This window comes from Pristis pectinata, chromosome 16 (genome assembly GCF_009764475.1).
Source record: "Pristis pectinata isolate sPriPec2 chromosome 16, sPriPec2.1.pri, whole genome shotgun sequence".
Classification (NCBI taxonomy): Eukaryota; Metazoa; Chordata; class Chondrichthyes; order Rhinopristiformes; family Pristidae; genus Pristis; species Pristis pectinata.
In genome coordinates this window covers 25,746,886-26,323,601 of record NC_067420.1, presented here as the reverse complement: position 1 = coordinate 26,323,601, position 576,716 = coordinate 25,746,886, and the positions used below count along the sequence as shown (strand labels likewise).

At 39.2% G+C, this 576,716-nt stretch overlaps 7 protein-coding genes and 2 non-coding genes across 15 annotated transcripts; 6 read left to right on the top strand and 3 right to left on the bottom strand.

Annotated features, from left to right (window-relative positions):
• The first annotated feature begins 84,814 nt into the window (after nucleotides 1–84,814).
• myt1b (myelin transcription factor 1b) lies at nucleotides 84,815–134,905 on the top strand. 3 transcript variants are annotated; one of them, XM_052031420.1, is made up of 23 exons: nucleotides 84,815–85,041; nucleotides 94,063–94,169; nucleotides 95,856–95,910; nucleotides 96,267–96,297; nucleotides 97,969–98,031; nucleotides 99,914–100,176; nucleotides 100,850–101,743; nucleotides 103,701–103,835; nucleotides 104,944–105,034; nucleotides 105,765–105,872; nucleotides 106,740–106,951; nucleotides 107,383–107,585; nucleotides 108,382–108,642; nucleotides 110,291–110,445; nucleotides 110,967–111,029; nucleotides 111,165–111,233; nucleotides 111,725–111,787; nucleotides 113,365–113,448; nucleotides 123,338–123,559; nucleotides 125,546–125,637; nucleotides 126,670–126,773; nucleotides 128,757–128,900; nucleotides 134,339–134,905. In XM_052031420.1, exons 3-23 carry the CDS (start codon nucleotides 95,856–95,858, stop codon nucleotides 134,477–134,479), a joined length of 3,453 nt encoding a protein of 1,150 aa, XP_051887380.1. In that variant the 5' UTR covers nucleotides 84,815–85,041; nucleotides 94,063–94,169; the 3' UTR covers nucleotides 134,480–134,905. The 3 variants fall into 3 exon arrangements, with proteins under 3 accessions (XP_051887380.1, XP_051887379.1, XP_051887381.1); XM_052031419.1 differs by having other exon boundaries at nucleotides 134,336–134,905; XM_052031421.1 differs by lacking the exon at nucleotides 113,365–113,448 and having other exon boundaries at nucleotides 134,336–134,905.
• Nucleotides 134,906–168,458: 33,553 nt separating this feature from the next.
• Nucleotides 168,459–190,880, top strand: LOC127578887 (protein-L-isoaspartate O-methyltransferase domain-containing protein 2-like). Of its 3 annotated transcripts, none has more exons than XM_052031426.1 (7): nucleotides 168,459–168,557; nucleotides 170,225–170,350; nucleotides 178,157–178,482; nucleotides 180,620–180,722; nucleotides 182,607–182,778; nucleotides 185,336–185,459; nucleotides 189,866–190,880. In XM_052031426.1, the coding sequence occupies exons 3-7, from the start codon at nucleotides 178,176–178,178 to the stop codon at nucleotides 190,240–190,242; spliced, it is 1,083 nt and encodes a 360-aa protein (XP_051887386.1). In that variant the 5' UTR covers nucleotides 168,459–168,557; nucleotides 170,225–170,350; nucleotides 178,157–178,175; the 3' UTR covers nucleotides 190,243–190,880. The 3 variants fall into 3 exon arrangements, with proteins under 3 accessions (XP_051887386.1, XP_051887385.1, XP_051887384.1); XM_052031424.1 differs by having other exon boundaries at nucleotides 168,484–168,557; nucleotides 170,225–170,340; nucleotides 189,866–190,871; XM_052031425.1 differs by lacking the exon at nucleotides 170,225–170,350 and having other exon boundaries at nucleotides 168,462–168,557; nucleotides 189,866–190,878.
• Nucleotides 190,881–193,163: 2,283 nt separating this feature from the next.
• Nucleotides 193,164–364,318, top strand: LOC127578883 (peroxidasin-like). 3 transcript variants are annotated; one of them, XM_052031416.1, is made up of 24 exons: nucleotides 267,529–267,588; nucleotides 267,774–267,845; nucleotides 272,400–272,479; nucleotides 284,097–284,168; nucleotides 286,453–286,524; nucleotides 288,060–288,131; nucleotides 288,981–289,052; nucleotides 292,265–292,434; nucleotides 294,450–294,567; nucleotides 298,844–299,013; nucleotides 301,639–301,911; nucleotides 310,648–310,764; nucleotides 315,144–315,302; nucleotides 315,665–315,777; nucleotides 316,644–316,800; nucleotides 318,498–318,606; nucleotides 322,488–322,645; nucleotides 325,108–326,611; nucleotides 328,420–328,554; nucleotides 330,090–330,298; nucleotides 344,011–344,134; nucleotides 353,539–353,626; nucleotides 358,695–358,808; nucleotides 360,621–364,318. In XM_052031416.1, exons 3-24 carry the CDS (start codon nucleotides 272,445–272,447, stop codon nucleotides 360,717–360,719), a joined length of 4,140 nt encoding a protein of 1,379 aa, XP_051887376.1. In that variant the 5' UTR covers nucleotides 267,529–267,588; nucleotides 267,774–267,845; nucleotides 272,400–272,444; the 3' UTR covers nucleotides 360,720–364,318. The 3 variants fall into 3 exon arrangements, with proteins under 3 accessions (XP_051887375.1, XP_051887377.1, XP_051887376.1); XM_052031415.1 differs by lacking the exons at nucleotides 267,529–267,588; nucleotides 272,400–272,479 and adding an exon at nucleotides 193,164–193,428; XM_052031417.1 differs by lacking the exons at nucleotides 267,529–267,588; nucleotides 272,400–272,479; nucleotides 360,621–364,318 and adding an exon at nucleotides 193,164–193,428 and having other exon boundaries at nucleotides 353,541–353,626; nucleotides 358,695–358,798.
• A 5,658-nt stretch (nucleotides 364,319–369,976) lies between these two features.
• LOC127578885 (tyrosine-protein kinase Srms-like) lies at nucleotides 369,977–410,375 on the top strand. The gene is made up of 8 exons (XM_052031422.1): nucleotides 369,977–370,637; nucleotides 392,042–392,163; nucleotides 393,203–393,363; nucleotides 397,336–397,480; nucleotides 399,716–399,874; nucleotides 405,160–405,341; nucleotides 408,804–408,960; nucleotides 409,041–410,375. Exons 1-8 carry the CDS (start codon nucleotides 370,255–370,257, stop codon nucleotides 409,253–409,255), a joined length of 1,524 nt encoding a protein of 507 aa, XP_051887382.1. The 5' UTR covers nucleotides 369,977–370,254; the 3' UTR covers nucleotides 409,256–410,375.
• Nucleotides 410,376–411,910: 1,535 nt separating this feature from the next.
• Nucleotides 411,911–437,406, top strand: LOC127578886 (tyrosine-protein kinase SRK3-like). Its single transcript, XM_052031423.1, has 8 exons — nucleotides 411,911–413,246; nucleotides 414,552–414,670; nucleotides 419,038–419,201; nucleotides 421,809–421,977; nucleotides 425,325–425,483; nucleotides 429,818–429,999; nucleotides 436,419–436,572; nucleotides 436,685–437,406. The coding sequence occupies exons 1-8, from the start codon at nucleotides 412,930–412,932 to the stop codon at nucleotides 436,867–436,869; spliced, it is 1,449 nt and encodes a 482-aa protein (XP_051887383.1). The 5' UTR covers nucleotides 411,911–412,929; the 3' UTR covers nucleotides 436,870–437,406.
• A 31,906-nt stretch (nucleotides 437,407–469,312) lies between these two features.
• LOC127579041 (hairy/enhancer-of-split related with YRPW motif protein 1-like) lies at nucleotides 469,313–492,698 on the bottom strand. Its single transcript, XM_052031674.1, has 9 exons — nucleotides 492,483–492,698; nucleotides 492,260–492,332; nucleotides 492,067–492,150; nucleotides 491,812–491,893; nucleotides 486,499–486,765; nucleotides 485,584–485,651; nucleotides 471,350–471,413; nucleotides 470,452–470,529; nucleotides 469,313–469,344 (listed from the first exon to the last, which is right to left on the bottom strand). Exons 1-9 carry the CDS (start codon nucleotides 492,542–492,544, stop codon nucleotides 469,313–469,315), a joined length of 810 nt encoding a protein of 269 aa, XP_051887634.1. The 5' UTR covers nucleotides 492,545–492,698.
• trnae-cuc (transfer RNA glutamic acid (anticodon CUC)) lies at nucleotides 473,727–473,798 on the top strand. The gene has a single exon. It is a non-coding gene; the product is annotated as a tRNA-Glu (tRNA).
• trnae-cuc (transfer RNA glutamic acid (anticodon CUC)) lies at nucleotides 474,035–474,106 on the bottom strand. The gene has a single exon. It is a non-coding gene; the product is annotated as a tRNA-Glu (tRNA).
• Nucleotides 492,699–510,809: 18,111 nt separating the features above from the next.
• LOC127578900 (tumor protein D54-like) lies at nucleotides 510,810–559,277 on the bottom strand. The gene is made up of 7 exons (XM_052031452.1): nucleotides 559,244–559,277; nucleotides 556,124–556,195; nucleotides 556,061–556,083; nucleotides 551,252–551,400; nucleotides 532,170–532,271; nucleotides 525,441–525,489; nucleotides 510,810–511,732 (listed from the first exon to the last, which is right to left on the bottom strand). The coding sequence occupies exons 1-7, from the start codon at nucleotides 559,260–559,262 to the stop codon at nucleotides 511,625–511,627; spliced, it is 522 nt and encodes a 173-aa protein (XP_051887412.1). The 5' UTR covers nucleotides 559,263–559,277; the 3' UTR covers nucleotides 510,810–511,624.
• Between the last annotated feature and the right edge of the window lie 17,439 nt (nucleotides 559,278–576,716).

Genomic DNA, 576,716 nt, shown 5'->3' with positions numbered 1-576,716 from the left:
CGATGTGTACCTGATGAGCTAACACATAGAGGAAGCCACAGCAATGAAGACACATCTGTGGTTTTCATTTACACATTCATGACCTAACGGGCATGAACGACACATAAAGAAATGACCAAGCTCCCGTCCAGAAGCAGGCCTCCATAGGGCATTTGAGGAAGGTCTTAGGCTGTGAGGACCCGCCTTTGTTTCAGGCATCCACTTTAGTCTCAGAACTTACCCTCTGTGGGGCTTTCCCTCAGGGACCTTAAACCCTGCCTTCTCCCAATCACAACCCCAATCCCCTCAACGTATTCACGAGGCTGCCCCTCACTTCTAGCACTTACACCCCACAAATACCCTGACTCCTGCTCATTGACTGGTGCCCACCCCTGCCCTCCCCATCACCTTCAGCCCATGAATTGGGTTTGTTAGTTGTTTTCTTCCACATGTGTGACAATGACAGACTGTTCAGAGGAGAGGCCTTTCACTGCTCCATATTATTCATTGCCTTGAGCCTCATATACAAAAGAATTCTGCCATATAGGGCCCTTGAGGAAGAGTTTTGTTGACCTGGTGCACCCTACCATCTTTACATACCTTTTCCAGCACCCAGTTCCGCATCCTGTGAGCCATTTTTTACTTCTCAATCGTCCACATTATCGCTTTGCATCGTCCTCTCTGTTGTCCTTTTATTTCACCACTTATTCTTTCCCACTTTCCATTCCTGTTATACATCTACTCTTTTGCTCCCCACCACAATGCTCCCCACTTCCATGTCCACCCACCAACCCCTCACCCCACCACCTTCGCTAACTTTTCCAGTTTGCTGGAATTTCACTAACTTGAAGTGTTAACTGGTTCTCCGTTCACATTGGCTGGCCAACTGTTCTAGCATTTGTTTTGGGTTTTTTTTTGTTTCTACAAACGTTTGGGGTCAATGAATAGGCAGGATAATACAGAGGTGCTTTTGCTGTCCAATCAAGTCAGTCCATACTGCCTGCTGTGCTCTCCAGAATTCTGTACAAAATGGCCTGAAGGTGGCCATAGATGCTTTGGAACAGAACTATGTGGAGGAGAAAATCACTGATCTTTGTTTGGCACTCACTCGCTGTGGCCACAAGTACACACTGAGTGGAGCATCAATTAAAGATCACTGCAACTCTTCTATCTAACACAGTCTACCTTTAATGCCAATTGCCTACTTTCTTGCTCTCTGTAAGCTCGCTTCCTGTCACTTCACTGAGCCAAGCACTGCACCTTATGTCCCTATTATTATGCCTCTGCTACCATCAACATTTTGCAGCAATTTTATTCTGATCACTGCTTTGAAAAGTTTGAGTGTAATTATCTCACCAATTATCAGCACATGCCGTTTGTTTTCCATATATTTGAAAGTGCTGCAATGCACCATATGGAAAACTGCAACCACTTATGTTGTCGTGTCACAAAAAGTTTCTCTGTACAAGAGATTTCAAGAATGTGGAAATTATAGTTGCAAATAAGAATGATGATTTTGGATAATCATGAATCATTTGATTTTTTTGTAAAGTTTAGTAAACCTTCTATCAATAATAATATCCAGCAAACATAATCATTATTACAATATAACACAACACTATCTTTAATTTTTTGATGAGACATTTCATACTGAGTTGAATAAACTGCTTCATCATATTCACTTTTGCCTACATATTTATGTATAGTTATCTGATTTAGTGAACCAAATCTGAACTGCAGGTGCAAGTTCTAGCAGGAGCTGGTTATTCTCATATCATTATTATAATCAAAGCCAGTAAGGAAGTGTTTGCAAATTACTGTCCTGCAAAACAAGAGCCAAGACCAATGTGATCAGAGACAGGACTGCAACTTCCTTTAGAGGGTAGTCTTATACCACTTTTATTCGATATTGCTTGGTGTAAATATATGAATCTGCCATAGTTAGAAATTTAGATTTAAAAGTGAGCAGAGGATTACCAAGAAACCAGAGAGTTTGCCACCCTTTTTAATACAAAATTTGAGCTAAACAAACTTTCATATATTTTAAATTCATATGAAGCACTTGTGTTAATCACTGCAAATGCTAAAAGACCATTTCTCATGCTACTTTCCCTCCTCCACACCTCAACACTAATCTAAGGACTGCTACTGTAATGGCTGAAATTTGAACCACATAACAAGCTGCTGTGAAAGTACAACAGGTAATAGAATCTCATCCATGGTACTTAGATAAGGCTTTACATGCAACTTCGTACAGGCCTCAGGCCTCCCTGTTCAGGCACATGTCACAGACACATCATTAGCTTTGCACCTAATTCCAGGCAATGTCAGATTTCTACCTCAATGAGTAAAATGTTAAGGGGGTGGGGGCAGGGCGGCAGGGGGGCACAGGGCTGAGCATAAAAATAAATGAAATTGGGTAGGCTGCCTGCCTGTAAATTGTCTAATTGTATTCCAGTCAATGAATTGAAATTGTTCCTTATTTATAATTGACACTCAATTCAATATAAGCGTAGCGGTTAGCGCGACACTATAACAGCGCCAGCGATCGGGGTTCGATTCCCGTCGCTGTCTGTAAGGAGTTTGCACGTTCTCCTGTGTCTGCGTGGGTTTCCTCTGGGTGCTCCGGTTTCCTCCCACGTTGCAAAGATGTATGGGTAGGTAATTTGGGTTTTAAAAAAATGGGCGGCGCGGACTCATTGGGCCGGAAGGGCCTGTTACCACGCTGTAAATAAAATTTAATTTAAAAAAAAACCTTTATTAGCCACGTGTACATTGAAACACACTGTGAAATGCATCTTTTGCGTAGAATGTTCTGGGGGCAGCCCACAAGTGTCGCCGTGCTTCCGGCGCCAACATAACACGCCCACAACTTCCTAACCCATACGTCTTTGAAACGTGGGAGGAAACCGGAGCACCTGGAGGAAACCCATGCAGACCCAGGGAGAACGTACAAACTCCTTACAGACAGCGGCTGGAATTGAACCCAGGTCACTGGCACTGTAATAGTGTTATGCTAACTGCTACACTACCGTGGTGTGCACAAAACCAACAGGCTGCATTAGAGTTAAAGACTGAAAACATTAACATATTGTTGCTCCATTCATAAATTTAACACCATTAATGCTTCTGCTCAAGGACCAGATATAGGAAAGTGTTCATCTGCCAATGGAGGAAAAAGCAAGGTAAGTGGCATGTTTATCATGCAAGCAATTGACTCCTCATGCAGAAAACAATCAGGGAACAAAATAAAATGTCAATTAACTTGCATGCTCTCAGTCTCCACTGGAAGCGACCCGCAGTCACTGGTTAACAAAGGCATGCATCTAAAAATCATTTTTAAGCCCATTCCTTTTGCATATTGGCAGCCTAACACCTACTTCAGGCATCTTCCCAATATTGGTTCATAACTGATTACAGCTTACCAAGCTCCCATCAGTTCTCTCAGGCACACATCTACCAAACCTAGTGATCTTTAAAGGATGGCTGTCATCAAAATTGTAAGTTAAAATATTTTAAACTGGGGTTGCTGCCAGGTTTCCACTGATGACCAGCAGCCCCTTCAAATTGCCTGCCCTTGCCAACAGACTTCATGCTGCCCCAACCATTTTACCCTCTTCACTAACACAACTCAAGAAGCAACCACCCCTCCCCCCCCCCCAAACCAAGAAGCTGCCTTTGAAGGTTTTCACAGTTTGCTGATGGAGAGATAGCAAATCAATTTCCTACAACCCTGTTTAGGGATGTATTGTTCAATGAACCTGAATCGCATCTCAATTCAGATGTGATTGAATTTATAGACCAATAACTTCAGCCATAAAAATACAATTACATTATGTAAATTATTAATTACTTCCTCAATCGCACTCTATCTTTATCTTGTAATTATATTTTGTTTTTCTTTCCAACAGACAGCGTGCAGGCAGATGGGACTAGATTGATTGGCATTATGGTTAGCACAGGACACTGTGGGCTGAAGGCCTGTCCCAGTGCTGTATTTTTTCTATGTAGGTGAGTACACATGCAAAAGCTAATTTTACACTTTATAGTCCCCTAGTTCAGTTTTATCTATGTTTCTGCTTTCTCTCTCCTGTTTGTTTTTTAAAACAGGATAGGTGCTGCTCATCCTACTGCAACAAACATTTCAATATTTACAACTCATCTTTTGAGCTGTCTTTCCTTGGTGTTGCTGAATGCTATAGATTTTAATTAGAATAATGCAGCATACACTACCAACATTTTATTTCTTAAACTGATCAGCAGTTCATTGGTGGCAGAAGTTTTCACTTATGATAACGTAAAACTCTCATTCCTTCCCTGCTGATGTTTCCAATCTGTCTCTTGACCCAGCCACGAGAAGACCCCTGCTCATGGACACTAGGAGGTGCTATTGCACTTTCTGGGCAAAAATAGGGCATTTTTATTTCTAGTCCGTCAGGATACTATAGTGGAAATAAACAAAATGGCCCTGATTGTTTTGATATATAGGAGCACACAAAAGGGTACAAAAGCTTTCTGCTTTAACAATTGGATGAAAATAACTTCTAGCATGGAATGCATGGAGGAAAATCAGGCAGATGATAACCCTTATGTTCCATCCACTAATTAAACTGTAGCCAGGAATTGTGTGTTTAAATTTTTATTCCTGGTTGTGTGTGAAATCCTTTTGGGGCCCAGTTATTTTAAGTATTTGCCAACCTGCCCCGAATATTCAAATTATTTTTGCCAACTGAATTCTCTTAATATTGAATGGATTATTTCATTATTTCAAACTGATATTGAGAAAATAGTTGTGGAAACTCTGCCTGTGATTTTTCACAGCCAGCTGAGTGGAAGCTCAGCCAGCTCCATCATGGGCACAACCCTTCCCACCATCGAGGACATCTTCAGGAGGCGGTGCCTCAAGAAGGCACTTACTCATTAGGGACCCTCACCATCCAGGACATGCCCCCTTCTCATTACTACTATCAGGGAGGAAGTACAGGAGCCTGAAGACCCACACTCAATATTTCAAGAACAGATTCTTCCCCTCCGCCATCAGATTTCTGAACAGTCCATGAACTCTACCTCATTATTCCTTTCTTGCATCATTTATTTATTTATTTATTTATTTGTCTGTTTATTTATTTATTGGCAACTTGTAGTAATTTTTATGTCTTGCACTGTACTGCTGCCACAAAACAATAAATTTCATGACATATGTCATTAATAATAAACCTGATTCTGATCCTGAAACGTATGATTAAATTAACTTACATTCATTCTTCTCTGTGGTCAATTTTACTCTTTGATACCTATGCCGAGCTAAATTTTAAATCTCCTTTACTTAGTAATAGCTATGGTCCTGCTTGCACAGATCTCTCTTGGTTGACAATCAACCAAAGCAAAATTTGATTTGCTATGGTACTGTTACGGATCAGTTTGCTATTTGGTGCATGTCCCTTTAAAATATAGTACAGTAGAGTAGTAGTGTTTGTGTGGTGTTGTAACGACAGCAAGATAACAACATACTGACATTTTTGCTTAGTGAGTCAGTGAGAAGGAAGAGTGAGAGAGAGAGACACTGACTGCTGGTCTCTGTATCGGATGAAGAACAATAACTGTGTCTGTTGGATTTTTGGAGCAACCCAGTGGAGTCCACTTTGTTGTTAACCTGAAGAGGGAAACAGGTATTTCTGTGGGTGGCCACGTCTCGAATGCCTCTCAGGGTGGCAGATACTTCAGAACAAAGCAATGGAGATAATCAGTGATTGAGGTGTCGTATGGGTTCCCTCGTGGAACATTTGGATTTCATAATTTCCCTCTATTCTCTCTCTACATTTTCTCTTCAGTCAACGGTGGTTTTGCAAAAGCCTTTGCTCACCTTTCACCTTATGACTTGCTGAACTGAACTTTGAGAACTATTCTTGGACTTGGAGTCTGGGAATTTGCCACACACACTTTGGGTTTAGTTTTGGGGATTATATTTGATATCCAACATTTTTATTTTTCTTATCATTACAAGTAATTATTAATAAAATAGTTTTTAACACTTGTACATGACTTGGTGTGTTTCTATTGTTGCTGGTACGTAACAGTATGCTGTTTGATTACCAAAATGACATCCATGCCACACTTGTGGCAGATCAAGCAGAATACTTGATTTGAGAGGGTTTTTACATGCACATACTGAACAGCCATCGTAATATACTCAGAGTGTAATACTAATTGGTCTGTGATGTTGATTTGATATTAGTGCTGACATTTCAGAGCTTAATACTCCAGCTAATTCCCTCACTTAAACAGTTGAAGACACAAGAGACTGCAGATGCTGGAATCTGGAGAAACAAACAAGATGCTGGAGGAACTCAGTGGTTCAGGCAATAGCTGTGGAGGGAAATGGACAGTCGACATTTTCAATGTGCGGCATAATGGTGTCAGCACATTTAACCTCTAAAGTTTATTCATTTGAAGTCATGTTTAGTGCTACTGACTGGGGTTAAATTTCTAGGCAGTATTGTGTAAAATGTAAGCATTCATCTCAGTAACATAGCAATACAGAACTGTTAACTTAACCGATCTTAAAATTCAATACTTACAGAAATTTGTATTGCAAGGATGTTTACCATAAAAACCAAATAGCTAAGTAAAATGTATTCTCCGTTAAACTGGGCACAGGAGTTGACTGTCAAATGTCAAGAAAGATGGAGCAAATGATCATTCACATTTGTCTTGAATTTAACAGCATGCCTCAATATCCATTTATATAACTTCAGTAGGGCATTTAACAGTGTGATTGAAAGAAATTCTGGATATGATTATTGCTTGATGAAGCCACAAAGAATGTGAAGTGGTTTTGAGCTGATTGTTGTCAAGTTACGTTTGTCTGGACCCGATGAGTATTCTCAGGACAGTATGATGTTGTCTACAACTGAGGGAATGAAAATTGAGTTTCAACTGTTTATCTGACAGGTTACTTGTCATATTCTACCCATGTCATTTCTGATTTAAACTTCAGATGCTGCTAATTTTTAGTATCAACCTCAGTGCTTTATGCTTGTACCAAGTTACAATGTTTCTGGAAGAGATTAGCAAAGGGTCATCTTGACTGGTAGAATCCATACCAAGGAATTAGACACTGCTGAAAACTTGGCTGACTAAATGCTTCAACTGCATACAGCTGACATTTTTCAAATGGAAGAGGCAGAATGAGAACAGAGGTAAAAATCCAAATGGTTATAATTGAAAAAAATGGGAAGGGCATTTGTCATTTCATAATATTGTCTTGACATATAACAACATAGCAGGTAACTTCCTATATAATTTTCAGGATATTACCAATGTATTAATCTTGCAGGAAATTTTTTCCAAGAAAAAAGCTATGTCTATCTATTTTGGGTTTTTAATACATTATCCATGCACTCAACTGAAGATTTATGAGGTACGAAGCAAAGTTATCTGAGTATCAAGTTAGTGTGCCAAGAACTTTTTCTTGTCCTTCACAGAAAAATTCATGGAAAACCTATCCTTTTAAAAGATTGCGGTGAGGCTTCGATACACTGCAAAAATTACACTTGTTTTTTATCAATTCTATGTTTCTGATTAATCCAATGGGCATATGGTTGAGATAATACAAGAGACCCTCTTTAATGACCTGTCCTGACCACTGACAGGTAAACATTTCTTCTTTGACCAAAGGCACAGTTTAGCCTATAGTAATTCACACTCAGCTTCTTTGACCAAAGGCACAGCTTAGCCTATAGTAATTCACACCCAGAGTGAAATTTTAACAAACTTTTAATCATAAAGAAACGTACTGTATCCCATTGTGCACACTTAACTGAAGGTGTTTAAGTCACAGGGATTCTGTATCCATAAATACTCAAAAAGAACAGGACTGTTAATTACAATGTCTCTTCCAGACTGACTTTGCAAGTTTCTGCAAACGATGCTGCAACCCAGAGAACAAACAACCATCTGACACTGAAAGAGGTAATGGCCTCCAAGCCAAATGATCCTTTTGCAATCAATACTACATATTCTACAATATGTGTAACAGGTCAGGACATTGGAAAGAAATTTGTGGAGTGAAACTGATGAGAAGGTAAAAACTGTTAGTTGGATACAGAGTAACATGACTAGGAGATGGAAATTTTTTGTTATTCATTTACAGTACCTGTGTGTCTCTGGCAAGGTGACCATTTAAAGTTTATCCTTAATTGCCCATGAAATGAGTGGCATGCTGGGCCATTTCACAAGTCCATTACGATTCAGCTGCATTGCTGTGGGTCTGGAATCCCAGATAAGCAATCCCAGATAAGCCAGACCAGTTAAGGACAACAGATTTCCTTCCCTAAAGAGCATTAATGAGTCAGGTGCTTTTCCGTAACAACCTAATAGCTTCTTAGTCACCGTGACTGATGTTACTTTACATTAAAACTCCAGTATGTCTGGGACTTCAGTAATGTGGAACCAACAGATTTTCTGGACAATCAGGCGTTATTCTATCAATACTCCAATATTTCATTTATTTTAGATGTTACACATTAGAATAATAAACCTTCAGTCAACCCAGTAAGTTTAAAGAGAGTATGGGAAACAAGGCCCTAGTAAGTTCCAAGGGAGCGCAATGAACAGAACCAGATAAGTTTAAAGGAACCACTAGAAGCAGGGCCCCAGTGAGTTTAAAGGGAATGTGGGGATCGGGACCCTGGTGAATGGAAGGGATAGTTAGAAGTGGGGCTCTGGTAAGTGGAAGGGAGCATGGGAATCATGGCCCCATTGAGTGGATGGGAGCACAGGAAGTGAAGCCCCAGTGCGAGGAAGGGAGTGCAGGAACTGAGGCTCTGGTGAATGGAAGGGAGTGCACAAATCAGCATCCAGTAAATCAGAGACTAAACCATCAGGATTTCTGAATTGTCAGTGAGTGGATTATCTGAGTTTTACTACTTATTCTGGAATTCATTTCATTCACTGAACCTAAGTGCCCCAAATGCTAAGATGGGGTGTGAATTCATGTTTCTGGATCTTTAGTCTAGACCTCTGGACTGCTGGTCTAGCAACTTAACTACTTTGCTACTATATCCCCATTTCCAGTAATCCCCATTGTTAGGTCAAATGGGGGTTCTGTCGTCATTCTACTGCAACTTGAGTGTAACAGAGAGGAGGAGAAGAAGGATTACAGTCCAGACTGTGTTGCCAAAGGAGGGCAACAAGAGGAAGGGAGGAAGGTTTTGCTCAAGTATTTGAAAAGTACATGCCATATTTGCATAAATTTTAGACTCACATGGTGGATTGGTTATACTTAACAATGCTTACAGCTTATGATATGAATGTTTTGATTCACCATAGGTAACTTTGACTGTGTCTGCATAAAACCAGTACACTTAGGGAGTGAAAGTCTTTGTGGTTCCAGAAGATCTCTGTATTATGTTGTTTAAATCCTTAAGGTGATGTGGGTACAATCTCTCACCCATATGGAAATCTGCAATGTCAGTAAAGCCCCTTGCAAATGCCACCTGCTCCCATCTACCTGCAGGAAATGAATTTGCTTTAAAAATTTGAGAATTTGAGAAAACCTTTTCAACTTTTCAGCATTCTGAAACATATTGCTAATACCTTCTGCTTCAGACTGAAAGAAGCCAGGCACAGAAATATTTAGGACTATCGATCTTCAGTAGAAAAGATAGAGCACTCCAGGTCACTCTGCAGAGCACTCCACAGTATGCAGTAGGACTCTGTCACACCTCCTTTGAGAACCGGAGACCCCAAAAGCTGGACACCACCCCCCTCCACCCCAATAAGCCTAGACATTTCATGTAGGTTTTCAGGTGGACCTCCCCCATTCTGCCCATGTGCCTGCCTATCAGCATTTGTTTGTAGGCTGATCCATGGAAGTCCTCACCTGCAGTAGGATCTCACCCTCCAAGGAACTGGTAGCTTACTTGAATTTAAAAACTTATTTGATGCAATGTGCCTGTGATGCTGCTGCAAGTAAGTTTTCCATTGCACCCGTGCATACATGTACTTGTGCATATGATAATAAACTTGACTTTGACTCATCTATTCCCACCCAGTATTAGAAATTAATGAAAAATATTAAGATACTGTAAACCAAAATGTAGACCAGCCACATCTCTGCATTTTATCTTTTAAATCAAAATTAGTGACCCCATTCAGGCTCTCGGCGGAACTGCCGGCCAGAGGTAAGTACAATCCAGTCCAATGTGAACTTCTCCTTTAAGAGGTGCAGACATGATTTCGCTTTGTTTTAGCCAGCTTTAACTGATGCTGGCCTCTCTTGAAATTGGACTCTACAGTTGCGCACTTAAGCAATAAACAATACAGTTAAGCACTGCCTTTGTACTGCAATCATGATAATGAAGTGAGAGCACAAATTTTCTTTGTATTCTTTATGCGATCAAAACAGTCATGAATTAGTTATACATCATGATTTCAGGTTTTTCAACACAATGCATTTTATCCTCTTTTATGTTTTGCCAATGTTCATTACCTACATATCTTTGTTGTGATTTAGATTTGAAGCAGAGATTAGCAGAATTCTGCACTCCCTTGCAGAGAATTTTCTCCTAAAAGACACTAACTCGATGCATGTAATGCATTTGTTAAAACTTGTTGTTAGACTGAGCTTTGATCTACTAACAATTGGTAACTGCTTAGGGAATTAGAGAAGGAAATACATGTGGAAATCTGTGGACAGAACTTGAAAATCAGTAGAACAAAATGATTTTTCAAGGAGAATTAAACTGTTCATGCATTAATTAAGATATGGAGGAATAAATGGAGAAAAATACATATAACTCCTACTCCTTCAGTACAATCATATGCTAATAAACCAGAGGTGTTGCTGGATTAATTACGAGCAATGATTAGTTACGTGAGAAGAAGGAAAAGAGAAGAGTAATAAAGTACATTGTGCAGATGAGATAAATATTAATAATATAAGCTACAAAAATAAAAACAAAAATGAGCAAAGAAACATGAGCAGGAGATTAGGAATAGGTAAATTGGAAAAATGAGGTTTGAAATAACTGAGCTGATGTGGAAACAGAAATTCATATGCAGAAGTGCTGATTAACATAGGAAATTTAAGAGGTAGATTCTAAAATATAAAAATATAAGTACCACAAACAAAGAAGACAGCTTTGTTTCAAAATACCATTGATAAAAAGAGATTGGTAATAAACTAAAATGAAAGAAGATGGAGATACTCAAAAAATAATGAGCAAACAATATGCCTAGCTATCAGATTACACACAGTCATGTTTTCCATACAAAATGTTCAAATGTATATGAAAAATAGAACATGAAAAGCTGGTGATTTGTGGTCCATAAATTTCATGCTAGCTTGCCTTTTTTGTCTCGTGTGTAACATGTGAAGGTCACAGGACTTGATTAGTTGTCTCCAGTGACATGTTATGCACACCTGGGCACCACGTCCAGGTGTGCATTACACATCACTGAAGACAGTTCCTGGAGAAGTAGGTTTCCACTGCACCTTGGAGGCATGATTTAAAGGGGATGTCCCTGAGTGGTTCCCAAGACAGCACTGGGAATCTGACCAGGCAGGAATCCCTTGAATTATATACTTAGCAGTTCTGCTCAGGATTCCCATCCAAACCTGTACAACTACTAATCACACTTACAATGCTGCCAAACCTATGACCCTCATGCAACCCATTCTCAATCTCCTCAGTCACATGACCAGTTTTCCCAAGAGATCACCCACTCAGAACCCCCAACTTGTAAATCACCTGCCCCAACACCCCCATCTCTGATCTCACAATTCTTCTGATGGACTGCAGGTTAACTTGGTAAATTGGTAAATCGATTTACTATTGTCACATGTACTGAGGTACAGTGAAAAAATTGTCTTGCACACGGTCCATACAGATCATTTCATGACAACAGTGAATTGAGGTAGTACAAGTTAGAAACAATAACAGAATGCAGAATTAAGTGTAATAGTTATGGAGAAAGTGCAGTGCAGGTAGATAATAAGCTACAAGGCCATAACAAGGTAGATTGTGAGGTCAAGACCCCATCTTATCGTACTAGGGGACCATTCAATAGTCTTATAACAGCAGGATAGAAGCTGTACTTGAGCCTGATGGTACATGCTTTCAGGCTTTTGTATCTTCTGCCTGATGGGTGGGGGGAGAAGAGAGAATGTCTGGGGTCTTTGATTACATTGGCTGTTTTACCAAGGCAGCGAGAAGTGTAGACAGAGTCCACGGACGGGAGTCTGGTTTCTGTGATGTGCTGAGTTGTGTCCACAACTGTCTGCAGTTTCCCTGCAATTTCATCTTCCTGCCACTGATAGCTGGCTCTCACGTCAAGCACCCTACTCCTGATTCATGACCTTTTCCCCCTCCCCATTCTCTGACTTGTCCCTTTGATGCAAATTGCACCTGCCCTCAATGCCACACCTGCAGTGCTGGCTACTGCCCTGGGTTTACCCAATTTCATTTATACACTGGTGCAGCACACAAAGTAAAGCCAGTTTTCTTTTCAGGCCAGTTTAGTAGTGACCAATGCTTTGGACCCTGGGTGCTAATGAAATGATATGCTGCAGACCTAAGACCAAAATGGTTGCTGGTATATCATGCAACAACTAAAATATACCAGCATGATACACATGATACATATGAAAGACATTAAACCATCTACACCAAGACAGTAAAGGCATAAAGATTATTATTGCATTACTGGATTTCTGGCAAGAAAATAAATATTAAAAGTTTGGCCTTGATAACATTTTACGAATCTATGTAAAATTTTATCAAGGCTATAGTTTTGGAAAGGATATCGAGAACAGGGCTGATACAATGCAGATTGACCAGATGTTGTCCAGTATGAGTAAATAAAAATGCAAATACTTAAAAAATTAGGTTGTTATTATTAGGAACAAAGATTAAAGGCTGCTTTGCAACAATGAAAGGATTGGGCACCGAAGACAGAAGTCCAATGTTGAAGGCTTGCTGTGCTTATCCTAACATTTTCTTCATTAGAGTCTCTCACAGGAAAAATTGATACACACACTTGGATGTCTTTTCAAGAAGAAATTATAGGGAGTGGGTGGGTTGGGATTTAGGGAAGGTGGGATGGGTGCCATGCATATAAGACAAAATGGCAACTTTAATAATAATTCACTCTTGTTCAATAATCTGTAACACATGTTCTTCATTGAATATTCATATAATAATATGCTTTCAAAGAAACTCATTAAAGTAGCAGATTAAATTTTTCAAAAGTGCTTTAATTTAAAAAATGTATGCCTATCAGGGGATCAACTTTAAAAAGTGAATTATGATTACTAAGGCAATAGTCACTATGCATTGGTATAAGTAAAAACTATATTCCTAATGCTCTGTATTTCCATATATTTAGAAAAATGACATAAATTGAATATACATTTTGAAGTTTATTAACTTTTCAAAAATAATGAGCCTCATTTCATCTTTATTACTTTTATATGATAAAATGAAGTTTTGAAAAATGCAGAAATTTCAGTTTACCAGATCTGATTTCAATGATTCTTAAAGGGACCAATGTAGGCCACCTCCCCTCATCCCCACCCCCCCACTCTGCCCCCCATCCCCAAAAGCTAAATAGAAGATTGTGATGCTGATTTTCATGAATTCAGGAGAACCATGAATAAATCCTTTGACCCATTCTTGTTTCCTCTAGCTTGAAAGATGACAATTGCAGCCTTCAGCACCCTTTAAGTAACGTCATCTGGTTACTCTTAGTAGAGGGGTATTTTAGTTGAAAAAACTGCCAATCAACACTTGCTAAACACATACTGCGTCCTGATCATACTGAAATGAACCTGCAATGTTTCTGATCTTTTGCAGGGCCAATCATTCAAGTAGTGCAATCATTTCACCCACTCATTCCCTGACATTAATCAGCCCCATAATGTTCTTTTTTAACACAGCAAGTGCTGATGACAAGTTGTTTTTTTCCACAAAATAAGAACATAGGATCTATTTGTCACGTCAGCAATATTGCATCGCCCAGACTTTACTTTCAGCAGCAGTAAGTCCTAAAAACAGTATACCTCTTCATCAGAAGTGAGTGTTGGAGGCAAGCTGCCTCTGCAGAAGCAGTGAGTGCTAAGAGACTCTGTCCCTTCAGTATCCATGCAGACCCTCCTGGCTGCTTTGTATAGTTCCATTTGACTGTGTTCTCTCTAAACTATTATTCAAGTAATTATCCAGTATATATTTGCATGTTGTGAACAATTTAACTTCAGTTGCCAACTGAAGAAACTATATTACACTAATTTCTAACGAAAAAGGTCCCAACCACAAATTTTGGTCATAACTGCCTACCGTTTTCCTAAATGCAGTATTTGCTTGAAAGGCAGCTAATGTTATTTAGGCTTCAAGCAGTACCTGTAATCCTAAGTAGTCCTAAGTAATGAAACCTACCCATGGAAACCAAGCATCCAGAGACTATACTGTATGCAGAACATGTTTAAGGAAGTGAGTTGAAAGCTTTTGTTTGCTTCAGGCTATTTTCCATTTTTATTTTGTTTTCCCTATCAGCCCTTATTTGCACAGGCCAATGTTACGTCATTCCTATTTTCTTGGCACGACCAGAATTTTGAGACAATCAATCTCCTTTCCTTTCTCTTTTCTGGAACAAGGGAAGGAGCAGAGAGAGATCCATCCAATGAAGGGGAAACATTCGGACTGATGTGAATTTGTTTATGGATTAGCCCTACTGTAAAATACCCCAAAGATCTTGTTTTGTTCTATTAGGTCTAACTGAGGTCTTAATGGTGTATTAAGTCATAATTACTTCTTAGCAAACCAGCTACCATAAAAAGAACTAATCTTATGTATGTGCACTATCATTCTGATATCAACTAATTAAAATGCAAAGAATTTAAAACAACATTTTAAAAAATAATTTGTAATATTTCAGCTCTTACATATATGTTCCAATTTTTACTTAGCATGTTTTACAATATTTAGCATACCGTATGCTTTTCACTGCTGACTGCAAGTTCAGGGCCACTGTACCAAGGCCTTATTTTGCCTATTCAGTTATAGCCTTGTCTCTATGGTATACCTTCATTTTGATAATTACTATTCTGTTAATACTTTATTGCAAATTAAGTGAAATCATGCTCATTTTCTTACAGCAGTAGAAAATATATTATAGAATCATAGAACCATAGAACAATACAGCACAACACAGGCCCTTCGGCCCACCATGTTGTGCCGCCCTTCAAACTACACCTAAGACTATCTAACCCCTTCCTCCCACATCTCCATCTATCTTAAATTCTTCCATATGCTTATCTAACAATCTCTTGAACCTGTCCAATGTATCAGCCCCCACCACCACCCCAGGCAGCGCATTCCATGCACCAATCACTCTTGCACTGACCATACTAAAAATTTTTGATTAATACAAATTTCTTTGGAACCAATACAATTAACCCCGTACTTCAGCATTTTTGAGAACGTCTAACAAATATTTTTTTCAAATATTTCTTTACCCTATCATCTGCAGTTCATGCCAGGCCCACACCATACCATGGTAATGTCCTGCAATAATGGAATACTTGATCATGGAAGATCTGAATGGATATTTTGAGTCCGGAATAAAAAATTGTGTGAAATATTAATAAATTATTTCCAAATAATCTTAAGAGAAAATTGAGCAAATTGATCAGATTGTGCTGAATTTTTCAGATCATGATTTCATCTCTTCCCCAAGAGACGAAACCAAGCAACTTTGATTTAGTGACATTTAGATCAATGAAAGTACTGGCCTGTATTTTTCCTTAGGTTGGAGATACCAAGATTGTTTTCCCACAGGGATTCCTCAGAAGCTTTAAAGGAACGGCCTCAAGAAGAAACAAAGATTACAATCACACACCAGATCAGCCAACTTTTAGGAAGCACCCACAATACTTTTTTCCCAACAACAATGCAAATTCAATTTTTTTGCTTCACCCCAAGACACTTGCTTAAAATGCATTTTGACTCTGCTAGTAAAGTCTATGATTAGTTGAGTTGGAAGACCCAGGAAGAAACTAAATATAATTTCCCAACTAGTTTTGTGTTAAACACTGGCAGATCAGATAGCAATTAGGATTAAATTGGCCTGAGCTCTCCACGGTAGAGGAAAAATCAATCAGGATTCCTGTTGATGATTATTAACAAGCCCTGTAAAATGAACATAGGTCAAGGACAGGAGGAAGCTTTACAGTAAAAGCTGTAACAATTGAATGGCCCATTGGCATTTGAGGGTGGACTTTCTATATTAATTATGGGCTATAATCTGAATGTTACCAGCTGGAAAAAACGTGAAGATCACTACTGAAATATTACAAATGATTTAAAAAATATATTTTGAAAAATTTCATGAATCACTGTTGTGCAATAGTCAGATTCTTAGTAAACATCTTTTTCATATGAAAAACATGTTTCCTAAAAAAATTAACATATTTCAAGAACTTTCTCTAATAAAGGCAATTGATGGATTTTCCATATGGAATTTCACCTCTGCTCAAAATAACATGAATAGAATTAAATGAATGAATTTCAGAGGCAGAGCATATTGTGACTATGTACTGCATGTAACACCAGTAAGTGGGGATTAATTTCTGGGCACTGGTAATTTCAACCTTGGACTGTTACCAGGTTATGACCGTGGCAAGATCTTGTGATAATTGGAATTTCACCCAATAAAAAGGATTGCAGAAAGCATCAGTATAAGTAGTTGTGTATGTAGCTCACTAACATTTAAAGCTCCCCAGGTCTTTGTTCTAGTTTGACAGACTTCGCGCAGACTTCAGTTGTCCTACCTGTAGAAGCAAACAGTATCCCGATTCTGTAGCACTTAATTTCATTGCCTGTTATAGTGTAATGTCCCAAATCAAACTTTTGTACAAGCCTCCTGCAGGACCAATACAACTACTGGTGCTGATTTCCTGCTAAGGTTTAATGTGGCTCCTATTCACCATTTTATTCTGTCTATTACCAATGCGAGACAAGACTATTGTTATACTTTTAACTACAAATGTGGCAGTGTAACTTTGACTTTGTATCTTGATGTGTCAAAAGATTGATTAAACTGGAGTGTAATTCCAGAATGGATTTAAACACACTTTATAAGATGCACTTTCAAACCCCATAAAAATTACAGATAAGTATGAATTAAATTTAACCTGAATACATTATTAGCTATGATTTCACAACATGATTGTGAAAGTCCCAACTGATGGGATGGATCTTACAGGTGTCAGTTGCATCTTCCCTTCATCGACAGTTCAGGCACATGGAAAATTGTGCACACAGCATGTTAGGGTTTTAAGTAATGTGAGCAACTGTGGTCCTGCTGGTAATGCAGATTTCTAAGGTTGACCTTACAATTACAGCAAGTTTGCATTTGATGCTATTCTTCAGATCTAAATGATCATGTAGACATCATTTAGCACCTAGGTACCTGTAATACAACCATACCTGTGCAAGCAAGTGCTATTGGCTTCTGTAACTGAAGATTCCCCAGCCCTGTGACATCAGAATTGAATTTTCTGGCATGTTTATCCAGGATTTGGGAACACCACAGTTAAGTGATTCTTACACTGAATAAAATGTACAGTGCTGTACAATTTTTTTGCTTCAATGCTACCATCTTTATATCAATTAAGTATGAACTTGACAATTTTAGCACATATCAGAGCTGTACTCGAGTCAATTAAATAATGCAAAATGATAAAATGTAACAGCAGTTGAAAATACAAAATATGGGGCTTGATTTCTTACGGAGAGATCACTTGTATGAATTCAAATGAATAAGACGCCTGTTTTTCTTAAACGTGGTATCTCACTTTAAAAATGCTCTGAATGATTAGGTTTGAAAAGACTGCAACATGTCTCGCTTGTTCGGTCGTTTAAACCCTCGTCTCCTTTCGCAACGTGTCCCCAATAGACAACTCTCCGTCTGAAACATTCGCTTGTGAACATCATTGACCGTGACGCTCATGTCAAGTATCATTTAGAGGGATGTTTAGCCAATGGCCGAGGTGCAATTAGACAGTTGCATGTGTCATTGGCTACCGTTTCAGCCAATAAATGGTGAAGGCGTTGGGTAGCCACATGCGGTATTGGCTCCCGTTCCAGCCAGTGGCCGGTGTGGGCGTGGTCGGCCACGTGCGGCAGTGGCGATGGAAAGTTTTTGGCGGAAAGTTTTGAGGAGTGAGTGGAAAGGGCGGGAGGGGGTGGGTTCGAGCCCAGGTACGGGGAACCTTTCAGAACCGCGCAACTTTCCAATCTCCATTCGCCCGAGGGTCGCGTTGGTGCCGGGGAAAGGTCCGATGTAATTTTACACTGTAGGCCGACGGTGACAAAAAAAAAATGGGCAAGTAACTTTAAGTGAAATCCACACCGAAAGTGCGTTTGATTTCGTTGAAAAACAGCATCAAGATTTGAGTGAACTTTCGTTGTTTTAAAGACAATCACACGTTTCTTCTCTAAATAAGGAAATTCTCCGAATAGTCTGCGCCTAAGTGCTAACTGCGTGTGCGCACTGACTTCAGTACACTTGTCTTTGGGTGTACCTTAATCCAGAAATCGAGAAAATAATTGGCTTTCCTTTCTGTCAAGCAGCGCAAATCAAGGTGCTTTTCTTTTAAAGAAAGGTTTTTGTGTTGAATGTGGGTTGAATTGTACATTTCATTTACCACATGGTGGCACCAAACGTCAGACAGATAATGGCAGTATGGGGACTCGAGGTCACAGGCAAAGTGACCCTTAAACGGCAAGATGCCAACAATTTCTAGTCCACATTTTAAATAAGTACTTGCAGAATCTATGTCACTCTAAGAAATTATGACTGACTAGAAATGCACTTGCCTGCAGCTTGGCCCTTCAACCCATAACTAAATTGCAGGCCTATAATTTGGGCCGAAGTCTATGTTCTGGTTGTAGATTTACGCAAAGCTAAATGTCAGATTTGCATCTCACACTGTTAGTGGGAATTTGTGTAAGTTTTGTGTTTACACGGATTATAAATGCCACTATAATCTGCACGCACACCAAATCAATGATGTGGTTGCAGGAAAAATGATTTTAAGATGTTTCTAATTCCTCCAGTTCTGATGAAGGGTCTTTGACTTGAAGCATTATATCTGATTCTATCTACAGAAAGCTGCCTAGCCTGCTGAGTATTTCCAGCTTCCTCTGTTTTTATTTAAGATGCTTTGTTTTCTGCTGTTTGTATGTCACAGCATTCTTTTGCAAGAGGGGATCAGGCCTCTTTCACTGTCACTGTGATCTCTTTCCCTTTCAGAAGCACAGCCATGGAAAAAGTTACCAACTCTGAATCTATTCTTGGAGATTCTGGCCACGTTACCTGCTGCCTCCAACTGTTTTGCTCAATCAAACACAAGAAAATAGGAGAAAGACTAGGCCATTCAGCCCTCCAAGACTTTCAATATGATCATGGCTGACCTATGCCAGACTCAACTCTTCAGTGCCAGTTCCCCATAACCCTTAGTTCCTTGATCTTTGAAATATTTATCAATCTCCACCATAAATAAATCTGAATATTCAAAATAAGTTTCTGCTGCACCCTTATCCTCACTTCAATTTTTAAGCTAATGAACTATTTTCGTAAAATATGAAGAACATTTTTATTCATGTCCTTTTTTTTCCCCTTCAGATTGGCCATAATGCTGTTCTGGAATTTAATCATTGGTTTCTGGGGACTGCTAGACAATTTTGAAGCATTGGAAATAAAGCTTTGGAATGTTGTTTCTTGAATTCAGAAGATTGAGAAGTTATTAAACTGAGGAGTTTAAAATGATAAAGAAATTATTCAATGGGCTAGATAAAGGAAAGCTAATCACTCTGCTTGATGAATCCAGAACTTGGAAAAAATCTTAAAAGTGTGAGCACAGCTTTTCAAATGTGGAATTCGAAAGTACTTTTTCATACAAAGTATACTGGAAATTTTTTTTTCCCCTATAAGATATCTTCATTAGTCACATGTACGTCAAAACACAGTGAAGTGCATCTTTTGCGTAGTGTTCTGGGGGCAGCCTGCAAGTGTCGCCACGCTTCCAGTGCCAACGTAGCATGCCCACAAGTTCCTAACCTGTATGTCTTTGGAATGTGGGAGGAAACTGGAGCACCCAGAGGAAACCCACGCAGACACAGGGAGAACATACAAACTCTTTACAGACAGTGGCCGGAATTGAACCTGGATCACTGGCGCTGTAAAGCGTTACATTAACCGCTACACTACCGATGCTGTGCCCATTAAAATTTTATATTAAGAGATCAACAATTTTTAAGTATGAATAGACATGGTTTAAAAGGGAGCAATTAGAATTTAGATGCAGAACAATAGAGTGAGGTCGAGGAACAAAATAACCTGTTCCTTTTCCTTAGTGATTTTTTTTTGAGGCGATGTTCTCCCCATTATTTTTGCAATCTGTCTTATTACTGTAGGAAAGCCCAGGGTTTCTAGTTGGTATTTTATTGTTACAATTGTAATGGTATCTTGAGGCAAGCCAACATCCCATAATTTTGTGGTGGTCGTGTCTAAATTTAAATGGGTCAAAAAACAACATTCTTGTCATTAGATTCCGTCTCCAGCTCTTACAATTTAGATCCAGATTGGCCTTAGTCTAAGCTTTATGCAGTTAAGGCATGCATTCTTGAAATTAATCTAGGCATGGTGAAATCTGACTAAGGTATTCTAAATTACTTTATTTGTTGCCTAATGCAGAACTTGTCCGTGCATGAATGTGTTCCATTAACACATTGTTGTGGATATGTTAAAGATCGGAAGAGGGAACTCTTACTTTTATCATTGCCAGATACCACTGCAGCTTTTTGAAGGATGGGCTGGTAATTTGCAATAGTTGGAAGTGTATTTTCTACTCCTTCTACCCAGGCCATTATGTTTTGCTGTGTTTTCACCTTTTGTGTATAGAGTGCAGTGAAGATTGGTAAAAATAAAGCAAGTGTAGAGGAGACCATTACTTGTATACTTTTGATTTTTTTTTCATCAGCTGTTGTTGTCAGCTTTTTTCTTTCTGTTACATTAGTTGTCTGAATTCGAATCGATTGTGTCTCTTATAGATGACAAGTCCAAAGGAGAAAGATATCAGCATCACATGATGTAATTGGAATGGGTATATTGATGTCATCAGCAAAGTATCACACAGTTGCTTCCTTCTCTTGATGTGGATTCAGTACTATCCTTCAAATAAGAACATGAAAAGAAGTTGTGAAGATCATCTTTGAAAATATCACTTTTCTTAGGTAACTACCTGCAGCCAGACTGAACCTTCATTTAAAATATTATGGAAATGTGAAGAAGATGATGTGAGGCCTAAGTAATAGGATAGAATTTACAGAATAGAATACCACATATGGAAAAAAAAAATTCCTCCCTCTCCCAGTACATCGAAGGCATAGCTAAATCATTAGATGAAGATAATTTAAATCAGATTTTCTTTTTCTTATTAAAAAATTTGTGCAAGTTTATCTTTTGAGCCGAGAGTGTTTACCATGGAGGGTAGCTGAGGCAGAGGTTATTGCATTTCTAAGACATGAGCAGTTAAAGCAGAGGAAAGTTCAGGTCTATGGAAAGCAAGGAATTGCTATTAGAAACACAAAAGACTGCAGATACTTAAATCTGCAGCAAAAAATGAGTTGCTGGAGGAACTCAGTGGGTCAGGCAGCATCTGTGGAAGGAAATGGACAGTCAAAGTTTTGGGTTGAGACCCTTCATCTGGACTGAAAAGGCCAGGCTCTTTGATCTCAAGTTTTGTTGGGATTTCTTTTCATTTGAATCTCTTGGTTTCTCTCTTCCCCAAATCTATGAATTTGTTTTTATTGAACATTACTGTTTTTGATTCTGATTCTTCTGTGCTGTTAGATTGCATGATCATTCCTCCTGTCTGCCTGTGTCCTCCTGAAACTTGCTTTGCCCTCTTTAGTATTTCCAAAATCCCTACTTTTGTGACATTGTTCAACCTTATCCATGTCATTTCTGTGAAACAAATTAAATTGGAAGAATTAAGAATGCTTTGGCATCTGTTCTGAGGTCAAGAATTTATGGAGGTTTTACTGTTAAAATATCTGCAGCTAACCTCAAGTTAAGGCAAAAACACTTCAAAATGTCTTCAGTAAATTGATTTTTGTAAAATGTGACTCTGAAAAATAAACTTCACCATCAAAGTATTTGTGAATCAGTTTGGAAGAAGGAAAAACAGAGACAAGTGTCATTTAGTGCAGGAAGTTGAATATTCTGTGACTTATGGTTGCTGTGCCCTGCACTGCTAGCCGTTACTCCTGACATCTGTGAATGCGACAGGATAGCTTATTCTAATCCAAACTGAATTCCAGGTTTATTTCATTTTATTAGAACTTGCCACTTTGGGGAAATGTATTTAGCCTCATGGTCATACATCTCTAGCCAGCTATGTCTTTGATCCAAGAAGTACAAAGAAGCCCTTGGCTTTCTGCCACCAGTTTCTCGCCTTGCCAGCTGTTGAACAAATCCAGGGTAAATATAAGAAAGTGATGACAAAAAGGGAGGAAAGTTAAGCTGAAAATAGATGCCACTGATTTGTGTGAAATGATGCTGTTTGTTCAGCCTAAATAATTCCAAGCACAATCCATTTTTATAAATATGGAAGCAATTTGATGTGCATACTTTTTTTCCCTTGAAATAAACAATGTAAGAATTGATTTTCTCAGACAAAATAAATCAACTGTTGACTGACTTTTTTTTTATAATCACCCAAATTATTTATTGACAACAAAAAAAAATCCCAACTAGACAAGTTTTTGGGACTTCTTGTGACATGTATGAAACTTGTCTTCAAATCCAGATCCTGTGATGGTGTAATACTGCATTTATCAAAAGTACACAAAGTTGTAATTTAACTTCACTGAAGAGTCACAAGACTTAAAATAAGCGCTTTTTATTTAGCAATCAGACAAAGTAAAATTGAATAGAATGTAGCCAGTGTGGCTTTGAACAAACTTGGCATCTGTATCTTAACCCAAGAGTGAAACACGTTTGTATAGATTCTTTGTTCTACTTTACAAATTTAAATTGGTTACTTAAATTCAGTGTCAGAACAGAAAGAAATATTTTTAAAACTGGATTTCTTTGCTTTTGAATTTCCTTGATAACATAGGAGAATTTAAAAAGTTTACGATAAACACTTTATTTAGTTAAGCAATGTTTTGTGAAAATACTTGGCTTTATTGGTACATGGAATTTCAGAGAAAATAAAATAACCACTTCCTTGTCTCAAACAAATAACTTTTAAAATATTTTAACATGTTTATTGCAATGTTTACTCCTGAAATTTCATGGTATATTTTGGCTACCTTTTTTTCTTGCAAAAACATAACAAAAGAAAAATGTGACAGAAGATCTCCGATCTAAGAGTTACTTCAATTTCATCAAATACAAAGTTCTGGAGTTTCCTCCGTTTTGCAATCAATGACAGCCATAATTTATGCAATAACTAACTGTATGCCTTAAAAGATTGCAGAATTTTGGAAGTATGTTTTGTGCATACCAGTAATATCAAATCTCAGTTTTTTATGTCCATCCATCAACTACCCTGTCCAAATTAATCTGTGCTAAATCACCACCTCTCAAACTCACCTCCTGCCTGCCCTTTCAGGCACTTTCTGCCCCACCAGTGGAAGAGTCAATGTCACCTCAGAGCCTTCAAAACCAGAGTGGCAGCAAGTGAACATTGTTCATGAGAGACTGCCTAAGGAGAAGAGACTTTTGCCAATTCTTCTCCCCTTCCTTCAGGAGGCAAAATAAAGAAGTATTCCCCACGGGAAATGCTCTTACCTCCTATGTTGACAGAGTGAGTGACTTCAACTTAGCCATAAAGTGTATTGCAGAAAACAAAGAAAATCTACACATTGAAATACTTTAAAATGTTCTTTTCCTGGCTCAATAAATTTGCTTCCACCTCTCTGTTGTCACCTGATATGGCCAGCATTAGGCAGTATAGTGTTTCAAATCTCAATTTGAAAATGTGACATTTGATGTCATATATGACATTTTCTGGAAATGTGTTATTTTATGTCTGTTAATGTGTAAGTTTAAAAGACTAATTCATATTTAGACAAGAACATCCACCCTTTTGTCCTTATTTTTGGCACACAAAATTGGTATTCAAGTTCAGATCAATGAAAATGCAGGGTAGCGTTTCACCACTCAACTTCCCATGTGTTGCCATCAGCCAACGGGATTGTAATTACTCAATGCACTTTGTCACCAGAAGTGTAGTGGCGCTGATCTGGCCTGATGGTAAATCCATCTCAAATCTTTGAGACATGTTTATTTGCATGAAATTGCCTGCCCAATGCCACTCACAGCTCTGTGTGCATGCGAGAACATTAGAGAGAGAGTGTGTGTGTATGCATATGTGTGTGTGTGCACACGCACATTGATTTGGTTGCTAAGATGAATATTGTCACCAAAATCTTTCTTTAAAATATTCTGTTATCATCCTTCTATTACCAATCAAATACCAACTTATTTCTTTGTTTTCTACCCCATTGTTAGATTTGATGTGGACATTCCATGCATTTTGCTGCTGCATTTGTAGATATTTCCAAGAGGAAAAGGATTTCAGTTGATGAGTTCCTCCGATTTAGCCGAGACTTGCTCAAGCAAAAATTTGAACACAGGTTCAGATAAGACTAGAATCAAATGAGTTCAATTTTCTAGTATTCTGGCATTATGTAAGTGTTAGAAATTCATTTTCTGTTGCATGTGCCACATCCACAGTGTTGTAGTGTGCGTGCATTGAACTTTGTTTCTCAAATTTGCTTCTATTGACTTCAAAGGAACCAATTTTCATGTGGATTTCAACACTCACTGCTATGCACCACGTTTAGTGTGTGCAACAGAAGGCAAATATCTATCCTGATCTTGTTGTGCCAGTGCCTGGTACAACAAAATGGTTGTTTTTCTGTCTTTCTCCCTAACCCTGCTTAATTGAAGGCATCCAATTATTGTTCCAAATGAGATTAGCCAACTCAACAAATCAGAGTTGACTCCAACAAGAGAGGTTCTCACCAGCTTTTCATGAAATGAATGTATTAGCATTGCTTAATCTTCCAGCATCAAATATTCTGAAGTTCACCATTCACTGGAAATTCAACCAAATCAGCTAGATAATTGCCATAAAAATAAAAATGTTGCAGATATTCCAAGCAGCATCAATGAAGAGAAAAACAGAGTTTACATTTCAGGTCGATAAGCTTTCAGCTGAACTGGAAGAATGAGAAAGCAAACAGTGACCCTGAGCTTCCAGTTGCCCGTGACTTTAATTGTCATACCACTGCAGCTCTGACCTCTTTGGTTTTGACACACAGCACTGTTCCAACAAAGCCCAACATAAACACAAGGAATAGCACCTCATTGTCTGTCTAGGCATGATGCAGCCCTTGGAACTCGACAGTGAATCCAACAAGTTCAGATAACCAGCCTTTGTTGTTTGTGTTAATCATGGCCAATTCTGATGCAGGGTCATCAACAAGTAACATTTACTTATGCTTTTTTTTACCTACAGATGCTGCCTAATCTGCTAAGTATTTCCAGCGTTCTCTTTCATAGCAGATTTCCAGCAAATCTTCATTCTACATCTCACAGTCCAGCATTGATTTTTTTTTCTTTGTCCTCATTCATGTCCCTCTAATTACATCTCCCCAAGACAGATCAGCTATGACTAACAAGGCTTCATGAGTGTAAATGTCAGGAAGTCATGTTGCAGTGTTGTAAACCGTTAGACCACATTTGAAATATTGTGTGCAGTTCTGGTCATTGCACTACAGGAAGGATGGAGGCTTTGGAAAGGGCACAGAAGAGGTTCACCGGGATATTGCCTGGATTAGAGAGTGCTAGCCATAAGGAGAGGCTGGACAAACTTGGATTGATTTCTCTGGAGCCTCAGAAGCTGACAGGCGACCTGATTGAAGTACATAAAATTAGGAGAGGCATAGATAGGGTAGATAGTCAAGGTGGAAGTCAAATACTAGAGGGCATAGGTTTAAGATGAGGGGGGAAGGTCTGAAGGAAATTTATGAGGCAAGTTTTTTTATTACACAGAGGTTGGTAGGAGACTAGAGCGCACAGCCAGAGGAGAAAGTGGAAGAACATAGAACCATACAGAACAGGAACAGGCCCTTTGGCCCATGATATCTGTACTGAACATGATGCCAATGTAAACTAATCCAATCTGCCTGTACATGGTCCATATCCCACTATTCCCTGCCTGTTCATGTCGTCTGTCTAAATGCCTCTGAAGCATTGTTATCATATTTATTTCTATCACCTCCCCTGGTATCACATTCCAATAGGCTAGCTCACCCTGGAACCCATGAGCTCTAAACTTTCAGACCAGCCTACGTGGGCCTTGCTAAAGTTCATGTAGGCAATGTCTACTGCCTGCACTAGTCAATCCTCTTGGTCAAAACACTCAATCAAATTCGTGAGACATTATTTCACTTGCACAAAGCCATGCTGACCATCCCTAATCAGTCATTGCTTTTCCAAATGCAAGTTAATCCTGTCTCTCAGAATTCCTTCCAATAACTTTCCCACTGTGGGTGTAAGGCTCACCAGCCTGTAGTTCCTTAGCTTATCCCTACTGCCCTTCTTTCATAAAGGCACGACATTAGCTGTCCTCCAGTCTTCCAGTATCTCACGTGAGGCAAACAAAGTTACAAAAATCTCTGCCAGGGCTGGGGTGTCACTCCGCGAGTCTCATGTTGTTCGGTTGCTCCAAAAATGACAATGGAGCTGGATTGTTGCTTGGCAGGTGTCATCTACCAATGTAAAAGCTCGTAATTCCACCTCTCAGAATGGCCGGTTGGAAAGGCACTGGCTGGGCAATCAGTAAGCCACTCTGCCCATCTGGCCACCTGATGAGTGGAAACAAAGATAAATCCAGGCAGTTACAAGAGTAAGGAGTCGACTGTCCATTTCCCTCCATAGATGTTGTCTGACCTTTTGAGTTCCTCCAGCAGCTTGTTTTTTGCTGTAGTTACAACAGTAACTTCTGGTTCATAGCTCCAACCATCTGGCTTTGGCCATTTCCTCAGTTTCCCCATTTATTTTTTGCATAGTGCTGATATAACATCACTTCCTCATTTCAGAACCCAACTAGAAACAAAAATGTCACCATCAAAGTAATGCTGATTTTTTTTCATCAAACTTTGTGGCTTTGGGAAATGTTTTGCATTAAAAGCAAATGTATAAATCCTGATTCTTTAACTCATTATTACCCTTGGACCCAAGAATCTCCTCTTCATATTTTTATACTTTATTTGAGATGCAGAAAGCCTAGAAAAGTAATCCTTAATACTGAGGTTAATGGTTGTAAATTCTTCACAGAATCTTAAAACCTGGCCCCTTGCCAATATCATGCAGGATAAAATTTCTCTCTATTATTCCTTCCTAATAATTGGTTGGAACATAATAGAGGAATTTGCCCAACTTTTCTGTCAGGAATGTCTTCTCAGAAAGCCTGCAAAATATAAATTCTAGAAATAAGTTTTCTATTACCAATGAAATTTGCTCATTTTTGTTCTGGAGTATTTGAAATTGTTTTTAGGAAATTTATTGAGATAACAGAGAACCAGGGGAACTTTTATGTAACCAATTCACATTGCCTCTTTTTTGTCATTTGTAAAGCTGGCTTGGTTAAAATGTATAGTCAACATATAAAAGTTCTCTGAGCTTGGAAAGCAAGTTTAGTTTAAATTAGAAAAGTTGATTGCTAAAATAATTTTAAACTCATTCTAATTGAACTAAAGTGCCAAACAAAAGTGTGTTGAAAAGTTGATGGGCTTAAGTGTAAAATGAAAGCACAAAGTGAAAGTAAACTCTGTTGCAGTATTGAGATCTTTCTGGATTTCACAGTTTATAAACAGACTAGGCTAACTTATTAAAAATCCCCAGTGAAGCCATCATTCAATTGCTATGTATTGCTCCCGTGCCCTATAGCTATTATTTGGCTCTATTCAGTTACTTAAACAGTGGTGTATGATATCATTTGTGCATTCTGAAGCTGTGGGAAAGAGTTTTCAAATGTTTTTGAATGGACAGCATTTTCATTGTGTGGCACAAAGTCAGGCAGTAAGTTTTCACAATCAGCTGATGTTTGGAAAATTATTGGCAGTTTTGTTCTGCATAATTGGTTACAGTTATCAGTATTTGAGTTATGTGGTTGGTAAGTCTTTTATTTTATTTAATAATGCAGTTAAAACAGTTTATTAAAGCTGCCTAAGGAATTGTTTAGATAATAGCTGAAAGTGCCTTTGATTGTCCTGTTCAAGTTTCTGTATGGGATTTAGGCTCACCTTTTTCTTCGGGATAGAGAAGTATCAACATTGCAGTATTCTTGCTCAAAGTATGTTCAAGAAATGGGTAATAAATCTTCAAGCTTGAAGATATAATAGGTTCTAACTGTTACTAAACCATCTCTCCTTGTATTTTGGTGTTGAGTTAAAAACAAACGTGCCTTGTTTAATAAAGTATCTTCAATGAAAAAGAGGAATCATTAGCAATATTTTTTTGTAGGCAGCGTGGGTGTGTTTGTAACTCCATAATCGGTATCCACAGCTTGTATATGCATTTATGGAGTGAAGTATACTGGACTATGTAATTGTACATGTAGTGCAGGCTCAATGAACGTCACTCGGAGGATGCAGAACAAGTAGATTATGCTGTTGCTACTGTCTTAACTCCAGTGCTGTGATTTAGGAGCTCAGCACTCCAGGTAACAACTTGTCTTAAATTTGCCCAGCTGAGCATTCATCCAGCAGCAAATAGGATCCTTCATTAATAGCATGTAAAGGGATCATCTGCTATTTATGGTTAATTATTAATTGTTTATTTCAGCTGTTGCCAGGATTCTAGAAGCATTTGGTGCACTCTGCAGTTTTCCAACTTGCAAAAGTCCAGAGAGAGTAGTAAGGACTTCTTGCAGACTTGAAGGCTTTTGCATAAACTAGTTTGCATAAATATGACTGGATTAGTTGGTTTTCCCCTTTGAAGAAGAAATGACTGGGAGAACTGACAGAGCATTCAGAGCAGGGCAAGCTGCTGAAAGAGGGAGGAGAAGGGGAAAAAAGTACTCATAACTTCTATACATTGTGTTAAAGGAATAATTTCCCTACCACATTCTTGATGCTGTTGTCCTCCATGCTACTTAATATTGCACTCATTGTTACTATCTTCCCAATTTTGCATGTGAAAAAGAGGAATAGGTGCAAAGACCATTATGTTATATAGTTTCTGCTCCACTGCAAACCACAGCTCTTATGGCTGCTCCAGTTATGTTGAGCATTCATCTCCTTTGTGGGGTTTAGAATATGTGGGCACACCAGGCCACTCCTCTTCCGTTGCTTTCGGTTGTAAATAGAGTGGCTTGAGAAAACAGAAAATCCTTCCTCCTTTCCGCTTTCCACTACCAAGGCTTCCAACGAAGTGAACTTGGAGTCTGCTATCTCTTGTATTTGCCATTCCTCAGTGTTTTCTGGGTCAGATCCACTTTCTGTATGAGTGATAGCATCTCCTAAAGCCAAAATGCAACTGCCCTTTCAAGAAGTGCCAACTTGTATTGCAAGCTTGCTTTAACTAGTGCTACCCAGTTATGTCATTGAACCCCTGCTGATGCAAAAGCACGGTTTATGCTGGCTGGACACAGAAGTTATTCAAATAAGCAAGTAATACGAAATTACTGTGCTGCTTACTTTGCAGTCATTGGGACTGGGTTAATTGTATGCTGCATCACTGTTTTCAGGACTTTTCCATTTAGTCCCTCCTTTATTAAAATGTCTTTCTGGTATTTTATATCTCAAAACAATGTAGAAGTAAAATTCAATAATTGAAAAGAGCTTAATATTGTTAGTTCTGTTTGTTTAAATACTTGTATAGAAGTTCTTCAATGCATTGAATCAGCAGCATGTGAGATTTCATGCCCGTTTTGATTGATGTCATGGAAAAGCTATATTCTAACTCACTTCACGTGTAATGTATCGTGCATGTTATAATTGCAAAGCCTAATCCCTGTGTTCATAATCATTCATAAAACACCTGAGAAGGACAACCTTATCTCTTGTGTTCTCCTGTCATGGAAGTTACCCTGTGAACTGTGGTTTGAATTGGCTGGGTTAACTTGAGGCAAGTTTTTCCTCAAGTGGTTAGGATGTAATGAGCACGGGTACTCTGCATCTTTGATGACCAATATGAAGAAAGAATTCTCAGAACCTTGCTGGGTATCCAGCCCTTAGTTTAGGTAGGGAGAGGGCTTTAAACATTGGGCTAATGGAGTTAAGATCTGTAGGTATTCACTAACTGCATAGTTAGCCTATAAAAACAAAGGATTGGCATCACTCAAACGTGCTCAGTGTGCATAATCAATCATGTGCACGAAAGACCATGATCATTTATCTAGAAGTGCATCATGGTCGGTGCACTGATTACTTCTAGAATATTGGATTATCGTTCACTGTGCTTATGATGAACTGTTGGGCTTTAGATTAAATTTCATCACACAGCGTATAAAAATGTTGTGTTATGTGATAGATTTCTAGCACTAAGAGTCATCAGCAAAAAATGTGTGCAAGTGTACTGGACACTGGTTGTACTCAGACCCCCTCACTCAGTTCCATTAAAGTCATTTCCTCCAATGTTACCTCATTAAAATTACTTATTTAATTTTAACGTGCTTTCATAGAAAGATGGTGAAGATACAGAATGTGGGATAGAATATTGGTAGGTTGATTAAATTCAGCCTATAAAAAAAAATGTGCACATTGTCCACATCTTCAACTGAAATAATGTCTTGGATCTTTGTGATACAGGCCAACATGAAGAATGTTGAGAAATTTGATATAAAAAGTTTATCAACGTCCTATGTAAGCTGCATTCAGGAATCAACAATTTGTGAAAATTTGAAGGAATTAGAGGACCCTAAACCTAATATTGGTATTGAATAGAAGTAAAGGTAAGGCCTTTCATATTGAATATATTTTGTTTGTATTTCATTTTTTAACCTCGTAACCCAGTTTAAACAGCAGGGAAGTTTAGTCCTTGAGTTAAAAATTTAAGCCAACAAATTGTATTTTGCTCACAACAGTACAAAGCTGCATTTTTATATTTTAATGTACTATTTGATTCATGTTGTGGCCTTAGTTTTGATTCTGAACCCATTCTACCTTCTTGTTACAAATTATTGATACAGAGCTTTAATTTTTATAAGAATGAAAACAGTATTGAATGCCAATGTAACCTTAATTAGTGCCATTTCACATTAACTTTAGGGACACAAAAGAATTTAGATTTGCAGCTGTATGTAGAAGGTTAAAATATTTGGCAGTGAATAGGTTTGTGTATGGAAGCTGCAGGAATTTTAATCTTGTCTTGTTTAGAATGATTTCAGATGGTTTATTTGCAATAGGTTATTTTTGAAACATAGAATCTTGTGAACCAGTGTTTGGCACACTCAATGATGTCTTTTTTGTAAGGTAACTGCTCTCCTGCCAGCATTTTAGAGGCATTCATGTTAAATTACTTAAAATGTAATGTGTTGTTTTTGAATTAAAGAGTGTAGATTTAAATAAAATAGTGACAAATTTACCCACTGCATTCTGCCACTCTGCAATGTGCACAAAACATACCTCCCTTCAAACTAAAACTCATCACCTGCCACTAAACTGCATCATGATTTGCTGCAATGTTCTACAACTGTAAATCCCACAGGACTAAGCCACTAAGTTTGCATCCCTTAACAAAATGTTCCTAAGATCAGTTAAAGTATACCATCAACAAGGCATGTAACAGGACCTGTTAATGTATCGTCTTCAAATCTTTTGTCCACAGACATAGTTATGCACTAAATGTGAGTTGACAGTTCTTTTTGATAAGCCAATTTTGTATCTTGAATATTGTATCATATTTTGCATCTTGAAAACATTTCTTTCTTGTATGAGTTATAGCAGTGTTATTTTACTGAATTTTACATTGTTTCCTATGATTCTAATTATAAATCTAATGATATGCTGTAATATTATTGGCTCTGACATTATCCTGCAAGATACTGCCACACTATTACTAATACAACTGTGTGAAATTACTTTCTTCATTATTTTCATTGCATTATTAATCCATTGAAGATAAACATCTCACTAAAGTAGTGATGGAAGGTATTTCCAACAAATGAATTATGCATTGATAATTCATATCACATAAAATAATTTCAAGATGATTTTATTTTATGAATCAAAATACTATGGATGCTGTAAATCTGAAATAAAAATTGCCCGACCTGCTGAGTATTTCCAGCATGTTCTTGATCATAGTCTATAGATTTTAGTGCTATTTTTAAAAACACAATTTCACTGCAATATAAATGATAAAGAACATCAAGTGTAAATGTATTTTTTTTTAACCAAAGCACATTGTTTAACGTATAGTCATAGAGTAGTAACTTTTCATTGGAGTCAAATCTTCAAGAATTAACACTCATTAAAGTAGCTAACTTATTCATAGTCAGGTGCATTATTACAAAGGGGGCAATAATGCCATTTTGCTATCAATTTATTAAACTGTCTCAGATTAAGTAGCAATTTTATAAACTTAGATAAGTTTGTTAAGAATGAAGCATATATAATAGTCTCTTGAAATAAGTCTTGACTAACAGCAAAAGCAATCTAGGGTTCAGAATTAACAGTGGTCTGTCAGACAGAAGCTAGTGAATTTGGCAATGGACCAGTGACAGTGGGAGTGGAACTGGAACTGGCCCACTGGATCAGTTAATACATTCTAACGCTGATCCACTTTCACTGTACTGGGCTTGTGCGTACACAAGAAGCTTCTTGTACTGGCTTTTACAAAGTAACTTCAGTAGCTATCAGTGCTTTAAAAGGTGAGCAGTTTTTGATTTTTAAAGTGTTAGTGGATTTGATTTTTGGTTTCGACCAGCAGTTTTTGTGAGGTGTATTCGTTAATCCTAATATCTTAATAGTGTGACATACGTTCACAGAATCCACTGAGGGACTGTGAAGAGTAAATGTTGACTGATACTGCCATGTATTGCCATGTTAGATACTGGATATGCAAGCTACACTATTGTTTTCAGTGAGACAGCAACATTCAGTAAATGCAATTGTACAGCTTTGATTTAATTTTCAGCTTTTTTTCACTGTCATGTTTAGAAAGGAGTTTAGGCGGTTTCAACATAATAGTTTACTATTAGTCTATTATTTTAAAACAATAGAAAAATGAACCGAGAAATCTTAATATGCTTTCTATTGGTTGGGTGGTAGGTGTCAGGAGTGATGGCTGGTAGGGGTTAACAGTTGAATAGAATTAATTAGAATCCAGTTTTCCTTTACAAGTCATAAATAGGATTGAATTGTTAATTCTTACCATGCTCCAATTTAGGATTTAATTTTTTAAGAGTACTTCAAACCATGAAACTTCCTTGCAACCAGTTCTTAAAACAGTGATGTAATTTTGAACATTGTAAGGAAGGAGCTAAACACACTGCCTTACAGCATCAACAAACCAAGCAGAATGCCGATCCATGTTGTCAGATCAGCAGAATATAAATCTGAGGATGTCATGCTGAGACTCTATAGTGCTCTGGTCAGGCTGAACTTTAAATAGTGCACTCAGTACTTGTCGCTGAAAGAGACTGCAAGACTGATCCTCAGTACCAGAACATTAAGGAAAGGTTAGATAAACTCAACCACTTCTGTACTGTGGAGATTAATCTAGACCATCATGAGAGGTATTTAATGTACAAGGTCAAAAAATGTTAATCTGGAGAACTAAGTGTTGATCCAGAAGAATATATACAGCACATTATTATAGCACAAAGTTCTTTTTATTGGTCCACTTTCAGGAAGTTAGAAGAATGTACAAGATGAGAGCACATACAAGCTTACCTCATTGTTTAATACAATGAGGGACTTCATCTTTATGACCCTAGAATCATAAGAGTGCATTGGACAATAAAGGAAATTACCTATTCATAGAGTTATGAGGCTTATATGAGAGATTGCTGATGTCACACAAGGGAATATTTAATAGAAACTCATAAGTCTTCTTCATTTCTACTTACCTTTGTGATCTACATGAAAAGCTTTGATGTAGCAGTCACTAACAGAAGTCGTGCAAAGATTAAAATGAAAAAACATTTCAGGCCATCTTTCAAAAACTAAAGCCAAGAAGTTACTGTTGATGATACTAGCAAATGAAGATTGAATGGCCGAATTCTGCTAGCTGTGACCAGTGGTTTTGAAAGGGACTGCAGAAGTTAAGCCATGTCCAGGTGGGTAATTCTGTATTTAGCACATAAATCTGATGTGTGCTGAGTGACAGATGTTGGTGTGTCAATAACAAACCTCTTCTGGACCTCGTTGGAATTAGTCAGTAGAACTAAGGAGCGCTAGGTTCCTCAGCACTGGGGAATCTAGCACTTTATATGGAGTTCGTCAGTGGAACACAGTGCCAGGTGCCTCAGCACTGGGGAATGTGAAGAAAGGGAGTGACTAGTAAAGGGAACTGAAAGCACACTTAAATGTTTAAAGAATAATATTTATTACAAATTTCTCATTTGAGTGGTTTTTTTTACAAATCCAGAATTTATGAATATCTTATAACCACAAATAATTCAGAAACATTACAAAAATTTGCAAAACGATTGTAGGAAAATTACTTTTCACTGATCTACAGGTGATCTGTTAACTGAAACATCAAAAGGAAAAGTGGACGATTCACCTCTAGGCCCATTCCATCATTCTGCTAGAGAGAGCAGCTCTTTATATGTTCAGAACCAATCTTTTACTTTTTCTGCATAGGACTAATTCCACAATCCAGTGTTTCAAGCAGGGAATGACACAGGACTGGGAATTCAGAGCCCTGCATCCATTAAATTAAACAGATGGAAAATTGCATGCTGCAAGCAAGCTCTCTCTTAGCATCTGCTCCCCATGAACAGTCATCTCCAATTAGAGAACTTGATCATGGAATCACCCCCTTATTTCCCAAGTAAATATCTTGCACATTTTTAAATATTCTCCTCAGCGCTTTTATTTGTTCTGTAATAGTAATGTTTACATTATCTAGCTATTAATATTTCATTAAAATATGCTATAAAATGCTTCATCCTAGAAATTTGTTTGCACCACTCTTCTGGCACCAAAACAATGTTAACAATCTCAACAGTTCTTTTTTAAAAAAGCTCTGGGGGGAAAATAAGCACAATTTCTTAGTTGTAATTCCAAAGGACTGTTGGTGGGCTCCCTTGTGTAACATCATTCTGTTTCGGAAAAGGTGGCTGCCTGGTATGAAATTTCCTGGAATAGCAGCACCTTTCTTCACAACTCTGATCTCAGGAAATAGCTCTTAAATAGTCACTCCACAACATAACCAGTACTCCTTCAGCTACTGGGGAGTGTTAACAAGGAATGAGAACATGCAGCAATGATGAGAAGCAGAGCCTTCTCAAGAGAGGAACCTGCAATGGCCTCTTAAGGACAGTGCCATTGGTTGTAGCTTCCTTGTGCAAAGGGCACTTAAAACAGAAGTTGTCAGGGAGTTGTCTGTAAGAGCATGAGTGCCCTCTCTGATTGCCTGCACTTTTGTTAGCTCTGCACTGCAACCAGGTGCCAGTTCCAGGTGTGAATACAAAATCGTATTTTATCAGAAATGAAAGATTCACTACTATTGACATCATTTAGCAGGGTGGATGCATAACAACGCTAATGTGCATTCATTTCTTGCACCAAAAAGTCTATTTTTAAGTGATGTTACCTTCAGAAATTCGCAGGGTTGGTTAATGCTGCATTAACATGGTCTTTCTGTACACAGTGCCAGTTTTTGGGCATTGTAGGAAAGGGTTCAAAGCCTTTCTGTCAAAAATTCAAATTATCATTTGCAGAAAATCATAGTGTTCTGAAGTTAATACTTTATTACAGCAGGAAATAATGTAGATTTACAAAAGCATTTATTTAATGAAATTGGCTCCATTTTGGGAGTTGGGCAGCATGGAAGGTAGGTATTTCCTCCTTTTGGGAAAGGGTGAAAAGGCTTGTGAACAGATTGCAATAGAATGTTTTTGTGTCCTTTTGGCCAAGGATGTCATGGAAGAAAACAAAACAGCAGCTTATCTGTTGGAACCTTCAACAGGGAATGAATAATAGGGATTTCTTTTAATGTTAAAGTCATGTGAAGAAAGTTTTAACTGACCAATTACGTTTTGCCCCTCTGTGTCAATTAAAATATATACACCATTTGTCTCACAAGTTTGGATATTGTCAAATATAATACTTTCTGATCACTTTTCTGAAATAAAGATCCTATAAACACAAGAGTTTGTTGAAAGCTGAGTATAAAAAATATGAACCTTTCCAAACAGAAAAGGACAGAAGCATGAGTGTATAGCTGAATTGCACAATAATTTGTCCAAATTTGCATTTATCTTTGGGAGGAATAGTGATCTTAATGCTGTGGATTAGACAAAGCCATGGTTCGCTCTCCATTCTCTGATAAACTGTAGATAAGCAATTATTAGGAAGTTTCAAGTATTACTGACTTAAAGCCCTGAAGCAAAGAAATTGCTGTGATAAATTTTCTGTGCTTTGGAAAATATGTGTTTAACTCTCTTGCATATGAATACTCTAATTGAGTTTAAATCATTAATCTGTAGTATTTGCAAAAATCAGCAAACTTGATATGCAGTTTGTTATCAGCAAGCTTGTTATCTTATAAATTGGATCAAAGAATCTACAGTACAGATTACCAAGGTCAAGGTTCTGGATCAATATTCTTATACTCCAGAATTTATCTTGAAGGCATGGCATAAGCATAAATTCAGATTTAATTGCATGGAATCTACAACACAGGGACATCACCCATGCCAATTGGTCTGTACTGCACACAGTCTCCTATCCTTTCATTATGTAACCCTGTGAGCATTTGTTTACCTTTCATTATTAATTTACAGGGAAACTTTTTATACATTATCCAGCTGAGTAACTTATAGAAACATAGAAAACCTACAGCACAATTCAGGCCCTTTGGCCCACAAAGCTGTGTCGAACATGTCCCTATCTTAGAAATTACTAGGCTTACCCATAGCCCTCTATTTTTCTCAGCTCCATGTACCTGTCCAAAAGTCTCTTAAAAGACCCTATCGTATCCGCTTCCACCACCGTTGCCGGCAGCCCATTCCATGCACTCACCACTCTCTGAGTAAAAAAAAGCTTACCCCTGACATCTTCTCTATACTTACTCCCCAGCACCTTAACCTTATGTCCTCTTGTGGCCACCATTTCAGCCCTGGGAAAAAGCCTCTGACTATCTACAATGCCTCTCATCATCTTATATACCTCTATCAGGTCCCTCCTCATCCTCCGTCGCTCCAAGGAGAAAAGGCTGAGTTCCCTCAACCTGCTTTCGTAAGGCATGCTCTGCATTCCAGACAGCATCCTTGTAAATCTCCTCTGCATCCTTTCTATGGCTTCCACATCCTTCCTGTAGTGATGTGACCAGAACTGAGCACAGTACTCCAAGTGGGGCCTGACCAGGGTCCTATATAGCTGCAACAATACCTCTCGGCTCCTAAATTCAATTCCACGATTGATGAAGGACAATACACCATATGCCTTCTTAACCACAGAGTCAACCTGTGCAGCTGCTTTGAGCGTCCTATGGACTCGGACCCCAAGATCCCTCTGATCTTCCACACTGCCAAGAGTCCTACCATTAATACTATATTCTGCCATCATATTTGACCTACCAAAATGAACCACTTCACACTTATCTGGGTTGAACTGCGTCTGCCACTTCTCAGCCCAACTTTGCATCCTATCTATAATACTTTCCTCAAGACCTCCAACCTTTGTGTCATCCGCAAAGTTACTAACCCATCCCTCCACTTCCTCATCCAGGTTGTTTATAAAAATCACAAAGAGTAAGGGTCCCAGGACAGATCCCTCAGGCACACCACTGGTCACCGACCTCCATGAAGAATACGACCCTTCAACAACTACTCTTTGCCTTCTGTGGACCAGCCAGTTCTGGATCCACATTGTGATGTCCCCTTGGATCCCATGCCTCCTTGCTTTCTTAATAAGCCTTGCATGGGGTGCCTTATCAAATGCCTTGCTGAAATCCATATACACTACATCAACTGCTCTACCTTCATTGATGTGTTAAGCCGTTATAGTATTGCAAGGTTTATTATAAATGCACCTTATGAAATAGTGATGCCTGTGATTAGTTCAAAAGTAGTCATATGGTGGGTCTTTGCCCTGGCACATGAAGAGATTAGTATGCTTTTTAAGATGTTTGAAAACACAAAGATTATGTTATCACTTAATTAGCTTGGTCTTTCCTGGAGTGTACAGGAAGTTCCTGAACCTTGACCTGGGGACATCTGAGTATTTCCAGTGGAAGAGATCCTTGTGTCAAAGAGAAAAAAATGATTAATTACATTGACTACACTTCAGAAGAGTACTTCATTAACATTGAAGTGTTTTGAGACATCTTGAGGTTGTGGAAAGTGCCACAGAAATGCAAGTCTTCTTCCTTTATTGCCAGATTGAAGGGACATCCAACAAACCAAATATTCTTGGTTTACCTTTTGAGGTTTTGCAGAGTGAGCATTTTTTGGCCTTTTTTTTGGTATAGCTTCTCAACCCAAGAAGGGTAAAATATAAAATTAATGCAGGGAACGGAATCTTGGACAATCATACAAAAGGAAGGGTTGTTGGAACATGCCAGATGGGCTAAATGTTTTGAGGAGCTCTCTTTGAATTAGTTACTTTACCTTTTTAAGCAGTCTCAGAATAATGACTATTAAGTATAAAAGATAGTAATTTATTTTTTCATTCCAACACTAGATTCAGCTTTGCCTCCAGAGCAATCAAACAATCAGGTATTTTTGAATAAAGCAAATATGCTGACCACTGCAGTTGATAGCATCAGAACTACTAACAATAATATTCATTTATGTAACTTCTTTACATAGAATTTCTTAGAAGCATCAGTCCAATGAGAGGTTGTTTGGCCCAGCTAGACAATACCAGAGCTTATGTTCTACACGATCTTCCCATTTCTTTCACTAACCTTGTCAGCTTATCCATCTACTTCTTACATGTTTGTCTTACTTCTGCTTCCTTTACCAAACAAAAAGGTTTCCAAGTTGTAAAACACTGAAACCTCAGCCATCAAAGGAGGTTAGGAATTGCCAGGAGCGTGCCACTTTCAACACTGTGAATCCCTAACAGGATTGCTACTCCCTAACAGGACAGTTGAAGAAGCCTTTTCCCTCCCCAATCTTGATCACAACCCTCTCTTTCCAGCTGCAACTGCAGGCCTACTGACATCATGATTCCTAGGGGCAGTCCTTGAGCATCCCAAAATTTCCTGCTGCTGGGTGGTTCGGGAGGGTTTAAACTAGTTTGTGAGGGGGAAGGGAACTGGAGGAGTAGGTCAGAGAAAGAAGGGGATGGGGTAAAGTCAGATCAAACAGGTAGAGAGGCTTTGGGGAAGGAGAAGCAGAATACAGGCTATGAAAGTAGTAAGGTAGATGGACTGAAGTGTGTTTACTTAAATGCAAGAAGTGTCAGGAATAAGGGAGATGAACTGAGGGCTTGGATAAATATGGGGGACTATGATATTGTGGCTATTACTGAGATGTGGCTGACGTCAGGGCAGGAGTGGATATTGAATATTCCTGATTTTCGGTGTTTTAAGAGGGATAGGGAAGGGGGAAGAAGAGGAGGAGGGGTGGCGATACTGGTCAAGGACACTGTTACAGCTGTGGAAAGGATGGATGTTGTAGAAGGATCATCTCTAGAGTCTGTATGGGTGGAAGTAAGGAACAATAAAGGAGCAGTTACTCTACTAGGAGTATTCTATAGGTCCCCCGGTAGCGGTAGAGATATAGAGGAGCAGATTGGCAGGCAGTGTTTGGAGAGAAGCAAAAATAACAGGGTTGTTATAATGGGAGACTTCAACTTCCCAAACATAGACTGGAACCTGCTTAGTGCCAAAGGTTTAGATGGGACAGAATTCGTTACATGTGTCCAGGGACAGGTGAAGGATCTATTGGTGGGTGAGCATTTGGGGTACAGTGACCATTGCTCCATAACCTTTAAAATTGTCATGGACAGGGACAGGTGCAGAGAGGACAAGAAGATATTTAATTGGGGAAGGGCGAACTATGAGGCTATAAGGAGAGAACTTGGGAGTGTAAAGTGGGATGTCCTTTTTGAAGGGAAATGTACCATGGAGGTGTGGTCGATGTTCAGGGATCTTATGCAGGATGTTAGGGATAAATATGTCCCGGTGAGGCAGAGAAGGAATGGCAGGGTGAAGGAGCCGTGGGTGACGAGAGAGGTTGAACGACTAGTTAGGGAGAAGAAGGTAGCATACATAAGGTATAAGCAGCAAAGTTCAGACAGGGCCTGTGAGGAATATGGAGTAGCGAGGAAGGAACTTAAGAAAGGGCTGAGGAGAGCTAGAAGGGGACATGAAAAGGCATTGGCTAGTAAGGTTAAGGAAAATCCCAAGGCCTTTTTCATCTACGTGAAGGGTAGGAGGATGGTTAGGGTAAAGGTAGGTCCGATTAAAGACAAAGGTGGGAGAATGTGCCTGGAGGCGGCGGAAGTGGGAGAAGTTCTTAATGAATACTTCTCTTTGGTATTCACCAAGGAGAGGGGTCTTGATGACGCGGAAGGGAGCGCTGGTAAGGATAATGTTCTCGAGGTTGTAGATATCAAGAGAGAGGATGTGTTGAAGTTGTTAAATAATATCAAGACAGATAAATCTCGGGGCCTGACGGGATTTTCCCCAGGCTGCTTCGAGAGGCGAGGGAGGAGATTGCTGAACCGCTGGTCAGGATCATTGAGTCCTCGTTGTCCACGGGGATGGTGCTGGAGGATTGGAGGGTGGTGAATGTTGTCCCCTTGTTCAAAAAAGGTAGTAGGGATAGTCCAGGGAATTACAGACCGGTGAGCCTTACTTCTGTGGTGGGTAAGCTGTTAGAAAGGATTCTAAGGGATAGGATCTATGAACACCTGGAGAATAATGGACTGATTAGGGACAGCAAGCATGGCTTTGTGAAGGGAAGATGTTGCCTCACAAGCCTGATAGAGTTCTTTGAGGAGGTGATGAGGAAGATTGATGAGAGTAGTGCGGTGGATGTGGTCTATATGGATTTTAGTAAGGCATTTGATAAGGTACCTCATGGTAGACTTCTTCAGAAGGTCAGAGGCCAAGGGATCCAGGGAAGCTTGGCTGTGTGGATTAGGAATTGGCTTGCCTGTAGAAAGCAGAGGATTGTGGTGGAAGGAGTGCCCTCGGATTGGAGGGCAGTGACTAGTGGTGTCCCTCAGGGATCGGTTCTGGGACCTCTACTTTTTGTGATATTTCTAGATGACTTAGATGAGGGGGTGGAAGGCTGGGTTAGTAAGTTTGCGGACGACACTAAGATCGGTGGTGTTGTGGATAGTGTGGAGGGCTGTCAGAACTTACAGAGGGATATTGATAGGATGCAGAGCTGGGCTGACAAGTGGCAGATGGAGTTCAATCCGGAGAAGTGTGAGGTGGTACACTTTGGAAGGACAAACTCCAGGGCAGAGTACAGGGTAAATGGCAAGGTACTTGGCAGTGTAGAGGAGCAGAGGGATCGGGGGTTCATATCCACAGTTCACTGAAAGTTGCCTCACAGGTGGATAGAGCAGTTAAGAAGGCCTATGGGATGTTAGCTTTCATAAATCGTGGGATTGAGTTTAAGTGCCGCGAAGTGATGATGCAGCTTTACAAAACTCTAGTTAGACCACACTTAGAGTACTGTGTTCAGTTTTGGTTGCCGCATTATAGGAAGGATGTGGAGGCGTTGGAGAGGGTGCAGAGGAGATTTACCGGGATGCTGCCTGGATTAGAGCGTATGGAATATGAGGAGAGGCTTAAGCTGCTAGGGCTTTATTCACTGGAAAGGAGGAGGAGGGGAGACATGATAGAGGTATATAAAATATTGAGAAGAATAGATAGAGTAGACAGCCAGCGCCTCCTTCCCAGGGCACCAATGCTCAAGATGAGAGGGCATGGCTTTAAGGTTATGGATGGGAGGTTCAGGGGAGATGTCAGGGGGAGGTTTTTCGCCCAGAGAGTGGTTGGTGCATGGAATGCACTGCCTGGGGTGGTGGTGGAGGCAGATACATTGGACAGGTTCAAGAGTTTGTTGGATAGGCACATGGAGGAATGTGAGATAGAGGGATATGCGGGAGGAAAGGTTTAGATAGTGTAAGGGTGGTTTGATGGACGGCACAGCATGGTGGGCCGAAGGGCCTGTTTTGTGCTGTATGGTTCTATGCTCTCTTCTGCTCAAATGTCGGTTTGCCTAGGTGCTCAGAAGGAAACAAAACTAAAGTTAATTAATAAGGTCTGCTCCTCAGGTTCTGGAACCCCCATGTACCTGTCCTTTCTGAGTTCTTAGCCCACTATCAACCTCATCCATAGACTCCCTCTCTCTGTAAATATGGAGCTCATGAGTTCAAATCCCATTGGAGCCATTTGAGAACCTGAATTCAATGAAATAAAAAGCTGACCTCAGTACAAAAATTTATAGCCAACAATTAGCATAAAAACCCAATTGGCTCAGTAATGCTTTTAAGGGAAGAAGATCTACCATACTTACCTTTCAAATACTAAATGTGGTCCGAAGACCACATCAACATGATTGATCCTTCACTGCCATCTAAGGGAACCTATTAAACCACGCGGCTGTATCAAACCTGTCAGCCATGAATGGGCGTTAAATATCAGCCTTACCAGAGGTAACCATATCTCAAGAATGAAAATAAAACCTCTTTGAAATTAATAAGTTGATGCTGGATTTAAGGTAATGTTAAATTAAAAACCCAGGAGCTCGTGTTTTTCACAAATGCAATCTTTCATCCTTGGCAACATCTTAAAAGAGTCCTAAAGTGGAAAATTCAGTCCTGATGGTTTAAAGTATGTTATTTGCTTTCTGTCATATGGTTCAAGATTCATTTTCTATGTGACAATTTCCTTGGCAGAGGTAGACAAAGCTATTTATTTTTAAATCTGGTCTGAAAGCATAATATAAGTATGATATTCCTGTGCTTATGGGTGTGCAGAAACACATCATGAAGCAATAATTGACAATTTGCTCCTTTAACTTTTTTCAGTTTTTATTAGTTGAAAATGAAATGTTTTTTTCATAATGTAACTTGCATATTAGCCAAGTGATCATATCACAAATGTGATGCATAAATCATAGGATTTATTTTTGAGATGCCTTGCAAACTGTGTTACTGGATGGTTTGCTGCTTGTATTTAATATTATTTGAAAACAGTGTTTTATTTTATGCTATGGGCCACGCATCTTAAAGCTTTCCTGTACTACATTTTTGCATTAAAAGAATTCTTGTTCTCAATACTAAGTATTTGAAATAACTCCTTAGACTTGAAAGGCATAATATTCACACCAGAAGTTACAGGTAATGCAGGGTTTTTTTACCTTTGTGTCTGCCAGGAATTTTCTTTCCATGATTTTCAAAATGTCTGCAACTGTCTTGTTTCAGCTTTATTCATCGTGTTTGTGCTAGTTCAGTAAGCTACTAACATTGGGCAGCCATTAAATTATAATACATCTACTTTTTGACTCTTTGTTCCTTTTTAATTCCATATTATCCTGGGGCCAAGGGCAATCAGAAACTGTCCATCCAAATATCAAGCTACTTCCTTCAGTTCCCTTCCTCCGCTCCCATTCTTTAACTTCAATATCAGGTACAAGAAGCCAGTAAATATTCTCACCTTAGTGTACTCCTCAGCCCTCTCCATCTCCAAACCCTATCTCATACCACTCTTCAGTTCCTCTTGCATCACTCACCCTACAAGCATTGGACACACCTCCACTATGAGATGTACCCTTTGCTCCCTATACTCCCTCTCAACCAAAGCTTTTTAATGTATATAAAATCCTCCTTGGCCTGATGCTCATTAATATCATAATGGATCTATTTCCTCAGAAAGTGACCATTAGCTGTCATCTATTCCTCTTTCCCCAAAAAGCTCTTCCAGTATTTTGTCCTCTCCAAATACTGCAACATGCCCTCAATATCCTATCTTCACATGACCGTATCATTACTTCATTAAAGAATGTTGAAAGCTTAAAGCTTCATCCATTTTCCCCTTGTTCCTCTCTTTTTCCTGAAATAATATCAACTAAAGTCTTAATCATTTTTTATCTACAGGCCAGCATCCTCAGCTTTACAACTATCACTGCACAACTTGTCAGCTTCAAGTTGTGGATGCTGTTGGATGCCATGAGGCACTCTTGTCCCAATTTTCAACTATTGGCTTTCCGGTTCTCAGGGAAGAAATGGCTGGCTTGCAGTTGAAAATTGTTCACCTTGTGTCTATGTTGAATGGATGTGTAGTCCTCATTGCTATATGTCTTCTCTGCAGAGTATCCATGAGAAGCCTTAAGTTGAAGAACTAAAAGTGAAATTCCAAATCTTTGACTCCTGTGTAAATAAGATATATAGTTTGTGTGGAAATTTTGTTTATATGTCAAGTATCATTGGAAGTTTTTTTTTATTTTACGAAGCAAGAGACAAAAATAACGTAGACAAAACTCATTGGGGCAAAACTGCCGAGATCTACGATGGAATTGATGACAATCTACTATAACAGGACGGTTCCTGAGGGAACGTTTTAGTGCAGCCTTCCACTCAGCAGAGTGCTAGCCAAACAATTTCTGCACTACGTGTTTGACTACTTAATGCAGTCCAAACTCATCAACTTTCCTAGCTCTTGGGCTGGGAACTGCACTTGCTGAACTTGTACCAAGTTAACCAGGCACAAGTAGATTGAGCCCATTGAAATCAATGGGAGAAATCAGCTGCCAGAAAGTAGCTAAGTAAAGCATTTTAATTGATTTAATTAAGTTAGTTGAAATGTTTCAATTGTTTCAAAGGTGTATATTTTTACACTTTTAAACATGTTTTAAAATTAGCTTTATTTTTGTAACTTTTTAATTTTTGACAGGTCCTGACTGATGATAAATGTTTTGTGAGTGTCACAGCCATTCACAAACATTCAGTGTAAGTGGGAGGTTTGACAGCTAGTGAGCAGGGGAGCAGGGCCTCACTGCTGTCAACACTATTCCTGTCATTATCAGTGATAGAAGCCCCAGGCTGCCCTGCAAATGTGTTGGGAGCCAGGCTTTTAGCAGAAGACTGTGCCCTGGATCAAACCAGAAGAATCAGCATGGTTCAGGGTGCAGATGACTAGTGAACTTGGGGAAGCAGAGGTTCTTCCCCAATGACTTCATAAAAATTAAATACTTGAAGCAAGAATTGGTTGATTTGGCTGTGTAGATCACTTGGTATTTTGTAGGGGATTTCCAGACTTAAAAATATAAATCTATATAAAGTCTTATCACCTTCCTTAGATAAATTTAAGTATATAATTTACTGTGCATAACTGCCTACCTCTTCTAATTCTAAATCACAACTCAGATGAAAACACAATTCTTTTTACTGTTTTGCACTAAATTCTAAATAACTAAGGTTTCTTATTTGAAAATACTAGTTAACTAAATGTTTTAGTTTAGAAATGACTTTGAAGAGCAATTGTGTTACAGGCAGGCATGTTGGTCATTTCCTGCTTATCCGGAACATACATAGTCCAACTGATTTTTTTAGTGTTTGTTATGGGAGGAATATTGGTTAGAAAACCACAGTGAATGACTTCAAATACTATCTGGATATTTAACACTCTTATTTAGCTGCATCAACACTTGCTTTGAAATTTCTCCTGTTAAACAAAGATAATCAAATGAACAATGTTATTGGTAATTTTAACACAAAGTAATGATGGACCATAAATATATATCATCTGGATTTGGGCTTCTGTTTAAATTCAAAGCTCATTTGCTATTGCACAGATGAAGATTGTATCTGGTTCAAAGATCCTTGAGCTTAATACTCTTCTGGTCAAAAGCAAGTTGCTTCATTCCTGTGGGCAAGACAATATCAGCCATCATTTTTAAATCTTAAGAGGGAACAGCTTTTTGATAAACAGACATTGCTATTAAAATTGTAGAAAAAAAGTAGAAGTATTCTTATTCAGCCTCAGAATTTGGGTGTTGCTGGCAAATCTGGCATTTATTGCCCACACCTAGTGGAATCTCTTAAATCACTGGAATCCACGTAGTGAAATTGTTCCTTCAGTGCTACAGCTTGAGGTTTCTAAGATTTTTACATAGAAAAAAATGAAGGAAAGTGAAATTTGTTCAAGTTTGAATTGTATATGATCTAGAGGGAAGCTAAGATTTAATGATGTTCCCATGAACCATGCTGGTAATGAATCTAACAAGGCAGATGGAAAGTATTCCATCACAGTTCTGACTTCTGCCTTTTAGATGACTCTTTTTAAGGTCATGCAAAGGTGGATAAAAATTCTTCAACCTTTATTATTTACTTACTTGCTTCTGCTATCATTGAAGATGGGAATATTCCCTTAGCTACCTCATTCTGTTGTTTGTTTAATTGCAGTTATAAGTGGATGAGGTAGTACTGCAGAGCATTAGTCTGAGCATTAGTCTAAAAATTCCCAATGTTGATAGATAACAAGTAAAATTTCTAGTAAATTTCCCAGCTCTAAATCTTACAGGGTAAGTATCTTATGCCTAGAGTGGGTGCTAATTGTGAGTAAATTTTTCAAATATATAATGCCAATGTACATTTCTGCCTTATTTTACCTTCACAGCATGTAGTGGTGCTAATCTTTTGATGTCATGAATTTCTTTTACTCATCATGTGAACAAAGATGTGCATAACAATGTCTTAAACCATTCAGTGAGGTGAGAAAAGATTTTGGCTTCAATTTATCTTAAGAGAACAAAAAATTGCACTGTTCATTACTCGTTCATGCTGCTGTACTCCAGGAATAATATAGAGGCCAACATTCATTGGCTCATTTTAAATCTCATTCCATATTTATTTATTGAGACTGCAAGCAGCACTTTAAAAATGCATTAGTAGTACCCTCAGAATACTTCAAAGGAATGAAGGTTATGGTCCAAATGCATTTACTTTACTTTGTGCTTTGAAATACAATGGTACTATGTACAAAATTTAGTGTGAGAAATGGAAAATGATTATCAGAAACTAGAGCTTGAAAACAAGGTGTCTTTGGGACATTTTCAGCTCATGGCCAGTTAGAATTATCTCCTAAATAAATACCCATGCACAGAACTAGCTGAATAATTGATGAGCTGGAAAAGCTGGGGGTTTTTGCAGGAAGTGGAGATTTCAAGAACACTGGGCCCTTGTGTCACTGTCACAGCTGGCAGCTGTACGCTTACTGAGGTATTTTCCTTGACTTTAAGTCCTTATACAAATTTACACATCCTCCTTAGTGCTTGACAAAACATCACTTGCATTTTTAATCTAATTTTTAAATTTATCAATGCAAGATAAATTGATTTAGTGGATTTATATCAGTGCTTTGTATGAGTGTCAAAACTGCTGTGCACAACAACCTGTTTAAAGTTTTTGGCAGAGAAGATAGATAAAGAAAACACTGTATAAGCATTCAGAGTATGTTGTGTGTATTGGAAAACAGGATAGAATAGTAGAAGAATTTAAATTCAGATGGACGTGAAATGTGTTGTGGATTAAATGCAATGAATTTGCAGATGGAAGATAATAAACAAAATCTGTGCAAAGGCTAGTCAAGAAATATTAAGTTTGGTTTAGTTTAATTAGAATGTCATTGTTACTTAGAACAAATTAATAGGTAAAGTATATGGACAAATCACAGCAGGATTTCAAAAGTGAGGATACAAATATAATGGCTCTGTCAAGTAACCTGTAGTACAGACGATAAATAAAAATTTTAGCAGTCCATTAAGTCCTTTGGGTAGAATTTTGTCCCAGTTCTTGCTCTTTAAACATGCAACATTGTTGTAATTGCATATTGTGTCCCACTTCAAAAGGAAAGGACAGTCAGTAATGTATTTCTATTCTTTGTGTTTTATTTAAGGAATTTGCTTTGCACATATCAGACAAGTTTGTAGGAAGTGCTGCTTTTTGCATCATTGCAGTTTTGAAAATCAAGCTTTTCCACAGCAGAATGCAGTGCAGTAGCTTTACTGTCTGAATTGCAACAGTCTGGAAAATTGCAGTTCTGATCGTGAAACACTTGATCAAATGAACTGTTTCCCATGTAGGACTTGTATGGAATGGCATCAATCCTTATGTAGTGCTCATTTCAAGCATCTCTGGATGAAATTGGGTCATGCGGTGGATCACACATGCTATTGGTAATCCTAAACAGAGCACTATGTTCTGTGAAGCGGCATGATTTGAAGGGACACTCATATTTTGTGGAAACTTTCTGAAATTGTTGCAGAACAGTGGGGATAAACTGCTGATTCTGAACTCTGGACCCATTGCCAATAGAGGATTTAGGTACAAGGCTCGTTTCCATTTGTTAAGGAGACTTCAACATTTCCACTGTTAAAGCCTCCTTATCTTCGGTGCTGTATTGGTGGTCCTGTTGGGTATGTTGCATGTGCTACAGCCACAGAAAGGGTATCAGAGGCAGTTCAGTTATGCCCAGGGTCTTGTGGGAGGAGGCTGAAAGAGCTCACTTTGGCAGATCCTATCAGCTTGAGATTGTGCAGGGATACTTGCTCCTGTCTTGACCTCTCTGAAGAACAATGTTGCTGGAGGCTATCATTTTTAAAGTCAGCTGTGAGAGACCTCTGACATTTGCAGACACAGTTCATCCACAGGTTTCACCCCCCGATCACCCTCCCACCCTCCCACCCCCCCCCCCCCCCCCCGTCCCAACCTGGACAGCTCAACAGTTCTGCCTTTGAAGGGCAAGGTCATTCTCATTCAGAATCTTTCAGGCTTCAGGTCATTCCAGACTTCAGGTCATTCCAGACGGTGTCTGATTTATTCCATATCTTATAGTTTGTTGTTTCCCACAGCAGGAGGAACGTTACTCCAGCTATCTATTCAATTAAAGGGGCCATCGGTTTTTCCTTCAGCAGAGAGTTTCAAGCTTAGTGGACACTTGGATTTGTGACTGTTTTCAACATCTCAAAGGTTCAGGCAACGGCAGATATATTGAACTTCAGGTTCCCCTTTGAACCTGGAGTTCTTCATGAATTGCAAGAACTACTGCTCCCTGAACTCACATTTGTTCATCATCAATACCCTGTATCTAGGGAGTTTGCATGACTCTTTTATTCTTAAGAAGACTGAGCAGCCTGCCATATTTCAGACAAGAAACCAGCCCAAGGGGCAGGATCTTGGTGATCTCACTTTCCTCAGCTTCTGGCTTCTTTCAAGTGTAACTGAGTGGTGTCACTATGCAGGCCACAAGAGCAATGACATGCAGGTTGGTAGGTTAATTTGTCTCTGTAAATTGCCCCTTATGTATAGGTGAATGGTAGAACCTGAAGGGAGTTGTTGGGAATTTAGGGAGAGTAAAATAAAATTCTTATAAATGGATGCTTGATGGTCGATGCAGACTCTGCGGGCCTAGGGACCTGTTTCTATGTTGAATGACTATATTACACCAGAAGTCGAGAGGAGAATGCAATTGGGCTTTTCAAAGTGTAACAGTTTTCATACTGTCATCTGCTGCTTCTAGAATATCTGAGTCATCAGGAGAATTCAGCACTTGTTGATTCTCCATTCCACCTCTTCCCCTGCTCCCACGGCAAACAATGAGGACTCATTCATTACAGGCAATGCTACCATTAAGGATCTTTATAAGTTTTACAATCAAACGTATTCATTGAGGACCCTTTTTAGCACCTGCAGTGACTGATATGTGAACATCTGTAAATTCCATAGCATCAATGCAGTTGATACTAATGAGTATCATAAGAATTGTTTTCTGTACTCGCTTGAGTTGCATCCAGTTCAGCACTGTGCTTGTATCTCCTGGAGTTTAGAGATGCGTGAGGTGACTTGAGTGAAACATAGAAGATCCTGAGGTAACAATACACAAAAACTGCTGGAGAAACTCAGCAGGTCAGGCAGCATCCACAGAAGGAAATAAACAGTCGATGTTTCGGGCCGAGACCCTTCATCAGTCCTGAGGGATCTTGACGGGGAGAATGAGGAGAGGATGTTTCCCCATGTGGTGCATCTAGAACCACTGTTTAAAAACACGGAGTTTCCATTTAAGGCAGAGATGAGACAAAAAGGCAATGGAAGCAAAATTTTTGAATATTTTAAGATTGATGTGTGTAGATACTTGATAAGCAATGGGGTGAAAGGTTACAGTGGGTAGACAGGAATGAGAGTCAGCATTGACTTTGGTTTCGCCCCTTGCAATGATTGTTCACCCCTGATTTGAATTAGTTCATCAGCCATTGATCAGAGATATTCATCATGCACTTCCTCCAAGTGGGATAAGGGAATTAACTGCTAAAGCTATGAGGGCAAATGTGAACCCCTCATCTAAACCTCTGACACTGGACTCTCTGGATAGATCTGCCACCTGACTTTGAACAAAGCTTCCTTACATTTATCTACTTGATAAATGGGAACAGAAAGGTATCTTAAGAAATGGCTCTCAGCAGATTGTGTATAAAGGGAAACCTATTGCATTGAAATGACTAATAACAAAACATTATGATGCTTGTACTTTGTGATTGCCTTCCAGCTTAGATTATTTGGTCTGCATCTGTGGTGTGATTTATCACTGTAGCTGCTGGAAAGCCACTCCCTTTCACTTAGGAAGACAGCAGATGGTCATGATGAGTTATTGCCCTGGAAATGTCTGCCTTGAGGGGGTATGTGTTCTGGAGTACCTGGCTATGAGGCAAGGTATATGGGTTCTCCTGGTTGTTAGCCCGCTGTGCAAAATAGCAATCTGCACCCGGTTGACAGAATGGAGAGCTCTGAATATATCAGCTCGAGACTCCACGCAAAGAATTTGAATGGGCTCCATCTGTACCTGCTTTGAAACACAAAGCTGGCATAGAAGTATGTACCACTTCCAGAATGGAATTGATGTGCTCCTGCCTTTACGTGAACCTCTGTGTGAGGTTGGAGATGGACACTTCCATTATACTTTCCATATCTTGCTATCTTTCAGGCAGGCTGTCCAAGTATTTGCACATCCACCTGCATCAGCCCTCCCATGAATCCCCCATTTCGATCATATCTAAGTGCTCATGGGAAGTATTGTTGTGTAACCTCTCCCTCCAGGAAGCCAACACACCAGCTTTTTTATGCCTCCAGCCTGTTTGCAGACCCTAATGCCAGGTGCCTGTCTTTGTGAATCTGGTGTCTGTAATCTAACTTCTTAAACCTTGTTCCAGTTTCTGAGATGGTGCCTCGTGATGTCAAACTGGTCTTCTACCTCAGTTCTACTTTTTAGTACTAACCCCATATCTCTTGAATAATTAAATATCTAAAACTCTATTTATCTGCCTTGAATGTATTTAGTGGCTGAACCTGCATAACCATGTTGGGCAAAGAATTCCAAAAATTCCTCTGGGTGGAGAAATGGCCAACCCCTAACTTTGAGCTGCAAACACTCCAGCAAGGGGAAATGTCAGCCCTGGATCTACCCTGTCAAGACCCATTATAATTTTGAATGTTTCAATGAAATCACCTCTTCTTCTTCACTCAAGGTTAGCCCCAGTCTGTTAAATCTCTCCTCACATGACAAACCTGTAATTTGAGGAACCACCAGGTGAACTTTCACTGCTCTTCCTAGATCTATAATTCATTCTTCCTTAGGTAGGGAAACTAGACCTGTACATAATATTCTAGTTGCATTCTCATCAAATCCCTATATAATTGGACTAAGACTACTCTTGAATTCATATCATCCTACAATAAAGGCCAAAATACTGTCTTGTCTTTCTTATTGCTTGCTGTACCTGCATGTTAACTCTCAGTGATTAGGGGGAACCCATGTCCCTCTGAACATCAACATCTTTCAATCTCTCATGATTTAAAACATGTCTTTCTATTTTTCTACCAGAGAGTATGACATCTTATTTCTCCATATTTATGTTCCATCTGCCATTTCTTGACCAATCACAACTTGTCTGTATACCTCTGAAACATCCACCTCATAGTCCCCACTGCAAATTTGTATCATCAGCAAAATTGGATATATTACACATGATCTAGGTATGGGCCAAACATGGGGAAATGGGACTAGCTTAGATGGGAATCTTGGTCGGCCTGGACCAGTTGGGCTGAAGGGCCTGTTTCCGTGCTGTGTGACTCTATGACTATCTCCTTACCCTAATCATGGATATAGATTAGGAACATTGGAAGCCCCAGCACTGATCTCTGTAACACCCAAGTAACCACAGCCTCCCAGTTAAAAAATGTCTGTTAACCTATTACCTCCTGTTAGCATTAGATGTCATTGCCTGTTTATAAACTCATCATGCACATGGAAGATCACACTAGAATTTCCCCAAAGCCTGCTATGTGAACATAAGGTTGCCGATTCCATTCACTGGTTGAATTTTCAAATAGGAAATTCCCACATTGTGCAGGAAGAAAAGTTGTACTGCATTTAGATTTCCTAGCCTGATTGTTCTAAACTTCTCCTTGAGGTCTATCGGACTTTCATCATAAATGCAGAAAATTCCAGCAGGTTGTTCCAGAAACTGGCAGGGCATGGGATATATCAGATCAGACTGACTGTGAGAGTTAACATTCTGATTTATTACTGCTTGAACTTCATAGCTGTTACAAGACTAGAGATGCAGAAAGCATAGAGATTCTAGTGACAATCTCCACTTTTAAGTATAAGATTGGTCATCTAGCCAGATGAAGATATACTGACAGCAGAAGATTGCAATTTTGCCCCATTTGGGTGTCCCAGGCAAGGAAGTATAAAATATGAGAAAACAATTTTTAAAAAATGGATCATCCCTTTTATGCAAAAGCTCACCAAGGGATTAGACTGGGCAACCCAAACTTCAATGCTGGCAACTGGACACAAATTTCAGATCAACGTAGGGCAGACAAATATCAGAGATACCTTTGTGAGCATCTACCAGCCACATGCTAACTACTGCCCTCATTCACCCAGAAATTTGATATGGTGAGTGTCAGAGAGCATTTACTACCACTGATTAAGACATTTACTAATACAGAGTTTCTACATATATGCTATTGCAATTACAACTTACAGGCTAAACTCAAAGTATCTTAATTTGAATCATGTAGATATTCTCAGCTATCTTTATTCAAACGGGTCATGTAAATATATGCTGCCTTTGGGAATATGGGAATTGTCTGAGAGCATAATTCATAAGAAATATTTTGGATCTTTTATACTTAAAACTGGGTTAATGGGTAGATTTAGGTCACCAGGGCTGAAAAAGTACTCATTACAGAGGCTGAGGAAGGATCAGGATTGAGCTTTCAGGATAACGACCAAGGAAAATTATTTGTAGGAGAGATATGCAAGTGAAACAGACTAAGGTGGTCAGTGGAAGAGAAGTAAAGCAAGGGATTGAGATGAGAAAAGAAGGTAAGCATGACAGTTCCCCTGCAATGGATTAGGCAGGAAAGAAGTAAAAGGAAGTGCTGGGAGGGGAGACTTGGGTAAGGGGCATTACCGTCTTGACAAATCATCTATGAGTTATGGGTTTGTCAAAGCAGTGATGTTAAAGTAGTAGTCTGCAATAAGCCACTATAACAAGGGCATTGTTACCAGGCAGATAATATTGGAGAGAATTTTGAAGGGACATGGTGAGTATTGATCCTCTGTAATGTTCAGAGGATGGCATGAGTGAAATAGGAAAGTTGGGACTGTTGCTCATAAGGAGTCTCCAATGGGAAAATACTGAGAAAGGCAATAGATATTTATCTGAGGGAGTCTGAGACACCAGGAGGAGAATAGAACAGAAAGCGAACATAGTTTGAGATGTGACTGAAATGGCAAAATGGATGAATGATGGCATAACTGGTTATAGGAAAGAGAGGAGACTGGAATGAAATAGGCTGAGAGAAAAAAAAAGGGGAGACGTATGATGTATTCAAGACTGAGTGGGACTTGCGACACATTTGTAGACAGCCTACCCATCAAGGTCAAAGAGAAAAGCTGACAAGAATGGAGATGTCAAGTCAAAGATAACTTTCAGGAGTGAATGGAAACAGTCTATCTTTTCAACGTAAGGAAAGAAGGAACCTATATTTCCTTACAACCTAGAAAGAGGCCATTCAACCCATCTATGCCAGCTCTCAGAATGCCCTTATCAGTCCCATTCCTTCACTTATCTCTCTGCAGCCTAGTCTCATGTCCGTCAACTCTCCCATGATTCTCCTGCCACCCATCTAAGCTAGGGGCAATTTCCAGTAGCCAATTAACCTGCCAGCACACCTTTGGGATGTGGGACAAAACCAGATTACCAAACAGAAGCTCACACGGACACAAGAAGAACATGCACACTCCATACACACATTACACAAAGACAGGATCAAACTCAGGTTGCTGGAGCTGTGCAGCTGCAGCACTGAATTTTCTGACTTTAGTATCCATTAAAAAATGTATGAAATGTCACTTATGTCTGGTGTAGGATAATATGAACATATCACATTTCATAGCATCTAGAGACACATATGCAAATCTTAATTCAGAAAGCTTAAAATAAGGTTAAATTATAAAGCTCCCATTACAGAGCTTTGCAAAAAGTTTCTCATTTTTAGAGTGGTTTTCAAAGCAGGCTTTTCACCAACTATTGGCTGTGTTAAACCTTCCAGCCAAATCTCCATATCTTCCTGTTTTGTAATCTTTGTGTCAGCACCACTTAACCCTGATATTTAATGTATTATGTACTAGTCTTTGGAAGAAAACATTCTCAATGTGTGGTTCAATTTTGTTTTTTTAGTGGAATATTGATTAATTAGAAAGGAATCAGTGGATACTAATCAACATCTCTCCAGTGGATAAGGACCTAAGTCATGAAAAAAAACTCGCAGGACAGGACTCATTTCCATCAGAAAACTCATTTAAGAAGAGAGTGATGTATTCAAGCATTCAAAGTGACAAGGCAAAGGACAGCAAGAAATTATTCCATGCAGCGCAACAATTTCTTGTTTTCCTTTACAAAATACCAGCATTCAGCATTATGAGGTGGATAAATATCAGAGGTCTGAAATGAGCCAAAAACAATGGGGCAGTAACTTGCCTTTGGTTGCTAACATTAAGCACAGGTGGGAATTATGCTGGACACCTGCTATTCCATTGCATTAACTTCCAAAGAACTGAAAATGGGAACAAGAGTACAAACACCACCGAATACTCTTGCCAGCATTTATCACTCACCGAAAAAAAGGATACGTTTCTCCTCCCAGGTTTCTTCCTAAAATGCAAAAAAGAATTACAAAATGTGTATAGTTCAGAATGCAATAATATATTTTTCATTTATATCATTGAAAAGTGATCTTAGCCCTTACCTCTACAGTTACATGTTTAAATCACAAATTTCCATTAATAAAAGTGCCTGAACTGCTTTTTCTCCCGTTGTCTCATGACATTACTCCAGAGAAAGAAAGATATAATCTGGATGAATTCAGGTCTGAACAGCTGAGTGACCTGATTTAAAGGATCAAAATCTAATGAAGACGCAAGGCCAAAGAAAGGGGAAAAAAAAACTCCTGCCTGCTATCATGCTAATCCTATGAGATAGAATGAATCGATTTGCCCTGAAAGCATATATACTAACCATTGGTCTGAGTGCTTCTCCCATGTGGTGCAGAAATAATCTTACTCTTCCTGTTGACAGGGTGTAACGTCTTTAATTAAGTAAGACTGAGAGCCATGTAATGGTTTAGTGACCTCAGACTGGTGGCTATTGACCTTTCACCCTCACCCCTGACATTTTATTATTCATGGCAACATTACAACAACAGTAAATTCAAAAGTAAAAATAGCTTATGGTGATAAGATAATACAGGTAACTTAAAATGTTTAAATTTAGGTGGTAGTGTTTTCAACAAGTGAGAACCTCATCAGACGGCAGCTCATGTCAGATATTTGAGCATGGATTTTCCATGATTTCTTGACCATTCATGTTCGCTCCTGAATTTCTAGAAATGTGCCATTGGCAAACAAGACTAGATTGTACTGTACATTTCCTATGACAACCATTCTCCCACAACTGAATTCATGGGGAGTACATTGGTAACCTTTGAAAATGAGCCTGGGGATCACAGTGCACTATTAACCCATGGCTGTTCCTTATGCAGCAGGCTGGAAGCCAGCATCATGCTAGTTCCTGATTTACATGATTGCTGCATGAATGCTAACATAGTTCATTTGCTGTGCACCTCAGCAGGGGCTAATGGTGTAAGTGGCTAGACCTACCTTGCCTGTACTACTGAAAGCCTGCCGGTACTACTTAAAGGGGAATTAAAGCTGCAGATGTTACAGGCAAGTATTGTAGGAATGGGTAATATTGGTAATGCTGGCTGGATAATATTGAAGAATGGTACAGCATGTGAGAGACCAAGCTCCAAGACTTTCCATTACATTTTTGGAGACATTTCTGTAACAGATGCAGAGGAGAAGAGTTTGTTCCACAAGAAGCCAGAATGCCCTCCAGACAAACACTTCGAAAACAATAGGAATGGATATCTATGATGGTCAATCCCCTGAATGAAGCTATAAGGCTATGGATACAGCACCAGGGGAAGTTCACACATACATAGGCAAGTGAATGCATCTTCAAATGTTGCGTCCCAGTAATCCTGTGTCTGCCTGGGTTTCCTCAAACATCCCAAAGACATGCAGTTGGTAGATTAATTTGCCACTCTAAATTGCCCCTATTGTGCAGGTGATTTGTAGAATCTTGGGAGACTTGAAAGGAATGTGGGAAGAATAGAATGAGATTAGTGTAAATGGGTGCATAATGGGCGACATAGACTCGGTGGGATGAAAGGTCAGTTTCTGTGTTGTACAACTACTCATTGCACCATGCCTCCATCATTCACCAGCAACAGCTCCTTTCACTAGGAATTCCTCCCTTCCATTCATAGATGCTTCTCACCCTCACACAGTAAGCACTGTTGCAAGCCTCACATCTACATCTCACAGCTGCCCATACCATCAGCCACTCAGCCATGACAGACGTTGAAACAATTTGCACAACCCATTACCACCACTTGCAGGTGAATCAGAAGCAACAGGAGTTAACTGACACAGGTCCAATGTAGATACCTGCAACAGCTCTTGTTTATCAAATTCAGTAAACACTGAACGCACCAGTGCTCTTATCAGTTAGGAAGAGAAGTTGGACCTACATTGGTCACAACCCGAGGTTGGCTGACTCAGAGATTCCCATGCAAACATGAAAATTTGAAGCCATAAGAGAAAAGAGCTGGATGTCAACCTACAGGATTTCCACTCAAAAGATCTAATTATGTTTTCTGGAAGTAAAAATCTACGGCAGAATTGAATGGTGCTTCCCCAGGAAGAATGATGACAATAATCTTAATTATCCTTCCATGACTCAGCATCCATTGTAATATTCTCTGTCATGCAACTTGGGTTATTTTTAATATTAAAGATGTGATGTACACGCCAACTTTTTATACCCAATTATATTTATTATTTAAAAAATCAACTTTTATTTACTTCAATGTAGACGAAAGGTAGTATGGTGGAATAATATTAAAACCCTGCTGTATGAATTGTATGTTACTGTTTCTTAAAGAAAAACATCACATTAAGATAACCTAAGGAATAACTTGCAAAGAACTGTGCAATACAAAGAAGGATGAGTGGTGTTTGAGTATGAAATTTTGTATATTCAGCACATTGAGAAGTGCATATGATGGAAGTGTGGAGATTAGTACATACTTCATTACGTACCATTCACCTGTTTCCATGGCTGGAAAAGCATATGGTGCATTGATCTTCATGCTTGAAGCCTAAACATTATAAAAATACGTTCCACATTTTCTTGTAATTGTTAAGGTTAGGTGTAAATAATTTGATCGTGCTCTTCTGCTACCAGCAGTGTGACTGAAGGACCTGGGTTCAGGGTCATTATCATTTTTGGACAGTCCCCTTATCTGTACCTGTCATCGAAGTTGCTGTAAATTTGGAATCAAATTAACTGCCATTTTGTAAGGGGCAGAGAACATTTGGGATTAGGTTCCAATAATCCTTCTGAGGCTCTTACATGCTGTTAAACTCATACCAAGGCATCGGTCAACATCACTCAGGTATGATTCTTGAACGAGGCCACTTTGATAGTCAGAACAATATGTTTTGCCTCCTTTATGTATGTATATGCACTAGTAGTCTTTATTCTTAATTTGTTTCAAAACTGTATATGGCAAACAGATTTAATTGGGTGCATCCATGCTGCGCAAACTTGTTTCTGTAAGTTTAACCAGAACTTTTGGAGTTGGAGAAATGGAGTGAGATCTACAAACAGTTTGGTAATTCAGATTAAGCACAAAAAGATGACGATGATTTCATTTATTGATCACATACTAACCTTGAGAGTTTGAAGTTGCTCAATTAGCACACATATTCAGTAATGAATCATTTAAGAGTGCGGTGATTTTCACCTCACCATTCCCTTGTATTTTCACCATGAATGGGTTGACAGGGTAAAACATTTCAAGACTAAATCTCCTGCTGGAATAACTCAAGGCTTTTTTCATTTCAGTGTCCATGGACACCAATTCTAGAACAGTCAGGTGCATGATATGACAGTGGATATTGGAGATGGAATAAATTAATCTGCATTCCACAAGCAGACTCAGTAAGCAATCAGAAACTGCAGGGCCATGATTTCTTTACAGCCAGATGAAGAGTGTTCGATTGGTGTCTTCATATGCCTGCCAACCTTTACAACCGGCTGGTAGTTGAATTTTCTGCCACCTGTGCAGAAGTACTAATAAAGGATTTTTAATAAATGGCAAAATACCAGAACTCTCTATTCCATGACTTGAAATTGAGAAATTACATTAATCTTGATGTAATATCTGGCACTAGGATGCCCTTTCCATTTCTTTCTATCCCTCCATGCTATGAATTAAACCCTATGTATACTCACAACTGTCCTAGGAATCAGTCTACCTTGGTCCAGTGAGGGATACCATATGGTAACTGATCAGGTCACCTTTCATGACTGCAGTTACCCCTGGTGGCGTGAGAGGTCTTACTTTCAAGATAAAACTCCAGTAGCCATAACCAACTGTAATTGGAGTTTCCCCTTGATCCAACATTGTTTTACGCTGTTCCCCACCACCCCCTCCCAAGCTTGGACTGAGCAAACAAGTTTCAGCTCTTTCTCTCCTCTCTTCTGCCTGGTATGTGTGGCTACTGTTTGGTACAATTTTTTACAAAGCCATAGTTTCTGAATTGCATTCAAGGTGGTACAACACAACTTCCTTAGTTACATTGGGATTACCTCATTTCAAATGAATTTCAAATGGGAAAACAGTTTTGTTAGAATTATGCATTCACAATAGGGTACATTCCAAGTGTAGAAATAAAAGCTTTAAAAACATGCCATCCCTTGTATACAGCCTCAATATATATATATAACCAAAGTGTTCCTTTTCAGGAATTTCTTTCAATAGCTCTTGACTCAAAAGGTTTTGACTATTTGAAACCTATTTTATATCAATATTAGGAATGTTATTGCTCTATGGACAGTCAAACCACAGGAGGTCAGATACATGTCTCCCTATCTCTCCCTCTGTCACTCTGTTCACACAGCTTGTACAATCACGCAAGGAGATCATTGAATTTTCTAGCAAAAATGTTCTGGCAAAAACCAGCGTTTGATCAATTTTAGGGCACCCTAGAGCACAGACTGACTTTTACTGAACACCTGCCCTTACATCCATCCAGACCCATTCTTGGAGGTATAGTTAGCTACTGTTTCTGCGGGTATTGCTACAACAGTGCAATTATTGGCTACAAAAACGCTTCCACTGACATGCACATAGGAAACATTGGATTACCACTGCATTTCTTAGCGTGCTCTCATCACCGTCTCCAACCACTCCTACCAATAAGCGACACGCTGTAAGCCTTTATTGATTGCTGACAGTTCACTGTTCGCATTCAAGTAACGATTGATCATGAGAAAAGTTTGGCCGCCTGTTAGTATAACTCCATTGCCTACTCTTCCAACTGCTTGTTTGATATATACTACAATTGAAATGTGGGCCCTGCTTCCTTTCTACTCATAGTTTACCCTCTAAGAGCTAGGTACCGTAATCTAAATACTGCTCAGTTCCAAGGATGACTTCTACTGTGTCACAGAAGCTACTTCATAAGCCCAGTTTTGCAAAATATTTTCCTTCATTGACTGTTTTTCTGTGAAATGTTAGTATCAAGTATAAGACATTTGTTTATGTTCTAGTTCTTTGGATATAAATGACACTAGTAAATTATCGTCCATATTATGTTTCTCCTAGAAGGTTGAGGTGGATTTTCTGGAACTGTATATGACGGTAGTGCCACAGTGGTGATGGGTGGAAAACTTTGTAATTTTGATCCAGCTATGATAAAGGAATGGTTGTACACAGGCAAATCATGTTGCTGTGTGGTTTGGAAGAGAAATCGATGGTGGTGTTCCCATGATATTCTACTTATTAGCTCTATAACCCTCTAAAATATCCCTACTCCTTTGAATTTTTCCTCTTGCACATTCTCAGTTCTAATCACTTCACCATAGGTGACCATGCCTAAACCTGCTTGTTCTAAAATTCCCTTCCTGGCATATTTTTTCTCTCTCTCCCCCTCTCCCCATCTCTCTCCCTCTTTCTCTCTCCCTCCCTCTCTCCCTCCCTCCTCGCTCTCTCCCTCCCCCTCTCTCTCCCTCGCTCCCTCCCTCTCTCTCTCTCCGTCCCTCCCTCCCTCCCTCTCTCTCTCTCTCTCCGTCCCTCCCTCTCTCCCTCCCCTTCTCCCTCCTCTTGAGATCTTAAAATCCACTTCTTTGACAAGGTTAGTTACTTGTCTTTACACCTCTTATATGACTTGATGTTAAATTTTGTTTGGGAGCATTACTGCATTGTGTGCTATATAAATGCAAATTATTACTGTCCGTCGTAGAATGTGAATAAATTATAACAAAGGAAAAGGCAACTTGGTCTAATCAGTCCTTGTCAGCAATTAATGTTCATTCACACAAATTGTTCTAATCATAATTACCCACTCCTTTACCACATTCCTTCAATTCCTTTTCTTTTCACTACATATCCAATCTAATCTTGAACCTGCACATAGGCTTTAAACCTGGATTGAATTGCACAGCCTCACAACTCTTCCTGCAAAATTGTTTTCACAGCTGTCTGTTCTACAACTATTAAGTGTAATCTTGGATCTATGGAACTTTATTCTTTATCAATCAACTGCTCAAAATAGTCTTCTTCTATCAATCCTGTATCACCTTTTATTATTGCCATAAATTATATCATCCTGTAATGTTCGTTGTTCTAATGGGATAAAATGATGTTAAAGTAAGCTTGACAGGCTGCATTGCTTTAGACGATATAAACTTCACACTGCTTTATCTGGATGGTGTCTTGCATCTCTTGGTAATTTTATGTTTATGCTTTCAGTGAGAAGAATAAAATGTACTCATTAAAACTGTATAATGAAAATCTAAATTACTGTGGTAGTTATCTTACAGTTTACACTATTATCAACTAATGGTAATTTGGTTGCTTGGTGAACAAGTTCAACTTTCTCCATATTATGCAAATGCACAGTATGCTGTGAAGTAGCTCTCATACTGTAACGTACTGATCTGTGTCACTATCAATAACATGGAGGGATTAAATATAACAGAAAAGCCAATCATTTCCTGAAAAGTTCAAAGAAACTTACTCAGCAACAGACAACACACTCTGAGTAACCTTCGGATATACTTATTTACAACAATTAGACTGGTGATATGGTGAATTAGAACTATTCCACTAGCAACAGAATAATAATCCATACAGTACATGATGTTACATTCCAATTCTAATAAATTCCATGGCCCAAAAATTCGATTGGAAGTGCATGCAGGAAACATCAGTTCATTCCATGCCTCTTACCATTTTTTCTCATGCCCTCAGTGATCCAGGGCCCCATCTTCAATTCCTGGACAATTCAGTGACAAAACACCTGTTCAAAGCACTTTCCTAATATGGATTGTGACTGACCCCAACATGTGGCTTGCAGGTTACAGTAAATTTATTTCAGATGAACAGTGATCAAACCAGCAGTTTTAAAAATTGGAATTGCTCTTACTCCAGAAAGAGCGGAGCACACTGGTGGTATTGTTCACCCCGTCCCAATCTCCTGCTCCAACCTTAAGGATTCATAATATGCCAGTGACCCAACTTACTGATCTCAATCTTTTTTGTAAATGATACACTGCTTCTTGCCGGCACCATTGCAATCTCTGGAATATCATAACTCTGCAAGAGGACTGATTTCTCATGGTCTTCTTGCTCAGGTTATATCAGATAGTAGAGATAAAAAATATTACTTGAGCCAGTGACACTGCATTTAACTTGCTTTACTGTATTTATAGTACCAGGGAATGTTACGCCAAGCTCCAATTATTTTGTTCAAATTGATATTAAAGATTTTACGACACAATTCATAGTGTATTTTAGGGCAGTAATAGGCCATTCAGCCCAGTGGATTCAGGTTGGTATTTATCCTCACGTAAACATCTCCCCACTTTTCATCTAACACCATCAATATAACCTCCTACTTCTGTCTCCTCATACGCTTAACAAGATTTCTCCTTAAAAGTATCTGGTTATTCACCTTAACCATTTCATTGTGGCAGCAAATTTCACAGATAAATCACTTTCTCTGTAATAAATGTTGCCCTGAGTTCCCTGTTGATTTTATTTGTGACCATACAATGATAAGAAAATAGGAGCAGGAATAGGGTTGCTGGCCACTCAAGCCTGCCCCACCTTTCAGTATAATCAGAGCTGATCTGCCCCAGACCTCATCTCCTTTTCTGTGCCAACCCCCATAGCCCTGAATTCACTAATCTTACAAAATTCTATCTTCCTCCTCCAGTGATCCAGCCTTCACAACCAGGGTGGAGAATTCCAGAGATTCACCATATCTGTGAGAAGAAGTTCCTATTCACTTCAGTTTTAAGTGACTGCCTTCTTGTCTTGAAACCATGTGCCCTTGTTCAAGACTTTGGGTGGCACAGTTAGTAGGGTCACTGTTGTACAGCACCAGAGACCTGGGTTCAATCCTGACCTCTGTGTGGATTTTACAAGTTCTCCCTGTAACTACATGGGTTTCTTCCAGGTGCTCCAGTTTCCTCCCACATCCCAAAGATATGCAGGTTAATAGCTTAATTGCCCACTGTAAATTGCCCCTAGTGTATGTAGGTGAGTGATAGAATGAGGAAGTGTGGAGAATGTTGGGAGAATAAAATAGGATTAGCGTAAAGGGGCAGTTGATGATGAGCATGGGCTTGGTGAGCCAAAGGGCCCGTTTCCATGCTGTATTGCTCCATGACTCCCACTGGTGGAAGCATCTCAATGTCTACTCTGTCTTGTCCCCTTAGGATCATACATGTTTCAATAAGATCAGCCCTCATTCTGCTAAATTCCAAATAGTACACATCTAACTTAGTTACTCATGATAGGACAATTCTCTTGTCCCAGAAATTTGCCGAATGAATCTCCTCAGGAAGTCTTTAACTTTCTTAAAAGGACCAAAACTGCACAGTATTCCCAGTGTGGCCCCACCAACACCCTGTAAAATTATAAAAGTACTTATCCATTTTTAAATTCCAACCCCTTTGCAATATAAGCCAATCTCCACTTGGATAATAGTCTGTTCTTTGATTCATCTGACTGAAACTTCATTTGCCAAGATTTTGCCCACTTACACAATCTATCTATATCTTGCTTTAGAATCTAAATATCCTCATCAAAACACCTCCTTTCACTTGATTTAGTGCCATTGGCAAACTAGGATACCCTATACTGTGCCCCCTCCTCTAAGTCATTAATATAAATAGTAAATAATCGAGTAACACTGATTCGTGGGACACTCTGCCAGTTACATACTTCCAGCCAGAAAAAGACCTATTTATTCAGAATCTCTGTCACAGAGTCATAGAGCAATACAGCATGGATACAGGTCCTTCAGCCCAACAACTCCATGCCAACAATGGTGCCCACCCAGCTAGTCCCAATTTCCTGCGTTCGGCCCATATCCCTCAAAGCCCCACCCCTCCATGCACCTATCCAAGTGCTTCTTAAATGATACTATTGTACCTGTCTCAACCACTTCCTCTGGCAGCTCATTCCATAGGTTCATCACCCTCTGCGTGAAAAAGTTGCCCCTCAGGACCATTTTAAATCTTTCCCCTCTCACCTTAAACCTGTGCCCCCTAGTTTTGACTCCCCTACCCTGGGGAAAAAACTGTTACCATCCACCTTATCTTTTGCTCTCATAATTTTAAACACTTATGTAAGGTCTTCCCTCATTCTCCTACATTCCAAGGAATAAAGACCTAGCCTGTCCAACCTCTCCCTATAACTCAGGCCCTCTAGTCCTGGCAAGATCCTCATAAATCTTTTCTGCACTCTTTCCAGTTTAACCACGTCTTTCCAATAACAGGATGACTAAAACTGTACATGGTACTCCAAGTGTGGCCTCACCATGAGTTATACAACGTCTTCTGTGCAATAACCACTCTTCAAATCATGCTAACACACTTCCCCCATTACTGTGAACATTTATGCACCAGCCTTTTTTATAATGTCAAATACCTTCTGGAAATCCAAGTATGCTACTTCTACTGCTTCCCTTCTATTAACTCTTGTTAAACCTCAAAGAATTCTAGGAATGTGATTTACCCTCTATACCAGATTAGGAGTGGTTTTTACCCTCCAGTGTTTTTAGAATTTAGAGATGAGACTTGCTTACATTACCTTAAATGTAATGTAACCGAAGTTTTACATAAGTTTAACATAACTTTTCTTTTTCAATTCTATTCCTTCACTGTATCAATTTTATTTCCTTTAGTTCTTCTGTGTTTTATTCTTTTGTTCCCAATTCCATTTAAACATTTTCCACTATCACACACTCATGTATGCTGAAATTTACTTGCCAATTATCACCAAGGTTTATTAATGGATTCCTGTATCCTGTCACATTTACTATATTGTTTTAACTACAATCCCAATTTGATGCCATTTGCGAATTCTGCAATTGTATTCCCAATTGGTGGTTTATATAAATTGTGAATGACAGTGGCCTTCCTGCCAAACATTGTGGAATGCCACTTCCAGCTTTTGCCAATCTGAGTATCTGCCTTTGACTCCAATTGCCTGGTTTCTCTTTTGAGTCAAGTTTCTATTTCCTCTACTTGTTTCTGACTGCATATGTTCAGATTTTAGACATTAATATACTTTGCATTGTGTTATTGAAGCGTTTTTGGATATCCATAATGTTAGGTCTTTTATGTTACTCACATCTACCCTTTCTATTCTTCAAAGAATCCACTAGGTTTGTTCAATTATCACGGTTCCTTTTTGGATCCTTGCTCTTTATTATATTTCCTGGTTCTGAATCTTTCCTATCATCAACTTTCAGCTAATTGGCCTCTAGATCCCTGGACTTGTTCTATTTTATATGTAAGAATCAGTTTAGCAGTATGACTCTTTTATTCTATGTTTTTAATATCTATTTTATTGTGCCTCCACTGATTAACTTTCAATATTGCGGATATCTGAAATATACAAACATCTTCTTGTACACTGATACTTGCCTTAACTGGAATGACATTCAAATGATTTTTATTTATTCGTTGCAGTTTGTTGCATTTCGTGTCCAAAGTAGGTGTAGCATTCACACAGTAACAATGATTGTACTTATAAATTAAAACAGAATTAGAACATAATTTCAGAGACAAAGTACAACATATATCTTATGCTGTTTTATACTATTATTGGAAGTAGCCATAAGCAAATTCCCACCCCAAAGAGCTCTTTGGGAGGTTATTATGGGAAACAGTATAATACAAGGTGCTCTTCTGGGCCTAGGGATTATTGTTGGAGCAGAACAGGTCAGATATGGTGACCAGGCTGTGCCTTATCTGACCTGTGAATGGGGGTAAGGTGCGGACGGGGCAGTGGCTTGAGAACTAACATCCTTCACCTTGTCGATTACTAAAATAAATGCTTTGTGTTTTCAAGGTTCTTTGAGGTTCTTTTTTTAAGTGACTGTGTTATTTTGATCATGCAGTTAACATATTATTGAACCTCACGCCCACATGACTGGATATTAACTCTTATAAACGCATCAGTTTTGGAGTACATCATCTGTTAATTGCACTGAAAATGACAAAGGACCAGGAAACCACCTCCAAACTTCCGCATTGAACTGAATTACATCAGGCTGCTTACAAGCAACTTCTTCAGTAGAGATGTCACCAAAATTCAAATTTCCTTTAACTAAGAGACTTTGCACTTTTCATGACATTCACTAGCAGAAGCAAGATATGAGCACAGCATAAGAGGTAACTGGAGACTTGTTGGGAAAGGTAGCATAGTGTTTAAGTTACTAGGCTAGTATCCAGAGTGTTGGTCTGAAGGGATGAGTTCTTGTTGAAATAGCTTTTAAGTCCAACAGCCATTTCATGCTCCATAAGGTTAGGATGTTTATGCTGGTCAGTGGAACTCTTTGCATTTAGCCATCCATTGTCACTCAAGTACATCACTTGTATCTAAGTGAAGTTCCTTATAATCTGCAGAGCAAAATACCTCTGATGCAGCCTCAGGAAGGACCCCCACTTTGTCAGTATTCAGTTTTCTCCCCTCCCCCATACTAATTTTCAGGAACGCTCTGAGAGACTGATAATTCATGCCAAATTAGGAGTGGCTTTATGCTCAATGGAAATTGAGCTGAGATTGCTACACTCATTTCACATGGTATCCTCACAGCCAGAAGGCAGAGGAGAATTACATCCCATTTTGGATTTGAAGACAGATCCCAAAGACAAAAGGTCAGTGTTTAATTCACTGAACCACTTAGTTTAACTTGCTTCTTCATTCCAAAGAATTTTTGTTGGAGTTTTCCTCTTTATCACTAAAAACTGTTTTTGTGTGAAGAAAAATTGTTCAGGACTGAAATTTAACAACTACCATAAGATAAAATTATGCAGGTTTATACAGTTCTCTCTTGATTCTTGGTATTCATTATATCTTTGTGTTTTGATAGCTCCAGCCATTCAATAAAGCTCTCCTGGAATTCAAATGGCTGTACTTATACTGTGCTCTGCAGTATAATTGTATTTGCCATCTCAAATTAAATATTATTTACCATGGCCTTGGTGATTTGAAAACTATTAGCAATTTATTTCAGTGTATTAAAATTACAACTGAATGTCTGCTCAGCACTGAACTCACATAAAAGAATAGTAAGGTTTGTATTGGTTGTTTATGGTTGAGTAAACACAAATGTATTCAATATGTTACTGTATGTTTACAATCAGAAATAAGTTTCTGTTTCTTTGATAACTGAAGTGCCTTATTTTTTTCTCTATCTAGCCGAAGTAATTATATAAAAAAAACATAGACATAAAATTTACACATTTAACTTTAGAGAGGAATGGCCTGTTATTTACTGCTTTTGCCAGAAAATATGCTTTTATTATATTACATTTTAGACTACCATTTATGGTACTCTAAAATAGATTTTAAATACTGTGTAAATCAATGTACAGTCACCTTTTGTGATTGCTAAGCATTTGCTTGCTGTTCAGCTGGAATGTGACCAATGTTTCAAAAATTGTTATTCAATGTTAATGTTATTCAATGTTAATGTTATTTCTTGGGCAATGTACAGTGTTATTAGAATGTGTTCATGGAGCTTAATTTATTCACATTTGCTCATATATGCATTGATTTTTATGAAATGCATTAAAGCCACTGCTGGTGCTGTAGCTGTTCTATTTCCTTTTTACGAGACTGTTCAAATAGGCCTTTGTGAAGAGTAAATAAATTACGCACTGCTTTGTTGGCTTTTTTGCAGCAGCAGGCACGGTTCCAAGCAGCTGCTTTATTATAGATGCAGACCCAGCTGAACACAAAACAGGCAGCAGGCCGCACACTTCAAGGTCAAAGGTTTACAAACTGATGGCCTCATGCATCACTGAAAAGTTTTGTTAGTTGTACACCTACAAGTCTTCTCCATGAGTTTTGGTTGTCAGCAGCTCAGACTGAACAGCTGAAATTCTTTAGGGGGGAAGTAAAGACAAAGAAAGAATAATCATGACCAAAAAATAATTTGTATTTGTTCACGTTTTCCAGACCTGTGTTTTCACTTGTAATAAATACTGCAAAGGTGAAAGCAAAGGACTTTCATGTGGAATTTGATACCAGACCTTTGTTCACTTTTCGGACAATGTTGTATTTGATACAAGTACGACAAAGCATCTGAAGCACTTTGGTGTACAGTTAAAGTCTGCACATGTAGTTTTTCCAAAGTAAATGTTTATTTTGGAAAAAAGAGACAGGCATGAATAATTCTGCACCTTTAATATCAATTCACTTTTCTAACAACAATATTCAAAGTTCCAAATAATTTTATACAGACATTCTCTGGCACTTTTTAGAATTTCATGACAGTGAAAGGGGTAAAGCTGTTACACAACCAAGCTGTACATGTGAACTGTTGCTTTAAGTTATCACAAAGTATAAACTTTTGAAGTAAAAGAATGAGACTTAGAAACTAGCCTGGATATTACTGTGAGCAATATTAGTGTGCAAAAATTTAATATCTAATCCTTATCTTTGCTGTTTTAATGAACCAATAACCCATTTAAAATAAGCAGATTAAACTGTCTCTTGAATTAGCAGAGAATGAAATTTGATATGAGCATGTTAAGCGTTGCAGAATAATATCACCCACAAGGGGTAATCTTATGAGTCTGAGCTCCTGGCAGGCAGGCTCATCTGATGGCAGCATAGGCTCATGAAGCTACCCCTACAGTCTCAAACAAAATGATGAAGCAAATCCTCAATTGATAAAAAGCAATTAATAGTGAATAGACTTTTCACAAAGTCATTGGCTCCAGTGGAAACTGCAACAGAATTTTATCCAATTTTTTAAATCACTTTTCTCACTTAATGCAGTAATGGAGTTTGTTACAGTAAGAAAAAGCAGGGGTTGGCAGTTAATCTGCATCAATTTTCAGCTAAAGGATAACCAAGCTCACCCTGACTAGTTCTCTATTGTACATGGTTGTCTCCAATTTATTGTTCTTATATGCCAAAGTAGCAGTTGGGATAAAACTATATGATACAAGCCTTGCTTTCAATGTAGATAATAAACCAGGAGGTTAAACTAACAAACTTAGCATGATGTGTACGGAAAATTCCATGAATTGAATTGTAAACAATACCGACAGCAGGTGCTGTCCTAAATTTGTTCCAGATGGGGTTATTTGTTTTGTAGCAAAGTTTTTGAAACTTCTTTGTGTAAGTTAAGACTTCATTGTGCAGGCTAAATGAAGGCTACCCCAGGCAAAATTTGCTGCAACAGGTGTTGTAAGGCCACTTACTTTGGTGTGATTGGTGATTGTAGAAGTCACCTGCAGAACAGGAATGGGAAAAATGGGGAAATTTAAGGGCTTCAAGAAGCTGTTTACACTGAATTTAAGTAAATTAAAGAGTAACTAAATACTTTCAGAAGTATTGTACTTAGTAAAACTTTTCTTCAGTTTCATGTAATCTTTGAGCCTCTCCCTTTTATTTAATGAAAATTTTAAGACAGCCAATACATTGCACAAGGTTTGTAAAAGTACTTTGTGCAATACCAGTGTCCTAACTCATTTACCTGAAATGTCTCTTTCCATCATTTTAGGGTTAACTCAATTTATTTAAATGGATTACACACCCACTAAAATATTGGAAAGAGGAATTTCAGATGAATGTATTAATGACTTGATTACAGGTGCCATGCAGAGTAACTGGATTCAAGAATCTAAAAGTGTGCATCTAAATATAGTTTCACAGAGCTAACTTCATTCACACATGTAAGCCTCATTTAAACAGTTGTTTTTGATGTAATAGTTATAAAACATTACGATAATATATGATACTAGATTTAAATCAATCAATCAAGAAGTGTGACATTTATTTTGCCCAATGCTGGTTTAGAATTCAAAACAAGTAATAATTACTGTCAGAGAAAAAAAAATCAAGAAGCAGTTCATGATTTAGGTTTAAAGTGAAAACACAATTTTGTGAATGAGGTGTGCATACATGCATATTTGTTCATAGAAGTCACCAAATGTGGGGTTGAAAATATTCTCAGTGATGCTTTTGCACAAAAATTCAGAGCAACTGAACCAAGTTTCTATTTTTGCTTCTGTTAAGACACTTAAGAGAGAAATTAATGCAAACATTTGCCTATTACACCATTAAGGAAAAGTTCCATCCTTCATTTTAATATAGTTTGTGTGGGATGGAATATAGAGGAGGAACAGCTCTGGTTTGGGGTTTAGCTCCTATTATTTATTAACAATTGCAGTTAAGCAATTAAGTCTGGCAATAAAGGAATTGAGGGCTGTGGGATACTGACACAGAAGAGCAAATGAGGCCTGGGGCAGATCAGCTATGCTCATATTGAATGGTGGGGCAGGACTGAAGGGCCAAGTTGCCTGCTTCTGCTCCTGTTTTCTGATGTTCTAATGTGTAACTAAAACTGAGGTTCAAGAAATGGGGCTTAGGGAAAAGATATAATGATTGGAGTGAAACTCATCAGTTCAATTAATCATTGTTATTATTGTCAGCAAATTAACACCAGCAAACTTCCCAAGTTAGGATAAGGGCTCATAGGTGATATTGCAGTCATCTGCCGCGGCATCATATTGGAGTTTGTGCCTACTTTCTGCGTAACACTCAGCCTTAAGATGATAAGTGGATAATACTGGTGCCTCACAAGTGTAAAACAATTACAATCTCCACGCTAACCATCTCCATTTGGCATTCAGTAGTTTCTCATTGCTAAATTCTGTTCTTTTCACAACCTGGGGATTACCATTAATCAGAATGTTAACTGGCCCAGCCATGGAAGTACTGTGGCTACACAAGCAGGTCATAAGTTGGGCAGCCTGCAATGAGTGCCTCATCCTGAGTGCCCAAAACCTTTCCTTAGTCTGTACAGTACAAGATAAGAGTGTGCTCTGTTTATTCTACAATTGGAAGAGAATGGCTAGAGTGGGCACCATGTACAAAGTGTACAGCACCATTCACTAATAGATCCTCCAGATCCAGAACATCTACCATCCAGAAGATCAAGGGCAGTAGCTTCCATCCAAATCCAATTTGGAAATAAATTATTGTCCCTTCATTATTGCTGAATCAAAGCCCTAGAACTCCTTACCAAACAGCACTGTATGTGTTCCTTCTATAAGGATTCTAACACTTCAAGAAGGTAGTCCATCATCTTGTTCCCAAAAGCAATTAAGAATAGGCATAGACTGCCATTCTCAATAGGCATATCCTCATCTTGTGTATGCTTTAGTAAAAAGACATCATTGTTTGTCTGTGAACTCAAACAGTTGATCTTTAGTCCCCGACCCCAGTGCAAGATTGAGGTTGAGAGGGTTGAGAGCTTCAAGTTTCCAGGAGTGAACATCACCAATGGCCTGTCCTGGTCCAACCATGTAGATACTACGGCCAAGAAAGCCTACCAGTGCCTCTACTTCCTCGTGAGGCTAAAGAAATTTGTCATGTCCCCTTTGACCCTTACCAGTTTTTATAGATGCACCATAGAAAGCATCCTGTCCAGATGCATCACAGCTTGGTATGGCAACTGCTCTGCCCAAGACCGCAGGAAACTGCAGAGAGTTGTGGACACAGATCAGCACATCAGGGACGCCAGCCTCCCCTCCATAGACTCTGTCTACATTTCTCGTTGCCTGGGTAAAGCAGCCAACATAATCAAAGACCCCACCCACGCCGGACATTCCCTCTTCTCCCCCCTCCTATCGGGTAGAAGATACAAAAGCCTGAAAGCACGTACCGCCAGGCTCAAGGTCAGCTTCTATCCTGCTGTTAAAAGACTATTGAATGGTCCCCTGGTATGATAAGATGGACTCTTGACCTCACAATCTACCTTGTTATGGCCTTGCACCTTATTGTCTGCCTGCACTGCAATTTTCTGTAACACTTTATTCTGCATTCTGTTATTGTTTCTACCTTGTACTACCTCAATGCACTGTTGTCATGAAATGATCTGTCTGGACAGTATTGCAAGACGAGTTTTTCACTGTACCTCAGTACATGTGACAATAATAAACCAATTTACCAAGATTGTGATGTCGTCATGAAAAAGCTCCTGAATTATTTTTTTTGGCATCATTCTGGCCACATCATTATGTCTAGCCTCCTCTCTGCTTTTTGCTTTCTTCTTGGCTGGTTAAAGCTCTCCAGATGTCGGACGTGTTGTTCCATTGAGGGTATCGAAGCTGTTGGAGTTTAAGACAGTTAGTGATGATTCTGTAGACACCATTCAGCACTAGGAGACATGAGACTGCAGATGCTGGAATCTGGAGTAGAAGACAAACTGTTGGAGGAACTCAGCGGGTCAGGCAGCATCTGTGGAGGGAAATGGACAGTCAACATTTCAGGTTGAGACCCTTCATCTGGACTGAAAGATGGAGGGATGCTAGCCAGTATAAAAAGATGAGGGGAAGGGTTGGAGCAAGAGTTGGCAAGCAGTATGTAGATCCAGGTGAGGAGGGGTGATAGGCAAATGGAGGGGTTAAGAATGGGAATAGCAGCAGAGGCTGGGAGGTGATAGGTGGAGGCAACAAAGGGCTGCAGATGATGGAATCTGATAAGAAAGGGAGCATGGAACCAAATAAGGGAGGTAGGGTGGGAGAGGGGAACAGCAGGGGGTGAGGACCCAGTGGGAGGAGTGTGTGGGTGATGGGCAGATGAAGTGGGTGGAGGAGGGGAAAGAAACAGGGTGACGGGGGCCTGCGTTGGGTGCAGGAGGAACTGGGTAGATCGGGGGAGAGAGAAGATGGACAGATGGGGAGCAGGTTACCTGAAATTGGAGAATTCAATATTCATACCATTGGGTTGTAGACTACCCAGGTGGGATATGAGGTGCTGTTCCTCTGGTTTGCATTGAGTTTGCGTCTGGATAGTGGTGAGGGAGGAGGTGTACCCTAGTGTGAGTGATCACCCCTCCACCCTGCCCCCCCAGCAACCACCCTCCCCCTCCCATACACACACACACACACACACACACACATTTTGAATTTGCAAGCTTCTAGATAATATATTTTCAGGCACTGACTTTACTCTTCACAGTTTGATGAGTAGGAGCCACAAGAGAAGAATCCGTGTCACAACTATGGGGTCCAATCCAGATAATTACTGTCCAGTCAGTTTACTCTCAATCACCAGCAACGTGATGAAAAGTAACATTGACAAATCTGTCAAGCAGTACTTACTCACCAATAATCCCATCATTAATGCCCAGTTATCTAAAGATGGACCAACAAACTAAATTTAAGAGGTGAGGTGAGAGCAACTGTCCTTGATATCAAGGCAGCATTTAATGAGGTGTATTGACAAGGATCCCTGGTAAAAACCAAGTCAAGGGTCATCAAGGGAAAACACTCCAATGGCTAGAGTCATACCTCATGCAAGGGGTCAATCATTCTGGCCCCAGGGCATCCCTGCATGGGTTCCTCGAGTATTGTTCTAAGTTCAACCATCTTCAGCTGCTTTGTCATAAGGTCAGAAGTGAGGATGTTTGCTGATGAATGCACAACATTTAAATCCATTTGCAACTTCACAGCAAATGAATTGGCACATTCCTGCATACAGCAAGGCGTGGATGACATTCAGACATGAGCTGATAGGTGGCAAATGACATTTGCACCACAGAAGTGCCAGGCAATGTCCATATCAAACAAGAGAGAGCCTAATCACCTACCCATCACGTTCATGACATTACCATTGCTGAGCCTCCACCATCAACATCCTGGTGATCATTATTGATGAGAAACTCAGCTGAAACCAGCCACATAAACACCATGGCTGCAAAAGCAGGTCAGAGGCTGAGTACTTTGTGGAGGGTGACTCATTTCCTGACACCCCAAAGCCATTCCACTATCTATGAGGCATAAGTTAGAAATTTGATGGAATACTCTCCAGTTGTTTGAATAAATGCAGTTCCAATAACTCTGAGAGGTCTCAACAGTATCCAGGGCAGAGCTGCTTGCTTGATTGGCACCCCAACAGCCACCATAAACATTAATTTCCTCTATCAATGGTGCACAGTGCCTTCAACACATGCAGTTACTCACCGAGGCTTCTCTTGATAGCACCTCCCTAACCACAAAACCTACCAGTAAGAAGGATAAGCAGGCACATGGGAACACTACCAGGATTCTCTCAATATCTTGATTTGGAAATATGTTGCCTATCCTTCAACATTGCTGGATCGATATCCTGGAATTCCTTATCAAACAGCAATGTGGGAATAGCTAATTAAGGATGGGCAATAAATGCTAGCCTTGTTGGTAATGCCCAGATATCAATAAATGAATACTTCACAAAAATTACCAGCATAAAAGGGAAAAAACTGAATCCTGAGAATGTGAGATGCAAAGACTGGAATTGCTGATTAAGTGAACGTTAACATTCAGTCAATTAAGTGGCATGGAATTAGAAGGATAGTATCAGTAAAGGTGAACATAAAGCTGACGATATTCATGGGGGTGATGAATAATGACTCTGACTGTTAGAGAATTCAAGGCAAATGTAGAACCTACTCTCTCCACATTCCCATTTGTCCCAGGTCTCAATTTTAAGATTCTCATCTGCCCCACCAATTCCATCCCTATTTCTATAGCCATTGCCTTCGACTGCCTGGACAGTAGCTCCTTTCTAAGTCTTCTCAATTCTCTACCTCTCCATCTTACTTTAGGCACTTCTTTACACATGCCCTATTCACTGGTCTACCCTAAGATTTTCCTTCATGGCTCCATCTTTGTGAAGTGTGTGCCTTGGACATCATATAACCACATACTCTAAAATCCTTCGGACGTAGGGGAAGCCCATCTTTCTGATTAAAAATGTTGCTTCAAGGTAGATCACATGGTATTACAAAGAATTGAAGTACTGCATCAATTAATTGTTTGTAATGAAGTTATAATAATCATGTTGCAACTAAAGGCTTTTCTCTAGATCTCATTGCAAAGGAAACATTCATATTGATTTAAGGCAGAATGTTGATGGCTTCAGCCTTCAATCCTAAACACACAAGCCCTTCTTTTAAAACTATGCTGCTTCTGGACAATTATCCATTGAGTTTTTTTAAGTAGATTGTTTAGCTTTTCTCTGAAGACAAATAGTGAATTTCCAATCCTTCCTTTCTCCCATGTTAGAAACTACTGTTGATAGTATTGGCAAACATTTAAAACATCCACATTTCCTCCTCCGTCCATTCTTCAAACTCAAATGTGAAACTATTTATTTTACTTGAGTCAACACTGAGTTAAGATATTGTTTCAAGCAATATTAGAAATTAATATCACCAGCAGGCATTAGGAGATTTAAAAATTATTCCATATGTGTATTTATTTTGTTTCCTATATTTTGTATATGCTTTTGTTCTTCTGGGGTGTGAAATTGGTCAGCTTCAGTAAAGCTCAACTGACTGATCATGAATGTGCACCCATTTTATACCACACAAATTTCATTAGCCATTGTCTTCAATAGTGAAGAAGATGAGGCAGTGTGTGAAATGTACTGTAGACTAGCTATTACCCCATTTTGTGCTGCTGTTGAGCAATTCCACTCCTCCCCCTTATCTAGTATTCCTTAAAGGTTAAAGTTGCCTCTCATTCTACTGTTGTGTTTTTTTCTTAGATTAAAAGATGCAGTTTCAAGTTTACAATCTAGTTTTATGTTACTTAAGCATTTCTTGTCTAAAAGACCTGAATTTGATAATGTGAATTGGAGTGTCTCATGAAGTGAACAGGAAGGAAAATCAAAAGATGCAAGGCAAGCTAAAGATGATTTTCCAAAAAAAGTCCTGACAATTCAAACTATGGTCATTATCACCATATACTGGAAAATAGTTTTTTTTTTTGCTATGCTTTTGTGTGAGATTGTGTAACTTAAATATTATACCTCCAGGGTAATGTCATTGAAAAATTAGATCTATCCATAACTAAAGGTGCATATTCTGCCATTTTCTGAGAGTTGCTGAACCATCATTACCCAGAATAAATTTCAGATTCTAATATTATTGAGAACCTTTTGCAATTTATATCTGGAACATTTCATATTGATTACATTTTCATAACCAAATCTATTTAAAAACATTGCTTGTGCAACAGAAATATTTAGTAATGACCTGAACACAGATCTTTCCCTTCATTGGACTGCTTAGAATCAGCTATTTATGTGTTTGTGTAACTACGACAGTTGCTTTAGAATATTCAATTTTCCTTATCAAAATTGCTTTATAATGCTGCAGTGTTTTTCTAAGAAATTACTTTTTCTAAGAAATTACTTTTTCTAAGGTTTCTACTGTGTGCCCTCGTCTGGCCTTGTTATAAACACAGCCAGACAAAATCCTCTCTGGGCTGAGGTGACGTACTTCCAAGTCCCACTTTTCTTCACCCCAGAATCAATTCTAATTAGTCGAGCAAAAAGTAGGCAAAACTTTTATCATGAGATGCAAAATGGGTATTATCGCTTTAATTTTTAACTAAGGTAGTTGAAAGTATGCTCTTTCTGCACCATTTAATTTAATTCCAAACTAGACCTTCAGTCTTGAATATTTGAATGAGGGGCATGATGCCTGTTGCTGATTATTTCCCTTAAACAGGCAGCTTATGAGATCTGAGGGTCCATTTCCTGGTGATCCTTGTGCATGGACCTGTGTTGGGCACAAAAAATGGCCCCAGTAAATATTTATTGCTTTTGTGTTATGGATACCAAGTACCTATTTAGTTTCATTTGTGTTCTTATATCGTAACAGTGAGTTACCATAGATCTCGAACTGCAGTGAGTCCAAACTGTAAATGTGGAAGTCCATAGCACGCCCACCAGCAGCTGAAATGAGAAAATATAGACCAACATTTCAACCCAGTTCTGTTGGAAAATCGCCACTTACATCAGTAACATGTCTTTTTGCATGCAGACAAATCTGCAGGATATTTCTAACTTGGTTATTCTTTTATTTTCATTTCTTATTTTCAATTTCCAGTTTATCTCTTTATTTCCCAGTCTGAATCTAACAATATAAATTATGTAAACAATTTTACAAAACTATTGGCAGAAATGGGTAGATTATAATTGTTCTTTTCATTTTCAGAGCACGTGGTGCATGAAAAGTCACATAACAAAGTAAGACTTTAAAGTATTTAAGCAATGTTATCAAAAAAGAGATTAGTGTGAAGTGTGCTAATATGCTAGGGTATTTTGAGATAAATAAGGAGGTAGTGTTGGGTCCCTTAAAGAACATTAAGGTGGATAAGTCCCAAGGGCCTGATGGGATATACTCCAAGTTATTGAGAGAGGCAAGACATGAGGTTGCTGGGCCCTTGACCAAGATCTTCGTTTCCTCACTAGCCACAGATGAGGTCCCAGAGGACAGGTATTCAACAAGGGAAATAGGGATAATCTTGGAAACTACTGATCGGTGATAGGGAAGTGGTAGGGAAGCTGTTGGAGAGGATTCTTAGAGATAGGATTTATGAGCATTTGGAAAACCATGACCTACTTAGGGATAGTCAGCATGGCTTTGTACAGGGCAAGTCATGTCTTACTAACTTGATTGACTTTTTTAGAGGAGGTGACAAACATTATTGATGAAGGTAGAGCTGTGGATATTGTCTGCATGGATTTTAGTAAGGTGTTTGACAAGGTCCCTCATGGGAGGCTCATCCATAAGATTAAGATGCATGGGATCCACGGTGACTTGGCCGTTTGGATTCAGAATTGGCTTGCCCATAGAAGACAGAGGGTAGTGGTCTATGGGACTTATTCTGGCTGGAGGTCCGTGACTAGTGGTGTTCCACAGGGATCCATGCTGAGACCTCTGCTGTTTGTGATATATGAATAAATGACCTGGATGAAAATATAGATGGGTGGGTTAGTAAGTTCGCTGACAATACAAAGATTGGTGGTGTTATGGATAGTGTAGATGATTGCCAAAGGATACAGTGGAATATAGATCTGTTGCAGATATGGGTGGAGGAATGGAAAATAGAGTTTAATCTGGCCAAATGTGAGGTATTGCACTTTGGGAGTTCAAATGTAAAGGGACAGTACACTGTTAATGGCAAGACCCTTAACAGTGTTGATGAACAGAGGGATGTTGGGGTCCAAGTCCATAGCTCCCTGAAATAGGCTGCACAGGTTGATAGGGTGGTAAAAAAAGGCATATGTCATGCTTGCTTTATTAGTTGAGGCATTGAGTTCTAGAGCATTATAAAACTCTAGTTAGGCCTCATCTGGAGCATTACATTCAATTCTGGTTGCCTCATTATAGGAAGGATGTGGAGGCTTTGCAGAGAGTGTGGAAGAGGTATACCAGGATGCTGCCAGGATTAGAGGGCATGTGCTATATGGAGAGGTTGGGCAAACTTGGGTTGTTTTCTCTGGAGGGGCGGAGGCTGAGGGGAGTCCTGATAGAGGTTTATAAGACTGTGAAAGGCATAGACAGCCGGTATCTTTTTCCTAGCATCAAAATGTCTGATAGTAGAGGATATGCATTTAAGGTGAGAGCAGATAAGTTCAAAGGAGACATGCAGGGCAAGTTTTTTTTACACAGAGAGTGGTGGGTGCCTGGAATGCACTGTCTGGTTGGTAGTGGGGTCAAAAACGATAGAGGTGTTTAAGAGGCTCTTAGATAGGCATGTGAATGTGCAGAGAATGGAGGGATATGGATATTGTGTAGGCAGAAGGGATTAGTTTAGCTAGGCATTTAATTACTAGTTTAATTAGTTTGGCCCAACATGGTGTGCTGAAGGGCCTGTTCCTGTGCTGTACTGTTCTAAGTTCTAACACCTATCCACCCACCCAAAAAAAGGTTTCAAAGATCACAGTTTAAGGTAAAGCAATCATTAATATGCTATCTATATCTGATTGTAGTTAAAACAGCTTACTTGTTTAGAGATTAATTTTCATGTTTTTTTAATTTATTTCTGTGATTACAGTAATTGTTAGTTATGGTCTTAGGGGTATAAAACACCATTAAAGGAAGAAAAATAGCTTTACCCCAAAAGTGCATTAGAACACAACACTTTAGAGAAGAAGCTGGCTTCAGTACAGTTGTGATGAATAATTCATGTTGTATTTTGAGTGCCTTCTGCTAAAATGGATAAAAGTCCGGTGGCTGTGTTTTAAGAATTTGAATAAATTAAAGATCTAAGAAAATAAAATACTGTTAGAGGGAACACAACTGTCTCGGTTGAAGCAGAGTAATAACATTACATGTAAAACACAACATAGAGGATAAAAAGCCACAACAAAAACATAATGGAAACATGAAAACTGTTAAAACACTGGCTCAGTATTGCACCTCTGTATAAAGTACTCTGACACCAAACTCCATCACAGAATGTGATTTGCATACAGATGTCAAAATGCTTGGCTCAGTTAAAGTTAAGACTTGCATGTGTGGCCACCTAAATCCCCTGTAGTACATGAGTATGCTGACTCAGGGTGTCCAGGTGGCTGGACAATGACCATTTATTTGGAGGCATTATTTTCCCTGGGGTTTCCCCTTGCTTGTAGATGGTAATCCTAAAACTCAAGATGAACACATGGTGAGGCATTATGTTTTGGTCTGTGTTGATTGCTCTGAATTTTATCAAGAGGAGGGGATAGAATGGAAGGCGGTGGTTAGTAGGAAGGAGGCGTTGTTAGAATAATTGCCATTGGCTCATAAGGTGACAGTCTTAATTCACTTTCTTCCATGACTGAAATTTAAAAGAACGCAATTTTTTCTCTGAAGTGTGCCACATTACTTTAGGACATCTGCTAAGCTGATTTATAGGGCTTAACAGCAAGACTATCAAACAGATTATGTGTCACTACAACTAATACAGCAGCAATTTCATTCTTTTAAATGAAGCTGGCAGTAAAGTTTGGCTCTTTCTAAAAGCTGTGGTAATTTTCTGAAAACACAGCACATTCACTCCATTAAGGAGCAGCCTTTGTTTCTTTTAGGAAATCAAAAACTCATTAAGATGGTAAGCAATCTATTTGAAGAATTATTTTTAGTACATTAATTTAAAAATATTTAGTGGGTAACAAGATTCAATCATTTACCTCTTATGAAATATTGATTGTAAGTCTTAAGAGAACTGACTAAGCTTTACGTGTGCACCAAGTATGTATGTCTTGGCTATAAAGCAAGTGACATTTTCACAAAGGATCATGATAAACTCATACAATACTTTATTTTGTCTGCTGTAAAGTGCTGATTTGAGTACTGTCCTTGAGCAACTAAATTTTCCTAGTCGCTTTTGATTTATCATTGGACACAATCACTAAATTGTGCTTATTTCATTTGTTTTTGTATTAATTGCTCCCTTTGACTGGCTGTCTGTAAATCCACAGTCTGGATCATTTTGATATTCTATAGTGACAGCTGGTAATGGAAGCCCAGGTTTCTGTAGAAAGCCTATTAAGTATGCCGCGCACTCAATGGCCTGTGGTCCGGGATAGAGAGCTCCTCCCATAAGTGTGGCAGGCTTTTGTCATTGTAATTGGGCTCTGTTTGTAGAGTGTTGTCTGTATTTACTCTTTGCCAGAGCTCATATTTACACAGCCTGTTAGGGGGCTTGATGTCTCCCTGCCATACCACAAATGCATCAGATACTGCTACAATGCCTTTTGGCACCTATGATTTCTTTTTAGTCTTCTAAGTTATTCTGTCAAAGGGTGCAGCAGGGGTAAGAGGCCTTGAGGGGCTGGGGAAGTCTATAGGTTGATGACACTCACTTTGGCAATAAAATTAAAGGTATCTGGTGCTACGAGATTTTGATTAAAAAAAATCTATCCAGAGACATTATCTGGCCATGCCTCTTTCACAGAGCTCATTCATTCAGGAAGCAGAAAGCACAGAGCAAGCAAATTTAATAAGCACTGCATCCATTACACATTTAGCTTCTGCCATAGCAACAGAGTCAGGGCTATTCAATCTCCTGTGCTCAGCCATCATTATCTCCTGAGCCATCTGTTGTAGAGGAGTACAATTCCATCTTATTTAAATGAAGTGAAGCTAGCATCTATTTAACAGGACATATGTCACAGAAAACATACAACTAGAAATATGGCTGCATGAATCTGATTTCTCTTTTCTTTCAAGATGTTTGTGTGCAATTGTGTTTTATGCGACGAACAAAGAAGAAATTCAGGATTAAATCTATCTTGGTAAGGTGTCCCAATTCTGACATAAAGTAGGATGTAAAGTGAGAATGTGGTGACTTTGCGTTCAACTGTGTGTGTGCTGTGTCCTGGGGAGCTGCCATGTGAGTCTTTGTAAACCTAAAATCAACAAACAACAAAATAGAAGTTTTAAAGTCTATGGTGAGGCTGTAGGTTTTCGTGTTGTATTCATCTTGAATGACAATTGTGTTGTGTACACAGTATTGCTGTAACAGGATTGGCTCTCAGTCTGTTGCATTGAATTTTAATTATGTGCAAAATTGGCTGTGATTGGTGCAGCTGTCAGGCCACGCTGCCCCTTCAACTGATAAGTTGTATGCACTTGGCAGAAACTTTCCAGGAATGATACTCACTTCTGCACTGTTCTTCCAGATATACAGAGACTAGCAAGAATGAAGCTGTGTGGAACATTTCTTGGTTGGTAGAAAACATAAATCATTTACTTAACTTACATTCTTTTCTCTTATATCAGCATTGTCAGTTCTGGGCTTTGCACAGGCTAGAGGGATTTAAAAATATGCAAGTGTTATTGCTCAGCTCAATTGAAATATTTTATGCAGTTGCTAAGTGGAATAATTTTGTGCTGTGCTGGACAATATAAGTTATGTACTTTTGATCTGATCATTCCATTATTTTATAGTCTCGGACTGATGTCTTCGTGAAACCTCTTTTAGATAATTTTTGTGTCATTTGAATAATGTTAATTTATACTGTGAGGTGTGTAGATTCATAGTTTTGCACAATGGGGATACAGACTGTCCTCGGGTTACAGATGCTCAGCTTATGGACACCCCTTACATACGAACAAGCTGCTATAATATTATAAAATTCAGAAGTTCGGCATACGTTTATTCCTACAAACAGCAGAACTAGTTTCCTCTCTCTCTCTCTCTCTCTCTCTCTCTCTCTCTACTTTTAGTAATTGTTCTTTCTTAACGGTGCTTTTAATGCAGTAGAGGTATGGTCACCATATCGAGTGATTTTTGTGTATTTTCTGACTTACAAACAAAATCGACTTATGGACGTCTGTAGAATTGGAACCTGTTCGTTACCCAGGGACAGCTTGTGTGCAACACTTAATTTAAATGTTAGTTTTCTTAAAACCATTCTTTGTACTGAAAAAAAAATGAAAGGAATATAATATTGTTCGTGGAGTTCAGACAAAGAAGTTTTGTCTCCTCAGTGTTTGTGATATGCGCCTGACAGGGATCATTAAGACAATGTTAGCCTGAAGGCTTATTAAAAGTTTCTGTATGCTGCTTCCATCTGCCAGGGTCTGCCACAGGCAGGTTTCATTCCAAATGCTCAGCTGTTACGTATACAATATTAATGCTGACCAGTTGCATCCAGCATACAACAGGACTAATTGTAGTCTGGTGAATTAGGGTTACCCATCTGCATAGGTTTGAAATCTGTTATAAGACTAACAAGAAAAATGAATTCAGTTCCAGCTGGTAATTGAAGGAGCTTCCTTAATTAACTATGCAAAAAAGTTTTTAACTCAGAGCTTGTTCAGAGTAAAAGTTTCATTTAGCAGTTATAAAACCAAAATAAATTATCAGCAGTACATGGATTAATTTTAATACCAATATTTTCAGTAAAATATATTTAACACCACTGATAGAACTTTTGCAGATATATAAGCTCCTTTGAAGTAATAATAACATTTTGTGAAAGTTTCAAACTTAAATACTTTATCTTTAAAAACTGGAGAAAGGCACTTTGAATGTTAGCAAATTAGTGAGAGTTAACCAGAAAACCTCAATAATTGTACTTTTCAACACATGGGCACAACTCTACCTCTGAACTATTAAAACTTAAGAACATAAAATTATTGCAAATAAAGTTATTAAACGAGTGCTTATAATACTTCTCAACTTACTGACTTTAGTATTTTCACCAAAGCATTATTCAATTATTGTAAATATGTTTTGTTTACTTAAAAGTTCTCTTTTACTTGTAAAATACTTAAATAAACAAATGAGGACAAATAACAAGTTTTTAAAAAGTTTAGGATTTTTTAAATCAAATCTTTGTAAACCAGTATTTCCATTCTAGCTTCAGTAGTCCATCAGTTGTAATATCTATACTTTCTCATTGCTAATAGTAACAAAATCCTTTGAATTGAAATCATGTTTACAGTGGCAACTTGAGCTCTGTGCACTTAAGGAGAAAAGCCCGGAGCTGACTGAAGTGCTGAACAGTGTCTTTGTCCTGTACTCAGCTGATAGTATGCAGACTGGGGGAGCTGTCCAAGGTGTCTGTTCTGAAGAAATTTTCTTTTAGTTATACTGATATTTTAAAAACAAATTTTACACACCCAGACCTAAATTTCTACTTGAGTAGATACAATAATACAATTTAATGTTTGTGCTGTAATTATTTTCATTTAAATTCATGACTCACTTCAGATTCTTTCTTAAATGTGATTTAGTACAGAATTGTACATTGTCTTTCTCTGCCCTCATTCCAATAATTGTTTGTACAACTGTGCAATCATTTTTATGAACGTGAGTTAAAGTATACTATAGGAAAGCAAAGTTTTAATGCTTCTAGTCCTTTTAGTTGAGACTTGCTTCTGCGCATATAGCGCTGTGGTCTTTGCTAGGTTGTTTGTTTCTTTGTTATTCTTTTAAAAATGGCATGATACAGCTGATCCACACCAGACATTGCTGATTGATTTCAGCCATAATGCATAACAAAAGAAGTGCAATGTATAATACTGCCTGGTGCTTAGAGATAAGAATTTAATAGAATTTTGGCAAGAGGAGATTGGCTTGCAGAAGCTTAATATATGCACAACCTGGTAAAGTGAGATAGAAAATGGCATTTGAATGCAAATCTCAAATGATCTTAATGAATGGCTGCTGTCCTTTGCCTCTAATAAGGTTTGAAGCCAACAAAGGAAGTAGCTTTGATAACCTAGGGCATCTGTCATATCCTGGGCCGCTTACAGTGTTTCAAATAGGAATCCTAGGACTCTACCACAAGTATGGTTAGAGGAGGTAGGTTGACAGTGTGACATTAACAAGCTTTTAGTTCAAATCATAAATCGAAATAAGTAATCTTACAGCCTAAATTTCAATCAGATTGGATGTATTAACCAACAGAGTGATGTGTCCTTTTTTAAAACTCTGTGATTCCAGGATATTTGAAACTATGGTTCTGAGATGTTTAAATTTCAAGGACCACCTATTAGGTAGTATACAGTAAATTCATTTCTCCTCATAGAGTAAACAGATATATTGCAACCCCAAGGGTTTATGGGTAGTGTATTTACACAGAAAATGCATCAAGCCTTCTCTGCAATCTAACTAATGAGACTGGTCATTAAGTAAATGACACACAGCCTTTAGCAGGCTTATGCAACACACTGGAGTATCAAATATTTAATTCAACCACCACATGTCTCATGCTCCGTTGTGGACTGCCGTGGCCCAGCCCCTGCTGTAGATTTCATTATTGCTTTCCGTGATGTCATTTCACCGAGGTGGACAATAGCTGTGGGGAAAAGGTAAGTCAATATTAATGTTCTCCTACTGACAAAGGAAGACAAAGCTTGTGTTCTTGGCCTCTGTTGAAGTCTGATAAATATAACTGAAACTGCTTGCCCTGCCTTGTTGGGAGAAACAAATTGTTTAACTGGGACAGCTTAGAGAGAGCTTAATTTACAGCTACAAACAGTATATTGTTGGATTCCTTCTATTCTCTGAGCTGTGTACGGACACAGCTGATCTGTTTGTCAATAGAAGACACTTCAGGTTGAATTTACATCACTTAGCGATATCTTGTTGACCTCCTTTTCCTTGTCTAGTTTTGTTATCAATGTCTTCCTGTGAATAATTTTGAAAAGAGTGATCAACTCACACTAATTTCAGAAATACCCTCTCAACAAAGTTGATCTGTGCACTCTCAAGTAAAAAAAGATTTTGGTGCTGCTTTGATATGTCAGTTGTTTGTTTTGTTGAACTATCAGGCTCTTGATAGTGCAGAAACTGCGTAGCACGGAGATAAGTTACATAGATATAGAATCAAAGGTGACTTTTTCATGTTCTTTCTGTAGAAGACTTTTGCATTTGATATATCAGGTCTCGCAATGAGACATTTTTACAAAGAAGGACAAGAGTACTCTTAGATAACCCTTTGGTTCCATTGTTGATTTTGCTTCTTGCTTTTCTGTGTTCTCTGCCCTGGGTCCATGCTCTTAGAAAACTCATTCCGTGCAGTTTAGGCAGGCAAGTAATGAATCATGAAAACATTTCAGAGCATTTACAGGAATACTTCAAAGGCAAACTCTTAGAACTGTTGTTTGGGTATAGAAAAATATTTATGTAATTATGCTGAATGTAATTCAGCTGATATGCAGTCCTTACTTGGCAATATTGCAAAAATTAACATATTTCTTATTAAATATAGTCTAATAGAATTTGAACTTAACTACTAAAATGTTTCTTTGGTTCCTAAAGTTTCTTTTTTTCACTTTAACTTTAAATAATATTTTCATTTACTCTTGTAAGCTGTGCCACATTTTCTCTCAAATATGTAATACAAAATTATTAATTCTACAGAAGAAAAATCATTATATAAATTGTAAGTTCCATGGATTTTGCTATTTTAACAATTGCACATTTCTAGCTAAATACTGGTGTTAAAAAAGCAGAGATTTTATGTGCATGAATACTTTATTGCTCAATATAAAATAGATTGGATACAGGGTATCTTTTAGCTGTTTTGTGTTTTAATTCAAAGCCATTTGGCAAAGTGTTTACAATGCGTCAGGTAATTTGATGGAGGTGTACTCTACGACTTGCTCTGCACAGATTTGTTTGCATGATTTGTGGGAAAGTGCTGATTTCTATCATTGATTACACAGTGACAGGAACAGGTGACTTGCTAGTAAAGACCTGGAAAAAAAGCAATTAGCTGTGAGAAAGGGAACAGCTGTTTGAAACAGCTTCTTGCTTTCCAGAGAGCATGGTCAATAATCGGTGAAAAAAGTACTTAACCTAGAGAAAACAAATCCTATCATTGCTGCAGAGAGGAAGCCCATTATTTACTCACAGTTGCCTGGGCATTTGTCATACTAAAATCAAAGAAGTTGTTTTCTAAATCCACTTAGTTTTGTGAATTTGCTTTGAGGAATTTTAGATTCTTTTCTGATTGCATGAGTAGAAATCCTTCTTACGATGGTTATTATAACAAAAGGGATGATTCATTAATAGTAGTGCATAAGTCCTACCAATGCTGCCCACTGTATACAGCTTTGAGAAAATAAATGCGTAGAGTTTTATTTATCTGCTTGAGTAACAATAAAGATGAGATCCTTCACTTCTGATGTGAAATATTAATTAAACTCCAACTGTATAATAAAATTCAAGTACAGGATGAGACGTAAAACATGTGTTGTACTGTATATCTCCTGCGAGCTATAAAGGAGCCATTTACATTTGCAAGAAAAGAATCACATGGTTTCTGTAAGTGTAGTCAGCAGGAAGCCTTTGTTTAACCTCACTACACTTGTCACATTTCAAATTGAAATATGCATAACGTGAGAAGAGTCACAAAGGATTCATTTTTAAATGTGTATGCAATTGGTTATTTTTAATTTGATCAAATTATTTGAATGTTTGTTAGCTAGTAAAAACTTTATATATACTATAACTCCAATAAGCTGAACGTTGTAACTTTTATATAATGTAAAGCACATCTACCCTACACAAAGGGTAAATGTGACAACCTGTGTACTATTCCTATTGTGTGTTTTCAAAAGGTTTAATTTTATAGATTTTGTACACATTTCAGGATTATACATTAAAAGCTGATCAAAGCGAGCAAATTAAAGCAGTTTAAGTACTGTTGTTCTATTTGACTGAGCAATACCAACAACTAATTTAAGCTGATTTAAACCTTGGCATAGTCTTAATTGTTTTACTTTACTACTATATATGTCACACATAGTGCCACAGCTTTCTTAGGTGAATTCAAATTGTAATATTGACTGTTTATGGCAAGGATTTTATAGACAATAACAGGGTTTTGAAAATCTTGCTGCCAAAATTAACAGCAGAAACTAATTGTTTGCAGTTTATTGTAGTCTTATCTAAAATCTTCAGATTGTCAGCACCAACTTCTGATGGCGGCTGCTAACAATGTAAAGTATGACTGTGAGCATAATAGTAAGGAGGCAATTTTAAAGAAAACTAGACTTAAAGAAAGCTGTATCATGTATTTCACCCATCTCTTATCTCCAGGTCACATATCATTAAGCAAGAAAGTTTAGACTTTGCCAAGTGTTGCATTGTACAGTATATAAACTGTGACTGAGACGGTAGTACAATACACTGTGTCTAAAGCATTTTTAGTTGGAGTTGAAAACTCAAGCAGTATCAGTTCAGTTAGCTGAATCCTTAAGTCCCTAAAATGTAAATAAGTATACATATGCAAAACTGTGTTAGACATCAGGAGGACAGTTTGTATGGGATGTAACCATTTTAGTACTGATCTCTATTCCAAAATGAACATTAACTGTTTATTATTGCATTATTAAGTCTGCATAACAATTAGTCAAGAAATTCTAATGTATCCAAATACATGTACTAGATCAGTGTTACAATGAGCTATTAGCAATTGTTTCAGTTAAAGGAACGCCCTACTGCAAATTTCAGGCATAATTTAAAGGGAGTTGTGTTATTTTCTCATGGAAAATGTGCGACAGGGAACAGCACAGAGAGAGGGACAGTGGCTGGAGGATGAGGATTGGGGTCAGATTGCCACTGAAATAAGTTCTTGAGGAAGTTTTTCAAGAATGATCAGAAACTGGAAGGGAAATTTCCACCAATGATCAAAGCCAGGAACCAGGGCCAGGAAAGCAAGAAGTGGAGAATATTTACCAATGATCAGAGTCTGGGTTCGACATCCAGAGGGGTATCTTCCACAAGGTTCGGGACTTGGCATTGATTTCACAATATGAAGGGAGGGATAAGACAGCTGGAATAGGAAGAAGAGAATGGTTGGTGGAAGGGAGCAGCAGAGATTTAGGATTTCACAGGATGGGAGGGCCTAAAGGGATCAGGACCATCAGGAGATCAGAAGGTAATCCTTGTCAGAAACTGGAGAGTTGTCAGGGGTGGGGACATGCCTTGCTTGATCAGGAGTGAGATCAGGGATGGTCAGAGCTGTGCTGTGGATGGGGAGCAGAGGATTTCAAAGGCAAGTCAGAGACTTACTTTACACATATGCTAGTCCCAGTGCTGCAACAGTAAAACAATTGTCCTGTGACTGATCAATGATGAATGCAGTTTTGGTTCCCACATAAGGGTTTCACATGCAGGGAAGTGCCTGGCTGAATCTCTAGAATGGCATGGAATGACCTGGAAGTAGATGTTATTGTGTTTTCGCTCAGGGAAAATCAATTTTCAATTGCATAACCCTGAAAAAAACAGCATAATGCTTTCAAATTCTATGCATAAAATATAACTCAAATGCAATGAAAATGCACCATGCCATCTCTTTGAAGCTTACTACCTAACATGGATGCATACCAGAAGCACTCTTTATATGCTTTTGGTGCAAGTTCTCCAATAACCTGTCTTATATTTTACCACAATTATTTGATCCTAATAACTAACCAGGGAGTAAAATTATATTACTAAAGATAATAATTAACTGATATAAAGTAGTTTGTTAATGTAAAGACACAAAATAATCAAAGTTTTTTAAATTTTTGTTGGTGTGTACAATCTGTGCAGGAGGTAAGTTGTCAGCTGCGTCCTATTCCTTCCTCTTGTTTTCTGGGAAAAGGGACAGATGGGGTTGCAGTCAAGTCTGCTGCACCTAGGAAATTAACCATATGTGGTGCATAAGTAGTGATTTCTGGATAAGTGCTTTATCCTGGAAAGGAATGAGAGCAAAGTTTTGAGGAGATTTTCACATGGGAAAGTAAGGACAGAAAAAGAATATCTGATTATTTATAGACACAACACAATCCACTAAACATATGCACACTCGTATTTCCAACAAACTTGATTGTTTTTTCAGGAAATGTCATACATTTATACTGACAAATCCATATGTGCAACTGAAAGTTTCTGATAAATACAAATGAATATGATTCTAGATATATAATTGCTTTCATACAAGTGAAAAATTACCTTTGAGGAAATGTAATGGCTTAAGAAAGGGGAAAGATTTACAATTATGTTAAAGCTTATACATTGTTCTCTTTTTTTATCAAGAAATAAATTGAACCATACATACATCAAGGAAAATTGAGTATTATCCACTGGAACCTGTGTAATTCCCTTGTAAATAAATTCCCTTGTAAATTGGAGCTAAATTATAAATGTACAAAATTGAAGGATATAATTGTAAAAATATGGTAAATGATAAAGAATTGCACAAAATAAAAATGAAATTTATTGGCATTTGTTTTTTAGTATTAGCACAGAATGAGAAAATATAAAACTCGCATGCAGAAGTGGAAAAACATCAGTAATTTCTACACAGGAAGACTTTGCCCCATTTAATCCTTCAGTTACTGTTAGCCTATCAAATTACACTTTTTCCACAGTGAGGAATACTTTTTAAAACAGGTAATCAGTAACTGTTTTGAAGTGTCACCATAAGGAAACAACTTCTTTTAGTTTGGACTGGCATGAATGTCGATCTTGGCCGAGGCTTGAACTGGTAGTATCTAGGTAGGAGTACAGTGCTTTGTTTCAAGTATCACTAAGTTTAAGTGTCTCAGTCAAAAAACAAGCTATATAAATACTTATTGATTGGTTAACTGCTGATTTTATTTTATTCTTTTCTTTTTCTTTGCAATTTTCCCAATAACAAGAATCCTTTTTCTCTTATTTATAATTGCAAAAAATAGACCCACTAAATTAGAGCTTTTGTGATGTGAAATCAGTAAAACCTGACTACTGATATCTGAACTATATAATGCAGAATTATATCAATAGTGGGACTGCCTTTTTGTTACTCTTCAACATTGGCTCATATTTTGTATGTGGAAAAAATAAAAAAAATCCGAAATACTGGTCATTATTTATTTCATAGACGGCGACATAAATAATATATTTTTTTCATTTTTGTGTAAACAGACAAAAACACGACAATTAAGTTTTTGGTCTACCACAGGAAGTGATTTAAAATATCCCCTTGTGTATGTGTAAATAATAGGTAGACAAGAAAGTTTATGGTTCCTTCCCTCTATCTGAAAAATCTATTGATGTTTGCTTAATCAAGTTGTCTCATTAAGAACCCAGAAAAAGGAGCCTGTTAGGTCTAGGTAATGGTGCGGAACCCTTTGATTTTCAAGTCATGTTAGGCTTGTAGCATGTAAGACATGCACAAGCTATTCTCTTTCTTGACTTAAAAGTCTTGAATATGAAATGAAAGCTTCTAAAATCTCTCCTCCTCTACCTACCTTCCCTCCCTAAGGATCCTCTATAAGACATATCTCTTTGATCAAGCTTCTGGTCAACTGACCTAATGTCTCGTTATGTGTCACAGCTTCATCTTTTCTTTGTTAACACTCTTCTGAACTCCCTTGGAAGTTAAAGTTGCTACATAAATGGAAGCTGTTGTTGAGTTTGTTCCTGCCCATCTGAAAACTCTAGGATTAAACAAAGTCATGGAGTTGAGAAAAAGGATGAGTCCAATTTTGGTGGTCTTGTCACTGAATACCTGAGGGAGGAGCTGTACACATAGTTGCAAGTGCCTTTTTGCTGAAGTTTCTTGGCAACATGAAGGTCTAGATAAAATCATATGGTATATAGTCTTGAACTTGGAAATCCAGGACATTAAGATGTCTGGCACCCATATTTTTTCACTGCAGTGAAAACATAATGATTATTTGTGAAAACTTTTAGACCTGGGATGACAGCTGTTGGAAGCTCTACCTGCATATATATGGTTAGATTATGGAAAGAGAAACAATTAATTCTCCAGCTGGTGAAATACTTGTTCAATGGGAATGGTAGAAATAGTGACAAGGACAATAGTGGAAATGTACTTCTGTGTTTGTGGTGAAGATCAATGAGGTGTGAGATCCTTCCCATTTTTATTCATATATTCCTATACCAATTCTTTAATTGTCTTAGCAGAAAGGTTAATATCAGTTAGTCTGTACTGGTAAATTGCTTGATTTTAGTCTGTTAAATTCCATGCACACAATTGAATGATCTTTAAACCCTTTTCATGCATCTAACATCCTTGAGTCAGATTAGAAAGTTTGCTCTGCTGTATTAGAGCTGTTTACTTCATTGTGGGCAAACAGAAAATGTACCTCCAAAAATTTCTCTGCAGCATTCATTTCTGGGTCTTAAGTTTGTCGATGGATTTTTTTAGATATGTGAAATACCAAACCATCTGAAGTAAAATGTCAAATGTAATTACTGGTACCAGCAGTTTTTACATTGTCTACTGAATGTATACATGAAGAATGTAGTTAACTAGAAAAGAATAAAAGGATTGAGCAGAAACGCTGTGGATTTATGAAAGGGAAGTCATGTTTGACTAAACTACTGGAGTTCTTTTGAGGTTGTGACAATCAGAATAGATTTTGGGTCACCATTTGGTGGTGTTGTATTTAGATTTTCAGAAGACTTTTGATAAGGCTCTACATGGGAGGTGGATAATAGTGTTGGAGAACATGGAATTGGTCATAATATACTGGCATGGTTTGAGAATTGGTTAAAAGATACAAAGCAGAGAGTGGGAATAAACAGCTCTTTCTCAGTTTGGAAGCTGTAACAAGTAGGGTACCACCTACCAGTAAGGATCAGTGCCTGGGCCCTAGGTATTCACAATCTATATCAACAATTTATTTAAGGGATCCAAATAGGATACGTCCAAGTTTACTGATAATACAAAACTAGGGGGGATTACCAATAGGTAAAAAGATGCAGAGAGGCTTCAAAGAGATATGGACCATCTGAGTGGTGAGAACATGGTAAAGGGAACACAATGTGATAAAAGGTGAGATCTTCCATCTCAGTGCACAAAATAGAGCAATAGAGTGTACTTTAAATGGTGACATTTTGGTAAATGTTGATACTCAAAGAGGCCTAGCATACATGGGGGAGCAACAAGTAATCAGGAAACCGTTTTTATGAGTGGATTTGAGTACAAGAGTGCTGCCTCACAGCTCCAGGGACCAAGATTTGAACCTGACCTTGGGTGCAGTCTTTGTGAAGTTTACCTGTTTTCTTGGTAAACACCCAGATTTCCTCAGGGTTCTCTAGTTTCTAATCCTCATGCTAAAGATGTGCAGGTAGGTTAATTGACGACTGTAAGTTAATGGCAAAAAGAATCAAAGAGGAGTTATTGATATGTGGGAAAAAGAATAAGTTGGAGGGATGCAAGAAAGTTAGAAGGGAATTGGACTAAATGGGATTGCCCGTCTGGGAGTGAGATTAACCTGATGACAGGTTTGCCACATGAAGAGCAGTTGAGTTGAATAGGCCTATGTTTAAAAGGATTAGCTGTGATCTCATTTAATCTTACAAAGTACTTTTAGGTCTAGATAGAGGAGGGAAGATGTTTCCCAGGTTGAGGAATCTGGAGCCAAGGGGCACACTCTTAGAATAAAGGGTAGGCCATTTGGGTAATTTCTTCACTCCAAGGGTGGTAAATCTTTGGAATTCTATATCCTGGTGGGCTGTAGATGCTCAGACATTGAGTTCATTTTACAAAGATTAGTAGACTTCTGGATTTAATGAAATCAAGGAATATAGGGATAATACATGAAAGCAGAACTGAGGTTCAAGATCAGCCATTAAACAAAACAAAATGCTGGAAACACTCAGCAAGTGATGTATCATCTGCAGAAAGAAAAAAGTTAATGTTTCAGGTTGAATATGTTTCATCACACCCTTTCCACAGATGCTGCCTGAACTGTTGAGTGTTTCCAGCATTTTCTTTTTTTTTGTTTCAGATTTACTGCAGTTCTTTTGATTTTTCAGCTGAGCCCCCAATCTTAATAAATGGCAGGGCAAGCTCAAAAGCTGGATGGCCTACTGCTGCTCCTGATTCTTACATTGTTATATGTGGGGCAAACTTTATCTTGAAACTCCCCCAGTCCTAGTAATTCAAAATGCAGTATCTTTTTAATAATGTTTTGTTTGAAATGTAATTGCATTGCTTGTTGGAAGATAGAATAGAAAATGTGGGGTGTTGAATTAAGTTGTGCAACAGTCAAATGATGTGAATAAGTTACTAGTAAATGTTATTGCTTGATATAGATTTAAAATGCTATTTCAATCATTTGTACAATGAGCTGGAAGAATAATTAAAAAGAGATGAGTGATCTCATTAATATTATGCAGGATTCGTAGGGTAGCAGCTGTGCCACTGATGGCCAAATAGCTAGTTTGCATGTTACTCACCATACACAAGGCATTTTTCTCTCACGAAGCTTGGCAAATTTTCAGAATGTGTTCAAGTTGACTATAAATTGATTTTTGAGTAGTCACAGAGTTCCTTTGTTTTGTATAAAAACAGAATAATCTTGTTTTATCTTAAATCACAGAAAATGAATTTAGAGGTGAGCTGCTGAATCAGACTTGGACTAACGGCAGTACTGAGAAGCTCAGCACTTGTGAAACACCCAGTAGCCTGCACAGCAAACACACCAAGGTGACAAGGGTTTCCTCTTTCTCAGTGATATATATTTGTTGAGGTAATATTGAAAATAATGATGGAATCCTGTTATGGTCTTGGTTGCAGCTCATACAAATTGACATGTAAACACTATAAATGTGATAAAGTACAGTATATACATTGCTTATAATGTGCACAACAATCTGCTTCACACATATTATAGAGTTGTGTTCAGAACAACAACCCAATTAGATTGCAATATTGGATCTGGAGGGTTTTTTTTTGTCTTACATTTAATGTAAAAGTACTGCAAGCTGAAAATTATGGAAGTTTGACTTTAAGATCCTATTGTCTGACTTTAATTATTGTGTTATTTCCCATGATCATTTGGTAATTTTATCTTTTTCAGCCACTCACAGAAGGAAACTTAATTGATTTTTGCTAAATTTACAAAGTTAATACGTAAGACAAGTTCAAAGGAATGGCACAACATTAAAACAATAGATCACTTCTGACAATATATCAAAATTTTTAGAAGACCATCGAGTGTCTACATCCACAAAGTCTGCGGCCTCATATATATAATTTATATAAAAACATTTATGATTTAGAGTGCTTTGATATAAACCATGTATTAGAAACCATCTTTCTCAAATCTTCTCAGCCTCTTTCTATTAAAATTCAGGGAATGTGTACCATATTATTTGTTCCTGGCATACCAACATATATTTAAATTTAGCAGGTCTTGTGTATTACTCATTAGAATTTTACGTGGCATCAATTTAATAATTTATTTGCTGAAAACAGCAATTGCAAAGTCATAGTATACATAATTTGCATTGCTGCCAAATTCCATATATATGCGAATAAAATGTTAAAAAGTCGTTTAGCTGAACTTACGGCTCTGTAATGAAAAATAATATGTCTATTGTGAAAAAAGCCTCTGAGATCATCAAAATGCTGAAGTGCTGTATTTTGAAAGGCTAATAAATAGAATTGCAGCTTATCTCACACCTGCTCCACTGCAGTAAGTGCAAACCATTCTACCAATGGGAATTTACACTAAAAATAGAAATTAATTGCATTTCTGTTATTGCTGATGTAATAACACAGCATGGTACTTTTCAGGCCTTAATATTAAATATTAACTAATCTTAATTATATCCAAGTTACTTTGAAAAGTATAGCCCAGTAATCATTATCAACAATGTTATCATTAAAATGCTTGATATTTTGATAGTCTTAATTACAGCTGTTTAGGTGTCAGTTCTGGAATTTCCTCGCTGAATTCCTCTACTTCCTCATCTCCCTGTCCTTCTTAACCCTCATTAAAATCCACTTCTTTGACCACATCATTCTAGTATCGCTTCTGCTGGCTTAACATCTATTTTGTTGTACTACAATGAATCTCCTTGAGACTTTTTTTAACATCAGGAGAGCTGTAGAAATGCAAATTGCTATTGTCATTTTTTGCATCAATTTACTCATTCTGCTGTTTTAGCTGAAAGGTTAAGATTAAAAAGATGAGCTTCCATTACACTAATGAAGGGATGCATTTTGTTTGAGTATCTTAAGGATTTATACCATAACAATTTATGATAAAGCTGTAGGAATTTCTCATGCATGTCTTCAAAAACTGACACGACTTTTTATAGCATAATTTGCACATGTTTGAGAGAATAGTAAACCTATAGTCCATTAACTAAAAGTTTGGTGTTATAGATGAACCAAGATGTTGATGAAAAGAGGCTGCGTACTCGCTCAAAGGGAATCAGAAGTACGTGTAACTATCTTTTATTTCCTTTTATGTTTTTGTAATTACTGCTAGTGATGCAGGTTTGCAATAATTTTGATGCTAATTTTATTATTGCAAGTTCATTAAACAATGTAGGTACATTTTTAATTGGTACAGCTGCACTTATAAAGCCCCATATTGTCTCTGAACTGATATTGCAATTTTCACCTTGCTTCTAATGAAATGTCCAACTATTTCAGTGTTACTCTTCAGTTTGAGATGTTATAGCATGATTAGATTTAAATGTTGATTATATTACGTGACAATAAATAAATAATGATTCATTAGCTCAGAAAGCTATTAAAACTGAGTTTCTTTCTTTTCATCAAATTGTCCAGTACCTGCAGAGCCTGTGGGACAGGATATAAGGTATGATATGCTCCGAATACTCAGTTTGATTGTAACTTAAGTTCTTATAAGATTGTTATGCCTAGAAATTCAAGTGCACCCAATCAGATGTAGGTTGGGATAAGGGGATTTAGACAAGATACAGGGGAGGTGGGGTGGGGGTGCATCAGAATGTGGATAAATATTTTACCCATTTAGCAGACCTCTAACTACATCATTCCATGAGTGCCTAATGATGGGAGAATCCAAATTCCTGTGCATGGAGATTGACTTTGTGGCGAGATCACAAGGCTGACTTGTGACAGGAAGTGCCAGTCAAGCTTTTGACATGTTGTGAAATGAACTGGGAAAGCTGAAAAACATGACATTATGCAGTTGAATTTCTGGGCAAGTAAGATTGTCTTATGACTAGACATGAAGTAAGCTCTGATTAACTCTATCAAGCAAAACACCTTAATAATAATAATAATGCATAGAATCTGATGGCCTTATTCCCCAATCTTCCTGAGTTCATGTGGATAATGTAGGCTACTGCTACAATGGGCTTCACCACCATTCCCTACCACTCCTTACCAGCACTCCTTCCCTTGCATTTCTCCCATTCCACAATCCAATATGCAGTTGGCTGAGTTGTCATCTGGGCTACCAGTACTGCATATGCCAGAATCTGTGAGTGACATTGGGTGCAGATTAATAATGCCTGTGTTCCCTGGCAGGATAGTAATCAGGCTTAGTCCTCAAAATGGATTGGGTCATTTGCTAGCACTGTCCCAAGGAGGGTCAACCAGTTGATTAAAACCCATCCTTGTCATTACTGGAAGGAGAAGCTTGGAAACAATAAGAGTCTCTGATAATACTTTTATAAGATTTTATTCAAAGTGATTTTAAATCAGACAAAATTAGCTGGTTAGTAGAGTTCTTTATCAGAAGAATTAAGCAACAGTCTGGAGAGATAGAGTAAATTGGCACAAAGGGGGAGAAAGCCAAGGAATGGTCACTTTAATCTGAAAAGTGTAATGTGACCTCTTTAGAAAAAAGTGCAGGGATCACTCCAGTTTAAAAAGTAATCAGTAGGCTTTGAACCATTGGCTTTGAAAAGTGCAATTTTATGAAATACTATTGCAAACCTTGTAAAAATATTTCCCAACAGTGCAATGCATATAAGCACTAATACAAAACTTTAGAACTAAATAGTGGCAAAATTGATGATTTGCATCAGGGTCCTAAGAAGGAGAAAGTACAGCTTAAAAATTGAGATCTTATACTCATTTTACTGAATATTCTGTGTTATTATCTCTTGCATTTATATCTAAATCCTGATTTTTTTCCTTATCCTAAAGGGAATGACATTTTCACCATCCATAATTTTTATTTAAAAATTCATTGGCCATGCCAGCATGATAAAATGAGATGTGAATCCATTTTATAATAAATAAATTTATGCTTCCATTAAAGTGTTATTGGAATTCTGAACATATATGTGTTCAGCATTGTCCCATAGCATAATTTTAGAGCTTGTATAATTATCAAGATGGGAAATTCTGTAATATTCTTATGTATCTTTTTCCTTAAAATCATTTGCTGAAGCGTCACCACCCCTAAGTTCAGAAATTAAAGTGAAAAGATTGACAATGCAATGTTTCGTGCTTTATTGCATAAAACTGTTAACATTTTAATAATTTTCTCGTCCAGCTGCCCAACTCCAGGATGCAATGGCTCAGGACACGCCAGTGGAAAATACGCACGGCACAGAAGGTAAACCTTTCCAGTTTCATCAACTTAAAAATAATGTCATTGAAATAGTACCTTGGGATTAATTCTTTTGATAGCAAAGGTAGTAAGGGATATGGAACAAAGGCAGATCTTCAGAAGTAGGTCACAGTTCAGCCATGAATAGGCTATAGAAGCTAAATGTCCCAACCACGTTCATAGAAGAGTACAGCATGGAAAAGGCCCTTAGACGCACGATATCAGTGCCAACCATGATGCTAATTCAAACTAACCCCATCTGCCTGCACACGGTCTATATCGCTACATTCTCTGCCTGTTCATGTGCTTTGCTAAATGCCTCTTAAAAGGCAGTGCCTCAAGAAGGCGGCATCAATCATTAAGGATCCTCACCATCTGGGACATGCCTTCTTCTCATTACTACCATCAGGGAGAAGGTACAGGAGCCTGAAGACCCACACTCAATGATTCAGGAACAGTTTCTTCCCATCCACCATCAGATTTCGGAACAGTCCATGAACTCTACCTTGTTATTCCTCTTTTGCACTATTTTATTTTTTATTTTTGATAACTTAAAGTGATTTTTATGTCTTGCATTGTACTGCTGCCACAAAACAACATGACATATGTCAGTGATAATAAACCTGATTCTGATTCTGATTCTGACTTCCCCTGGCAGCACGTGTCAGGCACCTACAACTCTCTGTGTAAAAAGCTTGCCTCATAAATCTCCTAACTTTACCCCTCTCACCTTAAACCTATGCCTCTAGTATTTGACATTTCCACCCTGGGATAAAGACTCTGACTCTCTACCCTATCTGTGCCTCTCATAATTTTATATACGTCTATCAGGTCACCCCTCAGCCTCCAAATTTATCCAATCTCTCCTTGTAGTTAATACTCTCTAATCCGGGCAATATCCTGGTGAACCTCTTCTGCACCCTCTCCATAGCTTCAACATCATTCCTGTAATATGCTGATCACAGTACTCCAAATGTGACCTAACCAAGGTTTTATTCAACTGCAACTTGACTTCTGACTTTTACACTCGACACCCCAGCCAAAGAAGTCAACTATGCCATATGCCTTCTTTACCACCCTATCTACTTGTGTTGCCACTTTCAGGGAGCTATGGATATGTATCCCAAGGTCCTGAGGGTTCTGCCATTTACTGTATATTTACCTCTTGCTTTTGACCTTTCAACTGGCAATATCCCACATTTGTCCGGATTAAACTCCACCTGGCATTTCTCTGCCAAAATTTCCAACTAGTCTATATGCTGCTGAATCTTTGACACGTTTCTCACTATCCAAAACTCTGCCAATTTTTCTGTTGTCTGTAAATTTACTAATCAGCTCACCTACATTTTCATTCAGATTACTTACATATCACAAACGACAGCACTAATCCTTACAGAACACCATTGGTCACAGACCTCCAGTCAGAATAACATCCCTTCACCACTACCTTCTCTCTTCTCTGGCCAGTTTTGAATCCAGTCTACCAAATCTCCATGTCCCTTAATCTTCTGGATCAACCTAACATGAGGACCTTGTTGAAAGCTTTACTGAAATCCCTGTAGACAACATCCACTGCCCCACCCTCATCAGTCATCTTCATTACCTCCTCACAAAGCCATGCTGACTATCCCTAATAAGTCTGTGCTTTACCAGATGTGAGTATGTTCTGAATAAGATAACACCTTTACTAAAATAGAACAGTAGTTTTAATTTTTGCATGTTATACCTGATTCTGTAATTTCAAGGTCTGAGTGTACCAATAACTTTCATAAATACTTTGAAATTTGTAAAGCAAGTTAAAGTAAATATGTGTATAAATTCAATATTTTATGTTGTGAAAATTGAAGATGCCTTTCAAGTAACTGTCAAGTTGTCTTTTTGTTAAAAGTTCACAAGGCTGCCCTTTGGCCAAGAAAAGGAAAATACAGGACACTGATTCTGATCAACCTCTGACCAAAAGGAAATCCCATCCTTTGAAACTTGCATTGGATGAAGGTTATAATGGAGATAGTGATGGTGTAGATGATTTAGAGATAAAAGAGGAATCAATTGTAGATGAATCAGAAGAAGCACTTGAAGTTGAAGAAGAAATAGAAGACGAGGAAGAAGAAAAAAATATGGAAGAAGTTGAAAGAGCAGAATTAGTACCAGGTGCAGTAAAAATCAACAATTCCACAGAAATATTGCAATTAATTTTGATAACAAAAGAAACAAATCTCTGTTCCTTTTGATAAATGCCATGAAACATGGTGATACATTTATCTGTTTGATGGTTGTGCCATAACACAGATATTGTTCTATTTCGCTACAGCTATAAAGCAACTTTGCTGGATTCCCCTAAAGTAATGCCAGTATTTCACAGCCAGCCACAACTACTTGGAATTGTGTAGCTAACCCTCCTCTCCTATGGAATAATTGAGCAAAATCCTTAAAGTTGCTAGCAAAACTGAACAGAATTCATTTGAAATAAATCTAGATAATCCATACCCCTGGACCCGGAAAACTCCTAATCAATGCAATAGGAGATCTTTTAGAATAATAACTGTCTTGATTTCATATTGCATCTGTAAAAAGATGATGAAATTTTAGTGCTGAATTGTAAAGGAAGACTCTTGAAGTCACCAAGTTCTGTCCATTTCACTTCAGGATGCATTGTGTGCTCTCTGTTTTTGCACTTACCTAATTATTAAAGTGCATTGACAAGACTTCCCACAAACAACATCATTTGCAATCAACTAGAATATTAACACATTTACTGATAGTTTAGATGTTCTAAAAGTACACAATTATAATGAATACTAAACTTGCATATGTTTTATTGCAGAGGTAAGGCATAAAGGGCTAGATGATAGACCCTACTGGGAGGATGGAGCCAAGAATGTCAGCACTCGAAAGGACGATTTTATTAGCTATCAGGAATTAGTTGCCAAATCACTTCTAAATCTTGGCAAAATAGTAGATGATACTGCCATTCCTTCATTCCCAGAAAAAAAGCCAAGTAACAGTGAGCTACAACCCAATGAGACTTGCATTTATATGAAAGACAGCATGCATCAGGAAGCAACAGAAGAAGAAAGTGATTCTGGAAAGGAAATTATTGAAAGTGAGCCTGTAACTGAAGATTCCGAATGTGAAAAGGAAGTTGACCAGGATCATGACTCAGCTGAAGAACACACTGTCAAGGATATGCTTCCATCTGCTGAGGAAGCAAATGAAGAAGAAGGTAAAGAACTAAAGGACTCAACTGATTCCACTCACTGTAGTGAGCAGACAATTGTTTTCCACCAACAGTTCGATGAGGCTGACAAACAGGATGTGGAGGAGAACAAGACCTCTCATGTGCAATGCAAGGACAGTGCTGAAGTAGTAGTGCAGATATCACAAGAGACAGAACATGAGATTCATTGTGAAGGACAACCAAAGTCAGAAAGCTCAGCATATGCAGAGGACAATGTGGAGGAATGCACTGATGAGAGCAAAAGTTTACCCCCAAAGCCTGCAGTAACTGAAGAGTCTGAAATGTATGACATGATGACAAAAGGAAATCTTGGGCTCCTTGAGCAGGCCATTGCCTTGAAAGCTGAGCAGGTGAAGATGAAAAGAGAAGATATAAGCAGAGAGTCCAGTCGGATATCAGGGGAACAAATGAGGCATATCCACATTGAGGACAAGCCAAACAAATCTTTGGATTCCATCAGGAAGAGTCTTTATAGCAAAGGTAAGTGGCAGGCGGTAGCCTGGATGACAATTACTTGATTATTCTATGTACATGAATTTAATTTTCAATGCAGTGTACATTGTTATTCCACCACATTGAGCATAAAAAGTGCTGTACCGTATGCATAAAATAACTGATCACACACTGAGAAAATTACACAGACTCTGCAGCTGTGCTAGCTTTGAAGCCAGAGCTATTAAACACATTGAAACATTTCTCTGAATTATTCAACCAAGTATAGTTTAATAACACAAAACATTGTAAAAACAGCAGTTGATTATTTTGGCATTCTAGTATTTTACATTTGTAAAAAATGAAAAGAACTTAGAAGTGGTTTCTTATTTATCTATAATGTATCCAGTTGATGGATTAGAGGATGACTCGCTGGCTAAACACAGTGCATGGTGTTTTGGAGATAAAGTCTAGTTTCCAACACTGGTGTGCAATGATCACAGGTAGGGTGGCAGTGGGAGCTGACCTCTGCACATTGGAAGGATAAAGAGTAGCCTGTGTCCCTGATTCTGATCTCTGTTAAGTGACCTCTGTTAAAAGTCTGCCTGTGAAAAGTGACCTATCTGTAATGGGTCCATGGTTAAATAGTCCTGTCAGCACTCATTGTGCAGGATCCCTCTCTACAAAATCTTTTCTCTTGGAGGCAGAAAGTGTTGTTGCTGCAGTATGCCAGCATAAGCCTCAATGTTCAGCAAACAAGGACAAGTCAGTAGAGAAAAAAATCAGAGGCCATGAAATTGTGGTGCTGTGATACAGTGCAAATACTTAACACATTATTCTGAAATTCTTGACTCCACTATTTTATGGAGTCATTTACCTGTTTAAAATAAATGGGCAGTTCTTCTGCTGAAATAGCAAGTGTGGAATTCAGACAAAGGCATTAAGTGTTTATACATTAATGTCACATGTAGTAATTTCAGTATGAGAGACTCAATGCATAAAGAATAAGCCATTTGTGACTATGTGTTAGAACAATAAATTATTGCAGGGGACTTTGATACAATTGAAAGAGCATCAGTAACACACCAATGAATAATGCAGTAGTCTATTTATTCCATGTGTGATTCATTTTTGAGATATAAATCCATCCTGAAATGACCATTAAGTAATAATTTGCAGGAGTGAACTATATATTTTTTTAATTTCACATTGCTGAATAGAGGAATTATAATTCACGGCCTTGAAATAATGGGCTTTTTACACTCATTATCAACCATAATCAACTGCAACCCGTGTAATTTTCCATATTTAATTGAATTACATTTTGTTCAGTGAAGATTGTATGAAACGATTATCATTTAAAATGTATCCTCAAATGTTCATTAACATACAGTTAGTTCAATGTCTTTGTACTTCACTTGAATGAAACTTCAAAATCCATCAGCAAAAGATTCGCCTATCATATTAGAGGACTAAGGAGACTTCACAGTTGTGTTTAAAACAATAAACAGCATGCAAAAGGTAAATCCTGAAGACTATGTTGAATTAAACTTGGCTGGTTAGACATGGGAACACTAATTCAAACCATTAACAGTAAATTTATGACTTACGTCAGGGAGTTCTTCACACAAAGAGTGATCAATGTGTAGTATAAACTTACAGGCAAAAACTCACAAATCTTTTAAGAAAGAGTTGCACATTCATAGGGAACTCTCGGTTATCTTTGGGTGCATGAGATAACTAATGATCTCTAGCGTGCAAATCTGTTTTGTGCTTTTTCTTTGGCTTAAGCTATGCACTGGCCTAGTTCAGTAAAACATAGTTTGATTGTGGTACATTCACTGAGGCAGAGATTGTGAATGTGATAAGACCACAAGCTTTTGCTCTGGTTCTCTGCTGCTAACGTAAAATTGTACGTCACAAGCTTCCTATGACTTTGGCTAGTTATACGTAACACAAATATGAATTCTTAGTTTTACTGTTTTCTGTACACGCTGTTGTGTAGATCCCTCAAGATCTGAGAAGAGGGAAATTAAGTGCCCTACCCCCGGCTGTGATGGTACTGGTCATGTGACAGGATTGTATCCACACCATCGTAGTCTTTCAGGATGCCCGCACAAGGATAAAATACCTCCAGAAAGTGAGTAGAGTGGAGCTGAACGCGTCATCAACAAATGTCTGACTGCTGATCTCATGATGGAGGGGTGGTCATGACTGAAGTAGCTGGAGGTGATTAGGCCTTGGACACTGGTTGTAGAACTACTATAGCAACATTTAAAGGGTTTGCTTTCCTTGTAGACTAAATTATTTGGTCCATTGTATAAAGTCAATACTTATGAGGTTACACAGGGATAAAATCTTTTCAATGATAGAAATATTTGCATTGCTTATATTATAATCAGTGAAATGATTCTCCTTTATACACTTATTACTTGAATCAAATAACTTTCTAAAGGCTAGCCCTGTGCTAGTTTAGAACGAGACTGAAGGTTGAGGAGGTGTGATATTCTGGTGTTTTACCTAGTAATATATCACTTGTATTAAGTCTGAGAATCTGGGGTCTTTTGTGTTTAATTTGAATGTAGGCCCAAAGTCACCCAAGTAGCACAACCCTGTCTCTGGTGATCTGCTGTTGGGAGCCATTCACATTGATGTCACCGCACATAGTCAGCACCTTTACACCTTACTGTATCATAGGCACGTAGTTAAAAGATACTAAAAGTCCTTCAGTTGTTGACTTGTATGCAAAATAAGCACATAACTGAGTCAGACAGACCGCAAAGTTCAACTGCCACTCTGTGCTGAGTTAGCTGCAGCTGAAATAATGCAATAGCTGTGACCAAGAAAGGGAAAAATCATTAAGATTTTTGCCCTTATAATGATCCAATAATTCCTGCTGGAAATCAGTGCACATAAGGGATGGGTGAAACAATTCTGTTCCCCAGTAATTTCTCTGCTCACCTTACCTGCCTCTCTATCTCACCCCCAACACGTGCCCCCCCCACCCCACAATCCCATTCCAGCCTCCCAACCACTGCCTCCCATCAAGATCAAGTACCCGCCAATGCTCACACTGGCTAACTTAAATGATGTTTATGATTTGGTCCTATACAGCTTAGATAAAGTTGCCTGAAAAAAAATCGGCCACATAACACAATGCTTTTCTGAACACCAAGGTGAAGTTGTGATAGTGCTTACAAAAAGGCAGGAAGTCCTTGATACATTTTTCTTTTTGTTTGCTTATTCAGTCCTTGCCATGCATGAAAATGTTCTGAAGTGTCCCACACCAGGCTGCACAGGACAGGGACATGTCAATAGCAACCGAAACACACACAGGAGGTAAGGATGTTTTTTTACTCACACACCCAATTGTTGGAAACTGTTGAACATTGAAATGTGCTGCAGCCACTGCAAGGGATCTGTGGAGGAGGGGAACAGTTTAGGGCCCTCTCGCTATTCCTCACTAATTAGTTAAAATATGTGCTAAAACCCCATGAACTATTTGCCTTAGGGTTATAATGATAATTAATGATGTGCCAATGTTAAATAATGGGAATAACATGACTTGTTAAGAAAACGTTAACTTGAATGATCTATATTACATATGCTTTTTTATGAATGAAGTATATTTTGAAATTTAAATGAACAATACTGGACCCCATTGTTGTACCACATGGAGAGTCCAGTGGTGGGCTTTAGTGATAGTTACGATGTTCTGACTCACAGCATGTGTGCCTACGTCCAGGACTTACTTCAGTTTGATTAGTGGAACGCATTTGGAATCATGGCCCCCGCCAGCATGATTTGACCAAATATGACAAGTGTTCAAATTCATTGTCATCTAGAAATTTATTTTCTGTCTGCTTTTGCTTCCCTATGCACAATTAAAAGAAATCAATGCCTGCAATCAAAAGTACATTGATTGTTTCATACCAAATTGTTAAAGGTTCATAAGGACCAATCACAAACGATAGCCCTGTGTTTCTACAATATAAGCTTTCTTTAAAAAAATTTTTTTAGCCATCCTTAAAAGTGTAGATAACCTGAATTACTACTGTCTTTGCCACAGCCTTTCTGGATGTCCTATTGCTGCTGCTGAGAAGCTAGCAAAATCTCATGAGAAACAGCATAACAACGAATCTCCCAAAAGCAGCCAAAGTTCTGACCGAGTGTTAAGGTATGTTTACCCCACCAAAGCCACTGAGGCAAATGAATAAGAGCTGCAAAAATTAAGGCAAATTAGAAACACCTTTTATGCACTGCTATTTAGATCATCAGGAAATAACTACCAGACATCATATCTCCGTGCACTAATCCTAGGATGGCATTGTCAGCAAACTGTTCTTTATATTGAATTATAGGATATTCTTGTGTTAACAATTTTTGGATGAAAATTCTGCATAATATTATGATAAAATTGATATTTTCAAAGTAAATAATACAATTTTCATAAATGGGTATAGTACACACTTACAGTTTATTAGATGAGGTTTACTCATTAGGAATTAAGATACAGAAGTCTGCATATCCGGCAGGACTTTTCATCTGTTGGAGGATATTTCACGTAAAGTGCCATATTCTGTCAGGGCTGTGTCTATTCATGTAGTATGCCTTGAAGGATTAATGCTGCCCTTATTCATGTCATATGCCATGCAATATCAGTGCTGTGCTTATTCCATGTTTTCAGTGAATTTGCTGATACCAAGAAAGAGTAATAAAATATGGAACTAGTTTATCAACCTCAGCAAATTTTTGACATGTGACATTAGAGTCAGATTGCCATATGGTGTTCCTCTATTAGACAACTGTTGACAGTACAGCAATTCTGATCCAGTGGCAATCTTCCCTGTGAGTTGTTCTCACATTTCGACTCTTGGAAATATCAGTATGATTATGTTTTAGTACAAATTAACATGATTTGTGAAAAATTGACAAACATTCAGGCTGTCTTCTGCATTATCAATGTTTTCACTAAATCAAGGGAATGAGACACAGGCTTGGACAGAGTTTTGCCATTCAGTTTTTAACTCCTTGTAATTTCCAGGCCGATGTGCTTTGTGAAACAGTTGGAGATTCCACACTACAGCTATAGACCTAATATGCTGCCAGTTACCCCTCGTGCTAACCTAGCGAAGGAGTTGGAGAAGTATTCCAAGGTTACATTTGATTATGCTAGTTTCGATGCACAAGTTTTTGGGAAACGTGTGATAGCTCCAAAACTCCAGACATCTGAAAGCTCACCTAAAACCTTTAAATGTAAGTATGTTTTCAAACCCAAAACAGTCAAACATTAAGATTGAATGAGAGCTAAAAATTGCAGTCACTGTCAGTTAATATTAAGAGTGACAGAAAACCAATTTATTTCATGCTTCAGATTAAGTACTACTGAATTGATTGTGTTATTAGCAATTTAGCATGAAAATCCTGCATAACAAAATGACAAAACTGATTTTTGAAAGGCAATATAAACATTGACTTAAATATCTGCATTCATGATTATTTCCAATAGCATCTCAGCCAGATTAAAAAAATAAACATTGTCTTCTGCCTGGAAAGCAGAAAACTACTTCAAACAACTAGCTCTCTTGATGTGATCTATACTATTTTGTAAACCATAGAATTGATATTGAAATTATTGGGAGTAGAATCTTCTTGACGTTTTTGAAATCCAATGTTTTTTCACACAGCAAAGCCATTCCCAAAGGCCTCATCACCCAGTCACAGTATGTCTACCAACTATGTTAAAAGCTCATCTTCATCTGGTGGCTATGATTATGCTCATGAAGCAGAAGCTGCACATATGGCTGCTACAGCTATCCTTAATCTATCAACACGTTGTTGGGAAATGCCAGAGAATCTAAGCACCAAGCATCAGGATCACACCTCTAAGGTAAATCATTGCACTCAACTGCAATAAAAACAGAGAATGTTGGAAACACTCACGAAGCCAGACAGCATCTATGGAAAAAGAAAAAGAATTAATGTCTCAGATCAGAGACCCTTCATTGGACCTGTTCTGGTGAAGGGTCTTCAACCTGAAACATTAACTGTTTCCCTTTCCACAGATGCTGCCTAACCTGTGGATTGTGCCCAACATTTTCTGGTTTTATTTCAGATTTCCAGCAAGTGCACTTCTTTGATTTTAAATTCCATTCTGCTAATCCAATTGGGTTGTGCAGGAAACAATAAGCAAGAAAAGTATAATTCAGGGGGTTGAATATATTAGACTTTTTTTTTCAAAAGGCCAACTGGTTTTTACCAGATGATACACTTGATATAGTCCTTTATTACCATAAAGCTACAATGGTGTTTTGGGTCATGCATCGTACAGTTACCACCAATGCAAACTTCTACATCACTCTTTAAAGGAAAATTAATCATCATGGCTAATTTCCACTGAACTTTGAGCATAGAATCAATACTCTTCAGTTTACCTCAGCGTATGCCTATTAGTGTCTGTTGCACTTTTGTGGCCTGAATGGGACAAACCAATTTGCACATAATTCGATAATACCCTAGAATGACACATTATAAAGTAGTATACCCAGCATCTTACTATGAAGTAATAAATTAACAATGTTAAATGATAGTAACTATGTTGACCAAATTAATAAAACAATTAATTGTTTTTTCAAAAGTATGAAAAAAATACTTTGTGGTGAAATCCTTGTATAATTATTTTGCAGAACATGGACATTGAGGTGGATGAAAATGGAACTCTGGACCTCAGTATGAATAAAAAACGAAAAAGAGAGAATGTGTTTTCTGCTTTAAGTTCTAATGTGAGGTCAGCGGACTTATCGTCCTCCTACCTTCACGGAAGCAGCAGCACGTGTAGCAGCGTGATGGGTTCACCACAGTCCAGTCAAACATCTAAACAAGATGAATACGATGGCCCTATTGACTACACAAAACCAAGCAGACAAAGGGAGGAAGAATCTGAAGAGGTGAGCTCTGAGAAGTGTCACATTTGATTTATCATCTGAGAAATACCCTCTCTTTTTTCTACAGTCTGTGCTGTTGTCAACAAAACACATAACAAAGAATTTGGTTTCAGAACAAACATAGTTTTCACATGGATGAAGCACCAGTTGGTACAAGTGCTTTATTTCATTTGTACTTTCACTTATCACCTACAAGTAGCAAATTTGCAACTGCCCATGCAGGAGATTTTGATTATTCTTAATTTGTCATTCAGTGTAAAAATATGATTGCCTTGCAACCTCAAAAATGTCTTACAATAAACAGAAACTTGCCACAAAAAAAACAGCTTTGAGTAATAACAAATGTGCAAGTTCTAAAAGGCATTCTGCACTTATAAGGATTTATATATTTACATTTCATTGTGCCACTAGCAGGGCAATGGCAGTGCATTTTTATTTTAAATTCCATTTGTGCTGTTTGATTGCTTTACTTTGAACATTCTCCCATTTTGTAATTCTGATTGCAAAATAGCAAATCAAAAAGTTGAAATTACATGGTTTTCCCTTTTTCAATTCATTTAAATTTGAAATCGCAGACTGGACAGTGATGAGAGAGCAGGCAACAGGTCCAAGGCAACAGAGGGATTTTTGAGAACATGAAGCGCAGGTTACAAACAGGTGCTTTCAATTAAATTGTTCTTTCTTGATCTTTCAGTGAAAACACCTGGCAAGTGTGAAATCTAATTTTGCATTTAGACCCAGATTATTGAGGTAAAATTGGGCCCTAGAGACTCTGGAACAGCTGGATGGAAGGTGTTCTAAGGTAGCATTTACATTACATGCTGATCTGATTTAAATATCAAGTGAAGATATTTCTCACCACAAAGTGAATGTGAATTTAAAAAATCACTCAGCTTCTGAAATGACAAAGACCTGAAAATTGTAGTGCAGCTTTACAGGAGTACTGTCTAAATGTTGCATGGTACACCAGTGGCCTTTTCATTCACAAAAATTAAGTAGCGCCTGAGGCATTCCATTTTAAACGTGCCGTCAAGCACTGAGGCCAGGTCTGAGAAACTGTAGGAAAGGGAGGGAGAGAGACCCTATTGTGTCCTGAGGACACGGAGGGGTGAGAAGGGTGGTAATAGTCTGTCAACGATCAGAAGATCTGAGTTTAGGGGCAGGTTTTGAGCAGGTTGGCAATCAAGATTTCAGGGGTGGAGGAAAGTTGGTCATTGATCAGAGGATCAGGGTTGGGGTGGTTTTAAAGCAAAAGAAATATCAACAAAGATTTCTAACAGCTAAATCAATTCAAATTATATTTATATTAATACAGCATGGATTTGCTAATAGTCTGTTCTTACTACTGCCAGTGTTGTTCAGGTTAGGTTACAATGGACCTCTGTTGTCTTGTTCAGACTTCCATTAGCAGACTAGTGACTAGCAGCTCTTTGGAAGGTTCAATGTCTTCCAAAAATGGTTTTATAATCAGTTTATAATCCATTTCCTATGGCAAACAGGCTATTGTGCACCCATCGTTTTAAAAAGTTCAGCATTTAATGAATTATGACTCCTGAGGTGTGGGAGCTAACCTATTATCATCACAGACCTTTGTAAGATAAAGAAAAGCGAAGAGAATATAGTCGCTAATCAAACACCTCTGTGATCCTAGATGGAACCTGCCACCTCTTCATTCCCTTCCTCAGAGGCAGGAGATCTGGAAGTGATGGATGAAAGTATAGAAGATAAAAAATACCCAGGGGAAGTCACAAGCTCCAGTCTGAAACTGAAATTTTCATGCAAAGATGCCAAGAAGGAATTAATAACGTAAATAAGCTTATTGCTTTAATGTTTTGTTACCTGAAGATAGCTAATGTACAGAAAGTATGAGTGTGCATGAATTGATATAATAAGATTTTGTAATTAAGTGTTTGTTACTAAAGCATATTATTTTGAGGTCCAGGACCATCTTAACTGCTGAATTTTCAATTCCCATGAGGTCTGTAATGATACTTGCATGTGCTATCATTCAGTTGCTCAGTGGGTGCCTTTTGTTGAATCACTAAGTAATGATGGCAGCATAAGAAATTAATGATAAAGATTATTTCTCCTTTCAAGCTGCTTGTTACAAATTTTTTATAGTGCAAAAGAAGCTGAGCAAGAACATTTTTAAATTGAAAAAAAACTGCAGCTATCTTATTTTGAGCAAGAGAAGCCAGATTATTGTTAGATTATTAATTAGATCAAGAATAGAGGACTGGTCAGATACATTTCCTTTGGACATTTTCTGCAGTATAAAAGGAAGCTCCCCATTCTAAGTTTTCTGTGTTTCTTCAACAACCTTTCAGCTGTCCAACTCCTGGATGTGATGGCAGTGGACACATAACTGGAAATTATGCCTCGCACCGCAGGTATTTTGTGTGTGGATTCTTTTCTGCAATTGCTACTGAATTATTTGCATCCCAATAAAAATTCAATAAATGATTTGCTTGTTTGGTGTTGTAAAAATACATCTTTATTCAATCCTACTGCTTTTTCTATTGCAGTCTTTCTGGTTGTCCATTGGCAGATAAAAGTCTAAGAAACTTAATGGCTGCCCACTCTTCAGAACTCAGGTACATTTGCTTTTAAAAACTTTCATTTTAGGCACTTACCAATAAAATTTCTCTGGTGAGATCTTATTGCTGCAATTAACAATCACTATTTTGTTCAATCATTAAAGAAATACATCAAATCTGCATTGCAAGTCTAAAAGGAGCAAGTTTTATTTGGAATTTGCAAACAATTAAAAACTACATCTTTTGCTGTTTTTAAAAATAATTATTTTCAGACTAGATTATATTATCATTGAGTCAGGCTTCTCTTTGCAAAGTTTTGCTGAATAGATAAGTGCCTGCTTCTGTTATTTTTCCATAATTTTTAGGGAAAAGTTGCAGGAAATAGCCTTTCACAAAATCAATAAATCTTTGTGTATTGGACCTTAGTCAATACAGTTAAAGCTACATTCTGTGATTCAGTTTGAAAGCAACCATTTTGTTAATCATAATGAATTGCAGGCGAGGAGAGTTTACAGAACACGCTAAACTAACTTTCCTTTCATTTTAAGGTGCCCAACTCCTGGTTGTGATGGTTCAGGTCATGTGACAGGGAACTATACTTCTCACAGAAGGTGAGGATCACAACACTAATCAGCTAAAGCACTTTAATCATATCAGATACATTTTCTTTTGGTCAGGTTTGCTGATCTAGCTCACTGGTTCCAAGACTGGAATCTGCAAACCTTGAAAGAACTTCAGGGAGATACTCAGATTTCTGTCTAAGTCTGTGTCTGTCTTGTTCCAGAAGCAGTGTCTCAAAGGAGCTTGGAATTCTGTTTCTCTGTGTCACTTACCATCGTTGTGTACATCAAGTGTGTTGTTGGTTTCCTTTATCTAGAGACAAGGGCAGAGGGTTCTCCAGGAAGTTGTCAGCATTTGGAAATGATCCTCACACAGAAATATCTGGAAATTGCTGTTGTAGGTTTAAGTTACTGTGTGTCATATGGAACTATTCCATGCTGGACAGTTTAAAATACAAGGATTAAATAAGAAATAAAATATCCTATACATCACTTCAGAGTTAATAAGGTCTAGGTTTTCTGGTAATGACTTCTGTGAAATGAACAGTAATTTTTTTATTTAAATTCTGTACATTTTTAAACTGTTCAATTACAGCACAGTTTAATTAACTTTTAGACTCCTAATCTGTCTTATTAATCAATGTCCTAAGTTCATTTTTCATTTTCAAATTAATGACAAAGTAGTAAAATAGTTTGTTACAAGATATCTCTTCTGAACAATCTAGGAATCAAAAACTTGACAGAATGACCGACTACCCTGAAAGGCTTTATGCTGTAACTAAGGAGTGAATATTACTGTTGGCAATAATAGTGCATGAACACTTATTAACATTATATGCCCACTACTTTAATTGAGACGAACAGTTTAATTTAAATGTACAATTATGTCCACAAATAAAACTGACAGAAGAAAGGTAGAGAAAATCCCTGGGCCTGATTTTTAACAGCCCCTTTGGCGCTAGGCAGGGCCTGTAGATTCATTACCCAGACAGTGCCAAAGCTCTGCCAATCCACTTAATAGGAGCCTTCCCCTTGCTCAGCTAGAATGCCCACCAGTTTCATGTGGCAAATGTGTGGCAAGCTTATCTGACAAAGTTCGGGGCAAATAGCACATGGTAGAGTGGACTGCATGTACATGCCCTGGCACTCTGCCCTCGAAGGGACGTTGATTGTTCCTCCTAAATGTTAGCGAATTCATGAGTGTTTGCTCTGTTCCAAAACATGCTGCTGATCAGTAGGAAACCTGGGCTAGTTTACTTCCCAGACACACATAACTGAAGGTTGATGCAACCCCAGAGTCGCCTGATTTTGCACTGGCCCAGATACCCGCTCCGTAGGAACAGCCCACCAACATATGGAAATAGTGCACAGCCCCACATAAGGCTTGGATCTCTTGACTGTAAAAATTGGTGGGCAGCCAGTCTATCTCCCAGTTAGCCACCTATAAGATAATATCTAAACTATTAAGTGTTCATCATCTATTATCACAATCAGTAATTTCTTCCCAAATATCTTCTCAACTAACGCACAGCAATCAAAATTATTCATTTGCGTGAGATGCGTTGATATCAAACAGCAGCAGTCATCCCCTTCATTGTCAGTCAGTCCTATTCTGGTTGTTTTTTCAGCTTGTCAGGTTGCCCACGTGCTAAGAAAAGTGGACAGAAATTAACACCTACCAAGGATGATAAGGAGGATCCTGAGCTCATGAAGTAAGTTTTGAACATATTGCTCTCCTCTGCTCTCCTGTGGCAGAAGCCAGTTCAGTTGTGTCTCACATCATCCCCCACCAGAAACCGAAAAACTGCTAAAAATCTGAACGATCTACACATCCTGTAAACAGTTAGACGTCAGCTTGTTCTTCACTAATCACACCAGCGATAGCTGCAGATCATGCAATAACAGCAACAATTTAAACTCTTATATCAGCATTAGCAAAGCAAAATCTCCCAAGGCTCTTTAGAAATGAATTTCTGAAATGAGGAGTACTTAGGAAAAGAGGCAGAGGTGACTGCAGGTTTGGTTGTTGAGATAGATTTTGAAGATACTTTCAAAATTGTGGAGAGATAAAGCAGATACGGGGGTTTGAGAAGATGATCCCAGTGTGGAAGGCTGTGGTGGTTCAAAGTGCCGTCATTAGTGAGCACAGAACAGCTCAAATTGGAAGAACAGATTCATACTGCTGGAGAAAACACTTGAGGTAAGTCAGGCCACAAACATGAAAGAAATTGAAAGAGACATGCTTTGCAGTCTGTGTGTTAGTTAAGTGTTTGTGGGGGTGGGGAAGTGTGATGATGAATGGGCAATTTTGTTAAATCTCATCCTGATACACACTGAGGAGGTGTACTTAATTATAAATGATACACTTCCTGATAATTTCTCAGAAGATATCAAGTCTATAAAACTGATCATTTTCACACAACTGTACAGAAACCGTAGGTTGAATCACAGTAATACAAAATAGTGAAAGCAAAAGTTGAGTTGCTTAAAATCTTCAGTCAGTAGCAGAGCATGTTAATACAGCATTAAGCGACTAGCAATCTAAAATTTGTGAGTTGAAAATCCACCAATGGTTGGGAAAGAGACCACTTGTCTAACCAGCTCTGTGCATACCTATGATTCCAGATCCCATCAGTTGGCTTCTAATGCCTTCTAGACGTATAGAGTCATACAGCATAGAAACAAGCCCAACTGAACCTTGCCGACTAAGCTGCCTATCCACTTGCCAGCGTTTGGCCCATATCCTTCCAAACCTTTCCTATCCATGTCCCTGTCCAACTGTCTTTTAAAAGTTGTTATTGTACCTGCCTCAACCACCTCCTGTGGCAACTTATTCTACATACATACCAACTTTTGTGTAAAAAAGTTTCCTCTCAAGCTCCTATTAAATCTCTCCGCTTTCACCTTAAACCTATGCCCTCTAGTTCTTGATTCCCATCCTGGGGAAAAGACTGAGTTTATTCACCCTATCTATGCTCCTCATGATTTTACTCACCTCTACAAGATCACCTCTCAGTCTCCTAAGCTCCATAGAATAAAGTTCTATCTTCTAAGCAATCTAGGATGGACAATTCCCACATTCCAAGAGAAAATTTAAAATATTTATGCAACGAGTTAGGTTCATGGTGGGATAGACAATATGGTTCACTTCCTTTTGTAAAATGAACTGTCTTGTCATAATGAGGTCATAGGCTTCAAATAATAAAGTGAAAAAACATCTTTTAGTTTAGAAATAGTAGTTGTTGTAGATCTAAAAATGGCGCACAGTGGTTTGAAATGTTTCACGGTGGTTATTATCTACTGAGACAAATGCTATAATGTTGGCACAGCAGCACAGCCTTGTACTGCCGACATGTACAAATCCCTGCTAAAAATAAATACTGTTGTTCTATCTACCAGTATCAAATCTCTACATATTCAGCATCCAAAAAGATAAACAATTTTTCAGTTATTTCCACTACTAATACCTAACAAAGTCAAGAAGCATTTGCATTTATTGTGTGGAGTGTACATAGTAAGTGTTAAAAGGTGGTCCACTAATTTTGCATAATATTTTGCACTGATAATGAAAGTTAACTGTGTTCACGTAATTAGAAATATCTGCTTTTGGTATAAGGAAAGCATTTTTTAACCTCCCTGTGAGTGGAGCATGAGGGGAGGGGCAGTGGGGGAAATACTGCAAAAGGATACCTACTCAGTATCAACAGCCCTCAAGCATATGGAAGTGATGCATACCCCTCTGAAAGGCTCAGGTCTCTTGATGGCAAGAATTGTTGGGCAGTCAGCATATCTCCTGGTTAGCCACCCAAAAGTCAATATCTAGTAAGTGTTCATATCTATTATCACAATCAGTAATTATTTCCCAAATATCTTTTCAACTAATGCATGAATTTTTTTTATTATTCTTTATTTCAATTTACAAATTGAATGCTTTTCCCAGACTGGTGAAAAACTGGAATCTCTTTATGATAGTCTTTTAACATTCCTAAAGCTGATGACCTGATTAGGTTTTATGAAAGTCCCAACATTTACTAACGTGGTTGTGAACATAATAGATTTTTGTGTTAAAAAAACTCAGCAAAAATTATGGAAACCTGATTTATCCAGGAAGCACTGGGTTGTGAAAGGACCACGTTCCAGTTTGCACAAGTTCCTTTTGTAGAACAGCTATTCCTTCCAGTCTTATTCACTACACAATGTATTTTTTTTTCCTTTTAATAGCAATCTCTCCATAAGCCATAGAATGGAATAAGGAATTAAAACCTCTAGCAAACATCACTGCCAATAGAACGAGCTTCCATTGGTCACTTTAGATTGAAAACTCGAAAGCCTTTTTGAGGGTGTGGAAATTCAAGGAAGCAGTTCAGCCGTGCAGCTAAATCATGTTCCACACCCTGGCAACAGAGTCATTTAAGTATTTGGGGCAAACACCAATGTCTATGGTGATTGAACAGAAGTACGTGCTGTGCTGGAATAATAGAAGTTAGGCCAACACCATTATGTTACCCAATGGCCCAAATCAAACCAAAGCAAAAACTGCCAAGAATGATAACAGAAGATTTACTTGATTGGAAGACTTTACATTTAGTGATAAATTAAACTCTCAAAGATCTCTCAGTTCCTTTCCTGTTTGCTAAGGCGATGCCAGAGCCCTTTCTCAGCAATAAACTGGGTAGAATTCCAAAGGTATCTTAGTCATGGCTCGTAAGTTGTCCTGTTGTCACTGGACATAATAGCTGTAGGTTTAAGAAAGGCTTTTGACCAAAATAATAGGGCAAATAAACAAAGAAATGCAAAACACAGCCCTCCCCCGACTAGAATCTTCAGACCTTTCTTTCTAATTTGTTATTATTATGCAGTTGTTTTAAAAATACATTGCCCGAGAAACATATGGATATAAACTATTCGGCATGCTGTTAACATGTGGCCCTATATAGTACTGTGTTGCTGGAAGCAGACACGAGCTGCACCTCCTGCAGTTAAAACAGTGCATTGGCCATTCTTCTTCTTGGGGTAGTTTCCTTGGACTTGAAAATGTCTACCTTCCACTCCAGTTTTGTGGGTTTGGGATGGCAGGTGAGGTTACAGTGCCACCCCCTATATTCTCTGCTAGAGATAGAGCAGCAGGTGCTCAATGGAGTAGGTCGCTGAGTAGTTTTGTAGGTGCTGCATTCTTTCTGCAGTTTATACTTGTCTCAATATAATCCCAAATACTACTTCTACATTTTGAGAGGTCAGAGGCCAGGGATTCTCATGAGCCTGTGAACTTGTTACATTTTTTAAAGGAAGCTTTGAGAGCATCCCTGAACCATTTCTTCCGTCCACCTGGAATCTCTTGCCCAGAATAGAGTGTCTGCTACAGGAGTCTGGTGTCAGTCGTGCCAACAACATGGTCTGCCATTGGTTTGCTTATTCTGCCAGTAGGCATGAAGGATTTAGTGGAAACAACATTGTAGGTAACTCTCCAGTGCCTTGAGGTACCTCCTAAAGCTAGTCCATGTGTCAGATGTGTACAGAGGGCAGGGATCACTGCTGCTCATCTTCATCTTCAAGTTAGTGCAAATGATGGAAATATGAAATAAGAGCAAATTATGGAAGATCTCAATAGACATTCTTTGAGATAAAGGAATAGAGTTAACGTAAGCTTGATGACCTTTCAATGACCTGCTGAGTATTTCCAGCACTTTCTGTTTTAAGTAAATCGGGGAAGAGTAAGGTATATGGTTATGTATTATCATTTGACACAGTCTGCTTCAATTTAAACCCTTATATTGTGTTTTCATTGAAGCATATACTGGGCCATTACCAATTCATCATTGCCATTCAAACTGTTCTTCTTGACTGTGCAGCTTCAGCTATCAACTGCACAGAATGGATATGGATTTTGTATTTTGTTCAGTCTTTTTTAATGGAAAATCACGCTGGAGATGATACTGAGTTAAATTTTAGTTAGATTCCCTCTCTTTTTGGACAAAAGATACCAGCCTAGTAATTGTTCTTTACAGGTACAATAACCAGAGGAGCACATATAAGTATACAGCCTTAATGAAGTCTGAAGGCCTGCAAAAGTTGGGCATCAGGCCTCATTTACATCATTTCAATGAGCTGCCTGTTGATTCTTCCAAAGTCTTCTTGCCTATTTAAACAGTTGAATATTCAACCTGATCGTTATCCTACTCAATGTAATTCATTATGGTAGAGGTGTTATACACTCATATATACGTTTATGAAATGCTGTTTCAGATGAAGAACGAGAAATGTTTTTACCTATTATTGAATCAAACATCTTTCAGGCATTCTTAAGGCAGAAAGCATCACTTCATGAGTTTGGCACATCTTTTCCCACAAAGTATATGTAATGCAATCAAATTTCTCCACCAACAAACTCTTATCAAATCAATCTCTACAGAAAGACGTCTTCTAATAGTTAAGGTGAAATAGCTCCATAATAAGCATATTTATTGCAAAATATGCTTATTTTGCTATTCAATAGCAGCTTCCATTTATGCCTGTTCACCTTTTTAGATTGCTGTGGTTTGCATCTGTATAGTTGATGATAATGTAATAGGAGTACCATTAATGTGACCTTCACAGCAACGTATTCCCAAATTAATGGAAGCAGTTAATAACTGATTCAAGGCTTCAATCCTGAATTTACACCCACACTCCTGATGGATGAATGTCATTATTAAAATTTAATTTAGAATTATTCTGATACCGTTACTAAACTGCATTGCTAAACACTTCTCAGAAAATTATATTCTTGAGGAGGTTTATCTAATGTACAGGATAAAACTCCAATTGATGTATTATTATCCAGAATATTTATATCAAGTAGTTTTTCAAAGTAGAGTTCATTTTCTTTGCTTCGTATCATAAAAATTCATTAAACCAAATGGACCGTACTGATTGACAACTATGTGGTTGATGATTATAAAGGCACTACTTACTATTTGTAGTGTAACTTTTTTATTATTTTCTTAGTTTGCAGGTTCATTAGGTTCTGGAATCACATTTTCAAAATTATTTCTTGATTTCCAATTTGAACTTTTGAATAATATGCCATAAACTAAATCAACATGTTATTTTATTGCAATAAAATGTTATAGTTGAGCCTCAAATTGAGCAATTAGGAGCAATTCCTGGTGTCTGAATCTCAAACGTTTGGCCTTTTGGTGGGTGCAAACCTCCCACTGACATATATGCATTTATTATGCACTTATTATACTTCCTCAATGGCACCTTTAAAATCTTTCTCCCATGGAATTAAACAGTATGCGGTTTGACACAATGCATTTACAAGATTAACAGGCAAAAACACAGACTCCTAGGGTATGACATTAGTCGCGATGGAAGCATAAAATGGGCAGTTGACCTCCAGTCTGATTTCCTTATGACTCAGAATGTAAGCTGAGCTGCTAATTCACAATTACATGTTTTACAGTTCTGCTCAAGACCACATTTAACTCACTTTCAAAAAGGATATGAATTTTAAAAACAGTGCTAAGTATATTCTGCTTGTGATTTTACTGGCTTTTCAAACCTTTTTTATTCATATCATTTTTGCTAACCTGAGCAAAAATTGTAAATTTTGCCATGTGTTAATGAGGGCTAAAAGATGATATATTTAAATAATGAACTCAGTAGCACTAAAGTACAATTATCTTAAGATATATTGCCTTATAGAGGAGAGGAAACATATGGAAGAGCAATGTTTAACAGCCTCTTTCCCAGTTGCAACTCTCAATGCATTTTATATCAAGGGACTGCTGTTTAATTAATCAATTATCTCTGTGCATGCTAAAGGAACAATTTGCACCAGATGCTAAGTATAACAAGTTTAGCTTTTCTAATTGTCATTACAAGTTGCCAGGTTTTTTATTACTTTTTGTTATCGTATATATATGTAGGTTAGTGTGCTCTGCTGGTTAAAGCTTTGATAGAAATTAGGGGTGAATGGACTTCACTCACACAAAGCCATGCTGACTTTCACTAATGAGGTCTACGCTTTTCCAAAGGTGATTAAATCTCATCCCTAAAAATCTTCTTCCGTAATTTCCCTTCCACTGATGTAAGGTTCACTGGTCTATAATTTCCTGGTAAAAATCATATTAATCTGACATTTCAATATCCCTGAAATTCCACCACCTCTTGCTTCTCCAACATATGTAATCCTAAAGGGAAGCTCATGAGGCAAAGTTAAGGGGACTTTTCCAAATAAAATGAAGGTCATTTATTGTCTGTTACATGGCATGGTCAGTATTTTAATTAACCGCCATGAAATACACCTCACCATGCAGTGTTCTGAGAGAACCACTATAATCTTTACAAATACATATAACCGACATCATTAAGCAAGGATAACACATCAATAAATGCAGTTTTCACTATATATTTCTGCAGTTTCTCTTAATTTGGGCAAGTTCAGTGAATGGATCATAGAATTTTAAGCCTAAATTATGTCCAGCTTCAATGATGTTTTTTGTGATCTTTACATTAATTTTAAGGACATTATGATGGAAGTAAACCCGACCCACAAAAATTACAATAATAATGAAATTGACAATTGATTGTGAAATAATCATAATTGGGAATTTTCACTAATTGCAGTTTATTTGCAAGAAACTCCTAAAGTTAAATTGGAACTTACGGCCAAAAGGTGTGTTTATGAAAAGTGTTAGACTGATTTAGTTTACAATTTATACCTCAATTATGTATACATTTTTGTAAGTCATTTTTGCTTATTTAAAATAAGAGTTATTCAAAGATGTACTGATATCACAATTTACAATACATATTTTTTGTGATTAAGATCACTTTCACCAGTATTCTTCTTACCGCTCCTAAATATATCGAGGAATATTCTTAAAGCATTTTTTTAATTCTTTGTTTTAAAATTGAGATTCTATGTGACATGTTCTATATTCAGCAGTAGGCAAATATGTTTCAGTAGAAACTTGGGAAGCAAAACAAAACAAAGATGTAACTCTGGGCATAATTAATCACAAATTCTAATATTTATCCTCATATTTTAAAATGTAACTTTATTACAGATACAGGTGACTCCCACCTTACATAGGGTTTGCGTTCCTGAAAAGTGGTACATATCATGATTTGAAAAAATTAATTTGTGTTTATTTATTTACTTTTTCACAGAAATGAGAGTGAATTTTATTGTGTATCTGATTTTTTTGGGTACTGCTTTGTGAATTCTGTAAGGATGAATTTCTGTAACCTGAATGGCTATAACGCAGAGGTCACCTGTACAAAGCTGTCTTTAAAAAAAATCATCTTTGAATGGTCTGACCTGCATTAATGTTACTGTATTAGTATCATTTCCAGAATGAGAATCAGTAGTGAAATAGCAGTGAAAACATTTGTGATATAGTCAGTTACATTTTACAGTGAAACCAAGAGTCTAAATTGACCACATGCTAAGTAAATGAAATTCTAATTGGCACTTCCTATAGGAACTGAATGGAACTTGTGCCCTGATAGCTGTTCCAACATTTTATGCTTTGGTGATTTTGGCAGGCTGCATCTGGAGCCTCAAAATCATGGAATCACCTTGGGTAAAATTGGCAGGTGACAAGAATACTTGACTTGAGCACCCAAAGATCCAAATTCATGACATATTGGCATCTTAAGATTTGAAATTGTCAATTTACAAGCAGTTTAATTATCTAAATTTGCTTTTTTTTCTCTTCTGGAATATAATGGCCTTTCAGAAATATGTAAAATTAAACACTACTCCACTTTAGCACCAATCAGTGCAACTAACCACCAGGCTATGGTAAAGCCATAAAGCCGAAAAATATATCATGGCTGTGCTTGGAAAATAAGTTGTTTAAGTAAAGCAAAGTCATAAATATTGCTTATGACAGGAGAATAGATTCGTGGATTTGACTGTAGAGTCAACACCTCTTTAATTTAGCTCACCATGACATATTAGTTACATCTAATAATATAATTGCACAATAACTGTCAAGTTAAAGTAGTACAGTAAAAGTAGCAATTTTGACTTCCCATTTTCTTGAATAAGTGTGTATCATTCTGGAGTTATACTTTGCATAAAGGAAAATGAATGTACTGTAGTTGTTGCAAGCCAATTATCTCAGCCCCAGGACATCTCTGTAGGATTTCTTCAGGCCAAAATCCCAGTAACGTGGGCCCAAACACCTCAGCTTGCTTTATCAGTGACCTTCCTTCCATGAACATGCAATCATCATGATGATGGTTCACTGATGATTGCAATGTTGATTATTCACTGATGATTACACAGTGATCTTTTCCATTCACAACCCCTCAGATAATGTAGCAGTCAAAGCCTGCATAGCATTCATTCTTGACTGATAAGTGGCAAGTATATTCATGCCACACAAATCCCAGCATTGTCCATTGCTAAGAAAGCCACCTCATGTTGACTTTCAACAGCATTATTATCATTAAATCACACAGTTTCCTCGTCTTGCTGGTCATCATTGACCAGAGACATAAATGAACCAGCCACATAAATATTCTGACTATGACAGCAGGTCAGAGGTTGTGCATCCTGAGGGGTAAGACACTCTTCAAGAGCTGGGTGAGAATTCTGCAACCCAACCCTAACTGCACTGCAGAAGCATCTTCAATAGACAAACTACAATGTTAAACACCACACCATCCCTTCTCGGGAACAATTATGGATAGTCAGTGGATGCTGGCCCTCTCAGCAATGCAACATCCCATGAATGAATAAAAAATATAAGTTCTTGTAGGCAAGTGCGAGCTGGAAAGTCAGTCATCATGGTACTTGTCAGAATTGTGAGAGCTTCATTAGCAGCCAAATGTTATTCAGATTATGGTATAATGAGATGGCCCATGATTTTCTCAATTTTTTTTGGTTTTCCACTACACTAAATTCACCCATTTAAAATAGGCATTAAAATACAGAGAGTTTATTATCCTTTAGAGCAATAGAATGAAATCCTGTGAGTTTTATAAAGAGCATATGATCTGCCCTGTTAAATTATCACCCAAGCTGTGAAGATGAAATCTATCCCTGTTTTTGTAAAAAAAATTACATTTGGTAGAGACATTAACTGGTTCATTTAAAAACAGCTAAATGCAGAACACATTTTTAAAAACAGCTCAAAAGAATTTGCAACTGAGTAAAAGTAAAAAATATTGGCTGATTTACATAGTTACTTAAATTGTATGTCTTGTGCTCATTCATCGCATATCACATATCACAAAGTGTCAAGCTTTATAAATGCAAAACCATGTTTATAAAAAGGAAAGAACCAGTCATTGACTGGGGCTTGAAATTTACATGCAATTTAACCTCTAATTAATGTTGGTTACAAGAAACTACAATAATCCCATGTTGTAATTGGGTAGTGGCTAAAGGATGTGTTTGGTTAACAACTAAACATAGCCACACTCTGGATTTACTGTAAACCAAGGGAAGATCCTCTACACATAGCTCTTTTACATTTGCACTTCCATTATTTTGATTATATTTTGAATACATTTTTCTGAATTTTTGACATTTCTGCCTTTCATCGTGTTGGCAGTATTAGAACAAATAGCCAGCAGCATCAAGTCTCTGTTTTCCTTTAGATGTCCTGTTCCTGGATGTGATGGGCTCGGGCATGTAAGCGGCAAGTATGCATCACATCGCAGTGCATCTGGCTGTCCTTTGGCTGCTCGCAGACAAAAGGAAGGATTCCACAACGGGTCACCATTTACTTGGAAACCTGTGAAAGGAGATGGGCCAGCCTGTCCAACCCCAGGATGTGATGGGTCAGGGCACGCTAATGGGAGTTTCCTTACACATAGAAGGTATATAACGTTGTCCTTTAATTAGTATAGCAACAAAACTTATAACTTAAGCAGCCACAGTGAATCTTCTAGTTGTATTATTGTTAAATTGCAGTCCTGATCTATTAATTTGAAATCCTGAAATTTTAACAAGACTTTTTCTCTTTATCAAGTAAAGGCTTTAAACATTTTAAAATAAATGGGTTAATATCTCCACTGAAAAAGCAGTGAGGAGTTTAAGAGATTATAGTCCATGTTTGTCTTTCAGTCAATATCCAACATGGCTTGCTTTTTTATTAGAAATACTACTCTTTCTCCAGTCCATGGTATTTCTAATGGGTGAAATCTATCAATACATCCAGATGGGGTATGGTGTTGGTAAATCAAACACATGATATAGAAGTGTGAGGAATGGGGAAATAGTACAGTATTGAACTTCCGAATGCAAAATCAAATAGCATTTAGGCGATGCTGCAACTTTATAATTAGATGTAGCTATAATGCTGGCATTGCTAGCACCCCTGGAGGAAACTGTGCTCCCTGACTTGCTCTGTCTTGAAAATAATATTTTATTACCACTGAGCAAAATGTGAAAAACAACTTTGTTAGCGTTAATCTTAATCTGTTAAAAATACAACTCTTCATTATTTGAAATACTAATAGAAGCCTGGGATTTACAGTTGGTAATATTGGCAAGAATCTAGTGCACTCAAGTGCAATTCCTGGATCCACTATTTTAGTGAAGACAGTAAAATTGGAGACAGAAAATTATCATGGGATTGCATAGAAAATTTGACTACTAATTGCACCAGTGGTAATTTCTATGCTGATACCTTTTAAGTTAGAGTCATAGAGTCATACAGCACAGAAACCGGCCATTCGGCCCAACTCGTCCACATCAACCAGTGGGCACCCTTCCATATTAACCCATCTCCCAGAACTTGGTCCATAGCCTTCTATACCTAGGTGATTCAAGTTCTCATCTGGACACTTCTCAAATGCTGTCAGTGACCCAGCTTCAACCATTGTCTCAGGCAATGCATTCCAAGTACCCTCCACTTCCTGGGTGAAGAAAGCCCCCTTCATATCCTCTCTACTCTTCCCCCTTGCTCTAAATCTATGACCTCTAGTTTTATCTTCCTCTGATACGGAGTAAAGGTTGCTGCAGGCTATCCTATCCATAGCCCTCATAATTTTATATACCTCAATCATCTCCTTTCTTAACCTTCTCAGCTCCAGTGAGGACAGACTTAGCTTCTCCAGTCTCTACTCATAATTGCTTGCTCAATCCCAGGCAACATCCTGGTGATTGTCCTCTCCTGCATGCTCTCCAGTATTATCACACCCTTCCTATTGTAAGGTGACCAGAACTGCACACAATACTCCAGCTGAGGTCCAGCCAAGGTTTTATAAAGTTGGAGCATAACCTCCCTACTTCTGTATTCAATGCTCCAACTAATGAAGGCTAATATCCTATATGCCTTTCTAACCACATTACCTACCTGTGCTGCCACCTTCAAGGATCTGTGGACTTGTACTCCAAGGTCCCTCTGTTCCTCAATACTCCCTGAGACCCTACCACTCTTGATGTATGTCTTAAGCTTCATTAGTACTCCCAAAATGCATCTCTTCACATTTGTCTGGAATAAGCTCCATCCGCCATTTTTCAGCCCATTTCACCAATACATTGCTATGTCTCTGCAATCTGAGACTACCTTCTACACTATAACAACTCTGCCATTCTTGGTATCATCCATGAACTTACTGATCATGTCTCCCACATTCACATTCAAGTCATTCACATACCCTAGCAAGTGTCCCAGCACCAATCCTTGTGGGACGCCACTAGTCACAAGCTACTGAAATTGTTTATTATGTTTTCATTATTTTACTTTAATTCCAGTTTTTGATAAAAGTACATCCATAAATCTGTAGACAAAGTTATTAGGTTTAACTCACTCAATTAACTTGTTCACTCTTGTAACTTTTATTTTGCCTCTTTTTTAGTCTTTCTGGCTGTCCAAGGGCTACTTTGGCCATGAAGAAAGCAAAATTCTCAGGGGAGGATCTCCTAACAACAAAATTTAGAGCTAGTGATGGTAAGATACAAAGGGAAATGAAATTTAATGCAGTTTTCCATCGTGATTTGAAACCACGTAAATACTATTTACAAGGCCACTGTTTCACAGCTTCAGAGAAAATGCTTGGAATACAGAAACCTATCCCTTACTAAACGTTGGTATCCATTAATCACAAACAGAATTTGATTTTCAGGGTTATTGTAAATCAGTAATTTGTATTATAAGATAACTTGTTTGTTTTCTACAAATGCAAAAATATGTTTATGAATAAATAAAAAATATCTATTGGAATACAATATTCACTTTGACCCTAAACCATTAATGTACAAAGTAATTAGAACTTCAGAGAGAGACAAAGCTAGCAACAGAGTGATGCTTTTGATTATCTTAATGGGAAGGAAAGTGCTGGGGAGTATTCCCTGTTTATATGAGAAAATTATACTCACCATGTGTGTCTTATAAATAGGTAATGCTGTGGCCAATCCAAAAGCACTTAAACAAGATTGCTTTTTGTACTGAAGTTTGGTGGTGATAGCTAGTACAGGGAATCATCTCCAAATGGGTCAGTTGTATACATTGATAGGTTAGATCAGAACAGCCTGAGAGCAATTCCCAACATTGGCCAGCCAGAGTAAACCTTCATTATGGGCTAATACATTTGTATTCACAACATCTAGAATTAGTTTTTAATGTCAACTGACTCCAAAGCAGTCCATGGCAAGCCTACCAGAAATGGAGCCACTTTACAAGTTCACATCACTGGAAACTCTGGAGTAGAGCAACGAGATCCCACTTATGACATTAAAGTAAATGGTTTCTAACTATTTAGTGGGATATTGAAGGGGAATTACTTTAAAAAAAAGTAAGCACTTTCCCAACATTTTCCTTCACTCACTGAACATGTGAAATTATTTTTTTGCAAATAACATCAGGTAAGAACTTAATGCATTCATGTGAATAAGTTAAGAATACTTCGACTAAAATAACAAAGATGGAATGTTATACAAACATTTTCAAGGCGGGCTCAAATACACTTTTGTTTCCTTACAGCAATAGAGAATGATGAAGAAATTAAACAACTTGACAAAGAGATCAGTGAACTAAATGAATCCAACACAGAGATGGAATCCAATATGGTGAAGTTGCAATCACAGGTATAAATTAAAGAGAGCAGTCATGGCCAGCATGGTGGCAAAGTAGTTAGTGCTGCTGCCTCATGTTTACAGGGATCTGGGTTTGATCCTGACCTCAGGTGCATTCTTTGCAGGGTTTGCACATTCTCTCCATGACTGCATGAGTTTCCTCTGCTGCTCTGGTTTCCTCCCACATCCCAAACATAGGTCAATTGGCTACTACAGTTAACCTACAGTAAAGGTAAAACAAATCAGAGGAGACTTGATGGGCTTGTGTGAGAGAAAATGTTGCAGGGGCACAGGGAAATAAGGAGAGGGGAATGGCACTGATGGGATTATGCCCTGGGAACCAGCATGGACCTGATTGGCCAAATGACATCCTTCTTTGCTACTTTAAGTATAAACATTTTCACAAGAAGTCATATCTTACAGTAATTTTACCCGTGTGTTATCACAGCAGAAACACAAATTACTAAATTTAAATCATGCTATTTTCAGCAGAACTGGATAAAAATCAAACCTGAACACGTTAAGGTTCCCATTAAACTCACCAAGGCCTATTTCCAGTGCTCCCTTTGAACATGCTGGGACCCCATTTCCCATGCTCTCTACTGATTGGGACCCTGATTCTCACACTCTCTTTAAATTCACTGGGGCCGCAGTTCACATGCTCCTGATAGACACTTTGGGGTCGCTGTTCTCTTGCTCCTTTTAAACCCACCTGAGCCCCATTTCTTCCTCTCCTTTTAAACTAACCAGGGCCCTATTTCCTGTGCTTCTTTAAAATTTGCCAATCCCTGTTTCCCATGCTCCCTTGAAACATACCAGGGCCCTGTTTCTTGTTCTCTCTTTAAACCTAGCAGGTTCACTGCTAAATGGATTATACTGTATAACATCTGAAAATAAGTGAATTAAAAGTGTTTTGGGGTGTTAATAGGAATAACATCCAATATTATGGAAAATCTGCCAGTCACGAGTGTGCTGGATTAACAAGAGTTTTACTGTATTTAATTATTTAACATATGAAATATATCAGGTTATAAAACACAAAATTGTTGTTAAATATGCGATTAACTTTTGTCGTCGGTCACACATATGGTGATTTGGCACCAGCACTGTTTTACTTGAGAAAGTTTATGAAGAACAAAACAATTCAAAATATTTTTGATTTGGACATTACAATATTATCACAAGATCTTTCTTCTATGCAAAAGCTTGAAGCTAAGTAAAGGTGCCTTTACCTTCCTCTGCCTCAGAAGGACATCCTTTACGTCAGCAGAAAGATTTTTTTAATTTGCCATACCAACTAGCTTTGGCCTCTCTGAGTGGCACCCATGATTACTCTCATGTTTTTGTCATAAATTCATATGATTGGAACTGAACTGTGACCTACCAGATTCATGCCACATCATTACCAAAACAGGCAGCAAATCAAGAAGGCCTTTGTCTTAATAGCTGGATTTGAACCAAGGTGCAAGGGGTGAGAAACAATTTGTCCCAACAGTTGATCTTCTAACTGAACACCTCAAAGTAATACACTGTTCATCTAGAAATATGCCATTTGCATTTACCTATTAGTCTCTTTTTTACCATTCATTCATTTACTCAGTGGTAAGGACACCATTTATTGCCCATCTCTAATGGTGGAAAAGGAAGCCATAAATAATTTCTGTGGGTTTAACTGTGTGCATTAACATATTCTGTCGTGTGGTGGCTTCATCATCTAATGAAGTCACTTTATTCTTACATAAATATATGGAGGAATGCTTATTTTTGTAAAGCATGTTATTCATAACGTATTCTTCAACAACCATAGTAGTTGATAGTATTTGTTACTTTCAAGTACTCTTAAAGTGTTTAATTCCAAATTGTCTGAAATAATGCTGACAGAAAGGGAAACAACTGTAGGTGTCTAATTACATGTATTAATCAGATTAGAAGAAGAGTCTAAAGTGTTTTAGTGTTTACTGAATCAATGGACTAACATTCAGTGCTTTTGTTCAGATTTCCAGCATGGAAAAAAATTTGAAAACTATCGAGGATGAAAATAAAGTAATTGAAGAGCAAAATGAAGCCTTATTTAAAGAGCTGGCAGGGTTGAGTCAAGCCCTGATTCGTAGCCTTGCTGACATCAAACTGCCTCAAATGGTAATCCATCTTGTACTGAATTATATGTTCTTTAAAATACCTGATAGGTCAAGATGATACACTGTATAACATTATCCTGTTGATATGGAGGGTAATTTTATAACTTTTTGCTGGTGATGCAGTATTTTATTCACTATGAGTTCATACTGGGAATTCTAGAATTGAGATGAGAGGGCCAACTGAATTTTCTGTCCAGAATATTCGTCTATATTAGGAGTCAAAATCAGTATTGATTATCTTACCAGATCTCTGCCACACCATTAATATTTGGTTTTGATTTATTATAGCCATGATTCAACAATGTAATTCAGATACTTTGATGTTCGGCATAATCTTCACTCCTATGAGTTTTGTCAAGATTGCAAACAAGATAAAATAACTATCTGCTACATTGAAGTCCCAACTGTTGTAGCCATGTATTTCTGCGATGCTGTGCTTGTTTAGATTTATTTAACCTTTCACTCATTGTGCCATTTGTTTGTGTGCCCAGTATTCCATTAAACCAGCTGTACCATGGGGTATTCAGTCTACCTCTGAGGCAGATATGAAACGTTGGCCAATATTCAGTTGCAAGATGGAAACACTATCTTCTGCTGTCACACCAAATCTTACATTTTCTACATTATACTCCATTTGCTAAATTGTTTCCCACTCACAACTGTGCTGGTAGAGCCACTGCCTTGCAGTGCCAGCGTACTGGGATCAAATTGATCTTTGGTCCTATCTGTGTGGAGTGTGCATGTTCTGTTTGTGACTGTGGGTTTCCTCCAGGTGCACCAGTTTCCTCCCATATCCCAAAGACATGCTGGTTGGTATTTTAATTGGCCACTGTAAATTGCCTCTCATGTGTAGTTGAGTAATAGATCCAGGAAGATAATGTAGAAAATGGGGTGAGAATGTAGAGAGAATAAAAAAATGGGATTAATGTAATGCAGATGGATGTCTGATGGTGGGTGCAAACTTGGTGAACTAAAGAGCTTGTTTCTGTACTGTATCACTCTATGATTCTATATCTATATCCCTCTGCAGCCTCCTTCTGTCCTCTTCATAACTTACTTTCCTAGCTATCTTTGTGTCATCAGCAAATTTAGCAACCATATCTTAAGTGCTTTCATCCAAGTCATTTATATAACACCTACTGTGTTATTATTATGAGCCTTACAATTGAAGGGTTTGTAATTCTTCAGAAGCTTCCTGTTTGTGTTTCCAAGTAGGTAACAAGTAATACAGCAGCTGCAATGAGACATTTAACAATGTTGTTCATAATCCCTTTTACATATGTGCATCTATAGAGGACACAGTATATTTTTCAGCCACTTACCAGTAGGGGACAACTGCACCCATCAATAAATAAGTATGTGACATGATCTTTATGATCTGCATTAATAGAATACTCTGTTGGTTCTAGTAAGAGAACCATTACGGATTGTGAGCTAGGGCTCATTGCTAGATCTACAGTATGTTGTCACTTGTGATCTGATTGCTCTGGTATAGCTTCTGTGTTTGATATTGACATCAGAATTAACCCTGTTTCCTGAGGTGGTGAATTATCTAGTTTGCTATCTTATAGGCTCTTTTAGAATCTATTCTCGCAGTTTTGATATAGTCCAGATCCGCAAGCTTTAAAAGTATAGGCCTCAAATGCCAGAACAGAAGGGCAATAAATGTCATATGGTGATAACCTTTGTGCAGAAATGGTGATTACTTACTAAATCTCATTAAAAAATTGACCAAGTAAAATTATTTCCTTAATTTTTAAGAAGTAGCTATATTGATAACAGAAAATATATTTTCTTTCTTTCCTGTCTAATAGAAGACCCATGAAAAAACAAGTAGAATTTTGGAAATTGTCTTCTGAGTTCTTGTTCAGCCAAAAAGAATCAATTTTAGGAGCATTGTTTATCATTCAATCAGAGCCCACATTGCAGATGCAACCACATTTGCATAGATGGCTCAGAACAATAAGCTAAAATAGATGTTAGATGCATGTGAAAACAGGTAAAAGTCTCCTCAATGACTCAAGTTAAAGGACTCTTGGCTGTTTTAAAGCTCCTGGCTGAATAGGGGTCTTTGGAACCTAGAGGAGCACGAATATTGGCCAATTCTATTTATTTCCACAAGCTGCTGCCTCACCCCTTACCTTTTCACTTACCTTTCAGGGCTTCCCATCAGAGTGCTGGCAATGATGCAAGCAGGACCACATTCATATTTCAAACAGAAGTGTAAATCGTTTTGGAAGGGCAACCGTTGCCCCAAATTAAACAAATATGGTCTGAAAACTAATGATACTTAGATTCTGGTCTCTGCTTAAGCCCAGTTACTGATCCAAAGCATAAGCATATTTGACAAAAGAATTTTTTGCAGTTTCATCTAGTAGAATAGGTAAAGGGAAACCAGTGGATGGGGTGTATTTGGATTTTCAGAAGGTTGTCAATAAGATGCCATACCAGGAACTATTAAACAAAGTTAGAGCACATTGTGATGGGAGGAACATATTGGTGTGGATTGAGGATTAGTTAATTGACAGAAAACAAAGAATATGAGCAAAAGGGTGATTTTGAGGTTAGTGGGCTACTTCAGTGAACGGTAGTAGAGCCACAACTGTTCCCAATCTAAAAGAATGATTTGGATAAGGGGATCAAATTTAATATATTCAAGTGTGCTGATGATACAAAGCTGGATGGGGGGGGGGGCATGAATTATGAGTAAGATACAACAAAGCCCTGGGAGGCTATGGATGGACTGAGTGAATGGTGAAGAGAGTGGCAGGTGCAATATAATATGGAAAATATGAGGTGTTTTATGAAAATTGCCCACAACTCTTTGGTAGAAAAAATAGAAATGTGGAATATACTTAAGTAGTGAGAGTTTGAAAGATGTTGGTGTTCACAGGGACTTGATGCCCTTGTAAATGAATCACTGAAAGTCAGCATGCTGGAACCGCAAGCTTTTAGGAGGGCATGTGGTATGTTTATCATGGTGCAAGAGGAACATCTTACTACAATTACATAGAGTCTTGGTGAGACTGTGCTGGGAACACTGTGTACAGCTCTGGGCTCCCTCCTTAAGGAAAGTTACACTTGCAATGAAGGAGTAGAGCAAAGGTTCACCAGACTGATTTCTGGGATGAGATACTGTCCTAGGAGGAAAGGTTAAGCAGCATGAGCCTATGCTGTTAGAGTTTAGAAGTGTTAGAGCTGATCTCATTGAAACATACAACATTCTTATGGAGCTTGACAAGGTAGATGCTAGAATGATGATTTCCCTTAACTGAGATGTCTGGAACCAAGGGTAACAATCTTAAAATAAGGGTCAGCCTTTCAGGACATAGCTAAGAAAAAAAGTGTTCACACAAAGGGTAGTGAGTCTCTGGAATATCCAAGAGGTTTAGAGAGGTTCAATCCTTGAGTGTACCAAAGATCAAAAGATTTTTAGATGCTCAAGGGAATAAATGAATTTCGGGTTAGTACAGGAAAGTGCCACTGAGGTAAAAGATCACCCGTATTCTTAATGAATGGCAGATCAGGCAGAAAAGCTCAAGTAGTCTATTCCTACTTGTATTTTTTATGGCCTATAATAGAATTCCACCTATAGTACTGGTTAAATGAACTGAATGTGATGCCTGAAGAGACAGATGAGATAAGATTGTTATATTTAGGTTTTCTCAGTCGCAGAAGTTGCCTTGTAATCATTATATTATGTGAAATAGGTTTTTATTGAAGGAATGAAGCAATCTACTCTTAGAATTGAGTAATTACCTATTTCACTTGCTGGAAAAATGAATTAGTCCATGTAATATCAGACAAAAAAATAAAGCATGGATTTGTAAGGATAGGGGATTGATATTTAGTTAGTTAGTATAATTACTGTTGAATTTTTAATGCTTTCTTTGCAGTTATGCCATTTTCATGAGAAAGTTCAAATAATAAACTTTGAGCATATCAATCCTGTTGAAACAAGCAAAATAATTGTGGCTGAAAGTATATTAAAAGCATGAGCAAAAATCATCTCTGGCATTACAGAATCCATCAGAAGTTATTGTGATCTACAAAGGCTTCCATTTGGGGAATTAACATGGGTTAAATCTTGCCAAGAATTGAGATTTAGACAACTTTAATTTCCACAATGGGTTAACAGCCAGTGTTTTGCAGTTATGACATTTGCATCTCTTTACAGTATTTGTGAAACAAGCACTGTTAGAATTGTGTACTGCAACAGTGAGATCTAAAACTCAACTAAAAGTAAACAGGGCACCTTTTGACTTTTCTCAGGAACATTCTGCATTGCTTGTAATTACAGCAATATGTGAACTTTGTTAAAATGCAAGTTTTATTTTCAGTAGATCATGCTTTGAAGTGCATTGAATTGGTCCTAACTAATCATATGGCTATATTACAAATGGCCTTCTAAATTTAGAAGGTATGCACAAAAATGTCTATTCCAAATTTCTGAAATAACCATGAATATCAGAATTTTTTCATGTGTATTTAAAATAAAAAATCTCAACAATTTTCCTGATTATTCTTAGCCAGGAATCTGAATTATATATTGTTCCAGAAATGTATTATGTTTTTAGTCTTGTTTACCAGTGTTCATGCAATCAGTTGCAGATCCACTAAAACTTTGGAAAATGGATATAGCAGCTCAACTTTGCCTTTCCTACCCTTCTCCTCTCTACCCTGCTCTGTCCCCTTCTGCACACCATTGACTTATTTCACAATATTGAGCACAATACAAGTACACATTGATTCTTTTTTCAGAAAAAAAATCGTGATCATAAAGTTTGTGATAACAAAAATGTAGATTTTGTTGACATCATTCAGCTTACTATGAGTTACACATAGTGACAGCATAACAGCCAGAGTATGGTCAAGCTTGGTAACCACACTGCTGTACATAATATATGAAATGTTACCTGCACACTGCACAGCTTTCAGAGAAACTAGCCTGCTTTCATTAGAATAAGTTATTATAGTTTCTGTTTCTTCCATTGTTTAAACAGTATATTTTCTGAATCAATCACTTTGTTTGCTGGAATTTAAAATATTTTCTGTGAGTCAAACACCCTACCAAGCTCCAACTTATTGGCTAGTAGTGAATCATAACAACAAAATTGCATCTTTACCATGCACTGAAAGCAAGAAAAGGGTTCTAAAATGGTTTCCTGAGGTTGTCCTGTGGCACAGTGCGGTGTTCAGTGACCCGGCCAAAAGATTGACTTATGGAAGCTGGGAGCTAGCTCATAGTCTAATCAAACGGTAGATGTAGAATGTGTAGCTAAGATTTGCTTTAAAAAGCTATAATAAGTATTCACATATTATAAAGATCACAGTGACAAGCTCCAGTCATACAAGGATCAAAATTTCACACTGTTCAGAATGACCTTGTTAGTCATTCATGTTTTAACACTTATTTTTGTTTCTGTTATTGTTCAGCAGGAACCAATCAGTGAACAGAACTTTGACACCTATGTTAATACCCTCACAGATATGTATACCAATATGGAATGCTACCAGAACCCAGAAAATAAAGCACTACTGGAAAGCATTAAACAAGCTGTAAAGGGCATTCAGGTCTAAAAAAAACATTGTATATGAACTGTTCAAGTATGCTGTAAATACAGTACATTTGTGATTGATATTGGTTTAGAAATATTTATAGCAATTACGAACATAGAAATTGCACTTGTTTAGAACAAGTAGTCCGTAACCTTATTGTGTAAATTTTAAAATAACGTTTAAATTGAATCTGGAAAGCAAATATGTAAACTATTCTGTATGTTGACTCTTCCTATTTATTTAATGTTTGTCTATTTATTTAACTTTGTTTTTAATCCAGATAAAACTGAATTTTTAAAAAAACATGTTTCTGGAGTGCATAAAAACAGTAATATTTTTTATGTTGCTCCAGTTTAAGCTGTTTTACGAAGTTAACACAAGTCAAGTTATTTTTGTATTGTATTATTTATTACTTTATTAATGTGATTTATTCCCTTTTTATGTGGAGTGAGAATATTTTATAACTGACATGTTTTGATAATTTTTCAGAAAGTGTTCTGATTTTATTAATATTTTTTCCTATTCATGAAAATATTTTTCAGACATTTGCCACCACTAAAGCAAAACTATGAATTAACTACTATTTATTTGATATTTAAGAAAATTAATTTAAAGAGTCCTTACTGTAATACTTAAGAGCCATTTTTTGTGATTGATGTATATTTATTTTGTAAGTCTATGTGTCTGTTATGTGACATTGGATTTGGGATCAGCATAGTCTGCGAACTTAAATGTATTGTAGAATGATGCAGTTAGAATCCTTCCTCTGAATGATTTGAACAGTTTCAAATAAGATGAAATGATAAGAAATTTTAATATGGGATGTTTACAGCCTTTTTACAGCAACAGCAGGTTTACAGAATTACGTTGCGGTTCTATTTCATTATTTCTCCATTGGACAAAATAAAACAGATAAAAAAGTCATTGGAGTAAACCACTCATCATTTCTAGGGCAGTAAGTACAAAAGGAAAGAGCAATTGCAGACTTCTGTACAATGTACTGGAGTCCTGCCATAGTTTAACACATTCCAGATACTGAACTGTGTTTGAATTTGTTGAAGTCTCAGGTCATTAATACTTGGGATCAGGGCATTAGTGGCATTCTTGCCTCACTGAAAGATATGTAATTTATAAGTTATGTTTGTAAATCAGAAAAAAACTGAACTTTGTTGCAGTGCTGAGTATTGTAATTATTTACTGAAATAAGCACTGTTCAAACACTGTTTTAGTGCAATTTTTGTTGTGATTGTGCATCCAAATGTATGTATCTATGTTAAAAGACAAAATTACTGTTTACTCGTATAAATACTTACATCTTGTTGTTCCATCTACATAATGAAATAAAACAAAACTAATAAAAAAATTTGATGAGCCTGATACTTACAGCTAAGAATCATGTTTCATATGCAGTTTTAATTATCTTTTTGTGTTTCTTTCATTATTGGTGTATTTCAGTAATAATTCTCACTCAAATCATGGCACCTGTTTTATGACAAGAAGGTACTGCTCAAGTGCAGCTGTGTTTTAGCCTTGCTTTTAGGCCATGTTATGTAATTGCTGAAAATAACAACAGTCTAAGATAATTTAGAGCTTAACTGCATTTGATGAAAGCTGTCTGAAGATTGACAGATAGTTGGAATCAGCATGAAGTAATGCCTTAGTTTTGAGAAACCTCTTAAATATCAGTGGATCTTCTTTGGCACTACTTGCTATTTTATATAATCACAAGTATATTATACAATGTATTATTCTTCTGTTAACATGTATATAAGATAGTCTGTACCTTCAAAGGCCAATTATTGTAATTAAGTACACTTGCAATAAATTAAAGGCTAATTGTTTCTGAGCAACTCACAGGTCAAATTTAAAGTATTTTCTGTGAGAAAGTTTACTCATAGATGCTTGTAAATCCTGAGCCTTTCTTCAAGATCTGAAACTCCAGAGAGGGGAATGGAAAAGTCAAGAGGGTTAATGTTGTGTTGGTAGTTAGCAGTGAAAGGATCTAGAGAGAGTAGGCAGCCAGAGGGAGGGGTCCAGGTGATTGGGAGTACTGAAGACGGGTGAAAGGATCCACGATTTGTGGTGAAGGATCCTGGCCAAAGAAATGGGCATGGAGGCAGAGGCAGCAGAAGAAGAGTTCCATGTCATGTTGAGCTCAGAATTCATTGGGATGAGGACATAGAGGGACAAAGCTGAGGCCTCTGAGAGATCAGAGAGGAGATCAGAAGGGTGATGAAAACATGGTAGGGGTGGGACTAGGGGGAGAGATGGGGGTCTGAGGAAAGTGAAGGAGAAGAATGATCCAAAGGGATATTGGAATGCAAGAGCTGTTGTTTCTCCCCTCTCCCTAAGTGGAGGTCATGCCCAGTCTACAACCTCTACATTCTTTTATCTTGTTTTGTCTATGTTCTTATCCTCTAACTCTCCTAATCACTAATTGACCAGATAACTTTGTTTACAGTTTATCCCTATGGTCACCCCAGTTTAATCCTATCAGAGACAGCCCCCCACTCCAGCTTAACGAGCCTCTTTCCTTCCCAGTTCTGACAAAGGAACTTGGACCTGAAACATTGACTCCATTTCTCTTCCCACAGATGTGTCTTGCCCTGCTGAGTATTTCCAGCTTTTCCTGTTTTTTTTATTTTAGATTTACAGGATCTGCAGATTTTGATTTTCAATCACTTCATTGTGTCAGTGAACAGTGGAAAATGCTTATAAGCTTCAGGTTCTATGTAAAAAAGCACTCATTATTAAGGTTTTTTCTCCCCCTTTGTTTTAAGATGTTTCATTCTCAACAAAAGATGACAGCAAATGACCTTGAGGGTTCTTCAGTTTGATTGCACAACTATGACTGAATAGCCATGGACACCCAGTATTAAATATTCTGCTGAAGCTTTTGTCTGCACAGGGAAATGAGAGCTATGGGTAATGAATCCTCCCCTATTGAATTACGAGGGGAAATAACACACATTAGAACACACGGTGATGCAAACATTTTAGAAGACCTCACATTGTAGCATCAGGGCAGCTAATGCTCAATCTATATACTTATGATAATGATATACAGTTCTACCATCAGCTAAATTCCACTGTATTATACTTCTTCCATGACCTTTTACTCTCGGTCACAGTGGGTACTATCTATCTTTTGGAAGTAAATCAGCAAAATGTCTGAAAGTTACATATAATGCCTGAAGGCAGACCCAAAAAATAACTTGACTCGTTACATGTACAAATATATATAATTATTCAGCTGTCAGAAGATGGTTGTATCTATTACAGTCCTTTCCACTTATTCTGAGCAGTTTGGTGTTCACAGTATGTGTTGGGTGGTTTATATTAATTTACATTGCAAGCAGAACTGGAGGAGAAGCTTTAATTACAAACACTAGTCAACAAATTCTCAGTCTAGAATTATTTAAATTGGGAAGTTTTGAATGTTAATGAAAGCTTTGAGTATCACTGAACATGTGAAATCCTCTGTTGGCAACTAAGTAAAATAAAACACACAAGACTTAAAGCTGCCCCTGCTGAAACATGTGTCCACAATTCTATAGAATTGCAGAAATTTATAGGCAGAAGGAGGCCAGTCAGCTCATCAACTCCATGATAAATCATATTTCTCCTAATCCCACGTCAGCTCTTGGTCCTTAACCTTGTAACTTTTTTACACGTTTCCTCACCCAGGTACTTGTTATGTGTCATGACGGTTTCTGCCCCTACCATCTTTTCAGAGAGAGAGTTCCAGACCCACGCAATACTCTGGCTGAAATTAATTTTCCTCAGTTCCTCTTTGATCCAACTAGTTACCTGGAATTTTTCAAGCTGAACATGAACGTACCTGCTATGGGAAATAGGCCCATCTCATCCATTCTGCAGTCTACTCATAATTTTCTACATCTCTTCCAACATCCTCAGTAGTTGGAGGCATTTTATTACCATGGATAGTTGCAAATTGACTATGAATATATCGTATTCAACAAGGATTGAGATCGCCGTGCAAACAGGCTTTGGAGTTTTGTGTCATTTTATTTGAGTTTTTCAAACACTAATCAATGCAGCCAGAGTGGAAGAAATTTGTCTTTGGTTGCTGGTGATTGATAATAATATGCTTACTGTTGAATAGTTCTTAAATGTTTGTGAACATCAGGGACATAATCATTCAAAAGCTTTGACTGCCAGTTTTGCCTGGAGACATGATTTAACCAGCTCTCCAAGTGTTTCAGTGGGATTTACAATCACATGCAGAGCCTTGCTGATCATGTCAGAACTAGCTCACTCGGGAAGTTTGAAGGCTTGGCAGGCAGGCAAGAGGAGGGCACGGGCAACAAGGAAAAGTCTGTCCAATGTGTTTGAGAATGATTACCACATTACGCACAATGTCATATGTTATTAATAAAATGGAGCAATGTTTAAGGTGGACTGTCCTTTAAGATGACTCTAATGTAGTTGCTGTAAATAAACTCTTCTTAAGCAGTTCCTCTGGATCAAGATGACTTCATTCCACTTCAATGTGGTCTGTTCTCAGGTGGTTGATAAGGCCAGTGTGGCTCCGTGCAGACTCTGCTGCAGTTGAGCAGAGGTTGATGGAGGAGACAGATAAATAGTTTGGGAACTGGTGTGCACCCTCTGCCATTTGTGCTGGCCTTCCGTGCTCCCAGTGCATGGGCTCAAGGTTCTCAATGCCATTCTAAATGCTCTTTCTCCACTTTAAGTTGAGATGGGCTAGGGTTTCCCAATGGCCATTTGGAATTTTATACTTTTTCATGGAAACTTTCAGAGTATTCCTGAATCTTTTCCTCGGACCATGAGGTAATCTATTGCCATGATATAGAGCTAAGAGAAAAGTGTTTGCTTCAGAAGTCTGGTGTCAGACATATGACAGATGTGGGCTGCCCATTGGTACCACCTAAGTGCAATTAGGGCTGCAGTGCTGGGAATGTTGATCTGGGAAAGCACACCAAAGTCAGTTCCTGCCAAGGAAATTGGAGGAATATGTGGGGACGGTGAAGGTGGTACCTTTCCATTGCTTTGAGGTGCCTGCTATAGGTTATTTCTCAGAAGCAAACAGGAGGGCAGGATCATTGTTGCTCAATAGTCATAGGCAATAATGAATTTCATTACTGGTGTCCGCCTTCACTGAGATGTGGCTCCCAGAATATGAGAACTGGCCTGTGTTTTCCAGGGTCTCAACATTTTCATCTTAGATCACACAGAATTTAATTTTCAGAGAATTTTGCAAATCAAAATATGCCTGTTTCACGTTGCCAATCAAAAGAATCCAGTGTTTAGGAATGTTTCCATTTGTAACAAAGAATGTTTCTGGAAAATGGGATCTTTACACTGAACTGTATCGATTTATTGCATGCAAATGTGTTGATCAAGGTAAGTCGGATGAAGTGCTGTTTTGAAAACACAAGAGTACTTCTATCTTAAGTTCAAAAACTTGAATTGTTAAGCCAAGGCTCAGCTTAACTATAGTTTAATTGTTATTTGGTCAGAAGAATGGAATGTGCTTGTCATTTTCAAGCTGAAGATTGGAAGTCCAGATCAGATAATTTTATCTTTAGCAAAATACAACATCTGAGGCATAACGACAGCTTACTGGTGTACTGTTTTTAATGTATTATGGAGGAATAATGACTGTCACTCTCTAATCTAGCAGAGCTAAGTGAAAATGTCCACTTGCTGCAAGGTGTAGGAGAAATACAATAAATTAGAGATTTGATCATCTGTTGACCTTCACAATGTATTTGTCATACAACAAATAACTTTTGAAGAGTTGCAGTAACATCTTGCACCAAAACTGATTATTTAAATTGTGTGAAGACCCACATTTTTATTTACAGATTCTTTTACAGAATGTAATTTTTTTGGTGACTGCATATAACATTCAAGAAAATTTTCCTCTGCATGTGTGCGCGTGTGTCTGTCTATCTGTGTGTTAGAGAAAGGAAATAGATTCCAAAATCACCAGTTTGACAAAACATTTTTACTGCTTGTATGTTATGAACGTTCTTATTAGACCACCGCATTTCTACAGTTCCATATCTTTGGACACCAGGTTGCCTTATGAATTAATGATGAACTATGGCAAGATGCTGTGCAAGTGTAGTGAAAGGACACATCATGAGCCATTACAGATCTATAGTTGCTAAAGGTTTAACATGGTAATGTGTGAGAAAGCTCAGAGAACTTCAGATTCCCATATTAATTGCTGATCAACTTGGACTGACCATGTACGTGAAGGATTATTTTTATGCCCATGCCAATATTGGTGGAGCTGAAGAGCAGATATATCTGCTTATATATAGTTCAGTTAGTAGACAATTTTCATAAGGAATCATTGAATCATATGATACTCTGACCAGCAAGCACCCATTTGCACTAATCCTACACTGATCCCATTCTATTCTCCCCACATTTCCAGCAACTTCCCCCAGATTCTTCCACTTCTCTACACACTAGGGGGGATTTGCAGTGGCCAATTTATCTAACAGCCTGCACGTCTTTGGGATATGAAAGGGAACTGGAACACAAGGAGGAAACCCATAGTCGTAGGGAGAACATGCACGCTCCATATAGACAGCACCAAAGGTCAGTTTGAGCCCAGGTCACTGGCACTCAGAGGCAGCGGCTCTAGCAGCTGTACCACTCTACCACCCGATACCTTTTATATCTTGTTTAAAAAAAATCATTGATAATCCTTGCAGTTAAATTTCAAATGAATTATGCTGTGAAGATCCAAACAGAACTTTTAATTCAAGGTCTGGGTGAGGAGCAATGCTGGTATCTCTGATCCAGCAAACCTGGTGCAAGATGGATTGAGAGACAAACGAAAGTAAGGTTAAAGTTTTAGTTTTGATTTCCTATTATATCAGGAACATATAATGGCTGTGCTGATCTTCCCTCCACACTGACTACAGAAAGGTACCCAGCCACATCCTCCTGTTTCATTTGTGCTCGATGCCCTGATAGCCAATTTGACTGAGTACACGTGGGATTTTACAGGGAATTATTTTCTGGGTTCACTGGAGTTCTTACAGGGATTTATTTAAAGGAGACTCTGACATTAAGCTCGTCATGCTTTCCAAGTCTGCAACCTAGCCGGGTTTGTCACTCATCACCTATATCTTGCATTCCTTTATTGAAAACTCCTCCCTCCCAAAAAGTTTTAAGCCTTTGCATCTACCTCTGCACTTACATACCTGACCAAATGACTAAATAAGTTAGGATAATGTGTATAATGCCATCTAGCCTTTTTAACAAAACCAAAATCTAAATTAATTCTTACAATATCAAATACTAATTATACAAAGTATAGGAAAGTTGCTCACATAATATTTGTGTTATAATAAGACAATAAGACAGAACAAAATTAGGCCATTCAGCCCATCGAGTCTGCTCTGCCATTCGATCATGGCTGATTTATTTTTCCTTCTCAACCCCATTCTCCTGCCTTCTCCCCGTAACCTTTGTCACCCTTACTAATCAAGAACCAATCAACCTCCACTTTAAATATACCCAATGACTTGGCTTCCACAGCCATCTGTGGCACAAATTCATCACCCTCTAGCTAAAGAAATTCCTCCTCACCTCTGTTCTAAAAGGACATCCTATTCTGAGGCTGTGCCCTCCTAGACTCTCCCACTACTAGGAACATCTCTGCATATCCACTCTATCCAGGCCTTTCAATATTTGGTAGGTTTCAATGAGATCACCCGTCATCCTTCTAAACTCTAGCTAGTATGGGCCCAGAACCATCAAATGTTCTCAAGTTAACCCTTTTATCCCTGAGATCATACTCATAAACCTCCTCTGGACCCTTTCCAAAGCCAGCACATCCTTCCTTAGATATGGAGCCCAACACTGCTCTCAATACTCCAAGCATGGTCTGATCAATGCCTTATAAAGCCTCAGCATTATATCCTTGCTTTAATATTCTAGTCCTCTCAAAACCAATGCCAACATTGTATTTGCCTTCCTTACTACTGATTCAACCTGCAATGAGGTAGAACTGCTTTATATTCTACGTGTCTGTGGCAGATCACTCTACAAAATCAAACAGGAATCCCAAATAATGAACCAATGTCACCTTTAGTAAAAGTAAACAGTTGTAATATGGTTACCATTATTAGAAAGTTACTGGATTCCCTCAAGTCATTCCAGGTTGTAATTATAATACAATTTGTTCAGAGCCAGTTATCTAACAGAATGAATAAGTTAAGGCTTCTTGTTAATTTTTATTCAATATTCCAATTGTATTGTTCAAATTGGATGTAAAATTATTTCCTGCTTAGCATTTGATTTTAATATTTAATTTACTATTTCTGTACTGTAGCTTCTAACAAATCCAAAGACCCCCGATGAATGCATCAATAGTTCAAGTCTGTATCATTACATGCTTGTAGTTGTATGAATGAATGTTGTGGAGCCGAACTATAGAGGTCAGGAATGTTCTTTGTGCTGAGGTAGCTAACGTCAGCCAGAACAGGATTGAAAGCTTACACTTTCCCATCAGTGTCCGTGGGGTGGGTACTGGTTGGAGGGTGTCAAAGAAAATAGGCAAGTGAACTTGGGCTTGATTCCTGCTGAGTAACACCTGCCAGGACATGCTTTTAGTTCACTGGTGGGAAAGCTGATGCAAAGAATTACAAAGCATATGATCACTTGAAGAATTTATCAGTTTCAGGCATTCCCAACAAGGCTTGTGGAGGCATAAGTGTTCCTTATTGACCTTAAGGATTTGTGAGTGTAAGAACCCTGAACAGTGGACAATGCCATATGTTTGATGTTTTATACCTTGGGCTGGAGCTTTCGCTTGTGATATTTGTGGGTGGAATCAGCCAAACCAGTACAAGGGATTGTAAAATTTTAAGCATGTGAGTAACACTCCAAACCTTTCCATTCATGTTCGCTGTAATCTTTTACACTGGTTTATAATTCAATTTGTAGAACCAGACTGCACCACAAATTTAAGAACATCCCAAGGCAGGATTAATGGGATTCTGCCATTTGCACTAATTAGGGAATGCTCTTCAAACGTTGATCATTTTCCTAGATGCACAGACGTTGGTAGTCATGCTTTTATTTGTTTTTCATAGTAAATAAAAGGTTTAATTATTAAATGAATTACTACTATGAACCAATATTATCATATGATTAGCTTGTGTTTTGTGTAGTCATCTTATGTGATTTAAAGTCAGCTTACCAACCAGGTGGAGGACTGGTCATCCTTATTGAAAATGCTTATTTTTGATCATAAGGCCATTTTCAGCTTTACTTATAAATTCGCAGTAATTTATCTCTCTTAAATACATCCAGAAATGCATTTTAATGAACAGAAAAGAATAAACAATTATTTTCTGTGAAACACTGCCCAATTGCATTGGTTTATGAAAGATTTCACTTAAGCAATTATGCAAATAAATATAGCTGATATGAGCTATAATCTAACTAAAGCAAATTCAGTGCATAATTGGATGCAATTTCCTGATTTCATCTGAAGTGGAAACCCCGACCTCTTGGAGTTCCAAAAATATATTGATAAACTGAAGGCTGTTGAAAATTATTAGCAGTTGAATTCATCAACTACACAGCTCCAAAATCCCCTGCCATAACTTCAATGGAAGATATGTCATTCCTCAAGGAATTCTGTCAAAATTTGGTGGAGTATTGGAAGAACTCTCTCAAGGTTACTGATTTAGGTCCCATTGTATTATTGGATATTTGCATTCATTAATGATCGGAATAAGAATATTAATAAAGCCCTTTGCAAATTCATCACTGAAAATAATGTGAACCCTGGAAAGATGGAATTCTCATCACATCACTACTTCACCACAAGGTTCACCAAAAATACAAAAATATATAGATTATAAACTATTAGTAATTTACATCACTTCATATGATTTTCCTCTGTGTATTATTTGAAAGAATTAATGCCTTTAAATTAACATTAACACCATTATTGGAACATCAAAGAAATGTCCTGCAAATACGTTAAGCCTTCATCTGCAATTACGGTAATTTATAGTCATATAAAATGTTATCCATTAGCAGAATACCTTTTTATAACTATTACCTAAATAGATATGTATATATTATCATATATTTTAGATAATTATATGCATTATATTTGTATCTTCCACAGAGCTCTGAAACCCCTTGAATAGAATATTCTGGAAAATATTGTGGATGATCTGGCAACATACCATTCCTAGCTGCACATGGTTTGTTGCTTTCAATTGTCCTCAGCATAATGATTCAAAGAATTGCAACATAAAAGAAAATGTCTTCACTGTCATTGAAAAAGACCTATAATACTATACTAAAATCCAGGCCTTTACTAGGTGACCTGCACATCAGCTTGCCTTTCATTCTCATTACTTTCTGTAAAATCTTGCTGTGCACAAATAACTGACAGATTTGCCCACATACCAAGTACATTTTCAAACCAATTAATTATAGGCAAAGCTTTTTGAGACATTTCAAAAGATGTGATAAAGTATGATTTAACCATAAGTGGTTCTTTTTTTCAGCCTCCTGAGAAGCATCTGCTTTCCACTTACCATCTCCCCACTGCTGAGATCAGTACTCAGTATGCAGAGAATCATAGGCATAAACCCGTGCCCCATTAGCATGGCACAGCGTACTGAAGCTCAGCGTGCATTGCAACGACATAGCCTTGTAAAAGAATTAGCCTTTTGAAAGAAACTTTGATTAGGAGTCACACTTGAATCATTCATTTACCAGCTGTTTCAACTAAATAAACTGTGCTTTTGTTGTTTTTGTAACCTGTGCAACTGGGAAAGTACTCCTTGACAAATCTCTCAATGATTCAATCTAGCCTAGTTTATTGTTCTGCCCTATCTATAATAATACAATTGCATTGAAAATTTAAGGCTCCAATCAATTACATATTTCAATAATTTTGCCTTCTTCATTTCTGTGGTTTATTTTAAGTCCAAATGCAAACATTCTTGAGCAATAATAATTTGCTTTTCTTCAGATCAAACAAATTTACTTTAACACTTTAATATATTCATTAGTTGTATCTGACAGATGGCAGATGATGTCAGGCTTTCATGGGAAAAGCATTGAACAGCAGGAGCACCAGCTTTCTGACTCACACCTAATCTGCTAATGTGCATAACTGTTTATAAATTGTAACCAAGGTTAACACAATGTTCCTTAGCAATTGATTTCAGGTTAGATTAGGATTGGAAATTAGTAACAAATTTACTAAGAATATCTAGAACAAAAGGTAGGTTAACTATCAAGAGCAAAGTTAAAACTTGTAAAAATTATGCAACTCTAGGAAACTCTTCAACATTTAAAAGAAAAAGCCTGTATTTATCTGCCACCTTCTCATATCTTCAGGCCATTTCAAAGCATTTTGCAATCTAATGAAGTGGTTTTGAAATGCAGTCACTGTTATTGCATGGGTAAATGTAGTAACTAATTACATACGGAAAGAGTCTACAAACAGAAAACAGAATGGCTAATCATTTATTCAGTTTTGGTGATATTTTGAGGCAATTTTGAACACTATTCACACCCTACCTCTTTGAATAGTCTGATTGAATCTCATTTCAACTACCAGAACTGGAAGAGAGTTCTTGGTGTTATCTGTTGCCTCTAATATTGCAGCAGTCCTTCAGAATTCCACTGGAACATTAGCCTACTCTAGGCATTCAAGTAGATTAAGGAACTCGGATAATAATAAGTTTTTAAAAAGTTTTACCTTCTACAGCATAAAACGAGGCGATATGGCCCATCGATTCTATGCCTGCTCCCAGATCATTCCCATCAGTTCCATTCCCCTACTTATTTCTCTGCATTTTGTTCACTCTCCCATGCTCATTAACTCCCCCTGATACTTCTACTACCACCTATACTAAGGGCAATTCACAGTAGCCAATTAACCTAGCAGCGTATCTTTGGTTTGCAGGAGAAAACTGGAGTACCTGGAGTAAACCCATGCAGACACAGAGAGGATGTACAAACTCCACACACATGCAGCCAAGGTCAGGAATAAACCTGATGACTGGAGCTGGAACTGTGGCAGCAGAACTACTGAGTGGACCCACAACCAGTACCAACTTGTCTGGTTTTACATGTTATTCCCACAAGCGCAAAATATCTCAGATCTATTTTTATCCAAAGTGAATGTGCTTGATCTTGAGACTTTTGGGAAAACTAGCAAAGTTTTGTTTAAAGTGCCAAACACCAGAAGGAAAATGGTTCTCTTCAACTTAGCTGCACTGTTAATCCCCAGTTCCCTCCAAACAGATTTCATAATCAGATTTGGTTTTAGGAGATGGACTGCTCTCCATACTTATATGTATAATGGTACAGATAGTATTTCTGTAATTGAGCACTAAAGTGGATTCCAACCTCTTATTCATGTGTAGACTTCCAATGGCAATATTCATATATGAAATACTGTTCTCATGATATCTCTGATGTCAGTATAGTGAATTATGGTTTATGCATACATGATGATGTCATGGGGAGGATTATGATTAACTCTTTCAGAACAAGAAGTTTATTTGATTCACGAAAGCCAATAAAATAAGGATTGCCAAGCTTTAAAAGATGATTCTATGTTTAGCCATTGGTTGCTACCAGCTCCATTACTCTTTGGATTAACAGCTGGTGAAAGGAGCATTGTAAGAGCTGATGTATTTTGGTACTGGTTTTGTGAGGTTAAAGTATGATGCAGACACACTTGGACTACACACATAGAATTGGCCAGGTTTGGCAGCAGTTAATGCTTTAGTTATTTAGAGCCAATGCATGGGGTTTACTGTAGCTCCAAATGTAACATACATTTAAAGTGATTCTGTAATGATTTCCTCATGTATTCTGACTCCTCAATCTTAACAAATGACCTAAAATGGATTTTTATTGGCTTCCATGTAGATTACTTAAGAACATAAATTTTTAAAGTAAGTTTTACTGTGGCAATGAGTTTCCTAACTGGAGAAATTAAAGACAATTTCCTCAAACTGGAGTTTAGAACAATAAAAGGTGACTTCATTGCTACAAGAGCGTGGGGGACTTTATCAACAAGGAAACTCAGGTGGAAGCTATTCCAGTTCTTGTGCATCAGGGCCACCATGCACAAGTCCCTGGACAATGGGGGTAAAGGTGTCCCCAGTGTTGCCCTCCTCATGATAACCACCTTCATCTGTGGCTGCATCAGGCTGTGCGTGGAACCCAAGTACGTGGGCACCAAGTGTCACTACTTACTGAGGTTCTACCTGTCCCTGCTGTTGCGAAGGATGGGCCTGGCCCCACGGCCACACGGTGTCCCAGTCAGCTGGACGCTGCCACACTACCTGTCCTTCGTGGAAAAGTTCTTCCAGCCCAATACCTTTGAGCACAAGTCCGTCAGGCAGTGGTCAGCATGGAACATCCTGCAGGCACTGCAGGAGAAGGGCTCAATGGATACTGTGGGGTGGTTCCCTGAGCAGACTGTCCAGACCATCTGACAGAATGCCTCATTGCCAGAACTCACCAACAAGCACCAAGACCTCACTTGGCTGGCGGTGAGAGGGGCCCTCCCAGTCAGATCCTTCCTGTATGGTTGGATCCTCACTCCCAGCGCGCGCTGTCCCTGGGAAGATTGCGCTGGGGACGAGACGGTCGCCCGCCTCTTTGCGGGCTGTAGGTTTGCGAGGAGGGTGTGGCGAAAGATGTAGGGGTCCGTGTCACAGTTCATCCCCAGCTGCAGCATAACAGAGGATTCTCTGATCTACGGGCTGTTTCCAGGGACACACACAGAGACGGACATCAACTGCTGCTGGAAGGTCATCAACTCGGTGAAAGACGCTCTTTGGTCTGCCCGAAACTTGTTGGTCTTCCAGCACTGCAAGATGTCCATAGGGGAATGCTACTGACTGGCACATTCCAGGCTGCAGGAGTACGTGCTGAGGGACGCACTGGACCTGGGTGCAGCCAACGCAAAGGCTCGGTGGGGAAGGACTACAGTTTAGGGTTTCTTCTGCCTCTGGAGAGGGAGGGGCGGGGACAGGCGAAAAAGCCCCAAAATATTGTAAATACGGAAATGGGTAGCTTCCAGGGAGCCACACGTGGCATCGGTGCTGTTTTCTATATAAAAAGGTAACACTAATGAATGATCTGTACAAGAATGTAAAGGTTTGCACTGTTTTGTAATTGTATATAGTTTGTCTTTTGTTATGAATAAAGTTTATTTTGTATATAAAAAAATCAGTCCATCCAAGTCCCTACACACATCTGCAGCCAATCTGCCCTCTCAATCACTGCCAGCCTCAATAATAAATGTCAAAGTGAGAGGCAGTGTTGTTGCAGCTTCATGTTCCCTGGATTCAGATATCATTTTCAGTCAAGGTAATTTTTTTATGGAAAGGAAAAGTTCCTGGCACATAAATGCCCACAGAGCTTTATCTGGAGATTTCTAAAGGGAAGAAACAATTCTTAAAACAGTATTTTTGCTTTCTACCTACAGACTTGCATTTGCATTTGACCTCTTATGATAGATTTAAAACTGGCCATTTGTTGGTCCCACTTTCCACTGATGTACTTGTATGAGGAGATTGGCTGGAGATTTTCCATGTGCTTTTCATTTATTTATTCATTCATTTTGCAGTATCTAGGCATTGCTGGCAAGAAAGTGTTTACTGCCATCCTTAATTGCCCTTGAGAAGGTGGTGGTGAGTTGACTTCTTGGATCACTGAAAAGGTACTCCCACAGTTCCAGGAAGTAAACCCAGTCACGTTGAAGGAATGGTGACATTTTTCTAAGTCAGATCATGTACGACTTGAAGGGAAACCTGCAGGTGGTGCTGATCCTGTATAAGTCTGATCCTTCCTGGTAGTAGAGGATGGGAGTTTGGAAGATGCTGTCAAGTCGTCGAGTTTATTGTCATATGCACAAGTACATGTCTGCACAGGTGCAATGAAAATCTTATTCGTGGTCATATCACAGGCACTTAGCATCATATAAGCAGCATTCACAAGAAAAACAAATTAACCATAAATTATACACAATTTCTGCAAGAAAGAACACAAGTAGAACAAAAAAGTCCATTTCAGTGCACAGTGATCATAGTGTTGCTGAACTGTAGTGTTAGGGTTTTGCTGGTTGGTTCAAGGACCGAATGGTTGAAGGGAAGTAGCTGTTCTTGAACCTGATGTTGTGGGACTTCAGGTTTCTGTGCCTCCTGCCCGATGGTAGCTGTGAAAAGATGGCATGGCCCAGATGGTGGGGATCTTTGATGATAGATGTTGCCACAGTAACCTAGGGGAGTAACTGCACGCTGGTGGCAGAGGTATTGAATGATTAGTTTGGTGGATAGGGTCGTAATCAATGGTGTGCTTTGCTCTGGATGGTGTTAAGCTTTTTTGGTGTTTTCTGAGATGTGGGTGCAATTGGAAAGAATTGTGCACTCCCAACTTGTGCTTTGCAAATGGTAGAAAAGTTTTTGGGGTGACAGGATTTGCTTCACTCATTGCAGAATACCCAGCCTCTGATCTGCCGTTGTAGCCGCAGTATTAATGTGACTCATCTAGCTGAGTTCCTGTTCATTGTGACACCCAGGTTGTTGACAGCAGGGAATTTAGCAATGGTAATACCATCAAATGTCAAGGGTCAGTAGTTAGACTCTCTCTCGTTGGATGTGGCCATTGCCTGCCAATATTCTGCCTCTCATTGGCCCATGCTGAATGGTGTGTAGGATTTGTGGCATACAGGCATGGACAGCTTCATTTGATGAGAAGTTATGAATGGGGGTGTTTGCAATTACCAGCAAACATCCCCACTTCTCACCTCATGGTGGAAGGAAGGTGGTTGATGAAGCAACTGTAGATTGCTGGGCTCAGGACACTGACTCGCTCACTCATGCAGCAACACCTGGGGCTGGGATGATTCACCTCCAACAACCACAGCCATCTTCCTTTGTGCAGGGTATGACTCAAACCACCTTTGCTGCTCACTGACCACCACTTTCACAGGATCCTTTTGTGCCAGACTTGGTCAAATACTGCCTTGATGCCATGGGTACTCACTCTCACCTCACCTCTGGAATTCAGCTCCTTCATCCATATTTAATTGAAAACTACGATGAGGTCTGGAGCCGAGTGGTCAGGGCAAAGCCCAAACTGGGCATCAGGAAGCAGGTTATTGGTGAGTAAGTGTCACTTGACAGCACCGTCAATCCCAGCTTCCATCATTGTGCTAATAACTGAAAACAAACTGACTTTGCGGTAATTGTAGGTGCACTTGAACAATTTGACTAGCGGTACAATTTTTTTCCAGAGCACAGGTCTTCAGAACTATAACTTGGATGTTGCTGGGTCCCATAATGAACAGTGCCCTTGGTTATTCTTGATATCATATAGATCAAATCGATTTGGCTGAAAACTGGCTTCTGTGTTGATGGAAATCTCAGGAGGAAACTGAAATGGATCATTCACTCAGCACTTCTGCCTGAACCAGGTTGTGAATGATTCAGCCTCATCTCCCACAATCACTGTGGATGCAGATATTCACACAACCTCCTCCTCCCATCAACTATTTAATTGTCCACTACCATGCGTGACTAGATATGGTAGGACTTCAGAACTTTAATCAGACCATTGGTTCTTGATATCTCATTTTTAGGCATGTTTGGCGTTGCTTCCAGTCTGCCCTTCTGCATTCCTCATTGAACCAGGGTGGATCGCTGGCTTAACAATAATAGTAGAATGTTGCAGGTAAATGAGACTGGTATAAACAGAGAGCTATGACTCTATGATTCTAAAGAATGAAGGATGTACTGGGCCATGAGGTGACAGATTATAGTGTTGTATATTTCTGCCGTTATTAATGGTTCACTATGCCTCGTGGATCTCCAGTTTTGAGCTGTCAGATCTGTTCTAAGTCCATCCCATTTATCATGATTTCACTGCCACATAACATGATGGAGGTGTCCTCTGAGTGAATGCAAGACTTTGTATCTGCCAGGACTATGCAGAGGTCACTTCTCCCAGTGCTTTCTTGAACAGATACATCTGCCACAGGTCGATTGTTAGGGATGAGGTCAAGTAGGTTTATCCCTTGTGTTGATTCACTCATTTAGATAGTTTGTTATATACTTCTCCAAGCTCACCCTGAATCCAAAAAAATAACCTGCTGGAGGAGGTCAGTGGGTCAACCAGCATCTGTGGAGGCAAAGGGATAGTTGACATTTCAGGTTGAGATCCTGTCTCCTTGAACTGTTCCTCCAGCAATTTATTTCTTGCTCCAAATTCCAGCATCTGCAGCCTCTTGTCTCTCAGCCTGAATCCATCGACAAAGAACATAGAATATAAAACATAGAAGAGTCCTTTCCAGCACAGGAACAGGCAGTGCATTCCAGGCACCCACCACGCTCTGTGTAATAAAGCTTGGCCCACACATCTCCTTTGAACCTACCCTCTCTCACCTTAAATGTATGCCCTCTAGCATTCGACATTTCAACCCTGGGAGAAAGATACTGGGTGTCAACTCTATCTATGCTCCTCATAATCTATAAACTTCTGTCAGGTCTCCCCTCAGTCTGCCACTCCAGAGCAAACAACCCAAGTTTATCCAACCTCTCTGCATAGCACATGTCCTCCAGTCCAGTCAGTATTATGGTAAACCTCTTCTGCACCCTCTGAAGAGCCTCCACATACTTCCTATAATGGGGCAACAAGAATAAACCAGATTTTTATAAAGCTGCAACATAACTTCCTGACTCTTGAATTCATTGCCTCGACTAATAAAAGCAAACATAACATATGCCTTCTTTACTACCCTATCTAGATGGGAAAATCTAGTCAAGGCTCACGGAGCCCCACAGCCCAGAACTCTTCCAAAATGTTTATTAAAGCCGAACAAATGCCACAATGAAATAATATAAATGCAAACACAGCAAATAATGACCTAAGATATTGCATGAAATTATCAAATATATGAGGTAAAATGCTACAAACTGCCATGCACTAAAATGTCCTCTGTATTCTATACTTTAAACAGCTTTAACCCTTAACTGTAACCTATGACATACATTTACAAAAATGTCATCTCTCTTTCTACAGGTGGTTAATTATTTTTTGCAGTTTCTCTGCCAGCTATTAGTTATCTTTAAATATTACCTACTCTCTAACCATCGATATTTTGATGTTAAACTTATGCTGGTGTCACTTCAGAGTGTGGATCAATTCTGTCTACAGCTCCTTGCAAGTTGGTCCTCAGATCTTCCATCCTTGATAATCCAAACCTCACACCTGTGACCATATGAATAATGCAATCTTTCTTTTTGATTAGACCATCTTCATCCTGTTTGCCTGCTACAAAACCATCAATTGTCTAAAATGGGAACGTTTGATTTTGAACAACAAAGATGCTTTGATGAAGGAAAGGCGTTGAGTTTATCAGCATTCTAGAAGTTGTTAACATGGTCTCTCCCCTGATGTTTACACTTATAAATGCCGATTGATGACAGACACAGCAACATCCAAGCCAACTTGTTGTCTATGCACTGACTTGTAACTTTGGTGACACCCTAACATAGCAGGGTCCACCTGTACAATCAAACATTTCAGGATTTCCTTTTGAGACAGCCTGTCTGAAAAGTTGAACACTGACACTGGGCTCCCCACAGTACCTTGAGATAAGAGTTCCGGTCAATTTTTTGGTTAATTTTGGTTCACCATGAGTTACACATTCTTGCTGAAGGTATGACTACCCTACATGCCATAAACCCAATCTGGAAGCCATATCCTTCATAACTCAGCCAGTTCAGTCACTGGTGATGCTACCAAGCCAGTCTTGATAAGAGACATTAAAGTCCCTCTCCAGAATGCATTCTGTGTTCTTGCTACTGTCAATGCTTCTTCAAATATAGAGGAACACTGAGGGAGGACAGTAGATAGAAATAAGGATAAAGTTACTTGCACAGTTTAACCTGATGTATGATATTTCCTGGGATATTGACTCAATGTTGAGGACCCTCAGGTCCACTTCATCCCAGCACCACCTGTGTTGGGTCTGTCCTGCTGGTGTGACAGGACATGTCCAGGAACTATGAGGGTAAGTCCTGCACATAGCCTGCAAGGTATTATTCTTTGAGTACAATTACATCAGGCTTTTGCTTGATAAGTCTGTGGGACCACATTCCCTACTTAGGCACTAGTCCCCAAATGTTTCTGAGGAGGACTTTGCAAGGTTGACTGGGTTGGCAAAAACTTCTATGTATCAGAATTCCTCCTGGACACTGGGTAAAGCATTACTATTCATCCAGTTTGGTGCTGTGCACAGGTGCCTCTGAGCACAGGTAGTTATTGAATGCTCAACGTTCTTTTCAGATATGCTAACAATATAGTCAAGACAGACAGTGAGCTTCTCAGAGAGTGAAGTGACAGTCAAACTAATTTTTAAAATCTTTTGTTGGCTCACTGGCTACTGAAGGGTAAAACTGAATTCTTTTAAGGGCTACACAAACATTTGCAAAGTTTTACATCAACTGGAAAGTGGATGAGCAGATTCTGCATTTGTGTATCTCCCTCAGGGGGCTGCTAGTGGATAAAACACATCTCAAAAAGGTACAAAAGTCACATTGTTTGAAAGCTAGATTTTGCTGTTGTTTTAGAATTATGTACTGCTGTTTCTGCATTATTGATTTTATTATCACCTGCTTTGCTATTTCCTGTGGATTTTTTTTGCAGTTCAGGACTCTTTTTGACAACACTCAAGTCTCAGCATTGTTGCTTTCAGCAGCTGCTAACCTCAGCATTAAACATCCTGCTCAGCTTTACTGTTACACTGAGCCTGCCAGTGGCTCTCAAGAATTTGAAGGAGGCAGAGGAGCTGATTAAAAGGGAAGGATAGATATAACCTTGTCTCAGAGATCTGGCAATGAATTAGTATCAGCTCAAGGGTCTTCAGGCTCAAGCAAACGTGCTTGACAAGATCTGGGAGACCAGATATCTCCAGCTGAGGCAGAGTTATTAAAACAAACACTGCAGGTACTGGAATTTAAAACAAAAAATAGCAAATGCTAGGAACACGGCATCCTTTGGGAGAAGTGACCAGTGACATAAAGATGAATAGAGAAGCGATGAAGTGAAGAGAAATAAACATTGGAAAATAATTGGCTCAGCTTAACTTTTCATGTCTCTCAAAGACAGCCAGCTACCAGCATATACTGTCCATGCACATACACGGAAAATGAGAGTAGCAAGGCAAGAAAGAAAACTGCTCAAATATCTGCACCAACTGCCAAGGTAGTTAAGGATGAGGCAACTTCTTATGGTTTGTCAACCATATGAATTAAACAGGTTCTCTTAATCAGCTTTCATCGCAGAGGATACAAATAACATCCTAGAAAGAGCTTTAATTCAGGAAGTAGAAAGAGGGGAAGACCTCAGGAAAATTACAACCCCAGTGCAGAATAATTGAGCAGATCATTGGAGCCTGATGGATTTCATCCCAGAGTCTTAAAATAAGTGGCGACCGAGATATTTGATGTGTTGGTTTTAATTTTCCAAAATTTCTGAGATTCAGGGCAAGTTTGTTTAGTTTGGAATATAGCAAGTATATCCGCTTTATTCAAAAAGTAAGGAAAACAAAAAATCAGGGGACAACAGGCCAGTTAGCTTAGCATCTGAAGTGTTAGAAGCTGTTGTTAAAGATGTTTTAGGAGGACATTTTGAAAAAATCAAGGATAATTAGGCAGTCAAAACGATTTTATGAGAAACAATTATTCTTTGACCAACTTATTGGAGTTCTTTGAAGTCACATGCATTGTGGATAAAGGAGAACTGGTGGATGTACAACACTTTGATTTCCAGAAGACATTTAATAAGGTACGGCATCAAAGATTATTGTGAAAAATAGAAGTCATGGTGTAGGAGATAAAATATAGTTGTGGATAAAAGATTGGCTGACTAACAAAGAAATGACAATTGACAAGTGGTGTGCCATAGGCATCAGGCTCTCAACTTTTTACGATTTATATAAATGACTTGGATAAAGGCACTAAAATGCCATCAGGAAGGGGAAGGAGGGCGAACATGTGCCTGTCTACATTGGGGGGAATTGGTGGTGGACAGAGTCAGCAGCTTTAAGTTTCTGGGCATTAACTTATTGGATGACCTATCCTGGGCCCAGCACATAGATAGAATTTGGTTCTTGAATGAACCAGCACAACCTTAATCACTACAGTTTAGCGACACTATGATCACTTTGCACTAAAATGGACTGTTTTTTGTTCTAATCGTGTTCTTTCTTGTAAAAATTGTGTATAATTTATGTTGAATTTATGTTTTTCTTGTGAATGCTGCTTATATGATTCTATGTGGCTGTGATGCTGCTGCAAGTAAGTTTTTCATTGCACCTGTGCAGACATGTACTTGTGCATATGACAATAAACTCCACTTGACTTGATTTAAAATTATGGTTGCTAAATTGCTGATGAGACAAAATTAGGTAGGATAGTAAGTTGTTAAGAGAACAGATGGAGGCTACAAACAGAGTTAAGTGAGTGGATAAAGATCTAGCGGATGGAGTTTAATGTGGGGAAACACAAATTGTCCATTTTGGCAGGAAAAATAAAAAGAAGCATAAAATCCAAATGTTGAGAGGTTGCAGTATTCTCGTATTTAAAAAAAATAGAATAAAGGAAGAGGTGAAAGAGTACTTATGTGTAGAGGAAGTGGAATAACCTACTTTGGTAAAAAGTATAACAACTCCAGAGGTGTATTCTTGAGTTCCTGGTCATGCCACCTCAGTCTGTGATTCCACTCTGGATGTCCACATGGTTCCAATTAAGTTAATGCAAGGTCAAGAAACATCACTTTACTTTTCTATTGGAAACTCTATTGACTTCCCAATTTAATATTAAATGCAAAGTTTTAAATATACTACAGTTCCTAATTTGTATCAGAAAGAGGTTGCAATGTGGATGAGTGCTTTGGCATTTCCAGGATGGGGTACTGGTTTACTGTTTGAACTGGAAGCTCGCTGACACCACATTGTGCTGATTGGGCACTTGTGCTCTTGATATTCACCTGCGTTTTTCCTCCAACTGTTCCTTCCACTTTGCTAATATTTCCTGTTTCCATTTTGAACCTGTCTCTGCATCATTCCCTACCTCAATGTCAGCTTTTCACACATAGTGCCTCTTAAAAGTCTTTAATTTTTTGAGCATTCTTTTTCCTATAAACTCCTGTTAATATCATACAAGTATATATTTTTTTCCTCTGCTATGAATTTATCCAGTTTTATCAGGTACTTACAGATGTTTTCTCCACAAATGCTGTCCAACTATTGTGATTCAAGCAGCTTTGTTTCAGTTACCTAACATCAGAAGTATTATTTTCACCGATAAAACTGCTGTTTGAGCAAAATCATGTACTCTCAGTATGATTGAAAAGTGAATACATAATAATCAGACAATATATCAGTCACATCTTTTTGCTGCTGACATTGCACAAAGTGAGTTGGAAAGCAAGTTTTATATCCACTTCATGGTAAGTGTGTTATAAAACTCATTACTTTCTATCAACACACTGACACCTTGTGGTTATTCATAAGTGGTTTCAACAGTTGGTAGGAAAACATTGTTCAAGCTACGTAGATGTACTGTGGCTAAATAATCACAAAGAAGGGGGAAAACATTAGAATTTCAGAAACCATTTATTTTCTCAAACAGTTGAGGTATGCACTGCAGAGTCTGACAAGATATGAAAGCAAATAAAGCAAGAGGTAAGGATTACAGCTTGGATGAAGATTGCTGGATTCAAGAAGATTGAGGAAGCTGCAAAGACATTTAAGTAAGGCAATAACAATGATAGTAGGTTCATTGGAGTCCCATCAGAGTCTTGGCAGGACTCGCGTTACAGCAGAGGCCGTATATGAGGCAAATGACAGACTTGATCTAAAATGTCAATAATACGCCAGCCATAAAACCAATTTAAGGGTAGACATGTGTCAGGGCACCTAGAGCGCACATGTTTTCAAAATTACATGGTTCAATATGTTTTTGATTTTTTTTTATTTTATAGTTAATTTGCTAGATTTGGTGGCATTTATATACCAGCTAGTTTTCCTTAGTAAAGAGATCTGATGCATTTTCCTACACCCAAAGTACTAATCTAATGCAGTACTAGAAGTACTGATCATAATTTGCATTGAATTAGTTTAAATAGATCCTGAGGTCTAAATGAACTCAATTACAAGTCCTCCATAGCCCTACACCTTATTCTGAGCTTGTGACATTTGGTTCTAGACTTCTCAGTCAGGAAACATCCTTCTTGCATCCCGTCTGTCAAGATCGGTAAGAATTTTGAAAGTTTCAATGAGATCTCCTCTCATTCTTCTAAACTTTGGAGAATACTAGCCTAGATAACTCAATCTCTCCTTAAATGGCAAAACTGCCATCCCTGGAGCCAGTCTGGTGAATTGTCACTGCACTCCCTCAACTAATGTAAGGTGAGTAATACTGTACTTCAGGTGAGTTCTCACAGAAACCTTACATAATTGCAGTAAACATATTTAATCTTGTACTCAAATCCTCTTATAATAAAGGCCAAAATACCATTCGCCTTCCAAATTACTTGCTGCACCTGCATGTTGGCTTTTAGTGACTTGTGTCCAAGGACACCCAGGTCACTTTGAACATCAACATTAGTCAATCCCTCACAATTCAAAAAAAAACTCTACTTTTCTGTTTTGTGCACCAAAATAGATAATTTCATATATTTCCACATTGTAGTGCATCTGCCGCATTCTTATGTATATGCCTTTGAAGTCTTAATACATCCTCCTCACTGTTCATTATCTCACCCAAATTTCTATCATCACCAAGCTTAGAAACATAGCATTTGGTTTCCTCAGCCAAGTTGTTGATGTAGATCATGAATAGCCGTGACCCAAGATGACGAGGATGATGGAGGAGTCATAAACCCTCCAAACTCGCAGGGACATCTGCAGAACCAGGAGACAATCTAGAGGCCATGTATATTATTTGGCAAGTTCTTATTGAAAAGGCCACTATGCATTGCCTATTGATGCAGGTAATAGTGTAGCAGTTAGTGTAACGCTATTACAGCACCAGCGACCCGGGTTCAATTCCGGCCACTGTCTGTAAGGAGTTTGTATGTTCTCCCCATGTCTGCGTGGGTTTCCTCCGGGTGCTCCGGTTTCCTCCCACATTCCAAAGACGTATGGGTTAGGAAACTGTGGGCATGCTATGTTGGTGCCGGAAGTGTGGCAACACTTGCGGGCTGCCCCCAGAACACTCTATGCAAAAGATGCATTTCACTGTGTGATTTGATATACACGTGACTAATGAAGATATCTTATCTTATCGTATCATATCTTATCTTATCTTATCTTAATAGTTGTTATGTACAGACAGAGGCCACACAAAGTCATTCTGACTCTCTGTTGTCTCACTCTGATCCAACCCAAAGGATTGCTCTCCACTACATGGAAACAACCTGACACTCGATACCACTAGAGAATAGTTCAATGTCCTTAATGAAGAGCAAGATCCCATTTGTGAGATGATTGCTGCTCCCAATGGACACAGGGACTCTGCTCATGAGCAACTCTCTGTTCTCTAGAGCAGAAGATGTTGCATGTCAGCAAAGTGCTTTCTTGCATGAACAGAGAAATACCATGCATGAGCAGGTTGCACTTTTGCAAGAGCAAAGAAATAGCATGTGGTAACTGTAGAAGCAGTGACATGTTCACCCTCATCAGCACTCCCCCATTCATTGTGGGATGAGGTCTATTGAGAAAAGGCAGAGAGCTGGCTCAGTTCTGGATCTGGGGTTTGAAATGATGGAGCAGTCTCAATGCCAACCAATTGTTGCACCATTTCCCACCCAGTCCTCTGAGATTGGCTTGGTGTGCAGGTCAAAATCACTGATAGTGCCCTCATAGGAGCACTAGTTGCCTATTAGGCAACAGAAGGTGCAGACTGTGACCCATAGCTCACAGCCAGCCATCCCAGACGGTTCCTTCATTGGCCTTGAGAGCAGTCTTAAGCTGACACTTCTGGGACGAGAATTTCCCATGGGTCATCATGGACACTTATGCAGACTTAAGGTGAAAGAGCACAGCTTCCCAGCACCAGACTGCATCTACATTGGGGAATATACCAGTGACATATTCAAACAAGGGTGTTGCTGAATTATACTATAATTTCCATGATCATAAGTTGTAATTTGCATTGTTATAAAGTATTCACACAATAATTAAGAATGTTAAAAAATAGTAAAGTTTAGTGCTAGTAACATGCTTAATATTGCAGAAATAAGGCATATGGCACACAGGGATGCAGCTAATAGAGTTGCTGCCCTATAATTCCAGCAATATGGATTCAATTCTTACCTAGAATGCTGTCGTTCTGGAGTTCACATGCTTCCCTTGTGACTGTTTGGATTTGTTCTGGGTGCTCTGGTTTCCTCCCACGTCCCTAAGGTGTGCAGATTAATAGGATAAATGCCACAGTAAATTTACCCCAATGTGTAAGTGTGGTGGTGGTGATAGAATTTGGGAGGAATTGGTGGTACTGTGGGGAGAATAAAATAAGGGTGGTGTAGGATTGGTGTAAATGGATACTTGACTAGTGTGCTGAGGACCTGTTTCCATGCTGTATGACTCTATGACACACTGGTGTGGAAGTTGCTATCATTACTACAAACCTTTTCATATTTCAACTGGAAGGTTGGTACTGTCATTGTAAGGTTGTTTACTATCTTGTGAACATTCTCTCTGCTTGTTTTGCTCTTAAATGCCCACCCCTGAGGGACTCCTAGTAGAGGCAGTGACATTTGTTGGAAGGTTACATGCTAAGGTCACACATCTGCTCTACTTAGCTCATTCTCTAGGACACCCCTCTTCTGCAGGAATTGAAAGGGACAGAATTATATAACGAAGCATATTGAGAAATGAAGGTTTGGGCATTGCTCAGATCCACTTCTTGCAAACTCACTGAAACACATGCTTCTACCATTGGTGCCTCATCAGTTATGCAATCAATGAAATAGCTTAACAAGAACCTCAATTGAGTCTCACGCTGGATTCTCATTGCTGGATGTGTGTGCCCTTCTCTGGCTTGTAACGTATCTCACTGCCTACTGAATGAGCTTGTGTGGAAATTTTTGTAAATAGGGCCTTTTTAAGATATTACCTTATATCCACACCTACTCATCCACTCTCAACCCAATGTGGATTGGTATTGGTATTGGTTTATTATTGTCACTTGTACCAAGGTACAGTGAAAAACTTGTTTTGCATACCGTTCGTACAGATCAATTCATTATACAGTGCATTGAGGTAGTACAGGTAAAAACAATAACAGTACAGAGTAAAATGTCACAGCTGCAGGGAAGTGCAGTGCAGGTAGACAATAAGGTGCAAGGTCATAACAAGGTAGATTGTGAGGTCAAGATTTCATCTCATCGTATAAGGGAACAGTTCAATAGTCTTATCACAGTGGGATAGAAGCTGTCCTTGAGCCTGGTGGTACGTGCCCTCAGGCTCCTGTACCTTCTGCCTGATGGGAGAGGAGAGAAGACAGAATGACCCGGGTGGGTGGGGTCTTTGATTATGTTGCTCAGGCGACCCACCACTAGACTCCAGTCAATCGCATGACTGGCCCTCGATGCCCCAAAGCTATTTCCAATGTCATGAATAGCCACTATTCCAATAGGCTGACACAATCACTAAAATCTTGATTATGACAACCCTCTAATTCAATGTCTAACCCTCTTTAACCCTCTGGGCTCCCTTCAACCTCTTTCAACCCCCAACTGGTAACCTCTGCCACTGAAGGGATGATATTCCAGTCACACAATACCATCATTTGTTTTAACAAACATAAAATGTGAAATATTATTTTTAAGATAGGTCAAAACTTACTATTTTTTAAAACAAAATGATTTAATCCCATCAATTTTTTTATTGGGGGATCCTGATTATAAAAGTCAGTTACAAATTGGAATGTTGTCTTTTTTCAAAGTTTGAGACGTGCATTCAATAAATGTAGTCAAATTCTGATTGTTATTCAGTTGTTGGAGTATTTGATGAAGTTTCATGTTAATTTTAAGATATTGTGCTGTTGTGGACATCATGATTTTTCCAATTCTTAAGTGGAAATCTTGCACTGAATCAACATGGACTCCATTTTAACATCAATCAAATGCATTCAGTCCCTCTGCAACAGTTACTCCTCAGGTGCTTAGAGATTTATCCATTCATGTCCCTGTACAAAAAAGAAAACTTTCATATAAATCATCAAATTGCATGTTATGTTCATTTTAGAGTTATACACCTGGATGGGAAATTTACATGGCACTTTCATCCCAAGAACATTATGTCTTCTGGTGCTCTTCAGGGGAAAACAGACTTTGAATGGATAGCTTTTGGAAACTTCAACTTAATCACAATCAAATGATCAGAATCAGAATCAGGTTTATTATCACTGACATATGTCGTGAAATTTGTTGTTTTGTGGCAGCAGTACAGTGCAAGACATAAAGACATAAAAATTACCATGTTACAAAAGTAAATAAATAGTGCAAAAGAGGAATAATGAGGTAGTGTTCATGGGTTGATGGACCGTTCAGAAATCTGATGGCAGAGGGGAAGAAGCTGTGGGTCTTCAGGCTCCTGTACTTCCTCCTGCATGGTTGTAACATGAAGAGGACATGTCCCGGGTGGTGAGGGTCCTTAATGCTGCTTTCTTGAGGCACCACCTCATGAAGATGTCCTCAATGGTGGGGGGGGATTGTGACTCTGATGGAGCTGGCTGAGTCTACAACCCTCTTCAACCTCTTTCGATCCTGAATATTGGAGCTTCCTTACCAGGCGGTGATGCAATCAGTCAGAATGCTCTTTTGTGACATACCAAATTTCCTAAAACTCCTAATGAAGTAGAGCCGCTGGCATGCCTTCTTCATGATTGCATCAATGCATTGGGCCCAGGATAGATCCTCTGAGATGTTGATGTCCAGGAACTTGAAGCTGCTCACCCTTTCCACCACTGATCCCTCAATGAGGACTGGTGTGTGTTCTCCCGACTTCCCCTTCCTGAAGTTCACAATCAATTCCTCAGTCTTGCTGACATTGAGTGCGAGGTTGTTGTTGCAATACCACTCAAACAACTGATCTATCTTGCTCCTGTACGCCTCCCCATCACCATCAAGATTCTGCCAACAACAGTGGTGTCATTGGCAAATTTATAGATGGCTTTTGAGCTGTGCCTAGCCACACAGTCATGAGTGTAGAGAGAGTAGAGCAGTAGGCTAAGCATGCATCCGTGAAGTGCGTCTCTGTTGATTGTCAGCGAGGAGGAGATGTTACTAACAATACAAAGTGACTGTGGTCTCCTGATAAGGAAGTTGAAGATCCAGTTGCAGAGGGAGGTACAGAGGCCCAGGTTTTACTGTTTGTTGATTAGTACTGAGGGGATGATGGTGTTTGAATGCAAGCTGTAATCAATAAACAGTGGCCTGACGTATGTTTTGCTGTGGTCTAGGTGCACCAAAGCCGAGTGGAGAGCCAGTGAGATTGCATCGACTGTAGATCTGTTGTGGCAGTAGGCAAATTGCAGCGGGTCCAGGTCCTTGCTCAGGCAGGAGTTAATTCTAGCCATGACCAACCTCTCAAAGCACTTCGTCGTAGTAGATGTGAGTGCTACCAGGCAATAGTTGTTGAGGCAGCTCACCCTGCTCTTCTTGGGCACCAGTATGATTGATGCCCTTTTGAAGCAGATAGGAACCTCCAACTGCAGCAGTGAGAGGTTGAAGATGTCCTTGAAGACTTCAGCCAGTTGGTCGCACAGGTTTTTAGTACCTAGCCAAGTACACTGTCAAGGCCTGACGCCTTGCAAGGGTTCACCCTCTTGAAGGATGTTCTGACGTTGGCCTCCGAGACAGAGACCACAGGGTCATCAGATGCTGTGGGGATTTGCATGTGTAGTGTTATTCTCCCTTTCAAAGTGTGCATAAAAGGCATTGAGCTCATTGGGAGTGAAGCATCACTGCCATTTATGCTGTTAGGTTTCAAGCAAACCCTGCCACAGCCATTGTGTATCCAATTGTGTCTCTAACTTCCCACGGAATTGCCTTTTCGCTCTCATGATGCCTTCTGTAGTTCGTACTTGGACTTCTTGTAGGATACTGGATCGCTGGTCTTGAACACCACAGATCTAGCCCTCAGCAGACTGCGAATCTCTTGGTTCAAACAGGGCTTCTGGTTTGGGGAAACTCAGTAAGTTCTCAACGGCGCACACTCATCCACACAGGTCTCGATGTTGGTGATGGCTGTGGCATATTCATTCAGATCCGAAGATGAATCCTTGAATATGGTCCTGTCCACCGATTCAAAGCAGTCCTGTAAACGATCCTCCACCTCTCTTGACCATACCTTCGCAGTCCTCACCACTGGTGCTGCGGTCTTCAGTCTCTGCCTATATGTCGGGAGTAGAAGTACAGCCAGGTGATCGGACTTGCCAAAGTGCGGGCACAGGATGGCATGGTAAGCGTTCTTGATGGTGGTGTAGCAGTGATCGAGTGTGTTGACTCCTCTGGTTCTGCAGGTGACTTGTTGGTGGTAGTTCATCAGACACTTCCTGGTCGAAGTCCCCCGTGATGATCAGGAAGGCATCAGGGTGTGCTGTCTTATGACTGTTGATCACAGTGCTCAGCTCCTCCAGTGCCAGCTTGACATTTGCCAGGTGTGGAATGTACACCCTTACCGGGATGATGGCGGAGAACTCCCTCGGCAGGTAGGACGGATGACAATTGACTGCCAGATGTTCCAGGGCGGGGGAGCAGAACTGAGACAGAGCTGTCACAACTGGCATCTCCATGCAACACTCAGAACCTGTGAGGGATCACCTACAATGAGGCACCCCTGAGGAATGGAAACTCATTTTTGATGCTCAAATTAATTAGGTGAGGTTTCTTTTTATGTATGTTCTGATATTTTTAAAAACAAATTATCTGTTTAATGCCTCATTAAATCTTCATGTTATAGGGATTATACTGGAGTTTTGAAAAAAGTTAGCTAAAGCAGCAGAAAGATTAAGCAGTGAAATATGTATACAATCAACCAGCAGCTTGGCATTTGCTTATAGCGTCTATAATCTTAAGCACTGTGATAATTTGCATATCGCATGAAGTCTGCAGTGAACATATTCAGTACTTTTGATCGCATGTCTTTTGGAAGCAGCAAGTGTTGAATTTTTATGTCTTTGGGAATTGTTGCCACACAATCTTTATCTTCTTCATGCCATTGGATGCTAGGAGTATCCTGAGCAATTCACCCACAATTAGTATCATATTTAGGATCATTCATTCATTCATTCTTTATCGGGCCTGCTTACAGCATGAACTGAGTGCCAACATAAGAGGGAGACAAATGCCTCATCCTTACTACTATTCTCAACTTATCACACAGTGTTACATGCAAGCAGTACATACTGGAAGAGAAAATTGGATAGCACTTAAAATGCCTGCTTGAGTTCCAATGCACAATTAAGCATCCCCATTCAATCTGGTGCAAAATTTACAAATCATTCATCTTTCCTTCTCATTATCTAATTTCAGCTTCCGGACAGTACTAACTGTGCAATTTATTGACTAAAGACATATCGACAGGGTCTTTATTTGGCGAGTCACCTTCATCAACTGAAGGTTACCAGCACTAACTGAAGCACTTTTTAAAGGAAAGTTGCTTTTTGCAACAAGTGGTGGAAATTATTCTACAGGTATTGGACATGCAATAGAGCCATGGCTGAGTATGAACAAGAGGGGCACAGTGTCTTTCAGACACTACTCTGGACTCATTGGCTGCTGTGGTATAGGAGGCTCTTTCTGCACCCCCCAGCTTCGGAACTCTAGCAGTGATTAGCAAGTGTTACCTCCTCCAGAGATTAGAGAATATTACCTCAATTAACAACAAAGAAAATAGCCAGTGGAGCTGCAAATAATTGGGGGCCCTATTATTAGGTTTGGCAGCAAAGTTCTTCCTTCTGTTAGTTAGTCTCATTTTGAGTGATTAACACGCAGCAATAACCAAATTATCAGAAAGACTAATATCATCAACTACATTCTCTGCATATTTGCAATGTAGATGTGCAAATGATACATGTGCTACCATACTAGCAATTTGCTGGGTTAAGTTAAAGGTTTGTGCCTGCAACCTAGGAGTCAAATAAACTAATCCTCCAGAGTTCAATTTCATAGCCATTTAACATATTAACCCTGAATCCTTAGTTGATAATTACTTTCCCCAAAAAAGTGAATAAATATGATAAAAAGTTTTCCGTTGTTTAATAGTGCCATTAATTAATGGACAATTAATATTTTTAATTGCAATTAGTTATTTTAATTCCTTGGTGGTCCTAATTTTAAGGTAGGTTTGTTTTTTTGTTATAGTTTGTCCATTGTTTTGCCACAGCTGAACGCAATAATTTCCTTTTGCTATTTGCTCTTGTTTACACACTCCATCCCTCTGTTACTAATCTAATATTCAGGTGTATCCCATCACACCTACCTTCTAAACCTCTGCTCTCTGAATCGATCAGTTCCTTTGCCAACTGCTTTCATATTCTAGTTCAAATCTCATTCTTTTTTCCTTCTTGCTAAATGCACACTTTTTTCTATTGCTATGCAAGATTCTTAGTGTTAGAGACTCAGACATTGATAGCAGGGAATAATTAATGAAAGATTTAAATTAAATTGGTTTGCATTCATTTCATCATGAGAATCTTTCAGAGCACTTCATTAATAGGTACAATGTATATTTTGTAGTCAGGTTAAATTAGAACCTGTTTACTCTAGGGTGAAACAAGAAGTGATGAAGACTTCTTGTGAAATGTTACATAAAGACTGAACAAACTCCCATTAAAAAAAATCAATCACTGACAATCAGAAAAATATTCTAATTTCCCCATGCTGATTTTGTCAGTCAATTTTAATCCTTTTTCCCATAGATGCAACTGTTCCAAGTTTTAAAATGTGCCTTGTGTGAACTCCAAGCCACTGCTGAACATAATGTATCTTCTGCAATTGTGAGCTGGCTAAGTTTATTGTTTCTGAGAATTCAAAGATCTACAGCACGATACTGCAAAGAGAAGGGACTTCGGCCTTCATGGCTCTTTGACAGAACAATCATGTTAGTCCCTCTCTTTTTGCCTTTTTACACTGCCCTGTAAATTACAGTTCTTCTTGTGGAAGAGCAGGATTCTATGAACATAATTTCTGCTTGTTTCGTTTGTATCACAAACAGAAGAATCATTATATGAATGAACATATTATAATTTTCCCCTAAATGATATACCACTAAAGAACAATAGAGTACCATGAACATGACGTAGCATTCTGCCGATCTTGTTTAAGATTTACAATGTCAGGCAAATTCATTTTCTAAGAGATGAACATGTACAAATGTAACAGCCATAACATAAACATATAATTACAGTCGACAACCTTCCTTATAACTCCTTGGATAGACAAGCTAATAAGCAGATTGCAGCTTCATGAACTAAGCTAATTCTTTGTAATTAACTTTTAAATATAGACAGAATTTTTTGTTTCCATCTGGCTCTCAGGCTTTTCTGAGATTTCAAACTGGTGCTCTCATGGGATTTTCCAAACATATTTTAACTTCAAATAGAATCAGTACTTTGCATTCCAGAAGAGAGTAAGGGAAATTTTCTGAATTTGTGAAAATGTAGCTCCTCAAATTTAAAGTTAAACGTAAATTGAAAATATTGTTCAAGTCTGAACTTACTCCACTTTCTAACCCATCCACACTGAAAGTTGGAATTGTATATTAGGATTAGTTTGGTGCAACATTTTATCTCAGGTAGCCAAAATTGCTAGGTGGTTCTAGTTTGCTCTGGCCATAATTCCAGTCAGACTGCACTTTTCCCCTAACTCCCACCTTCAATATTTCTCAGCTGGACATCAAGGCCAAATTTGGCAACATTCTGGATTGGAGGATATTTGAAATGTGCCACCAATATTTAGTGGACATGACCTTCCCCGACCTTGCATAATCCAGCATGGTCAGTGTTGTTGACGTAATCTTGGTATAATTACCAGGATGCGGGATGATTAGCCTGAGTAATTTTTGGGCTTTTAAATATTATGATTGGGATTGAAGAGACTGTCACCAAATCAAAGTAGTAGAAGGAATGTCAAGCATCTCCTGTCCTATCTGAAAGTCTGCAGTTCTCAGATTAATTCATTAGTAACGTCAGAACCTACAAAACATGAGTAGAAGCAAGTCACCTCCAATCCCGAGGAACTGCCACAGAAAGTCAACGTGACCATTCAACATGTTTGAAGTTAACACACTAGTAAGGTTACCACTAAAATGACACTATTAGATACAAAACTTGATTGCTTTATAGAAAGTATACATAGCATCTGGAAAACTTTCATGAAGTGCCTTCATATCTTGTTTTGTTTTGGGTGGCAAGATAAGACTAAGAACAATGATGTACTGGTGTGTGCTTGCAGCACCACCATTCAAGCAGCCTAGAATGGTCAATGTAGTAACGTGAAATCAGGTAGTTTCTGGAGAATTGGTAAATAGCAGAAAATTATGTATTCGGCAACAAGGACACACAAGGTTTAAGAAGGTCGTTAATTCTAGGGCAAAACTTGGACACAGAGATGACAACAATGTGTTGAAATATAGAAGCAGAGAAGTACTTTATGCGACAGCAGGATCAGCCTCACAGGAATTAATGGGGATGCCTTTAGGAATGTATGTTGAGTCATGCAGTAAATGTCTGTCATATATTTGCCTGTATTATATATAAACATTGTATAAATGTTTTAATTTTGGTCATTAGAAACTTTTGAAACACAGCACAATACAGGACATACCATCCAATCGACAGCAGCCCAAAACATCTACACTGCGCAGGCGCTCTTTCTTTATTAGCATATATTTCCCTAAAATTTGCATGCGGCTGACGCACTTCCTATTGCCGTCACTGCTCAGTGTTTACATGGTGAAGTGAGCTGAGTGCTGAACGGCAGTTTGACAAAAGAGCTCAGACGGCGTGACGTGGTAAGCTGCGAGCCTGTGCCCGCCGTCTCCTCGACGCTTGTGCTGTGACATGAAGAGGAAATGGAAAAGAATACATGCCAAAGCCCGGCCGGTAGCGGGGAAATGTCGTTGCGGCGGCCCCGTTGTGTTGTGTTGCGGGCTCAATGTTCGCGGCTCGGGACAGGCGAGGTACAGCGCCGCCGACAGGCCAGACGGGGAGTAGCCGGCAGAGCTGCAACAACAAAATGTTGACCATGCCCTGCCGCAGGAATCACTTAAAACCTGCGCTTATACATTGTCCCGCTACGGCAAGATAACTGGAGGCAGTTCAGGAAGCACCGTCAAGCTGATTACGTAGTCTTGGGCATTTGAGTTAGATGAAGATGTCGCAGGACATGGTATTGGTTACTTTGAGAACTCCCGATTCTTGACCTCGATGATATGTTTGGGATTACCATATACCCAAGAGCATGTAGGAATTTAGGAGGAGGCAAGCACATGGGTAGTTCAGATTTAACACGCTTCTCTCACATGTTAATACTCAAAGTTAATAGTCTTTCCTGTAAGTCTGGGAAAGCAAGTAGTGTTGAAGATTGAGAATTGAGTTGACACTTGAGGGAAAGGGGTGGCTCATGAGGTGAGACTGGCTGGATAGACTACCGAGTCTTTTGAATCCCCGTGCTTTTTCATTATGGACAATGTAAGACACAATGTGGGTCCTCTCAAGCTCTCACATTCAGTAAATATCACACATGTTGCTTTATAATCCATGGACGAGAGCATGTAAAGCAGTTTATTTCAAAGAATAAATAATATTGTCTTTATTATTTATATATTGTGATTTTTAGTTGATAAGAATACAGTGTATAATCTTGACTTTAGTTTGCTAGTGCATATATTTATTTACATATGACTTGCAAGATAAAGTAAAATATCATCTTGAGGCCTAAATCCTGGTTACATTGCTATTTGGAGGTCAAAGTGGCTACAGAATTGCTGAAATCTTGATTCTCTTGTATAATATAGGTAAAACAAAATCTAATTTCTTCTTGAGCTGTTGTTTTGAAGCGGAACAAGCCCTCCCTTTGACACGTAACTAAATCACAAAGATACTTAGCAACTTACGTGAACTATAATCCTTGCAGTTAAAATTAGGTGTTTTCTAATGGTGACTTTTCTGCCTGCCACTCTGGTAATTAAACACTATATTACAAAGTTAATATTTTATTTAAGGAGAGATCTGTTGCTTTTAAATTCTGCTTGCTGCTTTGGTGGATTTCAAATTATAATTGGGGGTCCAGAATTGAAAATGCAATTGAGTGAGTTCTTGGTGAGGTTAAAAAATGAGTTTAGCTTTGGCACACATTCATTCAGTCTTGCATATGGAATCACGCGAGTAGCTTTTTTGTGTGGGCTAGATATGTTTTTTCATAGTTTGTCTCTGGTCCCAACTACATTGCAAAATGATTACCACGTATTTTTTGAATTTTGTGGCTTTTCAGTTAAAATATTTGATCATCTGCTTGCTTGGATTATCTAGTTTCTTTTTAAAAAAAACTTTTTTGATTTGCTTATCAAAAGTTCTCTTGTTTTTAATTGTTGTTGGATCAGGCCCTTGATAATCATTTTCAAAAACCTATGAGAAATGCTGCATGGATTAACTGAAATAATATATTGTATAATTTTAGACACATTGTGGCAGAAATTGGAAACTGATGTGGAAGAAAGATGTTTGGTGTAAGCCAGGAGAACCAAGTAACGAATGCTGAAGTGGCATGAAGAAGTAATGGACAAGCAAGCATTGGTCAGGGCATGTATGTCAATTGGTTGAAGATTGGTGTTTTGGGAGGGTGTTGGGAAGAGACTTGATTGAAAAAGAAACAAAAGGAAAATATTGTGAAGTCCTGAGTTACTTTGCAGGAGTAGTGGCTAATTTTATATGATGACAAGCCAATTTGGCAACAATATGAACAGAAGGTTACAAATGGGAGAGTTGCAGTGTTTAGAGGTCTGGTGTTAATGCACAGAGGATTTCTATTTTTAGTTTTGCCTCTCCTGTTTCCTGAAGGAACTGACTGTTGGCACAATCCCCAAAAGCTCAGTCTATCTTCCTAATAGCAGGAAGTTTGAGTGGGTACTTGCTTGTGTAAGGTAACAAAACAACATGATTCTGTTGACCATGCACAAACCTTAGCAGTTCAATGTCACTGAATAATAAGTTAGGGCTGAAGACCAGCATTCCCCAAGATCAGCTGACTTGCCTTGGAGTGGGCATTGAGTCTGGGACCATCTGATCCATAAATATTAGGAAAAAAAGTCCTATCCATTAAGCTGCTGAGGCAACGCATAAGTAGTTTTTTTTATGCTTTTCATAGCATTTGAAGCAATACAAAGATAATTCATAGACCCAGGAAATAATTAAGTACTTAAATTATTGTTGTATAGTTCATAGAAATTCTGCAAGTGATTGTTCAGAATAAGCTACCATTAACAGTTATAATAGTTTATGGAATTCTATAATGTAATTGGAATTTAAAGTAATTGGCAATGAGACTGTTGATCTGTTATCACAGCTTTTGTCATTAATTGGATAAGGGAATGGTTTGCATTCCAAGGCTACTGCTTTACTAGCTCATGCTGATTTTAAAAATCTGTTCATTAAGAGTGTAGAGCCCAAAATATGTGTTTTTGATTGCTAGTAATCATTCTGGGATGTTCCTTGATCATGCAGTCCATCTTTGTGTTAGCAGTCAATTTTCACCCAATCAAAAATTCATTGCAGTAGGAAGCCATTTTAGTTGTGCTTGATTTGTAGTTGGCAGTCACCTGTCAAGTTAATGTATGTGAAATCAGACTCTTAAGTTATCTCTCTTCTTGTGGTTTCTAAACCCTGCCACCAATGCAGTTGATACAACTAAACTTTATTAGCACAGCTACTTGAAAATAACTTTAATATGGTTGGTAAGGTATTTTCCAAAAAGGCTGAATATCATAATTTGCTAGGATTTATATTAAATTTTTGCTTGGTACAGAAAAATGCCATAGAAAAAGAGTGAAGATTTGAGTAGGCAATTGACCGTAAGACATAGGAGGAGAATTAGGCCATTTAGCCCGTCGAGCCTGCTCCGCCATTCAATTATGGCTGATTTTATTTTTCCCCCATCAATCCCATTCTCCTGCCTTCTCCCTGTAACCAGGAAACAGTGACCATAATTCCTTGAACTTTACCATAGCCTGGGAGGGGGATAGGAGCAGACAATATGCAAAAGTATTTAATTAGGGAAGGGGGAATTATGATGCTATTAGACAAGAACTTGGGAGCGTAAATTGGGAACAGATGTTCTTGGGGAAGTGCACAGAGGAAATGTGGAGGTTGTTTTGGGAGTACTTGCATGGGGTTCTGGATAGGTTTGTCCCATTGAGGCAGGGTAAGGATGGTAAACTGAAGGAACCATGGTTGACAAGAGATAGAATATCTTGTCAAGAGGAAGAAAGAAGCTTACCTAAGGGTTAGAAAGCAAAGATCATACAGGACTCTGGAGAGTTACAAGATAGCCAAGAGGGAGCTTAAGAATGGACAGGAGAGCATGAGAAGGCCTTGGTGAGAGTAGGACCAATTGGGGATAAAAGAAGAAACATGCCTGGAGTCAGAAGAGGTAGGGAAGGTCCTTAATGAATACTTTGCTTCAGTGTTCACCATTGAGAGACATTAATGTTTGTGAGAATGGCATACAACAGGCTGATATGCTAGGGCATGTTGACATGAGGAAAGAGGATATGTTGGAACTTTTGGAAAAACATTAGGATAGATAAGTCACCAGGGCTGGACAGGATATAGCCAAGTTTATTACAGGAAGTGAGGGAAGAGATTGCTGCACCTTTGGTGATGATCTTTGCATCCTCACTGGCCACAGAAGTAGTGCCAGATGATTGGAGGGTGGCAAATGTCGTTCCTTCTTCCAAGAAGGGAGGGAGTAGGGATAACCCTGGGAGTTGCAGGCCAGTGAGTTTTACTTCAGTGGTGGGCAAATTACTGGAGAAGATTCTTAGAGGCTGGATTTATGGGCATTTGGAGAAGCATAAGCTGATCAGGGACAGTCAGCATGGCTTTGAGGGGCAGTCATGCCTCACTAGCCTGATTGATTTCTTTGAGGATGTGACAAAGCACATTGATGAAGGTAGAACAGTGGATGTGGTGTACATGGATTTTAAGGTGTTTGATAAGGTTCCTCATGGAAGGCTTATTCAGAAAGTCAGGAGGCATGGAATCCAGGGAAACTTAGCTGTGTGGATTCAGAATTGGCTCGCCCATAGAAGACAGGGTCGTGGTAGATGGAGCGTATTCTGCCTGGAGGCCGGTGACCAGTGGTGTTCTGCAGGGATCTGTTCTGGGACCCCTGCTCTTTGTGATTTTTTTTTATAAATGACTTGGGTGAGGATGTGGAAGGGTGGGTTAGTAAGTTTGCTGATGACACAAAGGTTGGTGGTGTTGTGGATAGTGTAGAAAGTTGCTGTAGATTACAACAGGACATTGATAGGATGCAGAGCTGGGCTGAGAAGTGGCAGATGGAGTTCAACCTGGTAAAGTGTGAAGTGATACACTTTGGAAGATCTGATTTGAAGGCAGAATACAAGGTTAATGGCAGGACTCTTAGCAGTGTGGAGGATCCTGGGGTCCACGTCCATAGATCCCTCAAGGTTGCCGCACAGGTCAATAGGGTTGTTGAGAAGGTGTATGGTATGTTGGCCTTCATTAGTCAGGGTATTGAGTTCAAGAGCTGCAAGGTAACGTTGCAGCTCTTTTTAAAAAAAACTCTGGTTAGACCACACTTGGAGCATTGTGTTCAGTTCTGGTCACCTCATAGGAAGGATGTGGAAGCTTCAGAGAGGGTACAAAAGAAATTTACCAGGATGCTGCCTGGATTGGAGAGCATGTCTTAGGAGGATAGGTTGAGTGAGCTAGGGCTTTTCTCTTTGGAGAGAAGGAGGATGAGAGGTGGCTTGATGGAGGTGTACAAGATAAGACATAGATTGAGTGAACAGTCAGGGACTTCTTCCCAGGGCAAAAATGGCTAACACAAGGGCACATAATTTTAAGGTGATTGGAGGAAGGTATAAGGGGGATGTCAGAGGAATTTTGTTTAAAAAGCAGAGCATAGGTGCGTGGAACACACTACCAGCAGAGGATGTGGGGGCAGATACATTAGGGACATTTAAGAGACTCTTAAATAGCCACATGAATGAGAGAAATGGAGGGTTATGTGGGAGGGAAGGGTTAGATAGATATTAGAGCAGCATAAAATGTCAGCACAACATCATGGGCTGAAGGGCCTGTACTGTGCTCTAATGTTCTATGTAATCTTTGACACCCTTACTAATCAAGAACCTATCAACCTCTGCTTTAAATATACCCAATGACTTGACCCCCACAGCAGTCTGTGGCAATGAATTCCACAGATTCATCACCCTCTGGCGAAAGATTTCTCTTCATCTGTTCTAAAGGGACGTCCTTCTATTCTGAGGCTGTGCCCTCTGGTCCTAGACTCTCCCACTACTGAAAACTGCCTCTGTCCACTATCCAGGACTTTCAATATTCAATAGGTTTCAATGAGATTCCCCACCCCCACCCCCACCCCCACCCCTCTAAACTCCAGTGAGTACAGGCCCAGAGCCATCAAACGCTCCTCATGTGTTAACCCTTTCATTCCTGGGATCATTCTTGTAAAGCTCCTCTGGACTATCTCCAATGCCAGCACATCATTCCTTAGATATAGGGCCCTAAACTGCTCTCAATATTCCAAATATGGTCTGACCAATGCCTTAAGGCCTCAGCATTACATCCTTATTGTTCTAGTCCTCTCGAAATGAATGCTAACGTTGCATTGCCTTCCTTACCACCGACTCAACCTGCAAGTTAACCTTTAGGGAATCCTGCTCTAGGACTCCCAAATCCCTTTGCACCTCTGATTTCTGAATTCACTCCCCATTTAGAAAATAGTCTATGCCTTTATTTCTTCTACAAAAGAGCATGATTATACACTTCCCTACGCTGTATTCCATCTGCCACTTCTTTGCTCATTCTCCAAACCTGTCCAAGTCCTTTTGCAAACTCCCTGCTTCCTCAACACTACCTGCCCCTCTGGCCATCTTTGTATCATCTGCAAACTTGGCCACAAAGCCATCAATTCCATCATCCAGATCATTAACCTATAACGTGAAAAGTAGTGGACCCAACACAGACCTCTGCAGAACACCACTAGTCACTGGCAGCCAGCCAGAAAAGGCCCCCTTAATTCCCATTCTTTGCTTTCTGCCAGTCCACCAATCTTCAATCCATGCTAGTACCTTTCCTGTAATACCATGGGCTCCTATCTTGTTTAACAGCTTCATGTGGCACCTTGTCAAAGGCCTTCTGAAAATCCAAGTAAACAACATCCACTGACTCCTTTGTCTATCCTGCCTGTTACTTCCTCAAAGAATTCCAACAGATTTCGGGCAAGATCTGGTCTTAAGGAAACCATGCTGACTTCAGCCTATTTTATCATGTGCTTTCAAGTATCCTGAAACCTCATCGTTAATAATGGACTCTAATATCTACCAACCACTGAAGTCAGGCTAACTGGCCTATAATTTCCTGTCTTTTACCTCCCTCCCTTCTTAAAGAGTGGAGTGACATTTGTGATTTTCCAGTCTTCTGAAACCATTGCTGAAACTAGTGATTCTTCAAAGATCACTACTAATGCCTCCACAATCTCTTCAGCTACCTTGTTCAGAATCCTGGGGTGTAGTCCATCCGGTCCAGGTGACTTATCTGCCTTCAGACCTTTCAGTCTCCCAAGCACCTTCCCCTTAGTAATAGCGACTACACTCGCTTCTGTTCCCTGACTCTCTCAAATTTCTGGAATGGTGCTGGTGTCTTCCACAGTGAAGACTAATGCAAAATGCTTATTCAGGTCATCTGCCATTTCTTTGTTCTCCATTACTATCTTTCCAGTATCATTTTCCAGTTGTCCAATGTCCATTCTTGCCTCTTACTCTTTATATCTGGGGGAAAAAAAACTTATTATTGGCTAGCTTACCTTTATTTTATTTTTTCTCCCCTTATTGCTTTTTTTTTGCCTTCTGTTGTTTGTAAAAGCTTCAAGTCTCTAGCTTCCCACTAATTTTTGCAATGTTGTATGCCCTCATTTGCTTATGCTGTCTTTGACTTCCCTTGTCAGCCAGTTACCTCGTCCTCCCTTTAGAATGTTGCTGCTGCTTTGGAATGAACTGCTCCTGCATCTTCCAAGTTACTCACAGAAAACTCCTGCCATTGCTGCTCTACTGTCATCCTGCTAGGGTCCCCTTCCAATCAACTTTGGCCAGCTCCTCTCTCATGCCTTTGTAGTTACCGTTACTCAACTAATATCAATACATCAGATTTTATCTTCTCCCTCTCAAACTGCACGGTGAATTCTATCATATTATGATCACTGCCTCCCAAAGGTTCCCTTACCTTTAGCTCCCTAATAAAATCTGGTTCATTGCACAACACCAAATCTAGAATTGCCTTTTCCCCAGAGGGCTTAACCATAACCTGCTCTAAAAGCCATCTTGTAGACATTCTATAAATTCCTCCTCTTAGAATCCAGTACCAATCTGATTTTCCCAATCTACCTGCACATGGAAATCCCCCATGACCACTGTAACATTGCCCTTTTTACATCTCCTGTTGCAGTTTGTACCCTATATCCTGGCTATTATTTGGAGGCCTGTATATAACTCCCATCAGGGAGTTTTTACCCTTGCAGTTTCTTAACTCTACCCGCAAGGATTCTACATCTTCTGATGTCACTTGCTAGGGATTTGATTTCATTTTTTTTACCAACAGAGCCACTCCATCCATCTGCCCATCTTTTCGATAGGATTTTTATCCTTGGATGTTCAGCTCCCAGCTGTGATTTTCTTTCAGTCACAACTCTGATGCCCACAACGTCATACCTGCAGGTTTCTAACTGCACTAAGCTAGCCTACCTTATTTCATGTACTGCATGCATTCAAATGTAACACCTTGTCCTGTATTCACCACCCTTCTCAAATTTGTCTCCACATTGCCTGAAGTTAAATTCTTTTCCTTTTCTACACTTTGGCTTTTTTTTATTCTGGAGACTTCAGTAACCTCTCCTGCACTCTCCTTCCCTTTTTACTTTATCTATACTTTTCCAACCTGTTGAATCCGCCCCCCCACTATTTAGTTTAAAGCCGTATCCACAGCCCTAGTTATGCAATTCACCAGTACACTGGTCCCAGCATGGTTCAAGTGGAGCCTTTCCCATTGGAACAGCTCCCTTCTTCCCCAATACTGGTGCCAATGTCCCACGAATTCAAACCCACTTCTCCCACACCAATCTTTGAGCCACGCATTTAACTCTGATCTTATTGATCCTGTGCCAATTTACATTGTTCAAGTAGCAATCCAGAGGTTATTACCTTTTTTGGTTCTGTTTTTTAATTTAGTCCCCAGCTACTCAAATTTCCTCAGAAGAACCTCTTTTTTTTTCCTTGTTCTACCTATGTCATTAGTACCCACTTGGACCACAACAACTGGATCTTTCCCCTCTCATTCCAAATTCCTCTGCAGGTCAGATGAGATGTCCTGAACCCAGGCACCAGGCAGGCAATGCAGCTTTCGGGGCTCTTGATCCTTGCAACAGAGAATTGTCTATTTCCCTGACTATACTATCCCCAATCGCAACTACATTTCTCTTCTTTGCCCCCTCTTGAATGGCTTCCTGAACCACAGTGCTACGGTTCAGTTGCTTATCCTTCCTACAGCCTCCACTTTCATCTGCACAGGGAGCAAGAATCTCAGACCTGTTGGAGAAGCTCAAGGGCTGAGGATCCTCTGGCACTACCTCTTGGGTCCCCCTACCTGCCTCACTCACAGTCACACCCTCTTGTCCCTGACCACAGACTGTATTTGAATTATTTAATCTAATGAGTGTGACTGCCTCCTGAAACACAATGTCCAGGTAGCTCTTTCCACCCCCACTCGATGTATTGCAGTGTTTGAAGCTCAGATTCCTGGTCATTAGCTTTGAGCCAGAGTTCCTCGAGCAACCAACACTTTAGGTGTGGTCACCAGGAACCATGGTGGGGGTCCACCAGCTCCTACATCATGCAGCTACAACACATCACCTGATCCTGCATCCCTACTTTGTTTAATTAGTTGTAATTTGGTGTTTGTTTACTATATTTAAAAAAAACCTTGCCTGTTCTTACCTGCTAGTCACCTGTGCCTCCTCACTGAAGCCTCTTGAGCCAAAGCCTCAGATTCCCATTCCTACAATGGCCACTCTGTTTTACCCTACCTTACTTTTATTGGCTGAGTTGCCATACACTTACCCAGTCACACAACTTTAACAAAAAAATGCTGCTAGCTCCTCCCCTCTGCTGCTCTGGCTATTTGGTGTAGCACTATTTTGGTGGTAGCTGAAGAATATGTTAGCAAATACCAATTTAAAGTGCAAAATTTAGTTTCATGAATGTCAGTAGTCTTGCTCAACATTAATGTATTGTTGAATTACAATGAGAAGTTTTTTATGGTCCTGTGTATTACTTAATAATTTCTTTAAATTCAGTTTTAACAGCTGAAAAAAGATGGGAGGTGCTGTGAGTGCTGGTGAAGACAATGATGATTTAATTGACAATCTGAAAGAAGCACACTACATCCGAACAGACGTAGTAGAGCAAGCTTTCCGAGCCATAGATCGCGCAGATTATTACTTGGAAATTTACAAAGATAATGCCTATAAAGACTTGGCTTGGAAAAATGGTAATATCCATTTGTCTGCACCATGCATTTACTCTGAAGTAATGGAAGCACTGGACCTACAGCCAGGATTGTCCTTTCTGAATCTTGGAAGTGGCACGGGATATTTGAGTACAATGGTTGGTTTAATTTTAGGTGAGCCAACATGTTACAGTTTGTTTTAAGGTTTCCATTAAGTACAGTAACATACCAAATAGCCATTTTAAAAAGCAACATACTATAGTTGTTTGTTTATTTAAAAAACTGCGACATGCATCAAAGTAACAACTAATTTCACGAACAATAAATTGTTCAATCAATTGCAACCTTGAGTATATGCTTTTCCACCTTTCAATAACCTGAATTTTCTAAAACTCTGCTGAGTACATTCTTAACGTGCATCATCTAGTTCACCTTTTAGATCTATGCTGGTTGATCTACATTGGTTCCTGGTCTGGCAATGTTTTCATTTTAAAATGAAGACACAAGACTGCAGATGCTGGAATCTGGAGCAACAAACATCGGCTGAAGGAACTCGACCCGCTGAATTCCTCTAGCAGATTACTTGTTTTCACTTTAAAAGTCTTAATCGTGTTCTTCAAATCCTTCCATTGATTCCTCCCTCCATTTCTCTGTAACTTCCAAATTTTTGTACCCCCTCCAGTGCTGGTGCCTCATGCTTTCTTCATTTCCATTTTGATACACTTTCCCCTTCTCCTTTATTGTTCCACCAATAGTAGTTAAGCCTTCATCTGTCTCAGTTTTAATCTTCAGAATTTTTTCACTGTGCCCTTCTTGCTCTCTAATTTCCTTAAATTTAGTCAGAGGCATAGATTTTTTGGTCAACTTACCAAAATATGGTGTTGTATAGTTGTGTGAGATCTTGTTGGAAAATTATTTGTGCAAGACACCTTGGCATGATTTTCCAATGTTAAAGATCCTAAACAAATTCAAGTAGTTTTTCTCATCCTTTGTTCTTTAGAGATACAAATCTAAGAGAAATTGCCATTAGTGACTTGCCAAAATTGGCACTGCATTTTATGTTCCACAGTTTGGGTGTTTTTCAACATTGTATTGCAAGGATGGGGTTATGATAATGTAGAACTTGCATAAGACCAGTTTGCAACTTGGATCAAATATGATCCATATTGCATTATAATCCTTCGTTGCTGTAGTTCTTGTCCCATTTAAACATTTGCTTAATATGTGACTAAACTTATGGTTCATATCAACAATTACTAATAGTCAGAGTACTACACCACAGCAACAGCCCTTCGGCCCATCTAGTCCATGCCAACCTGATATTCTGCCTAGTCCCATCTACCTGCACCTGGACCATATTCCTCCAAACCCCTCTCATCCATGTACCTATCCAAACCTCTCTTAAATGTTACAATTGAACCTGCATCTACCACTTCCACTGGCAGCTCGTTCCACGCTCACACCACCCTCTGAGTGAAGAAGTTCCCTCTCAGATTCCCCTTGTATTTCACCTTTCACCCGAAACCTATGTCCTCTAGTTCTAGTCTCACCCAAACTTAGGGGAAAAGGCCTGTATGCATTCACCCTATCTATATCCCTCATAATTTTGTATACCTCTGAGATCTCCCCTCATTTTCCTGCACTCCCAGGAATAAAGTCCTATCGTATTCAACCTTTTCTGATAACTCAGACCCACAAGTCCTGGCAATATCCTTATAAATTTTCTCTGCACTCTTTCAAGCTTATTGATATCTTTCCTGTAGGTAGGTGACCAGAACTGCACACAATACCCTAAATTCAGCCTCACCAACACCTTGTACAACTTAATGATGAACTACTAAACATCATTATGGTTAAAGTATTGGATAAATCAATTTCACTGGAGATGGTTTCCTTTCTTGTAAGACAATCCCTTTTCTACCATCAATACATGGCTTCACTTGTGAAGTAAGGTTTTCATTTGTATTACTTTTAGTAGTTGACTACTGCAGCTGTTGTGTTTATATGTAGTTATAAACTGTAGGGCAATTGTATTATGGCTAGTAAGCACTTCATTTTAATATTACACTGCTGCATTTGTATTAAAATTAGTATTTTCTAAAAATTGTTACATTTTCTACCAATACATAGTTTATAGCTCATGTTCAGTATTAATGCTTTTTTTTAAAATGTAACCTGTATCATGAAATAAAAAATGAGAAAATTTGGCTTTAGAAGAAATACCTTTCGGGTCCTCTGTATTAAATTTAAACAGATTAATCTCCTTTCCTGACTGCAGTTCTTTTACTAACTATTAATCCTCTGCCCACAGGGCCCTTTGGAGTAAATCATGGAATAGAGCTTCATGTTGATGTTGTCGAATATGCCAACCAAAAACTTGAGAATTTCATCAAGAATAGTGACAGCTTTGATAAGTGAGTACTCTAGACCATGAGCTAAACATTTCTCATTGATTATACACGAAGGGAGAATCAGTGCTAAAAGTAAAGTTGCTTGGTTTGACAATGCAAATTTCACAAATACATAATTAATCCACACCAATTTCAAATTGTATTAAATGTTTGAAAATGCCTATTCCTGTACAAGATAGCACAAGGGCATGGATTGCTAATTTTGCTTAATGGTGGCCAATCCAATATTTGTAGACAGTAAAATTCTGATAATCTGGCATCCAATTGTTTGGAAATCCTGAAGGTCTGGCTTCTATCTTGTTTGTTAGTCTGTAATGTGAGCCAGAGTCCAGAGTGTAAGTGGGACATGTGGCAAAAGCTGACTTTGGGGTGGCTTTGGGGCTGTAGCAGGGTTTGGGGTCTGAAACACCAGAAGTCACTTTTGTGGCCAGAGCTGGGGTCAGAAGTGCTTGTATATTTTCTGGTTCCTTCACTGGAAAGTGTGTGTACTACTGTGTAATGTGTTTTTATTTTAAAGGTGAAATAAGTGTGTTTGAGTATTAATAGGAGTAGCATCCAGTAGTTGGGAACATCTTTGAGTCCAACACGACCAAAGTTCCTAGGATACTGGATTATCTGAATTTTACTGTTCTTTAGTTTCATGAATAATTCCTTTCCATGCTAGTGAGCTTTACAAAAATACTTTGTAATAATCTTTCGAAGAACAACCAAACTTGAATCTAATATTCAGGGTGTTTCATTTTATTCCTGCTTAAACATGATTCCATTCTGTGGAATAGGCAATTAAAAGCATTTCCTAATGTGGACTCAAGAACAATGATTTTCCCTCGATAAATGCACTAGCAAAATAGGCTAATTACCAACGTACATATTTTGTTTATGCAAATAGAAGCAAATAATCTTGTGCTCTGCTCTTGTTTGCAAACATAAATAAGATGAGGGCAATTTATAGAACGAAGTTTCAAATGTGGAGCTGATTCTGCAATGGAATTGTTTCCTAACTATTTATTTGTATCCTTTAATAATACAGAGAAACAGCAAAAAAGCAGTGGTTACCTTTTATGCTTAAGCACTCTGATTTATTTGGCTTCTTTGCCACTTGCCATATATTCCATATTCCACTAGATCTTGCTTGTGATAAATTCTTTTTAACTGCCTTTATCATGTTTCTAATATTATTACAAAGGTTATGGCCCTGTGTTAATTCATTAAGTAATGGAATTCACAATTTCCCCTCAAAGTTGTTGTGATATTTTTTAAATGCTGTATCACATCTACTCTGAAGACATTCATTTTTTTTTGAGTGCAGCTCTAGTTTTGTGGGTTTTTTTTCATCATGATTACATCTCAATCTGTCTTTAAGTCTTTTCCTATGCCTACAATGCACTTGTTAATGGCTCAAACATCTAATTGCTGCTCAGAATTTTTGCAGCTTTTGGCAAAATCAGTTTGTTTACATAGAATCTTAATTTTTTTGTATTCCTTTACCTTTTAAAATATGACAGTCATATAACTTTCACTGGTGAGCTTATTTTTTAAAAAATGGATAGATCTGGGTACATACACAACAGATCTCAATACCTAATACAATTTTTTTTTCTAAAGAGTACTACTTTTCATCTATTTTCATTTAATTTTATTTGCACTTATGCTCACTTCCATGTGAGCCCTAGCATTCTTTCTTGCCCTTTTCTGAACTTGCTACTTTATTATCCTTTAGATCATAGTTCACCTACACTCCCTTTCAAATAACTTGTGCATGGAGAACAAAGATTCCCACAGTTCCAAGGAAATCATAACTTGTTAATCCAAGAAACGTTGATTATTATCAAGATGAACTGAACTAAAAGAATTTTCCCATATTTGTGATATGATTTATAAACTTAGGTTTGAATTCTGCGAGCCATCCTTTGTGGTGGGTAACTGTCTAGAGATTGCTTCAGATAGTCGTCAGTATGACAGAGTCTACTGTGGGGCAGGTGTTCAGAAAGATCATGAAGAGTATATGAGAAATCTCATAAAAGTTGGTGGAATCCTTGTCATGCCATTGGAAGAGAAGGTAAGTTTAAATTTGGATTAATTCAAGATAACTAATGTTATGCCTTCAGGATTTGCATTATATTTTTAATCTTACCATCTTGTAGCTCTACACACTTGGCTTGATCACAGATATCTATCTTGTTACTTCCTTGTATTTCCCTCATTACCTCCATATTCTTTCAACTCAATTTTCTTTTGTCTTGGCTCCAAGAAAGTAAATTGTTCTGCATCCCACCTTTCTTCAAGTAATAGTTGCAGCTACACATTCCCATTTCTTTGGTCTTTGCTGCTGTATTCTCTGATACTTATATAGCCATTAAATCTGTTCATTCCCTCAGTCATTCAAATCTGCATTTCATAGCCTCTCTCACACTCATGGAATACAGACTTGAAAATGAATGTATTTGGCACAACATCTTTCTTGACTACATCAAGTTCACTCAGGTCTTATCTTCTATGAAATGGCACAGTAGAGCAGCTATTGTGGTTTAATCTGGGTTTAATCCTGACCTCAGGTGCTATCTTTGTAGAGTTTGTATGTGGTCCTTGTGATCACTTGGGTTTCCCCTTAGATACTCCAGTTTTCTCCATGCCCCAAAGCCGTGAGTTGATAGATTAATTAGCCACTGTAAATTGCTTTACATATTGCTGATGTATAGGTGAGCGGTAGAATCTGGGGGAATCTTGAAGGAAAGTGAGAATGAAAATGGGATTATTGTTGGATTAGTCTAAATGGAGTGTTTGAAGGTCAATGTGGACTCAATAGACCAAAAGACTTGTTTCTGTGCTGTATGTGTCTTTATGACTCTACCAAACTCCACAGTGCTCAGAATGATTCTGAATACAGAGCTAAACCATAGATTAACTTTTTCACAAAACATTACATTAAAATCTTGTTTCCATGCCCCTCTACCCTTGCCTTTGACAACAATAGGGTGCTGTTTATGGGCATCACTAACATTGAGCTCCCTTGCCAAATTCACTACTCCCACGAAGCTAGATCTAGAGTTATGGAGCACAGAAAACAACCCTTCAATTCACGATATCCATTGTGACCATCAATTGCCCATCAATACTGGTCCCATTTGCTAGCAATTGTTCTTTCTTTTCTTTTACAATATTTTTATTGAATTCATGAAAAAATAGAGTACATGCATCAAGAAAGAGAATAAAAATACTATGTTGTATTAAATCATACTTAGATTACAATACTCTAAATTAATAATCATATATAGAAGTTAGTTAATAAATGAAAAAAAAATTGAAATATTTTATTATATAAAAAAAATCTACTCCCATACCAAAACCCGAAGCTGTTAGATGGGAAAAAAAAACAACAGCACTTGTTCTGTAGCCTTTTATATTTTGGTGGTTCTAGTGCTCATCCAGATACTGAAGTTTTGTGAGAGTGCCTGCTTCCACCACCCACTCAAGTAGTGCATTCCAGATTCTGACCATTTCTCTGGATGGAAACAGTTCTTCCTCAGATCCCATTTAAAGCCCTTGCTTCTTCCCTAGAACCTATACCCTCCAGTTCAGTTCTAAGATCCCTTTTTCTATGGCAAGAAGTTTCCTATTATCTATCCTACCTATGCCTCTGAATTCTGTCTCCCTCCATCAGGCGCACCCCACCTCCCTCCCCCCCCCCCCCCCCCCCCCCCCCAAAAAAGCTAGCTCCAAAGAAAACAAATACAGCTTACCTAGTTTCTCTTCAAAACTAAAGCACTCCATCCCAAGCAAAGTCCTGGTGAATCTTCTCTGCATCCTTTCCAATGCAATCACATTCTTCCTATAGTGTGGCTAGAACTGTACATGCCACTCAAGCTGTGGCCTAACCAATGTTTTATAAAGTTGTACCATAACATCCCTGCTCTTGTATGCCCTTGCTAAAATAAGGAAGTATCCCATCTTCACCACCTTGTCCACTTGTGCTGCTGTCTTCAGGGATCCTTGGACTTGTACATGATGGTTCCTCTGATCCTCGGTACTCCCGAGAGCCCTGCCTTTCATTGTGTATGTCCTACCCGTATTGGTACTCTCAAAGTGCATTGCTTCACATTTGTAATGATTAAATTGCATCTGCTATTACTCAAATGATCAATATAATCTTAAGACTTTCCCCCTTACTGCTTCTTTACTTGCAACTTCCTCTAGTTTGATTTCTGTTTCCCTCACCATGTCTGAATTCAACTTTTCCACCTCCTTTTCTATTTTCACTAAACAACCAACCACCCAAATCCCCATTCTGTCCTTTTGGAGATGCCTGTCTGAATTCCCACTACATACTCTGAATACTCATGATATGCTAAAAATGTGACTGATGAATGAAAAGAAAAATGGTGTCATAAAGCTTGAATTTTGATTAGCTAACAACATGGACATTCAAAAATATCAAATTTCTGTTGAGGAAAGCTCTTAACATTAAAGAAGGTGTTTATAATGAAATAGATTACGTGAACAAAGTTCCCATATGTATAGATTTTTCATATTGTTTAGGACTCATTGCTCTTTGGAAATTTCCCCTCAATGTTATTTTTAATTTTAGCTTTAAATTATTTCTGGATTCTTTGTTGCAGCTTACTAAAATAATGCGTACGGGATTGAATACTTGGGAAACAGAAAAGATTTTGGCTGTCTCCTTCGCTCCTCTAATCCAACCTTGTAATGCAGATGGTGGGAAAGTACGAACAGTCCAATTACGTAAGTTTTATCAGTCTGAGTTTATCGATAGTCTTTTGTACTTGGTGAAAATTTTAATTTTATAGTAATTGGTACTTTCAATCTAACTACTCTTTATTCACATTCCTCAATGAGTGTCCAGTGTTGTCATAAATGTGCTGTTGCATGAGTAAAAGGTACAAATGTAAATTCATATCTATCACTTTTCTTTTTGGGGATTGCCCATATTTCTTATGGGGTTTTGTATTTTTGGAGTCATGATTAAAAAAAAAATCTTAAGGAAATCCTGCTGGTATGAAGGATATTTTAGAATAAATAATAGAAGTCTCAATTAATTAAGTAAAGGGAATTCAGAGCTTACAAACAATGTAGTTGGAATTGCACTTGACCCCCAAGCTTCAATGTGCACCCCTAATTAGTTCTCCACCCTCCCAAATTGACTGGCTTAGACCAAACTGTTCCCCTCCACCTGTTCCAAATTTTCTCCATCTTGTTTTAAGTTTGGACCTCCATGTTGTCTGGCTCAAACCTCAAATTCTTTCCATGCTTCCTCAGCACCTGCCAAAGTACAATATTTCAGGTAAGATACCTGCTTCTGGCTCTCATTTTGTTTAAGGAGCTGAATTGGTTAAGGGTCCCCTGTGAAGGACTAAGAAGGGATAGCAGAGATTATGGGACAGTTGGGGAGCTGGGGATAAGAGGAGAAAGGCCAGTGGGTGGTAGTTGAAGGAGACATATTGTTGCTGCTGTTTGTGTACAGTGGAGGAAAGGAGAGACAATGGGAGCAAGCCTCACCATTCAGACTGCAGGAAATTGCTCTCACAGGCTCGGTCTTGCTCTTGCCCACCTTGGCTCCTCATTGTATCAAAAATACTCTTGTGTAAGCTAGGACTGTATCCAAGTTATTTGTTAATAGACACCATATGGTTGATTGCCACCAGTGAGCAAAGGGAATGCAAGAGGGAAGAATTGGAATATTGAAGTGGTTTTCCTATGGGTAAAAATGGTAATTAACTTGTGATTATTTTTAATTGTGTGATTGAGATTAATGTTGTAATGTTAGGTACTTGTGTACAAGAAATATTTTTCCTGCACATTTTACTTTTTCAACAGGTCAACAATCTGTACTTTTATTTGTATGTTTTACATGAATTTGTAATATTCTTAAAAATTGACTTTTAAAGTCACAGCTGTTTAAAGGTTGACTGCAATCTTTGATAGTTGGGGAGCTTTTGTATATAAGTGCATGATTAGGTAATTCTGAAAACAATTCTTTTCTCTACTACACTGCACCTCATCATCTTTAAGTTCAAAGTATTTTTCTACCATTTGGAAGATTTCTGATTTCATAAATGACATTACATATATATTTGTAGACTGAGGAGATCTGGCTTGCAATTTAACTTGATGAAATGCCGGTTTGCCTTGTCTGTGTAATTGGGAGCTAAAGTTTTTGTAGCATTTGTGGTTATAGAGTACCAAACTTTACAATTTAACTTGAGTCTTCAGCAGTGCAACAATTAAGTTAGACTTTCACTGATTTCAGAAAAGAAGTAGAATTGTGCTTCATCTAATGGTTGGCAAATGTACCTGTTGATTAATTCTCATGGAATGTTAACGTTACATTAATTACTTTCAAATGCAGCACTTATCTGTGAATATTGTGGTTGTTTTCTTACCTATGTAACCAGGGTAGTTAATATTCAGATTGACTGAATATGCTTATGGTTAGTTGAAGTTTACAAAGTATCTTGGTAACATGGAATGAGAATGATTACAACTAACAAAATATCAAAATGCCTGCAGATGCTGGAAAATCTAAAATAGAAACTGAAAATGCTGGAAATATTGAACAGATCAGGCCACATCTATGGGAAGTGGAACAGAGTTAATATTTTGGATCAAAGACCCTTCATCGTAACTGGGCAATGAGAATGATTACATACTTTTTCTATTGTAAAGCCCTACCTTTTTATAGTGTGATAAGTGCCTTACTTCACTTATTTCTCTTTTGTATATAATTTATGATATTTACACCATTCCTCTCTGCATCTCCCCCCAATGGCATATCCTTGAACCCTTGCAAGTAGATGCAACAAATGACTTTCAATCCATGCAAACACCAAGCCATGATCATCTCCATCTATTCATAATCTGATCTCCAACATTACTATTGCTGAATTCCCCACCATTAGCATTTTGAGGGTTACTGTTGACCAGCTACAGTCCAGCCCCACGATATTCAAAGCTCAATATTACGTAAGACAAACTCCCTTGATTTGGCATCTCACAGACCACCTTGAATATTCACTGAATCTACTGTGGCTGCATTCTGTACTCTTTTAAAACAAAAATACAGCATAGGGTCATCTTCATTCTTTGTAAGGTATTAAAGAATCATACAGCATGGAGATGGGTCCTTTGGCCCAATGAATTCACCCTGACTGTCACCCACCATTTGTATTAAATCTAATACAAATTATAAAGATTTTTGTCTATTCACTCATGTGTTCATCTCTGGCAAGACCAGACTTAATGCCCAGCCTTAATCTGTAAAGATATTGAGCAGAACCCAAGTGCTTTTCCATTGGAATTGGATAAGGATGCTGTCATGCCTCATTTGCAGTGTTGAGCTGTACTAACTGAGAATTGCATGTTTCTTCAAGAAACACATTATAAGCCTGGATCTGTATATGTTGAGAAGATCAAAGACTAGAGGGGAATTTCAGACTTATTTATGTAGATAGAATATAGATGTGATTGTAATGTTGTACAAATGTATTAGTTTTATAAACCTACATTTTACAAACTTACTTTCCAGTAACCTTGGACATGAGGATTAGGCAGCATAGCTTTTCAGCTGCCATTAACACAAAGGATCAGATGACTTGCTGCTTTAAACTTCTGTGATACCAATAATTTATTTTGAAAGAAATGGCTGCAGAGCAAAATCAGTTTTGTTTGATTTTCTCCAAATAGTCACTTTATATATGATTTTAAATGCAGAAATAAAATGAATCTTTACAGATGTATTTGGTTTAAAAACATTTACTTGAAGGTTTGATGAGATTTGTATTGCAATTCTTTGTTTAGAACATAACTCTACATTTAAGCACTGCAGGTTCAGTCAATTTCTTTAAAAACAAAAGGTAATGTGTTTGTACTATGTGTTAATTATTAGCTGGAAAGAAAGAAAAGGTACTAGTTATATGGAATTATAAAATTGTATCTATTTTCCCTTGACAGCTTAATTTTGTTGCAGTGAGTCATAACAGCAACTTGGATTTATTTCACACTATTTTCATGCAGAAAATATTCTAAGGCATTGCTCAAAGATGTAATTGAGGGGGTGAGGAAAGGGCACCAAGCCATAGAAGGAGGAGTGGTCAAAAAGTTGGTCAATGTTGGGGGGATTGGGAAGCATCTTAAAATAATATGATGGAGCCTAAGCAGGAGTTTTCAGAGCAGCTGAATGACACAACTGTGAATGATGGGGCAGAGTAGGAGATGAATTGTGGGGCTGGCAAAGGTTAGAGATAGCTATAGAGTGATTCAGACACTAGGATGATAATTTGAAAAGCATTGTAAGAACCAGGAGCAGGAGTCCCAATAACATGGACAGCAGTGAGTTGAAATAAAATCTATTAGCATTTTAGAATAGATTTTGATCAGTATTTATAAAAGTTGTATCCTAAAAAGCACTACTTGCCAATCTTCTGGGAGCAGATTGTTTGAGGCACTGGCATTGAAAAACCTGAAATACCATGCAACATTGCCTTTTTAAAAAAAGTGTTTTTGTTTTGGTTTTCTGCTTTTTGGAGATCCTTTGATAACTGTGCAGCACTTTAAAGATTTTTTGGTTAAATGTTGTAGATATGTTATTTCTGAAGAGGCCAGGTAGCTTGCTGATGATCACACTTGGTTTCATTACCTTGCCCCTTGCATCAATCCTTTTTTTAACTTTTATAAATACTGATCAAAATCTATTCTAAAATGCTAATAGATTTTATTTCAACTACTCTACTAGAAAGCTACCTGACCTTTATTTACACTGCTCAATGAAGTGGTAATTAGTTTATTTACCTTTTTTAAAATCACTCCTAACTTGAAATGTATTTGTTAGATTTACTACTTATTTTAGTTTGGATATTTTTAAGTTCTCCTGCATATCAAATGGACAAAAAACTATTTTTGACAACATGAAAAACTAGTTTCAGACTTCACAACATCAAGTAAAAATAATTACCAGTAGTGAGGTAATCAATATCACATTACATTCAAAGTAAATAAACCATCTTCTCACTCTGATCTATTGTTCTCCAAAAGTTGATCATTTTAATGGCTTCTAAACCAGTTTTAATTTATGCCAGTATGTATTGTTTATAAAAATGCAAATTGTTTTTTAAAAAAAATTTGTGATTCCACAGCTTCAGTTAGTGTTGGAAGCCTCCAAGAATTAACTCGGATCTGCATTCGTCGGACTCTTAAAAATACAATAAATCAGGACAAGGCAAATAATGGAGTTCCTCCAAAGGTTCCGTCCAGGTTTAAGCGAAGGCGGATCCGCAAAAGGCGAATGGATGCAATTGTTTTGGTTGATAAGCAGATCTTTGCAAGTCGAATATCAAATCCTTTTGATAACAATAACAATGAGGACTTGGAGGATGTTCAGAGAGATGATGATGAAAAAGAGTACTGCGACTTTAAACCAGAGCCTCCATTATATCTGCTTCGAGAAAAGATCTTGAGTTTGCCTTTACCAGAGCCATTAAAATTATACCTGCTGTACTACAGAGATAAATAAGTCTTGAAAATAACTGCTGGTAATAACTGTAATATTGCACTTAAGTTAAAGTTCAAAAAAAATATAAGGGGACATATACTGCAATGAAATAAGTGAGCACTTTTACATACTTGTTTTGATTAGCAATTTCCTATTAATAGTTTCATACTAAATTTGTTTTTCTCACTTAAAACAAAGTTATAGAATTATTCATGTAGAGTATTTGCAAAACTAAAGTATGCTTTGTTCTGCTGTACATTTTATTGCATTGTTTGTGACAAGCACTTCAAAAACAGCATACAAAGTTGAAAAGAGAAATTTAAAATTATTATCCCTTTGAAACTTTCTGGTGGCTTGTAACTTGTCTATTTAAGCAAAATATTGTAATTTGTATTAACTTAGTTGAATACTGTTTAGCTCAGAGTAAAGATAGTGATTTTTAAGCACAGTTCTGTGCTTTATATGCCAAAACTGTTTTTTAATGGAACTGTTAAGATGTAACTTTAGAATTTTTTTCATATTAGCTTAATTTAAAAATAAATGTTACTGCTGTAACAATTTCATATTTTTGCAGATTGCTTGGTAGATGAACTGATGTTATCAAATAATTGTTCAGTCACTTCTCTGCAATAAATCAAAATAAAAGTTTGAATCAGTTAAGCCTTTATTTCTTCATTGCTAATATTCTTGATTTAAGTGTAAATGTTGTCTGCAAACTGTCATTAACAAGACATTTGCAGCCTGCTTCCACCATGTTCAGGAACTTGGTTATATTTGTGTTTGCTGATTTGTCCTGTTTTGGTGTCATACTTCTGGATGTTTGGAAAAGATTCTTGCTGCTATTGACTTAATGGCAAATAAGGCCCATACCAGCTTGCATGTGGTATTTACAAGAATGTAATTTAGTAAGATTTTATTCATGCACTTGAGCAGTCATAAATAGAAGGTTTTTTTTATCCTTTCTCTGCTTATTTTGTGTTTCTTGCAGCAGTAGGAACTAGGTCTGGGACCCATCAACAATTGAGGTGACTTCCAATATACTGACCCACGTGAAGATAGACATAATATGCTAATAGTAGGAATGTGCTGATGTGGATGCAATTTCTATTCATTGTTACAGCAACAATGAATGCAGGAGATACCTCAAAGCACAGCAGACATGGAATATGAAGTCTTAATGTGCCAAATTGTTTTTCTTTACAAGAATTCAGCTTATTCATACTGGCATTTATGGAATTAGTGGAGATGGTCGGGAGAACATAGTTGAAAGTTAATGTAAATGGTTGTTGGCATCTCCCTTGCTTCCCATTTGAATAAATTGTTCTGATGTGGTGAAGAAGAAGAAGAATCTTGAACTAGCAAAAGATACAAAATCAGGGAGAGTATAGGAAGATGTGAGTTAACAGAGTTAATAGTTGGTGTTTAATCTGAATTATGTCCCTGCATTAATCTAAGGCTTTTCTTTCCAATTGCATGTAGGAGGGAAAGGACCACAAAATGGAAATGAAATTAAATACTAAAAAATATGGATTGATTGCTGGTCACTGCTGTGGGCACTTCACATTGCATACAATTCCATACACCCAATGTTCCAACAACGTTTAACTAAAATAATAGGACAATGACAAGTTGACAAAAAAACTGAAGATTGGAGGGGGTGGTCCATTGGAACACAAGTAACTCTTTGGAAAGTTGTATTTATTGCTATTGAACTTGTAGAATTCTATGAATAGGATTGTGGGTTATAATATGTCAATATAATGGCAAGATTTTTTAATGTACAAATTTTTCAACACAGTGCACCGATATATAAGCTGGTAATCTAGATTGATATTTTAGAGGGAGTTGCTTTTTGTACGGACCTTTTATTGACGTTATTTCGAATCTATATTTGGGAAAGAAATGTTCCACGTCTACAACCTTTTGTATGACTCCGCCCTTGAATTATTTAGCTTTAATGATAGGGTAATGCCACTTTTGTACTGCATTTTTTTCCCCACTGACGGATTTTTTTCCATTATCCTCATCAAATCCATTAAGCATCTTTAAACATCTCAAATGAATCACTTGGAAGGTCAGTTGTTCTAATAATCTGGCAAAGTTCCTTTCTAAGCTAACGTATATTTCTATACTTATGGGTTGTAAAATATTTTAGGATATTTCAGAGTGGCGTGATAAATAATGCACTATCTGGGGTATCTTACCACTAGATTCATACGGGGGGAGGATTGTAAATGCTAGAAATCTGAAGCAGACAGAAAATGCCGGGAGAATTCAAGTAGGTCAGACATCACCCATGGAAAAAGAAAAGGTCAACGTTTCAGGTCGAAAACCCCATGGAAAGAGAAACAATCAAAGATTAAAGTCGAAGATTTTCTGTTTTTATTTATACAGAGCAAGCATCTCCTCTGAAACATTCTGAAGTTCAGGTTTTGCGAACGTTGGGTTTTCATTAACCACTTTAAGTTCTATGAACCGTTGATTTTTTAAAATATATATACGTGAAATGGAACAAAACTAAAACATCTCCATGTTAATTTAGCTAGCATCCTTATTTTTGAAGGAAGAACATTTTTAACCACCAGGCGGCTCATGTGCACGCATTATAATAGGTGTCAGTTTACCCACACTAAGTTAATAAAACTAAGAGCACACTTAAAACAAAGCACATTTTGGTATGCACCAACAAATGTTTTTTTTTGGCCATCTTAATTTTAAGCTGCTTAAAGACTGAATTTTCTGAAAACTTTAATTGAAGTAAACAATCAATCTAGTTAGCCATATTTGATAAGTAGTTTTAAAGTTTTATAGAGGTATAAAATATAAGTATATACGTAAAAAGAAAACAGCGACAATATTAATAATTTCACAGATATCCAGCCTTTCAGTAAATTCTAGGGCAGGATGGTGCGCAAGAGTAGACTTGATGTGGCCGGGTTGAAACTGACTGGTTTGATAGGGCACACGTGCCTCCTATAGGCTCCTACCTCGAAGTTGGGCTTGAATCTGACCACTGGTGCTCGGGTAAAGTCGGCGCTGCTTCATCATGCTGGCAAAATGTTTTGTGTTCTTAGTGAACGTTTTTTTGTTTTTCTCTCCTTTGTGTTCGTCTTGCCCTAGCCGATGTCTTTGCTTTCGGACGACGGTGCGATGCATGCATTTAATGCTGGAAAATGTCCCCGAAGTTTCTGCACAGACAACTATTTTGTAAGTAGCCTGTTGTACTCTTTCTTTCCTGATTTGATTTCGGATAAGCGGCGAACCCCGAATTTTGTGGATCAATGAAAAGGGGAAAGTACTCGAAATGCATCAATTATATTGAGAGAGTTCGTACGAGTTTGGATTAACTTTAGTTAACGATTTTATTTGGTCGATTACGGTTACAGTTTTCAAGATGTTACCGTGGTTTGTGGAACGGTAGTTCACCGCAGTTTAGGAATGGAGTAGAAGAAACTAATTAAAGAATTATTGATTATCATAGTCAGGAATCCGATTCCTTTAGCAGTTAATGGAAGTGATCTAAGGAATGTTTGATTCTTGAAATTTTTTTGTCTTGGATTCCCCACTTTCTTCCGTTGAGCTTTGCCAGATGTGTACCATCAGATTTTCCCCTTTTAATTGAGGTTTACCAGATATGCACAGTCGGTTTCCCCCACTGATTAAGGTTTGCCAGATGTGGGTCATCAGTTTTCGCTCTCCAGATTGAGAGATAATCAATCGGATTTTTACTTAATGATGTTACGAATGTTTTGCATTCATTAGTAAGTCATACTCGGAAACTCAATATCAGTAGGGGCAATATTTCAGCACAAATGAAAAAATACTTTCAAGCATTATACTTCTTAGCTACTGGGTTGTATATTTTTGGGGTTTATGCGTGATTAATTTCATGAGATTTACTGCCAAGTGATTACCTGGGTATTTAGCAAGACTGCCTTCATTCCAGACGTTTATTATTGAGTGGTAAGCAGTTGGATCCTGGTGATCTGGTTGAGAGCAGATGGTTAAGTTTTGAACTTTCTCCTGATTCCTTTTATTTATGTGTCAGCCGCTTTGATGAGCAAGAACCAAAACTCTATAAAATAGAGAACATTTTACTGGTGAGAATTTTCTGGAAATTGCGCGAGATGCTACAATACACTCAGATATTTTCCATTAGCGTGAAGGTAGCACATTCAAACTAAAAACATAGAATTTCATATTTATTAAGAGAGTGTTATCCTGAAGTAAAAAAATAAGGAAACATAGGTTATAAAACTTTAGAATTCTCAGTGTTTTTAAATAAATAATCTCTTGGTGGCTCTCTTTAACTTTTATCTTGTACTTGTGCTAACTAGTTTTGTGCAGGATTGAGTCCTTTGTGAATACTTTATCAGAATCCTATCCATCTTCCAAAGCAGCAAAGAAGGACAACACTTGGGAACAAAGACTATCAGTCTTGTAGTGTCTGTGATGTCTAGATTAGGACAGAAGAAGACTGAAAGGGTAACTTTAGATCAGTTGGATCTATCAGTTATAATAGATCTCAGAGGTGGCTTTATAAAATCTTGACCAGCAATTCATATACATTTGGGAAATGACTGCTTAGGAAGCCTGTTCTCAGGACACATTGTTCTGAAGCAAACATTACAGAAGCCTATAGCAACAGCAAATGTATATTGACTTTAACTATGGATAGTAGCTTGATGATCTGAGTTTCTTTTTTTCCTTCACCTAAAAGTTTATTCAAACTTGATGTGGGCCTTGACATTCTACTTTCTATAATTCTCCCATAAACATTACCACAACAGCAGATACAAGACCGATGTAGCCATATGTACTTAGTAAATAAATAAAAATTCTTTAGTTCTCTTTGGATCTGTCCATGGATGATGTATGATAAACATTTATGTTCCAAGAACAAGTCAAATAGTAATTGCTCTCTATCTATTTATGGATGTAATAAACATTATTGCACATTTTATGGCAGTGTTGTTTGGACTTTTGTCTCTGTAGGCCCTGCAGGTTTGCACCATGAAGCCTTAGAAGGAGCATATTTAAATGTTAACTATGCCATTTAAATTTGCATTTATTTCAAGTAAAGCCGCTGAAAGTAAAGTGAAGGAACATTACTATAAACAGCACTTTCCGCATTTTCAGGCCCACAAACTTCAAAAATGACAAACAAATAAAAGTGGAATTACAGTGTATTACATCAGCTGGTGAAAGGGTGGCTTTATTATGTAGATTTTTGAGCTGGGATCAAGTTTATTTGTTACCATTTTTGTAAATAGTGAGATTGATGGATATCAATTGTGCTTTGTGATTTTGCTTTTTAAACAAATTCTGCCTGTGTTATTGTTTTATTTGAGCAATGGTCACTATGATTTGAGGAGTTTCAAGGAAATTTAATAAGCTAAACCTGAAGGATCTGAAAATGAAGGATTGTTTGTTCAAACCATGGTGGTTTAATTGGATACTGGAGAAAAGAAGCAAAAACTATAGTTCTGTCTGAAATCATCACCAAATAGAATTTGAAGAATCTCACTGAAGTGAGATTTCAAACCTCTGAGACACCAGCCTCATTAAAACCAAACAGTTAAAATGAAAATTTCTGCATGGAAGTTATGTTACTTTGGATGCTGTTATTTATTTTAGTTATGACTTGCACAAGGATATAGCATTCGATATGTATGAACAATGGATGAGCTTTTTATTGAGAGAGGTGAATTATGTACTTTATTCTGTTGCCGTGAATGTAGGCAGCAAAGGTATCAATTTGCTTGGTTTGAATCTACACACATTTTGGTAAGCTGCAAATTCTGTTTTTGTGTAACAACATCCTCTTTCCCAAACTCAACATGCTTTAGGGATCTAGGAGGCTCCATGAAGTGAAATGCAAAAAAATGTGTATCAAATTTTTCCTTGAAAATTTATCAGTGTTATGTAAAGTGCTGATCTCATGACACCCTAGTGAATAATTAGAGAATATATGCACCATATATGCATCAGTGGATTTGCAATTTACACTGTATACTGTGACTGTGGTGATAGTATTTCACTGGAATTATATTTTTAATCAACCCTGTTTGAAACCTTTATGGATCCATACATGTTTGAGTCCAGCCCCAATTGCTCCTTGTCTAATATAAATTGCAGTCTTGATTTGATGTTTATAATTTTATGGCTTTTTCTGAGTATGCCACAATCTTTTTTTAGACTTCTGTTTGGAATTAGTTCACATGTTTTTCTTAACTTCATGATTAGCAAACATTATGCTTGCTGCATAACTATATCTTTTCCTGGAAATCTTGAGGTTGCTTTTAACTTATAAAATTAATTTCCTGCTAAAATTTCATTTATCTGGTACAGGTATAATAAACTGAATGATCTCCCTTTTATGTGCTGTGTAAAAAAAAATGTGTGATCCAAATATATTTCAGCCTGGAAATGTACTTTGGAAGGAGAAATTGATTTGAACGTTAATGTTAAAAAAAAACACTATGTCCTATAAGATGCTTAAAATGTGGGTATGCATATACTGTTGTCCCAAGAATAGAAGTATTTAGCAATATAGAAATATTAATTATTTGTCGCTTTCTATTTTTATCCTGATTTATCCAGGCTTTCACAACCTCTGGCCTTAATCTCCAGTTCTAAAATCTTCTGAGAACTCTGGACTCTTCCATATCTGTCAAATGCATCCCGGTTTTCCTTTGCACCACTCCTGCTGATTGTCAGCTACTTCAGCTGACCTCTGTAATTTCCTCTGTTAACCTTTCAGTCACTTCTGGCATCAGCTATGACTCAAATGGCCGTAGCATCTCCTTCTGAGTGAGAAAGTTCTAGACTCACGTCTAACTCTTTAGAACTATGATTGCAACAGTCTTGGCTAACATTTCAGTGCTGCATTTTTGGTGATGTTGTCCTTTGGTATTTGGATAGAGGCCCTATCTGCTCTCTAGTCAAACGTTAAAGAGTCCATGGATCTGTTTTGAAGAGAAGCAGGGGAATTATCCTGGCAGCATCTGTGGAGGGAAAGGAATCATCAGCTTCTCAGCAGCAGTCCTGATGCAGGGTTTCAACACACAATATTGATAATTCCTTTCCCCCTCACAGATGCTGCTTGACCCGCTGAGTTCCAGCAGCAGTTTGTTGCTCCAGATTCCAGCATCTGCAGTCTCTTGTGTCTCTGAATTATCCTGGCATACTGGTTAATATTTATCCATCAATTAGTATGACAAAAACAAATTACCTGGCTGTTATAACTTTGCATTATGGGGAACCTTGCTGTGTGCAAATTGGCTATTGTATTTACACAATGATGCTATTCAGAAACAGTGCTTCATTGACCGTGGAATTAGACGTGTTATATAAAAGGGTATTTTTTTCTCTCCTTTTTTAAAAAAAATCCTTAAAAACTTCTTTCTAAGCCTGTGCCCACCAATGCTATTGCTTCATTGTTTGGCTCGTAACTAATTTTGGTCTGATTATGTTCCTGTGATTGGGTAGTTAACCACTTATAAGAGTGCTGTATAAATGCAGATTATTGTTGTTATTAACTGCTTAAATCACTGGAATTAGAAATTGCTTTTGCCACAAGTGTGGTAAAAATAAGATTATATATTAGAGGATTTGAAAAAAATAAATTTATGTTGTGTGTATTCATTTATAAGTTGTAGATGGGAGGATGAATGAAAAAATTTAATGAAAAATTACAAAATCATGATGAAATTGAGTCACAATTAATTTCTCATATTCAAGTTGTATTTTGCCATAGAACTAAATCAGGTCGGGGGAAGACCAGCATCTTGCTACAGGTCAATAAACTGGACTCTACATATTTCTGTAAAAACAGGTTAAGCTCATTGAAGTCCTGTGTGGTACACTCTCCATGCTGTCAGAATATTTCAGATTGTTATTTAACATGGTTCAAAGAGGAAATGAAGGCCACATCATCCCAGTATGCCCTTGCAATATTCCCTGCGAACTGTTACCAATTTGGACTCATTGAGTAAAGGTTGCATTTTTTAAAAGCCTGCATTTGCAGATTGTAGGGAAGGAATTTGGAGTGTTCTGTTCTGCCTTTGGCTTGTTATGCTTGACCTACTAATGCTTGGTATAAATATTAAACCATGGATTTTTCAAATGGGCTGATTTGAATGTCATCCGTAACCCATTTATTTTCAGTGATTTAGTGTCAGTGTTAAAGTGACACAGATGGAAAATCTAAACGTGAGTCTCAGAAGTGGGAAAGTATTCTGCTCTTCAAGTTGATATTTCTCACCTTGTTGTGAAAATAAGATTCTTTAACAAGACTTCTTCACAACTCAATCAATTTTGTACTTTATTTTTATACATTTTGAGGAATGAAAAAGTAAATCCATATGAACGTTTAATTATGCTATGATTTCGATCACTCCATTATCAAAAGCATATTCAATGTGTGAGAAAAATACAGTGCAAGATTGTTTTGTTGAGTTGAGGCAGTGGTCATTATAGTTAAGAGAGGTTCAAAAAATTGTGCCTATTCCTCATTGGAACAGGGAAATTAAGAGGAAGGTGGTCAATGGAAGTGTTCAAAATTTTGTAAGTTTTAAGAATAAATAGAGAATGTTTCCACTAAGTTGATTATGATTACATCAATTCAAAATTAACACTAAAAGAGCAAGAGGAGTCATTTCCAGACAAAGCAACATCCTCAAAATTAACTGCAAAGCTAGAAGCTATTACATCATTAAAATGTGAATTGGATGCATATCCTAAGAGGTAAATGGAATTACAGTAGAAGGATCCAATTGAATGACTAGCACAAGTGTCTGTTGTGTTTCATTTTCTATGATTAAAGTTGACTCCTAAGCTACATATGTCAACTGTAAAGAGTGATTATTTACTTGGTGTGATAGCTCTATTAAAGTTACATGCTGCTATTATTTAAAAGATTCCAGTATTTCATTCCCAAAGGTAGAACATTTATAGGGCAATGTACAGTATTTGCATTAATTCACTGATCCTTTTTTGATCACTACTTTGTTGTTAACCCCCTATTCTCATACTCTTCATTTTGACTTAGTTTGGAAAGTTACATAACAAATTATTTCCTTTTTCTTTCAATATCTCATTCTTTCTATTGGTTTTTTGAAATGTGGAGCTCATTAGATTACTAGGAATTCATGAAACCATCAGATTTTGGTGACCTTTTCAATAGAGTTTTTATTTTAGACCGTATTAATAAAGCACATCTGAGCAGTGTTTTCCTTTGGATGCTGCATTTTAGGAGTCAAAGCTAGGGCCCCTTCCTGTGAGTCCAAATTTGTAGGAAAAATTTTGGGAATGGCTCTATATGTTTCATTTTTCTCCCTGTTGTTCTTGAGCATAATCTTGCATTTGGAAAGCTGAATAATGTCATGTAATGTGCAAAATTTTTCCTGAACTCCTGGAAACTGACTGTTAACTTCCATAACTTTTTAAACTTTTAAACAGTTAAAATAGTTTTATTTGTATTTTTCTTCTTTGGACCAATTCTTAACATGTTGTCATCTATACCACTGTGAATATGGGTTGAGCAGAGAAAACATGGCAAGATAATGGGCCTCTCTTTCAACCTGCTAGAGCAATTCAAGAAAATAACAGCCCTGTTAACATTTTACAGTTGGTGGCTGGAACATAGTTATATTTCTGTAAGGCTTTTATATTGTACCATGCTAGATAGGAAGGCTAGATCTACAAAGTGGAAAAAGCATGGAGCCATCCTTAGTAAATGATAAAAACTGGGAACAAAGGCACCAGCAACAAAATTCTTTTGAATTTGGGGATAACAACTAATTTGAGGACGAGGTTAAGATGTCTAGTTGCGGCTGAGAGTTCATTGAGAACAGAGAAGTAAATACAAAAGAATCTAATTAGATTGGAAAGTTGGGGTGTTGAGTATCAGAATGCATTTAATATGGACCACCACAAGTTAATGAGACTAGAGAAAGGGAATAAGCAAGGGATATACATTTAAAAATAACCCTGGGTGCAGGGCTCACCAGTAGAGTGCAATTTGAGGAAAGTTATGTAGTGCTGTTTGAAATGAACAGCATAGTGTGTAGCCATCAGAAAAGTGCATAGTTGGGGCAGTGGGGTGCCAAAACCTGGCAATGCCCTGAGTCTTTTGCAAGTTAGAATGGAGGTCTTCAGCAGGATGTGCACGGTCATCAATGTAATGATGAGGAATTTGCAACCTAAGTACTAACTTGCCTCCTCCCCCATTCTACTATAGCAGCATCTTGTGTTGAAGGTACAATGGGAGCTGGAGTTGTGATCTGAAAGTGCTGGTTAGTATTAAGACCAGACAACTGCAAAAGGCCAAGTAGAAAGATGAGTTGCACATCAACATGGTTTTGTGACATTGACAAGAACAGGAGGACATCATTGTCGAATTGGATGGGATTGAGATAGAAAATTGAAGTGATTGCTTATTCTTTGGTACAGTTGACTGGAAGTGAGCTGACTAATATAATGCTCTAGAGGAAAGAAAATGTATTTCTACATTGTCACAGTCAAGTTTGTAAAGAGGGCAGAGTGTTGTTATGTGGTATGTAGTTAGATCAGAGTTGGCACAGTCACATTCTGCAGTAACATTCTCCTAATACGTGATTTGTGGATCGAGTGACCACATTGGTCATCTTGATTTGGACATGATTCAGAACCCTCCATGTTTTTTTCATAGACGATCAAAACCCAGATGTTTTATTGTTGGGTTGGAATTAGAAGGTTGGAGGTTTCATTCCACACTTTTCTGAGCTGCTGCATTGATGTGTCCTGCAAAGGCATGTCTGGGAAATAGAGCAGCAAGGTGGGAGATTCTTTGAATTTCCTTCGATAAAGAGAATTGGTTGTCATTCATAGAGATGATCCCTCCATTGCATCAGATGTCTGAAGGAACAATACTGCAGTAGATTTCAGGGTTCCGGTGACTGTTTGCATTGCAGCATTTAACTAAACATTGCAGTTGGTATGAGTGCTAGCCGCCCATACAGGTGAATGGCACTCGGCCTTAAGAAAATGAGTGCCTTCGCAGAAGTGTGGTGTATCCCTGTATTGGTACCCTAGTTCATTCCAGTTAGTTTTTGTACACGCTTCATTCCAACCTTATCTTTCTGTGATTTTTTTCAAAGATAATTATTGAAAGTTAAGGTAAAGTTGATTGTCACATCTAGGTAGGATGGAGTTGGAGCATCTTAAGTTTTTCTCCACAACAGATAATGAGATGAACATGGGCTCTATGGATTTTGAGGTTAATTGCTGAGGTGACAAACAGTGTTGGATTTGGTTGCAGCCTCTACCATTATTGACAGGTCTAATGTCAGAGTACCGTCATTCTCTTTGAAGATCTTTGCCTGTGTAGTTAATGCCACATCATCTGCATACACAAATTCCCCCCAAAGAGGTTGCAAGCATAATCCTTTATAAATGCCCTGAAGAGAGTCAGGGCAAGGACTGTTCCCCGCAGGAGACTGTTATTCAGATCCTTGGCTGCTTGGTTTTTCTCAACTGTGGATTTGTATCAATCAATTGTTCAGAAATATCAGAAAAGACAGAGTAGGCTGGCATACTTGAGAAGGCAGCACTGTTGTAGGAACAGACAGTGTTTCCAAAAAGCTCTGCATGCTTCAGAGGGATCAATAAGTGCAGCATGGGTCATGTGCAGCAAGGTCATGTTAGAAGCCAGCCTCTGTTTTCATGGTGAGGGCATGCACATGACCCACAGCAATTCTGGTGTTGCTCAAGACCAGATGGCAATAAGGTGTCCTTTTGGGAGATGAGTTCCTCCATTGTTTAAGTTGTGTAAAGTAATTATATCAGCTTGCAGCTCATAGGATCACTGGCTGATTTCCCTGATTAAGGTTAGGTTAGGTTATTCATATGGTAAGTGACTTGGACAATATGGTTATGCATGCAGACAGACCTGATGTGGATATTGAAGTAATCCCTCTATCTACATGGTCACCCCAGCACAAAGGAAGTCTCAATGCAAGCAGTGAATATTATAAACTGGATTGAAGGAAGTAAATATAAATTAGTGTATTGTGCAAAGGAGCCTAGGACAGTGGTGTGGCAGGAGGTGGACAGGCAGTTGTTGCACTTGCGCAGAGCACTGTACTTTGGGATAAGAGAGCCTGTAGTGACAGATGAGTTGATGGTGTGTGGTGGACAGGAAAAACTACTTCCCAGAAAGCATAGTCCTTTCAGAATGAAGAACAAGAGGTGAAGGAAATGGTGGACAGTGATCTATCAGAACCATTGGCTCATGGATGGAAAGTGGGACAGATGTATGTCTATCATGGCAGAAAAGAATCCTCAGCCGAGGATAAAGGAAGAAACATTTCAGAGCAGATAAAAGAGCCAGAGAAATTAGAAATGTTAAGGGGAATATAATCAATGTATTTGTAACTGTGCCCTCAAAGATGGCACTTGCAGAGACAATGTAAGGATGGAAATTTGATTCAAAGCTAATGAAATTCATTGGAGTCAGATGCATTAAAGAATTGAATATGATGTGATTCAATTTTAGAATATTACTTGCAAGTTGGAGTGTTACTTTGCAACCCCTGATAGCTGAAAACAAAGTAACTTGCTCCAGCTACCTGATTGACCAATTCTGAGTGCTCATGATGTGTATGCAAGCCACATGCAAAGACATAATAGCTTGCAATCTCTGAGGGCAGCTGTTTGACTATTTACATAATTAGTAGTAAAGCCAAAGCTGTTATGAAACTCAGGATATTTGAGCCTGGTTCTTTGGCAGCACAATCAAACTAAACTTGTGCTGTTGTCCATATGTTTCTTTTAAACACCGGCCTTTGAAAATTGTCTCGGTTTATCAGAGCTGCAGCAGGCTATGGGGCATCCTAGCATGGGGAATTGGCAACTCCACCGTGCATTTTGCATGCTTCAAAAGCAGCTGAATAGGACGGGCTACAAGTAAACTTAAAAGTATATTTCACTATTGTTGTCTCAATTGACAAGTTAGGAGTCTGAACACCTATTTGTTGCAAATGATCTTTGATTCTGGCTAAATAATTTATTTTAATGAAGTTAACTGCCAGACATCCTGAAATTTCTTTTGATTTTTGTGTCTGATAACTAAGACTTCAAATTGTAATAATCAGTAGGAGTGCACATTCTGTGGATTCCTGATATCTGTGACGTTTATGTAATTGATGGCTATGCTGGCTCGTGCCAGTAGCAGAGAACGTAGAACACAGAACATAGAATACTGCAGCTCAGGAACAGGCCCTTCGGTTCATCGTGTCTGTACTGACCATGATGCCGATCTTAAATTAATCCTATCTGTCTGCATGTGGTCTGTTTTCCACTATTTCCTGCCAATTTAGTTGTCTTTCTAAATGTCTCTTAAATGTCACTATCATATCTACTTCTACTATCTCCCCTGGCTGTGCATTCCGGGCATCGACTACTCTGTGTGTAAAACAAAAAAGCCTTGCTCATCTCCTTTAAACTTTCCCCCCTCACCTTAAACCTTTGCCCTCCAGTGTTTGATCTTTTCACACTGGGGAAAAGGACTCTGACTACCTACTTTATCTATGCCCCTCATAATTTTATATACTTCTTTCAAGTTGCACCTCAGCCTCCAACACTCCAGCGCAAACAATCCAAATTTGTCCAGCCTCTCCTTATAGCTAATACACTCCGATTCAGGCCACATCCTGGTAAACCTCTTCCGCACACTCTTCAAAGCCTCCACATCCTTCCTATTGTGGGACGACCAAAACTACACACAATACTCCAAATGTGGCTTAACCAACTTTTATACAGCTGCAACATGACTTCCCTATTTTTATACTCTGTGCCCTGACCAATGAGGCCAAGCATGCTGTATGCCTTCTTTATCACCCTATCCTCTTATCACCCTATCCTCTTATTTTCAGGGACTATGGACTTGCACCATAAGATCCCTCTGTATATCAATGTATACTGTTTACTGTAATGTTCAAAGGAGTTGCTCCTTCTACATTCAATTAGTTCCTAATCATTACATGCCACTATAGATTTAAACAATTTCTTATTTGATAAGAATTAATACAAATATTAAGGGACTTAATAATATTTGTTCCCATTTCTATCAGTCATCTGCTCAGGCCATTCTTCCTCTCATTATCCATAAATGCTATACAGCCATTATTTTGTTTGATAATTTTATTTCCTCAGCCATAAAGTTAATGACCTTTGCTGGAGTGCTGTTCATTTGATACATCAGCCCCCTGATACCTCACCCATTCTTCTGGTGTGAGCTTGATCATTAACAGTAAAGCTGTTATTAAACTAATGATGTCTAAAAGTTCTTTAGTAGCATAATCAAATTGGGCTTGTGTTAATGGTTCTTGTCATATTTCTTTACTTAACACACGTTCTTTGGCATTCAAATCCAGTTCAATAAAGAAGGATGAAACTGACGGTGATTTAATGGTAGATTGAAAAGCCCAGTCACTGCAGATCAGAATTCAGCAAGCCATATTCTTTTCAGTGCTCCATCATCTGAACAGTAGAGTGTAAATCAAGAGGAGTCACGCACAATGACCTCTTCATAAATATAGTGTTCAGGTCTGGTCACTGAGACACGAGGCATTCAATTCCTGGAGCTAGTTCAGCTCTGAACAGTGAAAATTATCCCTAGCAAAGTAAGATATAAGAAAAAATGGGAGATTTTAAACGAGCCATTATAAGAAACAATACAAAGCCATACAACGTAATAATAAAAAAGGTAATTGTGTGAAATTCCTCCTAGTGAAATGTGCCTTGGGCCATGGGTTCGTACCAATAAAAGGTAATTTAAAGACTGATATCAGGAAGTTCATAATGTCAGGAACACATGGAATAAATTACTGGGTGAGATAGTGAAGCTGTAAACCCTAAAAGTCGTCATTTTGAAGCTGTGCTGGGAAGAAGGAGAGACCTAAAGTTGGTCATGTAGTTTCTATTTCATATCTACCAGCATGTGCCAGAGGTTGAATGTGGAAATTTCTGTTCTATGGCCTGTCATTGTACAGAGAAGGGCCTTACTTAGGAGGCCATTAAAAGAGCTCTTCCTATGTTTGTGGCTTGGTTTATTAAATACTTATTACATTTTGTAATTAAACCTTAAGCTCATTAAACTTTTCATTTTGATTACTCAGATTTGGAATTATTATTGATCATTAAAATTATGAGCAGGTGTGAAAGTTTCTGGTTTCCTACCAGAATGGAAGTTAATGGCCATTCCCACTGTGTTTCCAACACATGTCTTGGCATATATATGTAAAGAATATTTTAAACACCTCAGTTTTATGCGTTCAGTTTTGTTGGATGTTAGTTTTCCATTTTAATCAGTGCCATCAGCAATGAACCATGACTCTACCAATATTTGTACTAAGTTATTCACTGTAAAGTGGTCAAATTTGCCCATGAAACCAAACTGGAAATGTAACAGGAATCAGTAGAACCACACAGAATTTACCAATGGCGTTGAACAAAATACGCAAGCTGGCAATGTAATGGTAAATGTTATTTAGTACAAATGAGTGTGATACGTAAAGAAAAGATAGACAGCAAGCTTATTTCCATGAATACTATTGAAATAGATATGCGTGATGTTATGAGTCAGAAGCTGGGCCATATTGTGTAATGAAAGCCAGTTTTGACGACTGACATCCCATATCAAGTATATGAATAAAAAGCTCCCAATACAATATTGGGTCAGAGTGTATTTCAAATGTTCCTAATAACCCTTTAAAACACTAAAATGTATAATGGTTTGGTCTATTTCAGACTGTCTCACCCCTTCCTCCCCTACCCACCTAACTCCTTGTCAAAAAATTGGATGGTAATGAGCATTATCAAGAACTGGGTCTGCTCTGCATGAAATGGCTTCTGCAGCCAAAAAAATGTGGGAACAAAAGATGAAGATTTTTTCCCCAACTAATTTAAAATTCTCTCTTGTAGTACCAGGATGCAATTCCCCAACATCCAATTCCCACCTCTCTGCTCTTCACACCAATTCCCCATTACATCCTCAACATATCCACTTTACTTGCCTTCTCTACCCACCGCCATGATTTGGCATCAGGCTGCTGCCAGGAAGGAAAGGAGCACAGCTCTCATCTCCAATTGCAGAATCCCAGAAATCTTCAGTAAATAGGGAGAAGAGGAGCATTCAACAACTCTCTCAAACATTAACAAGGTTGAGCTCCTGTTTCAGGCTGGTCTCTGGTCCTCTGTGTAGGGATTGTGATTCCCATTTCAACTCTTCAAAAGGAATTTTAACCTTTTAGGAATCAAATATCTGGTAGTAAAAAGTAGCAATCAATAAAGCTAGTAGTGCGTTAAACAACATAACCAAAATAGTAGAATAGTGTATGTAAAGGCTGATGTTTTATAGCTGACATGTTATCTGTACATATACAGTATATATACAGTACAATAAATGCTAATGGAGAATATTACTTATGCTATAGAAGTAGACTATTAGGGACATTATTCAGTCTTGAAATGGTCATTTCAAATTGAAAACGGAGAATGCAAACACATGAAGTATGATCAACATATGGATTTAATCTCTGCTGGAGTAATGACAAATAATGTCCCTGGAATATTTGAAGAATTTATTGGATGCTTCTTTTAGGATAGAGAGGATCTCCATCTAGACGGATGAATAATGATGGATCAAGTGGCCTTCCTTGTCTCAAGTTCTGTGTACCTGGTTTTCCCTTTTTTGTTAAGATCACAGTTCCAGTATTCTCTGTTTGGGACAGAGGGGTTGGGTTTTGTGTGAAGATGGTTGAAATAGGTATTTAAGGTCTAATTGCAATGAAGAATTGCTAGGGCACAAAATCATCATAGCATAATGGGAGGCCATTTGTTCTGTTAAGTTTGAACCATTTCTGTGTGTGAACAATCCTGCCAGTCCCATTTCTCTGCCCTCTCCCCACAGCCCTACAAATTCTTTCCTATTGGGTACTTAACCAGTTCCCCTTTTGAAGGCTTCAGTGGAATCTGCCTTCACTAGCACCCCTGTAGATTGACAACTGCTTGAGAATCCCCGCTCCAGAGAGGAGATCAGAGATCAAAACAGGAAGAAGATTCTTTAAAAATGCTTCTTGAAACTTTAATATGTGATGGATGTGAGCTGAATAAAATATCTTTTGTGGAAAATGTGTATAAATAATTATGCTGAGCATGCAAAGTTCATAGAGCATTATATAATTTCCAGGGCTGTTAATCTGGCCTGCGTGCTGAACTTGATTTTTACCTGTTCTATTCAACTAGTTTCTTCCAGATTTGTACAGACCAACACCCAAGTTCATTAATTTGCTGGGAGATATTTGGTTACCAGCTGCCATTTCATATAGGATAGCAAATCTGCTTTAGGGCTCTGGAAACTATGAAGACAGGGATTGGGAATTTTTGACTGGTGAAAACAATTTTGTTTTAAACTATTTCTTCAATATATCCTGTTGGCACATGCTTCTCAAACATTTAATCTGACCCATTAGAGTTGAACTATTAATATTAGGATCTGGTGGACCAACTGCTGAGAGCTTGGGCAGCTGACCTCGTCCAGCGTAGAGGGATGGTGTGGGTGGGAGGGGTGCAATAATGTAACTAAAACCAATAAAATTAGATGTGGCTCCTATTTCTGACTTTTTGCTACATATCAGACTTGGGTGTCAGGTTTAATAAATTGGTATTTGTCATGCTATTGCCCTGAAGGTCAAACGTGGCATTTCAGTGCAACATAGAAAGAGTACTGCATTGTCAGAAGTACTATTGTTGCCATTGAGTCACATAACCAAAGCCCTCTATGTAATGTGTTAAAGATGTTTTGCATTATTTGAAGAATAATTAATCATTTGAAATGTCAGGGAACTGTATGTGCCTGTCTCTTTATGCTGGCATGCAAAATATTTTAAAGCCAGGTCACAAAAGACTTTTGAACCCATGGCTTTTGAAGAGGAGGTGAGAAAATTGGGCTAGGAATGAAGAAATGTTTTTTGTGAAGGTTTTGACTTTCTTTGACTGCACTGTTGTCATAAGTCTCTGTGTAAATAGACAGTGAGCTTGGCAGATCTGCACTCCTGATCACTAAGGTAGCATCATTTATGACTTTAAATGCACATTGTGAGATAAGCAGGGTTGTGTGCACGCATTTCCAGAGTGTCTTCAGAGAATTGACTGTTGTAGAATGAAGTATTTCTGCTTGATGGGCACCTTCATCTCCACTGGATTATAGCCCATTGTGCATTGTCTGCTGTCATCTAATTTTTTCAGTGGCTGTTTCTTCCTAGATGTTATAATTCTGAATCCAGCCATGGTCTTTTTTGCAACCAACTTTAAGCCTCGCCTATGGTTTGTCAATTGTTCTCTTGCCGGATGAAAACTCCCTGCTGAGGATACCCTTAGTGATTCAGTTATTGCCCATTTCAGTATTTCAGAGGGTGTGATGTAATGTGTCATCGTGTTTCAGAACTTCTGTTCATGTCACTTTGGTTTTAATATTGATATTAAATACACAATGGAGGCAGCATGTATGGAAGTAATTGACCTTCCTATTTGCTGTAAGTTTTCCATGATTCATTTCCATGGATCAGAGTATAAAGTGCATGAATTTTTAAGTACTTTGGTGTTAGCTCTATTATTAGTTTAACTTTCCAAATGTTGATGATGTCTTCCTGATCCTGATGTTGATTTTGGCATCAGGTGAGCAATTCTCAGTGATGGTTGACCCAGGGTATGTGAATTCTGGCACAGCCTTGAACATAGCCACGTACGTTTTGGCAGGTGATTCTGTCTCCTGATTCTTAATGTTTATATCCTTCAAACTTATTGGCCTATTTATTGAATATCTACAAGAGCCTTTTGATGAGAGTTTGTAAATTGTCCTCATTATGAGCCCCAAAAGCTGTGTTATCTGCATAAAAAATTCCTCTGACCGTGGTATTTGCATTTAGCCTTAAGATGAACGAGATTGCATAACCTCCTACCTAACCAAATATTATCGCACCTTCCAAGTTCACTGGAAGAGAAAGCAAACCAATGTTAATGTTGTCTCCCAGGCCAACAAACCCAGCATTGAGTTAGTTACACTTAGTTCACTACATTGGGCAGTTGCATGTCCGACACCAGACTCCCAGAGCAGATAGTCTATTCCAAGCTCTGTCACAGAAAGACATTATCAGGCAGTTAGAAAACACAGTTTATGGAAGTGTTTAAAGTTTCCTTGAAGAAATGCGACGTCTCCGCTTACTCCTGAAAATCTCTGGCCCATGACCACTCTAATGGAAAAGGAGCATTCGGCATGGCATTGAGAATTTCTGGTCCATGCATCAGGACCACACAGAAGTCCTGCATAAGTGGTGGAAGGAACACATGATCTCACAAACTAACTCCCCCCCCCCCCCCCCCCACCCCCACACTGTGGAAGAGTCTCCATTGGCCTTATCAGCTCGCTCAAAACCCACAAGAGTGGAAGCAAAGGACTGCTTAAGAAGCATTATTGAAAGCACGTTAAGGGGCAGGAAACAAAATAAACCAAACAATGCCAGAGAGAGCACACATACATACAACCTTGTTGCACTTCAGTCTGGACGTAAAAAAATCTTGAAGACCTGACGTGGGCTTTAAAAAGTGCTACCTTTTTCTCAATGTCTTCATGCATCCTTCTACTCTTCCCAGTTTCTCATGATTTTGGATACCTGTACAAAGGTTAGATAAGCCAATATCCAGTTGTGCATTGTCTGATAGTCTGCTGCACAGTGTTTCTGGCATGTCTGAGCTTCTGGTTGAGGTTTATTCTGTTCAGGCTTTGCTGGGGAGAATCAACTCATCCACATGTGTTTCAAACCAATCTTTCTAATGCTAGTCTTCCAAATACATCAAAATGTTGAATTGTTATTAAGAGTTTCCAATTGCTCCCAAGTTGCTTAATATCATTAATTTTAATAGCCAGGATTTCCAGTGAGGCAGCACTGGATGGAATTGACAAACTGCTGTATTTTATCCTTGTCTTTCAAATTTTTTTTCTTAATTTGAACATACAAAAAGTGCAACAGGAGTAGACCACCTGGAACCTCAAGCCTGCTTCACTGTCCAATATAATAGCTGATCCACTCCTGGCCTCAACTCCTCATTTGTGTCTGTTCCTCAAAGCCCTCAGTTCCCTGATCTTTCAAATATTTATCTACCTCCTCCTTAAATACATTCAGTAATCTAGTCTCCACAATCCTCTGGGGTAAAGAATTCCCCAAATTAATCAACCTTTGTGAGAAGGACATAAGAACAATATTCAAAAATAAAGGAGCTTGAGCAGGTCAATTGGTCTGTCAAACCTGACCTGCAACTCAATATGGTTGTGGCAGAAATGCCTCAACTCTCATCTCCTCTTCTGTGCCAGTTCCCCAAAGTTCTCAATTCCCTTATCTTTCAAAACATTTTATCTGCCTTCTCCACTTGTAACCTCGATGAATTACTCTCCACAACCCTCTTCCAGGGAGTCGCCACCCTCTAGATTCTTCCACTACTGGAAGCATTTCAAAATCCCTGTCATGCACCCTGAGGATTGTATATACCATTCACCTTCCTAATTACTTGCTGCACCTGTCTGCTGACCTTTTGTAATTCTTGTGGAAGGTCGTCTAGATCACCCTGTGGTCCACTGACTTACAATCCCTCCCCTTTTAAAACTTAAAAAATTTAGAGCAACAAACTTTTAGGAATTGGCTTCTCCTTCAGCATAACCAATGAGTGATCAGTGTTACAATCTGTATTGTGGTGACCTCCTTTACTAGTGATGATGGTGAGGTACAATTTTGTGAGTATGCTATTAATCTGAAGTTAATGCCCTGGTCTGTAGTGTTCCCAAGAGACTTTGTGACTAGTTTTAGAATGGACAATTGACCATTTATACCAATCTATTTTTCTTATGATGTTTTGGTCACAGAGTCATAGAGTTATACAACATGGAAACAGGCCCTTCAGCCCAACTGGTTCATGCTGACCAAGATGCCCCATCCAAGTATGTCCCATTTGCCAGCATTTGGCCCGTAACTTTTAAACATTTCCAATCCATGTACCTGTCCAACCGCCTTTTAAAAGTTGTTATTTTACCTGCCTCAACCACTTCCTTTGGCAGCTCATTCCACATGGATACCACCATTTTTGTAAAAAAAAAGTTGCTACTCAAGTTCCCATTAAATCTTTCCCCTCTCACCTTAAACCTATGCCCTCTAGTTCTTGATTCCCGCACTCTGAGGGGAAAAAACTGAGTGCATTCACTCTATTTATACCCCTTCTTATTTTATACACCACTATAAGATCACCTCTCAGTCTCCTATGCTCTAAGGAATAAAGTCCTAGCCTGATCAACCTCTCCCTATAATTCAGTCCCTTTAGGTCCTGGCAGCATCCTTGTAAATCTTTTCTGCACTCTTTCCAGTTTAATAACATCTTTCCTGTAGCAGGGTGACCAAAACTGAACACAATACTCCAAGTGCGGCCTCACCAACGTTCAGTACAACTGCACCATGACCTCCCAACTTTTATAGTCAATGGCCTGACTTGTGAAGGCCAGCGTGCAAAAAGCCACCTTCACCACCCTGTCTCCCTGTGACTCCACTTTCAGTGAACCATGTACTTGTACTCAAAGGTTCCTCTGTGCTACAACACTCCCCAGGGCCCTGCCGTTCACTGTGAAAGTCCTATCTGGATTTGACTTTTCAAAAGGCGACACAATGCACTTATCCAAATTAAAGTCCATTTGCCATTCCTCGGCCCACTTACTCAGTTGATCAAGATCCCCCTTTAATTTTTGATAACCTCCTTTATTGTCCACTATACCACTTATTTTAGTGTCATCTTCAAACTTACCATGCCTTGTACATTCCTATCCAAATCATTGACATAGATGACAAACAACAATGGGCCCTAACACTGACCCCTGAGGCACACCGCGAGTTAAGGACTCCCAGTCAGAGAAATAAACTTCCACCATCATGCTCTGTTTCTACCATCAAGCCAATTGTGTATCCAATTAGCCAGCTCTCCCTGGATTCCATGCGATCTAACCTTCCAGAGCAGCCTACCATTTGGAACCTTATCAAAGGCCTTACTGAAGTCCACATAAACCACGTCTACCACCCTGTCCTCATCAACTTTCTTGGTCACATCATCAAAAAACAATCAAGTTCGTAAAACATGATCTCCCATGCACACAGCCATGCTGACTACCCCTAATCAACCCCTATCTTTCCAGATGTACGTATACCTTATCCCTCAGAATCCTCTCCAGTAACTTGCCTGCCACAGATGTTAGACTTGCTGATCTATAGTTCCCAGGTTTTCCTTTGCTGCTCTTAAATAAAAGCACAACATTCGCCACCCTCCAGTATACCGACACCTCACCCGTGGCTAACGATGATGCAAATATTGCAGCCAGGGCTCCTGCAATTCCTTCTCTAGCCTCCCACAGCGTTCTTGGATATATCTGGTCAGGTCCTGGAGATTTGTCGACTTTCATACCTTTTAAGATATCCAGCACCACCCCCACTGTAATGCGGACTATCCCAAGACCTCCCCATTTATTTTCCTTTGTTCCAAAGTCTTCATGTCTTTCTCTACGGTAAAACCAGAGGAGAAATATTCATTAAGGACCTTGCCCATCTCCTGCGGCTCATCACAAAGATGTCCCCTTTGGTCTTTGAGGAGTCCTATTCTCTCTAGTTACTCTTCTTTCCCTTAATATACTATAAAATCTCTTTGGATTTTCCTTAATCTCTGCCAAAGTTATCTCATCCTCCCTTTTTGCCCTCCTGATTTTCTTCTTGAGAACACTCCTGCATCCTCTATACTCCTTCATAAGATGCTCCTGTACAAGATGGTCATTACTAACTGTCTGCAATGACTTTTGTGTTGAATATTTCCACAAAAATCTTTCATGAAGTAAGAGTTGTCAAAAGATACTTTATTAAGAAGGATGTACAGTTTGTCATAGGATTTGCCTTTTTATTTCGGATAATGTTACCCATCTGAGGATAAGTATACCAAAACTGCTGAGTGGACCTGCAGTTTTTATATGAATATTGGCATGCGTTCTATGCCATCTGTGCAATGATCAGTTCTATTTGGAATTGTGTTTTGGATGCCAAAACCAGTGCCATTCCCTCTTGGTTTTTCTGGGTCTTTTCCATGCCAGGATAATTCGTCATGTTGTTGTTCTTCTAAAAGTTATTTGCTGTCTTATAATGTCCAGATCTATTTAATGAATTTCCATGCCAGTTATAGCAATATTCTGAGAATCATAGTCCTGCTATTCCCAGTGGCAAGTTTTGTTTTGGTTTCAGTTTTTTTATTTGTACTTAATTCAGATCTTTTTAATGAGCTGTGACATGGGCCTCAAGCACCCATTGAAGCCGGCAGAACTCGAGGTGGATAATAACCAACGGGGTAAAAGCAATCCTCCCACTACTGACAGAAATCCATGACATCCAGCTCTAGGACAAGCAAACTTAGTTTGGGAGGAAACAGTTATAATTACAACTCTGAGTTCATGCACCTGAGCATAACTGGAATGACTTTGCCAGAGTATGAAGCACCTGCATTTTCTGAGTTTCCAATGATGCAGATAACACCGTGCCCTCCCCCCCACCCCACCCCCAACCTTCTCTTTACTAATGTCATTGTGTCCAAAATGAACAAAGCCAATAGATGTCGAAGTGACTTGATTGCAGAAGCTGCCTGTCTGAAGGAGACCTTCCATTCATCCTATCCATTGGACTCCACTCCCAGACTGATTGCTGGCCAAAGCTAAGGAACTGTCTGCCATTGTGGTAGTCAGAAGCATAATGGCCCATTAGGTATCCTTCAGCAGAGCTACGATTGATACCCCACCTCGGGATGCTTTTCTACTGAAGCAATTTTCACCCAGAGGTTTACTGGAATAACTAACTATTGGCCAGAAACCCCACGGAAAGCATTGTAATAATTACAGAAAACATGGTTCTCCTTTCATTACAAAATTTGTTCACCTAATTTTGATCCATGCCTAACTATATTGGTTTTGCTTATGCAATCTTTCTATCTAATTTTCTGTGTGCATTATTATGGTATACAATTTAATGGCCTTTCACACTGGATTTAATTCCCTTCCACATCGGTTTAAAATCCTGGCTTTGTAACCACACTATTACTTATTATCAATTTTCCAGTGTTGTGGCAAGGCTGTTTCATGTACCTCTGTCTTGCAGAAAAATGTCTGCCAGTTTAGAATTTTTAGGGCTAATTTTAACTTCCTGAAAACCAAATGGGTTTTGGATATGTAGGGAGGGGGAAAAAAAAGTTTTAAAGGAACTCAAACCAGAACCCAATCCAAACTTCTCTTGAAGTTTTACTGGCAAGGAACTGTTCCTGCTTGTAGAAAGTGGGTTGCTGCTGTAATTATTTTAACAAGGCCATGTGCCTCTGATCTTTTTTTTATTCCAGCTTTGATGTTGGATGAATGGTCTGCTTTCCTGGAAATCCATTGGGAGATGAGGTCTGCTGGATGGAAGAGTAAGCTGCTTTTCTGGTACTGCTTGTGGACCACCACCAGAATCCCAAGCAGGCCTGCAAATCTTCATAGTGATTACATGACCTGTGATCTTCTCCTCCAAGACCTGAGTGAAGCCTGTTCTTTCTGACCACAGTACTTCCTATCTCTTTAATCATTCCCTCAACATCTCCCCATTAGTATCGCAGCCTTTATTTCTGATGAATTTTCTTTTCTACCTAGTAAAATACTTTGACATCCACTTCATTACACTTTAGAAAGTAGAGAGCAATCTTCCCTCAGCAAAATATTTTAATTCAAACTTCCCACAACAATCTCTGTGCCTTCATTTCTATATCAGTAAGGTTCCTTATGATTTTGGATGCCATCAAGTTTCATCACCGGTTATATTTAAAGGCTAGTTATGCATTGTAACACTAAATGTTCAATAAGCATTCACACCTGATGTATTGTCCTTGCTAAATTAAAGGTTAGTTCCCCACAATTGTTGCTATAACCATGAGATGTTAGACTGGATCATTTGACTCCCCACTTTCTGGTCCATGTAGCCACAATACATGCCATTTCTTTGCCCCTAACTGTCCCGACAAAAGTCCCTGTGGAGTTTGGCAGTCAACTTGACTGGCATGCGGAATGGAACACTAACATCATTTGTTCTTTCAGAGGACCATGTGATCAATCTTTCTGCATGCTGATGCTATATGTTGTCACACTCTCAAAATTATGCTGATATGACAACAGTAGTGGCAAAATATATATATAAATGTGAATAGGTTAAAAAGCTGAGCTAATAATAAATAACATATTAGGTTTTTTTTAACAAAGTAGATATTTAACTGCCTTTGGATAAAAGTTGCAGGTGGGGTGGGGGGGAAGTGCATGATATAAAGCAAACACATCCACATGCATGCTCCCAAGACACCAAAAGGCAGCAATGAATTCACTCACTCAAAGACATGAGGAGCCTCTCCAATTTACATTTCCCTGGCACACTGTTTCTGTGGCTAGAAATAAATACATTACTTTTTCCACAATTTTCATTGATTTACTTTGATTCTACATGTCCTTAGTTTTCCTGCATTGTCTTTGGTTCTTTTTAGACTTCTGTCCACTGAGCCCACCACCTCTTAACTTTCCAGTATCTTCTCTCAAAACTTCTGAATGTTTGTCAATTTAGACACACTGCATCACTGTCAGGGAAGATAATGTTTCTACATATGCCCATTTTGTTCATGCAATGATACATTTGTCAGTATTGCCGTAACACCAAATCAAATTTACACGTTCACTTTTGCTATTTCATTTAAGTTGCTACCGGATGCAGTCTTAGTGCCTTTTCAGCAATATTTAAATAAATGAAGGTCTGGTTGTTCATGGGTAGTGTGCAAGCATGTGGGTTGAGTTGATTTAAAAAATGAAGAGATCATCAATCCAATCAGTTTTCTTTTATCCATGGATCATCCAGTGATCTAGTGGTGATTTGATTGAGGTTTACAGGGCAACTGAGAGGGTTGACAAAAACTATTTATGCTGATTGTGGGTCTGGAGGGGCATGACCTCTCAGTTAGAGCCATACTTCTCAGAGTTGAAGAATAACTTCCACTTCCAAGGAATGATGGAAATTTCCCCAAATGGCAATTGATGCTCAGTTAGTTGTTAATTTTACATCTAAGAGTGATAGATATTTGTTAACCAAAGATTTGACTAGAGATGGTGTAAAGGAAGGTGTATGTAATTAGGTCTCGATCAACCATAATGTAATTGAAAGGCATGAGCAATTAAATGACATGTGGCCATTATTACATTTCCATGTTCTTTTGTTGTATGTCACATTGGTATATTACTTAGAATTTACTAATCATTATGGTAACAATCTTTAACAATGTACATAGTAGACGGTGGTGAAGAAGGCATTTGGCACACTGGCCATCAGTCAGTGCACTGAGAACAGGAGTTGGGATGTTATATTGCAGATGTACAAGATGTTGGTGAGGCAGCACTTGGAGTATTGTGTACAGTTTTGGTCGCCCTGTTACAGGAAAGACATCATTAAATTGGGAAGAGTGAAGAGAAGATTAAGGATGCTGCCAGGACTCAAGGGCCTGAGTTATAGGGAGAGGATGGGCAGGCCAGGACTTTATTCCCTGGAGCATAGAAGATTAAGGGGTGACCTTATAGAGGTGTATAAAATAATGAGGGGTATAGATCAGGTGAACGGCCATAGTCTTTTTCCCAGGGAAGGAGAACTAAAAACTAGAGGGGATAGGTTAAAGGTGAGAGGTGAAAGATTTAAAAGGGACCTGAGGGGCACCTTCTCCACATACAGGGTGGTGTGTACATGGAATGAGCTGCCAGAGAAAGTGGTTGATTCAAGTACAATAACTACACTTAAAAGACATTTGGATAAGTACATGGATGGGAGGGGTTTAGAAGGATATGGGCCAAACATGTGCAAATGGGACCAGCTTGGTGGGCACCATGGTGACTGTGGACGAGTTGGGCCAAAGGGCCTATTTCCATGTTATATGACTCTATGACACTAATGTACATGCTGTGTGACTCTATGATACTAACTTCATTCCTTCTTATTTATTTCATACTGCAAATGCACATGGAAGTAGGCAGAGCTGGATACTTCATTGCAAAACTTTATTCTCAAAGTAGTTATGCGCAATGCAAGGCTGTAAGTAAATAGAGAAATAAAAGTGATTGCTTATATAGAAAGTGCATAGAGTGCAGCTTGTACCCTGAGATTAATACTATACAGTAAGAGTAACCAAAACCAATCCTAGAATCCAGTGCACCTTAAATTACCAGACAGAAACATTGGCACATCCACGTTGTTCCTACATTCTAGTGCACCGACTTATTTCAGTATGACCTGGATCACTAGTAATGGAGATGCAAGGGTTGGTAGATTCTACTGGGGTGCTATGCTCCAAAGCAACTGATCATATTGATTGACATATGGGGTAATTGGAGGTTCTACAACTTGACAATCGCTGTACTTTTGACCTAAAATTACATTGAAATGCCAGCAGTTACTGCTTGTTAACAGGTTAGATGAGCTGCTCCATTTTGTTTATGCAGTGATGCAAGATGCATGTAGAGTCTTGTACGACTTATTAATTTATGTATTGTTGAGTTGTTAGTTTCTCTAATTTTATTATAAAGTACGTCTCGCATTAGATGCAACCTGACTGGTGACCCTACTAACATTAATTATGCTTTTTGGTTTTGTTTTCTTGTGTCAAATTCTGTTCATTACTCCCGCGAACAACATTTACCTCCAGGAACTATGTGAATTCTTAGTGGAAAAAACAGTGATAACTTGGCTTTGTTCAAATGCATTTAAAACAGTCCTTATTTGCTATGTAGACGTAAATGTACTGCTTTATTACTGTACCTTATTTTTCATCACATCATTATAATTTATAATTTACATATATTCTAATTTGATAGTTCTGGAGCCATAGTGTCTTTAATTTCTGAAATGGCTTGTGTTGCATTACAATGATGGGTGATTTTTTTTAAAACTTTTATATTTTTTTTCAATTTGCTAAAGGAAAAGGGAAATACGTTGGGGGAAAATGAATTGAAAATGAGTTTTGGAATCTAACTCTTGGCTTGCACCATTGGAATTGTAAAATGTACATTGGCAGTTTTCCATCAGCTTGACTTCAGACTAATCATAAGCTGTATTGCTAGATTTTGGGTTTGGCATGGCACTCTGACAGAATCCAAAGTTAATTATTTCAGATCCTTCCACAGGATTGATACACACTGCCCTTGGTTGGAAGAGTTCCTAAATTCCAGTTTCAGTTTGGCAAATATCTACCAAGAAAGCTGGAAAAGCTGTCGATCAATACACTTGATTTGCACAAATAGTGTGAAACCCGTGTACTGTGTACAATACCCATGGATTGCGGGAAATTTGCCTTTATCAGGACTTCATGACTGACTGTAAACGAAGTTAAAAGAAAGCAAGCAAGATTTGCCTTTATAATGCACCTTTTGCATCCCATTTTAAGGTATCTCAAATGCTGTATAGCCAAATAATTACATATTGAAGTATGGGCACTGTTATAATGTAGGAAATGCAGCCGCCAAGTTGTGCGTAGTGAGCTCTGATAAACAGTAATGTAATAATGACTAATGATGTTTTTAGTGAACTTTGAAAATGGTGTTTTGGGATCTTTTAGGAATATCTGGGAGAGAAAACAGCATCACTGATTTAACATTGTATCGGAAAGCTAACCCCTTGAACAGTGGACACTTACACAATAGTGCTAACTTGGTTTTTCGTGTGCTTAGCTTGCTGATGTGGGATTTGAACTTGGAAAGTTCTGGCACAGATGGAAAAAAAACTACTAACTAAGCCAATTGAAGCTGCTTCAGTTCAGCCAGTTATTGTATCACAAATTCCTTAAGCCCATTATGTGAAAAGATCCCACCTTGGGTCAGTTGGAAGTGTTATTCTGTGGGCTGTCAGCAGTGATGATGATGTAATAGTTGCTTCCCTGATATTTGCTGCATTTAAATTGGTGACCATTGGGTGGCACAGTGAAATTGCACATGTTCCATGAACTGGGGGCTCTGGTTTCAAAGATCAACCATGGCACAGATTCATGCTCTGGCTTTGACCCAGATGATGAGTTTGCAGATCTTGTCAAACAGAGATCTGAGCAGAATCAACAGTACATTAGAAAGAGAGAAGTTGACAGTGGTTTGACTACTGGTCGCAATGCATTCCCCACTAGGTGGCCACACGGAGGTACCGGCAAAGGTTGTGAAGTCCTGTGGTCAAAGCTGCCACTGGATTCATTTCCAAAAGCTAAGAAATGAAAGAATGGAGCAATATGACAACTATATTGTTTTGAGGGAGTTGGTAGGTAAATAAAAAATTCAATCCAAGGTGAGCTGAATCCTTTGTTCAAAGCATTGTAATGGAAAGATTCTCTTTTACTTTTTGCATTGCATATATGCACAGCAAAATATTTGCAGCTTGCGAACTCTTGTAACAGATGTTAAATACAAATCATACAATTATGATTTCTGTTTCTCAAACATGTAATATGTTTCTGATGTGGGCTGGCCAGATTTGGCCATGCTTGGAATGAATAGCAAACTAACTATTCCATGTCATTTGGGCCTATTAGGAACCATAAGGAGTTCTTCCAAATCAGTTTAGCATTGGAGTTGTTCTCAGTAAGTTGTGCTGCTTATTCATAGCCCTGGGCATTCTACTCATTCTCAATTAATTAATGACACAAGGGGAGATTGGAGAGGTTATTTCCCTTTAGTTCAAGATATTTTCAACTGTTGAGGTGATATTCTAGATGAGTTTTTGGGCTGAAAATTAATGCAAGTATTTTAACGGACTCCACGCAGTCTGCACAAGACAGTGATTCATGAGAATTATCCAAGTTGCCTCTGCTGGATTTACTGATATCAAATTCAGATTGGGAATTGAGGAACAGAAAGATTGGTCTGTGTGTAGTCAGTGTGTAGCCAGAGCCAGGTAGAGAACTTGTATGTTTCAGTTTATTTTGACAAGATAAATGTACAAGCTGAAACTTATGTAAAAGTTGTTATATCCATTCAGGGGTTGACGCTAGTATGTTCTTGCTGCTTTTGTTCATTACCAGCACCTTATTGGCATCTGTGTCATTTTGCTGCCTGTGGGATGTCTTTCCCCATCCATAGCATATAACAAGGGCTTAGTGTACATCTCTGGAATGCTTTTTTTTAAAGCCCTGGTTCTCAATCACTCTTTTGTCCCCTGTAGTTTCAACTATTTATCGCTATCTGATTTTTAATACAACTGAGTGGCTTTACCATTCTCCACAAGGATCCAAGAGAGACAAGAATTGACTCATTCCTGCAAGACTCTTATCACATATTTTAATCCATCAGATCCCACTACACTCTCCCTTGCCACCCTTTGGCTTTATTCAGCCATTTTAGTGATACACCCAGCTGCTAATATCATGACATCAGCTGCTGCATCTCTTGGTTCATCATCTTCAGACTTCTAAGCTGCCTGAGCAACCATTTTCTTGCAATTTCCATCCCCCCAACTTCGGGATAAGAAACATATTGGACATTTAAAGGGAGTCCTTGATTAAATTTCTGACCTCACTCAGACACTCTACTTTCTCAGGAGGCTAAAGAAATTTGGTTTGTCCCCTTTGACTCTCACCAACTTTTACCGATGCACCATAGAAAGCATCCTATCTGGATGTATCACAGCTTGGTACAGCAACTGCTCTGCCCAGGACCACAAGAAGCTGCAGAGAGTTGTGGACACAGCCCAGTGCATCACCGACACCAGCCTCCCCTCCTTGGACTCCTTGGTCTTTACCTCTCACTGTTTTGGTGTAGCAGCCAGCATAAGCAAAGACCCCTCCCACCCGGGACATTCTATCTTCTCTCTTCTCTCTTCTCTCCTCTTCCATTGGGTAGAAGATACAGGTGCCTGAGGGCACGTACCACCAGACTTAAGGACAGCTTCTACCCCACTGTGATAAGACTATTGAACGGTTCCCTTATACAATAAGATGGACTATGACCTCACGATCTACCTTGTTGTGACCTTGCACCTTATTGGACTGCACTTTCTCTGTAGCTGTGACACTTTACTTTGTACTGTTACTGTTTTTACCTGTACTGCATCAATGCACTTTGTACTAACTCAATGTAACTGCACTGTGTAATGAATTGACCTGTATGATCAGTTTGTAAGACAAGCTTTTCACTGTACCTCGATACAAGTGACAATAATAAACCAATACCAATGTGCCAGTGCCATCAACTTCTGATCTTGTACATCTTGTTCTAACTGCACAATGAACCTCTTGAGGTTTGCCAGTAGTTGATGCCTGGAAATTCTCTCGTACAAGTGTGATGCAGTGTCACTAGGATGGGACTTATCCAGTTTGAAAGTAGCTTGTGAATCATCAAATTTTGTTCATTCATCCTGACAAGCATTTGAATGTTTGAGAAATCTGATGTCAGTCATTTGGAAGGAAAAGATAGAGAATGCTGAACGAAAGAACTGCTTTTTAGTGTTGTATATATCCAAGAATATGTAATGTATCATTGACCGTCTGATTGCCAAGAGGCCTGCAGAATGAGAATTTCGACTTACCCTGACCCCCTCCTGCCTGTTTTTTTTTTGTCCCTTGGATGGATATCAATAATTGAGGCCATCTGTAGTAAGCAATTACAGAGTTTTTGAATAGCCTAGAGGCTTCTGACTCGCTCTTCTGGGCTGTTATTCACCTTAAAATTTCTGCCCCAACTTTCAAAGGCACCTGCATGTTATATGTCCTGAACTACTGATTACAATATTTGTTATATAAAGTAGGTGGCATTTATTTTTCTCAGCAGGCTTCAGTGACAGAAATTCTACTCATTTCTGAAATAGGATTTTAAAATGCTTGAAAGCAAATCATTTTCCTTTTTATATTTTTACCATCAAATTCAGGATTAAAATTATGGTCTGTTTCAACAGTTGCAATTTGTTGCCAGAATTGATAGTTTAATATTGTGAGCCAGTTTTCATTAGATAGGGGCTGGAATTATTAAGAAATATAGACAGCTCATGGCAGTAAAAAGATAGCTTAAGTTTGTCCTGTGTGGCTTTTAATTCATGTGACACTTCTAGTTTTCTATATTTCCCTCCTTGTTTCACAGTTCTTTTAAAAATCAGGAAATTCTCCCACTGCCCCAACCAATATTTCTCCCTCAGTTCATAACAAAGCCAGACTATCTGGTCACATCTTACTTCTCTTAATGAAAACATACAGTGCATAGGATGCCTTCTTGCATCTAGTTCGTTTCAAATCCAGGGAAATGTGAAATAGTGCCATAGAAGGGTGTCAGTCTCGAGTCGGTGACTCGTGTCAGATTAAAACCCAATTCCAGAACACATAAAGTATGCTAACATAGGCTGACATTTCAGTGCTGCCCTGTCAGATGAGCCATCCATCAAAGTCTCAAAACAACAAGCACTCTATTCCAAGCTCTGTCACAGAAAGATTTCTAGGAGGACAGACGAAACGCTTTACAGTTGTTCTCAAATGCACTTTGGGAAAATATGTAACCTCTCACCTGACCTTTGTACTGAGTCGGTGACTGCTCAAAATAGAGAAGTATCTGGGAAGGCTGAGCACCTTGACTCTCTCACTGGAACACATGGATTTCATGTGTAAATAGCAGAAGGAATGCACAACATTCACCCACCCCATCAAGCACGACCTGCCCCAGTTGGCAGAATCTACAGATCCCTCTTAAGACTCTTCAGCCACTTCAAAAGCCACAGAACTGCAATGGAAATGAAACATTTTCAGCCCCAAGGGACTGTCAACAAAGTGCCTGTCAGATGAGGTTGTGGAGCATTGAAGCTCATAGGTGGACATAAAATTTCCAGTGACACTACAGTATTTTCCAATATTTCTTCCTCAACAAAATAACACACATAGGAACAAAAATAACACATTTGATCATTATCTCATTGTTTGTGGAGCCATGTTTTTGCAAATTGCCTGTGTGTGTGTGTCTACATTTTTGAGTTTTTTTCATGACTGGCTGTGAAACATGTGAAATTATGGAAGGCAGTATAAATGCTTTCTTTAAAAGAGATTTATCTTTTAAAATTGTGTGACATTCCAGACTGGTAACTTTGGTAATTTCTAAGTAATTGTTGTGTTTTCCTATAATTAATTCCAATTAACAAATTAAACTGTTGGTTTTGTTTTAGGTATGTTTGATTTCTCCAGTACTGCACAGAACAGTGCATCTGTTATTCAAGGTCGTGTTTGGTACGAAGATGCAATTTAAGTGCAAATGAAGCCTGCTATAATTCATATTGTGCTGTGTGAAATTGCTGAACTATAGCAGCTGGCAGCAATAAATCAAGCCTGGTTCTAAGTTTTTAGATTTTTCTCCATCTTATTTGACAGGTTAGAATGGAGGTTAGCAGCCCTATTAAACCATTGTGGACCTGATAACATCTTTTTTTAATTAAAATAAATGTTGCAGTAGGCATGTGTAAATACACAAGATTAGAGTTGATGGGAATAATCTAGGCACTTGTACCCCACGCCTGCTGCACCCCTCCTTCATTCATCCTGAAGGATTAGAGAGTGAACAAAATCATTGCCATAGCTTAGTAAGTGTACGGGTTACTACTAACAGCTTTTGATAAGCTGCGTCTTATTTTTTTCCTGAATTCCCTCCAACCTATTTTGTGAATCTGGTGAAACATAACAGGACTGTCCAATTAGGAATCAATTGCTTGTTTGTTACTATAATTGTTATTGTTTGTTCACAAGTTTTTTTTCCCCCGAGTACAGTGCCAGACTAGCAAAAAAAATTGCAGCATAATGGTTATCACATTGGATGTGGATGTAAGGTTAAATATCAACATTAGTTAATGTTGTGCTTTAGATTTCGGTAATCAAAGGGAATGACTAAAGCTGTTTTGTTTTATTTCTTCCCTGCTATTGATTTGACTAATTGAAGCACCTATTAATATTATGAAAATGAGTTGAGTCAACTGATGGGTGCTGGTTCTGTCGGGAGCCACTGACCGATAACCATTGTGACTCAGCTCGTCTCAGACTTCCACGCATGTTCAGCCACATACTGAAGACTCTGAATTGCTGATGGTCAGCAATAGAACCTCCACTCAGCCACTAGAGTTACCATTGAATCCAGTGACAGAGAACGGATTTGCTAGAGAAATGGGCCAGCTGTAATTCACATCTAGCCCCTTAGCTTTTCCAGCCCTTAACAGGTTGATGTACAAATGGTGATGTCATGCATTTGAATGGGGTTGCAACCCTGTGGGAAAGATATGTGCTTTAAGTTAATTTAATGTTTTTAATTATTTGTTAGTATCTTAAGATGTTTTGATTAAATTCATTTTTAATCATTCAATTGTAGTAGTTTTAAAATGTCTTTGGAGCCTTAAGTCATAGCATAGACACAGGCCCTTCAGCCCATCGAGAAAGCGCCAACCATCAACCACCCATTTAGACCAATACTATGTTAATTCCCTTCATTCCTATCAACTCCCCCAGATTCTACCACTTACCTACACACGAGGGACAATTTACGGTGGCCAATTAACTACCAACTCACGTGTCTTTAGGATGTGGGAGGAAACTGGAGGCCCCAGAGGAAACCCACACAGTCACAGGGAGAACATGCAAACTTCACACGTACTGAACCTGGGTCTCTGGCACTGTGAGGTAGCAGCTCTACTAGCTGCACCACTGTGCTGCCCTAATATCTTTGTCAGATATGTTTTTAAAAAAAAAGTTCAAATTCAGTCAAAGACTATCAAGGTGTTGTAGTGCATCTTCAAACATGAAACCTGCTTTTCCACTGTATTCATTTATGTGTGTTTTATGGTATGCCTGCTTCTCAACAATCTAACATTGTTACAGACTGGAATGTTCAGTTACCTTCGGTAGCTTAAAGACTGGCATGTTACGAGTTCTTTTATTGCTGGCTTGAACCTTTTGGATAAAGATAAAAATACATTGCATCCCAAAGCATTCATGAATCTATTGCAAATTGGTAATCGGGATTTTGAAGGAATTGCTGAAGGATATGGCAAGGCTCCGGTGAATTTGTAGCACCAAAACTGATTTTTCCCAGTGATTGCCAAGAGCCATTCATGTGGAATCCCATTTGTTCAAGGCCCCCACACGTATTAATGAGAGGGTAGAGCACAGCAAATCACAGTGGAAAGAAACGGTGATGTTTACTTATCATTGGACTCTCACGTGCACCAAGTTTAGCTGTGTCACTGTTGAACAGGAGTGGAGCAACCTGGCTATCCCAACAGGCTTTATTGAGAATTTGGTATATGTGACTGAACTCGAGGACCATTCCGCTCAACAAATAAATGTACTGTATATTTTTAAAGCGGAGATTGAAGGAGAAGGTGATAATGTGAGAGCCCAAAACAATGTGATAAGTGAACATTAGAAAAGAGCAAGGTGAGATGCATCTTATTTAAAGATATTGTACAGAAACTGGAAGATTACTTTGATCAGAAGCTGTTGGAAATTACTGAAAGCTATAAGTTTGGACAAGCAGTCAGAAGCAGGGTGATGCAATTAGAAAGCACATTGTTTTCTTAAAGAATTTATCCTTGCATTGGACTTTTGATCCCTTTTGGATCATGCCACATGCAATGTATTTGTGTGTGGACTGGGTAATGAATAAATTCAATCCAGGCTCATGGGCATGTAAAGTCTGACATTTGAATGTGTGTGTGTAAGCTTGGTGTGTTGATAGAAGTGTCATCCAAGAATACTAGAAAATTTTGTCTGCTCAAGGCACTAGCTTAGCTGCACATTCAGAGGGCCAGAGCAAAGTCCAAGGCCATGATACCAAGTCCAAAGGATAACGGTGAGGCCCATTCAGTCAGATGCTATTGTTGCAGTGATATTCAACTTACCACATTTTTATCAATTTGAACAACCAAGTGTTTCAATGGCCAAAAGTAAGGTCAGATCCAAAGCTAAGAAAAGCAACAAGATCAATTTCAATGGCAATTGAAGAGGACTTCATAGTTTGGCAGATCATTCAGACAGTGAGAATCTGGGAATGTACAGTATCCAGGCAATAATGGCAGCCAACATATGGGCTCTTGAATAAAGGTACTGATTAACAACCAGTGCATTGGCATGCAAACTTGTATTGCCAGAAACTGATAATGAGACAAGACATTAAATTTAGCCAGATATTATTGATGGAAAGTACCACCATAGTAAACACATATCCTGCTGAGGTTTTATAGACATTAGGGTGAATGGAGTGCACAGTGCAGCACATTGGACACCATTTCATAAGCCCATCATTGTAGCAAACAACAAACAGGCCAATTTCAATGGGGAAGGGCTGGTTGATAAAGACAGGAGCTGACTGAAGAATGTTTTTGGCACTGATGCTTGAAAGTTGTTAATTGTTGATGATACATTGTATAAAGGTATGTTTAAAGACAGCTACATTGCATGACAGGGGTACAATGCACATACTTGCACCAGACCAGATACAAAGGCAGCTTATTGTGAGCCTAGACCAGCTGAGAAGTTTAGAATAAAGTAGAATGCTTCTGATGACTGACCCCCAAGAGTGGAGCATACTAACAATGCAGAAGTGCCTGAGACATTGATACAGTTCTAAGGACACGACAAAGTCACAATAAACCAAGCCATTGATGACACACAATATTCTCCAGTCATTTCACAAGACTTGTGTACAAAAGTCAGCAGGATCAAAGGTTTTCACAAAGTTGGACCGCTCCCATGGCCATAGACAATTGAGAGCTAACAAGGATAATCAAGAGTACCTGAACATCAGCATTCACAGAATAATCGGAAGGAGTGGATAATTGATTTTGTAAGCAAGGTGACTTGTTGATTGTTGTGAGCATGGCTAAGTGAACCCAATGTCAACATTCACTCCCAGGCCAACGTACCTAGTAGCTTGGCTCTAATTACATTCAGTTCAAACTGATAGGCAGACCATGTTGTCAGCATTCATGACAGTAGACTCCTGAAATGAACACTCTATTGTCAGCTCCATTACTGCAAGAGGTTGTCAGGTAGACAGTGGAAAAGGTTCAAGGATGACCTCAAGGACTCATTGAAAAATTGTTGTATCATCACTGATTCCTGGGGATCCATGACCGATGATCACTCAGAATGGAGTGATAAGGATGACATGGAAAACCTCAAGTCCATTTATTGGAAGTATGCAGAAGGCCAGTCTAGACAACAGAATGCGTAAACAGCAAATTACATACTGTCCTGTCTGTTCAGGCACCTTCCGTTTGACTTGTGGCAGTGTCTGCAGGTCCCACATTGACCTCATCACTCACGTCAGAAGTGGGTGGGAAGTGGCTCCAAAGGAGTAGCTATACTGTACACATTGTCCCTGAATACACCTGTGAAGACATTACTGACATTGCAGAGGTGTTGCATTTGGGAAGATGCCTTCTAATGCTCACTCTTAAAGCCTGCTTTGCTTCGTTTGATGCCTCAATGATGCAGTAGATAGCCTCATTCAGTTGTATTTGTCTGGGAATCACAGCATGTTCCAATCTATGATAAGTTATACATGAACATTTATTTTAAATTTTTAAGAAGGCTTCCTTATTGGAATATTTTGAGATGTTAAGTATTTTTTGTGACGCTGACCTCTTTCAGCTTTTATGTCAAACTTTGAGCTTTCCTTTTTAGCCTGGATTCTTGCCAATTCCAAAGCTAGAAAATCTGGGAGCAAGTATGATCCACACTGAGATCAGCTGCAAAAGCACAATTACTTAAAATAGCCCAGCAAAGAATGTAGGAATGGGTATATTTAGCTACTGCAGTTTTCCAAGAAAACTGTCACCTGTACATTAAGTTGTGACACTCTTCAGCTTTAACTACATCCAATTGCATCTTTTCTAAAAGGAATGTGGTTCTTGTCCTACTTCAGGATATCCAGTACAAATCCTTTTATAAATGCTTTAATGTGGGGCTTTTAATTTGTTGCTCAAATTGCTTCAGCCACCACTGACTAATTAATAATCATTATGTGGCGGCTCACCATCTGAGCAGGCGAACTGGCTCGACGGTTGAGCCGCACGTCATCAGAGCAGCAAGGCCCAAGATGGCGCTGGGCCTTCGTCTTCCCTGAGCGATGGGGGAGAACCCACGCGTGCGAAAAGACTCTAATGACGTAGCGCGTACGTCATTTCCTCTCTCGGAAGGCGGGAACCATTTCACTTAAAAGTCCCGCGCAAGGCGGGAAATAAATCAGTCTTGTTCTACAACTCTCAGACTCGTGTCTTTATTTTTGCATCGCAGTAGCAGCTGCTCCATTGGTGACCCCAACGGTCCAAGCGGATTTTGGACCCTCACAATGACCGACAACACAGCAGCCAACGCAGTGGCGCTCAAGCTGCCCACCTTTTGGACGCTTTGGCCCCGTGTGTGGTTTGACCAGGCCAAAGCCCAGTTCCAACTTCGCCAGATCACCTCCGACTCCACACGGTACTACCATGTGGTCAGCTCCCGGGACCAGGAGACAGCCGCCCAGGTCGGAGACTTCATCCAGTCTCTTCCGGAGGAAGGCAAGTACCCGGCTTTCAAGGACCTTCTCATTCAGACATTCATCCCCTCCCGTTGTGAGAGCTCTGCCCGCCTGCTTCATCTCGACAGCCTGGGGGACAGATATCCATCGGTCCTGATGAACAAGATGCTGGCTTTGGCTGAGAGGCACAAGCCCTGCCTGATGTTCGAGCAGTCCTTCCTCGAACAGCTGCCCGACGACATTCAGCTGCTGTTGGCTGACGCCAATTTCAGCAACCCACATGAGGTAGCCACCCGGGCAGATGTCCTGTGGAAGGCCAAATGCGAGAGCAGTTCGTCCGTCAGCCAAATCGCCAGACCGCATGCCCAACGCCTACCTAAACCAGCAGCCGAGCGACCGCACCCCAGAAACACAGATGACGACACTGATGACCAGCTGTGTTTCTACCATCAGAGGTGGGGTGCGGAGGCCCGTCGATGCCGCCCACCCTGCCAAGTTTCAGGGAAATGCCAGGGCCAGCCGCCGCTGATGGCTACGGCGGCTGGCCACCAACACAGCCTCCTATTCATTTGGGACAAGCAGTCCGGGCATCGTTTCCTCGTCGATACTGGAGTAGAGGTCAGCGTTCTACCCCCAACCGGCCGTGACACTCGTAGCAGGCAACAGGGACCCGCCCTCAAAGCCGCAAATGGCACAATGATACGGACTTTCAGTACCCGTACAGTCCAATTACAATTTGACGACAGCCGTCTTACTTGGAACTTTACCCTTGCCGCCGTCGCCCGGCCACTCCTGGGAGCCGACTTCCTCCGGGCCCACAGCCTGTTAGTCGACCTGCAAGGGAAACAGCTAGTGCACTCCAGAACCTTCCAAACTTACTCTCTGGGAGAAGCCAGCCTACCAGCCCTGCGCCTGGACTTCGTTTCTCTGTCTGGCAACGAGTTCACCAAACCTACATGGGGCCCACATCTCCAAGGTGGACCTCGTCCAGGGGTACCACCAAATCCCCGTCCATCCTGACGACGTCCCCAAAACTGTGCTCGTCACTCCGTTCGGCCTCTTCGAATTCCTTCAAATGCCGTTTGGCCTTAAGAACGCTGCACAGACCTTCCAGCAGCTGATGGACGCAGTAGGCCATGACCTGGACTTCATGTTCATTTACTTAGATGACATTCTCATCGCCAGCCATAACTGCCAAGAACACCTTTCCCACCTCCTCCAACTGTACTCCCGCCTCAGTGATTTCAGCCTCACTATCAACCTAGCCAAGTGCCAGTTCGGGCTCGACTCTATTGATTTCCTTGGTCACAGAATCACCAGCAAGGGAGCAACGCCCCTACCTGCAGAGGTTGACGCAATCCGCCATTTTGCCCGTCCCAACACGATCAAAGGCCTGCAGGAGTTCGTTGGGATGGTCAACTTTTACCATCGTTTCATCCCTGCAGCAGCCCGTATCATGCACCCCTTGTTCTCGCTGATGTCTGGCAAGGGCAAGGACATCGCTTGAGATGACGAGGCCGCGGCTGCCTTCATTAAGGCCAAAGAAGCCCTAGCAGACACCGCGATGCTGGTCCATCCCAGGACAGACGTCCCAACCACCCTCATGGAGGACGCATCCAACACCGCGGTCAGTGGGGTACTGGAACAACTAATCGAAGGCCATTGGCAACCCTTGGCATTTTTCAGCAGGCACCTTAGGCCACCTGAACTGAAGTACAGTGCTTTTGATTGGGAGCTACTAGCGCTGTACCTGGCAATCCAGCACTTCCGGTACTTTTTAGAAGGCAGGCCTTTCACTGCGTTCACTGACCATAAGCCATTGTCTTTCACCTTCTCTAAAATCTCCGATCCCTGGTCAGCCCACCAGCAGCGACATTTGTCCTACATTTCCAAGTTCACAACGGATATCCAACATGTCTCCGGAAAGGACAATGTTGTTCTGACACGCTCTCCAGACTGACCATCCACAGTCTGTCCCTGGGTGTTGACTACGCGGCCCTGGCTGACGCACAGCAAGTCGATGACGAGCTGCCCATCTACAGAACTGCAGTCTCAGGCCTGCAGCTCCAAGATTTCATAGTTGGCCCAGGTCAGCAGATCATCGTGTGCGACATCGCAACCGGTCAGCCCCACCTAATAGTTCCTGCAGCCTGGCGGAAACTAGTTTTCGACTCGGTACATGGGTTGGCGCACCCGTCCATCAGATCGACTGTCCGGCAAGTTCATCTGGCACGGCTGCGCAAACAGGTCAGTGAGTGGGTCAAGACCTCTCCGCACTGCCAGACATCAAAAATCCAACGACACACCAGGGTCCTGCCACAGCAGTTCAAGCCTACTCGTAGAAGGTTCGACCACATTCACGTCGACCTCGTTGGTCCCCTGCCAGTTTCAAGAGGAGTGAGGTACCTTTTTACCATCGTGGACCAGTTCACGAGGTGGCCAGAGGCAACCCCTCTCTCAGACATCACGACCGATTCCTGCGCCCGGGCGCTGCTCACAACTTGGGTCTTGCGTTTTAGTGTTCTGGCCCACACCACTTCAGACAGAGGCACCCAGTTTACCTCCAGCTTATGGTCTGCATTAGTGAACATGCTAGGAATGCAGCTGCACACCACCACGGCCTACCACCCTCAGTCAAATGGGTTGGTAGAACCTTTCCACCGCCATCTGAAATCAACCCTGATGGCCTGCCTGAAAGGTCCTAACTGGGTCGACGAACTTCCTTGGGTTCTGCTCGGCATACGCACTGCCCCCAAGGAGGATCTCCACGCTTCTTCAGCCGAACTCGTGTATGGTGCACCCCTTGTCGTCCCAGGGGAGTTCATACCCGCCCTTAGGGGGCAAGAGGAACAACCTAAGGCAGTCCTAGGAAGACTGCGCGAGAGGCTCGGCAGCTTGGCACCGATCCCCTCTTCGCGACATGGTCTATCCCCATCCCGTGAGCCCAAGGAGCTATGAGACTGTAAGTTCGTTTTCATTCGCAGGGGCACACCCTGGGCACCGTTGCAACGGCCATACATGGGGCCATTCCGGGTCATCAGAAACAATGGGTCCACCTTTATTTTGGATATTGGGGGTAAGGAGGAAGTCTTCACGATGGACTGCCTCAAACTGGCCCATTTAGACCTACAACAACCGGTCGAGGTCCCAACACCACGACGCAGAGGCCAACCACCTAAGCAACAGCTAGCACAGCCCGTGAACTTTGGGGACCGTATCGCCGGTTCTGGGGGGGGTTGTGTGGCGACTCACCATCCGAGCAGGTGAACCGGCTCAACGGTCAGGGCATGCGTCGTCAGAGCAGCGAGGCCCAAGATGGTGCTGGGCCTTCGTCTTCCCCGAGTGGCGGGGGAGAACCCGCGTGCGTGAAAAGACTCTAATGACATAGTGTGTACGTCATTTCCTTTCTCAGAAGGCGGGAACCATTTCACTTAAAAGGCCCGCGCACGGCGGAAAATAAATTAGTCTTGTTCTACAACTCACAGACTTGTGTCTTTATTTTTGCATCGCTGTAGCAGCCACTACAATTAGTTCTTCGCAGTAGCATTAAACAACCTGTACTTGTGTAAACACTCCTTAAGCACAAAAATATGTCTAAGTATACTGTAAGACTGGAAAGGAAAAGATGCAGTGAACATTGGTCAAAAGGAAAACCATTTCAATCTGAGAGGTTGAGGCAGCGAACTAAGGATGAAGGTATCCTAAGTGTGTACAGCTAAAGTGAGGAAAAAGTGAGAATAATAGAAACCTGAAGTAAAAATTGAAAATGTTAAGTGTATTGCAGATCTGCCAGTGTCAGGAAAAGAAAAGGCTTTGAATACAGATATGTTTTTGGCTGTATTCAAGCCTGATTGGTAGCTTAACCAGTGCGAAGTCTTATGGTGGTGTGGTATTTTTCTACCTACTGAAATGGGGGGTACATTTCACATATTTTCTAGTAAATGCTTTTACTGTGCTTTAATATTGTGCAAAACCTTGCTTGGTGAAGGATTAAAAGTCATCTGGTTTCAATTTAAAAGTGACTAGTGCTTATGGAAACCTGTAGTTTTATCTGTGAAAACAAGAGAGGGCATAGAGGAGTTTAACTCAGAAGATGCATGTGTGCAGGAGCAAGAGACTTTTTTTCAATTGGCTCAGAGTCTGAAATCAGTCATTATTTCTACCATGCCACATCTGCTGTACTTTAAAGGAGAATAACTAAATTAATAAATGTTATACACTTCAAATGAGACAAATACCACTACCAGCGGTGGGGGGAACCAAACACCATACCCATGGTACCATGGAGGTGGTTCACCAAAATGATAAAATTCTCAGTGTTAACTATGATAAATATTTGCTAATTGTACAAGTTCATAACTGATGTGCTATAATGGATGAGCTAAAACCAGACACCATAAATATAATGTAGTCACCAACAAATTTAATAGGTTCTTCAGGAGAAACTACTTAGTTAGAATGTGAAATGCACTGACACATAAAGCAATTGAAGTGTATAGCAGGGATGTATTGGCATAAATATATGGAGAAAATAATTGAAAGATATGCTGATAAGTTTAAGAGGGGAAAAAGTGAGAGGAGACTTGTGGAACAAAAACATCAGCATGGATTAGTGGGACTGAGTGGTCCCTGAGTGTTGATAATTCTGCGTAACAAAATGTACAAAATATAGAATTAATCAATATCTTTAAAAATACATATATAATGAAAGTATGGAGTGACGTTCATAGCTGAGTACTTCGAATATAAATTGTACCCATATTGTGCAATCTGGGAATTAAATGCAGAAAGTACATATCTTAATTTTTCGCTAAATGATCCATGCAGAATTCAAGGATTCAATGCTCGTGTCTGATTGAAAGATTTGCATTTTCTGAATCTGCCACCTGATTACCCCTCTGACACTGGTAAAGATTTAGAACTAGTGGGTGTGAGCCAAATGTATGTCAAATTTTGGAACAAGTCCAACCTGCATTAGCCACTATATTGCATCATCCTTTGTGCAGTATTTACTGTGGTTTTGTTCCCGTTCTTTTTCTTCACAATCTCTGCTTTATCTCTTCCCGGTCTCCACTCTGTCTAGGCCCCAGTCTGTATTTCCTTTCTTCAACCTAACATTTTTTCTCTCGTGTCATTTTATACCACAGCTGGAGATTCTATTTGAATTCTGCAAGTGAGATTCTTCCAATGCTATGTGGGAGACACTCCCCTCCTCCCAGTGTCCGTTTCAATCCCAAGTACTTGGAAACTACTGTAAACAGACTTGATTTTGAATTTTTGCTCCTCTTCAGAGGCTTATTTTAGTTGTACCTATCTGTAACACAGTACACTTTTTCAAGCATTCTTAACTTAACTTGATACTGAAGTGTGTTTCTTCATCTCACATTGTTTCCCAAACTCAGAGTCATGGTAATTCTTAGGTCACGTTGTTTGCATAGTGCTTTTACCATAGTAATTTTAGAATGTCAAGTGTGACTGGAAAACTGGCAAAAGATAGCTTGTTTCTTCAGGATATCTGACTCTGCAGCAAAATAAATTGCAGGTATATCAAATATCACATCACTTGTATTTCAGGAAAGCTGTAGTGTGTAGGAGTGAATGAACTGGCAATTTCTCAAGGGATCTAAAAAGCCTTTTTCCCCCTCAGGAAAGCTGACTTCAGTTGCACAGTAATCTGCAGCTATAGCCAATGTATAGCATTTATCCTGCAATTGATACAATGTATACTGATGAAAGATATAGTAATTTCTAAAGGGCTATGAAAACCCTGAATTATCTTTTTCCCAAAATGTACTCTATTCATAAAGTATACAAAAAAACACAAGATGTAGACATTCACAGTGCAAAATGGATCCTTCCATTTGCTAACATAATTTATATTTGATACCAATTGTTCTTTCATGTAAGTTTCATGAGTGACATCCAAAGGGTTTTTACACGGGTTCCAGTCCCTCAGGAGTGCCATTTCCTCATTCAGTTTTTGCAATGGCTGCACTAAGCTTCAATATGTTCCTCAGCACGTAATCGTTGACCTTGAAATTGATATGTTTGTAACATTAAATCATGGATAGCTCCTTGCATTGGAAGAGTAGCAAGTTTCTGACAGACCCAAAGTGCATCTTTTGCTGGGTTAATAATCTTTTACCAGCAATTAATTTTGATCCGGCATGGATCCCTAGGAAGAACCTGTAGAATACGGAACCCTCTTCAGGATAAATGTCGACAAAGACCACCTCATCTACTTCCAGACCCTCTTGGCAATTGGCAAATGGACATTCCAGCAGGGGTACTGAGACCCTGACTGTACATGAAGGATCAGACAGAAAGGGGCCTTTTCACTACTAACCAAACAAGGTTTTGGTGCTTGCTTGGAAGTTTTAGTGATGAAGCATTCTGCCAAATGACTTGGATGGCTTGGAGGACCATCTGACGGAATCCACCATCTTCTTTTCCTGCAGTGTCTTGAGGTCATTTCATGTAGATCATTGGCTGATTAACTTCTGGTCACAACTGAATTGAATATCCTATGGCAATGTGGACAGAGCAGTTGTTTGCTAAACAGGGACAGGTACAGCCTCAGCTCAGACTAACACTTGGAATTTGTGTATAAAGGATTTACAATACCTCTTGGTTTTTTTTATATCATCTTGGCTTATTTTACAACACCACATGTTCTTTTGTACATTACTTCTCTTTTATAGTCTGGAGGAATCTTCTGGCCCTTCCAAAATGTATAAGAGTTATCAGTCGTCTTGACATACACAGAAATTTCAAAGGAATAGAAAACTAGAAGACTTCCAACTTTTGCTCAACCCTCTGGCACCTGCAGCTGACATGCAGAAATATGACTTGAGAAAATATTAACTAGCTATCATGTTTATGTTTGCTGTTCCATCAATATTTGCCAATTGCTAACTTTTGGAAAGAGGGGAAAATACTTGTAGTTTAATTTTTCTGAGATAACTTCCAATCCACAAAAGCTGGATTGGAAGGTCAGATCAGTCAGTTATTAGATCCATTACCTAACTGCAGTGATCTCTCCTTATAAGTATGAAAGGCATGTGCCTTGGCAGTGCTTGCATGAATAAAATTGGTTACAGTGACCCTTGGAGCAACTTGTAGGCAAACCAACATTAATTTTTAAAAGAGTTCCATATCATCATATATATACAATATAGTATAATCCATGAAAAGACAATAGTTGGGATCATGTATGTAATTTTAAATTTCTTTTATGGGTACCACAAAATACAAATGTGTGTTGAAAATGTGCTTCATTCTATAGGTTAGGGATTTACAAAAGGACTTAAGAAAGATTTTTTTAAATTTATAAATTTGCCCACAGCCAATTAAATTATTTCTCACAAATTCTCAAAGTTGTTTTATGTTCCAGCTGTGACTGGCTCAGAAAGTGGACAATTGTACCTTTAGCAAGCTGCACCTTGACTTTACAAAACTTTCCCTGAATCATGGACTAGGAGGTGTGTAAGTTTTAACTGTTCATGACTGCTGCTTCAGACGTCCAGCAAATCGTCCTACAACTAGGTTGTTACATTCCTAGTGATCTGGTTGAATAGCAATAATCCACACTATACAATTTTATAGTCCAGGATTTTTCTGTTATTCACCAGAGCCATTAAAATGTACCACGATGCAACCCTTGTGTCTTAAATTTGCGGGATATTTTTTCTGTATTTCGGCCACTTGTATAAGATCAGCAGGTGGGGAGACAGAATCATATTGAAAATAGAAAAGGCAAGTCAGGTGCGCATAGAGACCAGTGACAGATGGGGAAGCGTGAGAGGACTGGTACGCTTGACTGCATTTACTTTAATGCAAGGAACCTTGCAGGTAAGATGGATGAACTGAGAGTATGGATCAGCACAAGGAATTATGATATTGCGCATTCACGGAAACATGTTCGTAGGAAGAGCAGGACTGATGGCTCAACGTTCAGGGGTGTAGAAGTTTCAGGCACGGCAGAAGGGGTTCTAAAGGAAAGGGACTGTTAGATTGCTGATCAAGGAGAGCATTACAGCAGTATTGAGGGAGGATGTCAAGGAGGGATTGACCAATGAAGCTAAATGGGTAGAATTTAGAAATAAGAATGGGGTAATCACTTCGATATACTATATCAGTTATACTCTAGGCCTCCCAATAGACATCTGGAATCAGAAGAACAGATGTGTTGGAGAGAACTTAAGAAGTTAGGAGGGAAGAAAGGGGACGTGAAGTGACCTTGGCAAACAGCATTAAAGAGAATCCCAAAACCATTTACAAGTATGTTAGAAGCAAGATAGGAGCTGTGGAAAGAGTAGGTCCCCTCAGAGAAATCTCTGTGTGGAGCCAGGGGATGTGAATGGGGTCCTAAATGATTACTTTTCATCAGTATTCACCACAGAGAAATATGTGGATAATGAAGAGTTAGGAGAGGAGTGCACTGATATTATGGAACATATCTTTATCAGCAAGAAGAAAGTGTTGGAGATATTGGCACACAAGGTGGGTAAATCCCCAGGGCCTGATATAATCTATTGCAGAGTGCTATGGGAAGCAAAGGAGGAGATTGCTGGGGCTCTGATGGAGATTTTTGCATCTCTGTTAGCCTTGGGTGACATACCAGACCACTGGAGGATAGCAAATGCTGTTCACTTCTTCAAAAGGGGTAGTAGGAATAAGCCAGGAAACTACAGGCTGGTGCACGTTGCATCAGTAGCAGAGGAATTATTGGAAAAAGTTATAAGGTTCAGGATTTACATTCATTTGGAAAGGCAGGGACTGATTAGATGGAGTCAGCATGGTTTTGTGCTGGGGAGATCCTGCCTCTCAAATCTGATTGAGATTTTTGAGGCAGTAACTTATAAAAAAAAATTGATGAAGGCAGAGCAGTAGACGTGGTATACATGGACTTTAGCAAGGCTTTTGATGAGGTCCTGCATGATGGCCTGGCCCCGCATGTTAAAGCACATGGGATCCGATACGTGTTGCAAACAGGATCCAAAATTGGCTTGGTGATAGGAGGCAGAGGGTAGTGATGGACTGCTGTAACCTGTGGTGTACTGCTGGGATTGGTGTTGGAACCTTGTTTATCATATATATAAATAATTTGGATGAGAACATAGGTGAACTGAGTTGTAGGTTTGCTAATGATGTGTAAATTGGTGGAGTTGTAGATAGCGAAGAAGACATGCCTCAGCTGCAAAGTTGGATGGAATGGTAGCAGATTGAGTTTAATCCAGACAAATGTGAGGAAATTCATTTTGGGATGTCAAATGTTGGTGGTACATATAGAGGGAGGGACCTTGGGAGTATAGATGCCCAGAGAGACATTCACAGTTCCCATGGTGACGTAGGTGGATAGGGTAGTTAAGAAGGCATTTGGCAAGTTTGTCTTCATGGGCTGAGGCATTGAGTATAAGAATTGGGATGTCATATTGCATCTTTGTAAAACATTGGTTAGGCTGCACTTGGATTATTGTGTACAGTTCTGGTCTCCATGCTACAGGAAGATTGTGGTAGCATTAGAAAGAGTGCAGAAGAGATTCACCAGGATGTTGCCTGGAATGGAGTGTTTTGAGAGCGGGTTGTTCTCACTGGAACGTAGAAGGCTAAAACATGACCTTATAGAGGTTTATGAGATTATGACGGGCATAGATAGGGTAGATAGTCTTTTTCCTTGGTTGGGGGAGCCTAAAACTAGAAGGCATAATTTAAGGTGAGAGGAGAGATATTTAAAGGAGATCAGAGGTGTACACTTTTCACACAGATGGTTATAGTTGTATAGAATGAACTACAAGAGGACAGGGTAGAGGCAGATACAATTACAATGCTTAAAAGGCACTTGGACAAGAAAGGAGTGGAGGAATACAAGCAAATGTGATAACTGTAGATAGGTGTAATGGTCATCATGAAAGAGTTGGGCCAAAGGCACTGTTTCTGTGCAGTACAGCTCTATCATTCTATCGACATTATTAAACAGCCAAAGCATTTTCAACTTCTACAAATATTTATGTGGCGTTGCACATCACATTCAAACTAACAAAGAGGAAAAATGAAGATAGCTGTGTAAAGTTCCAAAGGTCACTGGTGCTACACTTTCTACTGAAGGAGGAAAGTGTGACAATAGAATTGTGTGAAAAGCGATAAGTATGATGCTATAATTTTTTTTACACTGTAGTGCTTGTGGAATGTTCCTGGCATAACCATGTTCTGTGTCTCAGCATTAGGAATGTCTGTTATGCAGAAACATTATGTTTTGGATTTGAACATCTGGTTAGCTGTATCTCATGCTTTGGCCACTTGAACTTTAGAAGAAAAACATCTTGTAATAAATTTGAGGGTGCAAAATCTTGTGTGAAGCTTCTTTTTTAGACAAGATTTTGTTAGCCAAATTCTTTTTGATGCAGTGATGTTATGGCCACTGGGCAAAGTGTAAACTAATAATATCCAAATCAAAAGTCACAGTATGCTAGTAATACCTTCATATTAATGATGCATATTATAAAGTAACTTCTCTATAATACTGTTCTATATTGCAAAGATTTCTAGCTCCCTTGTGGATAGAAATACTCATTAAAAGTCTTCCCTCAAAAATTCACTGCTATAACACTTCCAGAAGATCCAGGCTTAGGGTTTTATTGTATGATCCTACACTACAAGCAATTTAGCCCTAATTTTCAGATCATGCCCCCAGGGAGCCTGGTGTTGGTTCCCAGCCCAATTTATTTATAAACATTTTGACTTCAAGATGGGGTGTGCAAACTCCAAAGTGAGAGTTTTAGTCATTAGTTTAACATTTCATTGAAGGCATTAATCATCCAATGGGCATGTTAGGTCTTAAGACATCCCAGATCTCTTTCAACTTTGTTATCAGCTACCTTAATGTCATTTGTAGTGCACATATTCCTCCATGTTTCCCTTGTGCTTGTCTGTATAAAATTTCAATTGCCGCTATTCTGTCAAGTAACCTATTTTGTTCAGTACATTCTGTGACTCCACTGCACCTGGCATCTACTGCAAACTTAACCAATCTTCTTTGTCTTTTTCTGAATTCAAGTTATAGATGCAAATTTGAAACAAGATACTCAATAATGAGGTTAGTGACTTAGTTCCCCATAGTTCTTTCCTATCCTACTTTTTACCCACTGTTGCGTCACCACTGCAATCAAATAATTCATTTGAATTGATGAAAAATTTCGTATGCATTGTTGCAAGGGACTTAATTGACTTTTAATTGCATTCTAAGCCATAATTTCTGCTACGCAAACTCTTTGCCTCTTATAAAAGCTTATTTTTACATATATACAAAGTAATTGTCTTGCATAATTATTTCAAAATGTTAATTCTTTTTAAATTTGTTGACTTATAATTTAACTTTTGATTTAGTCTTACCTGAAAGATTCAGTTTTTAATTAGCTTTCTTTAAAATATTTAACATATTAAATATAATTTTTCTTCCTAGTTTGTAAGAATTCTTCAACATGGTTGATTATTCAATCTGTTTCTTGCAATCGCAGCTGTTGGATGCCAGGCACCTAATAATAACTGACATCAGAGAAAGGGATATCCATGTCTAAGATCACTGGATTCTTGTGGGCATCTTTGATGTTAAGAGCGTGTGCCTTTCTTCACTTTGGACCACAAACTGTTGGTCCTGGTTCTCTTCCTTGCTTTGATTTTAATATTGAAAGGTTTGTTTAATATCTTTGCTTTTATTTTTAGGTTCCGCTTTTCACTGTTTCAGTGAGATATATTTAGCTAAGTGAGGTTTTTCTCTTGCTTTAGGATCTGTAGAGTATTTTTCTCTTTATTTTACTGTTAACTTATTTGTTAATCCATTTAAATTTGTGCTTTTTTTTTTAATCCTTGATCTTTCAGGTGTGCTCCATTTACTTTCTGTTGAAATATTGTTAAACAGTGTCCTTCAATTCATTTATTTTAAATCTTCTTTTATCTCTTTTTAAGATTTAACCTTTCCCAGGATCTTGACTTGGGTCCCAAATGTGTTTAAACTTGATTATTCTGTTGTCTCTAACCACTAGGGTGTTATGATTTCCATTTCCTCATTGTTGTTTAAGTCATTTATGAGCACCGGGTTAAGATACGCACCTCTACTTATGACTTCCTTTATGAACTGATTTCACGTAGCACTTCCAACACTTAACACAAGATGGTTTGTGTTTTCCTCATTTTTATCAGGTTGTCATTACAATATCTTTCCTGATCTCTCTAGTGTTTTCATTTCTTTGTCATTGATCTTGTTCAGATTTGACAGCCTTTGCCAAATCATAGTATGGAACTTTTCCATATCAGTGTTTCTATGTTGGAATATGTTATCCAATGTAATTGTATTACAAAATAAAAGCTGTGATTGATGCTGCTCTTGGGAAGCATTTTAAGAGATAATAGTCAAGCTCCTAGAAACCTTAATACATTTTATAGAAGAGACTTCATTAAAACAATACACGAGTTGCTTCTCATTTCTATGGTGTATCAATAAACTAATTGATTAGAAGACACCAAGGAGAAAATTACACAGCACTTTCTGCCGTTGGCATCTACTGCACCCGGATTTTTTGTGGGAGGAAAAAAAGTCTTGGATGGAGATTTTTTTTTTGATTTTATACTGATTTGGAACACTGTCAAATATTTAACGCACGATGACTGAATTGTGACAATGATAGAAAAAAAATAAGGTACAACATCTGAAGCTTTAATGCTAGCTAGAAGATGGGCAGGCAATTAAGAAATGCTGGAAAAGTTTGTGCACATATGGTGCCAATTAACAACTTTTAAAAAGATTTTGGAAAGATCTGAGCTAGCGATATGAAGATGTTCTACATGAAATAAAGATCTTAAGTGGTAATCCATCCTACTCTCGAGTGGAGAATGTCCAAAGTGTGGAATGTTTAGAATGCTGATTTTAATGAGTTTTTTTTAATGTAAGTAACAATAGAACCGAGTTACGAAATGTATTTGCGTTGTACTTTTTAAAAATAGCAACCCAGTCATTTGTTGCTAAGAGAATTTTTCCAGCAGTTAGATCTTGGGCCTCGTATATTGTAGCCTAGATAGGCACAGATAATTTCCTAGCAAGAGATTAATAGATTGTGTGTTTAATACATTTATTGTGATTGATGCTACAGGAGATCCACTAGTTTAATATATATATTTTTTAAAAACTGCATGTTACCTCTATGTTGTCCATTTATTACGATAAATATGTTTGTTAATTTGTAAAGGCATTTAAAACTTACAAAAGAATATAAAAATAGGTTAAATGAGTGGACAAAGATCTGATAAATGGAGTATAATGGTGGGAAGTGTGAAATTTTCCATGGAAAGAAAGAACTTAAATGATGAGAGACTGATGAGATGCAAAGTGATCTGGGTGTTCTAATGTATGATTTGCAAAGTGTTGGTATGCAGATATCATGAACGATTTGGAAAACTAACAGAATGCCATTGTTTATTACTTGGGAAATTCAAGACAGAATTAAGAGGTAATGCTTTGGTTATGTAGAGATTTGGTGAAACCATGTCTGGCGTGCTGGTGTATTGCTCTCCATACTTAAGGATGTAAATGTATTGGAAGCGGTTCAAGGACGGTTTACTTGACCAATATTGGGAAAGGATGGGTTGTCTTATGAGTAAAGGTTGAACAGAGAAGGTTTGTATCTGCTGGAATTTAGAAGAATGAGAGGTAACTTGATTAAAACCTATAAGATCCTGAGTAGTTTTGGAAAAAATGAATGTGAAGAGAATGTTTCCTCATGTGGGAGAATCTAGAACTTGGGATCACTGTTTAAAAATAAGGAGTCATCCATTCAAAACAGCGACAAAGTGAAATTGAGAGTCTTTGAAACAGTTTTCCTCAAAAGGCAGTGAAGCTGTGCAATTGAGTCATACAGCACAGAAACAGGCCATTTGGCCCACCCTATCTGCTAACCATCAAATACGCATCTATTTACCAGCACTTGGTCCATAGACTTTTATGCCTTATCAATCCAAGTGATTCCTGCATTTCTCATTTGCACATGTTGGAAGACATGTCCATTATGCCTCCCGATGGACAGATGCCATATTGTGACTTAAGGAACAGGTCTTTGGCCACTGTGAAGAGATGATTGAGTAGGACCTTCATAACAACTTTCCCTTTTGCAGAGAGCAGAGAAACTCTGCTGTAGTTACCACAAACTATTTTGTCTTCCTTCTTGAAAATGGTTATGCTTACATTGGCTCCAAGATCTCCTCTTCCCAAATGTGGGGGATCAGGTGGTGGATTCATGGTTAAAGTTCCACTCTGTCAAGTTTTAGAACTTCAGCAAGGGTACTTCTGTTCCAAGGCCTCATTGTTCTACAATTGACCTTTGGCCTTTTCAACTTTTGGTTAGTGAGCACATTGAGGCTCAACTAGATAGTTTGCTATGAGGTGGGATCAAGGGTTTTCATCTTCAGGAGAGACTTGCAGTTGAGATGTTCTGGGGGCAGCCCGCAAGTATCACCATGCTTCCGGCACCAACGTAGCATGCCCGCAACTTCCTAACCTGTACGTCTTTGGAATGTGGGAGGAAACCGAAGCACCCGGAAGAAACCCAAGCAGACACGGGGAGAACGTACAAGCTCCTTACAGACAGTGGCCGGAATTGAACTCGGGTCGCTGGTGCTGTAAAAGTGTTACGCTAACCACTACCCATCACCTCAGAATAAAATTTGAAGCTGTAATTAGAAAGCATGCATCCACTGTAAGCTCCACAGTACGTGCAAACATTCTGTCTGTCAATTCATGTGTCCATTGATTTAAGTAGGACCAGCTGCATGCATACATTTCCAGTCTTGTTGTCTGTTATCAAAACAAGGGTTTCTTTTTAAAAAAAAGAATCCAAATTGCTTTGGATAAAGTCACATAATAGAGCTTTTAATTTCTGAGAGTACCAAAAGAAAATTGCTCTAATCCTCCTAATTGCAAGCCCAGCAGGGCTGCTTGGAGTGTGTGTCTCCATTGCAGAATCCATACAAATCTCTGCGTGCCATTCCTCTGATGAATTCCAGAACCATTACAATTAGATTCTGTCATCCAGACCCCTGCTCCAGGTCTAGTTTACTGAATTTTATATATTAGTTTGGGGATTGGAAGGGGAAAAACTGAAGGTTAATTCAGGAATAAGCACACAGTCCTCATGTTGTTATCACCACTTCTTTGTTTTCACAGGATTGCCTTCAGAAAATAGATAATATTTCTGTTCCACTGTGACTGGAGTTAGCAAACATGCATGATAGGGTTATAAAGTACAGTATAGTTAAAGTGCTCAGCTATCATGAGACCTTAGAAGCGTGTGTGCTCACGCACACACCAGTGACCTAATGCAACCTCTATGTCCATGTAAGCTATAAGAGCACATGCTATTCCTGTTCTGTAAATAATCTATCTGATATATCTGGTGAGATATAAATGGATTTTATATTGAAACACTTGATTAATGCATCATAAGTTCTGCATTTTCAGCTAAATTTTAAGTATATGCAGAGTTTGGCAACCTGCAATTCTGACACAAAATTGATATTTTTTTAAATATTTAATCACCATAATACCATTTGGTATGATTAACAATATTTATGTTGATCATCTTTGACTGGCTTCCATCATTTTTTTTATCTGGATATATTTTTCCTTGCTAGTTCTCTTTGCTCAGGTGTACATTTGTTTCATTTTATTCAAATACTTAAATAAATTCCATGCTTTTAGCAGTTGAACAATGGAAAAGAGGTCATTTCTAAGCTATGTGTTTATCCATCTACCTACAATAGTGAGACCTGAGCAAAGAGCACTGCTGCAAATAACTTTCCAAATTCTTTCAGTATTCTCTGGCTTACCTTGAAACTGTGCAGTCCCTAAATCACAATTTGCTATGTTGTAAGGAAATTTATAATGTGAGAATCTGAATTTAGATAGCACTTCTCAGGACTACGGGTATCCCTTGATTTACAAATGTTTGATTTACTAATTTTTGCTATAATCCAACGACTTTTAAGGGTATGTAGGCTCAACTTACAAAGCTTTTCTTGCTGTAATGAACAATCTAATATTAGAGGGCATAGAGGGAGATTATTAATATAAGCAGCAATTGAAATCCCAAGCAGCACAGCTGTGTCAATATTGCCCGCCAGTTTGACTGACATACAGCTGCTCACCATTGACATAAGTACCTATTGAAAGAAACCGTAGCCTATTGACGTAATTGGCATTTGACACAATTGACTATTGGAAATAGGCCTCCTTTAGTTATAGCAGAATGTTATCCTGGAATTGCGTCATTTTGCTACAAAGAGCAGAGATTTTATAATGGAGAGATTGAGAAAACGTGTGTGGTTAGAAGATCAGAATCAATGAGCATGGGCCCCTGGGTTTGATGATGATCCAGGAAAAATGGACGTTGTATGGCAAGAACTGAAAGAATGTGAGGAGTGATGGATCTTCTGAAAGTACCAGTATGTTCAAGGCCAGTCATGGCTGATTGAAGTTTTCATATGCATCTTCCATAGCATCAGAAAATTTTCCAAAGGAGCTGAAATAATTCACCGAGGAAGTTGCCTACTCTTCTAAACAAGTTGTTATTGTGGATGAGATGGGGATGAGATGAGAAGTAGATGAGAAAAAGCCCTCAGCTCAAGGAATGAGAAACAGCTCCAGCCTTCAAGCAGATGATGATTGTCCTACTCTGAAGCATTGCTGAGAGTGATTGTAACTTTAAGACTCTTAGTCTTTCATTCAAAGAAATCCAGGGCTCTAAAGGGAAATTCAAAGTCAAATCTTCCAGTAATGTGGTGGCCTAAGAAAAAAGACTGTATGACAATGCTCATCTTCCAAGGTTGTATCACTTCATTTCTTGGCTGCTTTATCAAGCAATATTGTATCAGGAATAACCCAGCAAATGGAGCACTGCTCGTTGTTGACAGTGCTTCTTGACATCTGGTTAATATCAATGGCAGATAGCAATCTTTGGCCCCTAGCATCACCCATTTAATACAATCCATGGACCAGAGTAGCATTGCTATGTTCAAGGTGTACTATTTGCAACATGTAATGAGGCAAGTCATTTTGGTTAAGACGATGACAAACCTACCATTCAGGAAGATGGCAAGAGGTACAACTTCAAGATGGCCAATTTCCTCTTCCAATCATGTAAAGCATGCAACAATGAATGGTGTATGGTGGAAATTGCTATTACAATAAGGAAGCGTTTCCATCCTAGATGCGGCCTGACCTGCTGAGTTCCTCCAACATCTTGTTTGTTGCTCCAGATTCTAGCATCTGTAGTCTCTCTTTAATGAAATTATGCTTGATCAGATTGCTATCTTTATTTCATATTCCCATCTCCTTGCTTATCAACAATCTGCGTCCATGAAGATTCTGCTTCCATCGGTCTTTGAGGAATGGAGTTCTGAGGACTCATGACCTTCTGTGAGAAATAAATTTGCCTTATCTCTATCTTAATCTCTTATCTTGAGCCATTGATTCTCCCACATGAGGAGTGTCCACCCTATCAAGACCCAGGAGGATCTTGTGTATTACTTTTAGTGTGTACCTGAAAGGGTAAGTTATGTACATTATGTTTATTCTTATTACCTTATATCTAATAAAATGATTTTAAAAAGCACAATTTAACAGCACAGTAACATTGATATTACATGTTTATGTTCATTGTAGAGCAGTACATGTTTTGAGAAGGCCATGTTCCAAACCTGATATTTTCTAGTTTGATTTAGTTCTGTGAAAATGCAGTTTACTTGAATGCAGTTTATACTTTTTTGATTACATTAGTTATGAAGAAACAATATAAGACATTTCAAATATTAACAATTCCAAATGAAAAGCTAACCACAATTACTGATTCCAAATGAATTTTGGTAGTATCTGCAACCAGCTTATAAATGACTTCATCTAACAGTGGAATATTTCCATTTGATTCAATTGACTGTATTCTAACATCACTACTGTGAAATTGGAATGCAGTTATTTTGTGAAGGTAGCTGCTTTTTCCCAATTGGAGTACTTTTTTATCTTTAGGTTACAAACTTCTTGCAGATTAAGATGCTTCAGCTGCTAGTCATGTTATTCGACTGTCTCAGGTAGTCCTCTGTTGCTAGTGTTGCACTTCCAAAAAAAAGTCTTGTAATTCTGTTTGCTAATGTTTCTTGTCCCAGAGCAATTACTTAAAGAGTTTAATGAGAGATTGCATGCTGAGATAACACAATTCTAGTGGGTATACCGAGTCCAGGGATGGATTACTGTATTCTGTTGGAAACAGGATTACACCTGATGACTACTAAAAGACAAGTAAATTCAGTCGTAGAGAGGCATTATCTTCTATCTCTCTTGTGAGCTCCAAGGTCTATTTTGAGTTGATAGGCAATGGTTCTCCATTTTTCATAGTTGCTGTTTCTCAGTATGATGAAGAGTCTGTTGATGCCTTTACCAGCTGTCATTACCGTATATCACTGCTGTGTGCTTAAGACGTAACACCAGAAACAAAACAAATGAGAAACGAGAAATATATGATTATGTTTAAAGGTGGTGAGGAAGAAAAGATCAGCAGGCCTATCAAGCCTGCTCCTTGTACATAATATGTTAACGTACAAATACAAATGGGCTTTCTGTCTACCCATGGTAATCTTTCACCCCTTCCTTATCAAGAATCTATCTACTTCTGCCTTAAAAATATTCAAAGGCTCTGCTTCCACCACCTTTTGAAGGAGGTAGTTCAAAAGACTTGTAACCCTGTGGGGGGGGGTTTGGGGAAATTCACCTCATTTCTGACTTAAATGAGCATCCTTTTATTTTTAAACAGTGATCTCTAGTTCTATATTCTCCTTCAAGAAGAAACATCCTCTTCACATTCATCTTGTCAAGACCTTTCAGGATCTTCTATGTTTCAATCAAGTATCATCTCACTCTTCTAAACTCCAGCGGAAAAACACCTAGCCTGTCCAACTTTTCCTTATAAGGCCACTTGCCCATTCTAGATATTAGTAAACCTTCTCTATGCTGCTTTCAATGCATTAACATCCTTCCTTAATGAAGGAAACTGATATTGCACAGAGTACTCCAGGTGTGATCACGCCAATGCCCTTTATAACTGAAGGATAACCTCCCGACTTTTACATTCAGATCACCTAGCAATACACAATAACATTCTGTTGGCTTTCCTAATCATTTGCTGTACCTGCAGACTGATTTTGTTGTGATTCATGCAACAGGACACCCAGATCACTCTGCATCTCACCATTTCAATAATAGGCTTCTTTTAAATTTTTCCTGCCAAAAATGAAAATTTTCCATTTTCCGACATTATACTCCATTTGCAAGATCTTTGCCCTACTCAGTTCACCTATCTACCTCACACTAAGCCTCCTTATTTCTTCACAACTTACGATCCTACCTATGGCAGCAACATTTTGACTATACTTTCTCTATTACCCTCTGCCTCTACCTTGGCCATGTAATCCCTTTAGAGATGCAAAAAAATGATCCTTAATAATAAATAGAATTCTCCAAAATTCATCTGTAACCCCTTCAAGTGATCAAAATCAGTCCTGGAAAACCATGCATACATTATCTATTAATGCATTATATTTTGTAAGATGCAAAATCTAGTCCAGGCAATAATTTCTCTAGTTCCTTCTTGAAATGCAGGCAGTCTGCATATTTAGCTTATTCCTACTTTTATATAGTTTAAACAGTTCCTCTAACTTCTCAGTTTGTTAAATTGAAATAATTAATCAGCAAACAAGCTCTCAGCCCATTTCCTTATCTTATATCATTAATGATGTAACTTTTTAAAAATGAATTTGGCTACAGTATTCAGCTAACAATGTGTCCACTTATAAAATAATGTTTAGCTGAAGGGCAGGTTATTTTATCTCTGGAGCTCATTCCCTTGTTAGACTGTTTTCCTAAAGTTAATAAGTCCTGAAATATGGACTCAATATCAACTCATATGACTGCAGCTTTTCAACACTGTGATTGTGAGATAAGATTAGTGTCCAGGCTTGTGTCTATCTTCTGAATGTGAAAACAGTGGAGCCACGGTTGTGGAAGTTATGGAAACTCTTGAGTTTAATTGGTTGCCTTTGACAGATCTTTCAGCACGGATTAAGATGACATAGTGGAAAATGGAACATTTCCTGTATATGGTACAAGAAAACATGCCTGCCAGACTGTATTAAAATGCAGTTCTGAATGTTTACAAGAACAAAGAATGTTTAATAGCTGCTCCATGCACCAGTAACAAACCATATGAAAAAGAAACAAATTTGGACACAATTGGGAAACTTTAATGCAGCTTTTTTACACAAAATCGCCCATGATAAAACGAAGCAAAGCGACTCATTCAATGACTGGTGAGGAATCACTACGAGATTTATTTTTCTTCTACATGAATCATAACCCTACTCTGTGACTAAGATTGGAAAGCAAAAATAAAGGGAATTTAAAATAGTCTGTGGGCTAATATTTACCATTATGTTGATTTCCTTTCTCTGTTAAAATTAGAGGTTAGAACATTTGCCCATTCCATTCTTGAACCAAACTGGACTGCTAGAATTTTAGATTGAATGCAGCAAGGACACCCAACAGAGACCAGAAGGTGAAGACACAAAAGACTGCAGATGCTGGAATTTGGACCAACAAACAATCTGCTGGGGGAACTCAGCGGGTCAAGCAGCATATGTGGCGGGGGGGTGGTGTGGGGGAAGGAATTGATATTTCGGGTCGAAACCCTGCATCAGGACTCAAGATCAGGATTGAGGAAACCAGAGGATTCCTTCCTTAAATCTGTGAATTGGATCCTGCTGATGTTAATAAGGCCTGACTGCTATTTTTACCTGAGGCCTGAGTGGGGGAGTAGTGGTTTCCTTGTGAGGCCAAAACTGGCAGGGTAGCATTGTTCTTGTACATTTTTGCTTTGGGCTTCTTTTCCATGTCTCCCTGTCTCCCCAACTACAATTCCCACAAGAAATCCCTTGAATCTACTTAATTTGTGCTGAGGACTGTTCCAGTGGGTCCCTGGCAGTGAACTCTAAAGCCATCTGCTTCTTGTTGACTTTAGGTCATGAAGTCAGCACGTGACATGTTAATGAGATGCAGCCATTAAAATTAGTGGAGACTTTCTGCTAACCTAATTGGATGAGCTGCCTGTTCAATAAGCTGGAATATAAGTCATTCCCCTTGTAAGGACAAATGTATCCTATTAAAATATTTAACTTCTCCCTGTTCTGCTTTATATATCCTAAGGCTATAAATAATTATTTGGGTGAAAGCACAAGCCAACAGGTGGCATTCTGCCTCTAGAGATGCCTTTTCAACTACTGCTAAAGATGGTTCCACTTGTATAATGCCCTTAATGCAGCAAGCCACTTGTGGGTTTTACAGAGAATGAATGATGCTCAGCAAGATGATTGCCAAAGGGAAAGGCTTCAAAGGAAGAGAGAGAAGTAGCAAGCAAAATAGTTCAGGGAATTTGAATTGGGGTAGCCATAACCCATTTATAGTTGCCGGCCTGAGTTTAGTCTCTTCCCAATCAATTGATAACGATTTGAAACTCACTTGCTAATCTTTATAAAATAGGACATGGGGTTCTCAATGATAGAATCATAGAAACCAGTAAGGGACATTTGGCCTATTGAAACTGTTCCAACTCTTTCATTTTGCTAGTTGGTATGTTATTGAACTATGCAGGAAAGAATGTTTTCCAATTTAATACCTTTTCCTATTACGGTAAAGATTACTTTGGCAAAAAAAAGCCATATCAGCTTGAACGACTCAAAATTTATGTTTAACCACAAAGAGGTGGCACTTACTGGAGACCTCAAAACCAACAGACACTTCCGCAAAGACTCAGTGGACTCTGTGCATATTATCTATTTTGATTGACTTTTATTCTGATGCTGTATTTGGTGTGCAGTGATGGCCCAGGCAGCATACAGGCTAATTGGCCACTTAGATTGAAAAATTCTCAATGACTGGAAAGTAGGAAGTAAAAGTTGGAATTATAGTCTACATGTTAACCATTGTATAGAATGCAAAATAAAGACTAAGGGGGGAAGCTAAAGTAACATAAAAGATTTTAAAAATCAAAATGTAATTACTGCATTTTTTGTCAAACAGTTTTTAAATATTATTCTGAGGAAATGAGAATCCATGTTTATAAAGCTGATGTTCCTAAACTAGAAGGAATGTTCAGCACTAGATCAAACATTACGTATTAGAAATCCAACCAGACATATAACATTGAGAACTATTCATAAAAGCCTGAAGCTCACATCAAATTACTGATTCTGTACTGATTACATCCACAAACAGCATATTCTGCAGAGGAGGACTGTATCACTGACAGCGTCTTCTGGATGTCCATATTGTGGCAAGTGCTGACAGTTTTGCCATCATTGCAAATGCAAGTTACAAGACATTGTCTTTGCCCTTTTCAATGCTTTGATCAACCTAATGTCTTAGTAGATTTAGAAGAAATTGCAGCACTTAAAATAGTACAGCCTCAGAGTTCAATATATTTTGAGGGTAGTTTCACAGCTGGGTGTTTTCAAATTATGCATTGCATCTCATTACATGAAACATATGCTGCTTATATTACAGCTGTGAGAAAATCCCATTTTTTGTCCATGACATTTCCCACAGCAAATCTGTTAAGATATTTTGTACTAGTGAGGATCAGGTTGGGGGTGAGGGGGTGGTGTAGATGTTTGTCATGTGCACGTGTAGTATTTTGTCACTGAGATGCATGTAATCTGCCTTGACCTTTTAAAAGGTACAAAGGCTAATTGTAATTAGAAAACTGAGGTCAAATAGAGGTCATTTATGTTTAATGGCCAAAGTATGCAGATTAAAATGTGCCTGTCAGTTTGAGATTGCACCTCAGAAGCACCCATGTGCTTGTTGTTTAGCATCTGTAATGACTTGTGACTTGAGACCTGTGACTTTTATATATTACAGATTGTGATTTACTTACAGTAATGGGATAACATACTGTTATAAGAATGTTATGTAATATAATGGAGAATTTATTATTTTAATGATTAGTTAGTCGACAGCAAAGTGGTTGTAGTACAGTTTGTTCTTTCTGTGTGATGGTGAGTAACAGCCAAATATCATGTTGCTGAGGAACTGTGAGGTCTTCCTAAGTAAATCAGGTAAAGCCAGCTAAGTGGCTTTCCTTATCCACATCCATCAGTGACCTCCAGAGAAAAAACAAAATGCTCACAGCCTCAAAACCAAATCCCTTCAAGCTTTTCTTTAACTTGAATTATATAACATCCAAAGAAAGTCTTTGAAAAGATTTTCCATGACTAATGACTTTATCCTTACTCTATGTAAATTGCTAATCATAAGCAGACTGTGGTTTTATCGATGCTTCACTATGTCATCAATCACAGAAAATTCATAAAACATACAGAAATCTTTCTCTAAATCTCTTTCCCACATGTGCACACACACACACTGACCTTGTGTGTGGTTTGTTTTATGCATCAGTATATTTAAGAAGCCTGAAGGAATTAATTGCTGTATTAATCATTTATCACCAGCACCCCAGGAGGCCATAACAACAATAAAATTCAAAACCTGGTTTATATTGTTAGACTGAATCCAGATCCCCAGAAGTTATGATGCCATTTTAATGTTCCTACATAAGGCAACATCCAGGGCATTTGGTATTGGTCACCATAAAATAATGGAGCCATCCTAGCCGCTGGCCAGTGGAGAGCAGAATAACAGAGTGAAGGGAAAAAAGTAGGAGGAATATTTTGGTAAACTGGAGCTTTTCAGCTTGGTGTGTGTGTGTGTATATATATGTATGTGTGTGTGTGTAATACTTATTCAGACTGGGAAAATAAATACAAAATTTACTTTTAGATTTTGCAGAGCAGTAAGAGTGGAGGGTACAAATTAAGTTTGCAAAGGACAGACCTAGAACATGTTATGAAACATTTCATTATATGGGGAGAATTGAGCTTGACAATAATCTTGGTTGTAGTGAAGACATTGGATGCATTTGATGAACGTGGAGGTGTGGTTGAGGTTACTGGTATTCCTCATGAATTTCTTGATCATGTACAGACAGTGTAGAAAGAGTTGTCTATTTCACATCCTTCTTTCAAATTTAGGTTCTTCCACTTCTAGTTCATTTCTTTTTCCTTCTCAGCTCCTTGCTTGATGGGTCTGCAAGAGCTATTGTGCAGTAGGCAGTGTTCAATGATGAAGATCACTTGGGTACTTTCGTGCTTTATTAAGTGGTCCAGGTACAGTATGTAGCTTGAGGACCCTTTCTATAAAATCTCTCTCAGACTTCAGCTGTGGCTGCAGTAATTGGCAGATTGCAGTCACAGCCCATTTATTAAAGCAGTTATGTCTCTGGAATTGATAGCTGCTGATGGTTAAAGTGAGCAAAATTGTTCCTGAAAGTCTCCTGGCTGATGTGGCCTCCAACTAAGAGCCCTCACCTCCCTACTTTTCCATCTCCTTCTTGCAGTGGTCATGCACTGCATGGCCTCTTCTCATTCTCCCTGTCCTGCTCAAATTGAAGCAGAAATTATGTTGGGCCATCCACATCGGAAAACAACTCCACTTAACATAAGCCATTGAACCACCAAAAAAGCCTTTCAACACCAGCCATTCTGCACCTCTGTAAACCATTATCTGCAATTTGTTGGATGATGTGGGTGTTATGATTGAATGGCAGTTAGTCTCTGCAAGCTGGTTGCTGGTGTGAGGTTAGGGTAAAGTAAGTGAATTTATTACAGCCAAAATGCAGCCAAAGTCCCCTTTATGTACTGCAAGCCCTTGTCATAATATTGGGGCATCCACTAATGTGTGGTGCCAAGGAAAGACATGGGCAGTGTTGGCTGCCCCCAGCAAATGTGTGAAACAGCAGAGAGCAACAAATGAACAGATATGGGCTAAATTCCCACATAATATGTTGTCAAGAATTAGCCAATTAGTTTCACAGTAGGAAGAGGAGGCTGGTTGAGCAATAGGACTTTGCAACCTGAGCACATTTTGTGATAACAGAAGATGGCTACCTATGGATATAGACAGGTTAAGTGAATAGGCAAAGATCTGGCAAATGATCTGTAAATGGGGAAAATGAGAAATTATCCATGTTGGCAGGAAAAAATAAAAAAAAGAATATTACCTAATGTTGAAGGTTTGCAGAGCTCTGAGATGTTGAGGGGGTTTCCTGATGGATAATTAGTAAAATATGAGTATGCATGTACTGCAAGTAATTAGGAATGTGAATATAATATTATTGTTTATTGCTAAGGAAATTGAATGCAAAAGTAGCAAGGTTATGCTTCAATTATATAGGGTACTGGTGAGGCCACATCTGGAGTCATCTGTGCAGTTCTGGTTTCCTTATTTAAGGAAGGATGTTAATGCATTGGAAGCAGTTTAAAGTTTGCTTTAATGCTTGGAATGGGTGGGTTGCTTTGAGGCAAAGTTTGACAGGCTGGGCTTGTACACATTGAAGTCCAGAAGAAGAGAGGGAACTTGATTGAAGGATGTAAGATTCTAAGAGGTTTTGACAGGGTGGACGTGGAGTGAAGTTTTCCTCATGGGAAAATAGAGAACTAAGGGTCACTGTTTAAAATTAGCAGCTCACCCGTTTAAGGCAGAGATATAATGCATTTTTTCTTTTGTAGGCTTGCAAATCTTTGGCCCTTCCTCAAAGGACAGTGGAAGCAGAATCTTTGAATATTTTGAAAGCAGGGATAAATACTTGATAAAAGAAAAGGAGGTGAAAGGTTGTCGTGGGTAGATGGAAATGCAGAGTTAAGATTATAATCAGCCCGGCTGTGACCTTTATTACATGGTGGAGGCTTAATGGCCTATTCCACCTTCTGATTCATATAACATAGATCACTGGCAATCCTTTGAACAGTGGAGCCCTGAAAGAATTTTTAAACTTATTTTGTTCATAGACTGAAAACAAACCTGTCATTGGCACTTTCATTTATTTTCATTAATAGGCTTCAGAAAGTTGCAGCAAGTCACCTTCCTGAACCAGTGCAATCCTTTTGGTGATAATGGTGGTATTAGTGCTTTGTAAACTAGAATGTATTAACTTGACACTATGAGTGTAACTAAAGACATGTACTGTTTGTGTTGTTTTTCCTAAATATATTTTTATGAATGAAGTTTATTTTTGAAATTAAAAAAAATGTTCTCATCGTTGGGATTAATGGGAGAAAATTTGACTGCAGATATCACGGCTGAGCCTAAGAATCCTATTCACCGAACTCTGCTGTAAACAGGATTAGAAGATGAAACACCACCTACCTTATTATTCCTGTCTTGTGAGCTCACAGTTTCTCTCTCACACTCTCTCTCTCTCTCTCTCTCTCTCTCTCTCTCAGCACATGCTTATCATTGAGTAGAATATCCCATTTGCACATATTCAATAACTCTTTGACCTGCTGAAACCAGTTCTTGTCTTATTTTGTTACCCAATATTAGCTCCATTTCAATTCCCTCAGCAACTCTTGGATAAACAAACACAAGGATAGTTATAGTTATTTAATTACATTCAAGCTACAAATATAGTTTTCCGTTTTACTTGATTTGTTTAAAAAATTTTGAAGAAAGATATACATAGAAAAATAGTTTTTCTTTAAAGATCTGTAACTGGCAGTGTCACTTGTATAGAATTTATATTTTCATGTATTTTGCTGTTAGAATGATACAGAAAGGTTACAAAAAGGACATATTGTGCACATAGATAATGACCAATCTCATTTCACAGAATGACAGAAAGAGGTCAGTCATCCCAACGAGCCTGTGCTAGCCTATGCAAGAGCAAATTGTCTTAATCTCACTCTTCAACCTTTTTCTCCTTTTCCTTTGAAGTAATTATCCAGTTCACTTCTGAATGCTGCAATTGAATCTGCTGCCACTTATTGGTGGTGCATTCCAGATACTAACCACTCCCTGCAGGGGATAGAAAAGTTTTTCCTTATGTCACTTCTTGTTCTTTGCAAATCACCTTCATTCTCTGTCCCTGGTTCTTGACATCACCACCACAAGGATCTGTTCCTATCTATTCTGCCTGGACCGTGCGTGATTTTAATTCAGTATCAATCATGTTGATCCAAGTAACTAAGGTCCCTCACCTCTGGAATCTTTTTAATAAATCCCTTCTGCATCCACTCTAAGCCCTTCACATCTTTCCTGAACTGTAGTGTGCAGAATTGAACACAGTTGTGACCAATGTTTTATTAAGGTTCATCATGACTTTCTTGCTCCTATACTCTGTTCCTCTGTTTATAAAGTCCAGGTCCCATATGCTTTTCATTTAACCTCTATCTCAACCTGTCTTGCCACTTTCAATGATTTATGCACATATGCCCCAGTTTGTGTGATTCATTGGTTACAGTGATGGGACAGTGGTGAAAAAAGCCGGGAGTATAAATGGAAAAATGGAGTAGAAAAGAAAGCAGTATTTATGATAAAGTGAAGATTTTTATTGAAGTAAAACTTAAAGGAAAGCCTGAACAAGTCTGCAAATACTGTTGATTTTGCAGCATCTCGCCAAGAAATTAAAAACTCCAGCCTCCACTTTTGGAGCAGTGGAGAAATCACTAACAGAAACCATAACTAAAGTGAAAAGAAGGCATGAGGAAGCAGAGGACATTAATCATAAATTTGTTTAACCTAAAGTGCAATCGAGAACCAGGTTAAATCAAAGGATGGATTCCTCAGTGACCTGTTTATCAAAAGAGCTACTACAATGACTCTGTGCCATGTGCAAGCGTAGGGGGTAATAATTAAAAAAAAGCAATTACCCTTGTGGAAAGCCCTGAAATACATAGTGATTGAGCTGTAAGGACACTGCTCACATTCTGCAAAGATGAGAATGAAAATGGGAGTAAACTGTAATGGCCATTATGGAAATTGTCCAAGCATGCAATTCCATTTTTAGCAACATTGCTTGGAAAAGTTCTGAACATTTTTTGTTTAAAAAGGTCATGGATGATATATCTTTGTGCACAGACTCTGCAAACATTATGATAAAATGGTTCCGTAACTTGAAATCCACCTCCCCTGATTTTAGAAGAATCCAGATATGACCCCTTCCACTTGTTAGACATGATGATAAAGGCAGGCTTAAATTCTGCTTTTAAATTGGTAGTGAATGTTATCATATGTACTGATGCTTTGTTTGGAGATGCACAGGGGTTGCAGCAATCTGCTGGGAAATGGATTTAGTACTGTACAATTACCCCATCAATGATGTTTCATTATTTTTCTTGTATCAAGGTTGTTAGCTGTTTTATTGAATGATGCAGACCATTAACAAATTTCTTGTTAGCTTTCACAGCCTCTGGAGAAAAACCCCTCAAATTTGAAGTAAGAAATTTGTTTTGCTAGATTATGTTTTTGACAGAGAAAAGTATCCCTTAATCCAAGCCCTACAAAATGAAGCAACCCATGTTCAGAAGGTTTATGTTATATTTAGCCCGATAATTTAATCCACAATTCAACAAAATTATGAAGATGGGTTTAGTGATAATGGGCCTGAAATTTCTGCCCTGCTAAACCCCAAGCCATTCAACATATGTGAAAGAACACAAGTACTGTTTGTGCCTTTTTTTATCTTATACAGAAGGCAGGAAATAACAGGGTGTTTAGACAAGACATTGCAATTTCAGCATGAAGGTTCATTTAGATTAATGCGCAGGTCATCGAACCTCTACATAAGGAGCAGTTTTCCCAAACTTTTGAAGGGTTCATTTTAGTCTTAAATTGTTTTGTGTGGAAAGGTCAAAAGATGCTAAGGAATCCACCCTCTTTGAATTCAAATCCTACAGGCAGGAAGGGGCAGAGTGAATGATGTCCAGAATTAGTCAATGTTTCTTTGATGTTGGCTTATCAATTACAGTAATGTCTGCGGACTCATTCAAGCTGTGTCCTCTGTTTTACTACAATGGATTTTCTAAATCATAAATATGCCCACCTACATTTCAACTCCAGTTTATTTATTTTGCTATGATTAGGCATACATTTTAATATTTATTATTTCAGTAGAAATCTTGCATTAGCAGAAAAAAAAGTACAGAAGAAATGAATTAAATAAATATTTAAGTTTAGACTTTAAATGTGCGTTTGCTTCCTTTACCAATTGGTCGTGATTTGTAGAGACCAAAAATTGATTCATTTCTCAACTAAAGTTTTCTTTAAACTGATAAAACCAAATTTGCCAAATATTAGTAATAACTGAAATGCCACCAAACTGAACCAAAAATGAAAAACAAAATATTCAGATCCCAACTATATTTTATGTGTGAACCAATCTACCAGCTGGATCAGAAACATAACAATCTGTAATTTCTTTCCAGTTGCGTGACTCTCAAGGGACAAGTAAAATATTGCAACAGAGAAAAAGTATTAGTGAAATTTGATACTTGTGAAAGAGCATTTCAAAATAAAAACCCTGTCAGTGGTACAATAGGATCTTTCTCTGGTGAAGTATATAAACCATAATAAGAGCCAGATGCCTCTACTGTGTGTTTGGGGAATTTAACATGGACAAGCTTCTTCCTATCAGCCTATACATCAACTTAAATCCTTGCCCTCATCCGCAAAGTTCTCCAGAATCTTGTCTCTGCCTACCTCATTATGCTTCATATTCCCGTGTCTGCCTTCCACTCATTGATTTGAGGTTGGCTTTGTGTAACACCTCCCTCACCGCTGCTTTTTGCTTCTGATCATTTGGCCAATTTTAGGCAATGTTCACAAACCGCTGCTTTCACCCAACATGCCCATTGCTAGCTCCAAGTCACTTTGCCTTGTCAATGTCATTCTCATTTTGATCACATCTCTTTTTTTGCATTCTTTTTCATCCCGTTTTTTGTATCAGTGAGATGCTTTAGGGCACTTGACAGGCCATCCCCAGGTAATGAACGAGTTCTGTTTTTACAGACGTTGATAAGTTGATTTTGTCCCTAAGTTGGAAAATACACATAGGTCACTTGATTATGGTAACCATACCACCACAGTATTGTAATGAATGGCATGAAAAGCACATAAGACTGACAAGAAAGAGCAATTGCTAAAAGTGGAGAGAGAGAGAGAGAGAGAGAGAGGAAACTAGTTCTGCAGTTGTCAGAACAAACATGTACATACATCGGACTTTTGAACTTATTATTATGGGAGCTCTTTCATATGTAAGGGTGATCATAAGTCGAGCTTTCGTATCGGGAACAGCCTGTATGTGCTTCAGAAGCCTGGACTAACTACAACAGAACCTCAAGGCATTGGAAGGTTACCACCATTGCTGTTTCCACAGAATCCTCCAAATTCTCTGGAAAGATGAGCAAACCAACTTCAGTATCTTCTCTAAGCCAACATTCCTGGTGTTGAAGCCCTAGTTACATGTGTTATCTAACCTCTCCACTGATCTGAAGGAATCCCTGGCCAATGACCACTCAAAGTGGCAAAGGTGCATTTAGGATGGCATTGAGAACCACAAGTCCATTTATCAAGGGAACACAGATCCTAAGTGAACTCACCGGGAAGAAATGACATGGAGTCTGGTGCGTTAAGAGAGGGGTTTGCAGATATTCTGGAGCACATCTGTATCAGGAAAGAGGAAGTGCTAGAAATATTGGAGCATGTTAGGGTGAACAAATCCCCAGGACCAGATGAAATCTATGTCAGGATACCAAGGGAAGCAGGAGAGGAAGGAGATTGCTGGGGTTCTGACAGAGATGCTTGCATCTTTGTTAACTACGGGTGACGTACCAGAAGACTGGAAGATAGCTAATGTTGTCCCCTTATTCAAAGAGGGCAGTAGAGATAAACCTGGAAATTACAGGCCAGTGAGACTTTCATTGATGGTAGGAAAGTCATTGGTGAAGCTTCTGAGGGACTGGATTTATGTTCACCTGGAAAGGCAGAGGCTGATTAGGAGGACTTAGCACAGTTTTGTGCAGGGGAAGTCATGTCTCACAAATCTGAATATTTTGAGGAAGTAACCAAGGAGATTGATGAAGGCAGGGCAATAGATGTGATCTGTATGGACTATAGTAAGGCTTTTGACAAGGTCTTGCATGGTAAGTTGGTCCAGAAGGTTAAGACACAAGAGTTCAGAGTTGTGTTGTTGAACTGGATCCAAAATTGGCGGGGGAATGAGAGGCAGACAGTAGTGGTGGATGGATGTTTTTCTGACTGGAAATCTGTAATTTGAGGTTCCGCAGGGATTGGTACTGGGAACTTTGTTGTTTGTAACGTATATAAATGACTTGTATGAGAATGTAGGGGATGCGATTAGTAAGTTTGCAGACAACACAAAAACTGGCAGAGTCATAGATAGCAAAGAAGATTGTTTAAAGATACATCAGGTTGTAGATCAGCTGGAAAGTTGGGCAGAGCAGTGGCAGAAGAAATTTAATCCAGACAAGTGTGTCATGCATTTTGGGAGGTCAAATCCTATTAGGACATAAATGGCAGAAACCTTAGGAGTGTTGGTGTACAGAGAGACCTTGGGGTGCAAGTTCATAGCTTCCTGAAAGTGGCAACATTGTTGGATATGGTAGTGAAAGAGGCATTTGGTATGTTTGCCTTCACAGGTCGAGGCATTGGATATAAGAGCTGGGACGTCACATTGAGTTTGTACAAAACATTGGTTGGACCGCAGTGGGAGCATTGTGTATAATTCTGTTCACCAGACTACAGGAAGGACTTGGTAACAATAGAAAGAGTACAGAACAGATTCACCAGGATGTTGGAATGGAGGGCTGAAGTTATGTAGCGATTGGTTAGGCTGAATTTATTCTCACTAGAATGTAGGAGGCTGAAGAGTGACCTTATAGAGGTTTATAAGATGGGGTAGATAGAATATTTTTCCTGGCTGAGTGGAGTTTAGTACTAGAAGACACAGGGTTAAGGTGAGATGGGAGAAATTTAAAGGAGGTCTGAGGGGTAAGCTTTTCACAGAGTGCGGTGAATATCTGGAACGACGGAGGTAGATGCAAGATGTTTAAAAGGCATGTTGGTAAGTACTTGGATAGGAGTAGAGGGATATGGGCCTAATGTAGGCAAATGGGATTAGCATCAATAGGCATCGTGGTCAGTTTGGACGAGGTGGGCTGTAAGGGTACGTTTCTGTGCTGTATGTTTCTATGGTTCTGTGATTCTATCATTTGCTCCATCTCTACCGTTCTCACATTAGCCTCTTCAGCCACCTCAGAACCCACAAAACCAGAGTGGAAGCAAATTATCCATGATCTCAAGGGACTGCCTAACAAGAATATGTTATATACGCACTCTTTCAATGCATTTAACTGCACTCTTATTCCAATAATACACATTGCCTACATCTGCTGTTGGTTTAATGGTAACCCTGTTAAAAATGACATTCTTCTAGATTGCTGATTTCCTGCAGTACATTTGAATATTAGTGAATTTTTCCAATTACAGCACGCAGTCTGTTATTGAATGTGTCACTGAGTAAAGTACAAGCTACAGCGCAGAGCACAGAAATGAATGGAGGGACCAACACACTACAGGGGCTTTTCAATGGGCTTAACAAAAATGTAGAGAAACCACAGTGAAATGTGGCCTTCACTAACTCCCTAGTCACATGGAAGTGGGAAAGAGAATTAAGGGTTTCAGGAGAGTTTTTAATAAAAACTGGATTTCTTTTCACTTGATCATAAGAATTTTGAAATTAGCTGATTTCATTTGTTGGGTAGAAGGGGAGTGGTGGAGGTGATTCTCTACTTGTTAAGGAGTTTTTCCACTTTTTAAAGATCACCACCAGAAGAACAAATGGAAGGACTGGAGATTTTTCTTTTTTATTTCAAGTTTTGTTCCTTTTATTCCTTTCAAGTATTTATCTGTTTACCTCTCTAACTGTTCCTGTTAATTCTGCTTCCACCTGTCTTTCTGGACATGCATTCTACACCGCAGCAATTTATTCTGGTCTTTTTGTCAATCACATTAAACCTGCCTCTTCTGGTAATCAGTCAGTAATCAAGTCATATGACATGGAAGCAGGCCCTGCAGCCCAACTGGTCCATGCTATCCAAGATTCCCATCTAAGCTAGTCCTATTTGCCTCCATTTGGCCCATAACCCTCTAAAACTTTTCTATCCATGTACCTGTCCAAGTGTCTTTTAAATGTTGTTAATGTACCTGCCTCAACCACGTCCTCTAGCAGCTCATTCCATATATGGACCACCCTCTGAGCACCTCAGGTTCCTATTAAATCTCACCCCTCTAACCGTAAACCTATGTCCTCTAGTTCTTGATTCCCCAACTTAAGGGAGAGACTGTTGGGTAGGGAGTTCCAGGATTTAGACTCATTGGTAATGAAAGAACTGTGTTATACTATTAAATCAGCATAGTATGTGACTTAGAGTGGAACCTCCATGTAGGTTTGTCTTGGCCTTGGTAGTAGAGGTCACAGATTTAATAAGATGTTTTTGGATAAGCCAAGGCAAGTTATAAAGTTAATCTTATAGCCAGTACACACTAACCATGTAATTTTCTTGGTTTCCTTTGACCTCGGTTGGCGCAAGAGCTCCTTGTTGCCACATTCAGTCAAATAATGTCAGTGGTAATGACTCCTGCCTTGCCTGAGGAACTCATCTCTTTGGACGAAGGTGTGGGCTGTGTATGGAATCTGGACCTTATTGGTTCTGATGAAAGCCAGTGGTGGAGGAAATGAATGTATAGGGTGGAAGATGGATGACCATTTAAGTGGACTGCCTTGTCCTCGATAGTGTATCCATTTTGAATTCTATTGGACCTGTCCACATCTGGGTAAGTGCAGGGTATTCTATCTCACTTTTGAATTTGTGCCTTGTGAATGGTGGAAAGACTTTGGATAGTCAAGAGATGAGCCACTTTCTGCAAGATACCCAGTCTCTGCTTTGTAGACACAACATTTATTTCAAAGATTGCCTTGGAGGTCACTCTCAGCTCACCCCTGGAGTCCTGTTCCTTTGACTATGTTTGGACCAAGGCTGTAGTGAGCCTGGAAGCAAGAGGTCTTGGTAGAACCCAAACTGAGCTTCAGCAAACTCTTCTCGGAATTTACATCTTAACCTTCTCTGCTCCATGGTGAAGTATTCCAGATTCTGAGGGACCATTACAAAACTAAATTCCCTCATCCCTGGTGCCATTTGAGTAAATGCCTTCTATAAGAAACAGGAGCAAGCCAATCAGCCCCTTGAACCTGCACTGCCGTTCAATAAGATCAGAGTTGATCTAGTCTTGGCCTTCACACCACATTCACACTCTACCCCCATACCCCTTGACCCCCTTGTGGTTACAATGCCCAACAGTCTCTTCCTTAAGTATGTTTAATGACTTGACCCGACTACTGGCTAGGCTAGGGAATTCTAATGATTCATAACCCTACTGGGGAATAAAAGAAATTTCTTCAGTTCCTTCTCAATTGAGATGGAATTTTGAATCCTTATTCTGAAATTATGCCCCTTTGTTCTAGATAGCCTGCGAGAGGAAAGATACTCTCTGCATCCACCTCATCCTTTCCCCCAAGGACCTTGCATGTTTCATTGAGGTCACCTCTTGTTATTCTATACTCCAGTGAATGTTGGCCCAACCTGCTCAACCATTCTTCATGTGTTAATTCTTTCATCCCAGGAATTAACCTAGTGAACCTTTTCAGTTAGACTGCAGTGTTACAGTTACAATCTCACTGGCACCATGTGAAGTTGCTTCAGAACTTTCCTGCTTTTTATTCCTATACTCCTTCCATTAGCCTTCCTAATTACATGTTGTATCTGTGTACTTTTTTTTATGTCTCATGTAGCAGGACACCCAGGTCACTTTGTATTGTGTTCTCTAACTCCCTTTAAATATTAATTTGTTTTTTCATTCATCCTTGCCAAATGGATGATGTTACGTTTTCTTTTACACTTAACCTATCTATACTGCTTGCATGTTCTTTGTGTCCTCCTCACAACTTACTAACCCACCTTTCTTTGTATCATCAGCAAATTTCGCTACAGTGTACTTGATTGCCTTATCCAAGTCATTAATAAAAATAATAAATAGTTAAGGTCCCATCCCTGTGAGACACCACCAGATAATGATTACCAATCCAAAAGTGACCCAATTACCCTGACTTGCTGTTTTCTGTTAATTAGCCAAACTCCTAACCCCGCCAATATATTTTGCCCAGTAGCTTGCTTTCTGGTGAAGGGTCTTTGACCTGAAACATTAACTCTGTTTCTCTTTCCACAGATGCAACTTGACCTGCTGAGTATTTCTAGCATTTTCTGATTTTATTTTAGATTACCAGCATCTGCAGTTTTATTTTTATCTTCACACCAAGCTTTCTTATCTTGTACAGGAATGCTTTATGTGGCATTTCATTGAACGCCTTTTAAAATCCAAATACACCACATCTACTAATGTCTCATTATCCACCCTGTTTGTTACATTTTCATAGAACTCTGCTATTTTGTTAAATGCTATTTCTCTTTCATAAAACCATTCTCCCTGAGGTCTTGTAATCATTTCTAAGGTGCCGTTCTCCAGAAGTGAACAGAATATTCCAGCAGAGGCCTAACCCATCCTTTATTCCATTTAATGTAACTGATTTTATGCCTCAGTTGGCAAAGAGAAAGATTTCATATTATTTTTAACAACATCAACTTTCCTGCACCCTTGATTTTACCCTTGTTAATTGTACAATGACTCTACTCGTTCAAAATGCACCACTTCATAATTTTCTTCATTAAACTTCATCTGCCAAACATTTTCCCTTTTCCCCAGTCTGTCTGTCCTTTTCAATTTATTAATTTTTTGGGGGGATGTAGGCATTCAGGCTAGGTCTGCATTTATTGTTCATTCCTAATTTTCTGTGGGAAGGTGCCAATGAGCAGCCTTCTTGAACCACTGGAGTCTTTCCAGTCTTGGGTTGTTGTGTTATATAGGCTGTTACAGGATTAGACCCAGTGATGATGAAAGGATGCCAATATAGTTCCCAGTAAGCATGGCAAGCCACTTGGAGGGAAACCTTCAGCTGGTGGTCTTCCCAGGCACGTGCCACCCTTGTCCTTCCTGGTGCTATGGGTGGGGTTTGAGGAGTGCTGTAGTAGTAGTGTAAATGAGTACCTGCAGTGCATTTTGTAGGTGGAGGGATAATGTAATTGTGTTGGAGGGAACAAATGTTCTGGATGATGAATGGGGTGCCAGTCAAGTGGGCTGCTTTGTTCTGATGATGTCAAGCTTCTTAAGTGGTCTTGGAGCAGCATTCATCCAGGCAAATGGAGAATATTTCATCATGCTCCTAACACGTGCCTTGCAAGTAAAGCTCATGAACCACGACTTAAGGTACTAATTTATGAACCAATTTAATTGCCATGGGATCGCTGCAGATGAGGGCCTAGTTCAAGGAGGTGGCACAGAATGGCAAGGAGCATGAGCATGAAGGACCAATCCAATCCATCCTAATGAAGCAGACTGGAACTGTTCCAGAGAATGGATGAAAATCGTAAAGAATCAGCAGCCATGCGAGGCAGGCAGATAGCAAAATGGAGAATATCGGCAGTGAAGGAGTGGAAAATGAGTCCATATGAAGAAGCCACAAATTGAAATGTAGCCTGTTAAGCAAAGGATATAATCTCAGTGGTCTTGGCACTGCAGATGGAGATCACAGTTGAGCTTGAAAACCAGCAGAGAAATAAGGAGCCAGCTCCAGAAACTAATTTTATACCTGGGTCCGAATAACAACAAAAATAGAGAAATAAAAATGAAGAGAAGGAATGTTTAAGATGGAGTTTTTATTTTAAGAAGAACAAGTCAAGGGAGATGCTTTACACAACTAAGTTGTAACCACTTAATCAGTTAAAATGAAAATTTAATTTTGAATGCCAGTAGCCTTCTGATATCACCTGTATAATGTCCAATTTATTCCTTCATCAAGAATATGTGGACTTCTGTTAGTAAGACCAACACTTATTATCCATCCCTAATTGTGCCCTGAACTGAGTGACTTATTAGGTCATTTCAGGGGCCAGTTAACAGTCAATGACCTTGGTAGGTCTGAAGTCACATATAGGCCATCCTGGTTAAGGATGGCTGATTTCCTTCCCTAAAGAAAATCAATGAACCTGATAGGTTTTTATGACAATCAGCAGTTCAAGGCTTAACAATAGCTTTTCGTTCCAGAGTTATTTAATTAGTTGAATATGAATTCCCCAGCTGTCGAGTTGGGATTCAAACACATGTTTCTGGATCATTAGTTCACACCTTTGCCTACGAGTCATTGTAACTTAACCATGGGTGATCCCTTAATATTTACTTTCAAAAAGAACCTCTCTCATTTCTCCAGAATTCACTTGCTCAGGTTGGCTTATTTTACCAATCTGAAACATCATCGGCCTTGATTCTGCAAAATTATTCAATAATTTATTAATCACTTATTATATTTGCCAGTTGTGAAATCTATGGTTTTGTGAGTGAGGCAGAATTTTGGTCTGATTGAAGAAGGGAAAAGCTCTATTCTTTAAACCTTACAATAGTATAGGAGAAAGAAAAATCATTCTTTTGCCATTCAAGTAGATCAGGTGGTAAAATGAAGTGGTTTATTTTACCACTGTTGAGCCATTTCCTTTGATATCCTTAACTAACAAAAAAATGTTAGGTTCAATATTAAATTTTAATTAATACATTTGTCACTGTCATTTTAAACTATATGTATCCAATACACTGTGTGTGTGTGTGTGTGTGTGTGTGTTTTGGGCAGGGGAAGGTGTTTGAACCAAGTCTCTAATGCTTTAATTAAGAGTTTGCCTCTTGTTCTGGCTTCCCTTGCCAAAGGAATTATATCTCTGTACAATATTATCTCAAAGGTTTGTTGATTGGTGGGCAACCACATGGAGGAAATAAGATAGAACCTAATTTAATTCTTTTAATTCTATCATCTTCCCAAAGGAATAATGGCAGGGAGAGCAGGAAATGGGATGGAACTTGACCCCATGGGACTTATGGGATTGATCAATGGAAGAAAAGTGTTGTGAGGGGAGGGGGATTTGCTAAGTGGATAATGCTCAGGAGAGAAGGAGGAAAGGTTAGTGGCAGAGTATCCCAAGGATCCTGGGAAAGGACCCTCCCAGTCGTGGCTTTTAAGAATTTAACATAACTTACCTTGGCTGTCCCACAACTGCTGCATGTTTTGGCTGTTTGGATTTCCACTATATGGGCTTCCTCAATGCCAAATTCAGAATGATATTCCAAGACTTAAACTGAGGCACAGTGTATTTGCAGTAGTAGCTGGTGAAGGTAGGAGGTTGGGAAGCTGAAGTTTTGGGTCAGTGAGTGCCCTTGGAGAAAGTTAACTCATTCCATTTCTGTTTCCCTCGGCAAGGTAGAGGATCCTTCCTGGGACAACATGATCCAGGTTCTCTTGCGATGCTACAAAAGGAACAATGCTCTGCACCCCAATGCTCCCCTGTAGCATTGCAGGAGACATGACATCAACTGGCACAGAAATATCGTGTCAGAAGCACAAGCATGTGTTACGCCAGGAAGTGATCAGAGGAATTTGCTGAGCAACAGGAAATGACCCAGAAAAGGACATCATTTAGTTTCACTTCAGGAAAAGTTCATTTTCAATCATGTGGTGCTGAAATAAATAACTGTGTAATTGAAGTACTAGGTCTCTGTCTCTCACCTCAAAACCAATGTCTGAATTATCTTAAACTCTGTGCCTTTTAATTTTAACGAATAATATCTATCAACTGGCAAAATGAAGTGAAACTTTACTTAACAGAATGCAAGTAAAATGTGTGCTTATCTGTCGCCTCATATAAACATTTTCTATGCCTTTATGTATTTTTGCAGGGACCTACGATTCAATCGCATTAAGGAAATCCGTCCAGCAGCCTTTAAGAGACTGAGGAATCTGAACACATTGTGAGTACACTATTGGGTCACTTCCCAGGATCAGTTTATTCTCTCTGAGTAGATTATTATTAGGGAGGAATGAAACATGAGAACTTAGGTTGAAAAGTAAATCATCCTGAGTGCTTCATAAACTCGGGGAAGGTTTCAAGATATACGCAATGTGAAATCATTGTGTGAGATTTAATGTTCTGATGGGGTTTAGGCTCACTCCTGATTGGGGGAGGCAGGGTGTTAGGGGGAAGGAGTGGGGGAGGGAGAGGATTACTTATGTACAAGGCAGAAGGGGTGATAGTTTGAAACATAAGTAGCTTAATTAGATAAAAAAAATGCTGTTCATTTTCGTCCTATTTTGTTTCCTTGGATGTATACATTACAACCTCAGTGGCCTTTTTGCAGATTTCAATTGACCATGATATCTCTAACTTCAACTGTTTAGTTGTAATTACCATAGCCTTTTGGTTTGAATTGTAGGCTTAAATTAATATATTGCTAGATAGACATTCAGCAGCATCAAGTTTTTTTCTGTCAGGAACATCTGGTAATTTGTAAATCAATAATGAAAGGAATCTTCAGAAATCTTAAAGCATTTCCAACTCTAAAGACAACTGGGTATCAAGTCTGTGGTTTGTATTTCCAATGAAATAGATAACAATTAAACCTCAGAGGAATGGAAGCATTGCTGAGAATAAAAACATCCAATCAATATTCTTTCTTTCCTTCCTTCCTCATGAGCATGCGTAATTTTCACTCTGAATCTTTAACCAGTGCCAGCAGTTTCACTTTATTTTAAGTTAAAAGTTTATTTGAAAAATTAGTGAAGTAGTGGGGAAGAGTGTTGAGATCTTGTAATTAGAAATTTAAGAAGATTGGGGAATGGGTTGTAGGGGGACCAGTGGGGTATTTTGAAGAAGGGTAATAATCGCTGAATTGCCATTTCACTGGGATTCCATGTTTAAGTTTTAGCTCAGTCTGTCATGTGAGATGTTAGTAAATGTCTGGCTGAAACCCATGCAGGTGACACCAGAGAGGCACAATTTTTAGTGATTTCCCCCATGTTTCCTCACAAAACAAATCCAATTGTTAATTTTACACAACCTTCCCTTAGCACTGTGCTGGGCGTCCTTGACTAATTTGTGCCTTTCTAAAAGATGATTGGTTACGAATATAACCAGGAGAGGTCAGTCCCTCACAGCTGGACAGTGGAAAAGTGACAGTGAAGGGGGATGGCATGGTCAACCTTGTCCAAGGCTGCAAGAAGGTTGAGAATGATGGGAAGGGATGGTGCACCGCAGGCACTGACATACAGATCTCGTCTGTACCGTTGACAAATGAACTCTACACTGCTCTACTCTCTGTAGGCTTTAGCCCTGTTAATATTATTAAAACTTATCAAATGTTAATGCAGATTGGCTGTTACGTGCCTATATTTTTGGTTTTATTTACATAAGGAGACATTTTCCCTTACAAATATTCAAAAGCCCTGATTTGTATGTTAATTCAGCAGTATAAATTCATATTTCTTGCATGACCCTAACCATTACATTAGAAGTAGTAAAACACCACACCATTCTGACATTTCACATTAAAAATGGAAAGAGTACTGCTGCATAATGTTACAAAATAGTACAGTATACCTTTGAAAATATAAAACCGTTTTTCTTCTCTAACTCACCATACCATTCTGTTTTTCTATTACTGTTGAGAAAAGGTAAAAGTGATTAAATCTTGTTTATTAAAAAATAACAGGAAGTGGAGAACTTTGTTTATAAATCATAAGCATGCCATGCTCACTGCTGAAGTATCTATTGCAAGGCAAAAAAGGGCCTTTGTTTATTATTGGCCAAGTTGCCTTGCTGCCAGATATTGCGGCCTATAAAACTTTTGCTAACTTGAATAATATTTTAAACAATATTGTGCCTTGATATAGAAATGTGTCTTTTCAGTTACAATCAATTGCAGCTTTCAAAGGGAGCTTTCAAAAGAAAGGAAAGAATTTGTAGAGCTATGGGACGAGGGCAGAGTGAGAGGGACTACATAGAACCAACACAGACTCAATGGACTCTTTCTGTGCTATAACCATTCTGTCACTCTTAGATTCTGTAATCATTTGGGTTTTGGCTCATTCCCTCCAAACCCCCTCAACACCCCCTGCTTTGGCATCCACAGAGACTCCAAAATGGAAGTGAATTCCCTTTTTTAAAAGGAAAAAGCTTGGTAGTATCTTGTGTAAACTAGTGAATTGATATCTTTCCACTAATTAAAATTTGCTATTCTCCAACATTCTCTCAAGTGGAGCATTGCATATTCCAGGCATTAATTTTGCCTTTGGATTAAGCATGATAGCTAATATAAGTGGAAAGCCAAGCATTCTCTTGGAAAGTTAGCAAATCTGATGGCTTTTTTTTATTTGCAGACCTCTGACTTTTTATCAATAGCGGGTCGAGGGTGGTTGATGGACCTGTTGGAGGAATGGAAGTTCTTCCTCAGCCCATCAAGTTTTCCTTTTAAAACATTCCGTATGAGCTCCATGGAACTGCCACACCATCCCGCTTCCTGATGTTCATGGTCTCATCCACACTTTGGGATGTCTGACACCAACCCTACTTTTTTCAGTTTTCGGTTGATAACGGTGTCATCACATGTTTTTCTTTGTCTCTTTCCTCCCTGCCATTATCACTTTTTCTACTTAACTGTTTACTGATGTCCATCCAGTATAGTGTGTGTGTGGGAGAGGGAGGATGTGTTTGAATGGGTGGAGGTATAGCTGGAGATCCCTTTCTCCTGATCTCTTCCCTTCTAAATTCTGTTCATCTGCGGTATCTTCTATAATATCTTTGCAGCTTGAGAATGGCTCAGAGATCCTCTGAGAATTCACCATTTTGATTTTCCACAGCTGCTGCCTGTCCTGCTGAATGTCTTCTTTTAATGTATTTATTTTCTTTCAAGTCCATCCATAGTCTAGATGGGAATGTTAGCCATTGTAGAATGGAAGACCCTGAATGTTAGAATTGCCACTTCAGTTTCGGTGTTGCACAATGGATACAGACCAAAGTTCCTACTGATCTTCCACAAGAATGCATTTGAGTCCCAATCTCTAGAGCACTCTAGAGAGCAGCAGTACAACACTTCTTCCTCCACCACCCTCATTAATCTTGATTGTTATTAATAACAAATGCCACATTAAGGGAGCCTAATGCTGTTAGCCTATACTAAGACTAATCAAACTGATTTCATAATAGGACACTTAACGACCAACAGAGAGAAGGAAACAAACTGAACTAGATTTGAACTCAGTGCGAGGAGTAAAAGGCCAATATCTAAGCTGCCCAGTTCCCATACATGTTTCTTTTAATGTTTTTAAAATTTAATGCTTATATTTTGGATCTACAGTAATACAGCTGTTGCTGACTGAATAGTGAACTGTTAATGAAGAGGCCTCTGAAAGGCAATGTTACAGCTTAACATTACTTCATCTCACTGAGATGTTATTTCACAATGCATTCTGAAAAATTAGTTCATGTCTTACGGGATTATGTCTGTCATGTGCCATCTGCAGGAATTGTTTTTGTTCTTTTGTTTCCATATGTTTTATAACAATATAAAATCCCTTTCAGTGCTTTGTTATTACTTTATTGTTGATAGCAAAGGGACTATAAAAAGGAAATCTAATTACAGGGAGATATTTCTGCTCACCAAGGTACTCTCTGTTCTTCCTTCCAAAAAAAATTTCATTTTGTGGAAAATATCCAACATATTTATGGTTTTATTGTTGCTTTCTATGGAGACCAATAGCTAATTTTCTCTTTCCCCATGACCCACTCCACAATGGCCACTCCACGTCCTAAAGCAGGTTCATTCACTTTAATGGGAGTTGACGTGTCAGACAGGCCTTGGAGCGTCACAGTCAGAAACCAGGAAGAAGCCAATCTGTGTGCTTCGATGAGTCGTCACTGACCGGCTTCCAGCATTCATCAGCAGGAGAGCTGTATGAGCTGATATGATGGGGACTTGCAAGCAGCCAGCCAGGGATATAATTTGTGGTTCCAGTTAATGGATAGCAGAGTGGAGTTGATTAACTTTCTAAATAAACTGTGTGGGAGTAAAGAACTCTCTTCCCTCCTCAAGAAATGTTCCTATTTGGTCTTTTATTTTTTTAACAAACAAAAGGCATATATAGCAGGAAATAACAATGACAATGGAAGTTGTTACTATGCATGTAATAAGCCTTTTTTTTCCCTATATTAAATGGAATAATGCCTCGACCAGAATATGTTGAATGTTCGTTTACTTTTGTTAGCAACAATGATTAGTTGTTCTGAGGCAGGTTGCTGACCCAAAATGTTAACTGGTTTCTCTTCCACAGACGCTGCTCGACTGACTGAGTTCTTCCAGCATTTCTGATTTTGTTTCAGATTCCAGTAACTGTGGTATTATTTGTCTTCTGGTATTTAGTTGTTGGTCTGTAACATTTTCAGGAATGGGTACTGCTTAAGCATTTATTTCTTGAATTAAACCGTTCTAGCGCTGTTTCAAACCTTTTATCATTTTCTTTACCTTTTTCAGTGGGATCCAATATGGTGCTAACGCTGAACACAACAATGATGTGGCATGCCAAAATTAAGTGAAGTCTGGTTTCTAGGCAGGTACATGTTAAAGAGGTTTGGTTCACTCTCCAAGTGTCTTAGGGTTTGAATATTAAAGACTGAAATAAGAAAAACGTGTACTCTGCTTTGCTTAAGGGGCATACACTTTCAGAGAACAGGCAGTGCACAATGGACTGGTAGGACTCCTGTCCTAATAATTTGTGCATTGGGGAGGTGCTTCTATATTTGCTAGTGCAAAACAATTCACTTTGAAAGCAGACATTACACTGGTGTGGATGTAACAAGAAGAATTACTATTGCAGAAAAAAGATGTTTGCTAATTAGTTTTGTCACAGATAATGTCGGAAATATAAATGGCTGTTGTAAACGTTTTTTTAAAACAGAATATTATGCAAATGAAGAGCAAGATATTTAATATTCTGGGGATAATCCAGTATTTAGAAGAATGAAGTGATAGAGCATGCACGTTAAGAAAAGAATGTACTGCATCAAATAAGTTTAGGTGAAAGAAAGGAAGGGTGAGATTGTGATTGAAATGGGTATCTATCTTTTGGGAAGAATTGAGTACTAAGTTGGATAGATTTGTGGCTCAGGAAGTTAGGTGACTTCTGATGGAAACAAATTTAGAATCTGGTTTGTGAACTGAACTAGGGGCCTGGAAATTGTTTTATGTATTTTTAATGGCATTAAAACAGCGTTGTGTACTGATGCTGTTTTCAAAAGCCCATAAAGGTTGCAGTTTTCATTTGCATGGTTTTCAGTACAGCAGTGCTGGGTTTCCATGTGCAGTACTGTGCTGGGTCAGTTTCGATCTCTGCTGCTTAGACTTGCAGTTGCAACCTCAGGAGCACCAGCCATGCAGCTGTCTTCCAGCTACTGGAGAGTACTGTGATCAAATGATGGCATGAGGTTTGGAAAGTGATCTGGGGGTTCATAAGGATCAGGATAAGCTGCTGATCCACAGAGACCCTCCAGGTATATGGTCAGGCATTTACAGCAGGAGATTGCCAAGGATTCATGCAGGTACAGCTCTTCACTGATTGCCACTGATCCCCTAAAAGCACCCTCCCATTCACCTCCCATAATTTGAGTCCATTCTTGAAGCTACATTGGTGCCCATTAGCTAGAAGAGTCCAGCTTATAATGCAAGAATGCAAGTCTGATAGTAAATAAAACCTATTGTCTTTTTAGGCTATTTAGGTTGAATAGAGATGAATTTTGGTTATAACACAGTTGTTGAAATTATTTTAGGGGAGTTTTACTCTAGAAAATCAGGGATTGAATTTCCTTCCAGGTGTTAAGAAGTCTGGAAATGGTAATGTTGCTTTACCAGGGGCTAAGCCTGTTTACAACAGCAATTGTTCACAGTTGTGGTGAGGACATTTCTAGATTACGGGGTCCTATTAGTCAAATTTAAGTGGATCAAGAGCCAAAGGTAAATGTACATTTTGATTATCCCTTTTCTCCACCAATTAAATCCTTTCACTGTTAAATTACCCTTTTGCCTCTGTTGGGATCTTTTACTGCATACAAAACTTAGTCTTGTGTGTTGTCGTCATCAAAATTATTGAAGATCACTGAAAGCAAAGAATTCTGATGAATTCCTAGAATCTCAAAATTGTGTCCAAGAACAAAATACAACAGATTCTGGAAAACTGAAATGAAACAAAGTGCTGTAAGTACTCAGCAAGCTGGGCAATATCTGTGGAGAGTGAAGCTGTTAAAGTTAATGTTCTGAAGAGGAGTCTTGAACCTGAAACATTAACTCTCTTTTTCTCTCCATTGATGCTGCCTGACCTTCTTAATATTTACAGGACTTGTCTGTTTTTTGGCTAAACTATATTTTTGGACTCAATCAAACAAAGAATTTAATTGAAAAGTTGGAACTTCCTTATTAGAGGAGGTGAGCGTTACAGATCATGATTCTTTGCGAACCCATGATATTCATGGTCAAGAAGGTGCTGTAGGGGCTTCAAATGCTGATCTGATTGGATCAGGAATTGAACTCTGGCATGATATGAGTTAAGTTGGTTGGTCTCGGGTCAGAAGTTTCTGGATTTGAGTTTCGCAGCAGGACTTGAAGAAAGTTTGACCAGTGCAGTTCTGAGTAGGTGCTGAAATGTTAGTGGTGCAACTGTTGGACAACTGTTAATCAAAGGTCTTTGGCAGACTGGGAGTATTCCAGAAAAATATGGTCAAACAAATCTATCAGAGCACAAGAAGCTAACTCTGAATCCAAAAAGATGTCGTCATCTCTTTGCAGCATACCTTAAAAACCTTGAACATGATTAAGCATTATGCAACTTTTTTGTTTACTTAACTCCTTTAGTGGCATTAACAAAAGCAAACCAGAGCTGAAATATTTCATAAACCTCTCTGGAATATTTTTGTTAAGAACTATCCATGATTGTTCAAGATTATGGGAGGAGGAGGAGGTAGAGGGGGGAGGGGGAAAAGGAGGAATAAGGGTTAGGGAAAGTTAATTCTCTAGAATTTAAATCAAAAATAATTTTCCTTCATGATATACTTTAGGGAGCAGATTAAGCAAAGGGTGTTCTTTGTATTCTGGTGAAAAGATGGCAGTTATAGATTTCCCATGAAATAACTGGCAAACAAGAGCAAATTCTACATGGTTGTTTGCCAAGTTGAAGTGTGATTTGTGAATGTGCTGCAATACCAGGAGAGAGGGGATGCAACAGCCAAATTCCTTCCGTTGTTTTTTTTAACACTTTAGCAAAAGATTTACTTTGACCATTCCTGGAAACATCTGTCAAAAATTCAAAGGAGATTTACTTTTTGTGTTGATCCAGCATTTCACAAAATCTCATAAATATCACTAACCTGTTGCAGATGTTGCTCTGTGAAGACAATGTAGATGGATGGATTGTTTTGCTAGAAGCTACATGTAGCCTTTAGGATGTTGTTATGTTGTTTGTTGCTGAAAGCAATGGGATTGCCACCACTAGGTTCTCAATGCTAAAATATCTCAGTTCACTGGTAATGGATTTCAGATGTTTAATGAACTGTGAAAACAACATTATTTTTGCAGTGCACAATACTTACTATTTAAAGCAACCTTTAAGAGCAGATTTTTGACAGTTTTTAAATCTGAAGAAGTGCAGTTGTGCAGAGAATATCTTGAAATATGCATGCTAATGTATTTATCAGATTTCAAAAGCACCAGCTCTTTTATTCCTACTAGGAGAATTTTTCTTCTATGTAACTTCAAGAAAATCTATGTATAATAGCTTTAAAATCATAACTGAGGATCAAATATTCTCAAGAGATAACATATTAAGATGTATAAAGACATTAAAAAAAATAAGATGAGTAGGTCACCTGGCCCTTTGAGCTTGCTCTGCCATTCATTAAGATTGTGGCTCATCTACCTCAGCACCATTTTCCAGGACCATCCCCATATCCTTTGATTCTCTATAGATCTGTGTTTGGAACGAACACAATGATGAGGATCTACAGCCCTCCGGAGCACAAAATTCCAAAGGTTCATCACCCTCTGACTGAAGAAGTTTCTCTTTATCTTGGTTATAAATTGATTACCTCTGCCTCCGATATTGTGGCCCTGATCCTAGACACCCCAGCCAAAGGAAACATTCTTCGGCATCTAGTCTGTCAACCCCATTTTGTATTTTTCAATGAGATTTCCAGTCAAGCCTTTAAACTCTAAGGAATACAGTTCCAGTCCACTTTATCTCCTCATGTGGCAAACCCATCATCCATGGAACCAGTCTTGTAAATCTTCACTGCACTCTCACTGTGGCAAGTACATTGCTTCTTTGGGAACCAGACTAAAACTGCACAGAATACTCCAGGTGCAGTCTCACCAATCCCTACACAATTGCTATGGATTGTCCCTAATCCTGTATTGAAATCGTCCTGTAATAAAGACTAACATACCATTTGCTCTCTTAATTGCTTGCCTAACCTGCATGTTGGTCTTCAGTATCTTGTGTACAAGCACATCTAGGTTCATTTGAATATAAACATGAGCCAATCTCTCAGCATTTAACAAATACTCTGCATTTCTTCTGAGGTTATCAAAATGGATAACCTTACATTTTTCTACATTTTATTCTTTCTGCTATGTTCTTGCCCACTCACTCAACTTGCCCATATCCCCTCTTCTCCCCACCTCTCAATCCCACCTCATTTTGTATTGTCAATGAAACTAGAAATATGACATTTGGCAAAGCATTGATAAAGATTGTGAAAAGCTGGAGCTCAAGCATCTGTCCCTACGGTATCCCAGTCATCATACCTGAGAACAATCTGTTTATTCCCACTGTTTACTTTCTGTCTGATAATCAATTCTCACTCCCTGTCAATATATTACCCCCAATGCCATGTGTTCTAACCTTGTTAATCAACCTCCTGTGCAAGACCCTATCAAATGCCTCAACAATTCACCACCTCCACCTCAGCCAGGTGCACCCTACCTTGATAACCCCGTACTAGGCACTGGCTTGAAAGCTGCTCCTCCATCTAATGGGCCAATAATTGGGAGGGAGGCAGTGAGAAGGTAGGTTCTGACCCTATACTGTTAGGTTACAGTGAACTTTCTTAGTCTAGTGGAGGAGAGAGGGGCCAGAAGGAATGGAGGTTCAATTCAAATTTGTATTTTTTTTCTTATTTATATTTTGGAAAAAATCAGCATTTTGGAATGAAGTAAATGATGGAAATTGTTGCATTCAGTTATAAATACCTGGTCTGGCCAGGGTGGCACAGTGGTACAGCCATACAGCCAGTAGAGTTTCAGCAATCTGGGTTCAGTCCTGATCTTCAGTGCTGTCTGTGTGGAGCACTGTGACTGCATGGGTTTTCTCCCACATCCCAATGACGTGTGTTGGCAGGTTAATTCGCCACTGTAAATTGCTCTATGTATGAAGGTGATTGATATAATCTCACAGGAGTTGATGGGAACATGGGAAAAATAAAATAAAAGGGATGAGTGTAAGTAAATGGTCAGCACGAACTCAGTGGGCCGAAGGGCCTGTTTCTTCTCTATGAATGTATGACTCGCTGACTAATCTACTTCAAGCACAAGGACTTGCAATTTTTCCTGAGTAGACTGACCCAAATCCAACACATATAGTTGGTTTCCATTGAGCTGGGGTGGGGTATCCAAGTAAGGTGCTTGCTCTGCTCACCCTCCCAGCATGTCACAATGCCAAGGAAGTTCACTTTCTATCTGTGCTGGAGTCTCGTTATTGGCTGTCTCAAGGAATTTCTTCTCCAACTTTGTACTCCAGGAAATAATAGTAACTGTGAAACACATTTGTCTAGAGATTCCAGTGGGTGCACTAGAATGGAACAGCGGTGGGCCACCAATGAATATTTTGGTGGTTCCCCTCTCCCTCCCTCAACAGTTTTCTCAGAAAATTTCAGTTATGTCTAAGGCTGAAAGCCTCAGCCACAAAGACAGTTATTTTAGGTTTTAATAGTCTTATAGTTTTATAATATAGTGGCCGGTCCTCCTTTGCCAACTCTGGATTCTGGAGTTCAGTGGCCACATTGTCGGATGGAGCCTGGAATGTGGTTAAAGTGAGGGTTTCGGGGGGGATTGTAGCCCAGTGTTTGAAGGTTGATTGGATGGTGTTAGGATCAGAGAAGAACTGATAATTTGGAGTTGAGGAATCGAGAATGATCTGGCTGTGGGATATTGGGAATGGCAGGCATGTTTTGGGGAGAATTTGGAGCAAGAAACCTTCATCAGGAGCAGAGGTCAGCAATTTCCAAAGGGATTAGGGGATGGAGAGGGAGAAGTCAGTATGTTTGATGGGGAGGATTAGTAGTGAGAAGGGGAAGTTGAAGATCAAGAACAGCGGCAAATCAGGAGTTGCGTTTTGTGAGATTTGAGGGCTTCAGTTTATGGGGGCAGGCCGGAAATCCATGAGTGCTTAGGAGGGTGGTGGTCTGTGCTATGTACTGTAGGTGGTGGGCCCAAGGATGTGGCAAGTAATTTACTTGCCCTTCAGCCCTCCCAGTTCAGTGCTCAGGTAAGTAAGATCCTGTTGGAAAAACACGATGATGCTGGAGGAACTCAGCAGGCCAGGCAGCATACGTGGAGAAAAGCAGGTGATCAGTGTTTCATGTCAGGGCCCTTCTTCGGGACTGAAGATAGAAAAAGGGGAGCCCAATATGTAGGAGGGAAAAGCAGAGCAGTGATAAGTGGACAAAAGAGGGGAGGCGGGGTGGGCACAGGGAGGTGATAGGTAGATACAGGTAAGAGATAGTGATAGGCAGGTGCGGGGGAGGAGGGGAGAGCAGATCCACCGGGGGATGGGTCAAAGGTAAGAAGAGAGACAAAAAAGAGGCTAGGAAAGGAAAAAAGCATGGTGGGGGGGGGTGGTTCTGGGGAGGGGGGCTGGGGATTACCAAAAGTGGGAGAATTCAATATTCATGCTGTTGGGCTGCAAGGTTCCAAGATGGAGAATTTTCTGTCTTGGAACCAAACTGGAGGAACAGCACCTCATTTTCCATCTTGGAACCTTGCAGCCCAATGGCATGAATATTGAATTCTCCCAATTTAGGTAATCCCCACACCCCCTCCACCCCCCACCCCCCGCCATGCTTCTTCTCTTTCCTAGCCTCTTTTTTTGCCTCTCTCTTCTCACCTTTGACCCATTCCCTGGTGGATCTGCTTTCCCCTCCCCCGCACCTGCCTATCACTATCTCTTACCTGCATCTACCTATCACCACCCTGTGCCCACCCCACCTCCCCTCTTTTGTCCACCTATCACTACTCTGCTTTTCCCTCCAATATATTGGGTTTCCCCTTTTCCTATCTTCCATCCTGAAGAATGGTCCTGACCCGAAACGTTGACCGTCTGCTTTTCTCCACGGGTGCTGCCTGGCCTGCTGAATTCCTCCAGCATTATCGTGTTTTTCATCTAGATTCCAGCATCTGCAGTCCTTTGTTTCTCAAGTAAGGTCCTGTTAACGCAAGAATGTCATTTGAAGGGCACCCCTAGGATAATGTGGTCCACCTTCCCCAAGCAAACAGTACATCAGGAATTCTATCATTCTGTGCAACTCTGACACAGAAATCACATCAAAGTGACACCAGAAATTTCCAGATTCAGACGATGCAACCTAGAAATGTTTGTGATCATGTTCCGTTTGGAATGAAAACCATTTTAAATCAATGGCATTTAAAAAAAATCAGTGCAATGCAGTGAAATTTCCAACAACCAATGTCCAACAACAAACCCAACTTCTGACCTTCTGTATGCTTGTGATTTTCGACACAGCCAGGGACATGTCCAATCTCCTTGTGTGCTTACAGGATTCACTCCACAAGCTGTAAGCTTGTTTCAAAGTTTGAAGAGCACCTCCCATTTACAAAGGAAAAGCTTCCTTATATCTAGCCTTGATCTATGATTACATACCATCCTGGTTCTTCTCGACCTACCTGAATGTAAATGTCCTCTGCTTGAAAAAGGGTTTTTTTTCCATTATGTTAAAGATCTCTTTCAAATGTCAGTTCTCTTGCCAGTTCTGGTAACTAAGGGCCTTTATGCTTTGTGTCAATCAGTTTTCAGGGTCTCTGTAATCACATTAATTTTCAAGTTACCTTTTCTCTTTTCCCTTCCAAAAACATTTCTTTCTTCTATTCCCTGAGTTAACCCTATTTATCCTTGCCCTACCCTTCAGAAGCATCTTTTGTCTTCAGTTTCATCTACCCCCTACACCCCAAATCCATTCAAATCTTTGCCCCTCCAGCTTTCAATACCATTGGTCTCCAAGTGATGCCCCTGGCAAACACTCCACATGTGCATCAGTTTTTTTTTAATCACTGGTAAACTAGAACTTTCCCAAATATGGCCCAGGATGTAATCAGTGAGGTGTTAAGGTTTACTGAGGAAGTGTTTTAACATTGGGAGAAAGCCAAACAGTTTAACAGAAGATGAAAGTTGTGAGCTCCATTTGAAATCAGCAGAGATTGAGAGTTCAAGTGCATCTAGATGAAGAAGCATTAAGGTTGAAACTTTTGAAGTTAAGATTTGGCACTTGTCAACCTGTGCGAATTGTGAGCAAATGATTTTTTAAGAATTGACAACATATTTTTGTTGTCCCATGTAAGGAAATAGAGGAGATCTAGGTAGACTATGTTCTGATTTACTGTCATTTTAACTGATAACTCCTCCAGAATATTTTTGACTTGGTGCCTCTATTCTTGCTTCACTTCTGGCAGGGTTCCAACAAAGTTGTCATTTGGGTTTGGGCCATCATTTTAACATCTCCCTGTCATAAATGATTAGCATTCCTGTGTAGCATTATGATGAGTGCCTTTTCACGGATGGATTAGCATGAACTTTGTTTTTAATCCCTAAATAATACCTTATGTGGTGGTTCAATCTGCAGCTTGTTAAAGGATACACTAGGGTAGAAATATCACTGGGGGTCAGGAGATATTAATTACTTCAAATGCAAGGTTTTTCTCTAATATTAGTCTATACAATAAAACTGTGGAAAAATTTCTTTATCTTCCTTGTAGAACATGTATTTCAAAAGAATGTCCATGACCTGTGAGTTCTCTTCCTGTTTTATGCACATTAATCCACGCCATTCACACTAGGCCTCTAAAATCCCACTGATCCACTCCTTGTTATCTACTATTGGTCAGGCTTCAAGTTCCTGTCACTTAAAATTCTCTGGCCTAAAAATTCTCTGATGTAACACTATATTTTTATGTGGCAGGCAATTGAATTTAATTTAAAACCCACAGAACATCTCCAGAAGTTTGGCCCACGTATTGGTGTGCATACGCACCAACATCGCTTGGCATATGCAATGAATAATTGATGTGATGTATGCTTTTAAGCATGCATACCAAGATGCCAATCGGTGAGCTGGCCACTTTCTGATGCTTGCTTACCAACAAGAGCAGTCCCTCACCAGGACACTGGGAGCTGGAATCTCCCAGCCTCTGGATCAGCAGACAGGCCCTGCTGTACAGCAATCCGACTCCACGAAGTTTTCTCCACACAACTGGCCCACTGAGTTGTGGTGCTCTCAGCCGTTCCCAGGGTCTCTGGCTCAGTCAGAGACTCTGGGTGGGGGCAAGTAATGAGGGTGGTTGAGTAATTTTTTTAAATATCATGCACTCATAGAATTGTTTGCCCAAAATACCAGCCAACAAAGCAGAGGTATTTTTGTTAACAATTAAATGAAGAAAGCAGCTGTCCCTGATATTTCTTCATGTTTTTATAAAATGTTTTAAATTCCTGTTTCCTTGCAGTTGGTTGATGTGGAAATCCCAGTGATGATTTGCAGCTATGCCATTTTTTTTGGTGTTGGTACACGTTAAAAATAAACACCTTGCCCCAAAAAAAGACAGCTGAGAAACACCACCAAAGGTTTGCACATCAGTCAGCCTGTGAAGTGATGGAAATGACCTTCCCCCACGCAGTAATGGTCGAAAAGTATGCTGCAGAGTTAGCTCGACCGACTCAGTCGAGAGCTTGACAATTTGATGAGTGGTGTTCATTTCATTAATACTTCATTGGTTACAGCATGATTTGGGATGTTCTAAGGTTGTGAAAGGTGTTATTGCAAGCCATCTATTCTCTTCTTAATACGATTGTCTGTTAGGTCACTTACCTTTCATAAATGAAACTCGTGCAAATCCACTCAACTAGCTCAGAAAGAGAGCTACAACAAGAAAGGTATTAGATTCATTTTCATAAAAAGGTGAGCAGAAGCCTGAAAGGGTGTATTTTCTTCTATACTTATTTAAAAAAATAACAATAGATTGCTGCATGAGAAGTTGACATAAATTATATCAGTGCAGTAATGTTTAGCTGAGCGGCTTCTTCCATTTTCACCTCTTTTGGGTTCAAACTTTGTTTTTTTTAATGTGATCCATTATGCTCCCTTTTGTCTTGCACTTCCATCTTGTTATTTAATCTCTCCTGTATTTCCCACCATCACATTTGGGATGGGACAAAGAATTAAAATGACATGTTACAGACTGAACAAAATGTTCCCAAAAACAGTGTTTGCTCTGTGTGTTGCAGAGGTGACAGTCGATCACATAATTGCAGACCCATTAGTTTGACTTCGGTGCATATAAATTAAGAAAATGGATTATCAGGTGTAAATATGCAAAATAATATAATAAATCTGGCTGACTGAATAGAAGGCAAGACCTTGCTGGTCATGTCTGACAACTCTGCATTTCACACTTCACACTCCTTTGTATTAGGCGGTCATTAATCCATCGATATTTCCTTTGATTAACCCACCTCAACCCCCACTGTTTCTGCAACCTAAAAATAATTTGTTTTTCTCTCTTTCCAAATTCTGACAAAGGCTTTGCAGCTTGCAACATTAACTCCATTTATCTTTCCACATGTGCTGTCTGACCCGTTGAGCATTGCCAGCATTTTCTGTTTTTATTGAAGGGAAGATCTAACTGACATCCTTAATTTCTTTGAAGAAATAGCAATCCAATTCTACAAACCTAAAAATAATCTGATAATTTCTGTGCAAAAGGACTGCTAATTATTGTGCTTCAGAATTGATTATCAATTGACTGAAGAAAAGAAAATGTTTGCTTGTTTTTAATCCAAAACAAAATAGAAAGGAATGTGGATAAACTGGCAGTGCTGAAATATTGACACAAGAAGTCAATGTAGACTCTTATTAGCGAGATACAAATTCATCCTGCTGTGTGTGCCAAGCATGGGATGCAATAATATATATATATGCACATAGAGCCTCACTCCTGACATTTTATTTTGTTGTCTTGATGACAGGTTTCTACACCAATATATTTAAGCAGGAACAATAAGCAAAGACTGCTGACCCTTACCTTGGCCAGCTAACTTAGGTTAGGTAAATGACCATTCGAATCGTAATTAATTCAAATTTGCAACTTTCACGTAAGTTATGTTGACTCTGGATCAACATTTCCTGAATTCTATTGTTCCTTTTGGACCAGTACTCACCCAAACTACTACTCTCACTTACAATACTGAAATAGTGGATCTCCCGTTGGCCAAACAATTGATCCTTCTTCTCCGTGTCCCAGGCAGGGGGGGTCTTCCTTGCGATAGTTGTTCTCCCCGGAGTTCTTGTTTATCTCCTGAGTTCTCACTGCTCTACCTCCAAAAACCTTCATTATTATTATTTTTTCCTTACCAGTTCTGCACTGTTGTACTTCGATTCTGTTGGTTCTGACTTATCAGGCTAAGATCACAGAGTGGGAGTTGGATGGTTGGGGAATCCAGGGCATAAAGCAAGGCAGGGGGGAAAGATCTGAGGAAATGATCTGGAGGAGAGCAGAAGGGGAATCGAGATGTTTGAAGAGAGGAGCCAGGAGGAAGATTGGAGAGGGGGCTGACAGAAAACCAGAGATATTGGGGAGAAGATCAATTCAGACTGTGGTGAGAAGTGGGAAGAGATCCAAGGAGGTCCCAGTGTATGACTTCAGCAAGTGGCCCATATATATAGCTAAATGACTACAAAGGCAAAATGGTTAAAACTTAAGGGTTCAGGAGAGTGGAAGCAGAAATTCTCCTTGATTTATTTTCTGTGTTTTTTTTTCCCCAAGAGGAACATGAAATCTCTAGTGTGCGCAAGCTACAATGTTTGTCAATGCATTCATTCATTACTGACTTCTCTATCTTTTCAGGTTGCTCAACAATAACCAAATTAAAGGGATTCCACAGAGGGCCTTTGAGGAGTTGGAAAACCTGAAGTATCTGTGAGTTTACACCAATAGCTACCCAGAAATATTTGCTGTGTTAGAATTAGAAGATAGACACAATTTGATTCAGTTCTGTTTTACAATATTGATTTACGAAATGAGTATTAAGTAATCATGTTCAGTAGGATTAATTTGTTAATTTGCTGTTAGCTGATATTGTTCCCAGTAAGTAACTCATAACACATGTATTTGATACACAACCATGGTATCCATGCACTTATTAAATGAGGATAATGCAAAACAGCTTACGTTGGTGGATAGCCAAATTTCTAAACAGTTGACAGAAGTGCATCATTTTAATAAATATTACCAGATGAATGACAATCTCCAGATGTGCATTTTTCCTCCATAAGTTTAAAGTTCTGTGCATTTATGGCACACTCATACTGGGCTGAATTCTCATCTCAGCATAAAGCTTTACTGAGCCTTGCTGTTAACATTCCTGTTCTGTAGATTGCCACTAAAGCAAACTTCTTTAATATTAACATGTACTTTCAGGAAAAATAGGCAGCTAGTGCTATGTATATCTGATGCACTGGACCTTCAGGACAAAGGGTTTCTTTCCTTACAATTCATAGTGATAAGGTAGAATATATTAAAAGGGAAATGTTGCATTGTATTCATTTTTTTTGCTACAAACAGCAGGGAATTAAGTGTATGCTGCCAACTCGACATTTCCATTGCCATTACAGAAATGGTACAAATTATGGATGAGAGGTAGTAATCTTACACGATTCACTACTGGTATGGATTCTCCCAAGAGTTGCATCAAACATGTGCTTATCACCAAGTAAAGAAATTGTTGGCAACTCTTGCCCCCAAATTTTCAATTTGCTTTAATGGCAAGTGAAGTTCATAGGATTATCCATCTTGTGGAAACCCAGAGAAGGTCTGGGATGTCTAAATGCATAAAAGGAGATCACGATATGTGACTGAAACAATGTTGAGACTGACAATTTGATTAAAGACAGAATAAGACAATACTTCAGTTTTCATTTAGCAGCAGCAGCAGAAATAGGGAGCAAACATTTTATGTCCACACAGCCAAGTAATTGTTGTAATGTAAGGAAAGTAAATTTTGCAATGATACTATGAGTTTACATTGGATTATTTACACTGTTACCAACACACGTTAAGTATCCAAGTTTCAGGCAGATGACCAAATTAGGAATTGTCCATGTTTGTGTTTGGAAGTCGACACTGTGGTTTGATCCCTGAAACTACTATAGGGAATCAAAACTCTGTTACATACTGAGAACTCTTGATCTTGATCTCTGAGATCGAAGCTTGTGTCACAAGTCAGAATGGAGAATATATCCATCTGAACAGAAATGGGTAAAGGTAAGGTTGAAGTGGGAAAAAGCAATATTTGGGGTGAAGAAATTTTAAACAGAATTGGAGAGATGAAAGGGGAGAAATGTACTTATTTGTAAATAATAGATGGGTATGAAGTAGACCATTAATCAAAACAGGTGTGAATTAATACTACAGTGGCAAATAGGGATGGAGACAGAATATATTCCAGTGTGAAGTGAGGGCTGTTTTGTCAGATCAAGAAGTCCTGTCCATGGCTTGTGTCAGAACTTTGGTCACTGCAGGAACCATTAGGTTTTGGTGAAGGGAGAATTGGGGAGGAATAAAGCCAATGTGAAGTGGGTAGAATAGAATCTGAATTGGAGGAAATAGAGTGCCTGTTTATCACTGTGACAACTTAAAACAACTTAATGCATTTAGCAGCAATTACTCTTCATGGAATGAGGCAAAAGCACCAAAGTTTCTGGCACATTAATCTGGTATGTAAATAGTGGAATGGCAAGCGTATCAACAGTTTGAGTTACAATGAGCCATGCCCCTCAGCACCTCCAATGTAAGCTCATGCCATAAGCCTGTTACTGTGCTGTACATCAGCTTTTGTAATTTTTTTTAAAATTTGAATGTACTCGGGAGTTATATTTGTTCAACCCCAAGGAGTGGTCCATGGTTTTAGCAGTCTGCCACATAAATGCTTGAAATCATTGAGGTAAATGAGACTGAGAAATTCTTCCAGAGTGGTCAAATTTATAAGTACATAGTGGATGCGTGGAAGTTTTGCAGCTTTTTCCAAATTCTATTGACTCTTCCATCAAAGATATGGAAAGTTATCGACAGATGCCGACAGAAATTTCCCACTCTTAAATGTCACAGTCTGTTAATGTTTCGCTTTTTGACTTGCAATTAGTGTGACAGCTGGCTAAATAATAAGTAAATTATTGTCTTACAAACTTTTTCCATTTTTCTTCAGCTACCTTTACAAAAATGAAATCCAAACAATTCAAAAGCAAGCTTTTAAGGGGTTGGTTTCCCTGGAACAGCTGTAAGTTCATAATTTATCAATCTGTATAATAAAAACACATATGTATTAAAACCATATGTATTTCATGATGCATTTAAAATAAACATGATTGCCAATTTCAATTGTGCAATGTGATAATCTGTGTATGGTAAAGTCTTCACATTCTTTAGTATAAGTACTCTCTACTGTTGCAGAAAGTTAGTTTATCTGCTTATGGTTGTATGGTTAAAAATTCTTCATTTATATGAAGTAAACTAGTTGACCTCCCATGGCATTACCCATCAACACCCTGGAGTGTAGAGGATGGGTGTGATGTTCAGCTTATCCAAGTATAGGCAGCCAAGTAATTTCTGTTGCTCCTTGAATTCAGGCTTGCAGGCTGTAAAGTTCAGGCAACAAGTTTATGACTATCATTCTTAAATTATCCCATTTTATCACAGATATAAAAAGAAGCGTGACTTTGGAGTTTAGATAATTATAACCGAGAAGTCAAGAAGGACCCAAACCAAAGATATTTGTTCTGACATTGTACAGTGATTATTTTTTCTCTGCTGGGTGAGGCATGGGTTGGTGGTGGAGTAAGGAATGATGTCAGTCTGGCCCTGTATCAACCAACTCTCTTCTGAATCTGAAGGTTTTTGGTTTAAACTCCAGTCCAAGTACTTGAGCATAAAATCATCAGTCTGGTGCTGAGGAAGGACTGCAACATAGCAAATATTGTGAACTTCTTCAGAATATTTCCTTTTTATTCATTCAAGGCCATGTCCCTCCTAAATTCCTATGAATTAAAGAAGCAGTTAAACATCAATCATATTGGTAGACATGGAATCATGTAAACTTAGCATATTTCCTTCCCTGAACAATCTGGTGGTGTCGTGGTAAACAACACTGATGTTTGCCACTTTATTTCCAGGATTATTTAAATTCCTCAGTTGCCAAGATGTGATTTCAACTTGAGTCTATGGATCATTGATGCTGGTCTCCACATGCTAATTCAGTAACTTAACCATGTGCTACTGCTCCCACTAGTAAAAGGGTTTTGTGATACCCTTTCAATGATATGGGAGTTCTCTTGGAATATTTGTCCTGCAGTCCAGTCTCTCAGAAAGTAGTTTGCCTGATCATTTTTCTCATTCCTTTTTTGGACTTTGTCCTACACAAGTATTTTTTTAACTGTGAGAAAATTGAGATTGGAGGTTGGAAAAGCAGCTTTGGATCCTCCTTTTAATTGCTCAGAACTATCCAGGTCAACTAGTGGAATTTTCGATCCAGTTGACCAATCTAAATGAGGAAGACATGGGTATACAATGAAAAGGAAGACTTGGTTTCACACAGTGAAGTTAAATTGAAGATTGGTTTATCTTAACTGATCCACGATTGAGGTTATGGTATTATTTGGAAGATATTTTTGATAAACATCTTTAAAGGAAAGCTATGAAAGGATTCCCATAAAATGGGAATGGAAGTGATGGCTCCCATTGAAAAGCTAGACAAAAGGCAACTTGTCACCTCATTTGCTGCAACTTCTCTCATTCAATGCTCTTTTATCCTAACAGATACCTTCACTTCAATAATATAGAAGTGTTAGAATCTGAAACATTTAGTGATCTTCCTAAACTTGAAAGATTGTAAGTACACTTTTTGGTAAAAGTAATTGTTACTGAATGATTTTCCAATGATGATCATTTTTAATCAGCATGTTTCTATTAGCATTTTCTTCAAAATTTCTGATATTCTACTGCCTCTAATCTGATGCATTTGATGTTGGAATTACACAGATAATGATGTGCAAATACTTCACACATGCTGTTAGAAATTTTCTCTTTGCTATTTTATTGTAGAGATGAGCCTCCTCAAAATAAGTGTGTTAATATTTATAACAAAATAGTGGAGAAAGAAATTTGTCAAAAATGTTTATATATTATTTGTATGGAAATAGTGTATGCCATGTGCAGTTGTTTGGTTTATGTGTACCAGAAGGCTCTGGTATGAAGTCCCCTTCCAGCGTCCTGAGCACAACATCGAGGCTGATCCTCCAACGCTGTACAACGGGGGGGGGGGGGGGGGGGGGGGGGGGGGCGGTGGGGGGAGGGTGCTGCATTATTGGAAGTGCTGACTTTCAGATGAGATTTTAAACCAGGACCTCATCTCACCTTGAGTGTGAAAGATACAGTGATAACTTTTTCAAAGAATAGCCTGGGAATTATTTGGGCATTGTTTATCTTTCAACCAGCTTCATTAATATAATGCTGTTTGTGAGAATTTATTGTATGCAAATTGTGACTACACTTGAACAAACATTTTATTAGCTGTAAAATGCTTTGGAGTGCCTTGAGGGAGCTTTCAAGAATAAAACCCTTAACTCTGTAGATCACACTGAATTTTTAATCCTACTGAACAAGATATAGCCACCTTTTATCTTTTCAATGTCATGAAATTAACTAAGTATGTAAACTAGTTGTTTTTAATTTTTTTAGATTCTTGCATAACAATAGACTATCAAGAATACATCCAGGGACCTTCTACCAGCTTGAATCATTGAAAAGACTGTAAGTACAAAATCGCTTGCTGATATTATCTTGAATTTATGAGTATCCTTGTATTCATGCACTGGCTACTATGTTCCCAAGATGAAGGACTACAAGATTTGTGCTGCTTGCACTGGAGCCCAACTCACAGGCTAGAGGTGGCTGCAGAGAAACATGTCCAAATTGATCGAAGGTGGAGTCCCTCCCGCGCCCCACCCCTCCCCCCCCCATAACCTGGCTCCATCTGCCTTTTTATTTTGTGTCTGCCTCCACCTGTCATCTGTCTGCCTCTGTGTCCCAACTCCAGCCCTTCTGCTGCCCTACCTGGCTCCATCTGCCCTTCCTTGGTCCACCAATTACCTCTTGGTCCCTGTCTCACCACTCCCCCACTCCTCTTTGTGCTGGCTCTCTCCACTCTCAGTCCTGATGCAGGCTTTCAACCCGAATATGTCGACAATTCCCTTTCCCCAACAAATGCTGCTCAACCCACTGAGTTCATCTGGCAGATTATTTGTTGCTCCAGATTCCAGCATCTGCGGTCTCCTGTATCTCTGAATTGCTTTTGAAAGTGACTTCGTAAGGGATTTGACCACAAGAATCTAGGCTGACACTCCATCGCTGTTCTGGGAGAGTGGTACCCTGCTGGAGGTGACCTAGCTTGCTTACTCAGGTGGACATAAAAGAATTCACTGCATTATTTCAAAGAAATGCAGAATAGATTATCCATGATCCCTGCTCAATGTTTGACCCTTGATCAACATCACACAATTGTCCCATTGCTATTTATGGGAGCTTGTACATCGGATGCCAAATTTTGTATACTTCAAATGTATGCCATTAGCTGCAAAGTGCTTTGATATGACCTGAGGCCATGAAAAGCTCTTTGAGTTCAAGTTAGTTTTAGGAGCCAAACATTGAGCTTCTAATCCCCACCCTGAGAGCACCAGGATCCATTGGAATTCCTGGTACCAGACTGATGATAGCAGAATATCTACATTTCTTTTCACTGAAATTTGGAAAAGCACTTGACACTCCAGCCAGTCACTTAAAGGGCTTTCATATTTTTCTTTTAATCTGGATGTGTTTGTACTGCTAACTCCAACTATTGTGCATCAGAGTCTGACCTATAGATGCAGTTTTACCTGGGTTTACAAGTCTGCCCTCGTTTCAGGTATTCCCTCTGGCTAGTCCCAGCAAAACATTAAATTTCAGGGTATAGCAGCCTGTCAGGATCATCCAAGACCAACACTGTGGCACTATAATTTAAAAGCATAAATGGAATAGAAACCTTTTAATGGGAACAGAACCATCGCCATTTCCTTTGATTAATCATTTTTTAAAAAAACTATTCTCAGCTAACCTAATTGGTACTAATATATTCATTATCTGCTTCAAAAATGAACTCACTTATCTGCCTTTAGCAGCACATTTAGATTTGGTGATAAGACCATATGAAATTTTTCAACTGAACTTCTTTGGGAATCAAGCTATTATCTGTCTCTGACAGAGAGGCTTGTGAATTCTGCATAGTCATGCTGGTTAATGATCAGAACTCATCGGTTTGTGAAAAAAACTTACTGTTCTCAATCTATTATGAAGAATTACAAAGCTTAGTCAACTTACTTTCTATTATTGTACTTCTATTTATTATTCTATTAAATGGAGCATTTGACATATTGGCTCTGCATTTTTTTATTTGTTTACAGGATTTTGTCTCTGGCAAGATCAGCATTTATTACTGATTCTTAATTGTCCCTTAAGAAAGTGGTGGTGTGCTGCCAACTTGAACTGTTATGTGCATTTGTGTCTATCCATTACATTGCATGGGTATTTCATTTGTATGATATAAGATTAGAAACATTACATCTCCTAGGCAAGCAATTCATTTGCTGAAATGTGAATCTTAACATTTAGTCTGGAATTGTAGTTTCAATAACAGAAGTATTTTTTCCCACAGCAACTTATTCTATCTTATTCCTACATTAGTAATCAACTAAAATAAATATTTCAGCTGGGGAACATTTCTGCAGAAGGGCTGCTGATTTCTTACCTGTATTTAAGATTAAAACATCAGCAACTTGCTTCATTGGCCAAAAATTTAATGATTATTTTACTTGATTTTCCAGAACACTTCAAAGAATGTAGGAATAAGATTATATAAATTATTCTATACAAAAAAACATTTCTGTTATTAAAACAACAGTTCAAGACTAAATGGTAATATTCATTTTTCAGTAAATGAATTATTGGACTAGGTGTAACATTCATAATCTTTTGCCATACAAAAGAAATGCCCTTGCATATAATGGAAAGACTCAAATTCGCATAACAACTCAAGATAACATCCAAAATTTCTGCAAAGAAGCCAAGAGCTGTGCAAGGAACATTTTATCAGCAGTTTAAGAAGATGGATCGCTTCTTGAGGGCAATTTGGAATGGGCGATAAATGCTGGCCTTCGCTTTCAATGGTTCAGTTCTGATGAAAGTTCACTAACCAAGAACATTAACTGTTTCTCTCTCCACAGCTCCAAAACTTGCTGTGTATTTCTAAGATACTCTGTTTGCATAGCAGGTCTGAAATGTTTCTCAGTTTACAGATTTTATTTAATGGCTTCTTTTCTACTTGTCAAGCATGACCTCATAGGAATTACAATCAAGGTAGCTCCTGGCTTGAAGCTAGATAGGCTAACAAAACCATCAAATGCTCCAGTAATCTAAATAGGACATTCAGTTTTCCCTTCCTTTTGGAAAATGTTAAGCACCATTTTGTTAATGTGACTCAGACCATAATGCAACACAAATATTGTAAGAGTATTGTTAAACATAATCTTTGTTAATCATCTAACATAGTCATCTGAATTGTGTAATGTTGAGAATCTGATAGTTAAAGGACCTTTAGGGAACAGTAATCATAACACGATAGAATTTTATGTCAAAAAGAAAGTGATTTGATTCAATCTGAAATTCAGTCTTAAATATCAATAACGCAAACTATCAGGGCATGGGGTGTGAGCTGGCTATGGTTGATTGGAAAATGAAATTAAAAGATATGACAGTGAACATGTAATGACTAATATTTGAAGAATTAATGCACAATTTACATGTCATAGATGCTGAATCTTCTAGAATGTTCAATAAAAGTTGGATTTTAATCCAAAGTGAATGTAGTCAATGAACTGTTTTATCACAAAGTTTGCGTACACTTATTTTTCTGTGGTAACTTTATTTTGCAGTCGCTTGGATTCCAATTCACTGATCTGTGATTGTGAGTTGATGTGGCTTGCAGAGCTGCTAAAGAAATATGCTGAACATGGTAATGCCCAGACAGCTGCCACCTGTGAGCATCCCAGTAGGCTTCAGGGACGGTCCGTGACAACCGTAACAGCACAAGAGTTCAATTGTGGTAAAGTGAATTAAAATGTCACAATTATTTCACTTTTATAAAGTAAACTTGTCATTCCCACTTTCAAAAGTGGTTCGGGTATTTAGAGGGAATGTGATGGTTGGATAAGGTTTGGAACTCAGCAAGGGAAGCAGAGCAATCAGGCAGTCATCTCAAAACCTCAACAGCGAACAAATAGGTTGTGTGCAGTGAGAGCTGGTGTTGATGGGGCAGAACAGGAAGCTCAAATTCACACAAAGTTGAAGGCAATTTAACTCCCAATGTTTGGCAACCCACAGCACAGCAACAAATTCTTAGGCTGCAACTAGAATGTTTCCAAGTGCCATGGTGAAGGTAAAAATATCTCCCTGTCATTGGCCAGAAATAGAGGTGAGTCTGGAACTGGAGCCTTTTTCCAGACTGAAGCTAAGGCACGACCCCATAATCGTTGGAGGGTGGGTTCAGCCTAGTAGGATTGCTGTACTAGTGTTTGTTATATATCAAAGCCCTCCTGTGTAGTTGGCTCCATTCTTCCTGTCAAAGTTGGCTCAAGAGTTTGAAAGGAGGAGCTTTAGTCTGTTGTTTTTATAGGTAAATAAATTGTATTTTAAAAGAGAAATCATACCATATTTCCTAGATTTTAGAGTATGTAATCAGATGGATAGAGCTTTGAGCATAATGTTCAGCCTTAGGAAGAAAATGATTTAAAACATTCAAAGGGTTCCTGTCAATGGAATATGTGCAGAGAGTGACAGCAGATCTATTTGACCTGCTTGAGACTTCCTGCAGGATAGATGGTGGCTGATACGATGATGGAACTGGAAAGGCTACCAACTTTCAAGAGGCTTGAAAGAGAAACTCAGTGCCTAATTATTACTGGAAATTTTTGAAACACAAAATAATTAGTTGAATCTGTTACATTGACCATGGGTGACTGTGGGTACTTGAGTCATGTAGCATGGACGATGCTGCATGGCTCAAAGTGCAACTTGGCTTTGAGTCTCAAACCAAAGAACACTTTGTATCATTCTGCCAGTTTCATTTGTTGTAGGAGACACCTCATATTTCCACTGGGCATCTCAGAAGACCATGGGCTAGATTGATAAAGTGGACATTCAAGTGTGAGTCTTTTTGTGGCATTTAAAGGAGGGAGATAAGATGAGCAGAATATGATGTAAGGCTCGAGGGGTAGAGCACATCAAAAGGGAGTGATATCTAGTATAAAAGGCTGGTCCAACTATCAATACTGTGTTCTTTACAGCACAAAAGAGTGACATCCTTGTGTGGATGAATTTGGAGAAATGAAATTGTCAATAAATGGGATGAGGCAGAAGAGCTTTGTAGAAAGAAAAGGGTTGCTGGTGTATTATCATCAGTAGATTTCTCACCTGCTGAATTGTGTGTTTTTATTCTATAACATTTTAGACTAAGGGTGAGTTTTTTTGGGCCCAAAATGGTCTCTGATCCAGAGTGCAGTTGTAATACTTAGCTACTGACTCAGCCTGACTTAAAGCACAGCTCAGGTACTCTCTATGTGTCCATATTTAAATATTGTTTGGTGAGAGAAGTTTTCAGATTGTAAATTTGTGGCAGCATAGCCAGATAGGGATTTGGCTTGAAGGTTTGGTTTATCTGAAAGATGCCACACAAGGCAATAAATTGGGGTCTCATTCTAGATAATATGCTGAAATAATGTGCGTGGCAATGCAGCTTCTGTTTCTGATGTGAGATTGCTCTCAACTGAGGACATCGTTAGATGCTCTGAAAGCTGCCTAAAGAAGTTTTAAGTGCATGTGATAGTACTGCCAGTGTTAGATATTGATGAAGGAAAATACATGACTCTGGGTTCAAGTTCATATGGGAAGGTTAATTATTTTAGGCAGGATGGATTATAGAATGCCAGTTATTTCCACGTAGACACATGTGCTCAACCTTAGCACGGTACTAATTAGTCTCAACCTTTACAATCATTCCTGTTGTTTTTCCTGATTCAAAGAAAGCAATTTGAACTCACTGCTGCCCTTACTTCCTTATAGAGAGGCCTCGTATCACTTCTGAGCCACAGGATGTAGACGTTACTCTGGGAAATACAGTTTACTTCACCTGCCGGGCAGAAGGCAACCCTAAGCCCAACATCATTTGGTTGCACAATAAGTGAGTACCTGGGGGAAAGAATGCATAAAATTATGGTAATTGCAAAGTGGTTAAGAAATATGACCATGGAATTTAACAAAAATTGGCATTGTTCATTTGAAAACTAGCTTAATATGGTGTAGAGCAATTTTGCCTTCATTTTTGGGTGTCTCGGGATCCATTGAAAATTGAACCCCTCCTTGTATCAGATGCAAGTTTTCTCCAAATGACACCCACAGGAGTGCAACACCTAAAATTAGTCTCCCAGTGTGATTTTTAACCTCGCATCTGAAAAACAATAGTTCTTATTTACTCGCAGAACAGCTGGTCTTTACTAACATTGTTTCTCCAAAAGTGTAGCTTGAACTCCATTCTTTGTCCTCACTGACATCTGTGCCTCCCTGTGACCTTAACTCCACCTCGTGTGTCTTGACTGCTTTGCCCAGGAAGGTCAGAAGCATGCTCGCTCTCCAGTTCATAGCCTTAGCATCATTCCAGGCTACCATTGTTGATCTCTGCCACATCTCACAGTTTGCTGCTCACACCTGCGTTAGGAAGATCGCCCAAACCCCATACACAAGCTGAGGAGATATCTTCCTTTTTTTTTTGAATTGTACTTGTACCTGGAGTGCCAGGCCTAGCCCTGGCCAATCTCTATGCACCTGCTGCACAAAAAGCATGCCTCCTGAAGATACTATTCCTCACTAGTCTGTTCAAGTACATCTAACCACTGGAGACAAATCTCTCACATTCTTTCCATCATTGCAGCAACCATTCATTAAGGAGCAGCATTTCTCCATAGCTGGAAGAGTGTTGCTTGTATTTTGATATGACCATTTAAGAGCTTTGAGCCTAGATCACAGCTGCTAGGCCAAATGCTGGCAGCTGTAATAACTTGCAACAGGTCAATGGAGAATACTGAGCTGAAACTGACAAAGTATGGCATCATACATGGAAAGTCATCGATGTTGTTCTGTGAATCTCACAATAGGAGATCCCGATCTTTATGGGGCTTTCAAAAATAGCATTAGGATGACTCTCACTACTGTATTAACACAATTAAAAGATGATAAAGCTGCTTTTAGACTCGTGCATTGGATGAATAGTTACTTAATGTTATCATTTCTAAGTTGTTGGTCTTTCACCTTGATCTCAATTGGACTAATTTCTTTCCAAACTACAGAGACAATGCTCTTTTCACGGTAATTTGAAAGATTTCATCAGGTGCATTAAACCTACTAAAATTGCAAAGTCTAAGTCCTCCTTTTAGGAAAACTGCATGTTTAATTGTTGCAAGAGGCGTGGAAGCTGTACTAAATCAGCAAGATATTAATCTATGAGATGAGGGAGTGGGTAGTATCAATCAGAAATAAATAAATATCACATGGATCTGAAAAGTTTGACTGAAAGATTGGCTAAAGATAAGATAAGGTGGGGTTCGATGGTTTTGCAAATGTGTTCTAAAGCATAGGTTGTACCATTGACATATACAACAAGCAGTGTATCAGAGAATACAAACTGGGGCATTCATTTTCAGAAGGTTGAAGTGTTGGGGAGGGGAGGAAGAAAGCAATGTTATCAAAATGGAAAAGATTGGATTTTACAATGGAAGTGAATTTAGTTTTGAAGCATACATCTTGGTCAAGTAGAAAAATGTGGTCACAGCAATGTCCACCTCAAGTTTGCTGAGATAACTGGAATCAGCTGGTTGTTTGCACAACTCCTTACTGCAGCAAGTTTTGCAGCTGTTAACTTGGAGAATTTTCTGGCTCATTCACATTAGGAAATGGCTGTTTTTATTAATGGAGGCTAAAGAGGTTCACAATGCTGTTTTAACCATTGCTATTGATCTCCTGAAAGAACTGGTTTAATAAATAATTTTATATGGCGATCACTTCCTTAGATACATACATATTATTGAAAAGGTTCTTCAACCAATTGATACCATGTTGGCATGTTCTTGTTAACAGGTATATGCCTTGTAGAATTTGACTGGATGATTCCATTGTTACAAATTACACAGCTGCAAAAAGGCAAGCAAAACACACATCTCACATGTCTGTTTTGAGTTAGAACTGCAGACTAATTGATCATTTAATTGTGAAATGATTTGTTATTTGTTAGATCTTGCTGTGAGCATTTTGTTTGCCATGTTTACCCAAGCAACAATCTAATTATTACGTTTTAATTAGATGCAAATTGCTCTGGGCATCCTGGGGGACATAAGGTGCTAAAAAATTTCAGAAAAAAAGACGTAATGGTTGCTAAGCAACTCCTTTGGTTAATTTATTTAACTATTTGTCTTTTTGAACCATATAATTGCCTATAAAATTAGATTCCACTGATAAATAGTTGATTTGTTTTTGAGCCAACAGAAGAATCGATTTCAATCCTGAAATGTTACAAAGAAAGAATTTCCATTTATACAACACTTAGCACCTCAGAACAATCCAAAATGTGCTACAACTAATGAGGTGCTATTGAAATAGAGTCACTTCTTGGAGCAGTGAACTTGAATACAATAAAGTCTTACAAACTACTACTTGGTCAGTCCTTCAGCATCAAGGATGTCTTCCTTCCACCCCAGTTCTATGGGTTCTGAGGTGGCTGATCAGGCCAATGTGGGGCAGGAGGTGCTTAGTGTGGTGGGCTGGTCAGTAGTTTGGGTGGTGGTGCACTCCTTCTGCTGTTTACACTGTGCATTGTGTGTTGCTGACAGATGGACTCAAGATTCTAAATGCCCTCTGCAAATGCTCCTGCTCCATTTTGAGTGACCACGGGTGAAGGATTCTCTTGAGTTGGTGCAGATGTTACAAAGTAGCTTTGGGAATGTCCTCGTTACATTTCCTCTGTCCACCTGGTAATCTTGGGATAATCTTGTGGATAGTACTCCTTGATACCTGTTATCTGTGTCTGGCCTTGAACCCATCTGAGAGGGGTAAAGCTTGCCAAAACTCATGGTGCAGTACAACTCAGAACTCTTTAAAAGTTTATTGAAACTAATTAGCACTACTGCTGCTGCAATATAAAATACTACAAATTATATAATGAGAGATATAACAAGAAAGCACTAAGGAGTTATACGATATGATTTTAAAAATATTAAAAACTGTAATAAGGTGCCATGCACTGCTGCAGCTTTTGTACTCCAACAATCTTACACAGCTTTAAACTCTTGACTAATGTAACGTCAACTTGCATGTAATTAGCTCTAATTCTAATTCTGGATACAACTCAATCTTGTGTTGACCCATGTCTGGACAGATTGATCAAAACAGTGTGCAAATCCTTTTCAAAGATTTCCGTATTTTTATAATACAAAAAATATCATGCCAGTGCTTATTGATTGACACAAACCCCTCATATTGTGATTATTCCTTCTGTGCCCAGTTTAGTTCTTACAAGGCCATGCACCCGAAACTAATTAGTTCAATTTTCAGTGAAGAACAGTGAGTGTATTAAACCCTTGAAAAATTCCTACTCTGCTGAAATTCTGTGCAGAAGTTAGATAATGTAGTTTGTGTCCTTGGGTATATCTTGCCTGTGAACAGAAAGGACTTTTTCCTCGCAGCTTGGTGGTAGCAAAAATACGTCACATTGACTTTTCTATATGTATGAGTAGTCTTCCCCTTTTGGACAGTTAGTAATATTTTCCCAGAATTATTTCTTTTTGGAATATCAAGGATCTATTTGGTTATAGAGAGTATTTAAACTTGAAAAGGAACATTTCTTCACATAGATTGCAACTTAATTAACTTCATTAATTTTTTATATTTGGTCAGCTTTCCCAAATATTTTATCATTTATTTACAGTGTCTGGGCATTGCTGGCAAGGCCAGCACTTTTGACCATTGCTAAACGCTCCTGGTAGTGGTGGTGCCACCTTGAACTACTGCATTCTATCAGTGAAAGTATGCTGATGGTGCTGTTTGGTGGAAAGTTCCAGGATTTAGAACATAAGACATAAGAAATTGAAGCAGGAGTAGGACATCTGGCCCATTGAGCCTGCTCCGCCATTCAATAAGATCATGGCTGATCTGGCCATGGACTCAGATCCACCTACCTGCCTTTTCCCCATAACCCTTAATTCCTCTACTATGCAAAAATCTAACTGTGTCTTAAATGTACTTAATGACTCAGCAATGATGAAGGAAGAGTCATTTGGTTCCAAATTCCAATGGCTTGTTCCCATGTACCTGCCGTCCATGCCCTTCTTGCCTTGATCCCAACTGGTGATAAGAACAGTGAAGAACAAGCTTTCATATTGCTTCATCATTTCCTGTTTATGTCTCCCCAGTAATGAAATTGATATGAAAGATGATCATCGTGTGAACCTACTGGAAGATGGCACGCTGATGATTCAGGATATAAAAGAGTCAGACCAGGGTGCCTACCAGTGCATGGCGAAAAATGTCGCAGGAGAGGTCAAGACCAACGAAGTGATCCTCCGGTATTTTGGCACACCATGTAAGGATGCAAAAAATTATTATTACAAACATCAGGTTATTTTAGTTCTCTGCTACACTGGAGGGATTATGATTGAACTATACAAATTTCCCCACAGGAGAGACAAGAGATTGCAGATGCTGGAATATGGAGCGACAATCTGCTAGAGGAACTCAGTGGGTCATAGAGTTATACAGCACAGAAACTGGTCACCAAAGATGCCCCATCCAAGCTAGTCCCATTTGTTAGAGTTTGGCCCATAGCCTTCTAAACCTTTCTAATCTATGTAACTGTCCAAATGTCTTTTAAATGTTGTTATTGTACCTGCCTCAACTCATTCCTCTGGCAGCTCATTCCACATACACCCTTTACACCATTTGTTTTAAAAAAAAATTGCCCCTCAAGTTCCTATTAAATCTCTCCCCTCTCACTTTTAACCTATGGCCTTTGGTTCTTGATTCCCCAACCCTGGGAAAAAGACTGCATGCATTTACCCTATCTATGCCCCTCATGAATTTATACACTTCTATAAGATCACCTCTCAGTCTCTTGCACTCCAAGGAATAATGTCATAGCCTGTCTAACCTCTCCCTATAACTGTGTCCCTCAATCCCTCAGTCCCATCAGGAGTGTCGATGCAGGGTTGCGACCCGAAGCATCGACAATTCCTTCCCTCCCACAGATGCTGCTTGACCTCCTGAGTTCCTCCAGCAGATTATTTGTTGTTCTAAATTTCCCCACAGTTGGCCACTGAGCACATCTGCTGTGCCAGTGCTACCTTCTCAAGTGGAATTGACAGAACCAATTTCTCTCTTCCTCTAAATCCTTTCAAGTTCTTCCTTTTTCTTTCTGGTTGTCTGATTCCTTTCTAACAGATTACTGCCTCAATAGCTATTTTATATGACTTTCTATATCCAAATTATCCAATGGGTCATTTTTTTAAAGAAATTCTTCCTTTGTCGTTCTGTTTTGAAATATCAGCTACTTTGTATGAATTAAAAGGTTGCACTTTAATAGCATGTTTAAAGAAAACATTTAACCATCTGTGGCATTAATTTGCAGTGCAAGTTTTCTGTTCTTTTGCAGCAATTATAAAAATAAGTGACTTAATATCAGAGACTATGCCATGGGGAAAAATAATGCTTGTAAAATAATCTCCTTAAGATATTTAAATGGGTGTTAGTTTCAAAATAACAGTGTTAACTTCTTTTTGTCGGTAGTTTGGTTTTGACAAGGTTGCCTTGGTCTATCCACTAATGCTGGCAGAGTTGATTGCTGAGTGACCTACTGTGAGATAATTTGTGTTAGGCTCAAGCTGGGAAAGAATATGGAATAGAAATAATAATTCATTACTATTAAACTAAGTTAGAAACAAATATTTTACAAAAAAATTACTCTGGAAAATTTTAATAAATTGCTATTTCTTCTGGTAATGTATTACCAAGTTCAGCCTCTGAATATAGGTGCATTAGTAAACCAAGCACTTACAAAGATGATTCATAATGTTTACTCACATCTTAAATTGCACTCAACCAGCCATTCAGAGTGAATGACTTTACTCTCATGGTTCATAATGATTGATGAAGTGAATTTTAAATTGACAGGATTTAATACTAAAAACATAAAATATCTACTCCCAAGTTAGCAGTTTTGCAATTATTATTCAACAGTATTATTCCATCTTTAATTACTTCATATGGTGTTTAATCTTCAATTTTGGTGTATTTAATTTTAGTGAAATGTGTGATATCTTCATAAAACACCATCAATTAAGGCTGTGCAGAAGACATGTACCAGAATTTCAATACAATCTATGCTATTTTTTTAAAATAAATCTGTTGGGGCCAAAACATTCCACTGCAAAATTCTTTGTGGTTCTTCAGAAAGTTTCATCTCGTGTTTACATCTGCTTGCAATAATGCTTATCCTTGTAGGTGGTGTGATGAAAAGGTTTAACTAATGCAAATAACACCTTGATCAATTAAAGTCAAACCCTACTCAAAAGTGGGGAGAAAAGCCCTCTTCTGTGCAGATAGGGGTATGGGTTTTTAAAAACTGAGGCCTGTTCAAGCTTCAATTATCATATTTTGTTGGCCTGCTTATCATTTGAAAAATTGAGGCTATTAAACTTAATACAATTATCCATAGTTAAGAAAATACCAGACTTAATAATTGGAAAAGCAGGTGACTTCAATTTTTTTTTGGAAAAGGAAGACATTCCTTGCAAGTACTTTGACAACATCTAACACCCAGAAATACTCTATTTCTGCTGCTCTTCACTGGAGATTCTTCTTTTTCTTCGTACCCCAATTTTTTTCTCTTCCCCCTTTCCCTACTTCTTCCTTATTTTCTTATTGCCTCTTCCTTCCCATACATCTTCTTTCATCCTCTGCCTTACTCCAATGAGTTCCCTAACCTGTAGTACTACACTACCTGATGACCAGAATTGATCTTGATAACCCATATGACATGTCACATAGATTAACAGTTTACTTCAAAACATATGTAGAATTTGGGCATAATGAATTATCTAATTTAGAAGTTGTTTCCAAAATATAAAGGCACACTGGATGACTTGTATATAAGAATAACTCATACTTCATGGTAGAATTGTCAAGATATCCAACCTGACTTATATTTTTCCAGCAAAACCTACTTTTGTGATTCAGCCTCAAAACACCGAGGTGTTGGTGGGGGAAAGCGTCACACTTGAATGTGGTGTCTCAGGCCATCCTCAACCACGCATCATCTGGACCAAGGGTAATAACACCCCCATCCCTGATGACCTAAGGTACACCATCACTTCTTCCGGTGGGCTTTTCATGCAGAACGTCACCTTCGAGGATCAAGGGCAGTACAACTGTAATGCGAGCAACACTGAAGGTTCCATCCAGGCTGTCGCCCACATCATTGTTCAAGGTACATAATAAACTAGTATTGGTGTTAACAGTTATTATTAATATTAAATGTACAATCTACAGGTTTTAATAAAGGATAAGATATCTTTATTAGTCACATGTACATCGAAGCACAGTGAAATATATCTTTTTGCATAGTGTTCTGGGGGCAGCCCACAAATCTTGCCACAGTTCCGGCGCCAACACAGCATGACCACAACTTCCTAACCTGTACGTCTTTTTGGAATGTGGGAAGAAACCAGAGCACCCGGAGGAAACCCACGCAGACACGGGGAGAACGTACAAACACCTTAGAGACAGTGGCCAGATTAGAACCCGGGTCGCTGGCACTGTAAAGTGTTACGCTAACCGCTACACTACCGTGCCTGCCCAAGGATAGATAATGCTTCGTACAACAAATTGAGGAATATACTTTATGAAAGCTATTTCAAAATAATCTAATAAATATAACACTGTGTTAACTTATTAACCAATTTAACTTTGGAAAATAGATGTACTTTTAAACCATTTCAAGCACATGAATTCTGTAGTTCTCAGGCATTTAGAGTCATAGCGCGACACAGATACAGGCCCTTCAGCCCAATGAGTCCATGCCGACCATGGTGCCCACCCATCTAGTCCTAATTTCCTGCGTTCAGCCCATATCCCTCTAAGCCCCACCCCTGCATGTACCTATCCAAGTGCTTCTTAAATGATACTATTGTACCTGCCTCAACTACTTCCTCTGGCAGCTTTTTCCATATACTCACCACCCTCTGCGTGAAAAAGTTGCCCCTCAAGTCCCTTTTAAATCTTTCCCCCCTCACCCTAAATCTATGCTCCCTAGGCTTGGAACATTTACTAAAAGATAATCTAGCAGTGGATGGGGTTAAGCACTGAAGGCCGGCAGTTACCTTAGCGATGTTAGTGAAGAGATATAACATGTTCATACAACTTAAAATATAAACAGAAAATGCTGGAAATACTCAGCAGATCAGGCCACGTTTGAGGGAAGAGAAACAGGGTTAATGTTTCAGGTCAAAGACCCTTTACCAGAACTGGGAAGGAGAGAAAAGATGCTTGTTAAACTGCAGAGAGAGTGGGGTGGGGTGTCTCTGATGGTAAAGCCAGAGTGACAATGAGAAAAAAGCTGTAAACAAGGTTATCTGGACAATGATTGAATGGGAGCAGTTAGAGAGTGAGAACTTCGACAAAAGATATCTTTATTACTCACATGTGCATCGGCACACACAGTGAAATGCATCTATTTGCGTAGAGTGTTCTGGGGGCAGCCCTCAAGTGTTGCCATGCTTCTGGTGCCAACATAGCATGCCCACAGCTTCCTAACCCATACGTCTTTGGAATGTGGGAGGAAACTGGAGCACTCGGAGGAAACCCACGAAGTCACGGGGAGAATATACAAACTCCTTACAGACAGCGGCCGGAATTGAACCCAGGTCGCTGGTGCTGTATTAGCATTACGCTAACCGCTACGCTACTGTGCCTGCCCATAAAATAAATGTAAACCCGCTGCTAGCGGGGTTTGAACCTGCACAGGGAAACCCCATTGGATTTCGAATACAACGCCTTAACTGCTCGGCCATCGCAGCTACCCAAACGTAAATAGCAGAATGTGAGAATTGTGAAATGCAGAGCAGGAAGACTAAACCAGCAGGTCAGGCTTGGCATGTCCTCCACTGCCAGAGAGAAAAAAAAATTTAAAAAAGAAAATAATACCAACAAGCTGAGCCAATATCACAGATAGACAACTGATACAGAGAGAAAAATCAAATTACCTTAAGATGCAGAATTCAATTTTGAGTCCAGAAAGCTGCAACGTACCCAAACAGAAGATGGGGTGCTGTCCCTCAAGCTTGTGTTAGGCCTCATTATAATAGTGTAGGAGATGTCAGACTGATAGGTCAGAGTGGGAGCGAAATGAGAATTGAAGTGGCAGGCAACGGGAAGCTCAGAAACCCTGTGGACTGAATGCAGGTGCTCTTTAAAGTGATCACTCAGTCTACGTTTGGTTTCTCCAATGTAAAGGAGATCACATTGTGAACACAACACAGTACACTAGATTGGAAGAAGTGCAAGTGAATCATTGCTTCACCTGGAAAGACTGTTTGGGTCCCTGGATGGTGGGAAGGAAAGAGGTGAAATGTCCTCCAGCATATATTGCAGTTCTTTTTGATTTTCATGTTCATATAACTTTCCTTTGTGTGTTACACAGGCATTCATCCATTTGTTTGAATGGGTAGACAAATCAATCAGTTTTTGACAATAAGAAGTCACACGTCATTATTATGTGAATCTTTAACCAATAATTTGTTCTAACCCTGTATTTTCCAATCAGCATGAAAATAATTATTAGAGAACTCAAATAAACATTTTCTGTACATAATAGAGTAATAGAGCACTACAGCACAGAAACAGGCCTTTCAGCCCATCTAGTCCATGTCGGCCTGGTTCTCTGCTTAGTCCCATCTACCTGCACCCGGGCCATAGCCCTCCATACCTCTCTCATCCATGGCACCTATCCAAACTTCTCTTAAATGTTTCAATTGAACCCGCATTTACCACTTCAGCTGGCAGCACGTTCCACACTCACACCACCCTCAGAGTAAAGTAGATTCCCCTTAAATATTTCACCTTTTTACCCTAAACCTATGACCTCTAGTTCCAGTCTCACATAACCTGAGGGGAAAAAGACTGCATGCATTCACCCAATCTATACCCCTCATAATTTTGTATACTTCTATAAGATCTTCCCTCATTCTCCTGCACTCTAGGGAATAAAGTCCTAACCTGTTCAACCTATCCCTGTAACTCAGGTCCTCAAGTCCCAGCAACGTCCATGTTCATTTTCTCTGCACTCTTTCAAGCTTATTGATATCATTCCTGTAGGTAGGTGACCAGAACGGCACACAATACTCCAAATTTGGCCTCACCAACGTCTTTTTCAACTTCAACATAACATCCCAACTCCTGTACTCAGTGCCCTGATTTATGAAGGTCAATGTGCCAAAAGCTCTCTTTATGACGCTATCTACCTGTGATGCCACTTTCAAGGAATTATTAAGGTCCCTTTGTTCTACCGCATACTTCAGTGCCCTACCATTCACTGTGTAAGTGTTACCCTGGTTTGTCCTCCCAAAGTGCATCACCTCACACTTGTCTGCATTAAATTCCATCTGCCATTTTTCAGCCCATTTCCCCAGCTGGTCCAGATCACTTTGCAAGGTTTGAAAGCCTTCCTCGCTGTCCACTACATCCCAATCTTGGTGTCATAATATTGACAACTGTGGCAAAAGACTGGCAGTTTGAAATTAAACCAGTAATTGTAGTGGGAGAAATAAAGTTATCCTTTCAGGTTAGTGTTGTCATTTCTATATTAGACTTCAATTCTAATTTAAATTTCAGCAAAGATAGTTGGTTTAAAAATAAAGTTATTAAACAATTTTAAAGGCATTTTTTTAAATATATATATTTGCTGTTTGATTTATTTTTAGTGCTGGAGATATTTTTCAATAAGCCCAGCCCTTCTGGTGTTTGGTAGCTTTAGCCTGCTCAAAAACTAACTTTTCTGTATTCGTATTACACCCATAAGTCCTGTGGTATGTTGCAACACAAGTGAGTCAGGCAGATTCAAATATCTAACCCTTTAACCTCTAAGCTGAGTGTTGACTTGGGAAAAACTCCAATTAGTAATTTTGGGCATGTAATGCCCTGTAAACTGAGTCACTGTGACATTCTGACATCTAGTGATTATATTTCTCACTCACTCTCCTTTCCAGGATACCTCCATCAGGTGGGACTTCGCCAGACATTTTCTTTTCAGTAATCTTTCACTGGTATTCCTGTCTCTGTTCCTCTGGTGACTGCTGGATTTTAATGAACAGTGAAAGCTAAATTAGTGGGTTTAGAGTGAACACCTCCCACAGGAAACTATCACCACTTGTTAATAATGTTTTACAATAATGCAAAGAGGAGATAAGAAGAAGAACACAGGAGAAGTGTTACTTTGTTACTCTGAGCATCAATTTAAAATCTGATGCCAGAATCACTGTCAAGTAATCCTCATGAAAATCCATTATCCTGTTTACTCACATTTGGCCTTTTTAAAATGGAGATTAAGATTGATCTCTGGTTGTGAATCTCTAGAATTCTCTACCCCACAGAGCTGTGGAGGCAGTCATTGGATTTATTCAAGGCAGAGATTGATGGACATTTAAACTACAAGGGAGTCAAGGGGTATGGGGAGAGAGCAAGAAAATGGTATTGAGACCTAGGTTAGTAAATTATGATCTTATTGAACGACAGAGCACCCATGAGGTGCCAATTGGCCTGTTTCTGCTCTGTTGCTAATGTTCGTATATATTCAATCTTATGGCAGTTCTTGGTTGACACAAAGTAGAAAGACATAATTAGTACATTGAAAGTAGGTTTGCTTGATTGAACCACTCCAGTATTTTTCTTACAAAGGCAAGCAATAAATGTGAAATCTTATTATTCATTTTGGTTTCAGAAGCCTGCATTATCTGATGGGGGTGCAGTTTTCCTTGATAGAACATCTTTTGCCAGCTGTTACCGTGAGCTATTACCAGGCAACAGTTGTAAATTAATCTCCGTGACTTGCCACAGCAGGATGAAGAAACATCTGGCCAAGTGTTTTTTTTGTTGAATCCTATGCATGCTGTAGACGGAATAGTCTTTCCAAGCACCTTTCCTACTGACTCTTAAAGATCCTTTCAGCTGACCTTAGAACACTAGACGCTGATGCTTGCCAAGTGGCCCCTCATTGAAAATTTACCGAAGCAAAATTGCGAGGAAGGGAAACCAAAAATACCAGCAAGCATATTTATAGCTTTGGCATGAAGCATCAGAGAGGATTTAAATCTATAACATAGACACATCTGTGTTTATTACTTTAATTTGCAGGGCTTGTAGATTTTTGCCATTTGATTTCTTAGAACCTTTGCAGCAACAAGAGCGGATAAACACTTAATCAGATCTGTCTAGTACTGTAATAATGTGTATTGTTTTTCAGTGATTCCTTCCCTAGTTTGTAAGGCAATACTAATGTTTCTAATGCGTGATATTTCAGTTTAAATCTAGTGTCAATTGGCAAAAGATGCTAATTCTACTGTGATTCATTGAATATATAAACAAGGTGGAGACTGACCGATATTTGAACTGGAAGAGAGTTGAGGGGTATGGGGAGAGAAGGGGAAAACGATGTTCAGGCCAAGATTGGATCAGCCATGATCCTACTGAATGGCAGAACAGGCTCCGATTATCCTACTCCGGCTGCTGTTACTTAAGTATGTATATTCATCTCAGTACATATGCAATTTGGTGGACTCTGCTCCTCCTGCTGCCCTGTCACACATTCAGCTCCTTATGTTACAGGTATGCCTGTTCAGTGATAGAACAAGAAAAGCAGAGATAAGAAGCCATAAGAGTGAAGAGCAATGCACAGCAACTCAGTGTATTTCCCTTTCTTTTGTGTAGGTAAATGAATTGCACAGGAAAGATAGTCAAAGGTTCTTATCAGCACATTTGGTGCAGAAGCCAACATAATTTGCAACATGATTTCTCCATTGGTGTGATTTAGGAAATTCCGGCTCCTTGTGATCACACTGCTATCTTTGGAACAGGAATGGTCTGCCCAGGCCACATATTCAAATGATATTCCCTTGGTACATTCCTAATAACCCCAGATTCCAGTTGTTGATGACAGTGTTGAATTAAACACTCAATGTTAACTTAATACCTCCATGTGACCCATGAATGTTTCTTTGCCTAGAGTCACAAGAAGTCAAATGTCATTGAAAATCTGGGACCTCATTTGTGTAGCGCGGTGTGCAATTCTTGTTGCAGGTGCTCTCTGTATCTGAAAGGCTGATGCACAGAGGACCCAAGAAATGTGTAATGGGATCCAGTGATGTGCAGTGCATGACTGGACTGCATTTCTGGGGTTTTCAGTGGTGTTTGACAATATCATGCTGTCTGTGGGATGCTGTTGCTGAAGACTCCTTCCATCTTGCCTGTGAGCCAAGAATTACCGGGGAATGGCTGAGCAGGTGCTCAATTGGCCCTGGGAACTAGATGGGTAGATTCCCTTTAAGGTGGTTACTTACCTGGCTCTCCCTCAGATCAGCAACCTCGTTAGAGACCAACCCACATGCTCCACCCTCTCAGGCTCATAACCCTTAGCCAATCCATTCACCAATCTGTTGAACCAACCTCACCTGACCTTCTTACACCACTAAAATGCATTCTGCAACCACCAATTGCACTCCCAACTAATTATTTCAACCATCACCTCTCCACTCTATTACTGATTCAATCCCCCATGACTCACCTGTCATTCGTGACCTCAACACTGAGCTGACTTCCATCCACTCTGCACTGACAGAGTGAAAAGAAAACAAGGCCAATTCAACAGTACCCAATCATGTAACTAAGTGCCTTTAGAAGCATCTACCAATTTCTAAGCTTTTGTACTTAATTTGTAGCTTTTGTGCACAAACTCGCTTGGATCTTATTGTCCAAACTTTTCATTATTTAAAGCACTTTGAATGTAAAGCACCTCAAAATTCTCTTTCAACAATGTTCAGGCACATCACGATCAAGCTTTTCATGTATGTCATTCCCTTAACTTATGGGATGTGACCCCCGCCAACTTGCTCTGTTCTTCTTCCAATAGCTGGATGTTATTTCTGACAAAAGCCAAAAAACAAACATATGAAGCAGTACAGATGTGATTCCACCAGAGCCAACGGCAGTCTTACATTGACCTTTCGAGATTTATATGTTATACCAGTTGCTATGAATTGGTTTCCAGTTCGTATCTTGCAGAGGACCAACAAAATGTCCTGCAGCAATATGTTGTTAGATTCTGGTGTAGAATCTAATCATCTTAGATTCTGGCTTCTGCCCTCTTCCTTTCCAGTCCTGATGAAGGGTTTCGACCCAAAAGGTCGACTGTTTATTTCTCTCCATAGATGCTGCCCGACCTGCTGAGTTCCTCCAGCATGTTGTGTGTGTTGCTCTAGATTGCAGCATCTGCAAAAGCTCTTGTGTCATCGTCTTAGTGCAGTAGGTGGAGAATGATCAAAACCCATGTTGGGTGTTCCCACATCTATATTTACACAGCAGGAGAAAAGGGAGATGGAACATTCATGTCTGGAACTCCAATGGTTCTCTTTGATGATCTATAGCCTGACATTATGAAATGAAGGAGAATAGTGGTAAAATAGAGGGCTTAATCCCTTATAGATAAAAGAATTGCACAGAGATGAAAGGAAGTTTTCATGTTGAAATATGAGGGAGGATATTCCTTTAGAGGCAAACAATAATGCTTCTGAGTATGGTTACTTGAGCAGTGAATGGTAATTTCTCCAGATGTAGCAAGAGACATTAACGAAGGAATTGTCTGGCACATTCTATTAGAGTGTACACAGGATCTGACCCTGTAGTGTTTATTGCCTTTAGATTTGGACGAAACATTTAAGGCTCAGCATGATATTAACGTTCACTTAAAATGTTTTGATGACCTGCAGAACAGTCCAGCCTCTTTCCATAGTGAGGACATCCTTCTGATATTGCTCAAGCAAAGTTGAGTGCCTGGATATTGAACAAACATACTGGCTTAAAAAGACACAACTGGGATTTCTTTTAGTTACATTCCCCTCCATAAACAGGTATGATTGTAGTGAAATCAGAATATAAAAAAGGACAAATCAGATGGTTTTGGCTGTATTTCTAGTTGATGAAAGGAAGCTCCACCCAGAAGAGATGGAAATTTCATTCACAATATTAAAGTCAATCCTTATGATATTTCCAGCATTTATATCTGAACTTGCATTTGGTCATTCTTCTCCCTTGTACGAAAGGTCTGCACGATTGCTGTTCGGTCCGGAAGGGAAAATTTGACAGGGCAAGAAAATCTAAACTAATATTTTTTTGAAGAATAGTATTTTGTGCTTTCCCTCTTTCCCCTTGTCTTCACTTATTCAGTTAATCTAAAATGTTTGTGCCAATGGATAAGGACTTGTAATACTTTAGTTATGCCTATGAAATGTGGTTGTTGGACTTCTCCATTAAAATCATGTTATTTTGTGTATTGCAAAAAGATCACAGTTGAAAACCTCAGTGGGGATTACTCGCCCAAAGCCTCTCCACCCCAGAAATTGAGGCAGATGGATCCAAACAACTTCAGTTCCACATACGTTGATTCAACACACAGGCAGTGACAGAGTTGTCCCTCTTGCTGCAATCTGTCCAGCAACCAAGCTCTACCATAGACATTGAACTTCAGCCATTAACTTTATATACGTTCCTGAGATTTATTGCAGACGTGCTAGCTTGTTGGTTTAAGGAAATAATACTTCTGAATTAGCAAAAAGGCAAACTGCCTTTCATACAGTATTGTGAGAACTTTGCCAGCTGCATTATAGCAGTTAGGTGCTGGGCCACTTCATCACTTAACCAAAAATTCCATAAAATGCCTTCACACTTTAACCTGGTACCATTTCAGCTTGAAATCTTTGTACATTAAATCTAATGACATATTATCAAGGTCTGTGATTCTAATTTCAATGTAGTTAGCATTTAGTAATTTTCTAAAATTTCACTAGCTGCAACTGAATAGACAGTCAAAATGAAATATCAGAAGAACTTTGTTCTCCCTCAGTCTTGCATACATTTAGTAGTGCTTAACCATGGTTTGTTTTGTATTTTTTTTCTCCAGATGGTCCTAAATTTTCAGTGGTTCCCAAAAATCAGGTGGCAGTGGAAGGAACTGCAGTGGATTTCTACTGCCTTGCGGAGGGTACCCCAGCTCCAGTGATTGCCTGGACTAAAGCAGGTTTCCAATATATTTTGTTTATCGGCAAAGATATGCACCGGGTTTTGAGGGAGTAGTGATGATAAAGCTATTGCCCCATGAAACTTGCAGCCACTTTGAGATCTCTCTGCATCCATAATTTAAGGCAGAATTCCAGCTGTTGTCAGTGATTCCATATTCCTCCAATATGGAAGCAAGTGAAATTACTCACACTGGCATGAAAACAAGCCACTTATGAACTAATCCCATTGTAAAATACTTGGAAAAGCTAATACTTTGTTGCAAAAGGTCCAAGTGAATTTTAATGATGCCTAACTCATAATTATTGTTTTGTAAACCATTTGGCCTTAAACAGCTTTTTTTTTATTTATATGGATTTTAATTCCTTCATAAGCATATTTCAAACTATAAGAGATTTTAAAATACATTTTTATAAGCTTACAATATTTGAGCTTCTATCAATCACAGTGGTATGATTTAAACTTTATTTAGCACTCTGTTTAAAATAAGGCTTTTTTTGCTCCTGAAATGTTATCTGAGAATTCCATACTATGTTTGGCAGCTCAGCCAACTTGTTAATATCACGGCTGATGAATGTAAGGCAAACCCATTAAGCTGATGCCCAGTAAAGGGGATAGAGTCACACAGCATGGAAATGGGCCCTTCGGTCTATGCCGACCAAGGTTCCCATTTGCCTGCGTTTGACCCATATCCCTCTAAACCTTTCCTATCCATGTACCTGTCCAAGGACCTTTTAAATGTTGTGTCTCAAGCACTTCCTCTGGCAGCTCATTCCATACACTGACCATGCTCCGGGTGAAAAATTTACCCCACTAGGTTCCTATTAAATCTCTCCCCTCTCACCTTAAACCTATGTCCTCTAGTTCTTGATTCCCCAACCCTGAGAAAAAGCCCATGAATTGACTCTATCTATGCCTCTCATGATTTTATACACCTCGATAAGATCACCCCTCATTCTTCTATGCTCCAATAAAAAAAAAGTCCCAACCTGCTCAACTGCTCTCCATAACTCAGTCCCAGCAAATCTCCTCTGTGGGTGTTTTTGCCACAGAGATCACCAGTGAAGTGATGAAGGTAACTACATAGGATTGCATTGGATATGTGGCACAGAAACGGGTCATTCAGTTTTGATATTTCCACTCAAGCCTCCTCCTATCTTTCCTCATTCAAATCTATGACCCTAACCCTCTAACCCCGTCACCCTCATACAGCCTCCCATATATGTTTCTATACCTTTTGCTACAACCATTCCCTGTGGTATGGAGATCCATATTCTTATCATATTTTGGGTAAAGCAATTTCTTCCAAATTCCCTTTTGGATTTCTTGGGTTCTGAAATACATGACAAAATCTGACTTTATTAAACTCATTAAATAACACTATGGAGATGTCAGACAGGATAATAAAATAATTAGAGAAACCAGGCATTTATAATCCATCCTATATATTTCAATGAAATGATTCACTAAATTTGTATGGTGAATGACCCCGCAAGTAAAAGATGTGCTTGAGGTTATACTGCACCTTTCGCAACCTATAGAGGAATGCGTGTGGTGATTGTTGTAATGTAGGAATGAATAAGAGTAACATTATTCATCTCTACGTTACAACAACAACTAGAGTAGCATGTTTGAGCCTCATTACCATCTGAAAGATGGCATTAGTTACCAAATGGCAAACGGTACTGCGAAGGGGCACAATATATTCAACAAGGTTCATTTTCCTCTGGGCTGAAAGTCTTCTCTGTGTGCTGTCTATACAATGAGCTTGTGGAGCATTGTATCTTATTCCTGGTCAACGTGAGCTTGGACTGCTGTGATGGAATGGGATAATGCGCTCTGGTCCTTATAAAGGATGAGTTGATGGCAGGTTAATATGAGGACGGCCAGCAGCAGAAATGTAAGGAACCGTACCCGAAAAGAAAAATGATTGAGGCACATTGCTGATGTCACTAATGCCTGGGGCCCACCAACTGCTTGAAGATGCTCCTCGTTACTTGCCATATGTCAACCCATGCCTGGATGTTGTCTAGGTCTTGCTGCTTGCAAACATGAGTTGGTTCTAATTGGACACATTTAGATGCATTCTGAACTTCACTCAGAAAATTATATGGGGAGCAATGGATTGTGAGACTTTCTGCAGTAGAGCTTGGCTTCTAGACTCAAGCCCCACAAGGCCCACCCTATGTATGAAGTTCACATTGGGTTGGACATATTTTATGAAGAAACCTCTGGGTCAACTTGGGCTGTGCTGTGTCTGCCTGGTCCAGTACTTTATCTGAGTCAGGATGGTTTACTTGAGCAAGAAAGTAATGTTCAGAAAATTGTATTTTGAGTGGATTTACTTGGCATTTGGTCTTCAAATAGACCAAAAGGATGAATGAGCTTTTTTTATTTACTGCACTGGTCCAGATTGTGTTGGGTCGAGTATGGAAGTGCTCATTTAAGTGCTCAGGCTGGGGTCAGGTTTCAAATGGCCATGGTCAGCTTGTACTCAGGTTGGGTTCTAATTTTTTACCAAAGCAGGCCGTTATTCTGCAGCAGGTCCCCATCGCCTTCATGTAGCACTTCCCACTGTGATGACAGCTGGGTTCCCAAGCAATTCTCTTTTTACATTCATTGTCAGGATCTGGGCATCATTGACAAGGGCACCATATATTACACGTCTCTTGCTGCCCTTGAGAAGGTGGTGGTGAGCCACCCACTTAAACAGCTGCAGTTCTTCAGGTAAAGGTACTTCCATAGTGTTATTGGGTGGGGTGTTATAGGACTTAGACTCGATGACAGTGAAGGACCATTCTTATTTCCAAGTAAGGATGGTGCATGACTTGGAGGAACCTACCAGTGGTGGTGTTCCCTGTACCTACAGCCCTTGTTCTTCTTGGTAGAAGAGGTTGCAAGTTTGGGAGGTGCTGCCGGAGTAGCCTGGGCGAGTAACTGCAGTGCATTTTGTTGATGATACATCCTGCAACCATTGAATACAAGTGGTGAAGGAAATAAATGATTAAGGTTGTTGATGAGGTGACACTCAAGCAGATTCCTTTCTCCTGGATGGTGTTGAGGTTGTTGAGAGCTGTTGGTGCACTCATCCAGGCAAGTGGAGATTCTGATTTGTGCTTTGTGGATGGTGGAAAAACCTTGGGCATCAGGAGATGGGTCAATGGCAAAAGATACCCAGTCCTGACATGTGCTTTAGCCATGGTATTTGTGAAGCTGGTCCAATTGAAGTACTGGTCATTGATGACCACCATGATGGTGTGAAATTTGGAATGATAATGCCATTGAATGGAAAGGGTTGGTGTGGGTAATATGAATGTTACTTGCCACATGTCAACGTATGTCTGAATGTTGTCACGGCCTTGCTGCTTGCATACATGAGTTGATTCATTTGCTGAGGGATTGAGAATAAAATTGAAGATTGTGCAATCATCAGTGAACATCTCCACTTCTAACCTAATGATGGAAGAAAGATCATTGATGAAGCAGCTGAGGATGGTTGAGTCTTGGACACGGCCTCAAGAAACTCCTGCAGTGATGGCTGGGATGATGGCACTCTAACTCATTTCATCACTCGGCCATCTTCCTTTGTGCAAGGTATGATTGCAGCCATTGGAGTGTTTGCCCTTTGTTGCCCATCAACTTCAGTTTTACTGGGGTATTGGTGATGCCATACTCTGTACAATGCTGCCTTGATATCAAGGGCTCTTGCTCTTACTGTCATCTCACCTCTACAATTCAGTGCATTGTTCTATGTTTGCACCAAGACTATGATGAGGTCTGGAGCTGAGTGATCCTGATAAAACCCAAACTGGACATGATGAGTAGATTGTTAGCAAGTGCCAGTCGGTAGTACAGCTTCCTTCACTTTGCTGTTAACTGAGAATAGACAGTTTGGGCAGATTAGTCTGATTGGATTTGTCCTGCTTTTTGTGGACAGGATGAACCTGGGCAATTTTCCATGTTATCAGGAGCATGTCAATGTTATAAATCTACTGGAACAGCTTGGCAAAGGCACGTTCCGCTCATGCACAGGTTGGCAACGCATGCCAGAGCCCCACCATTCCACTGCCAAGTGATGTGCTGGGCCTCAAGTCTTGTATCACACATGCTGTGTGTAGTAGGTTCACTGCTGTTCTTCATGGTCATTCAGATCAGCAACTGTTCAGTTCTTGTAACACAAACCACCCATGGTTCAGAAATCTCACCAACAGACCAGGCATCAAGTTAGTGACATCACGTGTCTGAACCAAAGGCTAGCTGGTTCATGTCTTGTCAGTGCACTAACTTATCAATTGATAAAAATAATGCCTTCAGTTTAACTTAAATCTATATAATCACCCTCTTTCATTACCACTTCTTCTGCTTATTCATCTCATTCAGGTGGTCAGTTGCCCAATGACCGAAGACACACAGTTTTGTCTACTGGAACACTGCGTATTGTGAGAGTAGCTGCCCACGATCAAGGCCAATACGAGTGTCACGCCATTAGTGTAGTGGGGGCAAGGCATGTACCAGTACAGCTGACTGTTGAGTCACTAGGTGAGATCTGTGATTTTTTTCATGTACTGTATATCAGAAGTCTTGTTGTTGTAGAGTAAACTGTCGTCCAGTAACACAGGCTAAAATAACCTTTATGACCTATATTTTCTAGAGCCAGTTCAATTGCAGTGTGACAGTATTATTGATTGCAAATAACATTGTGCAGATTAACAGTATACAAGACCCATCAAAAATAGAAACATTTTGGACAAATGTAAAAGTTTTATTGTAATAAATTCTATTATTCTATAAACTAACTTATATTGAAACCAGCCTTTGCCATCCATATGTTAAATTGCGTACAGCACTGTAGAAAAGAGAATATAATATTTTGTTTTGATTTGTGCTTCCTCTATGGGCAGTGACACCTGTGTTCATTCATACACCACATGATACCACAGCTGAAACTGGACAGGATGTGGAAATCCAATGCTCTGCACAGGGGGAACCTCATCCAATCATTACATGGACCAAGGTATGAACTCATTTTTTCCTGGTTTTTGGAATGAGGTTCCTTCCTTCCTTTAATTTGCACAAAGCTCCACCATTCCATTCCGAACCAAAGTGAAGTTGCAATGTTTATGGCATTACTACAGCTTTGTCCAGGAAACATTAAAAACATTATTCCTATGTATCTTCCAGTGTCCTTTTCATTCACTAAATCTTTAACATGATGGAGGACAAGGATTTTCTTAACTTATGTCACTATAGGAGGGCAGTGAATAACTATGAGGTGCTTGCCTCACCACAAGATAAGGTTTGCTTGGGGTTGGTGTTGTGTTCCCTCTAGCCAGCTATTACAGGAAATCAATTTCAAAGACCTGAGAACATGTCACGAGCCCACTCTCTCGCATGGAGACAGGCTTTACAATTTTGAAACCAACAGAAGGCAAGAAAATACCTCCCTAAAGTTATCAGTTTTACTATGCAGAGTGAAAGGAACAGTATTAATTGGGACTAGCTGCAGGAAGTTCTCAATCCCTGCTTTGTAGCTGAATCTTCATTGAATGTTCTGATAGATAAGGAAACTGAATAATTACATGGTTAAAATTGCATTGTCATAAACCTGCGACTTCACTGCAGTTCCAATCCTCACCTTGAACCCATGGGAAAATGCAACACTAAAGTTTAAAATAATAGTAGAAGCAGTCCATAGGTTGGATGAATGTGGTTCATCACCAGTAACAAAAAAGGGGTTAGATATTAATTATTAAAATGACAAAGATCTGGTTACAATGTCTATTCCCAGGGAAAAGAACAAGTAGAAATCATAGAAGATAAAATGGTTAAATACTTATGTTCACAAAGCTATTTTACTTTCAACCTGCTCTTTGTAAACAGGATGGTGTACAGATCACAGACAGTGGAAAGTTTTTTGTCACTCCAGAGGGGGCATTGACTATTCGAGATGTTGGAGAAGCAGAACAGGGCCGCTATGAGTGCATTGCCCGAAATGCGTTTGGTTTCATCTCCAGTAATATGCTGTTAACCGTCACTGGTATGTTACTACAAATGATATTTATAAATCAGTTTTGGATCATCAGTGTTGCTGGTATGGATTTCACAATGGTTATACTGATTTCTGGTTTGAAGGTTAATGATACGTTTAAAAATGAGGTGAGGAGAAATCAAGGGGAATGAGGAGAACTACCTGGGATGTTATTGGAACTTTGACCAAATTTAAAACACATATCGAAGGTATAGGTTTATATTTGAAACAGGCAGGCTTTGACTGAAAAGGGACAGCAGGAGTGCCCATTCTAGTAGGAAATCTGAGTAGTAGCTCAGTTGGAAGTATTTATGAGGTAGATTAGCAGAGATCTATGTACTGCTTCTGTGAACTACTGATTGGGGATTTACCAGGTAAGTCCATGGACTTGCTTCAAGGTCCTCCATATATGAGTGTGTTCCCAACCGTACCTCTTCTCCCGGTAACTGGTCATGGAAATGTTTATGGAGCAAAGGTGTGATTGGCATTGGTTCTCAGCCTGAGAGAGGTTGGTGAGAGATTTTGAAAGACTTAATTTCCTTACAAAAAAACATAAAATACCACAAGCATGATTATTAATATCTGAACTCACTATAGAAGTAACCAAGACTGCTCATTGCATATTTACATGTCAGTGTGTGTAAAATACATCTAAACCATGAACTCTTAACAGCCCTTTAACATCTTTACAAGTGCATCAAGTTTTCAACCTATTCATTCTTACTTGCTGTAATATTAGTTCTTACAATAATCAGTAATGTACCAAAACTACTTGGGTTAGGAATCATCCTTAATGATATTAAGGTAATACAGTCTTTTGACCTAATTGTGTCTACTGTCTGAAAGAAAGAGAGATACAGCATGGAAACAGGCCCATTTGGTCCGTGCTGATCATGAAGCACCCATTTTTACACAAATCCTACCCTTAATCCATTTTATTCTCCCCATATTCCTATCAACTTCCCACCCCCCAGGATCAACCACTCATCTACACTCTAGAGGCTTATACACTTTTATGTACATAGACCTATATAATCAAAAGTATTTCAAGTAATTTCAAGTCTGCTAAAAGCGGTCCCATTTTATTTAGTATCATTGTCATGGATACCCTGGCTTGTGACCCAAACTGCTGGGTCCAGGAGAGCCAATGGGAGTATCGATACTAACCAGCAGCTGATACATGATAGAAAAAACAGTAACTTCAATTTTTAAAAACCTTGACAATCACCACACATGTTCGGAGGAAAATTGGCTACAGAAGAAAATAAACAAAATTAATTTGCCATAATAGGAACATTTGAAAAGGTCACTGCTAACGATTCACAGCAGAGATTAGTCTACTTTTATATACTCATTGAGTTTTATAAATCTTGACTATTAACTGCTGCGAAGCAGAATTTTACACCACTGACGTAGTTAGAGAAAACAATGGGTATTTGTGAGATTGCCTTCCTTTGCCAAGGCTCCCTCGAACACTGTTAATTGTCAGACTCCTAATTACTCCATGAATTTGAATGAATTGGGGCCCCAGAAATGAAACCATGTGCAAGCTGTTAAGAGACTGATAGCGTGTAAAGCTGTATACCATCTGTTGTGTAGCATTGCAGTTGATGCTGATGTCTGTCTTGTGGCATCAATTTTTTTGTGTAGGAAAGAAACTAAACAAGAATGTTTTTGTATGTATGTGTTTTTGATGCATTTTCCAGCCCTGGAAGGTGGGCGAACTGGTGACACCTTTGTTGAAGAGTCTCTCCAGGAAGCTATTAATAGCATTGACAGTGCAATTAATTCAACACGAAGGGATTTGTTTGACAAGTAAGGATGCAATAATCTCTAAATCTCTCTTTGACTTAAGCAAACATGTTCACAAATTCCTTCATGTGTGAAAAGATGTAGAGTCCTTTATGACTATAAATATAGTAGATGCATATATAGTTATGAACATTAATATTATGCTTCGGCTGTGCAAATTTTCCCAAATGTATGATGATTTCAAGCACTGATTGCATTTTTTTCTTTAATGTTTGTACCATGTGGTGAACATATTAAAATGGCTGAGTACTGCCTCTATTTATTCAGCTGTGAGCCATTTTCACATGAATTTAATTTAAAAATGACTCTACCTTTTAGATGTCTGAGTGGAAACCCATGGGGTCCTCCCAGTTTTATCTCTGAGACCAAATCCTTTCATAAACCCAAATGGCTTTAAACGATATACAAAGTACTTGATTGAAGATTTTGGGAAGGCTATGAAGTGTGTATGTACTCAGCAGGTTATTTCACTTTAATGCATTCATAGCAATGAAGTAATGATTTACAAATGGATGTGAGTAAATACATTTCACCAGAATGATTCTCAGATGAAAGTATTAAATTATGAGGATGAATTACATAAAGATTTGCTTTAACTATTTAAGATTAAAGCATGAGTTAACTGAGGTGTTTAAAAAGAAGTTTAATGGGTAGACGGTGTCAATACATTTTCTCTGCTAGAGGAGTCCAAAGTAAGAGCATAACTTTTAAGTTCGAGTAAGGCATTCAAGGGCAAAGCTAGGTCTTCACACAAATGATGGTGGAAAGATGGAAGTCTCTCCCCCAAAAAGCAGTAGAGGCCAGGTCTGCTGAAAATGTCAAAACTAAATATGTTTCATGAGGCTAAGATATTAAGAGATAAGGAACTAAAGTGTACTGATTGAGTGCAGATGTAGATCAGCTGGGATCTAATTGAATGATGGAACATCCTCAAGGGGGCTATTACTAATTACAAGGGGGCTAGTTGCCTATTACTAATCCCTATGTTTCCCATGAGATTAATTATTAAAAAGACGTAGGATTCTAGCTTGTCATTTTATATGGGTTCAATTTAAGTCTAGAAGGCCCACAAACAACAATAATAGCACTGTGAAACCACAGTATCTGCTCTGAGTCTGTTATCTAGCAATGAACCCTGACCTTACTTGGCTCACTCAACAAAGAGGTAACTGTAAATGATTCAGCCACTAACGATGGAGGAGAAAAGTCTGCAGAGAGTAGAAGTAATAGAATGTGCAGTTCTCTTGTATGCAAGCTTAATCGCTTTTTGTTCAAATACTGGAAGTAGAGATGTGATTTTTTTTATACAATTAAAAAAAACACAATTACAATGATTAGAAGATAGTGATGAGGGGTACATTCCTAAAAGCTATTGCAGTTACCTGCATTCCACCTTCCAAAAGCACACTTGTAAACTTGTCAAAATACCATTTTTAATGAAATAACAAGTTATCTTCCTCAATGATTTAGCAGGCCTTCAATTAACCAAAAAGAATTGTGCTAAGTCACCTAAGCACAAGAGGGGCAATGTTTAGTGCTTATTGATGTAAGTTTCTTTTACACAATGAAGTATTATGATCTGAGACGTCCTGCCTGAAAGGATGGAGATGGATTCAATGGTGTTGGAATTAGAAAAATGGGAAATTGCAAGGTGGTGTTAAAGGAGCAGGGGAATATAATCAGTAGGATAACTCTTCTGAAAAGGTTGCACAGGTTACAATGGCTTTAATGGTCTTTCTCTGCTTTATCACACAATGATTCTTATAGAGTCCATGATTTATAGTGAGGAAGGTCAGCCACTATATCAGTCCTGGAATTCACATTTGTGAGTGTTGAGTTAAAACAAATCAGCCTCAACTGTCTCATAGCCTTCAAGTTCACTGTTGTAGCTCAAACGTGCCTCGTGGCCAATTAGGAATGGTACTCAAAAAGCATCAATTTACATGGAGATCTAGCGGATTAAAGAATAATTGTAGAAGAGGATATAACGTGAGATATTCGCTGAGGAAAACAGAGTCAACCTGGTATGTCTTAACTTTGATCAGGGCATTGGGGTGAGAACCTAACCTTCCCACGTGAATCTAACCATAAGTTTTCTTTCCATGACCTCCATATGTACAATACAGAAGGAGGCTATTCAACCTATCGGGTCCATGCCAGCTTCCAGTAGTCCCATTCCCCCTCCCACTTCCCTGCTACTTCATTCTCGCTTATGCTGAATAACTCCCCTTTGAGTCTTTTGCCACTTACCAATTCTAAGTTAATGCACCAGGACTTATTTAGGATGTGGGAGGAAATCAGAGCACCCAGCGAAAACCCACACAGTCATAGGGAGAACATGCAAACTCTGCACAGGATGGAACCTAGCAACCTGGAACTGTGAGGTAGCAGCATTAATCACTGCATGGCTGGCCGCCCTCAAAACTTTCGTGATTCTCTATCTGCAGCTTTTCTATCCACAATGTGATGAGATAAAATTTTTTTTATTAGTCACATGTACATCGAAACACACAGTGAAATGCATTTTTCCATAGAGTGTTCTGGGGGCAGCCCGCAAGTGTCGCCACACTTTCGGCGCCAACGTAGCACACCCAAAACTTCCTAACCCGTATGTCTTTGGAATGTGGGAGGAAACCGGAGCACCCGGAGGAAACCCACACAGACACGGGGAGAACGTACAAGCTCCTTACAGACAGTGGCCGGAATTGAACCTGGGTCGCTAGTGCTGTAATAGCGTTATGCAAACCACTATACTACCGTGCCTGCCCTATACATCCAGGAATGTATTTAGATGCTATTACCTCAATTTTCAAGTATGACATGGGTCTGTTTATTTGATATTCTCAGAAGAAATTAAATTTGCATATTTTGTGAAGCCATTAAATTGTTAGCATGATGGTGCACTTGCAGTCTTTGTATCTGTAGTTAATTAGGTGTGAGATCAGAGGAAAGACCTCATCTAGTAATCACCATTTTCTTTTGAATGATTGACCTTCATGGTTTGTTGCTGCTGTGAGTTTGTGCTGAGGAAGTATCTCAAAAATGCTTACATTACTCCAACTCCGATTCCAAACAGCACTCATTTAATTTGGGTTATGCTGCACATGTGCTTCAGTCACATTTGTTGTGGGAAGGTTCCCTTTCACAAGGCAGAGGACAGTGAAATAAACCTTCTTGCAGCAGGTATCACAAACTATGTTCATGCTAGGTCTGGCAAGTGGTCTCTATGAATGCTGAAGTTTTGTCCTCTGTGATACAAGGCCAGCCATTCTCATGGTATTCCAAGTGTTATCCATGATATCTAGGTGTAGAGCTAATGATTGCTTACAGATTATGGTACAGAAGGAGGTTATTTGGCCCATCAGGTCTTTGCCAGTTCCTGGCCAATCAATCCCAACAACCCCACTCCCCTATTATTTTCCACGTAACCTTTTCTCTCTTACATGTCTATAATTTCCCCTTTGGATCTGTTCTCACTTGCCTACGCTAAGCGTGATTTACAGTGGCCAATTATTCTATCAGGATGCCTTTGGGATATGGGAGGGAAACTGGAGCATCCAGTGGAAGCACACGTGCTCAAGGTGAGAATGTGCAACTTCCCCATGGGCAGCACCCAAGGTCAGGATGGATCCCAGGTCTCTGGAGTCATGAGGCAACTGTTGCGCCATCTGGCCACCAAATAGCGGTTTCTGGAGTGATTGCAGCAGACAGTCTTAGAGAGTGGAATTTGTGGAGCCTGTGCTTGAACTGGAAATGCTAAATATCTGCCTCTGCACATGGGTCAGTAACCACATCAATCACTTTCCTCGTGTTGTTATGAATAATGTTCTAACTTGTCAGTAGCCAAATATTTCAAAATGTAAGCTGTAACTTGTACTTCACAGGCGCCCACGCACCCCTAATGACCTTCTGGCTTTATTCCGTTACCCGCGTGACCCCTATACCGTGGAAGCAGCAAGAGCGGGTGAAATCTTTGAGAGAACACTGCAGTTGATTCAGGAGCATGTTCAACAAGGACTAACTGTGAACCTTAACAATATAAGTATGTGACAAGAGCAAACCATGTGATGATGCCAAAGCTTTTGCAATTCTTTACCGGCATTAGTACATGTATATGATTACATGAAGTATTGTGTCCAATATCCAATGATGTTGTGGGCATTTTGCCAAAACTATATTAAGTAACCTTTATGATGTGCTGTCTTTTTCTTTGTAGCTTGGAAGTATTGCTGTAGGGCATACTGAAGTCTAGAATGCCATGAACTACTGGAAATACACAGCATATTTGCCAGTAACCCCTCTGCATGTTCCCTGCCAAGCACCATCCTGACCCATCTCTACCCAAACAGCACTGTGGGAACACCTTTACTGCAATGCTTCAAGAGGACAGATTTCCACCATCCTCTCAAGTGCAATTTGATACGGGCATTGTCAACCACATCGATATCCCAATAACAAATAAAAATATTTCACCTATAGACCATCAGATTTGACAGGAAACCAAGGGACATTCTGAGTAAGATTGAACAAGTTCAAGAGGGAGAGAGCAGATATAAGTCAGACAGCTTGCTACAGTGTGAAGCTAAAGGGTTAAGTAGCTGGGAAAAAAGTTTTAAAAAGAGTATTGAATAAAAGAATAGTGATTGATCATACAAAGATCATTGCAATAAGCCAAAGAAAATAGATCAAAAGGGTATAATATTTGTTTAGTCACACAATGAAAACTCTCAGGAAAGATGCAGATGATAAAAGCTAGTGTCTGATACTGAAAACAACAGAGAAAGTAAAAATTTTGGAATTGAAAAATAGCCAGTAGACCCAATAAACCCAATCCTCTTTGATGGATAATTCCACTTCCTCTCTTTTCATCAAGTTCTTTGATCCCATCTCTACTATAATCGTATCTAATTATCTGTATGCTAATTTATACTGCCCATTTCAAAAGCTTTCCCCAGCAATTTATAATTTCATTACCCTTTGAATTAAAGAGTGCCTTGTTATACTTGCATAATTTAAATATGTGTTACTCTTGCCTGTTGTAACAGAGACCAGTTTGTCTAGATGAGCTTCTAAGTGTGAAGCTAAAGGGTTAAATAACCGGGAAAAAAGTTTTAAAAAGAGTATTGAATAAAAGAATGGTGATTGATCATACAAAGATCATTGCAATAAGCCAAAGAAAATAGATCAAAAGGGCATAAAATTTGTTTAGTCGCACAATGAAAACTCACATTGTGCGACTAAACAATGTTGTCGCACAATGTGAGTTTTTATATTTATGAACTTTTATAAATATAGAGAACTTTTTATATTTATGAAAGCTCTAGATTCTACTCAAAAAAAACTCAGACCAACTTCCTTAAAATCTGTAGTTCCTTTAGGTTGTTCCTTGCCTCTGTACCTTCCCACATTCAGTTATAGCCTTCCTATGAGTTGGTGGCTATAAATGCAATTACTACATTTAACTAATGCAACCATACAAATATTTCTGCATCTGCATGCAATCAGGTGTTATCTGTGTATCATTTTGGCTGCAACTGAACTGTGTTAACTGTTATTCCTAGATCTCTTTCTTAATATATCAAAGTTCTGTTCAGCAAATCCTCCTTGGTTTTCTTGCTTCCATATTAGTTACATATCACAGAACTAAGTAAACTCTCTAACAGAAGAAAACAAAATCTACAAATTACCACTTTCCCAAGTCCAGCCAAAAACAAAGCATTAGCTCGAGCTAAAGAATCATTAATGTATTATAGAACCTACTGCCGTTTTGTAAGAAAATTGTTTAGAAACAAACACCAGTGGTAAGACAAACCGAGTTTAAGTTTCAGGTCAATGACCCTTTGTCAGAACTAGGAAGTGAGAAAACAAGTGTGTTTAAGTTGCAGAGAGATGGTGGGGTGGAGAGAACAGAGGAAATGGCTGTGATAGGATGGAGACCAAAATTGTCCAGGTGTCACCTGTGGGCTGCAAAGTGCCTAGATGGAAGATGAGGTATGCTGCAGCCCTTGGGACTCAGTATTGAATTTGATGATTTCAGATAACCAGCCTTCCAGTTTGTGTCAGAACTGGTCAGTTCTGATGAAAGGGGATCCATGTGAAACATTATCTCAGTTTTTCTCTCACTACAGATGTTGTCTGATCAGCAGGGTATTTCCAGCATTCTCTTTTGTTTGTCGGCCTCGTTCATCTGTTAACTAGGCAGAATGGAACGTTTTGTGTCACTTTGACAACCCTGTCACAGACATTCCCTTTGTTGTCTCCACCAATCCCACTTTCTCCAACTTAAAATACACTTGTTTTCTCATTTTTTCTGTTCTAATGAAAGGGTCATTTATGTGATATGATAACTTTTTCTCCCACCACCAATGCTGCCTGACCTGCTGAGTGTTTCCAATACTTTTTATTTTTATTTGATTTCCAGCATCAGCATTTTTTTCACTTTATAATCACGACCTGTGCTAAGTTATTGGAGTTGTTTCTGATATTTTAACATTTCACCTTCAGGTTATCGCTATAATGATCTGGTGTCTCCACGATACCTTAACATGATTGCCAATATCTCAGGCTGTACTACTCACAGACGTTCTCCTGACTGCATCAATATTTGTTTTCACCAAAAGTACAGAACACATGATGGCACCTGTAATAACCTGCAGCATCCGATGTGGGGAGCATCACTTACCGCTTTTGAAAGACTTCTCAAACCTGTATATGAAAATGGGTTTAACCTTCCCAGAGGCTCCAGTGTGAACCCAGAGGACAGCAGGTATCCTCTTCCATTACCTCGTCTGGTTTCCACCACAATGATTGGTACTGAAGCAATCTCTCCTGATGACCAATATACACACTTGTTAATGCAGTGGGGCCAATTTCTTGACCATGACCTGGACCTGACAGTGGCTGCTCTCAGTATGTCTCGGTTTTCTGACGGAGAGCCATGCAACAAATTCTGCACCAATGATCCTCCGTGTTTTCCAATTTTGATCCCAGATGATGATCCTCGTGTGAGGAATGGCCGGTGCATGTTCTTTGTGCGTTCTAGTCCGGTATGTGGCAGTGGGATGACTTCCCTGCTAATGAATTCAGTTTACCCAAGAGAACAAATTAATCACTTGACATCCTATATTGATGCTTCAAATGTTTATGGAAGTACAGAACATGAGTCACAGGAGTTAAGGGATCTAACCATTCAACGTGGTCTATTAAAGACTGGTCAGGTTGTCCCTAAATCTGGCAAACATTTGTTGCCTTTTGCCACAGGCCCACCAACAGAGTGTATGAGGGATACAAATGAGAGTCCGATTCCATGCTTCCTTGCTGGAGATCATAGATCCAATGAGCACATTGCATTGACAGCAGTACACACACTGTGGTTCCGTGAACACAACCGTATTGCAATTGAGCTACTGAAACTCAATCCACATTGGGATGGCGATACCATTTATCATGAAGCACGCAAAATAGTTGCTGCACAAATGCAGCATATCACATATGATCACTGGCTAACCAAAGTACTAGGAGACGTTGGAATGAAAATACTGGGTGACTACAAGGGCTATAATCCAAACATCAATGCTGGAATTGTCAATGCTTTTGCCACAGCAGCTTTTCGCTTTGGTCACACTCTTGTCAATCCAGTTCTCTATCGCCTGAATGAATCCTTCCAGCCAATCCCTGAAGGTCATCTTCCACTGCATAAAGCTTTCTTCTCACCATTCAGACTTATCCAAGAGGGTGGCATTGATCCACTTCTTCGTGGACTGTTTGCTGTCCCTGGAAAAATGAGGGTTCCAACCGAACTTTTGAATTTGGAGCTCACAGAAAAATTGTTTTCCATGGTGCATGCTGTTTCCCTGGATTTGGCAGCCATGAATATCCAGCGCGGGCGTGATCACGGAATACCTCCCTACAATGACTACAGAGTTTTCTGTAACCTTACGTCAGCACGTGATTTTGAGGATTTAAAAAATGAGATCAAGAACCCAGAGGTTCGCAAAAAGCTAGGAAGGTAAGCAGACAAAATGCCATACAGCTTTTCTTATAGAGTTTGTGCTCCTGTTCTACTACGTTTAAAAAAAAGTTACTCTGTCTTTTCCTCTTGTCACTCCAAGAGCACCATGGTCAGATGTAACATTACTGTACAGGGAGAAGTATAAATTGGAATACTACACTACACAGACATTAATGCCCCATGTGAATGTCCTTTTTATTTCCCATTTTGGTTATCATTATTGTACCCTTGGGAGAAAACACCTACCCTGGAGCAAATCATGTCCTTTTTTTTGACTGGTCAATGTTGCCTAGGAATGGGAATTTGACTGCTTGAACTCATTCCATCTTAGATTGAGGAATCTGCATTTTCTGTCATGAAAACAAAAAGGCATTTGTCAAAGCACATTGCATTCATTTGGTCCTCTCGATCAAAATATATGGTTGTTCCAAGTTACTTGGTTTCAGAATTAGCTTGCATATGAACCTGATGGATGATTCACCGAGCTTGTCCTATCTCCTCACAGCTTGACTCGTAACAACATCCATCAGCATTGCTTTCCTGATATTCCTCATGCTGTGTTTTAATTATGTTGAAACTAACTAAAGTAGGTTTATAGCTAGAGTAAGCAGGATACTGTTGATAGGCAATGGTTGTTAGGCTGTTTACACATAAAGTGATTATCAAGAAACAAAATTTTATGATTTGGAGGTCTCTCTGTTTATTTTTAAAGATCAACTCTCCTTTTCTACTTAACCAGATACTTGTCCATATTTGTCATCTTACAGATGGTAAACACTCTGGTTGTAGATCCTTTATCAAAGCTGATACAGACTGTATTCACACTGTTGCATTGGTTTGCAACATGTGGTCATTACGAAAGTACCTTGATAACGTAAATCATATGCCTAGCTCCATATTGATATTGTTGTTTAATATGCAAATGGTAAGTTCTTTGATATAAATGGGTTAAGTTGCTGATTTAGATCAGAGGTGGTTGAAGTGGTATTCATAAAGGTTACAATCATTTACATGGGCAATTGTTCTGAACAGACTCAGAAATAACAGTGGAATAACCTAGATCATTACCACTTCAGAATCCATCCTCACCTATGGATGTGACTTCTGTACCACAATTAACCTTCCTGGCACCTAGCACAAAACAATAATGGCCAACCTCAATCTGATACACTGCATCGTGGCCTATGATCATTAAGGGCCTACAACCAGCTAGTCCAGTGTAGGTAGGGCTGGTGCTCCTTCCCTCCAAGTGTGGGTGAATGACCTCAAAAGCCTGTGCCAGAAACAACTCTCAAGTGAATCACACTCAGACTGCCATCTGAAGGGAGCTCAATCCACTTTATTTCAATGTCATGTTGAATCCTGTCACAACTGAGGCTGCATTTCCACAACTGGAACATTGGAGCACTGCAGTCAGTTATCTTTAAACGTTGCCCTCCTAGGGATGGATAAATCCTGTAGTCCATCGTAAAAGATGTTGGGTTATTGTTTTGACCTCTTTTAATCTAAATTAGTTTTGTTTTAAGATTAAAATCATTGATGCTGTTATCTACCTGATGTGATATTTTGTAACTTCTCAGGTATGAGGTATTATAGAAATGGCTCAACCCCAATTGCCAAAATACTTTAAATGCGTGTTGTTTTAGTGATAGTTTCCCAAGATCACAGTTCAGTGTGGAATGCCTGCATTTCGTAGCACTTTCCAGCCCAATATCTTTCAAATGTAATTTTTTGAGATTGGAACCTGAGAATCTCATACTGACTGTTTAACAGAAGCCATAATAATTGACCTTGTGCTGTTACAGGTTGTATGGCACTCCACGGAACATAGACCTTTGGCCTGCACTGATGGTGGAAGATTTGATACCTGGGACAAGGGTGGGACCAACACTACTCTGCCTCCTTAGTACTCAGTTTCGTAGACTGAGAGAGGGAGACAGGTAAATATGTAGCATGTTCTGTTATGGGATCAACTTACATTGAAGTGTTCAGAAACCACTTCCAGTTGTTTTTAAATAAAAATAATTGGAAAAGTTTTTGCAATATATGGGTGTTGAGATCATTAACACTGTTCAGCTTGTCAATCCCAGTAGAGTATGCTTCTTTTTTCTGTCTAGTGTATTTTATGTTAGTAGAATATCTTAATATGTTTTCATAGGATGTTGCAGGGACCAACAAAACATTTTTTGTATGTAATAGATATTGATGTAATCTGCAGGTTGAAAGAACTGACCAATAAAGGTACATTTTAATATTTTGAAAATACTGTAAGGTATTGCGAGATTCACACATTTTACGGGATGTTCTTGACCTCTCAAACTTCAAATGAATTATGGAAACTTCAAGTAAGGTGTGATTTTATAATAGCCTTCCAGAATTTTCCTCTGGGGTCCATTCTGAACAAGAGTATTAATCAAGGGGTAAGCACAAATAACAAAACGCTATTTGGTCCACATGAGCTTATCCTGGCCTTATCTCTTCACCTGCCATTTAAATCATGCCACAGAAGGTGAGATCGGTGTTTTAAAAAGAGTTTTGTTTCAATACCACACCTACAGCTCCTGTTCACAGCTTCTGCCCTTACAACTCCACCCTGCCACCACCAATCAGCATCCCCTCCCCCCATGTCTGTTAAAACGTGCATCTTTTTGTTTGGTTGTATATTTTTGTTCATCCCTGTTAGGACAGAGATGGGAAGCATGTCCAAATCAGACACTGTGCTCATTGAGAGGCCCCATGCTCAAATACTTTCAGGAGGGGCAAGCAATGTTACTAACCACTTTGGCCCAGGAATGTTGATGTCAACTGTAGTCCCTTCAATACTAGGTCAGCACAGTCCAAAGGTAGAATCAGATGGTCTTTGTCTGTGTGATTCAGCATTGCACTGGATAGTATAACTAAAGAAGAAAATCTTACATTAAGTTAGAGCCATTTACACAGCTTAAAATATCCTGAACTGTTCTCCAGCCGTTGAAGTGGATTTTTCACAAACTCATTGTTGTAGTGTATCATCAATGAGAGTACTTTTAGGAACGTGTAACTGTAATCTTTGAAGTTGAAAGTTTTCATGTTCTGAGGAAAAAAAGTCCACGATGTCTCTGATATACTGTACCAAGAAAGGCAGAATGCAAGTTTACATCAGCAAATCCTAAATGGGCTATTAGTCACTCAGTAACTATGGCAACTGAAAAGTAATCTCCTAATGTGTCTCATTAATGTGTCAGTGAAACGAGTTGTAACTTTTACCTAGGTTTTGGACTTTCAAACAAAACTCTCCTTTGGTAGCCTTTTATTGTTATGTTGGTGCCATCAGCAAAACTCCCAGTTACATCAATAGAATGAGTAACAGGTTGCAAGCAGTTAAATGCTGTAAACTTTCAACTGGGAGCAAAGATTTGGCCACCCACAAGGTCCACAATCTTTTTGAATTGGGAGAATTGTTGAGATGGTTAGACAACTATTTGTATTTGCCCAGATTCTGGTATGAAAATCCAGGAGTCTTCACCCCAGCCCAGTTGACTCAGATAAAGCAAGCTTCACTCGCACGAGTCATTTGTGACAACGGCGACAACATCCAGCGGGTTCAACCTGATGTCTTCAAGGTGGCAAATTATCCTCAGGGCTTTGTCAACTGCAGGGAAATTCCACAAATCGACCTGCGAATGTGGCAGGACTGCTGTGAAGGTAAGCTTCGGTAAAGATGAACTATCTTAAGGTTAACGTCCCATCTTAAGATTCACCTGCAGTTATGAAGTTTATTTGTTTAGAGATAAAGTACTCTCAGAACAATGTTTTAAACAGTTTTCAGTTTCCAAGATAAGGTACACCAACTCACCATTTCATGAAGAGGCTGGGTCAGGATTAAGACCAGCAGGATGTGCATCACAGCTGACCTTCAAAGGGTCACGGAATGGAACCTTAACCAACTCGTCTGTTGCAATTGAAAATTTGTTTGTTTTTCCTCACATGTACACCATGAATACCGCAGTTGGAGAAATGGAGAGAAAAAGCTTAAAGTTAAAGGGGAAATGTTTAAATTGATTTTGGCAAGAGCAGACATATTTTAATGTTCAGATTAATAGGGGATAGTATGTTTAGAGAAAAATATTTCTGGGGCCCATGTTGTATCTTGTAATGCTAGAACTTTGTTGAGTATTTTATGGTTCCAGTGTAGAAGATGTTCATTAATTGGTGCTGGTTCAGTGTGAAGGATTGTGCTCCCTATGGTCAGAGATAAACCACAGGAACACATGATCAAGGGTAGACCATTGAGCCCTTCATGTAGATCATCCCTGCATTCAGTTGGCAACTCCATTTAAGCACTGCTCCACCATATTCCTTCATAATCTATCAGTCTCAGTTTGAACAGTTGAGATTGTTTACATGTAAACCTCCTTAATAGCTTGAGTCAATGAAGAGGTGACTGAGCACAGTAATTATATAAATTTCCTTTCAGTGTTTAATTCTGGTCACCAAATTGTAGGAAGGACAATGAAGGCATTAGAAATGGTCTGGAAAAAATTTACCAGAATGTTCTTGGGATGAGAGACCTCAGCTACAAGGATAGAATAGAGAGGCTTCCACTGTTTTCTTGAAAAGGATGAGGGGGAATTTGATAGAAGTATATAAAAAGATGAGTCTCAACAAAGTGGGTAGCAGGAGGCTTTTCCCTTTGTGGAATGGTCAAGGACTTGACAGTGGAGGGAGTTTCTATCATGGCCTTTAAGTGGGAATTGGATAAATATAGTGAAGAAAAATTTGCAAGGCAGTAGAGAGAAAGCCAAGATCGGAACTATTGAGTCGTTCTGGTAGAGGGACGGCATGGACACAATGCGCCAAATGCCTCCTCCTTTTCAGGAACCATTGCATGATTCTGTGTATGCTTTAAGGCATTGTCTAGAAATTAGATTGCTCTTTGTTTTTGTTACACTAAGACATTGTTTCATGTGGCAATAGCAACAAAAAACCCAGCATCGCATTCAAAAACGCGTGAAATTTGTCATAAACAAGTGTGCAGCAGCATTAACACATTTTCCACCTAATGAGAACCACAAAAATGTGACCAGTGCTGTTCCCAATGAGACCAGCCTACTGCAACTTTCCAACAAGGCAATCAGTAAGGGGTCTCAGTACTTAAAGACACACTATCCACTGCAGCCAGACAACAGCAACACACTGTGGTTGCCATGGAAGAGAGGGAGAGAACTCACATTATTTACACAAAAGATATTGAAGAGCTGATCAGTGAGATACTTTCAGGAAGAAGGTCCTGCACACCAGGACTTCGGGAGACCTGGCAAGGCCACTATAAGAAGAGCCTGACAGGTGGTGTGGACTTGTTTTCTCCCCCAGAAATGAAAATCCCTGCACAATGGAGCTGTATCAAATGAAATTTCATGATCTCACAAGAAATGTCAAGGTGAGTGGCAGACCACTAAAAATATTTCTCTCTCATGTAGACATACTAATTCAGAAACACACACACACGCACGCACGCACGCAGGTTGTAATTCACCAGACTTGCTTCACCCTCACATACCCCTCCTCCTACCATTGATGCTTTACCCCCTCAGTCTGCCTTACAGAAGTCAAAGCTCCAAATATATGACAATGGAAAGGTAATTCAGTGTCCCTCATTTCCTCCATTCAGGCTACAGCCATGAGAAATAGGGATGAAGCCACAGGGAAGCACAGCCATAATGAGTGCAGTGCCTCTGCAGGCTGGAAGAGATCATTCTTCTCCTCATGGGCAGAGTGCACCAAGGTACAAACCACTTCTTGCAAAGAGGCTAACCTGATTCTCCCACGTATGCTCAATAGTGAAGCTTCATTGTGATTACCCTTCTGTAATGAACAAGAGTATACACCTTTATCATACAGTGTGATGCTACATCACCATAAAGGTGTTTTAGCCACAGCTTGTAGATAGAACTCACTTTAGTTCTGTCTTTGCGGAGCATGAGGAGAGACCCTACTTTTCTTCCTCAATAGAACCTCAGCGTCCTGATTAGCAGGAGTAAATAGAGCAATAGAATGGCACAGTAGCACCACCAGTGGAGCCACTGCCTCACAGTGCTAGAGATCCGGGTTCAATCCTGACCTCAGGTGCTGTCTGTGTGAAGTGCACTTTCTCCCTGTGACAACATGGGGTTTGCTGTGCTCCAGTTTCCTCTCTCATCCCAAAGACGTGCTGGTTGGTAGGTTAATTTTCCACTTTAGGGTGAGTGGTAGAATCTGGGAGGTGTTGACTGGAATGTGGGGACAATAAAAATGGGATTAGTGTAGCTTTAACGCAAATGGGTGGTAGATGTTTGGCTCAGACTCGGTGGGCTGAAGGGCCTGTTTCCATGCTGTATCTCTCCACAATGCTACAAAATACAGAAAAGGAGAAGGGTGATGATGAATACAATATACTATTGCACCTGCCCCCTTCACATCACCATTTCAGAGTTGGGCAGCGTGAGAGATCAGCAAATTAGAGGCACTCATGTTGAGGGTGAGGCACCAGGTGCCAATAGGCTGCATTCTGGCCTGAGGTGTAGGACATCCAGCCCAGGGACCTGACATCTGTGTAGCTGCAGAGCATCGAGATAAAGACTGCAATTGGGATACTTTCATAACAAGAATGATGTGCATCCACAACAAGATGACTAGTGGGTTGTCATGTAGCCTGCCTGGCCAAATGCAGGAGCATGGAGCAATCCATCTGATGCTATGAAGGGAGGTGTTGCAGAGCCAGGACCTTTCTTCTGAAGGCAGTGCAAACACCTTTGCAAGGACTCAGCCACAACCTCATCACGTCTCACTGACTGATGAAGATGACCGTTGTCAAGGAAGCACAAATGATGTAACCCAATGTCTTTCTGTTTCTATGCTGTCTCACACTGATCAAGGTTATAGTCTCCTCACTGCCACCATGGGAACAGATTGAAGTTTCTGAAGACCGTGATGTGCCACCAGGGGGCAGATTGCTGTCCTCATTGAGCACCGAGGTACCATTCGTGGACATATTGCTGCTTGTAACGGGCACAGGGATGCAATCCATGAGCAGCTTACAATTCTGGAGCAAGGAGAAGCTACACGTCTGCAGCTAACAGATGACCATGAATAGAGAGGTGTTGCAGAGATTGGCATGTGTAAACTCATCACTCTTCTGCAGGAGCAGAGGCAGTTGTCTCCTGCCTGCCACCCTCCACACCATTCACACACCGCTGCGTCATGGGCAGAGTCTTCCTCAGATTCCTCTTACTGCTCAGAGAGTGACTGTGAGGGCAAAGGTTAACGCAGGAGAGATTGGACAAAAATTCAGGATCTGTTAGCCACTCAGCCTGGGTCTGGAGGTTGAAACAATGCTGCAGCAGTCTGAATGTCTGAAGATTATTGCAACATTGTCCACCCAGTCCTTTCGTCCATTTGTTGCGCAGGGTCACTCTTCCCACTCAAAAGGTCAGCAATTTGCACAGTCATCCATGCCCCACCACCAGCCATCCCCAACCGCTCCTTCAGTTGGTCCTGGGCAGTCGTCTCAGACTGGCTCATCTAAGGCAAGAGCTTCTCATGGGTCAGCACAGATACCTGTGTAGGCTCAGAGGGGAAAGAAGCAGTCTTCCAGCAGACTGAAGTCACAGAGGGTACACTGCAAAGGAGCACGAGCTCATCAAAACCTACCCACAAGGCGATCAAAAGGTAACACTGTTTAATTTGAATGATGTAAGTCATACGTTTCCATGCATGTATCACTTGATTTCACTTTGTTATGAATGATTTTAATACACGGTCTGTGTTCAAATATGTAACATCTTTCAATGTGTAGACATAAGTCTCAGTGGCCTGGCAACTGTTGGCATTAGCGAATATCCTGTGATGCCCCACTCCTCCCTCTCCCCCCACCTTCTTATTCTGGCTTCTGCTCTTTTCCCTTCCAGTCCTGATGAAGGGTCTCGGCCCGAAACGTCGACTGTTTATTTCCCTCCGTGGATGCTGCCTGACCTGCTGAGTTCCTCCAGCACTTTTTGTGTGTTGCTCCAGATTCCAGCATCTGCAGAATTTCTTGTGTCTTAGTAAGACTGCTAATATCTTGCATTTCATGTCAAGTGCCTTGAGGCCATCCTTCAATGTCACCCCACTGAAGGATGCTTTTCAGGTGAAATAGGTTACCTCACTGCAGCGTAGTGTGAACTTAATTTGACTAATGCCATAACGGCCATTTAATTCTGCAAAGTAAAGTTGATTCCTCTCTGAAAATTCTTCTCCCCTGCTTGGTCTGCTCTTCCGATGGCAGTCTCTGAGGGAGGAACATGAAGATTAGTGCAAGAGGCTAAAGAATATTACGGTTATGCAGTGAATTGAAACAACTACTCAATGCTCCCATTCTCTCTGAGATTTCACTTATTCTCAGGATTAGAAGTGACAGTAGTACATGAGAGAGTGTTAGAAGTGATTCCTTGAGCAGGATAGCATGACGGTACAGTGGTCACTCTGTTCACAATAAAAAGGTGTAAAGTGTGGTCTTCCTTCTGCCTGACACTTTGTCAGTTCTTCCTCATTATGTATTTTGGAATGATTTAAATTGAACCTCCAGAGTCCACAAGAGATTTCTCATTGTTCAATGAGTGTGAACTTCATTGGCTTGAAATATCCTTCAATGAATCTCCCGTTGCATGCCAAGCTGAACAATGATCATTGTCCATCTTCATTGCAGACCACAGTGTGAAAGGTTTTGACCATTGTTATTCTCTGAGTGCATTTTAGACAAAGGTCAGAGTACATTAAGCAAGAAGCCACTCATCAGGAAATACGAAAGGTTAATACAAAACATTTAAGTTTTAGGAGCAGGGATTAATTTCTTGATCTGTTGCAAGCAGTACAGATGGACATGCAGAGCAGTGTGAAAGAAAATATTATGCTTCATCTGACTTCTTCATTTGTTTATTGGTGTGCAGAGGTGGTGATTGGAGTGTGGAGGGGGTCATTTGTTTTTCAGGAAAACTTAATAAATGTGCAGGCTATTCAAGATGTGAGCCCCTTAATAAGGGAATCCTGAATTGTCCATCTGGGCATTATATCATTTCTTCACTTAGTGTGCAGATGTTATATAGGAAAGTCCTCAGTGAAGCTGCCACCCTTCTCTTGGTACTCCTGCTCGAGCTGGTCTCTGTAAGAACTTCCAGGACCTCAGCCCTGGGTCTCTTGACTGCTTTACCTCTTGCACCAGCTGCTGTGTCCTGTTGCCAGGTCATGCAGTGTGCAGCATACCACAGAGAGCTCTCTGCACCATTTGATTATGTACTGCCTAATCTGAAGCTTTCTGTAATAAAGAGGTATGATCGTTGAACATGTACTCCCTAGTGTGACCACAATAAGGACTGTAGGAGGTACTTTAAATAATCTGCCATTAGTTCTGGAGCTGCCTTGTGAAGCAGCCAAATGTCAGCAATGTATTGGTATTGGTTTATTATTGTCACTTGTACCGAGGTACAGTGAAAAACTTGTCTTGCATCCTGATCGTAAAGGTCAATTCATTACACAATATAGTTACATTGAGTTAGTACAGAGTGCATTGAGTTAGTACAGGTAAAAATAATAACAGTACAGAGTAAAGTGTACACAGCTACAGAGGAAGTGCAGTGCAGGTAGACAATAAGGTGCAAAGTCACAACAAGGTAGATTTTGAGGTCAGAGTCCATCTCATCGTATAAGGGAACTGTTCAATAGCGTTATCGCAGTGGGATAGAATCTGTCCTTGAGCATGGTGGTATGTGCCCTCAGGCTCCTGTATCTTCTGCCTGATGGGAGAGGAGAGAAGAGAGAATCACCCGGGTGAGTGGGGTCTTTGATTATGCTGGCTGCTTCACCAAGGTAGTGAGAGGTAAAGACAAGAGTCCAAGGAGGGGAGGCTGGTGTCTGTGACACGCTGGGCTGTGCTTGATGGAGAATACAATGTATTTGTTCCTGTTGTCCTGTGTTTGTTCAACAGATATTGTTTTCGAGAGCTAGGAGCTCTAGTTTATGTTGGTAGTGGTAGAAGTGCAGGTTTCAAATAATTGAGATCATTAGGTATGCACCTGACTTTGGGAAACCATTGGACAAGCTAATGCAGGTTGCAATCAGAGTACCCATCCAATTTTGTGACTGGTACAATTTTACCTGGAAATGATCACTATTGCAATTTACTTTGGGAAAAATCAATATTGGATAGCACTGAAAAAGCAGTGCTACGCGATTCAATTTCTAAGCATCTGTTGGTAATTAATGTACTGATTTCTGGGAAATAGGAACCTCTCAACATCTCTCAAGTGTCTGATTACCGACTAATGCCATCCTGCTGGAGTATTAGAAATCAAACGGAAGCAAAGGAGTTTTGGTGCCTGCTGGGAATTTCAAGCCAAATTTATATTGACAGCATGTGGCATAAAATCATATAATAGTGAAATATGACATCTTATATCACTGAGCTTATTGTTATAGGTTCAGTTTATTTAAGCATCTGAAATACAGAAGCAAAGTACATTTTTCCATGTTTAGAAAAATAATACAGGATATTGGATCTGATTCACAGAATAATTTCCATTTAAAACTCATTCTCGATCTGAGAAATATAAAATAATGCCCAGTATTGTTTTCGTGTTCCTAATGTGCATAAATTCTACTCATACTGTGGCTTCTGACTACAGTAAATGATTGTATGCATAATACCTTGCATTGGTTAAAACGTTATGATTATTTATATAATACCTATTAGAAAGCACAATCCGTCCCCTTCTGAGCTGTGAACTTTTCCCATCTCTGCAACTGTATAAAGCAGCAGCTCGTGTTTTTGTGAATAAGGTTTTCCTTTATGTACAGCCTCAGTGCTGACAGTGCCACACTACTAAGAAATATTTATAACTTTAATAGAATAACTTGAAGGAATGTTCGAGTTTTACTTGATTACACTATTGAATAAGTATTGGCTTGACATGTTTTAAATTAAAACATTGTGTCAAGCTACAATTCCCAGATTCAAATAAACACGTGATTTTGGACAAAGTATCAGCTGTTTTCTGGCTTTGTGGATGGAAGCTAATTGGCACGTGGGCTAAGCACTGCTCTGCAACATATTTGCTTCCATCTAGTGGTACAAACAAAAATAGACATGAACATAGATAAATTTGAAGAAGCAATGTTTTAAAAAATACATTTCGAGAAGTTGCTTGTCAAATGACACATTGGAGTCAATTGGGCCTCAGAGTTAGTGTCCACATATGAAGTGAGAAATCTGTAACTTTGGTACCATGTTCTGTTTTTCCTAGCTTTCCAATAAATTAAATGTGTCCCTTAGAACAAACACTAATTATTTTGTTAGCAACATACAACTTGTAACTATATAGCAATTAGCCAAAGGTCTGTAAGGTCTTCACTGGTGTGCTATCAAGCAAAATTTGATACCAAGCCTTTTAGACAAATTAACAAACATCTGATCAAAGAGGTAGGTTTGAAGGGGTGTCTTCGATAAGGATGATGAGTGGAGAGGCAAAGTTCAAAGAGTGAATGCCAGTTCTTAGGGCATGAACAGTTGATTATGACCTCCATTGGCATGACAACTAAATTTGGGATGCCCAAGAAGCCAGAATTGGAGGAGCAGGGAAATCTTGGAGGGTTCTAAATAATAGAGATAGGGTTTGGACAAAGACACAAATACAAGGATCGGGATTGTAAATCAAGGTGGTTGGCAAAACATGGGTGATGTGAAAGAGATTGTGTAGTTTACTATAGAAGCAATAGAATTTGAATGACTTTAAATCTATGGAGGGTGTAAAATGGGAGTCCCACCAGGCAGTCTTTAAAATAGCCATGTCCAGAGCTTACAAAGACATGGATGAGAGTTTCAGCAGGTGAATTGAGCCAAGGGCAACATCATGGAAGGAAGCAGTCTTGATGCAGCGAATCATATGATCAAAAGTTCCACATAGTCAAAACAGGTGTCTTGGTTGCAAATGGTATTGTTCAGTATCTGACAATGATAGTGACAGTAGACACTGTTGCCAGCATTTAGTCCTGCTCATCCAAGGCTGAATCTCGGAGTAAGCTAAGAGCTAGTGCAGCAATCAAGAAAGGCGGTTGTGGTGTGGTGCTGGGAGTTTTCAGTGATGTCATCAAGGGGAAGATTGGAGCTGAGGAATGGTTTCTCTTCCGGCTCTTGTTCTTCTATCACTAGAGATTCCTGAGGATATATCCATGGAGGACCCTAGAGGTAACAGCACAGGAACAGGAAGAAAAGCCTTGTAGGTGACTTGTGGCTGTGACTGCAGAGATAAAACTAGATACATCCAACTCCATGTAGCGCCACCAAAAGACTCCGGAGAAAGCAGTGCAGAGATAAAACAAGAAAAATATAAGAGTAGCCCCACCCATTTGGATGATGGACAAGTGGGATTAGAGGGGATGATGTGAGCAGCTGTGTGAAAGCCTGCAGGCAGATCTAGAATAATAGCAGGCATTATTTTGTCCGCATCACTGACAAATAAGATCTCATTTGTAACTTTAGCAAGGGCTGACTGCACCAAAAGAAGGAACCTGATTTAAGTTTCAAAAATGAAGTTGCAGGAAAGTGAGCATGCATTTGAAAGGTGACAGCACATTAAAGGAATTTGGAAAGTGAAGGTAGTTTGGAGGTGGGAGCAATAGTTCTCAAGAACACAGGGTGGTGAGGGAGAGGGATTGAGGAGGGGCTCATTTAATGGGTAGGGGAATGGTGCACAAGGAGAAGGGGACCATTAACATGATCAGCTGTCATGGCTGGGATCATAAGCTGAGTAGAAATATAGTCAAGAATGTGGGAGGTGGATCTCATGGACAAAATGAATTCTCAATATTTGCAGATCTCCTATAACAAATACTCAATTTCAGGATATTTTAGAGCAAAACAGTCTGTAACTATATTGGAAATTTTCCTCATTTGCAAAATAACGTCATTGGAGAGTTGCTAATCACCAGTAGCAAGTGTGGGATTGCCACGTTAAATAATGCATGCACAGAAATTGCGAAGTTGTTTTCAGTGTCACCACCATTACAACAAAACCCCGCGCTGTCACTTTGCAAGTCAGTTGGTCGGTCTTTCCCATAATTCCCTTGTTCAAACCTGTACAAAGGGACAGCATTGTGTCCATCTTGACTGAAGTCACTAATAACACCATTTGTGTGTGTTTTATTTTTCCTCCTCGGTCTGTCCACAATCTCTGACATCTTAGTCTAGACTATCAGCCTCGAATGTGTCTCTTCCACAGCCTGCCTCAACTAAATGCTCACATTTGTTTCCTCATTTAGCTATTCAACCTTCACAAGAACATCCACATCATCCCCCAAATCCATACCTTCGAAATTTCCCGAAGATCCATCTACCACTGGTCATTTCCACATTTATATGCTGCCTCTTGATAATGTCACCAGCAGGCAGGAGGTTATCTTGCACATACATGTCATTTTCGACCACTATAAGCCTTTATTGTCTAACTACTTGTCTGACATCCATCCTTGATTGAACGGTAATACAAAATCCTTACCCTCCTCACTCATGCCTTTCCTCTGGTCACCAGGCTGGAACAGATTGCTTCCAAGCTTTGCATCTAAACTGAGCACCTGGTTAGACATCATCTCCATCTCAATTACCTGTTATTTTCACCCACCTAACATTGTCTTCAACTACCACATCGGACCATCTACTGCCGAAATCCTCATTCTTGACCCTTCAGTTTCCAGTTTGTCCATTCCAATATTTGTCCAGCCATCTTGCTACTTTGCACCTAATTTTCAGCACATCCAAAACTCTGCCATCACTATCCTATCATGCTACATCCACTCACCCATCATGCCCATCCTTGCTTACCCGTACTGGCTCCTATGCTTCAATAATTTCACGTCCTCTCCCTTTTCTTCAGTCAGTTATTTCTGATGTTTAGAACCCTGAGCTGTCCATTCCTCTGACTCTGCCTGAATTCCTTCTCCCTGTTGCCTTGGCCCCCATAATCTGGAATTCTTTTTGTAAACTTTTCTCACATTCTAATGCCTCCTTGAGGACCATCTTAAAACCCACCTCTGACCATGGCTGTGCAAATATCATGATAATTTTATAGAAAAAGGATTGAAGAAAATTGTTAGCACAGAAAGCGCCCATCTTGCCATCATGCCCATGTTGGCCGAAAAGAGCTACCCAGCCCAATGCCACCTTCCGGGACTTGTTTGGTAGCTCAGGAGAATATGGCTCTTCAAGTATACATCCAAGTACAGGGAGCATTGTTTCCGAGAATGTACCACCCTTTCACACTGTGAATTCCAAAACTCTACCCACCTCTTAGTGGAAAAATATTTCCTCAACTCCCCTCTATTCCTTCTACCGATTATTTTAAATCTCTGCCCCCTGTTTTTTTTCTGACCACACTGCTAAGGGAATTATGTCCTCCTCATATATTTTATCTTGGCTCCTCATAACTTTATATAACTCAATTAAATCACCCTTTGGCCTCCGTGGCTGTAAAGAAGAAAACTTTGGCCTATCCAATTTCTTTGGATAGCTCATGTTTCCCAGCCCTGGCAATCTTCTTATAAGTCCATAAAGTTCTCTGAAATAAATTAGAAAATGCTGGAAACACTCAGCAGTTCAAACAACATTTATTGAAAGAGAATACACTTATGACTGTGTGGCCAGATTCTGCTCTAACTCCATCTACAAGTTTACAGATGACACCATCATAGTTGACCCCTTTTCAGGTCAAAATCCCTCATAAGCAGATGTGATGAAATGATTTCGGCCTGAAACTTTAATTCTCTTTCCATGGATGCTGCCTGACTTGCTAAGTATTTCCTGTATTTCCTTTTCTTATTTCAAATTATCATCATCTGCAGTTTTTTGATTTTCATTTCTCAGAAGCTTTTTTAATGTTAATTAAAACCTGTGTGACTGCAGGTTGTTTTTGGTACTGCAAAGGAAAAAGAATAAATATAAGTCATGCTTTAAATAATGAAAATGAATTAAACACCTCCATCATGGACTTTATCAGCAAGTGTGTTGAGGACTGTGTACCAAAGAGGATAATCCAGATGTTCCCAAACCAGAAACCATGGATGAACCAGGAGATCCATTCCGTACTGAAGTCTAGGACTGCAGCATTCAAATCACGTGACCCTGACCTTTACAAGAAACCGAGATCCAACTTCCCCTAAGCTATCAGAGATGCCAAGAGACAATACCCGTCCAAAATAGAGTCCCAGACCAGCTGTCCGTTGTGGCAGGGCCTACATGCTATATCGGGCTACAAGACAAAGTCAAACAGCATCGTTGACAACAGCACATCCCTTCCTGATGAACTTAATGCATGCTATGCACTATTTGAACAGAAGGGGATTGGAATGTCACCACCCACCCCAACAGCCTCCAATGCACCTGAACCCATAGTTACCGTTGAGGACATAAGATCAGTCTTCCGGAGAGTGAACCCACAGAAAGCATCTGGCCTGGATGGTGTCCATGGCCGTGTCCTTAGATCCTGTGCAGATCAGCTGGCAGGAGTATTTGCAGACATTTTTAACCTCTCCCTGCTTCAATCTGAGATTCCCACCTGCTTTAAGAAGACCACTATCATCCCGGTACTGAAGAAAAACAAGGTAACATGCCATAATGACTACCGCCCGGTGGCTCTGACGTCCACCATCATGAAGTGCTTCGAGAGGCTGGTCATGGCACGCATTAACCCCAGCCTCCCAGAAAACCTTGATCCACTGCAATTTGCCAAAACAGGTCTACAGCAAATGCCATCTCCCTGGCCCTACACTCATCTCTGGAGCATCTGGACTGTATAGATACCTACATTAGACTATTGTTTATTGACTACAGCTCTGCCTTCAATACTGTAACCCAGCCAACTCACCACCAAACTCTGAGGCCTGGGACTCTACAGCTCCCTTTGCAACTGGATCCTTGACTTTCTAACCAACAGACCGCAATCAGTGAGGATAGGCAGCAACACCTCCGCTACAATTATTCTCGACACTGGTGCTCCACAAGGCTGTATCCTCAGCCCCCTACTCTACTCTCTATACACTCAGATTCTGCTCTAACTCCATCTACAAGTTTACAGATGACACCACCATAGTTGGCTGTATCTCAAATAATGATGTGTCAGAGTTCAGGAAGGAGATAGCTTAGTGACATGGTGTCATGAAAACGACCTTTCCCTCAATGTCAGCAAATCATAAGAGTTGGTCATTGACTTCAGGAAGGGGGCAGTGCACATGCTCCTATCTACATCAACGGTGCTGAGGTTGAGAGGATTGAGAGTTTCAAGTTCCTCTGAGTGAACATCACCAATAGCTTGTCCTGGTCCAACTACGTAGACGCCACAGCCAAGGAAGCTCACCAGTGCCTCTACTTCCTCAGGAGGCTAAAGAAATTTGGCATGTCCCCTTTGACACTCACCAATTTTTATAGATGCACCATAGAAAGCATCTTATCTGGTTGCATTGCGGCTTGGTATGGCAACAACTCTGCCTGTGACCGCAAGAAACTGCAGAGAGTTGTGGACACAGCTCAGCACATCACAAAAACCAGGACTCTGTTTATACTTCTCGCTGACTCAGTAAAGCAGCCAGCATAATCAAAAACCCCACCCACCCCGAACTTTCTCTCTTCTCCCCTCTCCCATCGGGCAGAAGATACAAAAGCCTGAAAGCACGTTCTAGATTCTATCTCGCTGTTATAAGACTATTGAATAGTTTCCTAGTTTGATAAAATGGACTCTTGACCTCACAATCTACCTTGTTATGACTTTGCACCTTATTGTCTACCTGCACTGCACTTTCTCTGTAGCTGTAACACTTTATTCTGCATTCTGTATTGTTTTACCTTGTACTACCTCAATGCACTGTATAATGAACAATAATAAACCAATTTCAATTAAGCAGTAACATGTGGTTGGTATTTGCTCAATCTTCATATCCTAAGTCATGAATCTTAGCTACATGTAACTTCATAGAATATTTTAAATTTGGAAAGAAATTTGCCCCTCTTCACTGATGCACGATAGCAGTTCATTCTGTTCCAGTTTACAAGATTCAGAGTCTAGCCTGAGTGGATGGAAGGAGAAGATGGACAGTATGGAAAAATACTTACAATCGAAGAAATTACTTCCTTGTGAATTAATTGGAGCAGTGCAAAAACCGATCTATACAAGTTTGCTAACAACTCTTCGCATCACTTAGCCATAATAAGGAAAATGCAGTCTGAGTAGGATTAATTGAACTCCATTTTTTAATGAGTACATTGAAAGGATTTCATTCTTATGAGAATGAAGAGTAAAGTCGTCCTTAGAATTGGAATTGTTAGATACTGATAGTAATGCGGTGAAATATTTTTGTTTGTCTAGACTGTGCAAATCGTGGACAGTTCAATACTCTCTCACAAAGGTTCCACAGCAAACGTTCAGAAGAATATAGTTTCCCAGAAGCCAAAGATGCACATCAAAAACGGGTGACTAAACAAAGTGAGAGGTAAATGAAATGTACATTCCCCAGTTCTACAGAAACGAACTAAAATTGACCTTGTTTTCTTTTAAAGCAAGATCAGAGCAAACCTTTTCTGGAAGAGAATTATAACTGGTGTGCTTTGATGCTCATACCAATGAGAAAGGGTAAATAAGCCCTTTCTCGTTGGAAGTGTGAAACTGTGCTCGTTCAAATAATATCCATTTTTTATTCTTAGCTCTGCTATTGGTTCTTTTCCATTTATATTGAGTTATATTTAGAATCATAAAGTCACACAGGATAGAAACAGGTCCTCCATGCTAACCATCAAGTTCCTATCTGTACTAATCCCATTTACCAGCACTTAGTCTATACCCTGTAATGTACTGCTGATTCAAGTGCTCTTCTGGATTCTTCTTAAATGTTGTCAGAGTATCTGCCTCCAATACCCCCTCAGACGTTATGCTCCAGATTTCAATCATCCTCTGGGTGAAGTTCTTCCTTAGATCCCCAGTTCCCCACTAAATCTCTTGCCCCTTACCCCAAACTGATGCCCTCTAGTTTTAGATTTATCTGCTATGTGGTTAGATGCCTCTGCCATGAATACCTCTGATATTTAAATTCTTTCTTTTCCTTATCTCTTTCTTCTCATGTCCACAACCTACCATAACTTTTTTTTTGGCTTTCCTCAACTTATCCTGACATATTGTGATGGTGATGTTTGCAAACCCATGGGACAACAAGGCACTTTGCCAATCCAAAATATCTGAGGTGTGGAAAATTGGTGTGCAATATTTTAATTTCTCTTCAAGTTTCCCTAGTAAAGTTCTCAATTGGGTTTGTGGAATTTCATGAATTTCCCATCTTATTTCCAAACTTACTTTAAGATGCATTGCATAATGAACATTTTCAGAGTAATTATTGTAATTTGTTGTACAGATCACGTGGATCGATGTCAGCAAGCTGGCCAGAGTTGGTTTAAACATTTTCATTGCTTCGTGAAAACCATTATCACTTGGTTTTCATTACTTTGAAAAAATGCTTTATAAAGTTCTCACTTTGCAGAGAAGCCATTCATATACGTGACCTGCTCCTGTTCTTTCCCTCCCCTTCAAGTAACTTGCAGTTCTGACAAAAGGGACTTGCATTTTTTTCTCTCTTTTTCAGGGACTAACAGATCTGCAGTATTTATGGGTCCTTCTTTTAGTCAAAAAGACTACTTGTTATTTTGTCCCCTTATGTATTTTGCAAATGTGTCATTCTGTGGAGATTTTCATACTGTAGATATGCTTGAGGCTGTCTATGTTACTCATCCTGTAGGATCTGACTAAATATTTCTTTGGTTCTGATTTGGCTGAAAGATACTGCCATTTTTTAAATTCAGTGAATAATTTGTGAAACAAAATTGAGAATTACACCTCTTATGCTCCTCAGTTTTTCCAATTTCTAATTCTAAGTAAACCTTAAAATGCAGTTAGCTTTTATTATGTATACGAAATGTAAAGCTTGAGTGATGTTGTTCTTCTACCAATTTTTATGATCTGTAAAGAAAAGTTTTGATACTAATATGCTTGGATTTGTGTCTGTGACTGGCTCAGAGCATGACAGAATCTGACAAAATTATTTTATCCAAAACAACTGCTTCAATTTTTCCTCATATTTATTCTCTGTCTCAGTTCTGGTATCATCCTTCTAAATCTTTTAAGTGCTTTCCCCTGTGCCTTTAAGTCACACTTTGATATGGAGCTTAGAAATACATGGCACGCTTAAGTTTGCAGAGTATTCCCAAGCTTTCAAATTCTATCCCTTCAGAAGTGATCCCTAGTGCTTTGTTGATAACTTAATAACCTAGGGCTGTCTCTACCCCTTCTTTGTTACTCCACCCCATTTGGTCTCTTATTTTCCAAGAAGTACGTAGCCTCCTTATTCATTCTGCCAAAATGTGCCATCTCACACTTTTTAAATTGAAATTAGTTTACCAGTTACACACCCATTTTGCATGTATATGCATGCTTAACTGCATTGAAGTGAATAATTACTTGATATTTATATTGTAAAAGGGCAATGCAATTTGATTAGTGACTGCTGTGCCCTAATATTGATGCTTTATTTTGTACATTCTTGATTCTTCAGATCATTTAAAAAAAAACAGATTAAATGAATCTTAACTTTCAGGATGTTTTGAATGAATGAACTTGCATATTTTGCACAGGGCAATAACTTTCATTCTCCTGTAGGAAAAATTGCTGCTGCTTTGCTCTTTTTCATACATTAAAGCATTGAAATTATTAATAGCTGATAACAATAAAAGTTAAAATTAAATTTTGCAGAATTTTAGGGTGCCATTAATTAAAGAACTACTATTAATCCTAGTTAGTATTGTGTTCACAGATAAATCTTAACGTATTGTTATTATTCACAATGAACGTAATTTGAACATGGAAACAAATATAATACTGAAAAAGGGCAGGGACTGTGTTTAAAAAGCCTCCAGCTGTTGCACTAACTTCTGAGTTTCTGTGCACTTCCAGACCCAGCATGGTCACAACTTTAAATCAAGCCCAATATTCCTTTTAAAAAGTTTTGATAAAAGAATATTGTAACAGTAAAGCCATAAATTACTCTAGATGATATTAGCAAGTGAACACTGGCTAGAAAAGCATCTCTCTCCTACTTAGTTCAAGGACTGGTGCTATTTAAAATGGGTTAATGTTCCCACTAAAGTAGTAACTGGAAATATCTCATTTGATCACTGCATTTTTGGTTAATATTATCAAATATAACTTTTAGGTTATGATGTCAAGGAAATATAAATAGAAGGTATGTAAATTCTGTTATGGAGTTTTCTAGAATAGTTCATCTTACTTTTTCATACTGTCACAAACCAGCAACAAAAGAAACACACCGAGCATGATTCAGTGTTAAAAACTATTTTATTAATCACTACTTATGATAATACGTAAAATAAAAGTAAAAATGTTAGTATGTTAGAATTCAAGAATGTTAAACCTCGAACGTTAACCCCAAAACTAAACTCGTCGTGTGTGTGTGTGACAAAGTCCAAAACTCCCAGTTCCTGAATGGTTCTTAAAGTTCAGTTCCGCAAGCCATAAGGTGAAACATGAGCAAGGGCTTCTTCAACAACCACCGTTGTCTGAAGATAAGATGTAGATGTAGAAAAACATAGAGAGAGTACATACGAAATCCAAATGTTCCACGATGGAACCCAAACGACACTTCAGTGTTTACTCGGTAGTGACTTCCTCACCCCGAAAAGCATCCGAACCGTGGTCGTCCACATACAAATACCTGTTTCCTTCTACAGGTCAGCAACAAAGTGAACTCCACCGGATTACTTCCAACTTCCATACATGGATTTCAGTGGCAAACACAGTTATTGTTTCTCATCCATCGATAGAGAAAACAAGCAGGCTGGTGTCTCTCTCCCTTCTCTCTCTCTCTTTCTTCTTCTTCTTCAACAACGTCATTACGTCCTTTATCTTCTATTGACGTAAGCACGCCCCATACACACACACACTCTCTATCTTAAAGGGACTTTCACTGAGTCCGTAACACCTCCCACCTAAAAAAAAAAATTTTCCCAAGAAAATTTTAACCGCGCATAGTTAATAATGTTAATAATTATCATGCTACACAACTACAGACTATCAGATTAGTACAGATACATGTTTCCCATTTAACATCGGGAAAGACAATCAGCAATCACATTATCTTTGCCTTTAATGTGAGTTATCATGAGATCAAACTCTTGCAAAATTAAACTCCAGTTTAACAGCCTTCTGTTCTTGTTTTTGACTCGGCTCAGAAACACCAATGGGTTATGATCTGTATACACAGTCAATGGTTTCTGAGCGGTGCAAACATATACATTGAAATGTTGCAAGGCTAAAACAAGCGACAGTAATTCTTTCTCTATGGTGGAATAATTCTTTTGATGCTCATTAAATTTCTTTGAAAAGTAAGCTACAGGATGGTCAATATCATCAAGGTCACCCTTCTGCAACAACACAGCTCCTGCAGCTTCATCACTGGCATCTACTGCTAATGAAAATGGCTTTTCAAAGTCAGGTGTTCTGAGCACAGGATGGTAGCATATAATGGCTTTCAGCTTCTCAAATGCTTCTTGACAAGAATCTGTCCAAACAAACTTTACTCCCTTCTTCTGAAGATTAGTTAGGGGAAGAGCAATATCAGCAAAATTTTTACAAAATTTTCGATAATATCCAACCATTCCCAAAAATCTTCTAACAGTCCTCGTACCTGTGGGAATAGGGAACTCAGATATTGCTTGAACTTTTACCTGAACAGGAGCTTGCTTGCCTTGACCTACAACATAACCAAGATACGTCACAGTGGCATGGCCAAATTCACTTTTAGCCAAGTTAACTGTAAGGTTAGCCTTGGAAAGTCTTTCAAACAACCTTTCTAACGCAGAGATGTGATCCTCCCAAGTATCATTCCCAGTCACTAAGTCGTCAATGTAGGCATCTGTATGTTTTAACCCATGAATCACTGAATTAATCATTCTTTGAAATGTTGCCGGAGCATTTTTCATTCCAAATGGCAAAACATTGTATTCATACAATCCAGAAGGGGTTACAAAGGCTGAAATTTCCCTTCCTCTTTCTGTTAATGGAACACACCAGTACCCTTTTAATAGGTCAATCTTTGTAAGAAATTTTGCCTTTCCCACTCTGTCTATGCAATCATCCACTCTAGGAATAGGGTAAGCATCTGACTTTGTTACAGCATTCACTTTCCTGTAATCTGTGCAAAATCTAACAGTTCCATCAGGTTTAGGTACAATAACACAGGGCGAACTCCAATTTGAAGTAGAATGTCTAATAATATCATTTTCCAACATGTATTTTATTTCCTGATCAACAAGTTTACTTTTTTCCACATTCATTCGATATGGGTGTTGTTTGATTGGTTTTGCATCCCCAACATCAACATCATGGGTAATTATCGATGTTCTGTTTGGAACATCTGGGAACAGATTTTTAAATTTTAAAATTAATTCTCTCATCTGTTGTTTTTGTGAAACTTGTAAATGGTCCAACTTCGTTTCAAGGTTCTTCAGGATATTTTGGTTTTTTCAGTTTCGATGGAACAATATTTGGTCTAAATTGGCCTTCCTCAACATCAACATCAGGCATTCTAGAAACAACCTTTTCACCATCCACCAAGGCCACAACTGAATCCCTCTCATAATAAGGTTTTAGCATGTTTACGTGACAGAGTTGTGTTTTCTTGCGTCTATCTGGTGTTTTGATTATATATGTTAGATCAGTCACTCGAGATTCAATAACGTAGGGTCCAGAAAAGCGAGCTTGCAAGGGATTATTTTGGCTAGGGAAAAATACCAACACCTTTTGCCCCACTGCAAATGTCCTAGGCCGAGCACATCTATCAAAATATGTCTTCATTCTTATCTGGCTTGTTTTCAGATTCTCTCTCGCTAGCTGGCAGACTCTCTCCAACCGAGTTTTAAATTTTTGGACATAGTCCAACAGACTCAAGTGAACTTCCTCATTAACCCATTGCTCTCTTAACAACTCCAAAGGTCCTCTCACCCTATGTCCAAACACAAGCTCAAACGGACTAAATCCGATTGACTCCTGAATCGATTCTCTAACGGCAAACAAAAGTAAATGGATACCTTCGTCCCAATCCTTGGTGTTTTCAAAGCAATAAGTCTTCAGCATATTTTTGAGAGTAGAATGAAATCTCTCCAGAGCTCCTTGAGATTCTGGGTGATATGCAGATGATACAATCTGCTTTGCTCCCAGCTCATAGACTATTTGTTGAAAAATTTTTGACATAAAATTACTACCTTGATCAGATTGGATTTCTTTTGGCAAACCAAACAAGGTAAAAAATTTTACAAGAGCCTTTGACACCGTCTTGGCCTTAATATTTCTAAGGGGTATTGCCTCTGGAAATCTAGAAATGGCACACATGATGGTTAACAAATACTGATTTCCAGTCTTAGACTTTGGTAATGGGCCAACACAGTCCACAATCACCTTCGAAAAGGGTTCACCAAAAGCAGGAATTGGTTTCAAAGGAGCCACAGGGGGTTTTTGATTTGGTTTACCTACCATCTGACATGTGTGGCAGGTTCGACAAAACATCACCACATCTTTTCTCAAACCAGGCCAATAGAATTGTTTCAAGATCTTCCCTACAGTTTTATTCACCCCAAAATGACCACCCAAAGGCATACTATGGGCCAGGTTTAAAATCTCATCCCTATAAACTTTTGGAACAACAACCTGATGAATAACTTCCCATTCCTCAGTAACAGGAACATGAGGAGGTCTCCATTTCCTCATTAACACTCCATTTTTGACATAGTATCCAATTGGCACCTTTTCAATCTCCTCACATGAGAGAGCTTTTTCTTTCAATTCTGTCAACTCAGGGTCCTTTGTCTGTTCCACCATAAAATCCTTCCTTGACAAAGACAAATCTTTAAATTCAGGCTCACTGTAAGGATGTTGATCCTCCAGTGAAGACAGAAAAGTCTCAGATAAGGCATCAAAATTTTCTTCCTGTTTAGGACTGTCACAAGGAACCACATCAGACTGCACCGGACTGTCTGTCTTGGCTAATTCTTTAGCTCTAGCTCGAGTCACCGCACATGATGGGTAAACATCTGGATCATCCTCAGACTCATCAATCCTTGGTTTGGTTGTTAACCGTACCACAGGATCACTTTCTCCATTTGCAAGGTCATTTCCCAATAACAAAGAAACTCCTTCCACTGGCAAACTAGGTCTTATCCCTATCTCGACTGGTCCTTCTACGAACTTTGACTTTAAAATCACCCTGTGAAAAGGGACAGACATGGTCTCACCTGTAACGCCTCGTACTAGATTTACTTCACCAGTGTCACTTTCTTCACCAAAATTTAAAACACTGTCCAGCAAGAGAGATTGACTAGCCCCAGTATCTCTAAGAATTTTCACTGGCACCTGGGGTGACTCATCATTCAGTGAAACAAAACCCTCTGATACATACGAACGGAATTCTTTTCTCACCTCCTCCAACTTTTCCGCTTTTCCCTCTTGCAAGGACTGATCTTTAACAGCATCTCCTAAACCTTTTTGATTTTTAATTGCCTGAAAGCAAGCATTGGGCCCAGCTTCCTTCTTTTTCTTCAAAAGGGCACAATTAGATATCACGTGGCCAGGTTTCCTACAGTAATAACAAGTACGCTCAACAGGTTTCTCCAGCCCTGGCTTCTTTTCATCTTTTCCTTTTTGATTACCTCCCAATTTAATCTCTGGTTTACCTGGATTGTCTTTGTAACTCTTTTGAAAGGTTTTAGGTTGTCCCCATTTGGATTTATGGGTTAAAGCATAATCATCTGCCAACCTAGCAGTTTCTTGTAAAGTTTCCACTGCCTTTTCATTTAAATATGTTGTTAATTCAGCTGGAACACATCTTTTAAAGTCTTCCACCAGTATCAATTCTGTCAATTTATCATAATCCCCATCTACATTTTTAGCCAGGCACCATCGTTCAAAACATATTCTCTTTCCATTGGCAAATTCCATATAAGTCTGATCTGCAGATTTCCTCAAGTCTCTGAATTTTTGTCTATAAGCCTCAGGGACCAATTCATAGGCCTTCAATATAGCTTGTTTTACCTTGGTATAATCAGCTGCATCCTCAACAGACAAAGCAGAATAAGCTTTTTGAGCTTTACCTTTAATCACACTCTGTACCATAAGAGCCCATCCTTTCCTTGGCCAGTTTGAACTCACAGCAACCTTTTCAAAATGTTGGAAATACTGATCAACCTGATCTTCTTCAAACGGAGGGACTAATCGAACCTCCCTGCTGGCTGAAAAACCATCATCAGAATCAGATTCCGAACTCCTACGCTTCATTTGTAACTCATGCTGCCTCTTTTTCTCCTCGTTATCCAGCTCCATCTGCTTCATTGCTAGATCAGCCTCTATCTTCATCTGAGTTATCTTTTGTTCGGCCTCTAATTTCTTTTGTTCGGCCTCTAATTTCTCTCGCTCGGCCTCTATCTTTAACTGGGTTTGCTCTCGTTCGGCCTCTAATCTCTTTTGTTCTCGTTCAGCTTCTATCTTTAACTGGGTTTGCTCTCGTTCAGCTTCTATCTTTAACTGGGTTTGTTCTCGTTCAGCCTCTATCTTTGCCAGCTGCACCTGTGCCTCAGAAATTGCTATTTCACTGCCAGGAAACTGTTTTAACACTTCCTTCTCAAACACCTTCTTTTCCACATAATGGCCAGCTATCAATCTCTGAATATCTGCCTTTCTCATAGACTGCTTTACTTCTGTAAGGTTTAGCCTTGTAGCAATCTTTATCAAATCATCCTTTTTCGCCACCTCCAATCCCTTTTGGGTTGGTGACTCCAAAAATGCCTTAATATCCATTGCTGCTGGTTTCCACACACACAAGCCAATTAAAAAGAATTTATCAGACCTCCCTCAAAAATCTTTGGATTGAATCTCGAACAAATCTCGTCAATCTGGGGTACAATCCCAGACGACACTCGTTAACCTTGGGAACTATCCCGGACGAGCCCCCAATTTTGTCACAAACCAGCAACAAAAGAAACACACCGAGCATGATTCAGTGTTAAAAACTATTTTATTAATCACTACTTATGATAATACGTAAAATAAAAGTAAAAATGTTAGTATGTTAGAATTCAAGAATGTTAAACCTCGAACGTTAACCCCAAAACTAAACTCGTCGTGTGTGTGTGTGACAAAGTCCAAAACTCCCAGTTCCTGAATGGTTCTTAAAGTTCAGTTCCGCAAGCCATAAGGTGAAACATGAGCAAGGGCTTCTTCAACAACCACCGTTGTCTGAAGATAAGATGTAGATGTAGAAAAACATAGAGAGAGTACATACGAAATCCAAATGTTCCACGATGGAACCCAAACGACACTTCAGTGTTTACTCGGTAGTGACTTCCTCACCCCGAAAAGCATCCGAACCGTGGTCGTCCACATACAAATACCTGTTTCCTTCTACAGGTCAGCAACAAAGTGAACTCCACCGGATTACTTCCAACTTCCATACATGGATTTCAGTGGCAAACACAGTTATTGTTTCTCATCCATCGATAGAGAAAACAAGCAGGCTGGTGTCTCTCTCCCTTCTCTCTCTCTCTTTCTTCTTCTTCTTCAACAACGTCATTACGTCCTTTATCTTCTATTGACGTAAGCACGCCCCATACACACACACACTCTCTATCTTAAAGGGACTTTCACTGAGTCCGTAACAATACAAAATATAAAAATGTAAAAATTATTCAGTATGACTTGATATTTAGTTATTACTGGTCCATTAGTTTTAGTTTATGTCATGTTTCCATAAAGTGTCACTTTTTAAGGGATTATGTATATTTCCTCTAGAGATGTGGAAGTTCAGGAAAATATTTCCAACTCCTCCTCTGCACAGGCTGATACCTGTGGATCTGAACTGGAAAACCTAAGGAGAAAGGTAGGATTATAATTCTTCAGCTTATACTTCAGATATTTCTCAACCATATTACTCTTCAGTTTTCACGTTTAGTTTAGAACCTTAATTGTTTGTACTCCATATTACACCAACCATTTTCCTTTTAAATAAAATTTGGAGCTTAACAAAGTGAGGGATCTTTTCTCAAGTGAGTATCAAACACTTTTGGAAAGAAACTTATAACATACTCAGTGAGGTTCCCTCATTTTATATTAACCATGTGCCTTAATAGTAGTTCTGTCAATGGTACTCCCAGTTTGCATTTCTCCATTTCCTTCATTGGCTTTTCATGTCAACCCCTCTGAGTGATGTTGTTGATTTATCCCAAGATCTGTCTGGTGCTGAGTGGGAAACAGCCATCAATAAATTTAAATTGCTGGACTTAGTTTGGTAATTTGCAGCCTGGAGTTACAGGAAGATTTTCTTACCAGCCAATAATTGGTGAAGAGACGCATAAAAAAAACCAAGGGTGATTTGAGGTCAGGATAGCTAAAACAGGAAACTCCTGTCCACTTATATAAACTGATTGTACACACTCATTCTATCTAACTATGTATTGGGCTTTTTACGTTGTACTGTGAATCTTGGCATTCAGACCAGATTACCTCATTAAATACATGACCTACCCTTTTGTTTTTCTTGTTCTAACTTCTCCCAAAGCAACAAGCTGAAGCTTGTAGTGCTGCAGCTGCAGAGCATTAACTGATCTTTATTTAATTTTCATAAAATCATAGATCTGTACAGCAAAGATACAGGCTCTTTCACCCTACCTTAGCCATGTCCGCCCATGATGCCTACCCACACTAATTCCATTTGCCTGCATTAAGCCCATATTCCTCTATGCCTTTCTTGTCTACTTACCTGTCCAAATTCCTTTTTAACATTGTAATGATATCTGCCTCTATCACCTCCTCTGGCAGCTTGTTCCACATGACCACCTCCATCTGTGTGGAAAAACCAACCTTCAGGTCTCCTTTAAATTTCTCCACACTCACCTTAAAGCTGTGCCCTCTATTCTATTCTCCCCTGCCCTGGGAAAAATATTCCAATTACCTATATGTCCCTCATAATTTTGTAAATCACAGCCTCCTACATTCCAATGAGAAGAAACCCAGCCTAACCAATCTCTCCTTACAACTACAGTCCTCCATTCCAGGCAACATCCTGGTGATTCTCTTCTGCACTCTCTCTATTACTACCACATCCTTCCTACATTGTGGTGACCAGAACTATACATGATACTCCAAATGTGATCTAACCAATGTTTTGTACAACTGCAACGTGATGTCCTAATTATTATACTCAATGTCTCGGCCTATGAAAGCAAGCATATCAAACGCCTTCTTACTGAAGTTGCAAATTTTTAATCAATGTGCCTATGGTGCACAAGGATATTTAAGCTAAATTACAACAAATTGTAACAGCATTCAGATACATCATGCTGTTCTTTACAGGCTATGTTCCCTATATATACCCAAAAATTACAGTATATGATTTGTGCCAAAATTTCAAGAAAACCTCTTGTCTATCGTTATTCAGTCCGGCATGGTTTTGTTTTACTGACGTTAATCTTCCAACTCCACGAGCAGGATGTGAACCAATGTCAGTGTTCACTCATGGCCAGCATGTCCAGTGCCGAAGCCCTAAGTATATTCAGCCACCTTGATGGGCAAGGCATTTGTTCACATGCTGGACCAGACTTCCAAAAGAGATTCCGAGCTCGGCAATTGCAAAAGGACAAAAATGATTTAAGGATGTTCTTGAAAAAGCACAACATTCCCACCAGCTTGTGGGTATCCCTTTGCCATGGAGAAGGAGCATTTGGGATGGCATTGAGAACCTCAAGTCAATGTGTTGAGAGAATACATAAATGTAAATGGCAGAAGGAGCACACTAAACTACTCATCCACCTCCCCTACCCATCCACCTGGCCTTCAAGCATCTCCTACCCAAGCCATGGCAAGTCCCACATTGGCCTTATCAGCCACCTCAGACCTCACAGAACTAGAACATAGAACAGTACAGCACAGGAACAGGCCCTTTGGCCCACGATATTGTGCTAAACTAACTAAACTAGCGATTAAATACCCAACTAAACTAATCCTTTCTGCCTACACAAGGTCCATATCCCTCCATTCTCTGCATATTCATGCGCCTACTTAAGAGCCTCTTAAACACCTCTATCGTATTTGCCTCCATCACCACCCCAGGCAGCATATTCCAAGCACCGCATCACTCTGTGTAAAAACAAAAACCTGCCCTGCACATCTCCTTTGAAGTTACCCCCTCTCACCTTAAATGCATGTCTCCTGGTATTAAACATTTTGACCCTGGGGAGAAAGATACCGGCTGGCTACTCTAGTTATGTCTCTCATAATCTTATAAACTTCTATCAGGTGTCCTCTCAGCCTCCACCACTCCAGAGAAAACAACCCAAGTTTGTCCAGCCTCTCCTTATGGCACATGCCCTCTAATCCAGGCAGCATCCTGGAAAAACTCTTCTGCACCCTCTCCAAAGCCTCCACATCCTTCCTATAATGGGGTGACCAGAATTGAATGCAATGCCTTGATTAACAAAGGCAAGCATGCCATATGCCATCTTTATTACTCTGTCAACTTGTGCAACCACTTTCAGGGAGCTATGAACTTAGAACCCAAGATCCCTCTGTACATCAATGCTGTTAAGGGTCTAGCTATTAACTGTGCACTGTCCCTTTACATTTGATCTCCCAAAGCTTAACTCCTCACACTTGGCCAGATTAAACTCTATCTGCCATTTCTCCACCCATATCTGCAACTGATCTATATCCCACTTTTATACTATCCACCAATCTTTACATCATCTTATAATTTACTAATCCACCCATCCATGTTTTCATCCAAGTCATTTGTATATATCATGAACAGCAGAGGTCCCAGTATGGATCCCTGCAGAACACCACTGGTCACAGACCTCCAGCCAGAATAAATTCCATCGACCACTGCCCTCTTGTCTTCTTTGGGCAAGCCAATTCTGCCCATAGAACTGGAGTAGAAGCAAGTCATTCTCAATCTCTAAGGATTACTTAAGAGCAAGAGAGTATTTTGGTTATCATGTCAACTTTAATTTAACTATCCTTACATTCTGGTGACTCATTGGGTGAGGTACAGCAGCACTATAAACTGATTGAACCTAGGCCATGCAAACTAGGAAGTTCCTCGTTTCATGTTTGAATATTCTACTGGTGTTAACTATCCATTTTCATGTGAACACCTTGCCTGAATCATTAGAAGACTACTGGCTTTGATAGTACAAGATTCAGGGATGGGAGAACTTAGAGCATAGGAAATGCAAAGAAATTGATCAAATGCTTTGTCTGTGTTCATGGCAGAAAACACAAAAAACTTTCCTAAATTACTAAATAACCAGAGGTCTTCCAAGAATGAGGAACTTAAAGAAATTAGTATTAGTTTAAAAAAAAGTATTAGAGAAGTTGGTGAGAGTGAAAGCTAACAATCCCAAGGATCCAATGATCTACATCCCAGAGTATTGAAAGAGTTGGCTACAGAGATAGTTATTGCATTTTCAATCATATTTCAAAATTCTATAGATTACAAAATAGTTGCAGATTATTGGAGGGTAGCAAATGTAACCCCACTGTTTAAGAAAGGAGCAAAAGAGAGAAAAAGGATCTAGCAAAATGTTAATAAACATCAGTGGTAGGGAAAATACTGGAATCTATAATGAAAAATGTAATAACAGATATCCTAGAAAAGAACAATAGGATGGAGCAGAGTCAGTGTAGATTTATGATAAGGAACTCGTGTTTGACTAATCTATTGGAATTCTTTGAGGATGTGACTTGCAGAATAGATGGGGAAAAACAAATGATTTTCAAAAGGCTTTCCTTAAGATTGCACACAGTAGTTGATCAAAAAGTGATAGCACATGGACTTGCGCAATATGTATTGAGAATTCATTAACAGAAGGAAAGCAGTGAGTGGGAATAGATGGGTCTTTCTCAGGTTGGCAGTTTGTGATTAGTGGTACCACATGGAGTGGTGCTTGGGCCCCAGCTATTCACATTCTATATCATTAACTTTGATGATGGGACCAAATGTTATATTTCCAGGTTTACTGATGATACATAACTAAGTAAAATTGTGAGTAGTGAGTAAAGAGGTTTCACTCAGCCTGACCATATCCACTTAAATGAGTAGGAACATGGAATATAATGTGGGAAAACATAAGGAAAAACTTTGGTGGACAAAACAGAAAAATCATGTATTTTTTAAATGGTGAGTTGATGTTCAAAGGCACCTGGGTGTCTTTGTGCAAAAGGCACTGAAACCCAACATGCAGGTGCAGCAAGCAATTAGGAGGGCAAATGCTTTGTTGACCTTTATATCAAGAGGATTTGAGCGGAGGAGTTGAGATGTTTTGCTGCAGTTATATAGGGCCTTAATGAGGATGCACCTGGAACCTTACCTGAAAAAAAAGGATATACTTGCCTGAGTGTGTGCAACAAAGGTTCACCAAACTGATTCCTGGGATGGTGGGTTTGTGGTATTAAGGAAGATTGAATAGGATTGAGGGGCGAGGTGGCTTATTCCTGCTCTTATTTTCTATGGCCTTATGAATGGCAAAGCAGGCTAGAAGAACCAGATGACCTACTCCTGCTCCTAATTTAAATTATCTTTAAGGATATCACATAATCAGTTCTTACCTTCAGAACGGAGAGGTAAATTGAAAAAAAAATAAGAAGACTTTGTTCATCTTTGGTAGATTTGTAGAATCCCCGTGTTATTGCATTTCCTTTCCAATTGTGATTCTGTGATTTTTGAGCTTATATAATTGGTTTCAAACTAATAGGCTATGCTCTTAATAAATATCATATGCATGGAGATCTTGAAAGTTAATGATTTTGAATCTAACTTCCTTTATTTGTATTGCTGTGTAATATGTACCTAATTTCTGAACAGTAGTGTTGTTCATAGCACACAGAGAAAAATAGCTGTTTCATGAGAAAAAAACAAAGTTTTTATTTTATTCACATCTTTTAATAAATAGATAGAAGTGCTTGAAGCTCACTTGAAATTAACAGGCTGCATTGACAAGGATGGGAATGTAAGACGTGAAGATGAACATTGGGAGAAAGACCCATGCACTTTGTGCCACTGTAAGGTAGGAAATTAAACTCTGAATGCTGTGAAATTTTCATTAAGCAAAAGTCAGAGTGGGACTGTTGCTCAAATATATCCAACTGTGCTCTCAAACCCAGAGTTGGGGTGCAAGTTCAGCAAGAGTGCAGGAACATTGGGTAGGTCTAATGGGTGGACAAATAACTGTTGTCAAAACCAAATTAAATCAGTGTAATGAGGCAAGAATTGACTGCAAGGACTTAAGTGAACATGGTATTGTAACACAAGGGAGCATCCTATCTCCACAGGGACCACAACTAGAACAGGAAGTTTAAAATGGATTTGCAGTTAAAGGCATATTGTGTTATGTGTCAATTTATGTATTGTATTTGAAGTAGTATGTGTAAAGCATTGGAAACAACAGCTGAAGGAGACCGCTGCCTTAAAGTCCATTATTTTCGTCAAATAGATATCTTGTGCAAATTTATTTAGGAAAGGTAGTCGTCATAGAGAGTTATAGTCACAGGGTCGTACAACACAGAAATAAGCCTTTGGCCTACCAAGTCCCAACAGATCATCGAGCACCCATTCCCTGTAATCTTTCACAAAAGCCACTTTATTCTCCCTATCAACTCCCCCCAGATTTTGCCACTCCTCTACGCATCAGGGGTAATTTATAGTGGCCAAATAATCTACAACCTACATGTTTTTGGGATTTAGGAGGAAACCCTCGCAGTCACAGGAAAAGCTCCACACGGACAGCTCCAGAGGTTAGCACTGAGAGCATGAGGCAGCAGCTCTACTCACTGTGCTACTGAGTAGTGATATTTTTAAAATGGACCATCTAATTGAAATTGAAATAAAATGTGGCAATTAGTTGTGCCCAAAGTGGCCTCGTGATGCAAATGTAAATGATGCCAGGCCTGGAGAATGATTAAAGTGCTCTTTTGGGCATAATATCTTCCCTTGACCCAACTGATCCATCAGTACTTAACATTTTCTACTCTGCCTCATCCCTTTTAATGCATAATTTTTGTTGGAAATGTTTGTGTGATAGATATATAAAAATGAAAGACCACATTAACAAGAAAAGGGAAAGTAAACTAGTCATTTCAATTATTTTCTTCTGATCTTAGTCAGTGGTTGGGGGGAGAGGACAGATGCAGTGGTGATGTAACAAGCAACAATCTATAGAAATATCTAATCCCCTGCATTGGATAATACCTTCTAATTGGATTCTGATTGACGATAATAGAAAGTATTTTAAAATAGTTTCATGATATAACAATGAGAGCTGTATCCTCTGAATGGCTCTAAGCAATGCTACAGGTGACTTTTTAGAGTACAAAAATATAGTAAGCGTGTTTATCTCTTAATTTTAGTGCAAAGTATACTTTAACAGCTTTTAATCAATGTGCTTGTCCTCTTCTAGCAGTGCGCTATTCACTTTAGAAATCTTACCTTTTGAAAAATTATTCAGTAATTACCTTACTGTAAAATTTATTATTTTTTTAATATATATTTTTACATAAGTAGATTACCCGTAGTGTTGTTCATGGTAAATAAGCATTGGCAGTAGAAGGCTTGTCTGAGTGGCTGATGGAAGCAATAACATAAATAAGGAATTAAAATAGGAATTTGTTATGGAAAGAATTCAATGCAAAAATGTGTTTTAAAATATATTAGCATAAATTATGTTGTATGGAATACGGGGAGTATATGCAGAGTAGAATTTTTGATAAGCCACATACACAGAAGCTATGTTATATGCAAACTAATATATAAAGTCAATCTATTAGATTTAATCTTTTGTACAACATACATAAATATTTTGTTTAACACCTATTACCTACAGGATACAGAGACCAAATGTGTAATGACAACTTGTCCTCAGAACTGCAGAAATCCAGTAAAGAAACAAGGCAAATGTTGTCCTGACTGTGAAGAGGAGTGACACCTGTAGAAACAACTACTAACAATCCAAAGAAGTATAATCAGCAGATTATATCATCTCTGTTGACATTCAGGCACTGAATACATCCATGACTATTTGAATTGTTCTATATTATTGTTACAGTTCATCTCTCCCTTTCTCTCAGCACAACCCAAATACTAGAAACCTGATCCGCACAGCACTCAATCATCATGGACCATAAGACTTAACCTGAAATGATCCAAGTGTTTAAATTTTTATCATATATTCACTAGTTACAATATGCACTGTTTTAAAGAACATGTTCCTTTTTACGGTGAATGTCGTGTCAGGATCTCTGTAAACATAAAACCTAATTTCTGCTATACAAGGATCAAGAGCTTCACAGTTACCTCAAAGCAAGTGGTTTCTCATGATCATGGTGCTAAATATTTAGTGTTTAATCAGTAAAACAATAGGTATTATATCTTGAATTTTATACTTTGTACCATTTTTAAAAAATTGTTGGACTTGTCACTTTGTATATACACTGTTATATTTTGTTCAGCCATCATTTTTCAGTAAATTATATCACGGAAGATACGACTTGTTACATCAGGGTTAAATTGAAACTGCCGACTTCTGCCAGAAATATTTTCAGAGGACATGGACCCATTTCTTGGAATAGACCAAGTGTATTCAACCTGCTTATCCCTAAGTATATTGCGAGGACTGACCTGCACTGCAATATGCATTGATCAGTTTGGATGCTATAAATTGCAATTATTATAGATTAGAGATGAAAGGATACAAAAGCAGAAAATGCTGGAATACTTCTCAATACACCGGATGGATTGCTACCCACAAATACAGAGCCAGGGTTCAGAGTGTTCGAGATGTCAGTTGCTGTAATAACATCAATTTGAAGTGTTGAAAATAATAAACTGCAAGTATTTGACATTTATTTATAACAATATAAGAATTAAATCTGTGAGAATGAACAATTAAATGCAATAAAACTCCAAATTCGTGAATTGCAACCATAAATATAACCAAAAACGCAATCTAGAAATATAAAAGCATCCACAAAAAAAAATGTTAATGGCTCCTAAAAGAGCAGCATGTGTAGTCCGTGAAATAAAAGTTTTGTACCTTTGGATGCCTAGGAAATCCAATACCTTCAAGTTTTCTGAAAACCATGTCCCTCTGGTGCTGCCTATAAAACCCAGGAATTCGACTGTAGCTACGTCAAGATTGTCCTTTATGGTCGATTTCAAGTGTCTGTACTTGTTGGACTTCTTGATAAAAGCAGCGCCCAGAGATCCGGAGTTGTTTTCAAAGCGAATGGAAACATCAACCACTGCAGCTTTTACTCTTTTAACGAAGACAACATCCAGAATCCGAACATGTCCTTCTCAATCTAAAAACCTTTGTTCTTTAAAAACAGTAAAACCGGCCACGGCGCCCCTAGAACGTAACATATCTAAAACCCTATTATGTCTGTAGATCTGTGGCTGTTTTACTGCAAGGCACATGCCTGATACATGGCTCAGTGTTTCTCTAGCCAACTCACATCTTCTACAAGACCTATCTATATTGGTGTCCAAGGCCAGTGTATTCCTAACCAGGTATGAGTATGAACAGGGCTATAATATACTCAGACTGTTCAAGGGATGTAAAACCCCTAATCCAGCTATTGGACTGGGGATCGTTTTTGTAATAATGAACCCCAATTCCTTGAAGACCCAGCCCACTCCAGCAGTCGAACTCCATATCCCTCCAGTTGTTTCTCCCTACACTGACCTTGACCTTGCTGGCCTCATCCCTAACAACATCCTCTATATAACAAGCATTGATACAAGCTAACTTCCTATACTTCTCTATAACTTTATCAACATCGATCCCCGCAAACTGGAAACTCAGACCCACCATTCCGTTGGCTGATTTCTTAAAATTGATGCACTTCCTAAGTATAGACAGAGGGATCTGAGTTTCCAGTTAGAGGATCAATAGACCACCATCCCGGATCCTAGAGTAAAACAGTCCATCGTTCATGCACTTGGGGAGGTGTAAATACTCCTTAATGAAGCCTCTTATAGTCTCAGCAAGTTTGACTAAAACATTTTGAGAAGCCTCATTTAAGATCAAGGAGTAGTAAAAACAAAATCTCAACTTTTTGGGTTGGCTTGAGCCTAGCCCTTAGGAGACTCCTACCCCATCCCTCGAGTTTACTACTCCAGTCATTGGTTGAACAGCCAATCCAGGGGTCAATCCTGGCACCAAAGTATTTCCCCCCCAATCCCTAGGACTAACAGGCACGGTAGTGTAGCGGTTAGCATAACACTTTACAGTGCCAGTGACCTGGTTCAATTCCGGCCACTGTCTGTAAGGAGTTTGTACATTCTCCCCGTGTCTGCATGTGTTTCCTCTGGGTGCTCTGGTTTCCTCCCACATTTCAAAGACGTACGGGTTAGGAAGTTGTGGGCATGCTATGTTGGCGCCGGAAGCATGGCGACACTTGCGGGCTGCCCCCAGAACACTATGCAAAAGATGCATTTCTCTGTGTGTTTTGATGTACATGTGACTAATAAAGATATCTTAAATCTTATCTTGTAGAGCCAATTATCGATGGAGTTAAAAACAAAACTTTTGTTTTTAAACATCATAAAAAAATCCGGTACTCTTATTGTGATTCACCTCAATGACTGTTTTTTAGACATGCCCTTGTGAGAATCACTCACAAGGGCCACACCATCAGCAAAACCCAGGGCTGTACAGGATGTATGTTCTGTTTCAAGATGAAATCCGGACCCAACCCTATCTAATGAACATAACAGGATGTCCATTATGATGTTAAGTACTATGGGGGAAAGTGGGTTTCCCTGCTTTACCCCCCTCAACATAGGGATCGCTCTGGTCCTGGCTTTGCCATCCTCAGTACGAGTTTGTAGGAAGAGTTGTGGCTGCATTTGTGGGAAGAAAAACAGAGTTAACATTTCAAGTTGAAGACCCTCTGACCTGCTGAGTATTTCCAGCATTTTCTGTTTTTATTTCAGATTTCCAGCATCTGCAGTTTTTTTTTGATTTTCACAGATATTATAGGTCCTTTCTGGAAAAAAATGTGTGACTGTAGGCCTTGATTTTTCCGTGATGTAGGGAAAATCAATGGTGTTTTTCTGAATTATGCTCCCAGTGGGTAAGGCACATAACCATGAGCACATAGTGGGAAATGTTTCCTTCGGTGACATAATGTATCACTAAGGGGATCACTGCCCAGGCCTAGTGGGCCAGTTTCTAGGTACATGCTGCCAGCAGGGATCTCTGCCGGCCACCAATGGACATTGGAAAATTACAGAAGTTTGATTTCAGTGAATGGAGAATCATAGCAGTGAATCTGGTTCCCTCTTTGTCGTGATGTACTTGGTAATTATCCCTATGGCTTGTATCTCTTTCCACTGCCTATTGAGTTGTAATTTCATGTATCTATGAAAGTGAATCTTGCTACATGACACTGTATGTACTTAGCCAGTCTGAACAAAGCTTCAATTAAAAGCGCATGTATTTTTGCTCTTTCTGTCCAGTATCTTATATTCTCCATTAGGAAAATATTTGAATTGCAAACTTGAACTTTTACTGGAAGATCCAATTGTTTTATTTATTGATGACATTTTTATACATTATTTTTAAATTTTTTCCTCATCTCTTTGGAAACTTTTAGCCTAGTAAAGTGAGGCACTGAGCACCACCATGTACTCCACAGGAGGGCATGCTTGTGGTTGAATGCTATGTTCCTTCTGCATACAGGGATATTGGTGGTAATTTTCAACCAGAGGATGAAGGCAGCAATGTTGGTCAAGAACCCCTCGTGAAAATTGCACAAATTTCCCTTACCACTGGTTTGACAAAAAAAGGATCAGACATCTTCATTGCTGCGCCTCTGATCCACAAGACTGTTTTTACATTTCAGTGGTACATTGCAGATTGTCTCACTATGTTTCTCAGAGATTCCAACATTGTTTCTGGCCTGTGAAGACCAAATGTGCTTCACTGGTTTTATCATGTTCCATGTTCACAGTAAAGGTTCTTCAACTGCAATTTGCATTAAAACTTTATCATGGTATGTTTTATGCTACTGCATGATTCCAGCAGAAAGCATTATGATGGAAGTATAGCCTACAAAATAATATATCTTTAATGAAGTTTACTTGCTTTTTTTAGTACAGCACTCTTCACATATCTTCTGATGTAATCATTGTCCTTGTAAGCCAGAATTAAATGACTTGTGCAGATGTCATGTTTAACTATTTGTATTATTTGAGTTAATTGATTGGAGCTTCTAAATACATAAGCAATAACCACATGGTTGCTTAAGCAATTTGTCATTAGGCACATTATAGGTTTAGACAACAATACATTGAAATTAGAGGGAATGCAGCAGTGTAAAAGTCAGTCAAGACAATATTTTTTCAAAAGCACGATCAGCATAATATTACTAGCTAGTGGGTCATCATGACATTATTATTTCAACATGAAATAATGTTTTAATGGCAGAACTAAGGAAGACAATTTCCATCTAGCAGTTGGAAATAATTTTAGGGGGATTTGAATGCCAAGAAATGTTGCAGAAAAAAATTATTAGAATGACTTTCCAGGGATGAGGGATTTCAGTTACAAGGATGTACTAGGGGTTCTGGGACTCTTCCCCTTCGAGCAGAGAAGGTCAAGAGGAAACTTGACTATTTTTTTCAAAATCTTGAAGTATTTACATGGAATGAATAGAGAGAAAATGTTCCCATTAATGGAGATGCCAAGGGTAAGAACACAAGCTTAAAGTAATTGGAGTAAGATCCAGGGGTGATAATGGTTCAAAACTGTTTAATGCTGTGAGTAATTATTAGCCAGGGTGCACTGCCCAAAAGTGTGGTGAATGCTGATTCAATTGTGTTTTGTAAAGGGGCTAAATAAGGGACTGACCAAAATGCTATACAAAGAACTAGCATAAAGTCAGTAGCCTCCTGTGCTGTTACAATCTTATGGTTGTTCTCTATAAATGCTGACCTTGTTGCAATGGCCATATACTGTGGAAAAAAATTATAGTTAAAAAAAAGTTTCAGCACTTCGGAAACAACTTTAATTCCTAAAGTCAAAAACATGCAAGCTTTTCCAGTGATATATTCCATCCTTAAATAATATGCTTTCTTCCACATCAGAAGAAATATACGAATGATGAAGTTACATTGGAGTTTTATTGTTTACCTGTCCTTTTGATCACTTGATGGAAATGGAACAGGTGTTGATCTTGCTTACTGTTAGAATATATAAGCAATATCTGTGACCCAGTGGTCTAGTTGAGATTGGAAGCAAGTTCTCTGAGCTGTAAGCTTAAAAAATATCATGCCTTATCTTCACATTTACCCTCTCCACTCCCACTGTCAAAGGCAAGGAATGCTGTTGAAATGCAATTTCACATTCAGTGATGGACCTCCCTTTAGTTTCACAAACAGTCAATCTTCATGTGGTTTGGAAAGTTAATATCCAGTGGTTACTCAGCAGTAGATGTTTATCACAGTCAACTCACTGAGAGATTAAGTACATTGTCATCTGCAAGAACCACTACACTCTAAACAAGTCTGACCCAAGTATATGCAGCATGTTAATGCTCTTAAATATTTTGTAATTTGAGATTAGCAGTCTGTTTCAGATTGATTTCAAACCACATCCTTGTGCATCAAGAAACACTGCCAATATCATCACGAAAAAAAATTACTTTTATTTTTGGAATTGCTGTGTGTATTTTTGTTTATTTTTTGGATGTCTGAGGAAATATAAATCATGTACAAACATACACTATTTAAATTTACGAAACCAACAGGGTTGAGTTAACCAACTATAACTGTAATAATCATAAAATTATGTTCCAAGTCTGTATAAATTTCAAGAAAACCATGTAATGTGCTGTGAGTTGTGTTCCAGAAAAACAGGTTTAAAATAAAATATACGGAGTGAGAGAAAGCAAACTGGCATACATGTAGTCTTTTTGCCACCACCATAAATATTTAAGCTGTTTTGTGAAAACCAAGGAATGAAATGCTTAATAGTGTCAATAATAATTCTAAGAATTATTGTCACCCAATTGTAGAACTTGCAAGGAGGAAAGCTTATTTGTAGATTTTAAGCATTCTCTAAAATAAAGGTGGTGTGCAATTTAGCAATATTAAGTGTGCACTCGCTAGAATTTTTTTGTTTCAATTGAGATCTTTTTAAAGAAAAATACAATTTCCAAAAGAAGAGTAACCCAGTGATAAAATTATCATTACCAGTTTAGTCATTTAACATCTTCTATGCTTTAATAAATGATATCTCTGCAAATGTATTCCTGAGAGGAGGCATGTATCAACCTAGACTGACTCACTTAAAGGGAAAATTACCAACAATTATTCATATAGTTATTGAAGTGACAAGCCCATACTGGCTGAGCACTTTGTCAGCAAAAAAGAAAACTAAATGATATTTGGATGTAGAACTAAACTGTAATAAAAGAGGTTATGTGTGTATAATCAGGAAGCAACTACAATTATTGAAATAAATTATACAACTAGTTATGAAAGTTACACCAACCTTCTACAATACTTATTAGATTTAACCCTTTCTAAGCTAGTGAAGTCCTAAGATCTCTTGCCCAAAGGCAAATAACATTGTGTCTATTTCCCACCTGATAATAACTTTTAACCTTTGTGGGGAGTGGGGGGGTGGGGCGGGGGGTGTCTGTGTGTGTGTGGGATCTGAAGTTATGGTCATGGTTGAGAATAAAGAATAGTTGGCTCCCAAATTTGTGAACTGAATAAACCAAATCCTGTTTCATCATTGAAAAGTCGTACTGGATTTTCTTAATTTTGTTATACTTTTGTTATTGTCTCTAAGTAAGTACAATTTTTGAAGGAAAATTACCTGTTGATATTGTCACACAACTATCTGCTCCATTTTTGTAGTGCTTTTTCTGTCTATTTTAAATGAGGGATCAATTGATTTGTAATAGGTTAATATCTAGGCAAAGAGAAAGCAGCTGGAAATGGCTAATGGAGATCTCAATGGGAACATACAACTTATTAAATCTTCATCATTTGATAAGACTGCAGTGAACTTATACATCAACTCTCCTGTCCTAATCCATTTATCCTTTGATACCGCCAAACATCTGTTGTGAATATACTCAACGACTGAGGGACAATGGTCAATTTGGACAGAGAATTCCAAACATTCCCAATCATCTGAAAAAACAAATATCTCTTCATCACATTACCAAATATTCAGCCTCTTGGCCTGAAAATGAGTCCTTGTGTGCTCTCCTCAGCTTACTTACATTGCCATTTGGCATTAAACTTGTCGAGTCTTCCATGAATTTTAAGCATTTTAAGGAGATCACCTAAACTTAGGGGAATTTTGGCCAATTCAACTTAATCTCTCCTTATTGGAAGTCTTCTCATCCCAGGATGTCAAAAGCTATTCACGGCTATGTTTAACAATCCTCTCTGAATTCTTTAAGAAGCTATATTCCCTAATTTTCCCATTTGGCAAATACTTTAGAAAAGTGTGTCTTGAGATACCACATGGGAGAACTATGGAATTTTTAATTAAATATGACAAGCTGAACTAAAAGTTGTTTGATAAGGAGAAAATTATAGGAGTTAAAACCAGTTTTCAATCCTAGGAATTGTTGTGCTATCCAGCAAGGTTTCTCCTGAGACCATCACTGAGCACTAAATATATTTTGAATACTGGCCTAGATGAGTGCTATTGAAATGTCAATAAAAGAGGAGTTACTTCTTTAGTAGATTAAAGAAAGTTGCAAAGAAAAATTGCTGATATTGGAGGAATGGACTAGAAATGAAGTTATGGAACTCAAAATGTGCATGAGGTGATGCATTTTTTAAAATAATTTTCTCGTACTCTGACTAGAAGTCAATTCAATGCCATACAATAAAAGTATTTTGAAGTACAATTTCTCAGAGCTGAAAGAATCATTTAAAAGAAATCCCTAAATGAGTTCTGGATTTTATTGCAAAAGGTTAGATAGAAGTCAAAAAAGATGAAGTTTCATAAACCATAATATGTCCTTAGAACACTGCTTGAAATCCTTTTATTCTTCTTCTTCGTATATCTGGGATCCTGGGATCAAGGATGGCTTATTTCCACTCTGGTTCTTTGGGTCCTGAGGTCACTGATGAGCCGATGTGGGAACAACAGATTCTTCCGCAGGTGGGACAGGAGATGCCTAACAGAGTGGGCGGGAGGGTAGTTTGGAAGCTAATTCACTCCTTTCACCACTTAGACTGGATTCTACGTGCTCCTGAGGCTTGAACTCCAGGTTCTCAGTGACACCCTGAATACTCTTTGAGCAATTGTAGACTGGGGATTCTCTGTGCAGTGACTCAGCACCAGAGGAAAGGTATTGTGAGGTCAAGGAGCGTGGATTGGGGGAAATGCATCTACTCTTGAATAGGCTGGGGTGATGTGATACAAAATGGAGAGAATTCATCTATGGTAAAGAAAAATTTTCCATCACCCAGAACTGTGCAGCTGTGGAATTCTCTCCTATGGTTAGTGCTTGAGACAACAATTATGTGAATATTCAAGACTAGATTGGAGATATGGGAACAGGATGGACTAATCTGATTGTTCGTCTGCACGGAAGGTAAATGATCTTGAGCCAAAGGACCAATTTTCGTACATATATTTCAATGTTTACATTAAAAGCGCGGGCAATGTTATCTAACACCACGTGCTGAAACCAAACAAGACCTTGATAGAAACAGTCAGCGGGTCAGTCAGTGAAGAAAACAAACACCTTCACATTTCAGGTATGTGCCCTTCATCAAAAAGGTATTGCAAATAAGCAAGTTAAAATGGAACCGAACAAGCAGAAGACGTGAGTGAATCACAGGGCCAAAGAATGACCTTAAGGTCGGGCAGAAACGACAGTAGCATGAGAAATTTGGAAGCACGGTGTGGTGAATCAAAGAGCGAACAGATATACAAGGAAACAATAACAGATGGGGGAATGACAGGTGAGAGAAAACGAAGGATGTAAAATGGGGCCAAGGCAAAGGCAAAGGCGGCCAAGGTGCAGAGCATCTCACCAGCCTGGTGTTCATAGGTACTTTTGTTTCAAAACACATCATATTTTGTTTTATTTTCCGGGTGTTAATAGTACCAGAACCTTTACGCTACTGGTGTAAATTTGGAGGGTAACTGTGCAAACTCCAGGCGATGTAAAATAATGCCCGCAAGTTTGCCTGAAATCCCTGAATGCAGTGATTTGCGCGGTTTCCGCATACCAGCCGCTGACATTTGAAAACTGGTTCCACCTGTATTGTTACCGACTGCAGGAAGTTCGGAGGACCATCCCCCAAAAGTCTACTAGATACAGCCTGGAGTTTGAAACATTTCTCCAGGTAGGAATCTGGATGGTTGGACTATTGTTTTGGCAGCCCTTTGTTAACAGAAAACACCCAAGTCATCGTTGCAGCAGTTTCATGGAAATCGCAATAAGGCTGGTGAGTGAGAGGGTGCGTGTGTGATGGAAGAGACCTTGCGGGGCTGTCTCCCCTGTCTGCGGGGGCTGTGGGATCGCATCTGGCCCGAAGCCCCAACTTCGGACCCCGTCCAAAGCCGGCGACAGGTCGCTGTTATCTCGGGTCCCTACCTGCAGTCGAAGGTCCCGGCGAGCCCGGCTCCTGCCTTGCCCCCCGAGCCTGGACCCGTCTACGCTGCTTTGTACGACTTCGAGGCCAGGACCCCAGAGGAGTTGTCGCTGAGAAAGGGAGAGAAACTGAGGGTCATCCGGGATGAGGGAGACTACTTATTTGCGCAGAAAGCCACCGGTTCCAAAGCGGCTGCAGTCCGGGGCTTGGTCCCTACCAATTATGTGAAAGTAATCCAGGAAAACCTTGCAAAAGAGCCGTGAGTAATTTTATTGTCAAATTCACCATGTGCTGCTGCCGGAGCACTTATTGGTAAGGATGTGCAACTTCTGAAAGAAATAAAGTTATTAAGAATGAACGCTTTCCTTTTAGTAGAGGGAGGACTTTGGATTCAACCCTTGCACAGTAGCCTGAAATGTCTTGAGTATTTGTTATCCAGGGCCTAACATTTTGCGGAATTTGGGCCGTAAGGTGAGCCCCACCCCCCATCTCTGTGGTGAATTCCACCTTAATGTCTCTACACATGGCTCGGCGTGTCATGATAGCTGTGATGAATAAGCCTTAGGGCTGCGTTGATGACCTACCTGGATAAAAGTTCTTACACTATTTTGTAAGTACAGTGTGCCCACATTTCTTATGAACTCTGTTATCTGCGTCAACTGCAGCCAAGTCCATTCACCGGTCATACTTGTGTTTGCCGGTCAACACTCCTCCGACTTAGCTCTGTGTCTCCTTCAGCCCTATCACCCGCCGAGACACCCGTACTTATCTCATTCTGGCCTCTTGATCACCCCCGAATTAAATCCCTTCACCTTTGGCAGCTGAGTCTTCAACTGCCAAGGTCCTGAGCACAGGAATTCTTTAAACAATCTCCCCTGTAAGAACATAGGACAAAGGAATCAGGAGTTGGCCGGCCAGGCCCCGGGACTGCTCCACCAATCAGTGAGAACTTGGCTGATGCAGGCTTGGGGTCCAGACCACTTCCCCACACCCCGCCACTCCCTGGTAGTTTAAATGTCTGTCAGTTTTTGTCTTGAATATACTCAATGACTCTGACCCCAAATCTCCGTGGTGTAGAGAATTCTAAAGATTTATGATTCTCTGAGAGAAGAAATTCTTCATCTGAAAAATTCAAACACTTATTCTGAAATTATGCTCCTTGTTTCTGGAGAAAACGTCCTCTCTGCATCCATTCTACTGATCGCCCTCAAAGTCTTATGTTTCCATAAAGTCACCTCTCCTTTTTCTGTACTTCACTGTGAATAACCTGCTCTTTCAGCAGTGCCTTCATCCCAGAAAGCAACCCCTAGTGAACCTTCTGTACACTGCATCCAATGCACATTCTTCCTCAGATATGGAGACCAAAACTCCATACTCAGGGGGAATCCTCACCGGTGCTCTGTAAAGTTATATCAACCTATACCTTCTTTTATACTCCATATCCCTTGCAATGAAGGCCAACATTTCATTTGTCTTCCTAATTACTTGCTGTGCCTACGAGCTAATGTTTTGTACTTCATGTACTGAGACTCCAGATCCCCCTTGAGTCAAAACACCTTGTCGTCTCACTTTGTGTAATGAATAACTTGTTTCTTCATTCCTGCTTCCAAAGTGGAGAACATTTTCCCACATTATACTCTATCCGTCAATTTCCTACCCATTCCCTAACCCATCTATATGTCTTTGTGTCCTCCTCACAACTTGCTAACACACCCAGTTTTGTATCTCTACCTCACTGTCTATCTGAGTCTTTACTTCTCATGTTTAAAACACTCCTTGAAAGCTTTTGGTCATCACATATTCTGTGGTCTGGTCTCAGATTTTGTTTGCTATCATTGCTGTGAAATATCTTGGAACATTTTACTATGTTAAGGATGCTATGTGCATATAAGTTGTAATGGCTTAGAATTTTAGAAATTTGTGACATAGGGGAGACTATTCTTCTGTTATGTATGTTTCATGCTCAAGGCCTGCCCAACATATTGGGAACAGATTTTTTGCATACCAAAAAATTGATGTTTTATCAATTACTGAAACTATTCCAGATAGAAATTGACAGACATTTAAACCACAAGGGAGTTGAGGGGTATGGGGAAAGTGGTATGGAGCCCAAGACTGCATCAGTCAACTATTTTCTGTTTCTATGAATGCATTTTTGTAGAATAGGTACATCAACTTAAAACTGAAAGGTTTTCCTAAATGGAAGTTCTTAAACCTGTTGTAATTAAAGAGCATGAATGATGGTAAAGAATGTAAAATATATTGTGTGAGTTTGGTGCTTTCATTTAACCACCGTTTGCTTAAATAAATTTATGCTCATTTTATATTAGAGCATTTGTTGTGAAATTCCCAGGAAGTTTGTATGTGATATACATTGAATAGTGGTCTTTCCCAGGAATCAGTGTTAGGGGGCCATTACTTTTTTGATTTCTATTAATGGTGAAGACTTAGAGATGCAAGCTAAAATTTGTTGATGTTACAAGATGTGGCTGTATTATGAACAGTGAAGAGGATCGTGATAAATCGCAGCAGCTTATTAACAGTCTGTTGTCATGGGCAGATGCATGGCAGGTGAAGTTTAATGTGGAGAAATGTGAGGTAATGCAATTTGGTAGGAAGAATGGGGCAACATAGAATAAAGGAGGAGGAGGACATGGAGGTATGGGGACACAAATTATTGAAAGTGGCAGGCAAACAATTTGAGAAAGCAGTTAATAAGACTTGCAAAGTTTGAGGTTTCATAAACATAATTTAAGAGCAATAAGAACTTGAGAAAATAGGAGCAGGAGTAGGCCACTCAGCTACTCAAGCCTGCCCTGCCATTCAATATGATCATGGCTGATCTACTCCAGGCTTCGTCTTGTCCGTGCCGGCACCCCATGGCCATTTGTTCCCTGATCTTTCAAAAATGTATCTACTTCCTATTTAAGTGCCTCCAATGATCTAGCCACAGACTATAAAAGGGAAGTTATACAGAATCTTGATAAAACATTGATCCAACCTCAACTGTTTTCAGTATTGGCCTCAATATTATAGGAAGGATTTGAGGAGGATCCAGAAATGGTTTGCAAGAACGTTTCCTGAGATTAGGGACTACAGTTACACAGATAGATTAGATAGGCTGGGACTGTTTTCCTCAGAGAAGAGAAGAATTGAGGGAAGATTATAAAGGATATACAATAGTAAGGTCTAGAGAGTGGAAATCTGTTGATGGAGAGGTTGAGGTCCACAGGTATGAAAGACCTTTTGTTAAAATGCAGCATGTGGTTGGAATCTGGAATGCACTGCCTGCAGATGTAGTGAAACCGGTTTCCATTGTGGTCTTCAAGAGAGGATTGAGTAAGTAAATGATGAGATATGATAAGTAAAGATTTACGGGGCGATGGAGAAAGGGTTATGGGGTGGAACTAGAGAGTTGCTCTGGTAAAGAGCATGGATTGAATGGCTTTCTTCTGTGTCAGAATCATCCCACGATTCAATGATCAATCCTAAATATTTGTATTTTTTTATATTTCAAATTTGAGGTACCTGTAGTTTCAAAATAAAAACCTCAGCCAAAGGGAAGCATTAAGAATACCGGCACTAGTCTCCAGGTCGCTGAGTTTGTCATGGGTCTCATATTTGTCGTCCTGTCCTATGTCCCCAATCCTTGAACCATCTAATAACGTGAACAGTTCTAGCATTAATGTATTGTCAACACTTTCATCTGCACCTAATTTTGTGGAGGAATATTGCAGAGATTAATCTGCTGTTTTCCATAACAATCATCCTGATTGAGATTAGCAACTAGGTGCCAGTTTGAGAGTTGAAAAGTTCCCCCATCAAGGTTGAGACAGTACACTTCCAGGTAATCAGTCTGGACTAAAGTCAAGATTAGATTCTTGGTTAAAGAATGTTTGGATTACCCCTCATAAATGCCTAACAATGAAGATGTGCTAATCAATGCAGAACAGATTTTGTCCAAATGGCAGACGTAAAATTTATCTGTTTTTGAACATGCTGCTCCAGAAACTGAGTAACCTTGAAATCTCTTTAAAACAGTTCCCCTTTAAGATTTTCATAGCCCACTCCTTTTTCTATGTTTCTTACTAAATCCTGGGCACTGAATTTCATTTCAAAAATAAAATTATCATAGCATTATAAGCATAACATTTAAAATACTGTCCAGTTGTAAAGTTAATTTTTCCCCATATAAAGCAGAACACCGTATAAGCTATTGTGCTAAGTGATAAGCCATTTGGAAATGGCAATTTCAGGTCAGTGGTAAGCATAATCAATAAAGGAATTATTTTGTTGTTCAAAGGTACAGCATCCTTTTCGCTCTGTGAACAATGGCAAGTGCAATGTTGCTTTTCCAATATGTGAGGATATCCTAATAACATAGATGGGAAAAAAACAAACAACTTACAACAAGTGATTTGTTATCTCTGAGACCTGCTCAGGAAATAGCATTTTCATTGCACTCATGTCTCTTACATAGATTATTGTAGAACTTTATTGGATGTGTTTATGTTACACTTCATTGAATGAATGACGATAATTAAGTTTGGGTTAGAAATTCTATCATGTAGTGCAATTTTTTTTGATCATAACAAAATGCAGTTGGTTATTTGCTGCATGGTATTCATGGAATGGGAAACTTCTTCAGGATCTTCCACCAATATGCACAATTCCACATGGAGATATCTACATGTGCCCTGTGCTGTCAAATGGCATGCAGGACATGCTTTGATGTCACTAGGGAAAAATTCCTTTGCACGTGCAAGCCTGCAGATGGTAAGAAGCACATGTGTAGAAGTAGATTTTCACAAGACAAGCAGGCCTGCTTCTTTAAAGCAGCCCAGCCTGATTACAACCATGGCTGTTGATTCTAGTTCTTGTATTATACCATAGGATTTGTACTTACCCCTCACTTTAACACTCCCTCACTCCACTACAAATGTCCTTTGAGACGCCCATCACCATTCCACTACAAATACCACTAATTCAAGGACCCCAACCTGTCCTGACCTATCGTATCCCAAACTTCACACAGGTGACCCCCACCACTCCTGATGCCCTGATCCAACCTTCAAAGTCCACCCATGACTGAAGAGTGCAAATAGGAAAGAAACATTCACAAGAATACGACAAGGAAAATATCAGATCCAAGTGTTTCAAGACTGTATACTTGAAGTATTATATGTTTTTACTTCAAATTTCAAAAAAATGCAGCAATTTTCTTTTTACTTGACTTTACCCACCACTTCTGATGTTAAAACAACACGGTTGGGTCAGGTTAGGATGGTGCATTGGTAGTTCCAAATCTGTTGCTAGAAGGGCAGGGTCAGGAAAGCAATTGGTCCAATAACAGGAGCATGAAAGGCACAAGCGTTGATGGCTTTGGAGTCTGAGGGGAGGTGCAAAGTGGATTAAAAACTTAATGGCGACCTACCTGATAAAGGATCCAGAAATCAAACTCTATGGTGCTGGAGCAGGTAAGCAGCTCCCCTTTACATTGCACAGCAGGCCTACCTACCTTGTGAAGGCTATTTCTTTGTGAGTGACATATGGACCATTCACACACAGAATGTGCCTGGTGTATTGCACATCTGTTCACCTCTGTGCAGAGACACCTCATACGCAGAGAAGACCCAGAACCAAATTGGTGTTCTAAGTGTAGCACGTATTAAGTACCTGATTGCGTTTGGCTATCAGATATTAGAGTAGTGCAAAGACATTTCTAGCCTTGCTGTTTTTTCCTTTTTGAATTTTCCCTGATTACTCCAGAGATAGTAATACAAAATGTTTTATTTTGGTTTGTGAATGTAGAATCAATAAAGAAATTATATTCACATTTTCCAAAGCGATTATTCCTTGGAATTAGTCATCAAATTGCAGCTATAACTACCAATCACCAGAGTTGCCCCAATTATATGTAATTTTCAGCACCTCCAGCTAAAATGGTAATAAGTAGCTGTAGGATAAAAGCAACTGGTATGTTCTCTCATAATGGAGAGGCCAAAATGCAATTTCTACTAAATATCTTAAAAATTCAGGTAATATATGTCTAAACTATTGACAGTGTTAATCCTGAGCAGTGTGTCAGATTTAATGACACTAAGCGAGAAATCAGGCTGAGTAGTCCCCACATTTTAGGAGTTAATCAATATCTTAAAAGGATAAGACCGAGGTTTCAGATGCATGCATACAATTCTGAGGGGAAATCTGGAGGATATACTCTGGGCAGGGTGCAGAGCAGGTAGGTTATGATGTTAAATCAGAAAGCAACACTGATTTGATGCCAGTGCCACTATTTTGTAATCCCATACCTCAGCATGCAGTCTTTGAACTTTGCACAGCTGAGCAGTCATTCAGGAATACCTCTTCCACTGTTACTAAAAAATATCATTGAAGATTTATTTGTAGGTTAATTGCTCAATTGTTTCTTCTGACTCCTGCTGAAAATCTACATATATTTGGAGATTTGCTTTCCTTGTGCAAAACTTCAGTATTCAACCTTCCCCCCCCCCCCTCACCTGGATTCAGCTATCACTCACCAGCTTGTGCTCCTCCCACTCCCCCCACCCTTTTATTCTGGCTTCTGCCCACTTTCTTTCCAGTCCTGATGAAGGGTCTGGGCCGAAACGTCAACTCTTCATTTCCCTGCACAGTTGCTGCCTGACCTACCGAGTTCCTCCAGCATTTTGTGTGTGTTCTCTTGGGAGTGATGTGGTTGGTGCTGAAGTACTTTTTTTTGTGAGTTAAGGCATGTTTTGAAACAAGTTGTTTTTAAGATGTGAATGGTTTGGTTGGTTTTCCTCTTGAAATCTTAGGTATAAATGCTGGACATCTAAAATAAAAACAGAAAACGTTAAGGATACTCACAGGACAGGCAATATATCTGAGGACAGAGGGAGAGTATGTTTCAGGTTCATGAAGACCACCATTAGGGTGAAATTTAAAAAAAATAATAGATTAACAGACCTTGAATTACAAGGCCATTAAGGATGTTGATAACTGACAGTGGCAGGATTTATGAAAGGGAAATCACATTTGAAAACTTGGTTGGAAACTTCTGAAGTTGCAGCTAGCAGAAGAGATAAGGACAAAGCAGTTAATGTGATGTGTTTAGACTGTTGAAAAGGTGCCACACAGATTATTAAACAAAATTGGAATGCATGGTATTAGGATAATAAACTGGGGTGGATTAAGAATTGATTAATGGACAGAAAACAAAGAATAAACTGGTCATTTTTGGATCATTCAGCAGTGTCTAGTGGGGTGCTGCAGCATTCATTGCCGAGGCTCCAGCTATTCACCATCTAAAGGCCATACCCTGATAATGAAGGGGTTCCCTTTTTACATACATCCACAAGTCAGAAAATACACAAAATTCAGGTTGGGGTAACCATACCTTCATAGTGTTTGTAAATGAATGGCATCAAAAGCACATAAGACTGATAAGAAAGAATAATTACTAAAAGTGGAAAGAGAGGAAACTAGTTCTATTAGGAATGAACACATGTACTTCAGGATTTTAAATTTAATGATATTGTGGGAGCTCATCTGTATGGAGGGGTGTCCACAAGTCAAGTGTTCGTAACCCAGGGACAGGCTGTACACTAGTGATTTGGATGAATGGATCAAGTTCAATATACCCAAATTTGTTGATGGCATAAAGCTGGGCGGAAGAGTTAGTTGTGATAAAGACATAGAGGAACTTCAGGGCGACATAGATAGGTTAAGTGAAGGTTCATCAAGCAAATTAGGAATCTTACTGCAAGAGGATTTGAGTGCAACAGTTGAGATGGCCTGCTCCAATTATGGGGGCCATGGTAAGATTGCATTTGGAATTTCATGCCAAGTTCTGGTACTAAGGAAGGATATACTTGTGAGCGCAGCAATATTTGCTTTAAGAGGTTGTGACTGAAATCTGCCAATTCCTGCAGCTGTAATTGCAACTTCAAATGTAGGCATGGACCATATTGCCTGTATCCCTCACAGTGACCATCACTCAAAACTTATGTACACGTGGCTCGCTCAGGATATGAGCAATATCTCACAGTTTGCCATAAACCTTTGCATAAGATGCAGCTGGTGTACAACCACAGACAACACATGTACATATAATTTATCTAAATACTGCATGCTAACTTCCTGTATTGCGTATAGGAGCACAACCAGATCCTTCTGTGTGCTTACACTTACCATCTAAAGTGTGCTTTACTGTCTTTCTGTTCTTCCTCAGAAACTCAGTATCCACACATTCTCCCACTTTATATTCCATCTGAAGTCTTCTTGCCCACTCACTTAACACGTATTCAAAAAATTAGCCACATGTCCTCCTCACAGCTTGTTTTCTCACATGACTAACATTTGTCACCAAATTTGGATACATTAATCCAGTGGTGTACAATTATGTCGGGAGGATCAGACTGACAATTTAAAACACTTCCTAAGGCCACACATGTGAAAACAGGTTTTAGTTTAACCATATATAAACAAAAGCAGATATTTTTAAAATCACATATATAAAAAAGGCACAAATGCTATAAAATGAATACATTTAACAAATTGTTTAAAATATTCATGGCTTTACAAATTAAACTGAATTTTAATTATGAAGACAATACAAACATACCAGTGGATGTTTTTGCACAGCTTTAGGGAAACCATTTTGCCAATGGCAGGCTTTACTTCCACCATTGCCAGATTCATAATTGCTTCAACAGTATTATCAGTGATTGGACTGTTCTGTGAGCCACCTGTAACTATAGATATCTCTGTGACCTTAGGCCCAGCAAGAAAGGGTAAATGAATGTACTGCCAAAAAAAAGTAAATTTCATGGCTCAGTGGTGTAATTTTGGAAACCATTCTGCATCAAGGCAAATTGAACAGATTTCCTCCATGAGGGAGTCAAAGAATTGCAAATGGACAAGTTCAGGATGAACACTTTAGTCCACTGTTACTGGTCAGCCAAAGATAGGGAGGCTGTACAAAAGTCTAAGGTTCATTGCTCCAACGAACACTGAAGCTTCCCCATGGTTTCAGATCATGAGTCCAGGTCATGACTGTGCTCAGAAAACACATGCTGGAAGGTTGAAAAGTGAGAGAAATGACAGCACTAAAGTTGTAATACTAAACAGTTGCAGTTTACTTTGTTAGATGTGATTTGCCTGATGAGGTCTGACACAAGTTATTACTTTCCATGAAACTGAATATTCAGCTCTCTAAGATAGGTCTAAGTCACAAAGGTATCTATAGTCACAGGTGGCTCACCGGCTTTTTTTTGACATAAAAGATTGCTTTGATCTTCAGTCTCATAATAAACATCGAGTCACCTTATTTTGACAAATTACGTCACTGTACTCAACAGCCATTTCTTCTAATGGGCAGTGATTGAGACCAAAGAGTTAGTGATATTGATCAGGGAGATAGCAGCATTAAATGCACACAATCCAGGATCTTTGCCACAAAGATCTTGCTGGTGAGTACCACAATGACATGGTAACACAGGGCAAGCTGCTCCTCTATTTCACCCAAATACTGCAATCATCTATTTATTCAGTTGTCATTGAACATGTGGCTTCTGCTGAAATACTTCCCACTGTAAACCCAAGGACTCAGTTTTATTCTGGATGTTGATAAATATGTCTATGCCGTTGTATTTCCCTGAAGAGATGTTAAGCCAACTAATTCTTTATAAACAAACTTACTTGTCACGCAACACAGAAGTATTGCCACTTGAGCTGTTTCTGGGCAGACAATACTTTCATTTGCTGCCAGGAAAAAGAGCATAAAAATTTTTCTATATCAACAGCTGATCAAAAATGTCATTTCCCAAATCTAACATGCAGTACTAAACTGTCGTATGATTCATACTTCTTAAAAAATATATTCAATGCTTCAGTAAGGCAAAACATTTTTCAAGCTATTAACAAGCAGTGTTTCTTAAAATCTCTATTGGTGAAATACTGTGATTTCATGGCGATAAATAAAGCAATTTTGTAGCTTACTACCGTGATGGTTTCTGATTCTTTCTGCCTTTCATTGAAGACATATTGCTGAGCAGAGAATTATCAGGCAAGATTCCTAAATTTTTGTGTGTGTCATTTTCCCTTATTCATCATAACTGGCAAGGTTACTGCTGTAACATTCCTACATGTCGTTAGCTCTCCATCTCTCCTGCATCAGGTCCTTCTCCCTGCAAGGCAGCTTTTTGCTTCCCCACCCACCCCTCCGATTCCTGTTGCTTCTCTCCGACTCCTTCCATCCCCTTTCCTTGTCGCGCGTCTCCTCCTGCCTTCTTCCATTTTATCACCATTCCCATTACTACTCGTCCTTTTCCTCCTTGAACTATCCATTCTTTCTGTAGTCAACTACTGCGCAAAATCTCACGCACACCGCTCCTATTCTCACTTGCATTCCCAAGACAGGTGGCACGAGACTAAAGATTCATTTGCTGTCAATCAGTTCCCTGTCCCCAGTTTCTTTCCATTTCCCGAGAAGCCTTGTTTGCCTTCTAAATGTATTTAAATAAAGGACTACCAAGAAAAATACACATACACCATCTTTCCTGCTAGGTGTATCCTGAAAAACTCTTAACATTTATCAAATACAATTTTCCTTTCATAAAATAGTATTGGATCTGCTTAATTCTTTTATTATTTTCTGAGTTTCTGTTTCTATACAAAAGATTTGTTAAATTGCAACAGTAAAAAGGTCTTTACTGCAAATATTTAACAAATGCTTGGGGAGTATTAACACATTAAAATCATAATGCAAGAATGAGCTTATAGCAAAATATGCATTATTTATTTCCCCATACAAAAATAGACAAAATCAGAAGAGACCCCATTAGATAATATAAAAGAGCAGGTTATCTATAAATGTCAATTGCTAGAAATTATTGAGTAGAGCACATCTTAGTATCAATCAATAAGTAACATTGATTCTTAAATGAGATTAGAGAGAGACATGGCGGTGAAACAATCAAACTGAATCTAAAACTATGATAGATCTCAGCATTTGATTTAAATTCACCAATAGCTTTGGTAGCGGAACAGTGGGGTAATGACCACCTCTAATCTGTTGCTCCATAAGGCAATAAATTGGATAGCACTTTAAAGCAATTGGAAGTTAAGAAATGATCCTAAGGACACATTTGAGAAATAGAAAACCGCTTTCTCGATGTACTGAGTAAAACTTGAAGCACCATTCATCACCGAATTACATGACATATTTAAGTGATATCTTGGCTTGTGGGAAACCTCCCACAGTCAGGGACACACACAACAAAGGTAGTTGGGTTGGCAAATTAGCTGAAGGAATCCATTGTGAGTACTGGCTTACAATTTTTTTTATATATAAATGGGATGTGAGCCAGTAGATAGGTCCAATGAAGATCACTGCTCTTTTAAGAACCAAATTGAAGCCAGCCAATTTTAAACTTGATTTGCAGCAAACAATGCAGGCTTTGCCATTGAAGAACTCTGCAGTTTTGGTATGGCTCTTGTGCCAAATAAATTTGTCCTCAGAAGATAACAGTATATCCATTCTATGCAACCAAGAGCATATGCTTGAAATTTGCAGTAAGTAGTCTCCTGAAGGTACATTTGATCATGGCAGTGATTAGCAATCTCATCCAGGAAGCAGGCTCAATCCAGAGTCTTTGCTGTCTGATCCAGAACCACATTAGGGAAGTTCAGTTGCCCTCGAGGATCCCTGAACTAGGGAACAAATAACTGGGGGTGGGGGTGAAATAACCCAAAATATGAAAATAATTTTTGCATGTGTAGAAGAACAGTGAGAGAGACAATCAAGGAAATTGCCTAAGCGTTCTCACTTTCAATGATAGGCTTGAGTGATAGAAAAAGATTTTTGTTGGTCTATATCGAAAGAGGAATCTAAATTTATAAATTAAATACTACTCAGATATTTGCCAATAATTTTGTTATGTACTAGATATAATAGAGTAGATATTTCACATTTAAATACATTCCACTCACAATCACTTATCAACACGTAACTCTTTAAAATAAGTATAATAATATTTTAACACCAAAAATATAAACAATGTTTCCAAGTATTGGTGATATAGTTCAAATTTTGGGATTTGAATAAATTTGTGGAATAAATGTGATCTTGAAGCTGGGTTTCCAAATCTCTTGATTTTAGTAGAATTCTGAGGAACAAATATGCCACATTGACAGCATAATGCCTCCCATTTTAAATTACTTAATATTTCGATGATTTTGTTGATTTAACCAATGGTTGATAAATAAATGTAGTTTTTGATTGAACAAAATTCACAGCTGACAATTTGAATAGAATTTCCTGTATTATTTAGTCTGCAGCACAAGGGTAATGTAGCCTACTTTTTAAAGTGAGGCAAGTTACATATAACTGATTAATATCAGTTTTATGCTAAAATATGGTACATTTATATAGGGGCAACCAAGCAAAAGATCAACTCGTCTGAGCTTCCTGCATTTAAAGTAATGATTTAAGCCCACTGAAATGCAGCATAGCCAGAAGTCACCTAATAATGACATTACTGAAATGTTTGGACTCTGTTTAAAATTGCAAAGGAATTTGGTGTCAACTATTTCTGACTGAGAACTACACTATACTTAAAGCCCTGTCAGCTTCAATGTGTTAAATATTTTAGAAGCACACACCCTTCACCTGAGGAGTTAACAATGCCAAGCAGATGGAATGCATTTCCAAACAGCATACGTAGTTCTCATCCACAATGGAACAGGAAAAGGAGCAGTAGATATAAGAAGCGGAGACCTTGGCATCATTGTAGAGTACAGTAGTCCACTTTCCATTAACCCTATAAGTTGCTTGTTTTGCCTGCTTGTATTGTTGCTTATTTTCTTGGATTTTGTGTCTTTAATGTTTTCTGAGCAGCCAAATCATTGCATAACCAATGTAATTTGTGTATAAATGAAACAAAAATTATAAACCTAGCTGTGACAAGATTGTTTCTGTATGTTAGAAAGCCCAGATTTTGAGGCAAAGCCTCAAGAGAAAGAGCAACCATTTAGGAATGAGAGTGGGGAGAAATTTCTTCTCCAGAGATTTCTAGGTCTTTCAAATCCTGTACTCCAGAGGCAATGGCATTGTATATTCAAGGTAGAGATCACCGTACTTAAAGGAGAATCCACTGGCAAAGTGGACTTGAGAGACAGGATTACCCCTGGTTTTTATTGAATGATTAAGTTTGAAGGGTCTGTATGTTCTTCTGCATCATCTTTCCAAGTTCTTCCTATTTAGGAATAAGGGCCCATTGAAGTGTTTCACTGTGCAGGAAATTGCCAATAATGTTTTAATTATTACACATACTGAGCCAGTAATCTCAGAAAATCCTCATGGAAAGGGCCATAGGGGCTCCCCAAGTGCATGGCAATTTTTGCAAAAGCCTTCTAAAAGCATGTGAAAATTTATATTTTTTCAGGATTACAAATTTCTCTACAGGATCGTTTCCATCTTTGCAGGGAAAGAATGGTCTTGATATTTATAAAGAGTGCCTAGGAATGCATCATTATTTACCTGGGCCTCTGGAACTGAATTAGTACTTGTGGGCTTCACTCATAGTGTGTAAACATTAGAAGGGTCCTCATGATTATGCCAATATTTGCAAGATTTTCCTTCATACAGAGTAAATTGAGTATCAGTTTCACTGAAATGAGGTAATGTTTTAGTTTTAAAGCATAAATAATTGAATCAAGGCATAAAGTTTGAGGTATAGTAGTCATAGGACAAGTCTCAGCTAAGACTTAATTAGACTTTGTTTGACATTATTTTCTAAGTGCACAGGTTGTGTTTAACTTGCAAAGAATGTGGAAACACTGGCTGCTGCTTCTGTGAGTCACAATAAAAATAGATCAAAAATTTTGGGAGGGTAAAAAAATGAGATTCCTTTCAACTAATTCTGCTAATATTTTTGTACAAAATTAATTTTAGCAGGGTAACAATTCCAAGTATTATAGTGGACAACAAAATTATTCTCCAAAGCTGAGAAGAGCAAACCCAAGTGGACAACTGCATTTGTATCGTGCCTTTTCACATCTCTAACAAATGGCTTCAGACACATCAAGCAAACCACCAGTGAAAAGAATGATATGTGTTTATCAGTAAGCACAGCAACTAGATAGTGCAGAAATATGAATATCAAGTTAACTTGACTTGGTAATGTTGTAGACAGGCAGATGCAGGCCACAATGCCAGGAGTCCTGTATACTATATTGTTTGCACAATACATTGATCTGGCAGTTGGATCATATTTACATTATGTTCAAAAGACAGGTGATCTTGAAGGCAGAGGACAGTGTGTAATGGCCACATGATATTTTTCAAAGGAATTGCCAAAGGTCCAAGGTGTTGTGTGCTATAGAACGAACCTTAAATGATTAATATATTCAAAGACCTCCTATGTAAGGCCTGCAAAGGAAGAAGCAGAGTGGTTGGGAATGGCATTTGAGCTGCAGGAGGGAGGAGGGAAAGATGGTTGTGAAGTAGTGTCGAGACTCAAGGAAGAGTCACCACTAAATTAAATATTTAACTCTCCTTGCAGTGGGTTCCTGGTACCCCACAGACTGGACTCTGCTCAAGAAAATTCACTGGAAATATCCATTGAAATAAAGGGCAGTCTCTCACAATTTGTATGAAGATATGTTCCTGTACAAATGGCCCCCTGACATTCAAAGCAAGACTGAAAGTAATAGAAATGGCATCCAGGCACGTGTTGCACACTGCCAGGCTACCTCTCCACTTTTTTCCAAGTGTTTCTGTAAATTTGTACATCTGGTTGATAGAAGATGGGAGGAAACAAAAATTTGCATTGAGCATTGCATTTCCCTAATCTTTCTTTCAAAACATTTTTTCATAGAAGTTGAATCAAATGATGCACAAGGTTGTAATATAATGTCCTAGGACAGCATCTCCAGTTAAAACAGAGCTTGATCAGTACGAAATGTTTAAACTTGGATCATCTGCTCAGGACCTGAAATAGGATTTGGACCCACAGCTTTCTCACCCAGAAATGATCCACATTGACAAAAGTAGACAGTGTTTTAGGTACCCATGAACACAATATACCTCCAGAATCACTTTGCAAAGAAACATAGAATTATTGCCGACCCCAAAATTGTCCTGAGGTTTCCAGGAAATAAACATTAATATTCTGGACTGATATTAAATACATAGGCCAAAGTGGTTTACTTGCATGATACAATTTTTTCAGTTGCTGCTCAAGTGAATTTTCAACAAGTGCAATCAGCAAACAAAATGAGCAGTTTCATTAATTAGTTTTGACAATACTAGAAGTGGAAGATAAAATTCTTTGACCAGACAGTGGGAGAGATGGGAGATGAGATGAAGCCTCCAGGAGTATCGCTGCCCACATTTCACAAACTCTACTGGGCTGATGAAGATCAACAACAACTTAAGTTTACTGCATTTCACTACCAACAAAAATGAAGTTCTGTAATAGTTTCAAACTGAACATGCTCATCTTGTTCACAGATATTCCCACTAACCTCTAGAACCCTGCTCCAGTCACAAAAAGGGATACAACATAATTTTGTATTATAAATCGTCTGAAATTCGATAGTTCATATGCATAAGAAATACTGGGATCAATAATTTGATGATGCACATGTGCATGAGGCCCATGCTGTACCACACATTAGTTCCGCAGTCTTACATGCGCAGCACTAGTAACAGGCATCTAAGCATAGTGATCATTGGAGCTATAACCTAGAAGACTGCAGATCAGGAGCTAGGAAATAGGATTAACCTAAATAGCTCCTTTGTGGAGTGACACAGATGCAATGGGCCAAAAGACCCCCTTCCTGTACTGTAGTTTCTATGAAATGGATGCAAGGCTTATTATACATGCAAAAAAAAACAACAAATGGACCTTCCCACAATAAATCAGAGTATCTGAACAGCACACGAGGTTACTGAATGCCTATTCCCTGCAGATTCCAAGGGAGAAGCCTGGTTAAAAAGAAATCAGATTTATCTGACTGCCCTTTACATTTCCCAAGGGCCACGTAGATTTTCTACTGTTTCTCCTCAAAAGACCATAATGTTTGCTGCAGCCTTTCCCCTTCACCTTCTCCTGCACATCCTTCCCAGGGCTCCTGGGCCTATCGATGACGGCTGTTACACAAAATTCTGGATCCAGCTCAGTGTATTGTGATGCACACTGGGGCTCTCAGAGAAGTATTTAAATGAGCTGGCCTTGTGTTATCTTGCAGACCAGCCTGTGTGCACAATACGGACTTATCTGTGGAGAATTATATCATATTGTCAACTTCATTACAGAGAATACAAAATGAAAAATTCATATTTGAATAATTTATACATTTTTCATCAGAATTTCCTTCATTTCTTTGGTGCATATAGAGTCAGAGTCATACAGCACAGGCCCTTCAGCCCACCACATCCATGATAACCTTTTTACCCATCTACACTAATCCCATTGGCCCACATTATGACCATATCCTACTATGCCTTGGCTACTTAAGTGTCTGTCTAAAGGCCTCTTAAATGTAGTAATTGTATTTGATTCCACCACCTCCTCCTCTGCATATTCCAGATGTCAACCACTGTGTAAAAAAAAATTACCCCTCAGATTCCCTTTGAAACTCCTTCTTGCACCTTAAACCTAAGCCCATGTTTTTGATACCCCTAACATGGGAAAAAGATTTTATCTACCCTATCTGGGCTTCTCACAATCTTATATATTCCTTTTAGGTCACCCTTCAGCCTCCTTTGCTCTGGGGAAAATAAGCCTGTCCTATCCAGTCTCTCCCCATAACTAAAGTCCTCCAATCCAGGCAACATTCTGGTGAATCTGCTCTGCACTCTTTCCAGCACAATGACATCCTTTCTATAGCAGAGCAGTCAGAACCATACACATAGTCCAAGTGTTTTGTATAATTACAGCATAACATCCCTTCTTTTATATTCTGTAGCCTGACATATGAAGGCAAGCATGCCATATGCCTTCTTCACCAAACTATTGACCTGTATTGCCACTTGCAGGGAACTATGAACTGGAACCCCAAGGTCTGTCTGTTCACCAAATTTCTTTACGGCACTACCATTCATTGTGCACGTCCTACCCCGATTTGATTTCCCAAAATGCATCGCCTTGCACTTGTCAGAATTTAAATTTCATCTACCAATGCTCCACTCAAATTTCCATCTGTTCTATCCTGCTGTAGCCTCGGACAACCTTTCTCACTGGCATCACCAATGTTTGCGTCATCTGCATACTTTCTACTTTCACATTCAAGTCATCTACACCACAAACAGCAAAGATTCCTTTTCAATCTTTTTATTAATTTTCAAATTAGTACAAATTAATATATATAACATTAATAATTATACATATGGTGCAAAGAGATCAGGATAACAATCATAACTGTTAATATATATAAAATCACAAGGAGTAAAAAAAAAGTAATCTGGACCTCCTGCTCTCTTATTAAGTGAAAATACAAAAAGGAAGGATTGAAAAGAGATTTAATTATATGAAAAAAGAACACCCAAATCAAAATATTAATAATAAACCAAAACAAACCAAAAACTTCGAACAGCGAAGATTCCAACACCAATCCCTATGGTACACCACTAGTCACAGACTTCCAATCAGAAAAACCTCCTCCAGCACTCCCCTCTGCCTCCCAACACCAAGCTAATTTTGGATCCAATTCGCCAGCTTGCCTTGGATCCCATGCGCCTAACCTTATGGACCAGCCTACCACAAGGGACTTTGTCTAAATAGACATTAGAACCATAGAACTATACAGCACAATACAGGCCCTTTGGCCCACCATGTTGTGCCGATCTTTAAACCACGCCTAAGACTATCTAACCCCTTCCTCCCACATATCCCTCTATTTTAAATTCCTCCATATGCTTATCTATAGAACCATAGAACTATACAGCACAATTAGTAAGGCATTTGACAATATCTACCACACAGTTTATCTCATTTGTTACCTCAAAAAACAAATTAGAGAGACAGGATTTCCCCTACACAAATCCATGCTGATTGTCCCTACTCAGTTCCTGTCTTTCCAAGTGTACGCAAGTCTTGTCACTTTGAATTGTCTCCAATGATTTCCCTACTATTGACATAAGGCTCACTGGCCTGTAGTTACCAGTCTTATCCCTGCTTCCCTTCTTAAATAAAAGGAACATTAGCTATCATCCGATCTTCTAGTACCTTGCTTGTGGCTAACAAAGATGCAAAAGTCTCCATCAGCACCCCAGTAGTCTCCTCCCCATTTCCCATAGCATTCTGGGATGGATCTCCTGTGGATTTATCCATGTAATGCATTCCAAGACACTGACACCTCCACATTCTTAATACTGACATGCTCCAGACTATCAATATATCCTTCCCTGAATTCACTGTCCTCCACAACCTTCTTCTCAGTTAATACAGACCAAAAGTATTAGTTTAGGACCTCATCCTCATCCCCTAACTCCAGAGATAGATTACCCCCTTTGGTCCCTAAAGGGACCCATCCTTTCCCTAGCTACTTTCTTGCTCCTAGTATACTTATAGAATGACTTAGGATTCTCCTCAAATATTACCTGCCAAAGAGCAAAACCTGCTGCAGCACCCACATCTAAAACCCTATTATAGCTGTGGATCCACAGCTGCTTCACTGCCAGGCACATGGTGGATACATGTCTCAGCATTTCTCTGCTGCCACGCCCCAAACATCTCCTACAAGATCTATCCATATTGGGTCTGGCCAAAGTCAGCATATTCCTAACCAGATACAAGTTGACCACAGAAGCAAAGCCATGACGTATTCAGACTGTCCAAGGGATGTAAAACCCTTTATCCAGCTGTTGGATTGGGGATCATTCTTATAGTAATGAACCCCAGTCTCTCGATGACCAAGCCTGCTTCAGCAGTCGAACTCAATATCTCTCCAAAACCTTTCCCCACACTAACCTCGACCTTACTGGCATTATCCCTTACAACACCTTCAGCATAGCAAGTAGCACTGAGACAAGCTACTATATTCATCAATAACCATATCTGCATCAATACCCTCAAAATGGAAACTCAGATCCAACATACCGTCAGCTGCTTTCTTAAAATCAATACATTTCCTAATAATAGGCAGAGGGATCAGAGTTTCTAGTTTGGGGATCAATAAACCACCATCCCAGATCCTGGAATGAAAAAAAGTCTGCCGTTCACACATCTGGGGAGGTGTAAATAATCCTCAATGAAGCCTCTAATAGTCTCATCAAGCTTGAGTAAAACATTTTGAGAAGCCTCATTTAAAATTGTGTTGTTAAAAACGAGGGATGATGTAGGTTTTAAAAATTTCAATTTTTGGGTCAGCTTAAGCCTAGCCCAAAGGAAACTTCCATCCCAACTCTCAAATTTACTACTACAGTCATTAATTGAACAACCGATCCAGGGATCAATCCTGGTGCCAAGGTATTCGTCCTATTCTCTGGGACTAATAAAACTAATCTTTATTATAGAGCCAATTGTCAGTAGAGTTAAAGAAACAAAACTCTCATTTTTAAAAGTCATAATAAAAATCTGGCAGTCTTATTGAGATTAATATCAAGGCCTGTTTTCTTACAAAAACTCTCCAGGACCTTGAGATTTTTTAGACCTGCCCTTGTGAGAACCACTCACAAGGACCACGTCATCAGCAAAAGCCAAGATGGTACAGAAAACATTTTCTGACCCAAGACAGAATTGGGAGCCATCCCTATCTAATGAACATAATATAACGATGTTAAATACTATGGGGAAAGGTGAGTCTCCCTGCTTTACCCCCCCTTAATATTGAGGTCAGTCGGTCCTCACTTTGCTGTTCTCAATATGAGTGTTCGAGTTTGGATAAAAATCAGCAATAAGATCCACAAAAAGGGCATCAGCCCCAAGGTTTTATAATCAGTGCCAGAGGGACACGGTTCAGGATTTTGTCCGGAAATAATCTTGTGAAGTTCCATGGGTAGAGTGATCCTTTTTCCATTGTCTTAATACAAGAAACCAACTTTTGAAAATCAGAAGGGAGTAACCCAACCACATATCCATTTCCAACCCTCCACGTCTGTATTGCGGAATGGTTGAAGATCCACAAACCTTCCATCCAACATGAAAGGAATAAAAAAACTAATTACAATTACAACATTAATAAGCAAAACAAGTCCATCCTTTTGTTGTTCAGTTGTCTGCAGTACAATGTTTCCCGTGGCTGGCACTTTTCTGTTGAAGCAACCTTTTGCAAAATCCATTTGTCATTCAGCAATTTGTCTTAGAATGCTATAAAGTGAAGTTCAAAATTTGTCCACACAAACAAAACGGCCTTCATTTTTGAAATGCTGAGATGACCAGGTGTCCGGGAGGTGACTCTTTCAAAAGGGGGCTTTTGCTGCTAGTTAGGCACAATACAAGCACAGTTGCCTTTGCAAGATTTGAGTATTCCATTGTATTTCCATTCATCTCCTGAAAACATTGCACCACCTTTCAGAAACTAGGATTTTCTGTATGCTCCAATCAGATATCTGTGCAGAGAATATTGGTTTTGCATTTGCCCATTCTTCAAAGAGACAATTCTCATCTGTTAAACTTATGGTGGCAGTTCTTGCTTTGCATGTGGCAAGGTTATTTGTAAATCATTCCATTCAGGCCTGTACTATAACAGTGCCCATTCAAATTGCTCTGTGCACTTGAATGCCAGTTTGCACAGATCCAGGTAACTGTCAAGAAAAACAAAATCAACTGCATTATAGAACTCCCCACTAGTTTGCCCAATCCTCAACCATATACTGCAAGAGAATCTTTGAGTCTGATGCAGCAAGCCTTTCTCCAAGCCGGTCTGCTAAGTTTTCACAAAAGACTTGGATTTGCACAGATTTGCATGCAACTTCAGTTACTGATGATTCGTTTTCCTCACTACCATCTTCTGTTTGTTCCTCACAAAAGCAAGCCAGTTTAGTGCAAGGGTCTTCAAAGTTGTTTTTCTAACCATGTTGGGCACTTGCGATAGAAAAAAAAATGACCTCAGTCCCTCAAAAATCAGCAAACTTTTACCTAAAGCTGGCCGAAGTAGGAGGAACAGCACACTGCTGTGTTCTAGCAATTTAGAATAGTCATGGCTCAAATCAGATGTCTTTCATTTCCCCTACACAAACGGTGTAAATCTATTTATAAACTTTCACAGCAAAGCTCTCCAAATCAAATAATGACAGTTATTTACAACGTCAGCATCACAACCAATAGCAAATACCTCTTTCCCCATCTTGATGTGCAGTTTTTGATATACGTTGTTTCTTCTGGCACCACAAAAATTTGTATCGACATTGTGTGTACAAAGTCCTACATTTTCACTGAGATGATCTTTCTTGGGCAGACAATGAGGAGATTCTCATTGCCGGTCAGATGTTTCAGCTGGTAGAGAAGTAAACTGTGATTTTTGTTTCCTCTCCTGTTGTTGGAAGAGAACAACACAGCAGAACTGGTACTTGGGTGTGATTATTTTTGATGCATCGAAGCCAAGTGCATTCACCAGAGGAGAATTTGCCACCACAACATATATACCATTATATTCTTAAATTCAGCAAGGAAATTGCTAATTTACAATAAAATAAGTGGGCCATGTTTTCTTCAGGTGGTATTTTGGAAGGATGGGAAAAGCTGATGCAGAAAAATTACTTACATCTGCCCAAAATCAAAATGGAGCCTTCCTGGTCCGCAAAAGTGAGGCTGATAATGGTGGTTATTTGATATCAGGTATGTAAAACTTGGTTACATTAAAATCAAAAAAAGTTTAATACATACATGTTGGCGCAATATGTGATTGAAACATACAAATCATAAGGGGTCCTGTTAGGGTAGATGTGGAGCCGTTTCCTCTTGGGGGGGGAATATCTAGAACTTGGGATCATCGTTTACAAACAAGGGCCACCCATTTAATATAGAGATAAAATGAATTTTTTTTCTCTCAGGAGGATTATGAAACTTTGGATCTCTTTCCTATGAATATTTTTAAAGCAGGGCTAAATAATTACTTAATAAGTGAGGGGTGAAAGTTTATTGTGGGTAAAGGGAACTGTGCAGCAAGGTTACAGTCAGATCAGCCATTATCTTGCTAAATAACAGAGCAGGATCGAGGGAATGAGTGAGCTGTGCCTGCTCCTAATTCATACGTTATGCAGTGTAATCAAACTGGACATAGGTCAGTCTGTTTCTAGGATCTAGGTTCAATGTGGAAGACAAAGTCCTCACAAAAACAGAAAGGTGGTGAATAGCCGCTTATACCTTCATCTTTCTCAACAGAACTCAATGATATTTTCATCTCCTCCTGCAACACTCAACTAATTCATCACATGCTACAGTCACAAGGACATACATCACCAGCCCTCTTATTCTGGACACACTCACTTCTTCCTCTTTTTCCTCCATAGCACATACTGGCAGCATCTACTCCTTACTCATTACTACTTGAACAACTATTAGCTCCTTCCACCGCTCATTCCTTTCTTCATATTATTCACTTTCCAGTGATGCTCAGATTCTAAAAAACAAAATAAAAAACCGTAAGAGGAAATTTTACAATGTTCAGAGGGTAAAGGGAAGAACTGGTAAAATAACACCAACTGGCTACTTGTAATATACCATTTTTGATGGTTACAAAGCCTTCTTCAGTCTAGATTGCTTCCTTTCCTGCTTCTTATTGTTATGCTGTTCCACCTATGGAGACGGGATATTGAAAGTATTAAAAAAAAACTTTACAAATATGAAGTTTAAAATTGCTTTCTGTCACTTGCAGCTCTAGATGATAAAGTGCAGCACTATCGGATATTGACTTCATCTGAGGGATTTTTTTATCTACACGAGAACCAAATGTTTTCCACAATTAGTGACCTTATGGAATTCTACAGAAGAAAATGGAAGATCTTTGGGTTTCCATTGACAAAACCTTGTGTGAAGGTATTTTCTAGAAAATCATGCTGCTTAGAAGCAAACTGTTCAGACTTTTCCCAGATTGGCACTGCACAACTTTACCACACTCCAAATGTTTACAGAGGATAACTAAAGTGATGAAAAATGCTTTGACGTGATCATCTGAAATTATGTTATCTCCCTTGTTTTATGTGGCATGACATTGTATTCTTCCACTGTTTCTGATCTAATGATGTTTCCTAACAGATTGTAACAAATTTCCAAACTACATATCTTCAAAAATTAAAACAACTTGAAGTTTATGACAACATATAGAACAAGTGTAATGGGCCAAGTTGCCCTCCAGCCTGTTCTGCCATTCAGCAAGATCGTGGATGATCCAATCTTGGCCTCAACATCACTTTTTCCACTCTCTCCCTTGTAGTTTAAATGAACGTCAGCCTCCACCATGAATGTTTGCAATGACTGCACCTCCACGGGTCTCTAGGATAGAGAATTCCAGAGTCTCCACCCTCAGAAAAAACTCATCCCCATTTCTGTCACAAATGACCAACCCCTTATTCTGAAATTATGCACCAAGTTTGAGATACCCCTACTAGTAGAAACATCCTCTCAGCACCCACCCTACCAATACGGCTCAGAATTATACATGTTTTAATAAGATTACCTCTCATTCCTCTAAACTCAATGAGTACAGTGCCAACTTGCTCAATCTTTCTTTATACATCAATGCCTTCATTCCAGGAATCAGCCTGGAAACCCTTCTCTGCACTACCGCCATTGCAATTATATCCCAAGCTGCATGCAGTTCTCCAGATGTGGTCTCAGCAGCACCTTTAAATTGTACCAAAACTTCCTTTTATACACCATACCACTTGCAATAAAGGACAACATTCCTAATTATTTGTTGTGCTTGTGTTTCATATCCTAGGACTGCAGACCCCTTTGAACCGTGACACTTTATTGTCTCCGTCTATTTAAATAATGATTTACTTTTTCCATTCTTCTTTCTAAAGCTGATAACCTCACATTTTCCTACAGTATACCCAATCATCCAAAAACAAGTAAAAGCTGCCTTTATACTTTGCATAAAAGAGCGTTCAGGACACTTCAAAATAAACTTCAAAATAGAAACAAAGGAATTTTGCTGAATTAAATTTTGCACTAATTTCCTCAGAATCCAGTTACTCACCAATTATCTTGTCAGTTGATCATCTGTGACTATGTAAATTGCCACTTAACAGAATCTGCAACTTCCATATAAACTCCAAACATAGCCGTGGATAGAAGAAAGGTTGTTTAAATATAAATGAGAACATTTAGTACAGATCAGGAACATAATATCATATTGCATTTATCTTCTCTATTCATTTCGTCTTCTGAATTTTGTCTTTCATTCCCAACTTCCTCTTACCGGGTAGGTGGGAGGAGCCTCAATTCAGACCAGCTGCTAACCATAGGCCAGAACCCCTCATTATTACACAGCACTAATTGCATAGATAAATCACACAAGAAATCAGGATAATTGCAACTCATCTTATTTTAAGTAATGATTATTGTAGTCTTCATCCTTGTATTTATTCTGGTGGATCCAATGCAGCCTGTGAAGCCCTAAGAATTCTGTATGTTTCAATGTGATCCCCTCTCATTCCTCTAAACTCCATAGAATACAGCCCCAAATGTCTCCATCTTTCCACACACAGCAAACCTGCTTTCTCAAGAACCAGTTTAGTGAATCTCTACTGCACTTCCTCTATTGCAAGTACATTCTCTCTCTTAGATAAGATCAAAAATCTACACAATACACCAGATGTGCTTTCACCAAGATCTATACAATTGCAATAAGACTTCCTTACTCTTACATTCAAGTTCTCTCCTAATAAAGGCTAATATAACATTTGCTCTCTTATTTTCTTGCCACACCTGCATATTCACCTTTAAACATCAACATGACTCAATTTCTCACTAGTTAATAAATACTAAATTTTTCCATTATGTGCATCAAAGTAAATGACATATTTCCCACATTAATTCCATCTTCTATGTTATTACTCTTTCATTTAATCTGTCTATATCCCCTTGTATTCTCTGTTGTACTCTTGTTCCCTTGTACTCTGTATTCTTCTATGTTATTACTCTTTCATTTAGTCTGTCTATATCCCCTTATATTCTCTGTTGTACTCTTGTTCCCTTGTACTCTGTATTCTTCTATGTTATTACTCTTTCATTTAGTCTGTCTATATCCCCTTGTATTCTCTGTTGTACTCTTGTTCCCTTGTACTCTGTATTCTCCTCATAATAACACAGCCATCAAGCTTAGCATCATCAGCAATGTTGAGTTGATTGCAACTGATCCCCTCATTCAAATCATTGATGCAAATTGTGAACTACTGGAGCCAGTATCCTACTAATCACACTGTCCCAATCAGAAAACACCTATTTATTCCTATTCTCTGTTTCCTGTCTGTCAACCAATCGTTGGTCTGTGCCAGTATATTACCCCAGATCCCCTGTGCTCTAATTTTGTTCATAAACTCCTTGTGTGGTACCATCCTTTCTGAAAGGATAAATGGATACATCCACTGGTTCCTCCTTATCTATTTGCTAGTTACAAACTAAAATACCTCTCACTGATTTGATAAATCCAATTTCTTTCTGATAAATCTGTTATCTCTGCCCAATCCTGAATAATTTTCTAAGTATCCTGTTGTCTCTTTCTTTGCTAATTGATTCTGGTATTTCCCTACTAATGATGCAAAGGTAATTGTCCTGTAACACCCTATATTTTTTCTCTCCCTCACTTCTTAAATACTATGGTTATATTTGCAACCGTCCAACCTCAGAAATCATTCATGGCTTTTTAAAAGATGACAACCAGCATCCACCATCTCCATAGCCACCTCTTTTTCAATCTTGGGATGCACCATCTTCAGGTCCTGAGGAATTCAGTCCCATTAATTTCTCCAGTACATTTTTTTTTAAACTGATGCTAATTTCTTTGATCTGCTCATTTGCTGTAGACCTGTATTCTGCCACTATTTCTGAATTTTCTATGTCTTCAACTGTGAAGGCAGGCACAAAAGATTTGTTTAATATCTCTTCCATTTCCTTATTCCCAATATAATTTATCTTGTCTCAGTCTGTAAGCAACCCACATTAACTTTTGCTAATCTTGTCATTTTTGCATATCTGTGCTGTATTGGTCTGTGACTGTATAACTACCTCTACCTTTGCTTCCCATGGCAACCTGGGATAGATCTCATCCAGTCCTGGCAATTTATCAACCCTCATGTATCCAAGAACATCTAACACCTCCTTCTTAATATTACTGACCTGCTCCAGATTATCCATATTCCCTCCTTGAACTCACTATTTTCCACATCATTCTCCTTGGAAAAATCAGATGAGGTATTCATTTAGGACCTCACCCACATCACCTTATTCCATACAATCAATTACCCCTTAGATCCCTCAGGGGACTTATTCTATCCCTGGCTACCCTTCTTGCATTAGGTATACTTATAGAATGTCTTGGGACTTGTTTATCACTTACTGCTAGTTGTTTCCCATTGCAAATAAAAACTGCAAAGTTAAGAAAATCTAACAATTATATTAAATAAATAAATATGAAACCTCATCCTTACTTACTAATATACAGACTCTAGAGACACTACACTAAATGAACCCTCCACACTGTGCTGAATCATGCTGTGCTTTTGCAAAATCTAAGACTTATATTCCTTGAGCACAGAAGTTTGAGTCAACTGACTTAGGTTAAATTAGGTTAACTAATTACCCAATAGGGTACATGTGTAGCCCTTATACTACTTGTTTACTACTCCAAATAAAACTGAAAAACATTACTAAATTGGATTTGAGTTGAACAAATTTTTATGCTTGATAATAGAATCTTATAGTCTTTACCTTTTCAAAAAATATATAAGTAAATGGGTTATTGAAAACCAAATAAAGTGTACTAATGTTATGGCTTTTTTGCAGCAAGAAGCTTATAAAGCTGATGAATGGGAAAGGCCTAGAGAAGAGTTTTCTTTGTTAAGAAAACTGGGAGAAGGTCACTTTGGAGAAGTCTGGGAAGGAGTTTGGAAGAAAAACCAACGTGTAGCAATCAAAATGCTTAAAAAGGGTTTGTGGCATATTGTGTTTATGTGATGTACAAAAGACGGACATAGGGGTGATTGAACAAATACAGCTGGAGAAACAGACTTTCAGTAGTATTAATGCACAACCATTACCATGGCCACGATTTTATGGTCAGGGGATACACTTGCTGCTGCTCTCTGGCATTAATCCCAATGCTCCCCCACAACCCCGATGTGGGAACTTGTTGGACACAGACAACCAGATTCTTGGCAAGTACTGCACCATGGTAAAGCCTTGAGCACAAAAATACCATCATGGAGGTTGGGGATGGGGGCAGGATTGGGACCAGCATGTCCCACCCACAAACTGCTGAAAGAATGTTAACATTTTAATATTCGCAAACATTCAAAGTTATTCGAAAAGTTTTAAAATATGAAACATTACTAAAGTACAAGTGGTGGGGAATTACACACTTCTGTACAAGACTCTTTTAGGAGTCCAGTGTCAGAATGTAATTGTAGAATGTTAACATTTTAATATTCGCAAACATTCAAAGTTATTCAAAAAGTTTTAAAATATGAAACATTACTAAAGTACAAGTGGTGGGGAATTACACACTTCTGTACAAGACTCTTTTAGGAGTCCAGTGTCAGAATGTAATTGTATCAGCAAGCTTGAAATTTCCATATTCAATCCCTCGAAGACACACAAAGAGGGAACTGCTGCCTGTTCCCCTATAGACATTTCCATGCAGATTTGGGCCTGTGTTAATGCATGTTCACTGCTACTGACTGAGTTTGAAATTCTCTCTTCCTCTCCATCCACTCCTTCCTTACCCTGTGGTAAATGAATAACCTGATTACAAATGCAATTTGTTAACTGAATTTTATTCTAGTAAAAATAAAGCAGGATAATTTCCTGAAGTGTAGAGTATGTGAAGAATTTGCAAGCCACAGTGTAGATCACAAAACCAGCCCTGTATTGACACAGCCCTGTCTTCAACCATTGCTTTAGTACAGTAGGGTTCTGCAGCGAGAATCTACCTCATAGAATTATTCCTGTAAACTGCATGCCAAAAATGGACTTGCAGTTAATCAAAAGACACTTTAGAAAATATGTGAAAACTATGCAGTGCAGCAAAATGAAATAACAGTGTCATCAGAAAATCTATGTATCACCTAGCATTCTTGCTAAATGAGATCATATGGAGACACCCATGAAGTAGAACTATTTTTCTTGCTGATATGTTCTTTACGACTGAACATATTAAGATATAAGTGTGTATATCCTATATAATAGCATTGTTTATTAACATTAGTTTTTGGGATATGGGGTGTTCTACCAATTTCATTTCTTGGAACGTTCCTCATACACTGAGGTGATAGTGCTGGACTTGTGTCTGGAATTGCTGCAATTCTGTTGCTGATAGCTCCCACAATGTAACCAGGCAGCAGGTTCCATGATATTGACCAGATGGATTAAAGAAATATTTCCTTTCCTTACAGCATGGAAGGAAACCATTTCAGCCCATCGAGTCTATGCCGGATCACAGAGCAAGCCCTTCCTCCACTAACTTTTCCTGCAATCTATTCTCCCCACATTCCTATCAACTCCACCCAGGTTCTCCCACTCCACCTACACACCAATTTCAAGTGACCAATTAACCTACCAAACCACATGTATTTGGGATGTTGGAGTACCCACAGGAAATACACAGAAACTAGTGAGATTGGGATGGAGTAATGAATAGAGTTACTCTCTATATTGTAGTCAATGTATGTTTCAGAAAGTATTCAAATGGAATTTACAATCTACTCATCAATTTCTCTTGCAGTTTTACCATGTTATCCAAAACCTGTTAAAATAAATTTACAGAGTCTTGTAACACATTTTCAGCCAGCTTTAATTCTTTAGGGATCTTGGATTTTTTTTGCCAAATGTGCAAGATCTTCTGAATGGCAAGTAGAGGTGGTTTCTGAGGTGTGAGAATTTACACTATGGTACCATGCATGGGCAAATAGGATTGAGAATCATACTGACAGTGCAGAGTATCTTTTTTCACCTTTGCCTCTGTTAAATGAAATTCTTGGACAGTACAGGATTATTAAATTTGCTCTAAAGTGCTATGTGGTGGGAGTAAAGTGTTTATATTCTAGCCCACTGCTCAAGGTTAGTAAACTGTTGTGTGTGGTTCACTTTTATTTGCAACACTGACCATGTTTTAAAAATTGTGAAGAATGTCTGGTAAAATATTGAATATTTCATTTTATTTACACAGATGATATGAATGCGGATTTGTTTCTTCAAGAAGTTAAAATTATGAAGAGCATCAACCATCCAAACCTAATCCAGCTTCATGCTGTTTGTTCAATTGAAGAACCTGTTTACATTGTCACAGAACTCATGACCAAAGGAAACCTAAAGGATTACTTATGTGGTTAGTAACTGGAAAATGGGGGAAAGTCAGGCGAGTAGGAGCATGCATATACCTGTATCAGAAAGCTTATTGTGCATGACAGACCAAGAGACCAAGTGGTCTCCTTTTTATGCTGTAAGATTCTGTGATCTTTTCCTTGAGAGCTAACAGATCTGCTTGGATCTATTGTTTTTACCCTCTTACCTGGGCAGAACTCCTGAGCACAGTCTGAAGTCAAGCCTTTTACTCCAGCTGCTTTCAGGACACTTGCTCCGTTCTGTGGGGTTCCTCTTGAAGTCATTTCAGGATCGTACACTACCTCAGATCTTCTAGCATTTAGGCTGGTTTATCTGCTGGCTGAGCCAACTGTTCCATTGATTTCAATGGAAAGGAGCAGTTATGGAGAAAACAGTACGTACAAATTAGTTTCCCTTTCCTTTGATTTAATTGAGTTTATTTAAATTGTTTAACTGATTTTAATTGTGTTCTAGTTTTTCTGGAAGGGTTCATTTTTTTAAATGTTTTCATGATTTTAACATTTTAATCATGTTTTCATTTTAATGGATTTTGACAGTCACAAGTGTTCAATTTAAACACCAGCTTTGACATCTGGGAATTGTGACTGCAGGGCTTTACTGACTCCAGAGGTTCCTTAGTGCAGTGTCCTGGGTCCAACCATCTTCAGTTCCTTCATCAAACACCTTTCCTCCGTGAGAGGGCAGAAATGGGAATGTTCACTGATGATTATACAATGTACAATTCTACGCATAATTGCTCAGAGAATGAACCAGCCCATGCCTGCATGTAGCAAAGCCTAGGCAACATTCAGCAAGGGCCTTAGAAAGGGCAACTAATGATTGTGCCACATAAATACCAGGCAATGATCACCCTCAACGAAAGTATAAAAACCTGTAGCAGGAGCAGACTTGAGGGGCCTTTCAGGTCAAGTCAAGTTTACTGTCATGTGCACAAGTACGGTGAGGTACAGGTACAATGATAAACTTGCTTGCAGCAGCATCACAGACACGTAGGTTCAGACAACACACAGAGTATAAATTACACATAGATTATAAAAGACAGTGAAGAGAGAGAGAAAAAAAAGACTGTGCAAAAATAAGACCTTAGTGCAAAAGAAAAGGCACAATCAAAGACAAGTCCATGGTTGTGCCAGAGGTGGTCCATAGTGTTCCGTTGCTGAGGTAAGGTTAGGGTTGTGCAAGTCAATTCAAGAACCTGATGGTTGTAGGAAAGTAGCTGTTCTTGAACCTGGTGGTGTGGGACTTCAGGCTTCTGTACCTCCTGCCTGATGGGAGCAGTGAGAAGAGTGAAGCCCCTCAAACCTACTCTACCATTCAGTAGACCACGGCTGATCTGATCTTGGACATAACTTCACATTCATGCCTTAGCCACTTTCATGCCCATGCCCTGGATTCCCTTTGCATTCACTAATTTATTTCAACCAGAATAATTCAGCCTCCACAGCTCTATTGGGTACAGAATTCCAGAGATTCACAATCCTTTGAGAAATTCTTTCTTATCTCCATCTTAAATGGGTGACTCTATTTTTCTGAAGCTTCATCCCTACTTTTAGATATCCCCATAAGGAAAACATAGCAAACAAAACACCAGTATCTCAGTATCCCCCTCAGTATCTCATAGAATCATAGAACAGTACAGAACAAAACAGGCCCTTTGGCCCACAATGTTGTGCCGACCTTTAAACCTCGCCTAAGACTATCTAACCCCTTCCTCCCACATATCCCTCTATGTTTCCAATGAGTTTAGGTGCAACCTGCTCAATCATTCTTCATAAGATAACACCTTCATCCTAGGAATCAACTTAGACAACTTTTCTGAACTGCCTCCAATGCATGTATATCCTTCTTTAAATATGGATAGCAAAACTGTACGCATTACTCCGGATCTCATCAAACCTTTGCACAATTGCACCAAGGCATCCTTATTTTTGTACTCCTTCCCTGCAATAAAGGTCAACTTTGGAGGAGAATGTCTAATCATCTACTCTTGACATCTAATGATATTACTATCAGTAAGTCACACACTATCAATGTCCTAGGGGTTACCATTAGCCTGAAACTCAACTGGACCAATTATATAAATATCTTGTTGACCGCTGCAGGTGAGAAGTTGGCTATCTTGTGGCGGTTGGCTCATTTCCTAACTCCCAAAGCCTTTCAATCATCTAAAAAAGGCACAAATCAGTGGTATGATGAAATATTCTTCACTTGTCTGATGAATGGAAATCCAACTATACCCAAGAGACTCAACACTAAGCAGAACAAAGCAATCAACTTGAACAGTAGCCCATCACTGCCTTATACATTCACTCCCTCTGCCGCCACCACATTTTGGATGCAGTGTGTATCATCCACAAAATCACCAAGGTAGTTTCAACAGCACCTCTCGAACCCATGAATTCTGCCATTAGTAGGACAAGGTCAACACACTTGAAATGCCATCACTTACAAGTTCCCACTCTGGTTTCACATCATCCTGTCCTGGAGAAACATCACCATTCCTTCAGTGTCACTGGGTCCAAATCCTGAACTCCCATTTGACAACACAATAGCAATATTTTCTTCATCAGATGCAGTTCAGAAAGGGCTTTAGCTGCACAGTCAGCAATAGGCAATGAATGTTGGCCCTGCCATCTGTGCCTCATAAATATAAATAAAGAGAGCACCAGACAGCATTGCCAATGAAAAATCCACTTGTCTATATCTGAATTTTATTACACCTTTGCCATAATCTTATTGTGTTATTCCAGAAAATGAAAGACTGGACTGGTCTGCCTACTGCATTTTACACTAGACAAAACCCTTTTAAATGTAATGCCTTCTAAGCTCCCAGGTGTTCAGAAGTTTGATTTTTCCACTATGTAAATGGCTCTGGCTTCCAAGCATACAAGTGATTAAAGTGGAGCCTAACTGGGGATCAAAAAGCACAAAAGGTTTTCTAATACGTGAACCCAAAGCAACAACTCCCAAACTAGGGTTCTTTGATGGACTTTATAGTCTCTTTAGCCAATTCCAGCACCTCAAATCTCACCCTGGTCTGTTGAAACAATGTAGTTTGGTTGATCTAGACTGAGGATGTGAGCTGTGATGGAGCCAGTGACGACATTGCATCATCTATAGTGTGGTGCACTCCGGTGATTTTCACAGCCATGTGTTATGAACTTTAGTCAACATGTCAAAAATAAGGTGGCAATTACTTTTCCACTCTTGGTTCTTGGATTCAATACCATGGTTGAAAATTGGACGTAAAATCTTCTAATTTTGGAATCCTAACCCTCAGTCACTGCATGACTGAAAGTGTGTGATCAAATGTTCTGCAGGAAGAGAGAATCTAGTCTACCCTAATATAGCAAGCAGGTGAAACACTTGTGGGAAATGCTTTTGCTTAAGTTTATCACAGAATTAGTTTACATTTCTCGTTTTGTAACAATGGATATTGCGATATCTAGTTAAACCACAAAGTTCCAGCTAATTGCTAAAAAGAAAAACATATATTTCTGGTTTTGGTTCCCCTTTGGCAGCTTGAAGAAGGAAGTCCAGTTCACTTCTGTCACAGGGTCTTGGCATTAAGACCACAAATGTTGGCAGGGTATTTTGGACCATTTCAATAAATTGCTAAACAAGAAAAGTTGAACTGGCTCATCCTACACAAAGATGACTTTGCATTTTGACACTTTAAGATGCTATGATTACCCTATCAGAGAAATTCCTTTTGCTCCATGGATTTCCCTCCCACCACCACCCCACCCCCCACTCCACTTCTCTGTTACCTAATCTGACATTTCTCTCTTTCCCAATTCAGACCTGAAACATTAACTATTTCTCTTTCCACAAATGCTGCCTGACCTGCTTAGTGTTTCGAACATTTTCTGCTTTTATTTAAGATTTCCAGCATCTGCAGGTTTTTTTTGCTTTTCTTTAGGATTCTGGGTACCTGATGTCATTGTCATTTGGAAATGTTGTTATAACATGTAATAGGCTGCTTCCTTTTGTCACATGAGGAAAAGTGTAATAAGAATCAATCAACATATATAAAGTGCATGGGATCCCTACCCTCTATCCACTCCAATATTAAAACAATTACAAGGCAAAACACTCTAGTCTCACTTCTTTAGAAGTGAGATTACACACAAATTCAGAAAGATACCTCTAGGGAGTATAATCATAATGTTAAATGATACAAAATTTGTTCAAAACAAAAAGGGACCACTAGAAATCTATATATTTTCTTCCATAGCTTTGAATTGACTCTGAACATGTTGTTAGAGATGAGATTATGTGAAATCTCTCTGAAATGTGTCTCAAACAATTCGGTTGACAGGGGTGAAGACCATGGGACTGACATGGGGTGAAGACCATGGGACTGACATGGGGTGACTGTGGGTGGCAAGTTTGGTCAACAAAGTTATGGTAATAAAATCTGAGCCATTGAATAAGTCACCTGTGATTGTATGAGAATAGAAAGGTTTGTAATTAAAATTAAATTGTGTCTAAGTGGATAAAGCAGATTAAATATTACTTTAAAATTAGGAAATTTAAGAAAATCTGGATGCATGTTGAAAATACCGTAGCATAGCTGCAAGTGTACCAATAAATGGCAGAAGTGTTAGTAAGGAATGACATGCTTGTGCAAAGCAATTGTAATGTTTTATATTTGTATTTTCTAAACCATTGAGAAATTACATTGATTTAAATTTTGATTTGAAATACTTATCTTCCCCCTCCCCCCATTTTATATGAATTAGTCCACTATCAGGGGATGTCAGAAATACTGGCACATACTGTTTATGCTACTATATGCAGTAACATGAATGGTCAGAAAATGTTGAGCATTAGTTCAATTTTCCAATTATGTGGAGACACATCAAAATGCAGGATTGGTAAAGATCACTTGGACCACCTCTGACAAACAGCAAAATTTTTAAAAAGGTTCACTACTGATATCTTTCTGCTGAATTTCTTACCAAAACTCATGTCTATTCCATAAAAATGATGCTGTTGACAGTTTGCTTGCTTACGGGGAGCCTTTGAGCACTGCCAAAGGTCAGGTGTATCACATCTTAGACATGTGCAACTCCAGCCTGCAAGCTGGATTGAAATTTCATTTGAGATATGATTTTAAACAATAAATCAAGGAGATTTTTATGCCATCAACAAATTGGATTGCAGCAGTGAAACTTTATACTAACACATTGTGCAGCTTAGGAGATGCTGCCTTGATGATGAAATGATTGTTGTAAATAATATATTTGAATATTTTGTTTCTAGGCGCTGAAGGTGAAACATTAACAATTACTCACCTTGTGTATATTGCTAGCCAAGTGGCAGAAGGAATGGCTTACTTAGAAAATCATAAATTTGTCCACCGAGATTTGGCTGCAAGAAACGTTCTTGTTGGAGAAGATCTTGTCTGCAAAGTTGCAGACTTTGGATTAATGAGATTGATCCGGGTAAGGGTCGCAATCTCAACAGCCCAGACTGTAACTGAAAATCCTGTTTTGCATTTCCTAAAACATTAAAGAGTAGTCATCTGTTTCTCTCTTCACAGATACTGCTTTATCTGCTGAGTATTTCTAAAATTGCCTGCATTTATTTCAAATTTCCAGAGCATTGTATTTTTGCAATGTTGATTGTAATGCATAGAATAGGGCAGTCATGAATACTTAAGCAACTTGTTCCAGATGATGTTTATTCTGTGTGAATAGAAATGATTCCATCTAATGTAAAGTTTTGGACCTTGGGGTTAGTATTTCATCTTTGTGCAATACTTCCTATTGCTGTGTGAAAATCCACTTTAAATCCACAGCTTAATTTAGTTATGACAAGTTAGCTGGTTCAACCCTTTACAGATTGTGGGGTGTTTTTTGTCTTCAACCTGACAAACAGTCCCATTGATGCAGGCTTTTCATGCCTATAGTTGTATTCTCGTTACTTGTTCTGGGAGATGGACCTTCCTATCTAGAATAGAGGCCTGTATCATCCAGGTTACCAGGTCAGCCAGGCAAAAGAGATGGAGGAACTGTAGGAAATTGCTCAACAGCGATCTTACAAAAGCAGCAGACCAGTACAACTCCCAATTGTGCACGTCATTGGTATTTCACTCTAGTTTAAATACAACTCTAGGTTTGCAAGAAAAATACAGTTAATCCATCCCCCCCCCTCCCAAAATGTTAATTGTTTCTTTCTAGTTATCACCTTTCCTCATAAAATGTAAAAGAGTACAGCAGAGAAACAGGCCCTTTGACCCACAATGTCTGAGTTGACCTTGCCAATTTGAACTAATCCCATCTGCCGACACATGTTCTATATCCCTCCGTTCCCTGCCTTTCACGTGCCTGTCTAAATGCCTCTTAAATGTTGCTGTCTTATCTGCTTCCACCAGTTCCCTTGACAGCGCGTCCCAGGCACCTACCACTCTGTAAAAATACATGCCTCGTAAATCTCCTTTAAACTTTCCTCCTCTCACCATAAAACTATGGCCTCTGGTATTTCATATTTCCACCCTGGGAAAATGATTCTGTCTATTGACCCTATCTATGCCTCTCATAATTTTATAAACTTCTATCAGGTCACCCCTCAGTCTCTGACGTTGCAGAGAAAACCATCCAAGTTTGTTGAACCTCTGCTTATAGCTAATATTCTAATCCATGCAACACCCTGGTGAACCTCTTCTGCACCCTCTCCAAAGCCTCTACATCCTTCGAGTAATGGTGCAACCAGAACATAGAGTTGTACAGCACGGAAGCAGGCCCTTCGGCCCAACTGCTCCATGTCAACCAAGATGGTCCATCCACGCTAGTCCCATTTGCCAGCATTTATCTTCTAAACCTTTCCAATCCATATACCTGTCCAACTGTGTTTTAAAAGTTTTTATTGTACCTGCCTCAACCACTTCCTCTGGCAGCTCATTCAACATACATACTACCCTTTTTGTAAAAAAGTTCCAGCTCAAGTTCCTATTAAATCTTTCCTCTCTCACCCTAAACCTATGCCCTCTAGTTCTTGATTCCCCAACCCTGGAATGGGGTTCACCCTATCTATGCTTCTCATGATTTTATACACCTCTATAAGATCATCTCTCAGTCTCCAATGCTCTAAGGAGTAAAAATATAGCCTGCCCAACCTCTCCCTATAACTCAGTCCCTCAAGACCTGGCAAAATCTTTGTAAATCTTTTCTGCACTCTTTCCAGTTTAATAACATCTTTCCTGTGGCAGGGTGACCAAACCTGAATACAGTACTCCAAGTGTGGCCTCACCAATGTCCTGTACAACTGCACCATGACCTCCCAACTCAATGCCCTGACTATGAAGGCCAGTATGCCAAAAGACTTATTCATCATCCTGTCTGCCTGTGACTCCAATTGCAGGGAACCATGTACTTGTACTCCAAGGTCCCCCTTTTCTGCAACACTCCCCAGGGCCCTGCCATTCACTGTAAAAGTCCAACCTGGATTTGACTTTCCAAAATGCAACACCTTGTACTTATCCAAATTAAACTCCATTTGCTATTCCTCAGCCCACTTTCTCAGCTGATCAAGATCCCCCTGTAATTTTTGATAACCTTCTTCATTGTCCACTGTACCACCTATTTTAGTGTCATCTGCAAACTTACTAACCATGCCTTGTACATTCTTATCCAAATCGTTGATATAGATGACAAATAACAATGGGCCCTAGCACTGACCCCTGAGGCACACCAGTAGTCACGGGCCTCCAGTCCAAGAGACAACCTTCCACCATCATGCTCTTCTTCCTACCATCAAGCCAACTGTGTATCCAATTAGCCAGCTCTCCCTGAATTCCATGCGATCTAATCTTCCAGAGCACCCTACCATATTCAAAGGCCTTACTGAAGTCCATATAAACCACGTCTACTACCCTGCCCTCATCTACGTTCTTGGTCACGTTATCAAAAGGCTCAATCAAGTTCATAAGACAAAATCTCCCACGCACAAAGCCATGCTGACTACCCCTAATCAACTCCTGTCTTTCCAGATGCACGTATATCTTATCCCTCAGAATCCTCTCCAGTAACTCACCTACCACAGACGTTAGACTTACTGGTCTATCGTTCCCAAGTTTTTCTTTGACGCCTTTCTTAAATAAAGGCACAACATTTGCTACCTTCCAGTCTACCGGCACCTCACCCGTGGCTAACAATGATGCAAGTATCTCAGCCTGGGCTCCCACAATTTCTTCTCTAACCTCCTACAGTGTTCTTGAATATACCTGGTCAGGCCCTGGCGATCAGGCCTGGAACACTCCAACCAATGAAATGCCATACATTTTATGTTCCACCCTATCTACTTGTGTTGGCATTCTCAGGGAGCTATGGAATTGACCCCAACATCCCTCTGTACATCAATGCCCTCCATGGATCCTGCCATTTACTGTTTACTTTCCTCTTACAATTGATCTCCCAAAATGCAACACCTCACACTTGTCTGAATTAAACTCCATCTGCCATTTCTCTGCCCACATTTCCAACTCATGTATATGCTGCTGAATCCTTTGTTAACCTTCCTCACTACCCACAACACCACCAAATTTCGTGTCATCTGCAAAGTTGCTAATCAGTCCACCTTCATTTTCGTCCAAAACATTTAAATATACCACAACCAACAGAAGTCCCAGCACTGTTCCTTGTGGAACACCACTGGTCACAGACCTCCAATATATATTCTAATATTGAATAAAGCAGACAGCTCTAATTCAGAGGTTGTGGGTTCAGACCTAATTCAGTTCCCCGAAACTAAAGCCCTCATTAAAATAAAATTGGATAGGCCTTTGCCTCTTGTTGGGAAAATTTACTCCACTATACATGGTGTGTATGAAAAAGTGAGTTAGGAATGAATAAAAACCTCTCTCTTTATTTTGTAATTATAACAAATCCCTTGTTTTCATTGAACAGGATGAGGTGTATACTGTCCGGGCTGGGACCAAAATACCTGTAAAGTGGACTGCACCAGAAGCTGCAAATTATGACAGATATTCAGTAAAATCAGACGTATGGTCTTTTGGTGTTCTCCTTTATGAAATTGTGACTTATGGCAAAGATCCTTATAAGGGTAAGTAAATTGAAATAATTTTAAGGCATAAGGCAAGATGATCTGTTGTAATGTATTTATAATTTAATTTAATGTTTCAGGAATGACAAATCAGCAAACTGTGGATAAAATAAACCAGGGATACAGAATGCCTTGTCCCAAAACCTGTACCCCAGATATATATGGAATAATGCTTAGGTGCTGGAATGCAGCTGAGGAAAACCGACCATCTTTCAGTACACTAACAGATGAACTTAATTCACTCTACTCTCAATATTATTACAAAAACCAAGATCAAGCTCCGGACAAAAACTGAGTTCAAGCTCCGGGAGAACACGTCTAACATTACTACAATTGGTGCAATTCTGGATGGAACTGGATGTGAATCAATTCTTTACATTTGATTCATGACAATGGATTGTTTCTCTACTTAACTTTTGACACATTAGTTCACGACAGTGAACTAACTCCCTTCAAATTATGGTTGGCAGTACAAAGGGGAAAATTTATAGCATAATGTTGTTCTGTGCTGTATTCCATCAAGAGCATTAATTTACAGAAAATAAATATGAAGATACCCATATAAAATAGCAGAGTAAGGAATGGTGTAATAATCCATTAAATGTTGGTCTGCTGATATCAGCAAAAATAATTCTTAGCCTTGCATTAGTATTATTAAACCCTAAAAGAAATTGGATAGTGAAAATACATAAGTAATGTAAGATTACTTATAGAGGAAATATGATTTTAACGACCATCACTAACTGTAATCGATGGAAAGCGAGTGGGTGGACATATATCAGAGACTTCCACTGCTCTTCCAACAGCCTGGGCCTAGGATCTGTGTAACATCTGTCCTCAATGAAATGGGATCAGTCCTTTTTGTACATTATGGATCCAGACCTGGCAAACCTACCCTACTTTGAAGTTTGAAGACTTGAAATAATTCTTAATGCCTTTGTGCCTGTGAATTTAATTTTGCATCACCTGCCAGACTGCATGACGAATGCAGTTAGTGATCGAAGGCTGGCGACAAGAGAAATGATTATTGCAAAACACAAGCCAACAATCTTCCACCATGCTCCTTTCTTTTTATTCCAAATGGCAATGCCTAGTTTTGCTACTCTCACAATAATTGTCTTGACAGTAAGGCACAACACAATGAAAGGAAGCCATTCTGCTGAACAACACTTAAAAATGTTAATAACAAGGTATTGCATAACTGGAGCATGTTTTGCTCAGTTATTTATAGTGGACTTTCATTCCTTGTAAAAGTCTTCAGATGTTTTAAGTAGCTTTCTTAAATTTGTTGTTTAATTCATCAGAAATGGAGAGAAATTTGTATAATTGCATTCTGTCAATTCCAGGGTCTGTTCATTGTTTTGGGCTCCAAGCAGGGAGTTGTGTGCAAGGTAATTAGATGTTACTGAACGGTGCCACAGAGTTGTGGTCTTGTCTCTTCTCTGCACTCTTGCTGTTCATGCACGACTGCTAATTTCACCCTCAGATTTCATTGAAGGCACGACTAATGTTTTACCCTAGACATTGCAAACTATGTTCACTATAAAATTAGCTCAGAAATAAATCATCACTGTAAAAATTTTCTGTGATCCAGCAATTAAATTATGTGTTTAAATGAATAATGGGTAGAAATTATTCTAGGCAGAAAGACACCTTACACATTCACAGGAAATTTTCTGTTTTAACAAGAATGCTAACCCATTTATTGATTTGATCAAGTTTGTATCAAATCATTTAATATCCAAAAGCATTAATGAATTCCTTAAGCAAGTGTCTGATACTTCTTATACATACAGTATCTCCAGACTCACACTTGTGAAGTGGCTGGGAAACATTCACTGATGATTACTGTCAAGGTAACTTGAAAGAACCTATTTTTAGACATTGACATTGGCTTCACATAAAACCACATATATTGATCTGACTGTAGGCATTATCGTCATTGGATTAATATCCTAAGGTGTCCTACCCAAACTACTGTGAGAACATCACTGGCAGAAGGACTGCACTAATAAAGTAGAAGGTTTACCAGCTCCCCAAGCAAGTAGAAATAGGCAACAGATGTAATGAAAAGAAGAAGCATAGAAAACCATGATGAATTGAATCTTCCAAGGCATGGGCATTAACATCTATTAGTTTTAGTCAAGATATCTGTTTATATCACTGCTGAAAGACTGTACCACCAAGAGTGCTGCACCAGAGTAGCACCTCATGACATTCAGTCATGGTGGATGATATCTGCAACATGTGTGTTCCAGAGCTACCAATTGAGAATGTTGCTGGCTCAGTCAATCATGACCTAACCACCTTGCCCTCTCATAATATCCAAAGAGCCTAGAGTATCATTACTCACCCCTAATTGCCCCTGAACTGAGGAGGCAGTTAGAGTCATTGGAAGTTAAACCATGCGGATGCTGGAAATCTGTAATAAAAACAAAAAAATGTTTTTTCTCTCTTTCCCAGTTCTCATAAAGTCATAGAGTTGTACAGCACAGAAACCGGCCCTTCAGCCACCACGTCTATGCCGACCTTTTTGCCCATCTACAATAATCCCATTTTCCCACATTAGGGTTGTATTTTTCTATGCCTTGCCTATTTAAGTGCCTGTCTAAATGGCTCTTAAATATAGTGACTGTATCTGATTCCACCACTTCCCCTGACAGTGCATTCCGGATATCAACCACTCTGTGTAAAAAAACTTACTACTCAGCTCCCCTTTAAAAGTCTTCCTTCTCACCCTCTTGGTTTTGATCCCCCTACCATGGGAAAAAGATTTTGACGCTGTCTAGGCCTCTCATAATTTTATATACTTCTATCAGGTCACCCCCCTCCCCCAACCCCCCCAGCCTCCTTCGCTCCAGGGAAAACAACCCCAGTCTATCCAACAAACAATTTGCTGGAGGAACTCAGCAGGTCAAGCAGCATCTGTGGGGGGAAAGGTATTATCGACATGTGGTATCTAATGCAGGGTTTTGACCCAAAATATTGACAGTTCCTCTCCCCCGTCCCACCACCAACAGATGTTGCTCAACCCAATGAGTTCCTCCAGGAGATTGTTGCTCCAGATTCCAGCATCTGCAGTCTCTTGTGTCTCCAATCTATCCACTCTCTCTGGTACTAAAGAACCCCATTCCTGGCAACATCCTGGTGAATCTCCTCCGCACTCTCTTCAGCACAACCTGATGAAGAGTCTTTGACTTGAAACATGATCTTGTTTCTCTCCCATAGATGCTGCCTTACCTACTAGGTTTTATTTTTATTTCAGTTAAGAGTCACGTTTGGGGGTCCAGAGTCACATATAGGCCAGAGTGGGTATGGACAGTAGATTTCCTTCTCTGTAGATCATAAGGGAACCAGATGGACTTTTTAATGACAATCCAGTAGTTTATATGATTATTGGTATTGAAGTTAGATGGTTTATTTTTAATAATAGACTAATTTAATGCATTAATTTGAATTTCCTAATTGCCATGGCAATTGTTCACAGCTTTGGATCAATAGTCCAGAATCCTGGCAGCTAGACAAGTAATGTAACCACTAGGGAACCATACCAAGTTGTGAAACCCCACTGGTTCTCAACCTCCTTCTGGGGGAAGAACTCTGCCCTTCTCACCACATACTGTATTGCAATCCTACTGCAATTGATTGACACTCATTAGGACCTCACAAGTCACTCAACTGAAGGGCACTTTAAAATGAGCAACAAATCCTGGGCTGACCATAGTCTCCAACTTTCCTGAATGAAATAAAGTTCTCCAGAGTTTTCTACCGCCGAGATAGAGCATGCGGACATGCGGTTTAATTGTCTGATGTTTAACAATGCTCATTGGTTAATCCAATTAAAGCAACCAGGAAGTTGGACAAACATCAGGCAAGTTCACATTTTGGAAATGTAACAAGACACAACAATCAGGTTTTAGGAAGCTGAAGAGGGCAGTGTGACAACCGATCACCCCCAACCCCATCTTCATGGCCAAAACCTTAAGAAGGATTTGTCCCTGTTTAAATTCGGCTCCAGGGAGGAACCCCAGCGACCAAATATCGGTAAAGCGTCACGGCGGGGACAGTCGGCACACAGTCTTCACAGCGCTGTATGATTTCTGCGCTAGGACCAGCGATGAACTCTCTTTTCAAACGGGGGAGGAATTTGAAATCCTTAATAATGACAATTACTCTGACAGACCTTGGCTGCTTGCGAGAAAACGAAATTGTAACAATGGCGATAAGCGCACGGGATATATTCCCTCTAATTACATTGCCAGGAAGGAAAGTATCGTCGCAGAACCGTAAGTGAAATGACATCTATCTGACAAAGTCCAAATAGCACTTCTGGTGGGTCTTGGAGTTAAATCTTGCGTTTGTTGCACTTTCTGTCGATTCGGACTCTTCTGATTATGTGTCGCATCACCTCCTCTTGGTGTAATTTCTGTCTTTGTTTGCCAGAGATGTAATGAATAGTTGAGGCTTTGGATCTTAATCGATTCTACTTTTCCAGTATTGATGTGGGTGACAGACCTTTAACACATTTCTCATTATCTCAACACCTTCAAAATGCATTGGGTGATATTAGCGAAGAAATAGCGTACGTATTCATCAGTTGCTGGTTGGCCCACTGATTTGGTGAGTGAATCTGTTTAAGATAACGGGAAATGGGGAGGGTTAAATAAGGTGAACAGTTAACATCTCCCTGATCCGTCTCTATCTTCACACAACATCAGACGAGCGGCCGAGTCTGGAATTGTTCTTAGAATCATAGAATCATAGAACAGTACAGCACAATACAGGCCCTTCGGCCCACAATGTTGTGCCGACCTTTAAACCTTGCCTAAGACTATCTAACCCCTTCCTCCCACATATCCCTCTATCTTAAATTCCTCCATATGCTTATCTAGTAATCTCTTGAATTTGACCAATGTACCTGCCTCCACCACCACCCCAGGCAGTGCATTCCATGCCCCAACCACTCTCTGGGTAAAAAACCTTCCTCTGATATCTCCCTTGAACTTCCCACCCATTTCCTTTTTTATTGGATTGCTTAAGATTATTTAATGACCGTCACGAACGTCAGCTCCCACCAAGACTGAAAAACATTTGTGTCTCAGAAATTGTCACTTAAAAAATGTCCTAACGTTATAAATAGAATATTGCAAGAGTTTGTATAGGATCTTATCTCTGCATTTGTGTGGTGTTTATTTAGAGTCCAGATGAAGGGTCTCGACCCGAACCGTTCACTGTTCATTTCCCTCCGTAGATGCTGCCTGACCGGCTGAGCTCCTCCAGCTTTTTGTGTGTTGCTCCAGATTCCAGCATCTGCAGTCTCTTGTGTCTCCTCTTTATTTTACCTTAAACTAACTCGTGACATGAATACTTGTCTAACAGTCTGAGTAGAGTACGAAAACATTGAAAGCAATTTAATATCTGACTTACGAGAGTTCGAGAACAGCCATTGTCACAGAGTAAATCTCAATGGGGTAATATTACAGTTGCACACTTTTGAAGAGGAACCTTGACTAGGGAGAACATACATTACGAAAGAGCACACTTGCTGTCATCTTCTGTCCGTGTACACCAGCCCTATTTACTTTTTGTAGCTGGTTTGCTCAGGACCTGAGCCGATCTAAAGCAGAAGGTATCCTCTTCACGCAGCCTATAACTGGATCCTTCCTCATCCGTGAAAGTAACAATCAAGAAAATACATATGCATTGTCAGGTAAGCATTTTATAGAAGTAATTACGTTTCCCCCAACTCCAGCATTAAATAGCATCTCACTAGATATCACCAAGTTCATGTACTATAGCACGTGTTTTATCCATTTTATGCAGTATTTAAAATTATGCAGTAATGATTTGAGTTTCATAAGTGCGTTCCTATATTTACAACAGACAGCCAATGCTTGGAGTCTGGTCGGTTTGTGGTTACAACTGTACTGGTTTTCCTGCACTGGAACATTCCACAATTAACAGTTTCGGTTTTCTTCCCCCCACAATGAAGGCAGAAGAAGACCTTCAATGGTTTCGTTCTATATACTGATGGAGGGTTTAAAGCTATAACCCAGCACTACATTTTGCGACCAAAACCCAATCTGGCCCCCAGGGTCTTGCGACTTTGTGCTTGTATTTCTTACTTGCTAGTTATACAAGGCTTCTTTGTATTATTGGTGAGCCAGTCTTAAACTACAATATTATGGTCTGTTCATTTAAGCACCTTGAAACATACAGCTCTGATGGAACTAGTATTAAAGTTTGAACGTGACTCCAAAGGATCTATACTTCACACTCATCTGATTATTGAAGGCAAATGTTCGGACAGCCCTGTCATAATCAATCTGGGTTCACCCTAATCACTGTCGCAGTATAGCAACACTATGACCACTTTGCATTACAATGGACTTTTTTTTTGTTCAAATTGTGTTCTCTGTTTTGTATAATTTATGTTTTTCTCGTGAATGTTGTGTATCTGATTCTATGTGCCTATGATGCCACTGCAAGTTTTTCATTGCACCTGTGCATATGACAATAAACTTTAACTTTGGTTCTCTCCAGAACCCAGAAGCTTCACATTTCCTCTCATCCTCACCACATATCTGCCTGACAGGGTCCAGCTCACTTTCCTGTGCTGAATCTGACACGCTACATTGGGATACCTGTTTGATGTATTGCTGCTCAGTTAGCAAATGTAAAGTATTTCAGAGATGTCTTGGTGTGAGGTGTGGGGTGGAAGGCAGTGCCCAGGGTTCTGAGACAGAGGCCATATTGTTCATATCAGAGACTTGAGCACAAAACCTAGGCTAGTCCTCCAGTGTGGCTCTGAGGAAGTATTGGTAATGAAGATGTAACCTTATAAATGAGATGTTAAACCAAAGCCCTGTTTGCCTTTTCAGTTGGACCTATAAGGCCCCATGAATTATTTCAAAGGTGAGTGGGAGAATTATCTCAATATTCCTGGCCCATATTTATTCCCCAATAAACACCAATTTACATAAAATCTGGTCATTATCACATTCCTATCTCTGGGAACTTGGCTGATGTATTTCCAACTATTTCATTTGCTGTAAACCATTTTGGAAAGCGAGATGCTCCACCAGTCAATCATTCAGTAGTAAAATGCTACTCTTTAACAAACTCAATCCAAATGCTTCTCCGATGACTTGGTGGAAATCCAGAGGAAGATTGACTTGAAATGGATGTGCTGGATGTTATTTTGGATGGTGCCATTTACAACTTTTGCATTCCTATTTATTTTTGAGGATGATTTAAGTGACAGAAGATTACACTATAGAAGTTCAGGTTCTAGGTTAAATTCCAGTTATATCCTGGAAAGACACCTGGGTTGAAAGAGCAACTGGGAAGTTCCATATTGCATCAATATCCCTACAATAGCAAGGGGATGAAACTAACAACATTCTTATACCTCATCTGTGGAAAAAAGGAAAGACTTGCAGTTGAATTGTACCTTTCACAGCTTCAGGTGATCCCAAAACACTTCCACTGAAGTACATTTGAAGTATTTTCACTGTCATAACATTGGTGACGTGGTAGTCAATTTCTGCATAGCAAGGTCAAATAAAGAGCTGAGTGATAATGGCCAGATAGTCTGCAATCATGTCCAATTATTCTTGTGCATGTATAAATGTTTGTGCATGGATTTGTGCATGACTTTGGTCATTGACTGAGGATATAATCAGACTGGAATTCATTATTCAGGTCCACATATGAAGAATAGTGACTTGGGTAAAGTATTTCTAACACCTGCAAAAGAGTTGCATTGAGGAGAGGAGGGAATCATGATTTAAAAAGTCAGTAAAATCTGCATACCTTACTTCAAAATTGCATTATAAATGTGATGTTTCATTTTACTATATCCATGTTTTCCCTTGGTTATGTGTGGAATCTTGGACCCAACTTTAGCCATTTTATATATTTGAAAAAGTAAACATAATATATCGAAAATACAATATTCCAGTACAGTGGTCTTTTTTATTTTTCAGCCATGAGCCTCTTCCATAAAAAGCCTTCAGAGTGAGAGCCACAGTCACTACTAACACTTCCTAAATAATGTCATTTTACAGAGTGATGCATGCAATAAAAATAAAGTCTGCTTGTACAATAAAATGATGCTCCTTTTATTTAAAAAAGGCTGAAACATATATGGAATACATGGAAAATATATGGAATTAACAAACACCAATGCTATTAAAGTATTAAGAATAATATTTCTACTATTGTATAACAGATACTCTCAGATGTGTTACCGGCATGCATACGTGTGTTTATGTGTGTGTATGTACACACACTCACACATGTGGGCTTGGGCACATGTCCCATTTCACTCTCTATCCCCTTCACCCCTCACTGGGTCATTCCTATCCCTAACTTACAGGTTCCTCCTCTCTCCTTTAACCTCCTCCTGCTCTCCCACAGGTTCCCTTCCTTCAGCCATTACACCCTCATCTTCCATGGTCATACCTATCCAAGTTTCCGACTTTGTTCCATGCTCTGTCCACACACCTGCTCATGTTCTCAGCCACACTCCAGCCCTGAGACACCAACTCTCAAGGCACACAGTTAATGAGAGTCACTACTGGTTTGCAGGGCTTCCGATGAAGAATACTGCTCTAGATGAACCCAGTTAGGTTGGGAAATGGTTATGTCCATTAAAAGAAATCTTCTTTGGTTGTGCCCATCCCACATAATTTTATTCTAATCCCTTCCAGGTGGCCACAGTTGCTTGATACTGACCTCTACATGACTTGAACTCTGATATCCTTTCTTCCTCAGGCTCTCCATTGTCTTTAACCCCTGTTGCCCAACCTTTCCTAACACTTCTCTTCCATGATCCCACTTTTTTAGTACAACCTCTCCATGTTTCCATTCCTACTTTACATAATTAATACATTTCTGATTTATCTTTCTGGACATACATACTCACTTCCAATTGGCTAATGGCCTGATTAATGTCCACCTTTTATTCCAGATCCATGCGGTGTCCTCACCCTATCAATAAACCTGGTTACAGCTTTTGTATGAACACTGATGTTCATTGTACGGCATTCTCTGGCGCATCGGAGGCTGAGAGGAGACCTGAGAGAATTTTATTAAATTATGAGAGGCGTAGAAAGGATAGACAGCCAGAATCTTTTTCCCAGGGTAGAAATGTTGAATACTAGAGGGCATAGCTTTAAGGTGAGAGGGGGAAAGTTTAAAGGGGATATGCAGGGCAAGTTTTTTACACGGAGAGTGGTGGGTGCCTGGAACATGCTGCCAGCGTTGGTAGTGGAAGCAGATACAATAGTGGCATTTATGAGGCTCATAGGCATGTGAATATGCAGGGAATGGACAGATATGGATCATGTGCAGGCAGAAGGGATTAGTTTAATTGGGCAACATGCTCGGCACTGACATTGTGGGACGAAGGGCCTGTTCCCGTGCTGTACTGTTCTATGCTCTATGTTCTAAATCTTCCAGCTTGCTTCCAGACAGGTCCCTTTTAAGAAATGCCAAAACAGTCCTCACATTCTATCTGAGAGCCTTTTACCATGTGGGTGGACCACACTGTTTCAGTGACTGAGTTTCTGGAAATAACGTCCAATGAGTGTTGCACACCATTGAATGCCACTGTGCATGTCCAGGCAACCCTATGCTTGAAGGTCCAGGAAGCACTTTTGCAGACTTAATAAAGTGTGTATCAGCTATTGATTTTCTAACAAATTATAATTAGAAGCCCATATGAAGATTGTGCTGCACATTAAAATTTCTAGGCCCTTCCAAAATGCTTTGAGAGATTTCAATTTATTCATAATGTTTTATTGGGCAAGTTATTTCTGATTTGTTTTAAACTTTTTTCATTATTGACTGCTGTTTCCTTCAATAAATGCAGGCAGAAAAGAGGGGAGGCCCTTTAGAATTTGAATCCAGCAAGACTGCAGCTGTTCAAATTAGACAATGTTGAATGAAAGCTTTCATTTATTGAATCCTAACCTTTTTAAAGTTCCCAATGAGTTCAGGAAAAATAAACCCTCCAGCCAAATCTTCCATCTTTGCCTAGTGCAGTAATCCCATTTCTCTTTCCTTCTTCAGTACTAGATGGAACCACTGTAAGACACTACCGTATCATCCAAAACAAAGCTGGGCGGTTTTACCTGAATGTAGACATTCAATTTTCCAGTCTGAAAGAACTGGTGGAATACTACAAATTAAATTATCTTCGGCCAGGTCTCCGATTAACTATACCTTGTCAGAAAGTAAGTTACTTTAAGTAAATAATTGCAAGATTATTAAACTGTCTACAAATGTAAAGCATTTTTGGAATAAGAAGTCCCAGTCTGACAGTAGTTCAATGTTGGAGACATCAAAAACTATAGATATTTTTCGTTTAAAGGCAAAGAGTGACAGACATCAGTCTGCTGTGGACGCAAATAAATTGGTCATTTCTTGAAATAAAGGATTCACACTGTCTGATGGTGTGGGATGAACCTTGGATATTGCTGGCATGGATTATCAGAAGATCATTTGGTGAAGCCTGTGGTGATTTAGCTTCTGATAAATTCAGTTCTGAACTATCAATCACACAATTTTCCCTGGTATGCCAGCCTGTAAAACCAAATTAAGTTCACTTCCATTTTAAGAACATAATACCACAAGACATAGGAGCAGAATTAGGCCATTCAGCCCATCGAGTCTGCTCCACCATTTGATCACGGCTGATTTATTTTTCCCTTTCAACCCTATTCTCCTGCCTTTTCCCTGTCACCTTTGATACCCATACTAATCAAGAACTTATCAACCTCCGCTTTAAGTATACCCAATGACTTGGCCTCTACACCCATCCGCGGCAATGAATTCCACAGATTTATCACCCTCTGGCTAAAGAAATTCCTCCTCACCTCTGTTATAAAGGGAAGTCCTTCTATTCTGAGGCTGTGCCCTCTGGTCCTAGACTCTCCCACTACTGGAAACATACTCTCCATGTCCACTCTATTCAGACCTTTCAATATTCAGTAGGTTTCAATGAGATCCCCCCTCATCCTTGTAAACTCCAGTGAGTACAGGCCTGGAGCCATCAAACACTCTTTCATATCTTGTATCATTCTTGTAAACTTCCTCTGGACCCTCTCCAACGCCAGCACATCCTTCTTTAGATATGAGGCCAAAACTGCTCATAATACTCCAAATGTGGTCTGACCAATGCCTTATAAAGCCACAGCATTACATCCTTATTTTTATATTCTAGTCCTCTCGAAATGAATGCTAACACTGCATTTGCCTTCCTTACTACCAACTCGACCTGCAAGTTAACTTTTAGGGAATCCTGCTCTAGGACTCCCAAATCCCTTTGCACCTCTGACTTCTGAATTCTCACCCTGTTTATAAAATAGTCTACGCCTTTATTCCTTCTACCAAAGTGCATGACCGTACACTTCCCTACACTGTATTCCATCTGCCACTTCTTTGCCCATTCTCCCAACCTGTCCAAATCCTTCTGCAGGCTTCCTGCTTCCTCAACACTACCTGCCCCTCCACATATCTTTGTATCATCTGCAAACTTGGCCACAAAGCCATCAATTCCATCATCCAGATCATCAACATATAACGTGAAAAGTAGTGGACCCAACACCAACCCCTGCGAAACACCACTAGTCACCGGCAGCCAACGACACAACTTATTGGGAACTTTAAAAAGGTTATTCCCACTCCTTGCCTTCTGCCAGTCAACCAATCTTCTATCCATGCTGGTACCTTTCCTGTAATACCATGGATTCCTATCTTGTTTAGCAGCCTCATGTGTGGCACCTTGTCAAAGGCCTTCTGAAAATCCAAGTAAACAACGTCCACATTTTCTTTCTGTACTATTGAAGTAGCCCTAGCAAACACAGCAACCATCCGACACACAGCAACGTGCAGCAATCAACAAAATAAGCTCAGCTGCTTTATTTTTCTTGTGGTAGGAATTTTACATCAGAATGCTAGGGAAATATTTCTTGAACAAAAATATGAACTAAGCCTTCCTTTTTATATCCAATTACCTATTTACCAGGCTATGGATCCCATGTACTTTAACTTACTCATCAACTTGCCACGACACTTTCAAGGATTTTTGAATGAGTAGATGCATTTCCCATTTTAGATTATGCTCTCTCTCTCTCTGCATTGTTTCTCTCTAAGTCTCTTCACATTTATCCACATAAATTGCATCAGCCATATTTCTAGTCATTTCACCAGATGTCTATATCTCCCTGAAGTCAGTGACTATGTAGATCACTATTTGCCACTCTACTATGTTTTGTAACATTCCACAAACTTTAACATTGTACTCCCACCACCCACATCAAGGTTGATTACCTGTAACGCAAAAAGCAATGATCTCACTACAACTATTTGGGGTTCCACTGTATTTCTCTCCTGAACTGAATTAATGGCCTTCATTATGTGCTTACGGCATTGAGCCACAACCCACCAATTTACTGCTACCACTTAAACCAACTGCCAATGAATGAACAACGGTAAACCTACAGCCTAAATTCCAACATATTCTCCTTTCTCTTCATATCTAACAGTGTCTGAACATATCTTGTTTTTGAAATTCTGCAGAATGCCAATGTAGAGAATACTAATGCCGTTTAAATTAAATGTTTGTGAATATTTTCCAATAATTGAATAAGGCTTGCAATAAAGAAATTTGTATGAGTGTATTAAGTGTTCATTTAGGAAGAGAACGGCAGAACCTATCTGAATCAGTTCATGAAAGAGTCTAATAAATCAATTAGTATGAAATTAAACATGATAAATGAAACTCACTATCTTTTTAAAGTAATTTTCATTTCAGTCCTCTACATATTTTGTATTTAAAGCAACATCAACCAAATATAAGAGATTTGTCCCATTTGACTGTGGATAACTGGGAGAGGCCCAGGACGGAATTCACTTTAACAGAAAAGCTGGGTTCTGGACATTTTGGAGAAGTATATGCTGGATATTGGAATAATACTGTTCAAGTAGCCATCAAGACAGTAGAAGTCGGTAAGGATGCATTGGGGGTGAGGTTAAGGGCACCGAAACTACAACATTCAAGTGGGCCACAAGCGGTCAATGAACCAATAGTAGTACAACTCTTCAAATTTCTCTAACATTGGCCTCTTTCTACTAATAAATTCACTTGTTGGTGTTTACCTTGTCAGAATTGTGTAGATCTGGAACATTCTTTGTGTATCAGCCTCATCGGTAGTTAATCAAGATCCATTTGTATCTGTAGTGACACATAAATTACATCCTACTTACTAAGAAATGCTTGGTTAACCCTTGTCTCAACTAGCTCATGAACAGAGAGTACATTTCATGAAAATTGTACTGATTATCAAGTTTTTTAATTTTAGAAATGATTGACTTGAATAATTGAGCCAATTTCTGTTGAGTTGTTTAGGTGATCTTTTAACATCTCTTCCAATTTAAAGTATTTATATTCTCTAATGTGGAAAGAAACCATTCTGTTAGAAACACTTTATTTAAATTCCAGCAAATTTGTTCATTAAAATGCCTGTGCATTGATATTTTAATTAATTCAAACTTCATCTTACTGAGAAAGTAATAAATCATAGGCCTATTTCATGCCTTTCCTAATTTTGGTAGAACATGATTTTCTTTGTAAGTGCGAACATTACATGTCTTGAATTGTTTTAACTATTCTTGCCCTTCCAAAGTTTAACATTAATTGAAACATTTTTTTAAAGAACTGATTTTATTTGGTTGGCTCATTCATGAGAGATCCATGAAATATCTTGTAGTGTAACACTTGAGTCTAAGCATAAATATTGAACATAATCATGAAGTTAGTGAGTCTATGGAAGAGACAATTTTTCAAGTGCTATTAGAAGTAAGTAGAAGACCTGAAGATTATGAACCAACTGGTATAAGTCAGTACAGAAATCAAGGAGCATAACATAGCTCCACATAGCTAGTTAAAGAATTGGTACCATAGTGATTATTTTACTGGTAACCCAGAGGGATAAGTTCAAATTCCACCACAGCATTGGGGAATTTAAATTTAGTTAATTAAATAATTTAGAATAAAATGCAGCTGCAATAATGGTGATCATGGAACTACCTACCTATTATTCTCACACTGGAGAGTACCATATAATTTGCGTAAAATGCTTTTTTCTGTTCATGCTATAATATTTGTTGTATTCTTGCTATAACTTCATCAAGTGAATGCAGCATTTATTGCAGCATGCTTTAAGAACTCTGCAATTTCCCGGGCTGATTTATTGCAAAATCATTGAAGTGTAAATCAGCAAAGCTTGCAATGAATCAAAGCATCAGATTTTTTATTTATTTTATTTTATTCATTTACAGTGTGGTAACAGGCCCTTCCAGTCCAACGAGTCCGCGCCGCCCATTTTAAACCCAAATTAGCCTACCCATATGTCTTTGCAATGTGGGAGGAAACCGGACCACCCGGAGGAAACCCAAACAGACACGGGAGAATGTACAAACTCCTTAAAGACGGCGACGGGAATCAAACCCCAATCGCTGGTGCTGTAATAGCGTCGCACTAACCGCTACGCTGCCGATGTTTACTGTTTACATCTAGAGGGGTACTGGGAGCCCTATTTTGGCTTAATTGAACCATGCAACATCTGTTGGTCCAATTTATAACAGCTCATGTAAGAATACATGCAAAATATTGAGTCAGTAATTTAAGATTTAAAAGGAAGCCAGTCCATGACCTCATGAACTGACCTTCCCTCATTAGTAATACAGCTAGTATTAAATGAACAAAAAATGTTAGTATTTTGCAAATCACTTAAATAGATTTAATTACTTGGCAGAGTCCATAACTGAAATTACAAAGTCAGTTCAATATATCACAACAGCAACCCAAGTTCCATTCTGATCTGTGGTGCTTTCTGGGTGGAGTTTGCATATTCTCCCTGTGACCGCATGTTCCAATTCCCTCCTACATCCCAAATTCATGCTGGTTGTAAAGTGAATTGGCTACTGTAAATTACCCCTAACAGAGGTAGCTAATGGGAAAATCAGGAGGTGTTACTGGGAATGGTTTGAAAGGAAATAAGTGGGGCAAAGGGATTGATTGATTAGGAGCTGGCATGGACTAAATGGGCCGAATGGCCTCAATCTCTATCATGAGGAAATATATATGGAAAATGAATTCAATGTGAATTGTACTCATTTTGTGGATAGATATTTTGTTCAATATCTAAAGTTAACACAGTCATCAAAGTTAATTTAGTCCATGCTTCTTGTATAGTTCACCGGTTACCAACTTCAAATAGCAAGATTTATTAAAGACCTTCAGCAGCACATATCATGCTTCCTTTTTATTTATTCGTTCATGGGCAATGCCAATGATATCCAGGTTGTGCTGTATTGGATAAGAAGGAACTACAGACAGAGAGGCTATCAATTACCCAAAATTTATAGAATATCATTAAATGACAAAAAGAGACAAAGTGGAGAACAGACATTAAGGAAGATTGATAATAAAACTATGATTGCAAGGTGTGAAATATGCACAGATTTGTGGAATATCGTTTGTAACAGTTAGGTTTGCTTTTGCAGCCTGAATCCAGCTAGTTCTTCTCAAAATCTGAGAAATTATGTTGTACAAAGCAGCAATAACGATATCTCTAGAACAGCATCTAGAAGTTATATCACACATCCCAGCCCTCTCAGCTTATTTCCAATGAAATACAAAATACCAATATACCATCATTTGTTGCAAAGATTCTATCCGTATCATTTATAGGAAAATGACAAAGATTTTTTTGAAATTTGGAGCCAGATACCCTTCAAAAATGTTTTAAAACTACTGAAAGCTAATATGAAATCCATTTTCATCAATCCAGGAGGTGTATGTATTGCTTGATTATGAAGTAATTATACCTTAAAACTGGTTTTATGAAAATGTCTTGAGAAATAGAACCATAGATTTACAGCACAGTTCAACAAATCTTGACCATGCCAGCCAAAAGTAGATGTCAAGTTAATCCCATTTCTAACCTCTTGAAGTAAAAAGCAAGTGTAGTAAATCAAATTGTTAATATTCAGTCAAACCTATTACATAAATAGAGACAAAAATTACTCGTTACACTCAGCGGGTCAGGCAGCATCTGTGGAAAAAGAAACAGAGCCACTGTTTCAGGTTGAAGACGCTTGCATCAAAGTATCCGTTTCTGTAAATATCAGTTCTGAAGGAGTCTTTAACCTGAAACATTGACTTTGCTTTTCTTTCCATGGGTGCTGCCTGACCTACTGAGTGTTTCCAACATTTTCTGTTTTTTTTTTATTTTCAGCTTCTTCAGTTTTTGCTTTTCGTTTATTATAATATTACACATTTTCCACCCTAGGTGTAATGAATGAAAAAGAGTTCCAGGCAGAGACGCAGATTATGAAGAAGCTGCACCATCCGCATCTAATACCTCTGTATGCAGTATGCACGACGGCTGATCCTTTCTACATTGTGACAGAACTAATGAAGTATGGCAGCCTGCTAAGTTATTTACGAAGTTGAGTTGACATCTTTTTTTCATTTTTACCTGTAATGTGGTTTTGGCTTCTTTCCAAAATGATGTAGGCATTATCTGGATTCTGGAATTGTTATTTCTGGATGGATGAATGGCCTTCCTCATCCAGATGTGCCTTGTAATAGATCACAGTGAGCATCTACAGAAAAGGTGCGGACCAGGTCACTACTCACTTAATGCCAGCACTGCCACTTTGAGACTCAATAATCCGACCAGCACTTCCTCTTAACAATACAAGGCAGAGCATTCAATCAGTCACAGGAAGGAGATAAGATATCTTTATTAGTCACATGTACATTGAAACACACAGTGAAATGCATCTTTTTTAGCGTAGAGTGTTCTGGGGACAGCCCGCAAGTGTCACCATGCTTCCGGTGCCAACATAGCATGCCCACAACTTCCTAACCTGTACGTCTTTGGAATGTGGGAGGAAACCGGAGCACCCAGAGGAAACCCAGGCAGACACGGGGAGAACGTAGAAAGTCTTTACAGGCAGCAGCTGGAATTGAACCCGGGACACTGGCACTGTAAGGCGTTATGCTAATCGCTACACTACCGTGTGACCACCAATCTTGCCATTTGGAGGAGCTAGCAAACATATACAAGCCACTTGTTGATTCATTTCTTCTGATAACTGGCACAATTCTGCAATTGTTGTGCTTTTTAAAGCTGAAATAGTCGACAGAGAGTGATAGAAGATATGAAAGGCCTTCTACTGATCTCTACACTTCTGCCAAACCATTTACTCCCAGAAATGGGTGTGCTGGTATCGATTGTAACACAGCATGACTGGGAGATTGAGCAGAGGCCATGCAAAGCAAAACAAGCTGCCGGCAAAGGAAGGAGGAGGGTGAGATGGAGAACATATCTGTACAGGGTGTTCATGGTGGAATTGTCCCACTTGAACGTAAGCCTGAATCAATGTATTCAGTATCTGTATATCAGTCAGGATGCCCTCACTGACTGCAGCCACAATTGCAACATTAGAGCCGGACAAGGATCACAATGCCAGCAGCTGTCAAAGTGACAGCGGCAATGGAATATTATGCATCAGGCTTCTTTCAGGATGAAACTAGGGATATTAGCAACCTCTCACAGTCTCAATGCCATAATTGTGTAAGAAAGCTCAGTGAAGCTAGCAATTCAATAGGAGATAACTACATTTCATTCTCTCTTTCCTGTGATCAGAAGGAGAGCTATTGGCTTCAACTTAATACTGGGCCTCATGGAGTGTGCACACATTGATTTACAAACGCTGCATAAACTGAAAGGAATTTTCCCTCCTCAGTGTTGAACCACAGATAGTGAATCCTGAAAGTCAATGACTGGTACTCAGGGAGCAGCCATGTTCCATTTATGCTGAGGCAGTCCACCCTGACATCCGCATTTAAGCTATTACAGCTCCCCAAAGGATGACTCTGGGCAACGAGGACTATCCACTGGCAACATGATTGGTGACTTTGGTACACAGCCCACATGTGTGTGTACTGTGCATACAGTGAAAGCCAAATTGTCTCAAGAAACTACCTGGAATATTTGACTGCATGGTATCCAGATCTGTGGTGGACCCGTTGTCATAAAGGGACAGGCCTCGGCACCAGCTACACTGAGGAGCCAGAGCATGAGGTGAAGGAAGACGAAAGGAGGGAGCAACGTAAAGAATGCCTTTCTAGTGAGACTGTTCATGAAGAATTCATCCAAGTGAGATAGCAGTTCACAAACAGCCCTGCACCTTATCTTTCATTGACCATCACAGTGTACACATAAAAGTTATGACCACACAAAAGTCAGCAATCACCCTTGCATAGAGCATTGGTATTCTGTGTGCTTTCACCTTTCCTGCTGCTTCTACACGATGTGACTCCAGCTGTTGAACATCTGTTGGAAGATTGCTAACATTCAGAAGAATGAGGGGGGATCTTATAGAAACATATAAAATTTTGAAAGGGATAGATAAGACAGAGGCAGGAAGGTTGTTTCCACTGGTAGGTGAGACTAGAACAAGGGGACATTGCCTCAAGACTCGGGGGAGTAGAATTAGGATGGAGCTGAGGGAAAACTGCTTTTCCCAGAGAGTAGTAAATCTGTGGAATTCTCTGCCCAAGGAAGCAGTAGAAGCTACATCATTAAATATATTTAAGACACAGTTAGATAGATTTTTGCGTTGTAAGGGAACTAAGGGTTATGGGGAAAAGGTGGATCGGTGGATCTGAGTCCACGGCCAGATCAGCCATGATCTTATTGAATGGTGCAGCAGGCTCGACAACACCTGCTCCTGTGTTCTTATTTAACGGACACTATTGTGAATGAAAGACAACTTTGAGTGGTTCTGGCTCCATAAAGCCTAACTGTGGACTGCAATGTCATGGCAGGAGTGGGAGCAGAGGAACAGACAGCAGACTTAATGGTCTGAGCCCTGTGCAGCGGCAAGGTCAACGGATGAATGCTGCCTTCCTGAGAGAGGTCACTTGGTCTGTACTCCAAAAAGCCACTGCTATCCCCTAGGATGGATCCTAAGCAGGACTAGTAACCTGTTAGAATACAGAATCCTTATATTGTCACATGACACTGCAGGCCCCTTTGCACACTATAATCCACACCATGATAGTAGCACTCTGATCTGTCACAGCAGCAAGCTGACCTTACCTAAATGTGATCTGAGGTTCACCCGCAACATGCAGAGGTTGGCTGGCAGACATTTATGTGGCAATGGAAGCTATGACACAGGCCATAAGATTCTGTCTGCAAAGCTTGCAAATGGAGTAATAGAGGGCATGCATTTAAGGTGAGAGGGGGTAGGTTCAGAAGAGACGTGAGGGGTAAGTTTTTTACTCAGAGAGTGGTGGATGCCTGGAATGCATGGCCTGATAGAGTGGTGGAGGCAAATTCATTGGGAGCTTTTAAGAGGGCTTGGATGGGCACATGAATGAGAAGAAAATGGAGGCAGATGGGCATTCTGTAGGTAGGAGGGATTAGCTATGTCGGCACATCATTGTGGGCCGAAGGGCCTGTTCTGTGCTGTACTGTTCTATGTTCTATGTATGTTCTATTTTAGAGCTGGGCATTAATCCATTCAGGAAAAGATATTCTCCAACCTCTGGGCAAAGCCCTAGAATAAGTTGGTGTCAAACTCTTGCATACTCTTGACTTTGAATGCTAACTTTTTGGTCAGCTTCCCAATCCACTAAACATTTTATTATACACGTCCATTAGAACCTTCCTGGAGCCAACCCAATCTGATTCTTCTGCAGCAGAGCTTATGTGCAACCAAACTCTCCAATGAGCTGGCACTTTGCTATCCTTGCCCTTACCTTGGTGTCACATTAATTATGCTTATTATCTCCCATTGGACAGAAGAACATAACAGATATGCATTGTGCCATGCTTCAAAATCCAGTAGTTTCGACTTCATTCTTAAGTGTGATGAGCTGTAATGAGCTGGGGATGATCTGTAAATGAGGTTATCTGGTCAGTGAGTGAATGGGGGTAGTTAGAACATGAGAACATAGACAAAAGAACAAAGACCAAAGAATGTAGGAGTTGTGACAGGCAGAGCAGGAAGACATGCCCGGCAGGTCAGACTGGGCATGTCCTCCACTCCCAGAGAGTGAGAAAAACCAAAAAAAGATGGAAAGAAACATTAAACAAGCTGAGCCAATATCACAGATGGATGACTGATACAAACCAAAGTCAAGTTATGCAAAGGTGTAGAATTCAATTTTAAGTCCAGAAGGCTGCAACATATCCAAACCGAAGATGAGGTGTTGTTCCTCAAACTTGCATTGGGCCTCACTGTAACAGTGCAGGAGGCCACAGACTGATAGGTCAGAGTGGGAGTGAGATGGAGAATTAAAGTGACAGGCAACATAGAGTTCAGGGTTGTCACTGTGGACCAAATGCAGATGTTCTGCAAAGCAATCACGCAATCTGTATTTCGTTTCTCCAATGTAGAGGAGATGGCGAAAAGTCTTTTCCCCATGGTAGAGGTGTCTAAAACCAGAGGTTATAGGTTTCGGGTAAGGGGTAGGAGGTTTAGAGGGAATCTGAGGAAGAATTTGCCTGGGGAGGGGTGGATGGAAACTGGAATGCATTGCCTGAGGGTGCTGAAAGCAGATACTCTCACAACATTTAAGAAGTATCTAGACAAGTACTTGAATCAGCAGAGAAGACCAGGAACCAAGTGCTAACAATGGATTAGAGTAGATGGGTACTTGATGGCTGACATGGACATGGTGGGTCAAAGGGCCTGTTTCTATGGAGCATGACTCAGAAAAAGTCTAAATGCTTATGGCAAAATCAATTTTATGCCCTCTCAGGCAACGAAGGATCCTATTTGAACTTGGAACAATTACTTGACATGATAGTCCAAGTAGCAGAAGGGATGTCATACCTGGAATCACACAATTATATCCATCGTGATTTGGCTGCCAGAAACATTCTGGTTGGAGATAATCACACTTGCAAGATTGCTGATTTTGGATTAGCCAGATTTATAAAGGTAATTTTGCTTTACTTTCATATCGTAGTTGTTTGTGTGAGAAAGAGGACATTAGATTTGTCAATCACCTCTGAATAGAATATAATGAACAGGTGGTGACGTCAGAAGTGGCTAAAAATGTAATTAGATTCAATGAAAACATATGAATTCAAACTCCATTCTCATCCCTGAGAGCTGTTACAATTACAGATTGCACCAGGAATGTTAGCCATTTTGCCAAAATGAATTCATTACAGTTTTTGGATATTTGTGCTCTATCATAAGTTACTTATGGATGAGGAAAACCATTCATCCATCCCAAAATACCTTACAATCCCACAATTTCTGCTCTAGTGACCTTGACCTGGTTGATTCCAAGTGTAAGTCATTCTCAGTCTGAAGAAGTACTTCCTGATGTCAGTACTAAAATTGCCCTCTACCAGTTTGAACTTGTGTCCTTAATGTTTAATTTACATTGTTATTATTGATTAACTTTTCATTTCCCTTAAGTATCTTGCATACTTCCAGAAGACCAGCTTTCCAACTCCGAATAGCTGAAGTTCGAAATTCAATTTTTTTATCTGAACTTTCCTTGGAGATCAGTCCTCATCCAGAGGACCGTGGCTCAGTCATGCAAAACCTGAGGTTGAAAAGTGTTTTTGCTGTTTGAGGGTTCAAGCGATATGGGGAGAAGAAGGAGGAGGATCATGGTGGGGTAGAAGATCAGCCTACAGCTTGTTGAATGGCAAAGCAGGCTTGAAAGGCTCTTATTTCTTATGTTTTGTTCTCGTGTTATCTATTGTCCTGTCTAGGACCTGATAGTTTTCCACCCTCCCTCATCTTGTTAAAATGATTTATTTTCTGGTTCATTAATAGATCTTGTAGAGTTATTTGTTTCTATTCAATTTCAACAAACCAGTCTATTTTATTCTGAACATATTTCCAATGATTTATGATGATAGTATTGTTGTTTCAACATTAGTTAGCCTCCCATTCCTTTACACCCTGAATGTCCTGGATGAACTTTCTTTCACAAAGGATATGAGAATATATTAGTTCACAACCCCAATCTTTGAACTTTGAGGCAATCTTCATTTACATATTTTCAAGGTACATTCTTCCAATGCCATTGATCTCCAATGAACACCTATCACAGACCTATCCTCATTAATGCTCCCTGTAGCCTAACTACAACGTGAATTGTTCCAGGAAATGGGAGGCAACAAACACCATAAAGCCTTCTAGTTATGAGACAAGTGGCAAATTAGTTTCCTGAGCAAAGAAGTCCTTGCAATCATTGTCCCTTTTGTACCTGCAAACATCATCTTTGTTGAAGTTATGTTGTCTGTATTCTTCTTGTCTTTTCTCCCATGAGTCTGTTCTATTCTGTTGTGTTAGGAAGTGCCTAAAAACTATTGCTGAAAGCTCATCAGTAACTCTCTACATTTTAATCACCCCATAACCCTAGATCCTTTCTTCCCCTTGGACCTGATCTCCAAGACAATTTTGTCTTGAATTATAGTACAATGAAATTTCTGATCATTCACACTGAAGATTTATTGTTGTATCACTCATTTGTCATAGCTACTTTGAATATCTAATGCCTTCTATTTGCTTTGAAGTCACCTCATTGCTTTTGTAAACTCTTGTGCGGCTGTCTTTGAGACTATGCTCTTTCTTTAAGCTTATTGATTCCAGATCCTCAATTAATATTCCTGACTTTCTGCTATTTGAGAAGTTCACAGAAAATACAATTCACGGCCTCCCTCTTAATTTTACTTCTCATGATACTCTTTTAGTTTAGATCTATTCCTGTTCGTTCTGGTTTTACTCTAATATTTTAACTTTTCATATGACAAATGGCCCCTTTTAATTTTAATATGTTTTTAATATAAATTGATTTTTTGTTTATTTTTGGATTATTACAGTATCAGTGATTTGGAGATCCTTGGAGTACTAACAGAGGAACAGGCTGGATGTTATTCTAAAGAATGTCACAGGGCTTAAGGAGAAGTTAATTTATTTAACCTTGTATTGATTTATGGAACGGATAACTTTGTTAACTGCCATAATCTAGTGCCCCATAAACCATCTGAAGAATTTGGAAAATAAGGATCAGAAGCTGAATCCTGGATTTTATTTTGAATATCCAACATTTCCAACTCAGGGGTAAATGGATCACCGAACCCAATCCTTTTGAAAGAGAAAGGAACAGGTGGTTTCCTGTCATATATCCCACTTAATGCCTTCACCATTAAATCCTTAGACAGCATTTTGACTGATGAAGTTAAGCAATCTGTTTTGAGCAGTAGTCAGCATGTCTTTCACATGGAGCAGCAGGTTAACAAGGGAATATGTAAGTCCCACACAGTAAGCCAAGACCTAGAGCATGACATCAGCTCATATGTTGCAAGTAACATTTGTGCCATAAAAGTGTCAAGTAATGAGCACCTTCAAAATGTGAGAGGCTAACATCCTACCCACCAATGGCATTACCAGTGCTAAATGCCCCCCCCCCCCACCATCATATCCTGGAGATTGCCATTGACCAGAAACTCAATTGGAGCAGCCACAAAATTACTCAGTGGCTGGGTATCCTGCAGTAAATGACTCACCTCCTGATACTTCAAAGCCTACAAGGCACAAGTCAGGAGTGTGATGGAATATTCTCCACTAACCTGATTGAGTGCAGCTCAAATAACTCTCGAGAAGCTTGAAACCATCCGGGACAAATCAGCTGCTGATTGACATCTCATCCACCATCCTAAATATTCATTCCCTACACCACTAGCGCACAGTAACTGCAATGTATATTATCAACAAATTGCACTGACATTACTCACCCATGCTACTCTGATAGCACCTTGCAAATCCATAACCTCTACCACCAAGAGGGATAAAGGGTGCAGGTGCATAGTTACGCACCATCCTGACTTGGAAATATATGGCGGTCCTTCATTGTCACTGTCTAAATCCTGGAACTCCAAATGCAACAACTTCATCAGAAGTACTGCAGTGGTTCAAGAAGGTGGCTCACCAACACCTTCCCTATGGTAATTAGGGATGGGCAATGAATGCTGGCCTTGCCCGTGACATCCAGACCTTTAAAAAATAAATAAACCCTTCCTGTTGCCAATTTGTCCTTCAGATTTAGATTTGAATTATATATCACATTGGAAGGATGACATCAAAGTCCTTCCTTTATGCAACAATGCACTATGGATTAACCTTTATTATTCGAAGCGGTTCTTTTGGTGTAAAAACCTATGACACAGAACTAACTACACTGAGCACAGATAGACAAAGATGCCAGAATGTGCTCTCAAATTAATGGTAGGGCAAATGGTGCTTGTGATATTTATAGGTAAAATCATACAGTAGACTCAGCCAAGGTGTAGATACACTGATGTATTTGAATATTTAGGCCAGGCAGCATCTGTGGAGAAAAGCAGGCAGTCAACCTTTCGGGTCAGGACCCGAAACGTTGACCGCCTGCTTTTCTCCACGGATGCTGTCTAGCCTGCTGAGTTCCTCCAGCATCATAGTGTTTTTCATCTAGATTCCAGCATCTGCAGTCCTTTGTTTCTCTTTTTAATATTTAGACCTGGCTAGTTAAGTTGCTTTGTTATTGGTATTGGTATTGGTTTATTATTGTCACTTGTACTGAGGTACAGTGAAAAGCTTGTCTTACAAACTGATCATACAGGTCAATTCATTACACAGTGCAGTTACATTGAGTTTTTTCATTGAAGTTATAATGCCTAATACCAAGTACTTAAAATGCCATTCTGTTGCTCTCAGCATTGAGAAGTCTACCTTTCCCCCTCCACCCACCACTGCACACAAAGTTCTGTTCAGCCTTTGATGGTCATTTGTTATATTTCAAAGTGAATTGTTTTCCATTTCAGTCTCTCATTCTTACTATAACATGAGATGTCTCCAGGCAGACTCCTCACTTTGCCAGTTAATTCTGGAACACTATATTACACTTGATTATTTAAACCATTAGTGTGACTGGCACTTCACATTTAGATCCTTAAGGCTTTCTGCAGCACTGTCTCTGAATGTTCCCTGATGCTTCCTTCCTGTTCATGCTGTCCTTCCCTTCTGTCACTGTGTTACTCACCCTGATGATCTCAGTATCTTCCCAAAGTGCATAACTGAGATCAAGGCAATCACGAACAACAAAACTGTTAATGAATGGAGCAACCACCGGCATAGCGAGGTTGGGAACTGAGGTTTCTTAAATTCAAGTTCAGCTGCAAGCTGCTGAAAGCATCTGCAGTTGTTAATTCCCAAATTCAAAACCGGCCTGTCAATGATTGCACGTTCCCACAACATTAGAAATCAAATAATCAATAAAACAGATTTCATGGCTTTCAGATTAACTGATTGCATGTGAATTTGCAATGTGCACAGTGGCACAGCTGGTAGAGCTGCTGTCTCATAGCTCCAGTGACCTGGGTTCAATCCTGACCCAGGTGTTGCCTACGTGGAGTTTGCATGTTCTCCTTGTGACCGTGAGTGTTGCCTCTGGGCGCTCCCACATCCCAGGTGATTGGCTCATTGGCTACTGTAAAATGCCAGTGATGTAGGTGGGTGATGCAAAATGGGGAAGTTGATGGGAACATGGGAAGAATAAAATGGGATTAATGTTAATGGTTGTTTGATGGTCAGTTTGGACTCGGTGGGTCAACGGACATGTTTCCGGGCAACATGACTCTAGGATTTTATTGAAGTTGTTCTAAGAAGTGCTCATTAATCCTCACACCCATTTTTTCATTTTTTAAATTTTATTTTAGAGACCATGAAAACAGAAAGTTTAAAATAAGATGCTGACTTTAATAACTTCCCTTCAGCTATAAAGCTCAGGCATATGCATGCTATAACCTTTTTTACACTAGATGTACACACCATGGAAAAGGTACTAATGTCAAAGGGAAAGCAGATGCTCTCCTTACTGCAACCGGCAAGGTGAAAATAAACTGTTAACAGTGAGAGCAATTAGCACCTAAAATGCTCTTTTTTTATCCTCGCACTGTGATCCAGTGCAGGCATGGATGAGTGCTGTGCCAAAGAACAGTGAGATGTAAATTGACACCTATGATGTGAGTTCCCAACTTCCCATCTCAGCTCATCAGGGGAGATATATTTCAGGTTCTCAATGTTTTCTCTGTTAAGGAAGGAAAACTCACCCAGACAACTAGAAAGCAGCATTGATAAAAGATTGGAAGCATGAATGTGATGGCTCACTTGGTAATCATCCAAGTCCAATAACACCAGATGACAAATGGCAAGAGGGAAGAAAGCAATGCCTAGAGATCGTACTTAACTCATTTTCGGTGTAATATATGGATGCTGAGTTTTGCACTAATGCCTGATCGCTGTTGTGGTTCCTCCAATGGTAGAGCTCGACCTGCATGTTCACAGGCAGCGGCTGCTAACGTGGACCTCTCGCTTGCTGTTTCATTTGCACAGTCTGCTGGGAAGTGGGTCAACACAGTTGAAACCACACAGGCTGCCATGGAGATGAGGGAAAATGGAGAGGAGTGGGATGGTGGGACGAAATAGAAGGGAGAAGGGGAAATCAAAGGGAGGAGAATTAAACAGTACAGTGAGGTGGTAGAGCTGCCTAATTGAGGACACAACTCACACAGAGGCCACTGCTGCAATGATCATCAGGGCCACAGATGGCAGCATCTAGTGCTCAGGAATATTATCTTCAGCATTTTCCACCCGTCTACAGAAGGACAGCACTTGTGAATCAATGTGGATGAGTGGGTGTAAATAAAATAAACGTCCCAGCAGAGATCTTTTAATTCACATATCATTCCCAACTTGCTGAGTGGTTTGCCCTCATTTAACCATAAAGAAAAGGTCATAGATCACAACCTTTTCATCCAATTTCTATTAATAGTTCAGACTGCACACTAGACATATTATTGGTCATGTTATCACATTGCAAAATAGTATAACAGCTACATTTGGGTAAACAGTAGCTTTAAGTTCCCAGATCAATTTCCTGATGGACAGGACTTCCGTTGGAGATGGGTGCAAACACTTTAGAACACATACTAAATTCCTTTTATGCATGATTTTGGCATAAAGAACAGGTGCATTTTTTTTTACTAATCCAGTTTCTGGACTGAGATGTTTCCAATTTATTCCACATAAAGGATCTCGGAATAGCACCGCCATCTGGTGGTTGTATGGTGTTATAGCTAAAGTCTAGAATCAGGCTAACTTGGGATTCTCCGGTCACTAAAGCTGTCATTTGCTCCTAAAAGATGTATCACCAAGCACAAGATTTTATAAGGCTGGCTTAGTACTGCTTGGTGTGAACTTAGGAGTAATAGCATTTCATTACAACAAATTATAGCATGTTTGGGACCAAATGCACTTTCTTTGTTCATTTACAATGTCATTTTTTTCAAATCCAGGATGACACATATGTGTCACAGTCTACTACAATTCCATATAAATGGACGGCCCCAGAAGCTATTGAACATGGTTATTTCTCTGTGAAGTCTGATGTGTGGTCTTTTGGCATTCTTCTTTATGAAGTAGTAACTTATGGTAAAACCCCATATCCAGGTAAGCCTTATATTTTGTTGCTATCTGGATATTGCATCTGGCTCTGCATATTGGAATACACTAAAAAAAGATTTTGGAATCAATGTTGTTATCTTCAACCATTTTCCTGCAGGTATGAACAATCAAGAAGTAGTGAGCATGGTTTCTAAAGGTTACCGAATGCCTTGTCCTGATGGATGTCCAAGCACACTGCACAAAGTAATGTTGAACTGCTGGGAGAAGGTAGCATCAAAGCGCCCATCATTTGCGACATTAATAAAAAATCTGTTAGCCTTCGACATAAATCATTCATGTTAACCCAGCAATGTGAAAATCAAAACAACTGTTGATGCTGGAAATCTGAAATGAAAACAGAAAAAGCTGAGAAATACTTCGCAGATCAGGCAGCATCTGTGGAAAGAGAAACAGAGATAACGTTTCAGGTTCAAGGCTTTTCATCAAAGCCTTCATTCCTGAAATGTTACCTCTGTTTCTCTTTCTATAGATGCTGAATGTCCACCATTTTCTGATTTTATTTCAGAAATGTAAATTAAAACAAAATATTATTGCTGCAATGCATGTAATTGCACCTAAACTTTAAGTCCACTTAATTTCTACAACATTAACCAGTCTAGGGGCAATTGACAGGTGGGTTAAACTTTAATGGTATCACCAGAGCTGTACAAAACATTGAATACAATTTATTTCTTACCATTAGCAGCACATGGTTCCCGTTTATAAAGATCTTTAAAATAATATTATCTGTATCCAGTGATTACCACCTGTAAGTGTTGGAAGTATTTGGGAGAAATTAAAAATTTTATTCTGAAGTATTTTACTTTGATCACTTTTTAATGGGAGAAGGGGGGGGGAAGCAAAGTGGGTGGGGGAGTTAAGTTTAACAAAATATGTTTTAATGATTATAATTCAAGTTCTGTTAAGAGAGGAATTGAAAACATCCTAACCTACTGCAAGGCCCTTTTTTTAAAATATATATTGTAAATACACTTTGTCTGTCTGCATCAATGGAACTGTCCAGAATACTCTTGAGGCCTTCAACAGTAACTTTTTTCCCTTCATTGAGGTAGGTTTCCAGATACAGATGGAACCCCAAATGAGACTCCTATTAAAATAGGACATTGGAAATCAGCTGGCAATGGGGTCCATTGGATAGTCAGAAGGCCTAGTGCAGGTTAACATTGTACTGTTTGCTGCTTAACCAGTTTTTTGAGTTAAAATCCAAGTAAACTTCACAGAGATGATTCACTCTTTTTGAACAGTGTGTATGTGAGTGAGCGACTAGATGTTTGTGAGTGAATATATGTCAAAGATGAATATTTATATGGGTATTTAAATGTGAGTGGATTTATTGTGAGTATGTTTGTGCATTATTGCCCACACCTCTATATTTAATTTCCCCACAATCCAAAATCAAGAATCCATGAAAAACTGGGGAGCAGTGTCCTAGCCAACAATTCAACCACTAATATTATATAGTTAACATTCATAAGTTTAAAATTGTTTTTAGCTTGTTTGTTTAATGGTGATTGCGTGAATTCTAAAAATATTTTAATATTGAAATATGCAAACCACTTAATATACAAAAGAATCATCTGAGTCTTGGAACATAAATCCATATTCTTTGCTTGGAAATAATCCAACATTTTAAATGGTTCTGAAGTAGACCTTTGCAAATAAAATTTGTATGTTTTGCTCATTTAATGTATATTGGTGCTTTGGATGTTTTATCAAATGGCTTGCATTTACTCTATATGAAAACAAAATATCATCAACATGAAACATTGATTATGTTTCTCTCTCCACAAATGCTGCCAGACTACATGATTTTTCCATAATTTTCTATTTCCATTTCAGATCTCCAGCATCTACATTATTTTGGAGCAAAAAACTGCAGATGTTGGAAATCTGAAACAAAAGCGGAAAATGCTTGAAACACTCAGCAGGTCCAACAGTATCACTGAAGAGAAAAACAGAGTCGATATTTCAGGTCAAGGAGTCTTCATTGGAAAAATAAGATGAATGTTTTAAGTTGCAGAGGGGGGAGGATGAAGAGAACAAAGGAAACGTCTGTGAGCCCAAATTTGTCGAAGTAACCATACTTAGCAATGTATGCAATTCAATAAATAGGGAAAAGTGCAAACGTATAGCTGCGTCACCTGGGAGGACTATTTTGGTCTCTGGATAATGAGGACAGAGGTTAAAGGGCAGATGTTGCATTTCCTGTGTTGGTGGAGATAGAAGAATGAACTGGGGAGACACGGAGGGAATGGTCCTTTCGGAACGCTGAAAGTGGAGGGGAAGATCTGAAGTCGTAGAAATTCAGTGCAACTCTTACTTTGAAAGTGGATGTTGGCCTGCTGGATTGGTGTAGCAGATGGCAGATCGCTGCAGGGCCATCCTTGGAGAAAGCTTTCTCCTGAGCTTGTCATCCCTCCCTGTGGGGCCTCTCCTCTACCTTGCCATGCTGAAGACTGGAGAAAGACCTTCCTAAGTCCCAATATCATGATGCAAATAGTGTAAGCTCAGGTAAATATCTTACCTTAAGTCTCAGTGTTTCTTCACAAGTTCTGAAATTTCAACAATCTCCAAAACTGAGCAACAAGCAAATGTGCACAATAAACTATCCTTCCACTCAATTAGCATCAACCCTACAAATCAATGAGAATTCTCCTAATTGGCATGGTTGGTGGGCTGCAGGTGTGGATGGAGTGAAGGAGATTCTTTCTCATGCTAATAACAAGTTTCCAGGTATTATTTGGATCCATGTGGCCCAATCTAGAGCTGCAAGTGTTGAATCAGCATTGTAGGAGGAGTAAACCCACTGCCTGCCCATTCATCAAACTTTCAGCAAGAGCAATACACCTGCCACTGCTTTCCAACTTGATGACAAGTGCAAACTTTACCAAAAATGTGCACTTACAATTCACTGATAGAATTTAAGACAAATATTCACCAGCAGCACTGAAAGGACCTTCACCGAATGTGCTAGATTTGTGACCAAGGGTTCAACAAGATTCTCCCATCAGACACATTGTCCCCTCCCTGCCTTCACAACATTCCAAAGGGTCCAATCGCCTTGTGACTCCCTGGTCTGCTCTTCTGTCTTCAACAATTACTTCCCTCATAGCATTCCCCATGAGACCACAGAAGAGAGTATTGAGGAACAAAGGGACCTTCCAAAGAAAAACTGCAGATGCTGAAAATCTAAAACAGAAAACAGAAAATGGTGGAAATACTCAGCAAGTCAGGCTGCATCTGTGGGAAGAGAAACAGAGTCAACATGTCAGGTTGAAGACTCTTTGCGAGAATTGAGAAGGAGATAAAGGAAGCTCGTTCAGTTGAGATAGAGTGGGAGGAGGGGGAGTGTCTCTGATGGGGTAAAACTGGATTGACCATTGGAATAAGCTGTAAGCATGTTTATCTGATCAATGAGTGACCAATTCATTGACCAGGATAACCTTGTTCACAGCTTATCCCCCGGTAGCCCTGGTTTTACCCGATCAGCGACACCCCCTCACCCACCCTCCCTGCAAAATAACAAGCTTCTTTTGTCTCCTTTTCAGTTCTGACGAAGGGTCTCCGTCTTGAAACATTGACTCTCTCCTCCCTCAGATATAGCCTGACCTGCTGAGGGCTTCCATCATTTTCTGTTTTGGTTGTACCAGAGACCTTGGTGTACAAGTGCAAAGATCCCCGAAGGCAGCAGCGCAGGTAGATAAAATGGTTAAAAAGGCAGACTGGATGCTGGCTTTCATTCACAGGGACATGGAATATAAGGGTAGGGAGGTTATGGTGTAATTATATGAAACATTGCTTATGTCATAGGGAAGTACAGTCATCTCCTTCCTATAGTGTGTAGTTTGGGTCACCACACTTTAGGAAAGAAATGATTGCACTGGAGATGGTGCCAAGGAAGTTCATCAGGTTGTTGTCTGGGATGGGTGTTTCAGTTATGAGGAGACACTGGAAAGACTGAATTTGTTTTCCTTGGAGCAGGGAAGGCTGAGGATAGGCTGACAGAGATAAACAAAAGTATGAGGTGCACACAAAGGGTAGATAGTAGGAAATTTTACCCCATAACAGAGGTGTCAAAAACTGGAAGACATAGGTTTAGGGTAAAGGGGAAGAGGTTTACAGGGGATTAGTGTAGATGGGTGATTGGCATAAACAGGGTGGACCAAAGGACCTGTTTCTTTGTTGCATGACTCTCTGATGTCATGAGAAGATGCAACACATCCTTTTATCTGTTACCTTCCCACACTCCAGAGATCATAACGGTCCGTCCAGGTGAGGTAACAATTCACTTGCACTTCTTCAAATCTAAAGTACTGCACTCAGTGCTCACAACGTGGTCTCCCCTCTACTGGAGAAAACAAATGCAGATCAGGTGACCACTTTGCAGAGCACCTGTGTTCAGTCACTAGGGTGACCTTAGCTTTCGGTTGCCTGTCACTTTAATCCTCCATCCCACTCCAATTATAACTATTTATCTGTCCCTCCCTGCACTGTTCTAACAAAGCCCAATCCAACCTGAGTAACAGCAACATATCTTCAGTCTGGACATGTTGCAGTTTTGGAACTAAAAGTCAAATTCTACAACTTAAGATGATTCATTTTCCCTGTTTGTTACAGAATGGGTCAGTTGTACTGGAGGTCATCTTTGACCACCATGTTAGGATGTCTACACAAATTACTGAATCACAGGACAAAGTAGAAGTGATTTGCAGTGACTAAATAAGTCAAAGTACAAGTTGATTAGGGAGTTTTGGTATATTCATTATGGCATGTGAATAAATTTCATAACTGACTAATACTTCGTAAAAATTAAAACAGCCAAAATCGAGCTGTCTATGGTCGACAGTCCTGCGAGTACACCCTGAGTGACAGATGTCAACACATCTGTCACACTCCTCCGTTGCTGGTCTCCACATGGAACTAGATCATGGTGGGATACCCTGGCAATGTGCTGGGCAATCTGTTGCTGTGATCCTATGCCAACCAGAGTTAGAGGTAAATGTATGCCAGCAATATGTACAGAAATATATGAAGGTAGTGGCCAATTCTATGCTTGTAGTACAAGAAATTTACACAACCACACCAGTAAGAAATTTAAGTTACTTTCACCCCTGATGGCAAGTAGATGATAAATAGGAGGGGGTTAGGGGCAAGGATAAAAACCTGGTGTCAGTTTCTACATTTACACTGACATCACTCAGCTCCACTTCATCCCACCTCTCTTGATTCATCCACAATATGTAAATTACCAGACTATATGTCTGAAATCCAATAATGGATGAACAGGAATTGTCTGCGATGAGGGCATTCGGAACCTGGGTATAATCTGTTGTGATCCTGTTACTATCAATGCTCTGCAATGGCTAAGTGCACAAAATAAAAATGGGTTCATTTACAGAGCTGCTAATGGTTTAGCTGCTAAACTGTAAGTATTGCTTTTACTTCAGTGGTTTGGAGAATCAAGGATATAGGTGCTACCTCTGAAGGAATCTATCTTGGTCCTAAAATGCTGAAGGAATCCACTCAGTTGAGAAAAAGGCCCAAGCATTGAGTCAGAGAGCATGGAAATAGGCCCTTCGACCCACTGAGTCTATGCCAACCATAAAGCACCCATTTACACTAATCCCATTTAATTCACCTAATATTCCCATAGACTTCCCTCAGAGTCTACTCCTCACCTACATACTAGCAGCAATTTACAGTGGCCAAATAACCTACCAGCCTATCCATCTTTGAGATGTTGGAGGGGACTGGAACATGCAGTGGAAACCCACCAGCTGCCCCACTGTGCCACACCAAACAATTTCAAATGAATCTATCCAACCAGCTTGACAGAGTTGGAGACTATTTAGGACTACTCAACCACAGTAAATGTTTCCACTGAGCTTTAAACAACATTTTAGAAACTGCACGATGAATCACAAAACATTGTGGAAGTGGATGAAAAAACATGAAGCTATATTCCCCAGGCCAATACAGGTCCCTTCTGAATTTCCAGTGTTAGCTTTGTTGAACATCTGGAGAATGCAGCTGAGTCACTCAGTGGTTTTGAATCAAGGGTTTTTTTTAACCAAGGGAAAACAATGTCACTAACAACCAGAAGGAGTAGCTATTATCCACAAAGTCTTATGAAGTTCTGTGAAGCCTCACAAGTATCTGCATGGCCAACATGCCACTATTTTCACTGACCACAAGGCTGTGTGTGGTTTTTTTGCTGAATTCCAGGGCAGACCTCAAATGGTCTTAACCAAGATGAAAAGATGGTCAGCATATGACCACGTTCTGAAGTACAAGAGTGCACCTAATCAGAATGAGTTGACTGCCAGTTGGTGCACCTTCATGTGACACACTAGTAACGGGTGAGATGGTGTTTTTGCCGGAATACACAGATCAAACTCCAGTCACAAGCCACAAGAACACAAGAAAATAGGAGAAGAAGTAGGCCACTTGGCCCCTCAAGCCTGCCCCTGCATTCAATAATGACCATGGCTGATCTACAACAGGTCTCCCCTGTCAACAGCTTGCAATCATGATAAGATATAAATCTATCCCCTAACGGGTGTACAGATACATCCAGCATGAATGCAAAGGAGAATGTGAAGACAATATCTTTTTACCATAGTACAGGAAAAGGTTTGAGCTAAACATTCAGAATGCTAATGTCCTTTGGGGATCCAGAATTGTTATTTCACCACAAGGACAAGCAGCTATTCTAAACCATTTGCACAGAGAACACCCATGTCAATGTCTTATCTAGCAAGTTTTGACCGATGGTCTGGAATGGACAAACAATTGGAAGATATTGAGAAGGAATGTAAGTATTACAAGAATCCAGAAGTACTTCCTTTCAACCCATGGCCCTCATTGAACAAACCATAATCAAGGATATGTGTGCATTTCACAGGACCACTTATAGGTAAAATTAACATGATTATGTGTATAGAAACCTTTCTTATGGATACTTCTACATCTTGAGCTGAGAAAAACCTTTTCTACATGTGAACTTCCAGTTACTTGCAATGGACAATGGAAGCAACTTCACTGGTGCAGAATTTCCAAAATTTCTCAGAAAGAATGAAGTCAAGCATGTGCGCAAAGCTCCACATCAGCCAGCTGTAAATGTTTTGTCAGAAAGGGCAGTTCATTCTGTGAAGAAGACTATTTAAAAAATGACAGGAGGTGAAATTGAGACAAAATACGTATTTCTTATTTCATGACTGGAATGCACTACGTACAGCCACAGGAAAGATACCTCTGAGTTACCGATGGACAGATATGTCAAAATGACTTGGATTTGATGAAGCTACAGCATAGTACTGCTGTGCTTTCCAAACAAGCAAAGCAAAAGAGGCAAGGTACATAAGCTCACCATTATCATTTTGAATTGTATACGGCTTCACTAATGGAATCTAGTTCAGTGGATGCACCACTGATTGCACTGGACTAGTACCATTTGTGGTTTATTTGGACAATAGCAGCATGACGAAGGCTCCCTCTCCATAAACTTGGGGTCATCCAAAGGTCGGTGTTCATCCTAACCCATACTAATTTCATTCACTGTCAGTCCTTTATTTGCTGACTTAAACTGGCACCCAATTTAACAACACCTTGGCTTCCCGATTTTCACCATTGTAATCCCTTCCTATGTCTGGAATCCAGCCCTATCACCCTCTGTGAAATCTGTGCTCTTCTAATTCTGTCCTGTTGATCATCCACAAATGCAACTCTTCTTCCAACAAAGGGGCTTGAATCTCTGCCTCTCGATATCTTTCTGCCCTTAAGATATACAAAATCTACCTCTTGAACCAAACTTTCATTCATCTGCCATGATATCTCCTTCTGTGGCCTTTTGCCTTTTTTTTGGACAACATTAATGTCTTGCTATATTGATGGTGCTAGAGAAAGGGAAGTTGTTTTTGACTTCATTTGAAGGTAGCAATTGGTTTTGCCCACTCACATACAAAATCACATCAGGTTAACAAGTATGTCTAAACTTCTATCTCCTAAAGTTTTGAACAAAAAATATTTGAGTTATGTTAATTTGAAGTAGGTAACTATACCAAGAATTTTCTTTTGAGATCTCTTATCGTTCATCATAATTTCAGTGGACCGAGAGTAGTCTCACTTTTCTGGCATATCCTTGTATAATGACAACTTCAATGGACCCTAATCTGAATATACTAACAAAGCCTTTCCCTGATGTCATAGGAGTTCTGACTACCTAAAGGAAGGGCCATTGAAACTAGGGAAAAACAGACTTCCCGCAGTCTATCACCAAATTAATTGCTCAGCTCTAGTGTATCCAGAATTACTGCCCATACCTTGGTTTAACATCAATCCCACACCCACCCTGTATCTCTCTCCAAGTAATAAATCTTCTTAAGTTTATTCAATGGAAACCAAAGCTGGTGGCCAAGCTTTTTAAATAAGTCAACTGCTTTATTTATATAGTACTCAATGTAAAATGTATTCAAATAAAGATTGCAAATTCTTCTAATTATTGTGCAAACAGTTCTGAAAAAGCCTTTGACTAGAATGTTCCAGCAATCCAGCAGACTGAATGCACTTTGTGTCTTGGGAAATGAGAAGCAAAGTACATGTCTTGACTGCACAAACCAAATTCAGCTTTCAAGTCCAGAGCTCTGGGTAAACATTATTACTCCAACCTAAGTGAGAATTTAAGTAAAGACATTAAAAGACAAATATGTATAAATTTAATTTTGTTATTAGGTAAGTTTTATATTTGTTTTCAAAGACATTGTTTGAACCCTGATTTCAGACTGGAAATTTCAGGTGCTGTGGGAAAAAAGTGGCGGAAAAGATTGCATTAAATATACTGAGCAATTTTTGGAGCCAAATTTTGCAACCAATGACATGCTTAAGCAGGGAAATCTTAATATGAATGTGCACAAGGGGTTTGTAATGGGATAAACTTGACTGAAAAAGCAGCAAAAACAATCCTAAGGCACTTTATAATCGGGGATAACTAGGAAAAGAGAAAGTCCCCTTAGGGACCAAAGGGGCAATCTGTGCGTGGAGCCAGAGGATGTGGGTGAGGTTTTAAATGAATAATTTTCATCTGTATTCATGAAAAAGGTATACATTCCATTGAAGACTTCAGTTTGGATGGTGAATTTTTAAAGCTTGTTAAGTTTAAAAAGGAGGAGGTATTAGATGTCTTAACAGGCAAAAAGGAGGATAAATCCCCAGGGCCTGATGAGGTGTATCCCAAGCTGTTATGGGAGGCATGGGAGGACATTGCTGAAGCCGTGATGAAGATTTTAAATTTTTACTAGCTACAGATGAGGTGTCAGGTGACTGGAAGTCTGCAAAGGTAGTACTTTTATTCAAGAAGAGCAGCAGGGATGAGCTAGGTAATTAGAGACCATTTAGTCTAATGTCAGTGTTTGTGAAATTATTGGAAAAAATGTTTAGCTATTCCCCTGATAATTTTGTAAATCTCTATCAGGTCACCCCTCAACCTCCTCCACTCCAGGGAAAACAAATCCAGCCAAATAAAAGTACTACATTTGCAGACTCCAGTCACCTGGCACCTCACCTATCCAATCTCTCCTTATAACCGAAATGCTCCAATCCAGGCAACATCCTTGTGAATCTCCTCTGTACCCTTTCCACTCTAGTCATATCCTTCATATTATGTGGCAACCAGAACTACACCCAATATTCCAGGTGTGGCCTAACCAGTGGCTTATAAAGTTGTAACATGACGTCCCTGCTCTTATATTCATTTGTTGTTGTTTAGAATAATGTAAATATGGGAGGTAATATTGGGGTCATGCAAATTGGTGGTGCTGTAGATAGTGAGGGAGGGTAGTTGTAGGCAGCAGAATGATACGAACAGCTGATAAGTTGGTCAGAGCAATGGCAGATGGAAATTAATCCTGATAAGTGAGAGCTGATACATTTTGGGGCATCATATAAGTGTAGGGTAGGATCTTAGGGAGTACAGATCCTCCCTATGTTTTGGCACGGTTCCATTCTTGTGAACCGTTCATAACCCAGATAGTTCGCAAGTCAGAAAATGTGGCCACAAACCGAGTTCCCACATGGCAGAAGATGCCTGAAGCCCTGCAGCAACCGGCAAACCCATCCTGTCAGTCTCCCAAAAGCTCATTCGTATGTATGGGCTGTACATAAGTCGGGCACTCATAAGTTGGGGAGGACCTGTGTTAATGAACAAAGGGACACTGGTGTACAAATCCAAAGATCCCTGAAGGTAGCAGCACTAGTAGATAAGGTGGTGAAGAAGGCATACAGGATACTTGCCTGTATTAGCGGGGACACAACTAGACCAGTCAGTACCATTTCTCTCTTCAATGATGCTAACTGACCCATTGAGTATTTCCGGCATTTGTTGTATTTTGGATTGCCATCATCTGCAGTGTTATTCTCTTGTTTTATGCTTAGTTTGTTCTAAAATTGGCTTGTCATTGCTGAAGAATTGGATGTCAATCTACCTTGAACTCCCAGCGCTGATATGGAACACTACCAGGACTGCCACATCACCTTCAGATTCAAAATAAACTCATGGTTGTGTGAACCTCAGAAAAACACCTCAACTTTCTTTTCCTCATTCCTGTTATGATTACAATGAAATGATTGATTTCATAGATTCATGCTGTGGACTTGTTCAGTTGGTGCTGGGGTTAAAGCTGTACAAAACTCAAATGCAAATGGGGAATGCCACTGTATCTATAAGGAAACCTTTGTACATGTTTTGTGTGTAGAAGTGAAAATGTTACCACCCAATATGTCAAAATTGCTGATGACACCTGATAAAGTCAGAGAAAATTTAACTTATTCAGGAATGTGATTTTTCCAGTGTGGTTATGAAAAATAAATTCCAGCATCACAAATGAAGATTAATGTGAATCTCTCTCGAATGACTGAACCGATTTGGACACATTACCTGAAAAGAATTGCCCATCATTCATTAAACCTCTCTGAATTTTCAGGTGGATTAAATTATTCCATGCCAATATTTTGAAGAGCAGAGAGTTATCCCAAACATCCTGGCAAAGATTTCTTAACCAATATCTAAGGATTATTTGGTCTTTATCACTGTTTATGGGATCTTGCTGCAGATCATTGGTCAGTTAGTTTTCCTACATTACAGCAGTTTCTACACTTCAAAACTGCTCCAGTAGTTGTAAAGTGCTATGGTTTAGTCCAAAGTTCATAAAAGGAACAACGTTCCATTCCCTTACCACATCATCTATATCATGGATGCAAATTGCTTGTCAGGGGACAAAAGCCTGATTATAATCTCTGAAACATGCCAGAGTTTCAAAACTGGCTACTGGAGGTGTCCAGGTGCCTAGGCATCTGCCTAATAGACACATTAAGCCCTTTGAGTAAGCTGATCATGAGCCCAATGTCTATTTCAACACCCCTGATACCTAATGGTACCTATCACACCTGATACCACTAGGTGGCAAGATTTGTCATCTAATCTTTTCTGTTAAAAACTCGCACCTGAATTATTCCATTGACAGGGCATTTTTTCCAGTTTGAGTTTGAAAGTGCTTTGGTTTTAATCCAGTCCCCAGTGAGAAAATCCATAACGTGAATCCACACCGAAGCCAATCATCCTCATGAATGTAAAGAGCAGAGGGGCTTCATTTAGGTGTTCTTATGAAGTTGGTCTTGCAACAAGTTAGTGAGGTTAATCTGCATCTGGTAAATGTCAGAATTGATTGCCAAATATAGATTAGTATTCAATTCCTCAGCACTAACAGATCTATTTTACAAAAAAGAAAGCAGTAAAAAAACATAAGAAAGACTCTGCAGATGCTGGGAATCTGAAATAAAAACAGAACAAGCAGGAAATATTCTACAGGTCAGGCAGCATCAGTGGGAGAGAGAAACTGAGTTAATGCTTCAGGTTAATGTCAATAACAGCATAGAATTATTTACCTCATAATTTGTTTCTAACACAGTAACATCTGTCCAGTGTGAACTCCACCTCCGCTATTCAGCTTATCAACAGAAAATTTTCCGCAAACACTTCTTGTTCTCAAACAGTGGGCGGGTGAAATTCTCACGATTTGATACTGTAGCTAAGGTTTATGTCAACTAGCTGACACAAGTTGGTGTGCAGAATACCACAACACGTTTACCAGCCAGTAGGCTCACCAGTGAAACCTAGAAGTGAGCTTATTTGCTTCTGAGGACTACGATTCATCCTGCTTGATTCCAGGTAAGTCACAAAGCAGACCCCAAACGGGTATGGGTGGTCCTTGCTGGCCAACTAGTTCTCTGTTCTGTATTTTTAGGTGATTAAACTACAGCAGTACCCCTGCAAATACATGAGGGTCCCTCCATCTTGGCTTTTGCCAACTTGTGCCCAAACCACCTGTGATTAGGCTCTACACTAGAATTGCAGCAAACGTGGGCAAAATCCTTATTGGAGTATACATGCTTACCTTTCCTTCACATCGCATCCATAATCTTTGTCCCTAGAATAAAGACCCCAAGATAAAAGGCTCCTAGTAACACTGACATTTGTTTATGCATCCAACTCACACCAATACCCCTCCCCCATGCTGGATATATTCTACTTTCATAATATCTGGTGTATAGCACTCTTCCAAGGTTTGCCTGTTACAGCCTTCTGGTCAGCTGCAAGTAACTTCATGAAGTAGTGATGGGCTGTGCTGTCTTCAAGATCCTCCCTTGCACCCTTCACAGTAACAATACAAAAGGGAAGGTAAGAACCCTGGGTTTGCTGCTTTTTCATATCCACCTTGTAATGACATTAAGATAAGTTGAAGCCACTCCCCCAGCATCTCTGAGGGTTGGCATTGAGTCTTTGTTGACTCATTTAGGAAGGTCTCAACTGGCAAGCTACCCCAGGATAACCAATTGTGGGTGCCATAATGGTGAGATTTGAGGCCCAATTTGGAGAAAACTTGTGCTCCTGTCTTTGTGCTCACATTCTAGATTTAATACCATTTATCTGCAATAACTACATTTGTAATGGTCAAAATGTCTTTACTATTTCACAAACATTTCTGATTGTTCATTACTTCCTTGCTTGCTATGCTTTCAATTAGGCAAATTTACTGCAAATTAAACAGGAATATGAACAGGGACTCAAAGGGAATATTTTAAAACATTGAGAAGGCCTGGGTTTGAGGCACTAAAAACTCACTGTCAGTAATTCAGCAGCTGATTCTGTCACTGGAACCCACTCTTCCAAATGCCAAGCCAGCAATGCAGCTAAGCTGGACTGGTAATGAACAATCTGCCTCCGAAGCAAACTATTACTACCATCATTGCCTCAATTAGTAAAGGGACAATGTAGCTGATTGATATGCTTGCCAAATGCTGGAGGTTCCCTCAAATCTGAGGAGTTACACTGCTGTATTTGAAATATCAGGTGTGGACAGAGACTTGCGTGGAGCATAAACTCAGTATTGATTTATTAAGCCAAACAATCTGTTTCTATGTTGTAATTAATTTCAATTGTTCTGCAGAAACCTTAATAGTCCTCCGACTTAATGCAGATGAAAAGGGCCTTGCTATTAATATCACAGCTATCACAGTTACCTTTGCCAATGTCCTTTGGCTGTGTTAATATATTTGCTCCTGCAAACTCTTTATGTGTGGAAAATTATATCTGCTTAGTTTTAATTTGTCTTTGAATGTGAACCATTTGCCAGTTTCTTTTGTTTCACCATGTGACCTTCTTTTAACTCCAGGCACAAAAAAGGCCTCCAATTGCACAAGAATAGTTTTAAAGACATCCCACTTTCCATCAGCATCAATATTACCCCCGCCTAGTTTAATTGCCATTCTTCATATCTGGCTCCCTCAAAATCTGTCGCTGTTGTTAACTTTTTCCACACCTTTGCCTTGACTGATTAAAGCTAATGATGTTGTAGTCCTAGTGTCCACGTGTTCCCTACTATGGAGCCTTGATACTCTTCCAGATCACTGCTAAGAACTAAGCCAATTTATCCTTTTCTTTCTCACTAAAGCATTGCATAATAAAAAGATTGTCTACTCTGTCTAGAATTTCAGTTGCCTGCCCTTCAATACTATTGTACTTGTATCTCTGAAGACTCTTTGGTAGTAGGCTCTTTGCCTCCTACTTAAAAGTCGCTGACCAATCCTGAGTCTGGCCAGCCTTGTACATAATAACCTTTCAGTTAAGGAGGGCTGCCAGCAGTGTAACCATTAAGGCACAAATGGAATGTATAAATTATTAGCTAAATATCGCAGGAAGAAACAGGCAGTTCATTTAAGCACATTCATTGGAATTTGGAAAGTACCCTATGGTTAACTCTGAATTTGTGTAATATGGTTTCCCAATGTCAGCAGAGTGTTCCTTTAAAAAGCAAGGAAAGCAACAAGCTAGTGTGATGTGTTTGTTCCACAATAGTTGTAGCATGGAATTTTATTCCAGTATAGTTGAAACTGAGTGTTTCCCAAATCATTGTTCCTTGCTGCTTTAGCCTAAATGGAGGACTTTTTTCATTATCCCACTCCAGGAAGCCTGCCCTTTGGGGAGAACAGAGTATATAGAATATCAGCAATGGGTGTGGTGTAGAGGAGGATGAAGTGTGTGTGGTTTGTGGATGGTGTCACAGCTTATGTGTTTAATTCTATGTAGGTGTGTGCATCTAAATAAGTCAATCGATATAAGCACAGATTTTTCACTGACGTACAGCTCACCTTGACCTTTTTTTGTAAGTCATGAAATTTCTTGTGATGTTGCTCCTGGAGTGGATAAATTCAGCCATTTCTTGCCAGGCTCTCCTAATGATCGTTTTGGGAAGGTGCATAAACTTCCCTCATGGCATCTCCTTCATTGACCAGGGCTTTGATGTCCCTGTCAGAAAATTGTGGAACTCACTCTTCCTCAGCAGCCTCTCTATTCCCCAGGGCAGCCATAGTGTGTGTTCCTGCTCCCTTGTAGAGTGTGTCACTCTTCTGTTATTGCCGGTGGCAACTGTGCTGAATTGAGTTCAGGAACTGCACAAGTTGTATTTAAAAGTTTCTTCCTGCATATAAAACACTCTACCTCTATTTCAAATATTTTTTGGCCTATTTCACAAAGAGGCATCCTTTTGCCACAAACACTAAATTCAATGGCAGTGTAGTGCACCAAAAATAGGTGCAATGCAATTTCTAAACAAGGGTATTAGTGGACGAACATGTTAAATGTAGTTTTGTAAAAAGATGTATGCATCTAAACAAACATACTTGAAGTTAAAAGTTGATACATAAATAAAAGCATGTAGCAGCTAGCTACACTGCGAATGAAATGAAGACACGGAGTTGGTTGTTGAAGTCGAATGAACGACAGGGGCGCGGTGCTCCTTTAATACCCGAAAACCTCCCGTGCTACAGTTTCCGCGCTGATGTCACACACGGGTCACCTGACCTTCCCGCATGCGGGCTTTCTTAGCCCAATGATGGAGGAGGAGGAGAGCCCCGCGCCATCTTGGGTCGGGGCCTGCGACAACACTCACGATGTCGGGAGCCAGTCCGATACCGGTAAGGTGAGTCGCCACATATCCCCCCCCCACCCCCAGAACCAGCAATACCGTTGCGAAAACCAGAATTAAATAAACTATGACTTGGGTGGCCTGCCCCTGCGTCACGCTCGCTGGACCACTACGGGTTGGTCCAAGTCTAAATGAGCCGGCTTCAGCCAGTCAATTGTAAAATCGCGCCCCCCAATGTCCAGCATGAACGTGGACCCATTGTTCTTGATGACCAGGAATGGTTCTTTGTACAGCCGCTGCAGCGGTGTTCTGTGTGCGCCCCTCCTGACAAAGACAAACTTACAGTCCCGGAAGGACATTGGCATACATGCTGGGGCCTGTCCGTGTCACGAGGTGGGTATCGGGGCCAGGTTTCCAAACCGCTCGCACAGCCGGTTGAGCATCGCCGCAGGTTCTTCCTCTGGCCCCCGAGGGGCTGGTAGGAACTTGCCCGGGATGACCAAGGGCGTTCCGTAGACCATCTCTGCGGACGAGGCATGTAGGTCCTCTTTTGGCGTGGTACGTATCCCCAGCAGGACCCAGGGGAGTTCGTCCACCCAGTTGGGCCCCTGAAGGCAGGGCCTGAGTGCTGACTTCAGGTGTCGATGGAACCTCTCCACCAGCCCATTGGATTGCGGATGATAGGCAGTGGTGAGGTGGATCCAGGAACCCCACAAGTCGGCAATGGCAGACCACAGGCCAGAGGTGAATTGAGCTCTCCTATCTGAGGTGATATGTGCCGGGACACCGAAACGGGCCACCCAAGTTGACAAAAGGGCCCGTGCGCAGGACTGGGTGGAGGTGTCCGTGAGGGGAATAGCTTCAGGCCAGCGAGTAAAGCAGTCGACTATCGTGAGGAGGTACCGCGCTCCTCGGGAGACTGGGAGGGGGCCGACCAGGTCGACACGGATATGGTCGAGCCTCCGGTGGGTAGGTTGAAAGTCCTGCAGGGGGGCCTTGACATGCTGCTGTACTTTCGAGGTATGGCAGTGTGTGCAGGACCGGGCCCATTCGGAAACCTGTTTACGCAGGCCACGCCAGACGAACTTGTCAGACACCATCCAGAGAGGAGTCCAGATGGATGGGTGTGCCAGGCCGTGGATGGAATCAAACACCCGTCAACGCCAGGCAGCTGGAAAAATGGGACGGGGTTTACCTGTGGAGATATCGCAGAGCAGGGTGCACTCACCAGGGCCTACCAGTAGGTCTTGCAGTTGCAGGCCCGAGACTGCGTTGCGATAGCTGGGCATCTCCATGTCCATTTTCTGTGCCTCCGCCAAGGTGCCGAAATCCACCCCCTGGGACAAAACCTGGATGGTGGGCCGTGAAAGTGCTTCCGCGACCACATTCTCTTTCCCGGACAGATGGCGGACGTCAGTGGTGTGCTCTGAGATGTACGACAAGTGCCGTTGCTGCCGTGCTGACCAGGGATCTGAGACCTTGTTGAAAGCAAAGGTCAACAGCTTGTGGTTGGTGAAAGCTGTAAACTGCCTGCCCTCCAAAAAGTATCAGAAGTGTCTGATGGCTAGGTACAACGTCAACAGCTCACAGCTGAAGGCGCTATATTTGAGCTCTGGTGGTCGAAGGTGTCTGCTGAAGAATGCCAGCGGTTGCCAACGCCCTTCAATGAGCTGCTCTAGAACGCCTCCGACCGCTGTGCTGGAAGCGTTGACCGTGAGGCAGTCAGGATGTCCGTACAAGGATGCACCAACATGACCACGTCCGTCAAGGCCTGCTTCGTTTTGATGAACATGGTGTGAGCCTCCTCCAACCAAACAACGGGCGCATGATGCAGGCTGCGGATGGAATGAACCAGTGATAAAAGTTTACCATACCGAGGAGTTTCTGCAGGCCCTTGATGGAGGTGGGTCTGGCGAAGTGGCGGATGACGTCGACCTTAGCAGGCAGGGGTGAGGCGCTGTGTTTGTCGATCCGATGGCCCAGGACATCGATTGTCTTGAGCCTGAACTGACATTTGGCTGGGTTGATGGTCAGGCCGAAATCCCTCAGGCGAGAAAAGAGTTGGCGGAGGTGCTTGAAATGTTCCTGACGGCTGCTGCTGGCGATCAAGATGTCGTCGAGGTATATGAAGACGAAGTCAAGGTTGCGCCCAACTGCGTCCATCAGTCATTGGAAGGACTGAGCAGCATTCTTGAGGCCAAAGGACATCCGGACGAATTCAGAGGTGGAAAGGTGTGATCAGCGCCGTCTTTGGAATGTCGTCCGAATGCACCGGGATTTGGTGATAGTCGTGGACGAGGTTGACCTTGGACAAAATGGACCGCCCATGCAGGTTGGCAGCGAAGTCCTTAATGTGAGGCACGGGGTACCAGTCCGGGGGGGGGGGGGGGGGGGGGGGGGGAGTGGTTTATGTCGTTCAGGCATCGGTAATCACCGCAGGGTTGCCAGCCTCCGGCTGCCTTGGGGACCACGTGTAGCGGAGAGGCCCATGGGCTGTCCAACCTGCGGATGATCCCCAACTCCTCCATCCTTTTGAATTCCTCTTTCGTGAGGCGGAGCTTATCCGGGGGTAGTTATCGGGCACAGGCATAGAGGGGCGGACCCTGGGTGGGGATGTGATGCTGGACACAGTGCTTGGGCAAGGTGGTAGAGAACTGGGGCGTTAGTACAGACGGGAACTCTGCAAGGACCCTGGCGAACTCGTTGGTCAACACGGTGACGGAGTCGAGGTGTGGGGCCGGTAGCTTGGCCTCACCCAACGAGAACGTTTGGAAGGTCCTAGCATGTACCAAACGCTTACCCCGCAGGTCAACAAGCAGACTGTTGGCGCGAAGGAAATCTGCCCCGAGGAGTGGTTGCGCAACGGCAGCCAGGGTGAATGTCCAAGTAAAGTTGCAGGTGCCGAACTAGAGGTGCACAGCAGGTGCCAAAGGTCCAGATGGCGCTGCCATTGGCAGCTCTAAGGGGGGGGTCCTGGTGTGCAGTTGCGAGTCTCATGGCTGTTGGGAGGCACAACGCTGACTTTGACTCCGGTATCCACCAGGAAACAATGGCCAGAACACCTGTCCCACACATGCAGGAGGCTATCCGGGTAGCCAGCCGCCGTAGCCATCAGTGGCAGCTGGCCCTGGCGTTTCCCGGAAACCTGCATGGTAGCCAGCACCTGTGGGCGTCTGCGCCCCACCGCTGGTGGTCGAAACACTATTGGTTGGTCGGTGTCTCAGACCTGGTGGCAGGTGGGGTGCATTTGATTGCCGGGTCTGGCCTACCGGGCTGCTGGGTATGAGGCATGGCAACGCGCTCGACAGACACCCCGCTCTCCTTTTTCACCCGCCAAAGGACATCCGCCCAGGCAGCCACCTTCCAGGGTTCGCTGAAATCGGCGTCTGCCAGAAGCAGGTGGATGTCATCGGGTAACTGCTCCAGGAAGGCCTGCTCAAACGTCAGGCAGGGTTTGTGGCCATCTGCCAGGGCCAACATCTCGTTCATGAGTGCCGAGGGGGGGTCTGTCACCCAACCCATCGAGGTGGAGGAGGCGGGAGGCCTGTTCGCGTTGGGAAAGGCTGCAAGTCTCAAGGAGGAGGGTCTTGAACTTATCATACTTCTCCTCCTCTGGGGGCACCTGGATGAAGTCCTCGACCTGGGCTGCGGTGTCTTGGTCGAGGGCGCTCACCACGTAGTAGTACTTGGTGTCGTCCCTGGTGATCTGGTGAATCTGGAACTGGGCCTCAGCCTGGTCAAACCAGACATGGGGCTGGAGGGTCCAAAAGGTGGGCAATTTAAGGGCTACTGCCTGCACCTCCTGTTGTGCAGACATTGTAGGTCCAAAAACGTTTGGGCCCATCGGGGTCACCAATGTAGCAGCTAGTTACACTACGATGAAATGAAGACACGGAGTCAGTTGTTAAAGTCAGAAGTCAAATGAACAACAGGGGCGCAGTGCGCCTTTAATACCCGAAAACTTCCTGTGCTACAGTTCCTGTGCTGACGTCACGTGCGGGTCACCTGACCTTCCCGCGCACAGGCTTTCTTAGCCCAACGATGGAGAAGGAGGGCCCTGCACCATCTTGGGTCAGGGCCTCCGACGACACTCGCGCTGTTGGGAGCCAGTTCAATACCGGCAAGGTGAGTCGCCACAAGCATATGTTTAGAAGAAACTATACATACCCGTTACAAAAATATAAAGGAAAACTATTTTAAAAGATATAATAAGATAAATTCTGAGAGAGAGCTGGTATCACACATGTAGGAAAATCAAACATCCATCCATTGAAATCAATAGATGAAGGCAGATGAAATGGAGTTGTAAATGATTTGCCAATATTTATAGTTTAACATCCAGGAAAATCCATGGTGGGGTTTTCAGCTTTCATTCCAATATTTTGAACACACACAAATATAATTAAGTTCAACATTTTGGATAAAATACACGAGGGGTTGTTGAAATCAATGGAACTGCATCTGACTCCACAGCCATTATTCAGCATTTTTGCATGCATTTTATCCAAGGCCTTGGATTTATATTGACCACAAGATAGATGGTACAGTATATTTTATGCCATTGGATTAACAGCTTACTAATGTTTTTAAGAATTTTGTGTCCAGTTTTCTACAAATCTGTGACCTTGATCATATTATTTCTTATTATTCCATTGAAATTATGTGAAGAAAATAATGTATTATTAATTCAAGGGCCCCGTTTGTTCTGCGTGCATTAAAGTAATAGTTTACACTTTCCATATTACTTTCTAATAATTCAGTAATGTTAGAAAGGCTGTTTTAATAGAAAGGCTGTTTTATTCAGTTCTGTTGGCAAATCAGCAAGCTTTTCCCACATGAATGTTTTCCAAATATATGCATACTACATGTTTGCTTTTCCATTTAATCACCTTTAGTCATTTTTTTGGTATTTCCAAATAAGCTCATTGCTGCAGAAAATGTAAGTGTTTCTAGGTTACTAACAATGACAGGTTTGAACATAACGGGAAATGTGTCATTTATACAGTATATAATGTAGGAATCATTTAGGTGAACTAGTCATATTTTCTATTATACCACCAAACCTTCCAATTTCTACTCATTGGAGCCACTAAATTCATGTCTGTTTTATGATATCCTCACCCAAGCCAGTAGACATTTCAGTAGAAAGACGGGTTTTTAAATAACTGGGCTAAAGCTAATGACAATGTACAAGGCACAGTAGTGTAGCGGTTAGCATAATGCTTTACAGCGCCAGCGACCTAGGTTCAAATCCAGCCACTGTCTGTAAGGAGTTTGTACATTCTCCCCGTGCCTACGTGGGTTTCCTCCGGGTGCTCCGGTTTCCTCCCACATTTCAAAGATGTACAGGTTAGAAAGTTGTGGGCATGCTATGTTGGCGCCAGAAGAATGGCAACACTTGTGGGCTGCCCCCAGAACACTCTACGCAAAAAGATGGATTTCACTGTGTGTTTCAATGTACATGTGACTAATAAAGACACCTTATCAAGCCTCAGTTGCTTCCTTGTTATCTCCTCAAAATATCAGGTTAGTCAGAATGGCTTTCCCTTTAAGTCCACAGAGTCATAAAGAGACATCACAGGGATAAAGAGACATCACAGGGAAAAAGGTCCTTTGGCCACTAAGCCCACACCAACCAAACACCCAGTTTTACTCTTATCCCACCACAGCCTATTTTATTCTCCCCATATTCCCATCAACTCCTTCCAGGTTCTACCACATAGCTACACACTAGGCGTAATTTACCGTGGCAAAATTAACCTACCAACCTACATGTTTTTAGGACACAGGAGGGAAACCCACAGTCACAGGGAGAATATGCAAACACTACACAGACAGCACTAGAGGACAGGACTGAGCCCATCAATGGAGCAGCAAATGGTGCTACTCTGCCACCCCCAGTCCACAAAATCCATATTGATTGTCCTTGATCAATCCATGCCTTTCCAAATGAGGGCTTATATTGTCCTTCAAATTGATTCCAATTAATTGACAACCAAAGTTAAACTAACTGGCCTGTAACTATTTAGTTCATACCTAGCTTTCTTTTTAAACAATAGGACATTGAATGTTGTACCAGAGTTCTCTGGCACCATTTCTGTAGGAAGGGAGAGTTGAAGAGTATTGGTCAGAGGCCCTGCAATTTCTTCTTCTAAGAGCTAGGATATATTTCATCTGGGCTGATGATTGACCCACTTTCAAAACTGTCAAACTCCACACTACCTTTTTTAACCAGGATAATGCATTTGAGCACATGTTCATAAAAAGGTCCTATTTTAAACAGGTTAATAAATCTAAGAGCAACCTTGTTTTAAACAGTGGGTTGATTATACTTATGTTTGGCCTCCCATTCTTCAGAGAACTGCTGGCTCCCATGGGTGAGTGTGCTCATAACTTCTGTACCTGCACATTGAAGGCACAAATAGTGAATGCTCTGGAGGTTAGATACCAGAGCTGAGCTCAACACAAAATCCTGGGCAAAGTTCAATCATGCTGAACAGAGGCCAGATATACTTGATGTCTAGTCTCTCAGCCATGGTTGGTGTATCCAACATGACCCAATTGATTCAAATGCTGTCAGCAATCTTCATTAAAATGGCAAGGTTAACCCATTTTTTTTCTTATTTCACTTATACTTGTGTTTTAATTAATTTACAGCAGTTTCATGTATTTTAACAAACTTATTTTTGAAACTTAAAAAAACATTGTATGTATTTCAATTGCGTACATGTTGCTCACCATCTGGGATAATTAGAGATTGGGCCTTTAATAGCACAGGCGTCAAACTACCACCAGGCCTAATTTGGGGGCAGATCCCAAGTTCCTGCTGCCTGATACCCAGTCACAGCTAGTGGATGGCTCCCCTTCACAGGGCAGCCACAGCAGTGGGGCTGCCTGGACATCCACAGTAAATGACTATGAATCTAGTACAGAGAGCATACTTAAGGTACAAGGCCACCTTGAATACAATTCAGGCTGTTGATCTAGCATTTTCCATTCTCTAGTGCTTGGGTTCCGCACAAATATTTATTGATCTTTAAACCATATTAACCAAGGTGCTACTAATTCTATCCATTAATTTCTTGAAGGATCAAGATGTCAGGTTTTTTTAAAACTATGCAGAATAATGAATGAAGCAAAGGAAGTTTGAAATTTAATAAGAATTGAACTACTTCTTTAAAAAGTGTAACATAAAGACATCCTAATTTACATGAGGGCTAGTTTCATTGTGCAGTCAGAAACTCACAAGTATTCACTAGCATTAAAATTTAAGTGAGCACTGATGAGCTTCACTGGCTGTCAGAGCAATTCTGAAGGCAGAGCCAGCCACTTGCAATAGGACAGGGCCTACCCACTCTGAGCCTTACCAATCAGCTGGAAGCCTGGCTCCCAGAGGAAGAAACACTCAAGAACATGCTGAAGGAAACAGCAAGCTCATGGACTGGTAACCAGGAAGCTCAGATGGCTTGCTCTTCCACAGACAATCTGAGCTTTTGTTTCTCTCTCCACTGATGCTGCCTGGCCTGCTGGATATTGTTGACAATTTCTGCTTTCATTTCAAATTACATTGTGCTTTCCACTTTGATCATTTTTAAAATTAACGAATCTACATTTTGCCTTAATTACATAATGGGTCATATTTTCTACTAACTGAAGTAGATGACACACCAGTCACCTGCCCATGGATTGCACTGTTCCTTCCAGGATTCCAGCAGCTAAACACTTAAAACTCAAGAAATATTAAAAGGACATTAAAAAATATGCTTTTTAAATGTGAATTAAAACACTAAAAATACTCATATGCTTAAAAATAATTAAATTTAAACTGAATTAAATTTTAAAAATGGTCTATTTACCATTTCTCTGCAGAGGTTTCTTCCGAGTTCCTTTCAATGGATCCACAGTAATCGCATGTTCATTTGGCACAGGCTCAGCCTAATATATCTGAGAAAGTCTTGCTGCCCTGTTGGATTTCCTGGGGAATCCACCTATGCAGTACAGATGTCCTGAGGCCAGAACTACTAAAGTGGAAGGTTGCACTTCAGTGTCCAGGGCTTCCGTCGGGTTAAGTGCTTAAAATTCAGCAGATCCACATGGAACATCTGCCCTAATCCATGATGCACATTTTGTTATTTATTCTACAGGAGAACTGTGATATTCCAGGTATTCTTGTTTGCTAAATCTGTGTCTGATAAGATGGCAGTTTAATTATTTGTGAACAGTGTAATTTAAAATGTTGACCAAAGGTCCAACAATCTCAGACTTCAATAATGGGATTCTGGCTAATGACAGAAAACCTGATAAATTATTAGTTAGTACTTGCTGTGTTTTCTCCAGCCTTTACATAGGAGTCAAAGTGAACTTGACATATATACACTTCCACTCACCAGAACTGGTTCTGCCAATAAACACGTTGGGAGGTATGCTTGGCAGGCATACAGCTGTCAGGTTGCGAAGACGAGGCTGAGCAAGTGGCTGGTTAGTATTAAATGACAGTTCTCAGCAAGCATGCTTGGAGGAATTAATTGTGTGACGACAGAAGTTAGTCCTCAACCCTTGGATTATCAATAGGTTTATTCATCTATTTTTAGAGAGAGTCACCAACTCTAGGTCTATTCCAGGAGGTTTCATCATAGGAATAATAACATTTGACATATGTCACGTGATGAAACGGCATGGACAAAATGAGCTTCAACCAATAGCCGAGTGGTTTGTGCCAAATTGGGAAGAGCCGCTGACCAGGTCAATGCAAAGATGCATTTCACTGTGTGTTTCGATATACATATGACTAATAAAGAAATCTTATTTTCAGTATGAATCAAACACTGGCTTCATGCTGCGATTTCAGGTCTTGGCGATGATAAGAGCCATCCTTCTCCCTCATACTCACACACCTGTGATCTTCTGCCTCGCCCCAATCCCATGTCCCAGTTCAGGGAATGGGGAGATTATCTCCTCTATTGTCCCATGCATCAAAAAGGAAGGCCCTGGTTGATTCAATCCCCTCGCATGCAACTTCTCGGCTGGTTCAATCTACAGCATCTCCCATAGATCAAAAGACAGATTCATCTGCAGTTACTTTTAGTAATCTCTAGGTTTTACGCAATTCCAAGAGACTCTACACATCCCAGAAGGCCGGCAATCCTAGTTCCAGTCATGCCTTCTTCCCGATTTGATGACTAAAAATGCACCACCTCACATTAAATTTTCCAGTTTGGGGTTTTCATTGGCTGAGCGGTCTATTTTCAATTTTCAAACAAAAAGGCAAAATTTCTTCCCGCCTCTAAAATGGACGTGGAAGCGAAGGGAAAACGTGTCTGTGGGATGTTTACCTCAGTACCATTTATTTTCTCATCACACATTCCAGGTGCACCGCAGTTCAGGGATGTAATTGGTTGCCTCACGAGGTCTGCTGCAGAAACAAGCGAGTCCAGTGTATGGATTGGGTGGCCGAGAACGGGGTTCGAAACCCCGAAGAGAGTGGGTGCGACGATCCAGCCCAAAGGGACAGAAAATTGGTATTGCAGATTTCCACAACATGTTGATTTAAGGGGGGCCGCAATTGTAATCTTTACTTTCAGAAGACTGAAGTTGCAACAGTCAGTAATCGTTAAGGAAGTTCCAATTATCAAGAAGAAACAGCAAAATAGAGCATTTTACAGCACCACTCCACTTTTCCAGAGACGGACGCCCTCGATGAAGAAAAATAGCATTTCCCTACCTTTTATCAACACCTATACTTCAGTGGTTTTACAGCACTAAGAAATCTGGGGATCGTGAACGGCGAAATACAAATGCAAAGACTTTCCATATTACTACTAGCAATCCCATATTCAGTTGTAGGTTTAAATGAAATATTTCTTTTGCTATTAAAAAAAGGGTTGTTGTTACTTAGTTGATGGTTTTTCACCACTGATTTATAATCCCACAAAAGTAGAATAACGAGATTCAAATCTCAAAACACTGGTAACATTCCTGGAGTCAATTATTGAATGCTTTCTACCACTGATCATCAGCGACCGCTGCAAGACTCATTGACCCCAGCAAGCACCCCCAGAAAGCAAACAAGGGGACTGGAGGTAAATCATTATATAATTTATTGTATGTTTTTGACAACGCTCCGCAATAACTGCCCCACTTCTCAGAGGCCGAAAGGATATGAAGTCACAAATCAAACGTTCTTTAAGTCACAAGAATTTTTAAAAGGGCAAGACAAGTCGTGGAAAAAAATTTAAAGTAAACCGCACCTCCAGCTAATCTATCCAAATTGCGCGAAGTTTCCGAAACAGCTAAACTGCCGTGGATCCTGGGCCAGAATGTTATTAGCACCGGTCATGGTTGAAAATAGCGATGCAAACTAAAAAAAGCTAATCTTCAGGAATAACATGACCTGGTTTTAGATAAACAACAATCGTGTACCACGAAGTGTTAGTGTGCACAGATACACCAGCTACGGTGTAATGGCGATTATTTTGAGTGATGTATTTATAATGGGAAGTTACATTTCATGATTACTAGTTAAACCGATTACCAGGAAACACAAGAGACTGCAGATGCTGACTGTGGAACAACAAACAAAAACAATCTGCTGGAGGAACGCAGCAGGTTGAGCAGCATATTTAAAAGGAGACTGCACCTCCTCCCACCCTAAGTAGCTGTGGAAGTCAGTGGTTTTATAGTAAATGTCAGTGGATAGTTTCTCTTTTTGTTGCTCGACCCCGAGTTCCTCCAGCAAATTGTCTGTTGAAACCGATTACTAGCTTCTGTTGATTACATTTTCCTACTTTACAGGAGACTATCGCTCAATAGTTTTTAAATCACGCTTTGCTTGTTTCTCAGTTTGACAGGAATGCCACCGAGTTTCCATTAGGTCAAGCCTTCTGTGATTGGATTAAAGTATGCAGGCTGTCCGGATCAGCCAATAGTGGATCTGTCAATTTCTCCCGCCTCCCACTTTCATGTAACAGGGTTTGAAGAGCGGAGAATGGCGACACCGTGCATGCGCACAGCTGCATGTTTACAAAATACTCTGGAACAAAGCTAACCGAAACTCCTGTCCAAGGACAGCTTCAATAACACATACTTGACATAGAACAGTACTGCACAATACAGGCCCTTCGGCCCACAATGTTGTGCCGACCTTTAAACCATGCCTAATACTATCTAACCCCTTCCTCCCACATATCCCCCTATTTTAAATTCTTCCATATGCTTATCCAGCAATCTCTCGAATTCGACAAATGTACCTGCCTTCTTACTTTATATTTCATTACTGGGTTGCAGTCTTCTGCCAGGTGGCCATTGGCAATCCATGCAAATGCAGGCTATTCGAATGTGAAAGGCAGCACTTACCAAACACAATTATAACAACATTTCTGCAAAATTAACTGAATAATCCAAGATATCTGACCAAATTTTAATCATGGATGCAGCCCGACAAGAAAGCCACCCTGCACCAGTTGAAATTAAACAAATCAGAAGTGGGAGGGAAGAAATCACACTGAATTAGATGCAATTCGCCAGAGCTAGCAATACAATTTATTCAATTATATTCTACACCATTGCTTTTACGATAATGCAGTCAAGCAACAAAACCAATAGTGAAGTTCAGGAACAACCTGCCAAGTTGTTTTATATTAAAAACAAAATTACTGGACATACTCAGCAAGTCAGGCAATATCTGTGGAAAGCTAACATTCCAGGTCAATCATATCTTTAGGTAGTTCAAAGCAACAATAATTTCAATGAGGTCAATTAACCAGTCTAATACACTGAAAAAATCTCAGTAATTCCTGTATCCGATGTCACGAACCAGCAACAAAAGAAACACACTAAGCATGATTCAGTGTTAAAAACTATTTTATTAATCACTACTTATGATAATATGTAAAATAAAAGTAAAAATGTTAGTATGTTAGAATTCAAAAATGTTAAACCGAACGTTAACCCCAAAACTAAATTAGTCGTGTGTGTGTGGCAAAGCCCAAAACTCCCAGTTCTGGAATGGTTCTTAAAGTTCAGTTCCGCAAGCCACAAGGTGAAACATGAGCCAGGGCTTCTTCAACAACCACTGTTGTCTGAAGATAAGACGTAGATGTAGAGAAACAGAGAGAGAGTACATACGAAATCCAAATGTTCCACGATGGAACCCCAAACGACACTTCAGTGTTTACTCGGTAGTGACTTCCTCACCCGAAAACATCCAAAACCGTGGTCGTCCACACACAAATACCTGTTTCCTTCTACAGGTCAGCAACAAAGTGAACTCCACTGGATTACTTCCAACTTCCATACATGGATTTCTATGGCAAACACAGTTATTGTTCTCATCCATCAATAGAGAAAGCAAGCAGGCTGGTGTCTCTCTCCCTTCTCTCTCTCCTCCTTCTTCTAACCTCTTCAACAACGTCATTACGTCCTTTATCTTCTATGACATAAGCACGCCCCACACACACATACACACACTCTCTATCTTAAAGGGACTTTCACTGAGTCCGTAACACCGAGGACATATACAATGTCTGTTCAGCATTAACAATCAGCCTGCAAAACTCCAAAACTGCCATTTATACCCCAAGCTGCCACACTAATTGGATTAGGTCCAAATATTTAAAAGGTTTCTGAAAAGCAAAAACAATGCAGATGCTGGAAATTTGAAATAAAACCCTTCACAACCCAAAACATTAACTGCTTTTCTCTCCACAGATGCTGCTTGACCTGCCAAGGATAAATAGCATTTTCTATTTTTATTATGAAGCTTTGATTGGAGTTGAAAACTAGGGGAGCTTTCACCACTGGGTGAAATGTTAGTGGCTTATTGCATCAATGCCTAGTACATAGAGGAGAAGAGATCTTGGGTCCCTCTAGAACTATTTAGCACAATATAGTTTAGCACCAACTCCAATCTAATAAAAAGTCTACAAATGCTAAACTTAATTAAGCCAATACATCAATTATGTACCAAGATGAATACTCAGTTACACATTATTGGTTGAGATGGAACAAGAAATTTTCTTCACTTAGGCAACAAGGTTTTTGTTTGCCTACCTGAACCACCAAGACAGATTTCCATTTAACAGCAAGGGTAGTTTTTCAACAAACTACAATTCCTTAGCACTGCTTGCAAATTTCTGCCTACATTCTGAAAGGGACTGGATCGAATCCACAAATCTTTAACTTGAGACAATAAAACTGCACTGATGGCATTTTTTATTTCCAATTCCTGTAACGTAATTTCTGGGACAGGGTGTATAAAACATTTCCAGCTTTTCAACAATCACTCTTTCAGTAACAAACAATTCATGCATTGTAATAATATGTCAAGTATCCAAAACCATCTCATTTTCTGCATAAATATTTATCTCTCCTTGATGAAGCACATTTTTATAAGAAACTTGATGCTTGTTGAACCTTGAACATTTTTTTTAAAGAAACTGATGTAGAGTGTTGATGTCATGTATAATGAAAATGCCAAAGTGTACTTCCAGCATGTCACTTACATTCAGATGAAGTGATAGCACCCAAATTAGATGCTAGCCAATACAACTTGCATTTCCAAAGAGATAACACCTTATAATACCTTGTGAAATGATTCAAGCAATGGGTTACTTCAAAGCAAATTGGATCAACACCAATGTCAACTTCAGATATTCATTTTGTTTCTCACTTGAAATTGATCTTTTCCCTCCTCTTTCCTAACAATGTTACAAAGGAAGTTAATCTTAAAATGACTCAAATCTAGAGACAAAGAGGGCATGTTAAAATAAAAACTACAGTAAAGATATTTAACTCTGAACAAGAGCCATGAACTGATTCAGAATATTCAGTAATATGGGGAAAACACTTTTTTTTGAAGTGCTACAACATCATTCTACTTTTGCAAGGCCATGTCACCAAAATCTAAACAATAGACAAATTCAAGCAATAGAAATGCTACAGACTTAGCTGTAGGATGAATGAATTCTTTGGAAATCCAATGAAAATGCAATGAGGATTCTGTTCTTAGTAATAACAGAAAGTGTACTTTAAGTTAAAAGTTGCCAAAATTCAATACATTTTCCCCAAATAGATTTTGCATTACTGCAATCAGAAAGCACTGACATTTCAAATGCAAGTTTCAGATCTAAATACCACTACATAAAAAATCAGTGCATTTTTAACAATTATGCCATGTGCAGAAATGTATTTGTATAGAATAGTGACCTTTGGCAAGTCTAAAGAATATTTTCCATAATGATATATACTTGAGCTTTGACTCAAGCATTATATAGCATAATTGCAAAGACCCCCAAAGTGCTTCAAAGGGGATAATTGTAGCCTTTCTCAAGTAAATACAAAAGGCATTTTATAATCAGCAATATAATGCAAATTAAGAAAAGTAGTTTTGGACACTAGCTTGCAAAAGGAATGCTCAGCTGGATACTGTGATTCTTTCTCCCACTCAAGATCTTTGTGACAGGATGGACAAAGAAGTCTTTAGCTTAATATCACAGCCAAGGGATTTTAAACAATTACAGCAGTGCACAGAACTGATTTTAAAACTTTGCACCAACATTCAAGTTTAAAAACAAACTTGACTGTGCATGCTGTGGGTGTTTTGGATTTGCAGAGGGCTTTGAAAAGAACTCTACATTTGTAGTGCTCCATAGAAATATTCCAACATTTTGCTCCATCATGGAGCCTACATGGTACAGTATGTGCTCCAGCTAGTTCAAATAACAATTGGACTTGTTTAGGTCACTGCTCCTCTGGCAGCATGGAATGCGAAACAATGGCAAGTGGCACTCCCTTTTCAAATGATTGGTTTTAATCAGTATTTACTGGATGACAAGTTTACCAAGTGAATAATGATATTGGTGGTTTATACCACTATTGCCAGGTGAAGAAAGTTTAAAAGAAAAATCATACAACTTAGTACTGCACCCTTAAAAGGGCAGGCACAGTAGTGTAGCAATTAGCATAAAGCTATTACACTGCCAGCAACCCAGGTTCAATTCCAGTCATTCCATAAGGAGTTTGTACAACTGCATGGGTTTCCTCCAGGTGCTCCGGTTTTCTCCTACATTCCAAAGATGTACAGGTTAGGAAGTTGTGGGCATGCTATGTTGGCACTAGAAAAGTGGCAACACTTGCAGGCTGCCTCCAGAACACACCAGGCAAAAAAGATGCATTTCACTGTGTTTTGATGTACATGTGACTAGTAAAGATATTAGAAAATATTAAAATCCAAATTAGTGCCTCTCCAATGCAAGCCAATATCAACTAATTTCTTTGATATATGCAAGTTGAACAAAACTCAAACAATCCCAATTTCCAATGATTAGCAGGCTCATTCTTATTTAATAATTGGCTTTTGCCATTCACATTGATCATTCCTTCAGCTGCCTCATTGTCCTACACTCAGCAAGTTTTCCCCAAGGACTCCCATTAAAGAATTTGCTGCTCCAATCTTTCCTTGATTCTACCTACACTTGTGCATTCCCCACCCCCTTCAAGATAAACCTGTCCTCAATTCAATTGAATTGTTTAGCTATCTCATGCTGAGAACATATGCAGTTTCTTCCCCAACTAGTCCTTCCACCCCCTTAACTCTGCACTTGCAACTACCTTTGAAGTTACTACTCCCTCCAAACCTCCTTTCATCTTGACCACAATAGTCCACACACTCCACCCATCCCCAACACCATGCAAGTTCCATATTTAATCTCACCAAGTTTCTATACTGCCAGAGCACTGAAATTCCCTGATTGGATTTACACAGATGTGGTTTTGGCCACAAAATACATTAGGAAAGAACCACTTGTGGTTAGCTGCAGCACTGGCAACAAACCAATCAAGTTCCAAGATGGTTTCCTCAATGCTGTTCTAGTACACAAAGTTGTATCTGTGGTTCCCCAAACCTAATTGTGCATGAAAAATTGGCACTTCCTAATTTCCAGGCTGTTATCTGAAGATGTAGGGTTAGTTTTCACATGCTGGTTACCTTTCTACCACCATTCATTCCTTAATGGGCCACACAGTCAGACTGCTGGTTTGGCAATCTAGTGTTCAAGTAAACTTCAGTGTACATCAGCTAAGCCTCCAAAAATGGTCAAGTAATAAATTTTAAAATCAGCAGTTGAGATTCAGAAGGTAGCAAATCAGGAGAAACCTACTGATTTGGTATTCCACCATCTAACAAAGTCTTAATCTCTTAGCAATTGATAAGCAAGTGTCTGTATGCAACTCAGTTTAGAATTCATCATTTTGGCATATTTATCCAGCAAATGAAACTCAGACTTTTAAAGAAATGTAAACCTAGACAGATGGGCTGCTAAAGTTTATTACAAGATGTTGAATAAGTCAGGCAAGAGTAATCCAAAATGTCAATTATGTGGAGACTAAATTACAAATTTAAACTTAAGCAGCTTTTAAATTTAGTTAGGAACACCTAAAATTCCTAGCGGCTTCTTCAGGAGCTGATGTCACTCATTAAGATGAAGGTTTGCTGGGCTCACTGGCATGTCTCTTCCTCACCATTTCTTGAGGCAGGATACAGTTTATCTTCCCACTGAAAAGAAAAAATTGTAACATTGATGCAGATCCATATATAACCAATAAATCAGATTTGACAGCTATGCACTCAAGTTGATTTAGGGTTATCTTCATCAGTTACTCCAATTAAATACCCAGATCAAAGCCACTGCCTTCTGTCACAATAAATTTTCTTATCCAAAACCCATCGCTCTCACTGTTGTCAACCTTTGGTATATGACCAGAGGAACTTGGGACTACACATCCATGCCACCAGTGCATCTGTGAAAATCAATACCAGTTAACTTTAACTGGATGCCTAGTCAAGATTTAATGATCTCACTACTGTAGCACAGCTTAGGATCAACCAAAGTTTAACAAACCACTGGCCAGCCCCTATGCTGCCTTCTGCAAGTCTAAAGATGTACAACATTGGATGCCCAACTTAAACTATGGCTGGTTCACCCATCACCTCAGCACTTGCAATACCAACTTTCAAGTTGATTTTCCAATTCTCCATTTGGACTCCAATTATGGCTACTTGATCATTTGGGAACAAATTTCCAACACTGTACACATGCCTTCAGCTGAAACACCCCTCTTACTCCACCACCATCCCAGCGATCCCTTTTCCTCCAACAGGCTCTTTAAAATCTATTCATGTTCTCACCTCTCTGAGGACTCAGTTAGAGTTGTCATTACTGGATGGTTCTGGGTTTTTCCAAAGAAAAAACTGATCACCATTGGCCCGATGCAGACTTTGGTAATCCTACAAATATAAAAAGTTTTAGTAACTCATCATCTGCCTACTTGCATCTTTGATACAGGTCATACCAACAAAAAAAACTTAATAGCAGAGGTGTTTTTATCAATAAAGACTCACTATTTAAGATGCTCAAGCAAAACAGAAAATACAACAAATCAATTTGGGGTTGATGACCTTTGATCCAATGTATTCCTTATACCTGGGTTAGATATAAACCTGTCACTAAGAGTTTCAGTGAGTAAACTAACACCTTACTGGTCTCAATAAACAATGCTATCACCATGTCAAACTAACAATTAGCATTTAATTGCTTATTTTAATGTACAGATTCAATTTAGAGTCAAGGCAAGTTTCATGCATTAGCCACATTCCAGGAGTACATTTCTTGCTGTGCAAATACTGAAGTTTTGTAATAATTCCTGGACTACGTTACATCACATCAAAATCCCCATTGCACTGGATAACTAAAAATAGTTTTTGTTGACTAGAGTATACAAGCCAGCCTATGGAGTTTAATTTATGAAAGAATTTTTAGATTTATTAATTCTCACATTTATAGAATGTCTATCCAATTTGTCTCCCAACTCTACACAGGTTTGCCAAGAATCAGTAATTATCTTGCTTCCCAAGCTGCTAAAAGTTGGTACCAAGTTACATTCTGTTTCAATTAATGTCACATTATAATCCTGACTGACTTCAAGACTTCAGTCAACTAACCAAATTTGGTAAAAGCATCTTTGGAAGATTGATAGCGTTCAATAAATACAAACCACATACAGGCAACCCCCACGTTACAGCAGTTCAGGTAATGGAAATTCACTTGAATTCATAAATCACTCAAAAAAATTGAATAAAATTTGCTCTCATAAAGGAATGTTAATTTTATTTTACAGCTCACATTTCTTGACACATGCAGATGTGGCTTCACATTATTGAAAGTCATGTAGTGTTTTTTGGATATAACACCCCACCCAAATGATGTGGGAGTCACCTGTAGAATGATTTTAATTAGATCAGAAGTTTGAAATAAAGCAAGAAATTAAGTAAACTGCTCAGCATTACCTCCTCTTATCTGTATTATGCAAAGTGCTTAGTTAAAAATCCTCTTACCTGGGTGGTGTGGAATCACTTCTCCAATATGCTCCGAGCTACCACAGGAGCTATTACTGGAAGCTGAACCAAGACGCCCTGGAATTGGAGATTTAATCTTTAAGTTAAGCAATTCTCATACATTAGTTTTCCCAAGAACTTTTTAACCCCTGGAACCTGAATCTCAAATATGTCCAATAGGTTTGGAACAGAAAACTCACATTTGCCTTGCAAATATCAAGGTGCCCATTCCAAGTTCTGAAAGTCAACAGCATCTGCCTCATGATTCACATTGTGTACAAAGTGTTAAAAATCTCATTTTTGGGGTTCCAGGTGATTTTAGAGCAATTTGGCAAAAATCAGTTATTTTCAATTATTAAAATCCTGATCTTGAGCACGAGCACAATTTTCAACTTCTACAAGCTCAACCAAAAGAGAAAAAGTTGAATTACACAGCACCCAACTTGCTCTGCTTTGGATTCAACTAGTCTACTAACTTTGATATCCTGAGCTAACTGACCAGATGCGTCTGGTATCTCAACTTGAAGAGACATCACTGCAAAATCTAGGAAAGCTAACCTTCATTAAAAAAGGGAAGGTAAAACTAAGTACCAACTGAATTACTTCTTCCATTTCTCTCAACCCCACCATCTCCACATCAAAGCATTAGACAATGGGAAAATGGTGAAAAAGGCCTTGACAGCATGAAGTCAGGTGATTCATGGGTGGGGCCTTACTTTCTGCCACCTGTAGCCTATTCTTCCTTAGGAAAGGAAATAAACCAGGATACAAGCCCCACATGGCCAGAACAGGTTAGTTATGACAGAGGAAAGAAAGGAGGTGACTGGATACCTGCATCATAAAGGTGCCTACTGCCACCCATTTTCACTAATCTGGAACTCTCCTCCTTCCCTCTAACTTGTTGCCTCAGCATACAGTTTAATGCAAGTAAAAAGTTGATTTTCTGTTGGAAAGTAGGTCAACTGAAAGTAGACAAAATCAATTAATTCACAATCTAGTAGTTCCCTTTTCCTCCACTTACTGCAAAAAGTAGTTTTTCTTTCTCAGAAATAGTGACTTACTCCTGTAATAGTCATGGGTTGCTGCAAGTGATCCAGTTGATGGAATGGATGCCATTAGGATCTTTCAATCTAGTTTCCAGATGGCAACCTTGAAATGGCAGCAAAAACAGCATTTAAATTAATATTAAATCCAACTGTTTGCTCAATTAGTTCTATAAAATTGTCATTTCTGCTTTACTGACCAGAAGCACAGCCTCCATCAGTATCAATAAAAACATACAATATTAAACATTCTAAAAATTGAAAATAATTTGTACATAAAGCACTGTTTAAATAAAAAGTGTAACTACTACTTTTTATCAAAGACAACATTTAGATAAAGCATTTCATATTCCATCTGGGTAGCATACAATCCAATGGATGAACAATGAATTTTCCAATTTCAGGCAACCCACAGCCCCAGTGTTCTCTCACACTCACCTGCTCACCAACTTCTCCCCTCCTTTGTTCACCTTTCCCATTTACTACTCCCATCTGGTTTCACCCATCACCTACCAGCCTCTTTCCCACCCCACTTGTACTGCCATATACTGAAAAATTTTCCTCTTCCCTCAGTCCCAATTCAGGATCTCAACCCAGAATTCAATTTACATTTTTTGCCTCCACAGATTCCAGCATCTGCAGTTTTTGTCTTAGTTTAAACCTTAACTAAAATCAGTTAAGTCCACATGAAGATTGAAAAATATCCAAAGAATTGTCAACCTATTAGAGAAATTTACAGATTAAACTGGGGCAAGTCCAAAACAAATAAGTCGTTGGAAACCTGTTTTTAACTAGGATATATTTAGACTGTTTACTCACACTAGATAATGTCTGAACAGTTGGCTTAAAATAACAGGACTGTTCAACAGCACAACAACTGTACCCAAAATTCCAAATCCTCAAATATCAAAATCTAAAATTAGTAAATGCTTGATTGTTCTGTAATCCAGGAGGCAATTAGGTTAATTTGGCAATTTACAAAATGCAAGGGGAAGCGGACATGAGGAATTCAGTGATGCTACTTGAAGACCCCTGAACGCAAAATAAATTTACGATACTACAGTGTGATGGGGTGGACAAGGAAAGTCAGAATTAATGGTAAAGTTACAACATAACGAAGTCCATGAGCTATGGTATTCAACAAGTTAAGCAGACTACAAACCTACAAGTGATAACACAATCTTCGCCCAAGTAACATCTTGCAGAGACTGCCAGGTATATATACACATCCATAGTGACTTGCGCAATTTTCTTAAGGTGTTATCTTACATGCAAGTTGTCATAACAAGTTAACGACTTCCCCAAATTTAGAAGACAATTAAGAAAACGACTCAGGTTTTGTTTTAAAGAAAGATACCAAAAATTGTCGCACAAAGCTGCTCGTTCAGGAGACATCGCTCCAAGTGCTAGTTAAGAAAGGGCTGAGTTAACAGCACAGCTGTCAGGGGGAAGGCTGAGTAGGCTTAAAAGTTGCTGATGCGATCCGGGGTGGGGGTAAACAGAAAGGACGTGAGTAATGCAGCGGAAAGGCTGCAGCAACAGCCCAAAAGCCGCACCCCGAGGTCAACTGGGCCGGGGAGGGGAAAGGAGAGAGAGACGGCAGCAGCGCTCCCCGACACTGCAGGCCACAGCCCGCCGAACCCAGTGCTGCCCACAGGCCACCCACCCTCCCCCGGACCCGGGCAATGAAACTCCTCGCCCACACACATCTCTCCCCCGCCCCCCGGGAACAACCCCCTCCCTCCCAGCCCACCCCAGGGACAACCCGCCTCCCCACTCCGGGGCTAGCTGGAGGGCCCCGGGAGCCCCTCACACCCCACCCCCGGGACGCCCCAATTACCTTAGACGCGACCCACACCAAACAGGAATCCGAAAGCTTTGACTGAAGAAGGCGAACGCTAGGCTATAGGGCCCATTTGAAACAGCGGCACGAAGCGATCTCAAAGCCACAAGTTTTTCTCTCTCTTCCTTGCAGCAAATAGTCGCGACCCGGTCCCTTTTATACCCTCTGTAAGCGCTGGGCGGTGCCGATGTTTGGTCGGGGGCGTGGCTTTCAGCGATGATGGACAGATTGTCGATCATCGCTGGCAGCCGCGCCCCCCCCCCCCGACCAATCAGCGGCGAATGTTCTGTTACTATGCCTCAAATCGTACATGTCAATGGAACAGATGATGATGATGTAATAACGGAGGAGAGCTCCGAGAATGGCGGCGCGGATGGCATTTATCAGTTTCCCTGGTGGTCTAGTGGTTAGGATTCGGCGCTCTCACCGCCGCGGCCCGGGTTCGATTCCCGGTCAGGGAACGTGACTTTTTTTTCTACCATTACATTTTGCACAGTGTATATTTACTGAAAACCGGAGAATACATATAAGCAAAATGTGTTAACAGTGAAAATACAACGGAAGTTAACAATCTTCCTGATCTCTCTGGTTGTTCTTGAATGGAATTTCAAATTTATTCAGTGCACAGAAAAAACATAATCTTATCTTAAATACTGTATTCAAATATAGGTACTTCTGAAGGAAAAGAAAAAACACGTTCCCTGACCGGGAATCGAACCCGGGCCGCGGCGGTGAGAGCGCCGAATCCTAACCACTAGACCACCAGGGAGCTCTGAACATAAGGTTCGAAATGTCCTCCTTCTGGCAATCGTCCTAGTGAAATGGCAATGAAATTAATTAGATAGAAAGAGTGTACAGAAAGTCTCTCAGAAACAGTGGCGAACAACACATCTAGAGTGAATTAAATTAGCATTAATAACAAAAAAATGGAGAAGTTAATGGGATTAAAAGGTAATAAATCCCAAGACCTGATGACCCTTACATCCAAAGGTTTTGAAACAACTGGATACAGAGATATTGGAATCAATGCTGTTATATTCCAAAACTCTCGACAGATTCTAGAATGGTTGAAAGACAGCAGGATGCAATCCCACTATTTAAAAGAGGAATAGAAAAAATGGGGAATGACCAACCAGCCGGTCTTACATGGGTAGTGGGGAAAGTGCATTGTTAAGGGAGTGGTAGCAGGAAACTTAGAAAATAATCATAGTATTGGGTGGTCAACATGGGTTATGAAAGGGAAATCATGTTTCACAAATTTGTTAGAAATTTTTGAGTTTGCAGTTAGCAAAATAGATAAGGGGCAGATGGGATACACCATAGGAAAGTGCACTTTGGTAGAAGGAATAAAGGCATAGACTATTTTCTAAATGGGGAGTGAATTCTGAAATGAGAGGTGCAAAAGGACTTGGGAGTCCAAGTGCAGGATTCCCTGAAGGTTAACTGGCAGGTTGAGTCAGTAGTAAGGAAGGTAAATACAATGTTAGCATTAATTTTGAGAGGACTACAATATAAAAGCCAGAATCTAATGCTGAGGCTATATAAGGCGTTGGTCAGACCTCATTTGGAGTATTGTGAGCAGTTTTGGGCCCCATATCCAAGGATGTGCTGGCATTGGAGAGAGTCCAAAGGAGGTTTATGAGAATGATCCAGGGACCAAAGGGTTAACATATGAAGAGCATTTGATGGCTCTAGGCCTGTACTTGCTGGAGTATGGGGGGGGGGGGGGGGGGGGAATCTTATTGAAACCTACTGAAAATTGAGAGGCCTGGATAGAGTGGACGTGGAGAGGATGTTTCCAGTAGTGGGAGAGCCTAGGACCATAGGGCACAGACTTAGAATAAAAGGACGTCCCTTTAGAACAGAGATGAGGGGGAATTTCTTTAGCCAGAGGGTGGTGAATCTGTGGAATTCATTGCTACAGACAGCTGTGGAGGCCAAGTCATTGGGTATATTTAAAGTGGAGGTTGATAGGTTCCTGATTAGTGAGGGTGTCAAAATTACAGGAAGAAGGCAGTAAAATGGGGTTGAGAGGGAAAAACAAATCAACCATGATCAATGGCAGAGAAGGTCGATGGGCTGAATGGCCTAATTCTGCTCCTATGTTTTACGGTCTATGCTCTAAAGAGGAAACCAGTAGATGAGGTGTATTTGAACTTCCAGAAGGCCTTCAGTTAGGTGCCACACAACAGTTTATAGGACAAACTTAGAGCACGTGGGATTTGGGGGTAAGATAATGATATGGACTGAGAATTGTTTAATGGACGGAAAACATTGAGTTGGAATAAATCGTCATTGGCATTTGAAGGAAATGAATCACTCTCTTGAAATCAATATAACACTTCACTGCTGGTGGAAGGAGTATTATTAAGTACTTTTACCAAGAGTCAACTTTGTACATTGTGTGGAGAATTTCAGAGCCACTTTAGGATAGAAGGTCTCTTGGGTACGTTAGGTTGAAACTGAAATACACAGCAACATGATCAACACCAGCAGACAAATTAACCTCACTGCTCTATGATATGTGAATGCCTCACCATATGCTTGGGAAGTGTCTGTCTCCCTATCTCTAATGATTAGGATGGTGAGGGGGTGTCAGTTGAGAGATCTTTGGTAAACTACCTGGTCGCTCCTTGTCCCACATATTCTGTTCTCTTTCTTCTTGCTTTTGGTAAACTACAGACTTTGAGTAATTAACCAGAGCCTGAAAATTGTTGCCATGACATTTTCCATTTAAATGGTTTACAACTTTGTACTGAAATCATTGTTATCAGGAGATAGTGAAATGACTAATGCCATTTAAAATATTTCATTGCAAACCAAGTGCCCACTTATTTCAGAAACATTACAAGCTACAAGAGACAGACGTCACTACACACATCAGATTCCATGTACAAAATATTGCAGGATTCAACTTGGTCTAGCAGGGAACAATGGATCAGTGTCCTTGTAATGGTCCCCGCCAGTGGCCAGTGAGGCAAAGCTGGTCAGTAGTCGATGCAAAGAAACTGCAAATGCTGGAAATCTGACACAAGAACAGAGAATGGTGCAGGCACTCAGCAGGTCAGGCAGCATCAGCGTAGAGAGAAACAAAGTTTTATGTCAAGGACTCTCCAAAGGAATTGCAAAAGTAAGAACACACTTTTTTTCTCACTTTTCCATTTCCAATAAAGGGTGCTTGGCCCAAAATGTTGAATCCTTCTCTCCACACCGAGGACAAGTTTTCTCACAGGAATAGGGGTGTGTGTGTGTGTGTGTGTGTGTGTTTGGGTGGGTGGGTGGGTGGGGGGGTGGGGAGGAGGGTTGCCTGATGTTGTTGAACTCAATATTGTCCCAAGAATTGTAACCCACCTAGTCAGAAGTACGAGATGCTCTTCCTCAGGTTTATGCTGGGCATCACTGGAGCAATATAGGTCAAAGACAGAAAAGTCAGAGAGGGAGTGGGATGTAGGATTAAAGTGACAGAAGCTCAGAGTCATCCTTTTGGACTGAATGAAGGTGTTCTGCAAAGTGGTCACCAAATTTGCATTTGGTTTCTCCTATGTAGAGAAGACCACAGCATGAGCACCAAATGAAATACTCTAAATCTGAAGAAGGGCAGGTGAATCACTGCTTCACTTGGAAGCCTCGTTTGGGTTTCTGGATAGTGGCGAAAAGGTAAAAGGTCAGACGTTGTATTTCCTGCAGTTGCATCGGAAAGTGTCACGAGAAGGGGAGAGCTTGATGGAGACGCAAGGGTGGGCCTGTAAGTCACAGTGGGAGTGACCCTTCCCTCTCCTTTCAATAAAAGGTACCTTCTGTTTTTGCCTCAAGATTTATTATTGAACTGAACAATTTCAGGTATACCCCAATCATCCCCACATTTTTGTTTTTGTTTTCATAGATGTGGCTGCACCTTTATGTTTTAATTTGTTGTGTCTCAAACTGTTTCTGTATCATGGAAGAGTACAGCACAGGACAGGCCCTTTGGCCCACAGTGTCTGTGCCGATCATGATGCCAGTCTAAACTGATCCCACCTGCCTGCACATGGTCTGTATCCATCCACTCCCTGCCTGTTCAGGTGTCTAAGTGCCTCTTCGACATTGCTGTCAGATCTGCTTCTACCACCTCCCCTGGCAGCATGTTCCAGACACCTACCACTCTCTGTGTAAAAAACTTCAGAATCAGCACCAGAATCAGAATCAGGTTTATTATTAGATGACTTGAAATTTGTTGTTTTGTGGCAGCAGTACAGTGCAAGGACATAAAAAAAACTATAAATTATAAAATAAATAAATAGTGCAAAAAAAGGTACAATAAGGTAGTGTTCATGGGTTAACGACTTGCCTCCCACGTGCAAAATCTCCTTTAAACTTTCCTCCTCTCACCTTAAACCTATACCTTCTGGTATTTGACGTTTCCACTCTAGGAAAAAGACTCTGAATATCTATCCCATCTATGCCTCTCATAATTTTATAAACTTCCATCAGGTCTCCCATCAGCCTCCAACACTCCAGAGAAAACAATCCAATTTTGTCCAACCTCTCCTTATAGCTAATAGTCTCCAGTCCTGGTGAGTCTCTTCTGCACCTTCTCCATGCCTCCACATCCTTCCTATAGTATGGTGACCAGAACTGCACACAATACTCCAAATGTGGCCTTACCAAAGTTTTATATAGCTGCAACATGACTTACTAACTTTTAAGCTCAATGTCCCGACTGATGAAAGCAAGCATGCCACATGCAACACCCTATCCTCTTGTGTTGCCACTTTCAGGGAGCTATGGACATGCACCCTAAGATCCCTCTGTACATCAAAGCTTCCAAGGATCCTACCATTTACTGTATACTTTCCTGTGGCACTTGACTCCCAAAATACACCTCACACTTCTCCATCTGCATTTCTCTGCCCAAATTTCCAACTGATCTACATCCTCCTGTTTCCTTTGACAACTTTCCTCACTATCCACAATTCCATCAATTTTATGCCGTCTACAAACTTACTACTCAGACCACCTACATTTTCTTTCAAATCATTTATATTACAAACAAGAGGTCTCAGCATTGATACTTACAGAACACCACTGGTCACGAGCTCCAGTCTATAACCAAGCAATTTTGAATCCGATTTACTAAACTCACCGTGGATCCCACGTGACTTAATCTTCTGGACCAGCCTACCATGAGGGCCTGTGTTAAGTGCTTTCCTGAAGTCCCAGTAGACAACATCCACTGTCCTCATCAGTCATCCTCATCGCTTACTCAAAAATCTCTATCAAATTGTGAGACAGGATGTCCCCACACAAAGCCACGCTGACTATCCCTAATAAGTCCATGCTTTTCCAAATGCAAGTGAATCCTATCTCTAACAATCTTCTCCAATAATTTTCCTACCACCGATGTAAGGCTCAGCAGCCTATAATTTCCTGGTTTGTCCCTGTTGTCCTTAAACAAGGGAACAACATTGGCTATTCTCCTGTCTTCTGGTCATTCTCTCTTCTCTCCACTCCCAGCAGACAGAAGATACAAAAGCTTGAGAACACATACCACCAGACACAAGGACAGCTTCTATCCTGCTGTTATCAGACTCTTGAATGGACCTCTTATACACTAAAGGTGAAGTCTTGAACTCTTAAACTACCTTGTCACGGCCCTTGCTTTTACTTGTCTATCTGCACTGTACTTTCTCTGAACTGTGATATTATATTCTGCATTTTGTTTTTAGTCCCTTTGTACTACCACAATATACTTATGTGTGGAATGATCTGTCTGGATGGAACGCAATAAAAGCTTTTCATTGTATCTCTGTATGTGTGACAACAATCAACCCAATTACCTCACCTACGGCTAAAGAGGATACAAAGATCTCTGTTAAGACCCCAGCCATCTCCTCCCTTGCCTCCCTCAGTATCCTGGCACCGATCCCATCTGGCCCTGGGGAATTATCCACCTTAAAGTTTTTCAAGACGCCCAACACCTCCTCTTTCTTAAAATCCACATGCGCTGGAATATCAACATATTCCTCCTTAACTCACCATCATCCCCATCCTTCTCCTTGTGAATATCGATGTAATGAGGTACTCATTACGGACCTCCCCCAGTTCCTCTGGCTCCATGTGTAAATTCCCTTCTTTGTATTATTTTGTTCCAACTGCTAGTTTTAAAGTAATCGTAACTTTAACAGTTTGGTCTGCACCCTTTCATAGACATTCTCTCTGTCCTGTCCACCTTCCCCTTCCCCTCCCTCCTCCCCAACTACAAAGTGCATTTGTCTTCTCACTTTCTCAGTTCTCTCAGCTGCAGTAGCTTTGCTGCCTCAGGAAATAAATGATCCATCCAGTGGTCAGTCACACAATGGTGGAATTTGTTCCAGCTGAGGACCAGTTTGGGAGATACTTTCAAAGAAGCCTAGTCGAGTTGCTGCAATGCATCTTGTAGAAGATACATGTGACACAGGATGTGGTGGGGTAAATTTTTTAGTTGGGAATTGGGTTGCCAAGCAGGCTGCTTTGTCCTGGCAGGTGTCAACCTTATTCAGTGTTGTTAGCACTGAAGGTGGGGATGTCTGGAACTAACATAAAGGCAACCCATGATTCCACTGCATAACACGATCAAGGTGGCTAAATATCCTACTCTTCCTTTGTTTCCTGGATAAGTTTGGAAAGACTTAAACTTAAGGAAATTTATTTAACTTGTTGACAACACTTAAGCAACCTATTAAAACAGTGCACAAAGGAATTTATTCAAAAACATTGAACCATGCAGTAATTAACTAATTTAACCCTCTTGTCTTAGAAATTACCATTGGAGATATGAACCACTGTAATTTAGTAGGATATTCCTCTTTCTTCTACTGTAACAAAATTGTAATCAATTTAAATAAAGTTAATGATTATGCAAACATATAGTACCATGCACATATATGAAGTGGATTATTTTCTATATAGATCCCATATGATGTAATTTCCAGATGATATAAAGATATCATAGACAGGCGGATATTTATTTTGAAAGCATTCCCTTTGAGTGCACCCAACAGCTTAATGAAACAATGGGTCACAATAGTTTATTAACCAACAGTATACACATAGTATAATTCAATTTACCCAATACTTGCTTTTAGATCGCATGATCTCTGTGCTGCTCCACCACCAGAATCACATCAGCCAATCACACAACTCGTGTTAATGTAAAGCGTAAATGATTTGACTCTCTCTTGTTGGAGGTGGTTATTACCTGGCACTTCTGAAGCACAAGTGTTACCTGGCACATACCAGGCCATGCCTGAATGTTGTCTAAGTCCTGCTACATGCAGCACAGACTGCTTCATTAGCTGAGAAATTGTGAATGGAATTGAACGGTGCGCAATCATCAGTGAACATCCTGCTGCTGACTTTATGATGGAAGGTCATTAATGAAGCAGCTGCAGATGTTTGAGCTGAGAAGCTGCCCCAAGGAACTCCTGTAATGAAGACCTGGGGCAGGGATGGTTGATCTCCATCGATCACAACCATCTTCCTTTTTGCAAGGTATGACTCCAGCCATTGGAGTTTTTTCCCATTGATGGCATCTGACTTTAGATTTATCAGGACTCCTTGATGCCACACTCAAGTCAAATGTTGCCTTGATGTCAAGAGCAGTTACTGTCACCGCACTTCTAGAATTCAGCTCTTTGGTCCACCTAAGATCCTGGCATAACCAGAACTGGGCATTTATATGGGAAAAAAGGCTATGCACCCCTGCAGCTGCTCCACATGACTGATCTTTTACCTTGGTGCCACCTTCCTCACTAACCCCATATCGCCTGTTTCGCAACATCCAAAAATCTATTGATCTCCTCATGAACCTCCTCAGAGACTGACCCTTCCTGGGTAGAATTTTCCCAAAATTCATCATCCTCCAGGTGATAATGTTTCTTCTTATCTCTGTGCTGAATGGTCAACCTCTTATTTTGAGTACTAGATACATCAGCTGGGGGAAACATCATCCCTACATATATTTTGTCAATCCCTGCAAGAATTTTGTATGTGACAATGAGCTGACCTCTCATTCATATTAATTTGAGAGAGTATTGGCTCAGTTTCCTTGACTTCTAGGCATTAACTTTCAGCATTTAAAATAGCAGATATTGTAGGCAGTGAGGAAAGTTATCAAGAATTACAGCGGGATCTTTATCAGCTAGGTAAATGGGCCGAGGAATGGCAAATTAAGTTTAATTCAGGTAAGTGTGAGGTGTTTGCACTTTGGGAAGACAAAGGAAGGTAGGACTTCTCACAGTGAACAGTAGGGCCCTGAGGAGTGTTTGTAGAATAGAGGGACCTAGGAGTACAGTACATAGTTTCCCTGAAAGTGGCATCACAGGTAAACAGGGTGGTGAAGAAAGCTTTCAGCATACTCACCGTTACCAGTCACGGCACTGAGTATAGAAGTTGCGATGTTATGCTGCAGTTGTACAAGATGTTGGTAAGGCTGCACTTGGAGTATTGTGTTCAGTTTAGGTATCCTGCTATAGGAAAGATGCCATTAAACTGGAAAGAGTGCAGAGGAGATTTACAAGAATTTTGGGCATAGGTTAAGGTGAGAGGGGTGAGATTTAATAGGAACCTGAGGGGCAACTTTTTCACACAGAGGGTAGTGCATATATGGAATGAGCTGCCAGAGGAATTAGTTAATAACAATAACTACAATTTAAGACATTTGACAGGTGCATGGATAGGAAAGGTTTTGAGGGGATACGGGTTAAACACACGCAAACAGTACTAGCTTAGATGGGCATCTTGGTCGGCATGGATAAGTTGGGCCGAAGGGCCTGTTTCCATGCTGTATGTCTCTATGACCCTCCTCGCAGGACAAAGCAGCCCATCACAGGAATCAAACTGGTGAATTGTTGCTGCAATCCCTGTATTGCAAATATGTCCTTCCTGAAGAAGACAACCAGACCTGTACACAACGCTCCAAGTGAAACCTCATCAGGGCCCTATATAATTACAATAAGACATCTTTACTCTTGAAATCAAATCCTCTTGCAATTATGGGCAATATACCATTTCTTTCCTAATTGCTTGCTGTACCTGCAAATTAGGTCTCAGTGATTTGCATACATGGACACCCAGATCCCTCTGAAACAAAATCTTCCAATCTCCATGTTTCAATTTTGTGTCTCCATCTTTCAATCTCCTGCCATTTAAAAAGAAACCTCCATCTTCCTATTATTTATGTGTGTGCATAAAGAACCTCTGTGAACGTGCTGAAGGCATTGGATGTATTAAAGCGCTCTTAAAGTAATTCAAACTTAATAAAGAAAATATTATAACAACACTCAACGTTAATCACACTAATTAATTACACAACATGAAAAATTATCTTTATGACAAAGAGTTTACTTACAAGGAAAAGTTTCACAAGTATTTAAAGGCAAATGTCAAAAATAAGCATGTTATTATTGGAGCCTGCATGCAAGAATATCAATTTTTGTGTTGTAAAATGTTATAAATACATATTTTATTCGTGTACTTAATGGAAGGAAGGCCCATTGATTTTCTAGTTATTTCTGAATACTTGACTTTAAATTACACATTTTGATTGCATCTACCTAAAGCAGCTGATGCTAACTAATTTTGATGTACTCATTCGGGATTCACTAATAGCAAAAATACAAAATCCAAAGCTTCAGATTTATAAAATTCAGACAAAATTTCCTTTCTATGTCACATTCACACTGATCACATGCCCTGAATGTCACAGTCCTGGAGCTTAACTGCCACCTGGTGGATCCCTGAGGAAATCCAGAGGAACTCTAAATATATCTTCCTAATACTCTATTTTTATTGTTCCACACAAAAGAAATCCTGCATTGCCATGTTTCCATATACTGTCCTTCAAAAGACAAACCCAAGAATTTCTATGATATCTTTAGGTGAGTGACATTTGTGTCACTGAATGAGTTTTGATTACACTACTCTTAAAAATACTATATTAATTGGTAAATTTTTCCTGTGAGGAATAAAATGACATATATGCCACACTAACATCAAAGAAGTTATTTCTCCTCAAGTTCAAGGAACTAAAAACATTTTAGATTTAGCAGAACTGATGAGTGGGTTCTGGACTCTGGTTCCAATCCAGTGCCAACATCTGGGATATAGGTCTTTACTACCTGCTACCTGTAAGTGTTCCACATGAACTAAAAACCAGTTCTTGGACCCTAATTGGCAATGTCATTCAGAAGCACCACAGTGTAGGTGGTGTGGGAAGAAGGGCTGCAATAGAAAGTGATTTTCTGTGTTTATGACAGAAAGATTATGTTTTAACACTGCAGCTATCTTAATTTGTTTGGTTTTGAATTAGGATGGCACAGGAGCGCAGGCTGATAGAGCTGCTGCCTCACAGCTCCAGCAATCCGTGTTCAATCCTGATGTCCTGTGCTGTCTGTATGGAGTGTGCATGTTCTCCCTATGACCTTGTGGTTTTCCCCCAGGTGCTATTGGTTTCCTCCCTCATCCCAAAGACGTGCAGGTAGGTAGGTTAACTGACCACTGTAAATTGCCCCTAATGATAGAATTTGGAGAGCTGTAGTTGGGATTGTGGAGAGAAGGAAATAGGATCACTGTGTGTGTAAATGATGGTTGGCATGAACGTGATGGGCCAAAGCGCTCTTTTCCATGTGGTGTCACTTGATGAAATTCAAAGAGATGGTTGACGAGAGGAGGTCATGGAAAATCCAAATCCATAGCTATTAAAATTCCAGTAGTGGAAACCATATTTACACCTAGCAATTCCTGGGAGAGCTTAATGCTGATACTGGTTAGCTGAAATGTGAATGGGGCTAATTCTCTAATACTAAAACATCTCACCTTGATAAAAAAAAATAAGGGCTTCTTGATCAATAATTACTTATGGCAGATTTGTTTGTAAGCCATTTTGAAAAAGTATAACAAATACATTGAAGTTATTCCTGTTTTACATCTCATTTAAGACAAAACATTACTTCAGCACAAAGTTGAATATGAGAGATGAAACGTCATTTGAAGCATTAAGCGGATATTTGAAGCATTATTTGGTCACTGCAAAATAATGTGCAGACATGAAGTCCAGTGAAAATCCCATTTCATGATTTCAAATAAACAATTAATTTCCAGTGATATGGACTGTCCAGTAGTTATTTAACTAAAACCTATCTCAAGAACAGTGATGATAGGAACTAATCTTATTTATTGAAGACAACAGGTGCTACTATTCATTATTAAATTGAGTGATAATTAACGTTAACCATTTGATGTGTGTTCAGTGCTATTTATTATTCTGCCAAAAAAATGATAATTTAAAACCAAGGTTCAGAAACTCTGCTCCAAGGTGATTTTAAAGCAAGGACATAGAGGATGATCAACCTACAAGGAAGATGTATGGGTCGTTGTTTCAAAACTGAACAATGGAGAAGTCTCTTCAACTAGACAACTAGGTATGCTATAACAGCAATGACATTTCTATTAATATAACATCAGGTGACAGGCATCTTCAGCTCTCTCTTACCAAGTATTACCTGGTAGGAAATGTTTTTACTAGTAAATGAAAATCAATAAAGGAGGTGATGAAGAGTCTTTAACCTGAAAGGTTAACTTTGTTTCTCTTTCTGCAGAAGCTACCTTCCCTGTTAAAGCATTTTCTGCTTCTATTTATTATGTCAATCCTTGTTACATTTTATTTAATATTTTCTTCCTTTCTCTTTGGAAGTATCTCATAATCATACAGTTTCGTGGCAACCAGCAACTCTCTAACACCTTGTCAATGGCTATTCTTGCAAATCCAAACCTGCTAACACTTCCCTTTCTTAATCCAGGGAATATAAAGTTAAATGTAGTTCAGCATAAACCAGGAATCAAGCCTGGTAACTTGCTGCTCTCTTATCCTTAGTACTATATTGCACAATGCAAGTACACATTGAGCTGTAAAACATTTTAATCAAATCTTTTATCAAACTCTTACTAATTAACATGAATTACCAATTAGTGTTATCTTCCATAAGAAATGCCTTTTTCAGTTGTAATGTATTGCATTAAGCTAAACACTAGTATTGAAAACTTCCATGGAAGTAAATTTCTTATTCTTCATCATTCAATTTGATGAATGACAAGGTGATCCCATAAAAGCCAGCTTCCTTCTTGCTATGAACTATAGCGATGAGGTTTGATGTTAGCAGATAAAAATCAAAAAAAAACTGCAGACGTTGAAAATCTGAAATAAGAATAGCAAGTGCTGAATACACTCACCAGGTCTGGCAACATCTGCGGAAAGACAAACAGAACTAGTATTTCAGGTCCGAGACCCTTCATCATAACTGGGAAAGAGAGAAAAGAGTTAAGTTTTCTCTTGCAGAGAAGGTAGAGGAGGATGGGTACTCAATATCAAATAATCCAACCTTGGGTAAGAGTTCTTTCTTTCTGTCAGTATCAGAAATGGCCACTTCTATCACCGATCCGTAGTTTCGGCTTGGTTTTGCCCCTTCTGTGACTGTAGTCTGGCCTGCTGGGCATGTCCCACAGCCCTGCTATTAGCAACACATCACACAGACAATGAAACATAATCTGATCCTAACCATTTGGTCTCACCCTATCTGAGATATTCCATTTGTTTTACCTATGTCACCCCCCCCCCCACTTTCTTTGTTACTGAAAACTATTTTCTCTCTTCCCCAGCTCAGACAAACATATCACATTAACTCTGTTTCACTTTCCACAGATGCTGGCTGGCACGCTGAGTGTTTCCAGCATCTTCGGTTTCTATGTTTGACTTTAGCAGAGCTGTACTTACTGTGTCATGGTGCATTACATCCTGTGGCATTACATACATGTAACTATGATAGAAAATGCTGTCAGAACTTTTTAATGATCATACATTCAAATTAAAAAGCCCCGACTTCTGTAGCCCAGAGGCGTTTCCCTACTTTTGCAGCCTGTACCGGAGGTCGAGCTACAGGACTCGGCAACAGAGGAAAGGGATCATTGGAAAATGGAACGGAATAGCTGATAGAGAAGAAACGGGAAATATTGAAGAAGGTACTTGTTCAACATTTGTCACCATGGGGACCACACAACCTGAGGGAGACACCTTTTGGAACTGTTCAAGATGGATACAGCTGAGCACTGACTCCTTGTGATGACTTTGTTCTGCAGGAGGAAAGATACCTGCAAGAACTTCAGCTCTGAAATGAGATAAAGAGGTCAGTGCAGGCTGGTGAGGATAGCCTGCACTCCAGTGCTGATGGCTTGACTCGACTGTCACAACTTCCCTCTGTGATGCACATGTGTTTAAATGTGACACCAAGCGAGTCTTCAAAGGGTCAGAATGGTCTAATCCCTCAGTCACGCTAAGATATCTGGCAACTTCAGATAAGCATTCCCGAAATCCCAGGATCCGGTAATCAGTGGCAAATGCTGGAGTTTCAAAATAACCTGTTAATACAAAACTATACAATTAGAGCCCATGCAATAAAACCCATTGTAATAAAAACATGCTATGACAGTGCTCCAAGTTGGAAACTAAGTAAAATACACGATGCATTAAAACTGAACATTTTAAGTGCAAAATTCCACATATTCTCCAACCCTTGCTCAATAGCTAAAGCAAACCAGAAATATTTCAGGTTTATGATGATAAATAGCTGCACTACAATTAATCTCAGTGCCTCAAATTACAAAATGGTGAAATAACTTCACCACACACCTTGCTCTGCAATTGGTTTCTGTGGATAATGGTCAAGAAGGCCAGGTTTAACTGTCATGATCACCAGCTACCAAGTAGCCACAGATGCTCGCTGTCAACATTCACGTACAATGAGTAACAAACTGGGGAGTAACTGGCATCTGTGGAACTGCACCTCAATATGAAAAATGCCTTTCTAGGGTAACTTTGTATCTGCAGCCTCTCTGTGAGGACCCTCCAGCCAAATCTCCATCATAAGTTGTCAGCAGTCAAACTAAGAAAACTGCCCTATGGCAGTTCTTGCCCTATGGCACTCCATAGTAACTTCATTACCATGGAAATCAATGGGTCATATGCACAGCATGCATAACTTTCTGTGTAATATGAATGAATATAGGGACAAAACCATGAGAAATTAGCACATGCTAAAACTGTTAGGGAGAAGGTATCAAAATATTATCTTCACACAGGGTAAACTGTTAGAAGAAGTCTGGTCTTCACCAGACTGGTGGGTTAGGGAGTAATCCAGTGCTGGAACTCAGTGGAGGGATTAACCATGATGTACGCCAGGTTAATGTGATCAACTTTGAACAGCCTCACACTTCTGATCCATTTCCCGCACCTCTGCTCTCACTACCTCTCTTCTGGGACAGAACAAGGATGGAGTCCCCCAAGTTGTCACCTTCTATCCCACTGGCTTCCAGATTCAACAGATCATTCTCTATCACCTTTAAGGATATTCCACCACAGGCACACCTCCCGCTCTCCTCCCCTTTCAGCGATTCACAGGGACCATTCCCTTTACAACTCCCTGGTCCACTGTTCCATTCCCACCAATGCTTCTTACAGCACTTTTCCTTGCAACCGCAGACAATGCAACATTTGTCCTTTCACCTCACCATCCAAGGACCCAAACAGTCTTTCCAGGTGAAGCAGTGATTCACTTGCACTTCTTTCAATCTAGTATACTGCATTCTGTGTTCACAAGGTGGTCTTTTCTACACTGGAGAAACCAAACGCTGGCTGGGTGATCATTTTGCAGAGCGCCTGCATTCAGTCTGCAGGGACAACCCTGTGCTTCCCATTACCCGCCACTTTAATTCCTCATCCCACCCCTACTATGACTTATCGGTCTGTGGCCTCCTGTATTGTCACAGTGAGGCCTAACACAAGCTTGAGGAACAGCACCTTATTTTCTATGGGGGTACATTGCAGTCTTCTGGACTCAATATTGAACTTTACAACTTAAGGTAATTTGATTTCTCAGTCTTTATCAGTCATCCATCTGTAATATAAGCTCAGCTTGATTTCTTCTTTTGTCCTTTTTTTTGTCTCTCTGGGAGTGGAGAGAGAAAAGGACGATGGTGGATAAATTAAAAGCCCATGGTATCAGAGGAAGTGTGTTAGAATGGATTGAAAACCAGCTGTTTTGTAGAAAACAGAGATTTGGAATAAATGTGTCCTTTTCAGACTGGAAGGAGGTAACTGCGGAGCAGCCCAGGGATTGGTTCCTCGCCTGCAATTGTTCACTATTTACATTAATGACCTGGAGAAAGGAATAGTATGTAAGGTTTCCAAATTTGCCAATTATATGAAAATAGGTGGAAGGGGATGTTGTGATAAAGATAATGTGATTCTGAAATGGGATATAGATAGATTGAGTGAGTAGGGAGAAAGACTGGCAAGTGGAACTTAATGGGAGGAAATCTGTGGTATGTACTTTGGTAAGAGAAATCAAAAGGCAGATTTTTATATAAATGGAGACTGACTGAAGGTCATAGAGTCATAGAGCACTACAGCACAGAAACAGGCCCTTTGGCCCATCTAATCCATGCTGGCCTGGTTTTCTGCCTCGTCCCATCTACCTGCAAATTTGCAGATGACACCAAAATTGGGGGCGTAGTGGACAACGAGGAAGGCTATCAAAGCTTGCAAAGTGATCTCGACCAGCTGAGAAAATGGGCTGAAAAATGGCAGATGGAATTCAATGCAGACAATTGTGAGGTGATGCACTTAGGGAGGACAAACTAGGGTAAGACTTACACAGTGAATGATAGGGCTCTTAGGTGTGTGGTGAGTGAAGTACAGAGGGATCTAGATGTTCTAGCGCATGAATCACAAAAAGCTGGCAGGCAGGTCCAACAAGAGGTTAAATGGCATTTTGGCCTTCATTGCAAAGGGGCTGGAGTTTAAAAATAGGGAAGTTTTGTTGCAATTGTACAGGGCATTGCTGCAGCCTCACCTGGAATACTGTGTATCGTTTTGGTCCTCTTACCTAAAAATATAGTAATATTGGAGGCAGGACAAAGGAGATTCACCAGGCTAATTCTTGGGAAGAGAGGCTCATTCTACCAAGAGAGACTAAATAGTTTAGGCCTGTATTCCTTGGAGTTTAGATGAATGAGGGGTGACCTTATACAAACAAATAAGATCCTAATGGGGCTTGACAGGCTAGATGTTGGGATGTTTGCACTAGTGGAAGAGTCTTGAACAAGGGGACTTAACTACAATGAGGCCGGTCATTTAAAACTGAGGTACACAGAAATTTCTTCTCGCAGAGGGTGGTGAATCTCTGGAATTCTATAACCCAAAGGGTGGTGGAAGCTGGATCATTGGAAATATTTAAAGTGGATCAAGGAATAGAGGGGTATGGAGAAATGGGATAATTATTTGATAGATCGAGGAACAGAGGGGTATGGAGAAGTGGCACAGAAGAGGAGTTGAAGCCGAGATCAGCCATTATCATATTAAATGGTGGGGTAGGCTTGAAGTGCCTGGTGGCCCACTCATGCTCCTATTTTCTTGTGTTCTTGTACTTTGCATTTCATAACTCCCACAGTCTTTTGTCCAGGTTTTTTTATCTATGTTCTCAACCTCTAACTGCTCCCAATCACTCATTGACCAGATAGCCTTGTTTGCAGCTTATCTCCATGGTCACCCCAGTTTTACCCGAAACATCCCCCTCCCCCAACCTCCCTGCAGATTCATGAGCTTCTTTTGTCTCCTTCTCAATTCTGACGATGGGTGTCTGACCTAAGATGTTGACTCTGTTTCTCTTCCCACAGATGCGGCCTGACCTGCTGAGTGTTTCCAGCATTTTCTGTTTTCGTTTTAGATTTCGAGCATCTGCGGTTTTTTTGATTTTTCAACTCTTAACTGTCTTTTGCAATGGGCAAGGGAGCAATCAGAGATGACTATTAAATGGCAGCTGTGCTAGCAATGTTCACATCCTGTATAAAAGAAAATATTAGCAGGCTGACACAGCAGGTGGATCGGGAATGAGGATATGCCAAATCAGAAACAGTGAAGTTGTAATCAAATTCAGAGAGTGACAACTATACCCAGCATTAAATGCTTTTGTTGTTGGAATCTGATCAGTGTTTTCATTGTAATAAGAAAGTTGACTGGCACCAGTACAGATATTTGGCATTGCGAGTTAATAGATATAAAAATCTCAAGGTCAACAGATACATTTCTGAACATCCATTCGCATCTTTTCATGTTTCATATCACTGTTTATCAGTTAGCTCCTGCAAAAATGTGGAAGTTTTACTTCAATGACAATGTATTTGACCACTGCTCACCATGAACTGTATGTGCTTCTCATAGAAATTGCAGTAACAAAGAGGCTATTCAGTCTATAACACCCAGTTGGTATTAACTCTTCAACTATCTGATCCAATCATATTTCCCTGCCCTTACCCCATATTGTTCTCTATTATTATCTTTTCAAAAAAACATCCTATTCCCTTTTAAGTCACTTCAAAAACATTCAAGTTCCAGTAAGGCATTCCACTGCCACTATGTAAATAATGCTTTTAAATGTAATCTTCATTTTCTAACGATAACCTTAATTCTTGTTACTGAGTTTCCAACCAGTGGAAGTTTAAGTTTCATAATTCTGAAAAGAACCATTCAATCTCTTTTAATATTATCTGTTCCATTACTGCCCAAATCTTCCAGCTTTTATCCACAATCACATCCTCACATATTTTATATTATTCTAACGAATCTTTGTGCATCCTTCCCAGTGGTAGGCTGTGTTTTGATCACATACTTGACAATGTATCCACTTTTTTGTTTAACACGTTTAGCAGTCATACAAAAAAAAGTTTCTTAAGATTTAGCATTTAGGACATCCCCTTCAGGACATCCCAAAGGCACTTTGCAATTGTGCACTTCTGAAATGTAGACAGATGTAATGTAGGACACACATCAGTTAACATTCCATACAGTAAACTCCCACAGACAGTAATGTGATGATGGCCAGATACTCTGCTTCAGTAACAGGGTCTGAGGCAGAATGACCAAGACACCACATAGTTCTTCCAAACAGATTGGGACCGTGTTTGGGCAAAAGGGACCAAAAAATAGTCTAAATTTAGGGTCCTCTCAAGGAGGAAAATCCAGTCCTAAAAACTGTGGGCATCAAAAACCACCCACTTAAAGAAATATTTGACTCCAAGTAAACTTGAAGTGCCCTGTTGTCCCACGTCTGGAAGGCGAGGTTCCTGGCGTGGGGCGCAGCCTTCACACAGAGAGCAGCGTGAGGGCCTGTTCACCACCACTGCGTTCGCTGCCGAAGGGAACACCATGCTTGGAGCAACGCCTCGCACAATCACAGCCACGTTAGCTCCTCAGTAGCTGCCGCTTTGAAACAAAAATAGCGCGCACTGGGATGGGGAAGTTGCAGTGTTTGTTGAAAGGTTCGATACCTGGCATCAGAGCTTTTGTTCATAAATCCGCCTCTATTAGTAACCAGCTCCACTATCCAAAGTACTCAGCATGATGCTCACCTCTTCCGCTGCTCGTGTGGAGGATTTTTAAATGATCGACTGTCATTTGCAGTATTTCAGCTTTTTCCAGTTTTGTTGATCCCTACAAAACGTGTGAACTGTTAGACAAAGAACGGACCACTCAACCCTCTTTTCCCAAATAAACTTGGTCTGTTATTTCCAAAACAAAACAGGACTGCAATAAAACCCCATCACACGTTCGCTCCCACAGTGTATCTACCCTACTTCGTAATGCACGGGAAGGTTCAATCCTACTTGTTTCTCGTAAGCACTGGGAACCAGCCGGCGAAGTTCCGACAGACTGTTGTTAATGCGATCTCTGCGGCGCTTCTCGACGATCTGCAATTGAACGAAAGAGCAGTTTTGCAATAGCACATCTCTGCTAAAGTGGAAAGGAAGCAATAACAAAATAAAGGCAGAGTGACTTGCGAGAAAATTGCAAACGTACTCCACGCCTCTTCTTTCGTGCCTGGTTCTGGGAGCAAGTTGCCGGTTTCCCGGGATTGGATTCCTTCTTGTTCCTATTTAAAATAAGATTTGCAATTGGCATTTCCTCGGCTTGTTAAACTGCATTACATTTTCATTAATATCTGCTAGTAACCGTGGAGAATTTCACTAACTATAAACCCAGTCATAATTCAGGGGAATTTACGAGTAAGGAAGTAATTTACCCGTTTTCATCTTCAATGTCTAGTTCACTGTCCGAGGAGCTGAATTCAACAGATCTCTTCATTATTAATTAGCTCGCTCTCGCCGAACACCCTTTCTACTCTGCGAGTCGCGTTAGCTGCAGTGTTGCAAATCCAGCCTGCTTTCCCACGGTATCAGTTTATCAGCGTCGACAGCAGGTTCCAACCCTCCCGAGACCGTGTGATTGACAGTTCGCCCGGGCCTGGTTTTGTTTTCGTCATCACTGCAGCCCCGGGCTTCCCTCTCTTGAAGGACTTTGCTGTTGCTTTGGCGATGACTGACGGGTGCCACAGTGCTTATGGAAGTGTGCTCTGCCAAAGCCAATGGTCAATGTACCCCCAACTGCACTTAATACAAAATCTTTACCGATTTAGCCATTAGGGGTGGGCAATCTCTAAGCCTTCCCAAGGAATCTATTTCTACATTCACATTCAAGGCATGGACAGGGTTGGGGTATCTAGTAGAGATGCAGCTGTTAAATTACAGACGAGTAAATTAGAGACCTGGACTAATTATCCAAGGCCCAAATTCAAATCACACCATGCAAATGTAGAGTTTAAATGCAGTTAATAATCTGGAACTAAGAAAAACATTCATTGGTAATAATGACCACAAAGCTACCAGAATATCATAAACATCCATCTAGTTTCTGGTGGGAATCTGCCATCCTTACATTCTCTGGCCTATGACGGACTGAACTAGCCTAGCAAACGCCACACAGTTTTACTATGTTGAAACAGAGGAAAGAATAGACCACCTGCTATTGATCAAGGCACCGAATTTGGATGTGGTAAGGACAATCATAGCCTAGCCCAAAGTCCTCACAAATGTCTGGGAACTGATGTGTATATTAGATGAACTATCCCACAAACTAATTGACGGCTACACAGTTGTCATTCATTATGACAATAAGCCAGACTCCTCCATCACAGTCCCTAGGTACATCGTATGCAAGTGGCAGGACAGGTCTGCCTGAGGGAATGGCACAGTGATATATCGGTGGGAGGGAGTCACGTCAGGAAGTTTCATGGCATCGGGTCAAATGGGGGGACTTAATGTCCTTCATCACCTGATGAATTAATGCTCCATGTTCCACTGAAAGTAACAAGGACACAATGTCCATCACCAAGAGTGTCTTGGTAGTATCACCAAGACTGAGCTGTTTGACTCGTGAAGGACACAGCCTCCAGACTGGATCAGCAGCAGGTAGTGAGTGAACCAACACAAGGGATGCCATTCTCACCAACCTACTTGTATCAGATGTCCAATAGTAATGGGAGAAATTACCAGCGCACATTCCTTGTGGATCACAATGAAGACATCCTCCATTGTGCTGTGTGACCCTACAGTCTAGCTAAAAGGGATAGAAGCAGAACAGATCTGACAGATCAAAACTGGGTGTCCATGAGGTGCTGTGCGCCATCAGCAGGAGTAGCAGAAAGATATACCAGTACAATCAATTACCCCATGACCTGGCATATCTCTCACTCTACCAGTACTGTCAAGCTAGGGGTTCAATGAGAATGCAGAAGGCCATGCCAGGTAGGACCAGACATAGTACCTGAAAATGAGGTGCCAACCTAATACAGCTTCAAAACAGGACTACATGCATGCTAAACAGGGAAAAAAAACAGGCAATAGATCTTACAAGGAGCGAATCATATCAAAGTTCTGCATTCCTGACTCATTCTAGTCATGAATGGTGAAGGACAATTTAACAGCAAGCAGATGAGGAGGAGGCTCCAAGAAAATCTCCATTGTGTTGAAATAATTTTAGAAATCCAATGAATATTTCATAATTGCTGCAGCAACCAAATGTTTCATACAAAGGAGACCAATGGCCTTAAAGTGTAATATTTTGTTTAAAAAGCAATCAATCTTTTAGAAGCATATTCATGCATATTTTTTGCAATGCATGTTGCAAAAAAAAAGAGTATGTGGATTTCTATAAAAACATTCACATCTGTTCAGGATATTCCAAAGCACTTCACAATTTAATATAGGGAATACAGCAGCCAATTTGTGCACAGCAAGCTCCCATAAACAGAAATGTGATATTAATCTGATAATCTGTATTTTTTGTGAATCCAGAGTGAAAATAAACACTGATGACAACACAAAGTAACTGCCTTGCCCTACTTTAAAGTAAGAAGAATATTCACATGAATTATGATAGCTAGACTGAAGGCCATTCTACCTTTCGGGAACTGTTCTGTATATAGACCAAGTATGTTGTAACCTATTTGAAGCCAGTTTAAATTAATATAATTATTCATGCTGTTCTTGCATTTCATCAAATGTATAGCATTTTCCTTTAGTCCTTTTCTGCATTGTGCCTTGAGTTGTTTTTTTAATATAAAAAGCTACAAAAATGATAAAAGATGTAGAGCAATCATTTGTAGTGTATAGGAGCAATTAGTTATTATTGTCATAAGTTTCTTTATCTCTTTCTGTGATGGACTGAAACAGCCTAATTATCAAATTCTAAAATTGTGTTAAACTTATCTTTGGCAATGCCAGTTTTGTGCAGATTCTATTTTAATGGGTTTTGGTAGTCTGAAGGTATCAACTGAAGAATAAAAGACTCTTAAAACAAAACGTGCCCATACAGGTAAAATTACTCCACGACAAGAAGACTGCAGTACAGCATCTAATCTGGCAAAGTTAACTTTAGGAATAGTATAAGCAAATTTGACTTCTGTCATTTGCTGTGCATGAATAGAATTCACGGGCCAGACTTACAATCTCCTTTTTTAGCATCAACATTTCATATTGCACATTTGAGAGTTTTGGATCACTGCAGATGGTCACCTTTTGTGAACAGGTGTCAGTTCTGTGCTACAATGAGAGATATTAGCATGGAACTTGAACTGATAATATCGATCACAAGAGGCACACCCCAGTATCTATGGGCAGTTTGGTCACAGTTGGATAAATGCTTCTGTGTTACTTTATTATGAAGACAAAGAACAAACCTCGATTCAGTAACCATGAAACCCTCAGATGCAGAAACCAGTCAGATTCTCTATGTCTTCAGGGAAGGAAACCTGCCGACCTTACCCAATCTGGGCTACACATGGCTCCAGACTCTTAACTGCCTCCACGGCCCAGGAGCAAATAGGGGTGGGAGATAAATGCCATCCTTGCCAGTGCTGTAAACATGCCCTGAACAAATCTCTGGCAGGAAAATTGGAGCTAACTACATACTAACATCTGAATGATTTTAATGACAGCAGAGAGATCATGAGACAATAGCCCTCTGCTAAGGAGTAAAAAAAGCTTTTATAGATCCTGGAGGTACAATTCCTAAACTCTGCTTTATACCAGAGCAAACCCAAAGGTTATGCCTTAAGCTGGAGTGTGGCACTGCTGAAATTTACTTCAGGTAGCTGTACAACCAAATAATGGGATAAGGCTTGTAGCAATGAGAAACTAAACTTGATAATCAATAAAAAAAATGGGTATAAATTGTGTAGGCCACTGATTATCTGCATCATTTGCATATGCCCTGTAATGTTTTATCACACATAGCTGGTGTCAGACTGAATATTAACGTTGTCAGTAATCAGACACCTTCATTCCATTCCACTGTCATTGCTATTTTAAGTATGGGTTAACCAAGTTACTTAAAATTTATTGAAGTCTCCAAATAAAATAATGGACAATGTAATCAGGAAATACCCGCTAAGTGGTCTCAACGTATCTCGTAGCAGTAACTTGGTGATTTTAAAACGTGAGGCAACAGCTGAAAAAAGGGGGGTTAGTTTACTAGAAGTGCTGGAGAGAAACATGATAGGCAGGAGGCGCCGGTCAGCCCGACTGTGCGTCCCACACGTGCACTGGGAGCAGCGTGAGAAGGACAAGCAGCCGCCCGGATCCTGGGACCAACTGAAGCTGCTGTTAAACAGGCGCCTGCTGGAGGATTGATTTAGCGCTGGCGACTGGCCGTCTGTATTCGCACATGATCCGGAACCCCAGACAGTTTGAAGTTTAAGATCACTGGGTTTGTTTGACCAGTGCACCGAATCGTCTTAGAACTGAATCCACTTTGTAAAACGGGTCCACACTTGGAGTCTTTCTTCACATCTTTATCTCGAATTGGCATGACCAGAAGAAGATGAAAGAGCAAATTTTAAATCTGTAGAGTAAAATCACACTGTAGCATATAAGCATTATAACTAAAGACCAGTCTTGCCCCCGATTTAAGAGGCTGAAATACTCATTTGGAGCAGGACCCTCGCGTTTCCAGCTGCTTCCCATGATTGATCAACCCTACATCCAAGCTCATTGAAGGTATAAACATAAACCTGATACAGAAGCTCAGGTTCCCGATAAAATACAATAGACATGTTATATCCTACTTTATCTGTTTAAATCATCGCATCACCACAAGCATTAAGGTGCGGTTATGGCAGTACAAATTTAAACATGCATTCTGCATTATTCAAATAGATTAAATAATTATAAATTGACAACTGCAAGTTTGTAGAAGCACATTAAACATGTAATATGCATGGATGTAAAATATATTAAGAATATTCAAAGTGTCATGATTACAGGTTGCTTCACTTTTATCACCTTTTGTTAATAATAGTCCTTTGATATAGTGCAGTGCTGCAGGATATATGTGTCTCTATGTATTGTCTCTCTCATCACACTTCAAGAAGGGAATGTGTTAGAAATACATTGGCTCAGATATTGTGGTTGTCATATTAGCAGAACTCTTTGCATTGAGTGAGACTGACAACAGGTTTTGAAATCTTCAAATGGGTAACTAAATGTAGAAATCTGGAAGCTACTTCCAGAGTTGTCCGGCTCCTCCACAAGGCATGTTCCTGATGTCCTCAGACAGGAATCATCTGAAATAACTGGACTGGCAACTTTTTAAACGATTTTCTCCCTGCAAGATAATTTGGAAAAGTTAAACCTTGTCAAATAATGTTTAACTGAGTCCTTAACAGCACAATTACTGCTGAACAAGCTCTCTGGCCCTGAAAGACTAAGTTTATATTTGTGAAAAGTCAAATGTTAAGAATTCCATTATTTTAAACATTCTTAAAGTTAATTTGTTATTTTTCATTTATTACATTAGTCCCACATGTATGTCCTGTTCTTTACTTCCCAGCTAACTTCAAAATCCAGATAAATGTTGGGTAGCCTCTTTGTTACAACTGGAAGCACGAGATTAAGTAATGTTCTGCCTTTGCATGAGTAATCTAAATGAAATTACTGAAGTTCGTTGTTATTACACTGGCAGCAAGTTTGTGACTTCTGTGAAAACATAATTTAACACCAAAATCTAAATGTTTCTGCCAGTAATTCAGCCTCCTTCACAGGCTGCCTGGCTGTAAGGTTCTCTGAGAAAATCAAGGGAAATCACTTGAGTTAACATCAATCTGTGGAGGTCAAGTCATTGGGTGTACTTAAGGCAGAGATTGATAGGTTCTTGATTTGTAAAGGGGTTAAGGGTTATGGGGAGAAGGCAGGAGAATGGGGTTGAAAATAAATCAGCCATGATTGAATGGCAGAGCAAACTCGATGGGCAGAATGGTCTAATTCTGCTCCTATATCTTATCATCTTATGATCTTAAGATATTTACAAATTAGATGTAAATGAGGTGTAAATATCTAACCATATTGTATGTGGCCTGACTGAAGTATAATGGCACACTAAGCCAAAATTTCTGTCCAACAAACTCTCTGACTCCCCCCCCACCCCACACACACACACACACACACACACACACAAAGTAGTATTTCAAAATACATTTAAATGTTTTTTTATATATTTCAATAAGTTTTTTTTAACTCAGTTTCTTTTGCAGATCGATATATATACTCCAATTTTCATTTATTGCTCTGTAACTTGTTTGAACCATTCAGCAACAATTGTACATTTTCCTTCTTGGTTTGATGACTGTGATAACTATTTAAGCTGATTGGATCCTCAGTCAGCTTAGTGACTTCATTGCTGTTGGATACCAGCAATCATCTTGAACTGATTGATGCCTGATAGCAGGCAACATAGAAAAGGAGAAATTCTAACCAATAATGAATGATTCCTATATACTCATGGAGAACTTTTTGTGACTGGTGGTAAAAGCCATTGCTTTGCTGTTGATGATAAATTTCAAATAATTAAAGACACGTAATAATCAGTATTGACATATATATTACACAGATGTGTCTCTAACTTTAACATTAGATTATGATGAAAATAAATACATAGTTGGAAAACTGTAATGCAGAAAAATAGGAGCAGGGTATGCAAGAAGCATACAACCAAAACAGAGTGGATATAAAGGTCCTACTTCCCTTAGTAGAGAAGTCAATAACTAGGTCATAAATTTAAGCAAATTAGTTGATGGATTAGAAGAAGGCTGGAGATTTTGTTACTCAGTGGTTTAAGGAATCTGAATGTAAAAGGTACTGTGATGAGCATTGATATGCCATAACCCACAAAACCAGGAACTGCAATTTATTAAGTGGGAACAAGCTAAATAGCTCTCTTTCAATCGGCAAGGACAAAGTGGACTAAATGGCCTCATTTTTCTTCAACGATTGCATGACTTATTATATAAATAGGGCCAAACATTACAATCATGTTTCATACTACAACATGATCTGTGAACAATGCAACAGAAGTTTACAAATGTTTGAGTGTGAATTAGTAACACTACAGGCTTCACAATTTTTATGCAATTGCAAAGACCCATAATAGTATTAAGAGTGTCTGAAAACAGAAGGAAACATTGAAACTTTCCGATGGCTTCTTCTGACATCCTATAATGGAGTCAAAGATGGCAAAACATTTTTGCAAAACAAAGATGGCCTCTGACCTTCTGAAGCAGCAGAAATTGTCTTCAAGATCTAAGAGCAATTAGGTTGCAAATGACCTCTTTATATAATTAGATTTTATGCCTTAAAGAGCCACAAGAATTATGCACAAATCTGCCTTACAGCAAAATAATATCCTAGGTTATTTGGTATAATATTATATACACAAGAGAGAGTTAAAGAGAAGCAGAGAGAAAGAGAGAGAGAGAGAGAGAGAGAGAGAGAAATCTGCTATAAATAAGATAGTCAGGAAACTGGTCAATGTCCAGTATCATTACTGACCCAAACAATGATAATGAAACTTGAGTTAATTGTGATTACTTTTTGAATCACTGCACAACTTTTTCTTGGCTTTCTTGCTAACCTTATCAAGTAATAAATGCAAAGACCTTTAGTGTAAAAAAGCCATAATGGCTCTAGTTATCTGGGTGAAGTTGAGGGTTCAATGCCTGGCAATCATTAGCCAAGAAAGATTGATCAGAGCAGGATGAAAAGCTGCTTGATCAGCAGCATAATTGAAATCTATTTAGTAGCGTCTCCAAAACTGCAGTTAACAGAGACTGGCCTCCCTGCAGAAATGCCAGAGGTAGTGAAAATATTTTCCCACAACAAGGCAGAAACTACTGAAATCCAATCGCCGTGTGACTGCTGGCTTCGTCTGAAACCAACACTGCTGTTCTGACTTTCATTACACAGGCTTTGTGCACAGATTTGCTGTATCAATACAGCTGTGGGCTTGTCTTGTTGAGACAAGTAATAGCAGATTCTCATTTTCATCCCTAACATTTAGTGTATTTGCCTGCTGAGGGATTTGATTTCCTTGTTTCAGTCTCTGGCCTCTGTTGTTAACACAATACAGACACCGAACATGTTCCAACTTGTTAACTGTGACATAAAAGGATCACAGTGTTATGAGCATTTATACCGTGCTAAACATTTTTAAAATACTCCACATGTATATAATGTTAGTTTCTCGGCTGAGATGTTCCTTATGTATAACCATGAGCCTAGAATTAAAGGTTTTTAAAGATAAGAAGAGAGCTGCATCGCCTTTGAAATGGGCATAAGGGTTGTGATGTGGAATTAACCTGTTCCCATTATTTCCAGTTCAGGCAGCGTGCCAACTTCATGCTGCCTGTTCATTGAAATGATTGCAGCATACAGCCAGGACTCTACGTGCTATTGAGTGGCTGCACGCCCTGCAGGAGACACCAAACTGTGAGAAACCAGTACCACTTACAGGCAGCTTGCGCTTCTTAAAGCGGAAATGCGCTGTGGCCACAGCAGGTGGTGGAAGTCAGTGCGAAAATCATAATGTGTGTGGTAGAAGCTGCAATAACAGGGGAGATGCAGGCTCTAACATTCCCTAGTGCTTCATTGCCTTGTGAAGAAGGTGGAGAGCGAGAGAAATATATTGTGCTCTAAGGAGAGAGTCATTCTCAAAAGGCATTGAGATTGGATTGCCATGACAGTCGGCACATGGAGTGAAGCCCTAAGGACCAGACCTCAATGCTATAAGAAGTTCAATGAGCTCACACAAGTGATCAAAGTCATTGAATGGATCTTCAAATACCATATCCCACCAACTGCACTGTTAGCCTCAAACACAATCCATTGCAGCACAGCTCCAACACAAACATAGCCCACCTTACCCAGCCCCTGAGAAGAAGTTACTCTCCTTTGGTGGAACAGACCTTGCTAAGGCTGTAGTCAGTGATGGGCTCAGACAATAGAATCTTCATAAGTAATCTTTCTCACATACCACTTCCCCCTCATCCCGCAGTCTCTTCTGACTAAGGAGAAAGTGTAAGCACTCATCATTTATTATCAGGGCTTGTCCAGGGCAGCAAGGCCAGTGGAATGGATTGTTTCAGAAGGCCAGTGTTCTGCTCTGCTCTGTTCCATTTTGATGGTAGCAGGACTTCCAATCTGTGTGTGTGTGTGTGTGTGGGGGGGGGGGGGGGGGGGGGGGTTGTGTGTGTGTGTGTGTGTGTGTGTGTGTGTGTGTGTGTGTGTATAATTATAAATAGTGTGATCATAAATAGTGTGATCAATAGATAACTGTGGTCTCCCAATAAAGGCTGTCCCTGGGTTTTGTGGAGCACTTGCACTCTGTCAAGCATCTCGAGCTTCTGGTTGCATGTCATTTTAACTCTCCTTCCCAGTCCCACACCAACCTGTCTGTCCTCAGCTTTCTCTCGTGCCATGGAGAACCCAAACATAAATTGGAAAAACAATATCTCGTACTCCACTTGGGCAGCTTAAACCAATGGTATGAACATCAAATTTTCCATTTTCAGGTAACCTAGTGTTCTCCTCCCACACACACTCACCCATCCATCTATACTAGCAATCTTTCCTCTTCCCTCTCAGTCCTGATGCAAGATCTTCACACAAAATGTCAACTTACAACTTTTGCCTTCACAGATGCTGCTTGACCCTTCTGTTTTTCATTCCAAGGGTCTTTTGATATCTTTTTTGTAGCCTTAACTATGCTTTTATTCTGTTCTTTCATTGTTTTTATATTGCCTCACAAAGATCATTTATATCATCTTTGAGGTCTCTACTAAACAGTTTTCAGGTCATTGAGCCTTCAGCTCTTTCTGTAATGGATTATCCATTTTTTCTTCCCTTCCTTTGCCTCTGTTTTTTTCTAATTAAACTAAAAGATATGAAGGGTTTGAGTATTCATTTACATTGAAAGGTACAAAGATGAAAATGATCAAAAAAGGTATCTTTATACTTGAAAGCTGTGATGTAGCTGGTGTTTCAATATTACTAAAATTCATCTGTGGTACTTTACAGGGTCTGAAGGCTCAATCCAGAGAAAATTATCCAACTCAGTGGCTGACGTACATAACCCTTCAAGAAAGATGAACTTGCAACTTAAGCTTCAATAATTTTTGTGTTCATTCCCATAGGGCCAATCTAATTCTAACCAGTACTTCAGTAATATGGCACTTGCTGGATCTCATTTCATGTTTTCCTGAATCCATTCTTTACTGTTTTTCTCACAGGTGTATTTGTTAGACACAAGCAGTCAACAATTTTACCATCAGTGGAAATGAGAAAACAAAAGGACACGGAACATTTAAGGTCGTCGGTCTAGTAGGAATAAACCAATGATAATTTTTATTGATTGATTTAAAATGCACAGAAACACAAGCAAACAGAAGCAGGAGTAGGCCACCAGCCCTCAAGCCTGCCCTGCCATTCAATATGATCATGGCTGATCTGCTCCAGGCCTTAACTTCTCTTCTGTATTAGTTCCCCAAAACATTTAATTCCCTAATCTTTCAAAAATTTATCTACCTCCTCTTTAAATATCTCTAATGATCAAGCCTCCACAAACCCCAAAGAAAGTCATTTTTATGAGGCTATTGCCCATCTCCCCCAAACATACAGATCCCTCCCAAAATTTAGTACCCCAATTCCCGAAAATTCTGTTTGTTAAATCTTTCTTAGTTGCTGTGGAGAAGAAACTCTGAATAAAGACAGTTGAAATAATTAGCCATAGAATCTAAACTTCTTGTGATAACTTTATCAGTTTTCCCAGAGTCTATATTACCAGATTTGCAAATAAAAAACATTTGAGCCTCATAAAGATTGCTACTAATTGACCAAGAGGATAATGATTTTCTTTGTAAGTTGGACATCAGCTGTCAGTTTACACTAGGAAACTCCCACATTCCAAATTAGCTGTGATAACTTTCAGCCTGACTCTGGGGATCAATTCAGAGCCCAAAGCACAGGCGCAATGATGTCATGGCTAGATCTCACCAGTCTAAAATGAATGGGTGTTCTCTGACCATTCCACCCATGTTTATATTTTAACTGCAGAAATAATCTTAATTTGCTTTACTCCCCTCTCTTGGTTATAATTTATCAGTCCTTCCACCTGTCTCTTCTCACTCACTGTGTGAAAGCATCTCACTGTTCTTTACTGATTTTATGTATCCATAGTATTTTTTGAAAGTTCTTTTGGCAAAATAAAAAAAGATAAAAGGTTTTGGAGATCTGGAATGGACATGGAGCAGTCTGAACTTGTTTAGGAGAAATTACCTGCACCATTTCTATCTGTCATGGGGTGTCTGCCAAACAGAAAATGCTAGAAACACTCAGCAGGTCAGGCAGCATTTGTGGAAAGAGACGCAATCAATGTTTCATGTCCTAGACACTTCATCAGAACTTGGTTCCAGGACATGAAATGTTAGCTCTTCCTCTTATCACAGATGCTGCCTGACTTGCTGAGTGTTTCCAGCATTTTCTATCATTATTTCACAAGAACACAAGAAAATAGGAGCAGAAGTAGGCCACCTGGCCCCTCAAGCCTGCCCCACCATTCAACATGGCTGATCTAAAATGGCCTCAACCCCTCCTCTGTGCCACTCGCCCAGAACTCTCAATTCCCTGATCTCTCAATAAGTTATCTACCTGCATCTTAAGTACTTCTACTGATCCAGCCTCCACAACCATCTGGGGTAAAGAATTCCAGAGATTCACCCCCCCCCCCCCGTGAAAATAAATTTTTAAGCACCTCTGTTTTGAATGACCAGCCCTTATCTTGCAACTATGTCCTCTCATTTGAGACTCTCCCGCTAGTGAAAGCATTTGGATTTCCAGCAACTGCAGTTTTTGTGATTTTCATTCAGAGTTTGCCAATGGGTGAAGCTATTAATGTGGATCATGCCCTGAACAGTACTTGTACATCTAAGAAACATTTCAGCATAAAGGCAAATAAACATGGGGTGGAGTGAGAAGAAGTAGAGGCCCAAATCTTGGAAAGTAAATATCAATGGACCGAATGTACTCAGGGTCCAAAATCAGACATTGCTAAAGCCCAAACTCAGAGACCCAAAGAGATAAGGAGACCCTGAAACCAAAACTGGGCAATTAGGAAGTTCAGTAGAGTTGGAAGTTTGATACTGCAATGGAAAGGTCCAACACAGTAGCTCAGATTTTAACAAACATAATTTGTACCAGGGAATTAGCAACCTTTTTCAAGGTTACACCAATTTTAGATTTACTGAGCCAAAAAAGTCAACAGTATTACCTGCTTTAGCACTACCTTTGCTAAGTTCCCAGACACAACACTGATGGATAACAGTTCATCATTCCCTCATGCCCAAAGATGTGAGCAGAAATGGAGCAAAATATACATTTACCACCTTACCTCATATGAACAATTCTCTTGCTAATCATGGGGAAAATCATTTGGAGTAACACGGATTGCCAATAGGAATAGAACCTGCAGAAGGAAAAAAAGTAAAGCTAATTAATATATTCAGCCTTGTTATATTATTGAGAGTAGCAATTAACCAGAACCTTTCTCTGGATAAGTTACTTGTACTGATTCTGTTCTTGGATTTAAACCACAAACGGAGGAAGGCTAATCTAAATTCACAATTTGTGCCAGGTACAGTGCTCTTCACTAAAGTTCATACAAAACCATGAATGAGTTTCTTAATAGTTCTCACACAAAGTGAAAAAGGGGCCAACGTGCTCCTACTCACAGGCCTCTTGTACATCACACACAGCCACTGTCCGGAAGCCCAGTTTTGCTTTAGAAAGAGTATCCTGGGAAATGAAATTGTGAGGAAGTCTCATCACTCCTCTATATCACCTCTTTTAGCCGCTTTCATAGTTCTTTCAGCTGGTACACATCACTTTCAAAGGAGGATAGTCCTGTAAGGGATTGCTGCAGCTAACAAAATATAAAACCACACATCTGAAGATCTGTGCTCAAAACCTGGGGTTATTCAATCCTATGGATACTAAAGTTTGATAATCTGGGAAATTTTATGGTTCAAAACAAATGGTTAAAAGTGTCAGTTTACAGAACTATGCAATAATTTTCAATACGTAGCCGAATAAAATGTTATCGTTGATAATAAAGAATTAGCATATTATTTATCTGGGGACATTGCCATTTATTTCATGTTATTTTGTATTTTCTTATGACATTCAGCCTATTCATGTAGAGCTTTCCTATCAGTCCCATTCCCCCACTTATTTCACTGTAACCTATTCTCTTTCACATGCCCATCAACTTTCCCTGATTCTCTTGCCACCCACCAACACTAAGGGGAAATTTACACCAGTACATCTTTGGGATATGGGAGGAAACTTGGACACTCAAGGGCAAACCCACGCAGCCATAGGGAAAATGTACAAACTCCACACAGGCAGCATCAAGCTCAGGGTCAAACTCAGGTCACTGGAGCTGTGCAGCGGCAGCACGCACATTAATTCCTGCACAAAACGGCTTCTCCTGTTGTACAAATTTTATGCCTATGGTGTATCTATATCTTATTATTTCACAGCAAGAACATTAATTTACAGTGCCTTTCACAGTGTTAGTAAGTAGTAAATAAACTGTTAGTGGTGGTTGGTGAGAACTGGTTATCTGGTAATTAATGTTAGCAGGGAATTTTTGCATGGATTTTTGCTGGTTAAATTACAGGAGACTTTTACTAATGCAAGAAGTCCAGTTCAATGGAGCACTACACTCAGGATTTTGGTGAGTGGAGAATTTCAGTGCAGTGAGTGAAGAGATACTGTTCTGGCATTTTAACAAATCAAGGACTGACCCTGAGAGAATGGGAGACACTGAGGACTGAAAGGTAATAAAGGAGCAAGATAAAGAGGGAAAGAAAAAAAGGAGCTTGAAAAAAAATTGAGGTGTGACATCACAAGAAGGCAAGGAGGTGGTTGGCTGATTGAGGCCGGCACAAGGAAATGTATTGATTGGCGAATCACTGGTCAGGGCTTTTGCTTTTAAACTTTCTTCCAAAGTGTTTTAATTTACTAAAATAAAGGCCTGGCAGATCTGTGGAATGCACATCAAGTGCCGCATGGGAACTCCAGGATGCTTCCTGTTGTCGCCTGGAGTAGTCTTTGGAGCTTATGCAAATACTAGTGTTACTGCATTCCATTTGTGAGCTTGGGTGTTTATTGGAAAGCACACTTCATCCCACAGTGCTGGCAGAGAGGGACTGGAGAACTGTAAGAGAGGCAAAAAGAGGACTGGGAAGGGCAGATTTTGGATCTTTTTGGTCTCCACCTTGCTTCTTCAGTTCTCTGCAATGAACCCCCCTGCCCCCCACCACCAACATGTACTTTCTGCAACTTCAAGCATTTTCCTAGTTTCGATGAAGGATTACTGACCTGTAAAATTGACTCTGATTCTCCCTCCACAGATGTTGCCTGATTTGCTGAGTACTTCTGACATTTTCTGGTTTCGTTTCAGAGTTCCAGCATCTGCAGCTTTTTAACTTCAAGGTAAATCTTATGTGTTGACATAGAGGATGTGGGTAAGATTCTTTTAAAAAGTCCCATATGCAGCTATTTTCAGGAGAGGGGATGTTGTCAACAGACTATTTAAGGAAGAAGATTGCAAAATATTGGAATGGATAAACTTTCTAGAAGTATTACAAGGATTGGCATCTTTGAAAGTGGGTAATTTCTCAGGCCTGGATAAAATATCTCCTAGGCTGTAGAATTAAGGAAGGAAATTAAAGAGGCTCTGAATGTCATTTTCTATCCTTTCTACCTACAGGAGAGTGTCAGATGATTGGAGACTAGTAGTATCTCACTATTGTCTAAAAAGATGACAGGTTAAAGTCAGTGAGTTTAATTTTGGTGTTGAGCAAGTTATTGAATTCTGAAGAAGGGCACTTGGAGAGGCACAGATTAATCAATGATGGTCTGCTTGGACTCAAGGAAAGATTTTGAGTGACTGACTTGATTGAATTCTTTGAGGAGATTACAAGGAGGCTCAATAAGGGCAATGTATTTGATGTAGTCTACATGGACTTTAGTAAGATTTTTGATAAAGCCCATGGCAAACTGGTCAAAAGAGTAAAAGCCCACGGGATCCAAGAGAGAGTGACAAAGTACATACCAACATACAAATTTGGAGCAGGAGTAGCCCAATCACCCTTTTAAGTCTGCTCTCCCATTTAATAAAATCATGGCTGATTTGATGCAACTTCAATGTCACTTTGCAATCTGCCCTCAGAAATTTTTCACCCCTTATCAAATATCTATCTGCCTTAAATATGTTCAGAGTCTACTTCCACTGTCCTGTGAAGAAGAGTTCCAAAGGCTACAGACCAAGAGCTGGTAAATGGGATCATTATGGTGGGTACTCGATGGACAGGATGGGGGTGCTGAGGGGCCTATATTTGTGCTGTTGACTCCATGACAGTTCTCTCACAACTGCCCGTGAGGAAAAAAAATACTGATTGCCATTTTAAATGGGTGACTCCTTACAAGAAAAAACATCCTCACCACACACTGTCCAGGCCTCTCTGGATCTTGTTTCAATCAAGTCACCTCTCACTCTTCCAAACCTCCAATGGACTCAAACCGAGCCTTGCCTTATAAAAGAATCAACCCATTCCAGGTATTAAATCTACCAGACCTTGTCTTAACTATTAACATCCTTAAGAGATCAATATTGCACACAATACTCCAGCTGTGGTCTACCAATGTCCTGTAGCTGCACTAGATGCACCACCATGTCACCAAATAGGAATCATCACCCAATAGGAATCATCACCCAAGGGCGGCAGAAGAGCACAGCTAGTAGAGCCGCTGCCTCACAGCTCCAGTGATCCAGGTTCAATCCTGACCTCCGGTGTTGTGTGGAATTTGCTGGTTCTCTGTGACAGTATTGGCTATCTTTGGGTGTTCTGGTTTCCGCCCACATCCCAAAGCCATGCAGGTTGGTAGATAAATTACCCGTTGCAAATTGTCCCTTGTGTGTAGGCGCATGGTAGATTCTGCCGGGGGGGGGGGGGGGGGGGGGGTGGTGTTGAGGGGAATGTGGGAAGAACAACATTGGATTAGTGCAAATGGTTGGTTGATGGGTGGTCAGTGCAGACTAAGTGGGCTGAAATGCCTGTTTCCATGCTGTATCACTCTATAACTCTACCATTGCAATTTCCAAGTTTAAATGGACCCTTCAGCTCAGAGTCTGCATTGACCATCAAAAACCTACTTTTAGGCTAGTTTATTTTCCCTTCTCCCCACCCCACGCACACTCCAGATTTTACTTTTTAGGGGAAATTTGGAAGGGCCAATTTAGTAATGGGGAGATGGTAAGGCAGAAGGTTAGGGAGGGAATTTCAGAGTTTAGGTCCTTGAAAGCAGATTTACCATTATACTAGAGCATATAACCTTTTTCTCAAGGGACACAAAAATTAAATCTATGCTGCAATTGATATGTCTATCTCATGTTGCTGATGTACCAATGCCTTTAGCATTTAATGAAAAAGAAAAAAAAGTATGTTTTCCCATGCAGTGGAAAGTTGTTTTTAGCTTAAAATGGCAGGCTTTTAAAAATTTCATTACCAAATAGATAGTTCTTTTCCTGGTTCTTAAGGACTGGTGACCTGGAAAAGTATTTCAAGGATCAATCACACACAAGTCTTGCAAGCGAGTCAATTTTACATTGCAAATATCCCACCCATTTTCTCTTGGACATTGTGTGATCATATTATGACGTAGTTTTACCAAACTTATTTCCATTTTATCACAAACCTGTCCATTTCATTTCCTTGCCCCCCCCCAATCACAAACATTTTAGTCTTATTAAGAGACCATCAATTTGAGTTAAATTGAGCATTCAGCAAATCAGACAGCACTTGAGTTTGGTCTCCCCAAATGCTGTCTGATTTGCTGAATGCACCCCACCAGTTTATTTCATATTTCCAACATCTTCAGTAGTTTGGTTCTGTGCCAATCTCATTTTGCATACTTGAAACTAAATTTACTTTTGCTGAACATATTAATCTGTAGGTTGCTAGCAGGATCAAAGGATTTCTTTTGATGGGGGGGTGGAACTGAGGGGAAAGGGAGTGACTTGATTAAACAGGAAGAAAGCATTCAAATATGCGACCTTCAACAGAAAATACTGATGAAAACAATCTGGCAGGAATTCCAGTATGGAAATTTAACTGCTACATGCCATTGCCACATCAAAGTGTAAAGACTCTGCAACAAAGTGAATAAGATGCTAAGTGACTGGTACTTAGAATTAACAGAATAAAAATCTGAATTTACTTCATTGCAACCAGAATTATGGTATGGATGCACTACATATGGTGCATATGATGTCAAAAGTCAAATTTAAATTAATTAATGGAAAATTATACAGGCTTGTTCCTGTGTATACAATTCACTCATCCACTTTCGTCACACCCCTCAGGGAAAAATTTGTTCTATACAAAACTCCAATAATCCAGCACCCTCAGGACTTTAGTGGCTTCAAACTGAGGTTCTCCTGATTATTGGATGTTATTCCTATTAATCCCATACACGTTTTAAGATAAATTTTGCAATGTACCATGTGAAGTTAAAATGAGCACAGGAAACAAGTCTTGGTGAATTTAAAGGAAATGTGGGAAGTGGGAGCCCCCCACCTCCCCAGGAAAAGTTTAGAGAGAGACTGGGCAATGTCACCTTCTGAGCCAGATTTCTGATAATGCACTATCCCATTTTACAGAGTTTTACTGTAATAGAACAGTTTGTAAGTAGAAATTATGGACATTTCTTTTTGATTGGTTCCCATTAAGCATTGTAATTTATCCAAGTTAATATTGTGTCTCAGAAGGATGTACAATTTTACTGGATGTGTTCTTTAAGAGTGGAACATCAAGTCGTTATCCAAGACTAATTATGGAATACATTCAAAAACAGAAAATTCTGGAAATGCTCAGCAGATTGGGCAGCAACTCTGGAGAAAAAAATATTCAGGTCAAGAAGCTCCCCTTTCCACAGAGATTGTCTGATCTCCCAAGCATTTTACACATTTTTTCATTTGATTTCCAGCACATGCAGTTTCTTTTTATTTTCATGGAATATATTTATGTAGATTACAAAATTAAGAAACTGCATCTTAGTCTTTCAAATAAAATAGCGTTTATAGAACGTGTGATTCTTCCGCTTCGAAAATTACTAAATTTACTAATTGAATAAGTTTAATAATTTGCAAAGACACTACAACTCAGACCCAAAGAGTTCAGTGTAACAGCAATTATTAAGTTACTTTGGAGTTCTGTGGTATGCTAATTTTATCCTGTTGCAGGATAAAGAGTGAAAGTGGTAAGAAACAAAAAATATTGGATAATTTCCTAAAGGAATGGCATCCATGAATAATATAGTGAATAAGTAGGCAACAGCCAGCAATACTGCATGCTTGCATTATTATTGCACAAGTCCTGCAATCATGACTTTATTGCATGGAAACAGGCCAATCAAACCAAAGTGCTGGCCAAATACTATTTCACTCCACATTGTAGACTTAAACATGGAATACAGCCTTTAGTTATCAATAGTATTTCTATGACAAAAATAATCAGTTTTAACATATTGGAAGTGCTGTCCACTCCCAGACCTTAGCAGTACAAGAAGCGAGATTGGAGAGAAACATGGTTTGCAGAAGAAAAAACACTTGCTCTTTGAGATTGCTTTAATAACCAATTTTTAATTGTGAGCATTCTAGTGATATAAAGGGAAATATACAATTAAACCCTGGTATACACTTAACAGCACACCAAATCCCATCTTTGTTTGCAAACAGAAATGGTCAAAGAATTAACCATTATGCATCAAAACATACTAAACTAAATTCTAGACTGTGTTTCGTTCCAATAAAACCCAACAAAATTTCATATTTATATCCCTTAGAGCCCACTGGATACAAACCATAGCATATATCCAGCTGGTATTTTTGGCTGTTGTTCCTTCTGAAAAGAAAAATCAGCATGCTCCAGTCACTAACCTAAATGTAACAAACATATTTAAAGCTGCTGGACATACAATAAAAGCAGAAGTAATCCCTGACCAAATAAGTACTCCTCAGTGTCAGCTGTTCCAATGATTCTAAACAAGGTTACATGGTACTGGAAGTTGTCCTAGAATTATAAAAGTGTAATTAAAGCACAGAATAAGGCTAGTACGATATGAATCACAGTTAGTGTGCTTGAAAGTCTGTTGAAAATGAGGTTTTGAAGTACTCAAAGCTAAATTTTATTGGTGACAATAGCTTTCTAAAGAGAATGTGATGCTTTAAAACTTGACAGAATTCAGATGGTCTTTTTTTTTGCGCAAGTTTTACATATTACAAAATGGTTATCAGATTTCCAGAACAGCAGTAATACACTTTTCCAAAATGGGCATCAAATAACCATATGTACATTTAGGCGATGTTTGTAACTGCAATAAATTCAATGTAGATTTGGAAATCAGCGACTTAGGTATTGAAAACAGCAGCTCTTGCTCAGAAAGGTGCATTGTCCTGGGGTAGCTTTTCTTCTGCACTTGGACTTGTAGCAGTAGGAGTATGATAGCCATCTTTGGCATTATTTTCATTTCTAATAACCTTAGCCTGAAACAAAAACACAACATTAGAAAACACAGCTAATGTTATTTCAACAGATCAGGCAGAATTTTGGCTTAGGTCAATAAATTGCTTTGGCAGGGAAGATCATTCTTCAATCCATGGGTCTATTCCAGTTGCAAGAAAGGCAATCCCATCAATTCCCATTCTGCACCATTTTTCCCCATAGACCTTCAAACTATTCTCAGCCTATTTAAATACCATTTGACAAGCTCCTAATGATTGCTTCCTCAACCTGTAGGGACAGTTTAAGAGCAATTAGTCCTTTTTAAAAACTTTTTCTTCACATCCTCTTCTACCTTTTGGCCAAGATTTTAAAATCTGGCCCTTGGATCATTCACAAATGACAACAACTTCCCTCCATTGACCCCATCTAAACCAGCCATGAAAACTATCAAATCTCCTTTCAACTTTTCTTTCTCCAAGGGAAACAATCCCAGCTTATCCAAAGAAACTTAACAACCGAAATCCCTTGTCCCTGGAATCACTTCAATAATTTTACATTATCTTTTCAACCTCAACGTTAAAAGTTTATGACTAGAATAGGACGCAATACTCCAGCTGTTGCCTAACCATTGCTTGAAAGTGGTTCAGAAATAATGTCTTCTTTTGTATGCCCTAGTTATGAATCCAACATTCTTTACAAATCACTCTCAACCTGCCACAACTCTTGATTTATACTCACATATACTCAAGTCTGTGTTCCTGCACACACTTTAGAACTTTGTCATTTAGTCTATGCTGGCTCTCTTTTTTTTCTGCTAAAGTGCATCACATCATACTTGTGTCAAATTTCTTCTGCCACTTGTCTTCCCATTTAGCTAATCAAGTTGTCATCCATTACTACGCTCGTCAATATTTACCATGCTTCTAAGGTTTATATCATCTGCAGATTTGGAAATTGTACTCTACACAACCCTGCCAAGTCATTAATAGAAATCTAATAAAACAAGCGGTATTTTCAGTGCTGAATCTCGAGGGACATCATGGTCTCTGTTCCTTTAGTCTGAAAAGCACATGTTAACTACCACTGCTTTCTGCCTTTAAGCCAATTTCCTATCCCAGGTGCTATTGACCCTTAAAATCTATAGGTCTCAAATTTGCTAACCTTGCCCTTTGTGAGGGATTTCAAATGCCTTCTGAAAATGCATTAAATAAACAATTTTCAAATGTGAATTAATGCAGTGCCTTAACTTGTCCAAGAGGTTTTTTGGATAAATTATTTCTTGCAAGTGAACTCTGCAAGATTGCACAATCAACGAATTAAATGATTTTTCTAAGGAGGTGAAACATTTCTGCAAATAGCTCTTAAGATTGGAGGATAAATACATTCTTCATAGTTACAATTTCAGAATTAACATTTGGCACTATAATTTAAGTTCCAAATGACTTAATAAGTAAAATAGTGGGAAGACAATTTCTAAAGGAAGTAAAAATAAGACATGAAATGACTAATTGATTAACATAAAGCAAAAAAGTAATACCCTTTAAGATTTTCCCAAATCAGTCACAAGTATATCAACAACAACAACAACAACATGCCCTCTGGAAACAGATGCATTAATTTTCACTTCAATTGTACAGAAGACCTGAATAGCCTTAAAACATTCAAAACAAACATTCTGGAATAATATTAATCAGAGTTTAAGAGATTCTAGGTGGGGTTATGCTAGTTGACAGGCTACTTGGTGGTCATATTTGGCCTCTGATCAAAACAGATCCAGACCCTATTGAATAATTCCAAGTAGTAATGAAATTATCTGTATAAATAATTATCCAACAGTAATTCAGAAGGTGATGATCCTGCCTGGCCAATCATCTTGACAACTCTGAAGTACGACACATCAGGGCTGTGGAAAGCTCTACAATGTTGGTTACCTAGAATTAAAGTGGCAAAAAGATTGTATGAATCAGGCTAAAAAATTGCCTGATAAAGAAATTTTTTTGATTGAAAAGACTTGTTAGTTCAGAAGCTGTGGGAAATGCTGACCAGTTTCACAGGCCTCAACTATACATTAAGTTGGATTCAGAAAATCAGGATAAAGTAGTCAACCTTTCAGCAGACCACAAACCATTAAGAGCAGCTGAATCAGAGAAGGCAGCTAAGGATTTATAGACCGTGTTGGATAAAATAAGCTTCTAAGTTAAACTTAAATTTAATGTTAGAAAGTATTGGATAAGGGCATAGTACATGTATACTATTAATTATGCATCAATTAAATTTGAGGGTAATCAAGTGTTCAGAATTGGGCAGCATGAAAATCTGGGAGGGTTAAGGGGCTGAAGATGGTAGAGGTAGGGAAAGGCATCAGATTTTAAAAATCAAGTGTTGTTTAATTGAGGGCCAATGCAGGTCAAAGCTCAAGGGAGCTGGATGAACTGGATATGGTTCAAATTAGCTTTGTTCATCTCCAATTATTTGAATGAAACAGAGCACTTTGCTTTTCAAGTAGCACCACAAAAGGTTTCACATCCATAAACAAATGGAACATCCAAAAAGCAGCAGAGTTTGAGGAAATGTCTACAGCAAAGCTAAAGAATGTCCAATCACAATTAAAATAGCAAGATACAAGTCATAGAAATCATTGCTAAATTGCATAATGCTGTGATCAGAAATTATTCAAGTCCCGAGGGAAATGCAGAGGAAAAAAAATCAACCTGATCAATTATTCACATCAAGATGTCCGAGTTAGCTGAACAAAACCTGTTATCAAAATTATGTTAACAAATAATCTAAAAGCAAAATTAGGAGAAAAACTATTTCTAGAAATCCAATAGGGAGAAGGGTTTAGGGGATAAATACAAGAGTAAACTGAAACACATTACCATTTTATCAGTACTAAACAGCAGAGGCTTCTCCAGTTGGAAGATTTTCCTCATAATAAAGGAGAAAAGCAGATTTTTTTTGAGATATGAATGGCAAATCTGGATCATTACCTTAAACTTTGCAGGACAAGGGAATACAACAACTAGGAAATTTAAAACTGTAATATACCATTGAAAAATTTTCAGGTGGTCAAAGATTTTGAAGAAGAGTACTGGCTGTGAAACATCATAGAACATGAAGAACAGTTGGGTGTCAAAATGGAAAGTTTATTGAGTGATTCTGAATGGCTGGATAGATAGAAGTAAATTAGCTGAATGGGTTTCAACATCACCGATTATGTTGGAGTGCTACTGAAAGAACTCCAGTTCCTGAAGCAGCTCACACGATATTTCAGCTGCATGTAAACATGCAAACAGAACATCCAACAATGCAGCAATGAGCCAGCATTGTACTGAAATTTCACTTGCGAACCAACAACCCAGTAAGAGAAAGACACTCCCAAGAGCTATGGAGACATGTGGTTAGGATTTTTTATTATATTTAAGAATAGTGGGTCATGAAATAAACTTTAATCTATTATTATAGATACTTGGAATGACAATGCAAGTATGTTTCCATCCAGCTCAAGATTCTTAAGGATGTTGGCACTGACCAGCAGGTGTCAATGCTATTTCAAAATTAGGGTAATAAAAAAAAACTCAGATTAAGAAATTTAAGATTTTTTTTTAAGTAGCACTTCTGTTAATTTTCCTCTTTTGCAGATCTCAACATTTAAAATTACTATTGTAATACCCTTAAAAGACACTTGTGGCTGCCTATGTGATTTTAAATAATATCTATTGACTTGCTGGGGAGAAATTAGAAAGATAGTTCAGTCCTGTGATTTCTAAAGTAAAGATTGAAACACATTAGATGTAAGTACATGCAAGGACAGCATGCCACAACTGTAAATTATTCCTTAAAGGCTAAAAACAATCCAGTGATAACCAGCAGAAAACACAAGGACTTGAGAATTTAAACTCTCAGTAATGCAAGCAAAACTTTTCCCCCCCAAGAAAAAATTAAAATAATTCATGGTTCCTTGAACTTGTATGCAGAAAGGATCCAGCACAATTAATAAACATCAACCATTGAACCCCTACAGTACAATTTGCACCATCTCCTCCCGTGTTCACCTTCCCCCAAATACATTTCTTTTCACTGAGGTAGAAATGCATCCTCTGGACAAATACAACTTGGCATCACCTCCAAACACAGATGGTTGCTACAAAATATTTAAGGAGAATCCTGATGTTTCTGACAATTTTCCACATCACTTAGCTTAATAGTTTCTATTTGAGGGCTTGACAAGTTTCTTAAAATTAACTTTGGAGGGTGAAACAGGTTGCTGTTTCAGGTCATTGACCATTCCAGTCAGTTCTGATGAAAGGACACAGCTGAAATTTTAAACATTTTTCTCTCACAAATGCTGTTGTTTCCAACAATTTCTGCTTTTTATTTTAGCATTCCGCCATTTGTTGGATCTTGCTTTTATTGGATTTTGTTTTTGTCTCAATTACCATCACATTATTTTATCTACTAATTGCTCAACCATGCTCTCTCATTTTCTGGGTCTTCTATTCTGCCCTGGAAGCAAAGTTGGAGTTTCAGGTACAGATCATCTTTGATCCTTCTAACCCTCCATGTCATACACCCCCATCATGCATTTTCAAAACTGAATTGCAATGTTGCACACACCTAGGCTTTAATTTAATTTCTTCTCTAGCAATACATTAATTTTATACTGCCTACATTATTTGTACTTCAGTCAATGCTATCCAATTTCTTCTAACTGCTAAAAAAAAGAGCCTTTCATTTATTGGATTAAAAACTTCAAAATTATATTAAAACCATGATAAATTAAAACTTAAATATACAGCCTCCATCTGTCCAACAGATTCAGGATATGAACACAGAACAGTGAAGGTGAAGAGAGTTTTGCCAGCCCTTTTTTGGATTTGGTTGAGACAGTAAGACAAAATTAATATTTGGTACAATTTGGTATTATTTCTTACCGCTGGCTGTCAATCTGTCCCCCCCCCCCCCCACCCCATTCACACTAGCTCTGTGCTAATTACAATCCAACCAGATGTCATTTTTATATTCTTTACCTTGTGTTTACTGACCAATTTCAACAATTACTCAAGCTAGTTTTGAGATGTCAAAAACCTGCTTCCTTGTCACATTTAGATAGTTCTGGAGTTGCACTACTCAATCAAGAAAAGTTTTGTATTTAAAGGCAAAATCTTTATATACCCCTCAGGTGCAACCTCTAAGCATTCACAGAACAAAACAGTCTATTGATCTAATAGGTTCTCCACCAATGTTTGCTTAGTATGCACTTCCTCACCTTACATAGGTAGTTTTGTGCGTTTAAGGTGCTGCTTCATTATAGTTTGGGGCCCAATGATCTTATGGCATAGTTTATAATATTCTCTGGGTTTCTGCACAGTTTCATTCTTAAGAAACTATTTAAACCAAATAAATTTGTCCAAGCACAGCCAATATGAGCAACTGTTTTCCTTAGTTCTATCATCTGCTTGTTCTTTCACCAGTAGTGTGACAATAAATTCTCTGATTGATCTAAGCTCAAGAGTTAAGAGGCCACTAATTCACATTTCACAACTTCTTGCCCCTTACTCTTCTCATGGATCTGCCTTAGATGCTAAAGTAGTTTTGTATTAGTTATAGTTGGAAAAATTGTCTTGCCTCCATTAAACCCAAGCATGACTTTCCCCATCTGATCACTTTCCTTAGTCAGTCACCCCAGAGAATTCCACCGGGAAAACAAGATGAATCATGATAAGGAATAAAAGAGTGGCCTTCTATGCTTTTGACAGAGCTAATCTGAAGAACAACTATGTTACATTGCTTAGTTCTATTTTTCCTCAACTCCGTTGCTCACCTTTGAGGATTTTTTCCCCCCAAATGTATAAACAGTGCCGCTACTATTCTCCTCATCCCCTTAAATATTTTTCACTTGATTCAAGCTTTATAACCTCCTAATACAGTTCCTACTTATCTCTGGTTCAGCTGCTTATCATTTTGGTCTTTATCTCTGCTTCTGGTTCGAAGAGGTTGTTTTGAAGTTCAGTAGCTTTTACATTCACCTTTGCTGTTATCAAGTTCTGCAAGATTAGAAATCGTGAACATGTTCCAAATGTTCCCGATATTAGGTACAATTTATATCATTTGCATTTGACACTTTGGAGAGATTCCACAAACTACTTTGTAGGCTGAGGCTAGGCACTGGAACAAAATCAATGTCTTGGTCCTTTATTCAAAGAAAGTAGATAAAAAACTTCTTGCTTAGTCACTAAAAAGTAAAAAGGGAAACATATTTGTTGCAGAACCGACTGGATCAAATAGAATATGCTTTACATGCACTCTCTCATCCTCCTGAGATAGCTTTTTTCTCTAAAATGCTTTGGTATTGCACCTTAGGGCCAATGATCCTTTCCCATGAACTTTACATTCAGTATCAAAATAATCTATCAATCTGCATTAAGAGACTGAAGGAATATGAGGCTGGTGCAGGAAAGTGGCACTGAAGTGAAGGATCAGTCATAATCTTGCTGAATGGTTCAGTAGGAATGAAGAGCTGAATGAGCTATTCTTGCTTTTTCCTTACAAGAAACTGTCTTCACCAAGTTTTATAATATCCTAGAGATCATTCAAATGTACAGCCACAAAAGGATATTTATATGCTTACGGCTTTTAAACTCAACAGGTAAGGGCAGCATAGAATAGAGTTGCTGCCTCAGAGATCCAGTAATCCAGGTTCAATCCTGACCTTGGGTGCTTCTGTGTGGAGCTTGCACCTTCCCTTCGTTTCTCCAGGTGCTTTGGTTCTTGGGATGTGGTAGGAAACACGAGTTGATAGGTTAATTGGCCACTGTAAATTACCACCCGCTCATAGCTGAGTGGTAAAATCTGGGAGACAGTTGATGGGAATGTAGGGAGGATGAAAGAGTTAGGGTAGGATTAGTTTAAAATTAAATGTTTCATTGGCAGCACAGATTTGGTGGGCTGAACATTCTGCCTCTGTCTATGATTCCACGAAGTAACACTGATGGAGTCTGAGAAGCCAAGAACAGTAACTTGATTTCACACTGCAGGTAAGCAAAAGTTGAGAGCCGCATTTTGACTAAACAGAAATTTAGATTATTAGATAAGAGCTAATTAATGGGCTGATCTAACATATGGGGACATTTACTATATTGTGTCAAGTGTTAGAAACCCAAATACTAGAAATCCTGACAATTATCTCCTTCTAATCTATATCAACAAGTTTCTTATTGCAGCATCTGTATGACTAAATAGTTCACCAATTTAATTAGTTGATTCATGGGGGACCCTGTAATACATATGAATTTATTGCTAAATTATCCAAATACAAAACTTCTCCTCATTTAGAAACACTAACTGTAACCGTCATGCATTTGAACTAAATACTGAAAGCTTTTCTTAAAACTTTTAATAGTTTAAATTGCCCAGCAGATGGCAATATAAATGCAAGTATTCATCACTGTTTTAGCTTGGTATTGAAGACTGGAGGCCATTTTGTGTTGCTGCTTAAGCTGAGAACTTTTACTGTTGCCATTATATACATTTTAAAATGTTGCCCAATGGAAAAGTGGAAGATTTTAAATATTACAATATACTGTAATTTACATCAACCCATTACTTCTTGAATTCAGAGTTTTCCTCCAGCTCCAATGCGTTATAATTTTGGCCAGTATGACAAAAGGTGCATACTTAATCCAAAAATCCTGAAAACATGCCTGTAAAGCAGAATCTGAAGACTACAAAATTCAAATTAATAATTTTGTAGCCTGATCTGAAAATGCAATTGTTTGCTCTGGTTTCTGATAGTGCACAATGCAGAAATAAAACAAAAGCTTGGGTTTTGAAAACAGGTACTGAGACTTAATTGATCACAGTATATACTAATGTTGTAGAACTCACAGGTGTGACTGAAATTCCTCCTAATTGGTTTTAGATTTTAACTGAGCCTCATTGGCAAGAGTGCAAGATTATATGTTCGAAAAATGGAGGTTTTAAAATGCTGCTAACACTCTCAGATGTTCACTCAGTTCTTTGCTCAGAATGAAACATTTCCTGACAGAAAACCATTGTGTGCCTAGACCCAATACTTCGCCTCTGCCACTAATAATCTAACCAATATGAATATTTAACTCACCCTCTGATTTTGCTGTTTTTCTTCAAAATACTGTCTAAGTTTTGCTGTTAAATAACTGCAAATACAGAAAAACTCAACTGTTACTAAGGAAGCAAATGTTGGTATTGCAATGTCATCCAAGAATGAAAACTATTTCAATATCCATTCAGACGAATCCATCATTCATATAATGTGCGCAATGGAAATAGCCTATAAACAAAACTATTCACGAAATAGTTTTAAAAACCACAAATGCAAGAGTAAAGTCTTGTTTTAATAACTGTTCCTTTCTGTCAAGGAATATACAGTTCTGGTTATAATCAGTGCTGTTCTCATGCACAGCTTAAGCCCCCAGATATTTGGTATACACTTTTTATTAATACAATTAATAATCAATCGTTCTCCTTTTCAAGTCTGTTTTATATCAGCTACCCTCTTGAGGCTCACCAACAGCCATATAGTTTTCCAGCCAGAAGCAGCATAAAATGCAATGTTAAAAATTCCAGGAATTCTACTTGTATTTATCTTTCAGGTTTTTCTCATTTATCCAAAACAGTAGTATTAAATCCTCAGAATCATCCAGTATGCTTTAAATCATAACAGAGATCGAGTCTCCAGTTTCCACCATCACTCTTCAGCCAGAAGCTCAGCCACTGAATAGAGCCATAGAGCAGTGCAGCACAGAAACAGGCCCTTCGGCCCACCTAGTCCATGCCAGCCTGGTTTTCTACCTAGTCCCATCTACCTGCACCTGGACCATAGCCCTCCATACCTCTCTCATACATGGCACCTATCCAAACCTCTTGAATGTTACAAATGAACCCATATTTACCACTTCCACTGGCAGCTCGTTCCACACTCACACCACCCTCTCAGTGAAGAAGTTCCCCCTCAGATACCCCTTGTATATTTCACCTTTCACCCTAAACCTATGACTTCTAGTTCTAGACTCACCCAACCTGAGGGGAGAAAGCCTGCATGCATTCACCTGATCTATACCCCTCATAATTTTGTATATAGGATCTCCCCTCATTCTCCTGTGCTCCAGGGAATAAAGTCCTAACGTATTCAACCTTTCCCTGTAACTTGGGTCCTCAAGTCCTGGCAACATCCTTGTAAATTTTCTCTGCGTTCCTTCAAGCTTATTGAAATTTTTCCTGTAGGTAGGTGACCAGAACTGCACACAATACTTCAAATTCAGCCTCAATGTCTTATACAATTTCAACATAACATCTCAGCTCCTGTACTCAATGCCCTGATTTATCAAGGCCAATGATCCAAAAACTCTCCTTACAATCCCATCTACCCGTGATGCCACTTCAAGGAATTATGGATCTGTATTCCCAGGTCCTTTTGTTCTACTGCGCACCTCAGAGCCCAACCATTCACTGTGTCTTACCCTGGTTTACCCTCCCACAGTGCATCACCTCACACTTATATGTATTAAATTCTATCTGCCATTTTCCTAGCTGGTCCAGATCACTTTGCAAGCTTTGATAGCCTTCCTCGCTGCCCACTACGCCCCAATCTTGGTGTCATCCGCAAATTTGCTGATCCAGTTTACCACATTACCTAAATAATTAATATTGTTGATAACAACAACTGGCTCAGCACCAATCCCTCTGGCACACCACTAGTCATAGGCCTCCAATCAGAGAGAGAGCCATCTACTACCACTCCGGTTTTGCCTGCTAAGCCAACGTTGAATCCAACTGACTACTTCATCCTGAATGCCAAACGACTTAACCTTCTGGAGCTGCCTCCCATGCGGGACTTTGTCAAAATTCTTGAAGTCCATGTAGACAAAGTCCACCGCTTTCCCTTGATCAACCTTCCTCCTCGAAAAACACCAAGACTGGTTAGACATGACCTGCCACGCACAAAGCCATGTTGATCATCCCTAATCAGGCCCCGTCTATCCAAATACTTATATATCCTGTCCATCAGAATACCTTCCAATAATTTACCCACGACTGATGTCAGGCTCACAAGCCTATAATTTCCCGGCTTATTCTTAGAGCCTTTCTTAAATAACAGAACACCACAAGCTATCCTTGAGTCCTCCGGCACCTAACCCATGGCTAAGGACGTTCTAAATATCTCTGCCAGGGCCCCCGCAATTTCCACACTAGCCTCCCACAAGGTCCAAAGGGACACCTCGTCAAGCCCTGGGGATTTATCCACCCTAATTTGCCTCAGGACAGCAAGCACCTCCTCTTCTGTAATCCAGAGATGGTCCAAGACCTCACTACTCTTTTTCATCAGTTCAATAGACTGTGTCTGTCTCTCAAGTAAAAACAGACAAAAAAAATTAATTTAAGATCTCCATCTCTCTTGGCTCCACACATAGATGACCATGCTGATCTTTAAGAGGACCAATTTTGTCCCTTGCTCCCCTTTTGCTCTTAATATAGCTATAGAAACCCTTGGGATTCTCTTTCACCTTGTCTGCCAGAGCAACCTTGTCCTCTTTTAGCCCTCCTGGTTTCTCTCTTACGTGTTCTTTTGCATTTCTTATACTCAAGTGCCTCATTTCATCCTAACTGCCTATACCTGATATGTTGTGCCTATTTTTTCTTTACCAGGGCCTCAATATCCCTCAATAACCAAGGTTCACTAAACCTGTTTGCCTTGCTTTTTATTATAACAGATTCTGTACTCTTAATACTTCACTTTTGAAGGCCTCCCACTCACCAAGCATCTCTTTGCCAGAAAACAACCTATCCCTTGCAAGCGTGCCAGATCCCTTCTGATGCCCTTAAAATTGGCCTTCCTCCAGTTTAGAATCTTAACCCAAGACCACTCCTATCCTCCTCCATAATTATCCTGAAACTAATGGAATTATGATCACTAGATCCAAAGTGTTCCCCTACACTCACTGGTCACCTGCCCTATCTCATTCCCTAAGAGATCTAGTGTCGCACTCTCTAGTTGGGACCTCTACATATTGATTAAGGAAACTATTCTGAATACATTTGACAAACTTTATCCCATCCAGTCCTTTTACAGTATGGGAGTCCCAGTCAATATGTGGAACGTTAAAATCCACATGTTGACTGGGACTCCCATACTGTAAAATATAACACATCTACTATCACAACTCTATGGTTCCTACAACTGTCAGCTATCAGTCCACAAGTTTGCTCCTCTAAATCCCGCTGAATACTGGGAAGTTTATAATATCCGTGATCATCCCTTTTTTATTCCTCAGTTCCAGCCAAATTGCCTCGGTAGTCAAGCCTTCCAGTATGAGCTCTCTGAGCACTGCGGTGACATTTTCCCTGATGACTAATGCCACTCCTCCCTCTCTATCATGTCTAAAACAACGGAACCCCGGAGCATCATCATAATTCCACGTACAGATCCATGTTCTAAGTTCATCAGCCTTACCTATAATAGTCCTTGCATTGAAATGGATGCAACTCAGAACATTTGTCCCACCATGCTCAATTGTTTGATTTCCATCTTTGTTTGTAGTCTTAACATCTACTTTCCCCACAGTCTCTCTACTTGTTGCCCTGCCATCAGGTTCCACACCCCTGCAACTCTAGTTTAAACCCCCCTAAGCAGCACTAGCAAACCTTCCCACGAGGATATTGGTCCCCCTCCAGTTCAGGTGCAAACCATCCCATTTGTACAGATCCCACCTGCCCTGGAAGAGAGCCCAATGATCTAAAATTCTGAAGCCCTCCCTCCTGCACCATTTGCTCAGCCACTTGTTAAACTGCACTCTGGTCCTATTTCTTGCCTCTTTAGCACGTGGCACGGGTAGCAAACCTGAGATCACCACCCTGCAAGTCCCATCTTTTAACTTAGCACCCAACTCCCTGAACTCACTTTGCAGGACCTAGTCAATTTACCTCCCTATGTCATTGGTACCAATGTGTACCACAACCTCTGGCTGCTCACCCTCCCCCTTAAAAATGCTATGGACTTGATCCGAGACACCTCTGACCCTGGCACCTGGGAGGCAACATACCATCTGAGAGTCTCGATCTTATCTACAGAACCTCTCGTCTGCTCCCCTGGCCACTGAATCCCCTATCACTACCACTTGCCTCTTCTCACGCCTTCCCTTCTGAAGGACAGAGCCAGACTCATTGCCTGAGACCCGACCACTGTGGCTTTCCCTTGGTAGGTCATTCCACTCCCCCCCCACCCCCAAGCACGATCAAAAATGATATACTTGTTGAGGGGAACAGCCACAGAGGTAGCCTGCACTGACTGCCTATTCCTTTTCCCACTCCTAATGGTCACCCAGCTACCTGCCTCCTGCAGCTTGAGTGTGACTGCTTCCCTGTAACTTCTGTCCATCAACCCCTCAGTGTCCTGAATGATCCGAAGGTCATCCACCTCCAGTTCTCTAATGTGGTCTGTAAGGAGCTGCAGCCGGATGCACTTCTCGCAGGTATAGTCATCAGGGACACTGGAGGTCTCCCTGACTTCCCACATCATGCAAGCAGAGCACACCACTGCCCTGGATATCATTCCCACTGCTCTACCTGTGCAATAATAAGAAAGAGGTTATTGAAGATTATAAGAGTTTAAAAGAATTTCAGACAAATAACTTCCTAAACTGCTAAAAGTTTGGCCAAAAAAAATTGTGCGATACCCATGGTATAAATCTCTTTTGTGGACTGCCTGTAACTGCAGAGTTAAGGCAAAGCAATACCCTCTGAGTATGATAGCAAAACTGTAGATACAAGTACAAATCTGAGGTATTAGGAAGCTCAAGCTAGCAATACAAGTACACAAAATATATTAATGTGGTAGATGCAAATATGAACTTTGACGTTTTTTTATTTTAGGAAGCTCCAAATAGCAATACAATTAGTCAACTCTAAGTATGACTGCCTAACAGGTTAACCTTTAACAGGAAAAATCTTTGAGATGACTGTTAGACGCATGACTGTGGTTATACCCAAGTTAGTAGAGAACAAACATTACAAACTTAATGCAACATATAAAATTAACATTTGGATATATAGTGTCAGTACAATATCATTTCAAGAGAGAAGTCTTCAATGTGTTACTTAGATTGTCTGAACCTTAAAATAAAAAGCTGGCAATGGCTCCTTCTAGGGTACTTCAGAAACTTGCATCATAACTTGGCAAAGGAACACTTAAATACGGTATTAGGCAACTTTCACTTAAAACTAATTTCAGTCACTGAAGTATTAGATAAAAATCCTCCAAAAAAGTTGATATTTGAAGCTACTTTAAATTAATGAATTTAAATATTGTCTAAACAATCCTAGGAATTCCTAAATTTGGTTTATATAGTCTATATAAATTTGTGGCCATGGCCATGATGCACGTTAAGAATATTATTCCTGGCCATCATTGTCACTTACCATTTAATGCACTCACACAATCACTTCACAACTGGTTTTTAGGTAGATATGACAATGAATGAAAACTCATCCAAAACTTCACTGAAAGCTTTGGTCAATGTCATCAAGGGTCACATGCTTAATTAGAATCCATGATTTGGTATTGAGGGGCAACTTTTCTGGAAAAGAATTGCTTTTGCTACAATGAAAAACAAATGGGAAACTGCTGCAGGAGTAAATCCATTTCTCCTACCGAAGTTTGCTCTCTAATTAGCAGTGTTTTTAAAAATGCAGTTGGCTTTTTCAATTTCATACCTTTAGATTTCCAACACTTTCTTCAAATGATTTGAATGTAGGCGATTCCCTAAAATTAAAAACAAGAGGACATTTCTGAATGCTTCATAATTAAGCAAACATTTATAACTCAACACTGTTGACGATTCAACAAGTCTTTGTTCTTTAATCAATTACTAGAATAACTACATCCTGCACAACTACAAAAATTATTGGACCTGCATAGCAGCACTAAACTTGGAAGTATAGAAGGCAAATCAAATGCTGAACTCCTGGATAAGCAGTAAGTACAAGCAGAACTGTAGTAACATCAAAGGAAAACAGGTTTTAAGATCAAAATAATGTAATAATACATTACCTCATAGCAGGCATGCTTATTGAATGACGTATGGAATAACTGCTGCTCGGAAGCATTAAGAAAGGAACAAGTAGCCCAAGTTATAAAGAGTAGTGGTAGCCCAATGGGCGTGAAAAATGGTCAAACAAAGAGCATAGTTAAGTATCAATTTCTCATGACAAAACACATTGGAGAACAAATTCGTGAATAAATGTTAAAAAAACTATGCAAACAAGAACCTGCAACCAACAAAAGGTTTTAAAATGAATTATAATAAAATTAATTTCATTTTTATAATAAACTGATATTCGAATATGCAGAGAATCAATTAATTAAAATGATTTAAAAGCATAAAATTCTCATGCCCAATACCAACTGCATCAGGAACTGTTTCCAAGCCTCTTAAAAAGACTAGCATTGGGAAGCGCATCAGTCCTCAGATTCCTCAATTTACTCAGAAAACATGGCTTAAATTAGGTGTATTTAAAATCACCTTTAAATACACACTGCAAGGAACCATAGGGCAGCAATTGGGTCTGGTAGGAGAAATCCTTAATACTGCTACATCGTCAACTTCTCAGTGCAGTGCTACCTTGACTTTTCACTGGGGCCAAACCTGAACACTGAGTATCAGGCTCCATCTGAAAGTGTCAAAAGAATTTCTCCTACAAGAAATCTTCCAGTTCTTCATTTGGCCGTACAAACTTAAAGAACCTTATTTGAAAGGATTGAAGGATGATGTAAATAAGACACTTAAAATGACAAACATTCAACAGGGTGGAAACATGAAATACAATATATGCTGGGGAAATAAATAATAACGAAGCACAATGTTGGGCTGGATCATGCCATAGCTAGCCGGGTCTACAGAGAAATACCAGGGCCAAGTACCCAATGTCAGTGCACTCTGTATTTCCTGCCTGTGCACTGCAAATGTAGAATACAGAACATGCTTGATGTCAGGTGCTAGTACATCTCAAGTCCCACTCTTGTCCCAGACCCCAACCTTGATAAAAGGGCAGGATACATTTTGTGACTGGCACCTCTGCTTCATGCCAGCCATGGAGGAGTGGTGAATCTAGTAAAGCTCCAATAATATTTCTCAAATGACAAGTACATTCTGCCCATCTAATCCATGCCAATTCTCAGTGTTCTCGTCAGTCTTATTCCTCCACTTATTTCCTTGTATTCCATTCAGCTGAAAGCTGTCACCAACTTTCAGTAAAAAGAGAAGTGAAGATGAGAGCTGTGTTTTTGAACATCAATTAAAATAACATTTTTCAATTGTTACCTAAAATTCAACTTAAAAAATTAAGTATTCTCTCTGCTTCCAAAGGTCTGACCAGAAGAGACAACATGAACTAATCAGTAGGCCATCAGGGCGACTCAAGGCAATTACACTGCTCGGAGTCTGCTCCTCCTCAGAACAGCTGTGACAGCCCTGGGAGCTATGTAGCCAGCAAAGACTTCAGGAATCCAAAGGAAGGTGAATGCACAGCACAAGAGGAGTCAACGACAATCCAGCTCATTAACATTGCAGCCTGGCCTTTCAGGAGTGAAATATTACAAGAACTGGAAATGTGAAACTCTCCCAAAAACATGCTGGGTAGTCATTTCAAGACTAGGAACGACAATTTAAGTTTAATAAGGGATAGAGATCAAAAGACAGGTGAATTATGTTCAGAAACAGATGGATGGATGAACTGAATGACTTATTCACATTTCCAAGCGTGTGAAATCAAACTCAGACTGAATTTATTACTTGTGACAGCTTTACTAATCAACATGACTTCACACAACAGCCACAGGTACTGTGCAAATGCACTCTTAATTAATTTGCCAAATCAAGAGTTCTGATAACCCATTTCACCATTTTACAAACACAAAAAGCCCCATCATGTATTCAACCATGTCCCAGAAGAGGCTACACATTTATCTTACCTAAAGGACTGAGAAAAAGGGTGAGACCTGAAATAAGCCAATAACAAAAGGAAAGATAGGTCAGCCAGAAAAGAAATAATTCAGGCCAATAGTATCACTAACTTGCATTATGGAAGAACAGCAGAAGCAGACTATCACTCATATGATGATTGATGCTCAGTGCTATTTCAAGATTATTTTAAAGTTCTATTTCAACACCAGGACATCTCCAAAAATCTATTAATAAGCTTTTAATAAGCCATACTGAAAGTTTCGAAGAGTAATTTTAAGTGAAACATCTTAGGCTATGAAGCTCCAACTAGTCCATATTTTTCCATTTGACCTATGGAACTTAAAAAAAAACATGCTAAAAGTATATTCAATAAAATAGTTAACTAGAAAAACAAACACTGAAAAAAAAAAATCTGGTATTAGAAGTACATTCTAAAATATAAACACAGAGCAACCATGGCAATACAATTGACAGCCAGATCCAAATATTAAAATTTATCTTAATCCTTATAACTCCCTTAAAAAAAAGGGAAAAATTTGTTACATTAACAGAACAGTGGACAAATATGAGAAAAACGTACTTCTGAGTCGAGACTAAAACACTAGAATTATTTGTAAACATTGGAAGAGAAATATCAAATAATCACCATCCAGCTATTTGGCATCTTCTTAATCAAACCCTCAGGATCAAGGATGATTTGCTTCCAATCTGATTTTAGTTAACAAGGTCAGTGTGGCAATTGCAGACTCTTTCACTGATTGGACAAGAGATGTCTGACGGGGCTGGTAGATGGATAGTTTGCGAGTTGTTAGGCTTCTCCTGCTGCACCCAAAGCATGAACTCGAGGTTCTCAGTAATATCTTGAATGTGCCTCCTTAGCTTGAAGTGGTCATGGACCAGAGATTCCCAGGAGTCAGGAGGAATGTCACATTTCAAGGAAGCCATGACACATTCCACATCCTCAAAACTTCTTTTCTGTCCAGCTGCTAATCTTTCCCTACAACAGAGCTTGTAACACTGTCTGTTTTGGGAGTCTGGTGTCAGATATGTAAGGCAACATGGCCTGCCCAACAAAGCTGCCCGAGTCTAATGGGGCTTCAATGCTGGGGGTGTTGAAGTTGGCTTGCTTATCATCCAGTGTATTGGGAGGATTTTATGGGCTCTGCAATGGTACCATCTATCCAAGACCATGAGATGCTGTACACAGATAGTCCAAGTTTCAATTTCATCCGAGGGCAGGGATCACTGTTGCCCATTAGACCAGAGTTCTGTATTCTGTACATAACACATACAAACTGTTTGTAATAAAGATTGTTCTACAATAGATGCAAATGATCAATTTGAAGGAAGAAAATGAATTATTGAAATGATCTTTGATTGGTATGTTTCCAATTTGAGAGCAAAAAAGGAAACATTTTGCTCAAATGTTTTAGCAGAGCCTGTGTGCATTTTCAAAGGAGTGCAGTGAACGGAATTTCACAAAGTGTAGGGATTGGATGAAGCAGGGGAAAACACGTGACGTGTTGATAAAGAAAAATCAGGGCAGCAACTCAAGAATTTGAAAAATGGGGAAGAGACATAGCTGCAGTTGCTGGAAATCTGAAAGGTGGGACCAAATCACATGACCTTGAAGCAAGGACACAGATGAGTAGTAAGTATTTTGTATCTGTCCTCATTAAGGTAAAAGATTCAACATCACAGCAAAGCAGGAGTTAGTTGTTGGGGCAGCACAAGTGCCACATCAGAGGTCACCACTTCCTCACATTTCCAGGACCCAGGTTCAATTCTGATCTTCAGTGTTATTTGCATGGAGTTCATGTGCTCTATTCGGGCTTCCCTCAGGTGCTCCTGTCCTCCACGTCCCAAAGACTTGAAGGTTGGTAGGTCAGCTGATCACTGTAAATCACCTCCATTGTAGGTGGGGGTTAGGAGAATCAGGGTGGAGTTGAGAGGCATGGGAGGCAAAATAGGTCACAGGGAAATAAGTTAGAGGAATCTATTTGATAAGATTGCTCTGTGAGCTGGCATAGACTCAGGCCAAATAGTTACCTCCTCTGCCATAAGAAAATAATGAACAAATTTAGGTATGCGAATCTGCAGAGAAAGGGAACCGTTAATGTTACAAGTCAATAGCCCTTCATCTGAATTGGAAAAGTGAGGAAAAGAAAAACAAGATTTCCAGCAAATCCCCATTTCATGCTTTTCAATTACTGTTTGATTCACTGCCACTTGTCTTCCAGGAAGGCTCTCCTTGAAGAAGCTCTGCTCCTCTCACTGATAGATTTCAATGTGTCTTATCCAATTTTAGAAAGAAAAGCAGCATTCAAGCATCAAGCTTTCAAGCTAGTTTCAAATGGTTCCTTTCCACTCAATAATCTCACATCTAGCAATAAAAACCTGAAATTCAAGCTCTATAACAATAGGACATTTTACGCAAAGTGTCAAGTTAATATTTCACAACTTCCCAATATTTATCCAGCAATATATCATAGCTATTTCTGAGAAAACTTTGTCTTCAAAACATTTTAAATGTAAAATGTGACATTTTAGACCCACGTCTGGAAAAAGTTCAATATTACAGCAAAGGAGTTTTCTTTTTGATGTGCCTGAAAAGGAAATGTTTATTTAATAACCAAAATAAAATTGAGGATCAGCACATCCAGATTACACAAAAGAAACTACATGCAACTATTTCCAAACAAAATTCAAAATAAATGTAAATGCAACCTATAGCATGCAAAGCAGCACACTGCAATAAGCACACAGGATAGTTTGGAAAACCATAGGCTCTGTTCACATGACTGGAACTTCTCTCTCTTAAATAAAGCTTTCTAGAAGTCTGTACCCAAGATTCATAACCAAATAATTTTTTTTACTGGGGAAAAAAAAGTCTAGCAAATTTTCAACTTTCAATGTTAGGCTTTACTTTTGGGGTGTGGTAATGGAAGGCCTGGGAAAGGGGATAGAATAAACATGTTTCAAAAACAGTTGCAGAGTGCGTGTGCCAGTGTGAGATAAGTCTCAGGCATACAAGCTGAAGGATGCTGAAATACTATCAGAAGAGCTACAGAATAAAATTCTGTATTCAGCACCTTACAACAAAAGCGACTATGCAAAACAAGGAGCAAAAAAAATGAAAAGCATTTTTTTTAATTGAAAAATATTAGCCTAGTTTGTTATTACTGCACTAACATTTGCATTGTCAGTCCACATTGCCTAACATCAATAAGAGCATTTTTAAAAGGGTGTGGGAAATAAAACACCTGGTTAAGTAGACAATGTTATTTACATTATCTAATATGAAAAAGTCTCAAGTTAACGTTGTCAGGTTCAGCTCATTTTGACTCTGACTGGTTGCAATTAAACCTGGTGTTAAGAGTGCTGTTAATTTTGTGACTGATGTGAAAAGAGACTAAAGTTATACTTACCTATCAGTATAAAGTTTACATTTCACTACAGAAAACTATTCTGTACCTTAGTCCAGTAGTTTAGTTTCATACAAATAAAGCGAGTGACTGCACAGTAGGTTACTTTCTTGATTAGCTAGTTCATAGCAAAAATGAAGCTGAGGTTAGATTAAGAAATGTAGAGAACTTACAACATGCAACATTTGACAGCTCTAAATGTTAAATTAAAGCAAGGTCAGATTTTTTGAAACTCAAAGTTCAAGAAAACAAAGAGTCTCAGTAATCCACCTAGCATGACTGGTGAAAAGTAAATGTTAACCAATTATTTTGAACATATTGTACCTCCAATATCTGCTCTGAAATTATTCAAGTGGTATGACCAAGTAAACCTTTACATCCAATTCCTTGATCAAAACTGGATTTCTAGCCAATCCGCATTAAATAATATCCATATTGATGCAAGCTCCAAAATGAACCGTACATAATGAAACCATGGAGTCACAGCCAAGATTGTTCTCAATACGAAGAGAGTATCAAAAAATAGGAATAAATATGATAAGAACATTAACAACTCCTACAAAATAATGTCCCACTTTAAAAGCTCTTAAAATTAAAGCTTTCCAGCAACACAGCAAACTGAACATTAATATCAATATACCAAGCTCAAAATTATTTTTCATGGGTACTTAAGCTAATATATTTTCAACAGGTTGGAACTGCCAATAATCAGAGTGTTGGTACTTTGCATTGCTTTGACCATTTAAAACATTAGGCTTGCAAGTTGCACTAAACAAGCAAGCCAGGTGATGATGGATTTATACAATACCAATATTTTTGCAGCTTCATTTATTCCAATGTAATAGAGGCAGACTAATTTTTAAAAAAATTCTGCAAGATGGATTTCATCACGTTCAAAGACAGAAAACATGAAAATGCAATTAGAGATGATTCAAGATTCATTTCTGGTAAGGTGATGGAATTAAATAATAAAAAGCATAATTCAAAAGGACCATTATTTGATTTCATAGCTGCATAGCAAATTTTCTAAGTAAGAGTCTCAAGAGCAAGCTTACTTAATTTCTCCCAGCGTCCTGCTAAGAACTGATCCAACACTGGAAATGGCACTGGAGGTCTTGGATCCAGCAGTAGAAAGTGTTGCTTGAGTCTTCTTATAACTGTTTTTTCATAGAAAAATAAAGATTAGTTTGGCCAACATGCACAAAATTCCAAACAGAAATCAAAGCTGTTAATCATAACAGAATACAAATGAATTACAAAATTAAATGGTACAACGCAACACCTCAATCTGCTACTGCCTATGTAGAAGGCTATAACGTTTGGGTTGAAAGCAGCTACAACTTGTGGATGTTGTAAAAGAGATCAACGTTGTGTAGAGCACAAGACAACTGAATAGGAATACAAAATACTGTACAAATGGGGGAAATTTGTCAAACAGATTAGGCAAAAGAAAAACAAATTATACACAGCAATACATTCAAAACACTGGAATAAAAAGACAGTAGAGGGAGTAGAAATGGATGGCTGTAGATTATAATCAGTAAACCATTCAATAGATCACACTGCACCAAACCACAGGTTTCAATCAAATAAATGAATGAGATGACTTTGCAATACTTCAACTTTCTGATCCATTAGTCATTATTCAGTCTGCCTTTAGTAACAATGGAAGCTTGATATTCTGCTCTTCTGTTTCCATACCCAGTTGTCATGAGGTATAAAATGAACAAATGTGAATATTTATTTAAACCACTGTCCTTCATTCTAGAATGCAAGTAATAACAAATCAAAAGTGTGAACCCTTATATACACAATACCATTGTTTGAAATGACAAACAAATGAAAAATGCAACCCTACCGTAAACAAACAGCAAGACTCAAAACAAAAATCACTATGGTGAGGTATGGAAGCATGAAGATCTGGAATTCTATTTCTAAACAACCAACAAGCACTCCAGTTCAGGGTCTCCTTCACACCAACATGCCTCACCACCTCATAATGAACACCCTACTGGGACAATGCCAATGCGTACTGACTGGGGAAGTATTAAAGAATTGTCACATCTCCATCAGGAACTAGGCTCATCCTGCCCTAACCTCACTTCATATAATACATCACAGTCAACACAAGGAGCCTGGCACTTCACCATTCTGGGTTGGATTTCAACCAGCTTGAAGGTAAAAGACAATTTCATCAACAATTCAATAAATTCTATTTATATAGCCCCTGTAAAAGTAGCAACTCCTCAAGGCAATTCACAGAAGCATTATCAAATAAAAACTGTTGCCAAGCCACAAGGAAATATGGTCAAAGATGCAAATTTAAAGGAGCATATTAAAAAATGAGAAAACAGGGAATATCTTACAAAACTGGGGGGGGGGGGGGGGGGAATGAAGTTTAAATAAACAGGATAAAACATTAACAAATAAAGAAAATGTTAATGCAAAATTTAAGATAGCTACATGGCCAAGCAAAATAACAGATTTATTACATTTCTCCATTTAATTTAGCCATAAATATAGAGGTGAATCATTGGTTTTATTTTTAGTGCATGTGTTGCAGTTCATGCTGGGCTACAATAAGTTTTGATTGAGCAATAACATGGTTTAAGCCATTTGGATGTAATCCCAAATATTCTTCCAGAATGTCCAATGCTGATATGGGGGATCTTTCCATTTGCAAAGCAACTATTGTTTTGCCTATCCAAGTTAGGACATTTCAAAAGTAATTTGTCAAATTTTCAATGTTTTTAAAGTTTCCGAAGGATACAAGATGAAGACTTTCATTTATATTGCTCCATTTCAAAGTTCAAGTGAAGCACATTCAGAGCCAACAGCAATCAATGAACAATTCTCAAAGTAGCAGCTCACAATACAACAATGCACCATAGCTAAGGATTAAAATTTAGCAGAGATTTTCAAATTTGGTTTTCAAAATAACATGATCCAATCAGGTAACTGTTTGAGGACAAAAAAATGTTTCTCTGACCATTTGGCAAGTGCCTTAAGACATTTTACTTTGTTAAATACACTGTATTTGTGTTGCCATAGAGTAACATTAAGAAAGGCCACAAAATATTATGCAATTCCCAAGCAAATCTTTCATGTGGAGTTTAGGATAAATATCCCAACAGACCATAATAATTAATTTCAAAATTAATTTAGTTTTAAGCAGAATGTTTCATTTACAAGGAACAATGCATTTTTAATAACAATACAAATTACTGTTTTCTTTCCTCTTAATACCATACTCTTTACATTCAGATGTATTTGTACACTATTTTGATCGAGTTGTGAAGCCTTGTTTGAGTAATAAGGAGAAGTAAGAGCAAATTTGCCTGAACAGAGAAAGCAAGTCTGGACCGGCAGCTTGATACAAGACCAATGAGCCCTGAGAAAATACTAAATATAAACATAATGAGCAGAAGAAATACATGCAATTATTGCATGCTAGAGGCTCCTAAGTATGACAAAATACTGCTAGGGTACCCAACATTATACAAAAAAAAATTAAAAAGATACGAGTTGTGTTCACAAAGATACTGCTGAGACCAATTAATAAACGTATCGATCGATTCAAAACATACAAAAACAAAATCTATATAGCAAAAATGTTCAGTGTGACACGTTTCCTGTATAATGAAAGCAAGGTTAAAAAGAGCCCATAGATCAAGACATCAGAAGTATTACGCAGGATTCACCAACATTGTTTGATGTACTGTTTAAGTTTTAAGATAAATTGGAAAACAAATCTGCTAAAATGTTGAATATGTAATCAAGACACAAGAGGTTCTGCAGATGCTGGAATCTGGAGCAACACACAAAATGCTGGAGGAACTCAGCAGGTCAAGTAGCACCTTTGGAGGGAAATAAACAGTCAGTGTTTAGTCCAGTCCTGATGAAGTGTCTCAACCCAAAACTTTGACTGTTTAGTTCCCTCCACAGATGCTGCCTGACCTGCCGAGTTCCTCCAGCATTTTGTGTGAAATGTGTAATCAAGTGAAGTTTTAATATCTTGATTAACTTGGGTCTTGACAGCTTTAGCATTTCCAAAAGCCCAGACTGTACTTGATATTTTGAACAAAATTATGTCTTTGCCATTTGAATAGCAAAGTCTGAACATTTGGAAAAATCAGCATCATTCAATCTTCAATAAAATTTCATAAGCTCATTATTTATCAGTCATATATTGAAATAGATTTTGCAATTTCATGTTAATTTAAAAAAAACAGCTATGTTTGTGCAAAAGCAACATTAAAGAAAGATAGTGAAAGCAGTGGAAAGGACGTCTGATCTGTAAGTAGGAAGAATACGGATACGCTCATGAAACAATAATACATGCAAGGCTTAAATGGGAATTATTAATCCCATTTACATCGGAGGTGGCAGGGGATAGGAAAATGGATACATTAAATAAGCATGTAACAAACTATGACATTGCAAAATGCAAGAAATTGAGTTCTATGGACAAATCAGAAGCACAACAACTTGCATAGTTCAGAAAACAAATTTCGATTGTTTTCAAATTTGTAATATGGAACAGTACATTTTAGAACTAATATGGGATAATGCCATACATGTTGTGACAGTAACAAACCACAATTAGCTAAGAATCTGGCTGTTCTTGTAAGTACTGATCATAGTACGACTGAATTTGATATGAGTTGAGAGCGAGTAAGCAAGCGTCTGAAACCTAAATGTTAAACCTATAAGGCAAGCTACAAAAAGGGACAAAAACTAATCAGAAAACAATCTGAATGATAGAAACAGAAGACACTGGAAACACCCAGCTGGCCAGACAGCATTTGTAGAAAGAGAGAAGGTTAATGTTTCAGATGCAGAACTCTTCATTAGAATTGGGTTCTTGGATATCAGCAAGAGACTGGATTAGAGGAAAAAAGGATGGAATCAGGGTAGGAAGAACTATTTTCAGTAGGGATAGAACAGACCAAAACATTGGGCCTGTCTGGACAGACCTGCTTGTGGATCTTGGGCAAGAGGTAGGCCTGGGACTGCAAGGTTGGAAGATCGCCCAAGGTCCATTAATGTGTGGGAGGCAATGTTCTGACATTTGACTGAGGGGTCATGGTCCAGAGGGAGGTACGAGGATGTCTCCAAGAGCTTACATTTGGCCTCTACAAGACAGTGGTCAGTTCACCAGACTACAGCAGCACCACACTTGTATGAGAGTATGATACAGTCAGGATTGGTTCTTAGTGAATGGAATGCTGTAAGTGCCAAGGCTGTAGGTTAGATTGAGTGAGTGGAATGGAAAAATCAAGGCAGTCAATGCTCCATCAGTAGATTGAGAAAAGGTAAGAGGCCAAAGGGAGATGTCCAGGTGGGTAGGGAATTCTGGAGATGGGAGAAAGAACTTTTCATGAATTGCTCAGTAAACAGTGGGAAGTGATTCAAGTTTCATTGAGTATCATAAAATCAGTGCAGACATTTAAAAGACCAAAAGTTCCACATATAAATTAAGCAAGGCTAATGAAAACAGCAATAGAACCACAAATCAAAATGGAAATCCAAAACAAATTCGTGAGGAAGAGGAGGGCATTAATCATGCATCCTTTTCAATTCTTTCCAGTTTCTGATAGTGACACATGTACTTCTCCTGAAAATTGAGACTGGACTATTTTTTTTAAAAGTGTTGCGCATTTGGTCTGAAATTCAAAATGCATTTTTTTTCTGGTAGCCACAAAAGTCACAATTCTCTATTTAAAGTATTTAAATAAAGATATTACTGAAGAAAGGAAATTCTATTCAGAGCTTCCTGTTTTCAGTAATATCTTTATTTTCTTCCATGTAACCACACACACCTTTGGATTAGCACCCCATTCTACTCATGTTTTTATTCTCCAGCTTTTTTCCATACCGTCAGACCATCAGATCCATTTGCAACTCTTATGGCTGCATGCAGCAAAATCTAGACAATATTCAGGCACCAAAAAAAGTACTAGACGATGACAAGAGAGTGCCCAACCACCCTCCTTCACCCACCCCACCACTAGTATACTAAAGCATCACCATGGTCAATTGCCCCACCATCAATATTTGGGGGGTGGTGGGGGAAGAACCACTGACTAGAAACTAACTGGATCAGTCACATTAAAAACTCAGGCTAACAATAGCAGGCAAGAGACTGGGTATCCTGCGAAAAATATCTCACCTCCCAACACCTCAAAGCCTTAGCACTATGTACAATGCATAAGCTATGAAAAATTTCACGTGCCCAGATGAGTGCAGCTCCAGCAACACTCAAGAATCTCAAAGTTGTCCAAGGCTAAGCAGTCCACTTAACCAGCACCTCATCCATTACTATCGATACACATTGTCGCCATACTGTGCCTTCTATAAAATGCCTTGGATACTCTAACAGCAGCTCCCAACTCAACAAGGATAATCCAATAGTACCTCCCACCCCAGCAATCTCTCCCACGAAGGAGAAAGGCAATTGGTACATGGGAGCACCACCACCTGACTCTTGCTTCTATTTCTTACATTCTTAGTTTATTGTAATGGGTGCAGAATAATTTTAATTTTAATTACAACATTACGTGTGCAAGAAGATTCATAGTCCATGAGGGAAAAAAAGGAAGATACACTGACATGCCATGATTCTAGAGCAATGTTGAATTAACTCAAAACCTACAGAGCTTTTCTGTGCCTCTTGAACTGGCATGATTTTCTTCCAACCCAATATAAATTCCTGCCTGGTCTAATGGTTTAAATCACATATACCATGTCAGTGTTTGAGTTACAAAATGCAGAGAACAACATGAGCCTTTGACCAAAGTACATCCTCATTGATCCTCTTAAGTACAAAAGATGTACAGGGTTTGCAAACCCTACCTATCCAAGTACTCCAGAGCACAAATTGACTGGACATAGAGAAATAATGTAACTCCAATGCATTGATGAATAGACATCATTTTGTCCTAAATTTCACTAACACCAGAAAAAATGAGAAACCCACACAGGTAAATGGTATAGAAGCTGATACATACACTTTAATCAAACCTGCTTATCAAATAATAACATGCTAAATGTAGACCAACATGCTAAACTGTCCAGTTAGCAGATCCAATTTTGTACACTGGATAGGAAGAATACAAGCTATAAATTAGCAAGAACCTTTTCATGGAATACTATCTCAGACTACATTTCCTTACAACATAGGTAGAGGCCATTTGCCCATCAAGTCTATACCAGCCCTGAGTAATTCCATCAATCCCCCTACTTCTCTGTAACATTCTCTCTCATGTGGCCACTAACTTCTCTTCCACCCTGTCCCACTACCCAACCACCTTGCTCACCCTGATTCTCCTGGCACCTTCCTACAATAGAGGCAATTTACAGTCATCAATTCATCCAACAACCTCCATATCTTCGGGACATGGGAGGAATTCAGAGTACCTGATGAAAACTAACACTATTACAGGGAGAACATGCGAACTCCACACAGACAGCACCAGAGATCAGAACTGAACCCATTGTGAGACAGCTACACTTACTACCTGCTGTAGCACTGTGCTACCCAAATTTTAATTAAAAATTTCCTAATGCCTCAAGAGAGGTGGAGGATATTGTGATGTCATACAGCAATCCAAGTTGCAGATTTATACACTGCACAAAAGAAAATTCATCATTTCAATAATATATATTACACCATGTTTGTGTACATGACATCTGTACCTCCTGAGGGAGCTCACAAACTACAAAGATTAAGAACCATCCAACTACCAAGGAAATCAGGAAGTTTCCAGTTTGTACTCCTTATATTTCTATTATTTTAAAAGAATTCCAGGACTTTCACTTCTACTTACAAAACCAGGCTTTAGCAAATATACACTTCAAAACAAAAAAGCGTAATCTTATGTTCAACATTCAATAATTCAGCTATTTGTTTCTCTTCATGCCACAATCTTACATTTACAATGTCACGAGTAAGGAGCCATTTTACTACTGAGATGCTGACATGGCCACTGTGTGCAATTTTGGTCTCTCAGCTAGAAAGGACATAGTTGCCATTATGGAATATATTGAAGGTTCACCACACAAATTCCTGGGAATAGCGTGCCTAGTGAATGACAAGTGACTAGATTGATTGGACCTGTATGTGTTAGAATAAAGGAGGGAGGGTGCGAAGGTGTGCTGGAGAGGAGGACGGTCAAATTCTCATTGAAGCATACAAAACCCTTGACAGTCTAGATGCAGGGAAGATGCTTCTTCCAGCTGGAGGGAGAGTTTAGAACCAAGGGTTACAGTCTCAGAATACAGGATATCATAGGACATTTACAGCACAGGAGGTCATCATTCAGTCCATTCTGGCTGCCAGTTCTACCTGCTGGTTCCTTCTTTAAAGCCTTGCAATTTTTCTTCACCATATTTACCCAATCCCTACTTAAAGGCCACAATGGAACCTCCCTCCACAGCACCTGCTGGTAGTGTATCCAGATACCAAATACATGCCACATTGAAAGCTTTCATTGTCACTATTATTTATTTACCCCTTTGTTTTATACTCATGACTTTTGGTCCTTAACCCCTCCCCCCGCCATTTTGACCAGATTTTCTCCATCATTTCTATACTTGTATCAAATCCTCCCTTATCTCCAAAGAAAATGCTTTCTCATCCTGCCCTGTCACCAATAATTTTGTGCACACATGCTCCAGGTCTCTCCTCTTGCACCTATTTTAGAAAAGTATCCTTTATTCAATATCATCTTCCCCTCAATCTTCCTACATGTATCACCTCACATTTCTCAGCATTAAACATCATTTGCCATGTGTATGTGTGCATATACAAGATAGATGACGGCAGGATTATGAATATATATTCATAATCCTGCCATAATCAATGTATCTTTCAAGTTTATAATACTACCAGGTTTTTATGCAATCCACAAATTTAGAAATTGTGGCTTGCACCCACAAGTCTGGGTCATTAAAACCAATAAAACAATCACCCCAACACCAATACAGAGAATGCCTCCAGTCTGAAAAACAACCCTTAAGTGTGACCCTCTGTCAGCTACTTAGCCAACTTTGCATCTTAACCATCTGCCACATCTGCACATTTGCTTTGACTGGTGTACAAGGACACTCAGATGCTTTTATAAATCACAATTCTGCCTTTGTTTTTCCTACCAAAGTGGATACCTGCACATTGATGCACATGAATAGCGCATTGGCCACGTATTTGCCCACTCATTCAATTGGAGTAAATCACCTTGAAGCTTCTTGTCAAATGGGTCTATTATTGTCAAATGTACTGAGGTACAGTGAAAACTTTGTTTTGCATGCCATCCATACAGATTGTTTCAAACATCAGCACATCGAGCTAGTACAAGGAAAAGCAACAACAGAATGCAGAATAGTGTTACAATTACTGAGAAAGTTCAGTGCAGACAGACAATAAGGTGCAAGGCCATGACAAGGTAGATTCTTTGCACTCTCTTCACAATGCCAACAGTTTTGTCTCATTGGAAAACTTAGAAATGTTGTATTTGGTTCTATGAGCCAAATTATTGATACATATTGTGAACAGTAGAGTCCCAAACACTCATCCCTGCATCCAAACATAGCTTGGCATCCCAAAAAAGACCCATTCATTCATACCACTTGTTCAATCCACGCCAGTACATTAAAATTCCTCACAAGAAGCTAATATGCCAAAGGAAAGAACATGCAATTAGGGATAAAGGCCTTCTGAAAATCCAATACACCACATGCACTGGCTCTCCAGGATCTGTTCCACCAGTCATATCCTCAAGAAACTCCAGGAGGCATTTAACCCTGTTAATATCTTCTACAGGTCTCATTACCACGTCCTTTAAAATAGACTCTAGCATTTCCCATTTACTTATGTTAGGCCAACTGGTCTGTAGTTCCACATTTTTCTTTGCTCCCTTCAATTCCCAGGAACCATTCCATAGTCTACAGATTTTGGAAGATGACGACTATGCACCTACTACTTCCATAGCTACCTCTTTTAGTATTTTGTGATGCAGATTATTCGGCCCTGTAGATTGATCTGCTTGCACTCATTCATTTCTCTGGTATTAATTTTAAAAAATACATAGTGCATATTTCCTTCAATCACTCCTTGTTAACATTCCTGTTTTCCTAGCATTTCTGGACATCATTTGTGTCCCCCTTCCATGAAAACAGAACTTAAGTATTTGTTTAATTACTCTGCCATGTTTTTGTTTTCCCCATTATAAATTCTTCTGTTTCTGACAGCAAGGGATCTAAAATTTGCCTTTCCTTATCTTCTTGTTTCTGCAGAACATTTTACGCTCCATTTATGTTCCTTGCAAATTCATCTTCTACTCTTTTGCTCTCTTAATCACCCCGTGGTCCATTTTTTGCTGAGTTCTAAATTGCTCCCAACCCCAAGGTTTTCTACTTTTTCTGGTAAAATGTGACAACCCTTTAAATCTAGCCTCAACTACTTTGGTTAGCCATGGTTGGGTCACTTTTCCACGTGTTTATGGGTCAGAAAGTAATGTATACTTGTTGTAGTTCCTGCTTTCATTCTTTAAAATTTCAGCTATTGCCAATCCTTTCAATGAAGTTCCCTAATCTACTGCAGCCAACTCGCTCCTCATAACTTGCAGTTTCCTGTTTTTATATTTAGGACCCCAGGAGTGAACTACTTCACTTTCTAACCTATTGAAGAATTCCAACATGTTGTGGCAATTTTTCCCTGAAGGTCTCCTCGCAACAAGATGAGCAACTAACCCTTTCTCATTAGAGGACACCCAGTCTCGGATAACCTGATCCTTAACTGGCTCCTCAAAGTACTGGTCTAACAAAAACACCATCCCATACACATGGCAGAAATTTATGCTTCACAGTTTGACAGTGTACATGTAGATTAAATCACCCATTAAAAAAAATCTTATTGCTGCTAAGTTAATGGCACATCTTACATATTCAAAATCAAATTGAATACAGAAAAGAGGGGAAAAAACAAAGATTTTTGTTTAAAAAATTTACACCTCTAACAATTGACAATGCAGGAATGAGAAAAAAAACAGTGCTCAAATGCTGGGCCAGAGAAATAAGAATGTATTAATTGTCCAGTTTGTTAATAGGGTATTTAATTGTTAATTACCAGACTCAAGTTGTAGCAATTCAATTGTCAATTAACATGCAAATCCAGCAATTTTTTAAAATCAGCAAGGAGATGATATTTGTGTTAATCTATAAAACAAATTTTGAAATTTACAACATAATACTTTCACTTAAATGAAGCAAATTTGCTGGACATCTAATTTATACAAAGTAATAAGAGTCACTGATCCTATTTCACAGAATGCACTATTGTACATTAACGATACCAATTGGTTTAATAAGGACCTAGTCAAATTTAACCTGCAAGCAGGTGAAGCAGAGATAAAAACGTAGCCTCACCATAAATGGCCCAGGTAAAATTAATTAATTCAAATACATTACAAGAACAGAATACTTAATCCGATTTTACTTTTTCAGCTCAACTCCACACTGGACAACGAACAGCCAAAGCTGTTACTGAGTCCATCAGTCAGAGTCAAAGCGATACAGCATGGAAAAGTGCCCTTCAGCCCAACAAGTTCATACCAACCATTGAGCACCTATTTACACCAATCCTACACTGATCCTATTTTATTTTCCCACATTTCCATTAACTTCCCCCAGATTCTGCCATTCATTTGCACACCTGGGGCAAACTACAGCAGCCAATTAACCTACCAACATGTCTTTGGGATGTGGAATGTAACTGGAGCAAATGGGGAAAACCCATGTAGTGACACAGAACATGCAAACTTCATCTAGACAGCACTGGAAATCTGGATTGAACCCAGTTTGTTGGAGCTGAGAGGCAACGACTCTACTCACTATGCCACCATGCCACCCACTGTCCCAATGCACCACCCACAAGGCAAGGCAAATGTTATACAAAGCTGTATGCAGTACTTGGCAGTTTGGTAACTAAATAAAGTTCTCTGAACACAAAAAAACTTTAAAGATTACATCCAACTTAACTACACCAAATTCTTAACCATTGAAAGATCACTCACACTTCAGACTGAGTGATTGTCTTATTCAAATCTTCAACTTTCTCAGATGCGCCTTTATAGCTATAAAGATAAAGAGAATTTATTCAGTAAATCATTAAAAACACAATACTGCAGATACACTACAAGTAACAAGGTAGTACTGTGATTACACATATGCTGCAAATATCTGTGATACTTGATGAATGTCCACCTCTAAGTTCTAGCAAACTTAAGTATCCACAACTTTTACTAGTCCTCTACTTCATAATCAGAATTTACCACACAAGGTACATAGTATTTGGAAAATAATATTTCCAAAGATAGATCAGACAGAACTTTTAACAGGCTTCTTAAATCACTAACTTATTCTCAGGACAATATTTGGCAAGTATGTTGCAGGAGTTGAGGAAAATTAGAGAAAAAGAATGAGGCTAATGGGATTGTCGTGTCCCCCAGGAGATAGCATAGACCTATCAGACCACATAGCCTCCTCCAAGAACATGATGCATTTTTTTAAACTAAAAATCCTAAGCAAAAAATTTCAACTCAGAAAAAGTTTTACCCAAGGATTGTCACATCCTGTTTAAATGAGTGTTTTTGAAGAACCAAATGGTGGAGCCTGTAGACCTCACAGCTGCAGCGACCTGGGTTCAATCCAGACCATCAATGCTGCTTGTGTGGAGTTTGCACATTCTTCCTATGATTGTGTGGGCTCCCCAAAATGCTCCGGTTTCCTCCCACACACCAAAGAGGTGCCTGCTGATAGCTTAATTGACCACTAAGTTGTCCCAAGTGTATAGATGAGCAGTAAAGCTGATGGAAACGTGGGGAGAAAAGAAAAACATGCTTGATGGTCACACAGATTTGGTGGGTGGACTAATGGACCTGTGCTGTCTGAATATGCCTCTAACCATGTTCAATGAGTTCACTGTTTATTTGGGACAGTACAGTTAAACAGAGAATAAGAGCTAGAAATAGATTGTTAAAACCTTCCAAGAGAAGCTTCCTGTAATAATGTTAGAAATATTCTTCAGAGTCAGTCACTATGCTGGATCCATCATAAATACTATGGTATATTGTGGTCTATTGTTATGCTTCTAGATGGGCTGAGCCCCCCTACAAAATGGGAAAGCAGATTTCTAAATAAAGCCTAGTTGCCCAGATCAACAGCTTAAATTGCTCTCCAGCCAAAAACTTGGAGAGAAAAATCACCCAACTTTACTAGTTGTAGGGAAGTAATACCAGTGCACTATTAAATAAGCAGCTTTTTTTTTGGTTGGGAGTTGAAGGGGGAAAGAAATGACTTGCTTGCGGTGGGGGGTTCTCTATTGGCAGAGAGAAACAAAAAAGAAAAATAAGTCCAGTTTTCAAGATTATCTCTTTGAAATCCATGCTTGATGAAGTTGGGCATCTGATCAGTATTCTGACTTAGTACAGCACTCAACTCACTTTATACACCCTTGGATATTTATAAATGTTGAAAAATGCTAATCACTGGTTTCCCCATACAATAAAGCACCAAAAGTTACACAACAAATATTCAATTGGTTAACTTGCTGCTTTTAGAAACCACAGGTAACCAAAAATGATCTCATTGTGCATGCCAAAGTTAGCAACATAGCCTTGACAGAAATCTGGCCAAACAAGACAACAACTCCCCTATTGCCACACATTCCACCACTTGCTCCATTCAGACCTTCAGAGCCAGCAAGGTCCTAAGCCCTTAACTGGTACAGATTTCTGCTTTAAAGATATCACCACACTCCACACCTCTCATTTAAAACATTTTTCTTACATCCAAGTACAATGAAAAAAATGTTTTGCATCAACATATTTTGGCAGTTTTCCTTCTCGGCATATTGTGCACCCTTCTCCCATAAATTTTTAAAGCGTTTTTCAAGCTATTAGTAGTAATAATAATAATTTTTCATGGTATTCATTAATGACTGGATAAAGTATATATCCCATTAGTTTAAATCATGGGCTGTGTTAGGGTGATTATTCAATGAAATTATAGTAGGTATATGTTGAGTGATATGATATGGGTAGCTACAGAAAAATGGATGTTTCTGACTTAAGGAAAAATCGGCTTATGGATAGTTCTCAGGAACGGAACAGTTACATAACCTGGGGACTGCTTGTATTCAGTGCCAGATCTAAACAAAGTAGGTGCTGGTACATCTAAATGCTACTGCTCACATCATGCAAAGAACATAGACCAAGTTTCCACTTGTACTATTTTCTGGCATTGTACCTCATAAGCACAGCTTCTGACCCTTCACTGTCTTTCATACATGAAACAATTTGTCCAACATCCAGCACTGAACTAGCAGAAATCTCCTCTAACTAAATATAAAAAAGACCATTTGGATTACACTCTAAACCATGCTCCCCAGTACTAGACTCCAGCCCTCACCCTGCAACTGCCCAAGACCGAACAAGGTTGTTCGCAACCTTGGCATAACATTTCACCTCAAAATAATTCTAAGGTTCTGCAATCCTCTCCCCCCCAAAAAAAATCAAACTCCCTACCTTGTAGGGCACTCCAAGTCACACAAGATGCAAGTTTTAATGTTAAGTTCAATAAAGTTCAATATGAATCACCTTATCACTATCAGTTTGAGAAGCTGAAAATATTTGGTCTTTCTCACCCAAATTCTCATTGTTCAAATTCCAGAAATAATCTTAATTTTGTTCTGGATGCAGATTAATTCATACTCACAATATTTCCCAAATCAAAACAGATGATTTAGTCACTTGTTTCATTATTTTTGCGATACCAAATTGTGGGAAGATTGTTTTGTATACTGACCTATAGAACTGAGACCAAAACTACATCCCAAAATAATTCATTAGTTGTGAAGCACTTCAAATACTCTGCATCCAGGAAGGAGTCACAAATACAAAGTCCTCCCTTTCCTGTGTTAATTATCTCCCATGGAATTCACCGAGCTACATTTTTGTCAAAACAATCATCATCATTTTAGGTTACTCTCCAAATGCTGTGAATACCATTTCATAAGAACTGGCTTACAGTGAAAACAAGCTACCTAGATCAGTAGACCAATTTCATTATGTAAATGCCTACTTGGGAACTGACAATTACCTTTATTACAAAATATATTCAGTACTTTTAATTAGATAATTAAGTTGCAATTAAATCAGAGTACTTCAGAGAGACAAAAAAATAATAATTACTAAAGAAATAAATAGAACCACTGTAGGTTTCAGCAGAGGGACCTTAAGATTAAGCAGTCAATGAGAGGGTAAGAAAAAAAAGGAAATCCTGTGACAAGATCCCGCATGGAAGGCTGGTCCAGAAGGTCAAGGCACATGGGATCCAACGCGATCTGGCTAATTGGATCCAAAAGTGGCTTGGTGATAGGAGGCAGAAGGATGCTTTTCTGATTGAAAGTTTGTGACCAGTAATGTACCACAGGGATCAATGCTGGGACCCTTCTTGTTTGCGACATATTAATGACTCAGATATGAACGTATGAGGTATTAGTAAGTTTATGGATAACACGAAAGTTGATGTTGTGGACAGCAAAGAAGGTTGTCTACGCTACAGCAGAATGTAGATCAGATGGACTGTTAAGCGGAGTGTTTGCAGATTGAATTGGATCCCTAATGCGAGGTGATGATGTATCTCGGGAAGTAAAAGAGGGGCTTAAAAAAAACAATAAATGGTATGGTGCAAAGAAACGTGACGAACAAAGGGAACTTGGGGTTCAAATCTGTAATTCCCTAAGTGACAACGCAGGTAGACAGGGTGGTAAAGGCGGCTTATAGTATGCTTGCCTTCATTGTCTAGGACCTAGAATATAAAAGGTGGAATGCTGTTCTGTCACAACTTTACAAACACTGGTTAGATCACATGTGGACGATAGGAATGATGTGGTTACACTGGTGAGTGCAGGGGAGATTCACCAGGATGTTGCGTGGATTGCAGGACTTATGGGGAAAGATTTAATAGGCTGGACTTAATTTTTTTTCCTGGAGTTAAGGAGCTGATGGGTGACCTGATATAGTCAGAGTTGTACAGCACAGAAACAGACCCCAAGGCCCCACTCATCCATGCCAACCAAGATGCCTACTTGAGCTAGTCCCATTTGCCTGCATTTGACCTATGTTCCTCTCAACCTTTCCTATCTAAGTGTACCTGTCTAAGTGTCTTTTAAACATTGTAATGCCTATACCACTTCCCCTGGCAGCTCATTCCACATACCCACCACATTGTGTTGAAAATTTGCCCCTCAGGCCCCCTTTAAAATCTTTCTCCTTCCATCTTAAATCTATGCACTGTAGTTTTAGACTTCTCAACTTTGGGGAAAAATGTGGAATTCTGGTTAGAATTTGTATTCAGAGTCGCAAATACCAGGAGGTGGTATCAATGAGACATTAGTTTTGACAGCTGCACCTGGCCTGTGACCATTCACCCTATGTCCCTCATGATTTTACATACCTCAATAAAATGTCACCCCTCAGCCTCCTATTCTCCAGGTAAAAAAAAACAGCCTATCCAGTCTCTCCTTACAGCTCAAGACCTCCAGTCACAGTAATATCCTTGTGAATCTTTCCAGCTTAAATTTCACTCTTCCTACAGCTCAGCAATCAGAACTGCACACAACGCTCCAAGTGTGGTCTCACTAACATCTTGTATAGTTATAACATGACATCCCTACTCTCGTACTTAATGTCCTCACTGATGGGAGCAAGCATGCCAAACTTCAACACTGTCTACCTATGTTACCACTTTCAGGGAAATATAAAATGATGAAAGGCATAGATAAGTTAGATAGTCAGAATCTTTCTCCCACAGTAGGAGTATCAAAAACAAGAAGACATACGGTTAAGGTGAGAAGATGGAGCTTTAAAGGGGATTTGAAGGGAAAAGTCTTTTTAAAAATCCAGAGTGGTTGATATCTGGAATTCTGCCAGTGGAGTGGAGGAATCAAATACAATCACTAAGTTTAAGAGACATTTAGACGGGTACTCGAATAGGCAAGCAAGAGAAAGATACATACCTAATACAAGCAAATGGACAGTGCGGATGGGGAAAAAGGTTAATATAGACATGGTGGGCTGAAGGGCACACTTCTGTGCTGCTTAACTTGAGGACTGTATACTTCTCCTACCTCCTTAAGGCCTATTTCCTGTTATCTCATTTATTGGCATATATGCAACTCATGCACAAAGTACTTTTCAAATTGTTATACACAAGGCATTTGTCAATAATTTGAGCTCCAATCAGCCCCAAATTAGTCCATGAGATGAAAAATATGCAAATGCAGTAAATATAAAATACAAAGGGAAAATAGTGCACACATTCAGCATTTGAGGTAACTACAGCACATCTTTAGAAAGTGTCGTGGGAACAAGTGACTTAGCCAATAATCAAGGGCAAGGCCAATAAACGCAGAAAACATCTGATGCTTTTGAATTAATTGCGTGCAAACCTAAGTTTCAATGGAAATTCTCCAAATCTACTGGGAATGCAGAAAGGTTCTGTAGTATTTTTCCAGGGCAGGTGCAATTCTGTTTGTCCATCATGCAAGAGTGACTACAGAGCCTTTCAGAAGGTTCTTTGCAAACCAGAGTGCAGTTCACTAAATTAAGCCTGTTTGCAGATAACATTTTGCTTCCACTTTTAGGAAAATTGCATAATATTGTGCCTGGTTCATGAAAATATTCATGGCATAACATTGAACAATAACAATGCTGTAATTCAAGAATCAAGCAACTGTCAAAATGAAATGTCTCATTGATATCATTATTTGAAATTTGCAATTCTGAATACCAATTCCAAACAGAATTCTGATGCTGTTTTGTGAAAATCATTCCAAAATTATATCATTGCCATGGATAAATTCAAGTACTAACTCCAGAAGCCTAAACTTGCTTCCACAAAATGTAATAATTTATCTCGAAGGAATAGAGCTCCTGTCCTCAACAAATGCAGTGCAGTTCAAAAGGTAAAATAACAGGTAAAGCAAGATTTGTATAACTTAGTTTTTGCATTTGGATTTGGAGCTCTGTTTCAGTGTTCCACTCTTTAAAAACTCCTGGCAAAACTCAAAAATCATCCAGCAGTATCACTAAAACAAATTTTGATACTTAGGTGACACAACAGACTGTAGATGCTGGAACCTGGAGCAAAAAAACAAATTGCTGGAGGAACTCAGCAGGTTGAGCAGCATCCGTTTGGGGTTGGGGGGAGGGGGCGTGTCGGGGGGAGGAATTGTCATCATTTTGGGTTCAGACCCTTTATCAGGGCTACTGCTCAACCTGCTGAGCTCCTCCAGCAGTTTGGTTTTGCTTTCAATAAGTTGGTGCAGTTTCTTGGAGAAAAAAATCTGGCCATTATATAATTACTGTGGCAAATAATGGTGTCCAAATTATCCTACCAGCACTTCTAACAATAAAAGAGCCACACACCACAGAAACAACTTGTAGAAAAACATGAAAGGGGTCAATTAAAGCATTCTGAGAATGCAGCTAGTATCAAATGGTTCAAAAAAATCTTAAGTGAACACTTCAGGGATACAGAAGGAACAGAAGGGGAGGTGGGGGAGGAAAGAGCTATTAAATTTCATTTATACTTTCATTACCAAAATATTTTCTTTGAAAAATTCTGAACAGCACATTTTTTAAAAGCAGAAAATTATTTTAAACCAAAAACAAAAGAGATTATGCATTTCTGCATGACATTTCTATATCGTGTAAAGATTTTAACTACAGAAACTTCTAATAATATAACTCCTTTATGACAGAAAAAAATCCAAAAAGGCACTTTACACAATTAAAGTCTAACAAAAAAGGGTCAAACAGAATAATTCAATCACAGATACTGCATGGACTTTACCCAAACACAGCTTATATTTTAGGAGACTTAGAACTTGCACTCAAAAATTAACTGCAATCCATTCATTGATCGGGAAAAAAACTGCATATGTTTGCAATTATGATTTCCTTAAATTAAAGTTTTGTTCATTATCCTTTTAAATTTGATACCTACAGTGACTGCCAGCATTTTGAGCTCAGCAACTTACAGATAAGGATCAAATGCAGGCTTGCGTTTTGCTGTCAGCAACAAACCTGTGGTGGTCAGTAACTACAGAAACAAAGCTCTAGCAAAGTCTGTGCCAGGGGATTTCACCTTTCCCCAATATCAACTGCTGACCGTAAAGAGGCTCTACAGATTCCTAGTTTCCAATAATGATGTCACTAAGGGTCACTAAGTAGCATGCTGAACAACTCAAACAGAATAAAAAAAAGCTTTCTATTAAAATATAGTGGGAAAGATAAAATGGAACCAAAATAAAAAGATCAAGAATTTTAAAAGCATGCAATTTTAAAATACAAGAGTACAAATCTACCATTCAGTAACTTGGGCCAGAGGTTATTAAGCAGTAATAATGGCTTTGTAGCCTATTGAAAATTTACTCATACCTCAGTCAAACTTTTAATTAACTTTTTTTTAAAGTAACTGTGCAAATGGTTTGTAAAAACCTTCTCGGCAATTCACTAACAAGAAGAGTAGGCAGGGGAAGAACCACAAAACAGTTAGCCTATGCAAGAGCAGGGAATCAATGGAAGCTTCTTGACCTGCACACACATTCTAGTAGCTGCTGTCAAATTTCCTCCTTTTTAAACAATAAGTTGAATGACCTTGCCATTATCTTCCTCTTTAAATTTCAAGCCAAAATAAAATTCTATTATCTTATAATGGAAAAATGGAACTAATAACCAAATGTCACAAAATTCAATAGAAACTAGAGATAATTATAGCACATTGATAGAGCACAGTAGAAAGTTCTTAGCATCTGGCATCTACCTCAAATTATTGGTGTGTAATAAATATGTCAAGTGTTCTAATCAGAAGTGCTATGCTTTGGTTATCCATTGTGCTTAGAAAATTAGAAATGCACTCAATTCAAATAGGCAAAATCTAAAAGTTTGAAGTAACCACCAGTTCACAGAGTAATCCTGGATAATGTGCTGGTACAAAGTCAGACTGTTAACAAGATTATTTTCAGCAGAAGGCAAATAAATTGGGAATAAATTCTAGAGTTCCAAGAACTTACGCATTGGATGCTTGCACATCTTGCCAGCTTTTGGTAAGATTCTGCTTGAGCTCATTAAAAGGAGTCAACCCCAACTTCTTTTTGATCTCTGAAGCATGCTTTTCCTTGGCAGCTAGGACCTGCCGAAGTGTTGCTATTTCATCTTCAACCTGTACAAATAAAAGCCCACAAAATTTCTAACTCTTAAATAGTTCTTGTTGCAATTTTTAGCATGCAAGTTGTTGCAATTACATTTTTCTATTGTACAAAGACAAACTTATTGAATTGACTTTACTTACTTAATCTAAACATGCTAAAGCAGGTGACAAAGTTAATCTCAGTGCACAAATAAATTGGGGACACCAAAAATTCTGCAGATGTTGGAATCTGGAGCAACACATCTGGAGGAACTCAGCAGGTCAGGCAGCATCTATGGAGGGAAATAAACAGTCGACGTTTCAGGCAGAGACCCTTCATCAGGACTGAAATAAATTGGGAGCAGGATTTGGCCACTTGACCCCGTGAATCCGTTGTGCCAATTAATAAGAACATAGCTGATGTGATGATAACCCCAAATCCACAACCCCTGTAACTTACCACCCCATTTCTTATCAAAAATCTATCAATCTCTGCAATAAAAATATTCATAGACTTTTCTTCCACCATCTTAGCAGAAAGTGATCTAAAAAAGTAATTTTTTCTCTAAAGTTTGAGTTAACTCCACCTTAAATGGGTGACCAGTCTACATGTGGACACTACCCCAACTCTAGATTCTTCCAGAAGAGGAAACATCCTTGCCACATTCAGCTTGTCAAGGCCTCTCAGGATCTTATGTTTCAATCAAGCCCTCTCTGTTTTCTGAACTCCAGCAGCTGCAAGTCTAGCCTGTCCAACCTTTTCTCTTAAGAAAAGTTACCCATTCCAGGTATAATCTAGTAAACCTCTGAACTGCTTCCAGGGCTTTAACATCTTTTTTTAAAAATATATGCAGTCCATTACTGTACAAGATGTGATCTCACCAGTCAGTGCCATATATAACTGAAGCATACCCTCCCTCCCATACTCAATTTGTCTCTAATAGATTACAAAATTCTGATCAACTGCAGTAGCTGCACACTTGCTTTTTGTGAATCATGCACTGGGACACCCAGATCCTTCTGCATGTCAGAGCTCTGCAATCTTTCAACATTTGGATATTTGTTTTTCTAGCAAAATAGACAATTTCACACATTTCACCACAATACGTTCTCTTTTCCAGATCTTTGCCCACTCACTTGTGTATCTCTTTGTAGCCTTATGTTCTCTTCCCAACTTAACTTTCAACTCATCTTTACATAATCAACAAATTTAGCAACCATGCCTTTGGTAGCTTCATCCAAGTCATTTAAACAAATGGCAAAAATGATTGAGACCCCACCATCAGATGTCCGTGGCATATCACTTGCTACATCTTGCCAACAAAAAAGAAGACCCATTTTTTACTTGTTGTTTCCACAACACAGTCATTCCACACCCAAAACAGGGCGTAGCACTTTGTACAATTCCATGCAGTGAAGGGTATTTCCAGAAGGTAGTTCTGGAAAAATACTCAGCAATTCCAATATTACAAAAGGAAAAACAAATATCCTACATGTGGGAACTTCTAGCAAAATATTGTCAGCATTATGAATTACTGCAAAAAAATGAATTGTATTAATTTTAGAAATATAGATCAGTTGTGTAAATTGTTTTACACCAAACGCATCTGACCAATGTAGACAGTTACAGAAACAGGATTCTCGCTTATTACAAGTCATCACCATCACCCAGTAAGAAAATATACACTGATCTGTCAATATATTAAAAGTTGACAATACAGTTTAAAAGACATTTACTCAAACAAACCTTGCACAAATATATTATCTGCCCAAATGTTTACAATAGGTTTAAATAAATCATGTTCTTAATAACAGTCAGAGATGAATTCCAAAAAGCTCATTAGAATCGATCATTAATTAGGAAAAATAATGCAACTCAAACCTCCCTGGAAAGAAAAAAATCTTAAAAGCAGTAGTTTTTTTCCCCCCCAAGTCATTTCGTAGAATGACTCAGGGGATCAAAACAGAAGGGGAAAAAAGAAGTGCTGCTCAGGGTCCATCCTGAAACTAGCCAAGGGAACTGTTTCTCACTATGTTCCTTCCTGTCTCCACTCACACAACAGAGATGCATGTTGGAATTACATTCATGAGCAACTATGCATTTCCTTCCTTTCACGTACTAACTAAAAAGTAAGTGGAAAAGGATTCTCTGATGGAGATGACCAACATACAAATTTTGGTCAGACCAGACATACAAGTATGCACTCATATTGACAGTGATCAATGGGTAAGAATCAGGACTGGAATCTCGATTTTTGTTTCTTCTCTACAGCCTTCGGTGTGTTCAGGATAATTGGAAATGCCACACACTGACATTAGAATAGTGCAGAGGATACAAGGGAGAGGAAAAAAAGATCTATTGTACACAAGATGCAAATTTACAACTAAACCACAGAATAAAATTGTTAGCATGCCTCCTGTGGTTCTGGAGGAGATCTAAAGGAAAGTTATTTCTGAAGGGCATGAGGCAGAAGCCAAATCCAGAGTAAACAAAAATCAGGATTCATGCATTTTATGAATCCCAGGAAATTTCATTATGTGTGAAGAAACACTGGAGTCATTCAAGTTGCTTGATAGGAATCACAGGTTTCTATGGAAATGTTTTATTAAATGAGCACAAAATCCTATCATATCTGCACTTACTTTTGAATTCATGTTGGAGCCATTGATGGTGTAGCAATATTAATGAAAAGACAGACATGTGCATGTGGAGACCCAATCCCTGAAAGTGCTGACAGCCAGCAAAAGCCATCCACAGTTTTAGCTATAAAAGCTGAGAGTGATTTTTAATATTTGCAGGTCTTTACGCTTCAAAGTAAATATTTCAGAAGCAAAAAAAGAGCAAATAGTTTAAAACTTACCTTTGCCATCTAATCTTAAGTCCTGCAATCATCATTGAAGTCAATGGATCCTGCACCAATTGTAAACTAGCACAGAATCCAAGTTCAATGCTGGACAGAATGAGCTCTGCCCTAGATTCCACCAAGGACTCTGGCAGCAATACAAGTGTACAGACTAAGTTATTAGGCAGAAAGATCTAACCCAATATAACCTTTTGAACACATGTATCATCTTGAAAACACCCTGTCACAATATTTTTGCTATACAACAATTCTGTTAAATAAGCTTGAACCAGCATCAGGTGGATTTACAAAAAAAAACTTCCCTTACTATCAAGCAGGTTGTCACTAATGAATGACCATTAGGAGACCAGTCAATTCTGCCAGTAAGAAACCACTTGTTAATTTTCATTTCCTCTTCAGGAAATAGCTGCCCTTGATGAGGCATAGGAAAACAAGCTAAATCAATCAGAAAAGTTTCCACCACTGCTCCCCTCAGCCCAACCCTCTAAAATAATTACTCCTTTAAAATATAATTGCGCTAAATTGCAATTTGGTCATTAAAAAAAAAGAAAATGCCACAAGTTATGCACAACTTGAAGGTTGCAAGATAGGAAACATTTAAAACATTCTGCAATCTTATACAAAAGTTATACAGGCGACCACCATGCTGTGGAGGGAGGTTTAGTTTGCATTCCAAGAAAACACTCCATACCACAGTTTTCCATAACACAGAGCCGCGTCATCTGTGCATGTGTCAATAAACACGAGTTGAAAAAAATAAAGTTTGTATTTGTGTTCCCCCCCCACCCCCACACCACCAAAATTGCATTAGATCCAATTTTATTCTCTCTCTCAAATTTCTGAATAGTGATTTGTGAATTCAGTTAGGGGGAGTTTTTGTTACCAGAACACCTGTAAGGCAAGGGTCACCTGTTTCCTCTTAATTCTTATTTCCACAGGTAATTTTTCCAAAGCGAGTAATGGATCAGACTTGTTGGTATTGTAAACAAGGTATTTGAACTTTGAGAGCCAAATAATTTCTGTGCTGGAGTATTACTCTAACATTTCACACAGTTGTTATAAACATCATTTTCTTTGCTCATGATAACTGATACCGAGACACTACACTTAAACAATGAAAAAACACGTGATCCCATTCTTATTTTTTGCACAAAAAAATTCTGAATTTTAACGTGCTTAATCGGCAATTGAAGAGGATAGAAATAGACTAGTCATACATCTTGTTGTTAATTACCCAATAAATGTGTAAAAAAAGTCATTCTGATTTTAACTTTGACAAATCATGAAAGCAGAGAAATGGAAATAATGAGCTGCTTGGCTTCCAAGATCAAGAAATTCCATTAGGTAGGGTGGGGAAATATTTAAATATAATGGACCAATTAAATGGCAAGCTCACATGTGCAACCACCTACACATTTTGCACAATTCAATAGCAAGACGTTGTTGCAATCTGACCAATTAACAAAAAGAATCCAATAACAGCAAGCAACATTTCTTCACTCAATGGAAGGGAATAAAACAAAAATTTCTGCAGTAGAATATTCCAGTAAACAATATTCTATATTTCTACAAGTTATGGTATACATACTAATTTAGCTGCTTAGTTAACTACAGTAAAACCCAATGAATATTATTATAAGGTTAAATGCCAAATCAGTGAGGTGTTGATGCAGGATTTCATTTTACTTTCAGTAAATTATTGAACTACTTGTCAAAAATAAATTTTATAAATCTCAGCACTAAAGTTGCCTCAAATTATACCTTGGCATTATAACTTATATTATACCACAGCAGAGATTTTTTCCCCTCCCCCAGACATTCAACTATACCTTGCTAAGTTCACTTCTGAGCTCTCTGTTTCCACTTCAGATAGTACACCAACTCCATCCCACCTGCTGGAGTATCCACTGGCACGTCAGTCATATTTTCAGGCAGACCTTTGTTGGGAGAGTTAAGGTTGATATCTGTCACAGGTAATCAAACAAAAACGAGTAAACAACCAGCAACAAGACTCTAACTGCAAAAGTGAACCCAAGCACAATTATATTAAACAGGTGGATAAATGACAGTGAAGTTAGTAACAAGGTGGTTATCAAGAGATTCTCCTTCAAGGATGTAAATAAAGGGGGCTCCTGAGTGCAAAGCTATGAATATGGAAAGAGAGAGAAGATGGCATTACCCTACTAAATAGGAATTTAAAAATACTTACTCCAGTGTTGGTATTTAATTCTATTAAACAAATACAGGTTATAAAACAAAGTTAACATACAGGTGCAGCAAGTAATTAAGGCAGATAGCTTGGATGCCTTCATTGCTTGGGGCTGAAGTTTAAAATAGAGAAATATTGATGCAAGTGAACAGGGCATTCGTGAGGCTGCATCTGGAGTACTATGTACAGTTTTTGGTCCCATTACTTAAGAAGAATATACCAGCATTCAAGCTAACCCATGGGGTTGGGAAGGATGCCTATGAGAAACAACTAAAAAAAAGTCCGATTTTCTTTGATGTCTGGAAAAATGAGGGTTTCAAAACATGCAAGATGCTAAGGGGCATGACAAGGTAGATGTCAAGATGATTCCATTTTGAAAGAGTGTTGAATGTGGGGACATGGTTGCAGGAGGGCAGTCACTCAAAACTAAGCTGCATAGAAATTCCTTCTGACAGAAGGTGGTGAATCTCTGGAATTCTCTGCCTCAGAGAATTGTGAAGGCCTGGTTGTTGGAGATATTTGAAGGAGGTAGGTCGACTTTTGAAAGATCAACAGACTGTGTTGAATGGCACACAAAAAGAGCTGTGGCATGGGACAAATCAGCTATGATCATATTGAATGAGGGGGGTGTTATGTTTTAAAGCATTGAATAGCATACAGTAAATTCCTCAAAAAAAATTAACTTAGGAGCAAAAGCTGCCCTATCAATGATAATCATGAGTGTTTTGAGCATCATTCTTCTTGCATACCCAACACACAAATGAGGTAGATCTTAGAATGTCTCAAATTCAAAGAATATCTGCACGAAATGAAAACCGCACACAATTTCTTTTTATGTATTTGAGGGGCCAACACCCACTTTTGCAGTATTCAACAATATACAATTTCCCCACAGATTTTACTGCAACAGTTGAGCATCATGCTTGGTTCAAAAGGTTTACTTGCAGATCCCATGATGAATTAGCAAATAAAGAAATTGCCGTGGTGACACTAACCATAAAACCCTAAGATCCCAAGTATATAGAGCAGACTGCACTGTGAACAAATGCCAGAAACACATTTAGAAACTGGACTGCTTGGGCCTGGAAGGGCAAAGTCAGTCATAAGGTTTTCACATCCTATATTGTCCAGTGACCCATGCTGGAAAGAAAACAGGTGTTTGAAAGTGAAAAAAAAGGATTGAGCTTAGCTGAAACCCATTCTGGTCAAGTGGTCTGCTTCTGTTGACTGGCTAGAATTCCATTGAACAATGGCAGGAGGCTGGAAGGACAGCTGGTGCCTGCTAAGCCATAAATCCCAGCAGAATTCAGCACAGCAAGAATGAACACACACAAAAAAGAATAAAATACAGAAGTTTAATTTGTTAATGGCAGTATTTCCAATCACTGCTACAAATTAGAAAAACTGTGTGTAGTACTGGGAAATGAAATACTGCTTCCAGTCAGGGAATTTCCTTTTCACAGCTGAAGGTGTAAATATTATTCAGTGTTGTCACAGCTTTTCTGTAATAAAAAAAATCACTGCCATTTGAATGTTACTACAGTTGAAGAACCAAACTGCGACAGGATAATTTGTTAAAACCTCAATATAAAATGTTAATAACGCTATCACATTTAGATTCCATGAACTTGTTTTTCAAAACCCTTTATGAATGGTTTTCCAACTTGAAAATATCACTGTTCCTTCATTATTATTGGATCTAAATCTTCCAACTGCCTGCCCAATAACCAGAAAGAGGGTGGCTCACCACCACCTCATCAGGAGCAATTAGGTATGGGCAATCATAACACCAGCACCACCAGCCACACCCATATTTCTAACAGTGAATAACCATGAAAAAAAATCACTCTTTCCAAAGTTCTGTAAAATAGCATTCCAGAAGGAGTTGCAAGTACACAAATCTAACTCTGGTGGCCAATGCTCAGGCTGCATAACACTTCATCAAAACGATTTCTACAAGTATATGATCCCAATAACTATTTCTCAACTGAAAACGTAAGTAAACATTTAATCAACACCCAACATGAATGCTCCAAATATCAGAGATAAAAAACTACTGACTTTGGAACAAATCAGGAACTTCCTATTTTATCTTGAGTGCTGCACAACTTCCACGAGTGAAAGCAATCAACTTTTTCCACATGTATTTGGCCTAAACCATTTCTATATGTAAATGATATTTTCAAACCTTCCATCAGAGACAACAGCTATAGATTGTATTTTAGATAACATTGTACTGAGATATTACATGCAACTGACAAATAACATAAACACATTGATTATACACAATGTAATAACAAACAAGTGCAGGTCAATCGTGTCCTGGATGATCATTAAAATAAAATAGTACTTCAACTTGTAAAATGTTTAATGTATGCAACTTTCAGTTTTACTCTATGGGTAAGTAAATCTCGTACACTAACACAACAAATATAAAATAAAAGACAAAGATCTGCAAGGTAGCCAAGCCAACTAATACTGCAATTTCAAGCAGGTTTTTTTGAATATTCCAACTCCCCAAAACTTCAAAAACAAGTGTTGCAGCCAAAATAAAAATTGATGGTTAAATTATGAGCTGCCAACGTCAACTGCAGCTTTGGAGTGCAATTTGCCTGGCTTGTTTTGCAGTGTTTAGCCTTGGCCTAACCCTCTTCCTGTGATTCAGGCCCGGAGCACTCCTTAATTTCCGGCAAGAGCAGTGGCCAAGCCTCAAACGCACACGGAGACAGAAAGGCTCCCAAACTGCGTGACGCTGCCGCACGGTGCGACAAGAGGCAGCGAAAGGTGCGGACGGCGCTGGTACCTTGATTCGGAGCGTCCATGGCGAGAGGATGGGGAGCCCCACAAACTGTTAATCAGAACAGAGCAACACACCAGCCCAGCAGCCAGCCCGGCGCCGTGAGCAGACGTCAGCCGCCTCCACGTCAGCAGCAGGGGCACGTGATTCCGACCCCGAGTGACAGGTGGCAAAGTGAACAGAGCGCAACACCTTGAGCCTGAGCAGCTCTCAGTCCCGCGTAATCCTCGCAGCAAAACAGCAGCCAGTGCTTTTTCCCTGAAGTATAAACTGCCGGGAATAAACACTTCTTTTTTTCATTTCTAGTTTGTTCGTAGTCTGTTTTTAAAGCGAGATCTATTTTTATAAAGAGACTATCAAAGTCGAGTTTATTGTCCAATGCACAAGTACATGTATGCACAGGTGCAATGAAAAACCTACTTGGAGCAGCATCACAGGCACATAGCATCAGCTGAGCAGCATTCACAAGAAAAAGCATGAATTAAACATAAATTATACACAATTTTTATAAGGAAGTGCACAATTAGAACAATAAAAACAAAGACATACTATATTCTGTATTCTATTTTCCTTTTTGCTACTTCAATGTACTTATGTACGGAATGATCTGTCTGGATGGCACATAAACAAATGCTTTTCACTGTATCTCAGTACATGTGACAATAATAAACTAATTCCAATGTGCTCATTAAGAGACAGCTGAGCTAGATCCCAGTGGGAATGATCATATTCAGGATATTGTCACACAGCCCAAGTTCCATCTCTTCCCATCCTTTCCACAATCCAGACGGATTTATCTTGGACTATCCTAACTAAGAGGCCTTGAGACAGTGATGGAAGGTTATCCACCTGAAATGTTAACTCAGTTTCTCTCTCCAAGTATATTGTCTGATCTGAATAATTCCAACAATTTTGATTTTATTTCAGATTTCCAGCATCTAAAGTTTTTTTGACTTTTGCTTATAGAAAGCAATTCCCTTATTTAAAAGTATTTTTGTTTTGAAAAAGAAGCTTTAATCACTTGTTACAAAATCCTCCAGTCTCCTTGGCATCCACTGGTTAATGAAGGACATGAATGTGCTGTGGATGTTGCATGCACCTCTCCAGGAACAAAGAGAGGCTAGGAATCAGGCTGAATGGTCCCTTCAATGGTTAACAGACTGAACATGAGGAAGTATGTTTTTGGACAGGCCCGCAAAAAGGGATATTCAATATTTTGGAAGGACAGGTAAAGGAAGTCGGACAGTATTGTCGGTTAGAAAATAGATTACAGCAATAGTGAGGAAGTATATTAGCTTGGAAGATTTGAAATTGGGATGGATATAGCAAAGAAATAGAAAGGCAGAGAACGTTAGTGGAATTGGTATTCAGACCCCCAAACAGTGTAGTGATGTTGGGGAAGACATTAAATTGGAAATTGGAGACCAGTGTAAAAAGGATTCAACTGTAATGCAATCACAGGTGGCTTTAATCTCCTCATAGATTGGGCTATCCAGGTTGGTAACAGCACTGTGGAGGAGAAACTCCTGAAGAGAATATAGGATGGTTTTCTGGACTAATAGATTGAAGAAGCAATTAGAGAGCAGGCCATCCTAGACTTGTCTAATGAGAAAGGAATAATTACCAATCTTCCAACGTGTGGCCCCTTAGGGAGAAGCAACCATAATATGATAGAATTCTTCATTAAGATGGTGAGTGACATAGTGGATTCTGAAACTAGGGCCCTGAATCCAAACAAAGGAAGACATGATGTATAAGGTGAGAGTTGACTAAGATAGAGTGGGTAACATCACTTAAGAGGCTGACAGTGGATCAGTAATGGCGAATATTTAAGGAGCAGAAGGATGAACTACAACAATTGTTCATTCCTGTCTGTGACAAAAATAAAACAACTGAACTGTGGCTAACAAGGGAAATTAGGAATAGTTTATATTCAAGGAGAAGGCATATAAGCTGGCCCAAGAAAGTAACAAAACTGAGCACTGGTATCAGTTTAGAACACAACAAAGGAGAACCTAGGAATTAAGTAAAGTGGGGGGATAGATTATGAGTGCAAGCTTCCTGAGAATGTAAACACTGATTGTAAAATCTTGTATAAATATAATTAGTGAAGACAAGTTAAAATCCCTTATAGTCAGAAACAGGGCAATTTATAATGGAGTACAAAGAAAAAGCAAGCCAATTGAACAAATATTGTGCATCTGTTTTCACTAAAAGGGCACAAATAACCTCCCAGAAACTGACAACTGAGAGAAGAAGAAGCACTTTAGTAAAGTTGTTAAAATTTACAGAAGGAATAGTTGGCCCAATGAGTCACTTCTGCCTGTGTTGGAAGGTGGTGGTGGCACACCCTGATCCACAGGGCTGCAGAGAAATGGCAAAATAAGTTCAAAACCTTCACCAGTATCGGTAAGATGGATTCCATGGTTCAGCTTCTCTAAACAACGTTCGAACAACAAAAATTTAACATTGCACTCCGCCACTCTGATTGAGAGGGCTTTAACTTAGGATCTTAGAATATGACAGACCAGCTCCCCCGTCTCTAATTACACTTTTATCACTTTAACAGGCTGTTATTCCTACATTTCTTACATTAACAACCCCACCTCACTTAGCTAGTTGTTCCTGAAGTACTTGATACAGGAAATGATGCACATAGGAATGTAAGAAATGGAAGCGGGAGTAGACTGTACGGCCTCTCGTGCCTGTTCCACCATTCAATAAGATAATGGTAATCTTTTATTTTGTCACCTTTTTTCTGCATCATCCCTACATTCCTTAATGTCTAAAAATGTATTGATCTCAGTCTTGAATATGCAAACCTACCAAGCCTCCACAGCCCACTGCAGTAGAGAATTCTAAAGGTTCACTAATATCTGGGGGTGAGAGATTTCTTCTCACTAATGCCCTGAATTGCCAACACATTATTATGAGACTGAGAACCTGGTTCTTTCCCAACAAGGGGAAATACTATCCCTGCATCTAACCTGTCAACCCTGTAGGAATTTTAGACATTTCAATGGGATCACCTCTCTTTTTTCTTAACTCTAAAGCGTACATGTCCAGTCAACTTAAACTCCCTGCACATGATAAAACTACCTTCTTTGGAATCAATTTGGTAAAGTTTCACTGCGATGTCTCTATTGCATGTATATTCTTCCTTAGGTTGAGAGGCCAAACCAGTGTGCAGTATTCCAGATGGAGTCTTACCAGAACTCTGCATAATTGGAGCAAGATATTTCTATTCTTGCATTCAAATCCTCTTGCATTAAGGACCAATGTACCCTTTGCTTTCCTAAATGATAGGAACAATGATAGCTTGCTGATCTTGCATACTAACTTCCAGTGGTTTATGTAAAAGGATTCAAGTTCCAACAACCACCAATATCTTTCAATCTTTCACCACTTAAAACATTCTGAAGACACAAGAGATGCTGGAATCAGGAGCAAAAAACAAACTGCCGGAACATCTGTAGAAGGAAATGGACAGTTGAGGTTTTGGGCTGAGATCCTTCATCTGGATTCCAGCATTCTAATTTTCTCCACCAAAATGGATGACCTCATCCTGCGATGTCCTTGTACATTCATTTTGCCTCTCTTCATCCCCTTGAAGCCTTCCGGTATTCTCCTCACAGCCCACGCTGTCACCAAGCTCTGCAGAATCAGTAAACAAGGACACAATACATTTGTAATCCACTCATCTAAATCACTGAGCTGTGACCATAGCATTGATCCCTGCGGCATTCCACTGGTCACAGCCTCCCAATGCCAAAATGACCCATTTATTCTCAATCTCTGTTTTCTGTCTGTGAGCCAAACCTCAATTCATACTGATATATGCCATGTACCCTAATGCCATGTACCCTAATTTTGTTTCATAATGTCTTGAATGGTACCAAATCAAATGCCAAATACAACACATGCACTGGTTTGCAGTTAGGTACTCCACTGGTTGTAACCTCCAAAAATTCCAACTGATTTGTCCTGTCATCAATCCACCTTGATTCGGCCTGGTCTTGTTATTATTTTCCTTCTTACCACTTCTTTACTTCCACACTACATAGTGGAGTTACACTTGCTATCTTGTAGCCTGTGGGAACTATTCTGGACAGATGCCACCTCATCCTTTTGTACGTTGAAAGTTGAGAGAGCAAAACTTTAATGAATCATTACAACAAACAAATGTTTCCATCATTTTGCAAGATTTTGTACCTCGTTAAGATGTACAAAGTATGGATGCTGCCCTAGCATCCTTCCTTACTAGGGACATTCTGACCTACCTTCACTCTCCCACAGATGGAGTGTTGATAAGGATGGAAGGGGAAGTGGAAGGGAGATAACATCAAACCGTGGCTAGGTTGATAATTATGAATGGAAAAGAGTTTGTATTAGTGCATTAGTGGTTAAATGAAGACATGGTATACTGTATGTTCAGATAGTAAGTTATGAGGCAGAGAAAATTATTGCTGGTGAGTTGAGAATAAGGTAGTGAGATAAGGTTTTAGCAGAATAGAGAGAGTTATAAGAAATTCACTAATAAGGGCAAATTAATATATAGTTTCAAAAATCCATGGATTTACCAGAAGATTCAGGGTCGTTAAGAATAAACAATTGTTAGAAATAAAGTTCACAATCTAAGTGGGACATTGGGAGATTTACTTAAAAAAAATCAAAGTGGGTGTTAAAAGGAAACAATGGAGCTAAACATAGATAAAGGAAAGTCAGATAAAATGCCAAAAAGACTAACTAAATGCCACAAACAGGACTATAAAATACTCACAGCTTATGAAGGACTGAAAAAGACACAAAGCAATAGACTAATGAATGTTTTACTTTCCACGTTTCAGCTTCATGCGCCACTTTGTAATGTGAAGGGCAGGCAGAAAGAGGGCATGGGGCTTAAATGGTATAGGATTACTTAGAAGTTTTGATTGGATTCAGATGGAATTGTAGCAGAGTGTAGGGTGAGCTAGCCAGAGCTTCCAACAGTAAGGAGTAAGGGCTAACCATACTTCAGTATCTTTAGTGTTAGAACAATGTCAGTAGGGAGTGGCTGGCACAGCCCATGGTTTGTCAGAACCATGTTTCTCTTATCTTCTCAGTTGTACTGCTGACTTTTTCCCTTTTTCTCTTTGTGCCTTCTCATGTTCCACTTCTGTCAATAATACGAGCATGCTTTTCATTTTGGGAGGAGGTGATGGAGAATGAGAAACATTTAAGAAGCAGATGCAGCTCAGGCGTTGTCTGCTGATGGGATCCTGAAATCTAGGATGGTAACTGTTCCCTCTCTCATCATCTCCACTATGATTTCTGTTCATGTAGATTCCTCTTCTGCCTCACCTCTCACAATTCGCCAACATAACTTGCATGAACTATGGCCATCATGATGTAGGTAGTATAAGGTTTCGCAGGAGCTTTCTCAGGAAACATTGAGTCATATAAGATAAAATTAGGGCAGGTGACACAAAGCATCATCAATGTGAGTGTTTAAGAAGTGTCTTAAAGGTTGAAAGGGAGGTAGAGTTGTAGTGAGGTGTAGAGAAAGAATTCCAGACATAAGGGCTTTGACAGCTGAACCAAAAAGCAGACTATTATCTACATGGAGAGAAATTGCAAATGAGTGAAGTACAGAGATCTAGGTGCATGAATAACTAAAGGTTAGCAGGGAGATGCAGCAAGAAGTCAGGATGGTAAGTAGTAAATTATTGGAAGTGTCTCAAATAAGGGGGGAATCTAGTTGCCAGATAAGGGAGCAGTCATTTAAAACTGAGGTGCAGAAGAATTTCTTCTCACAAAGGATAGTGAATGTCTGGAATTCTCAGGGTATTCAGGGCCAAAGGGAAATGAAACAGAAGAAGAGTTGAGGCCTGGAACGGATCAACATGATCACATTGAATGGCAGGGCAGGCTGGAGGGGCTGAGTGGCTTACTTCTTCTTCTGTTTTCTTGTGCTCTTGTGTTCTTGGGAAAGCATAGGCACCAATGTTCAGAGAACAAAATTCAAGGACAATCAAGTGTCCACAATTAGAGGAGCAAAGATAACTCAGAGGATTAAAGAGCTCAAGGAGAATATAGTGATAGAATATGGAAAGATATGAACATGTTTAAATTGAGTTGTTGATTTGAAATATTGATCAAAAAGGATAATGAGTAATTTAATAATGTAAGTTAGGATATGGGCAGCAGTGATTTGCATGGCCTTAGGTTTACAGAGGATAAAATAAGAGAATATGGTCAGGAATAGATTGGAACAGGTATCCAAAGGTAATAAAGATCGACGAGTTTCAGTAGCACATTGGCTGAGTGTAAAGTGGCTGTTTTAGGAATAACACAGATACGTAATCTGAAGCTCAGCTCAGGATCAAGTAGTCTGGTTCATTTTCCAACATTACCAAGTAGAGAAATGGCTTTGGATTTCCCAAAATTTAGCTGAATTTATGCTCATCTAGAATGGGCTGTTAAACAGGCAAACTGAAAAGTAAAACATGTTGTGGGAATCAAAAGAGGAAGTGGTAATGTTGAGCAGGGTTTCATCTGTATACATGTGGAAATCGGCAACATATTTTCAGATGATGTCATCAGGGACAGGATGCACAAGAGAATTATTAAGGGATCAAGTAAAATCCTGAAGAAATTCCTGGGATAATAGCGCAGACACTAAAAAAAAGGCACTAATGCTGCTGGTTCTCTACCTGTAATGAATAGATAAGAATGGAACCAGGGTGATATTGTCATACTCAGCGGAACAACAGTGGAGAGACTTTGGGGGGAAGACATTGTGATCAGCTGCTTAGGGTAGAAGACAAAACTGGGGATGAAATTACACAATCGTAGTAGGTGTAATTATTGATTTAAGTAAGAGCCATTTCAGTGATGTGATGGAGTGGAAACCTCATTTGTGTGATTCAAACAAGGAGTTTCTTGTAAGATAAACTTGAATTTGGGAGGTTACATCACTTCAAGTACTTTGGGGAGGGAAGGAATGTTGTAGGTGGGGCAATAGCTGATAAGGATAGGACAGACACGAGATAAGTTTTTTGGGGTGTGTTGGCAGCAGATTTGTAGGAGTAGGGGTCAGTGTCTGAGAACAGAGAACCATTAACAGTATCAACTGACATGCAGGCAGGAAGAGAAGTTTGAAGAATCAGCAATTTAGAAGTAAGTGGTCTCATCGACAATATGAGTCTGGAGAAGCTACGAGGGAAAATAGAAAAGAAACTAGAGAAAAATGTAAATTTAATGCCAAAGCTGAAGGGAACATAAGATTGGTTCAGTGTGCCGAGGAAGAGAGAAGTAGCAGAGGCAGCTCACTACATACTGTACGAGATGGTGTATAAGCCACATGTAAGGGCATCTATAGTATATATAAAATATAACCACAAGAATGAAGTTGTGTCATGTTTCATCTCCCAAGGAAATTCAAGTGTAATTTTCAATCACAGCATTACCACATATATATTTCCTTACTCATTTGAACCAGTCCTGAGTTATGTCCACCAAAATGCTACTTAGCTGATTAACACCGTATGTGATAGACCAGAAAACACAGATTTTATGCCAATTCATAAACTGCAGAAATAGTAACTTAGTTTTCAGCTTAACAGGAGCCAATATAATTTTTCTGGTGTTTTTGAAGGATATTTTTAGAAACATTTTTATTATTTTTATTGCTGACTTTAATGGAACTAAAAATTGGGTGAAAAATGAGAGAGGATTCTGACTCACAGATATCCATTTTGCACTATGCAAGTCAAAATCCATCTGTGCTTTATTTACCTACTTCTAGTTACTTTTGAAAATTTTATTTCTTAAATCGAGAGCCTTGTTTCTTAACAGTAATATGCTGTCTGTCAAAAGATCTGAAATGTACTTTATTAACCTATATCCATTGCTTGCTTCACTATATCCCAGAATTTAAGTACATACAAGACAAGAGCAGAAGCAGGCCATACAGCCCCTTGGGCCTTCTCTACCATTCAGTAAGATCAAAGGTGATCTGACCTTGGCTTCAACTGCACTTTCCTGCTCAATTCCCATAATGCTTCCACTCTAGCCCAAAAATCTGCCTTAAATATATTAAGCAATTCAGCATCCACAGTTCTCTAAAGTAGAAAATTCCAAAGATTCATGAAGCTCTGGAAAAAGAGCTTCCTTCTCATCACTATGATCCCAAATTTCCCAATGAAGAAAAACATCCGAGCAGCATCTATCCTGTTAATCCCCCCTCAGAATCCTATAGCATAGGTTTCAATGATTTCTCATCATTTCTCACTCTTCTCAACTCCATTAGGTATATTTGTGTTATCTTATTGAAACATACAATGGGGCCTAATAAGATAAATGTTGAGATGTTTCCACTGATGGGTGAATCTTGAATGAGGAGATATAATTACAAGATAAGGGAGTTGTGGAGGCTGGATAACCGCAGATAGTTAAAAGGGAGGTAGATAAATTTTTGAAAGATCTTTGTGGGACTGGCATGGAAAAGGAGTTGATACCAGGGACTGATTGAATGGTAGGGTACGCTTTAGGGGCCAAGTGGACCTCCGCTGCTATCTTTTTCTGTGTTTTTGTGTGTTCAGCCAGTTAATTAGTTCCTCATAAGACCAACCTGTCATTCCAGGAACCAATCTAGTGAACCTTCTTTGAAATGCCTCCATGAATATATATCCCTCCTTAAATAAGGAGACTAAAAATTGTAGACACAACAGACTGCAGATGATGGAACCTGGAGCAAAAATCAAACCACTGGAGGAACTCAGCGCGTCAGGCAGCATCTGTGGAGGGAAATGGACAGTCGACGTTTTGGGTCAAGATCCTTCATCTGTACCAGACCTGGAATCTGATGAGTTTTTCCAAAAGTTTGTTTTTTTGCTCCCAACTGAACACTTGTAAGCAGTTGGGATCAAATTGTTATCAAACTTGCATATTTTTTGAAGTGTTGTCCCTATAGTAATGAGGGAAACAAGACAGTCAAACATCAGCCATCCTATACTGACCACATTATTCATGTTAGTGATGTTGATTGAGGGATACATATTGTCCAGGACATCAGGAGTTGCTCTGCTGGACTTCTTCAAAATAGTTCCAAATGAAAAAATGCTTCTGAAATTGTTTGAGGTGTTTTGTTCTTTGACCTAAGAGAATGGATGGGCCTTCAGTTTAACGTCTCATCTGAAAGACAGGGAACAACCAAAGTGCAGCACTTACTCTGCTTTGCAAAGTATTGGCAATCTTGATTTTTCTATCATGTTCTGGAGTAATATTTGAATCACCAAATTCTGTTTTAGAAGCTGGAGTTCTAGCAACTGAGCATGGCTGACAAAAAAAACTAGAATTCTAAGATTCATTTTAGCATTAATGCTGGAGAGCTTCACATAGATTGGAAAATTAGGGACAGCTCATTTATGCTTGACTCTTATTTAAATGCCAGTTTGAAAATAACAAGTCTGTTCCTTACATTACCGAGCAAGGTATTGCTGTCTAATCTACAGAAGGTTTGTAAAATCATTATTGTCTGTCACATTCCACATAATTCTCCCCTTCAAAGTGAGATGATTGTCTGGCCCAGATAAAAACTTACTTCCTTTCCTGTTGCTTTCATCTCTCTCTGGGTCCATTGTTCCATTAACTCAGTCTGAACCAGACTGTTTTGCAATATCAGTATTTTGTTATTCAGAAATAGAGCGATTAATTCTTTATATATTCACTAATTCTGCCTACTTCCACCTTCGTAAAATTGCTGATACACCTCAGAACCCACAAATTGCCTCTGCCTGTCTGCTACTAAAAATGTGCCTTTGTAAGCTCCAAACTCAATTATTTCAGTGTTCATCCAGCGAGCCTCCTATTATCTGCTCTTTGTAAATATTGCCCAAATTTTTGCTGCCTAAGTACTACCTCTGGCCAAGTACTGCTCTCTCCCATCCTTGCTAACCTAAGAGATTTACAGTTGCCCAGTTTTTCAATTTTAAAATATTCGGCCCCTTATTGAAATGCCGTCATCTCACCTCAGCAGATCTGCCATCAGGCAAGTGGGTTGCCTGGCCTTGAAATCTTGCACCAAACCTTTTTTTCTAACTACCCTCCTCCTTTAAACACATGCCTTGATCGGAGTGTTAGTGTTAACCCTCCTACTATCTCTTCTTCATCTTGGTATCCATTTTCATGTTATTATGTCTCTACAAAGCACTTTAGCATGCGTTTCACTGTTAAGAGGGGTTTATACATGCAAGTTGTTGTTAACTGAAAATGCAGCAGCTAGAGAACTATCTCAGGAAGAAAAAAAGAATGGAGAGTACCATAATACTCCAAGGAAAGCTTTTATATTGTACAGTTACCTGTATAAATTGGACTTTAAAAGAATGAGAAAAGATCTGTTTGAAGCATTAGATTTTGACAAGATAGATGCTGAGAGGGTGCTTCAGCCAGCAGGAGAGTTGAGAACTAATGAGGCATTGCCTCGGAATAATGACTGGCCATTTGGGATTGAGATGAGGAGAATTCTTCTCATTGTGAATCGTCAGATAGCCTTAGATGATTGATCATTAACTATGTTCATGGCTGAAGTTGATAGATCTTTGGGAATTAGAAGGATGTTGTGATATAGGAATTGGATGGGAATGCGTTTGATTGATAGGTTGGGTTGAAACATCCACATGGACACATTCTGTTTTATTTTCTTTGTTCCTATGTTCAAATGTTCAGTCTCTTATCTTTCATCAGCCAAAAACATTTTGCATAGTGGGAAACCCTACAATCAAATGATTCCTAATGAACTGGCTGATTTTCTAGATTACCCACAATATAGAGCTCGTTGAATCTTGCCTTTCCCTTTAAGCAACATTGATAAATCAAATAAAAAAAGTTATTTTTTTTTGTGTCCATGGAACAGTGAAGCAAACTGTACTGGTACCAACAGAGGGACAACTGACTCTCTTTTGAACTGAATTATTCTTTAAGTTGCTACACCCCTCCTTTAGAAACTGAAAATGTTGTATTTGATCTAATCCTTAAATTACACCAAAGTGATTCGGGAACATGAGATCCAGGGTGAGCTAGCCAATTGGATGCAAAATTGGTTTGGTGGAAGGAGTCAGAAGGTGGTAGTGGAGGGTTGTTTTTCAGATTGGAGGTCTGTGACTAGCAGGGTTCGGTGCTACTGTTTGGGCCTACTGTTATTCATCATCTATACTAATGGTTTGAATGAGAATATAGTTGACGTGGTTAGTAAGTTTGTGGATGACACCAAAATTGGTGGTATAGTGGACAATGGAGAAGGTTATCTAAGATTACAACAGGATATAGATCAACTGGGAAAGTGGGCCAAGAAATGGAAGATGGAATTTAATTTGGACAAGTGCAAAGTATTACATTTTGGTCATTTAAACCAGGGCAGGACTTACACAGTAAATGGCAGGGCCCTGGTGAGTGTTTAAAACAGAGAAACTGGGGGATACAAGTACATAGTTCCCTGAAAGTGACGACACAGGTAGACAGGGTGATGAAGAAGGTGTTTGGCATGCTTGACTTCATTGGTCAGGCATTGAGTACAAGAATTGCGATGTCAGGTTACAACTGTACAAGACGTTGGTGAGACCACACTTGGAGTAGTGCGTGCAGTTCTGGTCACCTAGCTATAGGAAGGATGTTATTAAGCTGGTAAAGGTGCAGAAAGAATTCACAAGGATGTTACCTGGACTGGAGGGCTTGAGTTATAAGCAGACACTGATAGGCTGTTTTTTTTCTCAATAGGCTGAGAGGTGTTTTTAGAGGGGTATACAAAATCATGATGGGCATTGAGAAAGTGAATAGTCATAGGGCATAGATTTAAGGTGAGAGGGCAAAGATTTAAAGATGATGTGAAGAACAACTTTTTCATACTGAGGGTAGTGGGTACGTGGAACGAACTGCCAGAGGAAGTGGTAGAGGTGGGTACAATTGCAACATTGAAAAGACATGGATGCATGGATAGGAAAGGTTTAGATGGATATGGATCAAATACAGGCAAATGGGTCTAGCTCAAGTAGGCAATTTGGTTGGCATGGATGAGTGGGACCAGAGGGCCTGTTTCCGTGCTGGTATAACTCTATGGCTCTATGATCTCTAGCTGTATTGGTATGTTGGCCTTTATTATGAGAGGATTTGAATGATGGAGTACAGATATCTTATTTCACTTAAACCTTCCTCTTAGACAGTCCCTCAGGGGTTCTAAAATGGCTAATAAGGCCAATGTGGAAACTGCAGATTCATCAAAGATGAGAGAGACAGTGGTAGATGGGGTGGCCAGGATGGTAGTTTATGAGGTGATTCATTCCTTCTGTCACTTATACAGGATCTCTGTGTGGTCCTGATGCATGGACTTGAGGTTCTCAATACCATCCTGAATGCTCCTTCTCCACTTCGAGTGGTCTGGATCTATAGAGATTCCCATGAGTCAGTGGGAACGTAGCCTTTATTGAGGGGGCTTTGAGCATATCCTTCAACCTTTTCCTCTTTCTTACTGCTACTCTCTTTCCATGACGGAGATTGAAAACTGTGTGTTCTTTGGGAGTTTGGGAGTCTGTTAGTTGGCCATGTGAGTGATGTGGCCTTCCCAATGCAGCTGAGTGTAATTAGGGCATTGATACTGGGTATGTTGGCTTGGGTGAGGACACTGACATGGCTGACATACCCTTTCAGTAAACAGAGGATTTTGTAGGTGGTAATCATGCCAATGTTTTGCTGCAGGTAGTCCAGGTCTCAGAAGCATATAGAAAGACAGGGATCATTTTTGCCTGGTAGATCATGAGTTTTATGCTAGATCTGAGGTCTTCATCTACAAATACCATCTTCAAGCTGCGCTCGTGTATTGAAGATGTGTCAAGAAAGATTGAGAAAAGTGTTGGAGCAATGGCACAGCCTTCTGTGACACTAGTTTTCATTGAGAGTGGTTTTGTTCCAGACCCATTGGTTAATATCATGGCTTTCATGTCATCATGAAGTAAGTATAAAATGGAGATGAATTCCTATTTCACTAGAGAAACTAGCACAAGGTGTCATGGCAATAACCCTGGTCTAAGCACATTCAAGTGAGGGACTGTAAAGATATCTGCATCACTGTGGTAAGATGAAAAACAATCAATAATTTCCCTGTTGTAACAGCTACCAATGGCTGGATGTAACTAAAGGGTAAAAGAAGCATCTTCCTCTGTTAGGACTATTTGTTTTACCCAGGAGTTACTGAAATCCTATGAAACAGCAACAGCAAGACATCAATGTGGAAGGTAGCCCCAGGCATTAATCGAGTGCAGTTAAATGGTAAGCTTTGCAAAACAATCAGGGTCTGCTTCAGCCAAACGAGACAATGGGGAGTGTTAATTTGCCCCATCAGACAAGATCCCAGAGCTCTGTTTGAGTTCCCTCACAAACCTCATGGAGTCACCTACCCTCTAGAAGATCAGTATTTTTATCCGTTGATAGTGGAATTTTTCTGCACTAATGACTGATGAGACTCTCGAAAACAACTGGAAGGTTTAGCAAAGGTATGGAATCCTTTATTATGCTTGGACCAAACGGGGTACTAAGTCCTGCTTGACTATAACGATGAGCCCCGTAAGAGAGTCCTTTGGAGCTTCTCCACGGGTTGGTTCGCGGCCAACGCCTGGTGACTGTCAAGCCCCTTCACATCTTGCTGAAGTACCCTGGGGCTCCCCTTCGGCGATAGACCGAGTGGCAGAGAATGCAACGTTGCTAAGTACTGGATGCCGATAAGTCTCACTGGGAGCTGCATGCAAACGTGAGCTCGATTTTACTAGGGAAGTGTTAAGTGAGAGTTTGGGTTTTTGGTCTTGTTTCTTTTAATTTGGGTTAGATTAGATTTGTGGTTAGAGCTGTAGTTTTTGTGTTTAGTTGTTTTTAGTTGTGTTAAATAAAGTTACTTAAACTTTTTGTGAAATTGTGATGTCTTTCATTACCGATTCTGTTGTTTGAAAGGAAGCCAAAAGAACCTGAGTCCTGTTTTAATACAATCACCCACACCATGACAGGCTGCTAGACTGACCACTGCCTAATCCACTCTACTATCTCATTCAAATTTTCCCCAAAATATCTCAAGGACTCCAAAAACCTACCTTTTCTCAGACAGCATCTCACAAGTACCCTGTTAACTCCCAGCCTACTGGAAACACAAAGACCCCATAGTTCATTGGCTGCACTGCAGTGTGCTATATTTGGCACCTGTGAAGAAATTCTTGGCTTCTCCAACAAGAAGAACCAGAAGTGGTTAGATGATAAGAATGAGGAGATCAAGTAAATAATTAAGATCAAATGTATGGCATCCCTGGATTAGAAGCTCCACCTTTCCTCAAGGGAAAAGAAACAGTTCTAAGGCACTTTAAGTCAGAGGTCCAGCAGGGAACCTGGGACCTAAAGAACATACAGTGGATGGAGAAGGCACAGCACATGTGGGCTTTTTAGCACTGAAGAAGCCATCTACAGCCCATACATCTAATGCCTCACCACACTAAGAGTCAGGAATGGGGGTGAACTCATCAGGGACAGAGAGGCAGTCAACAGCTGTTGACAGAAGCATGATCTTCACTGTCTGCCAACTCCAAGAAAAATGCAGGGAGCAGCACAGACTACTTTACATTTCCTCTAACTCCATTGGAAGAGTCTACGAAACCCCTCTTCATATTCAGTTGTACATATAATAGGGCCTTAGAGAGGCTGCAACTGCAGTATTGTGTACAGTTTTGGTCTCCTTAGATAAAAAGGGATATATTTGCCATAGAGGGAGCACAACAAAGAGATAGGGAAAGGTACAGTTCCAGGGATAGCAGGTTTGCTTACCAGAATTTAGAAGAGAGAAAGGAGATCTCATTGAAACTTATAAAATTCTGATAAGCTTAACCAGATGGATTTAGAGAGGATGTTTGCTCTTGCTGGGGAATCTAAAAATCATTGGTCATAGTCTTAGAATAAGGGATAAACCAATTAGGATTGACTTGAGGAGAAATTTCTTCATACAGAGGCCATTGAATCTCTACAATTCTCTGCCACAGAGGGCTGTGGAGGCTCAGTTATTGAATTCATTCAAAGCAGAATTCTGGATATTAAGGGGATCAAAGGATATAGGGATGGTGCAAAGAAAATTGAATTGAAGTGGAAGATCAGCCATGATTTTGATGAATGGCAGAAGAGGCTCTAAGGACAAAATGGCCAACCTCTGTTTCTGCCTTTTAGCTTCATAAATAACTGTTGTTGGAGGTAGACCTGTGTGCTGTGTGCCTCACCTTGATGGACACTGTTACAGCTCCTTCTGTGTTGAAGGGCTTTAGATGCTGCTGCACCTGTTTGACTTAAGTGCAGTAGCACCAGTGGTTGTCAATTCTGCCTGTTCTCAGGAATTTGTTCCCTGTATGGAGGGATTTGACTTAAATGGGAGCAAGCCACATACTGGATCTATTTAAAGATGTAATGTGCTTTCAGTACTTCAAGTGTAAGATTAGTATTTTGCAATAAAACTCGAGTGCCTCTCGTGTGGATGAAAATCATATGGCTGTCAATTTCAAGCTAGATCCTCTCCTTTCCAAATCACCAATTTGCCACAGAGTTTGCAAGGAAATCCTGCCACCTTCTCCCAAACCCTCTCCCACCCAGCCATACCCATACACACACATTATGCAACAGACAAGGTTTGTGAAAAAATCTTATTCTGCAGTTGTTGTCCCAATGTCACTTTAATATCAATTAAAAAGGCCAAAGTGTGACATAAGAAACATGCTTGACCCAGAAGTGGACAGGAGGAAACAATCTCCAGCACATGCAACCAATCTTCTTTTGTTGACAGCTGTTGTGCTGTGCACTTTCTACCAGTTGCAATGCAGATTTCAAGTTCACTGTGTTCCAATTTGTCGCCTTCTAAATGTAGTGAATTTCTAATTGGTTTATGTGTGTGCACTTGTACATGAGTTATAGAGTACACAACCATTTATATTAGAATATGCATGCTTGTGTACATAAAGCAGACAAAGCCTGTTTTGTAGCATGTGCAAGTTTATGAAGCAGTTAGGACTGTAGTGTAGTATTTATTCCACATGTGTATGATTTCATGAAAGACATGGCCTTAAGTGAGACTTAGGCCTGTGTGTGCATTATATACATTCATGAAGAATGTAGGGCCTCATTGTATATAAATATGAGCAGGAATAGGCCATAACATACTTTCTGTCTCAACTCCGTGTCCTTACAATATTTTTAAGTTCCTTCATTCCCTCTGTATCCTGTCTTGAATACTCCCTGCTACTGAATATTCACAGCCCTCTGTGGTAGAGGATTCCATTTGATAAAATTTCTCATCTGTACTATGAGATCAAACCATTATTCTAAAATTGTGATTTCCAGGTCTCACTAACATCCTTTTGGTATCTTTCTTGTCAAGCCTCATAAGAATTTTATCTTCACTGAAATCACCTCCCTTTCTTCTACAATCTATAGAATATAGGCCTAGTTTATTCAATGCCACTTCATAGAACAGTTCACTGATCCCTGAAGTCTAATGAATTTTATTTGCCTAAATTCTCAGATAAGTGAATCCTTCCTTGGTAAGGAAAATAAAACTGAACCCAGTATTCCAGATAAAATCTTGTTAGGACCCTGCTTCATTGCAGTAAAAGAAAGTTAATTTTATATACCATTCCTTTTGCAATGAAGAGTGACACACCACTTTGTTTCTTAACTGTTCGCTGCATGTTGACTTTCCCTGTCTTGTATATTCTCATTACACAGATATTTCCTATTTCTGAATCTTTCAAAATATTCTGCTTTTCTGCTTTTTCTACCAAAAGTCTTAATTCCACATTATATTCCATCTGTCATATTTATGCCTACCCATTTAAGCTATCCATGTCTCTTCACACTTGTTTATATACTCCTCCGAGCTCACATTCAAATTTAGCTTTCTACAGCAACCAAATCTGGATACGCTCAGAGAAACAAAGGACTGCAGATGCTGGAATCTAGATGAAAAACACTATGATGCTGGAGGAACTCAGCAGGCCAGGCAGCATCTGTGGAGAAAAACAGGCAGCCAATGTTTCAGGTCAGGACCCTTCTTCAGGACTGAAGATAAGAAAAGGGGAAGCCCAATATATAGGAGGGAAAAGCAGAGCAGTGATAGGTGGACAAAAGAGGGGAGCTCAGTCCTCATTATCGGCTGACTTGCGATTCACGGACCCATGTTCTTGGAAGGTTAGCCATGCGTTACTAATGCCGTGTATTGCTACATTGTGTATTCCTCCAGAGCCCTCTCATTTGGTGTCTGGGGAATCCTGTTTACCATGAGGTGGATTGTGTTTGATGTCTTGTGCTGGCAAATTATGAAATATCAGTAGTTGCTGTGTGGCCAGAGCCAGGGTTGGAAACACCAGGGGGTCCGGAGTGTGGGCCCGAACTAGGGTCCAGAGTGCTTGTATATTTCAGCTTGTTTTGACCATCT

Coding starts and splice junctions, on each gene's coding strand:
- myt1b (XM_052031419.1), top strand. CDS start 95,856: ATGAACCAAGATGTTGATGAAAAGAGGCTGCGTACTCGCTCAAAGGGA. Junction 110,446..110,966: donor GCCAAGAAGGAATTAATAAC/GTAAATAAGCTT, acceptor ACAACCTTTCAG/CTGTCCAACTCCTGGATGTG. Junction 111,030..111,164: donor AATTATGCCTCGCACCGCAG/GTATTTTGTGTG, acceptor TTTCTATTGCAG/TCTTTCTGGTTGTCCATTGG.
- LOC127578887 (XM_052031426.1), top strand. CDS start 178,176: ATGGGAGGTGCTGTGAGTGCTGGTGAAGACAATGATGATTTAATTGAC. Junction 180,723..182,606: donor AATAGTGACAGCTTTGATAA/GTGAGTACTCTA, acceptor TTATAAACTTAG/GTTTGAATTCTGCGAGCCAT. Junction 185,460..189,865: donor AGTACGAACAGTCCAATTAC/GTAAGTTTTATC, acceptor GTGATTCCACAG/CTTCAGTTAGTGTTGGAAGC.
- LOC127578883 (XM_052031415.1), top strand. CDS start 193,268: ATGCTGGCAAAATGTTTTGTGTTCTTAGTGAACGTTTTTTTGTTTTTC. Junction 292,435..294,449: donor AGCACAAGAGTTCAATTGTG/GTAAAGTGAATT, acceptor ACTTCCTTATAG/AGAGGCCTCGTATCACTTCT. Junction 326,612..328,419: donor GTTCGCAAAAAGCTAGGAAG/GTAAGCAGACAA, acceptor GTGCTGTTACAG/GTTGTATGGCACTCCACGGA.
- LOC127578885 (XM_052031422.1), top strand. CDS start 370,255: ATGGAAGAGACCTTGCGGGGCTGTCTCCCCTGTCTGCGGGGGCTGTGG. Junction 405,342..408,803: donor GATTAATGAGATTGATCCGG/GTAAGGGTCGCA, acceptor TTCATTGAACAG/GATGAGGTGTATACTGTCCG. Junction 408,961..409,040: donor TGGCAAAGATCCTTATAAGG/GTAAGTAAATTG, acceptor TTAATGTTTCAG/GAATGACAAATCAGCAAACT.
- LOC127578886 (XM_052031423.1), top strand. CDS start 412,930: ATGGCCAAAACCTTAAGAAGGATTTGTCCCTGTTTAAATTCGGCTCCA. Junction 414,671..419,037: donor AAATACATATGCATTGTCAG/GTAAGCATTTTA, acceptor TTCCTTCTTCAG/TACTAGATGGAACCACTGTA. Junction 419,202..421,808: donor TAACTATACCTTGTCAGAAA/GTAAGTTACTTT, acceptor TTGTATTTAAAG/CAACATCAACCAAATATAAG.
- LOC127579041 (XM_052031674.1), bottom strand. CDS start 492,544: ATGAAGAGATCTGTTGAATTCAGCTCCTCGGACAGTGAACTAGACATT. Junction 492,151..492,259: donor CACGAAAGAAGAGGCGTGGA/GTACGTTTGCAA, acceptor GTTCAATTGCAG/ATCGTCGAGAAGCGCCGCAG. Junction 485,652..486,498: donor CAGAGCTGAAGTTCTTGCAG/GTATCTTTCCTC, acceptor TCTCTTTCCCAG/TTATGATGAAGGGTCTCGGA.
- LOC127578900 (XM_052031452.1), bottom strand. Junction 525,490..532,169: donor AGGACGCTGGGAGAAATTAA/GTAAGCTTGCTC, acceptor TTTTAATTTTAG/GGAATCGCCTACATTCAAAT. Junction 511,733..525,440: donor AAAGTGTTGGAAATCTAAAG/GTATGAAATTGA, acceptor TTTTTGTTTCAG/GCTAAGGTTATTAGAAATGA.